The sequence below is a fragment of the Pogona vitticeps genome, chromosome 2 (genome assembly GCF_051106095.1).
Source record: "Pogona vitticeps strain Pit_001003342236 chromosome 2, PviZW2.1, whole genome shotgun sequence".
Taxonomy (NCBI): Eukaryota; Metazoa; Chordata; class Lepidosauria; order Squamata; family Agamidae; genus Pogona; species Pogona vitticeps.
In genome coordinates this window covers 241,932,841-242,473,709 of record NC_135784.1, presented here as the reverse complement: position 1 = coordinate 242,473,709, position 540,869 = coordinate 241,932,841, and the positions used below count along the sequence as shown (strand labels likewise).

Below are 540,869 nucleotides of genomic sequence, written 5' to 3'. Positions count from 1 at the left end.
GCCTGGCCTTCCTTCCACTTCCTGTACATGTCTTTTCGGGGTTTTAGGTCCTCCCTGAGCTTTTTTGCTGCTTCCCACCTTTTTTTCTTGTTGGAATTGTTTGTAGTTGTGCCTTTAGAAGTGTCCACCCTTCTTGGACTCCTTTTCTTGTTAGGATCTCCTGCCATGGGACCTTACTTATACTTGTTCTGAGATTATTAAAATTGGCTTTTTAAAAATCCAGCAGAAATGTGTGGCTACACTCCGCTTTCATTGTCTTTGAAATCAAGAATTCTAGAAGGACACGGTCAATCTCGCCTAGAGTTCCCCTTGCTGCCACTTCCCTTTATGGCTACAGTGTTTGGGGCTCTTTAGTCTAGAGAAAAGGCACCTAAGGTGGAACATGATTGAGATGTATGAAATTATGCAGGGGATGGATAAAGTGGATAGAGGGAAGCTCTTTTCCCTCTCATGCAATACCTGAACCAGGGAACATCTACTCTAATTGCGTGTTGGGAAAGTGAGAACAGACAATAGAAAATATTTCTTTACCCAGCGTGTCGTTAATCTGTGGAACTCCTTGCCACACAATGTGCTGATGGCATCTGGCCTAGATGCCTTTTAAAGGGGATTGGGCAGATTTCTGGAGGAAAAGTCTATCGCAGGTTACAAGCTATGATGGGGGTTTATAATCTCCAGGCTTAAAAGGCAAGTAGTTCAAAACGCCAGATATAGGAGGTTGGTATCAAGAGACAGGTATCTAGTTGTCTCGTGTGCTCCCAGAGGCATCTGGTGGGGCCACTCTGAGATACAGGAAGCTGGACTAGATGGGCTCTTGGCCTGATCCAGCAGGGCTCTTCTTATGTACTTATGGGCACAATCAGTAATGCAGTTCAAGATTCTGAAGCTCTAATGAATAGGTCTGATATATTCAGAGGCAGCAAACTTCACATTCCCTGAATGAAAGCCAAGGCCATTTTAGCAGCTGGAAGACGGAAAGCCAAATGAAGGATGTCTTTCACATGGTGAAGAAGCCAAAAATCCAAAAATTAAATTATGCATTCCAAGATTGATGATCAGATCTGCAATTTCATGCATGAGTTCCTTTGAGCCTAAACCCTTTTGAGATTTTTTTTTAGATGCAAGCAATAATAACAGAACAGTGTAAAAACAGGGCAAGGTTAAACAGTACACTAAGTATGCTAGAGCACAGAGTTCAAATTAAGATGGAAAGTCCTACTACAGTAGAAATATCTCACAAGTGGGAGAACTTGGCATTCTAAATCCTTGTAGTTCCATTATCATGTGGCAGTGAAGCACAGACTGTGCTCCCAGGCCAGCCATATATCTCCCGTTCTGTCCGTCATTTGATAAATTATTCTTGCCTTTCTGAGGTGCCTTTGCAGAGACCCACCTGTTCCAACCTCTGAGCAAACCAAACTGCTCAACATTTGGAGAGCAGATGGAAGTCTGCCAAATGCAGCCTATTTATCATAATAGATGACACTTCAGCATGCGTGCTCCCAGTTGTGTAGAGAATTCAACAGTTTCCAGTTAGCAGTTCCCAGTTCTGTGATCTAAAAGTATGGTTTTATATAGGAACACGTTGTTATCCTTCTTACCTGTGTTCACCTAAAGAACATGCTAGACTCAACCAACCACTCTGGGGATAGAAAAGAGTAAATCTGCTGAGATTTAAGAACCACAAGGGCAGAGCAAGAGTAGTCAAAGATACTAAGCAAAAATTAACATACCAAGCCTTTATACAACATTATTATAGGATATTTATCCTATTTTGTAGGAGTCAAGATACATGATTAAGCCCCATCTCTTCCAGACCCAAACTCCCTATTGGAGTTTTCAGATAGCACTTTATTTCATTTCCTGTTTTCTCACCAGTGTGTGTTTATTTAGAAACAAGTCCCTCTTATGCCATCTCATCCTTTAGCTTTAAAACAACCAGAATGTGCAATTGCACTAAATTCTGATCCCCTGGGACAAAACAGGACAAAAAATAAACTAAGCATTTTGAGAGGGAGAAAAAGGTGCAGGGAATAGATGGGATTATTTGTAACTGCATTCAAGTGACAACAGTTACAGTCTGTATACCTTTTGTGCCAACACAGGGAAGTCAGAAATGGAGGGGGCAGGACTGAGGCACACATCTCCGGTTCCCTCTACTGAGGTACTGAAAACAACCCACCAATAAGGCTATTCTCTCCACCACCACCACCCATAGCTTATTATCACAATTTCCATTAATTTTATAGTTCGTTCCAGCCATACTAAAAATCATCCCATGCTCGCAGGAGATTAGAAATTATCATTTTTAAATCTCTTTCTCACTTCCTCATGTTCAAAAAGGATGCTGACAAACTGGAACAAGTTCAGAGGAGGCCAACAAGGAGTATCAGGAGGCTAGAAACCAAGCCCTTTGAGGAAAGACTGAAAGAACTGGACATGTTTAGCCTTGAGAAAAGAAGAATGAGGGGAGATAGCACTTTTCAGATACTTGAAAGGCTGTCATACAGAGGAGAAGCAGGATGTGTTGTTGGTCATCCCAGAGGACAGGACACACAACAGTGAGCTCAAGTTATAGGAGGCCAGATTTCGGTTGAATATAAGGAAAAATGTCCTAACTGTTAGAGCAGTACATCAATAGAACCAGTTACCTCGCGAGGTGCTGAGTGCTCCAGTGCTGGAGGCATTCAAGAGAAATTTGGACAGCCACGTGGCAAATATCTTTTGATTTGTATTCCGGCATTAAACAAGGAGTTGGACTCGATGGCCTTACAGGCCCCTTCCAACATCATTATTCTATGATTCTATGTTATTTCTAGGAAAAGCAATGGGAGGAAGGAAATATTTTACATAATGAGAATATTAAGGACTAATTAATATTCAGATACAGTAGTGCCCTGCATAGCGACGTTAATCCGTTCCAGGATTAACGTCGCTATACGGAAACATCGTAAAGTGAAATAAAAAAGCTCATTGAAACGCATTAAAACCCGGTTAATGCGTTCCAATGGACTGAAAACTCACCGTTCAGTGAAGATCCTCCATAGGGCGGCCATTTTCTGTGCCTCTTAAGCGAGGCAAAACAGCGGGCGGCCATTTTGAAACCGCCGATCAGCTGTTAACCATTGCTTTGCCATGATCGGTTCCCCAAGCAGGGAACCGATCATGGCAAAGCACTGCCAGCTAGCCAGCCCGGCTTCCCCCCTCCTTTCTCCCAGCTCGGGTGGATGGGGGGGAATCCCTCCTCCCCCCCATCCACCCGAAGCCGGCATTTTCGCGCGGCTGGGGTGGATGAAGGGGGAATCCCTCCTCCCCCCCATCCACCCAAAGCCGGCATTTTCGCGTGGCTGGGGTGGATGAAGGGGGAATCCCTCCTCTCCCCCCATCCACCCAAAGCCGGCATTTTCGCGTGGCTGGGGTGGATGAAGGGGGAATCCCTCCTCTCCCCCCATCCACCCGAAGCCGGCATTTTAGCCTGGCTCGGGTGGATGGGGGGGAATTTTCCCCCAGCTGAGTGGCGGTGGCTTCTGAAAGACCGCGGGGGAGCCCTCCCCCGCGGTCCTTCGGAAGCCACTGCCAGCATTTCCCCCCAGCTGGGCGGCGTTGGCTTCAGAGCGGCTGCGGGAGAGGTCTCCCCCGGGATCGCTCCGAAGTGCACGCTGGTCACCTGGGGGGAAATGGTGCCTATGGGGAAACATCGCTTTGCGATGTTTCCCCATAGGAAACATCGTAAAGCGATCGCTTTTGCGATCACAAAATCCGCATCGTTATGTGGATTCTTCGTTAAACGGGGTGCTCGTTATATGAGGCACCACTGTATTAGATTCTTAATGCTTTTTGAAGCACCTTTTGAGTGAGTGATTTAAAGTGCCGAAACACGAGCAAAGAGTGATTAGCCATTTCCGTGTTCCCAACTTCCCAAACCCCCCGCCCCCAGCAGCTTTGCTCCTCAAAGTTTTTAGATATGTCTACTTCTATGATCTTTTTGGGCTTAGAAAAAGAGCAAGGGGGGGGAAGTGGTGAGACATGGAGTATTTTGGAACAGGGGAAGGATTAAGTGCCGAACTTTTCTCTGCTCTTAATTTTCCTTTGTAAAGTTGCTTTTTATGAGAAGAAGAGGAAAAGGAGGAGGAGGAAAATGTGTGTTCTTTGAGCCATGGTTTGGTGGTATTGCTGCTGCCATTCAGTCACTTGTATTGTGTGTGAGAGCCTATAGAGTCAGGATTTATCCATCCATTATAGTACAGGTTGGCTGCGTGTTAATAGACTGTACTTGCATTTATGCATTTAATGAGTGTCAGATGTTTTTCTCATTGTAACTGCACGAAAAGCACTGTTTCTGAAATCATAAAGTATGAAACAAGAGAGAACACTGGTTTACTGTTACTTAATAGTTTGCTGATTTTAGCCTTGCTTCTTTGCCCTGTAATATCCAACGTCTGCTACTAAATTCTTGTCGTCACTTGTATCTCTCTTCCCATACACTTGAGGCAGTTTTTAAGAGACACTCAATCCCTCTCGGTATATTTTCCCTCTATTTCTTAATGTTAACCAGCCTCTATAAACCCTCATTATGTACAGCATATGATATAAAGCTCCCATAATAACAATATTCCATGCCAGCAGTAGACATATACAGCAAATTTTCATGAAACAGGAGATGTTCAGGGAGAGAAACACCACTTACTCTTCCTATATGGAGGGCCATAGATTACTATTTGAGTCAGAACTAGGGAAATTTACCTTCTTGTGTAACAGTTCCCAGAACTGCATAGTGAAAACCACAATTGATCATCCTGGCTAGGGGTTCTGGCAGTTGTGATACCAGACAGTAAGTTTTCCCAACTCTAGGGAGAGCATCTGTTTTGTTAGTATTTTTCTTTTTCTTTCTCTTTTTGGGTGGCGGTGGTGGTTTTCCATTCAAAAGGTACTGGACTGAATCCCCAATATCTCCACAAAGGGCTGGGGGACACCTCAGAGCTGCTACTAATCAGTGTAGACAATCCTGAGTTAAATGGTCTGACTAAGACTTTTCTGTGTGTCTTCCTGGAACTTAGACATAGAGTGCATAGGAGAGGGAGTGATGCAATAAAGGCCCTGGCCATCAGAAGTAGGAAATGTGGCACTCCTCCTACACATCAAAGTATATATTATTTAAAGCTAGCTATATTTTTCTGGGTCCTAAAACTGAAACCCCTCAAATCACCTCTGCTCTTGCCGGGCAATAAAACTACAGCAGCAAAATACAATCCTATGTTGCTCTTTCATGACCTATGAAACCTCCTACCTGAGGCAGCCTCCATCCTCTGGCCTAATACTAAGCTGACCCTATTATCAAGTCCCCAGTGATACAGAGTACCAACACCAGTCCTGAAGCTGCACTGCAGCAACCTTTAAAGTAGGACTATCTACAGTAATCTTTATGGGAGTGGGGAATAAAAGCTGCAGGCGTTCCATATTTGTCCATCGTTATTTCTTGCCATACTCCCTGGCTAACATATTTTTCATCCAAATAATAACATCTGTGGTGCCAGATTGTATGTGTCTGTTGACACAATTCCCATGACTACAGATGCATGCAGGATGGTACTGATCACCATGTCTTAATGCCATAGTTGCACCCAGAGTGGCGAAACCAAATTCAAAATCCAGCAGGGCATGGACATGTGGTCCCAGGAATGTTTCTTGTTATGAATGTTGTGCAACCAACAGATCAGCCCACCCATCAGAGAGAGAGAGGGGGAGAGAGAGAGAGAGAGAGAGAGAGAGAGAGACTGACAAAGCAGGATAAACTAAAACCCCAAAATAATCTGAGCTGAGCTCTGTGCTTTGTTGTACTGCACTAATGCAATTAAATGAGCCTTAAACAGACCAAACATGTGCAAACAGCTACATTCTTCTATAATTTAATGCTTTGGGAATTCATACGGGGCAGAAGCAGGAAGAAAAAAAGAGGGTACCCCATGAGCTTTCTGAATGCAATTAAGTGCTAATAACACTGAATGAGATCATTCTGTATGACTTCTTCAATTAGAAAACCAAATCACTACTTTCTTAATCATTCCCACTTGTTAATTTCTTCCTTGGAAGATTTAACAGATACAAACTACTTTTTTGCCTCTGGATGGAAGGATGTCTATTTCTCACATCCTTTTGAAAGAACAACACAAAACAGCAGTGTATTCAAGTGGTGCCTATATTCAGAGGTTTGGGGGAAGGGAGAGTCATTGTTCTCTAGGAAAGAACACAATGTTGTCCAGGACAAAAACAAAACAAAAAAATAAAACTGCCACTACAATTAATGTCAGAGGGAGGCGATTTGCATGAAGGAGGAACTGTGCACCCAGCAAGAGTGCTACTTACTATTTGCTACTGTTGCCCCCACCGGGTGCATCAAACAGTCATAAAGCCTGTTTTGCAAAAAACTCTCAACCAATGGCAGTGTAACATCTTAGAGTCAAAAGGATCTAGACCACTATTTCCCTGCTAATGTAGAGAAACCACTGCTTCAGCAGCCTTTGTCTGAAAATCTTCCCAAGGCCATTGGTTCCTGTGTCAAACAGTGGACTGGCAGGGTATTCTTCCAAAGTTTAAAAACTAACCCCTTTTTTGTGGCTTGAATCCATCTATTAGGATCTAACCCTCCAGACCAACAAAGGACAACCTGGCTCTGTCTTGTATTTGGTATCCCGTAAAATATTTGACAATGGCTATCATATCATTTCATAAAGGTGTCTTCTATGATAGACATATCTAACACACCCAACTCCTTCAACTGTTTCTCATAATTAGTGGGCTGTCAAATCAGAACTGACTTATAGTTACCCAAATATGCCTTTCAAGGTACATGATATGTTTAGTTTTACCAGTTCCATTCTTCTAGGGAGTTCCCATGGCCAAGTGGGGATTTGAACCCACTTCTCCAAAGTCCTAGTCTGTCCCTCTATCCACTACTATGACACTGAGTATATTCCTCATGGGCACTGGGGTATTTTTATTATTAGTCATAGTAATAATGGTCTTATAGACTAAACATGAGATAAATTGACTCAATAAAGGAAGCCATGGTTTTTCACTTGCAAGTCCTGAGCAAGGTCATGAATGACAGGACCTTTCGGAGATCATTAATTCATATGATTGCCTTAAGCAAGAAATGACTGACTTGATGGTACATAACAACAACAAAATGGTAATCTGGCCTTGGTGACTTCTATGCTGATATGGCACCTTATTCATATTGTATATCTGGGGCAATAAATTAGAAAAAAAAAGAGATGGCTATGCCCAACTAAGCAATCTGTGACTGAGAAAGGGTGTTTAACTCATATCTCCTAAGAGGAAATTCCGGTTGCTGTCATCCTTTGGACTATTGCACTGTTTCAGTGTGTGATCAGATAGGGAGCTAGCTCATATTTTGGACAACTTGTGGCACAGGCCAGCGTGAACTATTGGTGATCACACAATATACAGGCAGGAGCACTCCAGCTGCACCTTTTTGGTCCAGTGGCAAGGCTACCTTTTGGGGGTGCTGGGCTAGAGTGATTCCCAGATGGACAGAAGTTCATTTTAAGGAAGATCGCTCCTGGAAACCCTTTCCAGTTGGCAAGGTGATGTCTCTGCTTTTTAAGAGGCTGTCAAGGTTTGTCATTGCTTTCCTCCCAAGAAGCAGGCGTCTTTTAATTTTGTGGCTGCTGTCTCCATCTGCAGTGATCATGGAGCCCAAAAAGTAAAATATGTCACTGCCTCCATATCTTCCCGTTCTGTTTCCCAGGAGGTGATGGGACCAGTGGCCATGATCTTAGTTTTGTTTTTGTTTTTTTGATGTTGAGTTTCAGACCATTTTTTGCACTCTCCTCTTTCACCCTCGTTACAAGGTTTTTTAGTTCCTCCTCACTTTCTGCCATCAGAGTGGTATCATCTGCATATCGGAGGTTGTTGATATTTCTTCCGGCAATCTTAATTCTGGTTTTGGATTCCTCCAGTCCAGCCTTCCGCATGATGTATTCTGTATATAAGTTAAATAAGCAGGGAAACAACATACAGCCTTGTCGTACTCCTTTCCCAATTTTGAACCAATCAGTTGTTCCATATCCAGTTCTAACTGTTGCTTCCTGTCCCACATATAGGTTTCTCAGGAGATAAGGTGGTCAGGCACTCCCATTTCTTTAAGGCCCTCTTGTCTCTCCTTGCTATTCTTTGGAAGTCTGCATTCAATTTTCTGTAACTTTCCCTATCTCCCTTGCATTTTGTTTCCCTTCTCCTCTCTGCTATTTCTAAGGCCTCGTTCGACAGCCACTTTGCTTTCTTGCATATCCTTTTTTTGGGGATGGTTTTGGTTGTTGCCTCCTGTACAGTGTCACACACCTCCATCCATAGTTCTTCAAGCACTCTGTCCACCAAGTCTCGTTCCTTAAATCTGTTCTTTACTTCCACTGTGTATTCATAAGGGATTTGGTTTAGATTATACCAGAATAGCCCAGTGGTTTTTCCTACTTTCTTCAGTTTAAGCTTGAATTTTGCTATGAGAAACTGATGATCAGAGCCACAGTCAGCTCCAGGTCTTGTTTTTGTTGACTGTATAGAGCTTCTCTGATTTCGATATTGCCCATCTGGTGATTTCCATGTATAGAGTCACCTCTTGTGTTGTTGGAAAAGAGTGTTTGTGATGACCAACTGTTTCTCTTGGCAAAACTCTATTTGCCCTGCTTCGTTTTGAACTCCAAGGCCAAACTTACCTGTTGTTCCTTTTATCTCTTGACTCCCTGCTTTAGCATTCCAGTCCCCTAGAATGAGAAGAACATCTTTCTTTGGTGTCAGTTCTAGAAGGTGTTGTAAATCTTCAGAAAATTGTTCAATTTCAGTCTCCTCGGCAATGGTGTTGGTGCATAAACTTGGATTATTGTGATGTTGAATGGTCTGCCTTGGATTCGTATTGACATCATTCTATCATTTTTGAGATTATATCCCATTAGAGCTTTTCCCACTTTTGTTCACTATGAGGGCTACTCCATTCCTTCTACGGGATTCTTGCCCACAATAGTAGATATGATAATCATCTGAGTTGAATTCACCCATTCCTGTCCATTTTAGTTCACTGATGCCCAGGATATCGATGTTTATTCTTGCCATCTCCTGTTTCACCACATCCAGCTTACCAAGGTTCATAGATCTTACATTCCAGGTTCCTATGCAGCATTTTTCTTTGCAGCATTGGACAAAATTATCCAGGGATGCTCAGAACCGAAACAGTGGTCCTGAACCCTTGTGACATTCAACCAGTTGCAGGTTGAGGCATCATTATAGGGTTCAAAAGGGCCTTCTTATTACTCTTTCTTTCATGACTTGTGTATGACAGGCCAGGACTGCACTACATTTTCGAGGACATTTTTGAACCAGACAGGAGAGGTGGGTGAAATGTCTTTTCCATAGTCTTTTCTCACATGAACAGCAGCTTTTTCATCATCTATACCAGTGATTCTTAACCTTTGTTACTCGGATGCTTTTGAACTGCAACTCCCAGAAACCCCAGTCAGGACAGCTGGTGGTGAAGGCTTCTGGGAGTGCCAAAACCCCTGAGTAACCCAAGGTTAAAAACCAGTGATCTATACTTCTTCCTCCTCCTTCTTGCTTCCGCTGCGCCTTCAAAACAAGTTTGTTTCCTAAGCTTGTTTCTTCACTAGGTAATCCTAGACAATCTGGAATCACAGTTACATAGCTGTGCCTGCAGAAAGCCTACCTAACATCCAAATGCATGAATAATAAGCATACAGAGTGATAGAACAGAGTTGCATCCGCTAGTTTAATCCCAGCAACTAAAACTTCATTTAGCACCATCTCCTTTCTAACCAGGTTTTTGATGGAGCTCCTTTGTGTCAAACTGATGCTCTTCTGCTGGGGAATTTCTGGGTGGTGAAAAAAACAGAATAGAGTGTACTAGAAAAGGGCATGACTAGAAGCCTCATCTTTGAATAGGAGCACCACACACTGCAACATTCTATTGCAGATTTTACTTCTGTCTCTAAACTGGGTTCCTGAAAGGGTGTAGGATTATGTTAGAATCTTATTAGTACTCTTGACATCCATTTAAGTCTAATCGACATTAATAAAGGGAAGCATTCTTTTATAACAGGACTGTTTTAACCATAACTGAGCAGTTACACACTATTGATCATATACAATGAGAATACAACAGCATGAAATGGATGCTTTTTCACTAGTAAAGGTAGGGCAACAATTAGTCAGAAACACATTTCTTCTCCTTATTAAAGCTGTTATTAAAGCTGTTAAGGATTTTGTTAGGAGTGTTTTCCATGTGTGCCTGCCTGCTAAGTATGTCAAGTAATACTAAATAAATATAATTTATGCTAGTCTTTATTTGAATTGTGAAAGTAGGGGAAGCAGTGCAACAAAGGGGTCTTTTAAAATGAATTTTGGAGTAAAAGTCGGCATTAGTGGTTTATTTGAACAGGACTGTGCAAATAATGGCAATTACTTTGAGGGATTCTGTGCAGTCAGGAGAACTGTGTTGGTAGACAGAAAGTATTGCCATGATTTAGGGCAACCCCAGATGTTGTAAAAGTTGATGTTTAATTGTTAACTTAATCAGTTAAGGCTGCAATTTGAAGTGAGTTAGAGAGTAAACAAGCACATGTTTAGGACAGAAATGTTAAGTTTTGTTCAGCCTTGAAAATAGCCACCTATAATGTGGAAACATGGATACATTTGTCTTTTGTATACACTGCTGTTTTTACCATGACTTGAACCTAATGATGAATGGGCATTGAAGTATTTGATTATGAGTAAGATCACGCCTGGTTTTTAAGGAAATGTTAACAAAGCTACTAAAAAACGTCCAGTCAAGTCCTAGCAAATTGCTGAAACTTGTCTTTGCAATGACTGTGGGTGGGCAATGTTGAACTGTTTATGTATGCTGGCCAGGAGACAACATGAGGAATTCCAAATGCTGGGAGCCAGATGAGAAGGTACTACATATTGCAATCAGATCACGGATGAGGAACTGGACAGAAAGCAGTGCAAACAAGAGGGACAGATCAGAGTTAGGCATTGTGGACGGTTTAGAAACCTGCCCCCCCCCAAAAAAATAAGGCAGTGGGGGAGAGAGAAGAAAGATGGTCAAACTATTGCCTTTGTCATTATTTGACCAATTTTCAATAAGCTTCTTTTTGTATATAAAATTCAAGTAATATAATAAGGAGTATAATTGATCACAGAAGCCTATAAGTTGGTTTTCATGTTTATGCATCCTCTTGGGGCAACCACTTCGCTGGGCCTCTGTGCTTCTTCTTTCTATCAACAAGAAAAAGAAGCAGGAAGGGAATCTAAGAGTAGCGATAATCCACAGATATATTTCAAACAGACAAGAAGGAAAAATATTCAGCTTATTGTCGTCGTCGCCCCCCCCCCCCACTGTGGATGACTTGCTACATGCCTTTGTGATCTGTTTCCCAAAAGAACAACATTTTTCCTGGCAATATTGTGTGGATGAAATTAGAAATTGGATGAAAGGGTGTCTGCAGAAAATGGAAGAAAAGAAGAATTGGGATTCATACAAAAACTAAAATCTTGCAGTGAATCAAATAGATTGATCTAAGGTTTGGGAAAATAATTTTTTAGACTTTGGGGGGTGCTGGGAGCTGTAGTGTAAAAAAGTTATCTTTCCCAAGTTCTGGTTCCATCCATTGAACTCACTGTGGCCAATTCTGAAACAGACATTATACTTAACCAGCACTTCGAACTGGGAACACATTAATTCAATTGCTCAAAAAAGCTAGAGTGTATGAATGTGGGAGATTGCTTCTATGTCCAGGATTCAAAATGTCAGGAAATGGTCCTGCCCAGAGTTAAATCCCATTCACCTCAATGAGACTCATTAATTCCCTAAAGTACTGGCAAGAGTACTTTAGGGCAATGCCTACATACACTCGCTCTTTAGGCAATGCCTGCACGCACTCTGCCAGATATGGTCCTGATTCAAGAAGCCCTTCAAAAGTTATAATTAGAAATGGGAATGAATCAGAAAAATGGTAATTTGTTTTGATTTGTGATTCATCAAGGTCTACAAATCACAAATTTACAATTTTTTTCTGACAAATTGATGAATCGATTTGTCAATTCACTTTAAAATCCTATAAAATGTGCCTCTCAGCATCTAGAGACACCAAATTCACAGGGAAGCTTCCTCTGTCTCTCTTCTATGAATCCTACAAGTTTGGTAAAGTTTGAAATTTGGACATCTGAGTTTATACACCCGAAAGGAGGATCCCCTAGGAAAGTTTCCCCCAGGCACCTAGAGACACCAAAATCACAGAGACGCTTCCTATGACTTTCCCCTACAACCCCTCCATGCTTGGTGAGGATTGGGTTATACACTCACAAAGTGGGGTCCCCAGGAAAGTGCCTTTTAGCAGCAGGCTAGGGGAAATCCAATCTTCACCAAACTTGGAGAGGCTGTAGAGGAAAGTCAGAGAGGAAGCTTCTCTGCAATTCTGGTGACTGGGATATGTGTGTGTGTGTGTGTGTCTGTGTGTGTGTGTGTGTGTGTGTGTGTGTGTGTGTGCGTGTGCGTGTGCGTGTGTGTGTGTGTGTGTGTGTGTGTGTGTGCGCATATTTTATAGCCTAACAAATCAATGAATCAAAAATCACTAAAAATTCATTGATTCAGACTCACTGGGGGCGTTGATTCATATGAATAGAAATTTTTGAATGAATTTGGTGATTCATTTTTTAAATTCATGTTAACTCTAGCTATAATATTGCATTTAGAATGCCTCCTGCAAATGATGGTTTATGAAATTTTTCTTCAGCTGGTCACACAATATCTGAGGTGCACACCTGTGCAATTCTAACACTGGAGAGAAGTGACTGAGGCAGTCTTTCAGATAAGCAAAATCAGACTTCAGAAGAATCCTGTGCTGACATTCTGAAGACCAATCACAGCCTTTCTTCAACTATTGATCTTGTCCTTAGACAATGACTTTCCTGTTAAATACCTGGGATCCTTTCATTACCAGGGCAGGGGGTTCAAACTGATATTTGCTGCATTAAAAGTTGATGATTCTTTACTGTCCACTTAACCTAAGATCTCTCAGCCCACTTATTGGGGAAACTCCTCAGAATACAAATCATAACTTAACCAAAAATGCACAGTCAGACCCTGAAATCAATATCTTATAACAGATACAACAATAGAATATAAGGAACAGCAGATAAAACATTTGTTAAATACAGACTGCAATAAATCTTTAAAATCCCCTTGAAGTTCAGCAAAGAGAGGGGGCAATATTCAGCTCGCTTGGGAAGCTATCCAAAAAGATATAAAGATGGCTTCCCAAGGACACCATCCCTGCTACTCATCATTCTCACACCTCTTACTTGTGGAGCAGACAGGACTGTGTCATATGCTTTTCACGTAAAAACGTAAGCAGAATATGTTGGCCATTTGGAGATTTTCTGTATAGTCGTTTATAACAACATGTTATGCTGTATTTAGTTCCTTTTTCCATAATCTGAAGAAGGCTTTGATTAATATTTCTGTATATGTCCCTAGTCTATATGGTATTTTGCCATATCATATCAGAGTGACTATTTTAGTTTTAGCTTTACCTAATTTAACTTGATGCATCTATTTTTCTGCTATGATTGTTTGCCCCCACTCCACATTCTAAGAATTCAACATCAGAAAGTCTGCTGTTTCCCATTATTGATGGCTCAGATTGTCTCGTTTCAAAAGTTTACTACTTGCTTCCAATCTTGAGATGTAGTCTTTCCAAATGGTTCCAGATGAGGCCCTTTTCTTCTTCACAACATCACAACATCACTTCATTGAATGTTACAGAAGATTCATGTTATGCTGTCCTCTACTCGTAAACCTCCCTTGTTTTTCCATTACATCTTCTGTCATTTTTCCTACCGTGGAAAATCTGTTAAGGAGAAAAAGATGGAATTGCTGTGCAGTGCCATTTAATGAGTGGAGAGAGGAGCCCAACGTCTGGAAGAATTATTGATTTAGACTAGCCACTATTGGGTTGAAACTTTCAAGAAAACAGGCACCTGTCTCACCAGGTGAACAGGAAAAGCAGGTGAAAGATGCAACAAGTTGTTCAGTGGAGTTACATTGTTAAATGTTATGCCAAGAAATTAGTTAGGTGGAACAGGGGATCTAAGATAAGTAAATAGGAAGTCAAATCACATCTAGTGAAGAGACCAGTACACAAATGATACTTCTCAGAACTCATGTGGGTTATGTCTCGGAAATTATTCATTGTAAAACAGGCATGGTGCAACTGATAAAGGAAGAATATAAAAGTGTAAATATTGTCTTTGTGTGTGAACTCATAAATGTCAATAACTAAATATGTCAAGATGGGGGAATACTGGTGTGATGTGCTCAGCTTGTCCAGTCTCCTGCTGTTCTCTGTTGACATTGGGGATAGGTACTAACCAAAGGCAGAACAGACATTCTATGTCAAAATATATCTTGACCATAAATAAGCAAAATGGTAGGCAGAGCTAGGTAGGCAGTAGACGGGGCCAAAGCCGAAAGCAGGGTTCAGGTGGCAAGTATCTGGCAGGCACTGATATGATTTGATTCCAACTTTTATCTCATTAATCCATTTGCAAGCATTGTAGGTATTTGGGCATAGCGATGATGACAAAACAATTGCAAACTTGCTTAACATCCTGTCTTCCTCATTCTTTTCAAAGAAATAACTCTGGATGTTCATGTAGTCATTGTCATACTGGTATGAGTGGCACAGCTGAATGGGAAGCCTGTTGCTGCACTTCTCTGACCAACCAGAGTGGACTATGTGCCTGTCCAGACTGGCTTATCTTTATAGATCGGTATATAGATTGCTGTTGGTACAGTTTGGCTCAAACCAAATGACGGCATCCACACATGTTTCTACTTAGATCCATCCATCCTGTCCCTTTTAGAGCTGTCACACACCTTTTCTGGCACAGCAGTAGAGTGTGTGTTGTTTTTGGTGTGATTTAATGCAGTCCTAATTATTTCCTTGTGTAGCCTGTGCGGATGATTACTTCACATTGAAATGCAGCTAGGGGCAGTGTTATCAGAGGAGACAACCCTGTGATCTAATAGGTGGGTTGTGACATTAAAAAGGAGGCCAAAGAAACCCCCTCCTCTACCTTTGTCTTCTTTTTAAAAATATTTCTTAATTGATGCAGCACAACTTTAACACCACACTAAGTGAATGCATTGCTCTTCCCATAAACCATTTATTTTATTTAACATAAAAAAGGAAAGCCACTGCAGCCAGCTGATAGCTGTGAGAAAAGGCAGAAAAGGGGGCTATGTTGACTCCATGGGCTCTGCTCCCACAAGGCAGCACAGCCCCAGAAGAGCCCCAGTTGAGGAGAAAGGGAGAAAAAGGGGGTAACCTCCCTTCCATCTCCCCAACCTTCAACCCGACATTTTCCTCGTGTGCCACTACCACTGCAATGAGCTTACACCGCAACTGCTTCCCTACTCACAAATAAGGCCTACTCCAAATTCCCCTGTCTGTAGGGACAGACAGGGGATGAAGACATATGGCTGAAGAGTGCACACTGAAATAAATTTGTTAGACCTAAAGGTGCCACAGTGCTTTCTGTGCCCCTCTGTAATTTCTGCTAATAATGGAGAATGTTGACTGTGGTTTAAAAGCTGAGGCATTTATAACTGAAGCAGCTTGACCTTAATTTTTAAAAAAATCAAAACATAAATGTATTTATCTAGTGCATTTGTAGGTCGCCTTTCTCCTGATGAGGGGAAATCAGAGTAAAGCTTTCATTTTCCTAAAGCACACTTTTCCTTGGATAAAATCTTTGACTGCATTGGTATGTTACGTTGTTGAATAGGTCAAATTTCACAGGAGTTACCGGCAGTAAGTAATTTCCAAGGGTCATTTGTTAGGTCAATTTCTAGATATATGCTCAGGAGACTGTTAAAACATTTTGTGAATTGTAAAAAATTGACAATTGTAGACCTCAGTTCATGGGGAACCCCCTTCCCCAAATTAAAAAAAGGACTTAAACCCCCTTTTTTGGTTTACCAAAGGAAGCAGCTTATCTATCACATCCCAAATCATTTAAGGGAAATTGCATTAAAAACAGGATACTAAAAGAAGAAGATAATATTTTATCATAGAAGCAGGAGAATAGCGTAAACTATAAAGGATTTCCTTTTCCTTATAAAGGTCTAATTAAAAAAAATATAAACTCTTTTCTGCTTCAGGATGCTTAATAAAAACTAGTGGGAAGCTTCTGTCTTAAAAACTTACCTTAGACAAAAAGCGGGAGATATTTAATAAATGAAGTTCATTCCAAAGTAAACAAATCTGGTAAAGAATCAACACAGTCAGTCTTTCTACAGTATCTCCAAGAGAAGAAAGTTTTTCAGGATAAGAATCATCCATGCTTTACAAAGATTTTACGAGCCAGCAAATTTATGATTGAGCTGTGCAATTTAAGACTAAATGTATATTTACAATGGGTGTGTTCCAGTGAAGCTCCTAACACATACATGCTCCTGAGGGGTTGCTTTCTGATTGAGCCCAGCACCACTATTGAACCACAAACCACTTTTTAAGCACAGGAGAATTCAAAATATTGTATGTGGTTTGCTGAATCAGAAAGTCAACAAACCTTATGCCTAGGGCTTGGATCTCAGACTTAGTCTTCAAAGGAACATTCCATCAACTTTTCTTTAGCCCACCCTTTCCTAAAAGCTCAGGACAAGCTGGGATATTTTAAAATCTCTATTTTAAAAAATCAGCAGCTGATCACAATAGATACACACAGATAGCTTATGCAAAAAAGCAGAAGTAGCCGTGGTAGCCATTAGCAAAATCCTCAGATCTACATGGTGGTTTTTATCTTTATTAGGCACAGAAATGTGCGCAATCTTTTGAGATCTCCAGAGCCCTCCATCAGACAAGATGTTCTTAACGGAGATTATGAAGCCAGCACTCACACACAGAGAGATTTCATTTTGTACCAAGTTCAACCCATACTTACTCAAAGGATTCATTTCTTTTCATAGTTCTTTCATAAAAAATATAAATATCCCACTCTTCTAGAGCAAAAGCACCATCCAGGGTGGCCTGTGCCACATAAAAAAACATACACATGCGATCTGCCCCCCCCCTTTTTTGCGAGCTTTTCTGCTAGCTTATCCAAAGTGTTATGCAACAAAAAGCACGGGCCAAAAAGACTGGATGTCATTTGGAGTCTCTGAGATGTTTCAGACTCTGTAAAATAGGTATAAAAGCTTTACACGCAGATGCTAGTCATGGTGCATTATGCTTCTTTTTAAAAGCTTTGCAACAGCAAATTATTTCAAGGACCACTCAGGATTTCCCCATCCTTTGTGGGAGAGCTTTCCTGGTGCTTTTATGTAGAGTTAAAACTAATCATAGTCTAAGCAACTGATTCCTAGAACACATCATTTAAAATGCAGAGGAAACGTCTGTTTCAGCATGGGGCAAGGAACAGAAGAGAGTTGAGTTACTATGATTATTTTCAGTGTATGCAATTTATTGGATTATTTTGGTATTAATTTCCTATTGCCAGGTACTGCAAAACATACTGCATTTTTATTTCCAAGTTTATAAAGGGCAAGGAGAGGTTTTCTGAATAGCTCAGTGGTGCAACATGCTACCACCTTAATAAAAAATGGTTGTAAATGTTATTTAAGATTAGAGGAACGAAATGCCCCTATTTTATGACTTTGGTGCTTTGTAAGCATCTATAAAATATCACAGGATAGAGCTAGGGAAGTCCAGACAGGCTTGCTTGTCACCCCTTTATTCCTTTGTAAAGGGGAGCTGGAATCATTTAGCATCTGTTTGTTTCTGTTTTGTACCAAACAACTTTAAAACAAAGGATCAAGCACTTATGAATTAAATTTTAAAAATTCTTCCACTTTGAATATGAAAACTATAATTGGAGGGAGAGGGTCAATGTTTCTGGTAAGTTTATCATGGGCATTTTTTTTTCTGTGACTGGAAAAATTATGTTCCAGATTATTCCACGATAATCCCACCATCTAGTCTCTTAGTCCTAGACCAGTGATGGCAAACATGCGAGCAGCCCTTCAGATGTTGTTAGACTTCCTTAGGCCCTGATCCAGCATAAGCAGTGGCGAGCAATGCTGGGAGTCTCAATCTAGCAAAACTTGGAGGGTTATAGTTTGCCCACCCCTGTGCTGGAACATTATTCAGCCACTGTTCCGATTGGCCAGCAGGGCAAAGGTTGCACTTCCAAAGGAGTGTTGTTGAAGAGGAATGGGCACGGCCAAAGAGAGTAATCCAGGCTCAAGGATGAGTCTAGAAGTACGTACATACACCCACTGCAGACCTGAGTCTTCAGAGGGAGTGTAACTCCTTCCAGAACAGGTGAGATCCCTATTCCTTCATCTGCCTTTCAAATGACCAGGAATACCGTATTTTTTGTGTATAAGATGCCCCCATATATAAGACGCCCCCCACTTTTCTAACCCAAAATTAAGAAATCTAAGTGGGGCTTAGCAAGTGGAGTTACACCCATTAATCATCTGCTAGCAAAAGGTTGGCAAGCCTGGTGGGCCTGTTAGTACCCTCAGGATTTACTATTGGTCAAATAGCGCTGCTGAAATTGAGAGGCTGTAAGGGAAATTATTGAAAGTCATACTTGTGTTAAACATTTTTCCTTCCTTTGGCTGCCTTGTTGCTACCAAAATTTGGCAGCACACAATTTTACCAGGGGATTTTGGTGAGAGGGAGGAGCTAAAAAACTGCTTGGGGACACAGCCTGCCCTATTTCCAACCATGCACTACCAAAAGGGATCCTCTCCCCTTACGCTTAACACCCACCCCTCATCTGCTTTGGAGAGTTGGAGGGCACTCCAAAGAGATGGTGCGGGTTAATATGACAAACAAAAGTATAACGACCTAACATTGGAGGTAGATCAGTATGTATTAGGATACAACTGGATAACTGAATAATCCTGGCCTGGATTGACCTAGATCATGCTAAACAGGGTCATTTGGATGTGCAGTATGTCATTTAGGGCAATCCTTGCATCCGCATGCAAGATTCAGTCAAACTGTATGTCAAGCAACCCACGCACGATCAAGACTTCTTTCATTTGCTTCCCATTTCTCAAGTTCATTAAGCAGCTTAGGCAAAACACATAGGAGGAAGCTGCTTAATGGTATTGAGAAATTGAAATCTTCCTTGCTGCTCACCTTTAGTGGGGAAGGGATTGGAAGTTATGCTCTTTTTTTCAGCTGCTGCAGGCTCACACAGTGCATCAGTGATCCTTGGAGAGAGGTTGGCGGAAAAACCCTTTCAAAGCATTACTGATGCATTAACAACAATTAAAAAGATATGCAAAACTTCCTCTCCCTTGCCCTCCAAAAGAAAGTAGCAAGGAAGCTTCCCATTTCTGAAGATCATTAAGTAGCTTCATAAAAGGAGCAGCCAGGTAGCTGCTTTAGTTCAATCCTAGCGATCACAAACATTGAAATCAAACCAAAACAAAGCAATCTTATCCGCATTTTAAAAAGAGTAGCCTCTGACAGGGAGCAAAAAAGGTGTGGGTAGTATTGCTTTGAGGACAAGCTGGTTTGCACTAACACTTTTGTTGCAAATTGTCAGGATAATGAGCAAACCAGTCTGTGAAGAAACTGAGGAACTTGGGAATATGATGTATGATACTTCAATACACTGTTGTGAGTGCCTGAGAATCTGACTGAAGCATGTAAAAGGCAATTCACACCTTCTACTTATCTCCTGTTGTGGAACACTTAAAAGAAAGGTCTGGGAGAGAACCTTGTTGGAATACAGTACGTAAGTGCAACCCAGCATATATGCATGTTTATATAGGAATGTTAGAGTTGTGTAATTAACTAAAAATGTGATTAAACAGCTGTAAAACTGTATTATTTTTATTGAAGGTATTTCAAAAAGACATACATGTTCAACAGAAGGTTTAGAGTTTCTTAAAAAAATTAACAAATATGTGAAACAATTCCATAGTAAAAAAAAAAAGCAAAATAAAACTTATTCAGAAACTTAGGCAGTTAAGAGTCAGACCCACAGAAAGTAATAGGCACAGCTGGGTCTAGGAGGCTGGGGTGTTGGGAGTGCTATAGTTCCAGTCAACCTCCATAGCCTTCATGATATCTGACTCCCCCTGGCCTCTCCCACCCCAGGATGAGCAAGAGTAGTGTGGCTGAGTGGCTATAGAAAGGGGGTCCTGACCAGGAAATTGTGACACAGCCCGTCCTCAAAGCAGGACAAATCATTGAACACATCCTTACTTTCTTTGAATGACCTGCTGGTGAGGGGGAGCTCTTTAGGCATCCACATATATTACTGCACTCCCTTCAAAACATGAAAACAAGAAGACAGCTAACTCCTTCTTTAAAAATATGTTAGAAAGCCAGAAAAATTATAGAGGAATAGCAATTAATGATAATCTGACTTGTGAAATGAAACTAAGAAGAGGCTTATCACAATACAAAAGGCAATTGAAAGATGGGATTTAGTATACAAATGGTTTGAGTCAGTAGATAGAACGATATAGAATTAAACTAAGAGGTAACTGTAAATACAGTAGAAATCTAGAAGGGCAATTAAACTATAGAAATGTGGGAAACTGATTAGACATTGTAACGCAAACAATAAGATTTTATGACAATATATTTTATGTTTTCCTTCTCCTCCCCCCTTTAAAAATCCCTTTGATCCCTTGTACCCTTTACCCAATTCCTCATTTAAAATAAATAAATAATAATAACAAGAAACTAAGAAGAGGCTTATCAAAAAGCAATTTTAAAAAAAAGGAATTGATTTCTGGCATATGTGTTTTGAAAAGGGAGGGGTACACACCAGGAGAAGAATTAATGTGTTTTTAGAGAGAAAGTGGGCAGAACGAAATGTAGTAATATTAAAAGTAGAGCCTAACTCTGAAGATGAGGGCCAGCATGGGTGAAATAATATACTTAAGAAAAATGGACTAATGCAAGACAATGTAGAAGTGTTCTTAGTTTTGTCTATGTTGTTTTTTGATATAATAAAATTTAAAATATATGTTTTTAAAAACACATGGCAAAAAACCCAGCTGTATTGGGATGCTTCCACATTCACCTGTGTGGGTCTGCTATGGACAAAATTGTACCATAAGTTCTTCTCATTCCCTGCGTACTGTTCTGAGGAGCAAAAGAAAGATCCTGCATTTTTAGTAGAGATGGGCACAAACCACTGGTTCAACAATTCATGCTGGTTCATTTAGCAGTCAGACAGGTATCTGATGCTTCAAAGCCCCACCTCCTCCAGCAGGCGCCCACTCAGAGGCAGTGCCCAGAGAAGGTGGGACAGGGAAGCCAGAATGCTGCTTCCAAGTGGGTGGGTGCCTGCCTGAGGAGGTAGGGCTTTGATGCAACAAACACTTGTTCAGCTGCTAAACGAGCTTGCACAAATTGCCAAACCAGCGAATTGTGCCCATCTCTAATTTTAGCATCACTATGTGACTATATAAGGGACGTGGTGGCGCTGCGGGCTAAACCGCAGAAGCCTGTGCTGCAGGGTCAGAAGACCAGCAGTCGTAAGATCGAATCCACGCGACGGAGTGAGCGCCCGTCACTTATCCCAGCTCCCGCCAACCTAGCGGTTCGAAAGCATGCAAATGCAAGTAGATAAATAGGGACCACCTCGGTGGGAAGGTAACAGCGTTCCGTGTCTAAGTCACACTGGCCATGTGACCACGGAAGATTGTCTTCGGACAAAACGCTGGCTCTATGGCTTGGAAACGGGGATGAGTACCGCCCCCTAGAGTCAAACACGACTGGACAAAAATTGTCAAGGGGAACCTTTACCTTTCCCTTTTTATGTGACTATATATCTTTTTGGGGTTTTTTGTTTTGTTTTGTTTTTTCAGAGAGTAGAATCCTAAATTAAATTTTTAATTTTGGTTTGAGTTCTGAATACTATACATCTTTAGCTAAATATATACCTTTAAGGTCAAGCATTAATACAGAGAATAGAGATACTTAACATATAAAACTTTTATATGTGAAATGAGATTCGTTCTCTCAAAAATCTGCTTGTTGTGGCCTACCCACCCACCCTTTTTTCTTGTTCCTCTAGTGCCACCAGTGTACCAAATGGAAGAGAAAAGCCTTAAAGTTTAAAGAAAACAGAGAACAAATACACATTTTTGCTGAAAGCAGTCCTGGTTTCCTGGGATCATAGAAAGTTGGTGTACAGTAGCTGATTTGTTAATGAATGGAGAAAGTGCCAGTAAATAAAAGACCTGCTTTATGAAAGCTTCCCTATAGTTAACACCACACTTTATTATGCAACTGTGCATGGAGAATAAGAACGACGTAAGCTGGTTGTTCTGTGCTCTGACACAAGATAATCTTTGAAAAACATTTTATGGTGCATCTTTTGAAGGAAAGTGCATTAGTCGTTCTTGAAGAAAAAAACTGGGTGACTTTTGAAAATAAGTTTATTCATGAGAAGTATGAGCAGAGGTTTTTATTCTTCTTTAAGTCCTCCCTTCAGTGAGACAAAAAGTCCACCCTCCATTGCAGTTCTACAATGCAAAGTTGCCAGGCGACTGAGCTTTTATGGCAGGTTCCCATGACAACTGATATAAACAAAATCATAAATCCCATTACCTAGTTAAATACTAAGGTATAAAGAAAAGGAAGACTCTAAAAGTATAAATACTAAATGGAAGGTGTCAAGATTTCAACAAAAAGTGTTAAGGGTGATAATACAGAATTTTAACCAATTTTGACTGATGTTACTATTTAGTGCAGGATATTACAATTAATCTCAGCTAACAAACATACTAACTCCATCTATATATTTTAAATATTATAGTGATTTCTCGGAAATGGCCATGTTCTGTAACTTCCAATGCTGCTTTTTATTTTTATTTTTTATAGCAAAAGCTTTTGGATATTGGAAGACAGTTAAATAAACCTATCATAACAAAGCCAGTTTCTACTTACAAAAATACAAAATAATTATACTAAAGATGCATTAAGTGTACATTTCCTGTGTGCAATAGGAGGAAATTCTGTCATGATTTGGGGGGCAGTATTCCTGCCTCAACCCTGGGTGCTCAGTGGAAAGACAGGCTCCAATACTTTGGCCATCTCATGAGAAGAGAAGACTCCCTGGAAAAGACCCTGATGTTGGGAAAGTGCAATGGCAGGAGGAGAAGGGGACGACAGAGGACGAGATGGTTGGACAGTGTCATCGAAGCAACCAACCTGAATTTGACCCAACTCCAGGAGGCAGTGGAAGACAGGAGGACCTGGCATGCTCTGGTCCATGGGGTCATGGTCAGACACGACTTAACGACTAAACAACAACAATTGCTGCTCAATCCCCCTTCTCTCTCTCTCTCTCTCTCTCTCTCTCTGTGTGTGTGTGTGTGTGTGTTAATGTACACTAAATGATGTGAAAGCCAGCATGATGCAGTGCAGTGCCTCCCAAACTTGGGTAACCCAGGAGTCCTTGGACTGCAACTCCCAGATACCCCAACCAGCACAGCTAGTGGTGAAGGATGGCAAACCACTGATGTAGTGAACAGAGTATCAGACTAAGACTCAGGAGACCTGGATTCAAATCCCCTCTTGGCCATGGAAACTCACTGGGGATAGCAAAGGTAAAATGTTCTTTGAACATCTCATATATATAGAAAAATCCTATTAGAGTCTCCATAAGTCAGAAATGACTTAACAGCTTGTCTATTGTTCACAATCGTATTAGGGGGCTTTTTCAGTTGTTGTTTTTTAAAAAGCCTTTTAAAAAGAAAAATATCATGAGGGGAGGCAGAACCCTAGAGTGGGTGTAGCTGTTCCATAGGTGGCCATGTGTGGCATTTCAACCTCTGGAGATTCGCCATCCCTTGCCCTGAAGCAATTAAACTTTGGCTTGTCAACACTTAGGTAAGTTTTGTTCATTCAGTTCTAGTTGAGACTAACAACTGGACCGAGCATGCCCTTTCCTGTCCATGAGGCTCCTTATATCTGAGCTGTTTCACATCTGATTGAAGGACATGTAAAATTTCTGGATTCTAAACCTTTGAAGGTGATTTTCCTCCTTAAAAAAGACAAGTTTATTTCATCTTTTGTATTCTGTTTATAAACTGTGAACTTACCCATTTGTCACAGAGACAACTTCAATCATCTTGAAATATTCTTGTCACAGTTAGAAAATGACATTTGGAAGCTTTTCTTCCTCCAGATTTCCCGATATATCTATTTATCTACTTCCCCTGCTGTTTTTCAAAATGTATGGGTTATTCTGTTACAGATTACTTTTAACTTGTGCTAGACATTCAACTACACCTTATCAGTAAGACTAATAAGAAGATATTATTTTTGTTGAAAGAAAAATTCAAAGTGGGGCTTTTCTTTAAAAATGTTTTGGCTAACTATACTGTACCTGCAAGTATGTTTTTACAGGCTGAGTTACCGCTTTTCTGTTTATGTCCATAGTAGGCTGAGATCAAATCAGTTTTTAACCTACGTCAAGTAAGTTACAACTTATTTGCTACTATTTGTTTTTCTTTTATGAAAAAAGAAAACATTCTACTATGCCACATATCTTGAACTCCTTTCAAAAAATGGTAGATCCCAAAAGTAGACACCATATGTCATCCTGTTTGGTTTCTCATTAAATTCTGTGTGCAAAATACAGCATAACGTACTTTGTTCAGTTCTCATTTTCAACTTTTCTGCAACTTATATACAGTGGTGCCTCGCTTAACGAGCTCCTCAGTTAACGACGAATCCGCATAGCGATGGATTTTTTGCAATCGCAAAAGCTATCACATTGCAATGTTTTTAATGGTAAAAAATCACTTTGCAATGATCGGTAAGCTGTTTCGCTTACCGATTTTTGCATAGCGATGTTTTTTAAAAAGCTGATCGGCAGTTCCAAAATGGCCACCGGGGAAAAATGGCCACCCGCTGTATTTTTGTGCCGATTCCTCGCATACTGGGCAGTGAAAATGGTGGCCGTATGGAGGATTTTCGCTTAAAGGAGAGTTTTAAGCCCATAGGAACACATTAAACGGGGTTTAATGCATTCCTATGGGCTTTTTTTTTTTGCATAGCAATGAATCCGGATAGCGACGATTTTTCCGGAACGGATTATCGTCGCTATGCAGGGCACCACTGTATTTGCTGGGCAGTAGACACAAAGGACATTCGCATATGGCTTTCACTGCTTGAAGTCTGAGGACAGTGTAGGGACCCTACATCAAATACCTCACACAATTCAGGGCTGCTGATCCCAAACTTCAGAGCAGGTTCTCAGAGAAGAAGGCAGAAAAAGGAGCTTGAGCAGTGATTCTCATCCAGTCGTATCCCCCATCTGCATGCCCATGGCACAAATTAGACTCCAGCCAAATACACCGTTATCCAGAAATAGATAAAGCAACTCCCACAAATATTGAATGTGGATTCCAGACAGCATCACAAGTGGGGCTCCGATGTAAGAGGCAGGCAAGTACCTATAAACAGGATGCATTCTGAGAGTAATTGTTCTACTTCAAAATGGAAGTGAAACACTTTATATTGTTTTTCAAGTATTCTTCAGCAAACCGAGAATTCTGTGGTGCTTCTGGTGGTCTTCCCCCACAAAGGAAGCCACACTTGCTTGTATTCAGCATTGCTGTAGCATCAACATTCAGAAGTAATCAGGTCCATACTTTTAGAGGACACTAAAATCTGCTGCTCTTGAGAGTCCCCTGGACTGCAAGGAGAACAAACTTATCCATTCTAGAGGAAATCAACCCTGAGTGCTCACTGGAAGGACAGATCCTGAAGCTGAGGCTCCAATACTTTGGCCATCTCATGAGAAGAGAAGACTCCCTGGAAAAGACCCTGATGTTGGGAAAGAGTGAAGGCAAGAGGAGAAGGGGAGGACGGAGGACAAGATGGTTGGACAGTGTCATTGAAGCGACCAACATGGATTTGATCAAACTCCGGGAGGCAGTGGAAGACAGGAGGACATGACATGCTCTGGTCCATGGGGTCACAAAGAGTCAGACACAACTAAACAACTAAACAACAATAAATATCTGCTGGTGTAGGTTAGGAAAATAAATGGCAGTGTTCAATTTCCATTTTTAGTGGGGAGGAGCAGAAAAAATTCTCTTTATTTTGAGGAACACCTCATTCTGCTCACTCCATGAGTCAAGGCGGACTGGGTGTGAAGTAGTGTCATTTCCCTCAATTGCCAACATGCCTAAGCTGTGGTTCTAGCGGTAAGATACTCAGTGTTGATCCCTTTGGAGGGATCATGTAAGTTCAGACTTCATTCACTGCAGTTGAAAAAAAAAAAAAAAACACCTGGCCTCCACTTTGCTTCACCTCCACTATGAGTAGTTAGTTGTACTTTAGTTTTGTACTTCTGATAACAAAACTATACTATGTTACATCACAGGTGTTATACATCAAAGACAGTGCCATTCCTTTTGTGTTATTAACAGTGACCTTTTAGTTATGGGGGTGTGGCATTACTAAATGACAGAGGAAGAATATCTAATGGTTCATGTGCCAGCTTGCAGTGTTCCTCGTGCTGCTACCTGCATTTCTCTTACAGATGGCTAGACAGCTCAGTGAGTTATGTAAGTATCTGGGTGTGGAACCAGAGGTTGGGATTCAGTTCCCCACTGCATATCACAGAAGAACCAGCCAGTGTAGTCTTGGGCAAGCTGCACAGCTCCAGGATGCCCCCAGAACAATGGAATGGTAAACTACTTTTGTATATTCTCTACCTAGAAAACCCTAGAAAGGGTTCCCATGAGTCAGAATTGATTGATGACGCATTATTATTATTATTATTATTATTATTATTATTATTATTATTATTATTATTATTATTATTATTATTATTATTATTATTATTATTATTATTATTATTATTATTACTACTACTACTACTACTACTACTACTACTACTATTACTACTACTACTACTACTACTACTACTATTACTATTACTATTACTACTATTATTATTACTAGTAGTAGTAGTGGTGGTGGTAGTGGTAGTGTTGTTGTTGTTGTTGTTGTTGTTGTTGTTGTTGTTGGTGGTGGTGGTGGTGGTGGTGGTGGTGGTAGTAGTAGTAGTAGTAGTAGTAGTAGTAGTAGTAGTAGTAGTAGTAGTAGTAGTAGTAGTAGTAGTAGTAGTAGTAACAATGAGTTGGATGGGTGTTTTGGATCCCAAGCCAGCATTTGGCAGCCTTCCAGTTATTTTTGTCAACACATTAAATAATCTAACTTAAGGGAGTATTCTTTTGAAATAAATAGAAAAAAGCAAAGGACACGATGTTGTGGCACTTTGAAGACTAACAATATGAGCCTTCATAGATCAAAATGTATTTCCTTAGACATAAGTTTGATCCATGAAACCTCACGCCAAAACAATTCTGTTCATCTTCATGGCAGCACATTTTGTCCATTGTTCTTCTCCCTTTTCCCCTCCACCACCTTTTTAAAAAATAGTTAACATGCTGAAACAGACTTAACATAACTAACTTTTTGGACCCAAGGCCTACTACATCTCCACTACTACTGCAACTGGCCATATGAGGTAGCTTTTTGGAGATCATTTTTACTTCATTTTAAGAAATGTCAAAGCAGAGTTGCTGTATAAAATTGAATCTATAGTAGTAATTTTCCAGGTCCTAAGATAATAACTAATTACTTTTAATAGTCATTTCCCAAGTACTTTATAACATCAGAAACTATAGGACTGTATCCAAGAAGGATCTTACTTTAAGTCTCAATTATACCTTTAAAAAGCAAGTGCATCTGTACAACAAATGATAAATAAAATCAGTACTTATTTGTTTGCACAGGCATTTTCCAAATCACTGGCGTACTCATTTTTCCCCAGTGATTTTAATGAAAGGTTGCACTGCATTATCATTTTATTATGATTTCTTACCCTTAATTTTATTGTCATTTTGGAGTTTTACTATAACTTTTGTAAACAACTTTGGGATTGTTTGAATGAAAACCAGTGCAGAAATGGCTTAAATAAATAAAGTGCAAATAAATTAAATCACCAAGAACTTCTTGGCCCATTAGAGGCACATTTTGAAAAGTCGGGTTGGAGGATGGGAGCCCAGGATACATGAGACTCCAGAAGGGACGGGAATATGTAAAAAATACAGGATTCTGGTGCAAGATAATACCACATAGCCCAAACTACTAGGCTCTTTGATCTTATAAGAAAGTCCGCATAGCCAAGTGAAAGAGGTATGCATGCAGAAGGACCCAAGTTCGAAAGAGAAGAAGCCCTTTTCCCTCCACCCACTATCTTTCCATGTTGACAAAGAAGGTTGCCAATGCAGATGTAACTAGAGGGTTCCAACGATGCAGAATTTGTAAATACACTCCATTGAATGCAGGTACATTTCCACTGTGAATCTTTGCTATCAAGCACAAGGAGGTCGACAATGGAAGTAGTAGGGCTGGAGCATGTGTCCCCATTCCTCTCCAAACTCACGTGCTGAATGTCCAAACAGAGCTAAAGTGAGCCTCACTAGCCTGAAGTCTTTAGCTTAAGCATCTAATATAAAGCACATGTGTCACATTGATTATTGAACATGGAGAGAGAAAGAGTACCCACAGAGACATGTTCCATAGCCAGGACAGTTAAAACAAGGATGGACCTCATCGCTGACTGTATTGGCTATGGCTGATGCCAAAAATTATCTGAAAGGTCATTTCTGCACTTGCCATAATAGGTAAAGAGTTCATTGTATGTCTTCTCAAAATATGGCCCATGTGCATATAATATTTGGCTTTGTAAAATATGTATTCATAGTGACCTTCAAAGGATCAATACTTCAATGCATTTCTCCAAATTATTCTGAAACCATGGCATCCATAGCCCTTGGTAACTCATTTGACACAGGACTTACTCATCTGACACAGGACAAGTACTTTCCATTGTACTTGTCATTGCTGGTATTTATTATCTTCCATTTTTTCACAAGATCTTTGAGAAAGCCAAGTTATAACTGAATCGGTCTTCTTAACAGATTTTTTATCAAAGTATTTCCATCTGATTTCCCAACAATAACACAAATGGCTACAATTTATTCTGGCACAACCGACTGATTCTCCCAGCTTTGCAAGTCAGGCATAGATGATAACAAATGGGGTGATGGGCTGTGTAAAGAGACTCTAAGTGGGCTAGAAAAATAGAGGTAACTGAATACTTCAAATTTTACGTTCGTAATGTTGTTTGGATAAGAATAAAGTGGAAAGTCCATAGTTCTAACTGGCATTTGTCCATAGAAGTAAACCACCAAGCCATCTGGCACAATTCCGTATGGTGTTTTTTTCCCTTCCAAGGAGAGGCTGAGTTACTAATGCTTTAGCAGGGCTGTGTGATAAAGTTTATATTACAAACTGGCAGAGAGACAATGGGTATATTCTCTTTAAACAACATGCCAAGTAAATTACCTGCCCAAATGACAGATATAAATGATAAAGACTTCTTCCCCTCTTTCCCGTTATTTCCTGTTTAACAGGTTGTTAAGGGGAAAGCATAATCTCTGCAATTAACACATTTTCACTCCAGCAACAGAATTCCTTCAGAGATGTGTGTCTCACCAATCAGACTTGCAAATGAAGTTCATGTTTGCTTTCCAATGACCAATCACAAAACAAAGCATGGCAAAATGCAAGATAAGGAGGTGAGGAAAAACACATGTTGTGGAAAACTGATTTCTTTTGCCCTCTGAGATAGCACTGCTTCTAAACACACACTAAATATGCCATCTAGTTTGACCTTGACTCAGAGTGTAGTGTGGATTCTGTTTTAACAACTTGTAAGATCATCCAGCCTCATTCATTAACTTACATAGAGGGGATGAGTTAAGGCAATGTTGCTTTCCACTTGTCATTTTCCTATGTTTCTCCACTTTTTCCTCCATCTTTTTTCTTACCGCACAAAGTCTGCTGAGAAGGATGGATCAGCAACATAATGTCTTTTGATCTGAGGTTCTGAGAACTGTTTGTCTGTCTTAATGTGTTTAAGGTGTTTAGGGAGATGGGGTGCTATGTAATGAATATAGAAGGAACAGGCTGTCTATTGAACTTTATCTCAAAGTGGATGCATGGTATTGTGCCCCCTTGTTTTCCATCAGGTATAGCATGAGTGGAATTTGGAAAAATTACTTCCAAAGTTACTTTTCCATGGTCTGAACAGGAAAACCACTACTTACTGATCAGATTTCTTCCCCCTCATATGATTTGCATAAAAATCACTTTCCTCTGTTTCCAAGGAGCATGGAAATGAGATGGTAATTGTCACCCTGTACTGAATTGACCTCCTCTGAAATTAAAAACACAGATTTAATGGTTCCATTTTTATCCCATTCCTCCTACAAGGAACAAAATGTGTCATACATAGTTCTTTCCATTCACTGTATCCTCATAATGTCCTGTCAAGATAAGATAATCAGAGATGTAATTAATAACCCAGAGTTCTTCAGTCAGTGTAAGCAGCCATTTCAACATAGAGTTCTTAGACACTCCTCCTTTGTGACTCTAACTACTCCACTACACTGGCTGAGTTTGTCTCTCTCGTCTCCCTTTTTTTCCTTTCCCCATTTCACCCTCTCAAAAACTAAATAAGAAAGAGCAATAAAAGAGGAAATAAGGCACAATTTATATAGTCCAAGTAACAGAGTTGAGTTCTAATGTACATAACAATACAAACAAAAATGTTAAATAAACCTTGCTCAATAAAACAAGGAATTCTGGGATTCTGGGACGTAGTCCCAAAAAGTTACATTTCCAAGCTTTAGTAATATTTACTAGTTAGTTGTTACAGGGGGCAATCAGGTGAGCATACATGCTAGGTTGATGTACTGCTGTACTGCTATATCACTTACTAAATTAAGCAAAAGAAGGAGTGACAGCTTCAACAGAAGATGGAGAAAGAGGTGGGGAGGAGAATCAATAGTCAAAAGGGAGAGAAACTGGAGCGATCTGAAGTGCTGTCTGAATCCTTCTCATGGAAGAAGAAATGTCTCCCATAGGAATGGAAGGATCGCTCAAGTACAAGGTAAAATAGATTGCACTGAAGATCAGAGTCCATTAAAAGTGACCTCTATCACTTTTAAAGGATGCCCACAGATATTTTTAGAAGAATTTCAACCATTTTTCAAGTTTTATGCCACTGTGTGCATGTCAATTTTAATGCTAATAAAAAAGTGGAAAGCTATGGAGTGAGTACTGTAATGACTTAGCAGTTTTTTTAAAGGGCCAGTGGGGAGGAATGGGTAGAATGACAGACAAGGCCTTAGGACTAGAGATGGGTAGAAATGGGTGTTCAGCGGTTCTGAGCCCCACTCCATTCAGCAGGCACCCACTCAGAGGCATGTATCTAAATAAGTGAGCCTTTATGGACCATTGAAGTGGACCAAGAACTCAGATCTAGAAAATTCAGCCAAAATTGATTCCATAACTTAGGGAGCACTTTCAAAAAAAAACTTGCTTCTAAGTGGCTCCCAGCTTCATGGAGGATGGAATCATCATCAGAATTTCTGAGCTAGATCTTAAAAAAAGAAAAGAGAGAACATACTCCATGCAGTTTCCTGGACCCAGATTATAAAGACTTTTAAAGGTAAGCACCAGTATCTTGAATTTAGCAAGGAAATTAATGGGCAGCTAGTGATACAAAATGATGAGTTATTTTGTAATACAGTGGTGCCTCGCTTAACGAGCGCACCGTTTAACGAAGAATCCGCATAGCGACCCTTTTTTTGGGTTGCTAATGCGATTGCATTGCGATGTTTAGATAGGCTAAACATCACATTGCGATCATTTCTGCACCCGGCGGCCATTTTGGGAACAGCTGATTGGCAGTTCCAAAATGGCCGCCAGGTGCAGAAAATGGCCGCCCGCACCATTTTCGCGCCCTGCCCTTGCTTACCGAGGGCGCGGAAATGGCGGCGCTATGGAGAAACTTCGCAGAACGGTGAATTTAAGAGCCACAGGAATGCCTTAAACTTAGTTTCTATGGCGTTTTCCGTTCCGTATAGTGATTTTTCCCCTCGCTTATGCAGGGTACCAGTGTACACGTCTGCAGTAGTTATGACTACTTGTTCTGAGTCAGTTGTGGTTTGTGGAAAACCTTTGGTGGTCATCCCATTTATTTATTTATTTATTTATTTATTTATTTATTTATTTATTTATTTATTTATTTATTTATTTATTTATTTGAATTTTTACCCCGCCCCTCTAGACCATGTCTACTTGGGGCAGCTTTACAGTAATCCATCTACTGTAAATGCATAGTTTCTGGATTTTGTACATATTTAGACTTAAACAAGTGAGAATTTTTAAGCAAAAAATTCATTCTTTTAATTTACATATAATTGTCACTCAGGCAGACTCTAGTTGCAATTCATAAGCTAGAATTCTTGACACAGGGCAAGAATAAAATCAGTACAGTGGTGCCCCGCATGACAATGATAATCCGTCCCATAGAAATCGCTGTTTAGCGAAATCATCGTCATGCAAAAACCATTTCCCCATTGGAATGCAAGTTCTGTTTACATTCACAAGACAAGTGGTCTTACAAGCATCATTTAAATTGTGGATTGAGGTAAACTACTTGTGGCAGCGAGAAGAAAACACGACGTGAGCCTTTGTGAGGGAGAGACAAGCATGTGCCACAAGGGTGAACACCACAGCAGGTATTAAATTGTGGATGTGATCACATGAAGAAAGAGAACATATTTGGGGCCACTTGTGGAGCAGTCATGTGTGATCTATTTCTTGGTAATCACATGATAGGAAATTGTGCTCTAGCCCCACCCCCATCTGTACCTAAGTACTGTATGACGTTTTTGACCTAGCTGTAGGGCTACTATTTGGGGTGGGGGCTGGCTGGAGTGATTCCCCTGCAGAAGAAAGGGTCACTTGAAGAGAGAGCTCTCCCATTAAAGAGACTTTTTAGGGTGCAAATCAGGCATGCAAATTTCAGTTTGCACCCTTACTTATTCAGGTTCTGGAGAGATCCACTGCTGCATTTTAGACTTTGGCTGAATGCTAGGAAGATTGTAACTCAGGAACAAATTCTGGATTGCATCAAAAGGCTTTCTCTTCTTAAGAAGTAAAGGAACATGTGTATTTCAAAACAGTAGTGTCCAGATCCTGTTAAAGTTACTTTTTTGACTTCAGCTTCCAGAACTACCCAACCAGTATAGTGACCAGCTGGGCCATTTTATAGCATCCAAATGGAAAATGCTGATATTAACAGGAAGCTGACGAATAGCTGGATTGTTCATTGAAATCAGTGGGAATAGCAAAAACAATTAGTGAGTTCCAGATCTCATAAGCAAAGGGATGAAAACTAAACAAATGAGTGACAAAACAAATGAAACACTTAATAATGAAAAATGAATGAAGTTTTGTTATGTTTTTTTACTTTTCTTGCACTACCCTAGAAGCAAATGGTCTCAGCTGAATAAAATATGACAACTTCCATGTGCTGATTCATCACGAGGTCTATAATAGTGTGTCATACATAAACCACACTGGAAATTGTAACAATATATTGCCATATTCAGCACAAAAAGGATCATGTTTCACTGACTAGGTGTTAAGTAGATAGGAGAAAAAAACAGTTACCTTTCAGCAAGACTGCTAATATTTCCCCTCCTCTCTTGTCGTTATATGTATCTATTTTATACTGAATTGGTTTTACTGGTCTTTGACCATAATAAAGTATGCCTACCTTGTTGTTATCCAAATCTTTAAGGTCTGGTTTCTTTGCTTGCCCTTCAACCATTGAAAAGCCACTAGAGGCTCAGAATGCAAGAGAACAAACCAAGGACACTCAGCTTAGAGGCAGAAATTACTTGTTTGCTCAGAGTAAAATGTAAATAAAATGCCATCATGTATATGAAAAAGGTATCTGCAAAGGCATTAGATGATTTGTAAGACCAGCATAGAAGGAGACGACAAGTATTTTTGTCTTCTCTGCCCTCCCCAGTTTTACCAGTTTTGAAAAGATGAAAGCATCTAGCATCTACTAGCTCCAGGAAATGTTTGCAGCAGGCGTATTTGTCTTTTATCTAACATTTATTAACCTTGCATTAGAAGAACAGCCTCTTGTAATTATAGGAACTGTTCTGTTTGTGGCCATCAGCCCTGAAGCTGGTGAAACATTCAATTACAGGATGACCACCCTGGAGCTCAAACACTGAGCATACCCCATGTCTTGAGGCACCACCTTCAGAGGATTATCCCCAAAGATGCTAATTCAAGAGAACACTCTTGTCCACGCACATGCACATCACATATATTCACAGGAGAGAACATTTATGTTTGCAACCAACTGCACAATCGCCTTCTGGCTCTGGAGTAGTTTCAAGATCAATAAAACCGGGGTGGCCTCAAACATAATTTCAGTCCCTAGGAAACTGGGTGGTTAGAAGGGCTGCTATTAAACATCTATCATTCTGTTGCCTACCTCAGATATATCCAGCTTTGATCCCATGAATCAGCCTGAAACACTCAATTTTCAATGTCTGCCTGGAGGTGGAAAGGAAAGTATTTCTGAATATATTTAAGTGACTCCTCGGCTTGCATTGTATACTTCCTGGAGGCCACGCTGCTTGCCTGCCATACTCTGCAATTTATAGATAGGACTTCACATTCTCTGTGGATGGACCCTGGCTCCTCTATGGGCCTGCCCTTCAGTCACAAACAGGACAGGGCAAAATTTTTACATAGTGTTACACCCTGATGATGACAATGGCACTATTATACAACATCATTGTTATCATTGTTAATTTTGGTGCACATGGGTCATTACCTCACAGACAATGCACTCACAGAATACAGAAGCTCTATGTGTGGGCAGGCATGCATGTTTTGACCATCTCATCAGGCCCAACAAATCCACAAGGGAGCATCGCTTGTGAAATCACTCGAAGAGCAGGATCGTATGTCAGAAACATAGGAAGCTTCCTTATACTGAGCCAGATAGGTAGCACGTGTAGAACAAGTTCTCCATGGATTCAGGCAGGGTTCTTTTTGTTGTGGTCTCCCATCCAAATACTAATCAGGCCAAGCCCTGTTTAGTTTCCAAAGTCAGGCAAAACCAAGTATATGTAGGATGGCATGGTGGCGCTAAAACAAATCTGTCTTTGAACACTCCTTTCTAGGCTAGGCCATGAAGCCGAATAGCCCACTGGTCATTTACTGTGACATGTCACATGCCAGATTATCTCCTTGTTGCATGAGAAGTTGCCAGTGACCTAGACAATTTGCTCCCTCAACTGAAAGACAAGATGGTGTTCCCTCCCTTTCCCATGTACCAGAAATGACCAGACTGGCAGTTGTATCTTACTTGAATGATGGTGGTAACCAAACAATTTCCACAGCACCTGAGGGCAGCAAAGTTCCTTAAGGAAATGCAGAGCAGGCAGTGTGGCATATTCAGCTCTGTCGTCCAACATGTTAATGGTGTTCCCTGCCCCCAGCACCATCATTCACCTTGAAGACTTAATTACTGCAGGCAGGCCTCCCACTAAAGAGGTTTACACAAATCATTCATAGTTGGTGTGGCCAGTTCATCTTGTGAAGGCCAGCCTTCTAGAGATGTGCCTCTCCATATTTGGCTAGGCTACTCCTTGGACGGGAGGAATATAGAGTCCCTCACAAGGGCTTTACAAGCAGAAGGACAGGAAGTACTTTAATTTATCTCAATGAAACTGAATTAATGAATTAACTACATGATGGTGGTATGGTGCCTATTCAAAATAAGGACCATACCATCTCACCTCACTTTGATTAATTTTAGGAGACTGTATAATTGGTAAGGCTGCTTCTTGGATAGCAGGCATGCAGTCCACCATCAGAGCCTTACTCAAACCCTCACCACCTTGGCAGAATCTGCCAGATTTTGCACAGCCTTCAAGAGCTGAGCATGACTTCCACACAAAAACAAGGCAGCAGACTAGGCCTTTGTGAAGAATTTCATCACTGCTGGTTGAAAAACAGGAGGTTTGAAGCTGAGTCCTGGTTTTCCTTTCTCCACGAAAACCTAGTGATGGTGCGCGCATAATGGTGGAGGTACATTTTGAAATGGAAGTGTTCCATCATGGCAGTCGCCACAGCCACGCCCCCTAATGAGAGTTAGATACTGTAGTTTGTGATGGCAAGCCAGCAGCAGCAGCAGCAGTTTTCACCTCTATCAGGAGAGCTGGTCTTTTGTAGAGCCAAAGGGTTTTATTTGCCCATTCAGCTCCAAACCACACCAAAGCATTTTGCACAATAATAAGCGTCATTCACATTATATTGTAGCTGGGGAAATCCATGCTTCCTCCAGCTGCTATGATATTGCAGCTCAGCTCAGAGGAAACAGGGAAGCCTAAGGGATGGACAGACACACTGCCCCGCCAATCCAAAAGTCTCCGAATCCTAGCTCTCCTGCACTACAGAACGAGCAAATTATTGGAATATCTCACAATATCTGTGCTGCATGTACAACTGCAGCTGTGCTACACTCACAGCTCTCATTACAAGGCACTCTTCTGTTTCATTGTGAATCTATAAACAATTTTTTAAAAAATCCACATTTGGATGGGGTCCCCCCAGCGAACGTGCAGATTATCCTAGGAAAATTAGAAGGACATGAGAAGGACTGTGTGTTTTGACCATGAAAGGACCACACACAGGGTCCCCATGTGGAACACACACTGGACCATCTTCAAAACATAAAAGGCATTTTTTTTCTGCTATGCTTGCAGACTGGTTTAATTAAACATAGGCACTAGGAAACAAACGTTTGGCTGTTTGATGCTAAAATTCTGTTGCATGAGCAAATTGTACACTGTGACATATTTTAAAAGGACACAACCATTTTAAATGTTAAGGCCAGGTTTTAGCTCAAAACTAGTACAACAGCTACAAAATCATCTGACATTAACAAAACCTCCAAAATCTTCAAACATTTATATTGTCTTATGGTCCAACCCATTTGATGTGCCCTCTTGAATTTAGACTTGTATATTGGCAATACCTGCTAATGAAACTGATTCAATTGTAGCTATGCTTGCCGGCAAGTTTGTGATTGATACAAACTGGGAAAGCCAGATCTCTTGTGATGCTAACAAACTTTCAGCCAAATAGTCTATGATTTTGTTCAAAAGATGTACGGTACTGAACATGATAACGGAGTAACCAGAAAAACCACTGTAGCTCATTGGCCAAAGTTGTCCCTGAATTATACCTTATTCCCTATTTTTGCAAAGGATGAGGAGCAGAGTGTGCATGAATCCATAAAGAAAATTGGAGAAACTGTTATGTGACATTGTGCATAGTTCATAGATGCTGCACCGAGAGCTGCAGCAAAGTGGCGGCTGTTGGAATGGGACCAGGAGGAATCTGGGTTCATGTCTCCAGTGAGCCACTAAATTTGCTGATGGATTTGGGATCAGCTGGGATGTGGTGGCACTGTGGGCTAAACCGCAGGAGCCTGTGCTGCAGGGTCAGAAGACTAGCAGTCGTAAGATCGAATCCACGCGACGGAGTGAGCTCCCATCGCTTGTCCCAGCTCCCGCCAACCTAGCGGTTTGAAAGCATGCAAATGCAAGTAGATCAATAGGGATCACCTCGGTGGGAAGGTAACAGCATTCCGTGTCTAAGTCGCACTGGCCATGTGACCACGGAAGATTGTCTTTGGACAAAACGCTGGCTCTGTGGCTTGGAAACGGGGATGAGCACCGCCCCCTAGAGTCGAACACGACTGGACAAAAATTGTCAAGGGGAACCTTTACCTTTATCTTTTTGGGATCAGCTATTCACCTTCAGCCCAACCTATTACCCCACAGGATTGTAATATACCCCACCTTTAGCTCCTTGATGGTTAAAGGTGAGAGAAAAACAAAATAAACAAACAAATAAATAAAAAGCCGCTCTTAGGGATATAGAAAACTGCCTTAGTCCAGTACTATTGACATTGACTAGCAGTACTCTGGGTTTTCATGGAGGATTCTTCTCTAGTCCTATCTGGCAGTGCCAGAGGCTGAACCTGTGACCTTTGAAATGTAAAATGTGTGCTGTAGCCTCTCCCTTTTGGACAGAAAAGAACGTGCGGGAGACTCCCGTTCAGAATTGTTCTACAGTGCTATAGTTCAGGCATGGAAAGTGGCAAAACCTGTCTAAATTGAATATTTATTATATCATAGTATGATGTTATTTATGAATGTACATATTAATTATCCTTTGGGGGAAAATGTTTTTGAGACGCAAGCCACCAGTGTCTAAAATAAGTGAACAAACTATAGATGTCATCCTGTCTTCCTGCAAGTTGCTGCCAATTACCTGTAAAACGGATAAGCAGGAAATTCCAGTAAAGGAAAAAAAGGGGGAGCAGCGAGGGAAGTGAAGCACTGAACATTTGCCCTGACCACCACAACCCCACAACTCTGCCAGTAATTTCCCCCCAAGTCAGGTTCATTATGACTACAGTCTTAGCTTGGAAAAAAGCGGCTGTACAGAAAAAGCATATGAGGAGAAACTAATGGGCAGAAGAGGGGCAGAGGAAGGTTTCAAATGTCTCATTTCTTGTCTCACAAGGGTTCTGTGGTAAATCTATGCAAATCCTCCCGTAGAAAATATAGACTAATTTTCTCTAACCACTGAAATATCCCCTGCAAGACATTTCATATCAGAGAATAGGAACTGGTTTTCCACATTGTTAGATCTACGTTGAAGCAAATGCCTTAAGAAATTAGTGTCAATATGACTAATTAATCCAAACAACCCCCCAAAAATCTATCTATCTGTCTATCTGTCTGTCTTTTATATACACACTCATTGCATCAAACACAACTTTTCCCATTTCAGCACAAAAAAGAAAAATGGAGCATGACAAGGGGTAAGAATCCAGCAGTCCCTAGCATATTTTTATATCCCACCCACTAGTCATCTCAACAAAAAGCACATGATTTTGGTTAGAAAAAATTGGCAGGTTACACTCCTAGCTTTTTTAAAACAAACAAGGTGCAGGGTCCCACGCACCTTATTTCCCTCCCTCTTGCCAAAACAGAAAGAAATCCTTCTACTTCCAGTTTTGTTTGGTGGAGCTGGTATTTGGGCCCCCACATCACTGAAGACAGCTCATACCTGATTAAGGGAGGACAGGAAGAGAAAGGAGAAATGGTATTGGTCTTAGGTTAATTGGATTTCATGTTGTTAAATCAATTGTCTGATGGTACTACAAAGACTATTAGGCATGAAGGGAACCCTGCCTCACCTCACTCTCATTTGTTTTCTTTTTTTTTTACATACATTATATATTATTGAGTGCAATGTGACAATGGACTCAATGACCTTATGGGCCCCTTCCAACTCACTTTATTCTATGATTCTACGACACCATCATGTTTTCAACAACAATAAAGATACATAATTATGTAACAAGTGCCCAGCTGTATTAATGTAAGGTATTTTACAATCCGGCTGGCTGGATAGCTTAGTGAGTTGTGGACCTGGCTGAGGAGACAGAGGGTGAAAGTTCAATTCCCCACTCTGCACCTTGGAGAAAATTGAGATGATGTGGTCATGGGCAAGGTGAATCATCCCTGAACCACCCTCAGAGGAAAGGAGTGGCAAATCACTTTTGAGTCCTCTATACCTAGGAAACCCTGGAAATTATGCTCTACCATGCTCTACCATTCTATTACAAATGAGGCACCGGGTAGTTTATGAAAAAATAGTATGAATTTAATTAAAGTATTAAAAAGTATATAGCGTAAAAATATAACAAAGTATAGTGTTTTTAAATTAATTTCATAAAAGTACAAACAAAAGAGCCCACCATCATCCATCCTCGGTCCATTCCACAACAAGCAAGAATAGGTGCCAAAGGCCAGCTTCAATAAAAACGTTTCTGCCTGCTGTGCAGTAGAAAGACAACTGTGAAGGAACACAGCCTACCTCTTCAAGAACTTGCAGCAGGGCTTTTCCAGAGACTATACATGCAAGGGAGGTCATCTTCATGATTCTCCTTTTTGTCCTTAGAGAATCTGTTCCAGAGGATTCGAGAAGTGATTGTCAACCATGACTATTCCAGATGTCTAAGACTTCAACTTGCTGATTTTTTTTTTTGCCCGCTGGCCATACTAGTTGGATCTTCTGGGTGTTGAAGTATAAAATATCTGGAGGGTCAGTGCTTAAGTACCACTGGGTTAGAGGAACTTCTACAACACTAATGGTGCTAGGAGCTGGAGAAAGCAGAGAGAATATGTGAAAACCCCTATCCTTAAGGAAGGTTGCTGGCAATTGAATAAATCCAGCTTAATATCTGTGTGGTTCTGGGGAGCATTTGCTTTTCACCAAAACATGCTGGACAAGTGACATGATTTAATTAAAATCCCTCTTATATTTGAACCCAATTCTGAGCATTGCTTCTGGTTTTTTTTTTTTTAGTTTTGTTTCTATAATTTTAATATGTGTGTTTGTTTGTTCATTCGTTCTTTCTTTTTCTTTCTTTCTTCCTTGTTCTCAAAGTCATGTGAAATTTCTAGCCAGCTGTTGTTCACCTTTATATTTCCATGCATATTTTTGTTTAGTTTAATGAACGACTGTGCTTATGCACCTTGAAATTTGGTTTGGAAGGCAAATGTGCTTTGCATTCACTTGTATGTCTTGTATTATCTACAACCACAGCAGCATCACCCATTAATTGGGTTAGGACAAAAGAAGTCAAGAATTGAGCTTAATGAGTTTCCATTCCTCATCTTTATCCTGTTTATTAACTGGGGACTGTTAATGAAACAATACTACATACATTACTTAGGAGCAAAGTATGAAAGGGACTCATTAGTTGACAAGGACTTACAGAGAATTAGTACAAAAGAAATACATTAATAAACAAAACAAGTTTGCCGAACTGTAACTGGCACTAAAGTGGTGCACAACCATTTTGTCAAAGGCCTCACATGTGACAGGGTGAGCTCATTTCCCCAGGAACTTTTTGCAAGGGCCTGTCTGCTTTTGACATCCAAAATTGGCAGCGAGGAGAAGCGCAAATGAACAAAACGGAAACATTTTCACATCAGTGTTTACAATATGGTCCATGAATATGCTTGAAAATCTTGCTACCTTGAGACTCCACCTTCAAAATCTTTCATTCTAAGAACAACCATACCTGAAACAATGTAATTTGAGGGATGTATCATTGAGTACAGGGGTGCACAACTTGCAGGTTATAGTAGGTATTTGGCTGCAGGTTGCGTAGCTGTTATCCAACTTCCCCTACAGCCCAGTTATTAGCAGTCCCACTGTCCAAAGTGGGTCAGGGAAGAAGCTCTTTTTCTCTGCTAAACAGGGATATCCACATGTATGATTACACACGAGGGCCTTTTCGCTCTTAGATATTCTTCTCTGTAAATAAGCCTTAACCTTGCCCTTGAACTGTGCTTCGCTTCCCTGAAATCTGTTGCACAAGGACTTATTTCTTAGTAGGCAGGCCCAAAGCTAATATGTACATTGCCTACCTGAAATGTGCTGGAAGACTTGACTTCCAAACAGAAACATGCAATGCTGAGATGCTCTTTGTTTGCCTGAAAGTCGTTGTGTGGCGGCCTACGTCCAAATAAACACGCACAGAATTAAACTGTGCTTTGTATGCTTGTCAAGGAAAGGATCAAACTGAAAAGAATTAAATGTGTGTATAGGTGTGCCCATCTCTCAGTGCAGATGTGTAAACCACAGTACATGTGTAGACTCCTGGATGCAACTCTCAGGGCTGTGCCCCTGCTTTAAAGTAACAACATACCACTTTCAGAAACTACATTGTTATGATGAAGCAGTATGTTTAGTCAGGAGGAATATTCTGTTTTGATAAGAGTTTTGTGAACTCTTTCCCCCTACACACACATTTTAAATCTTCTTTTTTACAATGCAGGGTATGGCTATGGTCTTTCTTGAAATTTAAATAAATGTAAATTACTTAATAGCACTCCATTTTGACCAGATTAAGCCCTTTACCTTTGTGGATTTTTAAAAAAGATGAATGTTTCCTTTTCCCTCACCTTTGACTGTGTGACGTATGAAACAAGATGCTGGGACGAGTTTTTCGGTAATGCATTTATTAATAATTAAAATGATTTGGGGTTGCCCTTCATGATCAGCTAGCTTTGCCAAAAACAAACAAATGAAAATTGGCTCCATAAAATAAGATATATAACAAAACAAAGACAAGTGTAATAATAAGTAACACAGAAAGTTCCTTTTCAAAATCTAATGCCCCAAGTTCTCAGCTACACTCTCTAAATCCAGAATTATTGTTGGTGTACCAATTAAATGCTCATAAAAAAAACCCACTGAGCCACTGGCAACAGCAACCCCATGACAGAACCACCATCTTGCCCAGATTCTTTAATTGTTTTATTAAATTTTGTTTTACTTATTTTGATTTTCTGTCAAAAAAAATCATTCATAAATTGAATAACTGTACCTGGGAGTTGAGCCCAATGCATTTACCTCTGAGTAAACATGGACAGTATTGTGTTATAAGGAAATACAAAATATATTTACTGTACTCAACTTCATTTTCTATGTTAGGAGGTCAATCTGATATAGGACTTTAAGTCAGTATGACAACATTTTCTTTCCCTGCTTCTGGGCCTAAAAGGACGGGAAAACATCTTTTTTTTTAAAAAAAAAAACTATTTTAAATGATCAAAATGCTTAGATTTTTTAAAAAATTAATTGATGGATACAGTTTTAAACAGTGAGTGTCATCATTGGCTGGAACTACACACTTCCAGTAATTCAGAGGATAAATACTTACAGCAGGTGAGCTGCAAGCAGGCACAACGCACAGCCTTCTCTCTCCTCTGGGGTACCATATGCAGAATCATTTCCATTTCTGAAAAAGCTTAGCTACTGAAATCCTTCTGCAGACTGTGTTTGGCCCACATAAGTAACTGTGTAGGCCAACACAGAGGATAGATGAGCATCCAGAGGTGAGTGAACAAAAGTTCAAGTATACACACCTGGGCACAAGTAGTAATACAACTGAGTGCTTCTGTACAAATCTTTGAACGTTAGTTTCAAAAAACTAATCATTCCCATTATTCACTGTTATTCATTTCCATTTCTTTCTACACTGCTGAAAACGTTGTGAGTTTCTTTATTGTTTGTACGATTATTACTTTTGGTGATTATTACTATAACTTAGCATTGATAAAAGAATGGAATAAACTTGAGGGGAAAACTGTCAAAACCTCTAGGAAGGCCTTAAAAGTCCTTTTAAAAGTAATGTTTGAAAGCAGCTATAAGGTATTACTCTTCAGACCAATAAAGGAACTTCATTCTTATGTACTGCATTACTTCTGAAATGTGCTGCTGTCATACCCTCAGTGCCACCCAAAGTAACTAATTACAGATACCTATGTTAGCTGTTTAGTTCCTTGCTCTGGTTTCTTACAGCCAGTTAACTGAAATCTGCAAGCAAGGAAAAGATTGATCAACTAGGATTGCTCTCTAGAACTACCATGTACAATGAATGGATCATCTCATGAATTCCCAGCATTTAGACTACAGCATTAAACTGTTTTCTGCTGGTGGTTTCCTTTACATGGAGTCTACCCAAACAATGCACAGATAATTCATGAGCCGGACCTGCTTTACTGCAAGAGATAAAGCCTTCACAGGTCATTCCTCAAGGCTGTTGTTGTTATGCGCCCTCAAGTCACCTCTGACTTATGGCAGCCCTATGAATGAGCTCTGTAAAAATGACCTGGCTTCAACAGCCCTGCTCAGTTCTTGTACACTCATGCTTGTGGCTTCCTTTACTGGATCAATCCACCTCACAGTTGGCTTTCCTCTTTTCCTGCTGCCTTCAACCTTTCCCAGCATATTTGTCTTTTTCAGAGAATCCTGCCTTCTAATAAAGTGCCCAAAGGAGGACAACCTCAGTTTCATCATTTTTGCCTCCAGAGATAGTTCACCTTGATTTGCTCTAGGATCCACTGCTTTGTATTTCTGGCCGTTCAAGTTGCTCTTTCCCGTTTCCCACCTTCATCAAGATATATAGTACCCAAGACTAGTCAAGTTATTTTGTATCTCAGGCAGAAAATCTTACATCTATTTCTTTCCCATTCTGGCAGTAACCATAAAATAAATAAACAACTTAAAATTGCCTAATGGTAGAGTTGTCCATTGTTAATAATAATCTTAAACGGCAGCCTTGGAACTATTTATTTAGAATAGAAGAATATGTTGTTCGAAGACTGACCCTGAGCACAGTCCCCGAAATGGTAGAGTGAGGGACTTCTCCTGATTAGACCGCAAGGTGCCACAAATGAACGATTCCACTTGGTTTAACTTCCTCATCAGGAGGAGCATATGGCATGCCTGTGCAATGTCAGAACATCCTAGTGGTGTCTCAGGCAGTTAAAACAGTGGGACAGGTGGGTATTATTGATGCACCACTTTGTAAAGTTGGAAGACTTTTGTCCAAGACTTCCATAACTAAGTATTTTTTCTGAATACATTAAAGCCGATTCCCCTCACCATTTGAAGTTGCTAACTGGTGCAAGAGCATGTGAGTAGTTTGACTCCTTTATTCTTTGGAGGCCTGGAAGCTAGAATGGACCATTCTTCATTTCAACCCAGTTTCTACTAATTAGCAGCATCACCAAAACAATGGGACATTATTCTTCCTTCCTTCCTTCCTTCCTTCCTTCCTTCCAAACCAGCAGATCTACTACCTTTGGTGATAGAAACCCATTATCCCCCTTCCCTCAGTCTTTCATCTTCTTCTACATTTTCTTCTGTTCCAAGAATGGGTAATCTTGCCATGTTTGTGGGCAAATCACCCAGTACTGGACTCTGAATTACGTCCACAGTTAGACTATATAGCCCCTTTGTGATCCCTAGTAGCCTTTAAAAAAATTAAGGGAAGGTGTGGAGGTTCCCAGGCTTCTCCAAACACGTGTGTGTGTGTGTGTGTGTGTGTGTGTGTGTGTGTGTGTGTGTGTGTGTGTGTGTGTGTGTGTGTGTGTGTGTGTGTGTGTGTGTCAACGCTGGCCCCAGGGCACAACAAGAATTTTTTTTGAGAGAGAAGTCATTTCTTTATAAAAAGTAAGAATTTGGAAGGTGCATTTGGCATCTGCTTCTTCATATTTATTCTTACTATTCCTTTCTTTTCAACCTAACCCCATCCCTCCAAGTATCAGGTGAAAGGAACTCTCTTTCTCTGAACTCTGTGAAAGGTTTTTGGCACTTCAAGCCATGCATGGTGCTCTTTAGAGGCCATGTGCAAAAAAGGAAAAGAAAAGGCCTATCTATGAAGATTAGAGACATCTAAAAATGGTACCACCAGGGCTCACTTCACATAGGTTTTAATTGACTAAAATTCATTAATTGGGTTTTAATAACAAAATAGTCCTGGAATGAACACCTTCATGTACCTAACTTTCACATTCCTGGAGCTACAGTGATGGCAGCGACACAGACATGCACATTCTTTTCTTTTTTAAAGTACAACTAGTTTTATCCCATTCTTGAAGTACCTAACAGATTCTTACAATCAAGCCACACTAAAACCACAGACAGGAGCATAATTTACATGATGTCCATCTGGCGCTAGACCCCAGGATCCTTGACTTGCTGCTAGCCCTGTTTTCTTCTCCCCTCCCCACCCCTGCCACAATCTGGTGGAATGGCTTCTGGATGATGGTCTGCATTTGCCAAATAATCACACAATGGGGCAACCATGTAAGCCTAACGCTGAATACATTGAAAAAATGTTCAAAGCAATCAAAGGAGGGAAGACCCAATTACAACTGGCACAAAACATTCCAGCTCAGCAGTTGTGCAGCTTCAACTCTCACCAATATGACAACCATATCTTTGAGCACCGGGTTTTTGCCTGAATGTTTTAGGTATGGGATATAATCTAGCCGCCTAGAGTGGTCCATCGGTCCAGATAGGCGGGGTATAAATCAAATAAATAATAATAAATAATAATTATTGGATTACAAAGAAGCAAAAGGTAGGTTTGTCTGCAAAGGGTCAGCAAGCGAACAGGCAGTTCCACCACATAGACAGGGTAGGCAACTATCAGAAATATCACAGTTCCTGGGATGCTTCACACACCATGGCTGGCCAGGCCACTGGTCCGGATGAGGCAGTTGCCTCGGTCAATACATAGATGTTAACAGGCAGCAGCAAGGTACTGTACTGGAGTAGATTGTTGTACATGATGAGGCCTGCTCTAAGCTGGACTAAGTTAGACTGTTGTTTGCAAGTGCTGTTAAGGAAGCTACTTTATGATTAGCAGGGAAGACATTAATCTATACGGAGTCATTAATGTTTCCAGTGAAGTGAAAGTTTATTAAAGTAAACTACCTAACCTAGAGAGACAAAAAGATGTGCTCTGCTAGCACTAGGCAGCTGGTGGCAGGGGTGGGAAAATAGGTATCTGGGAGGAAGCAAAGTCAAATCAGAGAGCATCAGTCTATAGGTGATGATGAAGGAACTTGGCAAACAATACAAGGAGCCCCAACTACCTGTCCCTGCCTCTGTTGCCCCCTGGTGGCAGATGGCAGCTTGTGCAAGTTTGGTTGCAAGTTATTTCACTTCCAGCAGAAGAAAAACTCATCTTCCACTGGCCAGCTTTTCTACGCAGAATGTGAGGGAGGAGCATTCTGTTCTCTCCTTCAAGCAGCAAAATGTCTTGGTCTAGCCCTGCTACACACAAGGTATGTTGCAAATTTGTTTGTTTGTTTGTTTGTTTGACTGCCTGACTGGCAGACTGGTTGATTTATATACCACACATCAGTACAAACACTACACCGGGCAGTTTAAATAAGATTAAAGTTGCCATACCCAACCAAAAACAACAGCAACAAACCCGCCCCAAAAAAACACATTCAAAACAATGCAACAATACAACAGACAATAATTATAACCATAAAAATGAATAACCCTATAAAAATCTTAAATTATTTTTTTTAAGTTGTTATTGACAGCAGCCTGGAGATTCAGTAATTGCAGACAGCTTTAAATAATTCCATCTTTATCATCTTTCTAAACATAAGCAGAATAGGGGCCTGGCATATCTCTCTCAGCATTTTATTCCAGAGACTAGGAGCCACCTAAAAGTGGTGATGTCATCTTGTAACTATTATCTAATTAGGTCCCCAGATGTTCTTGGACTACAACTCCCAGAAATCCCAGCCAGCACAGCCAATGATGTGCTGTTTTTATCCAAGAACATCTGGGGACCCAAGTTTGGGAACTATGAGTTTGCTTTGTCTCTTTTCCTATGCAATCCGTTTTCCTTTTTGTGTCATGTCTTTTAAATTGTAAGCCCTTCTGATTATTGATCTGTATAAAGGTAAAGGTAAAGGTTCCCCTTGACAATTTTTGTCCAGTCGTGTTCGACTCTAGGGGGCGGTGCTCATCCCCGTTTCCAAGCCATAGAGCCAGCGTTTTTGTCCGAAGACAATCTTTCATGGTCACGTGGCCAGTGCGACTTAGACACGGAACGCTGTTACCTTCCCACCGAAGTGGTCCCTATTTATCTACTTGCATTTGCATGCTTTCGAACCGCTAGGTTGGCAGGAGCTGGGACAAGCGACGGGAGCTCACTCCGTCGCGTGGATTCGATCTTACGACTGCTTGGTCTTCTGACCCTGCAGCATAGGCTTCTGCGGTTTAGCCCGCAGCGCCACCATGTCCCGTTCATTGATCTGTATAGGTTGCTCTAAAAGTTGTTTTCAGCTGAAGAATGGTATTAAAACTAAATAAATAAAGCAACATGATGTGGTCTGACCAATGAAATAACTTATCCTTTGGGGGAGGGTTGTGCTGGCTCAATGCTTTGAGGATCTCTAGGCAAACTAACCTCAATGGGTTTCTTCCCTTACTGGGATGGCATCTGACTGCCTTTATCATCAGCTGTTATAGCTTCTCTTCCTCCTCTCTGATTGGCAGTGGGACATATCTTGGTTGTATTCCTGCTTATGCACCTCATTGTAGAACTAAGACGCATCCAGGCACCACATCAGTTAGCTACAATTAGCTGTGGCAGGTTATGCAGGCTTTACATGACCACCAATAGGATTTCAGCCAGAGGAAGCATGCTATTGATATACTAATATAAGAGGTTCCTCTGACAATTCTCTCCAGATTTCAAGAAGGTGCACTATTACTTATTACAAGATAGTTCTGATATTCTTGTGATAATCAATGAAATCAGATTTTAAAAAAAACATGATTGGCACCCATTTGATGACAACAGAATATTAACCAATGTATAGCATGGGTCTAGATTTATTTATCTTACTTCCTTCTCAGAAATCAAAATAATCAATAAATTAGTGTGATGACCAAATGGAATAGATGAAAATGAAGACCAGATATTTTCTGTCAGTCTAGTTATTTTTGCTTCTCATTGTGTGCTTGCCATCTTGGAGGCAAATACTGTTCTACTGAACCTTTCAAAAAAAAAATATGGTAAGGATTAACATAAATCCTGCCGGGCCAAACATAGGTAAACCAAGCAGTGCATGGAATGGGTAAACATTTCAGCAGAGGGAAATCTCTGGTTCCCCTTTCCTCTTCATTTTACACTCAGTCTTGTATTTATTTTAACAAGGGAACTGCATTCCAGCACCTGGTCCCCCTCTTATGGGGGGGGGGAGAGAATACCCCCCCCAAAAAAAATAACATTATTTCGCTTTCCAACAGTGGCTAAAGCAAAGTATGGACAAGACGAAAGAAGATCGGTATGATACTGTATGTTCCGACAGATGATGATTTCAAAAGCACATCGAAGGGAAAAATGTGACAGAGTAAGGGCTGTTGTGGAAGGTGGGGCGGCGGGCGGGAGGGGGGGGGGAAGAAGAGACGGAGATCCCGTTGTAGCCACTTTGTCGATTTCATGCCTGGGGTCTCTCTCCTCCACGGATCCCCTCAGAGAGGATGGCTGCTTGTTTACCCAGGAGGGCAGAGCTGATAGCACGTTACTGGGGTTTACTTTCCTTTCCCGGAGTTTATTGTAAAAAGGGTAAAGTTTTTCGGATCCGTCACGTGACCCTGACAGGTCCTGCCTATTGAGAAAGCCAGACCACCCACATGGAGAGGACGATGGAGCTCTTAATAGAAACAGGCACGCAAGTGTGAGCCTTCTCAGTACTCCGCAGAATGCCTGCAACCTAGGAGGATTATTTTATTTTATTTTATTTTATTTTGGGGTGTGTTTTTTTTTACACGTTCTATTCCTTTCGGAGACGGGGTGTTTGTGTTTGTGTGTGTGCGCGCGAGAGAAAGAGACGCCCGCGAGGGGGGCGCGGAGTGGAAGAAGAGAGGTTTTTGAAGGGAAGCAGGAAAGGATCGGGGGGGGGGGAAACACACACCCGATTTCATGTACTCCTCTCAAAGTCCTCTCTACCTCGGCGGCGGCGACAGCGGCGGCAAATGAAACTGACCGGCCCGATCAGAAATTCGCCCTACCCCACTGTGGGGCGCAGGGGGGAGATGGTAAGTCAAAGAGGTAACCGCGATCACGGCAAAAAAGAAAAAATAGAGAGAGAGAAAAAATGGCCCGTGATCTGGAAAAGAATAAGCGGAGTGGAAGGTGTCGGCGGCTTTGGCGGGGGAAATCCGTGCATGCGTGTGTATGTGTGTGTGAAGTGACACGCAGAGGGAGGCTGGCAGATGGCGAACCCCTTTTCCGAGCGAGCATCTGATTCAGTGATGATGGATGGGGTGGAGATCTGGAGATGGCAGCTTTTTCCGACACACACACACACACACACACACAGAGAGAGAGAGAGAGAGAGAGAGAGAGAGAGGGAAGGGGGATGCCTTCCTCAGCCTCACTCTTGTCACTGCGCGCGCACGCAGGCGCGCGCACACACGCAGAAGCCAACATCTTTTTTCTGGGGTTGGCGACGGCTGCTCGATGGGGTCGCACGGATGGGATTGATCGGTGGTCTTCCGCGCCCGGGTGGCGGTGATGGTGGTGGTCGTGGGGATTGTCTCTCGGATCTCGTGTTCACGCAGGGAAGGTCCTCCCCCTCCCCCCCCCGCCCTTCATTCCCCGGGGCTACCAAGTCCCAGCGAGAAAGTTCGTGTATTTGAGGCAGAGAGAGAGAGAGAGCGGGAGCAGAGGAAGGCATGACAACTGCTGGACAGCTCGTTCCGATGAAAGTTTGTCCAAGGGAAATGGGGATCGGGGGGGGGGGGTTGCCTTCTCTGTCGTCACCTTCCCTCCTCTCCCCGCCAAAAACAAAACAAATCAGGATTCGTTTGAATTGGCTTTTAAAACAGAAGGCCTGCTTTGGGGAGTGCAGGGAAAGGCCTCTGCCAGCGAGAGGTCTACAAAACTAAAGTCTACAAAATGCGTGTTGCTCAGTTTTCGGAGACCATCCCGGTTAGCTTTCCGGCATTTCTGAATCTATCCTAAAAGGAAGTGGTTCCTGCTTCGCGGTTGTTTTTCTAAGGGGTGCGATCTTCCTTCTTTCTCTCTCCCCCCCCACCGCCGCCCCCCGGCTCCATAGGCGGCTGTTATTTAGAGCCCTTCAGTTGAAAGGGAATGAGGTGGGCTTTCCTCCCCATCATGTAGGCATCCTTCAGTCTCGACAGACTATGGTATCGTGCTTTGTACGGAGGTCTTGGAACAGTGTCTGGTGTGGCTGAGAAGGCCAATTCGAGAGTGACAATCCCTTCCACACTGAAGACAAATCCAATCTGTCCCCTACCCAGCTCCCTGGTTGTGCTGCTTTTGGGATTCCCTCTTTGCCTCGGCCTGCTGGACAAGGGTCTCTTCAAATTGGGAGAGGCCGTGATGCAACGCCTGCCTCCAGGCTGGACGCTCAGACGTCGTCATGGTTTCCCATCTGTTGAGGTCCCAGGGTGTGGGGAAATGGAGGCGCTGCCCCTCTCCTCACGGTGACAGAGACCATGGACTCGTCTTTCTTGAAGCGGGGGGGGGGGGGAGGAAGAGAAGAGTAGAGCTAGTTGTGGGGTTGGCCATCCAGCCACAGCTCATTGCCGGTCAAGGGCTGCGATCCTTGGAACTTCATCAATTAAGACTTTGGGCAGCGGGGGAAGGGAGGGTTTCGCAGTCTGTCCCGCCCCAGGCTCTGAGACAGAACAGGACATTTCGAGGGGAAACATCAAGCTCGAAATTGTGAAGTAACAGAAAAGCAGCTATGAATGAAAGAACCTAGCCACCCCACCCCCTTGCAGTAGCAGTAGATCCACTTGGGAATTGTTGAGAAGCAGAGAAGAGGGGCGAGAATTGAGGCCCCTTGTAGCAGCAGCAGCAGCAATGGTGCTACTTAGCAGGAGCTGTAAATGCTTCTTGCTTAACACTTCTTCAATATTGCTTACAGATTCCCTAGGATCAAAGGAGCTTGGATGTGAGAATAGTCGTCTTTGTTTGTGCCGCCTCCCTGATTCCCGCCCATGTCTCCTGAGAAGTAAGCCTCGCGCTATTTAGTAGGGAAGGAGGCATAGGACTAATGATGCCTCTGGTTATGAAAAGTGCTTAACAGATAAGGGCACAGCAGTTCTTCACTGCCTCCTTACAAACTGCCCCAAGGAACAGTTCAGTTGTTTCTGTTTTGCAGATGGGAGGCTGGCGTTTGGGCCAGAGAGCTCAGCATCCTTGGCACACTGCCAGTTCGCATCACTAAGACATGCTGGCTTCTAACTAAGTAGGTTAAAGATGGAGCACTATAGACAAGTGATTTCTCCTGGGCCACCCAGTGAGTTGGGTAGGTGCCCTCCAGATTTGGAACCCAGCTGTCCACTCCTGGGTCCAAATCCAACATTCTGGACCACACGGTCTGTGCAGATATTTGGGGAACCTTTCAATTCATGCTAAATAGTGGAACCCCTGGGCTTCAGTGCAACCAGTCTTCTTTCTTGGCTTTTGATGCCACGGTTAGGACAGGGAACTTCTTAACACTGGCCTCTATTCCCAAGACTTATTTCTGTTTTCCTCAAGCAAACAGTGTGTCTACAGCTTACAGGGCACAGTGTGTTCAGCAAGTATATCTGTGTTCCAAATCCTTCCGAAATCAATGGAAGTTTTGTCTGTGGAAGCTTCCATAGGACAGTCTGGGCTTTCTTCCTAGAAAATTGATTTTAAAAATAAAACAAAATAAAATCTGGCACTGCACATTGAATGTAGTTTAAAATAAAACCAAGTCAGTAGTAGAGCATCCCCAGAGTTTTGATTCACAGAACAATATACATACCCCCATTTCGAAAAACATTCATTTCAAATCAATCCATCTATTACCTGCGTTAGTTAGTCTATCTGCAGTTTTGCATAGGATTATAATAATGTTAAAATTTATTAGAAAGAGAAGTTCACTCTACATAGGAGCCCTGCAGAGAGAGCTTCTTTCTTTCTTTCTTTCTTTCTTTCTTTCTTTCTTTCTTTCTTTCTTTCTTTCTTTCTTTCTTTCTTTCTTTCTTTCTTTCTTTCTCTTTCTTTCTTTCTTTCTTTCTTTCTTTCTTTCTTTCATTTTCAGGTCATAGCAGGCAGAAAACTGACAAGGCAAATCTGTCTGAATTAAATTATGCCAACTTTCAATATTACCCTTTATCATACACCTCCAATGTTATCCTTATTGCACATGCTTGTGCATGCACATGCATACACACATCTACCCTTTATTGCTTCTGCTTCTGCAACAGTGTATACAGCCCTGCTGAAAGATAGAGGCATGGTGGAGGCATGGTGTGTAAACTGCATTAGCAGCAGTAAGAAAGGAAGGCAGAAAGCGAATCTGAATTGTTTTACTTCCTTTTTCTCCCCATGTCATAAATCTGCAGATCTAACCGTGCTCAAATATATTGTTTTTCCTAGGGTTCCCCTCCTTCTCTCTGTCCCTATACATAAAACAAGACCCCATGATAATAATCTGCCTTTTGCTAAAGTTGTTCTCCAAAAAAGGTAACTTTTCTCATTGCTTTTAGTTAGAGTAATATCCAATTTCTCATTCAGATGAATGCAGGACGAGATCTAGGGTTCACAGACACTGCTGGGAGGACAACTAGCAACCCACAGAACCCCAAGCACACTGGATCACATCTGATTTCAGGAACTAAGCAAACCTGGTTAGTGCTTGGATGGGAGACTATCCCAGAGAACTCCAGGCAGGGCTAGGAAAGAATTCTGCCTAAATCGTGGAACGCTTCTACCAGCCAGAGTTGATTATACTGGGCTAGGTGGACGAATAACTTACTGTAAGGCCACTCCCTACATTTCCTTCAGTTTTTGTATCTACAGGCCATTCTACACCTTGCACCAAGCAAGATTGTAGCATTTTAGGGTGGACTATTTCAGACCGCGGGGATGCTATCACACAATTGAAAGCATCACAACAGAGCTTTCCGTTGATGTGCCTGTTTACTACACACAGCCTTGGGAAACATATAAAAGCACCAAGCAGGAGGACAGAAGTATCTCTTATTTTTCTCTCCAACTGCTTCCAATGTAATAACAGTTTGGCAAGTATTACGGATATGATTTCCTTCCCCTGCAGTCTGAAATGGTGCAACGTTCTATTCTCACTCAGGATACCATATCATCCTCTACAATACATATATCAGCTGTATGCAAATTGGTCCTGGAAATGGAGTGATAATACATCTATCACCCAATCTGCATCAGCTGCAAAAACATTTCGTGTGATGAAGGTAACTTAGGAAAACCTTTGAAGTTAATCAGAGATAAAGGTCCTGCACACTGCCCTTATGTCTGGTCACTCTGCAGAGCATCAGCCCTCAGCCTTTCCAGATTCCACCTGCCTTTAATCCTAACAAAACCATCACAACAAAAAAGGGCATCCATTGTTCCTCTCCTTTGCATAGACAGCACCATGGTACTTTAATCACAGCATACTGGAATCAGTCTCATCTTCTGTGGTGCATATGTGACAACACCTACAGGAACAACAAAATCCATCTTCTGCATAAAGGGACTGAAAGAAACCTTGACTTCTGCTCTATTTAGCAATGTTTTTACTGCCTCCTCTTTTTAGAAAAATATCCTAAACATCTGAATTACTAGATTATATTTTTTTAAAGGATTTATTATTAGGAAGACAGGTGCATTTTGTTGCTGCTGCTTGCTGCTTTTAATTAGGAAATCCAAGTTCAAAGACCAAGGTGGAAATCCGCCCAAAATTTGAGTGAAATCCTCTTGTGGACCCAGTTCATCAGTCTTATGGGAAAGGACGACAACTTCATCCCACAGGTCTCCTGATGCCATTCCCATGCTCTTTACCACAGAGGCTTCCCATCCTGATGAACTCCCACCAGCTTTTGGGTGAACTTGAGGTTCTCTGGGACTTTGGTGGCACACTCACCCACAGATCTCTGCAGGGTGACATGCCTGCTTTCCTGTGTGTATGTGCTGTAGGCCCCTCATTTGCTCCTTTGTGGCATGCAAAGCAGCTTTCCATTAAAGGAGATCAGGGGTAATTAGCTGCATTATTTTGACAAGTTGGCTCCAGCAGTTCCCTTTCTTATGCTCCTGAGGAGGGGCAGAGAAGGAAGGTGGGAGGGGGCCGAGACAAGTGTGGCTTGATTCATGCAGTTCAGGGGCCGTTCCCAAGCCCTGGCTTGCACTCTGCAAAATGCCTCTCTTGAAACCACATCTGCTGTTGCTGCTGTCACTAAGGATGCTAAAGTGGAAGGCAGCCAAACAAAGGTAGGGAGTGAGAGACAGGCAATGAATGAATGAATCTCACAGCAACAACACAGTCTCTGCATGGTGTTACCATTCAGCTTTGTTCAGTGGCAAAAACCAGTTCGTTGCTTTGGCAGATGATACATGTCTGTGCATATGTACAGGAATGCTTGTACATGCAACATGGTATTAAAATGCCCAGATACAGAGCCTGGTATACTATGCATGCTTACTTGGAAGTAAATTTAATTCCAGTCAAAGTAGGCTATGACTGAACAGCAATCAAGTTTATCTGAAGGTCAGTTGCAGTGATTAAAACAGAACTTACTATCCAACCAATGTGGGACTCATTACAAAGTTAGAGTATGTCTAGATGGGGAGTAAACCCACCTCATCTCACTTAAACTTCCCCAAGCTCCCCTGGATCACAAAATTAAATTCCAAATTTTTAGACAGTGACTTAGGGTTAAAAATCACCAAGCAAAGGGGAACTTCACCGCTGGTAAACAGATACGGAGCTAAGCTTCAAGAGTTGCAACTATTCACTTTCTAAGTACAACTTTCGGTAAAGTGGAATGCCTGCATAACTTTCACCCAATCACACACTAATATTCTTCTATCAGCTTTGTAAATCCAAAAACGGATGGTATTATTCCATGGCAGGAATACAAAGAACCCTCTACTACCTCATGGAACAAGATTTGACATGAGACCAGCGTTTCAAAAGCTCACTTATTTGGATTACAGTTCTCAGAATCCACCATGCTGACTGAGGAAGTTACAACTCCAAAGTAATTTTTTTCTGCTGTGCAATTTTGTCCCGATCCTGAAATGGATGGATGGAACCCTGGAGTCTGGCCTCGGTTGCTACCAAGTCATAAAGGTAAAGGTAAAGGTTCCCCTTGACAATTTTTGTCCAGTCGTGTTCGACTCTAGGGGGCAGTGCTCATCCCCATTTCCAAGCCATAGAGCCAGCGTTTTGTCCGAAGGCAATCTTCTGTGGTCACGTGGCCAGTGCGACTTAGACACGGAACGCTGTTACCTTCCCACCGAGGTAGTCCCTATTGAGCTACTCGCATCTACATGCTTTCGAACCGCTAGGTTGGCGGGAGCTGGGACAAGTGACGGGCGCTCACTCCATCGCGTGAATTCGATCTTACGACTGCTGATCTTCTGACCCTGCAGCACAGGCTTCTGCGGTTTAGCCCACAGCGCCACCACGTCCCCAGTGACCAAGTTCATACTTGACTAAAAAAACCTCAACCATGAGTAAACAGCCTGTCTGCTCACTCCAGAAACCCCAGATCTGAAGGCACCCAAATGAAGCAAGCAACCTTGCCAAGGTCTGGCAAGTGAGAGCCCTGAGGGACCACCTGGAATAGACACGGTGAACAACTTCAGCTGAAGTTCCATGTTTAAAAGGCCAAGCGGGAGCATATCTGTGGTATCTTTTAGTGAAAGAAATACACTCTGGGTACGCTCAGAGGGACTTGGGTCTTCATTACCCATTCCCAGGTATAAGCACCTTACTTACTCGTAAAGTTATCAACAGACCAGTCCTGGTGGAACTGACCCAAAGGATGAAAGAAAACAGATTGGTCACCATCTGAGGGACCCTGTGCCATACACACAGCATCGGTTGCCTCATCCTTCTCTTTGGTCCAGTTTCAGCCAGCGGTATTTCAACTCTGTAACTATCTTTTAGCCTTATCCCCTCACTCATGCACAGAAAGAGTGACTTGCATCCTGTGGCAAGGGAGAACATTCCAGGGGGGAAAAAGATCTACAGGAAGAGTTTTGCAAATGACACTGTCCTATTAAAGATGGAGCAATGCTCTGCGGTTTCACCAGTCAGGCCCACTGAAGGGCTTAAGTCCTGCACTTATAGGCTGAGCTGGATGCTCGTGACGCAAGCAGTGTACACGCCAAGAGGATGCCCAAAAGGGCTCCAGGCTCCGCCGCCGCCTCCGCCCCACCCCTGCACAACCCTGGCCAGGCAGGTGGTTTCTTTCAACGTCGTCTGGGCAGGGGGTGGCTGTAACTGGATGCGGCCAGGCCCGGCAACGCTGTTTACCGTCTCTCCGATGGCAACGACAGCCCGAGCCCTGCTTGGAGGCGCTACCTTGCCCTCTAGGAGCACCTCTCTCCCCCGGCGGCGTGCAAGGCGAGGCCGCCGGCGTGCCTGGGTTTGCATTAGGCTGCTTCCATGAGCGCCGTTGGGAGGCGATCGTGGCGCCAGAGCCGGCTGCTAATAACATGCAGATGAGGAGTTTGCGGGAGAAGCCGTGGAGGAGCGCCGGCCGGGGAAGCGAGTAGGGCCGACCCTTCGGGGGAACGGGCGCCGGCAGCCTTGGAGGCTCTGCGGTGCCTCCGCTGTTCTAGGCCGCGCGCAGGCCAGAGCCCTTCCTCGGGTCTCCGCCCGTACCAGAAGGAAGGGGGCGCCTCTGCCTTAACTCCCCAACGATCCCTGGGATTGGCCGAAGGCCGAGTTGGGAAAGGTCGCCCACAGATTTACAGCCCTAGGGAGTTGCAGAGCCTTGCCAGGCCTCTGGTTCTTAGGGCGCCTTCTTCACTCCACGGGATTCCCGCGATTCGACGGGAGGAAAGTTTGGAATAGTTGATTTTCGCAGCCTTGGCGTTGACCGTGCTGGTTGAGGGATTATAGTTACTGTATAACCTCCCCCCCACACACACACACACACCGCAAAGGAACTTATTCAAGATTGAATTGGAAGTCGCCAAAACAAGACGCAGCTACGGGGCCTGCATATTAAAGATAACAATTCTTAGTAATGTAAATAACGAGGACAGATTGATTAGGAGCCACGTTATCGCGGCGAAGGGAGGAGGCTTCTCTCGCGTGCATCAGCAACGAGTCAGATTGGGGGCATCTCTCTCTGCTTCGGCCACCCACGTCGAGAGGAGACTTCTACACTGACACTTCTTCCTTTCAATAAAAAAAAGGGGGGAAGGGGGGGAAATGAAAAGGCCCAAGAAACAAGGCCAATTAGATCCCCTCGGTAATTCATCTCTTGTGTATGAAATGAACCAGACCACAGGGAGAGAGGGGGCCAGAGGGGAGGATATTAAGATAGAGCTTGTTAAATTTGAGCCTCCACATTGAGTTTTGGAACCACCTTTTTTTAAAAAAGAAGTAGACATAGGAAGAGGGCTTTTGGAAACAGGAGGAAGGAAAGGTCTGTAAAGAGGAATGAGTCCACGACGACATAAGTGTGCCGCACTTAAGCTCTCCAGCTCGGCTTCGAACCATGTTTACTCTGAAATAAACCTCTGTCCTAGGATCTGGAATTTCTTGCTAGTTTGTGTAACCAAAAATTAGTGGAAGAGAAGATGGGAAAGCGATGGCAGCGTCAACTGGTGGACTCAAAGGTCCCTTCCCTTTAGATAATACTTGGTGCAACTAGAGATGCCGTTTTCTCCCGCATCTTTGAGTCAGTTTTTCTTTATATCTGAAAAATACGCATTGGTTTTGGTTAGATACATCTCTCTCCCTTTGTTTCGGTCTTCCCAGAACTGTCCCATTCCCTCGCCCTTAAAACCCTCATTACTAGTTTTATTCTATATATCTAATGCTGATACATGCTCAAGATTAGTTAACACGCTATAACCACAGTTCTCAGCAGGCATTTTAATCCGCATTAGGAAAGGACAAGAACCTAGCGGAGGAGTTGACTGCGTACCAGAGTCAGGAGGTGAAGCGTCTCCTACCCACCCACCCCATTTATGGATGCCAATTTCCCCCCCCAACCCATTACATTTAAAACCAAAGGCAGTGGCCTTATGCATTTGGTCTTAAGATGCCACAAGGCAGCTGCTGCTGTAAGAGTTTCTGGGCTTAGAAAAGTTCAGTTTTCGGTTGACAACTTAATATAGCTGTAGATATTGGAAGCCACAGTCTTAAAAATGTAGCATTTTAAAACTCCGAACTTGGTACCTGCCTGGATATTTCAGTCCAGGAAGCCATCTTATACTGAGTCAGGCCTTTGGTCCATTTAGCTTCAGACTGTCAAGTGTGGGCCACGCGTGGTCCTCCAGTTGTTGAACAACTTTCCCTTGCAATCCTCACCATTGACTTGACTATACTGACTAGGGCTGACCTGAGTTGCGCTCCAGCGGCTTCTGGAAGGCCACAGATTGCCTTCCCCCAGTTCCACGGACTGGCAGGAGGTTTCCAGGGTTTCAGACAAGCGCCTCCAGCCCTGATGGCGATGCACAAGATCGAACCCGAGTCCTTTTTGTAGTGGCGGAGGACAGGCACTAAGCACATGTCCAAGGTCGCCCTGTGGGTTTTGGCAGTTTGCACACGCTTGCTTCTCCAGTTCAAATCAATCGTGCGCGATGCATAATAAATAGACAGGCGATTCACAAGCTGCTTTCTCTGGATTAATTGTTTAAGATTTTTTACTTTAGTGTTTGTTGTGGAATAAGCGCCCACCCGTTCCTGGATTCCCAGTTTCGTTCTCAGCCCAAGTCAACAGTACTTTTGGAACCACGTTCGTAAAATGGTCCCTTCTTGGTGTTTTGTGTGCTTTGCAAGTGGCTGCTCCGCATAACTCAACACGTGCCTTTTGGAAGACGGAGGCTTATTTGGAACGGGTGCCCTTCTCTCCGTCTCTGCCGTGGGGATGCCAAAGCAGGCGGGGGAAGCGGAGGATTCGCCTTCCAGCCGGAGAGCGTCCGGGAGGAGATCGCTGATCCTCACACTGACTACATTTCAGAGGCGATTTGGAGGGCAAAGCTCAGGGGAGAGGGCTCGGGAGCGCGCGCCGAGCTTGAAGGAAGGGAAGCTCCAGCGCTTCGGTCCTCCAGGCGCGGCTGCCGCTGCTAATCGCCACCCCCCAAGATGTGGCCGCGAACTGAATGGAAGCGTCCGGTCCCTTTCCCGCCATTGGCTAAGCAGGCATCGACGCGGCTTGCGATTGGGTAACGTAAAGGGGAGAGACCTCCTTTAGGAATGCACTATGGCTTGTCTGGCATTTTTCTCTCCTGGGATGGAGAGGGAAGGAGGGAGGGAGGGAGGAGAGGAGGACGGGGTGGCGGCGGCGGCGGCTTCTTCTCTGTGCCGACGACGTGGGGCCGCGCAGTCTTGCTCGTAGCTAGACCCGGCGCTCCTGTCTGGGGTCGGTGGTGTTCGGGGTTGCGAAGGCCAAAAAAAAGAGAAGGCGGCGGTTCTAAGCGCCAAATTTCGTGCAAGCGGGAAAGCCTAGCCTTGTTTGCACGACCGTGCCGCCCGCCAGTCACGTGGAAGCCTTAGCCCGCCTCCGTGGCCTTCCCCTTTTCTCTGAATGTGAGGTCGTCCCACTCAGCCTCCCCCCCCGTCCCAGTTTTTCCTTCAATGAATACACACAAGCTTTCGCCTTAAAGCCACACTCCCCCATTTCACTCTTCGAACCAACAACGTTCGAACTCTTGCAACTTTTCGGGGCTGGAAACGGGGCGAGGGAGGGGGAAGAGACGGAACTGGGAGAAAGGAGAGAATAATTCTGAGACACAGTAGCGGCGGTGGCGTGTCGTGGGGGGGGGGGGAGAAGAGGGCCACACGCCACGAGGATCTTCCATTCTTTCTTTAGGCGGAATTCTTTCCGCGATCTAAACAATTTAAAATAGGGCACACCATTTTCTGTGGTGGACGGGAAGGACCAGGATAGGAAACGTGGGAAATGTCACCCGCAACGGACATCCATATAATAGTGCACTAAACTTTTAAGAGAAACGGGAAGTACATGCCAGTGACTTTAGTTAAGAGCACGGTAATCGTGTTATCACCGTGGAAAATATTAAAAAGCCACACTAAAGCCATCAGTAAAGCGCACACGTTGCGATAGTCTTTTCCGAAATGCGCGCCCGCGCGCACACACACACACACACTCATTCATTTGTGGTTGTTTTAAAACGCTTAAAAATATGGAGTGCTGGTGCAAAACTTCTAAAACTGCCCAGCGTTTAAAAGTATACTCCAGCTGCACTTTGGCTCTGAAGGATTATTAAGGTGGAACTTCTTTAGCGTTTAAGCGAGCAACTTGGCTACTTCGGTTAAATCTGTTATATCAAGTGTTAAGGTTTCACTGTGGTCTTTTTCTTAAGGCAGCTGATTGTTTTCTTGTAAGGGACGAAGGCTTTTCTTTGGTTCAAAAAGAGGAGAAAGAGGGAGAGGGACCGCTCTGCGCACTACCGCAGTACCCACCACCCTGTCATTATTTGTGCAAGCCTGGGAATTCAGCTTGGACCTCCCAGTATTCGCAGCAGCATGAAGCCGAAGTTCCTCTGAAGAGATTTTATTTTAAGGGCTTCGAGAATCGGGTCTCCCGGTCTTCTCTTTTCTTTTCCTTCTTCTTCTCCCCACCCCCCCCCCCGGGGAAAAAACACCATCACCACCACCACCCGCAATATTTTGAAGATGTTCATGAGCAAATTCTGTAGGTCTATTCAAAAGTGTCTTCCTTCTTTTACGGTCTTTCCGTCTCTTAAAAACACACACACACACACACAGAGCCCACTTTCTTGAAAAGAAGAAGAAAAAGACACGCGGGGTGGGCAGAAAAGAGAAGCATTCCTTAATGGAAGTATTGCATGCAAAGAAGGCTGGATCTCTTTAAGGCTCCCCTGAAGCTGGAGATGCACACACAAGGGTTGCCTGCCTGGGTGGTCTCTCTACTTTGGTGAGCTGTTGCTAAGCAGCTAATAATAGTCATGTTTGCTGAGTAATTTCTGCCCTCTTCGAGCCAATCGCAGCCCAGAAATCCAAGCCATCTGACAGCCCCAGGGGCGGGATTTCAGCTCTCTTTCTCTCTCCCCCCCCCACGCTCCTCTCGCTCGCTCTCCCCTCTCCCTTTCACCCCTCCTCCTCCTCTCCTTTATCCAAATGGAGAGAGTTCCCTTTTTTTTCCTCCCCCCCCTCCGCCTTCTTCATCTCATCTATTGAAGCGAGGGAGCTGCTGCTGCTGCTGCTGCTGGCTGCTGCATACACGCAGGGGAAGAAAGAGTGAGCGACACACGCATCCCGAGGAGGGAGAGAGAGAGCGAGAGAAGGAGACGGAGCCCAGGGAGATCTTAAGAGACAGCTCTGCACCCAGACAGAATGATACAGCGCACCGAGACGCAGCAGCAGCATTAAGATCAAGGCTTTCTCCAGTCCTCCTTTGCTTTGGCGAGAAAAAGAGACCGGGGGGAGTCTGGGTTTTCTTCCAGCGGCCGGAGAGCAATTCAAGCCGCCGGGGGAGAAGCAGCAGAAGCCGGAGAAGAAGCAGGAGAAGAAGAAGAGAGGTGGGGGGGAAGGCGAGCCCGCGGAGATTCCCTGGCCCCTCTCACCCCTCACACACTGGATGTGGGAAGCAGCAGCGGCCAAGACCTCCGGATCCTCGCGAAATGTTGCAATGGAAGGCTCGGGATCTGACTCGCCGGGAGCAGCTACAGTTACAGCAGCAGCAGCAGCAGGAGCAGCCAACGCGGTATGAAGAAGTGGTCTGTCAGCAGCAGAGGATCTCCGCCAAGCCAGGCAGCAGTCCCCGGTCCCCCTGGATCGTCCCGCAGCAGCAGCAGCAGCCCCAGCCCCAGCACGCTGGAGGGAACCGCCGAGGACCCAGCCTCTGGGTCACAAAAACAAGAGCAGCAGCCCCGGCTCTGCGGCGGCAACATGGCCTCAGCTGTTAATGCTTCGGAGCCGGAGACCAGCGGCGGCGGCGGCGGCGGCGGCGGCTGTTACAGAGAGCCAGATCGGCCGGGGAGGAGCGGCAGCAGGAGGCGGAGAAGGACCGGCGGGAACAGACGCGCCGCGCCGCCCGATCTGGAATATCTGCAGCGGCCGAGCTACTGTGATGCGGGATTCGCCTTGGAGCAAATATCAAAGGTGCTTGATCGAGCGCTCGGTTCCCCTTCGCCACGGGTTTCTCCCTCTCCCTCCACTTCTAAACAGGCGTGGAAAGGGGCCAAAGTGGTGCATGTGGGCGGTGCAGGTTGTGTGGATATCCGCGAGCCGTAAGTGCTAGGAGGGCAGCCCTTGGCGCTCTCCCCTGAACCTTGTACCCACTTTTCCTGACGGATATGTATTTGTGCTTTGCAACCCGCTCATTAAACGTATCTGAGTGGCTTCATACTCTGCGTGTGAGCGGATGAGTGAATGAGTGCGAGTTTCCTCCTCCGTTCCTCACCCAAGATCGCTAGGTTGCTCCCTTCTCTTAGACTCCTTTCAGCTTTGATTCCCTCACTCTCTCGCTCAACTCCTCTCAAAGTTTCGAACAAGAAAAACAAATCTGACGTTCTCTCTCTCCCCCCCCCCCTTTCCTGCTCTTTATTTTCGGAGCGAAAGGATCGTTTTCCTTAGAAAAGACGTCTCACCTAATCCTGTAGTCGTGTTTCACCTCCAGCGCTAAAGAGAGCGATCGCTATAAACAAATTGCTACCTTAAATCACGTACGTTCTGGTCATGATTGAACAGTTCCCCCCTCCCCCGTCCCCGTCTCGCTTTCCTATCCCAGAAAAGATTTTTTTTAAAAAAAAAAAAGTCAGCTTTGCGGGACGCAAGAGAGAAACGTTCGAAAGAAAACAGCGTTGCTTTTCTGCAGTGATAGTTTTAATTCCAGTGAGCAACAGCGATTACCTCCTCCCCCCCCCAAAGGGTAGTGCGGGGGTGGGGGGAGCCCGAAATTCATGTGGCCGCCCTCTTCTGCTCTCCAATATTGTCCCGATATACAGATGGCTATTCCCGATTCAGATCACACCTCGTCTCGGAACTGTGTGGAAATGAGTGACTTGTACAGGAGACGCTTACCGTGGTATAACAGCACGATCCACGGACCACGTGGGCTTCGCATTTACTACGAAGCTGGCTGGGGCTGAGGAATAGGGGAGGGCGAGGAGTGGATGGCGACCATGTGTGGTGGTTAAGGAGGCTCTTTCCCGACCCTCAAAAGCAGGATTCCCCTCCAGAACAGAGAACCAGGGGGGGTGGGGGGGGGTGGAAGGATCGTTTTCTTTTCTCCCTCCCCTTCATCGCTTGACAAATCTCCAAATTCACGTGCTCTGTTTATTGCTCTCCCCGCCACCCCGGGTCTGTCCGGCTTCTGCCGACTTGAATGAGGATCTTGGCGGATGGGAGCTCTGACTTCGTAGAGCAGAAAGGCAAGGGTTAGGTTGCTTAGATAAGGAAGGAAGCGTGGACTGTCCGTCTCAGTTAGACACCGCTCCAGCTGTGATGTAATCCAGCAGTCTGCGCTGATTTATGGATAGGAGAGAGCCAGCCGCAGAACCACACGCGTTTTCTCCTTGCAAAGAGGTGTTGTGTGTGCTTGTGTGGGAGTGAGTGAGGCTCAGGGTTTTGCAGCTTTGGTCTCCTGAGCCTGTTGTGTTAACTGTCACTCTTGATCCGCTTTCCTTTGGGAGGATGCTTGTCCACACGCTTGATTGTTTGGGACATGTACTATATGATGCTTTTATGTGCAATCGTTCCTCACCACAGACGCACGCGCACAAAATTGTGATTTTTTTTTTTTCGTCCCTCGTCCTTTCGTTTACCAATCTTTCCTTGCCTTGCAGGGAAAGGCTACTGGAAGAAAAGCACCACTGTGGCTAAGAGCAAAGTTTCAGAGACTGTTATTTAAACTGGGCTGTTACATTCAAAAAAACTGCGGGAAATTTTTGGTGGTTGGCCTTCTGATCTTTGGGGCTTTTGCTGTGGGATTAAGAGCAGCCAATCTCGAAACTAATGTGGAGGAACTCTGGGTAGAAGGTAAGGAGTGACCCTCTTATTCTTCCGAAATTGCCGTGCTTGTTTTAGCTGTTTTGGTTAGGGGTTGTTGTTTGGGGGGGGCGTTAAAAAAAATCCCCTCACAAAGGGGGAAACGGGTTGGTCTTCAGCAGCGTTGGCTAAAAGCCAGACGGGTTGTTGGGGGACCTTGTAACCTATTCTGCGCGGCAATGTTTTGTGAGGTGCAGTCGGAAGGGGTGGTTATAATGTGCCGTTAAAATTACTAAAATGGGTCCTCCACAGTCTCCTTCAGTCTCTGCCTGTGTGTCCTGTCTGAGAAGCTGCTTCTGGTGTCAGGGCAGGGGGGTTGGTTGTGTGTGAGTTGACTCTTTTTTTCCTCTCATGTGTATGAAAGGAAAGTCTGTGTAGAAAGTGGCCCACCCCCTCCGCCATTTTGTGTGTGTGTGTGTGCCTGCGTGTGTCCCTTCAGCAGCAGCAGGAACAGGCGGAACGTGATCAGCACAGCTCGGTAGGGCTGTGCTTCTGTGTGGTCCTGTTTTTTTGGACAGCTTTCAGCTTTGAGGGGGAAAAACATTTGTCTCAAGGTAAAAAAAAATAGAAGAGTGAAGCAGAGACTGGAACACATGTTGGAATGTTTGCAAAGCAGATTACTGGTCTCCCTTGGTGGTGGGGCTGAGTTAACTGGGGGTGGGGGGATTGGAGTTTTTTTGTGTGTGTTTTAAAATCAGAAGATGATTTTTAAACAAGATTAATCATTTTGGTGGCTGCCTTAAAATGTTGATTGATTTATATCAGTCTTTTAAAAGGGAAAGAACTGTTGGCTAAGCTAGTTGAAGAGCAAGCTGGTTACATTTATTATATTTTTTCTGGTTTTTCATGAGTGGTTTTTGCTGTTAGTGGGGATGGGGTCCTCAGCTGAAGTTTTCCATGGCAGTATTCATTTTTTAAACGTTTTCTTTTCTCAGTTAACAGAATTTTACATAGAAAAAGTAGGTGTTTGTCACGAATTGTGGTTTTTGAGGTCTGCATCATGGGAAGAAAGTACAGACTCTTTCAGTGCAATATGAATATATTGATTCAAGTGGGTTTAATAGTGCTCATTCCAAATTATGTGAACAGTCCTACTTTCTTTTAAGTGAAATAGGTCGAGCTTGCTTAATAAAGAGATGTGCTGTGACATGCTGATGTTGATGCTGATTATTATGAAGTTATGGATTTATTAAAATGATGAGTGAATTTGATTTGGCTTGCAAGTGGCGTCATGGTGGTCTTCATAACTTACTTGTAGGGTGGCTATATGTATGTTGAGAAAGCTATGATGGATTGAAATAATCACCAGCACAACACCAGTCTTACTCCAATTAAAACAAAGAAGCCTTCCTTATTAAGATCATGCAAACGCTACAGTTCAAAGCTGTTGTTGACATATGTTTCCAGTGGCAAAGTCTCAGTGCTACCAGGAGCAATTTAGATAGGTCTTTAAATGGGAAAATTGCAAAGATTGTGCAGTTTTAAGCACAAGGCATCTTTACATATACATTTGGGCGATGGTAGCTGCAGTGAATCAAGCCGAGGGGCTAGTTCTGTAACTAGCTAATATATAGGGAGCGGTAGCCATGTTGGTTAGTGTGTTGCAGCAAAAAGTCTTGTGGCCATCTTAAAAAACAATAAAAGTATTATTTAGCATGAACTTTTGTAAATGATGTCTAATGGAGTAGGCTGCAGCTCCCAAAACTTTATGGTTGGTTAATGTAGGAATGCTACTGCTACTGCTGCTGCAACAACAACAACAGCTGCTGCTACAACTACTACTACTACTACTACTACTATTATTACTACTACTAATAATACTACTACTAATAATAATACTAATACTAATAATACTAATAATAATACTAATACTACTAATACTACTACTACTACTACTACTACTACTACTAATAATAATAATAATAATAATAATAATAATAATAATAATAACAATAATAATAATAACAACAACAACAACAACAACAACAACAATAATAATAATAATAATAATAATAATAATAATAATAATAATAATAATAATAATAATAATAATAATAATAATAATAATAATAATAATAATAATAAAATCATATCTTGATGGGGGGGGGCCCTCACTACTCTTGTCCACGCGCTCGTAATCTCGAGATTAGACCACTGTAATGCACTCTACGTGGGGTTGCCTTTGGGATTGATGCGGAAACTCCAAATGGTGCAAAATGTGGCAGCCAGGCTCCTTAGTGGGGTGAGGAAATATCAGCATATCTCCCCCACCCTGGCTGCTCTGCATTGGTTGCCCATTCATTTCCGCATTGATTTCAAAGTTCTGATGATGACATATAAAGCCCTAAACGGTTTGGGACCTCGATACCTGCCAGATCGCCTTCTCCCAGAGAAGAAAGAACAAGAAACCGGGCCTTCTCGGCAGTGGCCCCTCGGCTGTGGAATTCTCTACCAACAGAAATCCACCTGGCTCCCTCACTGGGTGTTTTTAAAAGCCATTTAAAAACTTGGCTCTTTAGGCAGGCCTTCCCTCCAGTCAATTAACTGTTTTGTTTCTTTAGTTCCCCATCTTGATAATGTATATATCCACCTGTTAGTTGATTGTATTATTATGTTTTTAGTAAGTATATTTTTATTGTATTTTATCATTTTTTGTAAGCCGCCCCGAGTAGACTTTGTCTAGAGGGGCGGGGTATAAGTCTAAATAAAATAAAGTAAAGTAAATAAATGAAAGAATTAAGCAGAGTGTAGCGTCCAATGCATACAGTACATCTTTCCAATTCACTTATGGAAAGAAATATAAGAAATTAGAACAGCAAAGAAGAGTTTTGCTTTTGGGTAGTTGCTTGGATGTTCTGCATCCAGCACATGGTTGTGTGAATGGCAGGTGGTGGATAAAACTGAGAGGTCCTAAATACTTGGATCATTAAAGGGGTAGATTGAATTATGGATGTAAAAATCAGAAAACAGTACATGAATAGGATAAGATTTCCCTGGGACCTGTGCTTTTTAACCTGATCATATATGGTGTTAGGAATTAGCAGTGAAATAGCCAAGTCTGCATGGTGGATAGAGTGATGGGATAAAGTGTTATAAAATAAAGTGTATACTATGTAGAACTGGGATTGACAGACGTTCTTACCCATTTTCATAATACGAAAACTTGGGAGCATCGAACTAAAATATTTGACAAGAGATGAAAGACATACAAAAAGAAATGTATCTTCTCATTGTATGTAGTTAGTGTGCTGAATTTGCTGTCAAAAGAAGCAAGAGTAGCATCAAGGAAAGGCATGGCTGGATACCTTCTGAAGGCCTATACTCCAGCAGGGACCCACTGATGAGTGTCCTGTACTTGTTCTTGATTTTACTCATTGCAAACTGCTTGTTCTTCTACCTTTCTAGTCCAGAAAATGGTAGTGGTGAGCAGAAGGAGCAGTAGATACCACTCCCTGCTTGCTTGCTGGCTCTTTGCTTGTCATGCATGCAGGTGGCACCAGTGATGAGTGGTACTGTAGCGAGAAGTTGAACTTAGTATGGGAAAAGGCATAGCCCACTGAAGGCCATAAAAGGTCTGCAGCCAGTCATACTTAGAAGACTTTTAAAGTGGATTAGATTAATTCATAGAAGATAATGCCTACTAGTAATGTGGGCAGTATGTAGTCTGTAGGTTCAGAGGCAATGCAGGAGCTGTTAGGAAGCAAAGATAGGAAAGGGTTATTATCTTTATATAATTCTTGGGGTATCTAGAGCCAGCTAATTGACTGCTGATGGAAACATCATACTGGACTATAATAGAGCTTGTGACAGTTAATGTTTTGGAACATAGTTCCCAGAGTCTCCCAGCCAACATGGCTACCAGCCATGTTGGCTGAGAGATTCTGGTAGTTGTGCCCCCAAAATGTAACTTATCTAGGTTCTGGAGAAGAGGGACACTTGATCTGATTTGACAAGACTTTTCTAACATCCTTATGAATCACTTAGGTTGAGTTGTGCATTTGGAATCCACGGTGCCATACATCCTTAGAGGATGATCAATATGCTGCTGGTATTAACCTGTTTTTATAGCCATTGCTTTTTATTTAGATTCCTTTAGGGGAGCCTGTAAAGTCAACTAATTCCATTGCTAGTTCAGATGGATTACCCTGTTTCCCCGAAAATAAGCCCTAACGTGAAAATAAGCCCAAGTATGATTTTAAAGTCAGAAAAGAAGACAGGAGGGCCTGGCATGCTCTGGTCCATGAGGTCACGAAGAGTCGGACACGACTTAATGACTAAACAACAAAAATGATTTTTCAGTGACAGTGTCATCGAAGCTATCAACATGAATTTGACCAAACTCTGAGAGGCAGTGGAAGACAGGAGGGCCTGGTGTGCTCTGGTCCATGGGGTCACGAAGAGTCGGACAAGACTTAACAACTAAACAACAACAAATTATTTTTCAGGATGCTCGTAATATAAGTCCTACCCCCAAAATAAGCCCTAGTTCAGTGAAACCCTGCCCTCTACCATTGTGCAGCAACCAGAAGATGACACAACTGTAGTTGAATAAATGTAGATGGTTGTACATGAAAAAAAATTGCTGAAAATAAGCCCTAATGCTTTTTTTCAAGCAAAAATTAATATAAGACCCTGTCTTATTTTTGGGGAAACATGATAATATCTTCCCCTACTGGCCAAATGTCCAGATTCTGTTTCTGGTTGTTTCAAGTTGTGGTGTTGAACTCATTCATATGTCCATAAATCTACTTAACTGCAATTGGGCTTACAAAAATGAAAGTGGATTTAGTTTGAAGTCATCTTATTTTGGCTGACTTGAGTAATCCATTGTCCAGGATTGATGGACTCATCTCTTGTCACCTATTTTTCTTGACAGTTTAATGGTCAGCAACATCCTGATTGCTGGAGTGACAATTCCTCTGTGATTGGATTCATAATATAAATATTACTCTTGAGAGAGGAAACATATGATTTAGAAAATAACTGCTTGGCTTGCCACTGTTCTGATTCTTCATGTTTCTCCCTTGGTTTGCTCCATTGTCAAGCTAGAGAAATTTGATCTCTATTATTAGTTGTCTAATAGTCTTCTTAAATTGCGATTGTAAACCCATCTATGTGTGAGCAAATCCAATTATAATTAATGGGATCTACTACATAACAGACATGTATAAGATTGCAGAGTTAGTAATCATGTTTTATGCAGTTTATTATCTCCTCAGTATGGCACCCAACATTTAAAAAAAGTCACTCTGTATTTAGGAGTCCATGGCTGAAATCTGTTGCTTAGCATAGTAAAGTACGCTGCTGGACTAGGTCCATTGAACCAATGGGGATTTTGTGACTGAACTCCTCCATAAGTTCTATTTATTCATACTTGCCTACTCTAGCTGTGACTTCTGCTAGAGTAGGCCCATTTAAGTCAATGGAATTTATGGAGGCATTGACCCAGCCTATATGTTTCTTATGAGGCTTAATTAAAACAAACAGGGTCTTACTGAAGATTGATTCCCATTCCCTTTATCCTCCTGTGCTACAGGGAGCAAGATCAGAATGTCTCCCGAGGTTGTCTGTTTGTCCTCAGTAGAGAGTATGGATATAAATATTTAGTCCATGAACTGGGATGATATAGAAATAAACAAGATGATTAGCAGTTGCATATTTCCTTGAGTAAAAGTATAAACAAGAGGAAAGTGCAAAGATAAGAAATGACTGGGAGAAACGAGAGAAAAATGTGGTTGTGTAGGTACTGAGAGCTAGAAAATCTGTTCTCTGCATGGATACAGATGTTCTAATCCATTGGCCAAGTCTTAAATGCAAATACTTCTCAAAGCAATGGAATCTCATTCACAGGATTCCATTTTTTAAAAAAAAACATTTGTATTTGAAACTTTGCCAATGAATTGTGTCCACGATTTAATAAATACTGTGCAATCTGAAAGGAGGAAACAAAATAAAACTTGGTTTACTTCAGAGAGCCAGTGAAGCTGTTCTTTTAATGTAGTCATTTGTGGAACCAAAAGTAGTAGAGTTTGAACATGTTAGGTTTCTTTGACTGTAACTCCTGGAATCCCCTGGAAGCAAGCATGGGCATTGGGATTGTGGGAGCTGTATTCCAAGCAAGTAAACTTCTCTGTGCTGTTTACATTGATATGAAATTGAGGCTGCATGCTGAAGATCAGAGTAGGCTCTTTACACATTGCTGAGGGAAGTGAATAAAAGACAGACTTGCAAGTGCTTTTAGTATACCATTCAAGGTGAAGTGGGAAAGGCTCACTTTTCTTATGATGGGATACATGATTCCAGGTGTAGAGGCAACTAATGAACTAATGATTTCATCAAGGAGAAACAGACAAGTTACTCAATTACACATTATACCAGAAGTCTGAAGAGTTACTTAACTCGTGTATGTTTCTTTTCCTTTATTCTTTTGCATGTCAAAAGATGGCCTTTGTCAGGTTTCAGTTACCACTTTACATCAGCTCTATTCATTGGTTAATGAAATGTGTAGAAAGCAAATGCATTCAGGGGAGGATGGGAACCCTGCCCTTCTTTTTTGTGGTGAACATGGAACTGCAACTGTCTGCAGAGAGGGAGGTTGCTTTACCCAGATAGCCTCTCCATGTCATCCCACCTACCTACCCATGGTTGAGATTTTGGTTTGTATGGAAAGATTACCTGGTACAACTGCCTCCTAGTCTTCAGACAGCTGTGTTTATGTTTTCACTGCAGAAGTGTTGGGGAGATAGTGAACTTCCCTAGACATATATTTGTGAAGATTCTCGGTCATCCAGGTGAGGCTATCTGGATGTTGAGTCATGGCAACTAAGTTTCTTTCTCGCTAGGTTGAAACATTTTGCTACTCATCAAAGTACTGTAGGTTCTTCAGTCTGGGTGAAGAAGTGTAGTTGCCATGACTCAACTTCCAGCTTTCCTAGACATGTGTTGGCGTCACACTCTCCATTACTGAATAGAATTGCTCAGTTCACAGGGAGACTGGAAGGAGAGAGATTTATTGCCATTTTTCAGTTCTTACTGTTGGGTTAGGCAGATTTTAATCCACATGATTGTGTGACTATGGAATTAAGGAATAAGTGTGCTGCTTGCATTAACTGATCCAGACTTACAATTTTTATCTTGTGTAGGAAGAGTAGAGCTGTCTTCCTCACATGTGCACTACTTCCAGTTATAATTCTGAAATACTATAGTTTCATAGGTAACAATCCAGTCTTACTACAGAAGAGTTCCACTTATTTCCATGAGATTTACTTCTGAGGATTATGTATAAGATTGCACTGTAAAATTGTTAATAATGTTTCTGTAGCTATTTCATAGGTCATAGCAGGACTAGTCTGATATACATTTCCATTCTTGTTTTTGTTTTTGCCTACAAACCAGAGACAGAATCCATAGCAAACCTAAAATTGTGGATTCCAATTCTGGTTTGTTGGGAGAGCTAAGAAATGAACCAGAGTGGTGGCTGCATCCGCCTTTGCATAGCCTGATAAATAAAAATGTAAAACAGAGCTTTCTGTTTTGCTGAGTGACTCCTGCTGTAATTGTGCATTGCGCATTCCATGCTGCTTATATATAACAATCCAAGGTATCCGTTCATGAGAAGGCAGTACAGAGCAGTTTGGTTACCTTGTATCTGATGGCTAGCAATTTTAAAGCAGGAGATGCTTCAGAACACCAGTTTTGGCCCAGGGCTAGCAAGTGTCTGTTTATGGGAAAGGCAGTGCTGAGATAGCATCTTCTCCTCCCCACTTTTTTTTCCTGTTTTGAAGTTTGAATATGCTGAGTAATTTTGGCCAAATAAGGTGAATATTTCAAATTACTTAAAATAGATGTCCATTGCAATTGCAATAAAGACACTTTATTTTTGTTGCCATGGCTTTTTGGAAATTATTGCCTCTCAAGAAATTGTCAGTATTTATATTAGACACTGGCCTGTTTTATGTAATGTCTCCTGGAGTACTGGGGACCCAATGTTAGAGGATACCAGAGCCTTCAAACCTGTTGAAACTGAACTATAAACTTAGAAAATCCCAACTCAAACTTCATTGGGAGAATAAAGTTTGAATGAATTTTAAGATCATCCAGACTCCAATGTGAATGATTAGTGGTGTATGTTTAAAGCTATTAAAGTTGAAATATTTATATAAGGGCTGCAAAAACCCACCTGGTGGGTAGATTCTGTTAAAAGGGAGGAGAGAATCAGAGGACATAAAGGAACAGTACTTGAAATTATTCTTGTAACTCTCTCTCCTTCCTTGTGCCACTACGCTTGGATTCCTATAAACATATTGGTACTGAGTAGATTTCCCCGGAATCACTTTTTGGCAGTGTCTTGGATGAAATACTATGTTACATTTGTTTATGTAGTATTTCAGAGAACTTTTTTTTCAATCTCAACACTGCCACTGAAAATATTTGATCTTCTCTCATCCACTATAGTTGAATTTAACTTGGTCTCCCATCTTAAACAGAGTGACTAGGAAGTAAGCTACAAAAACCTGTTTTTGAGTAATTATGCACATGATTGTTCTGTCAGCTGTGTTGTCACTCTTGGGGAGCCTCCTGAAGAAGGGAATGGTAAGCTACCTCTACTCTGTACCCAGAAAAATCTGGAAAGGGTTGAAATAACTCAGAATTGACTGGACAGCACATAATTATTATTCTGTAAAACAACCTATAGTTGACAACAGCAATCCACTGAACTTAGAACTGTCTTGATATATTTATTATTTTCTGAAGTAGTTCACAGCATATTGGAACACAAGATGGGCAGCCTTTTGCAAATGTCAGTTCAAAATGAGATGCTTAGGTTGTTGGCTGACTTGTGTTTCAGGGATCACTCTTTACCTCTTCAAGGTACTTGGTCTCACCCTTGTTTCAAGCCATATATGGCTTTAAAGGTTCTCTCAGAGGTTGCCCATTTTCATGTGAAATTGCCCATGCTTTAAGATCATCTAGTGAAGATCTTCCCTATGTCTTTACTCCTGCCTCTGCTGAGATAGGCAGGCGGGGACTAGATACCAGGCCAAACTAGTTTGTGGAATGTCCATCTGAACTTCTGTATGCCTGTCATTGCAGGTATTCTAGCCTTAATTTATTTCCCCCCCCCTTAATTCTGTGAATATTCTATCATTCTTCATATGGATTTTTATTTATTTCTTGAGATTTCAATTACATTTAGGATGAATTGTATGCTTTTTGTAAGCTACTTTAGGATAGCAGCATTATAAAACTTCCTGAATTGATAAACTAAATAACACTGTATTCTCAGTTACAAAAACTAAGTGGCCCTACACTTTCCTTCCTGGAAATTGAATGGGGTCTGCTGGAATCTTATGAAGGCTACCTTTAAGTCAATAAGTAATTGTTTCCTGAAGAATCTTAAAACCAGGACTAGGCAACTTCATTTTCTCCCAAACCTACTAACCTCCTTGCCACAGTTACCACACATCACCTAAATTCAGTGGTAGAAGTGAGTGGATCCACTTCTGGTTTTGAAAAACAGCGTTTTTATATTTGAAAAGAGAACAACACTTCCAAAGGTTGTCCAGAAGAGTCATTCTTCTTGGGTTAGGGAATGGTTTTCAGACTGAAAAATATATGTGGGGTGTGTGCATGAATGTGGCCTACAGGTTGCATTATGTTCACCTCCATGTAAGGCCATACTCCTAATCTTGTTGTAACTCAAAATATTACATTGCACCCTTAAGACCATGTTTCTGACATTTGAATTCCCTGAAACACTGACACAGCATCTAAGGAATCCTTCCTGAAAGATTTTTAGGTGGTGGCCACTCGTCTTCTTGACAAGAAAAAAAAATTCTGGGAAAACGGGGGTGCTGCAGTCCAGGGAAAGCAGGAGCAAGAATATGCCTACTCATTATGGCAAAAGTGATTTGCTTGCATAAACATCCCATTGTGTCAAGCCACATTTTTATAGTAGGTACTAACCTGTTACCCCAGAATCAGAGGTGGCTTAGACTGCAATCATATACATGCTGAACTAGGGTATGTCCTATTGGACAAACATCTGGGTAATTGGTAAATAAAAGATTTGAGCAATTCCTACCAGGGGTTCATTCTGCCATTGCCAAATGAGGTGCACCCCATCAACCCTGTTAAAACTACAATCGGCCAGTGACACATATACTGTACTGTAAAGTGTTTGTAATTTGCTTTCTGGAAGCATAAAAGTGACTTATAAAAAAATCTAATTTATCCAAACCACTGTTACTTGTTTTGTATAAGCTGAGCTATGAACATAATAATAAATGTTAGCTCACACATTTTATTCCAGATATGTGATTTCTTTCTCCACTCTTAGCTTGAAGAAACTAGTTTCAAACTCAAAGATCTTGGATTTATCTAGATGTAGAATTTGCCCCGCCTTTTGCGAGTTGGTTCTGGAAGAGCACACATTTAACAGATAGCACCTAAACAAATCTGATTCTCTTTTTAAGAGAGAGCCAATGAATCTTCTGCAAAACATTAAAGAAATCTACTTTCCTGTTGGGATCTCTCTATTGGAACAGTTTTTTTCTTATTGTATTGCTAGTTCTGCTAATTGGAAGCTTTCATTTGGGAAGCTCTTCTACTGAGTAGGAATTTTAGTACAAAATCACTTAGCGTTGAAGTCTATCCCAAAATAGTGCAAGACTGAACATAAATAAGATGGAAAAACTCACTGGATGAATTGACCCAAACCTTACACTGTGTGGATGTGGGAGAGGAAAATCTACATGCAATTCAGTACTGTATGCAGAGCAAATGTTTCATCTGTAAGAACCCTTAGGTTGATGAGCAGTGACACTGTAAATAAGGCTTGAATGTGATAGGTGAATAGAATGTTAGGATTCTAGAGATATATTTACTTGTTGAAAGATGATAGATGTGATTCAGTGCATGTCTGTGTCTCATAATGAACTTATGCCAGCTGAGAGATGAATAACATGGTATGCTCCAGATGAATTACTGCTGTCAGCCAGCATGGGGTTGTGTGGTTGCAGTCTGAAACATTTAGAATATTCTGTAGCATCTGCCTCTAGGTTGTTGTATAATGTCCACAGCGTCTGACTTGTGCAAACATGAGTTGTTGTTGTTGATGAAGTTACGTGCTGTCAGGTTGCCTTATGGCAACTCCAACGTTTTCTGTTCCCATAGTTCTGCCCAGTTCTTGTAAACTTTGCCTGTGGTTTCTTTTAGGGAAACAATCCATCTCATATTTCACTTTCCTCTTTTCCTGCTGCCTTCAACTTTTCCCAGGGTTATTATCTTTTCCAGAAAATCCTGCCTTCTAATGATGTGCTTGAAGTAGGCCAACCTCAGTTTCATCGTCTTTGCCTTCAGTGATAATCCAGGCTTGGTTTTATCTAGGACACACTTGTTTTTCTTTTTGGCAGTCTAGGGTATCTGTAAAGCTCTCCTACAGCACCATATTTCAAATGAATCAATATCATTCCTGTCGGCTTTCTTTATTCTCCTGCTTTTACACCCATACGTGGTGATTAAGAATACAGGCGTATGGATGGTCTTGGTCTTCAGTGACATGTCCTTACACTTGATGATCTTTTCTAATTCCTTAATTACTGCCCTTCTGAGTCTCAGTATTTTTCTGATTTCTTCTCAGCAGTCTGTATTTGGATTGATGACTGAACCAAGGCATGCAAAATATTTCATTATTTCAGTGTCTTCATTGTCAACGTTAAAGTTGTGCAGTTCTATAGTCATGATTTTTGTTGTCTTAATGTTCAGCTGCATATTTTAAATTATTGATTTTTCTTCCACCAATTTTTACTCCTTCATCTGGCTTTCTATATGATATGTTCTGTGTATAGATTGGACAGATAAAGAGATAAAATGTACCTTGGTCTAACACCTTTGCCCATAAGAAACCATTATATCTTTCTATATTCTGTCCTAGCTTCTTGTCCAAAATGCAGGTTATGCATCAGGACAATTAAGTGCTGAGGCACACCCATTTCTTTTAGAACAATCCATAGTTTTTCATGATTCACGCAGTCCAAGACGTTACTGTAGTCTAGAAAGGATAGACTTATCTTCTTAAACTCTTTAGTATGTTCCAGTGGCCAGTGGATGTGTGCAATATAATCTCGAATGCCTCTGCCTTTTTGAAATCCAGCTTGAACATCAGGCATTTTTTGCCCTATATAAGGTAAAGGACTTTGTTGCAACAATTTAAATGTCACTTTCCTTTCATGGGAAACTAAAGCAACAGTCCTATAATTACTGGCACCTTCTTTCGTGGGGATTGGAATGTATATTAAATGTTTCCATTCTGTGGGCCATTCTTTTGTTTCCCATATTTGTTGGCCTATTCTATTTGTTGCTGGGTAGGTGGGGCTCGTCAGCCATGGAAGGCAGCCCATCTAGAAGAAGGAAAACTCCGATTTCAAACCTCCACTGCCTTGTGGCTATATCCACTCATGGAAAAGGCTTCAGGAGTTAACCTAGAGGCAAAATCCGGAGCTGGAGTCTCGAAGGCAGCTTGTGTCGTTCTGCCAACTCCTGCGACATTGCTGGAACCAGTTGTATTGGCTCTTGCCTTTCCATTGGACCATTTCAGCAATGTGGAGAGGGGGGATCTGCTGCTTGGGTAACAGCCTATCTTTCATATTACCTTACCCGGGCTTCATGCTCTGGAGAGGACATTCCTCGATTCAGAGCATGTCACCATAGTCTCTCGAGACTGAAGGATGCCTATGATGATGGCCTATTCTTGTTAGGATTTCTGACAGATTCAGTCTCTGGGGCTTCATGCAATTCTGTTAGTATTCTATCTACCCCTGGTTATTTATTTCTTCCTAGTGCTTTCGGAGCCGCTTTACTTTCTAGAACTGCATGTTCTTTGTCATCGGATTCCTCTTCAGGGTGGTGTAGGTCTTTCATATAAAGTACCGTTTCTACCCTTTTTTTCCCCTTCTGGCCAGATAATGTGCTTTCCTATTGGTCCTTCACCATTCCTAATCTTGGCTTAAATTTATCTTTGATATCTTGGATCTTTTGGAAGAGATCTCCCCCCCCCCTTCATTGTTTTCCTATCTGCCTGTACAACATCTTACCTCACTATTAGAGCCACTCGATTTTTTTATGGATTTGTTATTTCTAGAGTAGAACATTTTGTAATTGCTTTACTGAAAATGTCCCATTCCAGTCCACTTTAGTTCACTGACACCAAGCACTGCAATGTGTATTTGTTCTATCTCTTGCTTTATGGCTTCTAGTTTATCTTGATTCATTCTTCTAACATTCCATGTTCCAGTTGTATGTGTTGTGCAGCATTGGACTGTCCTTTCACTTCTGTGCACATCAGCCACTAGACTTGCTTTCGGGTTTAATCTAGTTGCATCATTAGTGACAGAGCTATTTGTACTTGCCCTTTGCTCTTCCCTAGTAACTGATTGAGTGCTTTTTAACCTGGAAGTCTCAGCACTTTCTCATGTTACATTTTGGACTGTCTTATCACAGGGTTTTCATGGTAAGGAAAGTTCAGCAGGGGCTTACCATTGCCACTTTCTGTGCAGTACTAACAAAAGTTAGATTAAGTGTCATTGCCATCGAAGGTAAGTTGTCAGAAAGTATCCCTGCCATCCAATAAAGATTTCAAAAGATTAAACTTCAAGAATTCAGTTTGTGTCCATTCATATAAATTATCATTCTAGTATGCTTTGACTCAATAAAGGAATCCACAGCCTTTAGTTTGCAAGACATTACTAGGGCTGCTAATGATAGGATCTTTCAGAGACCATTAATTCACATGGTTGTCATATGTCAGAAGCAACTCAGTGGCATGTAACATAACATGTTTTTTGTGTGTGTTTGTGTTATGTGCTCCCAACTGACTTATAGTGACCCTAACAGGACTTTCAAAGTAAGTGAGATAGTTAAAGGATGGTTTTGCTAGTTCCACTTCACAGTGAGTTTCCGTGGCTGAGTGGAGGTTCAGACCCAGATCTCTTGAGTACATCTCTCCATCCACTGCATCATGCTGGATATAAAGCCAATTTAAATCAAACTTTCAGACTTTGAAGTGTAAATGACATTCAACAGTTACTCTCTGCCTATCTGGAATTCTGAGACTGTAGTATGATAGTTTCTTTTCCACAAGTGTTTAAAATAGCTGGTGCAGTTGGAGAAGTTTGAGGACAACTAGTTTGTGGTTTGGAAAAACCAAAGAGAGATGTTCAATGACTGCTACCATGGCCATCCCTTATTATTGATAGCCCTGGGCCTGTTAAATTGCTCCTTCTGGCCTAGACACCATGGTTGAGAAGAAGAAAAAGGTTACAACTGTACATTCTCAACCCATCCACCTCTTCCTCTCCCCTCTTACACTGTATGCCAGCTTCAATGCTTTATTTATGTTTTCTTTGAATACCAGTTTTCATTAACAGCTGAACTGGGAACAGTAGTTTTAATGTTTATTAATCAAATGAAGTTTCAATTTTTGTGACAAGTATTAGCACAGAAATAGAAAAATAGGTAGGGGTCATTGGACTGTGTTTGTACTGTTACCTACTGTGGTGCCCGGCTGTATTAAATGTGTTAATTTATGTAAACATGCTAAGTGACTTGCTTAAAGTATATAAGGATGATAAGTATGCTTGGAGGTGGTGAGTACGGAGCATGCAGTGTCAGCGAAAATGATAGGCTTTGGCCAGGTAAAAAGGATCTGAAGGTCTGAAAGAGAATTGAACTGAAAATTGTGAGAAGATGGGTAAGAATTAGATTAGACTTAGGAATCTAACTACCTTTTACTGAAACTGTATCTGAATTAAAATTTACTTCATTTAGTTCAAGCCCAGTGATTTATTGTGTTGATTACTTGAGGTTTGGCTATGTGGTGAGAGTAGGAAAGGCTGAAGAAAGAGTGCTAATAAGCAACACATAGGAGCAGCAAAGGGTTGGTGGCAGCAACTGGTGAAGCTTGTAAAAGAAGAGAATGGTAAAATACATTGATTGATTGATTGATTGATTGATTGATTGATTGATTGATTGATTGATTGATTGATTGATTGATTGATTGATTGATTGATTGATTGATTGATTGATTGATTGATTGATTGGATTTTTATCCTGCCCTTCTAGACAGAAGTCTACTCAGGGCAGCTCACAATATATTGTGCACAAACAGATTTAAAAACAACAATTAAAATCTACAATAATAATATAATCAAGATGGGAGGATAAACAACAAAAACCAAGAAAAGTAAAATTAAGTATTGGTAGGAGGGAAGGCCTGCCTAAAGAGCCAAGTTTTTAATTGGCTCCTGAAAACACCCAGCGGTTACCCTTGTTTTTTCCTGTAAGTTGTAGGCATACCGAGGTCTAGTAGTTCAAGAGGCAAGGTAAAGAGAGAGTTGGGACCAATGTTCCCTCTGATTTTCAGCCTCGCTCGTCAGGGCTGTGCCCCTCATATGTATGCAGCTCTGCTGAAAAGGGACTGAAAATGATCGCTGTGGGTGCATGGAGGAGGAGCCCTGCATGGAGGCACACGTGTATGCACATGAGTGCATCTTAGAACCTTGGTTAGGATTTAATGTGTTTGGACTGCGATGGGACAGGGAGTTCTTCTTGCAGTGTTTGTGTAATAAATATTGATTGAAAAACTATTGTTTTGTTATGCAAATGGAAGGCAAAGAGCATAACATTCATTCACTTCCAGGTAGCAATTAAAGAGTTGCTGCTTGCGATTTGAACCTGCTGACTTAGCACAGGCTTGAGAATCCCACCCGGAACATTTTAACTGCCTTCTGCAATTGAATGAATGTTACACCATTTGCCCTTCACCTGTGTAACAAAGCAACCGAATTTCAGCCATTATTTCTCGAATCCTAGAGCCTGGAGGATGAGTCAAAGGTTACTTGGTAATGTGTAAAAATTGTGGTGGCCCTTTCTGTGGTGGTGTGTACCATAATATTGCAACACCTATGGGTAGAGCTTGCTAATTGAAGAGGGCATTTTACAAAAAAGCATAAACTTGGATAGGATTGCTTCAAGAGCTGCACTGTGAAACTAGAGGTAGTTCCTCCCCTCTTGGGGAAAAGCTCTGGAACCACACATTTTGGTGACTAATCCTAGCCCCAAAATGTGGATTTCTGGAAACAGTGGCTGGAATCCTGTTGCTTAGGGTAGTAAATCAGGCTAGAGTATGCCCTTTGAAGCAGTGGTGATTTGATCAATCAACTCCGCTGTAGGTCCCATTGATTCAAATGGGTCTCCACCAAGTATTCATAGTACTTCTTGCCTTTGTTCTTAATATTTTAAAAATAAGGATTTATTTCAAGCAAAATCTTTTTTGTTCCTCACATATGATTTTGTTTTGTCACTATAGCCTTCTTTGTTGTGGTACTTGTGAATGGCATTTCTGTGCTGAAAAGGGAGTGGGGCTGTGGTGTTAGCTTGTCATAATTTCTCCATTTTCTGACATCTGACTGTTGAGCGTAAGTGTCTGCAAGGAAACCCCAGCATATAATAATCACCATCTCCTTAGAATAGCAAAGCTGGAAGGGACCCTTTGGATCATTGAGTCCATCCCCTGTCAGGGAGGCATTCAGCTCCCAACCTCTGGCTCTGCAGCCAGTTATCTAAACCAGTGGTTCTTAACCTTTGTTACTTGGATGCTTTTGAACTGCAACTCCCAGAAACCCCAGTCAGGACAGCTGGTGGTGAAGGCTTCTGGGAGTTGCAGTCTAAAACTCCTGAGTAACCCAAGGTTAAGAACCAGTGATCTAAACCACTGAGCTATCCAACATTTCAGTATATTCAACTGCACTCAGCACATGCATATTGGGAGGTGATACTGCAGGTAGACCTAATAGTGCAGCATTATTCCTATTTCAGTGGAACTGCTTACATGTAAGTAATGCTTTAATAGGTCTCGTATTAGGTATGGTCAGTCTTAACCAGATTTCAGAGGTTTTTAAATCCTTGTGAAATTTAAATCTTTCCTGTGGTTCATAATGGATTGCACTGATTTATACCCAGTCATGGTTAACACCAGAGGATGGAGGTTGGGAAGACTTAGATGAGAGAGAGAGGATGAGTTGAATTAGGAGGTCATAGCCAGTACCTTAAATCTATATTAACTGGAGAATGACAATGACTGTGGCTCACTGTTAGAGAATGTGCCTTGCACCTGAGTTCCAGGTTCAGTTTTTTAATCCATCAGGATCTTGGGTGGCAGTATTGGGAAAGATTTCTGGTGAATATCACGGAATGTCTGTCATTCACAGGAATAGCTTAGATGTGTTATTTGACTGTCTAGAACAGTTCATATTCTTCACCATCCACTGGTAAATTACAGTACTGTATTCATCTACGATCAAAAGTTTCCAGATGGTGATTTTTAAAAAACAGATTATTTATTTTCTGCACTTTAAACAAACATTATAGGAAGATTATTTAGCAATGGAAGTTAAACTGCAATATGATATGTTCAGTATAAATCAAACTGAACATGAACTTTGTTCAGAGCTTTGAGAGCTATTTCTAAAAAATGGTTGTGCGCCTCTTTGGAAAATCCCTCCCTCCCCAAGGCAATTCATTACCACTAATGTGGCACTTCTTAAATTAACTCAATATTGCTTCTTGCTTTTTAATTTGTTTTTTAAAAAAACAATGCCTTGAAAAAGATTTTAAATGATCTAACATTTATGGGGAAAATCTCTTAAAATGTCCCCCAAAATAATGAGAAAAAAAGTACTGTACAGTGGGGTCTTGACTTACAAACGGCCCAAGTTACGAACATTTTGACTTACGAACTGCTCTCATAGGAAAATATTGACTTGACTTACGTACTTAGATTTGAGTTATGAAGTGAAAACAAACCACGTGGGAGGCAGGGAAAGTGCAAAATGTGAACTTTCAGTTAACTGTTGGCCAGTGAAAAGGGTGCCTGTCTGCTTCCTCACTCCTCCCAGCGTTTAGAGAGTGGATTGGGAGACAGTCTTCGGACTGCCTGGTACTGTACTGCCTGGACTGTATTTTCCCTGCCTTCCCTGAACCTTTCTTGACCTAAGAAAAAAAGAAACAAAATATCCCCCTCTAGTGGTCGAAGGCAGAATAGCAGCTTCCCATTAGTTTCTATGGACGGAAAAGAGCAGATACGGATCAAATGGTTCTCAATGCATTCCTATGGGAAATGCAGATTTGACCTGAGAACTTTTTGACTTGAGAACCGCCTTCCAATACGGATTAAGTTCTCAAGTCAAGACCCCACTGTATTGAATAAATGCTGTTTGTTACATGGAAAATGTAAGTCTTACCAGCAATTACATTATTTCATTAAAAGACTTGTTATACTTTGTTCCTGTCCCCAACTCCGGAAGTAAAACATTACAGATTCCATCATCATTTATAATGCTTTACATCCAACCACTAAAGGGTCTGCACTTCTGATTATTGTAATGGAAAAGACTGGGCAATACAGATTTTTGTGTTGATTTCCATTTCTACTTTCACCTTTGCTTTCTGTGTTCCTGTATGTGATTTTTATGCTCTACAGATTGAGAGGGACTTTTTAACTGCAGCGTTTGCTACAGAATATGTGATAGGCAAAAACATATGGACAACTTTCATTGAATTCTATATGGTTACAGTGAAAGCGAAGTCCCAGTTTAAATGTCATGAACTGAACTCTCAGGCTATGGAGGCACAAGAAGAATGTGCTGTGAGCTTCTGTCCTCCCTCTTCTACTTGTAGAGTTTTTCTAGGTTCTGTTTGCTGCAGTGTTTGATTGGGAAACTAAGGTTGCAGTCCTGTATCCAGTCACATAGAAGTCAATTCCATCAAACTCAAGAGGACTTAATATTTGAACAGACATTTCTAGGACTGGTCTGTAGGTTAGACCTTTGCCTCTAAAGCATAGTTTTCAAACTTGAATTGAAGGCACTGAACGTAGTTTGTTGCTTGCTTTTTTTTAAAATTGGTGCAGCAAACTGTAGAAATGGAAGAAAACCAGAAAATTGGAAGAGGAAGCCCATGTGTAAAAAAAAAAAAAAGATTGACCACTGAAGCCTGCAAAATGTATGCAAGTGTTCAGACCATGTTTTGGAAGATGACATTCATGACCTCTGAACCATGTCACTGTGAAATGTAATTATTTTAACAGCTGTTTTTTTTTTTGTTCTTGTTGTTTTTATCCTTAGTAGCTCTATGGTTGCCTTCTTTTTCCATGCGGTAGTCTCCCCCTCTCATGGTTTCCCCCACAGAGGCTTTCTTGAGGGCAGGGAGATCCTTTGTCAAACCCCCAGTTCTACCAATCGCTATCTCTTCTATTTCTAACCTTGATACCTTTTGTTATTGAACACTTATTTTTTGTGGTGGTGGTGGTGGTGGTCTTGAATCTTTCTTGGTTTATTCGTGCTAGGCTCTTTGACCAGTAGGTTTGAAAATGGATCCTTTGGTTATGTGCTCAAGTCTTAGGAGTCTTCAAAATATGACAACTTCCAGATGTTTGAACTGACTGATCCTTTTGTTTAGATTGTGCTCCAAAGCTGATGCCTAGATTAGTGCTGGCTGGATGAAGCTATGGGAGATCTGTCTGGTTTTTCACAATGCTATGTTTATATTTCATATGGATTTCTCTTTTAAACTGACCTTTCTGTGACCTGCTAAAGCCATGTCCACTAGGATGCCAGCTTTGCACACAGCAGCTTCCTTTTCTGCATCTTTGGATAGGTTGTGATTTCATGGTCCTGGGCATGTTACTCCCATTTTTGTGAATTATAAGTGTAAATCCTACTGTCTCTGTGTATGGTTCACGAGCTGCACAGTGGCAGAGAAAAAGGCAATTCAAGGGGTGATCAAGACGGCCCAAAACATCATTGGCTGTTCACTCCCCTCTTTGGAAGAATTGTATAAGAACAGATGTAAGAGGAAGATATCTAACATACTGAAAGACTCCTCTCATCCGGGATATCAGCTCTTTAAACTATTACCATCAGGAAGGAGATTCAGGGTATTGAAAGCAAGGACAAGCAGATTCAAGAACAGTTTTTACCCAAGTGCAGTATTGAGTTTAAATGCGGGGCCATAAGTTTTTGGTGGACTTTTTAATTGCTGAGAGAAAACGGGGTATCTATATTTGGATGGTGAAAGTTGTGTATATTTTAACTTTTTTTTTTGTAGTGTTGTCCAGTTTTACCTTGGGGAAGAGCACCTCATTTCGTTGCACCCACTTGTGAGCGCAATGACAAATAAATTTCTTATGTCTTATGTCTTATGTCTTAAATCCTTGCCTGAGCAGGGACTCCCATGCAATTAATATTCTCCTTTGTAGAAGCTTTTTTCCTCTTGATTCCATGTTGCACAAAAAGGGCGATGACTTTTCACTTTTCAAGTTGCAATGCAGTAAGACAATATGAAGTTGATAACCTATCTAAAGGCCTTTAAACATCCCAAAACAGACGAAGAGTATTGAGTAATGTCAGATAAAATAGATTTGGTGGCTTAACTTGGAATAAGTGGTATGATGAACCTGCTAGGTAGTACACACTGCTTTCAAACACTTGACTAAATACAGACATTTAGGAGATTTATATTTTGCATTATGTATTCTCGAAGGCTTTCACGGCCGGGATCTGATGGTTGTTGTGGGTTTTTCAGGCTCTTTGGCCGTGTTCTGAAGGTTGTTCTTCCTGACGTTTTGCCAGTCTCTGTGGCCGGCATCTTCGGAGGACAGGAGTAGAGCAAGGACAGAGTTCCTACTCCTGTCCTCTGAAGATGCTGGCCACAGAGACTGGTGAAACGTCAGGAAGAATAACCTTCAGAAAAGGCCAAAGAGTTCAAAAAACCCACAGCAACCAATTTTGCATTATGTTTTGATTGTTTAGACCAGTGGTCTTTAACCTTGACTTACTCAGGTGTTTTTGAACTGCAACTCCCAGAAACCCCAGCACAGCTGGTGGTGAAGGCTTCTGGGGGTTGCAGTACAACAACACCTGAGTAACCCAAGGTTAAGAACCACTGGTTTAGACAATTCCTTTTTACTTTAAGCAATCTACTTTGAATTGTAGAAGATACTTGACTGATAAAGTGTACCTAGCCAAAATCTCTCCTCTTAGTCGGAGCACCAAACTTGCCTGTATGCCAAGAGTAGGACACCTCCTCTTAAAACTATGTGTGGCTGGATAAAGTTGAACATTATGAAATCTCATTAATTTTAGTAAGTAGCTTAAGTGGATGGTTAAATACCACTCACTGAAATCAGATTTTACTTCAGAAAAGAAAAGAAAGAGCATCTATCATGCAATGGGTTTCTTTTTTAGCAGTGTCAAGTCAGTCTTCACATATTTTTACAAGAATAATAAGCTCTGACTTTAGAAAAATGTGTGAGATGTGTTGGATGGCAACAGAGTGGTTAAAGAGACATATCAGTTTAGCAGATTAGCCCAGATCAGCAAGTTCGTAGAAGCACTCATCTCTCTAAAAAGTTTTGTCTTTGGGAATGTTAAGGATTACTATCAACAGTTTTTCAGGCCTTGAAAGAAATATAGCAGCCTGAATGAATGAAAAGAACGGGCTATAGTGGCCGTAGTGCTACAAACTGATTCCTCCAAAAATCCTATTCCAACATTCCATTTGTTCATTCATTCCATAGTTTCTGTGAGGCTTTAATATACTGTGTAAGGAGGTGTCTGCAAGCAGAACTAGATGTCTTTAAGCTGCACATTCAGTGGCATCCACCCAAATATTTGTAAACTCTTCTGAATTCCACTGATCATTTAAAAGAAATCTGAAAGAAATTGATCCCTGACTCCTCCTTCTGTTTACTGCACTAGTATATTTGTGCTTATTCAGCCAATAATAAGAAGTGAAGTGCAGCACATTGGGAAGGAGCACTGTTAAGTCAACTCATAGGGTCCCTCCCCCCTTAAATCATTGCTTAAGGGCTTCTGGCCTCTAGCTCAGGAATCTTGCCCAAAAATGCCAGATGTATTACACAGTCAAGTCTTGCAATGTAAACAGTGCTCTGTGCCATGAGAGCAGGGTGGTCCATCTCCTTTTTTTTTTTAAGAGCAGGGCGGAAAAAAATCTCTATGCTCTGAAAAGAGCACAGTACAGTAGTTGTAGTGTTGTTTGAGTTCTTGGCTACACAGCTAGGTTTTTGTAGCTGCGAAAGCCGAGATAAATTAATACTTTGGATTGGCAAGGAGCGTCGACTGAAACTGAGATGCTAGAAAGCAAAACGTGGCACTGATCATGCTCTGTGAATTCAAAACAAGGAGATTTTTTTTAAAAAATTGTATGATACAAAAATGTAAACAAATAATACTGACATATATATGTAACTATTACATAGACATTCAAGTACATATAAATAATACAAAATCATGAATAGTACTGTCCCATTGAAGAGTTTCTTATGTGGGGGTGATCAACATTTATTAGAGCGTGGAAAAAATTTCTGGACTAGAACTCCCAGAACGCTGCCCATGCTAGTTAGATGATTTTGCTCGCTGTAATTCAAAAAGGGAATGTTTCCAAGTTCTGTGATTTATATGAGACCCCATATCGTACCTCCCCTGCCCCCACCCCTTCAAGATTTGCTTTTCTCTATATCAGTTAAATTTTAAGAACGCAGAGTCCTGCCTGGTCTGGTATATAGTGTTTCCCACAGTGGCCAGTGAAAGCTCCTGAGAAGTACACAAAGATGATATGAGGATAATAGTTCCCTGTTGCTTGTACTGTACTCCTTAATACTTCTGATACTAAGGTTCCATTTAACCATCCTGATTTCCTGCCATTGATAGCCTATTCCTGTGCCATTTTACTCCCCACCCCCTTAAAGCCATCCTGGTTGGCGACCATTGCCACAGTTTGTGGTAATGAACTCTTTCACAATACTTCTTCTGTGACTGCAAAGTTCATGTTTCCCCACCCTATTTTCACATCAATGCAAAATATCAGAGCCAGCATTATAAATTGAGTTAGCCTTGTTATTGTTGTTGATTACAGGTTTTATTAATGTAGAAAAAATTAAGATAAAACATAAGCAGTTGAGAACAGCAGAATCATAGGATTCCACATGTTCCTAAGTTGTTAAGTTGTTATGCATGAATGAGAGATGACCTATTATCTCCTATGATTTCAAGGCATTCTATAAGGTACAGAGGAGGGAACTGATGGTCATAATAAATAATAGTTGGTAAACAAAGACAAACCAATATTTGTTCACCCTGACAATGACAAGAACAACAAGAAACACTGCAACTATTAAGACTTTGTTGAGCTTTAGTTTTTTTTGTAAGTCAGACGTGTCATCAAAAGTTTGAGAAATTCATATCAAACAAGTCCTCTTTCAGTTGCCTCACCAAAGAACCCCATTGTTTAAAAAAAAAAAAAAGCCAGCAAGGATAGAGACCTAATTATGCTGTTGTGGCCAAGAAGGTCCTCTCTTTCATGCATATCCAAAGCTTGGAAAAGTAAAAATAAAAATTGTAAGTTAAAAAAAATTTTTTTTTGAATGATAGTTCCCAGAATCCCCAGCCATCTGGGACACTGGCTCTCAACCTTGAGTCCTGAGATGTTCTTGGACTAAAACTCCCAGCCTTCACTACTAGCTGTGCTGGCCAAGATTTCTGGGAGTTGTAGTCCAAGAATATCTGGGGACCCAAGGATGGGGAACCCTGATCTATGGGATTGTTGGACTATGGAATTCTTGGAATGTCACTTTGCAAAAAAAAAAAAAAACTCTTTCCCAATAAGTTCTAGATCATGGAAGAGCATGAAGAAGAGTTTCTTGTGTTCAGACTCTAAATTTTGGGACATTAAAGGTCAAATTAATCAATGAACCCCGAAACAATTGGGTGACGAGAAGAGATGAAACAGTACTGGACTAGTGTGCCTTATCCCAATCTGTACTCTAGTGGTTGTGTTCTGGACTGCCTAATATTTTAAAGCATTTTTCAAAAGCATAGAACTATTCAATGCATTTGGGTGCTTTTATTGTGGTATAGTGTATGAGAGGGCTGCTAATAACGTGTCCAATACATGTGTGAGGAAAAACAGCCAAGTATGAAATCATTCTCAGAATTGAGTTTTGAGTTATCTGATGGGCAAGTGCTTGTTATATCAGGGCTTCCATTGGTGACTGAATATGAATGGGTTTCCCAGAACATATTTATATGTGCTTAATTATAATAAATACTTGCAGGAAATTAATCTTAAGTACAAAATGTGGCATAGTCATCTTGCATAGAAGAAGTCTTAACAGAAATTGCCTTTTGTTCTTCCCTTTTATATTACTGTTACTATTGTTACAAAATTGAAGGTTTCATTTTAACCTTGCAAGAGGAGACTAAATGATCTTTGTTTTGAGGAGAAAGAAGAGTGCCATATGGCTGGCTTATGACGGTGTGTCGGCTTTGTGTAATTGTTGAATTGTTCCTTATTCCCAAACCATTTATTTTGAGATTTAATTCTGTGTTTACTTCATTGGAGTTTCACACCAGTTTTAGACAGTTGGCTTTTGGGAAGTTACTTCTAGCTTACACTAATACAAAAGGCCCTTTATGGTTGTACATTGGTGCACTCCAGGAAAGTAAATCCTTGGGAAATGATACTGTGGTGTCAGCTTGAAGCATGCATAAAATTCTGAAAACAAAAACAAAAACCACACAGTTATAACATCAGCTCTTGGAAAATTGTAAAAGGTAGGGATTTAGGAGATTTGTGATCTGGTTTAACTGTCTATTCGCTAATTTTTTCCCTACCTAGAAATTTGGGAAACTAGGATGACTTTCTTTCTTTCTTTCTTTCTTTCTTTCTTTCTTTCTTTCTTTCTTTCTTTCTTTCTTTCTTTCTTTCTTTCTTTCTTTCTTTCTTTCTTTCTTTCTTTCTTTCTTTCTTTCTTTCTTTCTTTCTCTTACTTTTTAAAAAAGTAAGCTACAGTTTCACATGGCTTGCAAAAGAAATCTCTCTCCCGTTTTGTTTCCCACACCAATTGATTTATCATTTTGCTTGCAAGCAGACTTAGAATGTTAGGGCAGGAGCACACTCACTTTTTTCTCGTAACTTTTTTGTTGCAGGCCGAAACCAGTTGACTTGAATAAATTTTTCTGTGTACTGAATGAAGCCAGCAACGTGGAAAAATCCTGCCGTTCAAGGCTGTCTGAATGTACATTTCAGCCACACAGTAAGCTGCATTTGTAGGCAGTGGACTGCTAAATACAACCATTTTTTCACAGCAGAGAGTTAGACAGGTGATTAGCATAATTAGCACAGAGTAGGCTATACATATGGTAATGCTAAGTGTGTAAATGCCAGCTGCGGTGTAAAATTTATGTCAGGGGTCGACAGGGCTGTGCGAAGGTATTGTGTTACAGCTGCAGGTCAAAGCCTCCATTGCTTGGCCCCTTTTCTCTTGTTGGTGAATGTGCTAAACAGAGGAGAAAGACAGGCAGAAATATAACAGATAAGGCTTTGATTGAACAGCCTAGGTTTGTGCAAGTGGAGACTGTGCTTAAATACACACACACACACACACACACACACACACACACACACACACACACACAAGCAAACAATCTCTACTTTTTCCAATATTTCCTCCCATTTTCGAATATACTGCATAGCTAGTGGAGCCTTGAGGGTGCAGAGACTGTAGAGAATTTTGTAATTGTAGATTTAAGCATAGCTTTTAATGTTTATCTTCCTCTTCTGGCCCTCACATTCCAGCCATCACTTTCTCTCTCTTTAAAAGAAGTCTGTGGCAGTTATTGCCCTTAAGGGGCTTGGAATTAAACGGTCTTGAAGGTGACAGCATTATATGCAATAAAATGTCAACAGTGCAACAATCTTCAAGCTCCATGACTGGTTTTAAGAAGAAGTGCCAAAAAGGTTCCTCTGTGGTTTTGTGTGTGGGTTGCTATATTTATTCCCCAGGTTCCTCCCACCTCTTAAACCACAACATTCTTTCTAAATTAAAAATGAGTAATGTAGGTTTTGTGTGCACGTGTGTGTGTGTGTGCATTTAAAAATTACTAAAGGAAACCAGTGCTGATTGTGTATACACTGAAAAAGGCTGATGGGAGAAATCTGTAAATCTCTTTGTTGCTGTCAACTGTTTCACATATTTCAGATTTGCAACTTTTCTTCTTTTGTGCCCCGTTTTTGTGTAGTTGGCTATGAGAAGTCGTGGTGTTGACAGAATATAGTTCACACCACACTGACCTTGTGATGAAACTTCCTCACAGCCACAGGGGGTCCTTATGAATCGGCCCCTAATCCAGCTAATCCTGATCGCAACAAAATCATGAAAGTGGCTCCCAGTGATGTGTGTTTCCCTGCACAGATGCAGAGAGAACGAACAGTGCTGAAAATAAATCAGTCCAGTGTGATGTTCCTTGCAGGCTGGGGGAGCCTGTGTGTGAAGCTGGAGATTTCCATTGTGTTCTGCCCCATGCGGCCTCAAGTGGAAAACCAATGAAAAGGAGACTTGGCTGTATAATGGTGAGAAGAGTGCTTAGAGCTAAGAGGTGATGTCAGCTCCACAGAAGCTGAGAGAAGGGAGCTGGGGTTAATGTTATGCAACACACTGAATGCTCTGGCACAGTGTGTGTGAGAGTACTTAAGTGTGTGTGTTTGATTCTAGAGGTTGTAGTAAGATGTTTGGCTCCATAAATTCTCTCTTAACAGGCTACAGTACTAGGATGCACAATTTGTTATAAATAGATGTGTTTCTTCAGTAAAATAAGTCAGGTCTGAAGTTCTTGCCTCTTTTATAGGGATTTTGTAATAGAACCACTACTCTCAGAGGCAGCGCCTGAACATGTTACTTTTTGGACTGCGCTTCCCAGAACTTGCTATGCCAGGCTGGAGGTCTCTGGGAATTACGATTAAAAGAAATATATGCTTGCAAGCACGGATTGGAGGTTGTGTGAACAAAATACATTTTTGGATTTATATTAGCTTATTTTGCTCACAGTGTGTCAGGGTAAAGGGGGGGGGGAGACCAAGACATGTTTTGGCAATAAACAAGCTGCCAATGTTGCAACCACTCTAGATGTAGTTAGTTGGTAAAGTGTGACAAATGGGTCCTTTAGACTAGGGACAGTTCACTCTTAGAAGTTTTGTGCCCAAGAATTAGGATGGAGGGAGGTGTGACAGGTTGCAGTCTTGAGGGGGAGGTGCAGGGTGGGAATGGGGATGGGGACTGCTGACCTGACCTGATTGTGTCCCACAGTGAGAGCAGTTCTGCTTCAAAGCCATTGAAAGAGAAGCTGCTTAGGCAACAACAGATGGTACAGCAAGCAGCTGGTAGAGAATTCTTGAAAGAAACTGTACCTTGTTCCATAATATGTTCATTTCTCTGAATGTTAAATTTTCCTATTTTCTTAAATGTATTCTCCTCCCAAATAAAAATAAAATATTAAATCCTGTGCATCATTATTTTTAAATTTTAAAAAACTGTTTCTGCTATTTTCTCTTTTTTAAAAAATCCCAGCCAGTAGGGCTTAAAATTCTAAAATACTGCTTTTAACCACTCAGAAAAACAGTTACACATTCACAGAAAGACCAGTCAGAGGTTAACTGAGGAGCTGGAGGTAGAAAGAGATGGTTACTATTGTGAGGAGATAAAGCATCCCACCTGGAATATTTCTCAAGTCTAGTGGATTGTGTGTATAAATTTCACATATGACTGAAATAATTAATCTTTATTTGCTCTATGTTTTATTAGTCCAATTTCCATATTGCATAAGTTGGACTTTTGCATAAGTTGGACTACAACTCGCATCAGCATCAGTTAGTACAGCCTGATGGGAATTGTGATGCAATTCCCATCATGCTATTGGAGAAGCCTGCACTATCAATTAAAAAAAATATTTGCTTAGAATTTCAGGCTTTCACATATAAGTGACACACATAAAACCTGAATAAAATTACTGTATTTATGTATACTAACTTTGTATTTAGTTAGTAGACCCCCACACACACACAAAACCACATAAACATACATCTCGATAAATGAGAGAAAATCAGATGCAGAACAAATAGGAAGAATTTTTCCACCATTGATGAAACTCTTTTAAAATTGTCAGTATCTCAGCACTGTCTTTTCACCAAATAAGTAGATCATGAACATGGGTCCTGGATGTTGTTGGGCTTCATCTCTCAAAATTCCCAATCCAGATGGCCAGCGGTCATGGAATTGGGAAGTTTGTGGATTCAAAATGAGAATGGCTGACTATATTAAAGAAATGAAGTCCTAAACTGTAACAACTGTAGCAGAATCCTCTTCAATTATCCAGTAACAGTTTTCTTTATCTATACAGTATTTGCTTTGACTGCCATTACACCATAATAAACCAGGGTTCACTCTGTTTTTCTGTTGCTTACCCTACAAGAGTGGCTATGGTCTAACAGGGCCTTTCTCTCTGGACAACCTGTTAGTTTTCTCTTTTTGATTCTTGGTTAATTCTTACCTTAGCTTTTATCTTTCAAGGTGCACAGTTTATTTCACATAAACAATTAAATATTTTCAAGTGGCAAGCATTTTCTTTTGAATTAGTGTTCCTTTGTGAAGTCCACAATGTTTGTGTAATACCTTAGCAGGGAGGTAAATACTCTTTTAAGTTTTTCAGACAAACAAAATGCAATTATAAGAAAAGTCTAGTACTTGTTCCAAGATAAGTGTGGCCCCAAACGTTAAGGCCAGGAATCTGCTGGGTCTTTATGTTGAAAGAAAAATACTGTCAGAAAATCTCAGGTGGTGAGTCTTTTAACCATTCAGGGGAAAAAGTACATTCACAGAAAAGCCACTCAGAGGTCCGCTAACAAACTGGGAGTACAGAGAAGCTTATTACTGTGGGATAAAGCATCCCACCCTGAAATATGGTCCCAGGGGTCTGGAAACCCTCCTAGAGTAAAGTTTCAAGTATCACAAAGGGCTGGAGGGGAAGGGAGAGATTGAGAACATTCCACTGCAACTGTACGGAAGCACAGGGGCAGGGGAGATCATTTCCTCTGAGATCTGTTAAGTGATCCTATAGAGTCCAGTCCTTTTTATATACAGTATTTCTATTAATAGCATTTTATTCATTACATTGCTTTCATTGTAGTTATGTCCCACCTTTCCTCCTAATGATTCAAGATGGTCTACTTGAAATTCCTCCTCCCCACTTCCTCTTCACAACAGTCTTGTTGAAGTACAAGTGCCTGGCCCAGGGTCATCCACTAAGTTTAATGGCTTAGTGCCGATTTAAATAAATCATTGGTTGACATTGCCACTTCCTGGTTTCTTCTTCTGTGTAACTCAAGAGACAGCAATAAACTCACCACAGTCAGAGGTTGCTAACTAATTTTGGGGTTTTGTGTCATGGGCATACTGGTACTGTGTTTTCCCCAAAATAAGACCGTGTTTCCCCCAAAATAAGACCGCGTCTTATATTTGTTTTTGCTCCCAAAAACACAATAGGGCTTATTTTCAGGGGTTTTTTAATGTACAATAATGTACATTTATTCAAATATAGTTATGTCATCTTCTGGTTGCTGCACAATGCTGCACAATGGGGGAGGGTGGGGTTTCACTTAACTGGGGCTTATTTTGGGGGTAGGGCTTATATTATGAGCATCCTGAAAAATCATACTAGGGCTTATTTTCAGGTTAGGTCTTATTTTTGGGGAAACAGGGTAGGCTGGAAGTTTATGGTAGTCTGAGTGAGAAAAGTAACTTTTTCAAGCTCTGGACACTGTACATGCTTGTTGCTATCAGCTATCCATGGGAATCTACATTTGAATTTCTAAATAGCTCTTCCAAAATTCTCTGGTTCTTTGGATCAATTCCAGCAGTCTCAATGGAGTCACATTTTACCAAATTTAGGTTTGCCGCACAGAACTTAGAATGTTACTTTTATGAAGATGAATATAATGGCAATGCCAAGGCCATCCATGGGACCCAGAATACCGTTCCTTCCATTGCTCAGTTAAGTAGGCTTTGGCATGTAATTATTTTTATTCTTTTTAGACTGTCCAACCTCTGCACTTTCCCAAAATGTACTTTCTCCACTTTGATTCTAGTGGAGAGATATTACAAGTCTTCTTTTGCTTGCAAAGCCCATGTAATGTTATGTTATCGAACAGACCTCTGTAACCCACTGTAGGCTGGTCATTTTTCCTAGTGTATCCCATTAGGCTATTCAGGACATCTGGGACATTTGAATATCACAAAGAAGGTGACTATGCAGAAGCTCAGGGAGCATGAATTTCTTGGCCTAAAGAGCTTTGAGATCATTCACCCATCTTTCCCAAATCCTCTATTTGAAGACTGCATCAGAAGATTATAGTCTGTTCTTTAAATGACATGTTATTTATTCACAATTATTTATAAACCGTTTAGGCCAGAAAATTTCAAAGCAATATAAAGCAATAATAAAACATATAGTAAACAAAATTAAAATACACTATTTAAATTGACCATAAAATAGGTGGTAGATTGGCCTAAAGAGGGAAGAGTGAATATGGTATTAATGAATTGGACTTACAATGTATAATGTTATAAAATTCCTGACCCACTCCAACCCAGTTAGAGAACTGCCTGAACTCTTTGTTTGCCATTTTGTCTTTGGAGATAGGATGAACAATGTGCTAGAGAAAAGTGGTGAACAAGAGAGATAGTACTTAATCTTTTCCCATTTGAATCTCCCTTGTCTGTGTTCCGGATGGCCTGTTTCTGCTAGCAGAAGGATCAAGAGAGGTTTATTATAAAAGCAGTGGTTTCTGTGTCTCCTTAAATTTAAGCCTCACCAACAAAAACAGTTCTCTAAATCAAAGCCTTCCCCTGAATTTCATGGTACCAATGCATATAAGTTTTGAAGATGCAATATTGCCAAACACAGTGCTGACCCTGCAGGCAGATATTTTGGCTCATGGTACCTTTCACCTTTAGATACCTGTCTACCTGCATCTGGCTGGCTTTCTGCATCTGCAAATGTGCGTAAGAAGTAAAAGGTCTCTGAGAGCTTCCTCTAGGTAACAATAGTTTCATACAAATAAATGCAAAATAGTTTTCAAATAGTGATGCCATTAGATATTTCTCTGTCATTTAGTCACATAAGAAATAATGCAAACTATCTGAAAAGGATATATTCCACTACCTTATGAAAATAAGCCAAACAAGTAATTGGCAGTAAATTTTTCTGTGCAACTTATTATCAGATTCAGGGCTAATGGTGTGTGAGGAATGCCCCCCTCCCCACTGGTTAGCTTTGTCCAGAGACTTCTCTGATTTTTGAAGCATGATATGAAATGATGCATGGGATATACTGTAGTAATGAAATATCATATAAATGTTAAATACAGTAAGTTATGTGAGGTTGTGAGAACTCTGACAGGGAAGATGAGAGAATGCCAGCATAAAGGACAACTAAGTTGACAATAAAACTCCATATGAGACTGTGGCAGCATAACAATTTCAAGTGATCAAATGGAGAATATAAAACAAAAATTAATAGGAGCTTATTTTCAGTTTTGTAATTCAAATTTTGTTCATCCTTGAAGGAAACATGTAACTTCATTTTTGTTTATTGTGCTTTTCAATTGTAGTAGCAAAAACAATTTTAAATGATTCAGTGAGGTACTGAGTGTGGCTGTAGGGCTTGGTAATGGAATACAGAGCCTTTCACCTCTAGGTCACAGGTTCAAATATGCCTCGGGTTGGGAATGACTAAAAGCTGTTGCCACCTGGCAGCTGCTCAGAGGCCTGGGAAATAATATGATTGTCTTAATGCACACTTTAGTGGGCAGGTGTCCTTGTTGTGATTAGTATTCTTTTTGGAAGGTGGGGGTGGTATTTGACTTCCTCTGGAGATACAGGAGCAGTATTTGCTAGCAGGGAGACATAGATGAAATAAACATTACTTTTCACATCATAAATCGTTACTCCTGCATCTACACCATGATTGCATTTGTGTGCCAGTATTTACTGTTACTGGATAATTACTGTATACTCAGATTATTTTAGGATCAACATGCCTTATAAGCAATGTCATCCAAGACAGAGAAGAGCCAGGGCCACAAATGGGAATGTTTACTTTTTTTCATTGAAACTTATAGAACTCCACAACCAATGGAGTAGTGGCCATGCTGGCTGTGAGATTTGCATTCAAAACATATAGTAACTGGCTAAATGACATGCATGCAGTGACCATGTATCTTTTCAGTTGCATTTGCCCATTTCTGACAGAAAGAAGCAGCCCTGCAGGAGAGCTTGTTTCTAACTACTTTGGGTCCTTTTAAGAAGAAAGGAGGTTCAGAATACAGTAGTGGTTTCCCCCTGCAGGGGACTTCAATATCTAAAGCAGGCCTGGCCATGCTCAGGAGGCCCGGGGAGGGACAGGTTTGTGCCACCATCTCCTTTTGCAGCTGCACACAGCTCAGACGTTACAATTTTTATCTTTTTGTTTTGCTTTGGTTTGAAAAAATTATTCGAGTGCTGGAGTGGGCATATCTAGTTTTGTTGAGGTGGGACGAAGAGGCATTTAGGAACCATCACCCTCCAGACCTCCATATAAAAATTGCTGTTCCTGAATGCCTCCAGGAAAAGACATTGACACATTTTTTAAAAATAATAATAATTGGGGGTGCTTTAGGATCAGTTAAAATAACCCTCAGGCTCTATTTGCAGACCATAGGATGCACTTTCCATGGCTCTAGTCTAAATTATCATTATTTTTATATGCATTGTATTTGTGTCTTAAGATCAGGACTTTGGGTTTGCAGTTCAGTTTGATCAATGTTTGTTTGTTTGTTGCTCCATTAGTGCAGTGCATTATTTTGGACCATTTACAGTGATAAAAACAAACAATCAGTCAACTTAAAGTAAAACACATTTTTACTTTTAAGTGGTGGCCCTGTCGTTTTGGAATCTTTAGCCAAAGGGTCAACAGCTAGATGGGCCTATTTAGAGCCTATGCTAACATATTTTTAACTTCAGGTAAAGATCTTTTTCCTTTATATAAGCTCTTATTATTACTTCAGTTTCTCTAACAACTTTTCTGCTATGGGACTACTACAACCCTTTTGTGTATCTCTGTTTAGTATTTACTTAACTCATATACTGCCCAATAGTGCAATATACATGCTGAGTGGTTGACAACCAACTCATATATGCTACAGATAATATAATACCAATTATAAAAAGCCGATAAAATAAAACCACAATAAATGATAAAATAGAACCACATGACTTGTTGAATCTGACATAAACCACTGTTGGACATCAAATGGCAGACATTAATAACAGGCAGCTTTAAGCCATTCTGTTTTTAAGTAGCTTCTTAAAAACTGGGAGAGAGGGTGCCTGGCAAATCTCTACTGCAGGGCTCTCAAACTCAATTTACCTGGGGGCCGCTGGAGACAGAGTCTGGGTGAGGCTCTGTTTAAAAAATTCCAATCTTCTCATATCTCTTTATTTTTTTACACAAAATAAGATGAAAAAATAAACAAATTAAGAATTAATAAGAAAATCAATCAGACAACCAGCAAAAAAATAATAATAATAATAATAATAATAATAATAATAATAATAATAATAATAATAATAATAATAATAATAATAATAATAATAATAATAATAATAATAATAATAATAATAATAATAATAATAATAAAAACTAGTGAGCAACTATATATGGTTTCTTCAGTCTTCCATATCTGCTGTATTCAGATTCAAATGTCTGCATTAACAGTTCTTTAACCTTTAATCTTCTTCTAAACATGAATTGTCCTGAACATGAATGGAATATTGAAGACCATGAACTGTTCTTCTGAACATGGCTTCTCTTGCTTACTCCTTGCTGCTACAGACCTGGCAGCGCTTCCTCTTGCATAGCCGAGCCACATTTGGCTTGAGAGAGGAAGCAGTTGAGACCCTCAGTATGGCTTGAAGATGATCATCAACCAGTCTGGACCTGTACTTGGAGTTATTGAAGTTCAAGGTGGAGAAGAGCTTTTCGCACAAGTATGTCCTCCCAAAAAGTCACATGGTCCGCTTGAACATTCAGCAAAGCTCAGGGAAGCTGGGGGTCAATTCTCTCAAAAATTGCCCAAGCTTGTCTGCTTTTCCACTCACCTCCCTGAACTTCGCTTTGAGTTCAGAGTTGCACTGCAGGTCAATGAGCTCCATTTGAAGCACAGGAGGGGCATCTTAAACATCAAAGGAGAAAGGATCCGCAAAAATTTGAAATGTGGCTCTGTGTGTCCAGAAGAGGGGGCGTCTCCCTGCCTGGCAGTCTTCTCCCTCAGGGGTTTGGCGCCACTGGGGCTTCTGCTTTTAGGTCTCTCTCTCTTTCCCCCCCCCCCACCGCTCTTCATGGGTCACCTGGCGAGGCTGCTGCTGCTGTCGCCTCGTCCTCTCTGCACTTCTCCTTCCCCCCGCCTGGCGCTGATTGCTCAATTTTGGTTCTTATTTTAATTTTGATTATTAAATTGTTGTATGTGCCCAGAAGTCTTTGTTAATAGGTGGGGCTGTGCATATTTTCCTCCCATCTTAGGCAGGACACAAATTATTGTCCTGAATATTGCATGAAGGGGAACATACACTCTTCTGTCTCCCTGGCGGCAGATGAAGGAAGTGCTAGCATCATCTCCTAAGGAGGAGAACAGAAAGATGTCAGCACTGTCTCTTCTCCAGAAGGAGAAAGATGGAGTGAATTGCTGCTGTGGTATCAATGGTCAGCTCTGTTTAGGTGCCTTGGTGCCTTCCCAATGTTTTGGACTACAGCTGTCATCAGCCCCAGTCAACGAGACTATGGGAATTCAAATTTTTGGGAGGTACCTCAGTCCCACAATACGTAACTACTGGCTGTGCAAGCTGAGGCTGGTAGGAATTGTAGTCTAGACACTTGGTAGGCATCAGATTGCCTTCTCATTGTAATCCATATGGATAGGTTAGTAGTGCCAATTATGATAGTTCCATGCAACTTTTTCATGATAAACTGATGCAATGTGTGCAGCAATTTCAAGATTTCTAGCACTCACTAGGGGCCTGTTGGTCATAGAAATCCTGTTCATGAGTACATTCATATATACTCATCTAGCTCCCCACCATACACACCGAAACACTGTTGTTTCCATATTTGAACGAAGCCTGTATGCTTTTAGAAGCAAGACCCATGGCCATATAAAGAAAGGTCTTCTCATTTGTGGTAGAACTCTCTCTATAGCACAAGTAGGCAACCTGGTGCCTTTCTGATGTTTGTGAGCATAAGTCCCATAATGCCAGATCAAAGGCTATACTGGTTAGACTTCGCTGATGTTATAGTCCAAAATATAAGGACTTCAATAAGGAAGTCGACTGGACCTATCTGTTTATTTTCTGAAAATGTATTAGATCATTCTGTCCTGCCAAACTGTTGGTAAAAGTTATTTACTTTAAAGTCTTCTAATGCTGTTCCTAAGAAAGAGTTCTATTATTGGCACTGTGATTTTTTGCTGTTGTTTTTAATTTGGTACAAGTTTATTTAAAACTGTGAGAACAGTATAGGGAGAGCTTCCATTAGTATCAAAAGGCAAAATATAAAATTAATTAATGAAAGCAGTACTAGTTTTTTGCCTCATCCTGGTTTCATGCTTAGTGTCATTTTGATGTCAAACAAGAGGCCGTTTGTCTTAGAGAACTTCTGAGGATATTTAAAATTTCTACTAGTTTTCTGTTACATTCTTAATTGTATGTGATGTATTTTAGGTATTTAATGTCCCTATTTTGTGAAAAATATTTCAATGTGTAGTGTGGATTTTCCTGAATTTTTGTTAACAGTTCCTGCAAATGTTTAGTGACAGGTAGGCTGGAAATATTTTGGCAATGATGGCCTTCTGCTGGCAGTGGAGAATACAAGTTTTTGAAAATACAGCGCAGGATCTATGTACCATAAGTTAAAATGATTTAAAATGAACATAAAATTCTCACTTCTCTTGTTCTTGCTTGCTCTGTTGTTGTTGTTATCTGCTGCTGAAGGGCTGTTTCTGTGATATGTAGTTTTATATAAATTAGATTTGTTTCAGAATCTAATTTTAAAAGGTTGAACAGGCTTTAATACATCTCAGAAAAAGGCTGCCATGTATGGATTCCATTCATAATTAACTGCTTTTGACCAATTCGCATACTGACGTATACTAATTGGACAAATGCAATATTTTCAGCATTTTATTCCCAAATGTTTATGCGTCATTACTGGTTTTCTTGGAAAAGGGAAGAGTCTGGCATTTTTTTCCCTTCCAACTGTGATGTAATGCTGATTAGCCAAATTTGCCTTATTAAGTGAGATTAATATAGTTTGACAGCACCTTGAGCAAGAAGCAATAATTTCTGTTGATACTAAACAGTTGGTCACTTTCAGCAGAGATGAGGAATTCTGTCACTTGTCTTGAACAATATTTGACCTCTTAGCTGAAATTAGTGTTAAATTCTAGTGATTCCAAAAATAGTATGTCATATAGATTTGGGAATAGATCACAGAGCTTGTATTCTACGAATCATTTAAGATTTTTGTTTGTTTGGGGTGTTTTTTTGTTTTTGTTGTTTGTTTTGCTCATTTGTACTATAGATTGGAATTGGAAACTAATTCATGTCTGTACAAGGTGAATTAAAGTCCTTTTAAAAATAGCATAGAATATTATCTGGTGAAAGCAGAGTTCTTAATCTGAACCATATTACTGTACCTTGGAACAGAATTTAAAATCAAGCATAAATACCAATTAAGTAGTATTTTAATAGTTTTCATACTGGAATCATGTCCCTTTTAAAAATAAGAGTTGTACATTTACAGTTATTTTGTAACTAGGAGAATAGGCTTCCTATTAGCTGCAATTTAATTAATATTAATGGACTTTGCAGAAGTACGGCTAGGGTTAGCAAAATTCTGGACTAAAAATATGAGAGCAAAAAAGCTGGTTATGTTTATACGTGATGTGAGTAGGGGGAAATGGCATACGATAGGCTGAAACATTAATCAAGAACTTCCTTTTTGATTGACAGTTTTACTTCCCCAAAGAACACAACTTGGCTTCTCACTTTTCCACCTTTCATTCATTCTTAGAAACCTTTATTGGCATTATACACTTTTCCACCTTACTTAAAGTAGAGTCTACAGTAAACAGAAGAATTCCTGCTTTTCTCTGATTTCTGACGAGCAATTACACAGTCCTGCATTTCCCTTTCTTTAAGGGTAAAGGCAACTCCCAAACTGCATATATACATCAAATTATTTAAGTGGAACTCAGCTGCCTTGGTACCCTCACAAATGGGTAACATTCAGAGGAGATTTCTCTTAGACAACTCCTAGAACTAATAAATCATTGCTCCTTATCTATCAATGCAATGAAACATTGCAATTGTCTCTCCACCATCAGGAGTTATTTTGCATTTTCTGTGAATCCATTCCTATGTGTTTTGGTCCCCAGCCTAGTGCCCTTCTTCTCTCTTTTTAGACTATTTGTTTTAGTAGGGTAGTTGACTTAGCAGGCAGCTAAACCAATCATAGCTCAGAATATTTTCACTGTAATTTACAGCTCATTCTTTTGTTATCACTAATTTTAATTGGTCTTTTCAGCAGCACTAAAACATCTCCCTCTCATGTGCTATTAGCACTACATTTGGAAAATGAATGGGAGGGTTGGAAGTGAGGGAATCAAATGTATGTTCTAGCTGTATTTTACTGATTCAGCATAGTCCATGTTTCATACACAAGCCAGTTAAAGCTTTCCCATGTAAAAATGGCCTGAAAGGTTTGGTGATTGGTGTCCTGTCAATTTGTACAGGGCTGTGGAGAAGAGAGAGTGAATGTTGAAGAGTGCTTCAGTTCATTGCTTGCAATGAAAGAAACCATTGAGTATTTACAGTAAGTTTGAAAAAAGAGAGGGGGGTGTATGCACTATGGTTGTAATATCATAATATATGGTACAGTTGAAGTGTTTAAAGGATGCTTTGACAATTATAATGTGTTCTCTCCTTCACCCCACCTCAAATTATTGGCTGAGCTCCAAAGTGCACTTTCAGTTTAGGCACGGCATCATCATTGGTTTCAATAAATTTCTTTTTTCCCAGCTGCATCCCCTCATGTAACATTGCCTTCTCTTCTGTAGGATTCCCTATCCTTCAGGAGGCAAGGCTGGAAGGAGGCGCATGGAAGCACTGGTGTTCCTGTGGAACACCACACTGTACTTGGCTTCCATGCCTATTGCAGCACACCTTACTCCGTTTTAATTTTCTTTCCTCAACAGGTATCATTCTGGTTTGTGTTTACTCAGAAGTAATTTCTGTTGCATTCAGTGGGACCTGCTCCTATGTAGGCACAAAAGTCAAGCAAATGGTTTAAAGCTTCCTTTAGACCAGGATTGGTGAATGTGTGGCTTTCCAGATGATGTTGAACTCTAACTTTCATAGTTTCTCACCTTTGGCTATGCTGGCTACGGCTGTTGGGAGTTGTATTCCAACAGTACTGTATCTGAAAAGGCATACACCCCTCACCCCTGATTTAGACTAGGCTGCATTAAATATTGCATTTCTCTTCCATAAGTATGGTTTTTTTGTTTTTGTTTTTTTGCTGTTTTAATTTTCCTTAGGATCAAACTTCTGGTACATTGGAGTTCACTGAAGCAACTCTAGATTCCCGGTGTTGATTGCTTAAATGTATCCAACTATGTTCCGCTGAACCTGCACTGTTATGTGACCCTAACTTAACAGTATTTTTTATGTTTTAACTAGCAGCAGCAAGACATACTAATGCTCATTTACTCTTTCCCTCCTACCTCCTTTTTATGGAAGATAAACATTTCCTCTTCTGCCATTGCCAAATTATTTAGGAGAAGAGTGTAAATTGAAGCCATTTATCTTGAAATGTGCCATTGCAGCAGACTGTTTATACAAGTGTAAGAAATTGTAACACAGAAATATTTGGTCTGGTCTGAAAGGAAAAGGGTTCTTTTCTTTTTCTTTTTTCCCCCCTTTTTGTTAATAAATGTTCCACATTTGGAAATGTTGGTATGATACTGAATGAACACGTGTCTGGCAGGAATCAACTTAAGACACATGTTTGTTTTCTTAACTGAAACAATAGACTTTTTTTTTAGATAAAGAGAATGTGGGTATTTTCTGCTCCCTGGTAGATGAAATTAGCTCTTTTAAAATTGCTCTCGTTCTTTACGGGCTACAGAACATTCCATGCATGTGGGAAAGTTTATTGGTGGCCTGTGAGCTCTTAGACTGTGAATCCAGAGTAAGTTATTGTTGGCTGATCCCAGGTTGTAAATATTTGTCTGTCAGTTGGTGGACGAGTGAGCCGGGAGTTAAGTTACACACGCCAGAAGATTGGAGAAGAGGCCATGTTTAATCCCCAACTCATGATTCAGACACCACAAGAAGACTGTGCTAATGTATTGACAACAGAAGCACTCAGACAGCACCTTGATTCTGCACTTCAGGCTAGCCGGGTACACGTATATATGTACAACAGGTAAGACAGGAGGTGAAAGCCTCTCCCCTCCTTTTCCTGTCTTGCCCCTCAGGCTAAAATCAATTTCACATATTGACAAGAAGTGCTGACAAACAGATGTGAGAATGTCAGGCTTCTACTTTCTTTTTCTGTGGGAGTGCATAAAGCAGCAAGGCACACGCTTCCAGTACATGTACAGCTTGTGCATCTGACCTATGAATGTTTCCTTTATTGTGAGAGTGCAGTAAACAGAAGCATGGTGTGCCTTCACATCTGTTTTTCAATACTTGCAGCCCTATCAGTGACTAGTTTCCCTGGAGGGCTACTTCAGCGGAAATAAGAGGAAATAGGTTACTATCTGAACCATACCTCTCTGTAATTCTGTTAGCCACCGGTCACCTTCTTTTTTATTCTTCCTTGGCATCTTTGTGTCTGTGGAATGGAGATAGCACCCTTGGGTGCTGATCCTGGCTTAAAGTGCCTCAGGTCAGAAAATAAGCATGTACAACTAATTACACAATCTACATGCAAGTTTGATATAAAGCTGTATGTACCGGTTTGCTATAAAAGAAAACAGAACATTCCTCCTATCTCCAGAAAGTGATTTTAAAAGTTTGGGCTTTTGAATATGTTGGACTATTAACAATTATAAGTATTAGTTTGTGAGAGTCAATTGTGAAAAACAAGGATTTAATTAATAGCATTTAGATCTTATCTTGAGGCACCTCAGCTATCTTGTAAATCCCCAAACAGGTTTTGATGTAGTATATACATGCAGCATAGAACCTGCTTGACTCATTGGTGACATTCAACACAACAGGAAGACTTCAGTAAGTCAGATAATGGCCACTCCAAATTATTTTGTAAAATATTTTGTATTTATTTTCCAGAGGACCAGCTAGCTGGTGGTTTCTGGTGAGAGATGCTGGTAACAGTCACCTTTATGATTCTGAAGTTAGATAATAGAGGTAAAAAAGATAAGGAAGTCATTGAAACAAACTACTACACCACCATATTGTGGAGAAATTTTATGTCCCATATATGTTAACTAATATAATTCAAATTGTAGCACTTTGCAAGGCTGACAAAGCAGGAATTCCCCTTGTAGTATGTTATGCCAGAGATGAAGCTTGCACATTAAAGTCCCAAATAAGCCTGAGCAGCAAGTTAGAAGCAAATCACAACCTTCCTTTTTCAGAGAATTAAAAATTCAGTTACATGCAGAAGTGGTGTTCTCAGCAGTTCCTAAATGGTTAAAGCCCTGTTTACAAAGTCATAATCTCTGGAACAAACAGAAACTACCCTGTTTTGGCTGTTGCACAATAGGCCCCTTATTAGATTGAATGCAGTCTGCAGTTTTCCTAAATTTGGTCCACTACATGAGTGATATGCGCATTGCACAGATATGTTTGTTGATCTGATTTGCTCTCTGATTTAAATTTTTTTTAGACAATGGAAATTGGAACACTTATGTCATAAATCAGGGGAACCGATCACAGAAACTGGTTATATGGACAAGGTAATGATGGACTATATGTTGACCTTGTAATGTTTTGTTATATTTCCCTCAATTGATAATCAAATGATCTTCATCCTTTTGTCGTTTTCTAACTTTTACAGATTATAGAACACCTTTACCCTTGTTTAATTATCACTCCTTTGGACTGCTTTTGGGAGGGTGCAAAGTTACAGTCAGGGACTGCGTATCTACCGTAAGTGGTGTTTGTTGTTTTCCATTTTTGCATGAGATGGCAGGATATGCGTTGTTGTATTGTGAACACAATTATTAGAAGCTGCAAATGTGGAGATGTGACACTTGTCTTTATCTTTGTAATGTTTGTGTGGTCACAAGACTAAGTAGCCCGTTCAGACATCTCTCTGCCTCCATGAATGGATCTATATAAGAAAGTTAAATCTGTCCTAGTATGTCAGCAGAAATGTAATGAGAGAGTAGCAACGGATTCTTTTAGCTACTACTCCTTGTATGCATTGCTGCCAAGAAATAATGCTGAATGAGATATTGCCTCCTTCATGCTGCTACATCATCATCAGATAGGTTTGAGCCAATTCATACTGAACCAATTATAAATAATGGATTTGATCCAGATTGAACTAGTTGAACTTCATAGAATCAGTTGGACAGTTTTTGGTGGCTGATAGCAACGCTGCCTGCTGCAGTGGAAAAAAAAAGTCTTGTGGCACTTTGAAGACTGATATGTTTTATGTGGCATAAACTTCTGTAGACTACAGCATATTTCATTAGATGCTTCTGATGAACTGGGAAGCAGTTTAAAAGAATTTACCCCAAATAACATTTGTTTCATCTTCAGGGTGCCACAGAACTCTTTGTTGTTTACAGTGATATAAACTGCTGGATAGAGGTTGGGAGTTTGATTCCCCACTGTGCCTCCTTGACAGGGGCTAGACTCGATGATCCATAGCTCTGCAGTTCTAAAAGAATCAGTAGTAGTAGCAGTAGATAGTCATGATTTAAGTTTGTTTAGTTTCAACAGGAGCGAAGTTCAACTACATTTGTTTGGATACAAATCAGTGTGTGAATGGGCTCTAAATTTCAATTATTTTGTTGAATATAGTTATGATTATTTATAACCACTGAACATTTATCCTCAATGTAAATGGGATTTCAAACTGTCACTGTGAATAATTTCCTACAATAATTCCAACCTGGCTTCTAAATCTTAATATAAATGCAGTGGTAAGACTGGAAAGGAAGCAAAGTGTGTATTTCAGTGTTTTTTCTTTCTTTCTGTTCTTCAGTCTTCTCTTAGATGGCATACGTACTGTTTGTGCCTCTTATTTTCACATATCTCACTTTTAAAAGCAAAGAGAAAGAAAGAAAGTCTGGTCTTTTATTTAAAATCAATCAATATGAAAGAAAATTCTGAAAATAAGAAACTGGGTTCTGGGTTCTCTTTCTTGGGGAAAGATAGAAATGCTTCCAAAGTGTTGCAGAAATGTTTTGAAAACACATTCCTAGCCCAGGAAATAAATGACTCATAAATGCAGCGAAAGTGTGCCTAAACTATTTCCACAAAATTTTAAAATGCCTGTCTGCCTTCACTATTATGTGGTGCTATGATACCATGATTATTTTGGGGAACTAATTAGGTGGTGCTCTTGTCATGCTTTTAATTCTGCCATATAACAGCATTGATGGCCTTAAATTCTTGTATACTATATGTAATTTGCCACCTTGAATAAAACAAATCATAATACTGTAGTTTAAAAAAGAAACCAGCCTTTTGTTTTTGGATCATTCGATGGCATAAAAAAATCTCTTTTGAGTGATACTTATATACAACATAATGTTTTCATCAAAGAGTCAATTTTTAATCGGTTTAGGTATTTTTTGTAATTTATGCAAGACTTAGATATGTTGTGTTATTTTCTTTGCTCTGGTTTGCATGTCTCTGTAAAAGCAATTTGCAAAGACCATCTCTTAACCTTCAATGTGGAGGGTTTTTTTTCTTCTTTAATGGGGGAATAAGGGGGCTTGTGTTTTCTGGTTGGGAGAGTTTGAATAATGACTTAAGCCTGGTTAGGCAGATACAGTAGTTTAAGCCTTAAAAAAAGGCAGCCAAAAGCCTTTCTGATCTGTCAACATAACAAAATCAAATGTGGAAGTTGAGAAAGTGGAAAGACAGTCATGATTCTGGCAACAGCAGGAAATGCTGAGGAGTATTCAGGATGAGGTTGAAAGAAACTGAAGGAAAGCATGCTAGTAAAAAGAACTTTAAAGATTATTAATCTTACTGTCTACAAAGAAATGTGTAAAAAAGCAGTTCCTAACACAATAAAAAATCGCACTTTTTTTTACTACAGTGGTGCTTCGCTTAACGGGCGCCCCGTTTAACGACGAAATTACATAGCGATGAAGATTTTGCGATTGCAAAAGCTATCGCATTGCGATGTTTTGAATGGGGAAAATTGCTTTGCGATGATCGGTACCCTGTTTCGCTTACCGATCATTGCAAAGCAATGATTTTTTAGCAGCTGATTGGCGGTTTCAAAATGGTCACCGGGTTAAAAAAATGGCCGCCTGCTGTGTTTAGGGACGGATTCCTTGCATAAGAGGCAGCGAAAATGGCCACCGTATAGAGGATCTTTGCTTTAAGGTGAGTTTTAAGCCCATAGGAACGCATTGAAGGGGTTTCAGTGCATTCCTATGGGCTTTTTAATATTGCATAGCGACAAAATTGCTTTGCAGCGATTTTTGCTGCACCGATTATCGTCGCTATGCGAGGCACCACTTGTATTTGACTTTCAGTTATAAGGCTTTGGAATCTGATTGATTTTTCTGTTTTTAAAGGGAAAACACATTTTATTAAAAATCAAATTCCAGTTTTCACCAGTATTTAAGGCTAGTTCAGATACAAAATTGCTGATTCATTTGGACATTTCTGGCCACGTGCATGAACCCAACATTATATAAATCAAGTGAAATTTGAGGAATGGGTGTTTAGTCATTAATCTTCCCCAGTTTGTAAAATCATTTTGTAGATGGAAAGCCCTGCATTCGCAGAAGTTGCTGCTAAGTAATATTTATATTACTGTGTTCAAACATTATGTTTAATAGAAAGATTTCACCTAGGAGGGATGAGGTGGATCACATAAATGAGATGTGTAATGTCTGAAAATGGTATGGCTTGTCAAAAGTACATAGCTAAAACATTGAAATTAACAGGGTATGCAGCAGAGTCCTGAGCATGCTTTTTCACCGAACTCTGCTGATTTAATTTAACTGTGATCCCAAGCCAGGAGTACTTTGGGTTAACCTGGATTGGATTATATCCTCATATTGTTTTGACTTTGAAGGTGCATAAGGAGGAATGGAGGTATGGAAGATGAATATTTGGGTGTGCATCAGTGTGAAGTTTGTTGATGTATTTCCATCATTCTGGTCTTCTTTTTTAAAAAAAAACAGAGGGAAGCCTCATTTGCAGTGGACCAACTTTGATCCCTTAGAATTCTTAGAAGAGTTGAAGAAAATTAACTCTCAAGTAGATACTTGGGAGGAAATGCTGAATAAGGCAGAAGTTGGCCATGGGTATATGGATAGACCTTGCCTGAATCCTGACGATCCTGACTGCCCTATCACAGCCCCCAACAAAAATTCAACCAAAGTAAGTTTATCTGTTGTTGAATATCTGGTGGAATGGCTAACTTTCATATTTATTCCATTTTCTCAACAATATTATTTAGTTTCAGGAGCCTTAAAATACTTTCTTTTAAGTTGTGCATGGGCAACATTTTGTCTCCTGTTGTTACAAATGTCTGTGGTCATATTTTTTAAAGGATGGTCACAGAAATACCTTTTTTTAATGTGGAAGTTCAGAAACTTGGAAGCAAATGGAGATATGATAAGCAAAAGATAAATGGATTGCCTCTGTAATGCTTAGATCCCCTTTGATATATGAGGAAGGTATAAAAATGTGACAAATAAATCACTGTGTGGCATGCCCTGCCATGCATAGGCAGCCTTGTTTCAAAGGTTTCACCCCTTGTTTAATAAAAAGATTTAGAAATTTCTTTCAACTCTGTAAGTCAGTTCATGATTTCAGAGTATTTTAATCTGAGACTCCAGGTTGCACCCGGTGGTGTCATAGCTTCAGCACAGATGTTATATTACTTGCAGTTTATTAATGCAAAACTGTCAACTCCAACATTTTTTTCTGACAAGGTGTTGCACCACTTGTGATGATTTCATTTGCCTTGGTGTTTGTTGTTGTTTGCCAGTTACACTAGCTGTTGCACAGATCCTAGCAATAATGTAATCTATTTACTTGCAAGCCCTTGAATCTTTTGTTACATGCCTTTGCTTGTGGATGCTTGACTGTTTTCTGCTTGTGTCTATGAATTTCCATTGGTAGATAACCATTATTTTTTTATTTTTAAATGTGAGCATGATACAAGTAGAATGATGGATATATCAGGAAAGGGATAAAATTAGAGATTGGGGTATTTGTATACAAATAACCCCCCCATACACACACACACAGATGGAGATAATGAGAGTCTGGCCTCCGGGGCCAGACTGTCGACTCACCGTTCTGCTGCTGCTGCAGGCTCCACACTCCCTATTGCTCTGGAGCTCGCAGTGGATTAGCCACTCCTGGTAGGAGGCGGGATGACGGGCCTCTCTGCCAGGTCGAAGAGTGGCTAATTGACCACAAGCTCCAGAGTGATAGGAAGGGAGTGCAGAGCCTGCGGCAGCAGCAGAACAGTGCGTGGACGGTCTGGCCCAGGGGCCAGACCCTCATTATCTCCACCTATGGGGGCTTATTCGTATACGGATATGAAAACCCTATAGATAAAATCTGTCAGGATTAGTCTTGTTTTTTCAGATACTGTGATGTGCAATATTGCATCTCCAGTTTTGTTTCTGCCTTTTTGCAAAGTAAAGGATTTAGGATATGACTGTTACTGGATCTGAAAACCCAACAAACTGTGTCACATACCTCAGTTCACTAAGAGATGAGTTATCAATATCAATTAAGGCAGACTTTACTATAATTAATAGCAATAATTCAGCAGCTCCCAAACTTGGGGTGCCATATGTTGTTGGACTTGTTACGTAGTATGCTCTCAGAGGACGTGTATGAACTCGACTGTGTTATAAGATACACTTTTTAGGGATATTTTGAGCCATGGCAATAGTGCATCTTAACATAAATCGGACTAAATGTGTCACATTAATGCAGAGGTGTTATCTAGGAGATTTTATTAGACACACAAGGAATATAGTATACACAGTGATTGTATTGGGTCATGGCAAACACAACCGTAGATCACATGAATCAAAATAAAATAATTTGTTTCAAAAATATTATGGGCTTTACCAGCTCAAAGGAAGCAACGCTCACAAGGCTGAAAGGGCTGCTACCTTTCAGCAGGTGGGGGAAGCCAGAGGTCCCAAAGGGGGAAATTAAAGATCTTTCCCAAGCTGCAAACACATGCATAGAAAATATGAGGAACAGAGTGGGCAGCCATCAATGCGTGGGAAACCGCTTTGAAATTACATTTAGGAGTGATAGAAAATACTGTCCTTAGTCTTGTTGGATTGTCTTGAAGTGAGAAAGCATTGTAACTCCAGTTATAGCAATAGAAAGAGAGGAAAAATATTAGGCAAAGATTCCCAGAAAAGATAGACTAACCAAGGTCCTAAGCCAGAATCAGGAATTGAGGAGAGGAAGATGGACAAGCAGATTTCTTTGGCTAAATGCCAGTGTGATTCAGCTAGGCCTGATCTCTGGGAGATTTCAGGGTTTTGGTGAACTCGGCTTAGAGACTTCATCAGAAGGCTTTCAGGACTGTGAGGAGCCATGTGGTAGGCACACTCAGGCAGAATTGGAAACACCATGTAGACCCATTCTACAGTGAGTATTTATGCCATTTATGAAGTATTTTGTAGAACTGACTGCCTCTGTGTCAGTCATGCTGTGTCCACATATTTCTTACCCCGTTCTGATTCCCTTATAATCTTACACTTCCCTAAACCTTTCTGATGGCCCTATTTCGCCTTGGGGCAGCAAAATACAAAAGGCCAACAGAATGGCTAGGTGGTCCACTTGGCTTTCCAGAGGGACATTTAGAACTTAGATGGGGGTTTTATTGTTTACTCTCTTTGGAGTTTCAAAGATTGTGATGCCATCTGTAACTGGAAAGGATAGAGACATTTTCAATTTGTCACTCTCTTATAACTTCCCACCAGTACTTCTTTCCCCATCCCCCAATAATCATTAAGGAACAAAACATACAAACACAACACAGTACCTATTGATTGTTACTAGTAGGAGTAATCTGTTTAGAAGCACCCTTATCCTTTTTTTTAAATTGCTGTTTCTGGTATCTGCTTTATTGCATGTTTGGGGGACTTTACATCCAGGTCTCGGATACTGCTTCTACTTACACTAGATTGGGTTGGCATTTTCCACTGATGCCTGCTACCCCACCCCCCTGCCAGTTCCCTATGTTACATTGCACATCATTCTGGATGGTTCTCTCAACCTTCAGGGACAGCTTTAGAAGAGGTGGTGAACAAGAAAGGAGGCAGACCAATATGTAGGGCTGGAGGAAATGGCAATTCAGAAAACTCTGAAAAGTGAACATGTTCACATCCATAAATTCTACAAGAAACAAGATTTTAAGCTTCAAGCCAGAGTTGGTCCTTATTTTTCCACCAGCCCACCCCCAGTATTTTGTCAGGTCTGCAGTCTTGAGATAGGATCAATTTAGTTGTATGCCGAAGGTCCATGTTCCATGAAAAGCATCAAGAATGTGACACTATAGAGTCATTAGACCCATTCAATATTCTGAAGTTAAGAACTGCAGCTGTGGTTTGTTCCTTGGGGAATGTAGTGTTTTGGTCATCTTCCCCATCTTTGAAGGATGCTGCTAGAGAACTTAGTATATAACATTTTCTGATTGTCTTCTCTCATTTAGTACTCATATTAACACATTACACTTAGCTTTGACTTCACCATAAAGTGAACTTCTGAAAAAAGCCCAGTTGAATTCCTGTGTTGGATTACCTGCTATCTTTCTACTGGACATTTTATGGGAACATGGAGAATTCCACATTTGCTCCTGATTGCTAGGCCTAACCCACAAAGGAGTTGTGAATTGATCAGGATTTAGGTGAAGGCACTCAGTCAACTCTTAAAGTTTGCTGCTGAAGCAGGATTTCTGTGGACTAGCAGATTTGCTTTCCTGGGTCCCTAAATTCATGTTTCTAGTCATACAATATATAAATGGATTTTCTTGTACTTTCATAACATTGTCTGGTTGTATAACGTCTTTATTTATATCTTAGCCTCTGGATGTTGCCCTCGTTTTAAGTGGTGGATGCTATGGGCTATCAAAAAAATACATGCATTGGCAGGAAGAATTGATTGTTGGTGGCACAGTTAAAAATGGTACTGGGAAACTGGTCAGGTAAGCAATCTTGGGCTTATGGCACCTGTTTATTCTTTGTTTTCTTCTTCAACTGGTTGCTTTTCATCCTAGAAGAACAAGTCTACTGCATCCAATATGTCCTGACAAGAAAGCATATTTCTTTGCCACATGGCATTTTTACTGGTGTAACTTCTTTCATGAACCTGCCATTTTATTATATAAAATTTGGTTTATAGCTGATACTGACTGGCAGCAGTTCTGTAAGGCCCCCAATAGCCCTGCTAACCATAGATCATGTCATGATCTCATTTTGAGACACCATGTATTGAAAGGACTGACAGCCCATTGACCTCTTCTTGAAAAACATGCTCTCTGCTTAATATTGCTTCCTTATTCTAGCTGAACTGCCTATAGTAAATATGCACTTAATCTGACTAATTATAATATATCAGTTGATTCTTGCTCTTCTTACCTCAGCAGTGGACATCACACCTCCTCTTCAATTTGTATATTTAAGGCTAAGCCTATGGTCCAGCTATGACATTCCTAGTTGTATCAGTGCATACAATTTGGCTGTAGAGAAAGTCCAAGCTACCTTTCTGCATCGTATTTTGGGTGTTTCCAACTGGCAAGGATACACAGCCATAGGAAACTAGATTTAGACTGTAAAATTCTGGCTGTAACTCCACTTTTTAACAGAGCATCCTGGCAATGGTGCGGCTAAAAAATATTGTAAATAAATAAATAAAAATAAATAAATATGTGCACTTTATGTTATTACATTTTCATACTGGTAGATGGTTACTTTTGGTCCAGCATAAATTAAGATCTGCGGGCATTCAACTTGACTCCATTCTAATGCTTGGACAAAACAAATATTTAGAGACTATATGATTCTGAGAGACAAGAGCTGCTCTCTTTAGCAAACAGAACCTGCTCCCCTGTTGTAAAAGGTTTTTTGCCAGTATGCAGGTCACCTGCATCTTACTTATAATAATCTTAGAACTGCAGAGCTGGACAACTCTTGGAACACCCTAGACTTTTAGAGCATTTATACTTGCTAGATTTGATGTTTTGCCTTTAGCATTACTCTAGATAATTGGGAATTCCCTGTCAGGAGAGTTACTGTCCATGCATAGCTGGCTGTCCTGAATTCTTGTCTCACATCGTTCTATACAGAAGAAATAAAACACAGTTTAATTTTTTTCCCTCTTGCAAAACATCCAAGGCTATCCTAAGAAGGGCTGGTTATTTATTATCTGTTGGACTGGAATCATTATGTTACTGCTCAAGTTACTAACTTAATGTTGGCTATATTGTGAAGAACAGCATTGTTATTGTAAGATACTTGATAACCTTTTCTGGGTTTTTTAAAAACCTTTCTTTGTTCTTCTTTTGTAATGTGTGTAAAATGGTCGATGTATACTTGAATGAGTCATGTCACTAATAAACTTACACTGAATTGGATATTGCTTCCTAAATTATCTGTTTTATGTAGTGCATGGAAATGCTTGGATCACATCTCCTGGAGCCCTCTGGCCCAGGGGTTCCCAACTTTCGGTCCCTGGATGTTCTTGGACTATAACTGCAAGAAACCGGCCAGCGCAGCTAGCGGTGAAGGCTTCTGGAAGTTTTAGTCCAAAAATATCTGGGGACTCAAGGCTGGGAACCATATTGCTCTAGCCAGCAATGCCACCAATTACGATTTTGGGAATGGTAGTCCGAAGGAGTGACTTTTTAAAGCCATTATTTTATGTTCTTTTCCATTTCTGACACCCAGTTCTCTCTTTCAGCGCCCAAGCTCTACAAACCATGTTTCAGCTAATGACACCTAAGCAAATGTATGAGCACTTCAAGGGTTATGACTATGTTTCACACATCAACTGGAATGAGGATAAAGCAGCTGCAATTCTGGAGGCCTGGCAGAGGATGTATGTTCAGGTAAAATGGAAGCTAGAACTGGAGAACCGTTAGCATGTAATATGTTTTTCTTTCAACTAAGTCACATAAGTAGAACTGTTTTTTGTGATGGGTAATGTGCCACCCTTAATAAAATAACTTCCTTTTTTAAATCTCTGGTTTGTGCTCAGTTTTAATTTGGGGGGGAGGGGAGTGTCAGCATTACTAGGCCTGCTTTCCCACTGAAGAGAAGGAAAAACAAAGATTGGTATTCAGGCAAAGAGGTGGGGGTGGGCAAATCTAGAATTTATAGCATTGCAATACTATATTACTGTAATGTTCAACAGTCATAAAGTGTGTGATGTATGCATTATTGTATGTCTTGGTTTGATCTTGTTGATTCTAAATTACGGTGCTCACTTCTGATTTGCTGATTTGATAATGAGCTACCATAGCTTAAAAAGCTAGGCTGGTTTTAGTACCACATGGTCAGTGTGATTATCCAGCAAAGGTGTCTGGAAAACATTAGTCAGCTATAGAATCTGTTCACAGCTGCAGTCCCATTGGTGAGGTCATATGACATTATCTGGCCTTTGTTTCCCAGGCACTGACCTCTGCCGAGCTGCTTGTGACCTCTCAAAAGTGTCCAGCCAATGAAGAAAGAGAAGATTGCTCTTAAGAATTTGTTGTTTTAAATTAGAGGCACAACTGATATAACAACAAATCAGTTGTAGGCTTATGGATAAAGAGAGCCAAAACTGGGGGCAGGGTAGAGGGAACCATAAACCTTCTTCAATTTCACTGTTTTAAATAGATTGCAATTTTCCTCTCCTCAGAGGAACACATGCTTATTTGATCTGTGGCAGCCTGCTGTGTCTCTGGAGCAAGTATGTCAATTATGTAACAGAGGGTCAATGACAGTCCTACAGTATATTTGTGTGTGTGGGGGGGGTTGAATTAGAATAATAGGCTTTGCATCGAATTAAGAATATGTATCATATTTATTATCATACTTTTATATGATTGCACTTCCAAATGTCATTCTTGCAGGTTGTCCATCAAAGTGTCGCACAAAACTCCACTCAAAAGGTGCTTTCCTTTACAACAACTACCCTGGAGGACATCCTAAAATCATTTTCTGATGTCAGTGTTATCAGAGTTGCCAGTGGCTACTTATTAATGGTAAAATTGATAGAATGCTAATGCTATATTTTAATAATGCATTTGCTATTTTTATAATATACTGTTGTCTTATAAACCATACTGGAAGTGTTTTCAGCAGATCTAAAATCTGTATTTATATGGCACTTGTTCATTCATGTAACATTTATAAGGATGATCTGGGATTCATTATGCAAAGTGCCTGGACAAGGCCCAAGATTTTACCTCTATGATTTTCAAGTAAGCAGTAACAGAACTGGAAGTATCACAGCCTGCGACCTGTAAAACTGGAATTCAAACCTACCAATAGAATAAGCAGAGCTGGAAGAACTGCTTCTTTGGACAAGCACTCCAAAATCCCCTAGTATGATGGCTGGCAAATTCTGGGAGTTTGACCCCCCCCCAAAAAAAATAAGTCTCTGAAAAAGCAAGTCTCTGCAATCTCTGAGGATTAATTATGTCCAGGGAACCGTTGGTTTGCCTCAGTACAAAGCAATGCCTTGCAACAGCTGTGTCTTTTTTTTAACGTGTATTTTGTCAGTCAAACTTAGAAAAACAAAAACATTAAAATGTGGCTTGCTCTGATCATTTGCTTTTTAAAGAATACTTGTTTGTTCTGCTTGCAGCTTGCCTATGCCTGTTTAACTATGTTGCGGTGGGATTGTGCAAAGTCCCAGGGCGCCGTGGGGCTAGCAGGAGTCTTGCTGGTGGCACTCTCGGTAGCTGCAGGATTGGGACTGTGCTCATTGATTGGGATTTCCTTTAACGCGGCCACAACTCAGGTATTAAAGGAATAATATGCTAACATGCTTTCCAGAATGAATCATGTGGCCAAACCTGGAATGTAACGAGCCATGAAGTTTCAATTTTAGGACTTGTGTTGACCTGCCAAGCAATTAACCTTTAATATGTTTAAATTGAGACAGTAATACTTCCCATAGTTATTCAGAACATAGACCTGAGTAGGAGATGTGTTACACTGCATTCAATTTTAGTGTGAGTATGCATGGATAGAAGTCTTGAAAGGGACAGGAAAAGGCTTTATAATTTATTTGAGATTTTGAGAACACATAGTTATTGACTGAACTTTGTAGTATTTATTTGTTTAAAATGCATATAAACTGCTCCGCTAGCAGAAGTGGCTAGGAAAAAAATCAATGAAACCTTACATTTAATGTTAAAAATAAGTGAATCGGCCAATGTAGTGTGAAAATATTAATAAAATATAGCATTAAAAGCCAGCAATAAACTTAAAAGAGTAAAATCAGTAATAAAAATAAAGGCTAAGGGTTGAATGCCTGCCAAAAGAGGAAGGCACCTCAGTGCTATAAAGAAGAATGCCATATGTCACTGCATAGATGAGAGGCAGCACTACTGGCAAAGCTTTTTCCCTCTTAGCAGTCATTTCACTGCCATTAGTGATGGCACCCAAAGAAGCCCTTAATAATTGGGCAAGTACATAGGGGAGAAAGTACTGCTTCAGATAGACTAGTCCCAAACCATTTTTAGCCCTCATGAAATATGAAACGATGAAATATTTCATTTTTTTGTATTGGAAATTAATATTTTAATTAATATTTTAATTGTATTTTAACTGCTTTATCTTATTTATTGTATTTTAATTGTTGTAAGCTGCTCAGAGATCTCTCGGTAGAGTGGGCTGCATATATGTTAAATAAACAAACAAACAAACCTGGGCTGAGGAACTCTAAATTGCCGGTGGACAAACACTGTTTCACAAGGCCTGGGGATTCTGTGCTTTCTCATCACAGAGAAAATAACTGAATGAGGAAGAACAAGGAATTTCCTTAAAATAAGCAGTGTGAAAGAAGTGTAGATCTTCAGATGGTGTTGGATTGCAGTTCTCGTCAACCCTAGGCAGCATAACCAGTGGTGAGGGGCAATGAGAACTGCAGTCCAACAATATCTGAAGGGTTATATGTGCCCCATCCCTGAAAGAAATGTATTGGTTTCAATCTCATAGGAAGAGATCTCACATTCAGCTGAATACAAGACATCCCATTTAATCATGGTTGGCGATGTGTAAACTTGTACAGAAGAACCTTTTGCTTGTGATGAAGGACTTAAGAGGGTAATATGAAAACCTGAGTCCTTCTCCTAGCCTCAGGAGCTATCATCTGAAGAAGCTTCTAACCCTGAAATCAAGCTATACAAGATGGTTCTGACAAAATAAAATGGAAAAAGGATCTGATCCAGTATATTTTGAGCCCATGCAGCAAAATGAAGAAAGACATCTCAAAGAGAAGTATTAATAAATTAGAACTAGTAACTCAGATTCATTGTTGGTCCATTACTAAATAAGGGCACACAAACCACAGCCTGCTCTGCCCTGTATCTTTTTGGAGATCCTTCATCTCAATCCTTGTCTTGTGTTTCCAGGTCTCCATGAAAATCCCCATATCTATGAATGGGGGGATGCTAATGGCTATGTTTTGGAGTGGGAGGTTAGGCAGCACCACCAGAAATATTTTAAAAGAATTATTTGTCTGTAGAATGCAAGAAAAAGAGATTTAGGAGACAGCTAGTGAACTTTGAGAGTGGCAGCACTGCAACAGCAAGAAAAAAGAAACCAAAGGAAGAGAAGAAAGATACTAAAATGACCTTCTGACTTAATTCACAATCAGCTCAAATAGTATGAAAAGAAGAGGGGGAAAAGGTGATATGCTGCACCAATATAAGTCCAGCTGTCATTCTCCATCTGTTTTGGCTGATACCAGCTCAGTCTTTTCCATACTGTGTATTAGTTTCATGTGGTGTATTATTTTTGTTTGTCCATTTTTGACCCCCAAAATGCCAATTGAACATGAATGATCTCTGCAGGATTCCAGTCCACCAAATGGGCAACCTGGAGTTATTGACTCCACGCCCTGTTTGTCATAGGAGCACACAAATAGCTCTGATTCAGTCCATATTCCTATGTTTGTATGACATAGTGTTTTTGAACAGGCATGTTTAAAAATTTAGATATAAACAGAAATCCCAAGTGTAAGAATATACAGATTTATTTTAATAAACTACCTACCGTAGTATTCTGAAAACTCATCATACTCCTATAACTGTGTTTTTGGTTCCTGTTTCATCTTTGGTTCCTGTTTCATCTTTATGCAGGTTTTACCCTTTCTTGCTCTTGGAGTTGGTGTGGATGATGTTTTCCTTCTGGCACATGCCTTTAGTGAAACTGGCCAAAACAAGAGAATTCCGTTCGAGGTAAAGCCAAATGATTCGGGGCAATTCAAACCAAAAGTTTGGAACTGAAGATCTGAATAGTGCAGATTAATAAGATGAACTGAATCATCTTTTCTTTGTCTTGCATTATTGTCTAACATTAGAAATTTTTGTTGACAAGAGGGCTTAAAATTTTCCATCTTCTTTATCATAACAAACATCACCATAGTTTTCTGCCATCATGAATGACAATGTATTATTCTGGAAGAAATGTGAATTAACTTATTATTTTGAAAAAAAGTTTGAAAATTCACAGATTTGTCTTTCTCTGTCTTGCTTTATCAATCTTGCTGTCCAACACATTGGCAAATTCCCAATGGATTGAGGTCTTGTTGCAACTATTCTTACTTACCTGAGCAAATCACACAATTAAACCTTAAGAAATTAATATTCATGTCTGAATCTTATTTAAATTAAAACAAAAATCCTGATGGACTGATATGAAGTCACATCAATCCATCTACACTCTGTCTTGCTAAACAACTGGTGGGTGTTCATGCCAGAAGCATTCTCATTATGAAATATTTTCAAAATGTATTTTTAATGTCAGGATGACATTAACAATGCAGTTGTGTCATCGCTTCATATGCAAAGTATCGAATGCACTTGTAGACAGATTGCACTGCATAGATTTGCAATGTGAAATGCTCTTTATCTTGTAGGTTGCATACAGTTTAATTTCTCAGGTAGTTTTCAATTTCATGTGTCTTTTCAGGACAGGACAGGGGAGTGTTTGAAACGCACTGGTGCAAGTGTGGCCCTTACATCTATTAGCAATGTTACTGCCTTCTTCATGGCTGCCTTGATTCCCATTCCTGCGCTCCGGGCATTTTCACTCCAAGTAAGTTCATAAACCTAGTTTGTGCCACCCAGATTACTGTATAGCCATTACTATTCTGACTATGGAGACAACTATTACAGCTCAGAAGTAATACTTACCTTTAAGCCCGTTCAGGCATTATTCAGCTCGAGGCTCAGAATGTACTTAAGAGGAAAATAACTAGCTCCACCTTCTCCACTGTCTTACTCTTCATGGTTTTAGCACCAGGTCTGAAGAAGTGAAGGATCCTGCTCACGTGTAGGCTCTACATGTGAGCAAGAAATCATATTTTCCAAGACTCTTGCTTGTATGTATAGCCTGCCTGTGCTGAAACCACAAAGAACATGACTATGGAAGGAGGCAGAGCTAGCTCCTTCCCTCTAAATGTAATCACAATGCAGTGGTCAGTTAAACACAGGAACAGAGCTGAAGTGAAAGAGCAGAAATTCCCAGTCACTGGATGTCATCTCTTGCACTGAGTTGATCCGTACTAGTTGGGACACCGTTTTGAGCACCAAGAGTCAGCTCAGAAGTGTCTTAAAGCATATTTCTTTTCAGTTGTGCTTATTTTCATATATGTGGTTGAACAAAAACTGCACAGTGCTCTAATTCTACAAAGTTTATTCAAAACCAAAATTATTTTAAAAAGTGGAAAAGCTGATGCAGCCTTTGGAAAGACCTTGATACCTGGACACAGAAACTTTCAACTGTTGGATAGCTTAGTGGTTTAGGTATCTGGTTATGGAGCCAGAAGTTGGAGTTCTATTCCCTTCTGTGCTTCTTTGATAGGGGCTGGACTCGATGATCCTTTCTGCAGTTCTAAGATGATGATGATGATGAAATTACTAATAGTAAAACTAAAAATTTAGGGGTTTTGTATATGTTTGAAAAGTTTTAAAAATTTTGGGGATAAACTCTGCAGTTGAAAGAAAAAGAGGCATAGCTTTCTAAAGGCAAAATGTGCTGTTGCACATTAGCCAACCCATATTACAAAAATGCTGCCATGAATAGCATTCTACCACAGGGCTTGGTCAGACCCTTTTTTGCAGTCTTTGGTGAGTTCTTATTAAAATCTATTCTTACTACACAGAGGAAATCAGTTTCCTTCAAAATTCTAAAAAGAATTCATGAAGAACACGATTTATGTGCCAGTCCAGTTGTGCCCACTTCTAATACTTGTGTTCTCAAATTTCACTGAGTGCCTGTTTTTCAGGAGAGTTGTGTTAGGAAAACATACAGGCACGTGTGGCTGTATATATCTTTTGGGACTCATGTTTTAGTTGCATAACAGAGAGAGAGAGCAAATGTAGCAGTCAGAGCTATGATTTCTCAAATTTGGCTCTACTTTGCTGGAAGTTTGCTGAGCCATGTTGGTAGGTAGCTGGCTATGTTTGTAAAAGTGGATTGAAGCTATAATGGATAACATTTCCTGTAGATTTCCTGTAAAGGTTCTCTCCTTTTCTTGTGCTTTCACATAATACCAATGTCATCTGATATAGAAAATATTTTTCCCTGAGAAACTAGTGAAGCTACCTATAATTTTTTTCATATTCAGAAGGACATTTTTAAAACAGAATGCCAAGGAATTGGCCTTCACGTCATTGCAGATTTAGAACCATTCAGGTGGGGAGGCTAGTTTTGAAGTTGGTCTGTGTAAGTTACAGCTACAAATCGCATTACTACTCATCAGTGTAGTAAGCTTGCTTAATTTTTGCCTATTAACTAGACCTTTTTCTGTCTGGAAGGAAGTTTGAATGACTTTAGGAAGTTCATCCCAATTTTCTGGCATGTGACTGATTGTCTAGTATAGAAACCTTGGAATCAGTTTTAGATTTGTACATAATTTGCCATATCAAAATGTGTCCCAAGAGGGAGAGAACCTCCATTACAAGATCACCTTATCTTCCTGTGGACAAATTATATTAAGTGCCTACTTAGATGTACATTTATGCTGAAATGTATTGTAGAACTTAACATTTTATCAGTGTATATTTATAAAGCTTCTAGTTGTAAATAATGTTGCCATCCATGCCTGTAATTGGTCTTGGTCTATTTCCTCCTTAGAAATAATGGTGACATTTCTGAGATCAGTTTTCTCAGAAATTGTAAGAGCATCAGAGGAGTAGTTCTTTAGAGATAGGCTATGCAAATAAATAAGTTCAAAAGCCTGTAGTTCTTTATTGCTTTACCTAGGCCTTTTATATATTGTTTTGAAAGTGTTTAATACTGATTTAATCTGATATTTAGTGGGAGCTGTCCACAAGTTTCATAGTGGGAGCTGTCCACCAAATTATTAGTGGAGCTTTCCACCAGAAATGAATATCTGCCATACGATGTTGCTCAGTTAATAGTATCAGTTATCACTTAAATAATACCTAGGTTCTGCCATGTTTAGCAGTTACTTTACAATAAAATACTTGACATCTCAAACATGCAGTGAAACTATTGTCCTAGTAAGCCTTATACCTTACTTGATTCAGATATAATATTTACCCATAGTTATCACGAACACTGATTTGCAAACTCACTTTGAACCATTGCATTGCTTTCTGGATTGCCACTGTATGGTTTAGCTGGCCACATGTAACACTTGGCAATGATTTAAGTGAGGAATTATGATTGACTGCATTTGGACAATCAGATATTTACTTATTACCTTAAAATATGAATAAGCTTACTGTACTTCATACAATCACTTTCCACTTTTGCATGAATGGAGAAACAAATATGAAAGACACATGTAATAATCTTTTATTTTGGTTTGGCTTAGTCTATAGTTTCTCATTGCATGCAAACCAAGACCCATGCTTCAAAACTTTTAAAAAGGCAAAAAAAAAAAAAAAAAAAAAAAAAACCACACACAAAAAAAACCTTAAGGTCATGATTCCATAGCTTTGGCTTGTTTGGAAGCCATGAAACATAACTTTTCAGGTTCCAATGTAAAAGAAAGCCGAAGTTGATCATGGCTTCCTAACCTTTTTCCCTAGTTGTGAAACTGGAAGAGTGCAGTGGTTGCACGTAGGTGCCCAAGAATTGTGCATGTCTGAACGGAAGAAGGTGTGATTTAATTGACTGTCTGAATATGACTACTGCATTTTCCCAGGACCAAATTGTGAAACTGCTATTATCTGTTACAATGTTATTAGGCAACGTGGAATTTTTTCTTCTTTTTGGTTCTCCGGCTTTTTTTTTGCATACTCAAAGGGACGGCCACCTCCATTGAGGCAGCCAGATGATAATGGCTGAAATCCTGTTGCTTAGCGTAATAAAATTCATAACTCTTAGTCCATTCCTATAACCAGCAAATAAACGGTCCCTGCTATAGTTCTGGGGTGGTGGTGGAGGAAATATACACTAAGCCAGCATGTTTGCATGCCCCCGAGAATCAAACGGAGGACTCTCTGTTTGCTGGCTAGGAACAGACTGAAACATGAATTTTCTTATACTAGGCTACAGGATTTCACCATTACTTGTTGGGCTTACTTCACAATCTTATCCTGTGATTCTCCAGGCCATCACTGCTGTCTTTCTGCCAATAAATATTAATAATAACTTCACTACATTAAGCTTTTCAAGTGTGGCACTTCGGAAGATAATTTCGAAGCCTCTCAGAACAGCTGGGAGGCTCGCAGATGAAGCTTGTGCTTCTTGAATGTCTTGCTTTAATGGAGAATTGTCTACATTAGAGGTAAAATGGGCCTTTTTAACTAGCATAGCAGTAATGCTATATGTGGTGACTGATTAATAGGGGGGAGCTGACAAATGCATCCTTCCACCCCTTGTTAATTGGCCCATACCCGAATTATGGTGTATGATGAAACACTGATTGGACATTTATCCATTGTATACATAGAAATAATATTTTCTCTTTCCTGGGCTTAGAGTATGCCTATGGTATTATGTGTAACACTGTAGTGCTGCTTTTGTGTGTATGATTAGCACATCATTGAATATATTTATTTCAAGTTGGCTGTCAAAACATGAAGGTCTTCTGTCACTGGAGATGACCTATCCATGCGCACATGAAATGGTTTACGTACTCTTAGTTGATAAAACAGGGCCTTACAGCATGTATGGACAAACTAGGATCATAGCTAATACAGTACAGTGGTGCCTCGCTTAGCGATCGCTCCGTTGAGCAATGAATTCGCATAGTGAGGGGGTCCGGGCCATCGCTGGAGCATTCGCTCAGCGATGGCCCCTATGGCGTTTTTTCGCTGTGCGACAATTTTCGCACAACGAAGCGGGGGGAAACAGCTGAGCGGCGGTTCCAAAATGGCCGCCGCAACTTTTCCCGCCGCACCCTCGCTTTGCGAGGGCCCGAAAATGGCCGCCCCTATGGAGAAGCTTCGCTCAACGGTAAGTTTTGGGCCCATTGGAACGCATTAAACCAAGTTTAATGCGTTTTAATGGGTTTTTTTGTTCCGTTGAGCGATGTTTCTCATAGCGATGGTTAATCCGGAACGGATTAACCTCGCTATGCGAGGCACCACTTCAGCAAAACCCTGCATGTAATCTGTGTCAGTTCCAAATTCTCTTTGAATGGTAGTTGCCATTCTATGTGCTGTATGTGGGTGTGTATCTAAAGCAGTGGTTCTTAACCTTGGTTACTCAGGTGTTTTTGAACTGCAACTCCCAGAAACCCCAGCCAGCACAGTTGGTGGTGAAGGTTTCTGGGAGTTGCAGTCTAAAAACACCTGAGTAATCCAAGGTTAAGAACCATTGATCTAAAGTACTAAGAAATCATGTACAGCTCTTGTTCCACCTCCTCTGTTGTCACTTCCATCACTCTCTTACATGTGGACGGTGATGAGTCTGAAGAGGAAAATCAGGATCCCAATTCCATGGAGAGCATTATTTTCTCTCTTCAGGCACACTGTTATTCACATGTATGATGGTGGCAAAACTGAGTACAGTGGTGCCTCACTAGACAGTTACAGCGGGGTCTCTACTTAACAACTTAATCCGTATTGGAAGGTGGTTCTCAAGTTGAAAAGTTCTTATGTTGAATCTGCATTTCCCATAGGAATGAATTGAAAACCATTTAATCCGTATCTGCTCTTTTCCGTCCATAGAAACTACAGTGGAACCTCTACTTAAGAACTTAATCCGTTTTGGAATGGTGTTCTTAAGTTGAAATGTTCTTAAGTTGAAGCAAAATTTCCCATAGGAATGGACTGAAAACCAATTAATCCGTTCTGGCTGTTTTTTTGTTATGTAGAGGTGCGTTCGTACATTAACCAAAGCTGGTTAATACGTACTCTACCACTAGGGGGAGAATTTTTTTTAACCTAAGATGACCTAAGGTTAAAAAAAAGAGCAGGAAAGGTTTTTTTCCTGTTCTTATCTTGGATTTCTGTTCTCAAGTAGAAGCAAAATTTAGCAAATGGAGCTGTTCTTAAGTTGGATTGTTCTTAAGTAGGGACGTTCTTAAGTAGAGACCCCACTGTACCCCGCATGACAGTTTTTTTGCTAGACATTGACTTTTTGCGATCACTATAGTGATTCGCAAAACAGTGATTCCTATGGGGGAATTTCGCTGGACAATGTTTGGTCCCTGCTTTGCAAACCAATTTTCGCTAGATAACGATTTTGACAAATCCCTCCGTGCTCACAAAACGGGAGTTTTCGGGACCTAAATTTCACAAGACAGCTATTTAAACAGCTGATTGGCAGTTCACAAAGCTGCTTTCCTATGGCCTATCTTCGCTAGACAACGGCAATTCTTCCCCATTGGAATGCATTAAACAGGTTTCAATGCATTCCAAAGGGGAAATGCTTTTCACTAGACAATGATTTCGCTAAACAGCGATTTCAATGGAACAGATTATCATCATCTAGCGAGGCACCACTGTACTCTGCACTTCGCTTGAGTATTCTGCAGGGTTTCTAACACCTGAATTAGGGCTCTTATTTTTTACTTCATAGTTGTAATTGTGGTGTTTTTTTTCCAAAGAGAAAATTGAAAGGCACTGATGGATACTGCTTCTGTAGTGAAGAACTACTCTTTGAAGAGCGCTCTGAGTGGTTCTCCTTTGGCACTGCTCCAACACAAAGACGATTTATAGCACTCTCTGACCTTGGTAAAGACTTTGGTAACTGTACTTTCTCAGCAGTAATTTTTCTTCTCTCGTTGTCTGGTTCACCAATCATTTTTCACTCTACTTGACCCTTAACCTAACTAGAGGAAGCAAGAGTTACATTCCCCCCCCCCTTAATACTTGTTGCAACTATTGTGGTTTTTGGAGCTTTCAATGTAGTAGCTTGTAAGTAGGCTGTGAAAAGAAGTTATTACCCACTTAAGTCATGCTTTTCTTATAACTGCTTCTTATTGTGAGTGTGTGCTCAGATTCTGGTACCAGCCAAAGCAGGAAAGGCATGCTTGCTTCACTAGTCACCTTCTCTTTGGATGTGGAACATTTGCAGTTCTGTAGAGGGTCTTCTTTCTTAATCCTGCCACATATAAATGGCACATTTTTTCCCATGGATGCACCTACATTTATGGCAGAATTTAAGAGGGCATTTGATTTAAATCAAGTTCAATTTAAATCGCTAGTCAGTAAGACTTGATTTAAATCATGATTTTTAAATATAAAGACTAATTCTTGCTGGTAGTTATAATCTTTAATATTTGCAACCAGATGAAGAATTTTCAATAATAACCAGTCAGGTTAATAAAACAGATTTTACTTCAATAGGTTAATTACTCACATTTGGAGAACTACCTAAATTGTTTTATTAGATAACATAGCATATATAACATATAGCATACATATTGTATTTGCTTAAACATCAGTGTTCGTTGTGTGTACATAGAGTTGCAGAACAACAATGGGATTAAGTTTTTTTCCTGAACTTTGTTCATTTTATACCATTTCTTACTGTACCTACCTACCTACATACATACTTTATTGTTACGGCATCAAGCCATACATAAAACAAAATTGAATACAAAATTTCAAAGATTGGCATGCACTACAAAGAGCCATACCAGACACACAAAAAGTAAAATATCTAAAACAGCAAATATAGCAATATAAGACCAAGGTCTGGGTTTAGCTGTCTATTCTGGCTGCTATAGCATGCTGCCCAAAATTTTGCTACCAGTTCCATAGTAGTCCGATTTTGGTCGATTAACAGTTGATTAAAGTAGTCAGAGTCCGATTGACCTGCCATATCTTTTAGAAGAGGTGTAATATATTTTCCTTGAATCTTATTATGCCTGTTACATCTGAGCATCATATGCTCGATAGATTCTATCTTATCAGATCCACAAGGGCAGAATTTCTGTTCCCTCGGGATCGTCTTAAATCTGCCTTCCAACACCACAGAAGGGAAAGCCTCACATCTAGCCAGAGTAAAGGCTTTCCTAAACTTATACAGAGCTCACGACAGACACTGCCTCCTCCCTCACTGGAACCAGAACCCCTTTTACTGTGAAAAAGTGCATGTTATCTCAGCTTGGATAACTTGGATTAATTGAATTCTTTTATAAACATGCAAATATTGCATGAATATCCAGCTTCATGCTACATGACTCGGTTCTATTTCATGCTGAAAAACCTTTGAACTATAATTTATCTTAAATAGAAAACTATCCTTAAACATTAAAATAGATTTGATTTGATTTTTTTTTCAAAAAAACCTGGTTTTTAAATTTTTTAAAAGAAAAATCATTGATTTTAATCCACCGTGCTCGATTTCCCCCTGCCCACAAGAAAGTTCTGTGATGCTGAGAAAGTTCTGTGATGCTGAAACAATATGTTGTCCTTTTTTGTTCATTCTTAAGAAGATGTATTTCTGCCATTTGACTCCAGTGTTATAAGATGCTTTTGAAACTGAAAAGTCATGGAGGGCAGTGTAGACAAATAGGCAATCCATTGCAAATATCTTGTGACCATGAATACATTAATTACTGTTTTATATTCAGTTCTTTTAAGTCAAGTATTCTGTGCAAATGAAAGCATGATTTGAAAAAACTTGTGTTTTCAAAACACATTCTGAAAGAAAAGAAACATCTAATGAAGTGTCTTCTCATTGAGCCATTGCATTATCAAGGAATATCAGTTTGTGACATACGTACATGGTGCTAATGATTCTCAAACTGATGTACACCATGTTTTCAAACTTATAAACCAGTCTTCATCATAACCTTAGTCCATAGCAGGGATGGGCAACTTTCCAGATATTAAGCTGCAGTTCCCATCAGCCCTAAGCAGCATAGCCAATGGTAAGGGATAATGATGCTTGCAGTCCATCAGCTTCTGAAGGATCATAACCTTTTGTATATGAATGTCAGTTTATTCCAATGCAAAGTTATTGTGCTTTATTTCATGTCTCATTGCTCCATATTTTCATGCATCTGCTTGTAATTAGTTCTTTTTCCTGCAAAAGTCACATTTTTGTACCACCCATATTTATCACAACAGATCCTAGCATTAAACCCTTTTTTAAACTTTGGATTTTTTTTTAAAAAAATTGTACTTCAGTACAAAGCTGGGGAAAGAGGCTGGAGCTATTCCTCTGAGGCCCAAATAAAGCAACAGTGTGAGCATTATCCTGACATACAGTGAAAGAAAACATCTCATCCTAACCATATTTCATGTGGCCAATAGAATCATATGCAAAAGGCTTCTATTTAGAGTCTGTAGTTATTGATCACATTAGAAAAACTAAACGGCAGCAAAACTGAATCTTGATCTGTGAACAGCAAATCTATCTGTGGTTTGCCAAGCAAAGTCTAATTCAGGTGATACATTTAACTGCAACTCTGGGGAAAGTTGTTATTGATTGGATTTTGGGACTAGTTGTCTACTTTCAAATGTGAATTTGTCCACATTTCGCATCTTTTACACTGTCTTTCATTTGGATTTATTTAATGAATTATTCCTTTCCAGAACTTTGCTCAGACAAGTTAAGAAAACATAGCAATATATCAGTATTTAAAGATTCTTTTTGCTGGTTGTATTTCTCTTCATCTAGGTAGGAGTCCACTAGCAGATGGACTTAAACAGAATATTATTTTGACCTCCTTCTCCGCTTCACTTTTCTCCAGATGTTAGAAGATAACAATCCATGCTCCATTGGTTTTTGAGGCATTTAATATCTGTAAAATAATCCAACCGCTTAGAGAGAATAAATGGTTTCCTGAGAGGATGAAACCCCAACTTTCACTCTTGCATATCAGTCCTTTTTTCTAAGCTTCTTTTGTTTCCAGCAAGGTGGTGCATCCTCTGTGCCACCAGGGTGTTGATTTTAGTTCAGTTCAAATGACTATCAAAAGGAAGTGCTGATGTTTCAGATGTGAAGGATGAATCTCCCTGAAACTTTTACTGGAGTGGTTTTTGTCAGTCAGTGATGAGCGAAATCAAAATAAAAGACAAAATTTTACAGCTATGCTTTTATTTTATGCATGTTTATCAGTCAGTCTTTCTTGAGCACTCCTAAGTGAAATACTTCCTTTTGGAACTCTTTAACTCTTTGTCAGATTAAATTGAATAACTCCAGATCCATGTAACATAATACTCCTAGAATGATCTGGAGAAAGTCAGTTGTGAATATCCACACACACATTTGTGCACATGGTTTCAAAAATAACACTTTATAGTAGCCTTTTGCCAAAAGGAAAGGAGGGAGTTGAAGTTGGAGAGAGAAATATGTTGGTTGTTTTAAAAAAAATAATAATCTGATCTTGCTGAATGTAAAAGGTATGTTCAGTCTGGAAATAACTGGGAGTAACTCCAGTGAAGTTTATGATGGAGTCATATATATGCGTAAATCCAGGACTGAATTTTAATATTGGCCTTTAGTATAATGGCAAATATTGCTGAAGGTAAAAGTGAAGATTCATATGTACTGATTGCAAAGTAACTCTAACAGAGTTATGTTTGCATATCTGGTAGGGCCAGCAGCAGAATAAGGCAACCACCTTAGGCAACAGGGTTTGCAAGTTATAAAAGGACAACAGATCATGAGTTATTAATGTGGTTATTATTTTGTTTTCTTTAACTGCCAAGAATGGGAAGAAATGTGGCAAGTTTTTCTGCCTCATATGCCAAAATAAATTGAGTGGCTTTGGGTACTGTGCCACTTGTGTTGGTATAATGTTTATTCCTCTGCCACAGTCAGAAAAATGGCATGGACATTGTGTTTGGAGTAAATAATATATTTAAAGGGCAGGCAACACTGCTTTCTCTGATATCTATCTATCTATCTATCTATCTATCTATCTATCTATCTATCTATCTATCTATCTATCTATCTATCTATCTATCTATCTATCTATCTATCTATCTATCTATCTATCTATCTATCTATCTATCTATCTATCTATCAGATTTTTACCCACCCACCCCCCAGACAATGTCTACTTGGGGCGGCTTACATGGATAAAAACACAATATAACGCGTATAAAAATTATCAAAGACACGGTTATAACAATTAATTCCAAACAACATATTACCAAGATGGCATGACTCAAGGGAAAAAAATAAAAATCAATTAATTGGCTGGAGGGAAGGCCTGTTTGAAAAGCCAAGTTTTTTAACTGGCTTTTGAAAACACCCAGCGAGGGTGCCAGCTGAATTTCAGTTTGGAGGGTGTTCCACAGCCGAGGACCTAGAGACAAACGGTTCCAAAGAAACTGTGCAACTTGCCCAAGGCCACACAGTCTGGCTCTACTTCCCTGGAGACACAGTAAGGCAATCAAACTTCCAACCTCTGGCCAGGATCAGTATCTACCATCCTCTTCCTTTCTGCGTGAATAATTTGGCAAAGTTCGCCACAGTCCCTTTCCTGTAATGAGAGTCTTCACACAAACATAAATGTTATCTTTTTTATTGTATATGCTTGCTTAAGAATGGGGAGTATCCCATTTATCTTTAAGAAATACACGTTACTTTGTGGGAAAAACAATGGAACCTGTTAAGATGCATTTATTGTTTTACTCCCAGATCAGACTGAAATGTCTAAGTCTCTTGTCTACATCCAGCTTCTTACGTTTTCTTTGTTCCTGTCATGAAGTCTTTAATGTCACTTGTTAAGTCTGGGAAGGGGTGAGAGGGGATGAAAATGCAATGTTTGAGTGCCATTAGAAGGGAGTTGCAGAGAGATAGCAGAAAGGCGAAAGACAGCATGACGGGCCTCCTCATCTGCTCATCATTTCTGGCTGCTCTCCTTGGGTGGTCTGCAAGGAATGGCAAACAGCAGCGCATACCTTGGGCAGGGCCCCAGTCTACTAGGCTTTCTCCCTCAGTGACTCCAGCACAGACTTCCATTATTTTATTTCGGTTAGCACACGTAGCAGCCACCGCCTCCATCGCAGCAGCCACTGCCGGCTACATACTGAATCAGTGTACAGTATTGCTGAAAGATTCATTTTAGTTTGTTTATTTTGTTCCATTTATAGGCAGAGAATATATACAGGACTTCTCCACAAAATTTTCTAAATGCTTTATGTGAGTGAGTGTATGAGTGTGTTGTTTTCAAATAAAGGGAGCCCATTCTTCCTACCCTATATCACCTAGGCCGTTCATTGACATACTCCTAGACCGAAGTTGCAGCTCTCATTAGCTTTGTCGGTTTCCAGAGGGGCAGCATTTGAGGCCCTGCAGTTCACTCTTCTTCTCATAGCTGTTTTATACAGAAAGGAGGAGGTAACATGAGAACTCTTTCCCTTTCCTAGCTTTGTCAGCATTGAGCAGATTTTGAGCAGCCTCTATTGATTTTTCTTACTTGTTTTTTGTACTGTGCTATGTTCAGTTTAGTATATAGCTAAATGAAGATTTCTCACCATAACCATTGTCAGGAAATTATAACAGATGTTGGTATCAAAAGACAATGTTCAGCATATCCACGGAGTGTTACAGAAAATGGAAGGGAATTACAGTGGCGCCTCGCAAGACGATTACTTCACATGATGACGAATTTGCTTTACGATGAGGTTTTTGGAGTGATCTTGCGCTTCGTTTAACGATGTTTCCTATGGGTGATTTTTGCTTTACGATGTTAGGGACCTTGCCTCACAAGACGGTTAAATTTTAGGTCCCTGTTTTTTGCTTTACGATGTTTTTGACAGCTTGGTCTTGCTTCGCTATACGAGTCTTTTAATGGTTTCATTAGACGGCTGTCTTCGCTTGGGAACCGCGTTTCGCTTAACGATGTTTCCTATGGCAATTTTCACTTTGCGATGACAATCCGTTCCCATTGGAACGGATTATCAGGTTTTCAATGCATTTCAATGGGAAAACGTGTTCGCAAGACAATGTTTTCACTTAACAGCCATTTTCGCGAAATGAATTAACGTCTTGCGAGGCACCACTGTACTAGGATGATTTGGTAGGAGTTTGGGGATAATTGGTTCTTTGAAAACTAGCACAGCAAGCTAGCTCCAGGTTTTAAAGGGCCTTAGCACCATGCTGTCTGGTGGATCCCATCTTATGTAAGTGAGACCTTGTGAACTTCCCCTGGCAGTGGCAGGCAGCTGAAATGCTCTGAATGTAGCAATGTGTCTTTGTGCCATTCTATAGACATCTGATTGGCCCTGTAGGGATAGAACAGTAGGCCAGACAGGGCTTTGGTCTGATCTATCTGGGCTTTTCCCTCTTCATAGTTTTTCCAAGAGATAAAGAGGAACTCCTGGACCTGATGATGGGATAATTTTTGAGGGCTAATCAGACAATAATTGCAGTAGTTGGTTGTATTTGTCACTTAGAATGGGCAACCTGTTTTCTCTGAATGGAAGAGGTTTCTTACACAATACAAGTCTTAGAAAAACAAAACTTTTTTGGATCTATTTAAAAACAGATTGGAAATGTTTTCTTCACTGAAGTGATAGAACTGTAAACTGGACTAATGCAACAAATCATGTTATCAAATTTTGATTTAATGTTTTTCCTTTGCTTTAAATACAAAATCATACTAAGGTACATTGATGAGATTCCAGTACTGTTTCCTTGGTGTTAGTGACTTACTTGGTTGGCCCAGGATTAAGTTTAAAAACCATAAAGGAGTCTGATGAGATAAGAGAATCCTGTGAAAGATTAGGAAGGAACTTGGAGAAGTGGTTGGAGAACCTCATAGAGAGGGTGCTGAAAAAAACAAGTACCACAGTGGGCAGCTGGGGACAGGTCATAATTGACCTTTCATTCTCTCTCTCCCCTCTCCCTGCCCCCACTACTTAAGCGGCAAAAATTAAATCTCAGTATCAATACCTCTTCTGCTAACATAGCAATCTATTTTGACAGTCAGCTGAATCTAGGAAGGATCAAAAGGGGAATCTGAAATTCTGACTATGAACTTGTTTATTTTTGAAGAAATGGAGGCAGAGTTACAAATCATGGATTTGTCAGATCAATAGAACTCTTTCCTAAAAGATTGAAATAGTGGTTACTTGGGCTTAGAAAAACAGCTTCCATCAGTAGCCACCTTTCCAACTACATGGCACAGCTGTCTGCCTTGATCTCTCAGTTTGGGCTTCTAGTGTGTTTTTTTAAAGCTATTCTAAATTTAAATTAATATGGAAGGAGCTTTATATACTGTTGTATTTCCACATAATCTTATGAAGTTGCTCTCCACTTATCTAGGTTCACAGATGAAAAGTAGAGGTTGGGCTGCTCTGTCAGGATACTGTTCAATGAAAAACTCACAAGAAATGCCTTATCCAGATGAATATTGTAGAAATAAATTATTTAGAGTAAACATGCTATGATGAAATAAAAGTTTAAAATATTCAGTTGCTTCTTTTCAACAAAGTACTGAATACAAATGAGCCCACAGCTGGAATCCTGCTACAAAGTTATGCAAATAGCATAATATTTAGAAGAATATTACCTTACCCGGGCTTCATGCTCTGGAGAGGACACTCCTCAATTCAGAGCATGTTACCATAGTCTCTCGAGACTGAAGGATGCCTATGCTATGCTATGCTAGAAGTGAAGAAATCTCCATTAGACATTATCTGTTGCATATTGAATATGTGGAGATTTCTTCATTTATGGCAATTCTTGTCTAAAAGTTATAGTGCAGAACTCTGCAGTAGCAGTTCAGCCAGTGTGTAGCAAATAATGTTTCCAAGTGAAAGAAATTCTGTGTTTCTGGGTTTTGTTTTGTTTTTTCCAATTTTAACCCCTTTCTCTAAATGCAACATAATTGGTAATGCGTTTTTCTTTTTGGTTATTTTGATATACAGGCTGCTGTAGTGGTGGTATTCAACTTTGCCATGGTCCTCCTGATTTTTCCTGCTATTCTGAGTATGGATTTATATCGTCGTGAAGACCGGAGATTGGACATATTCTGCTGTTTTACAAGGTGAGGTGCTAGGATTAATATACAGCATGCATCCTTTTAAATATATATTTTCCTGCTGAGCTCTGTGATTATGCATTTATGGGTTGGAGCTGCATCACAGTTTTCCAACTTCGTATGTTCAAGATGTATGGAGAATTGGATGCAGAGCTTAGCAGAGTTAGTGTTTTTGGATGACAGCATCCCCTGTCATCCCCTGTAGTGATTTTGGTCATTGTAGTCTTAAAAACTAACTTTGCTAAGCTCTGCCTTGATTCTGTAGCCTCTGAGTAAGTGGAGAACCAAGCAGTATTACATCCCAGTATCTGTCATTTCTTCACATGGGAATGTAGAAGCTCAGAATTGCTGCATGACTGGAAAGTAGAAATGACCATCTTGCCTCATGGTTAAAGCAACTGTTTGGGAGGTTCGAAAGGGACCTGGAATTAAGTGATTATATAATTCCATCTTTTCTATGACCAGTCCTGAAAGCTGCTAACAGCATGTTTTCTGTGTGAGTGGTTTTTAGTTCTACAACATGTTTGATAGCAACTAGAAATAAACCCAGCCAGCAAATACTTTATCTTCCTCCCAGCCAGTGTTATGGACATAAAAGCTTTCCACCCTTGAAATTTGACTTTTGGGCATCCTAGTGCAACTGCTGTTGCTGCCGAAAGCTTATTTTAGAAGATAAAAAATAGCAAGGCTATAAGCTTTAAGCAATGTACCCGTGCACTTAAGTAGAAGTTTGATTGTGGTTAAAAAAATTGCTTCTAATTAAACTGTGAGGATAATAACAAACAATGATTCTGGTACTTGGGATTTTTGAAAGCCAGCTGCTAAGCACGCCATGCAGATGTGGTAGCTCAGTTTTCTCTGCACCACATTTATTGGAGCCTGTGGGGTGTGTGGGTGGATTTTCCTTCTAGTTTCTATGCATGGTTCACACATGGGTTGCTTTTTGGAATAATATTGTTGTGTCTTTCCTTCTCATCCTTAGGGCTGCTTTACATATTGTGTATTTCCATTTGGCTATCCCTTTATAGTAAAGCTATTTCTGCACTGGATGTAATATCATGTATGACAATTGCACACATGTGTATTTTGTTGCATACAACATACATACATTCAAGCCCTTGCCAAATGTATTTTCCTACCACATATATGTATGAGGCAATAAAATACAAGATGGTATGTCACATATTATGAGTTGCACGCTCGTTTTTTCCTATATGATTCTTCTCCAACCTCTATGCATCTCTGGGCTCTCCAAAGTATGTGATTCACAGCATTGCTATGAAGTACGTAGTAAAAAATATAAAACATGGACTCCATGTCTTTCCCCCCCCCCCGCCACCTTTTCTGTATCTACTGTGTAATTATCATAGTCTTCTTTTGCAAAATAGAACACTTCCCCCAAGCTATTACTTTGTTATCAAAATCAATAATATTTTTAGAAGTAAACAGTTGAGTTCTCAATACAGGAATGTGTGTATCAGACACCAAGACTAGGATCTTGTGGCTTTTTAATCATGCACATAAGTGAAACCACAGAATCTGCTGTGGCTAATCAATAAGGTGTGGATATGTGTCAGGCATGCAACTGGACAGATGACCAACATACTGTACATCCAGCACCTCGTCGATTAAATAATGTGATTTCTGCTATTCCTCTTCTGTGTGAAGTAAAATGATAGAATTCTGGCCCTCCTATTTTGATAGAATGGTATATATAAATTATTTTAAAATCATGAATAATTCACCATAATTGTTCAGGCTGAAAGACACAGTGTGAATAAATGCTCTCCCTCATTTCTTTTCTTTCAGCCCTTGTGTCAGCAGAGTGATTCAGATTGAGCCACAAGCCTATTCAGAGGTTGGTGACAACACCCGCTGCAGCCCTCCACCACCCTACAGCAGCCACAGTTTTGCGCATGAAACACAGATCACAATGCAGTCTACAGTCCAGCTCCGCACAGAATACGACCCCCATACCCAGATTTATTACACCACAGCAGAACCTCGTTCAGAAATATCAGTGCAGCCTGTCACAGTGACACAGGATAACCTCAGCTGCCAAAGCCCAGAAAGCACAAGTTCAACAAGGGATCTCCTTTCACAGTTTTCAGAATCTACACTACATTGTCTTGAGCCGCCCTGTACTAAATGGACCCTCTCTTCTTTTGCTGAAAAACAGTATGCACCATTCCTCTTAAAACCAAAAGCAAAGGTAACATCTGTTTGGGGGTGGATTTTTTTTGGTCTGAAATTTTATAGGAATATGGCATATCCTGCCCCTTTTTAAAGGATAACTTGATTGTGCCCACTATAAGTAGTCCATTCAGTTATAGGCATGACTCGAATGCACCGGGGAATGAATATGTATCTTCCCTAAAAAGCCTCCCAGTTTCTTGGCCACTTACCTAAAGATTCAGGTTGCATTGTGACTCCATAGACAGATCCTTCAGTAAACTCCTAGGTTCTGATTATTTCTGAGAATGTGTCCTATTTCAAGCTGCCGTAGTTCATGTGAGGCCTTGCTTCAGATTCCATGCGACTTTGAAATCAAATTGGCTTTAGAATACCTCTCTCTCACAACTTTCTCTTCTATTCTAAGAAGCCTCATTGATTACATTTGCCCCAATTTGTTTTTTATTTGTTATTTTATTTTATTGGCCTCGTGTGTGTTCAACTTTGTACATCGTTTTGGAAGTTTTCGTAAAATAGAACATTCTGAAAGATAACATTCTAGAATAAAAAATTAATAAAGCCCTAAATCTAATTGCTAATCCTGATTTGTGAAGACTAGATTGAATCATTGGTATTTAGGCAATTGTCAATTTATCTTCAGTGATGATTCAGTCAGTCTGTGTTGGCTCACACGAGCAACTGGATTTAGGGTTTACTTGTTTCAATCTGCTCCTTTGTTCAGTTCTTATCTCAGATCCTTGCTCTTCCTGCACTCTTATTCTCAACAGTAGGTTGTGTGAGGCTCAGAATATTATTTTAAAACTATACATTTTAAAAGACCTCCCCATCTCAATTGCTTCTTGGCTCCCCAAACACCTCTCTAAAATGGTATGCTTTCACCTGCCAACAGAAGCAGCCAAACCACAAGCCCTCTCTTGGGTCTGCACCAGATGTGCTTGTGAGTATGATAGGATCCAGAGAAGGGACTCCACTGAAGATCTTGATACACATGGGGATTCTTACAGATAAGATCTTTCAGAGAGTCTAGACCTAAGCCATAAAGGGCTTTAAAGGTCATGACCAGCACTTTCTACTTGCTTATTTAAATTTATTCAAGGAAGCTTCCCTAAAGAAAGAGTGCCAAATCTTAAGGTATAATACAGTTTAATTCTCTTGGTAACAGAAATGGCAAAGATTTAAAAATGTACAACTGTGATGAGCCTGTCTGTAGGTCCGTGGATGTTCAATGTATCATGCAGTATGGATGAAGCAGTTACACCCAGCGATTTCAGAAACATCGTTTTTGTCTCTGCCATTTTGTAAACAAAACTGTCTACTCTGATGATGTTTTTTATTTGGCTAGTCCAGTGGGACAGGAAGACTAACATTTGCAAGTTTGTTTTCAGTCATTCCTATAAAAGTAGACAACTGAATAAGGAGAGGGCAGTGGGGGATCGGCATGAACATATGCAGCTGGAGATTCAGTGGCATGAGGTGGATTGGTTTCTTGTTGCTCTATAGAAACCACTGAGACAATCAACCACAGAAAGGATGAAAATAGATGTGAAACATAGACCATGACTAAAAGAAGAAATTCCTTAACAAATACAAGCATCTGAGTGCCACAGCAGGAGTTCCTCTTACCTATGGAAGTACAGAAATTAGCTTTCTTTGTTTAATTGGCCTTTAGGATTTAAACTCGAGATTCCTTTGAAATCTTTTCACAAACCCTCCAAATACTATCTCAGCAATCTCTGCAACATTAACATGTTTCCAGGTTCTCATTACCAGCTGTTGCTAACATCTGTTTTAGACCTGAACTGGCATATTAAACAATGAGCATACTAAAACTGTTGAGAGTAATTTACAGGGAGACTGCTTGGCAACTTTATTATCTAATATCTAAATATTTCAAATGGCTCTGCCTTTCTTTTAATAATACTGTAAATGTATCCTTTCAGAACTTTTATAGTGTGAAGCTCTTTAAAATGGCGTTGCTTCCTATTTTTATTTTGCAGATTGTGGTCATTCTTCTCTTTCTGGGTTTGCTTGGCCTTAGTCTTTATGGAACCACCCGGGTAAGAGATGGACTAGATCTCACAGACATTGTGCCACGGGAGACGCGGGAATACGACTTCATTGCTGCCCAGTTCAAGTATTTCTCATTCTACCACATGTACATTGTGACCCAAAAAGCGGATTATCCCAACATCCAGCCCTTACTTTATGAACTTCACAAAAGTTTTAACAATGTGACGTATGTTTTGTTGGAAGAAAACAAGCAGCTTCCCAAAATGTGGTTGCACTACTTTCGAGATTGGCTACAAGGTACAGAGATGATCAGCAGCTCACACAAATTCTACATGAATAATGTTGATGTCGTAGTTGCCCTCCTCCTCCTCCTCTTTTCATATGATAGCAGTGTTTATTTTTCAGTTATTTTCTCCTGCCCGCTGAAATATGTACTTTTTAGTACTGAGAAAGTATGTGCCTTTTTCTAGAGCTTGGCAAAGTTAGATTACAACTCCTGGAAGACCAGGGGCCATGTTGGCTGGGAGATCCTGGGAATCTAAAAAAAAAAATAGTTGTTGATTGGCTCATTAAGTATAAGTTAAAAATCCATTACTTCAGTTGGTTAGACCAAAATTAGTTAGACTTATTGGCTAAAATCTAGTAGTAAGTGGGACTAAAGTAGACCCATTGAGTCACTGTAACTTACATAGGTATTAACTCACCAAATCCCCACAGATTTAGTGGACCTACTCTAGTTGTAACTTACTACTGGAGTTCAACCGTGGTTTAGTTAACTGGATTTAATCTGCCCCATCCTAAGGGTTCAAGGCGTATTACACTGGATGTACACAGACTGCTAGTCATGTAAATCTGTACTTACAAGTATAGGTTGTACTTCAGTGATTTAAACAAAAAACTCTACAGGAAAGCAGGATTTCCTCCCCCCTCCCCATTTGCCTGACTTCAAGTTTCCCACTGCAACCAAAGTTTTCTTAGTGGGTGCTTGGAGGAGGCGTTGTTAGTGGAATTAAAATAACCAGAAATCAATAGTTGCTCTGTGCTTCCTCGCCAGGTGCTGGAGGACTGTATGTGCCCCATTTGCCAGGCCAGCTTCTTTTGCTGATTTTTGCTCTACAGAGGCCTACACAGCAGGATTTTATTGTATTTTTCTACATGGGAGGCAGCTTTGGAGAAAGGGTTCTATAGATGGGCGTGAACATCCCAGCCTAAGGCTGTGTCACTGAGGCCATGTTTTCCCTCTCCCAACTGCTCTTATCTCTTTATAGCTGTAGCGAACCTATCAGATCTGTAATGATGGTTTTGATTACGGCCTCTCTGTGCAGCTGTGAGGTGGCTGTGAGGTGGGTCGGTGGAGTCTTCCCCCCCCCCGCTTTCCTCTCCTTTCGCTTAGACATGTGGTTCATTCATCTGTTCTCACACAGCCTCCTTGTGTTGGGCTGCGGCTTCCTGTTCTAAATCGGATCCAAATTTGTGCTGTGAGGTATTTTTTTGCCCTCCCTCCCTCCCATTCCTCCTTGAAAAGAAGTGGCAAAGAGGAAAATAACAGTTGAGAGTGAATAGGTGTTGGCTGTGATCTTTACACGTGCTGGCAGCAGATCCCACAACTTGTATTAGCTACACAAGTTGAACAGATGGAACAAATTGACAAAATCGTGTTCACTCACGCTGTGCTTAAGAAGGAGCTGAGTTACTGTTTGAAGTTTGAGAGTCAGGAGTGTGGGTTTCTTTTTCCTCGCTTTGCGGTGGAATTTCTGGTCATGTTGTCATATAACCTATGGCTTTGGCACCTAGCAGTAGCTGAAATAACAAGATAGCTGGGTGTCTCCTCCTTTATATTGTATAATTCATTTTAGAACTGTGAGTGACTAACGCTTTATTTTGAACAAATGTTTCCATTTCTCCCAGGTTCTGTGATTATAGACAGTGTGCACCATCTACCAGGTTCACTTTTTGTTGAACTCTGTTAATTTCAGTGGTGCCTAAACAAGAGAATTTGTGGTGCATGGACAATAGGGATGAACAGAAGACCTTTTCTTCGTTGTGGCCTCTGTGAATGCACACAAATGGGTTGTTCTGCACCTGCTTAAAAACACGTGATTAGTAGAACGTTCCCCTGTGGAGCGCATGCTCCACTCAACCAAGGTCCTTTCAGTTCCTTTTAGCCGCCGTGTAGGTTAGACCTATATCGGACCGCTAGAGCAACTTCTTTCAAATCGGTACTCTGTACCTTGCCTTTTTTCTCATCTACCTTTCTGTTTTCAATAAACGTTCTCCTGTGAGTTATTTTTCTTTTACCCGTTGAGTTTTATCCCTTTTTGTTCATTCCTTCACTCCCCAACCTATCCCTCCTCCCCACCTTTCCCCTTCCCTTCCCGCCTTTTATGGCTTCTCCAACGCCATTCAGGCAGTGAATTTGGCTTTCTAAATTTGGCTTTTACACATCCAACATTTACCCAAACTCATCTATACCCTTTTCTCCAATTTTGGACTCATATCACTAATGACTGTTGGGTCCTATTTATAATCAAACATGGCTATTCTATAGAATTCCACCATATAAAAGGGACGTGGTGGTGCTGCTGCGGGTTAAACCGCAGAAGCCTCTGTGCTGCAGGGTCAGAAGACCAGCAGCTGTAAGATCAAATCCACGCGACGGAGTGAGCTCCCGTCACTTGTTCCAGCTCCTACCAACCTAGCAGTTTGAAAGCATGTAAATGCGAGTAGATAAATAGGTACCACCTCGGTGGGAAGGTAACGGCTTTCTGTGTCTAGTCGCATTGGCCACGTGACCATGGAAACAGTCTTCGGACAAATGCTGGCTCTATGACTTGGAAACGGGGCTGAGCACCACGCCCTAGAGTCGCACATGACTGGACTAAATGTCAAGGAGAACCTTTACCTTACCACCATATACTCCCTCTTGATCAAATTAAATATACCTCCTACTCCTCAGCCCTGGAAGAAGGAGTTTCCCTTCTTTTACACAAACATGCTATCATTCCTGTCCCAACAAAGGACCTTCATAACGGTTTCTACTCATGTTATTTTACAGTACCCAAGAAAGACGGAGAACTCCGTCCTATTCTTGATTTAGACATCTAAAGAAATTCATCCAACCCAAACAATTTTGAATGATCACATTGGACACTGTTATTCCCCTCCTTTCACAGGGAGACTGGTTTGTTCTCATCAACCTCGAGGATGCCTACTTCTATATTTCCATTCATCCGGAACATCACAAATACCTTTGTTTCCATTTCAACAGTATTGCATACCAATTCTGTTCACTCCCATTTGGTTTATCCATGACACTGAGAACTTTTACGAAATACCTAGCACCAGTTGCAGCATATCTTCCTCTACAGGGAATTACCATATTCCCTTATATCGACGACTGGCTCATCGTCTCCCACTCTTACCAACCTGCTATCGACGCTACTCATATAACTCTCAATACCTTACAGCGCCTCAGTCTCAAAGACAGCTTCTCCAAGTCTCATCTCAAGCCTTCACAAACAGCCAAATACATTGGTGCCTACCTCGATTCCACCAAAGCCCGAGCCTTCCTTCCTCCAGAATGACTAAAAAAGTTAAGTTAGCAGTTCGACACTTCTAATGCCACGCTTTGGTTTCTGCACACCAGGCTCAACATCTACTAGGTCTCATGGCCTCCACTACTTCTGTGATTCAACACTCCAGACTCAAAATGCAATCTCTTCAATCATGGTACCTCTCTCTTTTCAACCCACTCATAGACCATCCGTCAAAACATCTCAGGGTAACTCCAGAGCTTGCCCAACAACTTATCTGGTGGACCTTTGTCTCAAACCTCCTCATCGGCCGACCTTTCGCACCTCTCCAGCTCACTATCCAGGTTACTACTGATGCCAGTCCTCTAGTGTGGGGAGTACACTGCCAAGACCACAGAATACATGCCCTGTGGTCAAAGAAAGAACAATCATTACACATTAGCCAGCAAGAACTCTTAGCAATTATCAAAGCCTTCAGAGCCTTTCAACGTTTGATCTCAGGTTGAGCTGTCCAACTTGCAACGGACAACAGCTATGTACTATGTGAACAAGCAAGGCAGTACACACTCCTTTTCACTCCTGTTTCTGGCAGTTCGTCTTTGGGAATGGTGCTACCTCCACCATGTATTTCCAGTCGCGGTTCACATTGCCACAGAGGACAACATTTTAGTTCAGTCGTCTCACAGTATCAGATCACGAATGGACACTCAACGACTCCATCTTCACTCAAATTTGCCACGATTGGGGAGAACCACTCATCAATGTCTTTGCAACAGCAAACAACGCAAAGCTAGGAAGCCATCCATACAACTTCTTTATAATTATAAATGGAAGTCTTTCACTACCTATGCTGCCTCTAAAAATCTTTCAGCCTCCCCAACTTCTCTAGATACATTGCTTGATTCTTTTACACCTTTTCAACCTGGGACTCTCTCAAGCCACTCTCAGAGTTTATATCGCTGCAATCAACCACCAGATGCGGAATCAGCAAAAAATTTCTCTCATCCAACCTTGAAAAGATTTTTAAAAGGACTTCACAATATTCACCCTTCATAGTGACCTCCACTTCCTTAGTGGTCTCTCCAAACTGTTCTGAATGCTCTCATCAAACCACAATTTGAACCCATGGCTTCCACTAACTTCAGAGTTCTTTCATTGAAGACTCTCTCCTGGTAGCCATCACCTCAGCTCGTTGAGCGAGTGAGCTTTCTGCTCTCAGATCTGACTTTCCATACATACAATTCCATCCCAACAAAGTCACACTTTATCCAGATCTCTCATTCGTCCCTAAGCTAGTATCCGATTCTCATTTGAATCAACCTATCATCTCTCTTTCCTTCACCGACTTCTGATCTTGAGCGCATGCTCCACACTTTAGACATTCGTCACGCTCTTGCATTCTACATAGACAGAACAAAAACGTTCAGGGCATCTCCTTGGTTCTTCATTTGTTTTCATGGATCTCGTAAAGGCTCTCCAGCATCATCGCAGACCTTGTCTCGATGGATACTTCAAGCCATCTCCCTGGCTTATGAGCTTGCAGGGAAAGAGCTTCCTGACACCATTAAGGCCCACTCCACAAGAGCTATGGCTACATCCACTGCATTTCAGTGCGGCATGGACATTTCCAGCATCTGTCAGGCAGCAACATGGTCCAATCCATCCACCTTCATCTCACACTAGAGACTGGATGTTCGAGCAGAGAATGATGCCTGGTTTGGGAGAGCTATATTGACATCCTTTCTTCAGAGATGGCCCACCAACTGGTAAGTGAGCTTGCTAGTCACCCATTTGTGTGCATTCACAGAGGCCACAATGAAGAAAGAGAGGTTACCTACCTGTAACCATGGTTCTTTGAGTGGTCCTCTGTGAATCCACACATCCCGCCCATTCTCTCCTCTGTCTGTGACTCCGTTATCTTTATCTAACCTTTTTGACAGCGGCAGACTTTGGGAATTGAGAGGACCTTGGGTGGGCAGAGCATGCAATCCACAGGGAACTAATCACGTGTTTTTAAGCTCTAGAAACTTCTGAGACGTCCTGCGCAGGCGCAGAACAACCTATTAGTGTGGATTCACAGAGGACCACTCAAAGAACCATGGTTACAGATAGGTAACCTCTCTTTTTTATGCGGTTAAAACTAGACAACTGTATTTTGAACATCTTGGGATAATGCTGCTGAAATATGATTTGGGATTTGTGTGCTTGTGCTGAGCACTCAATTGAGATTTATTGGCTGACTCTTCCATAGTATCTTCTTCTTTTTCCTTTGATTTTTAAAAAATGCACTCAACTTTTAGCCCCGGACATACAGTAATGTCACAATCCAGTATAACAATGTTATAAGTCATAAGACATTTCCTTGCTCTTGGGGAACAGAGGAATAAATTATTTGTCTAGAATTACTTTTTGCACATTAGTTCCATCTATGCTTTTTGGAGGGAAAGTAGAACAGAAAGTTGCTTCCTACATGTGTCCTCCTTTTCCTCATTAGAGCCACATATGCAAGATACACTCCCTCATCCTACTTACCTGATGTCTGTTACAAACCACGGTGCATTTGACTGTTTTATATATTGGAAAACTTCTTTACCAAAGAGCCAGTTCAGGCTTAGTTGTCTATGTATTAGGGAGGAGGGGTTTCTCAGTGTGTAAACATTCACGTTTGAATATAAGCCTATATCAGCCTTTTGAAATACAACACATATGTGGAATTCCTCTATCCCCCTCCCCGCGATGCAAGCCATGTGTTCAGCCACACACGCAGTAATGTTATGATGTCAGAATGTTTTCATGTGTGATGGAGTTCAGCTAAATAAGTGAGGGACGACTGGGGCAGTTTTGCGGCAGCAGGAGGTTTGTCTGGAACTCCAGCCTGGCAGACTTCCACAGACTAGCAAGAAAATGGGAAAGACAAGCTATACAGCTCCAAAGTTCTGGGAGGCCAGTGTCTCAGACCTGTGGCACCCTCCCAAACATCTGCTTGGGAGGCAGGTGACATTATTCCATCGAGGCTCTGCTTGTTCCAGGGCTAAAGGGAGGAGGGAAGAGTGGACACTACTACAATTCCAAACGATCTCTAGGGAAGTGATGTTGATGTTGCACATACTTGTCATCAGTTTCTCGGGATTAAAAACTGCTAAATCCTGCAATCTTTTCATTGATAGTTTTGCGTTTATCTGGTTTTTCACTATGTATTTACAATCTGGGCGAAAGCCTCTGTTTTAACCTGCACCCTTACTTTCCAACAGGACTTCAGGAAGCTTTTGACAGTGACTGGAAATCTGGGAAGATCACACTCAACAGTTATAAAAATGGATCTGAAGATGCAGTTCTGGCTTACAAACTTCTGGTTCAGACAATTTCAGGCAACCGAGACAAACCCATTAATATAAGCCAGGTACTGTACTCTAGAAAAATATACTATAGTCGTATTGTTTGAAGTGAAACAAAACAAATCAGCAGTTTTTCTTGTTCTTCTTTAATTTTCTTATTTATTTACTATTAAAGGTTTGCTTAAATTGGACAATTAAACAAAAGGTTAACTTGGGTGGCTGCAGAATAGCTCTGAGGTGCCTCATGTTACAGTCTGTGCATATCTTTGGTACTCTGGGAAGTTGTGTCTGGTGAGGTAGAAGGGATGGGAGCTTGAGCAGTGATTGCAGAAAACTCTAGATGACTTAATGCACAAGGAAAATTATACGCTTGAAGTATATACTGTACTACATGATGCAAGAAAGAATCCAACTTTCCTGCCCAATTCCATTTGTAAAATGGTTTCTAAGTCTTATTATAACCTGCCCACTAGTCTGAACAATTTTAATCTGCACTAGCCGGCTGTGTTATGTTTTCTAGGCACTTTGCAGCTAAAACCACTAGCATCTATATCTACATCAAAGTATGCAAATGCAACATTAAAAATACAGGCCTAAGTATGTGGCCACTCCCTCTACAGAGGTTACAGAGCTTTGGATGAGTCCCAGCTGATTTCATGTGTAGAACTTGGATGGAATCCTTGGAAATTACTGGGCTACCTGAACCATGCCCTTCTTGGCTGGCTATATCTAGCTGGCTAGTAAGGAGGGAACAGTGCCTTTTTCTGAGCAAGGGAAAAAGGTTATTTGTGCCCTCTTAAAGCAGACAGTTGTGCAACCTGTTTTGAAGAAACCATCTGTGGATCCTCTGAATCTGAGTAGTTACTGGCCAGTTTCCAATATCCCCTTTCTTGGCAAATGGTTGATAGCAACAGACTAGATCAAACTTTTATAGTCCTCCTAGTGAACAAAACAGAGAGAGGTAATTGATCTTGTCATCTTCTGCTTAGCTACTTTCAGTGCTGTAGTATTTTCTGGACTGCTTGGCTTGGTTAAGAGTTGGATACACAATTTCATACTAGGAAGAACCCAGAAAGCACTGTAGGATTGCTGCTATGCCATGATGGGCTTCTCTTATACAGTTCTTTGGCATTCAGTCATGATTCACACACTCTTTAAAATCTACCCCCAAAAATGTAGGGTGTGGTTTCCTAAAGATCTTAACAGAAGTGTAATCAGTATGCTGGAGACACAGCCTCCTTAAAAGATCAATTCCACGTTCAGGATCTGAAGGAGATGGTCCTGGATTCGCAAGAACTGCTTGGAGAGTTTTTGTTTTGAAACTCAACTTAGGCTGATTCTCTAACAAAAGCATTTTGTAGAGAGGAAACTTCAAGAATGGATTGCATTGTATGCCGATTTACCTTTGAAAACAATTCAGAAATAAATGTTAGTTCAGAATGCAGCTATATGCAGCTTTTGCTGTATGCTCTTTGTTAACTTATTAGATGTGGCAGCTATCTAATTAAGTGGGGGAATGGACTAATGGGACCATATTCTTCCAGTATAACAAACAGTGGCCTTAACTTTCCATTTGTTTTTGAATAGAGTTTGAAATGTTGTTTTTATCTTTTTAAAGCCCCCAAAATTCTACAGTAAGATTACCTAAGGGAGTGCACGTTCTTAGACTTCAGTATGCATTTAAATCTTGTGTTGGATTCCACATTATAGTCCTCTCTTGGTTGAGGTTGAGAGGGTAATGGCAAGCTATGTGTTGCATATTGGGTTGATTTTCTTCATTTTTTTATTTTGAAAGGCATTTTAGGTAGATTTTAATTTTAATATACCATTGCTATAGTTTCTGTTCTGTGCTCTTTTGTTAACTTACTACAGTGGGGTCTTGACTTGAGAACTTAATCCGTATTGGAAGGCGGTTCTCAAGTCAAAAAGTCTGTAAGTCAAGTCTCCATTGACCTACAGTGCATTGAAAACCGATTAATCCCGTAACAGGCCGTTTTTGTTCCATTTTGGTTTTTTTCTGGTCTGTAAGTCAAATCTCAGGCTGCAAGTCAAACCTAAATTTTGCGGCCAGAGAAGTCTGTAACTCAAAAAGTCTGTAAGTCAAGCTGTCTGTAAGTCAAGGGTCCACTGTAATTGAGAAATTTGATTATTGAGATTTAGCTACGGTATCTTTAGAGAGGTGTGCATACATGTGTTTTTGGACTGTGACTCTACCGATTTGCCAGGTACCATGCTGCCTAGGCAATTCTAAGAAATAAAACTGCACACCTCTAATTATCATATTGTTTCTAGCCATTCTTGCAGTCAGATTTGGAAAGCTGCCCTGAGGACTTGTTTGGACAGTGTGGTGGGATTACAATTTTCATTGAATTTCAGTGATTTCTGTTTGCTACTGGCTTCACTTCTAAACATTTAATGGTGGGCAGATTTGTGACTTACCCCAACTCACTTGCGATTAGTTAAGTCCCAGTATAAGAAAAATGGTGTTCAAGAGCAAATCATTGTGCATTCCTCTATTTTTGAGTGTACTGGCTCTTTTCATATTGGAGTTAACTAAGATTACTGTTACATGTTTTACATTGATCATAAGACAGTTAACTTAAATGACAGCTTGCAAGCCAACCTCTAACTGTGGTTTCAGAATTAAGGCTTACAAAGAAAACATTCAGACATTTTGGAAACACTTGTATGAGAGAGGATGTAGGCAGGACTCTGACCAACCCTTAAGAAATTATTTTATGTTTAGACTAGATGCCATCTAGTGCACAACATTCCAGGAACCCCTTTTTTTTCTTGCATGTAAAAATACAGACCAGTTCCAGATCAGGCACCACTGTGTAAAGGCAGGCAATGTTTCAAACTCCTCCAAAGCTGTTTTGTCTCTCTACATCAGAGCTAAAAACAAAGTAAAATATATATAGGCAAAGTAACTATATATAGTTCCAGAGGATATGTCTTTTCAGTTCTGTACTAGCTACAATTTCATCAGATAAATGGATTTTTTACACCAGTGTAGGCAGCATATCTAGTCTTGCATTTTGCTGTAGTTTGTTTTGTGATAATTCGAATTCAGCTATAAGTCTTCAAAATATCACTCAGCAGAATGGAGTCCAACACATTTGGAGAGCACCAAGTTGGGGAAGACTGGCATAAGTATTTTCAAGACAACTGACTGTTGAAATAAACAAAAATTCTACTCAGAAGAAATTTCCTCTGATATCAGTGACCCTTCAGACCAAACTACAATTGTATACACCTTTTATTTAGCTATAAAGGGAGAGGAGTGTCTCCTTTTAAAATTCTTACCATCTTGTCTGGAACAGCCTCCGGCATCCCTGAGCATACCATACTGTGAGAAATCAACACATGGATATGCTTGGTAGAGATTATCTTCCCTTTTATTTGGTTATATGATTACTTTTATTTGCAGATGTACTGGTAAACATCTCAATAGACTAAACTGTTTAGAATAATGTTCCCAAGACTATGAACCTCATCTGTTAAATCATGGCTTATAGTTCTGTTTGCAGATCTGTTTTTATTATTTGACATTGCCACCTTAGGAGGGCTAGCAGTTATCCTTAAAGAGAACTTATACTGTATACAGCAGCTTCCTGTATAATGTAGAAATAGAAAGTAGAACAGAATATACCCAAAAGAATACATGTCTGCTATTGGTAAACTTTGCTCTAAGAGCTTCTTTGGCATTTGTGCTATTTTGCTAGTTTTGTTCATTGATGTGCTGACAGTAGTCAGCATAGGGACCAGCTTGTGTTCCCTTCCTAACTTGAAATTCAAGGCTACCACTATGTCATATGTAGTATAGCCTGAAGCCATAATGAAATCAAAGGGACTTTCTTCTGAGTAGACCTTTTTATTTGTTTCTAACTATGAGCTATCATGTGAGTGCTTATGACAGCCTTGCCTGAATGGCGACCGCAAAATATGTTGAGCTACAATTTCCATAATTCTTTAGTCAGAGAAAGTAGAGACCTACATCCATATCTGTCAGTAACAAATTCTTCTGTCTGTATTGCAAGGCAATACACTGCAGCTACACTGAAAATCAAGATTTGGAGTACAGATGGGAGCATATGCTCCCCCAAAAGTTGCTGGACTACAATTCCCATCAAACCTTACCATAATTGTACTATAGTTTGACAACATTAAGAGGTCCACACCCATCCTTGATTTAGGATACTTTGACAAAAGACATAGTTAGCCTTGGAAATCACCCGACATCTGCTTATGCAACCATTCAGTATTAATATTCTTCATCAAGAAAATCTTTCAAAAGGAGAAGGTAGAATTATGAGAAAAAACTAGAGTTAGAAGTGCAATTTCATTTGGTTTAACTTATATATATAATTTAAATATATATTTAATGTAAATATATATAATATATATTTTATTATTAGTGGGGGGGCAAGTGCCCTTTGTAGCATGGAGTAAATATGGCTAGCCTATGAATCCTGATATAATTTTGTCTGCCTGGGAGGAACAAAAGTGTGCTGCTTCACCCACGGGGCCTGTGAGCTGTGCTCTGCGTTGCCAAAGACAATTTGAAGACATACAGTTGTTGCATATCCTGTGGATTAATTGAATCCAGACCTCCAGATTCCAGCTTAAAAAAAAAAGACTGTTGTTACTGTTGTTTTTCACATAATCAGACCCAAAAATGAGTCAGGGTTGAATGAGAAGTAAACAAAAGTTGTTGCTGTTTATTTACTCTTTAAGGTACCTTTCAAATATTGACCCATTAGTTTGGCAAGGCAGCTTTTGTTCCGGAATCCTGGACTACCTTGATTCATACTCCCCAAATTCATTTGCTCATGTGACCTCCACAAGAGTGCACTCATCTGGTTTTTGGTGCTTGGCATTTTCTGAATACATAGGTCATAGGAGGCAAGTGTTAGCAAAATTTATACAGATGTTGTTTTATTTTTATAGCTCTCCTCCATTTACTGGGTGGCATTTCCTTCAGTGTTAACAACAGAGGTTAACTGCACACAGACGTCTTGCAGGATTCTTTTTTTTTTTTTCCTTTTCTCTCTCCCTCAAGCACCTTTAACTATGTTTCTCCAACGTGGTCATTTTCCCCTCTCAGCTGCAGACTTCTTTCTTCCTTTCTTCCTTCCTTTCTTTCTTTCTCTGTAAGATTTGATTGGCTCAGTGTTCATCCAGAACCTTCTCCTATCTGAGTGTTTCTAATGAATTTTGTCCAGTGCATTTTATGCTACAGAAAACAGCTTGAAATTTTAGATTTAAAGTGTTGGGTTTTTTTTCCATATTGTCAACAATAGACTTTCTCTGGCATTCGTGCTAAGTATGAACTTTATCCAAAAAAGTGTTGATGCTGTTTTACACACTGTGTGTTGTACTTTGTTTGTTTCTAGCTTTTCTGCTCTAAGTTGGCATGAATGAGAGCCCTAAAAGTCAATTTTCACTCTGAAATGTTTCTTTCTATTTTGCAGTTGGCCAAACAGCGTCTGGTGGATGCAAATGGAATCATTAACCCAAAGGCTTTTTACATCTACCTGACAGCCTGGGTTAGCAATGACCCTGTGGCTTATGCTGCCTCTCAAGCCAACATCCGTCCCCACCGTCCAGAATGGGTCCATGACAAGGCAGACTATATGCCAGTAACCAGTAAGGAACATCTCATTTGAATGTCTTGTGGTTTATATAAGTGCCTCAACCCTTCCCTCAAGGCACAGCAACTGTCCAGTTAATTGACACTGTACAGGACTGAGACCATAAACAGAACAATATATTGTGATACTTTGTAAAAACTCAGGAGACAGATGTAGTTGTGTAATGTAATAGAAGAATGCCATGCCTCAGTGGCAGTTCATCATTTTGAAAAATGAATTCTTTAATAGTTTATCTCAGAGGTCTACAACTTGCATTAGGCATTTCTTTTTAACATGGCACATTTATTTTATGTGTAAGGGAAACTTTCATTTCCCATGATAGGCTGCCTTTGCAAATGCAGGGCTTTTTATCATTGGGAATTATATCATGTTTATTCTAAATCTGTCAGCCTAGCAAGCAAAGAATTTCTGGCTAATTAGGTCATTCTCTAACACCTGCACTGGTTCCTAAGTCATTTAAGTGGAAAAGAGATCTTTATATAGGAGTGTCTTCTTTCCTTCCTCAAGTCAGTGGCTTGCATTCCAAATGGCAATACCAATTTGATTTTATTTGCCTTTAGACTGGATTTATTGGGTGGACTGCTAGCTGGTTATTGGGTGGTAGGAGTGAGGGAAGAAGAGAAACTGGTGTTCTTGGAAATGCAACTGGATAATAAGCAAATTGTGCTTTGCTGTATCTGAGTCCTAAACCTCTTGGGCAGTCAGCCAAGTTTTGTCTTAATGAAAATTTATAGTTGAGATTATAATAGGGCAAATCATGTTTAGCAAGTCAACTGAATGACTCCAGAGTCTGGAACCCACAAGAGTTGGTAGCAGCGACTGAGGCAGGAACTGACGGCTAGTAGTCAAAAGCCTTTTGCAGGGAGTAGGAGAGGAGGGAGTTGACTGCATTGTGCACTTAGCCTTGCTTGCAGGGGCGCGAGATGGAGAAGATAACTGCACAATGGTATTAAAAGATAAAAATTATTTATTTATTGAATCAACCGTCTGAAGTGTTTAATCTTTCTTTGATTGACTGGAACATGCTGGAAAGCTTGTTTTCAGTAACTACTGAAAATGAAAGAAATGTTCTGGCCAGCTTTATCTTTCAAAGTCTTCTACTGATTTCATTTGCTGGTCCTGACTTACTGCTTTATTTTATACTGTTGGAATGCTAATGCTGTCAGCAGTGCAGTAGTTTAGAATGTATTGACCTTATAGCAGGTGTTTATAGCACAAACATGCCTGAGATCCTGCCATTCTGTAATCTAAATTTTTGAACCATTTCAGTTTTCAAATACTGATTTGTTGTTGCTCTTTACGAGTTTATATGCATCCCTATTAGCAAATATCAGTTAATAGATCCAGTTGTACAGATATTCCCAAAATGTAATTAATCTTAGGGGCGCACCATGATTTTATCTCATCATAACTTGAGGTCAGAGGCAATCAATGGTGACAGATAATCATGTAGAATCTCAAAAACAGATTTATCATAACAGAGGCTTGACCCAGTTCATCTTGCTGCCTGAGACAAAGAATAAAATATCTTTCCCCATCATTCAGTTCCACATAATGGAAGCTAAACAGACTAGTAGCTTAGTTCATACATAAAAAGAAGATGCAAAGAAGATGCATTACATCTAGGTAAAGCAGGTTATCCAAGAAAATACCGTGCAGGACATATAATAAAAACTCAATGTCCCTGGTATCTGTCACTTTGCCTAATGGTAAGACCAGGCCTTCTGTGCCATCAGCGTTTGTGCACTGCCCAAAAATTAGTGATATAACAAAGATATTAGTCTTTGGAATACCACAAGCCTCTACATTTTTACTGCATCAGACTAATATAATTGTTCTTCCCATTGTTCTTAACAGCATGTATTTACAGGCATATAAAAACATGCCCTGTGACAAGAAAGGTATTCCAGCCACCAAAGAGCAGTGGCTTTAAGAACTTTGGTATTTTCCACTAAGTGTGTCCTTTGGAGTGTCTCTATAACTCTAAATGTATAGCAGGGTGTCACAATAGTGAGAAGACTTGCTTGTGTGACATCTGTATGCATGGCACTCTTAAAAATGCAGTATCTTGTTCATGTTGTAGCCCATTGGTATATCTGAGTTGTATCCTTGGAAGCAAATTAATACAAGCTTTGATGTTCTGGTCTGGGGAAAAATCTGGAGTGATTTTTTTTCCTGCTTCAGCATATATTTAAATACATATTTCTCAAAATGTAGTTGTTTAATTAATATGACTGGTATTTTCTTCCCAGTTCCAGAAGCTGAACCTATAGAATATGCTCAGTTTCCTTTCTACCTCAATGGATTGCGTGATACTTCTGACTTTGTGGAAGCTATTGAGAAAGTGAGAGCCATCTGCAATAACTACACTAGCCTTGGGATTCCCAGTTACCCAAATGGATATCCATTCCTCTTTTGGGAACAGTACATTGGGCTGCGTCATTGGCTCCTCTTGTCTATTAGTGTGGTTCTGGCCTGCACATTTCTAGTGTGTGCCCTCTTCCTGCTGAACCCCTGGACAGCTGGGATCATTGTAAGTCTTTGTTGAAGTTAAATTCCTTTCAGCATAGCTCTTGCTACAGTCAGGAAAGTTTTGTTTATGTCTGGGCTACTGATGGAGTATGCACATTGCATCATTCATGATATATTTATTCAATTTGAGAGGGTAGGGTTCATGGTAAAGGTATAAGCCTTAATAATCTTAAACCTTTGGTGTATTCTGTTGGTTGTGAAGTTTAAAAATAACAATAAAGCTGTCTAAACTTTTGCCCTCATTCTAATGGCTAGAAGAAAAATAAAGAGAATCCTGAAATGTCTTCTGTATAAAGACAGAATTATGTACAAAAAATGGTGTGTGTGTTTCTGTTTATGATTGTTTGAAGCGGCTCACAAACAGTTCATTGTTGTGTTCTGGAAAGTAGCTTACCACTTTTTCAGAGTTTGGAGGAGTTCTTTTTTTGGTTACAATTGCCAAAATCTAGTCAACAGGGATAGGGGGTCCAAAAGATTAATTGCCACACCCAAGCTGTGCTTTTTATCTGGCACATGAGTCTGATTGGCTTCACATAAATGGCTTAAGAATCAGAATTCAGTTGTGTACAAGTTATTTTGCAAGTGAGCCTCATGGTTTCCAGAAACCCTAAGTTATAAATGAGAAATAGTCCCCAAAGAGATGCTCCCCCAAAGATGTCTCCAAAATGCTCCTAAGGCCTTCTGTGTGACTGCTTTCTCTGCTGAGCCATGGACGCAACACAGCTTTATAAGATGTCAGGGCTTCTGCATATGATTGGTCCTGTGGACGTCTACAGCAGATCTGACCCCAGGTTGTTGATGTGTCCTGTGCTACATCCTCATGAGACTACCAGTGTTTTTTTAAAAAAGACTCAGTCTGGATATACTGAAACTTTAGATTGGACAGGGGTGAAGAGTTCAGCATAAGACTGTAGGATGAAGGAGAAATAAAACGGTGGATATAAATTGTATAGACTAGTTTTTTACAATTTTCTGGGAGGCACTGGACATCTTTCAGTGCACAGGCATTCTTGTCAAATAGAATGTTGATGTTATTCTGTCTAGCTTTTATTAACTCCTCTATAACTTTTAAAACGGGAGAGGTAGAAAGCAATTACCAGTCTGTGGTCCTATAGACTTGTACAGCAGGTATGTTAAAAGGTAAATGTTTAGTCTAGAATAGCTTTCAGAAGACACAGGCTGTGAATGTTATCATTCGTGAGTCATTAGCTTATAAAATAATTTATTGTCGTGCCTGCAGGGGGTGAACTTTGCTTACAAGGGATTTTTTTTCAACAGACTCTTCAGACCCCCCCCCTTTTTTTTGCATTTCTCTCCATCTTAATGCCTGTATTGTCATGTCTCTTCCTCTGTCTTTATTTTATTTCTACAAGACAGAAGAAGGAAGCAACATAAAAAACAACTTGCCTTGATTATGGCTGTTGGCTTTGCCCATGCCAATCTCTCCAACTTTTTCAAAGCTAAAAGGGCCTTTGTGACTTAATATTCATCAGCTGATTATGCAGTCATTGTTTGCTGAGCTGTCATCTTCACTTGTACTATAATTCAATGGTTCCTAACCTTGAGTAACCCACATGTTCTTGAACTTCAACTTCCAGAAGCCTTCACCACTAGATGTGTTGCCGGTGGTTTCTCGGAGTAGCAGTCCAAGAACATCTGGGTTACTCAGGGTCAGGAACCACTGCTATAATTATATCAAAGGGAGGGCGTAAATCATGCATCTTTATTTGGGTTAATTACTAGACTTCAGCAATGTAAGTTGAAAGTGGAATGATAGAAAGAAAGGGTCAGTAGAGAAAAAGATTTGCTCAGACTGCAGAGTGGTGCCCCGCATAGCGACGTTAATCCGTAACAGCATTAACGTCACTAATCGGATTCGTCGCTATGCGGGGGAAAAACCCATAGGAACGCATTAAACTCCGTTTAATGCATTCCTATGGGGCAAAAACTCACCGCTATGCGAAGATTCCCCCACCCGGCCGCCATTTTCGCTGCCCGATAAGCGAGGGCAGGGCACGAAAACGGAGTGGGCGGCCATTTTTTTCTTACGGCGGCCATTTTGGAACCGCCAATCAGCTGTTTTTAGAACATCGCAATGCGAAGATCGGTAAGTGAAACACCTACCGATCACCGCAATGCAATGTTTTGCCATTCAAAACGTCGCAATGTGATTGCATTAGTGATCGCAAAAAACACGTCGCTGTGCAGATTCGTCGTTAAACGGTGCGCTCATTAAGCGAGGCACCACTGTATACCCAAATTGTAAGTTAAAAAATTGATACATTGATTATCACGTGGCTTCAGAAGAACTGAGGTTTCTAAAGGGTTTAAATACTTAATTCTAACTCTGTGGCCACATAAGAAATAAAGGAATACTTTATTCACTCATATAAAATTAATTTATTAAAAGTAGTAGTTGTCCTTTACTAAGATCTTCTTGAATTCTTTTAAGGTCATGGTGCTGGCTCTGATGACAGTAGAACTCTTTGGCATGATGGGTCTGATTGGAATAAAACTGAGTGCAGTACCTGTTGTCATCCTGATCGCTTCTGTTGGAATTGGAGTGGAATTTACTGTTCACATTGCCTTGGTGAGTAAACGTTGACAAGCACGAGTTTGTTGTTTTGTTTTTTAACAACACAAACCTTGAGAAAACCTAGCTGCCTGTTATGTCAACTTGGTTTGATTTTTCCCCCAAACTTTTTCACTTCAGACATATGAGGAATGGTCTTTTGCTATTAAAAAAACCCCTCATGACCCAAATTGACTTGCACATGAAAAGCTAGCATCTCCATGGATTCCTGGTTTTTTGCAAGTAAGCCTTTGACATGGGGAGAGTGTTCAAACCGGCTAGCTCCTGTTCATCTATACTGTGCATCAGTGCTGTCACAAGAGCATTATACATTATATTTATCTCTGATTATTTGAATAGGTTATGAAACTAATTATCTTAAGGCAGCAGCCTGCAATTGTATTTTTGCATTTCTCTAGAGCAGGAATAGGCAGTCTAGGAAAGCTGCTCCTCCATTTTTTCCCTTACAATTACTATTAATTTATCCCTAACCCTAATCCTTTGCTTTGTCCTCCCTAGCAACCATTAAAAACAAAAAAACTAAAATTGTGGGATAGGGTTCAAAATGTGGTACATTTGTCCCATAGTAGACATAAGGGAACATCATGAGGCCCAAATTGCTGAAAAATAACTAATATTTTCTTACTTATTACTCCTTCCATATGAACCTATCCGGCAGTTAAGATCTAGCCGGGGGCTCTTTTGAAAGAGCAGTCCCTCAAGGAGGTAAGAGGGACGGCTTGTAGACAAGGGGCCTTTTCGGCAGCTGCCCCCAGACTATGGAATGCCCTCCCGACTGAAATTCGTCTGGCGCTGACGCTGATGACATTTCGGCGCCAGGTCAAAACCTTCCTGTTCCAGAAGGCTTTTAATTGAAATAAGATCAGCTGTGGGTCCTGATGGCAATTTTTAGAGTATATATTTTAACTGCATTTTAATTGTTTTGTCTTTTTATTGTATTTTAAATGTTGTAAGCCGCCCAGGGACCTTTGGGTAGTGTGGGCTGCATATAAGATAGATAGATAGATAGATAGATAGATAGATAGATAGATAGATAGATAGATAGATAGATAGATAGATAGATAGATAGATAGATAGATAGATAGATAGATAGATAGATAGATAGATAGATAGATAGATAGATAGATAGATAGATAGATAGATACTTACCACTGTTCAACTATAAATAGAGCTCGGGGTGGCTAACATCATTACACACAAATTAAGCAATAAAACCATTAAAATCATGAATATAAAACATTTTATAATAAAGCCATTAAAATTTCTGAAGTTGTGCTAGTCACTGAACTTTATACAGAGCAGTGCAGAGGAAGTCTTTAATCCAAAGTCTCAACAGCCAGTGATTTCTAAAATTTGATCAGTCTTCATAACATTTTAAAAAATTTCTATAACTACTAAAAAGTATTTAAAGCAGTCCTAAAATGCAAAAAGCATAGTGATTATAATGCTAATTGTCACATTTTACTCAGGACTAATGTGTATAAAGCCTTTCATTTGGGGGTTGAAGAATACATGGCTCTCCATATATTGTTGGACTCCATTCAGTACAGAACTGATGAGAATTGTAGTACTGTATACCAACAATTGGAAGCCCACATATTGCCCATTGCTGCTTTAACCATGCATCTGTGGCTAGCTTTGAAATATCTGAAATTCATGAAAGGGCCTCTAGGCAGGGGGCACCATTTCAAGGTAAGAATGGATCCTAGAGCTCAGAAAAGTTACATTTTCAACTATATCTCTACCATGTTGGTCAGGAAATTGTGGAAGTAGCAATCCAAAAAGTAACCTTCCCAAGCTCTCATGGATCCTAGTGGGTTTCATTTTGCACATTTAGCTTCTTGTTTCTATACCACCCTGAACCTACCACCATACCCTATTAAAATCACTCCATATTGTCTGTTTTCAGAAGTTAAGCAGGGTCAGTGCTGGTATGAATGGGAAACCACTAGGCAATACCAGAGATTTCCATATAGGGCTAGGAAAGAATTCAGCCTGAAACCCCAGAGAACTACTATTAGTCAATGTTGGCAATGCTGAGCAAGGTAGACAAGTGCCTTGTGTTCTTACTGCAAACTAAAACAAGACCAAAGTCCTTTTAAAGTGCAAATGAGCCAATTGGTCATATATCTGAAGTCGAAAATTGCTAGTCAGTTGGTTTAGCTTGCACAGATTTTTATTTCTGGTGTGTGTGTGTGGGAATTAATCTCCATGTGTTTAGGAATCTCCATGGGCTGTACACACTAATCTGATGATATGAACTTCACTTTTTTTAGGCATTTCTCACTGCAATAGGAGACAAGAATCGCAGGGCTGTCCTTGCATTAGAGCACATGTTTGCACCTGTGCTGGATGGAGCTGTGTCTACGCTGCTTGGTGTACTAATGCTTGCAGGATCTGAATTTGACTTTATTGTCAGGTAAAAAATACATGCATCCAGCTTCCCTGCAACCAGCCTAGCTATATTGAAATCAGATAAATTCAGCAGAGCCTCATTTATCTGACTGACCAAAGATACCTACAGCTAGATAATTTTAAATGCAGTTAGGAGGGGTGCTGTTTTACTTTGATTTCATTTGAACACTGAGCTGTGCTGAGGCACTTCAGTCAATTTGGCTAATAGCAGATAAATAAGGTTCCTTTCATGGGAGTGCTGTTACGGATTTTTGTCTGCCTACTGTTATAATGCCATGCATGTTGTGCTGTGCTTGCTGATTTCGTGGTTCCACTTACACTCTGTTTTAATAACAGTTTCTTGCATTTTAATACCTGCTTCTACCAGAGGCCATTGATTTTGTTCCTTTAAAAATTGATTCCAGATCAGAAAGGGCCTTCTGCAGCCTGTAGTTTGTTCAGTAGCAAAGTAAAATCTAATGGTTAGCTGAACCATGCCCTTTAGCCTAACTGCGCTTTGAAAAGATATAATGTATATACCAAATATTTTGCGTGGAACGGTCTACAAATGTATAAACAACCTGAAACTAAAACTCTCTAGCCCTAACCATTTTGGTGAAGTTTGCAGAAAATGTTGACTTACCAAAATAAAACATTCAGTGTAGAGTAAGAACAGGCAGCATCTACAGTATTTCATCTCTGAATGTAATATAACATCCTCAAAGTGAAGCCTGAAGGCCTTTCTTTCTGAGCTTAAATGGATCCTGTTTTCTTGTGGGTTGAATTAAGAATGTGAATTTGACATAGAAGTATGAAACTGGTAATTTTCCCTCTTTGGGAGAGAATTTGAGGGGATTGGTGAAATGGACGTTGCTTTTCTCCCAGCAGTCTCTGTAAAAGTTACTAGGCAGAAAGACATCACTCTCTCTTTTTGGCATTGGATGGCAACTGAGACATAAAAGCAAGATATCAGAGGCCACAATTACCAATGGACTATAAAGGCTGACAAAAGTTAGGTTGATGAATGGTAAACAGTACTGCAAAAATTAAATCATATACTGTGGTGTTTACAGAGGAGAGCAATAAAGAAGAAGTATATTTTATAGCAGTCTTGCAAGTGTTTATGAAATTGTTTCTTCTTTCCCAATTCACCAGATGCAAAAGCTGCTTTACATTTAGCTCTGCAACAGATTCTCTGGCTGTCCAAGGGTTCTCAATTCTCTTTGCCATCATCTTCAAATGTTTAGTTCCTAAACACGTCCACAGTTCAGTTGACAGAGCACATGCTTTGTAGTGCAGAAAGACCCCAGGTTCAAGTATGGGCATCCCCTAACAGAGCTATGAAAAACTCTAATCTGAAACTCTGGAGAGTCTCTGCAAGGCAGTTCTGACTGCTTGCAGTGGCTTTTGTTTCCCACAGATTTGTATCTAAACTTTTCCTTCTCAAAACCTTAATCTCCAGTATGAGGTTGCTATATTCCTAGCTATCAGATGATGGGTACTAGATGGGAGAAAGAAGTGGTGGCAGGCAGGCATGAGTGACCAATGGTGTGGGCCAAAATGTGTTTGGGGGACACAGGCCTGGGTTAGATGATGCAGCTTGCCCTACATTCCCCAACCTAGCCTGTGTCCCTCAAATGCAGGGAAAGATGTTACCCTGTCATCACTACAGAAGTGTGTCTCAGCAGCCAATTTGATCAGCTTCTGTGATAAGAATAATGGGGAAGGGTATTGCTGTCTTGTCTTTTATCTCAGACAACAAACATGAATTGACCCAGAGCAGTTTAAGAATGTTCAAGAATTAGCTGCTGCTAATGTGCAGTCTTCATTCATTATGGTGAGGTGCTACACATGTTTGGTGGAACAAATGGAAATACCCTACACATTACCAGTGTTTTGGTGGATTGTGGCTACTTGTCCCCTTATTTAAGATTTTAACTGGAATTAAAATATCAGAGTAGGTGTTTCAACACATTAAATGTTGTCTTTGCTTGGGCATCTCATTTTCTACAACCAAGTAAGTTTCTTTTCTCAGGTTTTTTGAAGATGGGTTTTTAAATTAACCAGTAAAACTTAGGCATTTTTTTTTCAAGAGCAGAGGAAGACTGCAGACTCCCAAGAAAAGATATAGGTCTTTAACCCAACAGCATGTCACGGGCAGAAGTTTTGTATACTCAATGTGGTCAGATCTATAATCAGTCTGTTTATTCTAGAGCTAGACTGATGAGATGCAAATGTCTCCAGCGCCTCTTACTGAGGGTGTTTCCCAGTATAAAACTGTGTTTCGTTTACATTATGGTAGAAGATTAGTTTGTTAGATTTTTTTTACCTTTTTCTGCTAATGCAGACCAGAAATCCCTGATGGTAATCCTACTATAAAAGGGTAATCGTTGCAGCTTTCCATGTTGATAGATTTGATCAGATGAGTGTTTCCTGTTTAAACCATGTAGTCAGTGAAGAAAAGGTGTCGCCCTCATCTTCGCTTTCTGCCCCTTTCTCCTTCACTCTATTGCCCAAGACCAAAAGTCCCCCCAATGCATTAGCTGTAAAATGCATCCTGGAGCTTAGCTTCTGTCTCCGTTTACCCTTGGACAGCCAATAGTAAGGTTTTCCTCTCGCCAGCAGGTTTACAGTCATATTCATGAAGGACACCAGACCTTAACCCTCAATGGTGGGAAAGGACAACCACTTGCACACTCTCTTCTTCTTCCACAGTACTTTGGTCTTTATGTTTGAATTGGCTGACACAAAACAAGCGCATTCAGAGAAGCTAAATTGTTCAACAAAAGATTAGCCTGCAATGCAGCTCTGCCATTGTAGAGTGCTCTTACTCAGTACAATGCTCAGGCTTACCATAGAATGGCCTGCATTTTCTTTGTAAAAAAGCTGGTTCCTGTGTCTAAAAAGGTTGCAATTTGAGCTATTTGGTAAAACTGGAACTCACAGAATTCAAGGCGGAAAGTTGTGATTAATGAATGGCAAGGGAAAGCCTTACCTGATACACTAGAGATTTAATTAGAGATTCTGCTGTTAGATGCAGAAGCATTTCACAGTGGATTAGCCTCTGGGAGAAGTGGGCTTCTTTTTCCTTCTGGGCTAAATTGTTTAAATTCTACACCCTTCACTTCATTTGTTTTCTTCTGCTGGGTTTTCACTAATGGGGGCCCCTTTTCATTGTATTTGTGCTTTCAATCTGTTCAGTCATTCAGTTCACATTCCATATTTTTGTGTTTGTGTAACACATCCATAAATAACATTACATGCTGAAAGATTTTAGTAAATTAACAAGCTTTTTTTCCCCTTTCTTTTTTGAACTAACACTTTGGGTTGTGGAATGTAGCCTCTCTAATCCAAAAGGTAAAAGGAAAAAAACGCATGCTGACTTTGTATCTTAAACAAAAACTGTTTGAAATGCAATATTGATATGCAGTAATTGTTTTGTGAATTGAGTGAAACATGTTACATTTTGTTACTGACTTTAATATTCAGTGCACTCTCTGAATATTTGTTATATGAAAATGTTTCAGGTACTTCTTTGCTGTTTTGGCAATTTTAACTATCTTGGGTGCTCTGAATGGATTGGTGCTACTTCCCGTTCTTCTCTCTCTGTTTGGACCATATCCTGAGGTCAGTACTGTGTTCCTTGGAAATTGCAGCTGTTATTATATTGTTCAGCAGGCATTTTGATTTTATACATTTTATATACATGCCAGTCTCTTTTTTTAAAAAGTTGTATTGCAAAATTGCTACCAACATGAATTTGACCCAACTCCAGGAGGCAGTGGAAGACAGGAGGTCCTGGCACGCTCTGGTCCATAGAAGTCATGAAGAGTCAGACATTAATGACTGAATAACAATTGCAAAATTCTGCATTTTGGCACAAAAGTCAGAAATTTTCAGTGAAAATAAAGAATCTGAAAACTGATTTGGTTGTACAAAGGTAACTACTTCAGCTGTTTGATGATGGAAAGCAGACTGATGTAGTTTCTATAGGTAATATCCCAGCAACAAATACAGCATTTGATAGAACAAGCTTCCTTTTCCCTTAATACCCTAATCCAGTTATATGCTTATTGTTATTACAACAGACCACCAAAAAAACTGTAGACTTTAGACTATAAGTTTCAAACATGGAAAACAAGTCCCCACACTTCAAGTTATATCTATTATTGGATGCAGAGCTTGGGAAACTTACTTTTCTGCACTACAGATGGCTATGTCTGGGGGATTCTGGAAGTTATAGTAAAAAAAAAAAGTCATTGTTGTGGGGGAGGCTTTTTGCCTCCAGAGGAGAGGAATGTTCTGCTTATCAGCCTGAGTTCCCCATATATTCTCTTTCATAAAGGAAATGAGGAACCCTGGTGTAAATGGAAAAATGTTGCAAATGTACAATCAGTGGACTCACAGAGATAAACACCCTTACTTGAATGTTGGTGAATGTGATAGCAGTCTCCTGAGAGCAGAGTTGTGTTCAATTTCCATGCTGTGTAGTACCTTCACTACAACCGCCTGCTGGGACTGTCCCCAGCCTGCTTATATTAGACTGGAATTCCCATCAGCCACCATGGCCAGGGCGAGTTGGTGATAGGAGTCAACACATTCTGAGTTTGCAGGGATGCAGTGAAAGCTGGGTTGCTTACCTTGTTGTAAGAGATCCTAGACACATAGTGCTGGGGCTGAAAGAAGCAGGTGTAGTAACAGCAAAGGCAGTTCTGGATGACTGCAGATCAAAGCATCCAGGAGAATCCTGGCATAGCCAGTGGGAAAAGAGTGCTGTGTGTGCACTTCTCATTGGAAAAGAATGCCCCTGCAGGACATTTTCTTCTCAGCAGGAACTGCATGTGGAGAGTCTTTTCTCCTAGTCAAATGTCTGGCAAAAAATAGTCTCCTGGGAGCAGCCAGTACTTCTTCTGTTGCTTCTCCCTTGCTCCAAGATATGCTGAGAAGAGCTTATGTGCAGAAGGAGGAGATGTAGCGGCTTAAAGAATCAGAATCAGCCATTTGAACGGGACTGAGAAACGAATTGGTACAAGGGGGTGCTGATAAGTATTGAGCCTTTCCCAGAAAAAATTGAACTAGGAAGCTGTAACTGCCACACTATTCTACATATTCCCCCAGGAAGTCAATGCACTTGCGACATCTGCCCTGCAGCTTCTTAAGTCCTTGCAAATAAAATTCTTCCGACTGCTGGTGTAACCACTCATTTGCAGCATTAGTTGCCTCCAGAACACTCCCAAATCGTTGTCCCTTTTGGTGTTTTTTGAGTTTGGGGAACAGATAATAGCCAGAAGGAGCCAGGTCGGGAGAATAGGGTGGATGAGGCATCACTTGAAAGCCTAAGGACGTCAGTTTTGCCATTGTTTCACCTGCAGTGTGTGATGAGGCATTGTCATGCAACAGGATGACACCTTTGGAGAGCTTTCCTCAACGTTTTTCGTTGATGTTTTGCCTCAACTTCGTCAATAAAGCACAGTAATGTTTTGCATTGATGGATGAACCCTGTTGGAGGTAACCCACCAGCAGATCTCCCTTCTTATCCCAAAAAACTGTTGCCATTTGCTTCTGCACCGACCTTTACACTCGGAACTTCTTTGGCCTGGGGGAACCACTGTGCCTCCATTCCTTAGACTGTTCCTTTGTCTCAGGATCATAATAGTAGATCCATGTCTCATCACCAATTACCAGTTTGCCCAGGAAATCTGACTCATTTCTTGCAAAATGTTCCAAAACAGCCACTGATGACTCCACACGTTTCCTCTTTTGTTCGGTTGTCCAAAGTTTCGGGATCCACTTTGCTGCCAGCGTTCTCATTTCCAAGTCGTTGTGGATAATGGCACAAACTCTCTTACATGATATTCTCAGATATATAGCAATAGTTTTGGCTGATATTCGGCGGTCCTCCATGATCATGTCATGGATGACTTTGTAGGCACAGAAACAGAAACAGGCCTTCCACTGGGTTTCTCACTTTCAGCACTGAAATGGCCAGTTTTAAAACTGACAACCCAACGTTTAACTGTTTCATATGAAGGGCCACTGTCACCCATAGTTTGTGACATTTCATCATGGATCTGCTTTGCACCTTTCCCTTGGAGAAACAGGAACTTGATTATGGTCCTATGCTCTTCCACATTGAACTTTTCTGGAGGTGCTGCCATGTTCACTTTGGATCTGAACATGAAAGATAACTTAAAATCATAGGTAGTTGATTTTTGCACCATTGAATATACAGACAAATTGGCCAATACACCCTGCAATTTATAGCTTCCTTGCTCATTTTTTTCTGGGAAAGGCTCAGTACTTATCAGCACTGCCTCGTAATATAGATGGAGCGACACTGGAATTCATTCAAAAGTCTGGCAGTTATATTTCAGAGCAGATGAAATTTCTGAATACCCCTCAAAGGCAAGTGAACATTTTGGTCAATATTTAACCAAAATGGCAGATTCACGTATTACAAGTAGCAACAGTTTAACAGGAAGTTGTCAGGAAGAGGCTATCAGAATAGGCTAATGACAGATATTACATGCAGACATGCCTCATGCTGCTGCACTTTTATGTGTATACTTTTCAAGGAGGTAGTTGTGTTGGTCTGTTCCAGCATGCATAGTAAAAACTAAACAACTTAAAAAACAAAAATTTCACTCTTATGTTTTAGAGGGAAGTGGATTGTAATCCACAAAAGCTCACACTGAAATAAATATGCTGCTCTTCAGAGTGCCTCTGTTCTGCTTGCTTGCTTGCTTATACAGTTTCCCTGTAGTTCTTTAGTAGAGTAGTGTGTATTTCTCTAAAGCCTGAAAAATAGTCTTGAGGTTTTTTTATGGACATTCCTTAAGAGTTATTAAATTGTTGTTCACAGGTTTCTACAGTCGATGGAAGGAGTAGGTTGCCAACCCCTTCTCCTGAGCTTCCCCCAGGCATTGTCAGGTTTGCAGTACCACCCAGTCATGGTCCTAATGGGTCAGATTCTTCTGATTCTGAGTACAGTTCTCAGACTACAGTCTCAGGATTCAGTGATGAGCTCCATCAGTATGAAGCCACACAAAGAACCGATGCCCCTGTTCGCCAAGTGATTGTAGAAGCAACTGAAAATCCAGTATTTGCCAGATCCACTGTAAGTAATCCATTTCATACCTGCTTCTGTTTCTAGTTATCTCCTTTCACAAAGGTGGGGAATGAGGGGCTTTCCAGAATTCCTGTCAGCACCAGCCAAGGTGGTTAATGGTCCAGGATAATTGCAGGTTGTAGTCCATCAACACCTGGTTTCCCATTCAGGTTGCATAGCCTTAAGAGTCAGCTGCTTAAATTGTTTTATAGTAACTACAGCATATATATGGAGCAATATATCTTGGGTTGTTGCATGTTTTAAGGAATTGTCTGGTCCAGTAGATGACTATAATTCAGAACTGGTTCACGCAAAATACAGTGCTTATTTCTTCTTGTGGAATGAACTTGAGAAACATTTTAGAGTGAATCACCTACTAGCACATGGATATCCATGACCTTTCTTACTATAACAGCTGTCTTGTTGCACAGAAATGGCTGCAGCTTATCCACACTTCAGCTTCCTTACAGAACTATGTATGTACATGACTGCACAACAAGAAAAAATATTGTGTATTCTTTAGCCTGAATTGTTTGTTTGTTTGTTTGTTTGTTTGTTTGTTTGTTTGTTTGTTTGTTTGGGTTGGGCTTTTTCCTGGCTGTACTTTGTACCAATCTTAAATGTGCTTCAAGAAAGGAAGGGAAGTTTTGGAACCAATTCAGTCTTAAGTCAATGTAGACATATTTCACTTGTATAATTTCTTCACATCACAAAATCTGGGTTTCTGACATGCAGTGTTTGTGGTCAGAGAAGTGATGGGCAAAGTCTGAGGATGCCAAGTTCAAGACCCCAGCCTCACTGTAGGCTATTCTAGGCCTGAAAATAGTTAAAAACATCCATTTAAAAAAACTGAACAAGAAGTACACATATAAGCTCTTCTACTTGTTTGAATAAGTCTTGAGGGATGCAACCAATGCCAAGAAGCAGAAAACCATTACTTCTGGAGCCCTTTTTAAAGTTGAAAACTATTTTGATGGACTCTGTTTTGGCCCTACGGGCTGCTAAAATGCCCTTTGGGGCCACGTGTGAGCTACTAATCACAATTCGCTAGCTCATAGGGGAGCTGGTTGCCATAGCACTGGTGACACTGCTTTTTTCCAGAAGGGCAAGATAATAATTTGGCAGTTTTTCCCTCATCACCTCTAAGTAGCCTTGCTGAAATAAATAATGGAAAATAAGCTGTCTTTAAAAAGAAAGCAAGTTTGATGATATAAGCCCTGACTTTGATTAAAGTTTTTTCCAAACTATATCCTAATCTGAAATAAATAAAGCATTCTGGTGCTCACCACAAGACCAAAGATGGGATAAGTTATATTTTGGACTACTGGCCATTGCTGGCTGGGTGATTATGAGAGCTGAAGTCCAAAAAAATAAATTTTACCATCTTTGTACTATGGAAGTAAAACCTTAGGGCAATCAAAGGATCCTGTTCTCCTTTTTCCATCCATTGCCCTCCAGTGCTGCATCTCAGATGAAATGCAAATAAATTAAACTCTTAAAATAGCACAACAAGAGACCAAGTTGCCTGTGGTTGTTTGATTTTTGTAACTGTTATGTTGTCACACTTTTTGCAAACATCAAAAATTAAGATTCTTATAACCTATAGTAACTATGTTATGAATTTCCTGTGTATACCATATTTTTCGCACCATAAGATGCACTTTTTTCCCACAAAACGGGGGTGGAAAGTCTGTGCGTCTTATGGAGCGAAGAAAACATTGTATTTTCCTGTTTTCTTCTCCTAAAAAATTGGTGCGTCTTATGGAAAGGTGCGTCTTATGGAGCGAAAAATACGGTATATCCTCTCTGAGTGATAATTTCTGCCGAACCTCAGCAGTATTTGACTAGGAGGTTACTTGACAGAATGCTGCTTTCAAAAAACACTCTTGGAAAAACACTCATGTTTAGGGTGCACTTCTGTATATATCATCACACAATGAGAAGGTTGTGGGACACACTGGTGCAAACATACCGTACTTGGGTTCCACTTTGATGACATCTTCTTCTTTCTTATCACTGTCAGAAAGTGTTATGTGATGAAATTACAAATGAATGTCTCATATAATGCAGTCAGAACATTCTCTTTGTGCGCTTTGTTGATATACTGTGGAAGCATCTCCTGAAGTAGATGCCCTATTTCATTTCCCTTTTCTCATTGGGATATATTGCTGCCTGTTCATTTCCAGTTGGTCCAGCCAGAAGCAAGGTATCATCAGCCAAGTCCAAGAACACAGACAAATCAGGACCCTGCTTCACAGAACACATGGCATCAAAACAAGAAATCCAAAAGAGAACCAAGGGAAGGACTCCGGCCACCCCCTTACCGGCCACGCAGAGATGCCTTCGAAACTTCAACTGATGGGCATTCCTGCCCTAGTAATAGGGACTGCTCTGGCCAGAGAACTCATTCTCAGAACACCAGAAATGCAGCCTTCACTGCCACAGGTGCCTCAGTGCCACCATACGGCCAGCCTATCACTACTGTGACTGCCTCAGCATCAGTGACTGTTGCTGTACATCCTGCCATGCACAGCCATAGTACTCGTGGAGGAGGCTTTCCATCCTATGAAGGATACCATGAAACTGACCGGGGACAGTTTGAGGACCCTCATGTGCCTTTTAATGTCCGGTGCGAGAAGAGGAACTCTAAAGTAGAAGTAATAGAACTGCAAGATGTTGAATGTGAAGAAAGGACTCCTGGCGACAGCTCAGATTATGGTAAGCCTTTCTGGTGGGAAGCACGGCCTATTTCAGCTGCAGGAATTATACAGGAATTTAAAATGATGTGGATTTTCTAAATATCTGTTATATTCAGAAACTGCGCTAACTTCCAGAGATTAGTAGCTGGAACTCTGAAGTAATTTGGGCGGCCGGGGCCCTAGGAATACTCATAGTTGAGCTGCGTGGGGCTGGAGCCCCTGGTGTATAGTAGTATCGCTTCTTCCCCGCCCTCATGGGGCAGGGGGGCCCATGTGGCAATTTGTTGAATTTTGTCTCCTTATTGGTGATAACCTTGCTGTCCCGTGCATCTTTTCCAGCTTGCAGGGTCTCATTGGTCTGGTGTAGTTGTTCATTTTGCACAGTGAATGCCTCAGACTACCAGTGAATGCCCTGCACCTAGATAATAGCAAGCATGGAGAGTTGAAGACTAGACTCAGATGGAAGCTTAGGTTTGCATTACCTGCAAAAGTTTTGGACTCATGCAGTGGCCCTCCCTGCTCCTCTTCCCCATATGGCCCCGTGGAGATTGAAATAATCTGCCCTTTTTGACTAAGTGCAGTTTCTTGTCTCCACACTGGAATTCTGATGAATATAAATTGTTGAGCAAAGTTAAGGTTGTTAACTATTGTTCAGATTTTCTTGTTTCAGTGAATAGTGCATAGTTAGCACAAGTCTCAGTTTGCCTGGGTTCAGACAGAATAAGAAACTGTACTGTAGTTAGTTGGAAACAGGAGCAAATACTTCCAAACTTCTTGAGACTTTGCTGGGGAGGAAGAGAGAGAACAAGAGCTTACATTGAACTATAATATATACATGATATAAGACTTACTTAATAGGAAGGTAGAACTAGAAAGAATATTTTCACAATTTGATCAATAATAATACTGGAAAACTATGTTAAATTGCGGAGTTGCTTTCCATTGAGATGTATGTGAAAAAGCCATAGAGGCATAGTTTAAGAAGGTATAGCCTACTTTATAATAGGTACATGGACTGAATTCCCTATTATTCTCTTTCTGAGCAAAAGGAGGAAAATTCATGCATCAGATTCAATAGATGCTCTAAGATTACTGTCTAAAGTAGCTTAATCTGGAGTTGGTTTAACTCCTCTTTAATGGAGTGGGAACTATATTGTCTGTGCTCTGTACATACTGTACATTGATCTCTGTGGTTGGTAACTCGAGAAGAATATGACTTACATCTTATAAGTTGTGACTGGAATTTTGGGCAAGGTTCATCAGGTTTGGTAACTGGATTTTTAAAATGCTAAAAATGAACAGGGCATTTTTTTAAAAAAAAATCCTGTTAAAACCATTTGGCTGCAGGAAGCCACTGGCTTTGCTAGAAAAGTAACATAGAGCCTTATGGCTTTTAATTGCAGAACCTGTCAGATGACTTGGGGCTGAGGTGATTTATTTATCTTTGCTGAACTGTAGATGAACAGTGGGGCTCTTTTTATTATTATTATTATTACTATTGGTCTCTTTTTGTACAGGGAAATAACTGAGGCAAAGAAGAGGCCAAAGATGGGAAACCTCTTTCCAGAACTGCTTGAAGAGAAACTGCTTGAAGTTACGGAAAAGGACAATGCTGCATCAGGACAATAGTTCCCTGTTACTGTAACCTATTGTATTATTTTGTGAAATATTTCTATAAATATTTAAAAGATGTACACATGTGTAATATACAAGAGAAACCGTGTAAAGTAGTTTAATCTGGAGTTGGTTTAACTCCTGTTTAACAGAGTGGGGACTATTGTTTGTGCTCTGTACTTACTGTACATTGATCTCTGTGCCACAACTAAGCTTAATGTAGTCATAAATTTCAGCATATGTTGTTGCTGCTTAAATATTGTATAATTTACGTGTATAATTCTATGCAAATATTGCTAATGTATTAGGATTTTTTGTAAAAGTTCTTATGTGTGTGTGTGTGTGTGTATTATGTTAAAGTATTTTTTAAAAATTTCCGTATCACAACCCTGTGGTAATATGAAATATTCCTGTTAATTTTCAAACACGCTATGCGTGATTTTTTTTCAGATTTTTAATTAGCATTTATGAAGAGTAGTGTGTTAACCTTGGTGAGCAAAGCAGGCGTAGTTGTGTGTGGATTCTTTTCCTGTGATGTGTGTATTTGTGGGTGTTAGACTTTGTAGAACACAGACTGTCATGAACGTCTAGGACATGCCCCTCTGAAACGAATGTTGCTGCACAAGTCCATGGCTTATGGACCTCTCTAATACATAATTGCATGAAGAGACTATCTCAAAAGGTTGTGCCTGTTGGGGTAATCTTTGTTGGCCTTAGCATCTCACCAGTCCTAGGGCTACAGCACTGCACGCTTACTTACGAATTAATTGTCTCTGGAATTAGTGAGACTTCCTCACATGCAGCTGTATGCAGGTGAGCCACAGGTCTTTTAAGGAATTTGTGAGAGTATTATTGGAGTTTAACAGCTGTTGCTAGCAGTCTTGTGTAAAAGGCAAGCTCTTGCTTTTCTCTAGGGAAGGTGCATGAGCTGCCCTCATAAAAAGAGGATAGATGTCACCTCCAGAAAGACTTGTGAAATATTTCCTTTCCTGAAGAAGAGCTTAGGGGTGGGCAAGTGCAGCAGGATGGATGCCAAAATTTAGAGGGTGCAAAAGTTTGCTAGGGAAGGGTGCAAATCCACCCAATTCCAGTCACTCCTCTCTGGACAAAAGGAAGCACAAAACTGATAGGCTCACTGCAGAACCAATATGGCCATTGAGTGCTCAGACCTAGGTGTTCCTCTCCATTCTCCATCCTCTACCTGCATGTATCAGCCTTAGGTGACCAAAGCCCAACCGATAGGCAGCAACGCCCTTGATTTCGAAATCTCTAGTAATAGCTTTGCCCAAAAGCAGGTATAGGTACCACAACAGTGACTCACTGATTTTTTTCTATGCACCTCAGTTTATTGTGACTGCACATATAGCTGAGTGGAATGATTTGGTGATATTTCAAAGTTGTTCCTTGCAGATGTGCAGTCTATTAGACTCTGATGCTCTTTTGTAAGTCCTGTTAACTTCAGTTAGACAAGTCGATCTTGTGAATTGTGCATATGGATCTACTGGCTTATTAGCTCTAGACAGCCGATTCAGAAATTACTTCTAGAGCAGTTGAGCAGGGTTCCTGTATATGGAACTTGCCAAACTGCCCCAGTCTGTTTCTCTGTCAGTTTTAAAAAAGGTCTCCATAGCAGTTCTTCATCAGTCCAATATGATCATTAAACATGGTTAAAGTAGGAAATCAGTTTGGCTGAGCCAGTTATGAACTGGAGGCCCATATTGGGCTCACCTGATGTAACCATATCAACAGTTAGTGTTTCCAGTTCATGTATTTGAATGCTTACTTATGCCAAGACCCACTTTTGTTCACAGATCTTAATTTGTCCCTGGTTAAGGTATCTGTCATAATATCTGATTCAGTACACTTTTTCCCACCTGACTTTGAAAAACCTTGGGTGCAAGACAGTTTTCTCTATATAGATCTAATAGGGACATTCAAAAGAAAGCAAAAACACGTGACATTGCTCCAGTGGCACATGGGCTACTGTTTAGTAGGTTGGTAGAATTCTATTTACTGGTCCAATTTTCTTTCTGACATGGTTTTTGACAAAGGCAAATCTTGACGGTTTTCTTTCAAATTGCCATACCTCAAAGAAATGGTAATTTTAAAATGCAGCTTCTTCGTGTTACTCATTGCTGTCTTTTAAAAGTAATTTGTTAACTTTGTTACATTGTTTGCTGCTCTTTTTTGTTCCTTTTGGAGGGAGGATCCAACTAAAAGAGTAAGAAAATGGCCCAAAAAATTTTTGGGGGGTGGAATTTCCCTTAAAGTGTTCACCAATGCATTTTTCCCCAAAGTAATGAATTAAAAAAAGGAACATCTCTGTGTGCAGAAAAAATAATAATGGAGAACCAATCATTATGTTACTTTCAAAAGAAACATTATTATGCCCTCACTGTGCCTAATAGTAACATGCTATAGAAAATGTAGTTACTTATACTGTGTTACATGCAAGCCTTGGACAAAAAGGATTTAAACCTTGGGCAGCAGTTTAGAGATGGGAGATGTTTTAAAGAAAAGAAAGTTCTGAAACAGAACTGTGTGATACGAATTGCAAGCTACCTTCCACTGCCAAGTGTTGGAGTATGAGAGAGAGGTCAGTGTGGTCTTTCACTAATAGTTCTTTAGGGTCTTATCAATCATTCATTCCCTTGTTACTGTTTTTAAAACAAGAAAGTAGAAAGAGCTTTGATGTTCAGTAGCCGGTTCATCTTAGTCTTCCTTAGTGTGTGTGTGTATGTGTGTTATGTTCTATAGCCCCCTTCACCTTTGTGTGTGTGTATGTGTGTAAGAGAGAGACGATTTCTTCCCATTTTGTAGGGTGCCTGCTCCTGGGTTCATAGTGTAGACTATTTCCTCTTTTTGTCACATTGGCAAAAGGAGATCTCAGTGGCTGGCTGATTTTCTTTGTTTTTGTTTTTGTTTAAAAAACGTTAATTGTTGATATTTATATTTTTGTATCATAAGAATGTTTTCTTACAGTATTTGTCATGCCAGTTTATAACAAACACAATGCAGGGATTTTATTTCTATCGGAAACACTACAGCTATGTTTTTACTTTTTAATGGAATTTTTATTTGTATAGAATGCTTACTAATGTTAAATAGGAAGAGAGTATATAACATTTATGTTAAGGACTCATTTTGTAGCTTTTTAGAGCAAGGAGTTAAAAGGAAAAAATTATTCGGACTGGGTTTCATTGTCTGCCTGTTTTTAGCAGGAATGGGTTTGTGTTTCAGTTACAAAGATAAAGGTATGCCATATAATTTATTTATATGAAAATTTATTTTTGTAGTGTACATAGTAGTCCTCAATTCTTTTGACAGAATTATATTTTTAAAGAGTTTATATGTAATGATTATGTCATTATGTTTCGGAACATTGCTGAGACATAAATACAGTGCACACTTTTCATGATAAATCCCATTTGTGAACAAAGAAAAGGTTAACAGTGTTAAAGAGAGTGTGGATATTACATGTAATTCTGAACTGTTTTAGGTTTACCATTTTATGATCTAGTGTGGTTCTCAATGATAAAATAATGAGTGGAAATCTGTACAAACTCTCTAAACATTAATGTTCAAACACTGATAGAAATTCTAACATGAATAAAGACTATTATAACTTATTGCTTACGTATTTGGTTGTTTGTGGAATGTTTATTTAAAATCTATTTCATTTTAATTTGAGTCAGGCAGGAACAAAATCGGATTAGCCACCTTTCAGATAATATCCATCACTATTTGGCAGGAAACATTTATTAATGCTAATTATGCTAGCTCAAAGATTTGAGGGGGGAAAACTATACCTCAGATATTGTCAAATGATGGTCTGTGGCCACTCTCTACCATCTTGAGAACAAAGACAGCTCAGCATTGTATTACTGGGCATCAGAACCAGAGGATTAAAAATTCTAGCATATTACAGCAAACACAAGAGAGCCCCTCTGTTGTAGCATAAATACCTAAAAGTCAACTTCAGCTTGCATCTTAAGCCAACCATGTGCAAATTACACAAATGTTTATGCTATACTGTATCTTTAATGCTGGGTCCTGGCTATCTGAAAGTCTGCTTCATCCTGCATTACATAGGCCATTGTTAGTCTTCTTCAGGGGCTCTTTTCTGACTGTCTGGCAAGTAGCTTCACAGAAAGGGCCTTTTCTGTGATGGTATCAAAAATGTGCAATGCCCTTCTGTGATGCATTTTCACTGTTCTCTTTTGGACACCCAGCAATGTTCATCAAGTTCCCTTAAGCTTTTAATGGCATTTGCTTCCACGTGTCTTCTTTCCAGTGTTATCGTGCTGAATAAATAGTATCAAACAAATAGGAAATGCTTGTGCCTGGAGGGAAAGTGTTGATGGCAAATTGGGAAGATAAGGTGTGCACATCCATACACATTTCCACTGTAGTGGGGGTGAGATGTTCCCTGCTTTTTCTCACACAAGATTGCCTCAGAAACACGTTTCTGTAATTGGACATGCAAATTAAGCATGTGTTTACAATCCAAGATACAAAAGTAAGGAAAATAACACAGTGTGACAAACAGACATCTTTCCTTGATCATGAGATTATCTGTTCTAGAAATGTGCTAAACATTTTGTGTCATTTGACCCTGTTAATTGACATTGAGGATGAAGTTATGAAGGATGTGAGAGAAAACAGAGAGGTAGTGTTAATATAAAACTTATTGTATATGAAGCTTAAAATAAACAATCTGTAGGAGGCATCTCAAACTGATTTGTCAGGGATAAGGGAATAATTCCTAGAAGTACTCCCATGACCCAGAAACTATGGGCCTGTTCCTGAACTGAGTAGTAAGAAAGAAAGCATGCAACACCAGGAGGCAATATTACTGTGGTAGTGCTGGCACTAGAGAAACCTACCCAATATCTGTATCTCTCCAGAGACATTTGGCTATGTTCCTTTTCAGATCACATGTGCCTCTTGTTTTAATCGGTGGGGAGGGGGCGCAGATGTGCCCAGGTTATAACCACCCTATGGTCCAAGATGGAAGAGGGTATACCTGCCTTCAGTGTTTGGAAATGAAGCACATCCATTACTCGGGTCGTGAACTGGCCATGCCCCACAGATGAAGAATTTTGGGCAACACCGCTATAGAAATGTACATGGTTATCTGGGAGCAGGGATAATTAATTTATTTGTACGATCAACAGATCAGATGTAGGGAGCAGGGATAAGAGAGTGCTTCCCCACCCCAATTCCTAGGTATGTTAATTTTATTATTTTAATCCATATTAACAGATACACTATGTTTCAGTGGTGCAAAAACATTATGCTACTATACCATGGGCACTTTGTAGTTCTGTCCCTTACTCCTGGGGGTGGGGGTGGGGATCCTGCAGACATTGTTGGATCAGCAATGCTCCTTTTAAGGCTGTCTGTTGGTCACACGTGTAAAGTGGGCTGATTCTAACAGAGTTTGTCACATAGACCAAAACAATGCAAAGAACTGGGTTTCAGGACTAAGGTGTTCTGTTCTGGAGTAGCCTTGAAAGAGCCCTAAGAACTTCCATGAGAGAAAATGGGATTAAGCAAGCAATCTATATTTTGTAGCTTGAAAGCCTGAGGCAGAAACTAATTCATAATGAGGATGATGCAATGGAAAATATAACTACCAAGCCTGATTAGTTGAAAATACCAATACGGCCATTCTAGTTACAATTATGGCCAAAATAATTCCTTCTAGCATCATCAGACTGGAAAAAATATTAATTTGGAGACAGTTCTTTCCCCTTAGATTCTTTAATATCCCCTTTAATGTTAACAAATATAACTCTTTGCTTTCCATTAAAGCCTACCTATTTTTCCTGTGAACATATTTTCTTACTTACAGTCTAATTAACTTGAGGTTTTTTTTAAACTAATTTTTGTTAGAGACCAGAAGTATTTATTCAGAGCTAAAGTAAACATGTGGCTAAATTTTTTTGGCATAATGTATATAGCAGCTCCGGGAACGCTGTTCATTGAGAAACTGCAGTGGCATTGATGTATAAACAGGTGTTCCCTTTTTAGCAGTTCAGGTAAGTTACACCTCTGAGGAGAATCTGAAACAGAGGCTGTTTATACCCGAATAATCAAATGTGTGCCATACTTTAATTGCTTTTAATGACCAGCAAAAATAATGAGAACAATTCTTAGCCCCATAATTCATAGAAGGCATTCCTGCTCTATTTGTTGCAGCCACAGTGGACCCCATTAGTGCAACAGAATGCATGCCAGGAAATGTGGCATAAATGGCTTAAAAATACTTTCCCAGTCTAGATTTGCACAGTTGATTTTAACTAATAAAAGCTCTGGGGAAGTCATGTGTGCTCTTAGTTCCTGAAACCTGAAAGCTTCAAATGGGATATCATCAAGTCTGGTACAAATGAGGTGAAATGTTCAGTTTTCCAGCAAAATTAAACAGTAACAGGATAAGGAGAAGGGCTTACTAATTAAAGCGTATGCTTGTTTATTTCAATGTAATTTTGCAGTTTGTTCCGTATCAGACTAATGTAAAATAATGAAGGGAGGAGAGAAACGTAATGTCGTGGGCTCAGTGTGAATACTTTGTGAATATTTTCCTTTGAGGAGGGTAGCAAAACCCCACACTATCAGAGCATTCTGTTCAATGGATATTATTCATGAGGGGATGCAGAAAGAACAAATGTAAGGCACAATTTGTAGGTTTTTACAGTATTATATAGAACTCTCTGTTTCTGTCATATGTATGTTTTTCTTTCCTTTTACACAAAAACTCACAGGTGTGTTCTTACACTTAAGACTCTCATCCACCCTCAATCCTGGTCTGAGCACTAATTGCTTTAATGGGCAAATCCTAGTGACTCTTTCCCCATATCCAGCCCCTTTCTCTGGATACTTCCTTGATTCAAAATTCTCACCATCCAGCAATGCCTGCCATCTACCTCCAACCCTTGCTCTGTCTCCTCCCCGCCTGTACTCTTGCCCTTTTCCTTCTGGACTCAGCCAGTACAGTTGCCCAAAGAGAAAATACAAGGTAAGTGAAGGAAGGTGCTCTCCCCTCTTTGCGCTAATCACTTAATGCATGCTGGGAAAGGGTAAGTGAACAGGTGATGATAAAAAAGGGAGCCATTAATGCGAAGGCACAGCGTGATTAGTTCTTGCAGCGTATTGGGTCGGTTTACATGCATCAGCTCATCCAGGATATCATCAGCCAACCCCTCCACATATTGGTCCATGAGAGCTGCCTCGTTCCAGAGCAAGTCTTGAGCCAAGAGTTTGAACTCAGTGGAATACTGGGAAACTGAACCCTTACCCTGTTTCAGGGCCCGAATCTTCCTCTTGGCAGTAGCAGCTTGCAAGGGATTAGCAAAAGCTGCTGAAATATGGTCCAAAAAGCCCTGGTAATTGGTTAACAGGGGTGAAGGAGCAAGGAGTAGAGGAGTAGCCCATTTAGCTGCCTGTCCCTTGAGTAGGCTGATTATGAAGCATACCTTGGTTTTGTCCATGGGAAAGTTTCTGGCACGCAGCTCAATATACAGTTTACACTGTGCCAGGAATGCTGGAAACTCCTCCACCTTTCCTCCAAACTTTTCTGGAAGAAGCACAGGGCACTTGACCTGGGCAGGAGCGTTAGCCTGGGATTACAGTTGTTGCTGCTGAAGCTGTGCCACCATTTCTGTAAGAAACTGCACTTGAGTAAGCACAGCATTCAGCTGACCAGAACCTTTGCTTGCTTCTCCCTCCATCTTGTGGAGAGTGTGTGTGGTGGAAGCAATCTATCACATTCCCAGGGGTTTCAACAGGCAACAGTCCAATAAACCGGTCCAGTATCAGAAGTCCAGAAGATGCAAAGCAGATACCAAAATGCCAAAGCCAAAACACAAACCGTAGTCAGCAGTCAGAGTCCAAAGCCAAGAGTCCAGAGAACAGGGGTCAGGATAAGCAGGAGCATGAAAACCAGAGTGTTGACTTGTTGCTTCCACAAACTTCCAAGCCTCTGGGTGCAGATTTTATAGCAGCAGCAGTCATCTAAACACTTCATCCTGCTAAAACTCAGGGCTGGTTGACCTGATGTTCCTATGGGAAGTATTCATGCGATCCTCTGACTTTCATGTCAGGAGTCTTTGCCGAAGTTTAGCTCTCACTCTGGCTACTGGGGGAGGAGAATCTGGTGGTGATTCATCTGTCTGTTCTTCTAATTGCCCAGCATTTTCCTCAGCTGTAATTAACCCCTCAGATTCCAGATCTTCTTCGGCTGAACTCATGACAGATTAGTAGTTCCCAAACTTAAGTAACCCAGGTGTGCATGGACTGCAGCTCCCAGAAATCCTGGCCAGCACAGTTTGTGATGAAGGATTCTGGGAACTTACATCCAAGAACACCTGGGTTACCCAAGGTTGAGAACCGCTCAAATAGATATTTACACATACTGACAGATGCATAGCCCTACATGTGAATTTGTGCGTGGTTTCTGGAAAATTAATCCTAGACCATTATGGTGAATGATTGCATACAGTTCCCTCACAAGTTATTTAACCTCCAAAGCAATGTGGGAAGATCTAAGATGGTGACCACAAGGCACTCAGCCCTGGAATCCCTTCCCCCATCTAAAAGGCTGTTGATATATATTATTAAGACAGGGCAGATCAGGTGGGGTAGAAACTGCTGCTAGGAGGTCGTCCAAATACAGAAATTTGTTGCTGGTCTCCCCAGCTCTCATGCTGATGTTGATCTGAAGTGGGCAAGGCCTCCTTCTCCTTTCAGAGGAACTGCAGAGTGGGAAAGAACATGTCTACTTTGGAAGCATTATGCTATCTTTCGTTGGGCTGATGCACTGAGTAGATTGGATTGCGTCTTCTCTCTTCCATTCTTCCTGCCTAGCACACCGTTTTGTCACTAGACTGTACTTTTAAGTATAATGGGGAACAGCTCTAAATCAGCAGCCAGAAAATGCCCTTGTTTTGAAAACAGGGAGAGGAACAAAAGAAGCGGGTAAGATAGAAATTGATTGTAGGAGAAGCAATGTGTTCATGGTGTAAGAAGATTGCTTGTGCAACTCTGATGGCTAGATGCAGAAGCCATTTACGCTGGCAGTTAAACTGATCTTCATCTAGAAAGGGTTTTTTTTTTCCAAATGCACAACTCCCTTTAACAGTTAGGGCAGGTGGATATGAGAAAATAGAAGAAATTGGACAATTACTCTGAAAATTAGATATATGCATAGCTCAAGGGGCACCCCCAAACAATAGTTACTAGCTACCATTTTTTAAGTTACATTATTTTCTCAGAAGTAACAAGGGCAGTTATTTCTGAGAAGTAACTATCCTGGTTACTTTAGATATCTGTGTACTGCAAGGCATTGGCCTGTAGCACAAAGCACCTCTCTCTCTCTCTCTCTCTCTCTCTCTCTCTCTCTCTCTCTCTCTCTCTCTCTCATCCTATTGGCACCGTTCACTTCAACGTCCATGACACCCACAAGCCATACCGCGAGGCAACAGCATGCAGCACAGCACTTTGGATGTAAAGGAAACTAGCAAATTACACAAATTTTACCAGGGTAGGTGGGTAACTGTTTTAGTCTGTTGCTGAAGAAACAACAGAGTCTTGTGACACCTTAAACGTTTTAAAGTTTTGGTAGGCATCTGCTTTCAAAGAATGCAGCCCGCTTTCCACTGTATCAAAGGTCTGTCATCTCTGTTTTTTAAGGTGGCACAAGACTCATGTTTTTATAATGTTGTTTACAGTTGCACGGGGGGAAAAAGAACAAGGTCATGACAGAACACAGAGTTGTGACTCCTGTCCTCTGAAGATGCTGGACACAAAAACTGGTGAAACATTAGAAAGAAAAACTTCCAGAACATGGCCAAACAGCCTGAAAAACCTACAACAACCAACAAGGTCATTACTTTTTATGTTACAATTTCCTGGACATGGAGTTGTACCTTCACTATTGGGCAAAGGAATTCATTGAGACGACAGTGCCAGCGTACAAGTCAAACTGTGTCACAAAGCTACAGCCCAGTCATCTTTGCAAATGGCAACACCACTATTATTAGTTGTCAATCGTCTTCAGTATTTATTCCTGGTTGTATCTTTTTTATTGTGGATGGTTGTTTTAGACTTCTGTAGAAAACCTTTGGGAAGTTAACCTAGATGGTGGTATAGAAACAAGTCACTGTTCTGACCATCCAGGAATAGCCTTCTGGGGAGGCCCTTCTCTTGCTTCCCAAGCTCATTTGCTGAGGACATGAGAGAGGGCCATCTCAGTGGCTGCTCCCCGGCTTTGGAATGCCCTGCCCCAAGGAGCCCCTTCCTCTTGTCCTTCTGTCATCGGGCAAAGATCTTGCTCTTTAAGTAGGCTTTTAAGCAGTAAATTTTCTCAGGAATGCTGGCTTTGAACTTACAGATTTTTAAATGTTTTTAATTATTTTTAAACTGTTTTTTAATCTTAACATGTGTTTTACTGTTTTTAAATGTGATACTGTGTTTTAAAATCTGTTTTAGTTGCTGTAAGCCACCTTGGGTCTGGAAAAAGGTGACTGACACACACACACACACACACACACACACACACAAATGTAATATAATATAAATTACATTATATATATAATATAAATAAATAATAAATAAATATCCCAATAAAAAGATTTTATATTTGCTGTCTGGCCGTCCATAGATATTCATTAAAAGGCTGCAGTGCTCCACAGTAACCGTTACAGTCCATTGATTCAGTAGTCCTGCAGTACGACGGATTTACACATTCATCAGTTATGGTTCCTTGGGAACTGTTAAATGTTTTCAAACATTTAATTGCTGAATCAAGATTACAAGAGGTATCCTAGAGTTTTGATCAAAATACTGTATCGGAATTTTATTATTCTTTATCACCACCCATCCCAGGTACACAAAACAGTTTAGCTTGAGTACATAAATTAGCACACAAAAATGGGCCCAGTCTTATACATCACCTTTTCTCATATATCATTTATTACTCATTTGTGATTCCAATGAAGCACTCAATAGAATAGCACTAACCACTCCCCATTTCCCTTGGTAGTGAGATGACCAAGAGTACCACAATAATCCAAAGAAATAACTTATTTTCAGTAAGAGAATAAGGGAGACATACTGTATGGTACTTCTACAACATCTATTTAATTTTATAAGCAGAGCAAACAGGTAGCATATTCATGGGTCAGTGTCCTGAGGAGACATATTCCACTGCAGTAGGCTTAACCTTCTGAAAGAGTTCCTTTCTCTTCCTAATTCAAACTCCCCGAACTAGCTCTAAACACTTCCCTTCCATTTTCTGGATGATATAACTTTTCCAGCTCCAACAGATATCATTTTTCAAATTGTGGATTAAGATTTCCAACTATTAGGACAGCGGTCCCCACTTTTTGGGACCACAGACCGTTTGGGGATGTGGGCTCTGTGCGTGGACTGGTTGGGGGTTGGGGGCACCCCTGTGCTCATGGGTGGGCATGTTGCACTTCTGGAGGGGCATGTCACGCTTGCGCACATACGCATGAGTGCAACACGCCTAGCCGCAAGCGCGACATGCCCACCCACTCTCGAAATCTGCCTGGCTTCTAATTTCAGCCCAACCAAGAGTGGGAGCAGCAGCAGCAGCACCTAGTTGGCGAGCACGGGGCTTCCTCATCAGGGGCTCCCAGAAGCACCCTGCTTCAGAGTTTTCTCCCTGGTCCTGGAAGGCACAGGAGCAACTCCACCACCGACTCTCCCTGCCTCGTAGGGTCCCACCTGCCCCCCCGAAGTGCCCACATGTCCAGAAGGGGAGCCCTCTCCCTGCCTAGCAGTCTTTTCCCTCTGAAGCAGCAGAGCTAGTGAGCCAGGGGTTTGGCTTCTGGTTTTAGGTCTCTCTCTCTCCCCCCCCCCACCCCGCCACTCTTCACGGGTCACCTGGCGAGGTGCTCTGAAGCACTCTGGCGATGTGCCAGGGAGGGAGGGAAGGAGGGAAGTGCAACACACTCCCCCTGTGCATGCAGGCAGGGGTGGAGATCTGTGTCAGTGGCCAAGTTGAAGGAAGTCCACGGACCGGCACCAGGCCGCAGACCGGTGGTTGGGGACCCTTGCCCTAAGGGACAGGGTCCACAGCCTGGGTGTGCTCCTGGACCCCAGTCTAACTCTGGAAGCCCAGGTGGACTTGGTGGCCAGGGGTGCCTTCCTTCAGCTGCGGAAATTGTACCAGCTGCATCCCTACCTGGATGAGCAGAGTGTCATGACAGTTACACATGCACTGGTAACATCTCATATAGATTATTGCAATGTGCTCTACGTGAGGCTGCCTTTGAAGACAGTCCGGTGACTGCAACTGGTCCAGAATTGAGCTGCGTGGCTGGTGAGTGGGGGGGCGGCTAGAGAACACATCAAGCTGATTCTGTTTAAGTTACATTGGTTACTAGTTGCTGGCTGGGCTCAATTCAAAGTGCTTGTTTTGACATATAAAGCCAGTATTTCAGCATAAGGACTTTGGCCTGTGCTTTAATGGATATTAACCCAAGCTCTAAGCGAAGAGCCACATTGGAAGTACAAGGTGGAACTCCAAGAATGGCTCTCGCAGATTTGGTCTGAACAATCTCCAGAGGTCGTAGATTAGTGTAAGCAAATAGTTGAGAACCATAAAGCATTTGTGAAATAGTCCTGGCCTTGTATTACCGATGGTACATGTTTACCCACAACAGTATGAAAAAATCTTGTTATTGCCCCAGTATTTTTCTGGGCATTCATTGCTGTGTGCTTTACATGAGTAAACAAGGATCCTGAAGAATGAAAAACTATGCCAAGGTATTTATAGCATGCTACTTGCTCTACAGGGTGTCCATTTAGAGACCATTTGTGCTTTATTCTCCTTCTACTCACCACCATAATCTTAGTTTTAGCATTGTTAATTATTAGTTGTTCTTCATTACAGTAGGTGGGGAAGGATCTCAGAAGTCTTCTAAATCCTATGCATGTGGTTGACAATAAAACGGCATCATCAGCATTACCTGGTCAGTATCTTTACCTGTATAAGGAGGGAAGGTGGTAAAAATGCAAAAAATAAACCAAAATTAGTTTTCATCTCTTACCTTCTCAGTGTAAGACAAATTGGTTTTGATTCCTTACCTGGTCAATGTCTTCACCTGCAAAAGGAGGGAAGGTGGTAAAAATGGAAAAAATAAACCAAAATTAGGTTAGATCTCCTACCTGGTTGGTGTCTTGGCCTGTACGAGAAGGGAAGGTAGTAAAAAAATAAATAAGCCTAAATTGAGATTTAATCTCTTACCTGGTCAGTGCCTAAACATAAAATATGTTGTTTTACCTAGAAGATAGTTATGTGATATGTGTTAACATTTATAAACCACTATCTCTTTAAATTTTGAGCAAGTAATTAACACTATGAATATGGAAACAAATACAAGAGAAATCAACCCAGAAAGAGAACTATTAAGCAGCCTGGATTAATAGATCCTGGCATATTAACACATTAAATGGGTAAATATTTCAGACATAATAATCTTTGAAACCCTTCAGACTCAGAAACAATATGTAAAGAGGTCATTTCTGAACAAAAAAACACTTTTTTTCTAATTATGGGTACTAAGGAAGGTGATTAACTGAATAAACAGATTAATCATGCAGAGTGGGCAAATGTTTCAGAAATGACATTTCTGTTTCATTTCTAACAACTACTCCCACAGCTCCATCAGGAAGGGGGCATCCAGAAAATATCCCCAAAAATGCTACTCTTTCCCATCTGTGTGGAAAGCCTGTTATTGAAATCCAGCTTACATCTGGCTGCCCCCTAACAAACCCATTTATCACCATTAAAAAACAACAGCAACCTCTCAAAAGTACCACATCAACTGCCCTGCCAGACCTCACAACTTTAAACCTAAACTACCCAGGCAACGCCTTAATGTAGTTTCCAGAGCAATAGACAAAACAGGAAGCAATCCTGTCCGTTGATACAGAGTACATCTCTACAAACTATGAACCTGAATGGCTGAGAAAGTCCATGGTTAAGCGCGGATGAAAGATAAATGTAAGTAATTTTGAAAAGCCAAGATCTCTCTAACTCACTCTGCTCCCAATGGCTGTTGAGGCAGGAGAGCAGCAAGTGGGCAAAGACCAACTGTCAAGAACTTAAAGCACTGTTGATCCAGCAATCATGTGATTTCAGAGATCATGTGACACCTTCTCTCATTATGTCTTCAGCGGTATGTCAATAGTTTTTTTAAATGTCTCTCACACTCTTAAGCCCAACCAGGCTGCTTGCAAGAGTGAAATAAAAGTCTTGTCCTGTGGATCATAAATACTTCTGCATGGGCTGCTGTCGGGCTGTTTTGTTTATGTTTTTCTTATGAGCTCATAAATGATATGTATGATCTCCAAATGAGCATCCATTAACTATCTTAGTTAATGACATGGAGCTATTTACCTACTCCTTTTTAGGTCAAGAGTCAAGAATGGAATATTAGAAGATGTTGGAGAACTAATTGCCATTCAAAGCATTATTTATGTCACAGAACCCTGGTCCAAATTCAGAAAATGTTAGCACTAAAATAAACCTTTCTTTCAATTTCTCATCCTGGCTTAGGGCACAATCCGAACTAGCCAGGCTGACCTTAGGCTGGGTGAATCAGACTCTCACAATTAAGACGGTGATGCCTGTTAAAGGTACAGTGTGCTATTTCCCCCAAATGCAAGTCCTTTCTGAAGCTGCTATGAAACCCATTGCAACACCAGTTTGTCCCGTAGAAGGCTAAGCCCTTCCTAATGCATCTGGTTCAGTCAGAGTGCCCCCATGACATCTGCCTTTCTCTCATTTAAATGTATACCCACCCCACTGTCTGAGAGAACCACAGGAGGCAGCCAAAGAAAACTTATGTCTATTGATCTATAGTAGGGGTCTGTGGGCTTGCCGGAACCGGGCCACCAATACAGATCTCCACCCCACCCCCTGCCCCTGCCCCCCATCTGCACACGCGGGGGCGTGTTGTGTTGTGGCCGGTATGTCATAGAACAAGGAAGTAGGTCAACTGAAGCCTTTACACTAGACTAGAGTGACCCCGCCCCCGGAGAGGCGACTGCATTTCCCACCATGCCACGTGACAGCCTGCACCATTGTGAGGGCAAGGAGGTGTAGGCGCGTCACGTGGTATGTGATGTAAAAGGGGGGACATGCTGCACCGGCCACCCTATTGTTATTGCCTTGCCAAACCTTGAGGGGCAGGTGGTGTGTCTGATCAGGTCTTGTTGCCTGCCAGAGCTGCCGCCACTGGCTTTGCACTCCCTCCCCTCCCTGCCTGAGGCATGGAGCTGCTGCTGCTTGGACACCTTCCCCTCTCTTGGGGACCTCGGGCTTCGCCCTGCAGCCCCGGCCTGTGCAGAGGGAAGAGAGGAGGAGGAACCGACCAGCGGGCGACCGGCGGGCGGACGGAACCCCCCTACCCACTGAGAGTCTCAGCTTGGCTGCCTTGGAAGGGAGGGCGTACCTTCTGAGAGGTGGGGCTAGGGGGCTTTTTGTCCCTCCCTGAAACAAATGCTTGCTCATGTGGTGCAGGGGGTGTTCTGTATGCTGCATAGCTAGGGGTGGGTAGGGATGTCTTTTTAAATATATATGTATATATAACGATCTTGATGGCCTACCACAGTAGATACAGAAGAAGCACTCTCTCCCATCCCACCCCCTTCCTCTGTTATATGATGGTGCTTATTCATCAATAAGCGGAACCTCTTGGCCGCATTTCCACGGTTGCGCAAGGGAAAGGGTACGGTGTTACACCGCCCGAGCTGCAAGGCTGTGTTTGAAAGCCATGGTGGTTTTCCCTGCCCCTCTCCCTCCCTCTTTCCTTGACCGGTTCTATTAAAATGGCACCTTAAATAACGGGGTAGGCAAAGACGGGGTGGGGGAGAAGCGGCCCTCGGAAGTTGGGGTGGGGGACCAATAGTGAGGGTGCACCTTTTCCCCTCCCCCAAATGCCAGGATGGCGAGCCTAGATCAGAAGTCCCCCAACATCCTCCTGCAGAACCTGTGCTGCCGCATCCTGGGGAAAGGCGAAGGTAATGCCAGGGATCGCCTCCTCAGAGCCTGATAGGATGGGGTGATTGGCTACCAAGCAAAGGTCTGGACAGCAGCCAGGTGGGAGGGAAGAGGAGGAGGAGGGTTGGAGGAAGGGCTTTTTGCTGCCGCCAGAGCTACTAGTTGCTCTCTGGGTGGAGCAATCCCGTCCTCCCACCCACCTTCCTGGTAGCAAGGTTGGTTAGTTGGTTGTTCGGTCGTGTGACTAGCGGTGAGACTACCCGAGTGGCTCTCTGGTCCCTCCCTGCCATCTCTCCCACCAGAAGTGATGCCCACCAGTGGCAGTGCCATAGGAGAGACAGGACTCTTGGGGGGCATGTCTTGCAAGTGTGGAGGTGGGAGGTCTAGTTTCAGGCTCCCCTTTTTGCGTGTGCATGTGAGCGCGACACACCCCTCCGTGAGCGTGACATGCCCACCCGCAAGTGTGACACACCCACCTGCCAGCACGGGTGTGCCCCCACCCCCCAACCGGTCCGCGCATGGAGCCTGCACCCCCCAAATGATCCATGATCCCAAAAACGTTGGGGACCATTGCCTTAGGGGGAGTGTAACCCCATTCAGGGCAGGGAAATGGCCTTTCAACCTGTCCGGTGAAGCACCCACTAACAAGTTTTCACAACCTTGCCTCCTTATACAGGTCAAGACACCAACCATGTAAGAGATCAAAACTAATTTTGGTTTATTTTTTCCATTTTCACAACCTTGCCTCATTATACAGAACAAGACACCAACTAGGTAAGGGACCAAATCTAATTTTGGTTTATTTTTTTCCATGTTCACCACCTTCCCTCCTTATACAGCCCAAGACGCTGACCAGGTAAGAGATCAAAACTGTTTTTTTTTCCAGTTTTACTGCCTTCCCTTCTGTGCTGTGATTTTGTTTGCGTTTTGGTGTAGTTTTTTTCCCCAGCCCCATCACGTTCAGGCTGGATATGTGTATGTGGAGGGTGTTTTGTGTTTTTTTCCCCCAGCCCCATGGCGTTCCTCTGGGGCTGCCTATGTGGCAGGTTTGTGTTCCCCCCCCAGCCCCAATGCATTCCGCTGGGGCTGGCTGTGTGGGGGGGATTGTTTTTGAGTGTTTTTTTCCCCAGCCCCATAGCGTTCCGCTGGAACTGGCTGTGTTTTTTGTTTGTTTGTTTATTTGTTTGGGTGTGCTTGTTTTTCGGCCCCAGCGCATTCCTGGGTATTTTTTTCCAGCCAGAATGGATTAATGGGGTTTCTATGTATTCCTGTGGGAAATGGTGCTTCAGCTTACGACCATTTTGAGTTATGCACATCTTCTAGAATGGATTGTGGTCATAAGTCGAGGCACCACTATCACTGTAGTGTGGTTGTTGACCTTGAGCCAGATATCCTGGAAAGTGAAGTCAACTGGGCCTTAGAAAGCATGGCTAACAACAAGGCCAGTGGAGGTGCTGGCATTCCAGCTGAACTATTTAAAATCTTAAAAGATGACACTGTTAAGTTGCTATAGTCAATATGCCAGCAAGTTTGGAAAACTCAACAGTGGCCAGAGGACTGGAAAAGATCAGTCTACATCCCAATACCAAAGAAGGGCAGTGCCAAAGAATGCTCCAACTACCGAACAATTGCACTCATTTCACACACTAGCAAGGTTATGCTCAAAATCCTCCAAGGTAGGCTTCAGTAGTATGTGGACCGAGAATTCCCAGAAGTACAAGCTGGGTTTCGAAGGGGCAGAGGAACTAGAGACCAAATTGCTAACATGCGCTGGATTATGGAGAAAGCCAGAGCGTTCCAGAAAAAATCTACTTCTGCTTCATTGACTATGCAAAAGCCTTTGACTGTGTGGACCACAGCCAAACTATGGCAAGTCCTTAAAGAAATGGAAGTGCTTGACCACCTTATCTATCTCCTGAGAAACCTATACATGGGACAGGAAGCAACAGTTAGAACTGGATATGGAACAACTGATTGGTTCAAAATTGGGAAAGGAGGACGACAAGGCTTTATATTGCCTCCCTGCTTATTTAACTTAGATGCAGAATACATCATGCGAAAGGCTGAATTGGATGAATCCCAAACCAGAATTAAGATTGCCAGAAGAAATATCAAGAACCTCAGATAAGCAGATGATACCACTCTGAGGGCAAAAAGTGAGGAGGAATTAAAGAACGTCTGTAGCATTCCCCTTTATTATGTCAATGGTTCATGTTTGTTATGTTAATTGTTCATGCATATTCATGTTGCTGAGAGGTGGAGCCGAGAGAGATATGACAAGAGGCAGAGCCTGAGAGAGAGAGCATGAATAGCGTGAGAGAGTGGAGAAGGAGATAGAGTGTGGAGTTTGGAGAAATCTGAGAGGTGATTAGAGTTAGGAGTGTATTATCAGATAGAAGATTGTTGTTAATAATAAATTTACCTATAGAAGATATTCATGAATCACTATCAATTTCTGTAATCAATAAACAAAAGTTATATTTAAAAGACTTTGGTGTGGAACTGAATCTTCATCTTTCTTAAGTAATGGTGATTTAGTGTTCACCTGGTGGAAGCAGTGTAAAAGAGGGGATTGTTTGCGTTCGAGTGCTCTGAGTCTTAACGGTCAAGCAAGGGGCACAAGGGGCGAATGCCACAGCCTCTTATTGAGAGTGAAAGAGGAGAGCACAAAAATGGTCTGAAACTCAACATCAAAAAAACTAAGATCATGGCCACTGGTCCCATCACCTCCTGGCAAATAGAAGGGGAAGATACGGAGGCAGTGACAGATTTTACTTTCTTGGTCTCCATGATCATTGCAGATGGAGATAGCAGCCACAAAATTAAAAGATGCCTGCTTCTTGGGAGGAAAGCGATGACAAACCTAGATAGCATCTTAAAAAGCAGAGACATCAGCTTGCTGACAAAGGTCCGCATAGTCAAAGCTATGGTTATTCCATTTGCGATGTATGGAAGCAAGAGCTGGACCATAAAGAAGGCTGACCACCGAAGAATTGATGCTTTTGAATTGTGGTGCCAGAAGAGACTCTTGAGAGGCCCCTGGACTGCAAGGGGAACAAACCTATCCATTCTGAAGGAAATCAACTCTGAGTGCTCACTGGAAGGACAGATCCTGAAGCTGAGGCTCCAATACTTTGGCCATCTCATGAGAAGAGAAGACTCCCTGGAAAAGAGCCTGATGTTGGGAAAGTGTGAAGGCAAGAGGAGAAGGGGATGGCAGAAAACAAGATGGTTGGACAGTGTCACCGAAGCTACCAACATGAATTTGACCAAGCTCCGGGAGGCAGTGGAAGACAGAAGAGCCTGACGTGCTGTGGTCCATGGGGTCACGAAGAGTCGGGCACGACTTAATGACTAAATAACAAAATAGGTTGTTGGCAGAAGAGGTAAGTAAATGTTTGGGAGGAACACAAGGTCCTATCCAGACCTGCTCTCTCTCATATATACTTCACGCATTTCATCTCCATCTCACTCCTCAGCCGAATCTTCAGCCCCCCCTCCTCAGTCTCTACATCTGAATTTATTCACTATCACATTGACCTGTGCTCCCCACATCTCCCTTCCTCTGGCAACCAACAGAACATGTCCCTTCTCCTTCTCCACACAACCCCCCATCATTTCTCTCCATATGCACATACCCAAACATACTATTACTTTTTCAAAAAAACCCATTACCACTAGACCCACCCAATTCCCCTCTCATACATGCACACGCCACCTTTGTCCCAGCTGTATGGCTCCCCTACAGGGGATCCTCCCCTCTCAATCCCACACCATGCCATATGATGACTCTTCTGCCACACATGGACAAAAAGCGTCCCACTATGCACTCCCCTCATCCCTTCCATGTCCCACATGCCTGACAGCCCTAACCAATCCCTCACACCATTTATGACATGCCCCCCACAAACCACCCCTCTATAGAGGGGTTAAAATCAGTTGTGTGTGTTCCTAGTTAACTCCAACACTTGAGTCCATCTCTGTATTTCTGGAGCTGGTGGGCAATGTATACCTCTGCCAGCGTGGATTCATACGCTGGCTTGGAACTATTTTTACCACGTCTCCTGATCTGACATAGGCAGGTGGAGTCACCAATTGGCGCTTCCTACAAGGCTGTGCTGGGGCTGGATGTTCGTGCAATTATAAGATCCTTCTGCCTCCAGCCAGCCATTTTTCCTTTGAGTTAACCTGTCCGCCCTGGGTCCAGTCTGGCAGAGGTGGTTACTTCGGGTCCGGATTGGAATTTTGGGTCCATCTCACCTGATTAGCATATAAAAGGTGGGTGGACGTATTTTTGCCTATCCCACACTGTTTACCCATGGGATTCTGAGGGCTATTCTAGGTTTGAGTCACATTTAAATAGGTCAAACTGTCAGGTAATGTGGAAGAGAAGGTGAGTTTCAGTGAGCTCCCAAAAAGCACATGGGGTCCTAACTGCACCCAGCATCACAGCAACCTGGATCTAGCGTTTCACTTGCTGATATGAGGGGTGAATAAGGTATAGTCCCGTCCATTGCATGTCTCAGTTCTATAAAATTGGATGGATGGCAGATAGGGAGGTTTTTCTTCCCAGTCTGTGGACAGCTGGGTACAAGCTGTTCAGAGGACAGCTCTGACCAGGGGCTTGGAACTCACCCGCTTAGGGTTGGAGTAAGAGATACCCCTAGAGCCTGCCCCAGGGGTCCACATGACATCCAGGCCCCTCTGCAGGATGAGAGTGATTGGAAGTTAAAAGCAATAAAGTGTGGCCCTAGTTAACTCCAACACCTGTGTCCATTTCTTTATTTCGGGAGTGGGTGGGCAGAGATTAAATAACAGTGGTGGAGGAAAACATTGAATATTAATTTCATAAACTTTAACATATGTGAATAAATCTACAATGTTTTGGAAATTCATAGTATTACTGTATATTCCAAAGCATCAATAGTCAACAAGGGATCACATTGGAATATTTTAACTACAAAAATTCTCAAATGCTTTCCAGACAGTTTACATTTCCCCTCTACATTTACCCTTTTGCATTCTTTTTCAACAGCTCCACAGTTCATCCCAAAAGCAGTCTTGACTGCCACTAGCAAAGTTCCATCTCCCACCCCTCCAAATGTAGGATATCCACAAGAATAATCACAGGCCTGACACTATACTGATTTCCTACTGAATCTGCCTCTTATCACACAAGAGGTGAATTATCGAGACAGGGCTCACATGATCAGCATTGCTGATTTATCAAGAAAAAATCAAACTAGTGACATTCCCATTTGGACATAAGAAAAAAAGCTCTCCTTTTTCTCTTGATCCTGAAGGATAGAGATCTAAGGGTTGGACCCTTATAAATTTTAAACAGAAGTTTCCAAGAGCTGCAGCTGGATATGTTATTTGTAGCTATCTGTGACAGATTGTTACCGCTGATCATACAAGTAAAAAGTAAAGTCAATGGAAAAAGCAGTGCAGGAAGAATAATCAATCACTGGTCTGGATGCAACACAATAACATTGTTTAGAATTGTTGCATGCCTGGTCAGAATAGCCACAATGACATCCAGCCTCTAATAGGAAAGGGATAAGAAGACCACTGTGTCTTCATCTGGATGTGTTGGAGTAAGATGTTCCTTGCTTAAAAATTGAATTTCCTTTTTTCCCCTCTTTCAGTCTGCATTTGGTTAGGCAGAAGGGGATGGGTGATTCAGAAGTCATATACTGGGGAATGGAAAGGAATAGTGGAGTATTGGATGGTAGAGCTTTTTGTGATACATGGCGGGTCCTACATAGAACTAAACTACATCAGGGCCTGAAGACAGAATTCTACTTACACCAAAGCAAAACTGCTCGCTTTCAGTCTTTGGTGCTACACACATTCAACTATTGGGAGACAATAACAATATATTTTTGAAATATGTTGTGTTCTGCCTACATGGAAGAAACAAATATAAAATAGGCTTTATTCTGTTCTACTACATACTAAGATTCCTTTCCTTTTTGTTTGTTCCTTGTTGGCCGCAGCTCTTTGGCCCCGGCAGTGGCGGCAAAGAAGCAGCAGCAGGAAAGAAAAAGGAAAGGAAGAGAGAGGGAGGGATGGAACAAGCAACAGACCGTCAAGACGGATGGATGGACAGGTGTCAGTTCTCCATGGCAGGCTGCAAAAGGGGGCTGTTCTCTTGGCATCACGCCCTCCTGCGGCACGTCTGGTCAGGGAGCGGAGGAGTGCCAGGTGGAAGGAAGGAGAAGCGTGCGGCCAGGTTGTGAGCATGGCCCCTCCTTCACCTCAGCCGCAGAGAGGACGAGGCAACAGCAGCAGCCTTGGGTGACCTGCAAAGAGCAGGGAGGGGAGGGAGGGAGGGAGACAGAGAGACCTAAAAGCAGAAGCCCCGGTGGCGCGAAACCCCTGAGGGAGAAGACTGCTGAGCAGGGAGAGGGCTCCCCTTCTTGATGCTTCGGGGGAGCAGGTGGGACCCAGTCCCTATGAGACGAGGAGGAAGCCCCGCGCTCGCCAAGTAGGTGCCGCCACCGCTGCTCCCGCTCCAGGTTGGGCTGAAATTAAAAGCCAGACAGATTTTGAGAGTGGGTGGGCGTGTCATGCTTGCAGGTGGCCATGTTGCATTCATGCGCATGTGCACAAGCATGACACACCCCTCCACAAGCACAACACACCCACCCATGAGCGTGATGCCCCTCCGCAAGCACAACATGCCCCCCATGTGTGCATGCGGGAGGGGGCGGAGATCCATGCCCGTGGCCCAGTTAAAGGAAGCCCACGGACCGACACTGGGCTGCAGACCAGGGGTTGATGACCCCTGTTTTAGGAGACAATCTCCTGTCTTTAATTCTTACCGATTCCATCACTTTTGACTATTACTCCATCTGTTCACTGAACAAAGCGTGCTATTCCAATTCCAACCCTCATAACACCAATGCTGAGGGCCCGTCCACACTGTGAAATTTGGTACAATCCAGCAAGTGCTTCAATGCACTCCCTTCTGTCCACACTGGAGGGACGTGGTGGCGCTGCGGGCTAAACCGCAGAAGCCTGTGCTGCAGGGTCAGAAGACCCAGCAGTCGTAAGATCGAATCCACGCAATGGAGTGAGCACCTGTCACTTGTCCCAGCTCCCGCCAACCTAGCGGTTCGAAAGCATGCAAATGCAAGTAGATAAATAGGGACCACCTCGGTGGGAAGGTAACAGCATTCCGTGTCTAAGTCGCACTGGCCATGTGACCACGGAAGATTGTCTTCGGACAAAATGCTGGCTCTATGGCTTGGAAACGGGGATGAGCACCGCCCCCTAGAGTCGAACACGACTGGACAAAAATTGTCAAGGGGAACCTTTACCTTTACCTTTCTGTCCACACTGGAGATTGTGCTGTGAGTTCCTCTTCTCCCATCTTGCCTTGCAGCGCTGCTGGCACTCTTCTCCTTTAGCCACTTTTGGGGGACCATCATACACACTGTATTCAGCACCCAATAAGCCTCAAGGCTCACAGGAAGCTGGCTGTGGTCTTCAAGAGGCTCGTTGCCTCACTGCTGCTCTTCTTCACTTCCCAGCTGATTGCAGGACTGCTATCTGCTCCACAGGTGATCAGCAGAGGTGAGAAGCTGGTCCAAGCCCAAGGGAGGATTGGAGTGGCTTGCAGCTTTGCAGTTGAAGCTTGCCACTTGTCAGCTGTTCTTGTTTGCTCCTCAGCTGATTGCCACCACTGCTCTGGGAGTCCAGCAAAATGTGGAAAAGGTAATAACTCGAGCTGTGGTGGCAGAAGTGACACCAGCCATCATGGCATGGCATAGCCACTGTGTGCAACGTTTTCCAAGAGTGTGGTTACTGACGAGCCTTCGCTGGTCTTGGCTGGCCTCATGGGCTCCTCTTCACTGCCTGCCCCCTTCCCTATCCTGGACGTACATCACCACCATTTCTCTGAGCCCACTGGATGCCACTGGTGCCCCATGGCGGTTCCTAGCCAGACAACAAAGTACTCATATATATTTATTCACCATATGCTCTCATTTCCTTCATGATACACATGTATCCATACACCATCAGCATCATCACCACCAGTAGCACCCACCCCAGTTTGGCAATCAAACTTGGAAAAAAAATAGCTTTTGGGGGGGGACTTCCCGTTAACATTTTCTTCAATGCAAAGTTCTCTCCCCCCCAACCTTGTTAATGGGCAGAGGGGAAGTCTCATTTAAGATGACAATATGTGGGTGGATGGGTGGGTGAGTTTAAACATTAGGTTTCTACCCTGTTGTAACTACAACATAAGGGACAGAAAAGCAATAAAAATATATGACTACGCAAACATAAAAGAGAAAAGAGAAAAAGGGAATTGTGGGTAAACTGGTGTCAGAAACAGACACACAGAAATTAGGATACCCTATTTTGAATTAGACTACCCATATATGCATACATACATGTATATATCTAGAGGATTAAGGCACCATTTCTCTCCTGCAGACTAGCGCTGCTGCACAGAAACTGGGCACTTTAATCGTTACGGATGGACACTGGTCTGCCAGCAGATAACATGTATAGTACTCATCATCTCTACTGGGGATGCTTTGCAAAATTGGACGAATAAAAGTGTCACGGATACCAGTATAGAAGGAGCAATACAACAGAACATGGCCAACCGTCTCCACCACACCAGCCTCACAAGGACATAAGCGCTCTTCATAGGGAATGTTCTTGTATCTGCCTTCCAGCAGGACTGAAGGAAGTACATTAAACTTTGCTAATGTAAAAGCTTTTCTATATTTTGGAAGGGTCATTTATGGAATTTGTTTCCCTAAGGGTCTGCCGCACATAATGTATATTATAGTTGTATTAATTCTGTTTATTCCTGTGCGGTTGTTCTGTGTTATTCACATCTGATCTGTTGATCGTAAAAATACGCACCAGATGTTTAGAAGGTACTGTCTACTTTCCAATTCCATATCAGTTGTCACAATCCAGTCAAGTACTTGGAGCATGAAAGGATGGCATGGACTCTGAATGTTACCTAAAGTAAGGCTCTCCAGCTTTTTGTGTACTGAACACATCCTCTGATAAAGAGTTCAGCACAACTTAAACTTCTGCAGTTGGTTGCTGCAATAAACATAGCAACTTCACTGGTTCAAATGTCTTTAAAGCAGAGGAGAGGCATTATTCAGAGTCAGTGTATCATAAACCATTTTGAACCATTAAAGGCTGGAAACTGGTGCCAGGCCAGGCGGAGATTTTGAAAGCCATTTGAAGCTGGACTATTTGGCTGTAAATAAATGAATGGTGGGCACAAGAGCCTAGTGTTCATACTTATAAGGGAGGTGCTAATCTGCTTTGGGGGGTTCTTTTTATAATGTTGATGCTGGCCTTTTGGATGTTTTTCCATAGTGTACGTGCATGTATGTGTGTGACGGGGACCACATGAGAGTGTAGAAGAACTGCGGTTTTGGTGTTTGGAATTTGCTACTGGCAAGTTTTTACAGTACAGGATCCAAGATAAATACTAGGTTGTTGGGGTTTTTTAAGGGGGGTGCATTCATGCTTTTCATTTTGAAATGTTTTTAAAGCCTCCTAAAATGCAGGATGTTGCACCTGGTGTTACAAAATTTGCTTAGAAATTGGTACCCTGGTGATCCATCTTCAAACTTTTTATTTCCTTACTATTTTTATTTGACCAACTGCTGCCTTGATAAAGCAGTGGCCATTGCTGTTTACCTTATACAGTACAGTACTCGGAAACATACTGTAGAGATTGGATTCACCACAGTCTCTGAAAAGTTGCAGCATTTACAGGGGGAGGCATTTTGCCACCCTCCTATCATGTTAAATCTAGGATTAAACTCATGAGAATACTGTGCACAAAAGGAGATGATAAACAAATGTGTATTAAGAAAATAATCAGTCATAAAACAACCAAGGTCAATTTTGGGGACTCATATTTTGTTTCTCTTGGGTTGATCTTATTCATGGTGAAAAGGCCATTTGAGAAAATCTGGGCTCTTACAGATGGGTTGTTCATACCCCTTAAGTTACATCCAAACACGGACCTTACTGGGATTTCCCCCAACATCCAGATGACATTGCCTTTAAAATGAACAGGAACCAATGGTATTTGTGGGTTGCTTTCTCATACCTTTTTGCACCCTACTTCACCATTACCTTTGTTTTTGTGGGTGTTTGTCAGTTCATCGTGGTTCCATCTTCAGTCTGATGCTTGTCCATTGCCCCCTATTTCCTGTTACAAATCACCTGGCTGTGAAATCTAAATACAAGAGGTTGAAAGGGTCTCTATGAGATGGGGGGGGGGCATCTGCTAGGACTCTTGTCAGCATAAGCAGATGCTGGGAATGTTCAGTGGGTGGAGAGCCTTCTCTATGTCATGCTATAGATAGCCATTTGACTCCTGACTCTCTAGGTGGAGGAGGAAGCAGAAAGGGAAATGGCTGGGTGTGTATCCTTGCTGACTGACACACAGTGGGCAGTTGATGGTGGGAGGGACTAGGTGAACTGAAGCGTCCTGTGTGAGGATGGGGCTGTGGGCAGACAGCAAGCCATGGTTAAGCAGAGTTCCTCTTTCCTGAGGAAAGGAATCCCTCACCATTCCCCAAAGAACTGACAACTTACTTGCCTCCACTAGGTTGCTGTGCATGAAGTGAATCTACCTTGCCAAACAACAGGACTGAAGTGCACACAACAATAAAAAGAGGAGGGAAATTCATTTATAAAAGCAAAAACAAACAAAACAAAACAGGTGCTCCAGTGAGAGGAGAGAGAGAGAGAGAGAGCACTTGGATTCCCAAGGAGTTCAGTCAGTACATGAATCCTGGTAATTACCAATAACTTCCGAAATAACAGGAAGTGGTAAAAGCTGGTAATTAGAAGAACAGATGCCATGTCTGGAAGAGTGCTCTTTTGACTGTTCCCCAAACGCTTACCTAAGGAAGCAGTGGAATGTAATTATTTCTGGCTGGAACAAAAAAGACTGCTGCTTCTACAGTACCTGTGGATAGCTATGGTTGCCAACATCAGAGTATTGTAGGCATTCCTATATTCTTGCAAACAATCTGAATGATGTTCAGTAAAAACTGTTGCAGACTAGTTAAAACAAAGTATTTTCTTTTAAACTGTTAAGACATCTTTGATCCAAATCTTTTAAAAAACAATACATTATTTATATAAGCAAAGGCACTGATACTGAAATTTGATAAACTTTGTGCACCTTGATAAATAATCAAAATGAAAAGCTATGTAATTACCAACAATTAATAAACCCAATTACTTTATTTAGCAAAACCCTATGCAAATATTTTTGTAGGGGAAACTGAAGAAGTAATTGCATACCTTCACTCTACTGTTTTATTTAATAATTTCCAAACCTGAAATATCTTAACTACATTGGGCAATTAATTTAAATTTCTAGGGCATGGCTAGAAAAACATCAGGTATAACTTGTGTGGCCACATCACACTTGCTACTGGAAGTTAGCCAGGAATTGTTTAGTTCTCAATTTCTTTCCTCTATCAGAGATGTGGGCAAAGTGCGCCCCTCCAGATGTTGCTGAACTGCAAATGCCAACACTCCTCACTATTGGCTGTGTGGGCGAGGATTCCTGGGAGTTGCAGTTCAGCAACATCTGGAGGGCCACATTTTGCCCAGGTCTGCAGTATCACAATCTGTACTTAATGTATGTTTTGCTGCATAAAGATCTATTTCTTGGCAAATAGTGGTCTGTTAGCCCTTTAATATATTCCTGTGTACACATCAAATAAGTAGGAATTATGCTATACTATAGCTTTAATTAATTATGCTATACTAGAGCTCCGGGAGGCAGTGGAAGACAGGAGGGCCTGGTGTGCTCTGGTCCATGGGGTCACAGAGAATCGGACACGACTTAACGAAACAACAAAAACAGGAGCTTTAAAAAGTTATTTATTTGTACTACAATGCCCTAAATCCCCACTTGTAGTTAAAAAAACCCTGACTTTTCCAAAATCTGTGCTATGCTTCCCTCGTGCCCTCATATAGTAGTAGATGAAGGATCACAAACCTGCACATCTGCTGACCACCACCATATACTTGTAGTACTAACCACATATGGCTGACCTGCTCCAAGAGCATGAACCTTGTGGCATTCTTGGATTACTACATTCATAGATTCTTAGCCATGCAGATTGGGACTGGACACCAACATCATTATTATTATTATTATTATTATTATTATTATTATTATTATTATTATTATTATTATTATTATTATTATTATTATTATTATTATTATTATTATTATTATTTATTTATTTATTTATTTATTTATTTATTTATTTATTTATTTATTTATTTATTTATTTACTGGCCAGGTATGTAAACCATACCCGGAATTTAATATGGCTACTGGCCACACTTAAAAACACTACACACGTACACACACACCATAAACAAAAAAATTCACAAGACAATTAAGAGCAAATTCTACCATTCCTGTCCTCTTCCACACCATGTTGACACTGCTGTGTTGAATCTGGACAGTCTATGGTTGCCTGTGCAAACATACATGAAACGGGACATTCCCACTGGTGCAAAGTGACAATTTCTTTCTGGTGCAAGCTGCAGGTTCAGCTGAGACATTTTTGTCAGGGCAGCGACAGGAGGGAAAGGATTAAACTCCCCATTTCATACAATCCTGATAATTATAACCCCCTGCCAGTTCTTATTTACATTATAAAATGTATATGATAAATGCAAAGCCAGATTCAACACAACCTTTAGCATGATCCTCCTCTAATTGGCAGCATGGTGAACTATGGCAAGGATTCTATAGGTATCCTTGTGCTTCACAAACAGTGTAATTTGCTGCTCCACAGCAGGAGTGACAAATAATTGTATCCCTTTCTTCTGGCTGCCATTTGGACAAAGCAACATGCCCTTTTGCATCTCTTAGCAGTTGCAGCTTGTGGCGCAATGCCCACGTCACTCCTGTCCATCATATGGAGCTCAAGTGCAGGAGCCTATGAAAGAGCAAGAGGGGCAGAGTTAGAGTGACAGAAAGTAAGAGAGACAGGGAATGGAAGTGAGAGAGTTAAGACATTGAATTGAGAGAGTTAAGACAGAGATTGGAAAGATTTTAAATAGTTCCACTGGAATGCCATCACGTCCACTGGCCTTGTTGTTAGCCATGCTTTCTAAGGCCCACTTGATTTCGCTCTCCGGGATGTCTGGCTCAAGGTCAGCAACCACACTATCTGGGTTGTCCAGAATATCCAGATCTTTCTGGTGTAATTCCCGTGTGCATTCTTGCCACCTCTTCTTGATGTGTTCTGCTTCTTTGAGGTACCTGCCATTTGTGTCCTTTATTATGTCCATCTTTGCGCAAATTTTTCCTTTAATATCTCCAGTTTTCTTGAACACATCTCTGGTTTTTCCCTTTCAATTATTTTCCTCTATTTCTTTGCACTGTTCATTCAAGAAGGTCCTTTTGTCTCTCCTTGTTGTTCTTTGGAAGTCTGCATTCGATTTTCTGTAACCTTCCCCATCTTCCTTGCATTTTGTTTCCCCTCTCCTCTCTGCTATTTTTAAGTCCTCGTAGGACAGCCACTTTGCTTTCTTGCATTTCCTTTTCTTTGGGATGGTTTTGGTTGTTGCCTCCTGTACAGTGTTACACACCTCCATCCATAGTTCTTGAGGCTCTCTGTCCACCAAGTCTAGTTCCTTAAATCTGTTCTTCAGTTCCACTGTATATTCATAATGGATTTGGTTTAGATTACATCGGAATAGCCCAGTGGTTTTTCCTCCTTTTTTCAATCTAAGCTTGAATTTTGCTATGAGAAGCTGATGATCAGAGCCACAATCAGCTCCAGGTCTCGTTTTTGCTGACTGTATAAAGCTTCTCCATCTTTGGCTGCAGAGAATATAATTGATGTGATTTCGGTATTGCCTATCTGGTGATGTCCATGTGTAGAGTCACCTCTTGTGTTGTTGGAAAAGAGTGTTTGTGATGACCAGCTTGTTCTCTTGACAAAACTCTATTAGCCTTTGCCCTGCTTTGTTTTGAACTCCAAGGCTAAACTTACCTGTTGTTCCTTTTATTTCTTGACTCCCTACTTTGGCATTCCAATCCCCTGTCATGAGAAGAACATCTTTCTTTAGTGTCAATTGTAGAAAGTGTTGTAATTCATAGAATTGATCAATTTCAGCCTCTTCAGCATCGATAGCTCATGCATAAACTTGGATAACTGTGATGTTGAAAGGTCTGCCTTGGATTTGTATTGAAACCATTCTATCATTTTTGAGATTATATCCCATTATAGCTTTTCCTACTCTTTTGTTGACTATCAGGGCTACTTCATTTCTTCTACGGGATTCTTGCCCACAATAGTAGATATGATAATTGTCTGAATTGAATTTGCCCATTCCTGTCCATTTTAGTTCACTGACACTCAGGATGTCAATGCTTATTCTTGCCCTCTCCTGTTTGACCACATCCAGCTAACCAAGGTTCATAGATCTTACATCCCAGGTTCCTATGCAGTATTTTTCTTTGCAGCATTGGACTTTCCTTTCACTTCCAGGCGCATCTGCAGCTGAGCATCCTTTCGGCTTTGACCCAACCACTTCATTAGTTCTGGAGCTACTTGTCCTTGTCCTCCGCTCTTCCTCAGTAGCATGTTGGACACCTTCCAACCTGAGGGGCTTATCTTCCAGCATAATATCTTTTAGCCTTTTTTGTCCATGGAGTTTTCTTGGCAAAGATATTGGAGTGGCTTGCCAGTTCCTGCTCCAGGTGGATCACGTTTAGTCAGAACTCTCCACTATGATCTGTCCATCTTGGGTGTCCCTGCAGGGCATAGCCCATAGCTTCTCTGAGTTGCTCAAGCCCCTTTGCCACGACAAGGCAGCAGTCCGTGAAGGGGCTATACTATAAATATACCTACTATAAATAAATCAATCTACTATAAATATACTAAAAAATAAATCTTTATATTATTTCTAGATTTCTAGATTAGACTACTATAACACGCTCTACGTGGGGCTTCCTTTGAAGCTGATGCGGAAACTTCAAGTGGTGCAGAATGCGGTGGCCAGACTCCTTACTGGAGTGAGAAAATACCAACATATCTCTCCTACTCTGGCCATGCTGCACTGGCTGCCCATCCATTTCCGCATTGACTTCAAAGTGTTAATGCTTACATATAAAGCCCTAAATGGTTTAGGACCTCGATACTTGGCGGAACGCTTACTCCCAGCTAGTTCTACCTGTGTCACCCGCGCGAGCCAGGAGGTGAGGCTGAGGAGCCTGATGCTGAGGGAGGCCCAGAAAGAAAGAACTAGAAACTGGGCTTTCTCGGCAGTGGCTCCTCGTCTCTGGAATAACCTACCTCCGGAGATTCGCGCTGCACCCTCGCTGGGTACTTTTAAGAACCAACTAAAAACATGGATGTATAGGCAGGCCTTCCCTTCCAGTTAATTCCTGTCACTTTTCTGCTCCTAATACCCTACAGGGCACGGACAGCCAGAGAATAATCAGAAGCCAAAGAAAGAGGATGGAAAACAGCACTGATCTGATGCGGTGCTATATTTAACAACAGAACCATTAAAATTTATTGATATAGGCAATGACATATGACAGGAATCAAAGCATAGCAATATGGGTGGAACCATCAAAAATAGTAGTAACACCTGTCAGCCAGCTAATCAAAACATATTGAATACATCAGAAAGATATTGGGCTTTTACGCACTTAGCTACATATCACAGTCAATAGAAAATATTTTTATTTTAACTGTGGTATTAAGCGTGGTATTTGTTCAGCATAGTTAAGTTCTTAAAAACACACAAGGCTAAATCCAATGTCAGCCTTACGTAATTTAGGCCCTTTGAAAATGAATGCAAACTCACACATCCTGCATTAATTTAGTATCCAATTAGTTCTGTGTAACTACAGTATCTTCTTATTAAAAATTAAATTACAATGCACTGTAGATTAATATTTTGGGGGGTGGAAAGGAAGATACATTTTAATTTCTAATGTGGGGAGGGAGAACATAAGCCTTTAATGTGCTTCCAATGTAGTGAAACAAATATAACTAGTAAATTGCTCATCATTAATTCTATGGGTGGCATAGAATTAATGATGAGCAACTACCTGAGCCCTCAGTAGCAGGGGAATAATATGACTCTATCTTCTGCATTCAGAGAAACAGACTGTGCCACCCACCCATGGGGTAGATTTTGGCCTGATTGTAATGCTGTGCCCAAGAGCTTTCATTTTCCTATATTATTATTTAAACATATATTATCTCTTTGCAATGTGCAACCTACAACGTAATTTTATTCATCCCTAACAATCTACTGTTAATGGCACAGGCCATCCCATCTGCCTGCATGAGTCTCAAGGAAGCACTGGCCCTCCCAGTGGTTTGTAATGTACCCCTGATTCAATTACAGCAACATTACAAAAGCAAGTTATGGTTTGTGTGTGATCCACTGCAAGAGACAATCGTCCGAATCTACCAAGTGAATTAATTGGGGGGGCAGCATTCAGAGCTTATTTCTTCCTGGGGGTTTAATTTTTACAGAAATACAATGTTAAGAAAATGAAGAATTTTACAAACTTTTCGGTGGAAAAAATCACATAAATTCCATGTCTTCTGCATCCTTTAGGATGGAATTTATTGCCTGTGAGAGGAGGCATGCTCCAAACTCTCTCTGATAGGTTTTGCCTCTTTCAATAAGTGTGTGTTGGAACAAATGCATACCATAATTGTAAGAAAGGACATGTCAGAAACCTGCCAGGTCCAATTCATTTAATTTCAGTCAATCCAAATTGGCCAGGGTGTTTTGCTGGAGTTCATAACCTCTAGATTTCTATAGTTCTTGTGCATCTCTTATTAAAAGATGGAACCCCGGGAGCACTTCAGCATTTCACTATGGGCCTCCCAAACTCTGCAAGGAAGAGAAGCTCTTTGAAGTTGGCAGAGAGACTCCAGTTAGCAAGGAACATGTGTACTCTAATTTAGGAATTCCAGGGCTCTCTGCACAGACAGCAGCTTGCAGAAGAAACTCCTACGTTTGCTCAATAGCAGCCTGTAGGCAATTAGGGAGGAGTAGTGACAAGAAGACCACATCCAGTTACCTGCTGCAGGAAAGAATAGTCATCCACAATGCATGGTTAATATGTAGGGAAAATGTTCCAGTGTTTGGAAGACACCCACCAAAAATAAATTATCCAGCATTTTTTTTCCAAACACTTGTTCGGTGTCATGAAGGCAATTGTCTGCAATCTAGGCTTAGTTCAAGATCTGCCAAGAAGTTACATAGAATTTCTTACATCTTCTGAAAGCTACAGTGGACTTACTGCCAGGTTAAAGTCACCCAAGCTATTTGACACAGTGATTTTTTTTAATGCAAGGCAACATAACTGATATAACTAGTATGATTTTATTCTTGGATACCACTCTTAATAATTAATTGACTGAGACATGTAAATGATTGGTGCTTAAAATAAAAACAACATTATTAAATACAAATACCTTAGGTTAGCATTGACTTTTCTTCTAATTGTGCCTTGTTGAAAAACAGAATACTGCACTGTTGTGTTCAGTACTTTTTAAACAATTATACAGTACTGAACTGTCAAATTTATATTTATTATATCTGGATTTCACATAGTCCATAAATATACATAAGATCATCCTGGTTTTTCAAGAGTTGTAAGAAAAACAACCTGCTTTGAGTGAGCTCTTCTTGGCTAGAACTCCTTTCTGAGCAATATAACAAGGAATCACAAGCCACATCACATTAATGCTGCAGTCTGATAATCTAAAAATTAAAATTTGGAAAAAATGAAAAAAATCAGATAATCATGCAAAGCATCCTCAGTTCTAAAGTACAAAGTCTTCTGCAGGCATATGTTTTTCATGCCTTAAAAAAAGGAAGGAGGAGAGAGGCTCCTAACTATTCGTATTGAGACTCCATAAAACAAGCATGCAAATGAACACCGTTTATGTAAAAGATCGCAAACATAAGCCGATTGGGAGTGAAGTATGTCTTACTGAACTAAGTGGGAGAAAAGCATACTGAGGATCAGGCTGAGAGACCTTGGAAGTGAAAGGGAACATGAAATCAGTAGAAGTAGAAAGGAAAATAAAAAAGTCATCCGGGCAGGACCATATTTTCATCACTATCGTTATGCCTCTTCTTTTCCCACGGAGGTCAGCATTGTCATGTATGGACTCCTCCCGGCCGCCCCGGGTCGTTTATCCCCTCAACAACCTTCAGAAGTAAATCCTGGTTGAGAGGAGGAGGCTGGCCCAAGATCACCCAGTCCAGTGCATCTCAAGGCTGGATGGAGATCGGAGGCTAACCCTGTCACCACCAGGACCTCTGGCAGTGGATATTGTAAGCTCAATATATTAGATGTTAAAATAAAATAAAATAATGTGGAGACGGCAGCTTAGTAAGGGGGGGGGGAAGGGACTCTGGATGGTTGCATAAGGCTCACATCTATGGACGCTCATTAAGGCAGTACTGATGGATTAATTTAAGGGCAAAAACCCTTGTACACATTTAAATAAGTCTTTTTTTTTTTCCAACAGCAGCCAGTCGACGACTAAGAATTCAATAGTAAGGCATGAAGGCGGCAACAATCTTCCCCCGCTATTCGCTGTTATGGAACCCCAGCAAGAGGAAATTGACCCGCGTTGGCCCTGCCGTCAGGCGGCTTCAGACAACCCGGGGCTGGTTCCGCGTGCTGTTGCCCACCCTTCCCTTCCAAGCCTCTCCCCAACCTCCCTCCTTCACAAACTCTTGCCCTTTGATTCCCACTTCCAGAACGCAAAGGGTTAAGACTACGGCGTGGAATTCCCACCCCCCACCCCACAACCCACGTCCTCGATTGGATGCTGTGGAGCGGGGGGTGGTGGTGGTGGAAGGACCGGTCGTTTTGCTGGGCGCTCATTGGCCGCCAGGGCTGCCGCTCTTGGGTCCCGCCGGCTTTTCGAAGCGCTTTGCTCCGAGGGCGTCCGCCTGGAGTTTGAAAAGCTGGGCGGGAGGCAGCGAGGGGGCGAGTCTGGCGGGAGAAGAGGTCGGGGCCGAAGCAGGAAGGAGGCTGCGGGGGAAGTACAGGACAGGACAGAAGGTTGCCGTTTGCAGGCGTGAAGCAGCTACGGAGGGAGGTTCTGGAGCTTTACCCTCGACATGCTTATTCTTCAGGGAAAGGGGAAGAGGCTTACGAAGTATTAAAGTGAGTGTGTGTGTATATAGTTAGCGTGGTTTTACACGTGGACCGTAACGTCTGTACTGGGAGGTAAGAACCCGACAGAGACTAAGGCGGATCCTTCCGAGGACCGCTTGCTGGGCTACCGCTGTTTTTCAGTGCGGAGCCCAGGGCTTTCGTAAGGGGCAAGGCTCACACTGCGGAGAGCACTTTTATAAAAAGAAGTGTGTGTGTGTGTATGTGTGTATGTGTGTGTAAAACCCCAAACTACGGGATTTCCGCTATGGCGTTGGAGTTCAAGAGCTAGAGGGTCCTTCGGCCCCGGAGGTGGTCGGTGGTCTGGCCCTTGAGCGGGGTGAAAGGGGGTTTAAAAAACCTGCAAGTGTGCAAAGGAGGGGCGTTCTCACGTTGCTCGCCCACGACGAGTGTGCGTGTGGGGGTCCGAAAAGGAGGTGAACTGAGTGCAGTGCAGAAGTTTCATGGGCGAAACTAAGGGGCGAGTTGCAGCCTTCGCTTCTAACCGTGCGACGGGCACAGGCACCGGGGGGCGGCGGCGGCGGCGGCGGCCCCCGTTGTGTGAACCAAAGTGCCCCGGCGCGCCGCCTAAGAGCCAAGGCTGCCGGAGGCGGAGCCGAGAGAAGCCCGCTTCCCTTAGCCCGAGTCGTGGGTTCACCCTTGGCCCTATAAAGCTAGCTGGTGCCCAAAGAGACATGTTGGTTGGGGTCCCCCCCCATTAAAAAAAACCTGGATAGAGATAACGGGCAAACCCTCACCTCATCCACTACCTACCCCACTCAGCTTCCTGGGGTGTGTGTGTGTGTGGGGGGGGGGTTGTACGTCTCGCGCAGGCGTAGTCGAGCAGGCGGGAAGGCGGCGAAACCCGTGAGGGAACCTGTTTTGGGAACTCCTGCCCGTCTCCCACGTCTTTTCTCGTCCGGGAAGGGGAGAGGATAGGTTGTATTAAAAATGGCTTAAAATCCTCATACCTTTTAAAGGTAACGAAATATTCTCCGCTAACAGTGGGTAGGGATGAGAAGCTGCGAGATTCAGGTGGTTTGTGGTAAGAATCGGTTTATGGACCAGCTGTGTACATAAAGCTACAGAAGCCCCTACTCTGCAAAATGGCCTCCCTTGCCTTCTGTGGGTTGGCATAGGGGAGCCAAGTGGGCTGACAATTAGTGGTTGGGCAGCTCTTGTGACCCTCCACGGAGGCATGGCTGACACCGGCCCACTTTTCTGCTGATCTGACACTTTGAACAGTGCTGAATGGTAAGGAGTAGTTGTGGACTTTACAGTGGCTGCCCTCCCACAGAGGGCATAGATTTATCTGTTGACAGATACATCTATACAGAGATCATCCCGTTTGGAGTGTGGGATGATGATAATTTATTTCTGCTCCTAGGCAGTCCACAAAGTAGTATGGATTGGCTAGTAATCATCCTCTCAGACAGGTACACGAATGGTGTAACTTTTGGAAGTGATGGTTGTTGTGGGTTTTTTGGGTTCTTTGGCCGTGTTCTGAGGTTGTTCTTCCTAACGTTTCGCCAGTCTATGTGGCCGACATCTTTGGAAGTGACTTGCTTAAATTAGGAAATCTGTAGACATTCTTGCTGGCTGCTTGCTCTCTAATTCAGTAAATTGCTGTTCAAGCCTTACCAGCTGAGCACGCTGAATTGTGCAACTTGGTGTGCAATGGCTAAAGTCTACAGAGATTTTTTTAACATATGGCAATTAGTCTCTGCAACTGTGCAACTGGATTTCACCCATTTTTAATGTCGTCTCCTTGATGTACACAGTTGTTGATAGAATTTTACAGACCAGAAAAGAAAAGTAGGAAATTTTCTGGCCTTGACTTAGTTTATTGTTGCAGTATTTGTTTGCTTGCTGCTGTTTACATGTACACAATCTTGAGTTTCCAGTCCTTCTGGAAGTGTACAATGAGAATGATAACTCTTAACAGCATGTTAATATCTGCTGTCAGGTTGCTTTAGACTAGTGTTTCCCAAACCTGCATAGGGTGGGGTTTGCAGGTTGCAAGTTGCCTTATATGTGTTGCAGTCCTTGTTAAATAATTTCTTCCTTGACCTGTCAGGGTGGGATATTAAAATTAACACATATGTATGAGAAACAGGCCCTTTGGGGAAGAAAGGAACCTCTATTTTCAGAGAAGGGATGTCTTTATCTAATTAAAAATAACTTTTTATGCAGATATGTTAGGGGGTTACTTGGCTGTTATAAAAAGGGTTTGCAAAAATGGTTGGGAACCAGTGGTTTAGACTCATGGCAGGTAAAGGTAAAGGTTCCCCATGACATTTAGTCCAGTCATGTATGACTCATCCCCGTTTTCCAAGCTGTAGAGCCACCGTTTGTCCGTAAACTGTTTCCGTGGTCATGTGGCCAGCGCGACTAGACACGGAATGCCATTACCTTCCCACCGTGGTGGTACCTATTTATCTACTCATATTTTTACATGCTTTTGAACTGCTAGGTTGGCAGGAGCTGGGACAAGCAACGGGAGCACACTCCATTGCGTGAATTCGATCTTACGACTGCTCGTATTCTGACCTTGCAGCACAGAGGCTTCTGCGGTTTGACCTGCAGCAGAACCACATCCCTAGACTCCTGGCAATCCTACAGTATAATGCCCGGCTGAGGCCTTTTAAAAATGTGTATCACAGCAGAGCCAGTTATATTTTCCCCACTGTGTAGTTGCGTAGTTAATAACAATCTTAGAGCTGAAGAAGCTGAATAGCTCAGTGGGATTAGGTATTTGGCTGCAGATTCTGAAGTTGGGGATTCATTTCTTCACTGTGCATCCCAAAAGAGCCAGTCTATGTGGCTTTGGGCAAACTTCACAGTCCTAGGATGCCCCCAGAAGAAGGGAATGGTAAACCAATTCTGAATGCTCTCTACCTAGAAAATTAATGAGTTAATGAGTGCAGCCCCTCTCAAGGAGGCACAATGGGGATTTGAACTCTTAACTCCATATTCCACAGCCAAGTATCTAATCTACTGAGCTGTCCAGATGTTCCTTAAACAGGCACAAATCAGTAAGATTCTGATCATTGTTTTTTCCAATTAGTCTTTTCTCACACTAAAGCTAAAGTGTCATACCAATTTAGTTATTTCAATTTCTAGTGAAAGTTCAAGCTTAATTTTATCTAGAGCCCACTTATTTTTCTTTCTGGCAATCCACGGTATCTGTAAAGCTCTCCTTCAATGCCACATTACAAATGAATCCATGTTTTTCTTGTCACCTTCCTTGACTTTGAATACCATGGTAAGGTTAACCTTGGTCTTGATGTCCAATGCTACATCTTCACATTTTCTAGTTGTTCCTCTCACATATGGCAAGGTGGGTAGCTATAAGGAGGCTTGTTCAGCCTCGCACTGGTGCTGAAACTTTTTAGTGCCTCTCTGTCCTGCTAGGCATTATGTTCCAAACTTTGCACTTTTATAATGCTGCTGCTAGTTTTAATTTGGTTTTATATGCTGAAATGTTTTATCTTTGCTGTCAGTTTTATTTTTGTTCTATACTTTGCTTCTCGAGTCATTGTTGTGTTAATAAATATTATACTTGTAATAAACTGTGTGCTTACATTTAGTAGACAGTTTTTTCATTGCCTGGAGTTCAATGAAAAAAAATTAATTTGCCAAATTTCTGTGGGTTATCCTGCTGTGAAGGGTGAGATAAAAAGTCTAGGCACATCAAATGTTACAGAGGGCATAAACTAATTGCAAGACATGTGTATTGTAGTTCCTGTACGTTTTATAGTTCTACAGATAGGAAAAAGTTGTCTAGAAGAAGAAATAAATCATGTTTGCGTGATGATTTTTGGTCATGAACATTAGTTGATATTAATCTGGTAACCTTAATGGTAAATTTAGTCTAATTTTTAAAAGATATTGATTGATTTTCAAGTTTGGATTTTTCTTTACCATTGTACTTAAAGTGACAATGGTTTTTCAAATTCTCAGTGACTGATGACCTTTCTCAGTTAAATCTTTTACTGAGATTGATTTTCTGTATTTGCATACCATTTGATAGTGACAGATTGTGACAACAGTCAATTCTTTTACCACACTGCTTCAGGCAAAAGTCAGAATATTATTATTTTGCAAGCAGCAGTAATTTATTTTGTGCAAGGAGAGGTTCTCTTTTCTTGCATTTTCCATTTCACCCACTAGTTTTTAAAATATACAGACTGATGATTGATCTGCCACTGCCATCTTTTGGATGGAAACAGATTTGCTAAATAAATATTTGTATTTTTTGCCCTCTTATGGACTGACATTTTGTAAAATAGTCTAAAGGCTACAAGGCTTTCCATAAAGACCTATAAAGTCTTCAAATACTGTATGATAGATGAAACAGCTTTCTTATATTTGGATGTCTTTTGTGGGTGTAGAATGTGGATTTGTTTAATGTTATAGAGATGTTCTGTTAATAACATTTCTCTTGAATTTTTGTATCTTGCAGATTCCTAGTGTAAAAATAGTAACTTCTACATGCTTATTTATTCTGCAGTTACTGATCTTTGAAAGGGTTAGGGAAGAACCCAGCCAAAAGTTTACACATTAAATGCAATAGATTTCAGTGGGGAAAATTCTAGTAGTCAGGATCATAGTAGTATGATCTTGCCTGCAAGAAGAGAACATTGACTAATTAACAGTCCATTGTAAACAATTTGCACAATTCTTTGCAGATAAAATAGCTCTGACTTTGATTTTGGGTTGATGCAAGTTCTGCATAGGTAACTTTGACTTCTGCTTTCTCAGTTTTAATAGATTTATTTAAGTTTGTGGAACCTTAGGAGGTGGACAGGATCCTTGGCAAAGTGAGAGCTACCACCTGTTTTCTGGATCCATGCCCTTGATTATAAAAGCATCCAGAGGGAGGCTGGCTAAGTGGGTAAGGGAGCAGTGAGTGCCTCTTTGGCACAGGGTATAATCCTGCCCTGCCTCAAGTCGGCAGTTGTAAGACCTTTGTAAGCTCTCCTTGGATCCTACAGTATTTTATGACTACAGGTCAGACTGCAATATTCCATTTTTGTGTAGGTTTCTGGAAGGTGGCTTCTTAGCTGAAATAATACCTGGATGAGTCAGATTATCTAGATCCAGACTTTTTAGACTTGGTTATGGGACAAGGACTCCTTTGTTCACCTTGGTGGACTACCTGCACTAGGAACTAGACTGGGGAGTGTGTCCTTGTTGGTTTTGCTGGACCTTTTAGTAGTTTTATTTTAACCTTTGACCATGGTATTCTTCTGGGATGGGACTGGGAGGAATTGTGTTGCAGTGCCTCCAGTCCTTTTTGGAGCAGCAAATCCAGAAGATGATGGTGGGAGGACTCACCTGTGGTGTCCCTCAGAGTTCAGTTTTATGCCCTATGCCAGTGGTTCCCAACCTTGAGTCCCCAGACAGTCTTGGATTGCCACTCTCAGAAGCTTTCACTAGCTGTGCTGGCAAGCATTTATGGGAGTTGCAGTCCAAGAATCTGGGTGCCTGTAAGATTGGGAACCACTGCCCTATGCTATTTAACGTCTACATGTAACTGCAGGAAAAGGTTGTTTGGCGTTCTAGGGTTCAGAGCTAGCAGTATGCTGATACTCAACTCTCTTTCTCTTTTCCTGAATTCTAAGGAAGTTGTCTCTGTCCTAAACCAGTGCCTGGAGTCAGTAATGAACTGGATGAGGATGAACAAATTGAAACTTAATCTAGGCAAGACAGAGGTGCTTCTGGTCAGTCCCCCACTGGGCCCTGGGGAGTGCTTTTACAGTATTCGCTCCATATGATGCACAGATGTTCCCCTCCACTTTTTTTGGGGGGGGAAGTGCGTCCTATAGAGCGAAAAATACATTCTCTTCATTATATTCATAGAGAACATGAGTTGCCTTGGAGGCTTGTCAGAAGTTTGACAATGAATAATTAATTATACAGCACCAGCAGTCTTAGGCTACTATTTGTGATAATTACAGCCTTAGTCATGTTCTCTGATGTACTTCTACATAACATGAGTTCAGGACCTAATTTACATGAATGAAGGTCCTGTGCATAAATAAATGAGAGTGTGACTTAGAACTTGCCAGCAACAAATTCCTTAAGTGTGAAAAGATTGAAGCTTACTCTTCACAATCTCTGTTCTTTTACAAGGCTGAAGGCTTGTGTGAAGGGAATTTTTCAGTGATATGACTTATTGGGACCCTGCTAATCTGGGTGCCATGACTTGGAAGCTGCTGGCATGCACAATTTTGTGAGACAACTGCAATGTTAGTGTTGTGTTCTGAATTCAGTATTAAACAAGCACTTTTGCCACCCAGCCTTGTTAGGCCCATATAAATCAGTTCTGGGTTATAAAAATGATTTTTTTCACCAGCAGATCATAAAACCAATAAGATTATAGCATTATCTGTCAATAACCGGAACCCTGTTTAGTACTTGCATAACTGCAGAAGAGCAATTGCATATGTTTTTCCTCCCCTGCGCCAGGATGTCTCTTGTGCTCCCAGTGTTGCAGTGATTAAAACATTGGACACAGGACTGGAGAAATATATGACTGCATGCAAGTGATCTTTAGAACTTTTTTAAAATAAAGACTCATAGCTAGCTTTTTATTTTCGATCCTTTTGGTTAAAAAAAGGAAAGTGAACATAGACTGTTTCGAATTGCAATATTTTGCAGGTGCCTAGTCATCTATCTTAGTACTTTGGCACCATAATTTTTAAAAAATTCTGGTTATTTTCCAGCCTAACAATAGAGAATTTACATAGTATTTTGTTACATTTTAGTTAATTTTTAGTCCTATGCTTTGGCAGTGTTGATCTTGGCAGATACTAAGAGGCCTCAGCAGCCTTCATTACTAACTAAGGCTCCTGCATCTAAGATTTCATATACATTACTTCATTCAGAATTTTCCCTATTTGCACAGTACTTTCCATCTATAAAATCAAATACATATTTCTGCTATCTTAAATATTTTTAATATTTTCGTTACTTGATATATTTAATTGAATTTCACATTTTAATTTATACATAGAATATTTTATTGCAATTTTCTTTTGGCTTTTATTGCATTTTTATCATTTTACCCAGTAGTGGTTTGTGGTAGTGAAGACCACTTGCATTTTTTTAAAGGTGAGACACCCATTTTTCATTTATTAATGTTGAGATTCAGGCAGCAGTGTGTGTGTGGGGGGTTTAAAACTGCCTGTAGTATTGCACCGATTTTGTACTACGACAATGCCGCCACTGGAAACCTATTGTTATGGTCATTTCTTACTTGTTTGTAGAACATAAAGGCTATGTGGTACTTTGGTACTAAATAGAGATACAGTAAATCTATCAATGACCAGCATCCTATTGTAGCTTTAGGCCAGGGTAAATGTAATAATATAAATTGCAGCAATAATTTGCTGCTTGCTTTTCAAGTCACATAATTAGCACAGCTGGAAACTAACTAACAAATGCAAGCAGCAACTCATTAATTAGTAGCAATTCACCACTGTAATTTGTGCTATTATACCAGTGTAAATCTACAATAGAATTCTGACCAATATAATTTTGTTTTGTTCTGCATGATTTTAAAAGCACCATCACACATTCCTAAAAAGAAAGGAGATAATATCAAAGGAATTGTATACTTTGTTCTTGTTGTGTGATCCCTCCCTCAACTTTAGAGCAAACTATTCAGCGATCACTACTTGCAGTTTGGAAAATTCATTTACTAATTTAATTTGGTGTGCTCCTCTTTTACGGATGTAGAGCTTTTATAATGTTTATTAATAAATGAGGTTATAGATAGCAGTCATATTCTGTGCTTGCTTGTAGTCCTTTAAGTTTAGTATACTGTAGGGTGCTGGCTTTAAAACTGTTAACAAAAGTTACTGACTAAAATGTTACAATTCAGACACTAATCCAGGGAGCTCACTTGACAGAATAAAGTTAATCCGTTCCATGTTAGAAATGGTGCTTACAGCGTCTGAAGGATATAACAAATACCCCATGCCTAAACTCCACAGGGTTCCCCACTTCCTAAAAGTATAGAAGAACAAGTGTTTTACTGGGAGGTTCTGAGGCAGGAGGTGCAGGACTTCATTTTATTCTCTCCTAGAAAGCAGTTGGAGTAACTTGAGCAGAATTATAATTGTCAGGACCTCCTCAGTCAGTGGTAATTTTGTAGCAGCATGAAACATAATAGGAAGTCAAAATCAATGGCTGCAGTTAATACAAGGGGGAAAAGGGAGTCCACGCTTCCACCAGTGTAGGTATTAATTGAAAGAATTTAATTGTAACTGAAAATAAACCAGAGGGAATAGTTTCTCAGTGTCAATGGCATAGGTTATGTGACCTTTCCCATCTATAATTTATGCTAACAAACTCTGTAAAGGTCTAATGTGCCTGGCAATCTGATACTATGGTGTCTTTTTCAGTTGCTGCCTGCAGCACAAGGAAAATTCCATTGCTTTTTGCTCACCATCTCTGATGTGGATGAGGAAGACAGGCTTAACAGACTCACTCTGCTTTGGAAGGCAGAATAGTATTTTTTGAGACAACCAGTGTAGCCCTGTTCACACCTTCAAAATGCCTTTGCTGAGTATGCGGATTGAGAAATTGGAATTTAGCTTGCTGGCACACTTCCCAGCCTCCATCCAGTCACTGAAAAGTGCAAATGGAGCATGATATATATACAACAGTGCTGGAAAAGGCTTCAAACAAACAACTGGGGACACTGGCCCAGATGCAGTGTAACTAAAAACTCCACTAATACATTTACCCTGGATTTAACGGTTGTGAAATTGGTAGTGCAAGAGACAGTATATATATATATGTGGTCTGCACTGTGTAATTGGATATGTGTTGGAAAAATGTGCTGGTTCCCTCCTTAGTGCTAAACTTCAAAAGGTTATTCTTGGCTAACTTTGGAAATTAATTTCATTCCGCGAGTACTACAGACCTTGCGTCTTTTAAATCATAATCTGCAAAATGTGGTGGATGTTAATCTAGAATATTTTATCATGCCAGTTACTGTTATATTTGAAGATATGTATTGTAATCCATGAAAGAAAGCTCACGCTGAAACAAATCTATTTGGCTTTAAGGTGTTGCATATCTTGTTTTTATTTTTGTAATACCAGCTTTTCAAGTCATTTGTACCTTTAAGAAGTGATTGAAGAATTAGATCAATGTTCATTGCATTACAACATTTCCTAAAAATGATAATTGTGGAAAAAAGAGGTGACTCTCTCTTGATCAACAAAAACATAAAACCCTACTGGAAAAATGTAAACATTGTTTTTGATGATGGAGAGAGCCACCTTCCCCAACCCCCAAAATATAATTTTTGTGGAATTTGTACATTTTTATATATATATATAAAATATAGAGTGAAGCCTCAGTGTTTAAAAAAATGACAGAAAGAAAAAGAAGCTGCTGATACAAAACACAGATGAGCAACATGTATTTTCAGTGTGGTGGGAAGCATCTGCTTGGAGTGGCGAGAAACATGCATGACTCCTAAAATAAGGGTGGATCTGGAATGCTGTGATTCCCAAAACTGGTCTTAAATTTGCCTCAGTATATAAATTTGCCTCAGGTGGGGTATCCCATTTTCTGGTGCTATCAAGGTTTGGTAGAGTTTAGTGTAGAGTCATTTTTAAGTAATGTCTGTTTAAACTGTTGCTAAACACATTATTTTCAGTTTTCTTGTTGAGTATTGGTACTGGAATCCTTTGCTTTCCTCTGGGGAAGTGGCAGACTCTTGATTTTTTGCCTGGTATACATGGAATGAGTGAAATCATTGTTTTTCTTGGCCTCTTGGGAAGTATGTAGGTATATTAGAAAGTTATAATGAAGAAATGGAAAAATGGCAATTTCCTGATTGGTTTTCATGTTCATTTAGGTGACATATACTGTAAAGTGGCCTTTAAACTCCTTTTACAAACTATCCAGAAGCTGGTTGTTGTGAGTTTTTCGGGCTCTTTTGGCCCAGTACTGAAAAATACAGCCTGCAAATGGTCAACAAACTCTACCCAGCCACAAGGACCAGGGATCATTGCACAAAAAAGACCAGCTAACAACACCCATCAATCACAATGACAGATAATCTCTCTCCCTTATCACAACAAAAACACGCTGATCACCCTATCTCCTGAAAAGGACAAAAGATGTTCCCACAGCTATAAATACTCAACTATCCAACAAACAGCAACAGAGCAACAGAAGATGCCGGCCACAGGGGCTGGTGAAACGTCAGGAAGAACCTCCAGAACACAGCCAAAGAGCCTGAAAAACCCACAACAACCATCAGATCCCGGCTGTGAAAGCCTTCGAGAACATATCTTTATGAAGAAAACTATGCAAACAATAAGAATCAGCCACCTTCTCTCCCTCTCACTGTTTTGAGCCATTATGAACAGAGAAGATGATAAGTCAAGAATTCTGGAATTTGACTTGAATGCTTTATGAAAAAGAGGAGTTTTTGTCCTTCTTCATCACATATTTTAGTTTTCAGCTAGTAATCATGTTAGTTTTTATAAACAGTCTGACCACATAATCTTCTGTTCCTTCTGTTGTCTTGCTTAAAAAAAAAATAGGGAAGGTGGCAGGACTGCAAATGTTCTACTTGCTCACAATCCCAGAATAGAGCTTGACACTCCAGCAGTCCTCTGGGATTCTGAATAATTTGTAGCACTGATTGCTTGCTTTTTGCAAGTAAAGTGCAGTAAAGTGAAATTTGCAACCCGTCCTTTCCTAGATCTAAGTTGTACTTGTAGATTGTTTGCAGAGATCTAGATGACACAGCATGGACATGGTAGTTCGTCTGCTGAAATCTTTAAAGAAAGGTGTGTCCCAAAATATACTGGGTACAGGAGCTGGTTAGCTTCCATTTGAAATGACTGAAAGTTTTGAGAGCATCCTTTTGGTATTCCAATTACTGTATTGCATACAAATGCTGGGAATTCCTTGGTTAAATCTAAGTCCATAAGACTGGTAGTGTCAGGCTACAATTGTCAGTGTGATGGCAGAGCCATAACTAGCCACCTGCGAGGCATATACAGTATGTGATTTCCCTTGCCATGAAAAAGGAAGAGAATGTAGTATTCATCTGAAAGACAGAAGATGTTTATGCTTTCAGAAGAAAAAGTAAAGTGAAAAGGTGGAGATGTTGCTATTTATTTGCCTAACAATCACCTGTAGATTAATTTTTGGAATCTTGGAAAAGATGGTACATCACCACAATTTCCACATGCCTCTACAGCAGCTCATAACATGTACCAAATGCAGGGCTTCATGGCTTCCACTACCACAGTGATCGCCTATGCCATGGGACCCTTCCAGTACTGGTTCCTCAGACACTTCAGTCACCTCACTGATTTCCCGCTCACACAACTCATTACAGCTGGGGAGGTGAAGCTCACTCTCTGATGGTAGATGACCAATACCAACTTCTCTACTGCTGTATCTTTTCAACAGCCTTAAACTGCTATCATGGTGGAAATGGTGCCCCCTGCAGTGAAAGCCACATGGTCTTTGATTACCTTTCCTTTGGTGTATTTAAGCGACTTATATTTCTTCCTTTGGAAGTATGGTGTTGTTCTTTAGTAGTTAAGTCATGTTTGACTCTTTGTGACCCCATGGACCAGAGCATGCCAGGCCCTCCTGTCTTCCACTGTCTCCCGGAGTTGGATCAAATTCATGTTGGTAGTTTCAATGACACTGTCCAACCATCTTGTCCTCCGTCGCTCCCCTCTCCTCTTGCCTTCACAATTTCCCAACATCAGGGTCTTTTTCCAGGGAGTCTTCTCTTCTCATGAGATGTCCAAAGTATTGGAGCATCAGCTTCAGGATCTGTCCTTCCAGTGAGCCCTCAGGGTTGATTTCCTTTAGAACAGATAGGTTTGATCTCCTTGCACTCCAGAGGACTCTCAAGAGTCTCCTTCAGCACCACAATTCAAAAGCTGAATTGTGGAATGAGTGCAATTATACAGTAGTTGGAGCATTCTTTGGCACTGCCCTTCTTTGGGTTTGGGATGTAGACTGATTTTTTCCAATCCTCTGGCCACTGCTGAGTTTTCCAAACTTGCTGGCATATGGAGTGTCATATGACCTTAACAGCCTCATCTCTTAAGATTTTAAATAGTTTCACTGGAATGCCATCACCTCCCCTGGCCTTGTTGTTAGCCACGTTTTCTAAGGCCCACTTGACTTCACTCTCCAGGATGTCTGGCTCAAGGTCAGCAACCACACTACAGTGGTGCCCCGCATAACGACGATAATCCGTCCCGTGAAAATCGCTGTTTAGCAAAATCGTCATCATGCGAAAACCCTTTCCCCATTGGAATGCATTGAAACCCAGTTTAATGCGTTCCAATGGGGAATATACCTCATCGCCCATAGGGAAGCCATTTTGCGAGTGCCGATCAGCTGTAAAAATGGCTGCCCTGCGAAGCATGGGTCCGGAAAACACAGGGCAGCCATTTTGCGAAGCCGAAAAATATCGTCTTGCAAACAAATGGTTCGCGAAGCACAGACCTAATCGAGGTCCAGCCGAAATCCCCCATTGGAATGACTGTTTTGCGAATCGCTATAGTGATTGCAAAAAGTCATCGTCATGCGGATTCATCGTTTAGCAGGATCGTCATCTTGCGAGGTACCACTGTATCTGGGTTGTCCGGGACATGCAGATCTTTCTGGTATAATTCCTCTGTGTATTCTTACCACCTCTTCTTGATGTCTTCTGCTTCTGTGAGGTCCCTCCCATTTTTGTCCTTTATCATGTCCATCTTTGCACAAAACGTTCCTTTAATATTTCCAATTTTCTTGAACATATTTCTGGTTTTTCCCTTTCAATTATTTTCCTCTGTTTCTTTGCACTGTTCATTTAAGAAGGCCCTCTTGTCTCTCCTTGCTATTCTTTGGAAGTCAGCGTTCAATTTTCTGTAACTTTCCCCATCTCCCTTGCATTTTGTTTCCCTTCTCTTTTCTGATATTTGTAAGGCCTCGTAGGACAGCCACTTTGCTTTCTTGCATTTCCTTTTCTTTGGGATGGTTTTGGTTGTTGCCTCCTGTACAGTGTTACACACCTCCATCCATAGTTCTTGAGGCTCTCTGTCCACCAAGTCTAGTTCCTTAAATCTGTTCTTCACTTCCACTGTGGGAATTGGGTTTAGATTACACCTGACTAGCCCAGTGTTTTTTCCTACTTTCTTCAGTTTAAGCTTGAGTTTTGCTATAAGTAGCTGATGATCAGAGCCACAATCAGCTCCAGGTCTTGTTTTTGCTGACTGTATAGAGCTTCTCCATCTTTGGCTGCAGAGAACATAATCTATCTGATTACGGTATTGCCTATCTGGTGATGTCCATGTGTAGAGTCACCTCTTGTGTTTTTGGAAAAGAGCGTTTGTGATGACCAACTTGTTACCTTGACAAAACTCTATTAGCCTTTGCCCTGCCTCGTTTTGAACTCCAAGACCACACTTACCTGTTGTTCCGTTTCTCTCTTGACTCCGTACTTTGGCATTCCAATCCCCTATAATAAGAAGAACATCTTTCTTTAGTGTCAGTTCTAGAAGGTGTTGTTTAGAATTGGTCAATTTCAGTCTCCTCAGCATTGGTAGTTGGTGCATAAACTTGGATTACTGAGATGTTGAAAGGTCTGCCTTGGATTTGTATTGAAATCATTCTATCATTTTTGAGATTGTATCCTGTTACAGCTTTTCCCAGTCTTTTGTTGACTATGCTACTTGTCTTTGTGCTCCGCTTTTCCTCAGTAGCATGTTGGACACCTTCCGACATGAGGGGCTCATCTTCCAGCGTCATATCTTTTAGCCTTTTGTTTCTGTCCGTGGAGTTTTCTTGGCAAAGATACTGGAGTGGCGTGCCAGGTCCTGCTCCAGGTGGATTGCATTTAGTCAGAACTCTCCACTATGATCTGTCCATCTTGGGTGTCCCTGCACGGCATAGCCCATAGCTTCTCTGAATTACTGAATTTCCTTCGCCACGACAAGGCAGCAATCCGTGAAGGGGTGGAAGTATGGTACAAATGTATAAAAGTACACAAAAATAGTATTGTTTTGTTTTGTTCCTTTTTAAAACCCGTTTTTTTTAAAAAGACAAATGGTTATTTTAGGTAAAAGCAGGATTGTCAGTTACTTGCATGCTGATAGATAAGATGCTTCCCCCCCTTCCCCCCCACTTCTAGTAATGACGCCCCCTGGTAATTTTCTTGGGTTTTCAAGAGTGTTTTAATGACATTAAATCTGATGAAACTGATCTAAGATGGAGATGCTATTGCCTTCCTCCCCTTTTTATCTTTCCATATTCAGCTGCCTGAGCTTTCAAGAACATATTGTTTGTGCTCTGTATTTCTTTGAATCACAAGAAGTTGGAGAGTTACTGGGTTTCACTTTATATTAGAGAGGGAGAAAAGAAGAAAAAGGTTCTATCGTGACCACAATTAGAAGTTGAGATTTAGTCCAGTGTTAACAGAAAGAAGCTGAGAAGGGGGGCAACATCAGTCCCCCTGCTCCAGCATTGATTTCAGTTTTCACCATCTCGGAATTCTTGATTCTTCAGCCCCAATCCTATTTAAAGCCCTCTCTGTGTGTTTTTAGTTGAAAGCAGTGAGATTCTATTAATACTGTTTATTTTAGTTTGATATTGAGACCTGTTTCACAATATTTTTCATTCATCTCCATTTTGCTTTTCATTACAAAAGATACATATACTACAATAAATTGTCTCAATCCCACCCTGCACCCTGGCTGGTAGTAGCAGTCTCCTCTCTTGATGGCCCATTTAAGAACTGGATGTGGCTGTCAGAACACAATCTTTCTCATTTTCTCTTGAGGATTGTTCCTTGTCAATTAGCCAAGGGGACTCCAGCTTTTTTTATTTGCCAAATTGTAATTTTTTTCACCTAATGACACATTGACCATCAAACTCCATGATAAAAACAACAGCCAAACTCAAATTGTAATTGCTGAACTGAAAATCCAGTAGCACTTTCCAAATCATGTTATCAACAGAGTGAGCCCTGTTTAGCCACCTAGCTGCAAGTCTTCCTAGGCACATGGATTTTCATACCCACTTCTACAGTTTCTAGCATTTATGGCCAGGGTGGATTTGATTTAAATCAAATTGTTTTAAATCACAGTTTAGTTTTTTTAAAATTGCATTTTTCAACAATTTAAATATTAAAAATCAATTGTGATTTAAACCAAATTGATTTTTTAAAATCAGTGATTTTTATCTGCCTTATTAATGACACTAGTTGTGCTTCTATGTAATTCAGATTTGAAAGCATAAGCACATGCACAGCACCATCTGTTTGGCTGACATGTCCCAGCCTTATTTTTCTTCTTTGGAGAGGAAATCTAAGCTAGGGAAATTGTTTTAGGCACATCCAGTCATTCTGTTCCTCTTTTTTTTGATAAGAACTGATGCATATGCAACACAAATCTTAATGGAGCTAAAGTGGCAGTAAAGTTATCCTAAGATTATGTCAAGGATTTTTTATGGTTATTGTCACTTTCTGGTTCACACTTTAAATGTTTTTTTTGGAATGTAGTGGCCTGTAATGTTAGCCTTATATTTTAGAGCGTTCACAACATTTATTTGTATGCCTTAAACCTGTTTGAGTTTCTTGTAGTTCAAAAAGGTAATTTTCCCACTCTTTGCTGACCAGCGGGGTTGGCTTGTGGGATAGAGTCACAGAACGTGTTAGGAGGATGGAATCAGCAATATTGGTCTTGTTCCAAATGTGTGGTTTCTGGGTGATGTGCAGCAGCCCAAGGGTGTCTTTAGTTTAAAAAGCAGAATTTGGACTAAATGTGTTCCTCACAGGTTAGAGAATGTTTTTCTTTGTGGTCTCCATGTATGCACACAAAGGGGTTTGCACCTGCACAAACAACTCATTGGAAAGTTCCAGAGCTCAAAATGAAAGTGCCTCTCTGCCTATACTGCACAAGTGTGGCCTTGCTCTCCTCAGTCCTTTTTTGTCCTACTGCCACAACAGCACGCGAAATACTTCTCCAGAACCCCTGCTTCACTTACTGTTGTTTTTCCCTGATAAGTCCTCTGCATTCCCCCCCCACCTTTTTCTTCCTGCCTTCCCTCCTCCTTTTATTGTACACAAGGAGGAGAAGGATGCTAACAAATTGGAACAAGTTCAGAGGAGGGGGACAAGGATGATCAGGGGGCTGGAAACCAAGCATTATGAGGAAAGGCTGAAAGAATTGGGCATGTTTAGCCTTGAGAAAAGAAGATGAGGGATGATATGATAGCACTTTTCAAATATTTGAAAGGCTGTCATACAGAGGAGGGGCAAGATCTGTTCTCGATCATTCCAGAGTGCAGGACACGCAACAATGGGCTCAAGTTAAAAGAAGCCAGATTTCAGTTGAATATCAGGAAAAACTTCCTAACTGTTAGAGCAGTACGACAGTGGAACCAGTTACCTCGGGAGTTGGTGAGTGCTCCAACACTGGAGGCATTCGAGAAAAACTTAGATAATCACCTGGCAGATATGCTTTGATTGTATTCCTGCTTTGACCAGGGGGTTGAACTTGATGGCCTTGTAGGACACTTCCAAGTTCACTTTTCGATGATTTCTATGATTTATTGTCTGAAGAATTTGACCTGGAACAGTCTCTCCACTCCTTGGACATCTACCCAGACAGGACAGAAGACTTTAGACAAACAACCAAACTTTTTTTCTCTTACCAAGGTCCCAAAAAAGGACACCAAGTCTCCTCTCAATGTTTCTCCAAGTGGGTTTTTTTAGGCTACTGCCCTGACATATGAACTGGTAAACAAACCTCTGCCTTGGGCTTTCCACAGTCACTGCACTGGGGAAGTTTCCTCATCTTCTACCTTCCTATGTGGCATAGACTACAGTGGGGTCTTGACTTGAGAACTTAATCCGTATTGGAAGGCAGTTCTCAAGTCAAAAATTTCTCAGGTCAAATCTGCATTTCCCATAGGAATGCATTGAAAACCATTTGATCCGTATCTGCTCTTTTCCGTCCGTGCTTCGGAGAGAGCCGGGAGGAGGGCAAGGCTCGGGTGTTCTGGTGGCCTTCCTCCCGAGCCCTCGCTCGCCCGCTGCCCAAGGATGCCTGGTGTCTCCCGGGCTGGCTAGCTGGCTGGTTGGCAGTGCTTTGCTATGATCGGTTCCCTGCTTGGGGAACTGACCATGGCAAAGCAATGCTTTTTTAACAGCTGATGGGTGGTTCCAAAATGGCCGCTGCTGTTTTCTGGACGTATTCCTCGCTTACCGAGGCAGCGAAAATGGCCGCCCCTATGGAGGATCTTCGCTGAACGGTGAGTTTTTGCCCCATAGGAACGCATTAAACAGGCTTTAATGCGTTTCTATGGGTTTTTTGTTCCGTTTAGCGACGATTTCACATAGCGACGTTAATCTTGGAACGGATTAACGTCGCTATGCGGGGCACCATTGTACCATATTTTTCGCACCATAAGACACACTTTCCCCCCACAAAACGGGGGGGGGGGTGGAAAGTCTTTGTGTCTTATGGAGTGAAGAAAACAGATTATATTTTCCTGTTTTCTTCTCCTAAAAAATTGGTGCATCTTATGGAAAGGTGCGTCTTATGGAGCGAAAAATACGGTAAGTAATAGTCTTTTCTTTTATCAATACAGTTTTACTATTCCAGTAACAAAATACTTCTTGATGATATGAATAGTAAAAACAAAATTAGCCTGAGCAATGTGATTCACTGTGATACATTTATTAATGCATCTCATGAGATACTGATATATTGGCATAGTGTCCCTTCACTATTTTTTACATAGACATTCAGTACAGTGGTGCCTCGCTTAATGACGTTAATTCATTCCAGCGAAATCGCTGTAGAGCGAAAACGTAAAGCGAAAATAAAAAACCCATTGAAACACATTAAAACTCGGTTAATGTGTTCCAGTGGGCTAAAAACTCACTATCCAGCGAAGATCCTCCATACGGTGGCCATTTTCAGTGCCTGTATAGTGAGGAATCCATCCCTGAGCACAGCGGGGAGCCATTTTGAGCACCGGGCGGTCATTTTGAAAACCTAACAATCAGCTGTTTTGATGGTCGTAATGCGAAGAATCCATTCCGGAAGCAGGGAACTGACCTTCGCAAAGCGAAAAAAAAAAACCCATTTAAAACATCATTTTGCGATCGCAATTGCGATTGCAAAAACATCGTGAAGTGGATTCGTCGTAATGCGGGATAACTGTATTAGGAGCTATTAACCGTTTTTATCTTGTATACTGCAAAAAATCTTTCATTCAGCATCTCATCCCATGTTAAAATATTTGCAGATATTTTTCCCCCTCAGCAATGAGCTTTTTTCATTTCTTTGCTAAGGTGACAAGATGGCTGAAGAAGCTAGGATCACTAAATTAAGCTTCGAGTTTTGGCTGCACAAGACTCTCAAGTGGGGTCAGAGCACCACTTCAGAATCTCAGCAAGATGTCTGCCTTCACTTGCCTGAATTACAGGAATTTCTACTGCAGATTTATGGAGTTTTGAAACATATGGTAAGTGAATTAGCTGGAAGAATGAACTGTTCTGAGGACTGTTACAGAAATGTTCTGCACCCCACGTTTTGACAAGACAGAAAGCTAACAGTAGCAGAAAGCCTTGTAGTATTGACCTAATGTATTATTGGATCACAAAAACAAGTTGGGGAAACAGCCACAGGTAATGCAAACAGGAATGTGTTTCCTGCGTTTCTGATTTATTGTGAAGGGAGCTTTTTCTTCTTGATTGGTTATGTTCTCACATGAGATTTCCTGCTCAACAGAGTAACCTTTTAAAAAATACTTTATAATAAACAAGTATTTGATTCTGGTTTGCAGGCCATAAATTGGATTATTTAAAGACTCTAAACATACAGAATTATAAGTGATCCCTTAAATCATAAACAGTCTGCTGACATATTAATCCCACATTTTGGCATACAAAGAAATTTCAGGCCACTACCATTGGATTACAAGCAAATATTTCTTGTCATGTCTATGCGGTGTCCTAGAATATGTAATTGTTTTAAATGACAGATTGTAGTTTGTTGCAGTGTTTTCCTATGTTTGTGTGCACTAAAATGGAATTTTCTTTTCTAGTTTTAAAATAGCAATTGTCACATGTCATATGAAGTGCTGAAAAATCATTTACAGGTCAGAGATTGCTTATATATGAGACTGGAAAATATTTCCTAGGAAATTTTTAATTATGACAAGTTGTTGGTGAAACTTGGCCTCATAGGGTTCTTCTGGTTTTGGCCCCAGTAGTTTTAAGACTAGCTACAAGTGTGTGTCAGATCTCACTAATAATAATAATGTAGTATGTGATGTTTACCTTTACTGTTTCTCACATATTTAATACCGTTAAGAAAGTGTTCCTTTATTAGAGAGTACTGCTACAAAAATTAGGTGGGGAAGGAAATGACTGCATTATAATGTTTACAAATTGTCCCGTGTATTTTATAGCAAACCTGTTTTCCATTTGGTCCAACTTTGTTTAGATTTTGTAGCAGTAGTGTCTGTTAAATTTCAGGTTGTAAGTAACTTAAGTATGATGTCACATAGAATATAGCAAACAGTAACAGGCACCACAGGACTTCTCTGTTCATGTAATCCGTAGCATGATGTAAGAGGCATGACACTTTGTATGATGTGAGTGTTGTTTCAGTTTGTTTGACACATCCCATTCCATCCCAGACACAAAGGAAAACTCTCTCCCTAGATGTTGAGCTGGATAAATGCATTGGCAAAGCAGCTACCATGTTCTCTAGACTCACAAAGAGAATATGGCTCAATAAGAAGCTGATAACATATACCAATTTCCAGGTCTATAGAGCCTGTGTCCTGAGCACACTCCTGTATTGCAGTGAGTCCTGGACCCTTTGTGCACGGCAGGAGAGGAAGTTGAACACCTTCCATATGCGTTGCCTCCGACGGATCTTTGGTATCACCTGGCAGGACAAAGTTCCAAATAGAGTAGTCCTAGAATGAGCTAGAATTTCTAGCATGTATACATTACCGAAACAGGGACGTTTACATTGACTTGGGCATGTTGTGAGAATGGCTGATGGTCAGATTCCAAAAGATCTCCTGTAAGGAGAATTATTGCAGGGAAATCACCCCAGAGGGAGACCACAGCTGCGATACAATTTATTTAAATATTTATATATTTACTTGATTTGTATCCCACCCATCTGGTCTATACGACCATTCTAGGTGGCTAACTGCAAGCGGGATCTGAAGGCCTTAGGAATGGACCTCAACAGATGGGAAACACTGACATCTGAGCGTTCAGCCTGGAGGCAGGTGTTGCATCGCGGCGTCTCCCAATTTGAAGAGACCCTTGTCCAGTAGACTGAGGCAAAGAGGCAGCCACGAAAGCAGCAAAATCAGGGAGCTGGACAGGGGACAGATTGTATTTGTCTTCAGTGTGGAAGGGATTGTCATTCTCAAATTGGCCTTCTCAGCCACACTAGATGCTGTTTCAAGTCCTCCATGCAGAGCACGTTACCATAGTCTCCTGAGACTGAAGGATGCCTATGCTAAATATGTGCATGTAGTCTTTCCTTACTTGCATGCTGAGCAAGAATAATGGGAAAGTCATTGACCCCATAGGGCTTATTTAGTCATTGCTATAGTCATTATGGTAATAATCTTCATTGCCACCATTATGTTCATATCCCCTCCTTCCTATTTATGGTGACATAAATATCCTCCATCCATTTTTATTCTAACAACAGTACTGTGAAGTAGGTCAGTCTGAAAGATAATCATTGGCCCCAGATCAGTTGCCAGCTTCATAATAACCTGCATCTCCCTGGTTCTGGTGCACTACACTGCATGTTAGAATTAGTTGGAGCAACAGGAAGTATATCTAGTGGCTGAAATCCTGTTGCTTATCATAAGCCAAATTGTAACTGTTGGCCAGTTCCTTCCTTGTAAAACAGCCCCATCCCCGCTGTGATTCTTGGGTGTGTGCATATATGCTGGTATGATACATGCACCACGACCCTCACCTGCAAATGAGACACTTGGTTTACTAGGAAGGAATGACCCAAAATTTATGAATTAGTTTTATGCTAACTAACAGGATTTCAGCCTTATAATAATCATTATCTAAATAATCATTATAGGGATGTGGTGGCGCTGCGGGCTAAACCGCAGAAGCCTGTGCTGCAGGGTCAGAAGACCAGCAGTCGTAAGATCGAATCCACGCGACGGAATGGGCGACCATCACTTGTCCCAGCTCCCGCCAACCTAGCATGCAAATGCAAGTAGATTAATAGGGACTACCTCGGTGGGAAGGTAACAGCATTCCGTGTCTAAGTTGCACTGGCCATGTGACCATGGAAGATTGTCTTCGGACAAAACCCTGGCTCTATGGCTTGGAAATGGGGATGAGCACCGCCCCCTAGAGTCGAACACGACTGGACGAAAATTGTCAAGGGGAACCTTTACCTTTGCTAAATAATCATTATCTAATGCCCTCCCTTTGCTGTTTCTATTTGCTCTACATTTCCTGATTGTATACATTTCCTGATTGTGATTACTATCTGATCAACAGGTTTATTTTTTTGGTTGTTTGGTTTGGTATACACAGATGTGGTAGAGACCACAGTGTGCAAAACTTGCTTGTTTTATCTCCTAGGTTCCACCAGGCAGCATGCCCATGCAGTGCTGGCTGTGGGTTTCTGGGAGTTATAGTCCAAATAAGTAACTTTATGACTATGTTAATTCCTCATTTGTTTTCCTATTGCAAAGTTGGAATTTAGCCTGAAGTTTATATCTGTTGCCCTTACAGTTTCTTTCTTACGTTGATGCATAATTAGTCATTTTTGTTTCTGCTGCCATCTGCATAGTGGATGAGACTTAAGAGTTTGAAGCAAGTTATTATTGTGAACTTTCTTTGAAGATGCTATGTCTTGTATATAATTTTCTCTAAACCCCTCTTGTTCCAGACATCAGTTTTTTTGACACACAATCTTTTTGATATTTGCATTTTTTTAAATTCAGAGCTGCAGCACTGCTATCCAAGAGTTTCCATTAATTGGTCAGCTTTTGGGAAGGCTTTGTTGGAATCCCTTTGTTGTTGGCTATGGTAGGTATTTAAATTAGCCTGGTGAAAAAAATCATACTTGCTTTTTGGGATTTCTTTGTTTCTGGGAAAAGTTACCAAACTACTTGAAAATACATAATAGATTTAATGATTTTTAAGTGTGTAATATAGTTTCTCTATAAAGTACAACTCTGCTCCCTCATTGTAACATAGAGATAACCCTGACTTCTAGCACAGTGAAAACTCTGGCGGGTTCTACCAAATTAGTAAGTTTTTGAGTTTGACTTTGCTAGTGTGTCACCAAATCTGAGGATCAGCCCAGCTGTGTTTATTACAAGTATGCTGGCTACTAGTTGGTGAATCAGCCACAGCTGATACATGCACATACAGTGTGGAAAAGTTGTGATTTGTGTCATTGGAGGAAGTACCCATATCAGTGAAATCACAGATCTTCAATATAAGGTAATTTATTCACATAAATCAAATGTACTTCAATCTTATTGAAATGACTGAGATTGAGGGCAGTTCTGACCAAAAATCTTATCTGGAGCATAACTGAAATCTTTAAAATGCCCTCCAGTTTATGAATGTGCAATATTGTGGGAATGTGGTAGTGAGCACAAGAGGTATCCAAATGCAAATAAGACAGCTGATGTACCGTATTTTTTGCACCATAAGACACACTTTCCCCCCCAAAAAAGAGGGGTAGAAAGTCTGTGCGTCTTATGGAGTGAAGGTGGTGACTTCGCCCCCACTGGCCCCGTGGGGGGCAGCATCGCAAGGGTCCGTGGGAGCCTTCCAGGACCCTTGTGACACTCCCCCACCCCCGACGGGGCCAGTGGGGGCGAAATAACCGACCTTCCAAGACCTTGTGAGAGGCTTGAAAGCCTCTCAAAAGGTCCTGGAAGCTGCCGATTCCCCCCTGCACCCGTGGGGGGGTGGGGGCAGCGTGGCAAGGCTCCTGGAAGGCTCCCTCGGACCCTTGCCACGCTGTCCCCACCTCCCCACGGGCGCAGGGGGGGAAATCGCCAGCTTCTGGCGAAATAGCGACCTTCCATGACCTTTCAAGCCTCTCAAAAGGTCCTGGAAGCTGGCGATTTTACCCCCCCTGCACCCGTGGGTGGGGTGGGGGTAGCGTGGCAAGGGTCCGAGGGAGCCTTCCAGGACCCTTGCCACGCTGCCCCACCCCCCACCACGGGTGCAGGGGGGGTTAAAATCGCCAGCTTCTGGCAAAATAGCAACCTTCCAGGACCTTTCAAGCCTCTCAAAAGGTCCTGGAAGCTGGCGATTTTACCCCCCCCTGCACCCGTGGGGGGTGGGGGCAGTGTGACAAGGGTCCGAGGGAGCCTTCCAGGACCCTTGCCATGCTGCCCCACCCCCCCACGGGTGCAGGGGGGGTTAAATTGGCCGTTTCTGGGAGTGTTTTGAGGCTTGGGAAGCCTCAAAACACTGCCAGAAGCTGGCGATTTTAACCCCCCTGCACCTGTGGGGGGGTGGGGGGAGCGTCGGAAGGGTCCGAGTGAGCCTTCCAGGACCCTTACGACGCTCCCCCCACCCCCACGGGGCCCGTGGGGGCGAAATCGCCACCTTTTGGGGCTCTTCTGAAGCTTCCCAAGCCTCAAAAGAGCCCCCAAAAGTGGCGATTTTGCCCCCTCTGCCCCCCCGGGGGAGGCAGAGTGAGTCTCCAAAGGGTCTTAGAATGCACCCTAGGACCCTTTGGAGACTGACCCTGCCTCCCCCGGGGCCAGAGGGGGCGAAATCGCCACCTTTGGGGGCTCTTCTGAGGCTTGGGAAGCTTCAGAAGAGCCCCAAAAGGTGGCGATTTCGCCCCCTCTGACACCCGGGGGAGGCAGGGTGAGTCTCCAAAGGGTCCTAGAATGCACCCTAGGACCCTTTGGAGACTGACGCTGCCTCCCCTGGGGGCCAGAGGGGGCGACATCGCCACCTTTGGGGGCTCTTCTGAGGCTTGGGAAGCTTCAGAAGTGCCCCAAAAGGTGGCGATTTTGTCCCCTCTGGCCCCCGGGGGAGGCAGGGTGAGTCTCCAAAGGGTCCTGGAACACACCCTAGGACCCTTTGGAGACTGACCCTGCCTCCCCCGGGGCCAGAGGGGGCGAAATCGCCACCTTTGGGGGCTCTTCTGAGGCTTGGGAAGCTTCAGAAGAGCCCCAAAAGGTGGCGATTTCGCCCCCTCTGACACCCGGGGGAGGCAGGGTGAGTCTCCAAAGGGTCCTAGAATGCACCCTAGGACCCTTTGGAGACTCACCCTGCCTCCCCCGGGGGCCAGAGGGGGTGAAATCGCCACCTTTGGGGGCTCTTCTGAGGCTTGGGAAGCTTCAGAAGAGCCCCCAAAGGTGGCGATTTTGTCCCCTCTGACACCCGGGGGAGGCAGGTTGAGTCTCCAAAGGGTCCTGGAACACACCCTAGGACCCTTTGGAGACTGACGCTGCCTCCCCTGGGGGCCAGAGGGGGCGACATCGCCACCTTTGGGGGCTCTTCTGAGGCTTGGGAAGCTTCAGAAGAGTCCCAGAAGGTGGCGATTTCACCCCCTCTGGCCCCCGGGGGGGCAGGGGGAGTCTCCAAAGCGTCCTGGAACACACCCTAGGACCCTAGAACCCTAGGGTGTGTTCCATAAGATGGACCTCTCCATAAGGCTCATTAATTTTAGGAGAAGAAAGCAGATTATTTTTTTCCTGTTTTCTTCTCCTAAAAATTTGGTGCGTCTTATGGAAAGGTGCGTCATATGGAGCGAAAAATACGGTATTTCAGATGTAACATATATCTGCAGTCTAAAGTGGAATCTTGCAAAAGAATTCTGTGTCTAGGTGAATGCAAAAATACTGTACCTGAACGCATGGCACGTACCCACTTTACCTCCTTCTGAAATATTATTTGGAGAAGAGCACTGTGCCATTGAATAGTTAAGGAAATAACCACTTAACAAAAATAACTGATGTAGTTCAATATAGAGTTTCAGTGGTTCAGAAGTATGTTATCGAAAAAGGTCAAATATTCTACTGTAAAAGGTGGCATGCATTGTTTGATTTTAATATATGAATCTGTTGTTGCTAAAGCACTCTCTGGGCAGTTTACAACATAATTATGTGAGGAACACTTTGCCCCCCAGTGAGTTTGGTACTCATTTTACTGGCCTGGGAAGGACAGAAGGCTCATTCAACCTTGACCCAGCTTCCAGGACCTGTCGGGATCAAACTCAGTTCATGAGCAGAGGGTTGACTGTAATACTGCTGTTTAACCACAGCACCACAGTGTTTTGTGTGTTCATAATTGATGCTTTATGTACATTTATTAATAAATCGAATAAGATAAGAAAATTTACTAGGCACATGATAGTTCTGTTGAAATTCATAATTCATTTTAGTCATAACGGCTAGTCCATTATTATAGAAAGCCTCTATTAAACTACTTTGGACTATACACCACAGTAATCACAGGCACAAAGTGTTGCCTACATTTGATCAATGTAGTGACTTGAAATCATGTAATACTAAAAATAAAGAATGGTCCTTTTTCGTTTTTTAACACAAGCAAAAAATTGCTCTTGCTCTACTTTGATTTTTTTAAAGAATGCTCTTATTTGGATTACTATCTGCAGATGAATGCCAGAAGATCCTAATGTGGTGCTTATGTTGTCTGTACAGTGGTGAACCACAGAACCCTGTGGAATTGAAGGCCAACAGCTGGATACAAGTAAGCAAATGAATCCTCTTCCAACTGCTTCAAATTACTTGATTATTTAAAGATGCAGCATCTACAGCATAGAGACAGTGTGTCATTTTTAGAAACCACTCTAGAGACTTCCTAGATTCACATTTATTGAAATATGTTCTACTTTAATTAAAGCACAATCTCTGCTGTCTCATTTTAAGCATTAAAATATAGAGTTTAAACTGAAATAATTTTAATAGTTTTTGATAAATGGAACATAAATTCCAATAACTTCAAGTGAAGAACAAAGTCTGCAAATCAGCAAGCAAGGGAATGCTATAAAAGCAAACTTTCAATTAGGAAAAAATAATATAATCTGGACAGATGCCAGTGTTTGTTTTGAGAACAATTCCTGTATACTCTTTAATTTTTTTCTCTTTTTGTTTAATCTTGCTAGCCTTGGGAAAAACTAATTGCATCCAAGTTTTATGTAGACAGTGAAAGAAAATATTTGTTTGCAGCTTAAATTTTTTGTTGTGCTCCAAGTTGAATGAACCCATAATTGCTTGAAAGTTACAGACAGAAATCTTTGATGTAGGCCTTTACAGTTGTCCTCACTATTCATATATAGGTATTTACTTCTAAATAATTTAGCTCATGCATAGACTAATTTTCTCTGCAGGTGATAAATACATATTTCATAATTATCTTGCAAAATAGTCTTGTATAGCCAAGAATATATATGCTAGAGAAAATGTTGCTATATCTGATTGCCCAGAATATTGTTTGTATGTGACCAATCAGATCTTGGCCAAGGTGAGAGTTTAGTGTACCTCCATGCACCTCTCCTCCCTTTGCATGAGATTCATCTTAGCTAGAGAATGGCCAGGAAGAAACCTGAAGCTCAGTTCTTGAATTAAGTAGTAAAGAGCAACAGTGGGGAACTTGCAGAAAAGTTGTTGGGGGCAGCATTTCAATAATGGATAGAGCAAAGAAGCGGGATCAGAAATCTCAACATATTTTGTCAAGGATAATTTCCATACTGAGGCAGAACAAGGCTTATGATAATCAGCAGCCATATTTGACAGGTGTGCAAAAGTCTGAATCATGCTGTCTGGGATGATGCAATGTCCACACTGATTGGCTGTATGTAACTGTGTGGACATGTGGAGAAGATGTATGGATATCTTCTAATGAATGTCAAGCTGCTGAACTTCTGTATATATTGTAAATACACTTGGTGTTGGAAGAAACTGTCTTTGTCTGTGTGAATCAATTGGCCTGCCTGGACTGGGACAAAAACTCTGCTAACTTGCACCAACATATTTTAGCTTCTTATTATGAGTAACTAAACCTTAGGATATAATTTGACCATCATTAACATGTGCTGGTACAGGTAGCTGTGTTCTGGGGCACATTCTTAAAAGACAGCTGCAGGTCAATAATCCTGTTTCGAAACGGTGTTCACAGAATGAGATGAGTGGGTTAAATCTGAAGATCTTCTAAAATGGAAAGGGCACTTCTGCTAATGTAAGATGTTTCCCCTTCAGTGACCACCAACTGGTTTCTGGTAATTCCTGCTTTCTTTTGTAGCCTGTACATGTTCTATCCTGAATGTCTCAAAGGGTCACTTAACAAGTAGATTTTAAGGAAGGCCTACTGTCTTTGCTGCCTTGTCGTGGCGAAAGGGCTTGAGTAACTCAGAGAAGCTATGGGCTATGCCGTGCAGGGCCACCCAAGACGGACAGATCATAGTGGAGAGTTCTGACTAAACACAATCCACCTGGATTAGGAATTGGCAAGCCACTCCAGTATCTTTGCCAAGAATACCCCATGGACAGAAACAAAAGGCTAAAATATATGACTCTGGAAGATGGGACCCTCAGGTTGGAAGGCGTCCAACAGGTTACTGAAGAGCAGAGGACAAGTACAAGTAGCTGCAGAGCTAATGAAGTGGTTGGGTCAAAGCCGAAAGGATGCTCAGCTGTGGATGTGCCTCGAATTGAAAGGAAAGTTCGATGCTGCAAAGAAGAATACTGCGTAGGAACCTGGAGTGTAAGATCTATAAATCTTGGTAAGCTGGGTGTGGTCAAACAGGAGATGGCAAGAATAAACAGTGACATCCTGGGTGTCAGTGAACTAAAATGGACAGGAATGGGCGAATTTAATTCAGACAATTATATCTACTATTGTGGGCAAGATTCCCGTAGAAGAAATGGAGTAGCCCTCATAGTCAGCCAAAGAGTGGGAAAAGCTGTAATGGGATATAATCTCAAAAATGATAGAATGATTTCAATACGAATCCAAGGCAGACCTTTCAACATCACAGTAATCCAAGTTTATGCACCAACCACCATTGCTAAGGAGACTAAAATTGACCAATTCTATGAAGACTTACAACACCTTCTAGAACTGACACTTTGCAGTCCAGGGGACTCTCAAGAGTCTCCTCCAGCACCACAATTCAAAAGCATCAATTCTTCGGCGGTCAGCCTTCTTTATGGTCCAAATCTCACTTCCATACATCACTACTGGAAAAACCATAGCTTTGACTATGTGGACCATTGTCAGCAAGATGATGTCTCTGCTTTTTAAGATGCTGTCAAGGTTTGTCATCGCTTTCCTCCCAAAAAGCAGTTGTCTTTTAATTTCGTGGCTGCTGTCACCATCTGCAGTGATCATGGATCCCAAGAAAGTAAAATCTGTCACTGCCTCCATATCTTCCTCTTCCACAGTATTTGCCAGGAGGTGATGGGACCAGTTTTGAAGTTCTCCTTCAAAATGAAAAGAAAAAACTTGAATAGTGACTACATGACTTCAGGTATTTTAAAAAGAAATGCTGTTTTTCTTGATGTTGTGTGTAGCTTCACAAGTGTTCAGAACTGTGTTTTCTGTTTTGTTTTGACAAAGAATAATATTCAAAGTATCTAGACCCATAGTAGTTTGTGCACAAAAATTACCCAGGAATGTTAAGTTATTTTCAGCTTGGACAATGCAGAGATACTTGCTACAGCATATGAGAACAATTAAAATAAGATTACAAATATAATAATTACAATGTGGAGCAGACTGCACTGGCAGATATTGGAATGTAGAGATCACTTTAATCATAGCACTTTCCATCATGTGGGTGGTCATATTGTGCAGAGAATTGTTAACCTTTCTCCCTGATACATTGATTTTAACAGTAGAGAAATAAACAGTATTCTACAGTCCTCTCAATATTCTTTGCTTATATAAGCTTTTTCTGGTAGGCTGTTTGCTTTATTTGGGGTCCTTATTTTCACCAGTAGTAATTTAGGGCATGGCTATAAGAAAATCTGACCTTCCCTGAACTAATTCTTATGCTATCCCTTCAGGGTCTCCCCTTCAAATTAATGTGTTAACTCTTTCCCACTATCTGATGCATAGTTACCAAAATTGTAATATGTAATTTCTTTTGCAAGAGGAAACAAACACTGACAGTCCACATTTTGTCTTGATTTTAGATAACATTTCACTTTCAATAAGAAAAGAAAATTGTCTTCTTTCTGCAGTGAATCGAAGATGTACTGCTGCCATTGATAATTTGTTTTCTTTATTTGTATTTCAAATAATTATTGCATTGCCTTAAGTCGGCAGAGAAGATAGACTCTTTTCCCAATGTTGATCTGTATGTTCCTATGTTTCAAAAAGCAGGAGAGTTTCTCAGAGAAAAGAAACCTTTGCTTTAAAACAAACAAGCAAATGTAGTTGAAGCAAGTGGGGTGTTGTGTATACCATCTAGTCCAATTTATGTATAAATATTTTCTGTACAAATTTGGACCAATTCACCCTGATATGATTTTTTAAAATTTATTTTTCAAATTTCCAAAACAAATACAAAAATACAAAATACTTACTAATTCAATCTAAAACACAGCACACCCCATACCCACAGGACCCCTTGGAGCAATACCTTTATTACAAACCTCCTTTCCAAAATTGTATTGATTGTTGCTTAGAGGCTTTCCCCTTTCCTTTCACTAATACAAATTCAATAAATCTACCCCAAATAGCATAAAAAATATCTAAACTTATTTCCCCTCTTTTCATCTTAAGTTCAGTAGTCAATTTGTCATTTAATGCAATGTCCCATACTTCATTATACCCATCTTCTAATTTAATATCATTTTTATCTTTCCAATATCTAGCTACAGTGGAACCTCTGCTTAGGAACTTAATCTGTTCCAGAATGGCAGCCGTAAATTGAAACGTTCATAAGTAGAAGCACCATTTCCCATAGGAATGCATTGGAAACTGATTAATCCGTTCCGGACGAAGAAAAAAATACCCCACCAAAAAACAAAAACAAAACACTGCAAGCCCCTGGGGCTGCAAAAACCAAAACAAATCCCAAAATAAACATAAACAAAACCCCACCAGCCCAATCCCACCCTGCAAAAGGCAAAAAAAAGGTTAAAAAAGCAAAAAGCAGCACTCTACCGCCACTGCCAGGAAGCCTCCCGGACTCCAGCCACCCCTGCGAGGCCAGGGCTCCGTCGCTGGGCCAGGGCTTCTCCGCCGGCTTCGGAAGCTTTCCTGGGGTTCGCCGCAAGCGCCGCCTTTTTCCCCTGCTACGCGGCTTCTCTGCCACCATGGGAGGCTTTCCTGGGGCTTGCCCCAATCACCATCTTTCTCCGCCGCTGTGAAGTTCACACCTCATGCCCCTTGCTTGACTGTCAAGACTCAGAGCACACGAAGGCAAGCAATCCCCTTTTAAATACTGCTGCCACCAGGTGATCACTAAATCACCATTACTTCAGGAAGATGAAGATTCAGGTCCACACTTCAAAGTTGTTTTAATATAACATTTGGTTGTTGTGGGTTTTTCGGGCTTCTTGGCCGTGTTCTGAAAGTGGTTCTTCCTAACGTTTCGCCAGTCTCTGTGGCCGGCATCTTCAGAGGACAGCAAACTGTGCTCTGAAGATGCCAGCCACAGAGACTGGCGAAACGTTAGGAAGAACCACTTTCAGAACACGGCCAAGAAGCCCGAAAAACCCACAACAGCCATTAGATCCCGGCCGTGAAAGCCTTCATGAATACAATACAACATTTGTTTATTGATTACAGAAATTGATAGTGATTTCATGAATACAGTGGTGCCCCGTATAGCGAGGTTAATCCGTTCCGGATTAACCTTCGCTATGCGAAAACATCGCTGTACAGGGCAGGAAAAGCCTATTGGAACGCATTAAACTTAGTTTAATGCGTTCCAATAGGCGCCAAAACTTACCCCTCCAGCGATGTTTTCGCGGTCCGGCGGCCATTTTGGAGCCGCCGATCAGCTGATCGGCGGCTCCAAAATGGCCGCCGGATGACCCGAAATGGCCCCCGTCAGTGTTTTCGCGCCCTCCCCTTGCTTACCGAGGTCGCGAAACCGCTGCGGGGGGCATTTCGGGTCGTCCGCAGCCATTTTAATGGCCGCGGATGACTCGAAATGGCCCCCCGCAGCGTTTTCGCGACCTCGGTAAGCAAGGGGAGGGCGCGAAAACACTGACGGGGGCCATTTCGGGTCATCCGGCGGCCATTTTGGAGACGCTGATCAGCTGATCGGCGGCTCCAAAATGGCCGCCGGACGCCCCGATCGTTGCAAAGCGAGTGCGGCGATTGGGGCAGCTCCGTATAGCGATCCCCAAAAAGGGATCGCTATACGGATTCTTCGTTGTACGGTGCGCTCGTTAAGCGAGGCACCACTGTATCTTCTTTAGATGAATTTATTATTAACAAGAATCTTCTATTAGATGATACACTCCTAATTCTAATCACACCTCAGATTTCTCAACACTCTATCCCCTTCTCTACTCCCACTCTACTCATACTCTCTCCGACCCCCCTCCCCATATCTCAACTCTTATCACATCTCTCTTGGCTCTGCCTCTCCACAATATGAATGAACAATTAACATAACAGGCTGTCACACACCCCCAGTTCCCCTGTGTTCTTCCACACAACCCAGGTTCACTTTCGAGTATGACATTTAATTTTCAACCCTTTTCCGTTGCCACCAGAGGATATATTCCCCACTCTATTAAATATGACTCTTCAATCAGTGTTATTCAATAAAACAATGTTTATTTAAGTATTTATAAGTAAATCATGTGAATCATGGATGGTCTTATTTTATTCATTCAAGAAATTGTGCTTTGGTAACATTTATATTTGCTTATATATAATCATGTTAATCAAGGTATTTATTCATTTCTTATCTTCTTCTCTATCTCTCTGTTCTTCTCTAACACAAGACTGGTCCTAACTGCCTAAACTGCTTTTCTCCAACTCATATCCCTAACTCATCCCTAACTGACTCCAAACTCTAATTCTGTCTTCTGTTCTCTGATATATCCTTATTCCCGCCTCTTCTGTACAACCATTGGCTCCTGAATCAGGGTTCCATTGTGATGGACAGGAGTGGTTACTGACCTGTCCGTCACACAGGTGTTTGTGGCGAACCCCGGGAAAGCCTTCTATGGTGGCGGAGAAGCCGCGCTGCGGCGGAGAAATGCAGCGATTGAGGCAAGCCCCAGGAAAGCCTCCCATGGTGGCAGAGAAAGGTGGCGCTTGTGGCGAATCCTGGGAAAGCCTGTGGCGCTGGAAGCCCGGGAGGCTGAGCCCAGCTGGGATGGCCCAGTGGCGGTAGCAGCAGTGATGGAAGCCTGGGAGGCTGAGCCTCCCTTTTCCTAACCATTGGGGTGAAAGAGCTACAAAGAAGCCGCCTCTTCGGCACCAATGGCTGGAATTTCCCACTCCATTCCCCTTCCTTTTTCGTTTGTAAATAGAAGCTCCGTCCGCAAGTAGAGGCAAAATTTTGCAGCCAGAGATGTTTGTATCTTGAAATGTTCATAGGTAGGACATTCATAAGTAGAGGTTCCACTGTACTAATATTGTAGCACGTCATAAAATTGGAAATCAATTCCTTTTAGCAATAATCAAGTTCTATCTCATCAAACATTGACAACAAAGCAATTTTAGAATTAAATTCGATATCTTTTCCAAATATATCACATATTTCCTTAAAAGGTTTTTGCAGGTATTTATATGCTTCAAATTTGGGTCAGGGATTTAAAGAAAAATGGATTAAACAAAAACCCACAACTCGGATGGGAGTTACTTGGCACCATGAACTTTGGACATATAATAGACAAGCATTCCTTTCCTTCTGTCTGTCACTCCAGGAACTCTGCTCAAGGAAATCATGTGTTGAGTGTTTAGAAGATGGACTCTTAGTGTCCCCAGTCAATAGCATGGCTTGCCCAAGCATGTCCGCTTGTTTCCTACTAGCCAGATCAGTGTGTGTCATGTTTGTCTTCCACACATTCTGGGACATACACAGGCATCCACAGAAAGAATAAAAAGGACATTTTGGCCAGAGAGGTTGCCATGTAACACAGGAAAACGCAGGGTATGTTCAGGGTAGAAATCTTATTTGTGGCACTCTTGCAGGGTGAACCCTGCTCAGACAGGGAAGAAGTACAAGTAATGAGTTGCTGAGTGTTCTCAATCAGTACCTTAGCCAGCTCACCGCCTAGTTGCCGAAATCAGTGTGCCACATTTGCCACCCACCCAGTCTGGAATATGCACGAGCACTCATAACATGGAAAGAGGATCCCCTTATAATGGATGAAATCAGCAGATAGGTTCAGACCAAAAGCCTCTTATGTGTCATTCTTTCAGGGAGTGTGCTGTTTAAATGAAAAAAAAAAAAGCACAAATAAGAGAGAACTGGGGGGAAGGACATCTGCTAGGAGGGTAAGAAGATGTTCCCAAATATTTCCAGTCAGTATCCTGGTTTGCCTGAGTTTTCCCATGCTGCCTACAAGCCTAAATCAAAGTGTTACATCTGCTAGTAACCCACTCTAGAACATATACAGACCCAAAACAAGTCCAAAAAAGACCCCCTTGGTGTCTTTTAGCCAAGGAAAGGCTGTCCCATACAACAGAGAAGAAACAGCAGACAGTTAAGTTCAGACAGAAGTTTCTTGTGGGGGAGGAGGTAAGCAAGAGAGTCTCTGCTGTCAGCAGCTGAAATAGAAATTAAATGACAGAGTTCCCCCCCCGGGAAAAAAGTGTCTAAAATTGCTGAGAGGGCCTCCCAAGTGTTGTCAAAAGACTAGGGCGAAAGACATCTGATTTATAAATGGGACTGAGGGAAATTTCAGCTGCCCAGAGACTCTTGCAGAGTGCAGGTGGCATACAACTCAGATAGATAGATAGATAGATAGAGAGAGAGAGAGAGAGAGAGAGAGAGAGAGAGAGAGATGAACCTCAACTTTCAGGAGGTGAGATGGAAAACTCTTTCCCCTGCAAAAACTCACCAAATAGAATCTTTGCTGAGAGGGTCTTCCCAGTGTTTATCATAGCATTAAAACAGAAGGGATTTGATTTACAAAGGAGTAAGTGTAGAAGGATCCTCTGCTCTGTCAATGACAAAGCTGTCTCCCCTGCAATGAAAAAACTCAAATCCCAAAGACAGCTAATTTCCAAGGCAAACAACAGCAAAGGTATTTTTCTTTCACTAGGGAAACACTATGAGAAAGCCAAGAAGTTTCATGAAAGTTTGGAAAGATTTATTTTGAAAGAAACCTAGGGAAGGGAAATCTCTCCTCCTTGAAGAGAATGAAAAGTTAGGAGATTTGCTTATGAATGTTCACATGATGGAATATGCGGAAACTTCTTATTTCCAAGTAACATTGAATGCTGGTTCTTACTTGGGGTATCGACATAGTTTGGGATGGAAACAACCTTTATTAAACCTGGTAGGTGACATGAAGGTAGGGACACGTGAGACAGTGCAACCTTGTTGATTTTCCAGTACCTCTCGACATCTTTCAAAACAACTGACCATGGCAACTTTCTAGGTCATTTCTTTATAAGGCTTTTTAAAAGCTCGAAAAACTCGCCTGCTTTCACTAACATTTTCTTAAGCTAGTCTGGAATTGTATCCTGATTGCTTTTATGATTACTGTATATACTCTTATTTTACTGTATGTGGTTGTTGTGTATTTTGTTTTGTATGCTGGCTTGAAAGGCTTGCATTCTTTATGATCAGATGTTTAACATCTATATGAGGCCGCTGGGAGGGGTCATTCAGGGATGTGGAGCTCGGTGTCATCAGTACACCGATGATACACAGCTCTACATCTCCTTTCCACCTACCGCAGGAGATGCCGTTCTGCCCCTTCAGCGCTGCCTGGAGACTGTACTGCAATGGATGCAGGAGAATGGGCTAAGGCTGAACCCGGACAAGACGGAGGTACTAAGGGTGGGTGTCCCCACAGTGGGGGGTTTGGGAAACTCCCTCTCTTTCGGGGGGGGGTGACCCTCCCTGCCAAGGACAGGGTCTGCAGTTTGGGGATCCACCTGGACCCAGCGCTTACTATGGAATCCCAGGTGGCGTCCGTGGTCCGAACCGCCTTCTATCATCTGCGGTCCTATCTGGACGTGGGGTCCTCACTACCTTGGTGCATGCGCTCCTAATCTCAAGATTAGACCACTGTAATGCGCTCTACGTGGGGCTGCCTTTGAGGCTGATGCGGAAACTTCAGGTGGTGCAGAATGCTGCGGCCAGACTTCTCAGTGGTGTGAAAAAATACCAACACATTTCACCCACTCTGGCTGCATTGCATTGGCTGCCCATCCGATTCCGCATCGACTTCAAAGTGTTGACGCTTACGTATAAAGCCCTAAACGGCTTAGGGCCTCGATACTTGGCGGAATGCCTACTTCCTCCAAGATCTACCCTTGTCACTCACATGAGTCAGGGGGTGAAGCTGAGGAGCCTAACGCCGAGGGAGGCCCGGAAAGAAAAGACAAGAAATCGGGCCTTCTCGGCGGTGGCTCCTCGCCTCTGGAATAACCTACCCCCTGATATCCGCGCGGCTCCCTCGCTGGGTATTTTTAAAAAACCAACTAAAAACACCGATGTTTTGGCAGGCCTTCCCCTCAGCCAATTCCTGACTTTCTCTTTCTTACCTTTTTCTAGTGTCTGTCCCATTTGCCCAAAGTTTTCCCCTTATTTAAAACTGCTTTTAATTACATTGTTATATTATTGTTTTAAGCTGCCTCGAGTGGTCTTAATCAACTAGAAAGGCGGGATATCAAATAAATAAATAAATAAATAAATAAATAAATAAATAAATAAATAAATAAATAAATAAATAAATGTACCTAAAAATAATTCTAAATAAATGAGGTTCCACACATCTAGATTGGAAGCAATGGCAACAGAAAAACACTGTTTCACATCTGTTTCTTTTTCTGAATTTTCTATCTCAGATCTTTAAAACATTTTAGTTTGAATTATCACAATCATTAGATTAATTTTTTAAAGAAAATGCACATTCTCTGCTGTTTTGATTTTCTGTGACTTTTGTGTAGTCATGGGTTTTGCTGAAGTATACTTGATAACTATATGGTGTTGAAATGGAACATGAACGTAGGATGAGGCTTCAAAATCTCCACTACCTTTAAGATGTTCACAAGAGTAAGCCTTGTTTTAGTTTGGAATAAGAGTAAGCATGGCTATTACTAATGAATTGTCTTCATAGAAGATAACCTATTCATTCTGGTTTCAGTTTCTTTATATATCTCTTTTTAAAACAGTTACTTCTAATATAACATTTCTGCATTTTCCCATGAATATATGTACATTTTGTACTGGTCTTGATTGGAGACATACCTTGCAAAATTCATTGCATTTTTATTTATTTATTTATTTTATTTATTTACAATATTTTTTAGTTTTGCAGAAATTCAAGTATAACTCTATTTTGATCTGAGCATTTATCTGGAAGTTCAGTTTAATTTGCATTGGTAATAAGATGTGAACTGAACAATTTCTTTCCCTTCCTCTTCCTTGCCTCCCTCTTCTCTCAGTTCTGCTGCCTCAGCTGCAGAGACAGTTGTGGGAAGATCTGTGGAAAGCCATAGCTGTTGAATGCAACATACCAGTTTTCATTCAAACCACATGTCCATAACAAAAACATGACAAATATCGCATGCACTGTAAATTTTACAGAAAAGATGAGTCTAGTGTCTCATCTTTCTCTGTTGCTGTTACTGCTTCAAGCCTTTGGATAGGGTCTGTCTTCTGATCAATTGTGAGGGCATTTGCTGAAGTATTCCCAACATAATAAAATTATAGGCAGGAATTTCAGAGAGGGAAGTTAATGGATATACAGTGGTGCCTCGCTTAATGAGCGCACACCGTACAACGACGAATCCGCATAGCGATCCCCTTTTCGGGATCTCTAATTCGGAGGCATACCGATCGTTCCAATGGGCAAAACTCGCATAGCGACGATTGGTAAGCGTTTTGCTTACCGATCTTCGCTTTGTGATGCCCACGGATCAGCTGTTCGGCGGTTCGAAAATGGCCGCGCGCAGCGTTTTCGCACCCTCCCCTCGCTTACCGAGGGCACGAAAATGGCTGGAAACTTCACTGAACGGTAAGTTTAGGGCCCAATGGGTTTTTATGTTTAGCGATGTTTTCACATAGTGAGGCACCACTGTAAAGATCTTTGGAACTTCCTTATTAATAAGAGGTATCAGAAGTATTACAGAATATTTTTTCATGTGATTTGTTCACCTTGGGTGTAGTTGAGAAGTTCAACTATTACAGCAGCTCCACTGGTTGCCATTCCATTTCCAGGCGCAGTTCAAAATTCTAGTTTTAATCTATAAAGCCCTAAACAAATTGGGTCCAAACTATCTCAAAAATTATATCTCTCTTTGTGAGTCTGCCCAGATGTTAAGAGAACTAGAGAAGGCCCTTTCTCTTGGTCCCACCAGCCTCGCAAGAGTGCTTGGTGAGGACACAGGAGAGGGCTTTCTCTGTTGCTGCTCCCAGTCTCTGGAACTCCCTCCCACAGGAGGTCAGGCTGGCTCCATCTTTGCTGTCCTTCAACAAGCAGGTGAAGACCCTTGTCTCTTCAGGCAGGCTCTTCCTTAATGACTCTTCAGGAGACAGCAAATGGAATGTTTACATTTTGTTGCTTCTAAATCTATTTTAGTAATGCTTCTACCTAACATCTTAAATAGAACATTATTAATTCTTCTTTAATGAATCAATAATTTTATGTTTTTAGCTTTTAATATTACGTTCTTAATGTAAGCCATCTTGGGTCCTTTCTTAGGAGAAAGGTGGGATAAAATAAATAAAGTTCTAAGTTTTCCTCTTTAATCTATTTCATTATTTATACATTTCAAATAAAATGTGTGCTCAAGCAAACATAATGGAAGCTATTTTTTTTTAAAAAATAACTATTTACAATTTTGTTTTGAAATAGATAATACTCGCAGAAGTACCATACTTGGTAAGGGCTGGAAATCACATACCACCCAAGCCTGACTGCAGCTTTTCTTTGTTGATTAGCAACATCTACCACCTAATGACTGAAGGTAGTATTGCAATTTATACACAGAATTTAATTAATGAATCTACTCTTTTAAAAACAGTGCTGTTCTCCTTGTGAAGTTTATGTTGAGATAGTCATGGTCCTAAAGCTAAGGTGAATACAAAGACACGCTTGGCTTTGTTCAGCCCATATTTCTGACGATTCCCGCACGCGCATTGAGGACTTACCCTTTGATGGAGTTGTCCTTTTTGATAATAAGACTGATGGAATTTTGGACAACCTCCAAAAAAGGAGAAAAACAACACAGTCATACAACACACAACTGTACTACAGACCCCAATGATATCAATGGCGTCACCCCTACTTCTACCAACAATACAAACCCTTTCCTGACAAACAGCGACACTTACCACATTCCTCTTCCTTTCAACCTTGACATTCCACACAAAGACAGCGTCCCTGACAGTCTTTCCGGCAACCTGACAAGAAAACAAAACGGGGTCTTTGACTTCCACACAGCCCAGATTCTACCGTCCTACTCTGCCCTTCAATACCACTCGCCTTGCATCCCACCTTTCATCTTGGGCAGCCATCACCACCAACAATTGGGTCCTCACTATCTGCCATAGACTACGCAATACAATGTACATTCTTACCACCACCAAGGACAATTCTCACCACATCATCACATGTCCTAAAAAAGAAGATTCAATCCCTCCTCTCGAAGGATGCTACAGTGGGGTCTTGACTTGAGAACTTAATCCATATTGGAAGGCGGTTCTCAAGTCAAAAAGTTCTCAGGTCAAATCTGCATTTCCCGTAGGAATGCATTGAAAACCATTTGATCCGTATCTGCTCTTTTCCGTCCATAGAAACTAATGGGAAGCTGCTATTCCGCCTTCGACCGCTAGAGGGGGATATTTTGTTTCTTTTTTTTCTTAGGTCAAGAAAGGTTCAGGGAAGGCAGGGAAAATACAGTCCAGGCAGTACAGTACCAGGCAGTCCGAAGACTCTCTCCCAATCCACTCTCTAAACGCTGGGAGGAGTGAGGAAGCAGACAGGCACCCTTTTCACTGGCCAACAGTTAACTGAAAGTTCAAATTTTGCACTTTCCCTGCCTCCCACGTGGTTTTTTTCGGTTCTTAACTCAAATCTAAGTATGTAAGTCAAGTCAATATTTTCCTATGAGAGTGGTTCATAAGTCAAAATGTTCTTAACTCAAGCCGTTCTTAAGTCAAGACCCCACTGTATATCATCACCCCATCAGAAAATGACCCTGGGTTCTTTTCCTGATACTTCACAGTATCGAAAAGAGATGGAAGTCTTCATCCCATTCTCGACCTCAGATACCGCAGTTATTACATAATCCAGAGAAACCTCCGATATGCAGATGATACCACTCTGATGGCAGAAAGTGAGGAGGAATTAAGGAACCTTGTAATGAGGGTGAGAGAAGAAAGTGCAAAAAATGGTCTGAAGCGCAACATCAAAAAAACTGACATCATGGCCACTGGTCCCATCACCTCCTGGCAAATAAAAGGGGAAGTTATGGAGGCAGTGACAGATTTTACTTTCGTGGGCTCCATGATCACTGCAGATGGTGACAGCAGCCATGAAATTAAAAGACGCCTGCTTCTTGGGAGGAAAGCAATGACAAACCTAGACAGCATCTTAAAAAGCAGAGACATCAAAGGTCCGCATAGTCAAAGCTATGGTTATTCCAGTAGGGATGTATGGAAGTGAGAGCTGGACCATAAAGAAGGCTGACCACCGAAGAATTGATGCTTTTGAATTGTGGTGCTGGAGGAGGCTCTTGAGAGTCCCCTGGACTGCAAGGAAAACAAACCTATCCGTTCTGAAGGAAAATCAACCCTGAGTGCTGACTGGAAGGACAGATCCTGAAGCTGAGGCTCCAATATTTTAGCCATCTCATGAGAAGAGAAAGCTCCCTGGAAAAGAGCCTGATGTTAGGAAAGTGTGAGGGCAAGAGGAGAAGGGGACGGCAGAGGATGAGATGGTTGGACAGTGTCATCGAAGAAACCAACATGAATTTGACACAACTCCGGGAGGCAGTGGAAGATAGGAGGGCCTTGCGTGCTCTGGTCCATGGGGTCATGAAGAGTCGGACACAACTAAATGACTAAACAACGACAACACTAATTCCTTCACAGAAGGTGACTTACATAGGTGTAGTTCTAGACTCACAGAAAGCAAGAGTCTTTCTTCTGCAGGAACACACAACGAAGATTCATGTTATTCTCTAGCATTTTCAACCTCATGCGATGGTCACCGCACACCAGACGCAGAGACTTCTCGGTCTCATCGCATCAGTCATACAGTATGCCCACTTAAAAATGCACTCTCTGCAGGCGTGGTACATGTCCCCCTTTGACCCCGTGTCTAACCCACCTACGAAACAATTAAGAGTTACTCCCGAACTCGCTGCCCAACTACTGTGGTGGGACACAACAGTCAATCTCTTTATGGGCAGGCCCTTTGCACCCCTTCAACTCCGTGCAGGTTACCACAGATGCAAGTCCCACTGGTTGGGGAGCTCACTGCAACAGCCTCCACATTCACACCCTCTGGTCTCTCTCTGAGAAATGCCTTCATATCAACAACCTGGAGCTCCTAGCCATTTTCAAAGCTTTCCATGCTTTCGAATCACTCGTTACGGGCACAGCTGTACAAGTAACCACAGACAATACCACTGTACTTTTTTATGTCAACAAGCAGGGAGGCACCCACTCTCTCCCCCTGCTATACGTTACCATTCAGCTCTGCGAGTGGTGTTTCGAACACCATATTTTCCTGGTAGCAGTCCATATCTCCACTCAACTGAACCAGTTGGCGGATTCGCTAAGGCTTTGCACCCAGATGCATGAATGGGTCTTTGACGACGCCGTCTTCCGCCAGCTTTCCAACCTGTGGGGACAGCCACACATCAACATTTTTGCCACAGTTCAAAACATAAAATGTGCCCTTTTCTGTTCCAGAGCAGGATGGGTCCAGGCTCATGACACCATGGACACCACACTTAATTTACCTTTTTCCTCCTGTTCCTCTCCTCCTAAGGATCATTGTCAAGCTCCGTCACAAACACTGAAACATGATTCTCATTGCCTCGTGGTGGCCCACACAACTCTGGTTCACCATGCGTCACTCAATCTCAAAGGACTTCATCTGCCTTCCCCCCCATACCTCACCTGCTCACCCAGCACCAAGCCCAGCCCTTTCATCCCGACCTTTCCACTCTCCATCTCACCGCATGGAGAGTTCACCCTTGGTAGCTACCATTCTAGCTAATGCTAGAAAGCCCACTACCATACAGCTTTATACCTACAAGTGAGCCGCATTTCAGAAATTTGCAGCTCAGCACAACCTCCCAAATAGTACAACAACTCTTAAAGCGCAACTTCAGTTCCTTTCTCGCCTTTTTAGTCAACATCTTTCCTTGTCTACTCTCAAAGTTTATATATCCGCCATTGTGGCTCATCAGCCAAAAGACTCTGATGCTGCCATGTTCTTCCGTTACCCAACGCTGAAGCAATTCCTCAGACAGGTCTCCAACATGTGACCTTCCAGATCCTCTGTTCCACCACAATGGTCCCTACACACTGTCCTCCGACGCCTTATACTTGGATGAAACAAATGCCCTGGATCTATTCCATTTGGGCTTCAGGCCACGCCATGGTACAGAAATGGCATTGGTTGCCCTGTTAGATGACCTATTGAGGGAGGCCGAAAGGGGGAAAACATCCCTGTTGGTCCTCCTCAGTATCTCAGTCGCCTTTGATACCGTCGACTACGGTATCCTCCTGAGGAGGATCTCTGGGTTGGGAATTGGTGGCCTGGCGTTGGCCTGGCTCTGATCCTTCCTGGGGGATCATCCTCAGAGAGTTCAGTTTGGGGAGAGTGAGTCAGCCCCGTGGAGCCTTGATTGTGGGGTTCCTCAGGGCTCGACTGTCTCCCCAATGCTCTGTAACATCTATATGAGACCGCTGGGCGAGGTCATTGGGGGTGTGGAGCAGCGTGCCATCAATATGCTGATGACATGCAGCTCTACATCTCCTTTTTTCCAACTACAGTGGATGCTGTTATGTCCCTGCAGTGCTGTTTGGGGTCTGTACTGCAATGGATGCAGGAAAATGGGCTGAGGCTAAACCTGGACAAGACGGCGGTCCTACCATCAGTGGTTTGGGAAACTCCCTCTCTTTTGAGGGGGTGACTCTCACCGCGGAGTGAGGTGTGCAGCTTGGGGATCCATCTGGACCAGGTGCTTTCCATGGAATCCTAGGTGGCGTCTGGTCCGCACTGCCTATTTCCATCTTTGGCGGATTGCCCAGCTGCGTCCCTATCTAGATGTTGGGTCGCTCACCACTCTAGTCCATGCGCTTGTAATCTTGAGATTAGACCGCTAATGCTCTCTACATGGAGCTACCTTTGAGGTTGATGCGGAAACTCCAAATGGTGCAGAATGTGGCAGCCAGACTTCTTTGTGGGATGAGGAAACATCAACATATCACTCCCACTTTGGCCCCCTTACACTGGCTGCCCGTTCGGTTCCGCATTGATTTTGAAGTTCTTACGTATAAAGCCCTAAACGGTTTAGGGTCTCAATATCTAGTGGAATGCCTTCTCCCACCTAAATCTACTCAAATCAGTCGATTTATCCAGGAGGTGAGGTTGAGGAGCCTAACGCCGAGGGAGGCCCGGAAGGAAAAAACAAGAAACCGGGCCTTCTCGGCAGTGGCTCCTCACCTTTGGAAAAACCTCCATTCTGAGATCCATATGGCTGCTTCGCTGGGTATTTTCAAACGCCAATTGAAAACCTGGCTGTTTAGGCAAGCCTTCCCTCCAGCCTCCACTTGATTTACCGTATTTTTTGCTCTGTAAGACGTACATCTCCATAAGACACACCAAATTTTTAGGAGAAGAAAACAGGAGAATAATAATCTGTTTTCTTTTCCTAAAAAATTGATGAGCTTTAAGGAGAGGTCGTCTTATGGAACACACCCTAGGACCCTTTGGAGGCTCACCCTGCCACCCCGGGGGCCAGAGGGGGTGAAATCACCACCTTCAGGGACTCTTCTGAAGCTTCCCAAGCCTCAAAAGAGTCCCAGAAGGTGGCGATTTTGCCCCCTCTGGCCTGGTGGGGGGGCAGGGTGAACCTCCAAAGGGTCCTAGGGTGTGTTCCAGGACTGTTTAGAGACTCTCCCTGCCCCCCCGGGGTTCAGAGGGGGCAGAATTGCCACCTCCTGGGACTCTTCTGAAGCTTCCCAAGCCTCAAAAGAGTCCCAGAAGGTGGCAATTTCGCCCGCGCTGGCCCTGGGGGGGGAGCGTCACCAGGGTCCTGGAAGGCTCACTCGGACCCTTGCAACACTCCCCCACCCCCCCACGGGGCCAGCGAGGGTGAAATCGCCACCTTCTGGGACTCTTCTGAAACTTCCCAAGCCTCAAAGCTGGCGATTTCGCCCCGTGGGGGTGGGGGGAGCCTCGCAAGGGTCCTGGAAGGCTCACTCGGACCCTTGTGAGGCTCCCCCATGGGGCCAGTGGGGGCGAAATCACCAGCTTTGCTCCATAAGACGCACAGTCTCCCCCCCTTTTTTGGGGGGAAGTGCATCTTATGGAGCAAAAAATACGGTACTTGTTTCCATCTTGAGCACCGTCTATTGATGTGTTACTTTGTTTTTATATTTTAAATTGTTTATATTATATGCTGTTAGCCACCCAGAGTAGTCAGTTGACTAGATGGGCGGAGTATAAAATAAAACAAACAAACAAACACTACCACGACGTCAGAAGGTCTTAAGACCTTTTCCCTAGTTGCTGTCACCTCGGCTCACAGAGCTTCTGAGCTTGCTGCTCTTCAAGTTGATTCCCCATTTCTCCAGTTTCATCCTGACAAAATTACACTTTATCCTGATGTCTCCTTTCTCACAAAGGTAGTTTCTGAGTTTCACCTTAAACAACCCATCATTTTACCTACCTTCTTTCCTTCGCTGTCTACCGACTTGGAATGCTCCTTTCGTCTCTTGGACATCAGGCAAGCCTTGGCCTTTTATATTTCTAGAACTGTTTCTTTCCTCGAGTCTAAGAGACTTTTTGTTTCCTCACATTTACCACACAGGGGAATTCATATTTCTCCCCAGTCAATCTCTTGATGGATTGTTGCAACTATATGCCTTACATACCAACTTGCTAGAAAGCCTCTTGCTGCAGGCATTGACACATTCTACAAGGGCTGTAGCTGCCTCCACAGCTTTCGTGAGAGATGTCCCTATTCCTGATATCTGCAGGGCTGCCACATGGTCAACACCGTTGACTTTTACCTCTCATGACTGTCTAGATCTCAGGGCAAAGTCAGATGCGGCCTTTGGACGAGCAGTGCTGTCATCTGTTCTTCCGTGACGTCCCTCCTCTGGATGGGTAAGCTTGTTAATCACCCACTAGTGTGCATTCACAGAGACCACAAGGAAGAAAGAGAGGTTACTTACCTGTAACTCTGGTTCTTCGAGTGGTTATCTGTGAATTCACACTCCCTGCCCGTCCTCCCCTGTCCGTCACCTCTGTTTCATTTGAAACAAGGCTCTGCTTCACCAAAAATTTTCTTTCTTTTAAAAGCACAGTGAGAACTAAGCTCTTAGCTTTGGCAGAATTATAGTAGCAATATAAAAGGAAACATTGGCTGTTTGCCAAGGTCAGTAATAGAGATAATCCAAGAGAAGGAGTTCCTATTCACAAGTTAAAATGGCAGCCACAAATTTAGTGCAGTGATTTGGGGTAGTATGTTTGAGCAGCTGCACAGATACCCTTACATTTAACTTTTCATTATCTATAAAATCCCACACTGTTGAGAAATGATGGTTTCAGCTGCAATACCTGGAACTCTTCTGAAATAGTTCTTCCATCTCTATTCAGCTATTTTTTTTCCTTAAGCTGGTTTTCCTTATGCTGACAATGTGAGCACATCTTTTTCCTCATTTCACCATAAAGATGCCTTTGGAGCGTTCTCTGATGACTCCAGACGATTAGCCATTTTCCAGGATTTGTTTAATTATGTCATGGTTTCTTTTCTTTTTTCTTAATCTGTTGCTTTTTCTTTAAAAAATGCAGTGAAAAATTGAGTTCACTCTAGTGACCATTCAGACGACCATGCAGTTGTCAATAGAGAAGCTGCAAAAAGTGTATCTTTCATGTATCTGCATATCATCACAGAACCTATTGATTGAAACCTGTATCTGCACCAAAATTCATAATGTGAACTGCATTTATAACACAAGTGGCCATGCTGACTGAGGGATACTGGGAGCTAGTGATCAAGAAGTAACTTTTCCAAGTGCTGGTTCTCCTGTTCATTTTGTCAATAGCTCTGTATATGCAAAGTATACAATTTGTTCATACTGAGTTACATAGATGCACTGTTTTTCTGTATTAGGAAAGTTGGCTTTGCTGTACATTTGAAGACGATTTTATTTATTTATTCATTCGATTTATACCCCGCCCCCCTAGACAGTGTCTACTTGGGGTGGCTTACAAAATCATAAAATAACATTAAATAACAATAAAAACATCACAATCATAATAAAAAACACTCATAATCATAAAGCATTTAAACAATAATATAGTATGATCAAGATGGGAAATGAAAGAACAGAAAGATAGAATTCAAGAATTGACAGGAGGGAAGGCCTGCCTGAAGAGCCAAGTTTTTAAATTTTGCTGTGCATGAAGTGCTGACTCTGGAATTGATATCAGAAATAAAGAGGCACATATAAATGAATTTGATACAGGAATCCAAGGAGGGAAATGAACAGGAATGTTCAAGAATATATTGGCTCATATGAAATACAAACATGATTAATTGTGGAGGCAGGATGAACATTTTCAAATCTTGCATAGGGCTTTCTGCGTCAAAAACTGACATCTGAAGTTGCAACTGGGGTGCGCTCACTGAATCAGTGAAATATAGGTGTTGACTCATTAAACCCCACTCCTACAACTGGATTTCAGCCAGAGAGTGTTTAGGTTGAAGATGGGATGTTGTGAGGTGCCTAGTGAAAGATTGCTCTTTTGGCAGTGAAGAGCATAAGAAATTTTTTCCTGAGAATATGAAGATATTCACAGGCCATTAAGAAAAAACCCTGCATCTTCATATGCATGTGCATGTATGCATGCAATCGAATAAATCGCTACATTGTAGACAGACATGTCAGGCATATACAGCATAAGAGGAAGATACCCTATTTAAAGAACAGAGCATGTGAAAATCAAATTCCTTCAAGTGGCCCCCTCTTTCAACCAGTGATGTTCCCCTGTGTAACAGTAAAGGAAGTCTCCTCTCTTCTCCAATTCCAGTCTTGATTCTGGAGATACTAGCAACAGCTGCTTTTCCTCATGCACACTAGCAATCCACTTTCCAAAACATGGTGGCAAGACACTCCATTCTTCAAGCCGCAAGGTGTTTCTGTCTTTGAGACGAATAATAAGAGCAGGTCTTAGAACCCAAAAACAGGCATTTCATGTGTCCTGCAGGTTATGTACCTCTGGGCTATACTAACTGGTAGTGGCTCACCACAGTCTGTATTTTCCAGCACTATCTAGGAATGCCAGGACTTGAAGCTGAAACCATTGACGTGCAAAATATTATTAAACTTGAGCCCTATTGCTATTACTCTTTGGTTTTTATGGCAGACAAGAAGTTCCTGATTGATGGCCTTTTGATGGCTGGAAGCAAGTCCAAGGCTCTGGAATGTGTGCAATACTCCACCTACTGAATGATGGCTGCAAGACAGTGTGTGCAAGGTTTAATTTAGTTAGATAGGGAGGAGGACTGTTCAATTAAACACTACTTTGAAGCTCTGTACCAGATATACAAGATGGGTGGTGTAAAATGAGTACAAGTCAAAAAAGTAAGTAGTATTATGTTTGTTTTGTTTTAAATTATTTTTGGAATTTGGTTACTGCTGCTCTTGCTTTTTCATTTTGTCAGTTTTAATATTACCCACTAGATGGCAGTGTAATAGTTGTTCTTTGAATGAATTGTAGCTAGAATAAGTGTTTTGACTTGTTTCTTAATCAAATCCTTGAAAGTGTGTTCAGCTTGTGCTCCAGGAAGAAGAAAATCCACAACTGACAAATATTGAGGGTGTGGCTCTCATGCTATAGTTGTTTAACAATTTAATGTGTTTTTCTATATTTCATGCTATCATGCTATATACCAAAGTTGCATATTTTAAATAATTTCGTAACCATTGCAAATAACTAGTAAAATACTTCTGAATCTTTTGTTTGTGTTAAATGAGATACACCCTTTTGCATTTTGTTGCACATTTTATCTGGGACTCATACTGTAGATGAAGATGGGAGAAAAACTAGTTCATTTTGCATCTTGATTTTGAATTACCAAATTGTATTTTGTAAACCTGAACCACAATGCAGATTGAAATCTGTACTTTTAAAATGTTTTCATTGCAAAAAAAGAAAATGCATGTAAAAATACGAAGTTGAATAAATTACACACAAGAGCGTGTACATCTGAAACAGTGCTTACAATGGCCAAAATCCTCTTGCATAAAGTTGATGCCTGTGGAAGCTGATGACCTCATTAGGCACAGATTTTTATCACTTGTTAAAAGCTTCTTATTTCACTACTTGGCCAGCCCAGATTTCAAGGCTCCTTTGGAATCCCAACATTGGGAGCATTGGAACAGGAGTACAGAATCTTTAAAGCCTGATAATTATTTTTATCTTAATATCAGTTTCATTGGTTTTTAATATATTTTATATTATATTATTAATATATTATTTTAAAACTATTTAACAATTTTATCTGTTGTGGGTCCTCAGTCTATGGAGAGAGAGGTGGCATATAAATAATATAAATTATCAATTAATAATAAAGACTGAAGGCATTATCTGGAATGGATCTGTACAATTTAACAAAGCATTTCTGTATTTTGTTTTTTCTTCAAGAGTTCATTGTGCTATCTGCTCTCATTTTTTGGATTGGGATACCAAGACACAGATATTAACAACTTTATTTCAACTCTTGGCTTTACTTCGGCAGATTACTATTCTAAACTCCTCGAAAATGTGAGTACTTGCTGCACTTTGCTGTCAACTGTAAGGATGAAAATGATGTTGGTTTTAAAAGGGGTAGACGTATTAATTTGCTGCAACACATGCCATGAAGAGTTTTTTAGTACCTTAAACATTTCATTTGACATAAGCGTATCCTGGACCATTACCCACTTCTTCAGTTGCATCTACTAAAGTGGGATGCAGTTCATGAACAGTTATGCCAAATAAAGTGTTTTAGTGTCTAAGGTACCACAAGACACTGTTGTTTGAATTACATTGAAAATCGATAAATGTAGTTGCCACAGTTGCCAATTTCCCCTCTGAGGAATGTATTTCCCCTCATTTCTGACATCATAATATCATTACAGCACTTTGGCAATGAGAATACCTCTTTAATTCCATTCGAAAAGCCCCTCTAAAGCATGGAGTTCAGGATGAAATGTTATCAGTATTTTTGTGCTGTACTTCAGAGTCAATATGTTGCTTTAGCAGCCTGAAAGACAGAAGAGCATGCTTGCTTGATCACACAAGAAGAGTTGGTCGGCCAATGGCTGCTTTGGCAAAGAGGTATGATAGCAGCTCTTCCCTTTCCAGAGAGTGCAAGGGCAGTGAGTGGGGAGCAAGTGCTCAACCCCTCTCCTGCTTTTGCTGCCTATAGGAAAAGTTTCTAGAGAAAGACAGTCTTCAATATTTCAAACAAGAAGAGCTTAGCTCCCTTCCATGTGATGTCTGGCCAGCTGCAAATATCTCTTCAAATTGCTGCACAGTATCAAGGATGGATGCTGCGTCACCAAACTTCTTTTCTGAACTTAGAGCACAGACAAGAAATGAGATCAGTCTTTCACTCCCTGCTTCAGAGCTGTTCTGATTAGAGGCAAGCTCCTGTTTTATTCTCACACCCTGTCCGCTGCCCAAGAGGTTGGATTGGAGTACTGCAAAAACAATAGCTGGCTTAACTTCGTAGATCCCTAGATGTGTTATGTATTTCTTTTTCATTAAACAGGGAAGACAAAAGTTTTTGGGTTCTGTACTACTGAGCAAAATGCTTCTGTTCCAAGTTGGGAATGCATGACATGTACAGTATTAGAAAAAAAGGTCTGCAAAGGTATTACCATACCCACAGGCAGCATATGACTATTACTACTACACATAATATGATTATGGCAAAGCCTTAAAAAAAACCCCAACAACAACTACTACAGCAACAAATATATGAGGACAATGGCAAAGGCTAATAGAATAGAAATTCAGAATTGAAAATTTATGTCTTATTCGCCTAGAGTGTTCACGATGAACAGATAGGCGGGGTATAAATGGAATAAATAAATAAATAAATTATTCAAAATATGTTTAATTGTTTTATGGTAGGACAAGAAAATATGTTCAAAGTAGTGAAAATAGAAACTTGGTCTGTGTTCTGAAGACGCTCTAAATTTTGAAAATGCCAAAATTTATCAGAATTAAAATATTTCAATTAAATTTAAGTAGATATGGATACACCTCTTAATACAGGCCTTTTTGAGAATATGGAAGAAGAATTTTTTTTAAAAAAACTACTTCTCATTCTCAGAAGGAAAAGCAATTTTTGCATATGCAAAATATACTGGAGTTAAAATGTCTTCCCACAATTAAAAAGTATTTTTAAAATTTGGTTTAATTTGGCTGAGTAGTTTACTGATTAAATTTATATTTTTTATTGCTAGCACAGACTAACACAAACTAATTAACACAGACTCTTCTAAAACTACTAATTTTTATTCTATCTTTGTGTGACCTAAAATAGGGTTAGAGAGATTATTTGTTTGTTCATTTTGTAGACTACAACTAGTGGGGGAGCTTATTAATCCACTCCAAAATGCAAGCTCAGTAGGGAGAGATTATTACTAAAATAGCTCTGCATTGTAATGTGTGACTGACTTTATCAACAGGTAGTCTTATCTTTAGTGACAGAACTCAGCAGAAGTCATAGATGTAATAGCCAACAAAGGTAGGCATTGCTTATCCATGTTTTACTAGTTCTTGGTATAAAGGGCAACACAGAATGAAGTTCTGTTTCTTATGCAAAAAAATCACCTGATACTGAAACTAATTAACTAACAATACATGTGCATATTCCAAACCATACAGAATCATTAATTTATGGTGCGTGACATAAGAGCTGTAATTTTAACATAGATCACATGTGGCTTTCTTCCAGCTTCCCACCAAAAATTGCAAACATGTAAGCTAGTCATCTAAACTCTTACTCGTCCAGCACTCTACACTTCAGTTGAACTGCCTGCCTCAATTTTTTTTGGCTGTTTCTGAAATGAAATAATACTAATCATTGTCATGCACATCAGAGTCCAGCCTGCTGCTAAATGCAAACTAGAGGCTTGGTTCAAACACAGGTCTTATCCTTCAGTCTTTCACAGACTCACAAGCAAGGATTCAAAATTAATCATTATGCTGTTAGCATTTGGCCTAAACAAATGAGAAGGCCCTCCCTGCTTTAATGCTCTTTTTGTACTTAAGCTGCATACATTTGCTAATTTCAATATAACTCACAGCTTGAATATCACATCAGAATTTAGAGTGGGAAGTGTTTCTAATTTGCAAGAAAATCTGAAATAATACAGCCTTTGTGGCCGCATGATTATTATAACTGCATACTTTGTTATACTTTGGAGGCTTTAAGTATGAATTTAGTGTAATAAATAAAACTGCCAATTACATTGTGTTTTTCGACATGTGTATGCACCTGTCTCAGTAAGTGAGATCTCTGAATTCCCTCTTTTTTCCCTGATCCAGCCTTAGGTGCCAACATGCCTCCTTGTTTTTGTTGAGCAAAGCTTCTATATAGCCAGTTACAGTAACCTTATACAGATTTTATTCTAATAGTTTTATTAATTTATTAAAGTATTTATATTGTGCTTTATAGCTAAGAATCTCAAGGCAGGTTGCGAGCAATAAAATATCATGTAAAAAGAATATGAAGGAACAATTTAGAACATTTTAAAACTTTATATGCTGCACATACGAGAGCAGATTGGTATTCAGTGAAGTTATGACCCTTAAGCCCAAAAGCTTCAGGAAACAGCCATGTTTGGACTTGGTACTGAAATGAGGCCAATGTTACCAGTGATCTGGCCTCCAAAAGGAGTGCATTCCACACCAGGGATAGCACAGCAGAGGGGTCACTCCCCTGTGTCTCCATATTGTGCATTGCTATTAACCAGACACAGAGGTGTCTCTAGCAGTGCTCAGTGCTAGAGCAGAGAGAGAGATAGCGTGGGTGCGCCTTCAGGTATAACAATCTCAGAATGATAGGGCTTCAAATGTTAAAATGCCAGCTCTAGTAAATGTCCACAGGGTTGAGTCACTATTGTTGTTTTTGCCAGGACCAGGAATTTCCTCTCTTCCCCCACCCCCAAACTGTAATCAACTTTTGTGGTACAGTGGTGCCTCGCACAACGATGTTAATTGGTTCAAAAAAATTCATCGTGTGAATCATCGTTCTGCGAAACACCATTTCCCATAGGAATGCATTGAAAACCGGTTAATCCGTTCCAATTGGAACGGATTGCCGTCCTTAAGCGAAAATCCCCATAGGAAACATCGTTGTGTGAAACAATGTTTCCTCCATTCAAATGCATTGCAGCCTTTCCAATGCATTTTAATGGTTTAGCGAAGTCAATTTTTGCAAATTTAAGTGTGTCATAAAAGGGTCAAAAACGGTTTTAAATGCTTGGAATAGCTTCTGCACCCTCTAAAATGGATGCAAAAGTTAATTTGGCTTTGATCTGACTTTTTGTTAATTAATGGTGATTTCCCCCCCAACTTTTGACAGCTGTCAAAATCTGACAGCTCCATTGTTTCCTATGGGGGAAGAAAAAATTCACAAAAAATTAACGAAAAGTCAGATCAACGCCAAATTAAGTATGCACCCATTTTAGAAGGTGCACTAATGATTCCAAGCATTTAAAACTGTTAACAGCCACCTTTCCTGCTCTTTTTTGCAAACATCGTTCAGTGAAACAGGGGACCCAAAACGCAATCGTTGTGTGAAGCATGGTCCCAAAATCGTTGTGCGAAAATTCCCCATAGGAAACATCGTTGTGTGAGGCGGCAAATTTTTCAGAAAAAGCCATCGTTGTGTGAATTCATCGTTGTGTGAGGCATTCGTTGTGCGAGGCACCACTGTACTTTATATTGTGTCTATATTTTTAAATTTCAGATTGTCTGTAGCTTAAAAAATAGCCTTTCTCCAGTACTTTCCCCCATAGAGGACCCAAAACAGATGACAACAATTACAACTGTACTGTTAAAACATTAGTTGCTAGAACTGTAATACTGTGCTTTGAAGCTTGTTCTTAGAATTTGTCGTTCCATACTTGAAAACTATGAGAATAATATTGCATTGTGTACAAATGATGTCCATGCAGTTATGCCAAAGTGCGAGACGTTTGTGTTCCATTCAGTCTGCGGACTTGTTTTCAGTCCGTGCTGTGAATATAGCCAGATAGCTCACATATGAATTTAAAGACCTTCACAGGTCCTTTATAGTTGTTGAGATTGAAATAAAATTGCTTATAGCTATATGTTGGCATTTTGCATTTACATGCGTGTTTAATGAACAAATTGTTTTAGAACAGTAAAAACACTGTCTTTCTAACCTCAAATAAGAAAGTTTCCTTTTTCCCCCTTTTAGCATCTCTTCCCGAGTAACATCCATGTCTTTTCTCTGCATACCTCTTATTACTTTGCCTGATGTCACACCACTACTTGAATCTCTTCTTAGCTATTATGATGATGGATCAAAGGAGGTTCTTCATTCTCTGTTTTTAGAAAGAGTGAATGAGGCCATATTAGAGTAAGTAGACCAGAAAATATGTGAATTCTCACTGTATTAAGGTGAAGGTTAATTCAGTAAGTTTATCATCAGCTGATATTCCATCTCAGATGTCTCAGAACAACATACGTTAAATTTCACTTAACTCTTACATAGCTTATGCACAAGTTGCTATGCAGTGGTTGTGTGTGAAGGAGAGAGAAAGTGGATACTGACTCTCCTTTCTGACCAGATTCTATGTAGCCTGTGTTGTTGATCCACATGTGGAATGCAATTTCTGCACTTAGATACCATTTTCTAGATCAGGGAGGATGGGGTGACCGAGAAATCACAGCAATTTGTCCTCCTTTGCTTCAGGTGAGTCTGTTGAGTAATTTCAGCCTGGGCAGGTGAATGTATATTGAAATAATTTACAACAACAGAATGTCTCTTTGGAGTTGTTAGGTAAAATCAGAAATATAAAATATAGCACAGGAAAACATAGTGGTTAAAATAGTAAGTCACAACAAGGGTGGACCCATTGAATCAGTGGCCATTTGATGACTCAGCTCCTCTGTAAGTTCTATTGGTTCAGTGGGCCTACTGTGCTGGTCAGTTACTATTGGATTTCAACCTTTTTGTAAATAAAGAAACTGAATTAATGCTTTGTGTGTTCCAAGCATCTTAAATTATTTTGCTTGCCTATGAATTTCTGTGCTTCCCAAGGAAAATAAGGGGCACTTTGTCACAGCATATGGTGCTGAATTACATCTTTCCATCTACAACTATGCATCTAAGATAATGGTTCCCAATATTGAGGCCCAAGGTGGTACTTAGGTTACCACTCCCAGACTCTTTAACTGCTAACAATGTTGGATGAAACTTCTGGAAGTCCAAGAAAGTTGAGAATTATGGTTTGGGCACCAGGGCTGTAGGTAGGTCTCCCTCTGCATTTCCTTCTTTTTGATCTCTGGAATATCCTGGAAAGAAAGAATTCATTTCTTTACTGGTACCTGACTAGTTGAATTGCCTTCATATTATTCATGCTGTAATAATACAGAAGTGCTCTATGTTTATGTCTGATGTGGGAACATCTGGCCCTCCAAAAGAGACCTCTAGAAGAAGACTTCAGCCTCCCAGCGAAGTATACCACTGACCTTAGAGGTAGCTGTGATGAATAGAAGACATTTCAAATGGAGATCAGCTTGAGAGACTGCTGAATTACAGTTCATTATAGGCTCTGAACTGTCTCTGGAGGCTTTAATCAGGATAAAGATTTTTTTTAAATCACATTGGATCTTTTTAATGGCTTATTTGGTACTGGTGTTTATTAATGCAGTTGTCCCTGTCAATACTTTCTGCATTTATTTTCCTCTGACCACAACTCCACCCCTGCCCTCTGTTTACAATCCCACTCCCAACCATACACACTGTATATAGAATTTCTCAACAAAGCCTTGTATATGCATTTGTAATGTTTGAGCTGCGCAGCTTAGAGAATGGAAAAGAATGGTATTTTCTCTTGTTTTCTAACAAAATAGAGAAAAGATTTCTTTGCCCAAATCTGTGGTGATGCAGTTGTGGCTTCGTCATCTTCCTAGTTTGGAGAAAGCAGTGCTGAAATATATCAAAAAATTAATCACCAGTCAGCCAAGTTCAGTGCAAGAGATGGTGTGTCTGATAAAAGGCTCCTTATTGGTAAGTGTGGGATAGTGGCACTGGTAAATATGGTTTTTCTTGTACTGTTGCACTAAAAGTCCTTTTGATAGTGCACAGAATGTACAATGTGTAGAAATGTAGGAACAAGCAGCCCATGGCCCATAGACAGGAGAATAAACAGCATAATTCATGGTTTATTAGGTTTTGATTGGGCAATGCAGTATTATTGCTAAACAATATAACATAGTTTTCATTAGCAATGAACATTATTCCTGTTTTAACTTTTAAAAATAACTTTCAGTGATTAGCTCTGAGAGAAGTCTTGATAGAAAAAGGTGAAAGCAAGCCTCTGACTAGTCTGTAGCCAGGATTGCTTGGTGCTGAGAACTAGCCCCTTAATATCCAGCAGTGCAACTAAAACTAGATAGAAAGAGAGATTAGTTTTGAACTTATATTTCCCAGAGAAATTAGTGAGCGCTAAACCAGGCATGAAACAGCTATGAAAGAAAAGAACACTTGTAGAGTTCAGTTCTATAGGAGGTTCCTTTTTATATTCAGAGGCTCAAGAGAATTTTCAGAATCGAAGAAAATATTTTAGTGATAAACCTCTAATTTCATAATTTACTACAGAAAAGCCATCATGACAGTAACAGTTGATATGAAGATGATCTTGCCTGTATCTTTATTAGTTGCCTGAATGATGTAGCACAAGGTTATACACTAGCACTCGGGAGGGCACAGCAATGAGCACTATACAAAGCTGCAGCTTTTCAAGTCTAGTCTTGGTAGTACGAGACTGCTGTGCTTTATTATGGAAGAAATATGATATTCAACACTGTTATATTAGGGCTCCAAATGTAATTAAAGTGTGATGGTCTAGTAATTTCTATTTTATGTGGTGTGCTGTTACTTACATTTCCATCCCTTGGGAAGAAATGAAATTGGTAATGGAAATTCTATAGTTACTAAGAAGTATAAAAATAAAAGATAAGTGTTACATAGGTTGCACATAGTGAAATGACCTCTATAAATATTATTTTGCCTATCAGGAGTTTTAGTTCTTTTTCCAGATGGTTAAAGGTGTGTTTCCCCCCCAAAATAGCGGTGGAATATTCACCTTACTGAAAGACTATGCAGATAATTGCATGAGGTACAGATGGAAGAGAAGACATGTTTCAGCTATTGCTAGAAAATATGTAACTATTTCATATACAATTGTACTGATGCCAGGCCAAAATTTTCACCACAGTGGTGGGTTTTATACAGTCATAGAATAATTGAGTTTGAAGAGGCTATAAAGCTATCGGGGCTGAAAGATTCTGCTCAAAATCCTCCAAGGTAGGCTTCAGCAGTATGTGGACCGAGAAATCCCAGAGGTACAAGCTGGATTCCGAAGGGGCAGAGGAACTAGAGACCAAATTGCTAACATGCACTGGATTATGGAGAAAGCCAGAGAGTTCCAGAAAAACATCTACATCTGCTTCATTGACTATGCAAAAGCATTTGACTGTGTGGACCACAACAAACTATGGCAAGTTCTTAAAGAAATGGGAGTGCCTCACTACCTTATCTATCTCCTGAGAAACCTATAAGGGCGACAGGAAGCAACAGTTAGAACTGGATATGGGACAACTGATTGGTTCAGAATTGGGAAAGGAGTACGACAAGGCTGTGTATTGTCCCCCGGCTTATTTAACTTATATGCAGAATACATCATGCGAAAGGCTGGACTGGAGGAATCCCAAGCCAGAATTGAGATTGCCGGAAGAAACATCAACAACCTCCGATATGCAGATGATACCACTCTGATGGCAGAAATTGAGGAGGAATTAAGGAACCTTGTAATGAGGGTGAAAGAGGAGAGTGCAAAAAGCTCAACATCAAAAAAACTAAGATCATGGCCATTGGTCCCATCACCTCCTGGGAAATAGAAGGGGAAGATATGGAGGCAGTGACAGATTTTACTTTCTTGGGGTCCATGATCCCTGCAGATGGTGACAGCAGCCACGAAATTAAAAAACACCTGCTTCTTGGGAGGAAAGCGATGAGAAACCTTGACAGCATCTTAAAAAGCAGAGACATCACCGTGCCAACAAAAGTCTGCATAGTCAAAGCTATGGTTTTCCCTGTAGTGATGTATGGAAGTGAGAGCTGGACCATAAAGAAAGATGACCGCCGAAGAATTGATGCTTTTGAATTGTGGTGCTCAAGGAGACTCTTGGAAGTCCCCTGGACTGCAAGGAGAACAAACCTATCAATTCAAAAGGAAATCAACCCTGAGTGCTCACTGGAAAGAGAGATCCTGAAGCTGAGGCGCCACTACTTTGGCCATCTCATGAGAAGAGAAGACTCCTTGGAAAAGTCCTTGATGTTAGGAAAGTGTGAGGGCAAGAGGAGAAGGGGATGACAGAGGATGAGATGGTTGGACAGTGTCATTGAAGCAACCAACATGAAATTGACACAACTCCGGGAGGCAGTGGAAGATAGGAGAGCCTGGTGTGCTCTGGTCCATGGGGTCATGAAGAGTCGGACACGACTTAGCAACAAAAATAAGACTGTCGAATCCAACCCCCTGCTCAATGCAGGAATACAAATCAAAGCAGATCTGACAGATTGTTGTCCAGTTCTCTCTTGAATGCCTCCAGCATTGGAATGCTCACCACCTCCAAGGTAATTGGTTCCATTGTCATACTGCTCTAGCAGTTAGGAAGTTTTTCCTGATATTCAGCCTAAATCTGGATTCCTTTAACTTGAGCCCATTGTTGTGTGTCTTGCACTCTGGGATGGTCTAGAAAAAGGTCCTGCCTCTCCTCTGTATGACTACTTTTCAAGTATTTGAAAAGTGGAATTATATCTCCCCTCAGTCTTCTTTCCTCAAAGCTACACATGTCCAGTTCTTTCAGTCTTTCCTCATAGGGCTTGGTTTCCTGTCCCTTGATCATCCATATTGCCCTCCTCTGACCTTGCTCCAGTTTGTTGGAATCCTTCTTGAAGTGTGATGTCCAGGACTGGTGACACTACTCTAGATGAGGCCTAACCAATGCCAAATAGAGGGGAACTAGCATCTTGTGGGATTTAGAGACTATATGTCTGTTAATACATCTAAAATGCAGTCACATCACACTGTTGACTCATATTCAGCTTGTGATCAACAATTCCAAGATCCTTTTCACTTGTATTATTGAGCCAAGTATCCCCCATCTTCTAACTGCATTTGGTTTTTTTCCTCTTAGGTGTAGAACTTTGCAGTTTCCCCTGTTAAACTTCATTCTGTGGTTTTCAGCCTAGTGCTCAAGCCTATCCAGATTTTTTTGAATTTTGTTCATAATCTCCCAAGGTATTAGATATTTTGCCCAATTTTGTCTCATCTCCAAATTCGGTAAGGATTCCCTGCACTCCATCATACAAGTCATTAATTAAAATGTTGAAGAGCACTGGGCCCAGGACTGAGCCTAGGGGTACCTCGCTTGTTACCATGTCTCAGTTTGAAAAGGAGTCATTGTGAGTGAAAAGAATATTCTGTTAATTTTATTAGTCTTTTATGCCTGATTCTGTTTAGTGACACTAATGGATGATGTTTGTGCAACTCTCAGCAGCGCAGGAAACATGCCCATGTGTGGAGAAGACATCCCTGGAGGGATTTATGGCACAATTTTCCAGCTCATTTCTGTTGATCAGATTTTCCTGAAACACACAGTTCTTTATTGTGGTCTCTGCATTCTCACTGAGGGGTCTGCATTGTCACAGAGCTGCCTCTTTTGAAATCCTCAAGACTGAGAGCTTTTGATCATTGGTCCCCTTCCTCCTCCTCTATAGCGCATGCTCCAGTGCTTCTTCCCTTACTTTGTTTTGTCTCCTGCAGCAGCTACAGCCTTATCTTTAAAGCACAGATACCAGTATTCTTCCTTTTCTTATATATTTTGGTATCCTTCATTAGAGCTGTTGTTCTTGAAGAAAAAAGTTACTTTAGTAAATAGTTCTTCTTTATTGCCTCTGGGTTTTTCTTAAAGTTTAAGTGAAAGATCGCTATTTCATATCTCCATGATAAGTGTATCTTTAAAGCCACAAGGCCACTGTCTCTAGAACAGTGGTTTTTAACCTTGGTTACTCAGGTGTTTTTGAACTGCAACTCCCAGAAACCCCAGCCAGCACAGCTGGTGGTGAAGACTTCGGGGAGTTGCAGTCCAAAAACACCTGAGTAACCCAAGGTTAAGAACCACTGGTCTAGAACATTTGTTGCAGTTTTCCTGCCCGTATAGGAAGAAACAGAAGTGCTTAGCTAAAATTTTGCTTTTGTGAGAAAGCCCTTGTTGCTGTGACTTCAGCAGCCCTTCCTACCTTTGGTTTAAAATAGTTGATTTACAGATCAGCTGAGGTATTGCTGGCTCTTATATCTCTGGTTCAGTGAGCTACAATTCAGTGTCTCAGGCAGGCCCCACTTCATCATTAAAGCCCGCAATATAAAGTTTGACTCTGCAACTAAGCTTATTGTGACCCTTGGCCGTGTTGATGTTGAAGAAGGAGGTGGTCAAGTCAAAGAAGGACTATCCTTCCAACAAACATACAGAAAATAAAAAGACTCGGTCAACAACAACTTCTTCAACAATTGGAGCAGGTGCAAAAACCTTCCATTGCATTGGAGGAAATCTTATAACAGCCAACCAAAGATGGCCTCCTCAGGCTATCCTTGATACCTCACTTGATAAACCTTCTTTGTCCTTGGCATTAGAGGGTGAAATCTGAAAAGAAGAAAATTTGGCCTTGCTGAACCAGCAATATATACTACTGAACAGACATGTTGGTACAGTATATTTTGCCAAACATCTGAAGATTCCTTATTGCAGGTAGGAAACTCTGAAAAACACTCTGTTCTCAAATCTCATTAATGGTTGGAAATCTGCAACAATATCTAAATGCTGGGAAAAGTTTTTATTGTACTACAATTCCAGAATACCCATCAGCATAGGCACTATCTCCATCATCTACAATGGAATAACGGGCTAAGCTTTCTAATAATGGACTGCTAGCAAGAAATGGCTTGTACATCACAAGGACTGGGAAGAATGTGTTTGGCCACAGCATGAAGAACTTAATCAGGAGGGCTTTAAACTGAACTGGAAGAGGATGGGAGACAGAGGTAAAGATAGATGAAGCCTTATGCACAATAAGAAGAATAGACTGAACAGTTCTAATGGGGATCAATAATAACATTAACATTAATAATTATATTTATATATACAAAGAAAAGCTGACACCATATCACACAATCTCCGGTGTCAGGTGTATGAGAAACGAAGAAGAACTGGAAATCTTAGTTCAGGAGGTAAATATGACTTGATTTACAGATCAGCTGAGGTAGCTGTTGGGACGACTTCCATGATTGGAATACAGCAATTGAAGGATATAATTTGTTCAAAAATAACAGAAAGAATAGAAAGGGAGGTGGAGTTGCAGTATATGTGAAAAATACACATTCCTGCACAGAAACACAGGAGGAGGAGATTGGCTGTCCAGTTGAGAACGTCTGGCTCAATGTACTTGGGGCAAAAAACAAAAGTAACTTGGTAGTTGGAGTCTACTACCGACCACCCAATCAAGGAGCGGATGCGGAGGAAACATTTGAAAAACAAATTGCAAGTATTTCAGATAGACATGATGTAGTAGTGATGGGAGATTTCAGTTATCCTGATATCCGTTGGAAGGCAAATTCTGTGAAGTATGGCCCTTCCATGAAATTCTTGGCTTCTGTGGCTGATAATTTTCTCCAATAAAAAGTGGAGAAAGAAACTAGAGGACTAGCTATCCTTGACTTGATTCTAACCAATAGAAATGACTTGGTGGAGGAAGTGGCAATAAGGGGACCATGTTCTACTAGAATTTTTTTTTGTATTCTGATTAGCAGGCTAACTAGGAGTGGACTGGATAGATCAACTGTCAGGTGGATACACAGTTGGCTACAGAATCGTAATCAGAGGGTGATGTTAATGGCTCCTTCTCAAACTGGGAGGAGGTGACAAATGGGGTACCCCAGGGCTCAGTCTTGGGCCTTGTAAACTCTTCAACATTTTTATTAATGACTTGGATTGGGGGTGCAGGGAATGCTAATCAAATTTGTGAATGACACAAGACTTCGTGAAATAGCTAAAACAAACAAAATTCAAAATGATCTGGATTGACTCTGGTTTGAAAACAACAGAACGATATTTAACAGGGATAAGCGCAAAGTACTGCATCTAGGAAAAAGAAACCAAACACACAGTTAGAAAATGGGTGATACCCGGATCAGCAATACTACAAGCAAGAAGGATATTGGAATTGAAGATCACAAGCTGAATATGAGCCAACAGTGTGATACAGCTACAAAATGCAAATGGTATCTTAGGCTGTATTAACAAGTATAGTCTCCAGATCCCACAAGGTACTAGTTCTCTATTTGGCACTGGTTAGGCCTCACCTTGAGGCCTCACCTGTTCTGGACACTGCACTTCAAAAAGGATGCTGACAAATGGAACACATTCAGAGGAGGGCAACAAGGATGATTAGGGGGCTGGAAACCAAGCCCTATGAGGAAAGACTGAAATAACTGGGTATTTATAACCTTGAGGAAAGAAGACTGAGGGGAGGTATGATAATCACACTTCAAATACTTGAAGGGTAGTCATACAGAGGAGGGACAAAACATGTTCTTGATCATCCCGGAGTGCAGGACATGCAACAATGTGCTCAAATTACAGGAAACCAGATTTCAGCTAAATATCAGGAAAAATGTCCTGACTGTTAGAGAAGTATAGCAATGGAATCAGTTACCTTGAGAGGTGATGGTGCTCCAAAACTAGAGGCATTCAAGAGAAATTTAGACAACCACCTGGCAGATATCTTTTGATTTGTATTCCTGCACTGAGCAGGGGGTTGGACTCTATGGCTTTATAGGCCCCTTCTGACTCTAGGAAAGCTAGAGAAGTGCTTTTAAAAGGTTATACTTCTCAGATTTCTGACACTGGCAGGTAAGTCAGGAAAGCTCTTTTCAACAAGATGGAAAGAAATCTGTCTTCTCCAGTCTTGGGAGCTCTTAACTGAAGGCACGACTGTTGCCATCTTGCTGAGGTAGCAGGATCAGCAATGGTAATACTAACTTCAGGGAAATGTTTGTGGGCTGGAGAGGTGGGAGAAGAGAAAGTCTTTCTTGTCTGACAATTCTTAAGCAAAGCAATTGCTAAAATCAGTAGGTCAACACATTTGACTTTTTGTTTCCATCCTGAGCCCAGCACCTGGAATATAATCTGGCCAAATACAATACAATATGCCTGTACTATCAGGGATTCAGGAAAACATGAGCAAAAACCATCAGCTCAGTAAATATATACAGTGGTGTCCTGCTTGACGATTACCTCGTTAGATGAGGAAATAGCTTTACGATGAAGTTTTTGCGATCACAAAACAATGTTTTAATAGGGAAAAACCGCTTCATGACGATCGGTTCCCTGCTTCGGGAACCGATTTTTTGCTTAACGACGATCAAAACAGCTGATCGTCGGGTCTTCAAAATGGCCGCCCGCTGTGCAAAATGGCTCCCCGCTGTGCTTTAGGATGGATTCCTCACATTACAGGCACCAGAAAATGGCCGCCCTATGGAGGATCTTTGCTGGATGCTGAGGTATTTCGCCCATTGGAACGCATTGAACCGGTTTTCAATGCATTTCAATGGAATTTTTACTTTTGCTTGATGATGATTTCGTTCTACAGCGATTTTGCTGGAACAGATTATCCTCGTCAAGCGAGGCACCACTGTATGCAGTGCAGCCTGATGGATCGTGAAGCTTTCTGTCCTACTGGGCCACTTGGGTAAAGGATGCATTGCATATCGTATAGGGGGCACGGACAGGTAGGAAACTGATATAAAACAGTCACATTTCACTTTCTGCAGATTTATTTATTTATTTATTTATTTATTTATTTATTTATTTATTTATTTATTTATTTATTTATTTATTTATTTAACTTATATGCCACTCACATTACCTGAAGGTCTCTGGGCGGCTTACAGCATTTAAAATACAATAAAAAGGCAAAATAAAAGGGCAAAATTATTAAATGCAATTAAAATATATATTCTAAAAATTGCTATCAGACCCACAGCTGATATTATTTCAGTTAAAAGCCTTCTGGAACAGGAAGGTTTTGAGCTGGCACCGAAATGTCATCAGCGTCGTCACCAGGCGAATCTCTGTCGGGAGGGCATTCCATAGTCTGGGGGCAGCTGCCGAAAAGGCCCTTTCTCTACAAGTCCTCCCTCTTATCTCCTTAAGGGACGGCTCTTTCAAAAGGGCCCCCTGGTTAGATCTTAACTGCTGGGTAGGTTCATATGGAAGGAGGCGGTCCTTCAGGTATCCAGGGCCCAAGCCGTTTAGGGCTTTATACGTCAAAACAAGCACTTTGAATTGGGCTCGGACAGCAACTGGTAGCCAATGTAACTTAAACAGACTCGGCTTGATATGTTCCCTAGCGGCCCCACCACTCACCAGCCGCGCAGCTCGATTCTGGACCAGCTGCAGTCGCCGGACCATCTTCAAAGGCAGCCCCGTGTAGAGCGCATTGCAGTAATCTATGTGAGATGTTACCAGTGCATGTGTAACTGTCATGAGACTCTGCTCATCCGGGTAGGGCTGTAGCTGGTATAATTTCCGTAGCTGAAGGAAGGCGCCTCTGACCACTGAGTCCACCTGGGCTTCCAGTGTTAGACTGGGGTCCAGGAGCATCCCCAAGCTGCGGACCCTGTCCCTTAGGGGGAGTGTTACCCTATTCGGGGCAGAGAAATGGCCCTCCAACCTGCCCTCCACCCACTAACAGCACTTCCGTCTTGTCTGGATTAAGTTTCAATTTATTAACCCTCATCCAGTCCATTATCAGGTCCAGACACGAGTTCAGCACAGAAACCGCCTCACCTGGATTGGTGGAAAACGAGAGGTAGAGCTGAGTATCGTCAGCATATTGCTGACTTCTCAGCCCAAACTTGATGACCTCTCCCAGCGGGTTCATGTAGATGTTAAACAGCATGGGGGACAATATTGAGCCCTGAGGAAACCCATGACATAAACGCCATGGGGCAGAGCAACTGTCCCCTAGCACCACCCTCTGGACACGGGTCAGCCAGGAAGGAGCGGAACCACTGTAAAGCAGTGCCCCCAACTCCCAACCCAGTCAGCCTATCCAGAAGAACACCATGGTCGATGGTGTCAAAAGCCACTGAGAGGTCCAGGAGTATCAACAGGGTCACACTCCCCCTGTCTCTCTCCCTGCAAAAGTCATTATACAGGGCGACCAAGGCAGTCTCTGTACCAAAACCAGGTCTGAAACCAGATTGAAATGGATCCAGAAAGTCTGTTTCATCCAGCAGCCTGGAGTTGCCCGGCCACAACCCACTCCAACACTTTGCCCAAATAAGGGAGGTTCGCCACTAGTCGGTAGTTAACCACCAGCCTTGGGTCCAGGTTAGGCTTTTTAAGGAGTGGACTAATTACCGCCTCTTTCAAGGTGGTAGGGGCCACTCCGTCTCTCAAAGAAGTGTTCACGGCCTCCTGGACCCAGGTGTGAACGCCCCTGGCAGATCTTTCAGTTAGCCATGATGGGCAAGGGTCGAACGGAGTGGTGGTAGAACGGACAGATCCAAGCACCCTATCCACTAGTATTGCTTAAGAGACTTCTGTCTTTTTTAAAAGAGCCTTTTAACATTGTAAACATGTGCAAGAACATTCCAATTTGAATACTGGTGTGTTTGATTGCTTGAGATTAAATGGAAGTTAGGTTTTAATTCTTTTAATAGAATGTTGTAGAGTTACAAACACCAATGCCGTCGTGCAGTATAAGGCCTGAAATAGAAAAATCCATGTGACATCAATGCAGAAAGTTAGTGAAAAGTAGTCACGTGTTCAGTGTACTCTATAACTTTCAGCTCCGCTGGGTGGGAGACAGTTAGTTGTGCACAGGGAGGCAGAGGTGCATGGTGCCCAGCTGAGAAGGAACCTTGCATATATTGTTAAGAAGATTTACAAATCGAATTGTTACACTTGTGTTGAAAAGAGGATGTTAGCGATGTTAGCTTGACTTTCGTGTTTACATTTATTTCACATTGCTACACTAAAAGCTTTATCAGAATGAAGGTGAAAAAAATCATCAGTGATTTTATTCTTCCCCATCCATTTGGCTCTGGTTCTGAGCTTTTAGAAGTAAAAAACTCCAAGAATTTTTGAAAATCCTATTATACACCCAACAACAACAACAACAAACAACCTTTTGATTTTCCTTTCTTCCATGATTGAAATCTCCTCTCCTTAAACTTATCCTTTTTTTTAGTTTACTTTAAGACTGTTCATCAGGATGGGCAATGCAGCTTTTGGAATAGGATGAAAATCAGGCCTTTTATTATTTAGTTCACTGATGATTCTTTCATCTAGCAACTGCTTCCTTTCCACGCACTTTCCCATATTTGACTTAATGGACAAACATTGATGCTGAAACCACACATTAAACACAATTAAATCATAAAATTACATTAGAAAATGTACAACATTTGATAACTTAATTGACTATTACATTAGTGTCAGTGTCTGCATCAGCGTATATTACTAATGAAGCAAAAATGTTAGTGAATCATCCATAGAATTGCTAGATTCTAAGTTGTAGAATGTATTTGATTTTGCAGAGTTTATGAAATCTATATCATGTCCCCTATAATTTTTCTTACGGGGACATTATCCAGAAGATAGGCTATTTGTTTGCTGTGTTTGCATTCTATCCTTACATCTGTTCCTACACTTAGAATGCTGTTTTACGTGCACAATTCTCTTGGGTAGGTTAGTTTGAGTAACAGTGACTCATAGAAGGCCACAATAATGAATAATAAGATAATTTATTTATTTAGGAAATAAAATCCCACAATATGTTCTGAAAAGATAAAGCTGCCAAGCTTGATTACTAGAAAATGAAATTACATGCCACCACCTTTGTATAAAAGACACTGAACGTTCTGTAGAATAACTACTACTTGAGCCGATGCTGTGTAAGACATTGCACTGCTTCTACTTTTTGTTATTTTATATATATCCAGCCAATACTCTTGAATGCAATCACAGTGAGTATTTATGTAAATCCAATTGATTCATTAGATCTACTCTGAGTGCGAAGAGCAGTTGGATTTAAGCCACTGAAATTTGCAGTTGACAGTCTTGAACAAGCTGCAAGTTGTTTTTCAGAAGTACTGTATGTGAAAGAGCCAGCTGTGAATACTCATGAACACTAGGTGGCACATATTTAATATGGCAGCTTAAATGCAACTGTATGGCAGAAGATTGAGTGCAACATGAAAATGAGGTGCCATCAAGTTCTTTCAGAGACATGTGAAGGAAAAGTGAGAAGATGTTTAGACTGATTACTTTCCCCCCTTTATGCTCAGTGAGAAAGCTGTAAAAAGTATTCGTCCTCCCTCTGAATCTATGTATTCATTATACACCGAAGATGGTATAGCTGTTTGTAAATTTCCTTGGGGCTTATGTGTTTAAACATTTCAGAAAAAGCTTTTTGTAACCTGAGGACTGGATGGATCTAAGTTGGAACAATTTCTAGAAACATTTCCTGGAAATAACATTAATCCATATTTTCATTCGTGAATCTACTTTTTAAAAAGCAATCTTAAAGATCCCACAAGTTTCATGGCCACTGTTGGGGGCCAACTGTAGCTTCTTGATGCTTGTAGGGGAAGGGTGTGATTTCAGTCCCCTCTTCAGCCAGTGGTTTGGAACTTATGACCCATCTCTAAACAAAAGGTGGTCAGCATTCTGCCCCCCTTTCCTTTCCCCCTTCATTTGAAACTCAGAGTTTCAATTTGGCTAGGGGAAAAACACTTTATATTAATACAGTGGTGCCTCGCTTAACGAGCGCACCGTTTAATGACAAATTCGCATAGCGACATGTTTTTTGTGATCGCTAATGCGATCGCATTGCGATGATCGGTAAGCGTTTCGCTTACCGATCTTCGCATTGCTGTTTTTTAAACAGTTGATCGGCGGTTCCAAAATGGCCGCTGCATCCGCAAAATGGCAACATGCAGTGTTTTTGCGCACTGCCCTTTTTTACCGGGCAGCGAAAATGGCGGCCGGATCGAGGATTCCCCACATAGCGGTGAGTTTTCGCCCCAATAGGAACGCATTAAACCCGTTTTAATGCGTTCCTATGGGGTTCCCCCCCCGCATAGCGACGAATCCACATAGCGACGTTAATCCTGGAACGGATTAATGTTGCTATGCGGGGCAGCACTGAATACATAATTTTAGAACTACCTACAAAAAGTTGGTGCATAGGCTGGGGAAGATGAATTAGCATTGAAAGCTCACTTTATTTTTTGTTTTTCTTAATAGTTTTCTTAATCACCTCTTCCTGCATTTGTATTGTTTTGGGTTCCATACAACCTTGTCCTGGTTTTTTCTAATCTTAAAACTGATATTTTATGGGGAGAAATTCTAGTTGTATCGTTGAAAAAAGTAAACAGCATCAAGGTGATATAGTGTATTTGTATTTTCATGAAGGTAGCTGTTTACCAGCAGTTCTTAATAATGAAGACATTACTGTGTATCATCATCATCATCTTAGAACTGCATAGCTGAAGAGTCCAGCTCTGGAGACACACAGTCAAACAATCCTATTAATCACTAATAAATCTAAGGATTAAACCAAATATTTTGAACATTTCCCAAACCATATCTATTTGAAAAAAGTCATTTCAGGCTTTTATTTCCATCCTGAGCTTTCTACTATGTAGACTTAGATTTCTTGGACTAAAACTGAGAAGCCTTTACCACTAGCTCTGCTGACCAGGATTTCTGGGAGTCACAGTGCAAGAACACCTGAGGACCCAAGGTTGGAAACCACTTATGTAGACCACTTTTCTCCAACCTGGTACTTTCTGGGTGGGTTGGGCTCTGACTCCCATTATTCCCCCAAACAGAGTCAGCTCATTAAATGCTTTGGATGTTCTAACATATAAAGAAAAAAAAACTAACGGCAGGCATAGTATAGTAGTTAGAGGATTGGAAGTGCCTCAGGAATTAGACTAAGAAAATCTGGGTTCCATTGCTTGAATTTACACCTAGAGAGTAATTTTTGGGCCAGGCATTTATGGCAAATTTTATTCACTAGCTTGTTCTAAGGATGACAGAGGGGAAAAGACAAGATAAAATTCAAATAGACAGACTTCAAGGCAGTATTTACACGATAAAGTAAAAGTGTGCAAGAGGAACAGGGCTGTGTGTATTAGTCCTATCGCCAACATCACCCCATGTATGCTGGAACTCAGTCACTGTCCTTTTCATACAGAGCAGGAAGGGATGGAGGGAGTAGCTATGTACGTTTCTTGGAGAAGCCTATGTGCAGTCAAGAATATATGTATGCAGACTTCCAGCTTTATGCTGCGATGAGAGAGCAGTATACAGTGGTGCCCTGCAAGACGATTGCCTCGTGGGACAAAAAACTCGCTAGACAAATGGGTCCAGCAAGGGTTTTGGTGCCTCCCAAGACGATTTTTCCTATGGCCCTGTTTTGCAAGACGAAGCCCTGGGAGGCTTCTGAAAGCGGTGCTTTGCTGGGGAGGCGGTGTGTGTGCTCTTCTCCGCTCCGGCCCCCCTCCCCGCCTCACAGCTGATCGGTGCAGGGTGTCAGAGGCTTCTCCGGGCTTTCCCATCAGGTAAACAGGCAGTGGAAATGCACCCGGGGAAGCCTCTGAAAGCAGACACAAAGAAAATAAATTGGACATAAATTAAACACTTAATTATACTTCAAGGAAGGAAGTTTGGTATTACTTTGGCATTAAACTTAAGGAATTTTCCTCTTAAAATTATTTTAGCCAAACAACGCTGGGAGTTAAACTGTTATGGCTTCCTACAGTGTTGGCAAAAAGCTCAGAACATGACCTTGAATACTCAAACTTGGAAGTCTGTTTTGACTTTCCTTTTTTTCTGAGAACTGATTAAAACATAGACAATTAACTTTGGAACATCTAATACAAACATTGAGTGAACAAGGCTCTCAACTTATGTCAGAGACTGGGTTCAAAATTAACCCTGAAGGTGATCAATTTACTAAAGAGGACTTATTGAAGCATTTATTGATGGAATTGGATTGACTGCTCTAAGCTACTGGACATCTTTTACTTGAAATACAAGTACTTGGTATCTTGGGACATAATGCTACAACAAGGGAAATTTGGGGATGAAACAAAATCCACCCTTCAAGCAATCTTAAAAATAGTGAGATCCCATAACGAAGAGGTGAAATCATTAAAGGAGCAACTAAAGGACTATATTCAAGAGGAGACAAGGAATAATGAACAAGGAAATGTGAGGGTGGCGGACGATGTATGCCAACCAAAAGAAGGCTGGAGGAAATCAGAAGGGGAAAATTAGATTTAATTCTAACCCTAGAGCCGAGGAGAATTTTAGCTGTGTTAAGAAAAGATAAGGGGAGAAAATCTGCAGAATTTATTAAAAATAGACTGGAAGATCTACTGGAGATAGATCAAGTGTATAAAATGTTTTCAGATGACACAAGGGATGGTAGAATGTTTAGAGAAATAGTGACAATAATTGGGAAAAGACAAATAATAGAAGGAGTTACTTAGAAAAATGAAAAAGGGAAAAATATTAAGGTGGCCCTTAACGTTGAAAGTATATACTTCAGGAATTGTACAGGGGCATATCTTATTTATTTAAAAAGGGAATTAAGCTGAAATAAGAGATCAGTAATCGGGGTAAAGGCATAACAAGGTGGTTCTTAAGGTAAATTGAAGCTAGATATAATGATGAGGCAAAACAAATAGTACCATATTTTTCACTCCATAAGACGCAGTTCCCCACAAAAAAAGTGGATGGAAATGTGTGTGCATCTTATGGAGCGAATACTGCCCCCCTGCCCCATCACTGCCTTCCCAGGCCTCTAGAGGCCTCAGAAGGCCCCACCCCACCCTCACCATCACCTTCAAAAGCTTCCCCGGTTTACAAAGCACCAGCACCCCGCCGCTTCTCCTTCCTCCTCCTGCCGCATGCCCTGTCCACGGAGCTCCTTTGACCTGCAGGCCCCACCCAGGGTGTTCGGTGGTGCTTACTCATGAGTAGACCCGTAACTTTGGCAGCCCTTACTCATGAGTAAACCCGCTCCTTTGGCAGCCCTTACTCATGAGTAAACCCACACCTTCGGCCCCACCATCACCGACACCCTCCTACCTTAATTGCCGCTGCTGAGATCTTTTGGCCTAGGAGCCACACATGTAGAAATGGAGAGTGCCTGCCCTTTGCAAAGATGGTGGCTATGGCTTCATATAGGGTTGGGAAGCTGCAGCTGCCATTTTTGGAAAGGGCAGCCTGGATTCCCTACAGCACCGCTGGGAGGTATGTTTCTATGTTGCTTTGTTTTTTGGTGAGTTTTTTTGTTTTCCTCTTCTAAAAATTATGTGCGTCTTATAGTCAGGTGTGTCTTATGGAGCGAAAAATACAGTACTTAATGAATATACATTAGATATCATATTGATACTGATATAGACATAGAATATGTGGAGATAGAAATAGCCAAACAGAACAAAAGAAAATCTATATAAAATGCTTTAGATAACGTTTATTATGTGTTAGGAACCTACTCAGTTATTATTGGTATAAAATACAACATTTGTCGTTTAAATCACCTCAAAATTATATAGATTTGGAATCAGAATTACTTTTATTAGATATGTTTCTAGAGGATTTTGAGAACATTGTCCCTGAGAGCAATATTATGATAGTAGCCAATATTGTATACTAAAATACACACACGAACGGTTTAAATGTTTTTTAAAATGTATAGATTTTGAGCAGACAGTTATAAGCAACCCATGTAACATGATGCTGAACAATCACGGATTGAATGTAGATAGATTGAAAAACTAATAAAATGTTTTTTTTAAAGAATATATGTGTGTAGAAGCCTTCTTCAGCCCACCCCAGGAAATCCTAGGAATTAGTTTGTGGCTCCATGAATTGGTTCCTCCTAATTCGGCCATAATTATACCTACTGTTAGAATTTTTGTGGATGTACAAGAAAAGCTAAGACACCAGCCAGAATCCTATTAGTCACACTCATTAGCATAAATTTCTATAGGAAGTCACCATTAGTTAAAGTGTTGATGGTTGTATTTTGGGTCATATGCATGATGCAAAGTAGTACTGTGCCCACTTAACTGGCGGCAATTTTCTGCTGAAATCTGTGTTGTTAGGATTATGCCAGTATTCAGTTGGATTCTGGCCACCTTAACTTTAGAGCTGCTCTTATAGTCTGCAATGAAACTGACAGTGTGTTTTGTGCTACTGTTTGTCTGCTTCCTTTTGAGCCACTACATGCTGTGAGAGAAATGCATTTGTAGCAAATGGGCTAATAGAGTATTGGGAACAGCGGTGGAGCAGTACTGTAATATTTTATTGTGCTTAACAGTATGTTACATGTTTTGTCTAAACTTTTGTTCCCATATCATTTTCAACAGTATCAAGCTACATGCCACCCATCTATATTCAGAACGACTGATGAAATTTTAAAGTAAGAATGCATTCTGTTTGTCGGGAATGGGTTAAATTATTTACCCTAGATGGAATGTTAATTTTAATACACCTTTTCATTCAAGCTGTGGCTCTTAGTGATTTCTGTCTTTTAATGATGGCAATGCATCTTGTGATAGCATTCACACATTTATTCTGAACTTCATTGTATTACAAATGTGATCCAGTGAACGATACACTCAAATTAACTCCACTACTGGCATTTTTAAACTAAATGCAAGCCAGTCCATGGCTAATAATGGGGAAAGGCCTTGCTACATTCATAGCACTTACATGCTTTCTCTAATATTGTGGCATACTTGGGTCCTTTTTAAAGAGAAAGGCAGGATAAAAATATTTTTGATAGATTGATACATAAGAGGGATTATGTAGGGAGTTTGGGCATGAGCCATTTTAGGACATTAAAGGCTGAAACCAAAACAGAGCTTGGAAACTATGCTATTTTGGACTACAACTATTTATTTATTTATTTATTTATTTATTTATTTATTTATTTATTTATTTATTTATTTATTTATTGGACTTATATACCGCCCCATAGCGCTACAAGCACTCTCCGGGCAGTTTACAATTTTAATTATACAGGCTACACATTGCTCCCCCAGCAAGCTGGGTACTCATTTTACCGACCTCGGAAGGATGGAAGGCTGAGTCAACCTTGAGCCGGCTACCTGGGATTTGAACCCCAGGTCGTGAGCAGTTTTTTAGCTGCAGTACAGCGTTTTAACCACTGCGCCACGAGGCTCTTGTCAAAGCAAGCAATATGGCTACTTATCAAGCAAAATGGCTACTGGCAATGCTGCCTGTGAGGTTCTCAGAATTGTTAATTCTTTATGAATGCTTGGTTTACCTAAGAATTTTCAAAAGATTTGTGGTTGTTCCAATACTAGGTAAGGCTTAGATAATGCTATTAATGTTGATAATAGAGTGGTCACAACTGACTAGATAGGCGGGGTATAAATGAAATAATAAATAAATAAATAAATAAATAAATAAATAAATAAATAAATAATATTCCTAAATGTGTTGTATGCTTCTGAAGTACGATTATTTAACAGGAAGCAACAAGGGGGTGTACTTAAGAATTTTTCATTACAGCAAAATTACTTCAGGTAATATTCAACACTTACCACACGGTGGCTTCAAATCTTTTTTTGTGCGTTTTTACTGTAGCCCTTTGTAAAAGGCTTTTATTCAGTTGCCTTTACACTTTTAAAAGCCCCATTATAAGGTGTCCTCATTTTTACACAAATAAAGAACTGATTGTGAATAACTTGATTGTGGGTATTTTAAATTTTAAAAATCTGCAATCAATGGCAAAAATACAAAAATGACTGCTTTTAAAAATTTGTCTGACCACAGTAACGAAATTAAACTATGAAACCTGAAAGGTAGATTTATTTGTAGAAAGTCTAAAGTAAAAAAAAACCCTGTATTATTTTGACATTAATGTTTACAATTAATTTTTCTTTATATTTAATGAATTTTCACTGGTTTCAAAGCATCTCCAACTAGTCATTAACCCATCTTTGAGCATGAATAGTAGAGATTTCTCTGTACTGTATTCAGCCTGCCTCCTCAATAACGATATGGCATTAAGCTTAGGAGTAGCGATGGCAGTGATTTTTGATAATGGAGCATTGTTAATGTGATTTGGATCTGGTTTTAATGGTGCAGTGGCCTTCTGCCAGTGGTAACCTTTTCTGCTAACAGTGTCTTTCCTCTTCCCTGAAGTTTTCCCTACCATATTAAGTATTTAGGCAAAGGCATCCTAGGTTTCCTATTGCCTGTCTGCAATAAACAATCTAGAAGTACTTGGAACTCCATGGTTAACATGGAGGCCTACAGTTCTTTTTTATCCTATTTCCTTAGGATGAACTTTAAAAGATTGCAATTATTACTGTTACCTATTTTCATAAAGACTATTAGCATGCTTAGAAGCCATTGGTGTATGAAAGGAAAGATGAACCCTCAACTTTTGCACGAGGGGAAATAGGCAGTGACAATAGAAGAGCTTCTCTAGGCCAGGTATTTCCAAGCTTTTAAAAACTCTTAGAAGATTGCTCATGCTTTTCTAGGAAACTTGGAAAGACTGAACCAACTATGAATGATGATAGGGGAATGAGAAGAAAGACACCTGGATGCACCTAAACTGAATGCAGTATGCTCATACAGAATTCTTAATGTCTGCTGTATATCTGTATTACCAGGACAGTTAGAGCAGGAACTACTGAATATTGGAAGAATGAGGTTCAGGGATGCTAGTAGTAGTATACTTTATTACGGTCAAAGACCAGTAAAACCAAATCAGTATAAAATAGATACATATAATTATTGTTTAGTAAAGTCGGGCAGGGTAATAAAATTCCATTAAAACATGATAAAACAACCCCTTTTTTCCAATTAATAATATAACAATGTTTTTAATATAACACTGCCAGGGATGCTGAAGACATGAGGAATTTCCTGGCCATTTTGGCAGTTGTGTAGATGCCAACCAACAATTCTTTCAAAATGTATCAGTTTTTTGCAGATTGCAACATTACCCAGATAGCCTTTCTATTTAAACTCTTAATTGATATTTTTAGCATGAGACTTCACATGCAATAAGCTAAGTATGGTACTAAACAGGTACAGTGGGGCCTCGCTTAACGGGCGCCCCGTTTAACGACAAAATCGCATAGCGACGAAGATTTTGCAATCGCTTTTGCGATCGCTTTGTGATGTTCCCTATGGGGAAAATCACTTTGCGATGATTGGTACCCTGTTTCGCTTACCGATCATTGCAAAGCGATGATTTTTAACAGCTGTTTGGCAGTTCCAAAATGGCTGCCGGGTTAAAAAAAATGGCCCCCCGCTGTTTTCTGGGATGGATTTGTCGCTTACCGGACAGCGAAAATGGCTGCCGTATGGAGGATTTTCGCTTTAAGGTGAATTTTAAGCCCATAGGAACGCATTGAAGGGGTTTCAATGCATTCCTATGGGCTTTTTAAAATCGCATAGCGACGAAATCGCTTTGCAGCGATTTTTGCTGCACGGATTATTGTTGCTATGTGAGGCACCACTGTATTGTGTTTACAGTTGTAAGTGGGGGATTTGCAGTTGCTAGAAGTAATTGTGATGTCATATTGATGCTGAGTTTGTTCTAACAGCATTAATAGTAAAGAAGGTTATTTATATACTCATATTTAAGAAAAAGGCAAAGCATAGTTAGTGTTTTCTTCATTTCCAGAGTCAGCATAATTACTTGATGAGTTAAGGTCACAGCTCAAGGCATGGGAAGAAAGTTCTTGTTTATTTTCACCTCCTCTAAATTAATGGATGTGTGATTGGCACATTCATAATCTGACTTGTCATAATTAATTTTTTCATCGTTCAGGAATGTTCTGCTAGAAACTGATGGAGCACCAGAAGTAATGATTGTAATGCAGGTGTTTACACAGTGCTTTGTTCAAGCGTATTATGAGAGTAATGAGCAGGTTAGTCAAGTTCCATTATTCCTTATGTTAAAGTATGAGATGTTTTGCAATTTTGATAAAAAGAAGCAAATTCAAATTGTAAAATGCAAAAGGAATATAATTTTCTATTGCCACAAATGAATGCCAGAATAAATGTGAACGTCTTGAATGGCATCAAACAGAAACAGGTACAAAGCCAATAAATCTTTTTCAAACCACAAGTTTGTAGATGATGTCGTGGTTACAACAATGTATCCAGACTGTCCTTATCATGTGTTGTAGAATAACAAATCTGTTTTTATGTTAATGGACTGGTGTAGTACCTTTAGTTGTATCTGTGTAACACAGAGATGTTTATTTCTTCCCATAATCTTATAATGTTTGTTTGTTTTTAAATCCTTTTCTGTTCCAGATGTAAGAAAAATGACTTTTAAAGAAACTTTTAGTCCTAGAATACATCAGCCAACAGAACCATCTTGGGTATTCTGGAAGTGGATAGTTCCCCCCCAAAAAAGTTACTTTTCCTGTCTCTACTCTGTTCCAGAGCTTCAGTGACTCTTGTCATGGATTTGCACATGGAAGAAACTGTAACTGAGTTCATTGATCCTGCCTGAAGGACTTAACCTCATGTGTCAGAACAGGGTGTCTGACACTTGAACATCTCTCCCTAAGAGCCCTTCAGAATTGTATAGACCTCTAGAGAAATATCAGAAGCCTGTGTTCATCACAGCTGGCGTTTATCCCCAAAAAGGGTGAATTCTAGAATGAAACCAGACAATCATTTCCAACCATATCAAAATGCATCTGAGTATAAAGTAGAGGTCTTTTTTTCCTTGTTGCAATAGTTCCAGGCAACATTAGCTTGTCTAATTCTATAAGATTTATCTACATTGCTTCTGTTTATCATAAGCAGAGAAATACTTCAAAGTTTGCAAACATCCAAAAGTCTTACATCTGTGGAAAAAATTATAGGTAAAAATGCTTAAATATAATTTGCAATCCAAAAGTTGTGGAACTATGAGAAGTTGCAAAGAAAAAAATACATTCAAAACAAAACTGAAATTGTAGGCAGAACTTAAATCGTGTTTCAAAATTACAGGATAATACATCCTAAAAATATGCAAGTCCACAGCCCAAAAAGACACATTTAAAAAGCAAAAGACAACTGAAACACATTGCTTAAAAGTAAAAAGCATTATAACTTTAAGTAATCTTTAGCCTTTAAGCATATTACTGGACACACATGAAAAATTATTAAATAATGTCACCCAACCAAGCAAGTCATGTGCTAATTTGCATCTATGGAGGGAAATCCATGATAATTGTTGCTGACTTCTGGAAATGAAGCCTGCTGCTGCGCTTCTACGCTGTTTCCCCGAAAATAAGACCTAACCTGAAAATAAGACCTAGTACAGTAGTGGCGAACCTTTTTGGGCTCACGTGCCCAAACCGGAATAAGCAACAAAAACAGCAGGCGGTGTGTCACCGCTGTGAGAGTGGCAGCAGAGGACCCGGAAGTGGTGGAACCAGAAGTGGCAGTGGCAGGGGGGATCCCAGTACGGAGGAATTCCAGAATATTGTAGCCATAGGACCTGTGAACTACACCCCCATATTTACACATTGCAACAAAAACACATTCGACTAGTTATGATACAGTGACCTCGCTCATCTGAAGATGCGGCTAATTATTTTGCAATTACTATAATGAACTATTGTTCAAACTTCAGTTTTAAAAGCACTTCCATTTTCAGGGCTACATTTTCTACACACACCCCTTAATTATTTTACTGCTTTATACAAACAAAGTTTCACATATTGACACCCGTAGCATCTGATCCACCCCTGTAGTTTGATATCTGTGATATATTTCAGGTTGCATTATCTTGCTTTAAACAACTCAGGTGACTGCTTGAGAAATTGAAAGATTCATTTTTGTGCTATATAATTATTTCATGCTTTTCTTGTTTCCAAAAATTTCCCATTTTACATACTACATTTGAATTTCCACATTTGGAGAGTGTGGACTATTTGTTTATGAAATGATGAATCTTTGCCTTGGAACTGGTACAATAAATGGCTCTAATTAGCTTAGTGATTAAATCTCTCTTTTGGTTTCAGAGGGTATGAATTAGGGCTGAAATTACAGCTGTCTAAGTTAATATATAGAAATGCCACACCCATTAATTTTATACAGCTCTGTTTACATGCCAGCACCACATTTTGCAGCCTTGGGGTGGCAGGGATGATTGGGTGGAGGAGTTAAATTAGATCCCACACCCTTCAAATAACTAGGAGGCAACTATGCTATAGAAGCTATGAGCACACATTGTTTTTAAGATGTTTTTAAAATATTAACTGGGTCTTCAGTATTTTACTTACATAAGTTTTCCTTTCTACTGTTAGCATTAGAAAAGAATTTGGGTAGTGGTTTGGCATGCATGCTTCAACAAAATATATATTTTGAGTTCAACACAGCTTCTTCATGTTATTGAAGACCACAGAATATCCAGATGTTCTCCAAATATTGTTGCATAAACTGTTCAGCCAATTTCCAGAGATTCTTTGGAAAAGATTTTCGTGCTCTAAGCAACTTCTTGTAATCTACCATTTTTGTCTGTATTCCATGTTTTAGATTTGTTAAATAGTTCCAATATAAGATCTATGGAAACACTAGGTGGCAAAAGTTATATTTAAGAGTATTACAGAATCCCACTGTTAACATGGTCCAAGGGAGATGCAGTTTTTAAACAGTAACTTTCCTGTTTCTGATGAGATCTCCACTGCTTATTTCCCATCTCTGAGAACTATGCATTTTTATTTCTATTTCTGTTGTCTTATCATATGATTGAGATACAAGTCTTGTTGAAGACTTTGGTGTAAGATTTCAACAAGAATTTCTGAAGTGTTACAGTCAACCCTCGACTTACAAACGGCTCGAGTTACAAACATTTCGACTTACAAACCACTCTGATAGAAAAATATTGACTCGACTTGCACACTTAGATTCGAGTTACAAAAAAAAAAGTGTTTGAGGTGGGGAAAGCATGAAGTTTGAACTTTCAGTTAACCGTTGGCCAGTGAAGAGGGTGCTTATCTGCTTCCTCGCTCTTCCCAGTGTTTTGAGAGTGGATTTGGAGACAGTCTTCAGACTGCCTGGTACTGCTGGTATTGCCTGGTACAGTGCGGTACGGACTGTATTTTTATTTTTTGGCGCTTTTTTAATTTTTGATTTTTGGATTTTTAAAAGGTGTTCCCTCCCTCCTTTGCTGCCCCCCCTTTCCCCAAAAGGTGCTTGTATTGGCTTGTCTTGATTTAAAAGGTGCTTTTCAAGGTGATCTGTTGTCTGAAAGGTGCTTGGTTTTTTCCAGAAGGTACTTGTCTTGGCTGAAAATGTGCTTTTCAGGGTGTTCTGTTGAAAAGGTATCTGTTCCCTCCTTCTCTCCCTCATTTCTTTCCTTTTTTTTAACCTAAGTCATTTTAGGTTAAAAGGAAAGAAAGAAATTCTGCCCCTAGTGGTAGGAACGGATTAACAGTCTTTGCCTTAGTTCCTATGGGAAATGCCCCTCAACCTAAGAACCAAAAACAGCCGGAACAGATTAATTGGTTTTCAGTGCATTCCTATGGGAAATGCTGATTCGACTTACAAACTTTTCGACTTACAAACTGCCTTCCAATACGGATTAAGTTTGTAAGTCGAGACCCCACTGTAGTTTATATTCTGCTTACCACCCCTGTGCATATTTTATTCTCTATGGCTGATAAAAAAAGACTTCGGAAGGTGGCGAGACTGACATTGTAAGAATACAACCGGTAGTGTTCTTTTTAAGTAGAATTGTTGTGCTAATTTCTGTATTTTCTCATCTGGTAAGTTCTATAGATTGGATTGTGAATTACTCCTTTGTGTTCTTGGTAAAAAAAACCCTATAATCTTATTTTAATTATTGGTTTCATTTTAGCGTAAGTTTCCACTGAAGGCTTACTTTCCTCATCACCCACATTCACTTGTGATGGCTTTGCTTAAACAACCTTCAGGTAGGGTCACCTGTATTACCATATTACCAAATGCTGTTGTTGTGTTTATTTTTGTCATCAGTAAACTTAAAAATCTTGTGCTGTGTTAGAACTTTCTCACATATTAATATAAAATAAAATGCATATTTGTTGTAAGCTTTTAAATAGTGATGGTAAGTGCTTCTTTCATAGATTTGACAGGTCATGGACTACATCAACATTTGAAACGTATTGCTGAAATTCTCAAAACAGTGGAAGCCAGGGGCATCCGGTAAGTAACAGTAATTACATTTGCTTCTTTGCTTTTTTTTCTTTTCATTTTTATTTTTAGCATGCTTGTTTATTTGAGGCATCTTGGTTCTCTAAATTTCGGTGTACAGTGGTGCCTCGCATAGCGAGGTTAATCCGTTCTGGATTAACCTTCTATATGCTGAAGCATCGTTGAACAGGGCAGGGATTTCCATTGGAACGCATTAAACATGGTTTAATGCGTTCCAAATGGGCCAAATACTCACCGTTCAGCGAAGCTTCTTAATGGCCAGCAGCCATTTTCGCGCCCTCGCCTCGCTTAACGAGGGCGCGAAAACGCTGCGCACGGCCATTTTGGGCCATTTCCGGGCTTCCGGCGGCCATTTTGGCCGCTGAACAGCTGATCATCGGGCTTCGTTTTGCGAAGATCGGTAAGCGTTTCGCTTACCGGTCTTCGCAAAGCGAATTTTGCCCTATTAGAAAACCGTTGAGCGATCGCATTAGCTGCGCTCGTTAAGCGAGGGACCACTGTATTTAATTTCAGTTTCATTTATATAGTCACTGCCTGAGAATAAAACAAATAAAACTATTTCCACTGTACATGGAGGTTTTTGTTTGTTTGTTTTGTTTTCTGGGGGGAAGGCAGGCAGGTACAGGATAATATTAGCGTGTTGCTATTCTTACATCTCTTGTGCAATTCAGAAAGCTTCACAGCTTCCAGTTCAGCCTCTTTTGAGTACTTTTGATGGAATTTAAAAGTCTAATACATGGGAAAGCTGAAGTACTTGTTGGTGATGTTCCAGATCTTGTGATGACCTCTTTGATACCTGGTTTTTGTTCGTTCATTTTGGAGAATGGGCTGATACTGCGGCAGAACAGTTGCTGGTGTCACCAGCTGAATCATCTGATGCTTTTCTGTGGCTTTTGGCATTTTACTATAATCCAAGTAATGAGAACCAACAGAGGACTGAAACAATGGTAGGTAGCCTCCTCTTTCTCTGTATCTCTTTGTATCACAATTCCATAATTGGTATGCCTGAAAAATGAGGTATTGATGTAGAACAGCCTGTTTGGCCAAGGCGTAAAAGGAATCCTCACAGAACAGTTTCAAAATCATTTCTAACATGGTGTGTATGCGAATCTCTGCCCAGCCAGTTTCATCTGTTCACAGCTGGATGTTGCTTTTGAACCATTCAGTGACAAGATTTTATATTTAGTGGACTCACAATGTGCCTGTGTGTTTAAAACTATAGATGGAGAGAGTTTTTTTTTATGAAGCTTCTCAAGAGTGAGGTTAAGTTTACTCACTATTAACTCTTGAATAAAAGCCCAATTTAGTCATTACTAAACAGAGTAGATATTATTGGTTCTGTGTTTCTGATCTCATAACTCTCCTACACAAGGAGTAAATCAGGTCTGAAATGGAGAGTCTACAATCTTGGATGGGCAGGGATCTTTCCATGTGAAATGGGGCACCGATATGCCAGGGATCAAATTCTCAGGAAAGCACCCACAAATAAAGGGATATTGGTATTAGTTAGTTGATTTCTGTCCTGCCTTTCAATTTCAAAGGCTTCCCAAGGAGACTTACTTCTAAAATACATCAGCTGCCATTACAATGGGGCTAATTCTACCTCTTCTGACACCTGGTATTGCTTTGGGATAGTATGGCCCCTCTTACTCTGCCCCCAGTATTCAGCAGGTCATTGTGGTTGTTTCTACCAACAGTGTTTTGCCATGTTCCTTTGAGTGCTGGCAATTGGATGGATATAGTGTTGGCTTGTTTGTTCTTTACCCTCAGTTAGGACTGCAAGTCTTATCACCAGCCAAGGATAAGGAGACATAGAACCTGGTGCCTCAGCCGCGTTTCTGTGATGGCTGTTCGATATTGCTCTGCTTTCCTGTGTACCTTCCCCAGGGATGGCACATGTTACTCTATTAAGACTGCACTGCTATATACAGTGGTGCCTCGCTAAACGATGTTAATTTGTTCCAGCAAAATCGCTGTAGAGCGAAAGCATTGTAAAGTGAAAAAACCCCATTGAAACGCATTAAAACCCGGTTAATGCGTTCCAATGGGCTAAAAACTCATCGTCCAGCGAAGATCCTCCATACGGTGGCCATTTTCGGTGCCTGTTTAGCGAGGAATCCGTCCTAGAAAACAGCGGGGGGGGCATTTTCTTCAGCAGGTGGCCATTTTGGAACCCGACGATCAGCTGTTCGCTGATCGTCGTAATGCGAAACATTGGTTCCCAAAGCAGGGAACCGATCATCACACAGCGGATTTTGCTCATACGAAGCATCGTTTTGCGATCGCAAAAAAGGCATCGTTAAGCGGATTTGTCATTATACGGGGCAATCGTAAAGCGAGGCACGACTGTACAAAGTAGAATCTTCATGATAATGATGTGGATAAGAGTAGCTCCACTGAGGTGTGATGATGATGATTATTAGTAGGAACAGTACTCAGGAGGAGGATTAGGAGGCTGAGGCACTGGGAAATTCAGAGGTGGTCTTTGGTTGGTGGAAAATGGCCTATCATTGATGAGAACCATAACTTTAATTATTATTTCTTTAACTTTTGAAATTGTCTTTCATTAAAATGCTGCTAGTAGTTCTGTTTGCACCTTAATTTCTGTAGATGCTCATGTCCTAACTTGAACTTTTCCAGTAAATAGTCTCCCCTCCCACACTTTTGTTTCCCCAGTTGCAAAACAGATGTCTGATAAATAAAGAATAGTTAATTCCGCTTTTTAGAATACTGAAGTATGTGGTGTGTGCAGGACAGAGGGAAGCAATGTATTTAACCCTTAAGCAGACAAAGGAGGAGAGTGAGAGTTTACTCATTAAATGCATGAGATGCTAAGTAGAGAATACATTCTCCTGACCCCTGCTGCTACTGCTCATTTACTTGGCCTCTCACTCCAGTCACAACCTAAAACACTGCCCAGGAAGAGGTGAATGTAGTCCATCTCCTCCTCCTCCTGTTTACCTCATAACTTTTGGCTTTCTTTCATGGGACCAGTGCAAGAAGGAGGAAGGTGCATAGTTTAGGCACCGAAAGATAGACAACAGGGCTGACTCCTAGCTCCGAGTGTCATGGCATCGGTATCACCATCTTGTGCCTGGCCAACAGGGTGAGGCCACTAGTGCACTCTCATAACTCTATTTATTTGTATCTCTATAGATAGGTGTATACCCAGTGTGGTATAGTGGTTAGGATTCAATTCCCTGGCTGTGATGTAGAAACTCACTGGAGGATGGAACTGGTGAAACCACTCCTTGAATACCTCACTTACATTGAAAACACTGTTAGGGTCACTATAAATCAGTTCTGACCTGACAACACATAACAATTGCATATAGATGGGAGTAGGCCTGGGCCTATAAGACAGAAGTGGGAACTTATGTAGAGTTTTTTGTGTGTATGTCCCTAAAGGGTGTATTTTGCACATGAACTAAGGGGTGCTCACCAGCCCCACTCATTTTCATTGTTTTCAGCCTGTGAAAGGAAAAGCCTGAAATTGGGGGCTGCCATGTGGATATGAACCAGAACACACAAAGAACTCAATATCTTTTTGTGTGTTAAAACCAATGAGAGTGGGCAAGTATGCTCCCTTCATTGCTTGAGGAGAATGCACACTTTAAGAATGCCTGGATAGGGCTTCACCATCATACGAGTAGGTAAATTGCTTGGTGGTAGTCAAAAGGAAAGCAGAGTGTGAGGATAATGGAAATGTGAAACATACTATAGAAGCAATAATTGCATAGATTCTTCCCACTGTCACTGGCTCAAGAGGCCTTCAGCTGGTCACAATGCATCAGTTACATTAAGGGGGGACAATATGGGTGCTGTCCTTGTCCTAGCTGAGCAGGTTTTTGGGCAGGGGAGGGCTAACTATGCCATGCAGCAACAGTGGGAAAGGTCTGGGGTAGCAGTATGGATAATCAGCCACTTCAGTTTTTATGCTCAATCCGAGCACCAATTGGAGCAGGCAGGATACTTCAGATTCCCACACCAGTGATTCTGTGTAAACTGTTTGTCCCAGCAGAAAAGCTCAGCTGATTTGATTACTCAGTAGTGAAGCGGGGAGGGCTAATAGGCTAAAGTATAATCAGTAATTAAATACCTAGATATCTAAAATGGCATACAGTGGTGCCTCACTTGACGAGGATAACTCATTCCAGCGAAATCCTCGTCAAGGGAAATAAAAAAGCCCATTGAAACGCATTGAAAACTGCTCAATGCGTTCCAATGGGCTAAATACCTCAGTGTCCAGCAAAGATGCGCCATAGGGCGGCCATTTTCCAATGCCTGTGCAGTGAAAAATCCGTCCTAAAGCACAGCGGGGAGCCATTTTACACAGCGGGTGGCCATTTTGAAATCCGACGATCAGCTGTTTTGATCGTCGTAATGTGAAGAATCGGTTCCTGAAGCAGGGAACCGATCATCGGGAAGCGAATTTTGCCCATTAAAACATCGTTTTGCGATTGCAAAAGCGATCACAAAAACCTGATCGTCAAGTGGATTCTTCATTTAACGAGGTAATAGTTAAGCGAGGCACCACTGTACATAGAATTTTTTTTACATACAACTCTTTAAACCTGTAAATGTTTCTGTGAATGTTAATGGGAGGAAAAGTCACATTAAGGAAATCATAGTGGCTTAAAACCGGAAGTAATGGGTGACAAGAAAGATATGTGTGTATTACTTTGTTTTTCTGCTTCTCTGTTTCCTGCAGTGCTTTTTATGTAACAAATATTTTTAGGTAATTGAACTTACAATCTGGGCAATAATTTCCTTAAGTGCACAGACTCAAGTTCTGCTTATATTTTGGCTCCAGAAGTTGTTTGTTCTGGCTGTTGCAAGAGGTAAGGGGCAGGAGAGATTCTTTGCAAACAATACTAGAAGGAAACCAACCAGCCCCCTCCCCCTATCATTTCATATCAGAATTTTTTATCAGAGGAGGTCAGATTGCAGGGGGATTGATTTGTAGCTGAAGGATTGTAGTGAGTCCTCAAAGAGCCTTCTGTTTCTTTTCCCACAATATAACAATCTTTTTTCATTCTGCTCTATGACTTTCACCATTTCCTTTTATACAAAAAAAGGTCAAACCATGGCTTATGGCCTTAGTGCTTAACCTTTCTAGACTAAGGGTTTTTTGTTGTTTTAAATCTTCATTCTATTTTATTTATGTCTTTTCCTGATCCACAATCTCTCCTTGTCTGTACCCCCCACCCATTATTTACACGAGACATCAGATTTGTGTTTGTCAGCAAAACTCATGAAAAGGAATGTTACTTTTATTTCTTATGTGGACCATTATTCCTTCTAATGATTTTCAACAGGTTGAAGCAAGATCTGTATATGATCAGCTAATAGTCCTGTCAAAAGCTTCAGCCATTTCCATCACAGATCTGCAGACTATATTTAACAGCAAAATAAATGTTCGACAACCTGGTACCAAACAGCTGCTTATGCACCTGATTATCAGCTTTCTACTCTTTACCCATAATGGAAACACAATATCTAGAGAATTTGCCAATGTAAGTATTTCTCTTCTTTTTTTTCTGTTACTACTAGTGACATTATGCTTTTGAAGTTCCTCTGTGAGATGGGCCATCATTTTGCACAATATAATCTGTGAGCCAGGAAGCTCCTTTGTTTAGAGGAATTATACATGTACACATAAGAGCTTATGTGACACCTTGCACCTAGAGCAAAAATAGATTTAATTTATAAATTCGAATTGAGATGTGTGCATTCAAGGTAGTGTTGTCTTGTTCAAGAGGACTGACCTTTTCCTAGACTTCTCTGACCTTCTTGCACTGCCTTGAACTCTCTAAAATTACAGTGGTGCCTCACTTGATGAGGATAATCCGTTCTAGCAAAATCGCTGTAGAACGAAATCGTCGTCATGCATAAGTAAAAATCCCATTGAAATGCATTGAAAACGGGTTCAATGCTTTCCAATGGGCGAAATTCCTCAGCATCCAGCGAAGATCCTCCATTGGGTGGCCATTTTCACTGCCTTTAAAGTGAGGAATCCATCCTAAAACACAGCGGGGAGCCATTTTACACAGCGGGTGGCCATTTTGAAAGCCTGACGATCAGCTGTTTTGATCATCGTTAAGCAAAGAATCGGTTCCCGAAGCAGGGAACCGATCATCGTGAAGCGATTTTTCCCTATTAAAACATCATTTTGCAATTGCAAAAGCGATCGGAAAAACTTCATTATTAAGCGATTTCCTCATCTAATGAGGTAATCGTCAAGCGGGGCACCACTGTATATATCTCTTAGCTTCTTGTGAATTGGTTTGTTAAAGACCTGGAACAGTTCCTGTTTTTGGTGGTAAATGACGACTCAGTCTTTTTGTGAACATTGACAGATTTAATTTAACGTTGGGTGAATCTACTACAACTTCTATCTGTTCAAAACAACTAAGATGTCCAAATTGCGAGGACAATAATTCTGTCTATAAATTGACAAGGTTCATTGAGGGGCTGACCCAAAACTTTCCCGATCTGTGGGCTTCCTCAATGGAGCACTCTGAACCACACATATTGTCCCACAGTAAGGGTGTCTGGCCCAATCTCCCTCCATTGGTGGGTGGTTGAAGGAAGGGTCCAGCTGAATCACCTTCCTTGAGTGACCTTGTCCCCGCGGGAAGACCACGACCGTCCATTCTAGGGCTTCCTTTGATGTCTTCTTTATATTTATCTGGATCAGGTAGCAGCCCTCCTACCTTCAAATTAGGGAAATCTTCCAACAACCCGCACGTTGTCTCATATTCAACTTTCTCCTTCTCTCCTCCTTTCTTCTCTCCCTCTCTTCTTCCTCCCCCACTTAGTATATTGAACTGTCTCCTCCCAGTTTGTTTTCCTATCTCCTCCCACACAGGCAAAATTAATCCTTCTTCCCCTCCTCCCTCTCTCTTTTCCACTAGGCAGATTTCAGTCTTCTCCTCTTTTCCCTTTGATTCCCTTTCCCCCCTCTACATTCAGCTCCTTGTTTTCTCCTGTCTTCCCTACTCATATATTTTCTGCTCAGACGTTTCTAGCTGAGGGGACGGCTCACTGTTCTTTCTCCTTTGGGTCTACCGCTCCTTCACACTTCTCCTCTGGACATAGCCTAGTGTGGCTACAGGACTTTACATGACTTGAAACAGAGCCTTGTTTATGGATTTTCTGCAAATTAAGAAAGCAAATGAATCACATGTACCTGTTTGTTCCCTTGCTTTGTGGGCAAGATGAAAATCAGACAGAAGAAGAAGTTTCTTGCAACTACTTGTCTAGTTGTAGAGATCTTACACAGATGAAGGTTGCAGAAGAAATGTCAGATGTACCAGCTTTTTAAAAAAGATTCTGTTCTTTCCTGCATTTGTTTGGATAAAGTCGAGTTGGTTCTGGACTGAATCTTTACAGTTAGCAAGAGGCTCCAAGGTCTCAGGAAGAGATGTTTGTCAACTCTGCTGATTGGTATCATTTAAATTGGAGTTGTCAAAAAGTGAACCTGACCCTTTTTCTATGTAAACCAAGAGCTTTACAACTGAGTTACGTCCTGGCCTCTCTACTAGAAGGGGCAGATTAATAAATACAGCTGTATAAAATTAAGGAGAGCTTTGAAGATAGCAGTATTTAATCTTACTATGTATAAGTAGGACAAAGGCTGGGTGAGGTGGCAGCAAGGAAAGCTAGCATGTTTTTCCTCAAGAAGTAAATTTATTTACTTTGTTCAGCTACTTTCAGTATAATAACTTGTCCTTTGGCAGCCTTACTCACTAAAACACCTTATTAAAAATAAAGTAAGAATCTGTCCCAAGAGAAAATAGGTTGGATACTAAGACAGGAATAGATTTGAATGTTCTGTTTCCGCTATTCTATATGATTCACGGTGGTTTCTCTAAGTATACATGTCCAAATATTGTTCAGTTTCCTGGGTCTTTGTTGGGATTTAATTTCAGCAGGCCCCGTGCTTCAGAGCTATTATTGCTGAAGCTGGGAATGCATGCCTTTGGAAGACAATATAGAAGTTCAGTTTTTTCTTTACTGAGTAATGACTAGAGATGGGCACAAAACACTTCATGTTGGGTCGTGCCATCAGCAGGAGGATTTGGGGCAGGGATTCCTGCAGCACTGCTTATGAGTGGCCAGCTGCTGGAGGAGGCGGAGAAGGGAAGTCAGTGTTCCTGCTGGGACCGGAAGATTGTGCAAAAGGAACAAGTAACATGGCTGGCTGGTGAGTGGGAGTGCCAGCGAGGTGGGTGGGAGCAGGGAATGCGTGACTTAGGATGAGCTGGCACAAAGTGCTTCATGCCAGTTTCTTCTAATGATAACTTTCCTATGCACAGTGGAGGTAGGGAAGCCTTCCCATGGCAGGTGCCCTCCAGATATGCTTAATTGCATCCTCTCATCAGGGGCTGATCATTGAGTCAATGATCATGTAGTCTAGTACTACGTATTAGGAGGGGAACACTAGATTATGGGAAAGACTTACCATCCAAATGACAGGACATAAATTCTAGTCAGGGCGGTGTACTGGCACCTTTGCTTTCAGAAACTAGTAGCCTTTTACATTTTTTCCTGTTTTTTTTATCTGAACATTTTAGTTGCTCTGAATGGTTTTCTTTGTCAGCAGAAGGAACTATGTACAGTGGACCCTTGACTTACAGATGGCTTGACTTACAGACTTTTTGAGTTACAGACTTCTCTGGCTGCAAAATTTAGGTTTGACTTGCAGACTGAGATTTGACTTACAGACCAGAAAAAAACCAAAATGGAACAAAAATGGCCTGTTACGGGATTAATCGGTTTTCAATGCACTGTAGGTCAATGGAGACTTGACTTACAGACTTTTTGACTTGAGAACCGCCTTCCAATACGGATTAAGTTCTCAAGTCAAGACCTGACAGGTCTCAATATCAACCTGAAGAATTGTTCATTGCAATTCAGTATATAAGTTGTTACAGGATCAGATTTAGTCAAGCAACATATAACAAGAGAGCACAGCTGGGTTGATTGAGGCAGCTGTGTGACAACCAATGTGATTGGATGATCCAAGAATAAAGCTAGCCAAGCTTACAGAGACAAACTGTTGGGTAGTTTGGGTAGTTGGACTGTTGGGTAGTGGTTGTATTATTGTGTTGCTGGTGATCTTGTTGCTGAGAGCTGTATATTCTGCATCGTTGGATGAAGACTTGCTGCATTGCAAGGAGAAGATCCTGGGAGAAGACTATCTCTGTGGTGAGAGGAGAAGACTTCGTAGATGCTGAACTCTTTATATTGGTAACAATATTTGGTTACTGGAAACTGTAAATTTACCATTACTAACTGAAGAACTACTGTGTATGACCAGGACTGTAAAAGACCAAGAGAAGCTGTATTTACCCTGTATATATCAACTTTATTGTAATTAATATCTTCAACACTACAACAGTGTCTGTTTGGTTTAATCTCTGGGCAGTTCACTTCACCATTACGCCCCCTGGCGTAGTCTGGTAACGCAGCACCTCTGTCAATTGGTTATGGGCCCAGACAGCGCACCAGACTGCATCCAGGTGTAAATTTAAGAAGTTATTGAAGAAACTGCTGAACAGAGAGAGCCAAGTAGTGTGGTCTACAGTCTGTGGTAAAAATGGCCAACGAAATGTCTATGGCTGGACTGTGCATAAAAAAGTTGAATGGGGAGAATTATGCAACTTGGCAGCAGAAGGTTCAGTTGCTACTACAAAAGGAAGCCTTGTGGGACATTGTAGAAAATCCCCCAGCAGTCCTAGATGAAGAAAAAAGGGCACTAAATTTTAAAGCTCTGGCTATTATTGGGTTAACTCTAGAAGACCGTCTTCTTATCCACCTGAGAGGCCAAAACTCAGCAAAGCAGGCATGGGAGGATTTAAGGAGACTCTTCGTAAGAGATAACGTTGGAAGCCAGATTCAAATTGCCAGAAAACTTTTCCGAACTAGACTGCAAGCTGGAGGGTGTATGCTTCAACATTTAGAGGCAATGAAGTCAATGTTGATGGACTTACGAGAAAAGAACATCACATTTACAGAAATACAAGAAGCATTTATTATCCTGTCTTCATTAGATGAGTCATATGATCAGCTGGTGACCAATTTAGAAATTCTTCCTCAAGCAGAGCTAACAGTAATTAATATAACGAGCAAACTGTTAGAAGAAGAACAAAAGAGAAAAGATAACAAACAGCTCCGAGACTCCAAACTCACTAATCACCGTGATAAGCTGAAAGAAAGTGAGGAGGAGGGGGACACAGCTGCAAGCATTCATTCTGGAAAACGCTGTTTTTCCTGTGGCTCAAGAAAACATTTGATGAAAGACTGTAAATTTAAGAAAGGAAAAGAAAAACAAACCAGACGCATGAGAGAAACACTAAGCCTGACTGAGGAGATTTATAACTCTGAACAGGGAGAAGAGTGGATTGTCGACTCTGGAGCAACTGCCAGCATGTGTAAGAGTAAACAGCTAATATTTAACTACCAACCTGTATCCAACCAACAAGTATGCTTAGCAAATGGTGTTAGTGCTAAGGTACTGGGAAAAGGTAAAGTGAAATTGCCTTATATTGCTAGACCAATAGATGTTTTACATGTTCCAAATTTAAAGCATAATTTACTTTCTGTGAGTTCATTAGCAAAGAATGGGTTTGTTAGCACCTTCTATGAGGAGAAATGTGTAATAACTAGCAAGAGCAATGAAAAATTGAATTGCTATGCTAGAAATAATTTATATAGACTAAACTGTACTAAGGCTAACAATGTCTATGAAAACAAATGTATACACAAAGATTGTATTCATTTATGGCATCAAAGGCTTGGACATGCAAACTACAAAACATTGAGAAAAACAATTGAAAACTCAGTAGGAGTTAATTTAAAGCAATGCAATGAATATGTGAATTGTCAAGCTTGCCAATTAGCCAAGAGTAAGAAAGCTCCTATAATGAAACATAGTGATGTACAAGTGAAAAATATATTAGATTTGGTGTCAGTTGATGTAATTGGACCCAAAAGTGCATCATTAGGAGGAGCCAGATACATTCTCTCTATCCAAGACCAAAAGTCCAGGTTTGGATATTGCTATCTCATGAAGGATAAAAGTGCTGTACATGTAGAGTTTGAAAAATGGCTCAAATTTGTAGAGCGCAAAACAGGGAAAAAGGTTAAGGTGGTACAAACTGACAATGGAACAGAGTTTACAAATGCCAAATTTCAAGCAATATTAAAGAAAAATGGTATTACTCACAGGAGAGCCGCTCCCTATACACCTACTCAGAATGCCTTTATTGAAAGAAGGGGCCAAACTCTGCAGAATATGGCTGAGGCAATGATTAGGGGGAGTAATCTATCAGAGAAATATTGGGGGGAAGCTACACTTTGTGCGAATTTTTATATTAATATTCTTTGGCACAGTGGGATAAACAACATACCCTATACAGTTTGGACTGGGAGAAAACCAAATTTAAAATTTTTACATGTATTTGGATCTCCTGCATGGGTTCACATCCCAAAAGAAATAAGGAGAAAGGGAGAGAAGAAAGCCAGGTTGATGTATTTCCTTGGATACCAACAAAATAGGAGAGCATTTAGGTTTGGGTTGCCAAATACCAACAAACTTGTAATAAGTAGCAGTGCTTCTTTTAATGAGCACAGTAACTGGGACAAAATATGTAAACCCCCAGAAACAATAATTAAATTGCCTGATAGGAATGAGAGTAGTGATGATAGTGCAGATGATAGTGACTCTCAACCAGAGCAAGAAATTAAGAGAGAGGTAGAACCTGAGGAAATGCAATCAGACAAAGAAATTCCATCCAACTCAGAAAGGAGGGAAACTCTAGAGGAGGACAGAGAATTACCTAGGAGGTCAAGCAGAGAGAGAAAAACTCCTGACAGGTACAAGCCTGAGACCTATTACTGTCTCAATGTGGCTGAACCAGAGACATATAATGACATATGTAATATGCCTGAGAAGGAACAAATAAAATGGAAAGAGGCAATGGAGAAGGAGTTAAATTCATTAAAACAACTGAAAGTTTATGAGGAGGTAAAACTGCCTGAAAAATCAAAAGTAATTGGTTCCAGATGGGTATTTAAAAGGAAGGTGGATGCCGATGGTAATGTGAGGTATAGAGCAAGGTTAGTGGCAAAAGGATATGCACAAACTTCAAACGACTATGATCAAGTTTTTGCACCGGCTCTAAGACCAGAGACATTGAGATTTGCTTTAACCTATGCAGCCAAGCATAATCTCATGACCAGGCATGTTGATATAGAAACAGCCTATTTATATGCTGACCTGAAACACACCATTTATATGGAAATACCACCAGGAATTGAAAAAGAAGGCAAATGCTGGATATTGAAAAAAAGTCTATATGGTCTCAGACAAAGTGGCCATGAATGGAACCAACATTTAACTAAAACTTTAAAGGATAATGGTTTTGTGCAAGGAAAGGCTGACCCTTGTTTATTTATAAATGAGAAAACACAAGCTGTAATATTAGTATTTGTGGATGATTTAGCCATATTCACCAAAGATAAGAAAGAGGCTGAAGAAATAATCCAAATGTTAAAGAAACACTACAAGTTGAGAGATTTGGGAGAAATAAGTAACTACTTGGGAGTAGAAATAGAAAGAAGCGAGAAAGGATTTAAAATAGCCCAAAAGAACAAAATATTAAAACTCCTAAAACAATATAAAATGGAGGATTGTAAAGGTGCAGCAACTCCAATGAACATAGAGTTTGAGAAAGAAGATATGAATGGCCCGGAATGTGATATTGATGTATATAGGTCACTGGTAGGCAGCTTACTATATTTGAGCAGATGGTCAAGGCCAGACATCTCTATAGCTGTAAACCTGCTATCAAGGAATGTAAGCAAGCCAAATGAAAGGCACTGGCAATCAGCAAAAAGAGTACTTAGATATTTAAAGGAGGCACAAAATAAAAAGCTAAATTTAGAGCCAGTGGGAGAACTGTCTATTTCTGCTTATGCCGATGCTAATTATGGTAGTGACTTAACAACCAGAAGATCAACATCAGGCATGACTGTACATTTGGGAGAAAGTTTGATAAGCTGGAAGACAGCTAGACAGAAATTTATATCGTTGTCTTCTGCCGAATCTGAGTATGCAGCATTATCTGAATTGTGTACAGATCTAGTATTCTACAAACAATTGGCACAAGATCTGGGATTAAATATAAAAACACAAATAAAGGTTTTTGAAGATAATCAAGCTGTCATACAGATGGCGAACTCACCAAATGTAAGAAGCAGATCCAAACACACAGATATCAGATACCAAAATGTAAAGCAAAGCATAGAGAATGGGTTAATTGAACTGGTATACTGTGGAACAGAAAACAATAAAGCTGATTGTTTAACAAAAGTATTGGGGCCAACTAAACATAATAAAGCATGTGAAATGTTGGGAATGATAATGTATATGTGAATGTATAAAGGAACTCTGTATATGTTCAAGGCAATGTACTATGTAAGAAACATATGTTACAGAATTGCTATAAACAATTGGAGGAGATTGACAGGTCTCAATATCAACCTGAAGAATTGTTCATTGCAATTCAGTATATAAGTTGTTACAGGATCAGATTTAGTCAAGCAACATATAACAAGAGAGCACAGCTGGGTTGATTGAGGCAGCTGTGTGACAACCAATGTGATTGGATGATCCAAGAATAAAGCTAGCCAAGCTTACAGAGACAAACTGTTGGGTAGTTTGGGTAGTTGGACTGTTGGGTAGTGGTTGTATTATTGTGTTGCTGGTGATCTTGTTGCTGAGAGCTGTATATTCTGCATCGTTGGATGAAGACTTGCTGCATTGCAAGGAGAAGATCCTGGGAGAAGACTATCTCTGTGGTGAGAGGAGAAGACTTCGTAGATGCTGAACTCTTTATATTGGTAACAATATTTGGTTACTGGAAACTGTAAATTTACCATTACTAACTGAAGAACTACTGTGTATGACCAGGACTGTAAAAGACCAAGAGAAGCTGTATTTACCCTGTATATATCAACTTTATTGTAATTAATATCTTCAACACTACAACAGTGTCTGTTTGGTTTAATCTCTGGGCAGTTCACTTCACCATTACGCCCCCTGGCGTAGTCTGGTAACGCTGGTAACGCAGCACCTCTGTCAATTGGTTATGGGCCCAGACAGCGCACCAGACTGCATCCAGGTATAAATTTAAGAAGTTATTGAAGAAACTGCTGAACAGAGAGAGCCAAAGTAGTGTGGTCTACAGTCTGTGGTAAAAATGGCCAACGAAATGTCTATGGCTGGACTGTGCATAAAAAAGTTGAATGGGGAGAATTATACAACTTGGCAGCAGAAGGTTCAGTTGCTATTGCAAAAGGAAGCATTATGGGACATTGTGGAAAATCCCCCAGCAGTCCTAAATGAGAGGAAAAAGAAACTAAATGCAAAAGCTCTGGCTATTATTGGGTTAACTCTAGAAGACCGTCTTCTTATCCACCTAAGAGGCCAAAACTCAGCAAAGCAGGCATGGGAGGATTTAAGGAGACTCTTCGTAAGAGATAACGTTGGAAGCCAGATTCAAATTGCCAGAAAACTTTTCCGAACTAGACTGCAAGCTGGAGGGTGTATGCTTCAACATTTAGAAGCAATGAAGTCAATGTTGATGGACTTACGAGAAAAGAACATCACATTTACAGAAATACAAGAAGCATTTATTATCCTGTCTTCATTAGATGAGTCATATGATCAGCTGGTGACCAATTTAGTAATTCTTCCTCAAACAGAGCTAACAGTAATTAATATAACTAGCAAACTGTTGGAAGAGGAACAAAAGAGAAAAGATAACAAACAGCTCCGAGACTCCAAACTCACTAATCAACGTGATAAGCTGAAAGAAAGTGAGGAGGAGGGGGACACAGCTGCAAGCATTCATTCTGGAAAACGCTGTTTTTCCTGTGGCTCAAGAAAACATCTGATGAAAGACTGTAAATTTAAGAAAGGAAAAGAAAAACAAACCAGACGCAAGAGAGAAACACTAAGCCTGACTGAGGAGATTTATAACTCTGAACAGGAAGAAGAGTGGATTGTCGACTCAGGAGCAACTGCCAGCATGTGTAAGAACAAACAGCTAATATTTAACTACCAACCTGTATCCAACCAACAAGTATGCTTAGCAAATGGTGTTAGTGCTAAGGTACTGGGAAAAGGTAAAGTGAAATTGCCTTATATTGCTAGACCAATAGATGTTTTACATGTTCCAAATTTGAAGCATAATTTACTTTCTGTGAGTTCATTAGCAAAGAATGGGTTTGTTAGCACTTTCTATGAGGAGAAATGTGTAATAACTAGCAAGAGCAATGAAAAATTGAATTGCTATGCTAGAAATAATTTATATAGACTAAACTGTACTAAGGCTAACAATGTCTATGAAAACAAATGTATACACAAAGATTGTATTCATTTATGGCATCAAAGGCTAGGACATGCAAACTACAAAACATTGAGAAAAACAATTGAAAACTCAGTAGGAGTTAATTTAAAGCAATGCAATGAATATGTGAATTGTCAAGCTTGCCAATTAGCCAAGAGTAAGAAAGCTCCTATAATGAAACATAGTGATGTACAAGTGAAAAATATATTAGATTTGGTGTCAGTTGATGTAATTGGACCCAAAAGTGCATCATTAGGAGGAGCCAGATACATTCTCTCTATCCAAGACCAAAAGTCCAGGTTTGGATATTGCTATCTCATGAAAGATAAAAGTGCTGTACATGTAGAGTTTGAAAAATGGCTCAAATTTGTAGAGCGCAAAACAGGGAAAAAGGTTAAAGTGGTACAGACTGACAATGGAACAGAGTTTACAAATGCCAAATTTCAAGCAATATTAAAGAAAAATGGTATTACTCACAGGAGAGCCGCTCCCTATACACCTACTCAGAATGCCTTTATTGAAAGAAGGGGCCAAACTCTGCAGAATATGGCTGAGGCAATGATAAGGGGGAGTAATCTATCAGAGAAATATTGGGGGGAAGCTACACTTTGTGCGAATTTTTATATTAATATTCTTTGGCACAGTGGGATAAACAACATACCCTACACAGTTTGGACTGGGAGAAAACCAAATTTAAAATTTTTACATGTATTTGGATCTCCTGCATGGGTTCACATCCCAAAAGAAATAAGGAGAAAGGGAGAGAAGAATTGTGAACAGTATAACTTCCTACTGGTGCACAGCAGCAAAGCTATTTATCTTTGAATGAACTTGTACAATTTTTTTTCTTTCAGCTTGCAGTGAGAGACAACAATATTGCAGAAATTACTGGTCTTCTTATTCTCCTTTTGAATAGAATAAGCCAACTTGGAGTGAGATACCGAAGGATTCTAGCGCTAGCAAATGATCTCCTTCAGAAACTAAAATGTGGACTTTAGTAATATTCAGTTTGGCCCAATAATCACAGTAACTAATCAGAATTGCTGAATGGATGGAGCTTTCCCATTAGGCATTTTCTTCCTGAAGTGTGAAAGATGTATCATTAGCAACTTGAAGCCTGAAATGTTGGGGAGGGGTGCTCCTCCCATTGAAACCTCAAGCTACCCCTGCTGTCTCATATTTGTATAAACAGTAAGTAAGAAATATTGTGATAAACTTTGTTAATGATCTGATGGTAACAAGTGGTATTTTACTCTAATTTCCTCACTGTGCACACTGATTAGGATGTAGCCATAACCTAGTGCCGCCCACGTCTAGGTCTTACCATCTAAAACGCAGCACAAAGTGAGAACCCATATAATTTGCACTGAAAGCTTTTCCTTATGTTTTTCAATGGTATTAAATTTAAGTGCTCTGTCAGTGTTGAATGGAACTCTTTTCTTTCTTTGCCTTGAGAAAAAAATTTTAAACGTTACATGATTTATGGAGTGTTTCCAGACCAAAAGAAATGCTCTGTACATTCTACTTTGTGGGTTATAAGCCTCATCACGAGTGATGGTTAGGTATCCTTTTGAAGTGGATGTCTGCGTGATCAGTGACCAGTTGCTTCCTTCTATTTCTCTGCTCAAAAAGAAGTATATTTTGCTAAAGTCGCATTTGTCAGCAAGTGAGATTTTCTGAGGCAAAGTAGGCCATAGATCATCCTAGAACCACAGACCACCTTTCAGCAATGCCAAGAAAACTTTTGCAGTACAGAAATGGATTTTGTTTGATTTCTTCTTCATAGCACACCACTCTACCTCAGACCAGTTTACAAATTGTGTATAAAGTCATAATGTTCCAGCTTTGCAGCTTAAAAGTCTCAAGGGGGAAGAGGAATAGATCTGTCTGGAAACACATTGCTTTATCTATCTATTTATTTACAGAAAGTCGACACTTGGATATTTTCTCATTTCTGTGGCTATTTCACAGGCCTTTCATTGGAGACCTCCTTTGAATGTTGCTAATGAAAGTTTCATCTACATTTTGAAGGACAGAATAAATTGTAGCAAACAGCTCAATGAAAAGATCTGAATATCACTATAAAAAGTGAAAGATACCTAACAGTGTCCAAAATCCTGCTGCTTATCTAATGCGCACTAGAATAGGCCCATTGAGTTGGTGGATATTTAGTAAGTGAACACCTACTTACTGTGCTAAAGCAGATACTACACTAGAGTTGCAGCTAGAGTAGGCTCATTTGAATCAATGGAATTTAAAGAGGAGTTGATTCACTAAATTGTCATTGATTTACTGGGTCTGCTCTAGTACTGTGGTAAGCAACAGGATTCTGGCCTTCATATGGCAGTGGTCTGTGTATGTAAATTGGTTGTTACTGAAACACATACACAACCACCAATATCTGCCCACAAGTTCTTGAATGGAAAAAAAAGACAAGGGAAAAGAAATGGGTGCAATTTTCCAATATTTGTCCTGTGATATAGTCTTGATGTTTCCCTGCTTCAGCCTTTATGCTCTTAGGACCACAAAGGTGCTATTAATACATGTAGATTACGTTCATTGAAACACACAGTTTTGTCCTTTCCACCTCCAAGATGTCTAATGTTGGCCTAACTGCCGTCTGTTTCGTCCACTCATGCACATAAATTACCGTATTTTTCCATGTATAAAACAACACTTTTTCCTAAAATAATTAGAGTCAACCCTCGACTTACAAACTTCCTTCCGGAACGGATTAAGTTTGTAAGTCGAAAAGTTCGTAAGTCGAATCAGCATTTCCCATAGGAATGCACTGAAAACCAATTAATCCATTCTTCCTGTTTTTGGTTCTTAGGTCGAGGGTTGGTTTGTAACTTGAATCATTAGTTCCCATAGGAACTAATGCAAAGCCGGTTAATCCATTCCTACTACTAGGGGTAGAATTTTTTCCCTTTTAATCTAAGATGACTTAGGTTTAAAAAAAGGAAAGGAAAGGGGGAGGGAAGAAGGGAACAGACACCTTTTCAACAGAACACCTTGAAAAGCACCTTTTCAGCCAAGACATGCACCTTCTGGGAAAAACCAAGCACCTTTCAGACAACAGATCACCTTGAAAAGCACCTTTTCAATCAAGATAAGCAAATACAAGCACCTTTTGGGGAAAAAGGGGGCAGCAAAGGAGGGAGGGAACACCTTTTAAAAATCCAAAATTTAAAAAAGGCAAAAAAAAAAATACAGTCTGTAAAGCACTATACCAGGCAATACCAGGCAGTCTGAAGACTGTCAAAACACTGGGAAGAGCAAGGAAGCAGACAGGCACCCTCTTCACTGGCCAATGGTTAACTGAAAGTTCAAATTTTGTGGGTTTTTTTGGTTCGTAACTCGAATCTAACTTTGCAAGTCGAGTCAATATTTTTCTATCAATTGTAAGTCGAAATGTTTGTAACTATGGCCTTTTGTAAGTCAAGGGTTGACTGTAGAGGAAAAATTGAGGGTTGTTTTATACATGGAAGGAAGCAGGCTCGCGCTTGGGTGCCTCTTGCTCCCGCCACTGTTGCCCAATTGCCTCTTCCAGAGCTTACGGCTTGTCCCCTCTGGTGGCCCCGAGGCAACAGCAGCAGCAGGAGGCAGAGATGGAGGCAAAGGGCATTCACACACACTGGGGCACCTCTTGCTGCTGCCTCCCCCCACCTGCCTGATCATCAACTCCAGCGAGACTGACGGGCTCAGCTCAGTGACTGCCTTTTCCCCTCCCGTGGTGGAGGCAGCAGGAGGCAAAGGTAAAGGAACGTTCTCACACGCTCTGGTGCCTTTTACTGCTGCCTCCCCCCATCTGCCCGATCACCGCTGCCTTGTCTCCTCCCGTGGTGGAGGCAGCAGGAGGAAAAGGCAAACAAGCACTCGTGCATGCTCGGGTGCCTCTTCCTGCCTTAGCAAAAAGGAAAGGGAGCAACGGCTCCCCTTCCCCCCCCCCCTTTTTTTTGCTAAACTGTGCCTTCTCAAGCGGTGAGGAAAAGCGGCAGTCACTTTGACAGCCACTTTACTTGCCTTTTGCCAAGGCATGGGGCTTAGCAAAAAAGAAGCCCTTTGATCCCTGCTTTTTCTAATTTGGGGTTAGGAAAAGGGGGGGTTCGTCTTATACTTTGGGTTGTCTTATACATGGAAAAATATGGTATAAGCCTCTTTTTAAAATGTATTTATCCTGCCTGTTTCAGATTTTTCATTATGATCTTTTACAGTTCATTTCTCAGACATACTAGGAGGTTACTTTTTCAGTTTATCTAAATCTGTATATGTATTATCCTTAGTATTCTACTGCTGTGGTACTTCTGTAGAGCAAAAATATGGGATAGATATATTTTGTGCATGCAGTCATCAGCAAACTGAAAAAAACAGCATTTTGGCAGGTGCTACAAAGTGCATACAATTCACAGTAACATCAACATATGGGTCTATTTAAGTTCACCTACAAACTGGCTAATGCCTGAAAACCGATGTATTTTTCCCTTATAAGTGTATCCTGAATGTTGTAAAATACATGTTCATGGATGTGATTTCAAATGCTACGTTAGCAGAGCTTCTGAGAATTTGCTTTGGGGTGGTCCATTTGAGATCAAATGCCAAAATAGAGTTTCCCTTGCTTATTCTGGCTATCATCCGTTAACCATCTGACTATATAAAAGGCGTTAAAACCTCTAGAGCCACTTTCTGAAGGGCTTAAGTGTACTCAAACTGACTGGGTCCTTTTAAAGAGGTAATATTGTATAGCTGACTTAGGCTAAGACTGAAATCTTTGCCCGCCCCCACCTCAAAGCAACCCCAAATGCACATTCAGCTGGAAACAGCAAAGCTTCAGCAGTGTAGTTCCTACCACACTATCATCTTGCTTTAAATAATAATTTAAGCACTAAGGAAGGAAAAGAAAGCAATTTGGCAAATTCGTTTTGCTAAGGATTTGGCTTTTTGCCTGTTTATATATATTTTCCTTTTTGCCTGTTCTTTTGATTACTGATGTTCTATTTATTACTCTCAATAAACCCAGTAATCTGAAAAAGACTTGAGTGAAAAGTGTCAGCTATTATGTATTCCCAAATTATTACTGTTCACTGGGATATTACACAACATCCAACTTTCTGTGTTTTGTGCAGCAAGGCCATGTTTGAAGGAGCTGTGCTACTTCTAAAAACCTGTACGATTCTTCTTCCAAGTGGATGGTTTTGCAGATCTTGCATTTGTGTCCCATTAACCATGGTCTGTTTTGTCTACACTAACATTTACTAACTGATGCAAACTTCTCTCTTCCCTGGTGATAGCAAACAGTCATCATGGAGAAACAAGGCCACAGTTTGTATACATATTGATCAAGAACCCGTGTGTGATGTACTGGATAGTGATGAACTAGGACTCAGAAGATCTGAGTTCAACTCCCCCCCTCCCCAACAGCCATAGAAACTCCTAAGGTTGCAGGATTGGTATCTACTCCTTAATTATCTCACATTGAAACCTCTATTAGGATCACTATAATGTGAATGTCACTAAATGGCACGTAGCATAACACATCACAGTTACATGGGCACACTCATATTTGTGGGTGGATTCAACAGTGTTCCATGGCATGGTGTTTTTGGTCAGGTGAAAGGTTATGTTCTTTGACGAGGAATTAAAACATGACACAAAGAGAATACAACATTTTAAAGTGGTGGCATTTGTGGGCTATGTTCCAAGTTTTTATTTGTAATTGCTGCCAGATATATAGGAATTGTCCTTAATTATGCAGCTGTTCGTTAATTGGGTTTTTAACTGTAGAAAGAACTAAACAAGGATAATCAAAACAGATAATAATGTGCTGAGTTTATGTCTACATTTTTTTCAGTATGGGGTCTGTATTGATCGAAGGGGTAATATCTGAATAAAGGAACTTGAATACATGACTAATACATTTAGGAACCAAATAAAAATGACAAGGAAAATAAGTCAACAATGCCTGTATAGTGATACGTATATATTCAGTTCTTCAGAAAACCTGATTATCAATGGGATATAATGTTCTTCTGTATCTACAATTTCAAATGGAAATGGCCAGACTTTACACAGCAAAAGGCAGCCTGAATTTTAACACCCATGTCAGCACTCAAAACAGTCTACAGGATACCCTCTTGTGCTGAACTATTCACAAACAGACACCAAGCAGGGGAAAATCCCAAGTTCTGACTCTCTTCATTAGTTAATCTCTTTTCACCCAAACACAAAGCAATCCTCAAGGCTGTTTTTCAACATAATGTTGATTTGCTCTGCCAGCACAAGATCACTGGGTAGCAATAATGATTCCAAATGTAATCATGGGGGTGGGGACGAAAAAAGGGAAAAATTCAAAAGAAACAATAGGATGTTTTAAGTTAAAAAAAACAGCTAAAGGATATAGGAGGAAAAGCCAGTCTTCTTGCTAATTAAAGCAAGAGCAACCAAAATGAATGTGACCCAACTCCGGGAGGCAGTGGAAGACAGGAGGGCCCGCCGTGCTCTGGTCCTTGGGGTCACAAAGAGTCGGATACGACTAAACAACAATAACAACATTGGTTGAATTTTTGACTTTTCAGACTGGAGAGACCGTAGGCGCCTTGGAGACTTAAACAGTGCCTGGCCCTTGAAGAACAACGTCACCAAAGGCCAGGTCTCTGTAGCTCTCCTCATTCAATTCATGAAGAACTATACAGAAAGTAAGGGCAAGCAAATGCTTGTGAACAATTGTTTCTGGCATGTTCAACAGTAATGAAATAGCTGTTTTTCCTGTTTGAAAAAAGCCATTTTAAGTTATCAGTGTTTCTACAATTGGTGGGTGGATTTGATGCAAATAAAAAAAGGTGGGGCTAAGGTAATTACTGCTCTTTTAAGGTAAAAAAGGTATTTGGAATATATTTCAGCAGTTTCTTTTCTGCTGACAAAAATGGTCACCTATACAGTATCTGAATGCAGAACAAGGAAATTATGTCTATACTTTAAAAATAACTCTCAAACTATTCAATCAAGTGTCACCAAAGTTGGCACAGCAACATTAGATTGTCTACTCCTACTGTGCCAAATTTCATGTTGAAGCCCAGTTTGAAAGTTATAAAATTTTGTTTGGGGTGTCGTCATTTGTAGAATTGCCAGTATCATTTGCTGCACTCTCATACAGCAATAATCAACTGTTTACTTTTTGCATTTCTTTTCTCTGGCTATACAGCCATGTGAAGAAGAAAATACACCCATTTTGAATTCTATGATTTTATGTATTAGGATATAATAAAAATAATCTGTTCCTTAGCAGGTCTGAAAATTAGGTAAATACAACCTCAAATGAACAACACATGACATATTACACCACATCATGATTTATTTTACAAAAATAAAGCCAAAATTGAGAAGCCAGTACATCATTACTGTTTTGAGAGGAATTAAAAGGCTAAGTAGCAGCCAGGTGCTGCTAACTAAATGCCCTTGAGTCAACAAGTGTGACCACCACCAGAAAAGTCAAAGTTTTGGCAGGTTGCTAGTCTGATACATTCAGGTGTGTATTAACACAATGCCAGGAAAGACATCAGCAATGATTGTAGAGCAGCAACTGTTGCTGCCCATCAATCTCGGAAGGGTTATGCCATTTCTAAACAATGTTAAGTGCACCATTCTACAGTGAGGAAGATTATTCACAAGTGGAAAACATTCAAGAGAGTTGCCAATCTTCCCAGGATGAGAAGTGGATTGCAAGCAAATTCACACCAAGGTCAGACCATGCAATGCAAAAAACAAAACAAAACAAAAAACCCCAAAAGTTACGTACATCTTAGACTCTACAGGCCTCAGGATGTCAAATGATAAAGTTAAGGACAGTACAATTAGATAAAGACTGAACAAGTATGGTTGGTTTGGAAAGGTTGCATCTGGACAAACCACAAGACTTCTGGAACAATGTCCTTTGGACGGACAAGACCAAAATGATGTTTGATGCATAGTGTCACATTTGGCAAAAGCCAAACATAGCATATCAACACAAACATATCAACTGTCAAACGCAGCGGGGAAAGGATGATGATTTGGGCTTGTTTTGGAGCCATAGGACCTCAGCACCTTGCAGTCATTGAGCCGACTATGAATTCTTCTGTATACCAAAGTATTCTAAGTCCAATGTGAGGCCATCTGTCCAACAGCTAAAGCTTGGCCAAAATTGAGTCATGCAACAGGACAAGGTTCCCAAGTGCACCAGCAAATCTACAAGAGAATGGCTGAAAAAGAAAAGAATCAAGGTGTTGCAATGGCCCAGTCAAAGTCCAGACCTCAACCGGATTGAAATGCTGTGGCGGGAACTTAAGAGAGATGTGCATAAACAAATGCCTGCAAACCAATAAACTGAGGCAATGTTGCAAAGAAGAGTGGGCCAAAACTGTTCTACAACAATGTGCAAAACTGATAAAGTCATGCAGAAAACGATTCAAGTTATTGCTGCTAAAGGTAGTTCTACAAGCTACTGAATCATAAAGTGTATTTAGTTTTTCATAAGTGGCTTCTTTATTTTGGCTTTATTTTTGTAAAATAAATCATGACACAATGTAACGTCATGTGTTCTTCGTCTGAGGTTATATTTACCTAATTTTCAGACCTGCTAAGGATGATACAATCTTTTTTATGTCCTGCTATGTAAAACCATAGAATTCAAAAGGGGTGTACTTTCTTTTTTACAACTGTATCTTTCAGAACAGAAAAGCAAGAAAATTGCTTACTTTTCCTTCATTACCCTTACTACAGATCGGTATCAATTGCTTCATGCCAGGTTGTCATGGCACCCCAGGCGCCACATGTTGCCTTCCTTCACTCCCACCCAGGTCGTCTTCCCCCCTTACCAGCCAGTGTGTGCTGTTCTTCTCTTCCTTGGGCATTTGTCCTGTCTCAGCAGGAGCATCTGCTTCCCTCCTCTGATGGCCACTCACTCAAAGGCAAGAATCCCTGCCCCACCTCGTCTGAAGTAGATGTTTCTGCTGGGTCAGGACAAATGCCCAAGGAGAAGGAGAAGAGCAGTGTGTGTACGCTGGTGAGTGGGGCCAGCTGGGGTGATGGGGAAAGGGAATGTGTGGCACCTGTGGTGCTCTGAGGGGCATGAAGTGATTCATGCCCATCTTGAATCCTTACCAAAATACCTGCTATGAAACAGAGCAAGAACTTCTTCTATGAATAAATTGGAAACTTCCTTGAATGTAGCTCCATGCGATGTCATATGACTCCAGCTTTCTCTGAAAATGGTAAGGCTAAATCCAGAACTGCTGGCAGAGCATAATTCAGGTAGTTGGAGTGTAGAAGTAGTAGTTAGGTTTGGGAAGCAGAAAAAAGGTAAATTATGTCTGTGCAATAAATGAGTGCCCCACACAGATAGGTAAGCAGAAAAATATTCCTTCGGTTTTTGTGCAGCCAGAAGGGTTTTGAATTCTCTTACTTTGTTTTTACACTCATTAAGACATCCACTGATATCCTGAAAGAAAACAATGAAGAACATGAAGTTTTATACTATTAATACTTCCGAAGATCTATTACAAAGTAAAAGAGATGAACCATATACAATATTTTTAGAAATAATTTATTTATAAAAATTATTGCTGAAGTTTACAACTATAGAAGTGATAATGTTGATTTCATCCAGGGCAATATGATATACATAGCATATGTTCATTGTTACTATGCCTAGAAGAGAGATCTGTATTTCATAGCAGAATTATCTACATCTGACATGTAACCTATCAGATAGGTTTCACCTTAAGAAAAAGTGCATTTTATTCAGGCATGTTTTTTTCCCAGTTCTGTTCTATTTTTTTGAAACATCCCAATGGGTTGAATGTTAAACAACAATAAAAATACCAATTAACAATCAAGATTAAGATTGGTAAATAATTAAAGTTTTAAAAGAAATTTTAGTAGTCACTAGTTGCTCACACTCAAAATTAGCACAAAATGCTTATTCAAATAAAGGCAATTATTTCAGGTCTGGTGATTTTTTTTTCCAGGCCTGGATTAGCACCTTTAATTCATTATGAATCAAGACAGTTAAGTGGATAAATTGAGTATTAGGTGATAGTTTACATTCACATAATCCTTTTTTTGTTTTTATGTCCAGGGTCAAGGAAATCCTAATACCACCAACATTTGGTTAGCAGATACATTAAGTCTCTGGTCTTTTCTGCAAGGAAAACAGTGATAAAACGTATTACTGTGTTGCAGTGAAATAATGTGTATATCTAAAAGTTAGTCTAGTGATGACACAGATATCTCTAGTGTCCCACTTCCTGAAAAAATGTATGTGAATCTAATTTTCCATAAATGCATACAAAAAGATCACAACTGGAAGTTAATATGCATGTGAAAATCACATGATCTGTCATAGGGCTGAATACCATTTGAGAAGACAGTAGGGACTAGCATTTCACAGTAAATAAAGAAAAATCATCAGACTGGTGTGAGGAGATATAACAATTCTGTGAGCATGAGAGAAGCTTTTAAGAATTGGAAAGGAGAAGACAAGAAAAAAAATTAAATACCACACTGTTCTCCATTTTTGAAGGTAATTAGTATGCTGAATGGCAGAATAAGGAACTCGGAGTACTACATTTTCTCTGTGAGTAATCATATTTTGACACAATCTACACATACCTCATCTCACCCACCCGCAGGCAAAGCTCCTGCAAAAAGGGGGTAGGTAGTCCATGTAAGTATTTGTGGTCCACATCAAAGTAACAGTCTGTTCTATCTTTGCTTTCCATTACAAAGTTAAGGGTTAGGTTTTTCACAGATGTCTGTGTACTTAGGAAAGAAGCTTTGCTTTTATTTTATTTTATGCTTTAGGGCTCGACTCCTGTTCCTGCTGAACTGAGCCAGTATGTAAAATCAGAACTGATATCAGCTCAGTAGGCACCGGAGGACGGGTCCATCCACAGCCTGGAACAGCAACCGGTGCAAGAGGCAGCGCCAGCAAGGAAAAGTCATTATGAACAACCCGCACAGCTAAACGACAACTCTGGACACATAAGGGTTGCTTCCTTCATTTAAATGTAATACACACTATATACGCAAAATGCAACACATTTAACATCACAGTAGAATCTACGTGCCAAGAAAAAACATTAATCCTTTCCCAGTACTTGATTACTCCCTCCAGTGTAGCCAAACAAGGATGCTTCTCCATGTGGAATTATTTTCATTTTTGAAAGGAAGAAAAGATACAGTATCTGGATTTCTCATGGTACTTCTTTATCTGTTGCAATCTGCAAACTAGATTCCATGCAAATCTTTGCTCTAACACTATCTGAGCAGCAGCAACTGAACTTTGACCTTTTAGGAAAGTTTTCCATCTCAACTTCTCTTAAGGTGCAGAACTTAGCCACTGTGAACAAAGAGGAAATCAATCACTGTTCACCAATCAGCTAAGCTCTGTACCTTGTTAGAGCTGTCTTCCTTTGAACATAGTCAAAATAGCAGCGGCAGTCCTTCAGTGACTTGTTCATACTTTTTAGGGGTAGATTCCTGGAGTCCCAACAGTGAGACTATCATGGATTCAATCACAGAAGCCAATGTCATGGTTATGTGGTAATCCCTGGCAATGTGATTTTAATCTTAAGTCACAAATCAGCATGCCAGGAACCCAAACAACCAAAACAGGAACTCTCTAAGCTCTTTGAGATGTAAAAACCATCCATTTCGAACATCTGGGAATCTATAAATCCTGCTTTTTCAATATAGCTTTATTTTTATGCTATATTATAGCCTGGATCACAATTTTGACAAACCGGAACCAATTTCACGTATCAGTGCTGGGAAACAGTGCACATCATATGTAAAGTTACCATATACTTTACCAACCAAATTAACTTCTTTAACACTTTACATTAATAAACTTCATTGAATTACTTTTTAAAATGTGGGAGACTCTTAAGAACTGCTCACACAAGCAGCATCAAAATCATTTTTTAATTATATTTTTGAACTTCCTTTCTGAAGAAACAATCTGAACATACAGATGAAGAAGACTGCAAAATACCTTGCTAATTCTTTTCATTTTGTACTGAATAACATACCAAACTAAAGGTGCATTATCAAAAGAAATCAGAATAGAAAATTTCATTACCATTTCACATAAATAAAAATTATGTGAACAAAACTAACACACCTTCCCCCAGTTGTGTACAGTAGGAATTCTGCAACACTGTTTCAATCACTCCCCATGTATGGTCATTGGGTCATAAACAAACAGCTGGGGGGAAAGCTCCATCAAATCTATTTGTTTTGACTAGGCTACTTTTTGGTCCCAGTTACTGCAATGCTTACATACACGGACAAGAAATCGATTCTTACAATAAATGCTTGTTCTGATTTTGTATCACTGAATACAACTGTGCCACTGATCTGTACCAAGGAGGGAAGTGGCTCATATGCCTGCTATCCCACCAAAACATGTTTTCTATATTAGACCAACATAGATACTGGAGCATCTCCTCCTAACTATTAAATTCCTAGTGAAATGAATTTCAGTACAGCTTGATTTCTCCCAAATATAATCTATCTCAATTACGTTCTGTCAACAACCCTAAGGATTGAAGTATTTACTGAACAAAAATGCAAAGCATGCTGTCCTGGCAAGGACCCTCAGACTAATTTTAAGTACCCTCTGTAAATATCATAAAATGACAGCCAAGAAAAGGCAAAGAGGTGAGAAATATTTCGCAGTAAAATTAAGTGCTTATAGTAGTGTTAAATACATAATTTGAACACTGAATAGTAACAATTTTAAGTTAGGTTTGCTTAAGACTGGTTTCTCTAACATACTGACAATCTATCAGTACAGCAGGACCACTATATCTGCTGGGGATTGGTTCCAAGCCCCCCTGCGAATACTGAAAACCATGGATAACAGCAAATGTTCACTAAAGAAGTATGAATAGCAGTTTCTCGCTCCCTCTAGTGGCTGGTTCTGGTAAAACATGTGAAAATAGCTATTTCTGGATTTTTTTTCTTTTAATATTTTTAATATTTTCAGACTGTGGACAAGTGAATCAGTGAATAGTGATCCCATGGATAAGGGGATCCAACTGTATGTCCATCCTGGAAAGGGGGGAAATCTACTCTAAATAGCAGTACTTACTCTATGCAGATAGCACGCTGAACTGATAAAAATTGAGCATGAAATGGTTTCAGAACAGTCATATTCCATAGATCTGACTTCAGCTGTTTCAGAATTAATATGCAATAAATGGCTGATCAGCACCTAGAACTGCAAAGACTGACAGCAACACAGCCTTGACTGTTCCCTTCTCATGAGATTTCCCAAGGTTTAAAGGACAGTTTGGTTCATATCTGAACAATGAAGTACCTACATGTAATAATGTAGATATATTTCTATGCTTAAAACTATATACATACACATATCATGCATTTAAAGACCACAGCATACTTTTAAAATAATTGGAAAGCTTATGAAAGATCTTGGCAGCTATATGGGAACAAAGCCAGTTCTTGCATGATCAAGCTTTCTTTAAACTGAAATATTTTGTTGAACCACATGTGTGTGCCTCCAGTGATGGAAGCAGAGCTTTTTAACATCCTCCCTTTTAAAAGGTTCTTCGGTGGCTGCCAAAATGCTCTTGCAAGCCACATGATGCAAATTTTAGTCCTGACAAATAAACTGATTCATTCACTCCTAAGCCCTATTTGCTCCAAGAAGCATGCTAAAATCTGAGCTATCTAAATGGGGAGGGGGGAATCACCTCATCAGAATAACATGTCTGCCACTACTTTAGCTGAGGATGGATCCATTTGGTCACAGGTGCTGGCAAAACATTTATAAGCAATTTCTTGCTGTTTTGCATCCTCGGTCACCATTAATTCTCCATATAGGTAGACGCCCATTGCCTGCAAACGGAAGAAAACAATCCTATAATTTAATTAATTCCATTGTGATGGTTTTCAGGATAACAAAGACTGTACCTGATTTTATGTAATTTGCAATTCGACATTCTTTGTGAAATGTTCAATAAATGCCACAATACAACAATTTATTCAACTCTCAGAGACCAGGGTGGGACTTTTTAGTCTCCTACAGCCAGTTTTTGTTTAAGAACCTAGACAGAATTACACCTACACAGTAGGCATTCTGCAACACTGTCTCTTGAAAAACTAAGCAATGTCCTTACGTTTCAGTCACTCCCCCATGTATGCTCTTCTGGTTACAAACAACAAACAGCCAGGGAGGAAAGGCCCATCAAATCTATTTACTTTGTCTAGGGTACTTTCTGGTCAAACCTTGTGCAATATAAAGGGGCAGAGGGGGGAGAGAAATATCCAATTCTGGTTGGCTTTGTCTGAGTGCATATGTGCACTTTGCACATGCATACTATGGTTTAAAGCAGTGGTTCTCAAACTTGGGTCTCCAGATGTTCTTGGACAGCAATTCCCAGAAATCCTGGCCAGCACAGCAAATGGTGAAGGCTTCTGGGAATTGCAGCCCAAGAACATCTGGGCACCCCAGTTTGAGAACCACTACTTTAAAGAAGTTAATGTGATGTGTTCTGTTTGGTCCCATTCAAGTGTGGGTGTGGAAACTCAAGAAGCATTATTGCAACCAAGAAGTACAAAAAGTGCCCATGAAGCTCTACCACCAGCCTTGATACTATTCATCAACGTAGGGTTCATTTACATTAAAGCAATAGTTTGGAATATGCATCAGTGTAAACGAAAGTGTGTTAAATTGACTTTGAGTCAAGTGGCAGTCACATGGCATTTTAACTGCAGTTTGCATTCCTCTGAAACGAACATTTAATTGAGTATTTTTAAAGGGATACTCGCCAAACGTGTGTGCTCCCTCTCCAACCTAAGGCTTGACTTCAGAGATGAGGGTAGGCAGGCATGTATGTACGTATACCTTGGGTGTGCACACCCAGAGAAGGGAAGTGCAACAGGAAACAGCTGAGCAAGCTGTCGTTAGAAAAGGCTTTGCGCACACAGTGCTGCCATGCAGGAGAACTTGGTGGCGATGGGCAGCTGACACACAGCACAAATGCAAAAACAACATAGAGGGGGAGAGAGGTGGTGTCATTATTTTGCCTGCCTGCTTCCTTTTCAGACCCTGGTTCCGGGGTTTGCGTGCCAGCCTGGTGAAGAGGCACCGCCTTCGGTTGATCTTGCCTTATCTGTCCCGTTCCCCCCCCCCCGCCCAGGACTGCAAGAAGATTTGGGTGAGTGAGTGGCAGGGGGCTCCTGCAGGCTGCTTGCCAGCCAGGCTTCTCCCTCACCCCCCAGCTTTTAACACAACACCTGAGGCAAGTGGCTGAGAGAGTCCGCCAGCAAGAGGACAACTTAAAAGTTAACACAGAGGTTTCCACACAGGGCGAATCAATTTAAATGAACCAATTTCACATCCACCTTAGAACAGCTGGACAGCTGGTGGAGGAGTAAAAAACCACTGCTCCAAAAAACACGATTCTCCGAATTAATCTGTTCTTGCATTGCATTGAATATTCACACATTTTTACAGCGATTCAAAACAGGCTAATCTCAATTTAAATAGGGGTTTGTTTGTTTTGTTTAGCAATATAAACGGTTTCCAAAAGCCGCAATCTCAATGCTAGCCCTTAATCCACTCACAACTCACTCAATGTAAGGTGTTTTATGTTGGTTTATTGTTTTCCAGTTGTGATGCACAAGGAAGCATCCAGGTGTTTTGAGTTTTGTCTTATATTTTTCAGGTTGGAAAGTAAAAGAAATCTGAATGAAATTCTAGCGCCTCCCAAGTAGACCTCCACTCCTCAGATGGGGACCTTTCCTCCTGCTCTATTCTATTCTAGAGAACTCCTTCGTCTACCTGAGAGCATGCAAGGAGAAGGGAGACCCTCCCCTGTTCCACAGGCAGTAGCTTTTCCATTGATGGGGGGGCATTAATTCAGTATAACTGTCTGTTGCCCAGTAAGCCTCACGGAAATGAAAATGTACCAAAGTATCAGCAAGGTGTGGAATTGGGGGAAGCGGACCTGTCTTGAGGCAGACGCTAAGCTCAGGTTTCATCCTCTCATGTTCTATTGCTTAGTATTATCTGCATTATTTCTATGCTGGGAAGGTCTCTGTTAAAAAACACATAGGATTTTTGTATTTTGTAGGACTAAAATCTAGTAGAAGCAGCACTGACTAGTACTGTATATGGCACGAATTTGAGTATCCTACCAATGCTTGCCAAACTGGGAGAATAAAGTTGCTATTGAGAATTCTCATTCTGATTTGACCATTTCATGACCATTTCTCCATAACGCAAACCTCAAAATTTAGGAAACACTGAAGGCTCTGTTGTCCTAAATGGTACACTGTCACATTTGCATTTTCTTCAGACTTCTGAACTACCAACTTGTCTTTCAACACTAGAAAGCACTTTGGTTTCATGTATTTTTATTCCATAGTTTCCATACATTTTTGGAGAAGACTAAAAGAAAGCTCCACACGTTACTTATCGTTTTGTCGTTCGGTATTCTGAAAGGGCATAAGAATATAAATCTATGTACCTTTTAGTCCGTCTTCTAAACGTTCTGCTCTTCAGCTTGACTTCTAATACTGTCAGCAAATATTCAGTATATTTTTTATTTTTTTATTTATTTGATTTATACCCCGCGCATCTGGTCTTCCGACCACTCTGAGACATTAAATGCTCTCTCCTGTTGGGGCAGATGCCATCTTTTCCATTGAATGGTATAATGCATCGATACTAACATGCCATCAAAGCCCCCTTCCTGCAACTCAGATTTCTGAATGGTAAAAACAGGACAGCAAGCCAAGCTCTTGGGGTGCCACAATTATAAAAATAAAACACATGCATTATAATGGAGTCAACATGATTAATCCCTTAACATCTTCTTTTTGATTCCCCGCACATGTTGGTAAAACCAGTGCTCATATAACACAAATTGTCTAACATGTAATAGTAGATATTTCGGTTAAAAAAAATCCCAAAAATTGTGACAGGAAAGAACATTACAACTACATGCGAATGCACTTGTAAATACCTTGGTTAAAATTTATGCAACATTTTGTACTGCGTGTATCGCAAGAGCTATTAATGTAATATGCCATTGTTGTAATAGTTTTAAGCAGCTTTCCCCAAGAATTATTGATACAGTTTTCCTTGATTGAGTCTTAATTTGTTCCATATGCCTTGTTCTATTTTTATCCCAATATCCTCTTTCCATATTGTTTTCAGTCTATTTGACTTACTTGTATCTATTTCAATTAAGTGAATATATTTAAGAAATTAAAGCAAAGGATATTTTTGGAATTAATTTATTTTTTGATCTATTCCATATTTTTAGTATGGCACATCTACCTATTTTATATGTCATTTTTTTTGCCTCCAAGTAGAATTTCTTAAATTAATCATAGATGTTTCCTTGCTGTCTCTATTACTACTTGTGACAACTCTGAGATTCCCTCCAAAAATGATACCAATGTTTTTAATTAGTTTGCCTCATAATATTTGTGTGTATTGGGCTCTCTCCAATCCCCTTGATAAGGTAGACCTATATGTCAAATTGTTAAAAGAAAAGGGGATTTACAGAATGAGACTTTCATAAAAATGGAACCCCTTTTGTAGCACAATTAAAAGAAAACTGCAGTATAAAGATTAATTGAATTATTTTCTATCAACTACATTACTTAATTGCATATCCCACAGTAAAACAAAGTGTGACGAGAAATATAATGAAATTTGAATGCATCCTATTGGAACATATGAATAATGCAGAAGAACCTCTCTTATAGAGCTGAGCTATTCTAATGGCAATATCTGGTTGACCTGTTGCAACCCTAAGCATCTCCTGCTGCTAGTGATTAAGCACAACCTAGGAAGAGGACAGGCTGTAGGAAAGACACATTTTAAAATATTGAGGAGGGGGGTCCAAACTCTATGGTGATTATGGGAAAGTAAGAACAAAATCAGGCATTTCAGAGGACAAGGGAATCTCACGGCACAGGGCTTTGGGTGAAGGAGATGTCAGTGTGTGGGATTTTAATTAGTCAACTAAATATCTGTCTAAAAGCCGCTATTATGAATTGCAAGCTACCTAATTCACTCTACCAGCAGAAGCAGAACAGAGTATAAGTTGGAAGAATCTTTTAGGAGTCATTCCTAATATGCCAACATGACAAATGTCTACATATTCTGGTAATATGGCAAATATGAGTTATTAGCTGACCTGATCTTCTTTCAGGAATTTCTCAACATCAGCATACCCTGCCGTGTATTTGTGTTTAATAACAAGCTCACACCACCGATGACGAACCTTTAGCAAGAGAGAAAAGGAAAAAAAAAACAAATGCTCATTGAAACATTGCTGAGAATCAGTAAAATCATTTCAATTTCCACTACAACATTTTACGATCCTTTAGTTTTGAATGATGCTCTGCCTTCCTCTATCTAAAAAAGAACACCATGTTTCTAAAAAGAATGTTCATCAAAAAGAACATTACAGTTCGCCAGTATCCTCTTGTGTAGCTCTGCTGGTGTACTGTGGCTGATACCACTACAATGGCTGACTGCTCCTTTTCTACTTCAGGGTGCACATACATCGCATGCCATGAGACAAAGTCACATGCACCCAAAATTTATCAATGAGAAGAGCTTCAGGCAATTCCCCAGAAATAATGGATATTCCCTGCAGGCCAAGAGCCCTTCCCACACTACTTTCCTCCTTTCTTTTTCTATTTGGGTTTTTTTTTTTAAACTATCTTTCCACAAGGGTTACTGGAAGAGGGTAAGACAAAACAGTAACAACATAAAAAATCAGGAGTACAATCATATGTAAATATAAAAAAAACATTAAAAGCAGCACAATACAGTGTTCCTCAATCAGATACTTTTAGCCCCAGTCACCGTGGCCAATGCCTAGGGATGATGAGAGCTGCAGCCTTAAATATTTGGAAGAGACCAATGTGGAAAGGTGCAATAAAACAATCAAAAGACCAAGCTGTGATCGGCAAAAGTAATAATGATATATATGGTTCTCTATCACATTCTGTATTTTTATTTACCCCAGTACAGTACCCTGTTCCAAATTCCCTTCCCTATGATCTTTTCTTACCCAATTGAAAATTAATTTAAAAATGCACCTGTGGAAAGGTGCATTAAAAAGATCAAGATATATCTCAAGAACAAAGCCCCCTTATTCATTCTCTCTCATTCATTCACACACACATATTTGTGAGCTGCTTGCCTATGAGGCAGTCCTACACTTCACAGCGTCACTTACCTGCAATTTGCAACAGCTCTCTATGCAACATACAAGCGCATTCCCTTGTGGCCTCTGCCCCACCCCCTTATATGCTATATATAGGGTTACCTCATATCTTTGGCTGCAGGCATCCACAGTAGATCCCCTGTGGATACATGGGTCCTACTGTATACACACGTATCTGTACTGACTAACTAAAAGTAATAAAAGAATCCAACTAACTTAAAACTTTTCTGCCAAAACCTCATTGCCTCACAGAAGAAAAGGTTATTTCCCTTGACCTGGATACTGTATTTCTGTCAAAGCAGCTTAGTAATGTATTCACTTCTGTTGCTGCTGCATCATATTGCTGAGTTATGTTCAGTTTATAGTCTACTCAGATCCTTTCCACATGTACTATTCCCAAGCTAGCTGTCACCCATCCTACATGTGATATGTCCTGATTAATACTGAACCTTATATTTTCCCCAGCTGAAACTCTTCTTTCCCCTGTTGGCCCAATTCTCCTACTGCTAAGGTTGTCTTGAATCCTGATTCTATGTTCTAAAGTAGGCTAGATCAAGTGTTATCACCCTTCTCCCAATTAGGTGTCATCTGTAAATTTTATAAGCCTACCTTCCACGCTCTCATCCAAGTAATTTATAAAGGCACTGAACAGCACTGGGTCCGAGACAGAACCCTGAGGGACCCCACTTCTCTCCAAGATGATGAAGAATCATGGTTGAGCACTCTTTGAGTAGAGCTGACAATGAGCTGCAAACCCACCTAAAAGAAGCATTATCGAGCCCACAGTTTTTTGCATGACCACAAAGGGCTGAAATCAAACAAAACTGCACCCACAGCATTTCTTTCACCTACCAATTACTAACTTGTGACTTCAACAAAAAGAGACACAAAATTATTTTGGCTTGACTTGTTTTTGAGGAACTTGTACTGGGTCTTGAGAATCACTGGCATTCAAGCAGTCTCACATTATGCCACAGCTCTTTAATGTGTCCTTGCTCTGAAGTGAACAATTTGTAGTCACATACAAAGGCCCCACCATACCTATTGCAGACATTTATACACCAAACTGGAGGGGACTGTTTTTTTTTTTTTTTTAAGATTTCAGAGATGAGTTTACAGCTGGGCATAGCTGGCTGATGAAACTGATGTTAAGGAGGAAAACTGGGTGTGTTTGTGTCTGTGTAGATCTAACAGAAGAACCAAATATATCAATATTGATCTTGAAAACACTCTTGTCCTTTTGAGACTTCAGGAATGGGCGAATTCAATTCAGATGATTATCATATCTAGTATGGTGGGCAAAAATCCCGTAGAAGGAGTGGAGTAGCCCTCATAGTCAACAAAAGAGTGGGAAGAGCTGTACTGGGATACAATCTCAAAAATGATAGAATGATTTCAATACGAATCCAAGGCAGACCTTTCAATATCACAGTAATCCAAGTTTATGCACCAACTACCAATGCTGAGGAGACTGAAATTGACCAACTTTATGAAGACCTACAACACCTTCTAGAACTGACTAATAGAGTTTTGTCAAGAGAACAAGCTGGTCATCACAAACACTCTTTTCCAACAACACAAGAGGTGACTCTATACATGGACATCACCAGATAGGCAATACTGAAATCAGATTGATTATATTCTCTGCGGCCAAAGATGGAGAAGCTCTATACAGTCAGCAAAAACAAGACCTGGAGCTCATTGTGACTCTGATCATCAGCTTCTCACAGCAAAATTCAAGCTTAAACTGAAGAGAGTAGGAAAAACCACTGGGCTACCCAGGTATAATTTAAACCAAATCCCTTATGAATACACAGTGGAAGTGAAGAACAGATTTAAGGAACTCGATTTGGTGGACAGAGTGTCTGAAGAACTTTGGATAGAGGCTTGTAACATTGTACAGGAGGCAGCAACAAAAACCATCCCAAAGAAAAGGAAATGCAAGAAAGCAAAGTGGCCCTCCAACGAGGCCTTAGAAATAGCAGAGGAGAAGGGAAACAAAATGCAAGGGAGACAGTGAAAGCTACAGAAAATTGAATGCAGACTTCCAAAGAATAGCAAGGAGAGACAAGAGGGCCTTCTTAAATGAACAATGCAAAGAAATAGAAGAAAATAATAGAAGAGAAAAAACCAGAGATCTATTCAATAATGGGCAATATCGAGAGCATTTGGAGCAGCTAACGTCAAATCTTCCACAGCACATGTGGAGTGGCAGAGACTACACTGACATAGATGCAAAGTCACCTGTTCCTCTCTGTACTAACAAAGGACTATGTCAGTGCAAACACAATTTTCTTAGCTTCACCTTGGTTCTGCCAACTCCAGTCCTTAACCCATTAAATGACTTCTAAGTAACCCAGTTCTCCATGCGATTAGTTCAACTAGTGGCTGTGTTTCACTAATTGTGGCATATTGATGAGGTGCTAGGGTATCAGTCATACACATGCTTATGCACTTGACTGCACAACTAAAAGAAGACCTAGCAGCTCATTAATTAGCACAATTAGCTGTGGCAATCTGCGGAAACTTTACATGAACACCAGTAGGGTTATGGCTATAGGTTTAAAATAGAGGATTTTTTTATAGTGTCTGTACCTGTTTATTCCATCTTCTGTTAGTTTAAATTTGGGTATCTCTGGTTACAATAGTCGGATGGCTAGTTTAGTGAGTTGGAGTACTTCGCTGTGGAGCCAGGTCTTGAGAGTTCAATTCCCCATCGGAGAAAAGCCAACCTGTGTGGCCCTGGGTTGCACAGCTCCCCAGAAGAGGGTAAAGCACTTCCTAGGAAACCCTGGAAAGAGCTGCCATAATCTGGAATTGTCTTGAAGGCATACTATTATGATTAATCTTATGTATGCCTATCAGAAAGGAAGCCCTACCAAGAACAGTAGCTGCTTTCAAGCAATTTGATTCTGGTTTTACAAATCTGGTTTGGAGGAGACACTCAAATATCATGCAACTCTGGTTCAGTCCAATAAATAAATTATCCCTTAAGAAAAGTAGGTGAAGCAGAGTAAAGGTCCCAATCCCTGAAGTCATGGTTTGGCAGATCTGCAGTTGTAGGTCTGAGTGCAGCAACTACTTGAAAATAACTTCCCCTGAAAGCAGTGAGGTCTTACTTTTGAATGCATTTAGGTTTATTTAATTAGACTGATTTATGTAGACAGAAAATGGCAGTCTTCAAAAAAGGACTAAACATCTTCAAGAACTTATTTTAACAAAACAACAAAATTAACACTGACCTACAATTGGACCATTACTCCTTAAAGTCATTACTCTGGCTAAAATGCTCTGCAAAGTTTACAGAAGCACACACAGCATCATAAATATAAGAAGAAAGCGGTTTACCTCTAAGGCCGGCAAATATGATTTAAAAGACAAGTAACCCAAAACATGTGTTTTATTAAAAACAAAGGCCATGTCTTTGGTCTTTAGAAAAAAGTCTAGCCTCAGGGGAGAAGGAGTAAACATTGCTAATAGCTGGATTTAATTTGAAAAGCACAGGAAGACAACAGTTCTAAAGAATTCCACACCACAATACAGGAGTAAAGGGAAATGTTTTAAAATAGATTTATTATAAACTGAAATGCTTTTGATATAAAGAGCTGCATAAGACTGTTCCAACTGTAACATGTCTACCACTAGCCAAATGACATTTTCTTATACTTATCCAGATATATAGGGAGTGTGTAGAAAGTAAACTGAAGGAGCTGGCCTTTGACAGACACAACCCACTGCCACTTCCATGACTGAAGAATACAAAATTTTTGGCCAGGAGAATGGAGGTCTGATAACAAACCTGACATGATTCCTGTACCTTGAAAATACTGCAGAAGAAAGGAAGCTTTTCGCATGTAAAGTAGCCGTAAACATTCTATGTTGTTGAATTACGTGATTGCTTTATTGTCTATTGCACAATTATCTTGATAAGAATAATATTTAGACTAAATTCCCCATAAGCCTTGCAATTTAAACTTGGCCACTGAGACCACAGCCAGAGGACAGAAGCACTGGTTTAGGTATGGTACACAGCTGACACTGCAGGGTGCACTGTGACAATTGCTTTCTTGGAATAAATGCTTGTTATTTTTTTCATGCAACAAGGTCATATCCCTGTTGCAGGACACACATTTTACATTGTTTCTCACATTTTAAATCCCTCCTCCTTCAAAAGAACTCAGGGCACAAAATCCCTCGCCCCCACCACTACCCGAAACTCATACTGTACTTTGCTCTCACAAACAGCTTTATGAAATGAGCTGAGTAGAGAACATGATTTCCAGCAACACCTACAAAGAAGGTCTAAAGATAAACAAATCCACTTCAGAGGATTAATGGTCTGATTAATTTCTGTGTAAAACAGCTTCCTAAATTAATATAGTAGCTGTCTGTGGGGGTGGGACCTTCTGTGCATCCTTCATGTCTTTTTGAAGCCATTGTTGCTGATGCCTGAATGCCCATGCGCAAGAGCTTTGCACAGGATGATCCCAACCAATAAGAACATAAGAACAGCCCTGCTAGATCAGGCCAAGAGCCCACCAAGTCCAGCTTCCTGTATCTCACAGTGGCCCCATCAGATGCCTCTGGGAGCACACGAGACAGCTAGGTATCTGTCTCCTGATACCTCTTCCCCTGCATCTGGTATTTTGAAGTACCTTCCTTTTAAGCCTTAAAGGCCATCCTTATCATGGCTTGTAACTTGCAATGGACAATCAGGAATTAGGTGGCAAAGATGGTAGTATCATGGTGCCCAGATCTGATAACGTGACATAATGAAGGGCAAAGACAGCCCTTCCATGGCTTTATTCTGAAGACAGATGGGCAGAGAGAGAGAGAACGGAGCCTACTGCTCAGAGGTTTCAGTGAATGTTGCAGTCTTCTGCTGACATTTCATTGCCTATCAGTGGTACATGGAGAACACTCTTTGCTGAACTAAATCTAATTCCATGTAGCTATGCCTGGCAAACTAAGGGATGCTGCACATAAGAATGTCTACTGGGATCTGCATGTCAATTCATGCTGTGACCCAACCAGTTAACTATGTTTAACTGGATTAGGAGATTACCCACTTTCCCACATTTCCCATACTCTTCTTGAAAGGCCTCATACTCTTTTGTACATGGGTGAGGTGAGGAATCAACCAAACATAACGTTCAATTAATTTGAAGCAAAAATATTCACAAGAATACCATCAGCTCCCCCACTCCCCATTTCATTTCTGCACAGGATCAAATGAACATAATAAACAAAACTCCTCCAAAGTTTTCATGCTGAATCCTTGTGCTTAAATTGAATGTAGAAATAGCTGAAACAGGTATAATGGGCTATTTAAATGCCTAAATATGTGTTTGTTTAGAGTTTTTATTAAACTTAAGAGTCCTGGTATATATTTAAAAAAAAGCAAAAACCAACAGTTTCTATTCCCCCACCTTACAGACATTCTTCATTTCAGTGGAATTTAACCCAGTACATTTCCAGTAATGCTAAATCTACTATGGAAGGAGCAATTAAGGTATGGCAAAACAAAAAATGAAAGTCACAATTGCATTGATATCAGCAGAATAATCTCAGATGAAAATATCTTCCTAGGAGTCAATGACCAAGAAAAGCCATTTCACTGTGTTATATAACATTAAGTATCACAATTACTGTACATTTTAATTTAGATTGTTCAAAGCATGGTGGACAAAACAATGCTATGCATGCCCAGAATATGTCATTAAGCAGCAAGAGCTGGGATCTGCTTTCAAAGTAATTTCTCTTCTCCTTCTCTTTATTACTGAAAATTATACACAAAAGAGTTGAGGACTAAACCAAATCCAAAGTAAAGAAGGCATTCAAATATACTCTGATTGGCTGGGGGGGCGGGCTTTAGATTTGCAGGTTCTATGCTCATTTTAATTAAATCCTTAGGGCATAAAATAATGGCTCAAGAATTAAGTTATATGCTGCACAGGAATTTTTGACTACTGCCAGAACCAAGCTAACAAGTCCTTTTACATGAGGTGTTGGTGAAGTGTAACCCAACCATCCCATGTTCCCGCCAGCATCCTCCACATCACCCTCTTCAATATTTTTTTAAATGGAGTTACAGAAGGCAATTTCACTACAGGTATAGCCCAAATCTTGTTCTTTTATTACCTACATGGAAGGCAAATGGAATCATATTGCTACTTCTAGCTGGCATATCCAGACAACAATAAAAATAATAAAAACAATTAAGAATAAAGGAAAAACTCAAAACCTTGTGACACTAACTGCTATATTTCAATGTGAGCTTTCGTGGACACAACCCCTTCTTCAGTCATTTTCTACCTGGCAGCTGAGTTAAGGCTGGGATTTTGGGGTGAATGCGCCCGCTGGCTTAGCACATACTCAACTAGAATTCAGTAGTAAATACCAAATACTGTAGAGTAGGCCTACCGAATCAATGGAACTTATGGAGGAGCTGACTCACCAAATTCCCACTGATTCAACAGGCCTACTCTTAGCTGCAACTTACTACCGGATTTCAGCCATTAAATGCTGCTAGAAAACAGGAAACTAGGTACATTGTTTGTTTTCTGCATGTATATCAAAGCAACGAGGTTTCAGTCTATGTCTCCTTCAAACTGTTTAGGCATAAGAGGGGGCTCCCCTTGTAAAAAGTTAATTTAAAAAAACACACCTTTTTTGTTTTTAAATACATTTTTTTCCACATACAAAGACAAACTCATGAAAAAAACAAAACAAAACAATACTAGTAAAAACAAAAACAAAAACAAAACAAAACCGCATATGTATAGGCGGGGGGAGGCATTCCATACACAATTTCTATTCTTAAATAACACCTTTTAAATGGCCTCTCCTGTGCCAAAAATACACAGGAGGGTAACTGAGAACTGAGATGATGGAATATACCAAAGGGTGACATTTTATATGGTGAGGCCAGGTGTTATCAGCCAAGCTGAGACAGCGTGGTCTTAAGGAAACAAGTTCCTATACCCAGAAATTTTCTCTTGTTGCCACCTTCTTCAACCAGATATATTTCAGTGACAACAAATGGACTAACTAAATAGTCTAATGATTTAAGAGTTTGTTAAAAACTCTGTGGGGATACAGAACCATAAAGTGCCGTTTGATGCTTTTAAAAATATAGTTAGAATTATGTGGTTGCCACATCGTTGCTCCTAGTGTCTCACAAGCACTTGTACAGAGGGTGCACAAAATTTATTTTGTGGTAAAACTGACAGGTACCACAGCTATGTTTCTGCTTGTACAAGAGGCTGCCAAAAACTGTTACATAACCATGAGGCCATTTCTGAATTGGGTTTCACTTTTTTTTATGCAATGAGAACACACAGGACAGTGGGCTAACAAGTACATATCACAACCCCGTGTGCACATATAAAAGAAAAGAGCTTCCTAATGAATCTTCTGGGGAGAAGGAAAGAGCTTCCAAATAAATCTTTCAGTTTTTTCTTGCATTCATGAATCCAGTATTAAAGCAATTTTACAATCCATTTTTTTTCTGAATAGGTATTTTATTTAAAACATTTAAATCTGGCTTTCTGAGGATACAGTCCTCACAAAGTGGCTTTCAAAATAAACTTGGAAAAATACAATGTAATGGCTGAAATCCTATTGCACAGTTCTGTACACATAATAGGAATTATGTCATCCGTAGCAGCAAACCCTTGGTGATTAAAGGACGCCTTTGGCAATTTTAGGGTGCACACAACCCATACACAATACAATGAAGCCAAAGGCACACTGAAATTCCCCAAAAGAAGCCTTTAATCCACAGCAATTTGCCTCTGCTGATGACATAATTTCCATTGCATGTAGGGCTGATTTCAGCCAATATGTAAAACAAAAGCATAGTAAATATTTTTTTTTTTAAAATGTAGTTCCACTGGAAACAGGAAAACATTGTGCTTTTATTCTCCTAATGCCACTTGCTATGCTAGAGAATGGCTGGTTTTTACTGACATGACGGAGAGGAAAGATTTAGTCTTCATTTCTCTGGATGCTGCTATGATGACTTGTCATACCCTCTTCCCCATGAACCTGGCATCAAAAACAGCATCAGAAAGCCACAAAATACCAGAAAGCCATGTAGCCTGATTGGTTATATAACCTGTAAAGCAAATTTATTAGTGTTCTGCTACATCAACATATGAAAATGTACACATAAAGAAATCCTTTAGAGTGGCTGTGTGATTGATTAGTAAGGAAAGATCTTGTAAACCTCTTACTGAAATGTGAATGGATCTATCAGCTAATTCCTCTTATACTTCAGAAAGAAGTTAAACCATGAGATACTAGGATCCTTAACATCCAATCAGACCAAGTTTTACCCAGATAAGCAAAGATTACTGTAACAACTTAGGAAAAAGGTTGAATATTTAATAAATTTTGGTACACTGTGAAATTTACAGGGCTCAATCCAAAAATAATCCTATTTAGAGCAGATCCCCATTGACATGAATAAGGCTTCCTAATCACATCTAATTTGAGTCCCTTTTATTGCAGAGGTTTTCCTCTGTATATGAGAAGCATTTTATTTCGGCTTTAATTAAGAATTTTGCCTCTGCTCTGTGCATAACTATAATTCAGTGTAAATCAACCCATCCACTATGGCAATTTGTGCTTCTTGTTATTTTGTTTTGCTTTTTCTCAAACTCTGTATCATTTTCTGAATACAACCTTATTCTAGATTAATGTTAAATAGGAAACTGTATAGCTTTTTTTTTTTTTTTTTTACTGAACTTGCATGACTCCCTGGGTAAAAAAGCCACAGTATTTATTTATTTATTTATTTATTTATTTATTTATTTATTTATTTATTTATTTATATATATATATATATATATATATATATATATATATATATATATATATATATATCCCACCTATCTAGTCAACTCAGGACCACTCTAGGCGGCTAGATAGTAAAATCTGCCATGCGATACCTTGCATCATGACACCATCACACAATGATGCTGGGTTCACATGATAAAAGTAGATTTCAAAACTATAGCATATTTAAGTTTCAAGCACGTAGAAAACAGTAAGAGAAGAAGACTAAGGAAGAGTAGTTTTGAGAGGCTTTTCAGTGGGCCTCCACAACAAAGATGCCATCTCCTTCCCCCATCCTTCTGAACATTTGTCAAAAGTTAGCTCCTTCTCATAGGAGCCGCCCAGAGACCTTTGGGTAGAGTGGGCGGCAAATTAATAATAATAATAATAATAATAATAATAATAATAATAATAATAATAATAATAATAATAATAATAATAATAATAATAATAATAATAATAATAATAATAATAATAATAATAATAATAATAATAATAATAATAATAATAATAATAATAATAATAGGAAGGGATAGGGTTAATGAAAGGTGCCCACATATTTGGCTCAGTTCTTCCTATGGATAGCACTGAAGTTGAAAAGAACTTTATAGTTCCCTAACATTAGCAGCAAGAATCTATTAGGGAGCAAATCTGTTAATTCCAGCTGGCTTTATTATGGCATGCATTATTGATGCCATCTGAACAGAAGTGAACGGTTGTAGAGTAGACAGTCTACGTACAGACTTGATGCACATCTGAACCATTGCAGTCAGGCCATCTGTTTGCTTAACTCTGGATTCAATTAATAAAGCATCAGAAAGAACTTACAAATTGAACACAGCTTTGAACTACTCTTCCACGTACTTACGGTGGAAGAGATGCTCTGCAACAGATGCCAGAGATGCCTGTACTATTTGAAATCTCATTTCTTATCAGGAAAAACAAAACAAAAGGAAAAGCCTGTAACTATCTCTTGAGATGCTGCTTCTATTCTTCAAAGACTGAAGGAGAACCAAATAATTACAGATAGAACTTCTGCTCATGCTGAAGTTGGATGGATTCTTGGAGTTATAGTAAAAACAAACAAACAAAGAAAAAATACCCAAAGTCATTGCTGTTATTTATATCTTCTTGGCTCTCAAACTACTTCTGGGTCTAAAAGGTTTATTTTAATGACAAGCTGCAAACAACTGGAGAATTTCTCAGCAGAATTTATACATCTCTCTCACACACAAGTTTACAAAGTTATGTTCTCTTCACATTTAAATTGTTTTTATGTTCACTGTGAGCCATCCAAAAAATGTCATGCTATGTGCTATGGGCTGGTATACAAATGACATGGATAAATAAATACATTTGGCTAGTTCTCTGTCTGAATGTCTTCAAAGCAGTAATTAAATCTGCATTGCTAGTTCTTTGTTTCAATTATGATTGCGGTGATTTATATTTGTGGGTTTGAGGCTTAAGATTTTTGTGTATAATTTTGAATTAAAAACATCCATCTGCCCATATGAATAACATACAGATCTATGTTATCAGTTGCTGCTTCTGGAGATTTTAGTTATGTTGTTTATAATTGCTGACTGTTCGAAATGTTTTAAACCTTCTTTGTGTAAATACTACCCCAAAGGAGATTGGCAGTCACACCATAGCCAACAAAGATTTTAAAAAGTATAAGCAGAAGAGGACAGGTTTATATAATACTTGTAGATCCTGATTTATATCTAGAGCTGCAAATTTAGAATTTATTACTGTCATTAAAATAGCAAAACAATATATTTCACTATAATGAATCCCTGATTTCCACTGAAGGAGTCCTGAGCATCATACAGGACAGTGACAAGCTAACATTCAGAGCTGGATTTTATGTTTGCAACAGGTGAGAATTGGAACTCTCCTCACTTCCTTATTCTCAGTATAGAGAGTAGCTACTTCCTGCCGCCACTGCACACAAGCGGCACTTCACCTGGGGGAGCCACATTTGAGCACTTGCTATTTCTCCCCCCTCCAATTTAAAGGAGACAGGATGCAGAAATAAAAGACATCTCCCATCCTTCTCTGCCTTTGCCTTCAGTGTAAACACTATGCACGATTAAAGGGTACTGTAAACCTGTAAGTTTGCCCACAATTTTGTGCTTCCCTCCCTCTCTCCTTTCTTATTCTTCCAGATTTTTTGTTTGTTTGCTTGTTTGTTTTCAGCGTAATAAATGTATGACCTATTATGGGGTTTTGATATTGATCTTTAAAAGTACTGCTGCTTTCTCCACTAAAATCATGCAGTATTATAAGCCTTCATGAAGCAAATACAGGTGCTCATTAATAATTACTGTAAAGTGAAGGGGAAGATTTGTTTTTATTAGTCATACAGGGATGTAAGAGAAATCTCTGTTTAGAAACAGAAAAAAATTCCCATAGCATTTTAAATGCATACACACATTTAATTTTGCTTACCATCCTTTTCTGAAGAGCAATCAATTTTATGGCATATGGGTTTTATGAGAAGAAGCTGATTACTACTCTACTCAGCTCAGGTCAACCTGAGGATCTCCTATCTACAAGACACAGACTGATGATAACAATTCTTGCAGATATTTTCCCCAATCATTTATAACAATACAATACACACTACTCTGGCATTCTGCTCTGTAATCCAATATGACCTTGACCAAGTTAAGAAGGCCAAGAACTTAATTTCTCATATAAGGAAAGAAAAAGGGGAGAGCTTCCTGTTTTGAGAAGGTAAAAGAGGCTTCAGACACTTATTTAAGCATCCTGTTTTACAGAATAAAGGGCACAGAGAGATTAATGAACTGTACAGATGAATGACTTTTTCCAGTGGGTGGAAAAAACTTACTCATTGCATGTGGCAACATGACCATGACTTTATTCCAGATGTACTGCATATTATGTATGAATTTGTTTCAAGGAGATGTGGTGTGGTTGGTTGTTTTTAAAATTAAAAACAAGTGTCTACCTGCAAAATGGTTATTAGAGTAGAAAAGACACTGCTGAACTTGGCCTTGGGCAAGCTGCACGATACCGGGATGCCCCCAGAAGAAGGGAATGGTAAACCACTTCTGAGTATTCTCAACCTAGACAACCCTGAAAAGGGTCACTGTACGTCAGAATTGACTTGATGGCACAGTATTATTATTTAACTTAAAAGCAGTATGCTTGGCTGGTAAACAGAGGTATTGCTTTGTGGTTAACATGCTCTTGTATGCCTGCCAGTGTTTTTATGGTTTGGAAGATGAACAGAATCTTCTACACACAATTTCGTTTCTTTCTTTTTCTCTTCCTTCAGAATTTGAGAGCACTGTGTGGTCTGCAGTAATGTAACTTCATTCTGTTCTATTAAATAAAGTTTCAGTATTTCATTCAACCATGTACAATGGGCTAGTTGTATGAGAATGGTTGTCATACATGCTTTTGGATAAGATATATTAACTTCCATTTTCACATTTTCTGCAAAAGCACTTACATTGCTCCAGTCCATTCATTCCCCAAAATATTCTAGCCTATGATCTTGGTATGCTCTGCATATCATGAAACGGGATGCTACTAACTAACTTGGTGAAACTTAATGAAGTAACTTTCCATCTGCTAGGGAGATTTATTTTTAAGGAAACTCCAGAATATAAGGAGAGAACCAGTTGTATTTTGCTCATAGCACTGCCTAAGAAGGCTATGTGGAACATTTACTGGATCATGCCTATAAATAATGCAGGGAGAGAACACAGACATTGATCCTTCCAGGAAGTGATGTTGCCACAGAAACACAAAGTTAAAAGCTTGCAAACATGTTTGTGGATCCCTCTCAGCACTGGAAAAGTACTCTTTTCAGCCTCAACCCCATTTTTACACTTGGAAAGGCAGCCTACTAGTTATCTGCATTACTGAGAAAATAATGAGTATTGCATATCCCTCTGGATGACCTAATCACAATATAATGATTATAATTATTAATCATTCACTTGAGTGACATGCACTGTAATTTGGTTAAAATCATAGAAGCACATTCTAATTTTGCACTGATATATATAAACTAGCAATGTGAAGTTTTATGCAAATCCATTTTCATGAAAAGCAGCGATGTTCCCTTCCATCTGCAGCCCAGCTGGGTGGGGCTCCACTCCCCTGACCAACTCCTCTCCCTCCTCTCCCCATAAGGTTCCATTGCAACTGAAATGAAAGGGTCCAGAAACAATTGCTGTCAGTGCATGGAGGAGGAGGAGGAGGAGGAGGAGGAGGAAAGCTGTGCAGAGGGGGGCAAAGTCATGCACGCTTGCGCAGTTGTGCACCTTAGAGGGAATCTTGGTAAGCAGCCAACCTAGGTGAGACCTATTCCACAGCCCACTGAACTATGGCTGGTGAACATGTGGGGCAATGCCCAGATTCCTCCCTTTGAGAAGCAGATTTTGTTCCCTCATTCCCATCATCTTGCAGAGTTTCTACATGATGCAATGATTTTCATCTATGATGGAAGACATACGTGCCAAGAAAATAACTACTTAAACCCAACAGTTCTAACAATACCCATAAGAGACAAGACAGTCTATCTGACCAACTTGTTCTGGGAACAAACATACAAACAGCAACTCATAAACTAGCAGTAATTTCCCACTTTCTCTTATGTCACTGCCCTTATAACGGTGTACGTAAACAACAGGATTCTGACCTCAGTGGATATAATGAGAAAACAAAGCTTCACTACAGACGACAGTAATGCTGGGAAATCTTGAAGACACTGAGAAAGAAAACAACCTAAAGTGAGATGAATGGAGGCAATAAAGAAAGCCACAGCCTTCAATCTACAAGACCTCAGCATAGAGCTTGATCCTACTGACAATAAAAACTACTCTTGTATAGGGTTTTTAAAAAATGATTCGGATTTAGGCGTATGCACGAGGTATGTGTGCAGGGACGTGGTGGCGCTGTGGGCTAAACCGCAGAAGCCTGTGCTGCAGGGTCAGAAGACCAAGCAGTCGTAAGATTGAATCCGCGTGATGGAGTGAGTGCCCGTCGCTTGTCCCAGCTCCCGCCAACCTAGCGGTTCGAAATCATGTAAATGTGAGTAGATAAATAGGGACCACCTCGGTGGGAAGGTAACACCGTTCTGTGTCTAAGTCGCACTGGCCATGTGACCACGGAAGATTGTCTTCGGACAAAACGCTGGCTCTATGGCTTGGAAACGGGGATGAGCATTGCCCCCTAGAGTCGAACACGACTGGACAAAAATTGTCAAGGGGAACCTTTACCTTTACCTTACGAGGTATGTGTGGAGTTGTGAGCCAGGGAAGCACATTTTTCTGCTCCTCCGCCACAGGTATATCAATTCTGAGACAGACTCATTACAAGAGATTCCACATATGACCAAAAAAACCCTTGCTCTCACTCACCTGCCCTCTTGCTTGCCTGTCCAATTGCCGCCGCCCCCATCCGCCCAATCGCCGCCCACCTGGCTACCAGCCCAATTACTTGTTTGCTTCCTCATCTGATCACTCCCGGCCAGCCCACCAACCATGACTGAATCAGCGGAGTGGGTGGTGGTGGCAACAAAGGCGAGGACACACACACACACACACCAACATAAAAATTTTGGATGCAGGCTGAAGTGACTTTAACCCTAACCCAAAGGAAACTCTCTCTCTGCTGGTTTATTCCAGCAGTGGGATCAGGACAGAACCTTTTGGAGGTCATTTATTCATAGGGTCACTGAAATCAGAAGTGACTTGACAACAACAACAAAAAAAAAACCAAGCTAACTGACTGACTAATATGTACAAGATATTATGTTGATGTTTAAACAAGTTTTGGACAGAATAAAAGCTGCGTTTGCATCAATGTAACTTTATGAATACAGCAAAGCTGCATCATATCACAACACAGGGGAAAAAAATGTTTTCCATTAAATGGCTATTGGCAGTACTGCTTGTGAATTCCTTTACAGTTGTTCCTCCCAAATCTAAAATACTGTACTGGGAAACTTACAGAAGAATGTTAATAATGTTTTGAAGAGCACAATGGAGGCAAGATATCTAGGGCAAAAACAACCCATAGTCCATAATTTTGTGATCCCACCGCCAAGATAAATATCAAGCACAGTTCTGACGGAGTCTGAAAATCCCCTTGCCCTTATCTAAGAGAACTGATAGGCCACAACCTCTGTATTCTGACTGTGGAGTGAGCCTCACTGAATTCAATAGCAACCCAAGATTTCTCCTGAGCAGTCAAACAAGGGATGATATTGTTACACTCTTCTATCCCTGTCTCCATCAGATTATTCGTAACCACAGTTCATACGAAAGATGTAAAGAATAAATATTTATATTATGTTAACAACAACAGAAAAAGAAGTTATCACATTTTGTTCTTTTGTTAAGGGCTTTCCATGTTCACATAAGGTCTCAAATGCCAGGAAACTGCACCGGTTAGAGACCATACTTGAAGCGGAAATGTTGTTTAGGCAAGAGGGATACGGTGCAATAGCTCATGCTGTAGTTTGTTCCATCCTTACCACTACCTGGGACACGGAGAGTTCCCAGATGTAATGTATGCTGCCTTTCCCTTAGAAAATTCTAGATAACAGCACAATCCTAGTACATGAAGCACCAGATTTAGGACTTCCATAGCTTGCTAGAACTTTAAATACTTAACAAAACTGATTCTTAGACTTTCTATCTCAAGATTAGCATAGAGTACCCCTCAATCGTATCTCTCCTATGTGTTCAAGTTTGCCCTTGGTCTTAGCCTGGGGCACCTCCAATTGCCTTAGAATTTGAAATTTGATTTTATTCAGATCACATACTTAACACATTAAAATGTTTAAAACCACCAAGGTTGAATACTGATAAGAAGCCTGAAATATAATTCTACTCTGGTCAGAATTCTATTGGTAATTTACGCATGCATAAGTGAAATTGTGTAAGTTATGGCAGAAAATTGGTGGTAATTAAAAAAGGTGCTGGTAGCAAAAAAAGGGGGGGGCGTTATTTCCCAACAGTTGCCATTTCTAAGTCATATAGAGCTTACATATTCAAACTAACAACCACCCCTGGGTAGAAATTATCTCTGTGTTCATCAGGCTGTGCATTTATGAAAAGAGTGACAACTAGGATCTGACAATCTATTTAATATATAACAATGAATGGAAGTATTTTAATAATTGCCATTTATATTTGTTTCCATTATTTTAATGCTCAGAGAAAATTAAATACTCAAAATATCTTGAGTAAAACTGTACTACAGTGACCTGATTTTTCTTTTCTAGCTTGCAGTCTTTTCCTGATGGCATGTGTAAGGTTAGTATCTTAATGTTCTGTTAAGATACAGAACAGAGGAGGACAGATTGTCTTAAAGGGCAATTATAAATAAAATCCCAATAATAGCAAGCCTGATAGCTCAGTGAGTTAGGCATCTATCCGTGAAGCCAGAGATTGGGAATTCAAATTCCCCACTGTGCCTCCCAGAAGAACCAGCCTGTGTTGCCTTGGCAAAGTTGCACAGTCCCAGGACCACACCCCAGAAGAAGGGAAGAGTAAACCACTTCTGAGTACAGTACTCTCTATCGAGAAAACCCTGGAAATGGTTGTCATAAGTTAGAATTGACTTCACAGCACACAATTATTCTTAATAAAAAGTTAGGCTGGAATTTAAGAATTTGTCATTATAAGAAAAACTCTCGTCAAGGAACTTGCTACATTCGGAGACATGGAGAATTCCTTGCTTAGAAAGGCAAAAGTATGTACATCGACATTCCTTTTTGAGGGCTGAGGGTGCCTGTGATCCAGTAGCTGCAGAAAAAAAAAACTAATGGTAATGTTATCTTGATTGTCCCTCTTCAAGGATATAGTTAAGCCCTTGGATTAATTTTGTAGCTTTACAAGATAAAGCTTGAAGTAAAATGTCTTGCAAGAGCAGTTGTAGCTTTGCTTCAAAGACCAAAACTACATATAAATTTACTGGAATGCATTTGTCTCCATTTATAAGGAGACAAAACAAAAATATCAGTGGGAGTTAAAATCTCTCAGGCCTACGTTCTCTGGCATGAAAGCACCACAGAAGGAGTAGTCCTTTGATCCGACCTCCTCAGTTATTTCTCTTCTAGATATAGAAGTCCTGACATTTCTTTGGTATTAGCGTGTGATTAAAATATATCCTAAATATATCTTAATTTCTATAAATAGCAAGTGTGTTTCAAGGCTAATTAAAAATAAGTCTGGCATTTGAAACACCATATAAACAACCAACAAATAAAAACTAAAATAAACTTCAAGTACTGCCATATTGCCCTGAGTACTACTTGGGAGAAAGCAGACATTTCTGAACTGTAAAACTTTACTTAGTATGTGTTCTGTCTGACCTACAAAACCTTGAACTAGCACTGCAGTATCCACTGAAGGACATTTAAATAAATACATAAATAAATAAACACACAAAGAAACGGAAAAAGAACAGTAATGAAATAACTACAAGAATAACAGGTATGGCTAGTTTGGGTCTGATTTTCCATTTAATCACTTCCACACAAAACACTAATTAGGAGAGAAATCTTAAGAAGACACTTGTTTTCACACAGATTAGTTAAACATCAAGCTTTTGAAATCTTGAGGGCAGTCAAATATCTCTCTAGCCACTACCTCAAAAGCATAGAGCTATTCATTGCTGGTTGCTGAAAGCAGATCTATTAGCATTTACAGGAAAGTATCAGTTTTACTGAATAGAATCTTCAGCAACTCAGTCTTCAGGATCATTATTTTAGTAGAGATCCTCAAATAACATCTTGGATTACTAACCGGGCCTCCGTTGGTCCTCATTACCAACTCCTGAACCTTAGCAGGAACTACAGACAGATCGAGGAAGATGTGAGGCTTTGTCTCATGAGCATAGAGTCTTGCATAAGAAATTGTGGAGATTGTTTGAACAAAAAGAGGCTACTTACCTGTAACTCTGGTGCTTCGAGTGGTTATCTGTGAATTCACACTGATGGGTTAATCTGCGCCTGCGCAGAGCAGCCTCAGAACTTTCCAGAGCTTGAGCAAATGGTGCTGGGATCTCCCACACCCCGGCTATAACCCCACCCCCAGCACCAAGTGCCTCAGTTCCTTAGAACCGACCGCCGCTGCACAGCATGCAATAGCACACATGACGGACAGTGGGGAGGCAAGGCGGGGAGTGTGAATTCACAGATGACCACTCAAAGAACCAGAGTTACAGGTAAGTAGCCTCTTTTTCTTCTTCATGGTCTCTGTGAATGCACACTAATGGGTGACTAGCAAGCTCACTTACCGGGAGGAGGGACGTCACGAGAACACAGAAGCCAGAACAGCACGACCCACCGCAGCCTCAGACTTGGTCCAGACACCAAGGCAGTAGTGGGACACGAAGGCAGATGGCATGGCCCATGCGGCAGCTCTACATATGTCCACTATGTCCACACCTCAAAGAAAAGCAGTTGAAGAGGCTACAGCCCTTGTTGAGTGAGCCTTAACTGTGCCTGGGAGAGGCACCTGAGCCAGCTGGTACGCAAGGCGTATGGCCACCACAATCCATCCGGAGATGGTCTGAGAGGTGGCTGGAGCCCCTTTAGAGGGGCCATGGAAAGCTACAAAGAGTCTTTTCGAAATGCAGAAAGTGGCAGTACGATGAACATAAGATCTAAGGCAGGGGTTCCCAACCCCCAGTCCACAGCCGGGTGCCGGTCCATGTGTGTGACATGCCCCTGCATGAGCGCAACATGCCCCCCATGAGCGCGACACATCTCTCATGAGCCTGGGGTTCCCCAGGCCCCACACACATGGAGCCTGCCCCCCAACCAGTCCTCAGTCCCAAAAAGGTTGTGGACCGCTGGTCTAAGGAGTATAACACTCTCTCTAGTGGTGAGGTAGGTGCTGGGAAAAAGGTGGGGAGCACAACTGGCTGGCTCAAATGAAAATACAATGACACTTTCGGAAGGAAGGAGAGATCCAGGTATAGGGTCACCTTGTCAGGGTGAAACTGGAGGAAGGGAGAGGAGGGCCCACCCTTAAGGCAGCCATCTATCCTGCCCTTCAAGCTGAGGTAATTGTGAGAAGAAAAATGGTCTTTAACATCAAGAGGCGGTCTGATGCTGAAGCTAAGGGTTCAAATGGAGGCTTCATAAGCCGATTCAGGACTAGCTGGAGCGACCACTATGGCGTGAAAAGCCTGTAGGCTAGTCACATGTCTCTTAGTCCTCGCAAAAATTGTTTCAAGGGTGTGTGTGTGCCGAAAGAGCATAGCTACATAAGGAGAAGGTGGTTGATGGGCCACTATAGAAGCCATATACATCTTTAAGGTTGAGTAGAAGAGACCATGCTGAAACAAGTGAAGCAGAAATTGAAAGACTGCATTGAGGGTTGTTGGGTTTACAGGTAAGTGACAGGACACCATAAAGTTGCAGAAAAATCTCCACTTATAGGCATAAGTCAAGGAGGCGGAGCGCTTACATGCAAAACTGAGAGCCTCTGTTACAGACGGGGAAGCCTCCACGCTGTCAGGTGGAGGGAATCCAAATCTGGATGGAAGATCTTGCCTTGGTCCCAAGTCAATAGATGGGGAACAGACGCCAGATGGACGCAATCTGATGCCCTGTTGCGGAGCACCGAGAACTATGCTGGCGGGGCCACTAGGGGGCTATGAGGATGGTATTTGCGTTGTCTTGCCAGATCTTTATAATGGTTCTCCACAGAAGTGGAATGGGAGGAAACATGTACAGCAGGCCTGAGGTCCAATTTATCATAAAGGCATCCCCCAGAGAGAGGTGACCAACCCCAGCCCTGGGGCAGTAACTCCTACACTTCCTGTTGTCTTGAGATGCAAAGACATCCAGCTGCAGAGTGCCCCATCGATGGCAGAGTTGATGAAAGATGGTGCTGTCTAGGGTCCACTCGTGGGAACAGGACTGGAGCCTGCTGAGGTGATCCGCCAAAGCATTTCTATTGGCTGCCACATGGACTGCTACTGGGTAGATGTGGCGGATCAAGCACCACTCCCAGAGGTTGATGGCAAGGTAGAGCAGCTGGAGTGCCCCTGTTGGTTGATATAAAATACTGCCATCACGTTGTCTGTCACAACCTGGACCACTCAACTGATCAGGAGACTCTTGAATGCTCAAAATGCCATGGTAATTGCCAGGAGTTCTAGATGGTTCATGTGAAGATGCGCTTCCGTTGAAGACCAACGGCCATGGACCGTGTGAGAGCCCATGTGTGCACCCCAGCATGTCAGAGTGGCGCCTGTAGTTATTTGAACAGATGGGGACAGCTGGCCAAAGTGCCTTCCTATCGCCAGATTTGATGGAAGATCCCACCAAGCCAATTGAGCGGCCAGTTCGGGTGTGACTTGTAAGTACTTGGTTGGAGGGTCTATGGCAACAGAGGACAGTGAAAGGTACCACGCTTGAACTGACCTAATTTTCAAGCGGGCATGCTGCACCACAGCTGTGGTGGATGCAATGAGAACAAGCAGCCGCTGAACTTGGAAGGCTGGCACCCACGCTCCTGGGTGGAAGAGCCGTAGCATGGTCCTGATCTTTGAAATCCTGTCTCGAGGTAGGGAGGCTCGACCTGACAGGGCATCCAAGACTCCTCTGATATAAGCCACTTGCTGGGTAGGATTCAATGTTGACTTTTTTGAAATTGACCTCCAGGCCTAGGGTTGATGGCAGAGACAAGGTCAGTGGAGCGTGTCTCTGTGCTTGGTATTCAGACTGTGCTAGCAGCAACCAGTCATCCAAATAAGGAAACACCGTGACCCCCCCCAAGAGACGTAGATGTGCTACCACAGGGGCCAAACACTTGGTGAATACCCGAGGGGCGGTAGACAACCCAAAGGGAAGGGCCTTGAACTTGTATGTTACTCCTCCAACTGAAAATCTGAGAAAAACCAGGAGTCTGATGTGACTGTGCACCAAGAGTGAAAGAAAGGGGCCAGACTGAGGAGTCAACATCAGGTAAGACAGAGGCATGACAGAGATTGCCTGACTTTCCAGTCTGGGCATTACGCCTGCTGACGAGGGCGCTGCCTGCCAACTTGCCTAGAAGATGAAGAAGATGAGGCGATCCTGGAAAATCCTGGATTGATAAGGCCGATGCCAGGAGCCTCTGGGGCGGTACTGTTGGCTAGAATAGGACCTGGCCGTTTTCCTAAGCTTTTATCAAGAATGTGTGTGTGTTTAGTCGTTTAGTCGTGTCCGACTCTTCGTGACCCCATGGACCAGATATCAAGAATATCATCAGTTTTTTCATCGAACAGGCCAATGCCATCAAACGGCAAGTTCTCAATTCTTGCCCTTGCATCCTCAGAAATTCCCGCGGACTAGAGCTAGGCATGATGATGCAGGGATACAGCTGTGCCCAGTTGTTTTGAAGCCGCATCTAGAATATGTTGAACTGCAATACGCTCCTGGTGAGCCATCTCCATGGCCTCCTGGTGATATGAAAAGCCTTAAGTCTGGACATCCTCAGGTGCCACTTCAAGAAAAGGCAATGCCAAATTCCAGAGGTGGTGATGATAGGCTGCCATGGCAGCAGAGTAGTAGGAAACCTTCAAGATAAAGGAGGACAATGAATACATCCTCCGGCCGATGACATCCAGCTTATGACCCTATTATTGGGTGTTCTGAGTGGCATCCACCACGAAGGAGTTCAGTAGCGAATGTTTCAGGAGGAAGTTAGTGTTCTCCCCATAAGTCTTGTATAGGTTCTCCACTCTCCTGGGGATCTGATAGGAGGAGGATGGCTTCAGCCAAGACTCTCTCACAAGCTCCGACAACGATGGTATGAAGCCAAGCCTAGGAGGAGGAGACTGGTCCTAGGTTATGTCCTCATAAACCTTGTCTATTTTCTTCGTTGTAGGTTGTTCGACATTGAGATCCAACATTCTTGCTATTTGAAGGATAAGCTGGGAATATGAAGAATAGTCTTCAGACGGCAAAGGAGGATGATTCTCCGCAACATCCGATGCTGGCGTGGGAATATTAGGGGGTGAGGCTCCCTCACCCCCTGACACCAGAGAGTCCAAGTCCAAGGCATCCTGGTCAACAGAAGGGGAATAGTGCTCCGTACCAGGTGAAGGGTGATAGTGGTGGCATGTCCTCCTCCACCAAAGGCAAGCTGAGGTATACCGAATGTCACCAGGATGCCTCCAGCATCAGTGCTGACGCATCTGCTGCCTGCGCTGGTTTTGGAGCCCTCTTTTTCCTCGGGATCGATACCGAGGGCAGCTTAGGTGTTGATGCCATGGCAGTCCACCTCGAGCCTGAGGAGGATGTCTTAGACTTCACCGCCATCTTAGCGCTCCCTTGGGCCTTAGAGGCAGGTGAAGATCCTGCAACTGAGGGCTGTTGCTGAGCCTGCGGAGGATCCATGGAGGCTCCCTGAAACGGAGAGGGGGACTTCTCCCAAAGGAACGAGCACAGGTGTTGAAGCCTCAGTTTCAGGGCAGGCTTTGTAAAGCTTTTACAAAAAGTACACAAGGCTGGTTGGTGTTCTTCCCAGATACAAAATAAGCACCGGAAATGCCTGTCAGAGAGGGGAATCTTGTTGGAGCAGACCTTGCATCTCTTGAAGAGGCCTGGCAAGGCTATAAACTCTGCAACCGGTTAATACAACTAACAGTCCGTTCTTATGCTTTTAGGTAAAGACTCATGGTGAAGAAGAGTCCAAAGCAAAGCTAGGGAGGCCTAGAAGAAGCTGCTGCAGCAACGACAAGAAAGGAACTGAGGCACTTGGTGCCGGGGGCGGAGTTATAACCAGCATGTGGGAGGTGCCGGCACCATGTGCTGGAGCTCTGGAAAGTTCTGAGGCTGCTCTACACAGGTGCAGATTAACCCATTAGTGTGCATTCACGGAGACCATGAAGAAGAACAGAACATTATTCTAATAAAAGTACCAATATGACATGATGGATGTGGCCCTTTTCCACCACTCAGCAGGTAGCATCCAAAATGCTCCTACTACTTCACCCTAGTGGCACTTACTACAGCAGTGGGTGAAATGTACAGGACTTGGGTAAGCTTCTGGGATAGAAACACTGGAATGATCTGATTGTAATATTTAACATCATAGGTCAAAGTTAAAAGCATGAGCTTGGCATCTAGGATGGTCCAGTAAGGCATTGAAAAACTTTTTGTTTCTGTTTTCGACAAAATGCACTTTGTCATTTCGTCCAAACCAGTAGACTGCGCAATTAATCTGAACTGTGACAAGTGGAAACAAGTCAATTTGAAACCAGTGTCCAGAATCTTATTGGGATGTATGCTGTTGCAGTGTAACTGTAAACTGTGATGGTAAATTGTTGCTAGATAAAAACTTGCCCATTACATTTCTAGTTGTCCACCAAGTAACATGACTGGCATATGAAATTTCTGGATTATTACCAAAGCAAGACCCCTAAACATGCTTTAGCTGCTATAATTTAACATATCCAAACATAGTCATTATCTTCAAGCTTTTTTACAGGGTATTCACCTTATTGTTCATAATGCACAGTAACACAATTTGTCTTATCCTCTCATCTCTTCAACAAGTTCCTTGTATTGGGGTTGCTACAAACTGCTACTGATCAAAACTGTTTCTCTGCTACCATTTCTCTGTTGCTAAGAATGAGCTGCCACCTTGTATCATTAGAACACAAAGCTTTTTACTTTTTCATAAACTTTCAATCTAATATTTATGAGTACAAATTCTTAACTGTAACTGAACACAAGGAATAAGCAGTTTCTTCAGTGAACAACTAAAAGCAGGTGTCACATGAATGAAATAATGAGTTCTAAAATACGGCACATGTACATTTTTGTTCCTCCCTAAATGTGTATTTACCAGCTCAAAAGATACTGTGAAAGGATGTGACGTGACTGTACTAACTAACTTGGCCAGCTTACACGTCAACACATCCTACGCTAGAAACAGACACGTATTAAAAGCACAGTCATAAAGCTGAAAGCATTAGATGCAAGCATTGATAGAACACATTTACACTTCTTTCTTTCTTTTAAGAATAAGAATAAATGTGGATCCCACAGAATGCTGGTGTACCCTGCTCCTGGTTTATATGCCTAGTTCACGATCTTACTAGGTCAGTAACTAGATTACCTCTGCATCCTGCTCAAGGAGGTGGTACGTTTTCTGTAAGCTCTCCAACGTTTTTGAACATAATGTCTTCTTTTCCAAGAGGCTCTCCAAAAGTAATACCAGCTGGTCCGGGGAAAGCTAAAAAGATTGAAGTGTAAGGTTAAAATATGCGTCTATGTCTAAATCTAACCCTTCTGCATAAGTTTGTGATTTGACTAAACTAGGCAAGAACAGCTTTTCCCAACTTGCTGCCCTTGTATTGCATGACCATTCCCATGGACCACAGGAGATGGGGATGATGAGAGATGTAATCTCACTTCCTGGAGAACTTTGAGATGCAAAAGGCAAGTGTATACACTCACTTCCTTTCAATGCAGCTATTACTGTCATGCCCTGTTTGGCTGAAAGCTAAACAGACACTCTGAGTTAATCTGTGTAATTATATCAAGTGCTTGAAATATATGAGTAACATATTCTGGTTCATCAATACTGCAAAGCCTTACGTTATTATCTGTATTCTAGAAGACTTATTCCCAAATTCTAATTAAGACTGATTTGCCATGGCTCCCTATACTATATTTAGATAAAATCAAAACCATATTAATAGCAATGAAATGTTGTTAGACTTTATTAGGTTCCATGCTTTATGGAATACCTATGCTAAGTGACTTTATTTTGATAAAGTTAGAAACAAAAGGGTAAGTTAAACTGAATTTGGTTTTAGAATCTCAGACAAGTTGGCAACGAAAAACATGCTATTGCACATCTATAATACAAAGTTAGTAGCCTCCTTTCAAAGACAAAGTTGCAATATAATGAAAAGTATCCTACCAGTGTTTGCATAACTTGATACGGCTAACTAGAGCTAACTGATGAGGCCCTGGAGTGTGTCTTGACCGCACGCCTAGTCATATACCCAACTAATAATTGCATGCCGTCAAGTCAATTCTGACTTATGCTGACCATTTGCCAGGCTTTCTAGGTAGAGAATGCACACAAGTTGTTTACCATTCTCTGTGCATGTCCTGGGACTGTACAGCTTGTCCAAGGCTAAATAGGCTGGCTCTTTTCAGGAGGCACAGTGGGGAATCGAACTCCCAACGTCTGGCTCCACAACCAGATACCTAAACCACTGAGCTGTCCAGCCAGCTTGCACTCAACTACACAAGCAATATTTAGCCCCTCAGTTCTTTAACAGGGTGAAGTAAATTACACAAACCTTATGTGAACACCAACAGGATTCTACATAGCATCCTTCACATATTTATCCAGAGGTAATGGCTGAATTGATAAATGGAGCTTACTTCCAGGTAAAAATGCAAAGGACAGTGGACTTACTGTTTCTGCAGCATAAGAAAACTAAGAATTTTATTACAATTTGAAGGGGACACACCTACAGAATGATTGTCACAAGAAATACTTAGGTTCAACATTAATGCTGCTTTTAGTAGAAGAAAATGTAAGTAATATATGAAAATCAGCATCGTAGTACATGCCAAATGCTAGGAAATTCTAGGTTCTGAAAAACTGTATAAGGTAACTGCATTAAACACAGATATTCTAATTAACTAACTACATTTCTAGTAAGATGTTACTAACAAAATCTCATTCTGTTTAAGAGTAGAATCCCAGTTTAACATATTAACAATTAAAGCCGCTGATAACACAAAATAAATCTAAGCATAAGACCCATTACCAAGATTCTTGGCATGTACCCATGTCCAACTTCGGCTTTCTGCTTAGAAAATTCATTCGGACTGGGATGGGCAATGCAAATGGGCCATACAGGGGCAGGCAGAAGAAGCAAGAGAACTTCAACTAACATATTTTCCAAGCAAGAACCCAATCCCATACCCCCCTGAATCTCACAACCTTTACCAAAATACAGTGGTGCCTTGACTTACGACCATAATCCGTTCCAGAAGATGGATGTAACTCAAAATGGTCATAAGTCGAAGCACCATTTCCCATAGGAATGCACTGAAATGCAATTAATCTGTTCCGGCCAAAGGGAAAAAAAATCACACACACACACACAAAATCACTGCAAGACTCATTGGAAACACAATTAATCCTTTCTGGCCGAAGGGGAAAAAAGGAAAAGAAAAGCAATCAAGCGTGCAAGACCCATTGGAAATGCACAGAAAACAAACGGGAAAAAAACTCAACAAACAAACCTCCCAAGACTGGAAATGGGGAAAAACTCTTCAAAAAGCAACAACCCTCCACGACCCACTGGAAATGGGGGGGAACCAAGAACCAAACAAACAAACCCCCCAAGACCCATCACAGCACAGGAACATAACCCCACTAGCCCAAAACCACACTGCAAAAACACCCAGAACAGTTTTTTAAAAGCAGAAAACAGGACCTTACCTTACCAGGCATCCCGAAGCCTCCCTGCAAACACACACACACACACTCACTCAGAACCAAAAGCGAGGCAGTCCAAAGCCTCCAATGATGACACACACTCTCTAACTGGTGGGGTGAAAGAGCTACAAAGAAGCAGACTCGTCGCCAGCTACAGTTAGAAATTTGAATTTCCCGTCTTTTTTCCCTGCCTTTTTCTGTTCGTAAGTGGAAGCTCCAGTCACAGGTTCGTGGCCAGAGCTGGTCGTAACTTGAAATGGTCGTAAGTAGGGACATTCATAAGTCGAGGCACCACTGTACCTATAACATTCCTGCTCTTAGAGGAGAAATGAAGAGAATTGCACAGCTCTTCTGTATAAATCATTCACTGTGACTAGGAGCCAAATAAGTTACATCTTCCCTTCCATATATTCTTCTTATATGGACAGCTTCAGGAGAAATTTTACCAGTATCCTTTTTGGGTTTTTGCATCTCTCTGGAACAAACAGTTGAAAAAACTACAGGAACACTTAAATTTGTTCACTACGAAGAAGTCCCATTTCAATAAGAACATTTCCTGAATTTGGCTAAAGCTGAAGCAGACTTGAATTTTCCAAACAAGGTGGATTAATATTATCTTACTAGTTTGTTTTCATTTCATTAATGGTCTCTTGTGTCTTTTAAATAACAAAATTAGCTATTAACAACATGACTTTATTTATATTTGTTAGTTCTTTATTATAGGCTACCTTTCAGGCATGTCACAGCATATAAAAAACTATCTATAATAATCTATAAACAAACCATAAAATTGTCAGTTAAAATCTACTAATATGTTATGAGGAGATGAATGATTTTGTATTCCAAGACCAACCTCTAAAATTCAGATAATTATACAGTACATTTCTCTCTCCCCCCACCCTCTTTTTCATAGTTTGCTTCAAGAGTTTTTAAATGTTCCTAAATGGGCAGAAGACTGCAGAATTAGCTGTTATTTTGACTCTTCATGTGTCCTTCCTAAGGGCCAATTTACACAACTCCTTCAGCACATGGCAGCTGCCTGATAAACACAGGGTATGAAGACTTCCAGCTGCCTCAGCCTGAGCCGAGCTTGTTGAACACATGTGCCACTGCATATTTCACTAGGCTTATCAATGCCAAATACCAAATTAAATGTATGGTATTGCACATGTGACTAGCTGACTGGTAAGACTGAACAAATAGCAGGCTACGTTTTACAGGCAATTATGACCTAAAACAGTCATGGCTTGTAATATGTCTGTGGAAATACATTTGATAATATGCTTGCATTTAAAATGTATTTTTCAGATATATCTGTACAGATATACCTCAGATACAGTATATCTGTACGTATATATCTTAGAAATATCTGTGGGTTTCTAAAACTTCAACCCTAAGCACATGGACTTACTGAGAGGATAAACTCCAGTGAAAACTCAACGGAACATGTTTGCAATCACTCTTAAGATCACGAAACAAACAAATAGCCTGCTCAGCAGCCGATATTTTGACTCAGTTCCTTTCCTTTGGGAGAAAACTAAAGGCAGCTAAGTATAATAATACTTTAAAATGTTTCCATGTTTCTCCCACCTGTCAGCACCTTAAAAGTTTAGCAGATAGTTTGATACCATTTGTTTAAGGTAGGGATGGTAAGCTAGACTCAAGAGACTTCTGGGAAATTTACTCTCTACTTCGAAATATAAATTGAATTTCAGATGTTGTATAACACCATCAAATAAATGCCGTGGCGCTGTCTTTAAATTCTGCTGTCTACCAGGAAACAGCATTTAGTAATTGAAAGTCAGCTGTGGTTTCTTTTGAAATGTATCCTTGGCACAGACTTTATATAGTTAAACATACAAGGAGGTATTGTTTAAATGTTCATTAAAGATCTAACTATGCCCAAGGAAGTCACAGAAATGTAGAAGCCAGGTAACCATATGTCCTGGATTGACTTCACTCAGCTTCACATAGTTGTACATTTAGCAGCTGAGGTCCTCTGCATCTAAATAATGAAGTAAGAAATAAATAAAAAGAAGTAAGTATTGTTCGTCTTTCATGTCTGATTTCCAATAATACTCTCAGTCTTGAATTTACTTGAGCAAAAATAAATACTGGCCTCTTGTAACTAAAGAGACATCCACAGATATCCAGGGGCTAGGCAGAAAGACAGAGTCCTAACACAAACACTTTAATAGAGCCTAGAGACCTATATGCTTACTCCAGAACTGAATACTTATAGAAGGAAAGTCAACAGTGTCTTCCTGAAAAGCAATTAAAAATGCCAATGTTAAAATGAGGTTCTTCCCTTTCATTCTTGTGCATATGAACAATTTTTGTGTTTGTACATAATGTGCAGGACATCAAACCTCCAATTAAAAAAAAACACCAATAACACTTAGTTTAATCATTTCCAGAAGCAACCAAGACTAAGGCTGAAATCCTGTTACTTAGCATAGTAAGTTCCACTACAGTAGGTCCACTTAATTAGTAGTGATTTGGTGAGTCAATTCTTCCATAAATGTCATTGATTCAATAGACCAATGCTAGTTACAACTTTGTATGCTAAAGTAAATTGTAATTAGAGTAGACTCATTAATGGAACTTAGAGGAGTTGACTCACCAAGCCACACTGATTCAATGGGTTCTCCTCTAATGCAACTCACTATGCCAAGCAACAGGATTTCAGCCTGAAGGTGTTTAAACAACTACTAGTATGGGTTGTTTTCACACAAGGTACACTTGAGGCATTCTCAAAATGCTCACTCATGCTACATGAGGATACTAATAACCCAAAATAGAATGCAGAAGAGAAAGCAAATGTAGAATCTAACCACTGTAGATTTTACATTTTCATCATTACTGAAGCACAAACAAGCAAGCCATTAAGAGCAGTTTTAAAGCTAGCAGTTTATTAAAGGCTAAATATATTCAGTATATTAGCTCTCCTTCCATTTATTTGTTTGTATGACTAAATTACTTTCTCCTTGATAGCTGGTCCAGTTTAAAGGAACTATAATGTGTGATTTTCCAGTATTCGAGGAAAAACATGACTGAATCCATGCTAAAATTTGTGGATGGGTTTCAAATACATACCGGTATATTACAAAAGCATATGCCATAATATGTTTGCTAGTCTTTAGCATGTCACAAGATTGTTTTAAGTTTGCACTATTAATCTCATTCTACTGCATATACTAAGATATAATGTGCCTCCTGTATTTTCCCCAAAATTAAGAATACTACTGAAAATGCCATTGGGGCTACCATTTGGAAGTAATTCAGTCAGGACCATTTCTACTGAAGGCAATGGGGGTGCACGCTGTCAGCAGCTAATCAGAATCTTTTCTTCCATGTCATGTTAGGCCAGAGATTCAGTGACATACATGTTGCAAAGGTACGGCTTAAGATCTACCTGAAAAGAAGTGGAATAATCTATCGCACTATTTGTAGGAGAAGATACAAGCCTTACAAGGTGCTGAAAGTGTACCAGTGGGAAATCAGTCACATTACATATATTATCATGGACTATACACAAATTGTAGCCCATGAAAGCTTATGCCATAAGATCTATTGGTCCTTAAGGTGCAAAAAAAAAAATCTGCTGTTTTTCCTGCAAAAGATCAAGAAGGCTATCTCCCCAGCAATGGGAATGTATGCTCCCACGACACTGCCTGTGAGACATCAAAGTTAATGAGGATGTTCTTACTCCTCTGGGAGTCTTATGTGTTGCAAAACGTCAGCCTAAGTGTATGCTTCTTGATCTAGATGTGTGAAATGGAACGTTTCAAAAAAACGTTGGCTAGGAAGCGGCCAATAAATTTTGCAAACTGAATTTAACCAAGTAAAAACATAAGTGATAAAAATACAGCGCCCTCTGCTGGTATGAAACATGTGCTTTAGTAAGGCAAAATATGAAGCAGTGTGTCTATGCCTACTCCATCTTTATCCCATAAAATATAAAGTCATTTTCCCATGACTGTTTGTGCCAAATGTTCTTTCAAGTGGGAGTACCAGAAAGAGGAAATAAATTATGGGGCTGTGATACAGCACACTGAAGTATCTTCTAATGTTCCAAAGAACGGCACCATATGCCAGCTAGAAACTCATTTCCCCTGAAATGCTAATTCTTATTCGAATCCTGGGCTTCCAAAGCTGAAGAATTATATAATTGCAGCTATTACACCCCTTGAACTGTGTTCTTGTTCTCAGTGGATTCGCTCTCTCACACGCGTGCGTGCACTCACCATGTATAGATTTTCAAAGCTTGCACTACTGAGCCTTTAAAAACCCACCTAAAAGAGCACAATAAAGCAAAACTGTTTGAAAAAATAAGAAAAAGGAAAGGGGGAAAGATGCATTTAAATTGTGCAGCACAACATTAGATTGTTACTGTGCAGCTTTGGCACAGACTTGGATTCTCCAATAATGTGTCCAAGTTAATCAAACTGTTTGGTAAGCTCTCTGAAATGTACTTGTCATCTATCTTTGATAAGCTAAAATGTACAGTGCCCAAACACTGTCTTTTAGTTTGTCCTAAAGTGCCAAGTACTTTGAGAAAGTTTTCACAAAGCAAGCATAAGGTTTTCCTCCCCAAAAGCATTCTCTGACGTTACCTCCAGCTCCTTCTACCCAATAACTTGTAAAAAGTGTCATGAAAACCAGCCCTCCCACTTGCAAAGGCACTCTCACTCTTTTCTACAAGGTCACTGGCCTCTTATCCCAGCAGACCACCCACCCTAAAAGAGACTATTTGTTAGCACCTGTATTAGCATAATCTAATAAATGCCAGGTCCACAATTTATACTAGAAAAAAAATGCAATTGAAATGTTTGACTACTGACCTTCCACATCTATAAAAATGTGACACAGATATATGCACTTGAGCACCCAACAGCATGACGCCTTGCGCTGCACCACTAAGCCAGGACACAAATCACTAAAAGAGTACAGCTGGTATGCTGAAGATCCCATTTGCTACAGCCTGCACTTGAATGAAGTCATTGAAAGCCTCCTCAAAGGGGAAATGCGCCCTGGACTAATGCAGCAACCAATTGAGGGTGGCGTGATTTCTATTATTACTCCATTATCACACTGGGATCTGTGCCTAAATGAGCATACTTCCTCCCTGATGCCATTTCCTTTTATCCTGGCTGTAGTCTAAAAGTGGATCAATGGGAGTAATACATATGATGTCACTTCAATTTACAGCTACCGCCTCCCTCTCCTACATCTACAGATAGATCAATTCTTCCCAAAAATGGTTAAGAAATGCATGGAGAGTCAATTCTCCCAGAAATGGGTCCTCTGCTATATTTGTCTATGTTATTATGGCAGGGAACTGTTTATACTGACTGAAAACAGCAGTTGGGTGTGGGGAAAGAAGGATTTTTTAAAAAAAAATCACTACTGTGTACTGGAGAATGTTGGCTAAAAGTCAACACAAACAACTCCAAAACAGAATTGGAGAATTTGACCTTTGAGTATTACAAAGAGAAGCCTTCTAGTTTCAGAGACTCAACAGGATCAAGCACTTTTTTTCCTCCTGCTTAAAGGGGTGCTTGTGTAAAATGCTCTCTCAGTAAAATTTTTTTACAAGACTTCCCAAAGTAAAACAGAATGCCTTCCTACTCTTTTAAAAAGAATGAATGGAGGAAGGGAGGGGGGGGAGAGAACCCACAGCTTTGATAGTGAATGGCTCTCTTTAGAATGTGCTTCCTCATTAAATACAGATAAGAAAGCAATAGTACTGGTCCAAGAAAACAGGGTTTATAGGTTCAGGGTACCGTATATCTCACAGTCTGTGCTTTGAGCCAAACTGGAAAGAATAAAAGGCAGGAGAGGGGGCTGCTAGACTTCTAAGTCATAAACTCTGCATTGTCAATTTGCCTTCAGGGTTGTTTTCTGCTGGCTGCAATTAAGCTAAAACATTCTTAAAACAACTGCTTCTCCTCACAAGGACAGAAATCAAGGAAAATTAAATATTATGAACAATTCAAAGTGCTGTTTCTTATTTAAAAGCAGACACATTTAGAAAGACCTTGCCACATTTAATACCTCAAATGATATTCCTGTATGCTGATCTTTTCATGCATGCTCTTTTCTTTCATAAGAAGGCAAGTATTTCTCCTTCAGGGACAAACATGTGCATTTCAACTACCATGTGACTTTAATAAAAGTATTCGCAAAACCAGCCGCTAACTAATGTATAGAGAAACTGTTGTGAAAGGGTTTAAATACTGGGAAAAACTGATCTGGGTTTGGTTTACTTTGCAGAAATGTATAAACAAGAGAGTCTGGAGTTGTGTATTTGACTGTCGGTGGACACGATTTTAACGAAGCTGAAAAGAATAAAATGGGTTAAAGCTATTGGCCCATTTATGTATCACATCCCTTCTTCAAGAGATCAAAGTCAATGTAGCGCGGATTTCCTAACTTTAATCTCACTGCGATGCTGGCTAAGGGATTCTGAGTTTTTCCAGAAAAGGTAACTTTTCCAAGATCTGCACGCAATGCTGGAACGTGCACTAGTATGGTCCACTAAGCTAGTCAACACAAGCAACAGGGCCTTCTCAGTGCCAGCTCCATAAACGTTTAACTCCCACCCAACAGAAGTGTTTTCCATTATCTTCTCAACTATATTTACATACTTTAAACACATAGTTGTATACTGCTGCATTCAAGTGGTAAAGATAATGGTCTGTACTTTTGTTGTTGTTTGTTGTTGTTACGTGCTGCCAAATCACCACCAACGTATGGCAACCCAATGTATGAGCAATCTCCAAAACATCCTGTCCTTAGTAGCCCTGCTCAGCTCCTACAAACAAAAGCCTGTGGCTTCCTTTATAGAGTTGATCCATCTTGCATTTGGTCTTCCTGTTTTTCTACTGCCTTTCTCAGCATTATTCTTTCTTCCAGAGAATCTTGTCTCCTTGTGATGTGCTAAAGTAGGCCAGCCTTAGTTTCATTAATTTTGCCTCCAGAGTTAGTTTAGGCTTGATCTGCTTTAGGACCCACGTGTTCATCTTTCTGGCAATCCAAAGTATTCTGCAAAGATCCTCCAGCAGCATAATCCAAACGAATAAATTTATTTCCTCTCAGCTTTCACCCTCTGACATAATGACTGGGAATACAATACTGTACTGTGAATAATCTTGGTCTTTATTTCTACTGACACATCCTTACACTTGATGGTCTTTTCTAATTCCTTCATTCGTCTTCTGATTTCTTCACTCCAGTCTCTATTTAGATTGCTGGCTGAACCAAGATATAACAAATCTTTAACCATTTCAATTTCTTTAAAGTTGTGTAGTTCTTCTGTAGTCATGATTTTTTTCTTACTCATGTTCAACTGCAGTCACTTTCTTCTTTCACTTTCACTAAAAGTAATTTTGTTTCTGATCATGGGGCGTTCTTGGCAAAGATACTGGAGTGGCTTGCCATTTCCTACTCCAGGTGGATTGCGTTTAGTCGGAACTCTCCACTATGTCCTGTCCGTCTTGGGTGTCCCTGCACGGCATAGCCCATAGTTTCTCTGAGTTACTCAAGCCCCTTCGCCACGACAAGGCAGCAATCCATGAAGAAGATCCTGAAGCTGAGGCTCCAGTACTTTGGCCATCTAATGAGAAGAAAAGACTCCCTGGAAAAGACCCTGATGTTGGGAAAGTGTGATAGCAAGAGGAGAAGGGGACGACCGAGGATGAGATGGCTGGACAGTGTCTGCGAAGCAACCAACATGAACCTGACACAACTCCGGGAGGCAGTAGAAGACAGGAGGGCCTGGCGTGCTCTGGTCCATGGGGTCACGAAGAGTCGGACACGACTAAACGACTAAACACACAAAAGTAATTTCACGTCATTGCTGTTTTCTGCCAGTAAGATGATGTTACCTGCATAGCACCAGTTTTCACCTTCTTTCAACTGAATCTAATACAGCCTTTTATATGATACATTTTGTGTACGGTTTGGATAAGGGACACTTGTCTCATATCTTTGCCTATAGGAAACCACTCTCCATATTCTGCCATAATGGTAGCTTCTTGTCCACAATACAAGTGACACATCAGGACAATCAAGTTCTGAGGAGCACCCATTTCTTTCAGAACATCCCATAGTTTCTCATGTTTTATACTGTCAAAGACTTTGCTGCGGTCTATAAAGCACTGAATGATCATCTTCTGAAAAATTTTTGTGCACTCCAGTAGCCAGTGGATATTTACAATATGATGTTGAGTTCCTCTTCTTTTTCAGTATCTAGTTTGAACATCAGGGCATTTCTTGCTTCACATAAGGTGAAAGCCTTTGTTGAAACACCATGAGCATCACTTTGTTTGCATGGGAAATTAAAACAATGGTCTTATAGTCATTGCATTCCTTGGCATCTCCTTTCTTGGGGTCTGGAATGTATATTGAGTGTTTCCAGTCTGTGGGCTATTTTTTTATTGTCATATTTGTTGGCATATTCTTGTTAGGATTTTGACAGATTCAGTCCCTGTGGCTTGAAACAGTTCTGTCGGTATTCCATCTACCCTTGGTGATTTATTTCATCTTAGTGCTTTCCCAACCCCTCTCAATTCATTTTCTAGATCTGCAGGTTTTTCATAACAGGATTCCTCTTCAAAGCAGTCTGTCATTTTTTGGTCGCTTCTGTATAAGTCTTCACTACACTGTTTCCATCTTCTCTTTATTTTCTCCTGGTCAGATAGTGTGTTTTCCTAGTGGTCTTTCAGCATTCTTAGCCTAATTCACTTATACCAAATGCTGCAATGTTCCATTTCTTGCTTTACAGTTTCCAGTTTACCTTTATGCATACTTCTCGCATTCCATGTTTCAATTTGTACATGTTGTACATGTACAAATTCTGTGCATGTCAGCCACTACTTTTCAGCTTTGATCTAGTTGTGTCATTAGTGACAGAGCTATTCCTTCTCTGTAGGTTCCATTGATTGCAATGAATTGTTTTTAGGTTACTAGTACGTTGAATTTTCTGGCAGGCTTTTATAATTAACATGTCATGAACCAACTTCAGTTAGCAATGAAAGTAGCATAAAGATATCTAATTTTTTTTAAAAAAACTTGAGAACTAGGTTAACATGAGAGAGTGACTTGACAGTAATAAACACGTAAGACTATTTCTCTATGAAAGACTGAAAATAATGTTTAGCCTCTAACACATTTATGTTAACTCAGGGGTTTTAAACTAAATTTACCTGGGGGCCACTAGAGGCAGAGTCTGGGTGAGGCTGGGCCGCATCAGATTTTCCGCCAAGCAGAGCAAGAGCCCGAGGAAGCCGCCCAGGAGTTTCCTTAGCCGACAGACAGGTGGGCTGGCTGGCAGGCTGCAGCTCTGGATGGAGGGTGCAAGAGGTGCTGTCTTGGGAGAGAGCCAGCGAGCGAGGCAAGGCTTTTTTTTTTACTCTTGACAGCAGAGGATGTGTGGGTGCTTTGGGGGGGCAGGCAAGGCGAGGGCCACAAACTAACATCTGGGAGGGCCGCATGTTTGAGACCCCTGTGTTAACAACTTTCCACGCAGGAGGAAACTGGAAAGTGAGGCATCGGCAGTGTGGATGTGCATTCTGGTAAATACATGTTTACATGTGTATTACAAACTTGAAGAGGAGCATGAACCAATTTGACACCCTTTGATTCAGGGCCAAGCCAAGGATTCAAATAGGAAATGAGGTTGGAGTAACAATATCAGTGAAAATGTTGGCTGAATTAAAAACGTGTATTCTACTCTGGACACCTTCAAGTCAAGAACCAAAAATAAAATTGGCAAAGCCTTTACACAAACTTGGAATATTGTATGTACCCCTGATTGATGCAGCCTACTACACATGATATTGTAGAGATGATCCAAACAATCAAGGAGTTGTAACAATATCCCCTTGAGAAAATGTTAGAGCTAAGGGGAAGTTATCTTAAATAAATGGTGAGTAATGGGATGGGGACATGGTAGGATTTCTCCCTCTCTAATAAGACTAGAAGCTGGTATCACCCAAAGAGACAGTGGGAGATTCAAGACAGATTAAAAAAGATGGAATTGGTTTCCATGGGAATTGGATAGCTTTAAAACAAAACTACACAAACTCGTGGAGGATAAAGTGGTCATGCCTTCAAGTTATGATGGCTAATAGAGGTTTTCACTTCTACATGCCTCTGAATAGCAAATGCTGGGAAATAGACTGTTCTGTCTAAGGATTTTCCACAGGCAACTTCTTCAATATTGTTGGACCAGAGAGGTCTGATCTGATCCAGTACGGCTTTTCTCTCTTTTTACATTCGTTTAACAACATTTCTTTCTCTATATATTCACTTAACTTTTAAAAAGACAGGGGCAAGAAAAATTTGTTTACAGTATAACAAAAAGAAGGGATTCGGGTGAAATAGAGCACTCTGTGAAATACACCTGTATCCAATGGAGGGTATTTGATGAGTCACTATATAGGACCTTCAATTCTCATCAGGCTGCCCACATCTGCATGAAGATAAAAATGCCATGTGGTGACTTAAATATGGCTGGCACTCCAAGAAGTGCAGATTTTTCCATGGTCAGATTTAACAACATTGGGATGTGTCCACCTGTCATCTAAATCCACACCCTTTCTGCTAGCACAGGAATGATGTCTAATATTAAAATGATTTTAACCTCATTAACTTGGAAGCTATTTTGAGAAGTTACAACTGCCACCCCTTGTGAATTTACCTGGAAGTAAATTCTATTGAACTAAATGGGACTTAACTTCAGCAGAGACATTCGGAGACTTGGACTGTAAGTGCTGATCAGCATAGGCAACAGCAGGGGTCTCCAAACTACAGCCTGCGGGCCATATCTGGCCTGCCTTGTCTTTTCATATGGCTGGGCGTGTGGGCGGGGGTGCGGGTGTGTACGTGCTTCTTCCTTTGGTCTTAAAAATGTGGAACATATATGATGTGGCCCTCATGCTGAAAATTTTGGAGACCCCTGGGCAAAGCATGGAAAAGACACTGAGTAATACGTCTCCTGGTCAGATCCAACAGAAGACAAGGCTCCAATTCCTTTCATTGCTGTGCGGAAAATGTAGCTTTCCTCACCTCTTCCCTTTTAGAGGGCAACATTTTATGAAGTTACCCAGAAGTGCCGAAGCCACGTCCTCTGCTGCATTGCGTGAACTGGGACTATAACCCAAAAGTGTCTGTGGCGCTTGCTTTCTCTTTACTAGCTGTATGAACCGGACGGACCTCAACGAGGGGAGTGCTCAATTGTATGCAAAAATATATTTCCAATAATGCATCTAATGGAAGGAAGATCCACTTAAAGAGAAATGTGAAGTCCGCAGTGCAATCTAAGTGCTTTGAAATGTCATAAATGATTAAACTTATGAGATCTAATGAAGTGTTGAGCCAGCAAAATGGAAACCAGGTGGCTTCTAAGCAGGTTTGGTCAGGTTATATGCCATTTTCCCCTCAGTCCTCACATTTACAAAAAACAAAACAAAACAAAAACACATTTCATCAGAAGTTTCCCCTTGAGCATAGTAACTCCATTTTAGAGAAAACAGATTCTATCTTAAATCTCAAATGTCTGTTCTACAGACATAGATTTTGTGTTGATTGCTCTGTATATCACATGTCTATATATATATTCCAAAGTTCTGGAAGAGTTTTATTAAAACATGGGGACAGAATTTCTTAGTACTTTTTAGAAATGTTGATGGCATTTAAACAAATCTGTGTAATAATATTATTATTTAATAAGACAGGACAAATCATGTTCTTTGCATAATTACAGTATGTTGTAAACCACCCACAGAATGCTCTAGCACTATGGAATGATACAGTATATAAGTTGAAACAACAACAACAATGTTGCCATGGTTACCTCAAGAATTTGCTAGAAATTGTTCCATGTTTTTGACATGTAATAATTCACCTTTAAACATTTAATGCAGTGAGAAATTTACTAGACAAGAATTTGGCTGACAGTATGGTTTTGTAATTTTTTTAGCAATTACAGTGCCAAAATTACATTATCATATGAAATATATATAAACATAAAAATAAGTCTTCACCCCAAAAAATCATCCTTCACTTTAATCCTTTTGGATTTGGATGCTTAAAGGCAATATAAATGACTACCACTTGCAAACATACACTAAAAGACATGTGAAGGAACTAGAAACACTTATTCTTTTCATGTTTTGTGGGGTTGGAATCAACAAAGCTATGGGTATTTCACAGTGTATTATTGTTTCCCTTGTGTTTTAATTTCAAAATAATCCTGATTTTGCACATTCATTTGAACAACAGAGTCTAGGCAGAAAAACTTGATAATAAATCTGGGATAGGGAACTTGTTCTAGATGTTGCATGCCCTACCATCCCTCAGTCCTAGTTATCCTGGGCAGGACCAACGGAAACTACAACCCAGCTGGAAGGTGACAGTCTTGAACTTCCGAACACCTTTCTGCACCAGTTTACACAACCAGTTTAAAATAAAATTATCAGGCAACATTTGAAGAGAATAAAGACTTTCACTATCATCTGTCTTTAACCCTTATTTGCCCATGCTGCAACTGTGGAACTCGGCTTCCATTATTTTATGGTGGGATTTCCTGTATAGTTCTTTCGAATTCCATCCTGCCGTATTCCCTAATCCATATGCTTAAGGCTGTAACCATTTATTTTATATTGGACCTATTACAATACATACAGCAATAGATACAATATAGGGCTAGACCTGATGCACCCTTAAATAGATGTTTTCCTTTAATGTGAGTTATTTTTAGACGACACAAACAAGATCGGGTGAAATCTGCTCGTTGTTAAGATGCCACAGATGTGGATTTACAGTTTAACCCTTTTCTCTCCTCAGGAAAAAGCCCTCCTTGAAGCTTATTCCATCTGTCCCCACCCACTGCTGGCATTTACCCCCTTAGTACCTTGGTGTGGGAGGAATGGGCTAAGCCACCCACTCCACAACCTGCTGATGCTAGTTGCATTTTTTTAAAAAAAAAACTGGCATGCATATAGTAAAGGAATATTTAATTTGACAGAAATATTCAATTTTGGCCCTCTCTTATAATTAAGAAAAAATCCTGCCTATGTCTTAGCTTTCAGATAGTTCTAAATAAGCACCTGCAGGAGAACCAAAATCACAATACCATCAATAATTATAACCAAGAGAGAAATCCTGTTGTTAGGTGAATAAAAACTACATTTATAGTTGTGCGCAAAACAGCAAAAGTCCCCATTCTACTTCTATATCCTTTTGGAATCTGTTCCAGATACTTTTCACTCTCAATTAGCTCAGAATTGTTCTAAATGAAACAAGGATAAAGCATCACCTTCTCAACTAAACATCTAGCCAACTATGCTTATTAAATGTCTAGACGAAGTTGTTTTCAGATTTTATTGGTCACTAACCTGAAATCGAAGCAGGAATTCTTTAATTAGCAGCAATCTGCCACTGTCAGTCACATCATCCCTGGAACAGGATAAGGGCCACCAATTTTATTTTCAAATGTGCCCCCTTTTCTATCCAGTTTCTTCCTTCCCTTCAATGCTACTCTACTCATTTATATTACTGCTTTTCATAACTGAAAAAAGTGGATACAAATTTAAGACTGGATGTTAATGTACAATATGCTGCTTTATAATGAGCACTGTTTGAAAAGTTTATTTAGCCATTAACTATTTGTAAAGAGGGAATTTAACAGAAACTGGATGCATTTTCCACAGAGAAAACACATGAATGTATTGGTGAAAAATGCCAAATTAATTTTCTGTCAAGTAATTTATTACACTTACAAATGGCATTTGATCAATATGAAACAGTAAGTTTAAAACTGGTTTTAATATTAGGAAGCTTCAGGAGGCAGAAATTTTCTTCCCTTCTCTTTCTTTTTTAAAAAGAAAAAAACCACCTAATTTTATTTCACAGTGGCTTGCTATTCAGAGACTGAAAAAAAAAATTAGACCTTATACCTAGGACTCTTCCACGAGCAGCACTGTTTCCCCACCTTTCTATAATTTGGTGCTGAAGGAGCAAGGAGGCCACTGGGATACGTGCCCAAACTTCTCTTTAACAATATTTTCTCTTCTTTAAGAAAACTTTTTTCTTTAAAAAATCGTCAACAGAATCTTGAAGAAATAATTAGGAAATACACTTCATAACTGGAGCTTTTCTGCCGAGGCTTTGTTGCAGTTGCTGTTTTAGGTTCTACCTGACAGCCTGCAAGTGGAAGCACCCACTATCAACATCAATACCTGCAACAATCGCCCAACTCCGCCCTAAAGAATTCAGTGATACTAAAAAAAAATTAACCAAGCTTTCAGAAGGAAAGAAAATGAACTGAAAGTCACAAGGAGAAAGCACCATATGTAAAAGGGGGGGGGGAATGCAATCCCAACATATGGATGGAAGACAAATACTAACAGTAAGTACTTTTAGGAGAACAAATATTGGATCAGAAAAAAATGTAAGATGGTGAGCTGGATCATGGAAGGCCTCCTTCCAGCCATGGCAAAAATTTGGTTTGGTGGGAACATATCAGCTGACAGAAACCTGCCCCAGACAAGTTCTCTGTGCCCCCACAAATTTGCTCTAGAAATCTGGGGGCCCTCCAGAACAGCAAGAAAATGGAGGTTGACCAGGACAAATTAGGGAAATTCTGCTTTCCCCTTCCTGGCAACAACAGTGTTCTGATCAGAATCTTGGCTCAGTTGGATGCACCCACCATCAGAACAAAATGCTATATGGATTCCAATGGGTCTGTCACTCTTGTTCTTAAGTTGGCCAATTTACTCTATAAATTACTACACGTCTTGAGAGTTTCTAACACTCAGCTACACAACCTCTTCTCACTGGAGAGCACATGGTAAAAGAATCTCAGTGCTGATTATTTTTCTCATAATGAGTTACACTCTTTTTTTGCAATCATATCATACATTTTAACACTGTTCATTTCACACTCAAAACAAAAAACTAATAATTACATGCCGGCAAATCAATTCTGACTTACAACTCTTTCCTAGGTAGGAAGTGCTCAGAAGAGGTTTACTCTTCTTCTGTGGGCAACCCAGGGACAGTGCAGCTTGCCCAAGGTTACACAGGCTGGCACTTCTCTTAGAAGGCACAGGGGGAACTTAATTCCTGAACAGATGCCTAACTCACTGAGCTATCCAGCAGGTTTTACCACAAAAAAACAAAACTAGCATTCAAGTGTTTCCACAAACAAGTATGGGAAGACTATTCTACCTTAACATGTTGTCAATGTACTGATTTGTTTAGAACTGCTAGACATATTTTGTGAAAGCCAAGACATGAAAATTTACTTTTTTTGAATTACTAAAAAACCTAGAACCCCACAGCCAAATCATGGGATGTACAGTATAGTGAAAAGAGAGAGCAACCTTTCCAATTCCCATGTGAAATAAAGTTGGTTGTTTATATTGCCCTGATATGGCATTCCGCAAAGCTTATCCTATTAAAGCTAACTAGTGGTAGAAATCTAAAACAAAAGTTTTTTTCTTTGTTCATCATATACTACTAAGTAGAATCTGCTGTTTAGGAGGTAAAGGTATGACACATTGGTAGCAGGCTGCAATATTTACACTGTTGCAATTAAGCCCAAATGAATGGAATGGAACTTGCATCTGAACAGACAGACACAAAATTGTGAATGTGAACGCTCCTTTTCACATACTGTACTGGGTACAGTGCTGTTCAAGGTATTTTCTTGTATACAGTGATTTTCTTAATGAAAATGAGATGATTTTTAAAATCCTAAAAACTACACATTAAATGACATAATTTTATTTGGGTATACAGATGTTCACATCATTCTAGCTCTAACGATATAGCTACTGATTTTATCAGAGAGCTACAACTAACAAATAAGAGGACCACTAAATATTTTAAATAAACAGTTTTGCCAAAACGTGGACAATGTATTAGAATCCAAATGTGCCTCTATACACATATCAAGTAGAATGAGCATCAATCTAGGGCAACAGAAGCCATATACTGTACACATGTCATTTATAGTTGTGCTCCACATAATTTTTTTTTGCTTTGGATTAACATATATTGCTTTGGACTTAACATATATTGCTACAAAAGCTTATAGGTTATATTTATGATTGGGACTGACTACAGTACTATTTCAAGGTACATTACCATAATGAAGGTACTTGAAATATTACCTCTTTTACATAATCAATTATCTATTTCATCCATATACTTTAATTATTAGATGCTATAGCAAACTATGGTTGGACAGTGTCATCGAAGCTACCAACATGAATTTGATCCAACTCTGGGAGGCAGTGGAAGGCAGGAGGGCCTGGCGTGCTCTGGTCCATGGGGTCACGAAAAGTCGGACACGACTTAATGAATAAACAACAATAATAGCAAACTATTCCATAGTTAAGATAGTCGTTTATAAAGCAATGGTAGCATGTACTCATTTCCCTTTCAATGTCTTTTTTATAGGAAGATATACTCCTCTACAATGTGAGCCACCCTACAAAAATCAAAGAAATCTACAATATAGTACTCAAAGAACAAGTTGTGAAATAGAAAGCTCACCGCAATTTAAAAAAAACCCTCTGTTTTGTCCAATATGGATTAATGAAAAAAACCCTAATGAAACTGTATTTTGACCGATTTTTAAAAGCTTTATTTTGATTACTAGTTAACATATAGCAAGTTATTAAAAATATGCAGATTTTATTCACATTTCGAGGTACTTTTGTGTGCTCAAGTTTGTGCCAAATAACTTTTGAATATTTCTCCACACATATAAAACTTTGAAGATGAGTATACTAAATGAAAATATGCATCACTGTATGTTTTTAAAAATAATTTTTACTGCACTTTTCGGATTGTACCTACGCAATTTAAAGTGAACACAAACTTTTAAATCATCTGTTAACAGAAAAGAATTAGCACTTCTCCTGCACATATTATCAACTGACATTCGAGGAAGCCAGACAAGAAAACACAGATCTCATTTTCGTATCTTGCACCAAAAATGTTTCTGGAAATGATACTCAACCGTTTCCATTCCTGTCTTCAATCATTCCGAGAAAACAAGTAACTTGATATTGAAGGAATCAAATTAGATAGGTGAGGATTTAAAAAGCAGGCCAATTCAGTACCTGCAAAACGTTCCTAACATTGTTTCAGATAAATCAATTAAAACAATTATTTTGCTAAAATTAGCTTTAAGATCAAAATACAAAAGCTGAAGATTATTTTCTGCCATTGGAGATAGTACAGTACTGTTATGGGTACTGTATTCTTCTCTGTGTGTTATAACAACAATTTTGTAGGTAACAAAGATTACATCTCTGTCTTCCTTCTAATTAAGTGTAGTCTGGAGGCACAGAAAAAGAGTTGAAGAACAGAAGTTTAAAATAACACATAAAACAGACACTGCTGCTGGCATGTTAAGTGCAATATTATGAAAGACAGTTTTGGAAGCAAGATTTTGTAAAAATATATTACTTACAAATATCTTTGCTTTTCAATACCTGGCTGGTATACAGAAGACTCTTACTTGTGCTAGGTGCATTTGCTTAGACAATATTCTTCCTGTATAGGGAGAGTAGAGTTCTCCTCCCACCCCATTCCAAACTCAATACTATTGCTGGCCCACCCTTGAAATTATAGAGTGTGTATCAGCAGTTAAGAATTTTCCGCCTTTACATTCTAGCGCTTTGTTCAGATAGCATTCAGTAACTGCATTAATTAGTGGATTTAATTCAAGCAGCTACACAACAAATACGGTAGGGTGGTTTACACATATTCTGGTAGTCTACTTATGGAAATAATTTCCTTCTCTTCCTCCATGTATCACACATAATCTTTTCAAAAGAAAGAAAGAAATCTAGTGGATTTTGCTGTGAAAACTAAAGTAACATGAACCCTTCAAAAAAAAAAAAAAAGAGGAAATGTAACATCACAAAAGCATGGTTTTGCATCACACTGTGCCACCTATCCTGGTTTTGCCAATGCATGGCTTGAATTAGAAAAATTTAACACAGAGAACACAAGGCTACACTGTAAAATGTCTGAGGTTCCACATCGATCGAGAGTGGAGAAAAATTAAAAGCAGACTAATATTTTTAAGTTATACCCTACAGAGGTCATTAGAGGCCAAGAAATGGTGCTCACATTAAAATGAACATTATAGGGTGCTGTGTTATTTGAATAAACCAAGGCAGAGTTATGGAAATTTTTATGAGGAGTAATGGTGAAAGGAAAGCACTGAATTTTAAGTATGCTATGCTGTATTATTAACACAAGACTTATACACAAAATGACCTTTCATTTCAATGCTTCAGTCTTAGCTTAAACTTCTTAATTTCTAAATGATTAGGTTAAGTCAAACTAAGACAAACAGAATTCTTGCCAAAGAAGTCCAACTCTGGCAGAAGAGGAACAAAAAGAAAACATTTCCCAAAATGAAAATTTGGAACAGGGATAACCTATTCCTTCTATGGATGAATTTATCTATATAGCTGAAGATCACAATCCATTGACAGTAAATGCAGGTGAGTTTTATAAATTTCTTTGACTGAAGGAGAATAATTTGGTTTATCCATTATACATGAAGATTTGCTTTGCACTGCCTCTATATGATTACCTGTTTTAACCATCCTGTGAATTTAAAGAGCCACTATGACACAGGAGTCAATAAGGTTGTTTTTAATTGGACAATACAAGATCATTTACACATCAGAAAAATCCAATTTCTCTGCTTCATTTGAGCTGAAAAAAATGATACATTAACAATTTTTTCTCCCTTTTCTATTCAAGGATAAGCACAGATGGCCCAATCCTGCCTAGCATCTAGTGCAGGGGAGTGGGATGATTTAACCCTCTCCTATTGCTGGAATCCTAACCCTGACTGAGTCTCCTGGGTCAAGAATATTTCCAAAAAGTGACCCACAAACATAAACAGATGCACTTAATTGCAACAGAAATTAGTTAAATAGACAGAGGTGCTAAAGTGGTGTCTGGAAACAGTAATAGGCTGGATGAGATAAAAACTCAACCCAAAGGGTTTTTTAAAAATATATTTTCCCTGTTAGACCCTCTACTCTGTAAAAAGACAAAACCAACCCATATATCAATTGTGTTACACAATATTGCCTGTGGTTCCAATTCTTAATGAACGGATAAGCACAACCTGGCTAATTTTCTCTGTATTTTTCCAACTGTACATTTTGGGTCCAACTGCATTCTTAAGAAGCCCTGTCAATCCAGATAAGACTTGGACCTTTTCAGAGCTCCTTTACATGGGGAGAGCAGTGGTGAGGGGGCAGGGCTAGTTTATTTACTTAATCCACATCGCATAATGCCTGAAGGAATACTATCTTCTTAGCAGATTATCAGCAACAGACATTTTAAGGACAAAGTTCCAGTCCCATTAAAGGATCTTCTTAGGCTTCAGAACTTGATGGTTCACTGTCATGAAAGTTTCCAAGCAGTCTATAACACATAAGAACTTTTGTCAGCTAAGAGCACTGTGCCAGTTATAACCTATCATACACAGGAACAATGTAATAAAAATGACGCAAGCTCTAGTAACTTTGTAATGTGACTACTGTAATGTACATGGAGCTTCCTTTGAGGACTTTGGAAACTTAATCCAAAATTCAGCTGCTGGGCTATTAACAGGGATGGGCTGTAAGGAACACATCTCACCAGCACTTAAAGAGCTGCACTGAGTACCTGTAAACCTCTGGCATCATCCTGAACTCTTCAGCTATTCTGCCCTATTCTGAACCATTTAGAATTAAACTAAATATCAGGAACAACAGAAAGAAGTAGTGGGAGACTAGATGCATTTTTTTCCTTGTTCTTTTTATTTCATTTTCTCATTGAAGCACAAATATGCATTTTTAAATATTTTTCTATGGCTTGTTTTATATACATTTCCCCTACAAAAACAGCTGTATCGTTTTACAACTTTACTATGGTTTCTTTATACTTGTTATCTTTAAAACAGCTACTATAACAATAAATGTAAACATTTATGAAAAATTCAAACAAATGCTAACTTTAAACTAAAGAACTATTAACAATGATTTTATCTACTGTACATACAAAATTAACAGCATAATCTTACACTTGTTCCATTCACAGCAACCATTCCTGAGCACAGTCAACATAACACTCTAAATTTCACTTCTGCAATTCCATTGTGTTGTACAAATAATGAAATAGTGGGTGAAATAAAATCCAGTATTACATAAATTGACTTTCTCTCAGACAAGATTTTCCCTTCATTTCCTGCCCTTGCATCCCACAGCATTCTTCCCTAAAACTGATCCAGATTATTCCACCAACTGCCCAGAGCAGATCTTGAGGGTGTGGGGAGAGAGGTACAGGGAAAGAAAATAGGCCACAAGTTGAAGTAATCAGAAACAACCATATCTATCTCTAGCTGTCATTGACAGCAAAGAGATAAACTATCCAACTTCAGACTGTTGCAGAGGTTCATATATTTCATAGATTCATAGAACTGTAGACCTGGAAGGCATCCAAAGGGTCATCAAGTTCAACCCCCTGGCAAGGCAGGAAATCCGCAGCTAAAGCATCCTTGAGAGGTGGCCATTCAATGCCTGCTTTAAAATCTCCAGTGGAAAAAAAAGTCCACCACCCTCCAAGGTAAGGTTCCCTTTAATGGGTATGGCTGTGCGAGCATATGCGACTTTGCCCCCCTCTGCACAGGGCTCCTTCTCCACACATCCACAGTGATGGCTTCCATCCCCTTTGGTTCTGGGCAAGACAGAACCCCAGGGGGGGGCAGAGTCACACATGCGACAGGTGACGCCCTGCCCAGCAGGGCTGAAAATTAGAGGGAATATCTATGTTTGTTTATCTGATTTTTCCCCCTTATCTAAATGCAGCTCTTTCAATTTTTCTCTGTTGGAACTCATTTTGTTTGTACTGACCCAGTTCTCTATTCTGTTAAGATCATTTTGAATTCTGCATTTATCTTCTGATGTATTAGCTACCCCTCCAAGTTTGGTGTCATCTGCAAATTTAATGAGCATCTCCTCCACTCATCTAAGTCATTTATTGAAAACGACAGGAGCTATGGAAGAGCTGTGGCACCCCATTGGTCAATCTCCTCCAGGAACAATCAAAGTAAAACAATGTGGCTGTAATCCTATTGGGATTTTGCTCCTGAGAAAATGAATTTACCTAAATTGTGATGATGAACTGCAGCTAATGAACAAGGTGTAACTTGTATGCCTTGTTGAGTGCACATGACTAAACATGTAACCGGCATCCTGTTAGTTGCATGATTTCATTTACTTTGGGGTAAAACTGCAATAAGATTATGACCACTTTACACTAACATGACAGAGGAAGACATCCTGGAATGCTTCATTAAAGCTTATGCACATTTTTTAGAAAAATGTGATATTTTCTTGTACTGCTACTGAAGAACACTTAAATGTGTGAGCAACCCCAAAAGCAGTTTGTACTGCCCAGGAGCAGTTTACCACTTTGTTTGCTATTTGTGAGAATTTATTCTCACAAGCATCGTAAGACTGATTTGAAAGACTGAAGCATCGTAAGAATGATTTGAAAGGGATATATTCAATATTGGGGAACAAAAATACAAAAGTGATTTAATCTAGTGTTAACTGCTAATGGGCTACATGTCCATATGAAAGTACTCTATTTCAGACTTCAAAATTTATTATTAGTGTTACAATAGAATATTAGAAAAATTGTGGTACAGATCAGGAAAGTGCACCAATCTGCTGCTCGTTTCCAGAAGGATCAGAAGGAAGTCAGGAATTTAATCTTTTTAGTAATAAATAGATTACTGCAAGGCAAGTAAAATTTGGCTAGTTTAGAAAATTCAATTTCCACATAAGAAATCTAATGTATAAATGTCTTTGGCCTCCACAGAATTCTGTTTGCCTTTACATACAATGCAATATATTTTGGAATTAAAGTATGTTTATTTAACTTGTGTGAATTTAACATTTTTTTTACAAAGAACACCATCACACTTAAAGCATGAAAGCAATTTTAACAATGTAATCCCTCAAATGGATTGTTATGAGATTCAATAAACACAATGTAATCTCTTAAATAGGACTGGTAAAAACCTGGGGAAAATATAACCCCCCCACACACACACACACAAAATAAAACCACACCATCTTGCAGCAACAAGCGGGGAAAATACATAGAACTAAATGAGAGGAATAGGGTTCAGGCTTTATTTTAAAGGAATAAGTTCAAATTTCCTACTACTGTATTGCTCTTTGTTAACACCAACCTTCTACACTTCTAAATTTTCTATTTTACTTGCAAATTCAAGTTCTGAAGGGCTAGCATTTCTAAAATAAATGTGATTTATTTCCATTTTATATTGTTCTAGTACAACTGTAAGTCATTATCTGCCAGCTCTACTCATTTAACATGAACCAACTGAAACAGTCTGCTGAGAGTGCTTAAGTGTTCAGCTTTGCAGCTATAGATATTATTCAACTATTTTAAACACACACAAAATTAATAACAAAGAGTCTGGCTTGATTTAACAGCAAGTATACATGTAAATGAAATAAATTTATGGAAGTTTAAAGGACAATGGTTAGAATACAATTAAGAAAATTGCATTCTGAATTTCAATTAGGAAAATTCAGAAGCCACCGATGGTTAATAAAATCAAGTGCCTTAACAAACAGTATTCAGAAATTTTGTGCAAACGCTTCTGCACAAAGATGTCTACTATTCTTATGCAAATGAAAAATCAGTACCTGAAACTCCATTCCCAGGTCCTACACCATCTCTTTTCAGTGGCTGGTGGCACTAATCACACATAATGTTTTCACCATCATGAGCCAAACAACTGAAATTATATTCTATAATTTATAATACAGTATATATAATGTATAATGTATACATTTATATTCTGAGAGGGGAAAGTCTGTTTATGTGAAATGTATTCATTCCCCCCCCCCGGTCTAGTTTTCAGTAAAAAGGCACACACATGAAAGAGAACTGCAGTCAACAACAGCCTGTTGACCAGGAGGACTGAATAGGCATGAAAATTGAATTACATCCTTTTCCCCAATAGGAGGTCTCTTCAGATTGGTAAGAGTCAGAGGATAGGTTTAAGAGAGTTGCCTTTGATCTAGCTATTCTACACAGACATGTCATTCATGGCCCTCATGCACAGTGTTATAATACTCAACCATATATTTAAACAAGTGTCTTTGAAAGAATAGGTTTAAATAAAGCTGTTTAGCATGTGCGCAAAAGATGTTTCACTGCAGGTTTCTCCTAATCTGATTTAAACATTATTTTGTTTCCACTCAGGAAGCATAAATTAGTTTAGGTGTTCCTGAACAGCTAACAGAAAACATGAACATGTAACTTCTCATTATTTCAGCTCAAAACACTAATATTTGTTACAACCCAGCTTATACTGAACAATGTTGTCCTTTATGTGCTGCTACACAAGGGAATTTACTATAGGGTTGTATTGGTAATCCAATGTTAAGGGTGAAATACATACATCACATTCTGCCATTATAGCTGGAAATCAGGAAAGATGGGTAAGTTCTATGATTCTGAAGCCAACTCAGTCTGAAGCTTTATAGTGGAAGAAAAGTCATCTTGAAGGTGGTACATGCTCATTTTGAGAGTAAAACAGTAAAGAATGGATACACATTTTAAGCCTGCTGAGCAATTTCCTGCTGTTTAGCCTGCATTCTGTTCTGCCCCCAAACACTGCTGGAGATAGGCGTGCTTCTCCAATTTCTCTGTGAACCACTGTGTTACGTCAAGGAGAATGTCTCATGTGCATCTTGGCCAGGTACACAGTTTGATATTTGCACTTTTAAAAATTAAAAATGCATTTGAGACTCTGGAGTTCATAAAGTCTATTTCATGTGTGTTCAGGTTACGTGGTCAGGACCAGATGGAGTACAAAAGAAAGATAAAAGAGCATAAAGCAGCATGGCTACGCCATTCAACAAAATGATTGCCACCTACTTTGGCCTAAAATGTAATTTATATATTTATAGAGCTGATATATATTGCCCCAACTAAGGACACTATTTGGGGAGGTTTACATAACATAGAATACAAATAAACAATAAAATATATTCACTATCCTAATAAATCAAAAATTGTACTGCTGAAATTTTTAAGAGGTTTGGAGTAACAAGGAGTGGCTGTTTGTGTAGGACTCTTGCCTCCATTCTGTTCCGGTACTTAGCACAGATTTTCAGGCATATAATTTTTTGATCACTGTCCTACTGAGTCTCTACTGGGCAGAAAGCCCCAGCAACGTATTAGCATGGTCTTGTGTCATTTGCACAAGCACTGCTGCTGCCGCCACATAAACTGTGATATCCACAAAGAAACCTTGCCTTCTGCTTGTGCAAAAGCAGCACATCCTGTATCACTATGCTGCTGGTACTTTTCACTCAGCAAAAGCTTTATAAGAGATTGCCCTGAATCTAAGTATTTCTTTATATATCAAGCTTTGATTGGTAGACCTTAGGATTCTAGCGAAAAATGAGAGGTCTTCCCATTCCTAGGGAATGGTTCAATTCCACTTAGTTGTAATTAATGCAATTCTACCCAAGGAGGAGTAGATCACACTGTCCCAAGCACAACATCCAGTGCATGTAATGATTTTAAAACAGAATGCAACTTTATGTAACAACCATGCTTCTCCCCGCCCCCCAGTTAAAATCTCAGCCAGAATCCTGCCAAGAAACCATGTGTACAACACTGATTGTGCAAGCAGTCATGCAACAAGCTAACTCTTGTGCAGCTGACTGCACAATCAATGAATAATTAGTCATGTGATGGAACCCCACCAAATGCTTCAACAACATACAAGATTAATGTTGTACGTAGCAACATTTTAATAGGATTCTGACCCTTATCCCCAAAGGACTTAAAACTGTCCTGGCTAGTGCTGTTCACCAAGTTAATCAAAATATTGTACATTTTATTTATTTTTCATTTCTTCATATTTTAGTCTTTGACAATAAATACATAAAAGCTGTTTATAAAAACCTGCTAAAAGCTCAGTACAGAAAGAGAGAATACTTTACAGCTTTGCCACTAAAGCAAGACAGGATACAGCACTAAGGAAATATACTGAGGCAAAACTGGCTGCATTCCTAAGCAAAAAAATTACAGCAAAACCTACACTCATACATAAATCACACCTTTAAAAATAACAGGAAAAGGTTGAATTACCTAATGTCTGAAAATTCACAGAGTAAATTCATTCATTGAAAACACTATTGCAACGAGTTGAATAAAAATCACATTGTGTGTTTTGTAGTAAACAGAAGACCTAGTAATTTATCCCATTACTTAAAATATAGTCAAATTAGATTTGCAGAGAGATAATTTAGCTAACAGAAAATATGCTTCCCTAGTTAAATTCATACTGCACATTTTGAAAGGTATGTTACAAACCTCTAGCACAGTCTTTCCTATTAAATGCCTCCCTGCTATCATGTCAAGGCTGGCCAGGGTAATTTTACAATCCATAAAGGGTCCTTATTCTAAGGAGGAGGAGGACTTAATTGGTTTGAAAACAATCTATTTTCCAACAGTCAAAGAAACAGTATAGACAAGGCTGAATTAGTGCTGCTCTGCTCTCCTAGTCTACTTCATAGTTCTGAATTGCACCTACCAAGAGGCAATTTGCTAGGCAGTCCTGCTTTTGTTGCCACTGGTTCAATTTCTGCTTCAAATGGTCTCCCAGTCAACAAAGCTTTTCTTGAATCCAGCAGCAGCTCCAAATGTTCCATTACCTATCGTGGCACTCCTTCCCACATAGCGTGGTTTCCTTGCCTTTCAGTCCTCTGCTTCCCTCTTGTGCTGTGTCTCCTCATTCCTCTACTTTCCCTTTACATGCAGGTCCTACGAACTCTATTCTTTCTCCTTCCTTCACTTGCAGTTTAACTCCTTTTTAGCCTCAAGAGGCTACCTAGTAATCTGGGAAGGCCCCATTTTAGATGCCTTGATTTTGGCTTCTTGGCCCTCTGGCATTCCTCCCAGGTTGGATCCACACTCCCAACAACAACAATTTGTTCCCCGATGAACTTTCAATTACATCTTAAGAAAACTATTATTTTCCTGCACCAAAACCTAATATATTTCATCTCACAACACATTCTATTTATCTTCATGACGATCACATCATTCTAATACTAATATTGTTGGTGGCCAGAGCAAAAGCAAACAAGATCAAAAGGAACTATTAAAAGGCAGCAAATAGACAGTTATAATTATGAAACTTATGACACAATTGCTTTATTGGCAACCACTTGCATTCAATGAACAAGTTAAGCCATGCACAACCATGAGATCAAACAGTAGATTTCCCCTTCTGAGAACTATTCTGTGAAGGCAATTGTAAACCCAAAGTAACTTACTCATGACAGTACAATGCCTTAGTGTTTTGCCTTCCAATGGAAAAAAAGTTCTTTCTGGATGAGAGGACACTTATCTTTTATAATGGAACTAAATTACATCTTTTATGTTTATTACGTGTCTTAACATCATCACTACCATCAGCATCACCTCCTTTTTAAAACATATTCATCACTGTAAAACATATAAAATATTTTACAAATATTGAGTTATTGGCAATGTGTTGGCAGTCTTACAGCATTTGCAAACTATGTTCTTCCTTGATTGTCCCCATTAGTATTCATTTTACATAGCCTCTGAACAGGGGTGGGGTGGGTTTCCACAAAGCTGTTCTGATTCTTCATGTATCTGTTCAATCCAAGAGCAGAGAAACGTTTGTAGTCCAGGTTCTGCTGGATAATTATTATATTTCATCAGTGGCTGGCTGGGCTGATGGGAGTAAGAGCCCAGCAATGCTTGGAGGCCCACTGCTTCTTCACCCCAGTATAATAATTTTAAAATACTATCTGAATGAAGGTTGTGCTCAGTCATCATGGTTACTGTGTGTTTCTCAAGCAACTATGTGCATTCCTTTGCTGTTTTTTCAACCTCTTCTTTCTCTCTTTTGCCTTTCAGGTTTCTTTGTACATTGGCTGATCTCTCTGTGATTTTTTTTTAAACTGTTAATGATGATAACCTAGGACACTTCCATTCCAGCAAGACCCATCCTACCTTCTTCACAATCACCATCAATGACAGACTGGGGAAGATTTTAAGGAAACAGAAAGATACATCTTATAGCATACAAAGAGGGGTGACTGTCAGAAGATGTTTACATGCAAAGAATAAAAGAATAAGGAGGCCTCTATAAGAGGATTTTCGTGTACTGTACTGTTGTTCTACCTGAAACAGACTTTATAGCCAGAGTCTAGGTGTAGTGGTATACCATTTGTAGTCCTATCATGTATTCTGATCACCTCTTCCACTGTTTTTCTATCATAAACACACAAAAATCTTTTAAGGAAACTGCAGCATGTGTCCCCCCCCCCCCCCCGTCATTCCCTTTTCCTAGTAGGACAGAGATGTCTGTCTGGAAAAACTATAAGCCAAACATTTTCCCCAGTCAAAAAGTGATAATGAATTGTAAGCAATCAGAGGATGTGATTCCAGCAGTTCAAAAATGCAATTCGGTGAAATCCAAAGAATGCAAAAACAGAAATCCAAATCAAAAAGCAAACAAAACACACCCAAAGAAAACAGATGCCTAGAATATAAAATAACAGATGCAAAATAAAAGATGCCACTGAAATGGCTGCAACTTCACTCAGGAAATTAAAGGAGATAAAGTCTGGAAAATGAAAGTAAGGCAGGAAGATTAGAAAATAGTCTGAACACGGCAAAAGATTTCCACAAAAATGTAAATGAAGTTTCAAGTGGAAGGTTGCAGGAGGGACTTACAACTTAATGGGGCAAGATTAAAAAAAACAAGTTCTATGGCTGTGGTATGACAAATGATAAGAGATTATGAAAACTTCTTTAAAAACCTGCCTTTAATGTAGAAAAAGAGAATGTCTTAGCAAAAAGAGGAGATTCCTGAAGAATGTCTATGAGTGGCAACAAGGTAAAACCTACTTAGGAAGATAAAAGGGAAGAAATCCCTAGGACCAGACAGCAAACTTTACAAAGTGTTTAAAATATTTAGCAATATTTAGAAACTTGCTTGTAATGAGACAAGACGCAAGAGGCATGTCAAGACAATTCCCGATGTTAAGGACTTTGGAACAGTCAGGAATGTGCAAAATATAAAGGTGTTCTATTAAAGAAGCAGGTAATAAAAGTGCGGAAGAAACTATACATTATAAGAATAAGAATAATGCATAGTATACTGGGCTTCATTTTAGATCTGGAAGAAATACTATCCAAATATGTTCACCTTTGTCTCATTCACAGGTGGCCTGTGTTCTGAGCCCAGGGACACCTAACCTCTCTCAGTCCTTGGACTCCAAGCCATCCTAAAAATCCTGGCAAAACACACATTAAACTGTGTTCATTCTCTTGTAGGGATTTCATTTGCTGGCCAATGAAAACCAGTACTCCAGAAATACACATGGGACGACTATGCAGTGCCAGCTGCTGATTTTTCTAAAATTGTATTTATATTTACATGTATTGATAAGTCATTTTTGGGCCCCAAAGCAACTTATCATTTAAAAAATGTAAACAATATAATGAAAGACTTAGCAAGTCAAAACACCTTTGAAAAACACAGCAGAATTAATTACATTTAACATCTTTCAAAAGCTGTGCAAAAGAAAAAGGCTCTAAAAAGATGTTTACAGTGGAGATATCACCAAAGAGAAAGCTCTAACCAAGTTTCTTTTGGCTGTGGACAATTCTCGGAATCAGATATTAAACTGTGGGCAGGTACATATGTGAGGAGTTGGAATTTCAAATATCATGACCAGGGTTTGAAAAATTTTAGAATGTCTCACCAGTTAGTTAAAAATTTCATCAGTCAGCATGACCGGACTATAACAGCCTTGCAATTTATGTTTAAACTTACATTTAAATTTAAACTAGGCACTTTCTACATAACAATGTATACAAACCCAAAATAAATATACCCTCAGACTTGGGTTGCTTTATTACCTGCATGCCTGTGGGGTCACATGAAGCTTGTACTTTGAATGCCTTTCTTTTGAATGTCTCCAGCAAAAAATAAAACTAAAAGCAAAAGCGCCCAGCCTCTTAAGAAGCCAGGTCCTTCAGTTGAAATTGGGAGCCGGGAATCTCCATATTCTCCAGCATGGGACTACTCTACATGCTCCTGCAGAGCTATATATCTATGTGCCGCTCAAGGGCTGTTTTTTCTTTTACAATGGGAAGGGGGAGGGGAGGACTGCAGGATCAGAGAGAGAGAGAGAGAGGTGGCGTGAGGGTAAGGAGGGACGGAGGGACAGAAGGAGCTGTGGCTTGTCAAGCAGCATTTTTTCACTTGTAACAGATGAGTGGACAAGTGGATTTTTCAAGCCCTGATCGTGACTCAAGTAGAGCTTTACAGATAGGCTAGTGATGAGAACCATTATTTTTACACATTATTTCAGAGATTCCACATGCTGTTAAGCACTTAAATATTCTTCTTGTGTAGACTTTGACACACATTATCCTTTCAGTTATGCACTTAATAGTCATCCCATTTTCTGAAGGGAGGAACTGACAAGACTCTTGTAATTAGAATGCGATGAAATATTTCCCCTCCAGAGATGTGACTGTGCTACCTCTGTGATTGAGAAATCATATCAGCAAGTAAAAAAAAGAGGTTACTTACCTGTAACCATAGTTCAAGTGGTCCTCTGTGAATGCACACAATTGGGTATTACTGCACCCATGCAGGACCTCTCAGAATTTTCTAGAGCTTAAAAACATGTGATTAATGGAATGTTCCCGTGGAGCGCATGCTCCGCCTGACAAAGACCTCCTCAGTTCCCAAAAGGCCACCACTGTCAGAAGTAAGTGTAAACGACAAGTGATGGACAGAGGGGAGGATTGGCGGGATGTGTGGATTCACAGAGTACCACTCAAAGAACTATGGTTACAAGTAGGTAACCTCTTTTTCTTCTTCGTGGTCTCTGTGAATGCACACAACTGGGTGACTAGCAAGCTCACTTATCAGTTGATGGGGCATCACTGAAGTAAGGAGATTAGGACAGCTAGGCCAAAGACTGCATCACTCTTTGCTCGAACATCTATCAGGTAATGTGAGACAAAAGTCGATGGGATGGACAAAGTGGCAGCACGGCAGATGCGAGAAATGTCAGTGTCATGTTGAAAGGCCATTGAGGTTGAAAGAGCTCTGGTAGAGTGTGTGTGAAGAGCATCTGGAGCTGATTTGCCTGATAGCTCATAAACCAGAGTGATTGTCTGGACAATCCACCTAGAATCAATAGAGTTTGTGAGGATGGTGCTGAGCCCTTATGAGGGCCATGAAAACATATGAAAAGTCGTGGACTTTTTCTAAGAGATTGAGTCCTGTCAAGGTAAAAAGCTAAGGAGTGCCTGATGTCGAGCATATGGAGCATGAGCTCAGCATTAGTTTCAGGAGATGAAAAAAGTGAAGGTAAGATCAATGGTTGGTTTAAATGAAAGTCTGATACAATCTTTGGAAGAAAAGAAATATCAGGGTAAAGAGTGACCTTGTCTGGATGAAATTGTATATAGGGTGGGTCTGATCGGAATGCTGAAAGTTCACTAGCCCTTCGATCTGGTGTCATTGCAACCAAAAAAACTGTTTTGAGAGAGGGGAGTTTGAGGTCAGTAGTAGCCACGGGTTCAAACAGAGGCTTTGTAAGTGAGTTAAGGACGACCTATAGAGACCACTGTGGGAGAAGGGCTCAGTGGGTAGGTCGCATGTTATGAAGACCCTTTAAGAATCTTTTTAAGGTTGGATGTGACAATAGTCAAGCCAATTCAGAGTGTGGAGGTTGCTGTGAAACAATCGCAGAGATATAGACCTTCAGTGTGGAGTGAGACAATCCATGGTGAAAGAGATGTAAAGTGAAAGTATAAAGAGTTGTTAGAGAGACTGGTGAGGATATCAAGTTATTGGAGGTGTGAAGGAAGAAAATGATTTCCATTTCTGAGTACAGTGGTACCTCGACTTACAAACTTAATCCGTTTTGGAACGACGTTCGTACGTCGAAAAGTTTGTAAGATGAAGTACCATTTCCCATTGAAATGCATGGGAACAGAATTAATCCATTCCAGCATTTCAAAAGGCAAAAAGGCAGGGGTAAAGGGCTGGAAATTCAAATTTCCAGCCCTTTCTCCCGGCCTTTTGGCTTCAGAGCTCTCAAAGGGCTTCCTCCGATGTCGGGGGAAAGCCTTTTGAGAGCTCCAAAGGCGCCAATCGCTGTGGCGGGGACCCCCAGGGAGGTCTCCCATGGTGGCAGGCAAGCCCTGGGAGACCTCCCTGGGGCTCCCCGCTGCCCCAATTGGCACCTTCGGAACTCTCAAAGGACTTTCCCCCCCGACACCGGAGGAAGGCCTTTGAGAGCTCCGAAGCCAGAAAGGCAGGGAGAAAGGGCAGGAATTTCCAGCCCTTTACCCCTGCCTTTTTGCAGGGAGCCATTTACGAACGGCTCCATTGGCCAAAAAAAATGGCATTGACTTGCGAACGGAGCCTGAACCTCGTTCGTAGGTCGAGGTCCTGTTCGCAAGTCGATGCCAATTTTTGCCAACAGAGTTGTTCGTAAATCAAAAAGTTCGTATGTAGGCATGTTCGTAAGTCAAGGGTTGACTGTATATTAGAATTCAGTTGATGGTTTTCTAGCTCTATCAAGGGCAGCGTTTAAGGTGGAAGAATCCTCCATGCTGTAAACTTGAGAGACATTAGATCTTGATGGTGGATTGCTCCGTTGTCTTGTATCAGGAGGTGGGAAATGGACGGGAGGTGAAGATGGACTGATGACATCTTCTTGAGCTGGGTGAATCAAGGCTGTCTGGGCCACCATGGTGTGATCAAGATCGCAATGGATTGAAACTGATGTTTTATGATTGTTCATTGGATTAGTGGAATAGGAGGGAACAGATATAAGATGTTGTGAGTCCATTTGATCAAGAAAGCGTCTCCCTGAGAGTGAGTGCCTATTCCTGCTCTGGAACAGTACAGGGTGCACTTTGAGTTGTGGGGGGAGACAAAAACATTTTTGTCGGGGTATCCCAGCGGTTGCACTGTTGGTCGAAAACGGTGTTGTCTAGTGACCATTTGTGCATTGATGTGGTTAGCCTGCTAAGATGATCTGCTAACGAATTGTCCTGAGTAGCTACATGGACTGCCATGGAAAAACGTGGTGGGTGAAGCACCATTCCTAAAGTCTTATTGATAGATATAGAAGGGAGAGGGAGTGTGTGCCTCCCTGTTTGTTGATGTAGAATAAAGCAGTCATGTTGTCTGTGACAAGTTGGATCCCTTGTCCAGAGATCAAAGATCGGAAGGCTCGAAAGGCCTTGATTACAGCTAACAGTTCTAGATGGTTTATATGAAGCTATTTTTCTTTTGAATTGCATAGGGCATGAATCCTGCATCCTTGACAACGAGCTCCCCATCCCGAAGGGCTGGCGTCGGTTGTGACCTGTGTTGTGAGCTGGAGAAGAGCAAATGGTCGACCGACGAGGAGATTCAGACGGTAAGTCCACCATGAAAGTTGGTTGGAGAGTTCTGGAGTATAGACAGGACCCGATTCCAAAGTTGGCGCTGGTAGGTTCCCATGGCAGCTTGATAGTTCGCGACCCTCATAATGAAGGATGTGAGCGAACAGAGACATCTCCCTAAGATATCAAGTTTTCTCCCTTCTCTATTAGTCGGGGCCATGGAGGACTTGTTCCAGGCTCAAGACTGCTTAGATTAGACTATAATAGAGTTCGGGATGGGATGTTTTGAGAGAAATGAAGTGTCTGTGCCATGAGTTTTGTAATGATTTTCTACTCTCTGAGAAATCTGGAGAGAAGATGGAAGCTTGTCCCACAATTCTTTTATGAGATCAAGCATTGCTGGAATAAAGGCAAGATTTAATGGAGGCACTTTATCTTGATTTATATCATCAAAGACTAAGTTTTGTTTTTGAGGTGGAGATTCTTCTACCGCAAGCTCTAAAGATTCAGCCGTTCTTAGAGCCATTTGGTTATATGAAGTAAAGTCATCTGAAGGGGACGGTGGGTGGTTTTCTGCCACATCAAAGTTCGGAGTGGGAAGATTAGAGGGTGACTCTTGAGAAACAATCAAAGGAGGAGAATGATCAGAGGTAGAAGATGGTGAAGGGGAACGGTATCATGGTTTGTGTGGTAAGGGTTTTGAGGTCAGAGGCTGTTGAGTGGAAAGTGGATCAGACTCAGACGGAGGTGGGTGGACCTGTGTAAGTAGTAGTGGCTTGAACAGATGAGGGGTGATGTCGACTCAGAGGTTGAGATGTAGTCATTTAAACCATTTAGCTGGCAGGTGGTTGACATGTTTGGGAGGGTATCTCAAGGCTGGTTTGACAGGTCGAGGTATTTGTTGATAAACTGTACTATTGGAAGGTCGGTCATGATGTCGATATCCAGGTGAAGATGGGGAGGGTGATGGAGAGAACATCGGTGGATAAGTGATGGCATATGTTACACATTTAGGCTCATCATAGTAAAGGGGCTCCTCGATCTCATCTCCATGGGAATATGTCTCATACCATATGTGGTACGGGTCCCGATAGTCATCTCTCCAATGGTATCGAGAGGATTCTCTATAATATACATATTCTCCGTGTGGCGGTTCATATTCCACAGGAGAGAGGTGTCTGGTTTTTGCTCGACATTTATGAGGGGACGATCTCAGCGGATAGCTGAGATCGGAGATTGGTGGAGATACTGCCCACCCTGATAGTGCAGGGCAGGAATGGGCTGAGACCAGGTTGGATGGGAACCTGTGCTTAACACCAGATGACCATTTACAAAATAAAAGCAAGCTGTTTTGCCCCTTGGAAAGCTAAACTGCATCATGTTATGATAAACAAACAAATTTAACATCTAAAAAAGGCACCTTCTAAAGACATGTTAATTCTGTCATCTGTTTCTGCCCTGAGATTACTTGCTAGAATAACATCATTTGGCTCTTTCAGTAATCACAACATGGTTCTGTAATCACAAGTGCAGGAAGAAAGAAAGAAAAAACACTGTTTCTGTATCTGAATAAAAAGAGAAACAGATCATATAAGGGACTAAGTCACAGCAATTTTGCAAGAGAAAAGCAAGAGACTGGTCTCAAGAAAGGACACCTTGAGAAGAACATTCCTGCCAAACCTCACCATGCCCAGTCCACTTTGTCCTTTCCCCAGCAACAAAGGTAATGTGCCTGTACACTGCTCTTTGCTGTCACAACTCTCTGCTGATATAGGAGCATTTAGTAGGGAAATGAGAGTTGATTTTTTTTTGGGGGGGGGGTCATTCCAGCACCCCAGTATTTTTCTAGGATTGTAAGGTGTGAGACCTGAGGGGAGACTATAGAAGTCCTCGCCGGAGTGTTGTCCTCAGTTAAGAGAGAAAAAGAGACACAGACAGCGCCTACGACTTCCCACGTCGCGTTCAGACACCAGGGAGTAGACACGGGGGATTTGGAACAGGGTATAAAGATGATGTCTGTAACTACCCAGACCAGGACAGAAAAGGCGGGAACCCGGGTGGATGACCGACCGTTAGTGGAGGCAGGGCATGGAGTTGGGGTAGGAGAAAGATAAGATACCCAGGGGTTGGGAATTAATCTGGGCAGAGGACCCCTGGACAGGGAGCTGTGAAAAGGTTAGGGTGCCTCGGGAGGAGGCAGACTATCGCAGACGAAGAGGTTTGCCCCCCAGACCATCATACTGGGGTGAAACAGAGGCTAGAGAGTGGAGGAGGTGTTTGAGGGAGGAAAAAGAGAAAGTAGAGAGAGAAGAGAGGGCAAGGAGAGCATGGCGTCTGGAGAAGGCTCACCGGAGGAGGTATTCACTGGACCCTGGGACCCCTACTCGGAGGGAGCTGACCCCTTCAACCTGGAGAGGGGAGATAAGGAAACCTTACCCCTGATTGAGGTGGACACTGAAGCGAAGGGACTGGGTGACGTTAACCCGTTTGCCAAAGGACCTTGGTACGATCCTAATTTCAACCCCTTTTTACAAGAAGCATGGACACCTTTGCTTGACCCGTTGGTGGCGAGAGAAAAGAACACTGACAAGTTTAATGTTGATACCTCACTGTTTGATGTTCCAATAAACCCTAGTTCTGTTTTTCAAGAACACGCAACTCCGGTGTTCGTGTCTGGTAAGCCTGAGGTAACCACTGAACCCTCACATAAGGAAATTTGCCAAAAGATAGAGATTATTTTTTCCTGACCCTCCCCTCCATACCACTTCAGCTCCAGAGATACTGCCAGACAGTGCAATGTGTGAGCGTTGTACTCTTATCAGCAAATGGAATTACACTTCTCCCCTGAACTGCATGGGTACAAACAGAAAAGTTTTGGTTATACACGGATTTTTTTTCAGTAAATAAATAAATATTCCAATAAATAAATTAAAAACATTCAATAAATGGATATTCATTAAATATTGTGCCCCTGGCCACCCAGAACCCCATGACTTCAACACCGAAGGCATCAAAGTGGTTTATTTGCTCGCAAATACATCACTAATTCATTCTCTAGATCAGGGGTTCATAAGGACCTTTAAGGCTCGTTACACATGGAACTGTATGGAAAGGATTGTCAACGCTATGGAAGAGAACCCTGAAGACAGAATTGTTCTCTATATGTGTGCTTTGTGTTAATCTACTGTTTGTGCTCTGTAGTTAAATAGGGGCAGGGCATAAGAGTTATAAACAGATTTTGTACTACACAGGGTTCTGGCACCCCTTAACCTCCCTGCATTGTTAAAGGGAGAAGTGTACTGTAAGGTGCAGTAAAGAAAAGAACTTATTAGTCAGTGAGATGATTATTAGAAAGGATACATGTGAGGAAACAAACACCTGATGCCAGAAAACAGAGAGATGGTGAAACACAGACATGATTCTTGTGAATATTTTTTTTTCTGGCTCACTCAGTGCAGGAAGTCTGCTGATGCCCTCAAAAAGTGAGCTGTAAGAGATAAATAGCATTAATCTGCGAAGTAGAGGATGTTGGCCTTTAGAAAGAAACAAGTTGTTAAATGGGAACAGCTGAAATGCAATGGCTCACATTCAGATGTTAAGCAGGAAGTTTCAAGAAATGAAGATAAATCATAGCAGAGCTCCAAAAGCATGAACCAGCTTCTAAAACGGGTACCATTTATCCAGATTATAGCCAAGGAATGGCAGACATAAAACTCGTAAAATTGTACAAAACACTGGTGGGTGGTCCTACTTCTAAATGGCAAAGAAAGACAGAACAAAAGACACACCTCTCACACATATGCACCCAAATGTATTCCCTATCCTGATGATACATTACAAATGTATTGTATTATACACTTTCCCACGCTGCTCTGCAACAAAACCAAATCAGCTGTAAAATGTCTCCCATGTTCCAGTCTCAATGGTGAGACCACCTCATTCCCCTCCCCACACGGCTGTTAGAACTTCTTGCACTGAGCAAAGGTCAGGTGATGACAGGCCTTTGGAGCTCATAGAACCATAATATGGACAAAGAATGCTAGGCATGCAGAATATTTTTATGTGGAATGAGGCCCTACTATGTCCAGGAAGACTCATTCCCTATCCTGTTCAGGATTGCAGCCTCAGCAGCCCCTGATCTGATCTAACACTTCACTCCTGCTTAGCCCAGCAAGGCACTTCTTAAATCCAGTGGCCAAAATCCTTTGAATAACAACTGTTTGTGGCATAGTGACTTTGCTCCTCTGGTGAACTATCCCTGGCATGGCTGGTAATGTGACAGACAATAGGCCAGAGGGGAGGAAACACCTGCACATTTGCTCTACTGCAACTGCGTCACAGAACAGGATTCTGAAAAACGATGGTTTCCATAGTCAAATGCAACCTCTCTATAGCAGGATATTATTTATATTCCCATTAAATGTTTTTATTTAACTCAGAAATCTATACAATTTGAACTTAGAAGGGTATAAAAAGCTTCTCCATTTGCTTCCTCGCCTTCATAACTGTGGCACAAAAGAAATCTCCACACCTCTAAAAGACATTGTCTAGAGCAGTGGTTCTTAACCGTTGTTACTTGGATGTTTTTGAACTGCAACTCCCAGAAACCCCAGCCAGCACAGTTGGTGGTGAAGGCTTCTGGGAGTTGCAGTCCAAAACTCCTGAGTAACCCAAGGTTAAGAACCAGTGGTCTAGAGGGGCAGGGTAAAAATTAATTAATTAATTAATTAATTAATTAATTAATTAATTAATTAATTAATTAATTAATTAATTAATTAATTAATTAATTAATTAATTAAATAAATAAATAAATAAATAAATAAATAAATAAATAAATAAATAAATAAAATATATCTGGCAACTCAAGTAGTGCTTGCCTAAATTTGAAATCATCTTCTACTGACTCCTTCACAAACTGCAGTCATACAGTCCACAATAAAGAACACGAAGGGCTCACAAAATAACATTGCAGTCCTGATTGTTAACCCAATCTCTCTCTCTACCCACCTAATGTACTTAGAAATGCTCATTAGGCTAAACCTCAGAGAAAGTTCTATGCTGAAGATTTCTCTAGGTGAAAAATAATTCTTACTCGTTACGGGCCATCAAGTCAGAACTAACTTACAGCAACTCTGACAGGGCTTTCAAGTTTATTGAGATACGAGTGGTTTTAACAGCTCTACAGCAACCCCCAGTGAGTTTCCCTGGACTCCCTCGAACCCAGATCTTCTGAGTTCTACTCCGTCACTCTAACCACTGCACCCCACTGGGTATTTAAATTGTTACTTACAAATGTAAGCAATGTATTATGTAATGCTATGACATACATCGGCATAAAATATTTATCTAGTCTGGGAAATGGTTATTAAGTTGGACTACAGAAGGAAAGTTGCATATCAAAAGGTTTTCCTTCAGTCACTCCTTTGCCTTCCTCATGCACTACAATCTTCACTGATACCCATCTTCTTACTCTGTTGTTCTAAAGGTACAGTACACAGCTGCATCCCAGTGCCTAAAGCTTTTGTTCCCTTACCAAGGCCTTGGGCTACTGGACCACATCACCATTTAGTGCTGAGGTTAGCACAGGAACTAAGCTCAGCATAGGCTGTTCTTACACTAAAGTGGTAACTCTGACCACACCCAGCTGTTATAAAGCATTTCTCACATTAAGCTTAGGAAATTCAATGATGTAGGTATATGAAACACTGAAGGCGGAGGAGACGTCTAGCCAGAAGGAGGTCATCACAATGCCAAGCTTTGAGGGTGGTAAGAACACTACAGAGAAACATCTGCACTTCAAAGGATTCTAACAGCACACGAGGGAAACTATCTCCCTAGGGGGAAAAAAGGCTGAATGTGAAGGAATAAATATAGGATTAGTATTTAAATCCAGGGAAAGACAGTGGGGGATAAACCCACGAAACAGAAATAGCTGGATAATGAAACTGAGGTTTCAAGGGCCAAGCCAACACAAACTTTGGTAATGACTGTCAAATGATTAATTAATTTAAGGGAAGACTACATGCTAAGGTTACACCCACTGTAGCTGCAGCCATAGGGAGAGCTGTCTTGCATTTAACCTCTCTGTTCAACATCATCACTCTCTGAATACAAAAGCAAAAGAAAGGTGTCTTTGGCTGAGGAAAAGAAAGTTTCCCATCAAAGAAATCCATCTGCAGATTATTATGGGACCAGAACTTTCTCATGTCTAAAAAAGCCCTAGCTTTCAGTAAAAAGAACAATAATAAATGTGCTACCCTATCAAGTTAATTTTAACTTCAGACAACTCTTGCAGGGCTCTCTAGATATAAAATAGAAGTACAAAGCAGTCACAAGTACTTTCCACATTCCCCTCTTTTGGGGGCACTTCGGGTAGTGGAACTTGCCCACGGCTGCAGGAACATAACCCCATTAGCCACACGTACTCTGAGCGATGTAAGCAGGACCTCTCCAGAGAGAGGGGAATTTCTGGATCTGCAGCCAACTGCTCCAACCCACTGAGCTATGCCGGGCCAGATTCTCCACATTCAGGAGCTCATACAGATTTATACTCAATGTACAACAAAACAAACAAGGGGATAAATAGGTTTCACAGTACAGTGGGACAGATCCGGGGGGGTCCTAATGTACCAAAGGTGACTGGCGAGAGAGGTATACCTTTATAATACCATGCAGATGCCACAACGGGAGAAGGCCGAAAAAGAAGAAACCTTCATTTATTATTTACAGATTCCTGGTAAGCAATTTATAGCAGCAGAACCATGTTTATGCTATAAAATGTGCAATTCACTTTCCTTTAAAATAAATGGCAAAGCTCACATTAATGTTAATAGCTTTGGGTTGTATTCCTATGCCCAGATCCAATTGTCTGTCATCTTCAGGCTGCCCCCTTCTTTAGCCAAAAAAGACTCCTGGAGCAGCCCATGAAAACCAAGAGTAAAATTTACTGTTTAGTCTTTAAAGTGCCAAAACATTTATGTATGTGCTTGTGTGTGTGTGTTTTGTCTGATATGTGTGCACAGATTCCTTTGAAAACTACTTACTTATTACCCAGTGATGCTCAGTTGGTGTGATATGTGCCCCCCCCCCATGTATATGCCAGGATTTCAGGGGAGGCAGCTAAAACATGAAAGAAGGAAAAACATTATTTTTAATTAGAAATTACAGCTTTCTTAATATCTTGGGTCCAAGCTATCTAAAAGATCGGACTGCCCTCTATTGGACCTCCCTCTATGAGCCTACCCAGGCATTATGCTCATCAGGGGAGGCTTTTCTCTTGGTCCCACCACCCTCAAAAAAGAGGGCCTTCTCTCTCACTGCTCCCAGACTCTGGAATTCCCTCCCATGGGAAGTCAGGATGGCCCCCTCTTTGCTGTCCTTCTCTTCAGGCAGGCTTTTCCTTAGTGACTGGTTGTCTGACAGGGGTTCTGCTGTGTTTTGTTACTTTTAATTTGTTTTTAGTATTGATTTTAATTACTGCTTTTTAATATGATGCTTGTTTAATTCTTTTAAAATATTTGTATACTTACTGGTGTAGCTTTTAAATATTTGCTTTTTAATGATGTAAGCCGCCTTGGGTTCTTTTAATGAGAAAGGCAGTGTAAAAATATTTTGAACAAATAAATAAATAAATACATAAATATATTACTGCATCATCCCATGTTCCATCCTGAGATGCATAAGTACATCTTAATTAATGAAAAAAAAAATTAGCCCAAAGACTGAACTTTTCTCTCTCTCTCCAAAGTGCTGTTATTATTTTTAGGCCATAATATTTAAATTTTGAAATAGAGGTATTAGAAGTTTTGACGGAGGGATGAGACTTTTATATTTATGAAAAGTTGAGAAAAAGTGGAAAAGTTGAGAAATTTTATTACAACTCCCTACCTCGCAGTAAGTTTCCACTGAACTCAATGGGACAGATTACAGAACAGACATGTACAATACAGTGTTAAACTGTAATGTAAAAGTGACTATGTCTCATTTTTAAACATTTATTTTCTGATAAATTAGTAGAATCACACAACACATTATTTTTATATAGCTCCAAACATTATAAGATGGAGGGAAAGGAATTGAGAAGCATGAGTCTAAGCTTTGCAAAATCTAAATATGGAATCTGTTCATTCTTTACCACAATCAGATCTGAAAGCTGTGCCCATACCTACCTCTTAATCGGAGACAGTGGAAGATGCTTGTGTTCTGTATCACATATTAAAATCTAATTAAAAAAATGGAAACTGAAGATTCTTGACGCTTCTTATCCTTCCCTTCCATAACATACCCAAACAATCTCAGTTTTTAAGGGTCCTTATTTTTTTGTCCATTCAATACAAAACACATAACCATGTGTTGTATATTTGAATATATTTTCAAAGATAGACACTTTGGATTTTGAAATATAAGAAAAAAACACTGCTTCTTATGCATGGCAGAATCCGGACACTATCTCAAAAAGAATGACAAAATATACCCAGAAGAGGTCATGTTTCAGAGATTATACATCTTTACTCATTCCAAGAGCCTCGTGGCGCAGTGGTTAAAACGCTGTACTGTGCTCACGACCTGGGGTTCAAATCCCAGGTAGCCGGCTCAAGGTTGACTCAGCCTTCTATCCTTCTGAGGTCGGTAAAATGAGTACCCAACTTGCTGGGGGGGCAATGTGTAGCCTGTATAATTAAATTGTAAACCGCCCGGAGAGTGCTTGTAGTGCTATGGGGCGGTATATAAGTCCAATAAATAAATAAATATTACACATTCTCTCTCCCTTTATAAAGAAACTGTCAGAGATCCTGGCGTAGAAAGCAAAGAGACTGTGCACAGCACGCTTCAAGTAAAGAAACTGAGATTCTGTATGTGGGGGTTAGAGGGACAATTGTTACTCTTATGAAGGAAACATTTCTGACTACAGTGGTGCCCCGCATTACGAGTGCTCCATTTGACGACGAAATCACATCACGACAAAGATTTTGCGATCGCAAAACGATGTTCCCTATGGGGGAATTTCGCTTTGCAATGATCGGTCCCGTTTCACTAACCGATTATCACAAAACAATGATTTTTGGCCAGCTGATTGTCGGTTTCAAAATGGCCGTCGGGTGACAAACATGGTCGCCTGCTGTTTTCTGGCATGGATTCATCGCTGCACGGGCAGCGAAAATGGCTGCGCTATGGAGAATCTTCGCTGGACGGTGAGTTTTAAGCCTCTAGGAATGCATTAATTGGGTTTTAATGCGTTTCTATGGGCTTTTTAAAATCGCATGACAACGTTTTCATTCGACAGCGATTTTTTCGGAACGAATTAACATCGTCATGCGAGGCACCACTGTATAGTGATATAAGGAACACAGCTAGATTGCCACACTTTAAATCTTGCAAAATTTACAATTCCTAGGGATTATGTTTATTTTTATACTTCTAACAATAACCTAATTTTATGTAGATCCACAAGTGTTTGCAGTCATCCACACTTGTAGAAGGAGAGGGAGCAGTTCTAGTAAGATTCCAAATTAGCTGACAACTGCAGAGGGCAGTGCCTCCCATGATTCTGACAACAGCATCCACCACCTCTTTTGCAAATGGTCACTGAGCCAGCTCCTCTGCCCAGCAGCCAGCAAGGACTCCAGATAAAAGGAGGAACAGCAGCGTGAAACAAAGAACAACAGCCTTTAAACAACCCATCAGGGGGGCTAATCCCAGCTCTGACACATTCTTCCAGTGCATTGGCCAAACTGCACAGACTAAGAGGTTGATCTCTTAAATTAGCTATCTGAATCCCAAGAATGAACAACCAGCTCCTGTAAATATCAATGTCAACTGCAAGTCCTTACTCTTCTGCCACTTTGCACTGCAAATTCTAATGAGGAATTCTCCAAGTTTAAGCAAGATGATGCAAATTTCAGGGCCAAATTTGAGGGTTGGGGAGAGGTACCACTTTAAACAAGACACACTCAATATACTGGTAGTTCAAGTGTGTGGGGGGGAGAGAGTCCAAATAATTTTGTTCACAGGTTAAAGTAAGTAAATTTAAGTAACAGCATTATTCATTCACTGAAATGAAGTGTAAGTTTTAAATACATTTGAAAGTATCACAGTGAAGAAGATTGTAAGACAACAATATGGCCATTGAGAGCAAGGAGAATAATTGCTTGTTTCTAAAACACTCGCCTCTCTAGCTGAAAATTAGTTTCCCTGGGCATCAAAAGTTCATGCCGAAGTATAACATTTGTATGCAAAGCCAATATGATCCATGTGATCAGCACCCAGTTTGACGAAAACCACTAATTGTCATTTTCCAAAATAATTTGATTTCCTATAAGCTCAACTGCTCAAGCCAAGTTTAGACCTCTCAGACGAATGAAACAGCTGTCAGAACCTCATTGGGCAGCATGGCTTAACCATAATTAGAAAAGACACTGAAACCAATTACTAAGTCAACTCCTCAACATATTATATGGCTACCTTTGCAGCAGTCAAGACCTAGGTATGCCATTATGTGGGAATGTATGCCATAGCTAAACATATAAAGGTATTTCTTGTCATGTTAATATCCATGTTGTATGAACCATGTTGATCTCCTCATGTGATGTAATATGGTGTGTTACTGAGCAGAGCGTCCTATTGGCTCATGTAAACCTGACAGTTGATGTTATGTAACCGGTAAGAGAATAAAAGGAGGTGCCAGGCATCATTGGGGAAGCTGATATCACAGAGAGCTGAGCTGATATCACAGAGAGCTGAGCTGTCTTCACAGAGAGCTGTTATCACTGACCATTTGAACAGCAACTTCAGCCAATGATCCTGAGCACGCTTTGAAAAGATTAAGATTAATTCGACTGCAGTCTCCTTATTTCAGAGGTCTCTCCCTCCGGAACCTTTCAGGGACCTCTCCCATCACCACAGGTTGTTGGAGCCGGATTCCAACAAGTGGTGCCCTGCGTGAGGCCTACTCCACTGTGTGAGGCCTACTTAACAGTGTGAGGCCTACTCCACTGTATGAGGCCTACTTAACAGTGTGAGGCCTACTCCACTGTGTGAAGCCTACATCACAGTGTGAGGCCTACTCCAGCGTGTGCAGCCTACTTCAGCGTGAGGCCTGCTTCTCAGCGTGAGGCTCCCAGAAGCTAAGAAGACCGGTGGAAGGTCACTCCCTCACCCACGTCCGGCAAGGATTACAGCGCGCGCCTCGCATCTTTTTAGATCCCGGGTGAGTGTTCCAGTCAAGTAAGATACACACAATGGGCTCATCATTATCAAATTTTCATCAAAAACACGCAGCAGAGCTACACTTCCTTCTTACAAGAAATGGACATACAGTAACCAAAAGCGAAGTGGAAAATTTGGTCAGAGCTATTGATGATGTATGTCCATGGGTCCCTGAAGGGGGAACCCTGAAATTAGAAGATTGGACAAAAATTGGCTGTAATTTTCAGGGCCATCCACACGTTACTGCAAAAGTGATGTTCACCTGGTGTAAGGTTCGTGCATGTTTAAAAGGCCTTATGCCAAGCAATATTTTGTTTAATCAGCAACAAGAGGCGGACTGTAATGCAATGTCACTCCCTCAGTTGCTTCCTCCAGTGCCATGCTTACTATTTGCACCACCACCTCATTATGAGCCTCAAAAAGACCCACCACACAAGCCACCAACCTATCAGGAGGCCATGAATGTATCGGGAAACCAGCCACCAGAAATGAAGGCTGAAGCTGTTAGCAAGAAACCTGACTCTGAGAATGATGTACCTTTAGAAAACTTGGAGGCATCTTATATATCCATTGCATGTGACTTAGTTAAAGAAACAAAGGACTGTGATGAATGTGCTTCACCAGCCTTTACAGATTACTCCAAGATGATGATTCCAGAATTTGTTCCACATCCTGTGCCCGAGTATACCGAACATACTGAGAAGGCATCACTGCCCTCTGGAAATAGTGACACAGTGAGGAGCCAGCCAGAATTTGGTTCTGGTGAGAAGGAGGAAGAAGCTGTGCAGGAGAAACCACTTGAAGCTACTGCCAAGATTGCACCAAAAGGAGTTCAGGAAGAGGTATCTCCTTCCCTTAGCAAGCCCTACTTGGAATCCTTCCAGCCTCCGTTGGAACCATCCAAAAACGAACCCACTTCTTGGTTTCTGGATGCAGAGGCTGCAGATCTGCCTAAGAAAGAGAAGATTCCTCAGCTGCAAATGGAGAATACTTATGCAGAGGATGTCTCTGTTTCTAAGGAGCTCAAAGAGGTGGATAAAATGGTGGTGTCCATAGAATCCTCTCCAGAGACTGAAGACCTCCCCACGGTCCCTTATCAAGCTGCTAAGGTGGTGGCAGGAGCTACAGAAAAAGTCACATTAGGGAACAGTAAAGTTAGAGAGCCTGGTGATAGTGTTGTCAAAGCTGAAGAGAGACAGTCTCCTTACCAAGCACTTGCCCAGATAGCAGATCTGTTCTACAAAGCTTGCACCAGATGTTGTCAGCTTTCTGGACTTGATATTCAATCTGTGTATTCTTCCTTCCCACAGGGCGACGTGGTGAGACTTTTGCAAACTTGTTCCACATTCCAGGTTGCTTTTGCTGATTTCGTAGGGACTGTTCTCCCTATCCCACCAAAGGACAAAAGGCTAACATTTTTCTCTACTGTTTCTTACTCTTTAACCACTTGCTTTTCTCCCCAGCCATTAGCAGGAAAGCGCATGTTGTTTACCAATGGTTCTCCACAACAAAGAGTAGTTGTCTGGCAAGATCCTGAAGGGCATTGGATGTCTCGATTTACCAAGCGACAGACATCAGCTCAACGTTCTGAACTTGCTGCTGTTTTGGCATTTAACCTCTTTCGATATGAAGAATTCAACCTAGTAGTGGACACACAATATGTTTATCTTTGCTTCTTTCCCGATCCTGGTGGGCAGGTACTTCTCATGGAATTATTCCACCTATGGGTACTATGATGAATTATTATGACTTACATGTCTTAAACAACTGGACTATCAGTATGTTTAATGATATGATTACAGCTATAACTTTGCTAAAGAAAGAACAAAGTGAGATATGTGATTTTGTATTACAAACTCGTTACGCTGTTGATATGTTGCTTGCCTCCGAAGGAGGAATCTGTGCTGTTGTTCATACTCATTGTTGCATGTTTATTTCTGATTATACACCAAATATTATTGCTACTATATCACATATGGAAGATTCTCTTAAGGTTAACCTCTGATTCCTTTGGATTCAGAAGCAATTGGCTTTTGGGATAGCCTATGGTCTTGGCTGCCCAACCTTTCCTGGTTTCGTATCACTGCCAGCGAAGAGAGTCGAAGACGATGGTTAGAGACTTTGCATAGAGAACTGAAAAACAATACAGATTTACTACACAAGTATCACAAAGGCTTCTTTTTCCAATGGGAAGTTCCTGTGCTGTAATCAGACTTGCAAAGCAGCTCCAGGATGCACAATATGGGGAAAACATTGTGTACAAAGGTGGCCTCCTGTATGTTTACCATTGTATGCTTAATTTTAATATTGATTGTTGGATGTGTGCTCATTCTCTGTATAATAGATATTGGCCTTTAGGCCCTTTCAGCTTTGTTAACACTTCGTTTTGGGCTAATGTATCTATCTTTAATGATAATGCTACTGCGTCTTCCAAGCAAACCCCCCGTGCCATTTCATTAGTACCTAACTACCTATGGCCCAAAGCTCCTATTTGTATTGAATCATTTAATGGTTATGTGGATCTAGGTTCTTATCCCTTTTGTAATCTTTCCATCGCTATTCCCTATGGTGCCATAGACTGGATTAATGCCTCCTTGGGATATGGCAAGTATGCCTATTTACCTACTTGCCCTTGTCCTGACTCATCCTGTGTTTTCACTGGTGGGACCTGTAATATTTTGGGTAATTCCTGTACTAGTAAGGATCTCACCTGTATCCCTTATACTGGCTGGCCTGATAATGTAACTCGATATGGTGCCCATATGTCACTCCCATTTCAACAATATCTTCTGTTTCGGACCATGCAATATCAATGTACAGATATTCATTTAGGAAATGTCTCTGAAAATTACACGTTTGGTTTACCCCCAGGCATTTTCTTCATCTGTGGTCATGCCGCTTACAAGGTTCTCCCTGCTAATTGGAAAGGACACTGTACTCTTGGAACATTAGGTCCCTATAATTTGTATATTGCTCAGCATCACAACGTAAAACATGCTAGAAACCCTCATATCTATAAACGTGCACTGAATAAAACTGCTGGTATTGTTGCATTAGATATTTTTGGATGGTTTGTACCAGGTCTCAATGGGCTTGCCACCAATGCTAAGCTAGAATTAATCTCCCAAGATATAGAGCTACTTGCTAATGCTTCTAAAATTGCCATCAAAGCCCTACAAACTGAAATAGACTCTTTAGCTAACGTTGTTGTACAACATCGCTTGGGCCTTGACTTTTTGTTTCTTCGCAATGGTGGCTTGTGTGCCTGGCTCAATACTTCTTGTTGCTTCTATATAAATAAATCTGGGGTTATTGAGCAATCTGTCCTTCGGTTGCAAGAAGCCATGGATGGTCTTAGGGACGACTCCTCTGACCTATCTTGGTGGGAGTCTCTATGGTCTTGGCTCCCAGGTTTTGGCTGGGTTCATTCTCTATTGATGTACGTTATCATTATTGCAATATTGGTTGTTGTTTGTTGTTTTGTGCAGTGCATTTCATCCTATGTGTATACAGTGTTGCAAGAAATCACTTTCATCCTATGTGTATACAGTGTTGCAAGAAATCATCCAAAACTGTCTCCGCAAAACAATTATATCAAGTTAGGTACCATGCTTTGTATTCTTATGATAATGACTTTTAAATCTGTTAGTGTTTACACCATTAAGGTATGATCATCTCAGGTGGGAGAGGCCGAAAGGTGGCAGTGGCAATCTCATGGCTATTCTTCCTTGACTCCACAGGTGTCCCCTTTGGCCCCTTGCACTAGCCTGATGATATTTTAATATACACTTCCACCATTAGTGTTGAAGTAAGATTGAACTGCCATGGTGGCCATCTTCTCTGCACGAAACTGGGACTTTGATATCCTGCCATCCAGACACTTGTAATGAGGATAATCTCCTCAAGCACTCCTCTCCTGGGCCAGACCTGGCAGCAATCATGCTGCCACTCTAAAGTAAGATAACAGTCTGATTGTGCATGCCGTGGGACTTTTGGCTGCAGGGTTTTTTTTTTTTTTTTGGAATGGCAGTCCCCCATAAGGTAAAGGTTCCCCTTGACAATTTGTCCAATCGTGTCCGACTTTAGGGACTTCATCCCTGTTTCCAAGCCATGGAGCCAGCTTTGTCTGTAGACAGTTTCCATGGTCACGTGACCAGTGCGACTAGACACGGAACGCTGTTACCTTCCCATCGTGGTGGTACTTATTTATCTACTCGCATTTTAACATGCTTTCAAACTGCTAGGATGGCAGGAGCTGGGACAAGTGACGGGAGCTCACTCCGTCGCAAGGATTTGATCTTACGATTGCTGGTCTTCCAATCTTGCAGCACAGAGGCTTCTGCAGCTTAACCCGCAGTGCCGCCACGTCCCCTAGTCCCCCTATACTTCTCCTTAAAACTCAAAAAGATCTTTCAAGGAGTTTGCAGGATGCAAAAAGTTCTAGAAACCTTTCAAGTACCTCTGTGAATCATGGCACAAGTTATTATTGGTGCAGTTTATTGATCTCCTATGCCCTTCTCCTCATGCAGCCTATAAGATCCAAAAATGAAAAGCTACATGGAGAATATTCTGGAGACCAGTCTATAAAGATGAAAGCAATGTGTGAAGAAAATCCTTCTGCCCCTTGATTTTGTATGAGGATCTTAAGTAAGAAGGAACATTGAGCCATATGAGACTCCTCTTGCAATCTGAAGCCTTGACACGGATGCACCACTTCAATCAAAACAATGCCTTACAGTGAAGATATGATACATTCGACCAAGGAACAACAAACAATCCTAGACTCAGATGGGACCATGGCTCAACGGGACTGTGCGTGTTTCATAACCAAAAGATCCCAGGTTCAATCCCTGGCACTTCCTATGAAAGGGGTGGGTAGTTACATGTGAGAAAGGTGTGCTTCCTCCATTGCTGTTGAACTACAAATCCCATCAGCCCTAGTCAGCACAACTAACAGCGAGGAATACTCCAAGCTGAAGTCCAGCAACGTCTAGAGGAGTACACTTTCCCCAAGTCCTCAAGTAGGAAGTGAAAGGAAGCTGGGCAGCCACCACCAGTCAGAATGGGCAATACTACCCTACTACTGTACTAGACAAAATATCTGAGCAGGTTCAAAGAGGTTTCCTACATTCCAGAGGCCGCAAAAACTGTTTATGATCTTTTCCAAGAACTTGAGAAATCTACTTTTTTGGATGCCAAGTCTCAGAAACTCTCAGCCAACCCTTCCCTTTCTGGGGAGGTGATTTAGGTTCACCAAGTTACTTAACATTATAGAATAAAACAGATTACTGTATAACTTAAGAGAAATCGCTTTTAATATGCAGTTTATAACATTCACATCACTCACATGGCAAATCACAATTTGAACAAAACCCATCATGAGAAATACTCCTTCAAGAATGTGCTTTCCTTCAACTGACATATTTTCTCCAATAGATTACCTTTTGGATCTGCTTGAAAGAAAGTATGCAATGATTTAAATAAACCAGCAGTGTGCACAGAACTATGTGTATCTGGCAAACAGATGTTTGATCAGGAGAATGTTATAGCATTTTTATTTCAGATGGTGTTTTGCTACCAGAGTCTTGGGAGAATGAAATCTTGTCTTTTCTTTTAGAGAATCTGATGTATGTAGGTTTCATGAAAGTTCCCTACATGGAGGTAATTTAGCATAAGCACTGGACATCCTTAATCAGATCTGTATCAATCTACACCAGATCAGAAGTGTAAATACTTGTAATTTATTTGTCTCTGCCAATACAAGTAGTTAAATTATAACTATTATAATATACCAAATCCCTGAAAGTATATTTTGTTACAGTTTAAAGAAATACAGTTTAACCATACCTTTATAGTTACGTTATGGGTATATATGCTCACCAAACGGAGTATGATGCTGTACCTCATAGTGCTGCATTACATTTTTTAATAACAAAAACTTATTTTCTTACTACTCAAAAGCAACTAAAATCATTAAGTGTTGCTTTTTAAAAAAAAACCAACAATACAAAGTAACGATTACATAGAAACAATGTTTTGGCCTTGGAATTTTGTGTAACTAATTGTTTTTAAGGTAACCTTCCAAACTCTGCTCAAAAGTCAGAAGGACCTATAGGATTATCACTTACTGCCAGAATGCCAGCAAAACTATTATCACCCAAATTAATGAACAAGCACAAGCATTCATTTAGTAAAGACCAAAAAGCGTTCTAATGCCCATCATGCCCAGCCATGACCGACGCCTAGCAATCAATTCAGTCTATGTATAGTTCTTACCACAGAGATCTGCTAAGATCATCCCTCCAAAATTGAAATGAAACCTGCTAGTTTAGAATATAAAGCTTGTTTGAAATACATGTATTTGGCAGCAATTGCCATCTGAGAGAGCTGGAGCAACCAACTGTGAGGCTGCTAAAGAAAAACATACATGCAGCTACAGCTACAGAAAGCAGAATGGAAATTTTCTAATATTTACATCATTTGCATTATGCAAAGGTAGCACCACCTTCTTGGGAAGCATGGCTGGTGGATTTCACTCTGAATGCGAATTGTGATCAGATAGTTCACCTACGAAGGTAGCAATAGATTCTTTTTGCCCACAGCAGCAGGCTAATGTTTTCCTATTCTCCTTCAGAAAAACGATTCATATACTGTACTAGCCAACTTCAATACATTACAATCCCAGTCTAGTAGAGTTATTCTGCTCCCACACCTCTGTTCTGTTAAGGTCACACTTAACTAGAATGTTCATTCTGCTAAGATATGGATGATCACAAAGAGAACTGGTTATTACAACTGGTTATTACCTTGTGAAGCCTGCACTCTTTCCCTTACCACAAAAATTCAGAAGAAAAACAAGCACATAACACTGGTAGTTTCCTATTACATTTTAAAAAAACATGTCACCTTTAAAAATAACTTTATTTGGGTTACTGCCTCAACATACCTCTTTGTTAAGACTCCTTTTATGAAAAAAAGCACTTTCCCCCCAGTAAATGTGGATGAACTGTTATTTGTTAAAAAAATGTTCTTCAGACTTTAGTCTGTGAAATAAAGAGACTGCCATATCCCTGTTGTCACTAACCAGCTCAAAGTTTCTTTTTCATATCCTGTTGCTATAAAATAATTTAAACATGGCTTCTGTATGCAGAAAAACATACATTCCTTTCGCTTGCATTCTTACAGGAAAAAGTTTACAAATGCTATTATTTAGGACTTGCTCCTTAGTTCCAGATCTCTTTGTATGAAATGCTTTACAAATTGGGAGGAATTGTGTGCTAAAATCTCCTGGCCAGGTTTCAGATAAAATGTTCTTGAACCTGACAAAGGCTACCCAAGCCCCAAAGCCACAAGCCAAGTCTTTATAAATATGTATCCTTCCAAAAGGGCATAATCATCTAGGTGTACCGATTGCTATAAGTCCCAATGAAATGAATTGGGGTGAATAGGCATTCATTTTGGTGGGCTGGCACAGGATTCATAGTGGACTGTTCAGCAGTCAGATCAAGGCCTTCACTTTGTCCCTCATACTTCGTTCTTCTGTGCTAGCACTGCACCAGCTGAGAATCCCTCTCGTACAACAGCCACTGTCATCACCATGAAAGGAGAAGCTACTGCCAGGCACTTCTGCATCAGGCCCACAGTGACTAAGAATGCACCCCTCTTCATAGCAACACTATGTGTTGCATTTTCATTGGCATTTGCATTGTATAGATCACTCCTGTGATCTATAGCAATATACTGAGAGTAACATAAAACTATAATAAATACAAAGATAAATTTGAATTCTGTCCTGTCACATGTGGGTGATTTAATATGGAATTTATTTTCCTCTCTCATGAAAATCTATTTTGCTCTTACCTAACAAAACAGGAAAATTCTTACTATGCCTCATTAAAAAACTAAAATCAGATCATCTTAACTATCAAATTCTACTGATTTTTAAGGATAAAATCAAATGTTAAGGGAAATGCACACTGCCTACAATTAACTGGAGACAAATTAAATATGTTCACATTTCCTCAACCAATCACAAAACAAAGCATGTTAAATATAAGATATGCATTTGAACCAAATCATGCACTATGACAGATTTCTAAAAATCGTTTAATGAAGCACTTCTTCAAAAACATTCTGAACTTATTGTCATATTTGACCTCTTACAGATTATTAAAAATAATAGCAAGATGTAAGTTACACACAGAGATGAATCGTGTTTCAGAAACTGTGTGCAATACAAATACTTGTTCATTTGGGACTATCATCAAGTTGGCTTCCTCCTCCTAAGACTGTAAGTTAATGTAATTTTAATTTTCCTCTTAGCTAACACAACAACAAGTAACAACAATGCAGACTATGTAACCTTCATTATTATGGCAAATAGTACAATTTTTCTGGGTCCAAAAGTAGAACACCAATACAATGAATTCTTGACTCCTTCCCAAGGCCCCTGTGGCGGAATGCCCAAGTCACTCCTGTCTATCAGAGCTGAAGCTCAAGTGCAGGAGCCTATGAGAAGACAGGAGGGGCAGAGTCAAGGAGACAGACAGAGGGAGACAGTTAGGGAGCAGAACTGGAGAGAGTTAGAGAGAGAATTGGAAAGTTGGAGAGTTAAGAGAGAATGAGTAGGGGACAAAGGGAATAATAAAGCTAAACAGATAGAGAATATTAAGGAGTTGGTTAATGTGAATAAGTAAATACCACACCTGAATAAGCAAACGTGTAATCAAATATAAGAAGTTTAATGAGTGATCCTAAACAATAATAGGAGGGACGTGCTGGCGCTGTGGGTTAAACTGGAGAAGCCTCTGTGCTGTAAGGTCTGTAGATCTTCAGCTGTAAGATCGAATCCATGTGACGGAGTGAGCGCCCGTCGCTTGTCCCAGCTCCCGCCAACCTAGCGGCTTGAAATCATGCAAATGCGAGTAGATAAATAGGGACCACCTTGGTGGGAAGGTAACAGCATTCCGTGTCTAAGTCGCACTGGCCATGTGACCACGGAAGATTGTCTTCGGACAAACGCTGGCTCTACGGCTTGGAAACGGGGATGAGCACTGCCCCCTAGAGTCGAACACGACTGGACAAAAATTGTCAAGGGGAACCTTTACCTTACCTTAAACAATAATAAAAGAACATCTGTGATTTAAAAACCAAAAGATAAATAAACAAGTTATATTGGCAGCATGCGTCTGATGTATATATGGTGCAGTGTGGATGAGAGATCCACTGGTGGTAGCGAAAGAAAGAGTAAATGTATCCAGAGAATGAACCTGTGTTTGGGGGAAACAAACAGGGAACACTGGGTGGAACATCACAGCCCCCAAGGTTTTTACTGAATTTCTAAACCATCTGCACTTCTACACTCACAGCAATTTCAATGCTGTTTTGCTGAGCCAACAGACTCCTGAACCATACCTTGGCCTTAGAATTTAGATCATTGTAACAGATAACAATGCTTCTCAATAGTTCCATTAGTTAGTAGTTCCATCAGTCACATTCAGCCTTTCTGTACAATTAACAAGACACACTTGTTTTTTTCCCCAGCACGAGGAACTTTGATCTTCAAATCAATCTAGCAGTCTTAATGAGTAGCCAGCTTGCTGGGGGGGCAATGTGTAGCCTGTATAATTAAAAATTGTAAACCACCCGGAGAGTGCTTGTAGCGCTATGGGGCGGTATATGAGTCCAATAAATAAATAAATAAATTAAAGTAAGAGGCATAAAGTATCAACTGCTCTCCTCAATTCAGAGAAACCAAGGCAGCTTGACTTTCTTACTCTGACTACACAATAAATTTTAAGCAAGCCATGGCGCATCTTACACAATGGCTGACATGTGTTCAGGCTAAATAAAGGTTATGTAGATATAGATACAGATGTCCCAAAGCATCACAGGAGCCCAGATTTGCATATCACTTCTCAGTATAAGCATCCGTTGCACTGTGTAACCTTCAACAGCTTCCCACTCCACATAAAACCAAGCCTTTCCTCTTCTAGAAGATACAGCAGTATACAAGATCAAATATCTTTGGACAGAAACTGAAGAGTCAAAGTAGGCAGATGACTATCACTGATGTGCTACATCAGTAATTTTAAAAAAATATTTGCCTTCTCTTAAATGGCTAGTTGAGAAACTGCCTACAGTCAAAGCCACTGCCATGGGTTCAACTGCAGGTGGTTCCTTGGCTGGCCATTTAATGAAAGGTAAAAAAAAAATAAATTATTTTTTTAATAAGTGATGCAGCAGATTAGCAATATTCCATGATAAGGTAAAAAAAATCACTTCTCCTTCCTCTCTGCTGAGGAACAGAGGAAGTGATTAATTTGCCAATATCCCATTAAGTGGCTTGATTATTAAGTCACTTCACAATATTGGCAAATTCAAACCAAATGACTTGCTTTGGATCAGTTCCAGTGATAACATGCACTAGAACTGATCCAAACCAGTATGATCCTACCTGTCCCAAAAAAGTAGAAGCCCCTGACAGGGACTCAAAAAGGCACTTATAAGACCACACTGTGGGTGGAATGGTCTGCTCCAACACATTGTTTGATTGCTGTTTTTTTTGTAGCGGGCCATCCTGTTCCTGCAATGGACCAAACAGCAGGCTTAACATTCCATGCAGTCAGCCTCCAATACTCTACTCGGAGCTGCAGCGCAGCACTCCACCAGCACCACACAAAGAACAGGAACGAGAAAACAAAGCATACATGTTATTGGCGGGCGGATCCATAGTGAGAGACTCTAAAGGTAAAAAGAGCAGAACTCAAACCCCAGTGAAACTTTTTTTTAAAAAAAGGAACCAAAATGCTCAGACATGACTTTATAAGGAGAATAAAATAGCTACTGAAGAAACTATTCTCTTGCTGCTGCTTTCCTTTGGTGTTTCCAGGCTAGCCAGTGCTTTTGGCTGTTGGCTGCAATACTGCCCTTGACCACCACAAGTCACATTCAAGGAGAAATTCTCTTAAAGTAATCACACAGAGAAGATTGTTTGGGCTGCAAAATGCTCTGAAAGAAAACCAAGTCTTCCATTCCAGCCCCCTGCTGCTCAAATCAAGTGTGTGCTCCAGTGAGGGAGAGCACTGTCCATGCTATGGATAACTTTCCTTTATTTACATCGATTGGCTGCGAAAATCCTCCTCCCTATTTCACACACAGATTGGCAATGAGTATCCTACTGCCCGCCCACTTCGTCATTAAATCTGTTATTCCCCTGATCAGCTGGAGACAGGGACATTGAGGCTTACTCATAAGAAGCAAATGAAATGTTGTTCAGAAATTAGCCTCATATGCACATTAAATTATTACCTGCTGCTGTTAATTTTCTGGAGTTTCTGAACATATATCGACACGATTCCTTCTTAATCAGCTAAGTAATTATGCTGGAAAAAAATAGGAAATATTGATAGCTGGTGATTGCATGAGCCCTCTGAGATCCTGAAGTTGCAGCAGAAAATACTGTTTGTTATGTGAAAATGAGCTGAACATTATAGCACAGGATTTGCACAGAAGACCACACGAAAACTAATGAAACATCATATTTCCCATTATGTTTAAGCAGGCTAATCTCATTACTAAATGCTAATTCAGAAACATGTATCCTAATTTTTTTTTACATTCTGTGATCATCACAGGATGTGTCAAATAAACAGTAAAATATACAAACACTTTCCAGTACTTTTCCACTATACTGTTTTAATCCTGTTTTATTTGTGGCAGATTGTTCCTTAAAAAGAAAAAGGAAGGAAAGAGAGATGCTGTATTCATCATGGAGAGATAGAACAGACAGAAAAGGCAATATTGATTTTAACTAGAATTATTTACAAGAAACAGCCAAATTTCACTAGAAGTGAGTTGCATGCGGCATTGAATGTTCTGCACTCTCCACCCGAGCCAAGCTTCCTGGAGTCAGTCTGTCTGTCTCATCTGCAGTCATACAATAGGCAGCAATTCTGAACACAAATTGTTCTGTATACTGAAATGTCACTGTAGTAAGTCCCAGTCTAAAGGCTGCAGGCACTTCTGCTCTGCTGGATGCCCTAGGGAGGGATGTTCCTCAGAATTATTCTACTTTAATCAGGCAATGAGAAACAGCTTCAACTAACATCAATTTCAGTTTGGTTGTTGGTTAGTCTGACACCTTCATTTATCTGCTCATCAGAACATCTACAAAAACACTAATTTTTGCATATCATAAATACCATCTACAAAGAGAACTGAGGTGGCATGTAGAGTTTAAGAACATGTCTCCACTTCAGAAATGTCCATGTGAATCAGCAGTTATGAAATTCAGTTATGCAGAATATAATAAATGTATTTTGAAGCTTCAAAGGAAAGACAATTGTTACATTATTCACATGATATCTGTATTTTCCACTTGGTAACTTGGCCAAATGAAATTATTAGAACAGTTGTCATGTGATTAGCACCAACGTGATCACTACTTCTTGATCACATTAAGCAATTAATTACTCAGCAACAAGATACAAGCTGGCAGCCAGTACCACATGCTGGCCACAGTTTAACCTTAATAAATCAATTGATTCTCAAAAATCTTCAAACTTGTGCTAGAATTCTCACCTTCTCCTTAGTTAATATTTGGCTTATTTTCATCCCCCCCTTTCTAAAACTGCATGTACAAATATTAAAGAGTTTTTGGCCACTCTTTCATTTAATGAATGGCCAAACAGACACCATATGCTATCAACTGGATCTGAGTAGGTTTAGAAGAATGTAACATTGTCACCTATCTGCCCTTCATCTTGTCCATGGTAACTATTTGTTGGACCCAGGATCAGCTGCAAGTTTGAGAAAGTCCAGGCAAGTTCCTTTATGGTTCCTTGTCTGGAAGGGAACCCTCTCCTCAAACAATGGGCCTTGGTGGGCTATCCTGAGTGGCTAAAACCAGCTCCCATATAAATTTCCCATTGTGTCCTCAAATGACACCACACTGGAGTATTTGGAAAATAAGAACGGTGGCTAAAAACAAAGAGCCACCTGGTGCTGTTCCAAGTATCAGCAGTAAGCCCTTCTGGCACAGCCTCCACAGTTGTACACTGGAAGACAAATAGAACAGGATTTTGCTTAACACCAGCTATAAACAGAGGGGTAGGAAAAGGATCGGTGCAGTGATGCAGCAAAGTTGACTGCCCAGTAAGAATCAGAGCACAGAAAAGTTGTTTTTGATTTATGACTCCCAGAAAATGCCAGCCAGCATATTCAGTGACAGTAGATTAGGATGATTTCTTCACTAGATGCGGAAGGCATGGAAATGGTTCATTTGACTGACATGGGTGATCTTCCACTGAAGAAACAGAGAGGTTACTGAGTAACGGAAGAAAAGAGTGGAAAAGAAATGGTATACAATTCTGCTTAGCATCAACGGTAAATGGAGAAAGGTTGGAATGACAGATCCAAACACCTTTATGATCTGTGTAGTCTAGCCATATGGAAAAAGAGAATGAGGAAGAAACTGAGCAGGGTCCACTAAACTGGCATTGTTTAAACTGGCATTAGAAATCCTTGTTTAAACTGGCATTAGAAATCCTTGTTTAAAGTGGCATTAGAAATCCTTGTCTTAATACAAACCTCCTTTGGCATTTTCCACAAGCTGAACTTTCTCTAATCTTTTGCCCAGCCCTACGCCTCCCCCTCCATAAAACACGTGGGAAAATGCTGCATCTCACTTGTTTGCTCCATCAGTCATAAGCTGTATAAAAACCTTCAAAATATTCTTGCCTCATAACCATGTCTAATTTAATGTGAAAGTCAGAATTTCTGCTCAAACTCATGGAGACATTCAGCTGGATTACTGCAAAATCTTTGCCAATACTGTACCTTTAAAAAAGGGACAGTGCCCACTTCCATTGTTCCAACTAAGCCAAGACAGTAATAAATGCAGTGAACTGGAAGAAGGCCACACTCCCTGCATTAGTTTCTATCTAGACTATCATGGATAGCCTTGTAAGGGCATATTTAGCATCCGCATTCTCATCTGCTCTTTCTTTCTCACTCCCTGTGTTTTTTAAAACCTCATCCAGCATCAACAACAAGCAGCAGAACATTATCAAGCTGCCAAAATGTTCTGTACCTGTAACTTGAAGCCACATAACTTTCATGCCCCAGTTCTACAGGAAGCCAATAAAGAGACTTTATTTAACAGCAAAACGAGAATAGATAACCTCCTAGTACAATATGTAGACACATCACGAATAAGCAAAGGTTCTCTTTACTTTTTACCCCAAACTACAACATAGTGGGGAAATTTTAGTCTAATTCATTTCTGCTCTGCTGGTTATCATGAATACTTATTAATACTTTCTACAAGTTGGTGTACCAAAGCCTATTGTGAAGCCATCAGCAATACAAGCCTGTCTATCAGTTTGCCTTTTTAGTCCCATGTCCTAGCATAAATAATTTATATTTGATGTTCAGTTAAATAGGCCTAAACTGATATTTTTAACTTTGATAAGGCTGGCACATACTCCTCTCTTTCTGCAGAACGATCAAAAAGCAGCAACACACAACTATTAAAATTCTCCATAAATACAAGTTAGGACCTTATTACCACACATACAAAATCACTTAGGCCTAAATCCACTGGTATCATAAATTAAATGAAAAGTCCTGTTCATACAGTTGTGCTGAATTACATTTTTGTACAAAAGACTGTGCAGACAGTTGTACAACTGCCTGCATAGTCTCCTGCATAACAAAGCAATGCACTATTACAGTAATTCTGGAATGTATAACTACCAATATAATGGGCCTTTCTCTAATGCAATGACATCACTGGACACTAGCCTCAGCACCACTCTGCTGAAAGAACTATATTTACCAGTGCTTTCAGATGAAGGAAGGGCTGAAATGCTGTTCACAGTGCAAAAACAACTGCTTCCACGCATCATCTTAACGTCACAGATGCTGCACAATGAAAACGCACAGGACTTTTGTGATCAAAGCAGAGGGATAACTCACTAGGAAACTTTGGAATGAACCACCTGCACAGGCTCAGACAACAAGGCACCTATGTGTGTGAGCTTCCACAAATTTCCAAGTAAACTTTCCTAATTATACAAATGAAAAGGAAACAGAGACATCTATTAAGAAATACTGTGTATGTCCTGTTTCCGTAACAGAAGGGGTTAATTTATAGTCTGTGAGGCTATACATTTATCTAAAAGGTTACCAGGTGATAAGGACTGATGAACAATACAAAGACAGGATGCAAGTTAGGTGGTAAACAATAGGCACTCCCATTCCCTCTCATTTTATTTTTGGCCGTGGGTACACCAGGAATTTTCAAACTGGGATGTGGCTAAAATGGTTGCAATGAAGACTTGCTAATTCATAAAATAGCTATCCCCTTCTCATTCTGCCATCTCCCATATCCTCCACCCCTGCCCCCTCGTAGAATCACCACTGCAAAGCACACAATCCCCAACTCAATTTTAGAAGCACTCCCAAAAACGCTCTGCTCCCCATACCCAGTAAGGTGACCATACATCCACTTATAGAGAACAGCCCTTCATTTGAAGGCCTGTTACAGGACAATCATCCTTTTATGGGTGTCCTCCATTTGGAGGCGTTTCCAGTCCAAGTCCGATTTCAAAATAAAAGACATAAGGAGGTGGATCAGGAAGCTGCCAGTGCACCATGAATATCTGGTCAGCGTGACTTCTGGCTTGACGTCGCAACGAGACAGCAGCAGGACAGAGCTCTGTCCCCTGGGCTGAATTCTGACCTGTTTGGGACACCCTAGGGTGGTGAACTGGGGGGGAAGCCTGTTGATCACGGGGGGGGGGGCGGTCACCCCCGTTTGATCCAGGAAACTCCCTAATCAGCCAACAGGCAGAAACAAGCAGCTTGGGCTCGCTTGCAAGTCGTTGGCAGCCGGCTAAAAGAAGCAAGAATCAGCTTTTTGGCATCGGTATTTACTATCGGGTGAGATATATTTTTACAACTAATTGCTATGATAACATCTGGTCAGCAGAATGAGGAAGCCTAGAAGGGGAATGCTGATAGGAATGAGCTACTTGAATGGGGTAGGGGGCTCCAACTCGCCAAATTTCTCCAAGAATTCCCCAGGCAGAAGTGTGAGCATTTCAGCTTCCTTTCTGTAGTAAATGTACAGCAAAGGAAGCTGCCATAGCACTTCAGAAAGTGCCCTTCAGACAGCTGAATGGCCAGTGAGACTATAACTCCCAGGAAACACCATGGCAGCTTCCTCTCTGGTACAATTATAATAGGAAGTGGGACACAGCTAGTCTATGCTTCTTCTGAGAAAAGACCCTTTCCAGGTAAGTGAACTGTAGGTTCTGCAGGTGTCTATCAGTAGTCTATGGCCTGGAAATCCCAGAATTCTACCTGTGCAGTTCTTAAATAATTCTGGGAGATGGGAGTCCAAAATAATAATAATAATAATAATAATCCAAACAGCATATCTCTAGTTGCTATTTTTGCTTCTCTATGCCTTGCATCGTAACTGTTTAAATTAAAAACTGTTTCTCATTTTGAATCTTCACATAATGTATTAATTGTATGCAAATCTTCCTCCTCTCTAGTATGTGTAGGTTGCTACCCACTCGGAAGATCACTTTCCTTATTCTTTTTATACATATGCCCCATATGCATCTCTTCCCTTGACATCTGAGTCATTCTATTTTGCTTCTCCACTCCCGCTCCGACCAGGTGCATCTTGCATAGAAAAGTACATGGAATCAAAAACAAAGCAGGACAGCCTTTTTCACTCTTCCTTTTTCAACCTTATATGCTTTTCATGACTGAGGTCAGCAGCACTGAATGGAAGAAAGCACATAAGGCTGCTATTGTGCTCAGGGGCACCAAAATGGAAACCTTAACTATATGAGACCCTTTGAAAGTGGGTGATGTCAGAGCTGAGTTTAAAATACCCATCTGTACCATTTGTATGGAGGTCAAACATTTCAGTCTTCTTCTTAGGCCAAACCTGACATTTCAGCTTTCATTGTGTAGAAGACAGTGGTCAAGGCAGGTTCACACAGGGGAATATTCATTAGGCAGTCATGGATGTATTTCTTCTGTGTATTTATATTGTCTATCTAAAGTGTATGTATTAGTTTCCCATGTTCCTGAAAACTGTACAGGACGAGGAAAAGCAAGAGTATTGCCTCAAGTAGCAGTTTCAGAGCATCGACAGGGGTCAGCAAAACCACTTAAGGGAACACTATATAGATTATTTTTATTTATTGTTTTGTATAAGGGTGTCTTGGGCTTGCTCTAGAAAGAAAATTTTACTTGAGCCTACATCATCTGACATTCTGACAAAAGAATGCCTAAGGTTTGCCAAAAATGCAAATCTGCAACACTATCTTAGATTTCTTAGTCTATACTTTACCAAGAGGCCTTTATTGCATTTTATTTCACTGTAAAATTGCTTCAATAAAGACAGTAGATGCTTTTGAAAGAAAGAAAAACCCTCATGAACATCAAACTCAATGAAATGGGATGGTGAGGCACATTTTAAAGGCAGAGCAGTAAATAATGAAAGGATGATTTACTGTCTTCCTGATTGGGGGGGAGTACAATAAAACAACACATCAAAATCCAATCATCAAGACAAACATCATCCTAAAGTTTTACTTAATATATATAGTCCTGATATGAGAAAAACAGGAAGCCAGACAAACGGCTCTTCAACTTACTTCTACATGAGAAAATCACAGTAGACTTTAAAAAGATGATTTGAAGAACAATTCCTGATGTACAGCAGGTAAGGGAAGATAAATGAAGAGATTAATTGTCTACACTCACTGACATTACACAACCTTCCATTTTAGAAGTACACTTCAAATAAATTCCTGTATGGGATGTTTATAGGTGATAACAGATTGAAAATAAGTGTAAATCATGCAACGTGACCTGGAAGCAAAAAATGTTTTTTCAATACTGTACCTTCTTTATTATTCTCTCTTTTCCAAAATACATGATAAAACAAAAAATATGCAATATAGAAAAACATGACTCTTTAAATGGAATAAACAATTTGAACTCAAAGGGATATGCATGTGTGTGCACACCTGCACAAGGACATACTATTTGCAAAACTTAGGAAATATGAATATAGCATATCACGCTTCCAGACATCAGAGGAGTGTAAGTATAAGAATACATTTTATTTTTATTATAGAACAGAGATGTCTTCAAGAGCAACACAGACGTTATGAAGGGGGTACCACTGAACAGAAAAACCTGCCAATTTTACTGATGTAAGCCTCCCCGAGTAGACGTTGTCTAGAGGGGCGGGGTAAAAATCGAATAAATAAATAATAAAATAAATAAATAAATTCTGGAGCTGCAACCCTCTAAAGACTAATAGTGTAATAGAAGACTAATAGTCTTCTTTTCAAAAGCACTCGCATAAAGTTGCCCTAAATCAACAGTGGCGAACCTTTGGCCCACCAGAGGTTTTGGACTACAACTGGAATAACCCCTTACCATTGGCCATCTGTTCAAAATCTGTAGAGGACAAAAGGTTCCCCACCTATGGAGAACCACATTACTAAGCCAGATGGGAGAAGTCGTCTAACCAAAACATGCTGAAAGAACCTTAAGGCTGCTACAACAACTCACAGAATAGACCTTCAACCCCATACCTGGCAGCCATGGAGGTGTTTTAATTTCCCACTGCTGGCAACATATTCTCATACTTTGGAGCTTTACAAGGTCAATTAAAAGCCTATGTAGAGGCCACATGTACTTTTTTCCCCTTCCTGGAATTTAGCCTCTCCCTGCCTACCTGAAACTCGACACTAGCCTAAGGGGCCCCAACATTTTAAAAACATCATACTTAAAAAGCAAAAACAACAAACTTCTATATTCAAAGGTAGCATCTGAGAATACATCTCTTACGACAGTGGTCTGCCCATATGAAACCACAAAGTCCCCCTCTACGTATACTACAAGAGCACATCCAGGCAAAGGAACAGTTATTATATATGGTCTTTCAAAAATATAACATTAAAATGCCTCTGAGGAGAGGAGCCACGAAATAAAAAGGTTCTACTGCTGCAGTGTAGTAATTTTTTTCTTCACATAAAAGACACAACACTTTTGTTGTCTTTCTTTCTTCAGCAGACTTGCGTTTTACATCAAGATGCCTTTAATTTTTCACTGTGCAGGAGGGAAATGGCTGCTGGCAATGAATCACACTAATTAAGTGATGTAATTCTGTGTAAACTCTAAGCTACTCCCAACACATGGCCATGCCGGTTTGTATTGTCCTGATTTTAAAATGGCCACCTCATTTGTAGAAAATGAGATCTTAAAAAGATTTTTTTCAGTAATTCCCCTAAAACGGTATTCCAAGCTGCTACAGCCATAGAAATCATTCCACTGATGATACTGTTCAATACAACCACTGAATCTGGGGCTTGATATCTTACCTCCTGGATGGTAGCAATGGATTGCATGGGACGGAATGCTTACATAGAACAGAAAACAGGGGTGGGGAGTCTGTATAGCAAAGATGAAGTATATGGGGCTCTCCAGCTAAAGCTGGACTTCAGGCCCCACCCCTCAATTTCTAATCATGCTGACTAGTGTTAATGACAGTAGAAATCTAACATCATCTGTAATGAAACGTGTTCCCCAACTAAGAGGGAAATAACTTGAGCAAACTCAAGTGAAGACAGATGAAAGATTAATCCATTGGATATACTTTGATTTCCAGTCTTTTGTACTGTACATTAAAAAGGCTGGAATTAAAAATGTACAAAAATCTTGTTTTTCTGCATGAATAGAGAAACTATGAAACAAAACCAAGGATAAGTTCAGAGCAAAACTATATATTGTGAAACCTAACATGAAATAGGCTTGCATTTCAAAATGTAGATAGAAGGCGGCATGTCTCAATGCTTCCCTATGTCAGAAATTCCCTGTCTGTGGAAAGCTAGCATACAAGAAGGTCCAAGGAAGCAGACTTTATCCACAAAAGGACACATTACAATATAACAGTCCTCAATGTGCCACAATTTTTTATCTTCTATTTTTTTATCTGACATACAAGAAGTACGCCTCACTCCTTCCGTGCTGTCTTTCAAGTACAGTATTATGGAAGTGAGGAGGGAAAATTCAACCATACCAGCCATGAAATACATTGTGAAGAAACAGAGTCTCCAAAGAAGACCATGCCAGGTGGTTTTTCTGAAAATGAAATTCAGCTACAGTATCTTTTACAGTCTTTGGTGGTAAGAATTGATTGGTAAAATTTTAAGTATGCTTCCATTTACCTCTGTCATCCACCAATGACTCTCAACATTTAGATCTCTGTTGTCTCCAAAGTCTGCCAGGGACATTTCACTACAATTGATCAACTACCAACACACCAAACCTTTTGCTCTTCCATTCCATTCCATTCTCCTCAATATGATATAAATGCCTTTCCACTGAGGCTATACTCATGCATCTGAAGAAACAACTTGCAGTACATGGATGTTTATGTAAAAAAAGAAATTATTATTCTTGGAAGGCGCCAGGGGACTCTTTTGTTGCAACAGACTTAATGCAGCTACCTACTTGTTGGCAGGGCAAAACTTCAGAGTTTTTGAAAATGACCAAATGAAAGTCTACTTTTCAAAATTTGAGAGATCAGGTGCCAATATACTTACCAAAACTGCATGTAAATCAAGTTAGTCTAAAAACAGTTCTTTTGTTATGTGCAATCAAGTTGGAACTAACTTACAGTCACCCTAATAAGGCCTCCAAGAGACGTGAGATATTTAAGAAGTGGTTTTACCAGTTCTGCACCCTCATAAGTTTGTATGGCTGAGTAGGGATTTGAACTTAGGGCTCCTAAATCATAGTCTGTAACTCTGTCCACTACATGCCGGAAATCCTGGCCAGCACAGCTAATGGTGAAGGCTTCTGGGAGTTTTGGTCCAAAAACATCTGGGGACCCAAGGCACTGCTCTATAACATAATTTATTATTAGCTTTTTGCAGTCATGATACTTTTATTTTACTAACTTATAAAACTCAGGGGTGACCATCTATTCCAGTAAGTTTGCAGAATCTGTTTATTCACTAGAACCCCAAGAACAACCATCTTGGGGGAAAGTCATACATGTCATACATGTAGAATTAACTTCAATTTATTTATTTATTTATTTATTTATTTGTTTATTTATTTATTTATTTATTTATTTATTTATTTATTTATTTATTCCCCGCCTATCTGGCCCACCGGACCACTCAAGCATAAGAATTAGTTTTGAGCACCAGAAATGAAGGGAATCCCCACCCCACATCCACTCCAGCAAGGTTATCCCAAGCTTTCTGTAATTTAGCACCGTAATGGGGGAAAGAGGGGAATCTGTTTGCTCTTGGTTAAGCTGAAAAGTCTAGTATCAAAATATCTTACAGATGTACTGCAAGTCACACAATTCAGAATCTGATTAATGTACAGTATATGTTTGGATAAGAGCAATAGTGTAAGAATTTTCCCAGCAGGGTGTCCTCTGATACATGATCTTCCGTTGTGTACCCTGCAAAACAGGGTACACAACTGCACAAATGGGAAAAACTACTGCATGTTTTTCATTCCACACCTGGTTCTTCCCCAAATAGCTTCTGACTTCAGATACATACCATGACATTCTGATCTACCTTCTGCCTACCTGACGTATATTACCTGATGTATTTCACAGATCATATAGTTCAAAAAGAATTCATATTTAGAAAATTTAAAAGTTCTAATTTCTTCGTTAATTTTTCAAATGGATAGATTTCATAATATATCCATTAGACATTCCTAAAATGGTTTTCTCATTTTAATTCTATTATATTTTAAAAGTTTATTTTTGCATATATAATTTATCTTACCATTAAAAGCATATTTTAATATTTTAATATTATTTAGCACCCCTTTATTTGATTTTCACTTTTCTTCTCTCACTTTGGAATTTCTATTTTAATATCTTTATTAAAATTATTTGCTAGTTTAATAACTTGCCTCCTTTGTCTAGCAGACCACCACAGCTGTACTAAGTTATTAACTATAAGCAACTGAGAGGGCATGAAGACCAAATAGCAAAAAATACTGGATTATGGAAATGAACTGAATTACGGTAATTATAATGAAACAAACACCTAGGAAACAAGGAGCAGATAAGAGGTAAAAAAAGAGGAAAGGTGGTTTTTTTAAAAGAAAAGGCAGGAAAACATGTAAGAGCAATATTAGGAAAAAACCCAAAATCAAATCAATTGGGAAAATGTTGATGTTACATGCTATCAAATCATCCCCAACTTATGGTGAATAATAAAGGGGAAAATAATAATTAAAAAAGGGAAAATAAAGTTATTAGCAAAATGAACAAATAAAGTAACAAAATTAAAAATAAGAAACAAGCAAGTTGACACATTTTAAATGCTTATCCAATAATTATTTCTGCGTCATTTTAAAGAGGACTTCTCCAATGGTTGCTATTTCATGCCCCTATTTTCTCTCCCTGAGAATCTAGTGAGATCTATGAAAAAGACAATTTAATCAAGGACCACCTCACGCTCAACCGTTGCAAAACTTTCTCCAGGGTGTAGTACCTTTTGCTTTACAGAAAGAGAACAGTTACTGTACAGGCAGACTACATGCTCACAATCCATGAGGGGCTGTTTTCATTTCATGGTAATGGCAAAAAGTACTCATTGAGTAGGCATGTGATTAACCCGTCATAATTATCAAGAAACTGAACATAATAGGTGGAGTTAAGACAGGGAACATACAAAAGAAGAGTCAAAAAGTCCAGCAAGGATTCAGATAACTTTGCAACTATGTCACTTAAAATGTTCGATGTGATCTCATGTACAAAACTGCAACCCCATGCACACTTACCTGGGAGTAATTCTTACAAGAAACAATCAATCTTGACCTAAATATCCTGAAGATTGCAATGCATATGCTTTTAGCTCTGTTGGACAGTAATTTTAATAGCCCAATTTGATCTCTATGCTTTCTTCCCTCCCTCTCTGAACAAGAACTGTCTGCCCTTTCCACAACATCTACATGTATCATTTTGAAAACAGAATGGGTCAGAGAAGGGCTTTTTCCACTCCTGACACCCAGTGTGTCCTGGAGATGTTAGGTTAAGTTGTCTCCGATTTCAAATAAGAAGAGCAGAATATAAATGAATCTTATGCTATCTGCCTATTGAACACTGGTTTAGCAAGCACATTGCTTAATCTCAGTTCCCATTACTCAACACAGAGATTCTTACTTTTAAAAAAATCTCTCCCATTTAATAATGCAGACAGAATGCAAAACGATAATCAATAATGTCTTCAGACCAATGACATACGCTGCCACTCCAAATGCCTAAATAAAGCAGGTTGACTGTTCCTGAATGAGAGTAAAAACTTTCATCCTTTCTTCCGAATTTGTTAGTGTGGATTCCACATACACTGCCATTAAAATCAAATGCTATGCCTAAAGTGAGTGTGAATTCCAGCACATGAAGAATGTGAAACTTATACATCAGTTTTGTTATCCCAACATAGAACTGTACATGTAGGAGTAAACAGCACACTGAGCTATTGCATGAAAATTAAATGATTCTGAAATTTAACAGAATCATTGCTCCTTCTAATTAACATTCTAATTAGCAGAATGTTATTAAGATCAGGACTTTAATCTCGTTTGTAGAAAAATGAATGTAACACCTTGAAACATGGGGTACTGCGGCATGCGCTTTAGCAGGCAAAAGATAGCATTAGCAAAAGAAATTAAGCCCCACCTTTGAAATGTAAATCAACTTCTGCATACATGCAAAATAGGCCACATTCTGGTCATCCGCCATTTGACATGAGCAATCTGACTGAGAATCAGAGTATCATCCCTTTATGCTTTTTATCACAGTAAGAATGAACTAAAATTAGAAATTTCCTCCACATTTTTTCACTGTCCATCTTTGATCATCACCATACACAGACATCTGTAATACTGCCAGGCGTTTGTTAAATACAATAATGCCCATACTAAGGCAACACAAACTTGGATCTGGCAGCCATACTATCAGCAAGAACTTGGTGATAAAACCAAGGATGATTGATCAGAATTTCTAGAAGCACTGTCAAAACTCCAAAGTAACGTATTGCCTTTTTAAATCCTTCCAAAATAAGGCCAGCTTGTGTCAAAGAAAGAAATCCTCAAAGCCTTTTTTCCAAATAACTTTTTAAACAGTATTTTCAACATGTTTCAACACTTTTTATTACCGCATATTCGGAGAACCAGTTTGGGGCTTCTGTTGTTCAGCACAGAAGTCAAAATTATTACTTACCAGTCCTACATTGTGTGCCTCATGCACCCTGAAAACCCTGTTAGGGTTGTTAGAAGTTGGAAGCAATTTGATGGCATGTACAACAGCCAAATTTCAAGATAGTTGGGCCAGGCTCTTTGAAAGCACCTCCTTACTTGAAGGCAAGTTCCACTGAAATCAAGGGAACTCCCTCATTGAGGAAGTAAGCATGGACAGAATTACATGCACTTACCTCAATGGGACTCTGTGGAGTTACTAGGGAATAAACTCCACTAAAGAGCAGAACTACACATGTAGCATTACACTGTAAACCTGCTTAAATTAAAAAGAGAGTGGCACAACAATATGCCAGAATACATTTAAGCTTTCAAAACTGTGCACAATCTACCAACAACTGTTCACATAGAACATCCATTTGTTGTTTTATTCAAATAATTACATTTTATTCAATGGGACTTGCCCCAAAATACTGTGTCTTAAGTAAGGAACTTCTCAATACTTGAAGCTGTCTGTCAATTTTTTTTTTTTGTCCAGGTTGCAACATAACAACATAGCTATTTACTACATTTTCCATTTCTGCAAGCACTCACACATTGCCCAACCTTGTTATCCTGATTAGGAACTTATTTTTTACTAAGTGCATTAAAGAGACAGCAATAAATGACCGAGAGAGCTTTACTTTTCTTTAATTTCTTTCTCCATTCCTGAAATCAGTTCAATTGCTCACCCAACTGCATTATAGCAATCCTGCTACAGGACATTCACAAAGCAACTGTTGCTAGAAACCAAGGAATAATGCCGAGCAGTTCTCACTTAACTGAAAAGCTACTCCCTTAAACTTCTCCAGCTGTGGTACAGAACAGATGCTCCCCAGGACCCCATACCTTTTGGAAAGTCACTTCTTCACGTCGCCTTTTTCTTTTGCTGCCTTTTCTGGCTCTCCGATTTACTTGCATCCATTTTACAACCTACAGGTCAAAACCATAGGGCTTTTTAAAGACGCAACCTGAGTGCAACTCTTCAGCATGAGTAAGAAACTATAAACAGACGCAAGACACATTTTTCCATTGCTTCACTGGAAAAGGAAAAGAAGGGAGGAGGGAAGAGGGGGTGTGGGAGAATATTTTTTTCCAGTCTACAGTATCATGGTTTAGGGCAATCCGTTTAGCTACTCATGCCCCGCCAAAAGCAGTCCCTCTCTTTTCACCTTCACGTTTCACGTTTTGTCTGAGTTTCACACCTGGGCAACAGGACACTTCTTGAAGCATAAAAGGCAGGATATCAAAAGCGTTTGATTTGCTGCTTGCACAGCCGCACCTTCCTGAAAACGATTCCCAGAAATGAGTAGGACATTCCTAGGAGGAATACCTCCTGATCCGTGTGAAACTGTTTTTGCGTTCCTGTTAACATTTTACAGAAAAGGCTCTGCTGCTGCCCATTCTTCACACCTTCAGCCTCAAGGTTCAGATTCTCTCTTAAATCACACTCGCAATTAAGAGATTGCCCTTAATCTAATGTAAACAAACAGCACTTTTGCAAGCGACACCTGATACACACAGATACCTACAGTCGCAAGAAAACATCAGAGGAAAACCAGAGACGTTTAGGAGTATCGCAAAGAAAAAGGTGTTACCTCGTCCCTCACTTGCTGGGCTAGCCGACACTCCCGCCAAGCTTGACTCTCTTCCAGCAAAGGCTAGATGGGGGGAAGACAAATGAAAACGCAAGTTTACTCGGGGTTGCTCGGAGGGATGCGATCCTTTCTTTCCCCTCGCCTCCAAAACCCCCAAGGCCGGCTGTCCTTCCCGATCGGCGGCCACCGGCTCGGATCTGGTTCTGCGCGTCAGCACCCACCGCTCTTCACCTCTCCGTGATTTCCTTCCCCTCCGAGCCGCGGGAAACCGGGAGGCTCTTTCCAACCCCCTCCTCTCCCCCCGCCGCCGCCGCTGCCGCCGCTCGCGCAAGGCAGCCGCCAAAGTCGTCCCAGGCTTGTTGCTCGGCTATGCGAAGAAGAAAAGGCTACCTTGCCTCCGCGCCTCCCTCTCGCCGGCTCGGCTGAAGGGCAAGACCCTCTTCCCCCGGCTGGGGGAAGCGCCTTCCCTTCACCCGGGGATGTAGCCCCCCGTGCGTGCCTTCTCGCGGTCGGACGCCCCTCCTGGCCGCCTGTTCGGGGCTGGGGAGGGCAGGCTGCCGCCGCCGCCGCTCTCTCTCTCTCTCTCTCGTTACAAGGCAGGCTCAAGGGACCTCCTTAGGAAACGAAACACCTCAGAGGGAGAAGGGGGGGGACCCCCCCTCCTCGCCCGCCTTCTTCCCGTCCCCGTGCTCCAGCCTCCGAGCAGAGAGGAGAGGAGGAGCTTGCCTTGAGGGGGTGACCGAAGGCCGGGCCAGCGGGGGCTTTTGTTCGGCCGGCCGTCGCCCCAAAGGGGACCCCCTTCTCCAGCCGGGTTGCTCTGGAGAGCAGCTCCTGTGCGCCCCGGCTGGCGCCACCACCCTTCCGACGTGACCACCCCGCCTGCCCGGGCTCCTGGACGCCCTGCCTGCCTGCCTGCGAGGCGTCGCGTTGGAGAGCGCGGGGCGCTCCGCGGCGGCCCAGCGCCTTCGCCCCCGCCCCGTCGGAGCGCTTCTCAAACAAGCCCTGAGGTGTTTTTCCATTCTGGCCGGCGCCCCACGGAAGATTTTTTTTGGGGGGGGAGGGAAGAGTCCCAGTGAGAGCGGTTAGTTGGAGGGGGGGCCCTTGGGATGATGCACTTGGCCGAGACCGATCGAAGTTCAGTCCCTTCCTCGGCCCTGACTCCCCGTTCTTCCCCGTGACTCGGAGCTTTTCTCCGCTTCAGCTCCCCATCTATCAAATGCAAAACGAGCCGTTCAGATGAGAGTAACTCTTGAGTTTAAGCAGCGGCGCAGGGACATAGTGGCTTTGAACTTAAAAGGTTTTAGGGAGGCGAGGTGTGCTCCTGCCGATGGTAATGGCTATTGCTTTGCCTCAGTTAAAGAGCAGAGAAAAAAAAAGACGGGGTGCAGAAGCAACGGGAGCTGAGCAATGCCACAGATCTCATAAGGCCTTTTCGTTTTACAAGATGATTGGAATGCATTTTCTCCATCTGCCCATCATTATCCTAGTTCCAAGCAGAGGTATTTTCAGTAAATTTTCTGATGATAACTGAAAGTACGTATATAGCAACGCAAAGGGGGATGTGAAATTCCCCTCCCCCCACCAACAGCTCCTTGACCTCTATGGAATCCAGAACTGTATCAGATGAATCCCATGGAGACTCTGAAGTGCATCTTGAAAGCAAGCATTAAGTTTGCTTTTTGCACCTGGAATCCTGCCATTTCTATTAGTCATGGGCATTCCACAGCTGACTCCTCCATCAGGCCTCAGTTCGGAAAAGCCTGTGCTTCGCTTTATAGCTCTGCAGTCCTGCATCTTTAACTGGGCATCAGGCGTCAGTCCTATTGCTCTAAAGTCTTTGGGGGGAAACATACACAAGATCACTCTATCTGTATGAACATTTTAAACTTACTTTCTTGCACAACTGGTGGCTTCAAGGACAACTCAAACAATAGGAAGGCGCTAGCAACTAAGAACTGGATTTTCAAAAAACTGACATTTAGGCTAATATTTTTGTATTTTCCTGTTTGTAAGTGCCAAGAAGAGTATAACTTCAGGATAATTAGACTTGGCACACATGTCATAAATGTTTTTAGAAAGTTCATGTACATGTGCATGCACACACTTAGAAAAAAGTCATATACAGTATTTATTTATGAATTCCCTTGGAAAGGTTAGAAGGGAAATCTTCAGAAAAGTAAGATGGTGATATACCAAAACAAACTTTCTCCTCTCTTGAATTTGGTGCATTTGCAAACAGATGTCGCAATATAAACGTATGTCAAATGAGAGTTCACTAAATCTTGACCACCTCTTTAACTTTACAGCTTTTAGTTTTCAAAAAGACACTGTCCTGCCCTTTTCTTTATTACCACAATAACCTTCTTTCAAGATCAAAAGCTTTAGATCAAAGCCAAGATCAAACTCTTTTGCTTTAAATAGACACAACACTACCATGAAATGTAAAACTCAAAAAAGAGAGAGAAAGTCTTAATGGAGGTATCCCACTAGGAAAAAAAAACTTATTTCAGATCTTTATTTTCACTTTCATGGTAGATGCTAAGTAACCATGAAAGCAGTGCTTTCCATGGTCAAAGACAAATGGAAGAATGAATAACGAAACAAAAGAGTATTTCTATCTCTCTCTTTAGTACATTTGTAAATGTCATCAAGGAGTTGCTTTTTGCCATTGCCATGCTAAGAGGTTTGTCTCCATTAACTTCTGTAATGAAAATATTTATAGGCAACTGTATTTTAAGTCTACCCACTAGTAGATGGACTTGCATCTTCAGATGCAATCTTGAGTAGCTTTCTAAAAATTACTTTATTTATTTATTTATTTATTTATTTATTTATTTATTTATTTATTTATTTATTTATTTATTTATTTATTTATTGGATTTCTATCCCGCCCATCTAGACCAAAGGTCTACTTTCTCCACAATGCTGTTATTGTTTTGACTTGTATACTGCCCCATAGTGCTTAAATCACTCTCTGGTCAGTTTACAACATAATCATGCAAGGGACACTTTGCACCCCTCTCCCCATGAACTGGGTACTCATTTTACAGACCTTTGAAGAATGGAAGGCTGAGTCAGCTACCTAAATCCATCAGGATCAATCTCAGGTTGTGAGTAGAGGCTTAACTGCAGTACTGCAGCTTAACCACTGGGCCATGGAACTCATTTTAAGGATGGATTAACCCAGTGGTTCTTAACCTTTTTGAAAGAAACGCGCCCCTTGAGCCATTGAGGAAGTTATCATCACCCCCCTCTCCATGGCGCAGTGGTGGTGCCGCGGCGGCAGTCGCATGGCGCTGCCAAGGGGAGGGTGCGATGATAATTTCCTCAATGGCGGCGCTGGCGTGGCAGCTCCATCGCCCCCTATCACTCCCTTCTGTTCCTTCACCCTCGCATAGCCCCTTTTCCTTTCATCGCCCCCCTGAAAAATGAAATCGCCCCCTGGGGGGCAATATCGCCTAGGTTAAGAACCACTGGTTTAACCTTTAAGGATAGTTTGGCTAAAAGAAGAATGGGGAAGCTGTTGGTCATATAGGAGGGATTTCTTGTCCCTTAGATACTCTGGGGGCTGCACCAGGGTGGGGAAAATGCATGAGCTGGGGGAAATGCACAAATCAGCGGGGGGGGGGGGAATCAGAAGTAGCTGATAATCTGCAACAACTCTAGAAAAAAAACGAAGGGTTAACCCTTTTGGTTAGGCTATAGCTCATTTGAAATTTGAACTGCCACTTTTTTCAGCAAAAATGAAAATCTGACAGGTGTTAAAATGACTTTGAGATGATATGTAGCCCAAAGACCACACAATTTCTACCCCTTGGGCTGGACATTATCAGTAACCCAATGTCAGGTGGTGATCTATGCAGTTCAGAAAGGATTTGAAACCAGGTATCTTAAATACTTTCTCAATTACAGTACACCATATATGCTGAACCTGAGTACTGTACTGTGTTCAGCAGGGTATTGACTTCTACCTGAGAATGAGTAATCACAGACTGGGTACAACAGTTAAACTTTTATACCACCTTTTAAAGAAATCCTGATGTTCAATTTAACCTGGACTATAGTTATGGGTTAGACAGGGAGATGTTTTCCAACTATATGTTACTTGGATATTAATTACTGTAACATTTAAACAGCTTGAAAAACTTATTTTTTGGATTATGGGAATTGTCATCCAAAAAAGTATCTTTTCCATGCCATGCATTTAAAGATATATCAATATAAGTATTAAGAGCAAGCGCACCCTTGTGAGCCACCTATCCTGTATAGTTCTATGTTTTAAACTAAATAATGCTTTACTGTGGATGCTTGAAGACAAAGTACTTCCAGTACCATTCAGAAGATACGTAAAATGTTCTAGTACCAGAGCAATTAGTAAACCATGTATGATGAGGAGTTAAGCAAATGCAATGTAAGAATATGCAGATGAGCAGGTCTGTCTGGGAAAAAATGCAGCAAAGTTTATTCTGCACATTTATTCTGCACATTTACACAGTACTGTTGTTAATATCCATTCCTTTACTATCAAGAACATTTCAGAGATTTCAAAGGTTTCCATTCTCAAAGCATGATCCTACAGTAATATGATCACTGCAAAAAATGTACTCTCTTTGGCAGAGGTGAGTTATACATTCAAAAAGGAAAATATATTCTTTTCTACAGAGGTCCTTTGGTTGCAAAAGGTTCTCCTCCCAAAAAACTCAAAAGTATCAACACTAGATTCTAAGGATATGTTAAGATCCTTTTATTTGACCATGTAAGGATACTTGAGCACCTAAGTTAGCAACCAGTGCATTAGTTGGGGGTCTGATATCATGGTGAACATTTCTTAGTCCTGACAGAAACTTTTCAAGATTTAGATTTGTGAAGAATTAAGATGCCGTAGACTCTTTAGGTCAGTACAGCACTATTGCCGATAAATAGACGAATTGTAGACGAATGTGACAAGCTCTTTTGCTTCTGGTGCAGCAAGGAATGCAGTGCTTGTATGTAAGGTGGGAGGAAAGTAAGATTATTTAGCATAAAATATAAACTTCTTCCACATATGTGTAATTTTGTCTAGTGGAAGGTTTCCTGGAGTATAGGATAATTCTTTTTAATGTTCTTTTTAATTTTCCAGACTGTTGATTTCAGTCTTGCTGCACCCATGTTGTGAGACAGATATGCTCTCGCAGCACTAGAATACAGAATTGCCCTGATATACTGAATGATCCTTTTTGATTCCAGTTGTGATTCTTCTAAATTCACACAAAGACCAAGATCTGATAGGAGTTACAGTGCAAAAAAGACATCTCTCTGTGCCTTTTTGTTTGCACCTGGTACAATCACCCAGTGTTCTATGTATGGAAAAATAATAATGCCATGGGTTGTGAGGTACACAGCAATTGAGCCCACACATTTCGCAAAGGGACCAAAAGGAAGTGCATTGAACTCAAATATTTTGTTGTCTATAGCAGAATGCAGGAAACATCAGTATTCTGGATGGATGGTAATATTAAAATAAATGTCCTTTAGATCAATTACAGTAAGCCAGTTCCCTTCTCTGAGGAGGGTAATATGGCTACAAAGATCACCATCCTGAATTTCCTGGTCTCTATATATGAGTTTGCATCTTTTAGGCCTTTAGCACATTTTGGTTTTTACTTAGACTTCGCTCTTTTAGTCTGAGTGGAGTCAGAGTTGGTAGATTTTTCTTTTCTTAGGCACTAAAATCAAAGTTGATTTCAAGGTTGACTTTAAGGTAAATTTCAAGGTTGGGGGTCTGTCCTCAATGTCAGTAGGTGGCATTTATTGCAGAGGTTCAATTTCTTAGCGAGTTGTGGCCCACTGGGGCCATAAAAGGCAGAAAGGGCCAACCTAGATGAATAACTTTTAAAAAGGAAACAAATATGAAAACAAGACTCATGAATGATGAAGAACATGTAATATTTTATGGGAGAGGGCAAAACATGCAGAAAACTTTGATGAAGAAAAAAGGCTCCAGATGCTCTGCAAGTGTTATCTCAGCAGCAGCTAAAAGGGAACGGAGGCTAGATGGTGGAGGTGGAATGTGTGCCATGGAGAGAAAGTGTGGACTAATGGATCTGTTTTAGTTTCTAGAGCAGTGGTGTCGAACTGTGGCCCTCCAGATGTTCTTGGCCTTCAAATCCCAGAAATCCTGGCCAGCAGAGGTGGTGGTGAAGGCTTCTGGGAGTTGAAGTCCAAGAACATCTGGAGGGCCACAGTTCGACACCACTGTTCTAGAGTGTTCTGAAGATCCCATGCAGGTACAGAAGGGACCCATTGGTATGAATCACAGAGGCGACAAAGTGGGGATTTGGTGAGTCAAAACCATTCATTGCTTTACATCATTTGCAGGCTGTCTGCAGTACTCTGGAAGCACAAGGTGGAATGATTTAAGTAAGATCATAAATAATTCCAATGCCACTATTATTCATGCATGTTCCTCAACACATATTCCTCTACAGACAGAGAAAAACATGCATTGCACCAGTGTATGCTTACAACTTCCCACAAACCTACACTGGAGTACTGCTTAGAAATAGGAGAATTATATCTAACAACATTAGAATAACAGTATAAATGAAAGTACAGATTGTGAAATGTCTTGACGAGGTTTATTATATGGATATGTTTATCTTAACTGGTTCATTTGACTTAAATATAAAACCCAACTCTTTATACTTCATATTTTAGAACTAACAGATTTATTTTACAACTGCTGGCCAAGTTGTGCATCTTAAGAAAGCAATGGGTTAATTCATTTTAAAGTGCTGAAGCCCTGCTTGCTCACAAGAAGAATCAATAGAGGACCATCACTGGCATCTCTGTATACCTATTGCAACCACACTGTCTCCACTTCAATCCATCAAGGATCTTCAGTGCTGAAAACAGTCAGTACTGATACACTAAGAAGGTTACGCTGTCAGTAGTGTACTCAGCTGCCTTCTTTTATTGGCATACCAGGAGTCTCTGGAGAATGAAAATCTTGGCAGAGGGAAAGAAAGGGGTGGAGTACAAATACTTACTGTAAATGGGCATGATAAGAATTTCTCCGAAATGGACAAACATCCATTGCCCTGTGGAGTTCGTTATACGACTTAAATAAATTCTGGGAGATCTTTCCTTGCTGCTTAGGGCAATGTGAACCAGCAGGGAGGGACCTGGCAAGTTGAATATTTACCACAATCTAAAATTCTACAGCCACCTCACATTTCTTCCATTCTCGCAGACAACAGCAAAGTACAGTAGCTAATATATATAGTCATGTCATCAACATGTTATTTTGTATATAATTTTGAAACTTGACTTTTGGGAGGGATACTAAAACTCCCAGGATCTTGCAGCTAGCATGGTTAGTGATTCTAGGAGTTGAGGCCTAAAAAGTAACTTCTCTAAGCTGCATGTGTATATGTTTTATTTTTTCTAACTGTGTCATTATATATCAGCCTTTCCCAACTTATCACTATCTTGCTATATTGGACTACAGCCCACATTAGCCCACACAGCATAGCCACTGGTTGTGCTGGATGAGGAGGATGGGGATAGTAGTCCAACACACCTGGGAATGCTGCTATAAGTGAAGAGGGGGGAAAGAGTACATAAACTCAAGTATTTATATTTTGTAAACTGGAAACAAAACAGTTGAAGCACAACAGAAATACTGGGTGGTAGAGAGCAACATATTTCTCTTTTTTGGATGACCGAAGGAAATACAAGCAAGAGTTAACTGTTAGCTAATCTCTTTGCTTTTCCTTGGATGTTTTTGCAAGGCACAGATCAAAACAGACCTTTAATATTATGCAGGATCAGCTGTGTCCGTATTAGGAAAGTCTAGCCCTGCATCCATGTGCAAGAAAGACCTTTCCACTCTCCCCTGTGTGTTTCCACCCTGTGCATACGTAGGTGGGAGAGTGGGAGCTTGGGAATGTGAATTTGATCCAGCATTGACCAGCCAGGCAGCAAACTTTTATTGTTCTGGAGATACCAAACATTTTTCCTTTTTACTAGGGATAAACTTGATCATTCTGCACATAACACAGCTTTTGTGCTCAGCAGTGTGATTAACAGAAAAAGGCGAACCACAAAGAATATTTGAGCTTTATTAAAGCTACCATAAACAACACCTTAGGGATTCAATTCACATGCTTATTCTGGAACAGGAACACATGTTCCCATTTCAAACTCTTGTGTGTAATGCTACCTCCAGTATACTCTACTAGATTTATTTATTTTCCATGAGAAAGGAACCAGTAACTTGTCACAACCAGATTTTCTGCTGTAACCTGCCTAATCTAGGGGCTATGTATGAATGCACAGTGGAAACCAGCCAAGTCTATTCATAAACTGTTGTCCTGAAAAGACCAAAATTAGTTGCAGGTGAATGACTGTCTCAAGCTTCAAAATTAAGACATCATTGTTTTTCTTATGACCAGTGATCAGCTCCAGACTTGGAGGGAACTGAACAGACTAACCGTTAAGCTTCAATGAAGCAGAAAAAAAGGGGCAAATGGTCTCCAATTGATGGGTTATAAGATACGCTTACTAGGCAGAAGGTCTGTTTTGCCAGTTTTTACAAAAAGTACCTGCTCTGCACAAGGGAGTTTTTCAGATAATCACTTTACTCTGACTTTTTTCACCAAGTACAGATCTCTCATATTAAAAAGACCGTGCATCTAAGCTGTGGCAAGAGGAGTAAGAAGAATTACCAAAGATTTCACCCAGGCAAGAACTTTTACTTCTCTGATTATGCTCACCATTTATGCTTTTTTTTTAATGCTTTTTTTTTTTAAAAAAAAAGCCTTTTAGACAGACAATACTAGACAAAATGAAAGCATTCTTATCAAAGGATACCAGTATCCTTATGGGAATGGTGTTGCACTGGTTCTGATCCTTCCTTGGTGGCTGATCCCAGATGGTACAGTTTAGAGACTGCATTATGGGATCCCACAGGGATCAACCATCTCCACAATGCTTTTTAACATCTATAGAAGCTGCTAGGAGAAGTCATTTGGAGTTTTGGCGTGTGCTGTCATCAGTTTGCTGAGGACACACAGCTCTATACCTCCTTTGCTTCATCTGTTCAAGTCTTGAGTGCTGCCTCAATAACCGGACTGGACAAAGGCCAATAAATTGAAACTGGCTCGAGATAAGATGGAGATCCTGTTGTTGGGAAATCTCTCTGGCCTAGATGGAGTTACACTCCCCCTGAAAGATTGGGTCCACAGCTTAATGGTTTACAACCTCAATACTTGTGAGAATGCCTGTTTTACACACTCATCCCAAACCACAATGCTAATGGTGGCCACACCAAGGGAGAGGCCAACAAGATGATGAGAAATTGGGCCTTCTTAGTGGTGAACCCTAGTCCTTGGAATAAATCAAATCAAGTCAAATAAATAAATAAAACAATAAAACTTCCATCTGAGATGCACCATACTCTGTCCCTCCTGACTTTTAGGAAATTATTTAAAACAGAACTTTATAAAGAAGCCTTCAAGAATGTGTCCCCTGTGGTTGTGAACTCTTAATTTTTAAATTTAGGGTTTTAAAAATGGATTGGTCATTGCCATATTGTTTGGGTTTGTATCTGGGTAGTCTTTGGGGAGGGAGTGTTTGCCAGTCTATTCTATAAACCACCCAGAGTACTGGGTGTCACAAGGCCTATTAAACTTAGCATGATTTACTTTTCACTAGTCATGTATACAGTTTCACTGAGAGTCTCAACATCTATCTGGCAAACATAATCTCAGACTCGGATACAACAATGTTTACAGTTAATTTAGTAATGGACCATCATTTCTTTTATATTAAAAAGGCCAATCTTGCATTAAAATAGTAAACAAATAACAAAAGCAACTGAAACTGTTCCAACACAAATATATCCCCTGTACTGATGAATGGCTGGAGGACAGATTTCTAATAGCTATAATTAGACAATAATAATAGCTAATTATACCTCAGTCCTAATCCATTTTCCTACTCACATTGAAATGTCCAAAACCAGCCAAAACAAAACCAGACATTTGCAGAATAGATCTGTAAGCAGTTACTACAATCTGATTATGGATTCCCATTAGCTGGGAACATAAAGACCATTGTGAGTATCACTTAGTTGAAAAATGTTTTGGGTTTATATTTGGAAAATTGCTATTTGCCTTTGTTTTATTCACTTGAAAAGAGCAGTTCAATGTGGGGCTGAAAAATTACAGCTTTAGTTTACAGAGTTCACATATTCACCACTAACCCTAAAACGTAGCTTCATGTAAGAAATAAAACTATCCGTAGAGAGGAAATGGGGAAAGAATTAAAATAATTCAGTCAGTAAATGCTTCCTTTCCCATGGGGAAGAGAAGCAACTAAAGGAAATTTAGAGAAGCTCTTCAAGAATCAAATTTGAGGTTATTTGTCATTAAACACTCTGCCTGGATCAACAAAAAGTCATACAATGAGTTGTTGATGTGCAAAAAGGAACTGCAAGATATAAAGGCATAGGAGCCCTGCCATGTGCTTTTTCCTGTTCCCACAAGAGAGGTAAATAAAAAATGATATTTTATTGCAAAATATGACTACAAGTTGGGAGATGTGTGGAATATTCAGGAACCACTGGGAGGCAGTGGGCTAATAATATTGTCATATGGTCTCCAGAAAAATACAAATGAATTCAGGACAACAATTCAAAATAAAAGGACTAATGTGGAAGCATAAGAGAACATTTCCCAATACCTAAAACTCAATTTAGGTTGAAGCTACACTGGAAAGCTGAAGCAGAGAGATTTGGCTTTGCTGAGATTGGAATTCACAGCCTGTATTATGTTTGAAACTGCAGTCAGTGCTCACATAGGAGCTGCAGGTTGATCCAGGAATTCACTGTTCATACAATATGCAATGTGTTTCACATTCCAGCCCACAGCCCCCTTCTTTCCTTCCTTCCTCTAGTCCCACCTCTGCCAATCCTTTCTTCCTTCTCTGGTCCCACCTCTGCCAATGTGGTGGGAGAGTAAATATGGGAAATAATAATAATGACTGAGCAATATGATGATAAGGTGGCCTAGTGCCAACCTCATACATGTAAGATTTTTTTTAAAAAAATAATAAATTGGAGGATGATCAAGGGAGAGGAAAGAATGTTCCGCCATTTCTGAACATCACACCCCAACTGCATATATCACTGAAAACCCCATCTACAGACACACACCCCATCTTTACAAGAATATATCAAAACTACCCACATGGGAAAAAAGTATGTTCAATTTGTCTAGCTTGAAAAGGTAGAAGCCCCCCAGCAGCAGAGGAAAAAAAAAGCAGCTTTGAGAGCACAATGGGCTGGATCCATTCAAATCAGCTTTTACATCATGTGCTCAGTAAAAAAATATTTTCAATTCACTCATTTTATAAATGAAGCAAATCCCACAGTACTTGACCATGTAGTCACAGCCTAAATTAGCACAGGGAGAGGGAGTGATGTATAAGCATACCTTTAAATAAAAAGGAATACTTTTTTTTTACTAGTAAGCTTCAAAACTACAAAACATAGCCCAGTCAATGAAACTATAGAACTAGCTTAGTTTTGACTTGCTTTAAAAGCAAATGATTGTTTAATGTGCACACGACAATTCTGTGTGCATAATACATTCTATTGCTTTTCATGATGGAGTAGTAAATAGATAACAGAAGAGAAAACATGTAGTGAATGAGGAGAGGAATCTTTGTTCGACAATTAAGCCTTAAGAAGTGCAGTTCAAAGAAGGCATAAATACCACAGCTCTTGAGATACAGTATTTAAGAGCAGTCAAGAGAACAAAAAGAAAACACTGGAAGCATGTATTCCGACAGTGTAGGAGAGGCCTTAGCTGCACCATTACTTAATAGGGGCTTTCCAGCTCTAAAATCAGCTGTTTCTGAAGTCGGTCTGTGTCATTTAAACTCAGTCTGGAGCTGCTGGCATTAAGTCATTATTAGCCTAGTGGAGGATGAAAAGCAGCTCCAGTCCTGTGGTGAGTCACCTCTGAGGCTGCAGTACATCCTGATCTGATAAACAGCAAATTCAACAAGTACAATGTAGTTGACCTCATTTCACCCGGCCCCAGCAAGTTTTGGGAGAATGCCCTCCTGAAATCTTCTGTGTCTGACACAAATGTTTACTTTCCAGCAGACGCATCTGATGCGATGCACCGGAAAACCTTACTGTGATCCGGTCAGGAGGCAGACGGGCTGCTGTGTGTGGCACTCTTCCCTATGGAGAGGGGAAGCTGGAGGCCAATCTGAGACATCTGATTTGCAGCAGAAGCTTTCATAAAGAATTAGGGAGGTTCACCAAACTAGTAATCTCCCTCATTTTGTAAAAGGCACTGTTTTCAGCACAGCAATATGCTTAAATTATACCAATGAAGCAGAACATTGTTATTCCTGGAGGAAAAGAACTGAGAATTGGAGAGGCCTCTGCCTTACTATGCCCATTTTGCAGGACAGGAAACCTAACTTCTCGCCCAACGTGTACAGAGTGGCAGTCAGAATTCCTGTTCATTTTTAGTGTATGAAAATTCATATATAAATTGTGAAAATCTGGCCATACACACACATTGTTTGTGCTAAATAGACAAGACAACCTTAATCCACAAGCTCTGCTCAACAGCTTTGTATTCTTGCACGTTGGACAATGGGTATTTTTAAACAAAACATTGAGCATCAATGGCTCTATGTATAGAACATCACCGAAAGCTTTGGGCAGTGCTAATGTTGAAGGTCAGCTAACCTGAACCATTTTTTGAAATGGAGTCCTTATCAGATGACAAGGGAGAACCATCAACAGAAAACTGAAGCCTCTGAACGCTACACCTTACATTGCCTGCTGTGTCTGTTGCACTCCAGACAACAGCACATTACTGAATGATGGTCATCTCCCCTTTTCTGCCCCCCTTATCAACACAGGATACATATTATCCATTGCTGTTACACATGAATCAAACAATAATGTACCTAAATTTAAAACATAACCAAACAACAAGGCATAAAATAGTACTGTTCTAAATAAACATGCATAAAACAGGAAACAGCATGCATAAGCTCCTACATATGGAGCTCCTAATTTAGCAATGGGAACTTAGTAGAGAATAGACATTGTTGGATACCACAGTTGAGTTTGTAAACAATAAACACAGCATCTATTACACTGTGGGATTTCTGTTCCCTACTTGGGTGGTGAGTCAACGTAGAAACCTGTTTCTCCTTTGACACTTCCCATCCAACATTAGTTATCCTTTATAATATTAGCTCCTATGTTCTTAATACTTTATGGAGTACATCTCAGTGCTTCAGAATTAACCACTTTCCAAACAAGAAATGTAGAGTTTGTTTTTGTCTTGTTTTTACAAAACTTTATCCTGCCAGCACAATTTTAACAGGTGTACAGTGTTTCAGAATAAGTCCTACTTCATATATAACAGTCAATAAATAAGTGCATTGTACATTTCTTGGAAGTTATTCCCTGCTTCAGCCACAGCAATTCACAAAACTGATACCTTCCATTTTTTAAACAACATGCAAAGTGTCACTAAAATACCTTAATGATATAGTTTCCAGTGAATCGTACATTTAGCAATAAAATAAAGCTTAAGAGATTTTCCTCTTGGCAGCATCTCTTTCAGGAAAACAGAAAAATGAAACCTGCAACTGATGAAAATGGATTCCCATATGGGTGCAGAATAAAGACTTTAGGATGGATAATATTAAAACAGGGATTTTACTTTATGCCATACCTGCTACAGCAGAAACAGTAATTTGAACAAGATGCTCAACAAATTCATAATCTGGATCTTATTCAGAACAGATCTTTTGCATTTACCTTTGGGATTCCTGAGCAGTCAAGCCATTTCTGGAGAATGTTTTCAACTGATAGGCCAGACCTTCCAAGAAAATTAAAAAATAACTTTGTTCATGTACTGTCCACAAAATGTATGCTTATAAACAACAGCAGAACGTTTTGGCAGAAAAATCAAGTTTGTAATCTAAATACCAGTCCCTCAAAGTAACAGCATTATTGATTTGTCATTTTAATTAACAACAACAGAGCTGATGAAACCTAAAAATTAAAGGCAGATTGGACTCTGCATGTAAAAATCAAGTGATGAATTTAGTACACATGAGAGCTGACAACATCCATTTAAGAAGCTCAAATAAAACACATGTAAAGAATGAACAGGTGTTCTTGCAGTCAGTACTTTTTCTGTGTGGGTTTTCCTATTCAGTTTGTTCAGTAAATGAAAGGAGGGAATAAAGCTTCATTTTAGTGGCATCAGTTACAAGGGGGGTAAAAACTGCTTGTGAATAATTAATTAATGGATCACAAGAACTTTAGCTTTACACTAACTTTCCCCTGTTTGGTGCCTAAAACCCCATCATTTCCATCCAGCATGCCCATAACCTCCGTTGATTCTCCCAGTGGTTTCAGCTAAGACAGTGGTTCCCAAACTTGGGTTCCCCGTATGTTCTTGGACTACGACTCCCAGAAATCCTGGCCAGAATCATGGTGAAGGCTCCCGGGAGTTTTAGTCCAAAAAGATCTGGGGCCCCAAAGTTGAGAACCACTGAATTAAGAGATGGGCCAGCAGAAGAGACAGAAGGTAGCTTCACTTAATTTTAGGTTAGTTCCCCAAACCACACCCATTTCAGGAAAGTTCCCTTACTCTGAAAAAAGGCCTTTGGGGTGGGGGGTCTTGTAGGTTGCTAGAAGGAGCAGTGACTATGGAAGTTTTCCCTCCCATTCCACACCTTTCTAGGTCCAAGTCCCTATATTTGGATGTCAGCTTTCCCCAATTTACTTAATTTGTTGCTTATAGTGTGCTGCTCATTTGCTGATACTGAACAGTACATTTCACTGCCCCTGCCAGTTCTCATCAATATGTTGGGAGGGACAAATAGATTTAAAACTTGATTAAACTGTTCTAGAAGAGGTAGAAGGAGTGGCTCTATCACCATGCCATCTGTCACGTAAAAGAAACTGTATTGAACTGTCCTTGCACAAATTCTGTCAATTTGTATTCCTAGCACAAAACTACATTCAGATAGCGGTCTGTATTTGTACAGATCTGCCCAAAATTCAGTGAAAAACCCTGCTCCACTACTAAAAACAGTGGGGAGTTGTATCCTATCACAGCTGTCTGATAAGTTACCTATAAGATACATGTTTATATATGTTGTTTGGTATACACCCTATTCATTAGGTATACACCAATTGTGTTTATCTTAGATATATATCTCATATGTATGAAGGTCCACAAAAGTTTAATTACTGGAAAGTGAAGCAGGAAAAAGTGGGATGACCTGGACCAATTTAAAGTGGCAGAGTTACAAAAACATCTAGGGCAATTAATTTTGCCTCTCTTCTCTAAAGACTTTCCAGCACACAAAATACCTTGGCTCCTCATAAATATTTAGATAAGAAGACAAGCTAGAAGTGAAGAGGGGAAAAAACCACTTCCTGGAATGTCAAAAGAGAAGGCTTTAAAGTTTGTTTACAAACACACCACTTCCCTGATGCATATATTCTCCATTAGCCTGGTGCAAGGAGAAGAACACGAGTTTGGAAAATATTTTAAACAAAAAACATTGTGTGTATGTGTGTGTGTGTTTACAATCACTAAGCAATTGTTTATGAATTTGTGTTCTTTCTGAAACTGAGGCCACATTATAGCAACTGATATGAAGATAGCCATTTTGAATAGCAGGCAATTGCAAAATGCATTAAACATTCACTCATGTGAATGTCTTCACTCCAAACCCAACTCAATGTGTTTTACACACACAAACTGAACCCCAAATATAGTGCCTAAAAACACCTGGCAGAGGTTCCTCAGTTAGAAAAGACTGAATAATGAATATATCCACACACTAAACAAAAATCCGCTTGTTGTGTTTCATGAATATTAGGACCAATTGTAAAGACAGTGCTGTGAGTGAGACTAGAAGTAATGAAAGCCATTACTATAAAAGAACTACAAGCATCACATGGAAAAATATATTTTTAAAACTGTTGGTGAAACTAGCCAATCTGATGGGTATTTGATGGTCATCCTCCAGACAGCTAACAGTACCTAGATATTGTTGTTACACTTCTCAAGTTGAAAATGGACAGGGGATGTGAAATACATGTTACAAAATAATATTTCAAAAAATAGGAACCGCAAGTGCATTTACCACACTCCTAATTCCTTACAAAGCAAAATATATTATTTTTTCAGAATAGTGAATACTATTCTTCTGCGTAAACTGACATCTGAGGCCTTACTAAATGAGATGCTCATCCCAAAGGAAGCAATTGTTTACATTCCAATTATTCCAGTGGCAGTCACACTTCTGCTTACAATATGCTTCCTCAGTCACACTTTTTTGCCACTTGAGGGAGTCCTGCTTCTTAGTATGGGATCAGCTTCTCAGCCTTCCTTAATGAAGGGTACCTTCCAGATGTTTTGGATTAACAGTTCCCACTATCTGTGATTGCAGATCATGCTGGCCAGGCTGACAAGTGCTGTGGCCCAAACCCTTTGGAGAGCACCATGTTGCAGAAGGTTGAAATAACATTCAGTTGTAACACAACAGTTCCAGATGAGAAGATACTGGTCTAACATTTGTATGCACCTTTACAGACTGCAGTATTTTGCCTGGTAGTAAATACCACTGCATATAATAGGCCTAATTCTGTATAACATATACTATAGGACTGTGTTATGAATTGCTTTTAGTAGTTGATTATTACAGTATTTTAGATATAGAAACTTGAACATCTAGCTTTCAAGAATCATTTTCTATAGGAAATGTGTTATGTCCTTTGTATGCATGTAGGAGGACTTCAACAAAGTTTCATTAAAGATCGAACCTCATGATGCCCGTTTGATAAATATTCTGCACAAGAGAAACCCAATCTGAAGGTAAAGTTATTTGAAGATTGGTAAAAATAATGACGTTTTATAAGTTCAAGCTCAAGTTATTGTCTTTACAGCCAACGCTGTTAGGCCACTCAGAACTGTTGTGTAATGAATGCATTTCTCATTTCACTGATGTCTTGTTCCTCAAGTGCTTAATGCTGTACTAAACAGCAGAAAACATAACATAAATATTAACAGATTTTTTTTCCTAATAGGAAGATGAATAACTAATCTTAGGTTAGGAATCTATGTTTGAACTGTTTTTAATCACAAGCATAAACCAATCTTACAGGATTAACACCCATTAAAAACTACGTGAAAAACAGAGACCTGTCTGAAAGGCATCCTATCTCTCTGGAAGTTGGTAATCCACTGGTGTGGGGAGAGTACAAGGCTGGAACATGCTGGAGGGAGACCTCCAAAGTTCTTCAAAGGCTACAAGCAAGATACAGACAAGGATGCCCACTGAAAACAAGATGTTCAGTTTTGAATTGCTTGTGATATGGGAAACCTTTGTCTTACTAATGTGGAAATTGATCATTCCGACACATTAATGGCTGAAAATTTCATTTCAGTTAGCTAGAGAGCTCCAAGGTTATAGAGACTTTGCAGAGGCTGGACTGCCCCCTGTAATTAGCGTAAAAAGAAAAAGAGGAAGCAGTAACAAAAGACAAGTTAAACAAATCAGAAGTACCAAACAGAAAATGAATGGACCTGCCAGAAATAAAATGAAAATGGAACCCAATGGATATTTTTCACACCATCTCCCATTTGTGGGACTCCCAACACCCTTCCCAGTGCAGCAAATTTTCCTTAATGTGTTATTTTGCACATATTAGCTAAATCATCATCATCATCATCATCATCATCATCATCATCATCAAGAAGGGGGATGTGCTATTCTATTTCTCCACATCTTAGCAATATTCAGAAGAAGGGACAGTCTGTTATATGTGGAAAAGCTACATGTGACTGGTGACCCTGGAAAACCTGAGTCTTCAAGTTGCATGAAGAGGCTCCATGTGTTGAGGAGACTCTCCTCTTTGGGCTGCTGCTTTGCACACAGAAAAAAAAACAGGGGAAGAAAGAGAGCTAGCACTCTCCCTCTGCATTCAACTTTGCCAGAGCTGCAAGGAAAGCATAGAAGAAGAGACAGTGGGAAGAAAGAAGGTGAAGGTGCTATATTACAAAAGGAGAGAAAAGGGGGAACTGTGCAAGAGTGTAGCTCATTGTGAGTTATTTCTATAATGATAAACCAATTACTTTATCAGTGGAAACCACTAAAACAAATATAGTAGAAAGTTTAACATATTTACTGCTATAATCTCTTGAGATATAAGATACATATGTTCAACATCAGATTATGGGCTTTTTGCCAAAGGAACAAATCATATAACACTAATGAGTGTATTTCCACATATTTACTTTGAAACAGTCCTATCATGACATGGCAGCACTAGCTGTAGAAAAGATTATTGGACTAGATATTTCTCTCACACTAACTAACCACATAGGATGGCCTTGCTAAGGTCATAGCATGCACATAAATAAGGTGTGCTCTTATTTTTAAAGCGTTTCAAAATGGATCAGAAATGGCCTTTTTTTAAAAATTGAGAATGATTTGTACCTCCTAAGGAAAACCCTGGATAGCTCAGTGGCTTAGGGGGTTAAATTCCCCCACTGTGTCTCCTGGAAGGGGGCTGTATTCAGTGATTCATAGGGTCCCTTCCAGATCTGCAGTTCAAAGATTATTTCTTAGCTGCAGTAATGGAAAAGACTGGACAAACATGCTGGCTGGAAGTCAGGAAAACTATTTAAGCTTCAAATCAGTTCAATAGATTCTTTTTGGAACTTGGAAAAGTTACTTTCTTGGAATATAACTTCCAGAATTTCCCAGTCAGAGTTTCAAGAAGTTATTGTGCAAAAAAGTAACTATTCCAAGCTTTTTAATAAATTTCCGTTGAAATAATACTTGTGATGTGGCCTGTGAAGGAGCTGTTAAATGATGGGAAGCAAGTCTAAAGCTCCCTTTAGTTTCCATAATTTTTGTATTGTTCCTTGGAACCTAGCCAATCTATTTAAATGTTTTATTAAATTCCAATCAATATAGTCTAATAATTATTAACAAACGTCATTTTAGAAGGACAAAGCATTAATTCTTCTCCTATATTCTGATGTTAACAAACGAAATTCATTTGCTAATGGATGAAAAAATATGGTTACCACAAATATAGAGTACATGAAAGCATGGGTTATACAAATATGATATTCTGTTATACTTGGCAACCCATTTTATCTTCTCACCATTCATAATTATGGCAGCATATTATATATCTGGCTATAAAGCAAATTATCATGAAACTAAAATCTTGCCAATAATTTCTAGAATGCTAGAATAAACAGAGTTACAATGTTCTTACTGAAAATTAAAATATTCTTGGCATATTCTTAGACTCTAGCATGGTGTCCTTGTTCAAATCAAAACTGAAAAGTGGAAAAGAGCATGACTTTTATCAAAGATCCTAAGTATATTAATCTAATAGAAACACAGTAATTTCACCAGCTGGATATCTTGACTTCCCTCCCTCCAACAATGGGCACCAGATATCTTTACTATTGAAGCATTTGTTTAAAATCATTATTTAAAAAAAAAGAGTTTATACCGAAGGCTTTTACAATACAGAGGCAAGCATTATAATAGTAGGAAAAAGAAATACACCCAGAGACAGCTATTTTAAAAATAATTTTTGTATGACCCTCTGTTTTCACTTTTGATTTTTTTAATATTGCATGCTGCATTATTACATGTACTGTAATTGATTTTATTGTGCTGTATTATATATGTACAGTGGTGCCTCGCATAACGAGCTCCCTGTTTAACGACGATTCCGCATAGTGATGCGGATTTTGCGATCGCAAATCCTGGAACGGATTAATGTCGCTATGCGGGGCATCACTGTATTGTTAATAAAATATTACTCGGGTTTGAATATGGAATTCTTTTGCTAGTGAAAAGGCTTATCACTATTACAGTATAACGAGTGCATCATTGAACGATGAATCCGCATTGCGATGCAGATTTCCCCATCGCTAATGCGAGGGCATGCTCACATTATGATGGGGGAACCGCTGTTCAGCGGTTCCAAAATGGCTGCTGGAACACAAAAAATGGATGCCGGTACACCCAAGATGGCCACCAGAACACAAAAAAATGGCCTCCAGTACACCCAAGATGGCCGCCAGAACACAAAAAATGGGCACCGGTACACCCAAAATGGCCGCCGGGATGCTCAAAATGGCCACCGGTACACCCAAGATGGCTGCCGGAACAAGGGAAAACATCGGAGAACGGTGAGTTTGGGGCCCATTTGGAACGCATTAAACTTTGTTTAATGAGTTCCAATGGGTTTTTTGGCTCCGTTTTACGATGTTTTCCCATAGCGAAGGTTAATCCGGAACGGATTAACCTCGTTATGCGGGGCACCACTGTATATCGTGCTGTTATAAATCAAAAAGACTACTTCTATAGAGAATTATTGAAGTGTTTTGAAGTCAAAGACGAAGGCCAGTACCAATGATACCACTGTACTAATGCAAAATTACCTGCACTACACTTGTGAATTTTCAGTTATTGCAAAATTATCCAATATAAGATTTGCTGCACGAGCCACTGTGCAAGATTTGTACAACCACCTGCATAGCGATAATCCGGTAGAACTCTGCTAGCAGCAATTTTCACTCTGCTAGCAATAGCAGACCATGGTTCTTCAAGTGGATCTCTGTGAATTCACACATTTGGGTTAAACAGCGCCTGCGCTGGAACTTCGGAATCTTCTAGAGCTTTTTTTCTTAAAAGATACATAGTTTAGATTGCCCCCTGTATGCATGCTCTATTCCCCCAGCCTTCAGTTCCATTTATCCGCCACTTGTAGAGCATGAGCTTATTATAACAGTGACGGATAGTGGGGAGGCCAGATGGGATGTGTGAATTCACAGAGATCCACTTGAAGAACCATGGTTACAGGTAAGTAACCTCTCTTCTTCGTCGTCTCTGTGAATCACACATTTGGGTGACTGGCAAGCTAACTTACCGGAAGGAGGGCCATCACTGCAGGACAGAAGTCAAGACAGCCCTTCCAAAACTAGTCTCCTCCTTTGCCCGAAGGTCCAGTCAGTCTGTAGTGGGTGAGAAATGTGGACACTCTGGACCATGTTGCTGCCTTGCAGATGTCTGGAATGTCCACACCACGTAGTAAGGCAGTAGATGTTGCCATGGACCTTGTAGAACACCCTGAGATTTTTTCTGAATGATTCTTCCTCCCGTATCACTGAAGCTGTCGCTATTTTTCTGCTTGAGATTCTTAAATTAACTTCCAAATTATAACCCGTTGTGTTTATTGTTAGTAATCCCAGCTGTATTTATGCCAATAAAGGTTTGGAGAAAGTAAGTAAGTAAAACCTTGTAGAATGTCCCTTAAGACCTTCAGGCACATATTTACTTGCAAGTTGAGAGGTAAGAGTAATAGTGGAGACGAACCACTGTGGCAAGGTAGGAGATAATGCAGGACAACCTTTGTGTGGTCCAAAGAAGCACCAGGAAGAGTCTTTCAGATTTCCGAAAGTCCTTTGTCCTAGAAACATAATATGCTAACACCCTTGTAACATACAGGGAATGGAGCATCTTTTGGACTTCAGAGGAAGGATCAGAAAACAAGGTAGGTAACGAAATAGGTTGATTGAGGTGAAAATCTGTAACAACTTTAGGCAGGAACGAAACATCTGGAAGCAACATAACCTTGTCCTTATAGAATTGCAAGTAAGGAGAGTCGTACCTTAAGGCTGCCAACTCACTTGCTCTTCTAGCAGACATAACTGCAACTAGAAACAGAGTCTTTAGAGAAAGAAACTTAACGTCACAGGAAGCCATAGGCTCAAAGGGATGTTTCATGAGAGATTGCAGAACCAATGTAAGGGACCATTGAGGTACTGGAGGCCCTGTAGGAGGGCGAATGTTGATCAGTCCCTGTAAGAATGCTTTCAATGTAGGATGAGAAAAGAGACGTGAAGATTCTGAGTCTCTATGCTGGAGAGAAATGATTGCAGAGATATACACCTTGAGAGTCGACAAGGTAAGGCCTAGATCAAAAAGATGTTTGAGATACAGGAGTAAAGTCTGTAGGGAGACTAGAGAAGTCTGGAGATTTCTGGCAGTGGCAAAACGAAGAAAATTATTCCACTTGTACTTATATAAAAGGATAGCATATGGTTGGTTTGTTTGTTTGAACTTGTCTAACACCTCTTTGATTTCAGGCAGATCTTCCACGCAGCTAGGTGGAGGGAGCTGATGTCTGGATGTAGAACACTACCCGAGTCCTGTGTCAGCGGATGTGGAAAGGAGGGAAGCCTCAGCATGTCGATGGCAAACTCCTTCATAGTAGAAAACCATCGCTGACGTGGCCAAAACGGTGCTATGATGACTGCTGTTGACGTCTGCTGTCTCAGTTTGATGAGAGACCGCTGTATCAGGGGAATCGGTGGAAACAGGTAAATCAGATGATCTTGCCATGGAATCATGAACGCATCTCCCGGGGAGCCGGGACCCCTGCCTGCTCGAGATGCATACCTCTTGCACTTCTTGTTCTTGTACAAAGCGAACACGTCTCCAAGTGATTTATGTGCAGTCCTCTCTGGCGCAGGGACCAAGGGGCATGTATTCTGTGACTGATGCAACATGCTCCCCAGTCCGTGGGGCTCGCATCAGTTGTCACTTGTACAGACAGTGGCAGTGGACGAAAAGGACGGCTCATCAGCAGATGTGGCAGAAAAATCCACCATCCGAGTTGTTTTGCTAGTTCTGGAGTGACCAGAATTCTCTTTTGAGGATCTTCCAACAGTGGGTCAAAATGATGGAGAAGCCATGCTTGTAATGAGCGCATCTTTAGACATGCATGTGGTAGAGATGCTGTTGTTGAGGCCATGAGACCTAACGGTGTTGTGCATGATGCGTTGACACCCGAGAGTGAGGTTGAAATATTTTGACTGCAGCCTGTAGCTTTTGAATGTGCTCTGGAGGAAGGAAGAGCCTTGCTTTTCTGGAGTCCAATGTGGCTCCTATGTAACTCATTATTCAAGATAGTTTCAGATGAGATTTTTCAAAGTTAATGGTGAGACCCAACCTCTGGAGGGTGAGAAGGGTGGAGTCCTTGATGGCTCTCTGTTCGGATGGCGACACTACGAGCTAATCGTCTATGTATGGGAACACTTTTACTCCCTGTAGACGAAGAAAAGCAGCCACTGGAGCCATGCACTTTGTAAACGTGCATGGAGCCATTGCTAAGCCAAATGGCAAGGCTGCATGCTGGAAAATCTTGTTGTTGATTATGAAACGAAGGTATTTCCTGTGATGATGAAGTATGGTTACGTGGAAGTATGCATCCTTCAGGTCTATCACCACGAACCGATCTCCTCTTCTCAACAGATGGCCAACTGACTCCTGAGTGACCATTCGAAAGCGACGTGTTGAGGTTTCTGAGGTCTAGAATGGGTCTGAGATCCCCATCCTTCTTTGGCACAGTGAAGTATCGGGAGTAAAACCCCCTTGTGATGTGCTGACAAGGGATTTGATGTATGGTATCCTTTTGGAGTAGAGTGAAAACCTCCTCTTCCAGGGTAGGGTTGGATGTTGCCACCATTAGATGCCCTAGAGGAGGAAACTCTAGAAACTCTAACCTATAGCCGAATTGATTTATTCAGGAGCCACTTGTCCTTTGTAATCTCTTTTCAATTGTGTAGAAATGGGGCCAACTGGGTCAGATGGTCATGATTCTGATTGATGTGGAAGTCAAAGGTAATGCTTGGGTTTCTTTGCAGGAGGACGGTAAGACTGACGTTTCTGTGTCTGTTGTTTGTAGGACAGAGCAGTAGAAGAATCACGAGATGACCTGCCTTGAGAGCCTCTGAACTGTTTATAGCCCTGAGAGGCCTGCTGCTGATACTGCTGCTGTGGGAACTGCCTCTGCCACTGGGACTTTTGAAACCTTGGTTGTTGGTGGATTGTATATGATTTGGCCATCTTTTTACTTTCATGTAGGCTCTTGAGTGACTCATCAGTTTTCTCATTAAACAAGCCCTTGGCATCAAACGCTTGTTCTTCGACTTGTTTCTTAACGTCCTCCACGATACCTGATGCTCTAAGCCAGGCATGTTGGCGTAAAGTAATAGTAGAGACGAGTGTCTTGGCTGCTGCCTCCGTAGCATGTCTACCAGCTAGACACTGGTGCTTAGACAGAGTCATTGCCTCAGCATAAGCATTGAGAAAGTCCTGTCTTGTATCATCAAGTGCACCCTGGAGGGCTGGAAGGACCTTGGTCCAAAGGTGCTTTTGGTAGGCAACCACTGCAGCTTGGTAATTGCAGATACGCAGAATGAAGGTTTGAAAACTGTACATCTTCCTGCCCAAAACATCCAATTTCCTACCTTCTAGATTGACAGGGGTAACATGTTGTCTGCCAGATGCTTTTGAAGCGCTGGCATGGACGATAACAGAATTAGGAGCAGGATGCTTAGAAATGAAATCTGTAGAGGTTCTGAGTATAGTGGGGTCTTGACTTGAGAACGTAATCCGTATTGGAAGGTGGTTCTCAAGTCAAAAAGTCTGTAAGTTAAGTCTCCATTGACCTACAGTGCATTGAAAACCGATTAATCCCGTAACAGGCCGTTTTTGTTCCATTTTGGTTTTTTTCTGGTCTGTAAGTCAAATCTCAGTCTGCAAGTCAAACCTAAATTTTGCGGCCAGAGAAGTCTGTAACTCAAAAATTCTGTAAGTCAAGCCGTCTGTAAGTCAAGGGTCCACTGTACGTCTCGATATAGGTAAGGGGGCTGCAGGCTAAGTTCAAATTTCATGAATAAGATTAACCAACTTAGAGATAAAAGTAAGGCTCAGAGGTTGTGAACTCTCTTGATCTATATCCCCGAAGATTAAGTCTTCAGATGGAAGGGGAGGCTGCTGCGTTTGCATTTTTAAAACCTTAGCCATTCTAGCCACCATCTGAATGTATGATGAAAAATCCTCAGAAGGTGATAAAGTATTGGGATCACCTGCATCAGATTCACAGGTGACAGCTTCAACAAGTGATTGATCCTGCTGTGGAGAAAGCAGTTCCTCTCCCTGGTCAGAACAAACTTCACACTGAGCCTCTTCATCATCCGAAGGCATGTGTCTTGGAGCAAAGGAGATGGATTGATTAGTCCCCTTAGACATCGAGGTCGATGTAGAACGCGCCTTAGTGAGCGCTTTAGAAGTAGTCTTCTTAGCTAGAAAAGGTGCCTCGGCATTGTGGTCTTGTCGACAGCAAGAAGGGGGGAGAGGGTGATCTGTCAGAAGAGGAGGTAGAATAGCGCCTCTTTCTATGTCCCCCATGGACCTCCGATGTCGAAGAGGTAGAGGAGGTGGAGTCAGTATAGTAATAACGACTCCAATGTCCATAACGCCTCCTGCGGGAATGTCGACCAGGAGAGCGATCTCTCCTGTGCTTCTTTCGACATCAATCCCTCCTGTCAGCAGACTGAGGTCGGTCAGTCAAAGAGTGCCTCCAAAATGATTTCTTCCATGGGGGAAGACTTCGACTGGGCAAAGAAGAAGGAGATCTCGGAGGCTCAGTCGCCCGCCCGGCGGTAGCAGGGCTATCCAGTTTGAGGGCTGGATAGAAATAGCCTCTTCCAATTTGTCTGGGCTAGGCAAACGCCCGACTTCCAAGTTGACATTGGCTTGCTGGCTGGGAGGTATAGAGGAAGCAGGCTCAGACAGCGAGTCCTGATCTGTCGAAGAGTCTTCTAAAATTGCCGAAGGCAGGGACGGAGTAATAGGAGGGATGATATTGTGCTCCCTACTCTAGTCCCTTTTGTTTTGGCCAGCAGGTTTCTTAGCTTTCGAAGCCTTTGGAGAGGGCACTTTATGTGCTGAGGAAACAGGTTTCTTAGAAGCAACCGTTGGAGGTTTCTTAGGAGTTTTAGTGCCAGACTTAGAGGCGCCGGTAGAAAGAGCAGGGACACTAGCCTCAGATCTTGGAGTCACGGACGGGTTGGAAGAAATCTCCATTGCCATAGGCTGGGAGGCAGACAAGGCTCTGTCCCGTACTTGAGTCTTTGCTGCCTTGCTTAAGCCCAGCTTTAGTAAAATTCTTTAAGTGACGACAAGAAGAAGGAATGTGACTGTCCCCCAGGTAAAAAAAGACAAAACTTGTGCTTGTCAGAAAAGGGCAGCTTCATAGAACAAGCCCTGCACTTGCTAAAATGGCCTGAGGGGGACATAAAAAAAACAGGCTGTGAAAAGCCTCTGTTCTCACGCCAATAAGGAGAAAAGTTCACAGGCAATTAAGGTCAAGTGGATAATGGTGCCTCCTGCTGCGCCAATCAGGTGGGCAATCAGGCAATCCACAACAGCGTGGGAAAAGCCAAGTAATCTCCAAGTCCGCGACAACAACGAATAGCCGAAAAACAGTCCGAGTCAAGGGGCAACAGAAACAAATACTAGATGAATAAAACATTCTAAAAAGAAGTCAAAATTCCAACAACTTTAGGAGCTCTATCCGAAGCGTTCCTAGCACTGTGGCGGAAAATTAGGAACTGAAGGCTGGGGGAATGGAGCATGCGTACAGGGGGCAATCTAAACTATGTATCTTTTAAGAAAAAAAGCTCTAGAAGATTCCGAAGTTCCAGCGCAGGGGCTGTTTAAACCAAATGTGTGATTCACAGAGACCACGAAGAAGAAATACTGGATTTTGGCTTTAAATATAAATTCCATCTTGAATCTTTTTCTAGGCTTTCCTTTTATTTTGAAGCTCCTCTTGAAAAAAACTATAGTACCTAACAAACAAATAGGTAATTATAATGCTTATTGCCTAATGTTTTCCATGTCTACCCAAAAGAATTTCCATTTAACTCAATGAACCTTATTCTAAGACAAGGCTGCACGGGACTGCAGCTCCACTGTTTTACTGTATAGATTCAGTGCACTTTGAGCATTTGTGAGCACAAAGAGATGTAACTATCCTTGTTAATATTATCTCAAAAACTGTACAGTATCAGAAACATTTTACATTTTGTTATTATCCGTGATGTGTTTACATCTATTTGTGTCAATCGATGGAAGTTTTATATACATGTTTCTCCTATATATAGAGAGGGACATGGTGGCGCTGTGGATTAAACCACAGAAGCCTCTGTGCTGCAAGGTCGGAAGGCCAGCAGTCGTAAGATCGAATCCATGCAATGGCGTGAGCTCCCGTCACTTGTCTCAGCTCCTGCCAACCTAGCAGTTCAAAAGCATGTAATGTGAATAGATAAATAGGTACCACCACAGTGGGAAAGTAACAATGTTCCGTGTCTCGTCGCACTGGCCATGTGACCACAGAAACTGTCTATGGACAAACGCTGGCTCTATGGCTTGGAAACAGGGATGAGCACCGCCCCCTAGAGTTGGACACAACTGGAATAAATGTCAAGGGGAACCTTTACCTCCCCCTATATAACCTTTGGGATAATTAGATCAAAACCTCTTCAGATGTTCTTGAAGCAAACTTCCTTCTGAACACACCACATGTTCTACTCAATCGTTCTTTTATTAAACAATCACAGACCCAATAAAATGTATAAAGAGTGCAAAAAATTAAAAGCAGTTTAAAATTGCATGGATATAGCTGAAAACAACAAATGTTATACAATAGAGGCAAGAATTGTCTTATTATTTTTTATATCTGCCAGCCTGATTTCCCACCTACCCTTTTAGCTGTGGGATGTCCTCCAGTAATAAGCAAAGGAAATCCTGGAAATGAAACAAAATAACTAATTTGAGACAATGCATTGAAATACTTGGCAATATCTTTTTAACTGTTTATTCTATTTTTTGCAGAAAGTTACTTAAACTTACAGAGAGAAGTCCCAAATGACTTCAAAAAGAAGTAAGTAAACAACAGTCCCATACAGGCACAAAAATAAATCATTATCCCCTATATGTATACGTTTTGATCCACCCAAGTTAAAGAAATGAAATTATCCTACCTAAATAGTAACAATTACAGCAAATGAATTAAGAAGATTGAATGCAGGTGCAAAAGAAAAACCTATTAAGTATAAATTCAATTAATAGACATATCTGTTCTTTGCAAATGATGTCCTCTCTACTCAAATTCAGAAGTGAGTGTCTACCCTTTGTTTTCTTCAAATACAACATCTATACCCAAGAGGAAGGTGTCAGCAGGTTTGATAGGATCTCAAGTGTTGTAGAAAGACAACCATTTATATGAAAAAAAACCATTCTGAATATACATGTATTTTTGTGTCACTAGACTATAATCTGTATATATTCTCCAAACAGTCCATTAAAGATCACACATGCTCAGAAACCACAAAATGACTGCAATATGGAAAAGCCAGACACAAGGAAGGAATGAAATGGAGTATCTTGCAAGAGGGCAGAGACCAGTCTGGAAGTCTAAACAAGAGCAAGCTACACTGCAATATTTTGTTGCAGGTCCCATTTATACATGCTAACTAAGTTTTAAAGGGTTAAATGTCACTATTTTAACAAACACAGACAGAATAATTAAGCTGGCCTCCAGTATACCTTTGTTTTGTGTGAGTTAGTGTTGTTCCTATCTCCAAAGAGGGCAAAAAGGAGGAACTTGGGAACTATAGGCGAGTTAAACTGATATCAATCCAAGAGATAACTGTACAGTACAGTGGTGCCTTGCTTAATGATGTTAATTTATTCCAGCTAAATCGCTGTAGAGCGAAAACACCGTAAAGCGAAATAAAAAAGCCAATTGAAATGCACTGAAAACCGTTCAATGCATTCCAATGGGCTGAAAACTCACCGTCCAGTGAAGATCCTCCATAGGGGCGGCCATTTTCGGGTGCCTGTAAAGTGAAAAATGGCTCCTAAACACAGCGGGGAGCCATTTTGTACACCCAGCGCCCATTTTGAAACCCAACGATCAGCTGCTTTTGATCGTCGAAAATTGGTTCCCGAAGCAGGGAACCGATCATCTCAAAGCGGAAAAACCCCATTAAAACCATCGTTTTGCGATCACAAAAATATCGTCATCAAGCGGATTCATTGTTAAATGGGGTAATTGTAAAGCGGGACACGACTGTATAGCAGATTATAGTCACTCTGCAGGCACCTTGAAAACAATGCAGTAATATCCAGAAGCCAACATGAATTTGTCAAGAACAAATCTTGCCAGACCAATCTTGTCCCATTTTTTGATCACATAACTTCTTCAGTAGATGTGGGAATGCTGCAGACATTATGTATCTTGAATTCAGCAAAGAATTTGACAAAGTGCCCCAGGAAATTCTGATTAGGAAGCTAACTAATTGTGGGCTGGATAGAACACCTATCAGTTGGAGCTACACTGTAGCTTACAGAGAGTGTTTATCAATGGCTCATTCTCAAACTGGGAGAAGGTGAACAAGTGGGATATCACAAGGCTCAGTCTTGGGCCCAGAGCTCTTTATTAATGACTTGGATGAGGGGGTACAAGGAATGCTTATCAAATTTGCAGATTACACAAAATTGGGTGGAATAACTAATATCTTGGAAGACAGAAATAACATTTTAAAAGATTGTAACAGTTTCAAGCACTGGGCTGAAAACAGAATGAAATGTAACGGGTACATGTACACAGTTCTACACCTGGGGGGGGGGGGAATGCAAACAGACGGTTACAAGTGGAGGATACTTGGGTTAGTAATACTACAAATGAGAAGAATCTTAGAATTGTTGTAGACTAGAAGGTGAATATGAGCCAACAGTGCAATGTGGCTGCAGAAAACAGAAACACTATTGTAGGCTGCATTAACAGAAGTATAATCTCCAAATCCCATCAAGTACTAGTTTCCTTCTATTTGGCACTGGTTAGTTTGGAAAACTGCACTTTAATAAGGATGCCAATAAGCTGGAACCAGTTCAGGGGAGAGGAAACCAAGTCCTAAGATAAAAGAATGAAAGAACTTGGCATGTTTAACTTGGAGATAAGAAGGCTGAGGATCTAGCTATATGATAGCATTTTTCAAATACCTGAAATATTGTCATGCAGATATGTTCTCAATCATCCCAAAGTGCAGGATGCATAAGAATGGGCTCAAGTTACAGAAAGGCAGATTTTAGTTAAATATCAGGAAAAACTTCCTAACTGTTAGAGCAGTACAACAATGGAACCAATTACTTTGGTAGTATGATCCAATACGGGGAGGCATTAAAAAGAAAATTAGGCAGGGGGTTGGACTCAATGGCCTTATAGATCCCTTCCAATGCCATTATTCTGTGATTCTGTATTTCAACGTGCATTAGCCAGAGTGAAGGTTGAAACCCCAGACAAATCTAATTCTCATTCCACTATGAAAGGAAGAGTATGCTGTTTTGTTGTGTACCAAACTGTATAATTATTTTATTCCACTATTAATGTATTTTTATTGTATTAGGAAAATGGCTGTCATCACAATGAGCTAAATATGGATATGGAAAATATTTACTATAGCACTGTGGTATACTGTTTTTCTCAGAAGAATTAACATCATTCCTTTCACTTTTATGGGACAAAGTTACAGGATGGCAAAGATAAGTGCGTTTCAATCCTCTGTTCACCCCAGTCCTTAAGGCTCAAGCTTTCTCCTATCTGGACAACTCTTTATATGCAGCCAAATTATAGGTTCTATTTCATAGTCACATAAAAAATGTGAAAGAACAGGAATGTTCAGGAATAGCTCATTCTTAAACCAAAATCATTCTGCTTGTACTTCTGAGTTTAAAAGGAAAAGAATAACCTTGGATTGTTTGGAAATATGCCGTAACACCAACATTTCTCTATATAAAACTGATCTACAAGCTGTATGCATTCTCTTTTTCACCTTCATTAGTTGAGTACTGGTGTCAAATGTATTTTTGTTTCTTAATTTCTCAATAATCAACATCCATTACAATAACAAACTTTTATGTTGTCAGAATCATGGAGAAACTGAGCACTGGAATATATCAAAATTAATCCAAACCAATAACAGCCCCAAAGTATAAAAATAAAGTGCAAAAGCTATGACCTAATGGAGCAACCTTTTTGCCTGATGAATTTTTGAAACCAAGAAAAAACTTTTAGTAAACTCTGCAGGTGCTCAGGTCTAGGAGAAGTGGAGCAAAACTTTCTATATTTATCTTGAAATAGACACACATCGTACTTCCATACTATTGCAGCACAGGTGTGGAAACTGAAGCTTAAAAATAACTGAAATGAGTATACACAGAAAAGTGAAAATGAAAACTTCAGACATGACAAAAATAAGTATTTTAGAACATTTTGGCAAGTCAAGCAGGAAGATTGAAACAATTAAATAATGTGTAGAGTTGCAATCTCACCAGGCAACTCAGTGTAACAGCTATTCATTAATTTAAACAGATGTTACAATGAGAAAATTAGAATCTGGTCCCTAAGGCATTCATTTTTATTTTTATTTTAAATTCAATTTTATACTACACTTCTGGAATCAACAATGCATACTCATTTCTATTTATTTACAGTTACCAACACTCCATTCATTACACAAATTTCATCAAAAGCTTTTAATCAATGGATTCTAACACAGAAACCAGAATAGGCTCTTTAAAATCCTATCTTAAAACTCCAGACTTTCTTGCTACTCAACTAAAATAAACAAAAACTACTATTAAAAACATACCAAGCATGCAGTCAAAATGAAGGGGGGAAAGCAAACTGATTAATGTTTCACATATGAAGTCATTTCCTTGCACCTGTGGCTCTGATCTAGGAAAAATACTAGAAATGCCACTAGAAACAAGGCTCGTATTCAGAATCTAAGCAATTATTTATACTTTAGACATTTCGCTCTTCTTCATACTTCTAAATGCTGAGAATCCATCCCATTATTTTGTATGATGTGAAGGAACACCAAACACTTAAACATTTTAGTATTTCTATTTATTCTGAATCTCATGTTTACTTAAAGATTCTTATTCATAATTATGCTACATTACACATAAAAATCAGTGGGCTAAATCCACTAGAGTAGACCAGTGAAATCAAGAGGATTTACGGTCATGGTGACTCATTCCTTTTAATGAAAATACTTTGAGAGTAAAATTTGATTCAGTTTAGCATCACAACACAAGCTAAGTGTACATTCTCTCTCACACAGACACTCCATAGAGGTATGCTTGCTAAATAATCAAATATCTTTTTGCAGAGTCTCTCTACAACATTAGGATTTTGCTGACAGTACTTCAAAGATATTATACCACAAAATAGGACTTTGGTGTGTTTAAACCAATCTCAGCAAAAATGTGTAGGAGGACAGATACTGATTCAGCGACATATTATAACTCCATTCTTCAAAAAAAGTCTGGTTCCTGAATGTGGGATACTGTGCTTCTCTATCAATGATTCAAAATGCCAGGAAATGACCTGATAATGCTGCACAATACCATGCCCGTGTTGGCAACATGAAAAAGGATGCTAAACTTTACATAGTAAAAAGCAGCCTGAATGACATCCATGTCAGCAGTCAAGATGGTCTACAAGATACTCTCTTGTGATTTCTACCATTCGCAAAGAGACACCAAACAGGGAGAAATGCCAGAACCTGCCTCCTATTTTCACCAGTTAAACACTTCACTCAGACACAGAACTTGATAGACAATTTCTCCTAGCGTTAACGTTTTCCAATTCAAATCATGACAAAGTTTAGAGTGTAAAATACATCTTCAGAATCTCACACTTTGCCAGTCTAAAGCATATATTGAGCTCCTATCTCATATTGCTACAATGAAATGAATCATTACAAGAAATGTAGTCTCTCTGTCCCAAATGCACAGACTGCATTCTTACAGAACAAAATCAGCCAACTGCAATTCAGATGGATGGTTCACTCAACTTATTCAATTGATCAATGAATATTAGGCTTGGCAATGAAATTAAAAGAAGAGGTTGGTGCTTTCCTCATTGTTCCCTTACCTTGTTCTGATGCTCATCAGGGTCCTAGTCTTAGCGGTTGGGGACTTCAGAATAATAGGTTACAAACAATCCCTTCCATTTAGAAAAAATTGGAACAGCATGGGAAAGCCTGTGTAAAATTAACAAGGGGGAGGTAGTTCTTCTCTGACAACTAAATAACTAAAAAAAAGATGACCAGTTTAAAGGCTGATGTGTAAACATTTGTCTGTGGGATAGGAAGAAGAATGAAAAGTTTCATCTGGTCAGAGAACAGCTGGATAGTTTATAAACCCACATTTCACACAAGGCTGCTGGGGCAACACAAGAAAATGACTAGTGGATTAGCAACTTCATTGTAATATGATCTTACTATGATGACTAATAGCCTTCTGAGATGAGAACTTCCAACATTTTGCAATATTTATGTAATTTGCTAACCAAATTGATTTAGTATCAGACTAGCAGATCTAGCTGAAACAAATTAAAATCTCCTACCCTATCCAATACTTTTAATGTAACTGAAATAACACATTTTGCTCTTCTGTCTGTGTAGGTAGGGTCTACAGCTTTCTGTGGTGGCAACCCAAACAGCATTTAGCTGGAAATAAATCCCACTGAACTACTCAGATATGGTAAAAGTTGCTTTTTGGATGACAGATCGCAGAATACACCAGCTATATTCTGGGAACTACAGCTGAAAATAATAATCTTTCCCATCTCTGGATCAACATTTAAGTAAATATGCTTATAGCCAGGCTACAGAAAATCTGAGCATTGTGACCACTGATGTTTTTTTTTTTTTAAAGAAGCCTTCTTTGATAACTGGCATCCAGGTAATAAATAGTATTTTCCACTACAAAAGATGTAATGCATATTTTTCTCATCCATGAAAAGAAAATGTCTCAAGACATCAATACATCCAACTAAAAAAACTAGCGGCCAATCCCTGAGATTTTTTAATTCTTGCATGAGTGGGGAAAAGCAATCATCTATTTTCACAATTAGCACTCTCAGCAAAACCCACTGTATTTTGCACAAAAGATTATTTTACGTAAAAACGCTTACATTTTATGTAAAACAACCTTATGTTTTGTGCAAAATACAATAGCTCTTGTGTGAAGCACATACTTTTTCATGAAATGTTTTTGTGCAAAACGCACTTCTGGAACTCTTCAACAAAAAAGTCCTCGAATTTGAAATGCACAAAAATTCTTGTAATCCTGCTCAGTACAGAGAAAACTTTTGAAATGTTTCACTCTCAAAATAAGCAAAGATTAACATCCTTATATGTTACAGCTGGACATAATGCTGCACCATTCCAAACTGAGTGGGATGAAACTTGTGTAGCAAAAGACTACTGCTTAGTTTGCTTTTATCTTGGTACTTGGGGCTGCAGTGTACCTCTGCAAATTCCACACACATTGGCCAGAATATTCTTGGAATTTTACTCCAAGGTAAATGAAATCATTTGGAATAAAATCTCACAATGATTCTGGCCATTGCCTCCAACTCCTACAAGATCTTAGCAAGGTTAATGCAAAGAAAAGTAACCCTATACTTACAAAAGGGGAATAACTTAGCTTAAGTTTTCGATATATTTTCTTCTACATTGTTTTTGAAAAATGCAATATTCCTGAATATCAAGCTGAAGAATATTTTAGACTTTGGGCAAAATTTGTTCAATTGATGAATTAATTATTTTTGCCATCATTTTGTTACCTCCACTATTGCCCTGTCCTATACTACTGTTAGTCTGCTTTTTATTACATATGTGATCATTAAAAACTTGTATTATTAAACATATTTTTTAAAAACTGAACATTTAGGCAGTGATGAAACCCTGTATGATATTCTAGTACTATACTTACAAAGAATCCTAGGAGTAGCAAAATTTCTTTATATCTCCCTCTTTCTTATTTTCCAAAAGCCTTTGTAACACTTCTTTTGCTATTTAGCACCACTCAGTTGTAGTGTTATTTCAATTTAATATGATACAATGAATAAAAGATTGTGCTTACAATGGGTAAAATAACCTAAAATCCTAGCCAGGATTCAAACTAAGTAGCATTGGAGCAAAACAGATTTTTTGACTATCCATGTTCCAGTTTATTATCCTGTTCTACTGAAGAAAATTCCCTTGTCTGAACACAATGGAGAAATAGGGGAGATAGGCGGGGGGGGAGGCTCACTGCCATAGCACTTGTTTCTGATTTTCCAAATTATTGTTTCTACTGCAAGGAACAAAACACTGAAATCCAGCCAGAACTGAATTAATTTAATATACCCATTGCCACAAGCACAGAAGATGGTCCAAAACCACATGACAAGCTAAGAAGGGATGTAACTAGATGGGGATTTGTCCTGTTGTTTAGTCCATTCTAAGGATGGTCCAGTTCACCTCTTTTCCCAGTGACCACATCAGGTATGTGCCATCTTGAACCGGCTCATCGCTGAAGAATGCCTACCCCCCATCCACCTTTTTATTTCTCTGGCTGCCTGGTTTTTTTTTTGTTTGTTTGTTTGTCTTTGTGGTTTTTGGGTGATGGTAAGATTGCTCTGTTTTGGTTTGCTTCCACGACATACCACCTAGAGAGGCCAATGGGAAGTGCAACCCCTGGGCCTCAGGAGGGTGCAGAGGATGGGAGGCAGGTTTCAGACACAGAACAGATATCTTTGTCGATACAGTTGTAGCAAAGGGATGTGACCACGGTAGTGGGGCTTCATCTTTGGTCCTCTTACACCCCCTTCCACAGCCCACTTCTACCAGGCATCCAACAGGACCATCTGCTCCAACTTTGACACAGCAGTGGTGCTGGAGGTGCAAACAACAAAAACAAAGGCAGTGTCAACTCCAAGAGGGGCTGTGGAGTCACAGTGGATCCCCCTTGGCTTGTTATACAGGCCATTCCTGAAGGGAGCCAGGTAGGCTGGGACTACATTAATGCCTCTGCTGAAAGTCAGATCACCCCAGTTGAGCTAACTGAGGGGTGAGCAGAAGAGACATTATCCAAGGAGCTAATGTCAGAAACCCAGCTCCCCCAGAGGCTCGAAAGGCTTGGCCGAGGGAGGCAGGCCCACAGTTTTTGTAACCTCTGTCCAGATTTCAATAAACTCAAGTTCGGATTGCAACAACTGTGGCCCTGCGGAGCTCACAGTTTGAGATTTTTAATTGTTTCCATTAAAGGGAGAAAGGGCCACTGCTTGAGGTGCAGTATAGTTTTCTGACCTGAGATCACTCAATTCTTGCATGTGGATGCAATATGGATGCAAGGTTTGCACTAACTGGCATACCACAACTCTATGCAACCTTACACAACCCTACTTAGCCAGCTCCAGCCCACTCTAGCTTGGCCATCTAGTCTCGTCCCAGGGTATGTTTATTCATCATGTAGCTGGACCTGAGTTGTAGACTACATAAGAGCCATCTGTGAGATTCTCTAAACTTCAAGGATGAAGCACTGGAAAAAAAAATTGAAACTAACCAAGAAATAAATAATAAATAAGATCCAGTGATAGATACTGGCTTAGAATAGTCCGCATTCGACAAGAAAAGGCCTATGAAAAGAATAACTTGATGATCTTCAAACTTAAATTTTGGCATGAATTTTAAAACCAATTTATTAAAGCAAATTGTAGAGCAGAAGCAGTATACTGTTTTGTTGTTAGGCTGAGTTGATATGATAGCATGCTTCAAATACTTGAAAGACTGTCATACAGAGGAGGGGCAAGATCTGTTTTCAGTTATCCCAAAGCACAGCACTTATAATAATGGGCTCAAGTTACAGAAAGCCAGGTTTCAGTTGAATATCAGGAAAAATTTCCTAACTGCTAGAGCTGTATGGCAACAGAAGCAATTACTTTGGGAAATGGTGAGCGCTTCAACACTGGAGGCATTAAAAAGGAAATTAGACAACCATTTATCAGATATATTTTGATTTGGATTCCTGTACTCAGCAGGGGGTTGGATTCAATGGCTTTATAGGTCTTTTCCAACGCCATTATTTTAAGATTCTACAAAGATGGAATGACATATTGTTCCTTCTAATAGCAAACTGAGGTGACTGTGTGCAGGCAGAAGTAGAGCCAATTAGAAAACAGAGATATCAGCATATTCAAGAGAACCTCAATTTACACAGAAGTACAAAACATTAAACCTAATAGGGGTTCAAATTTAGGAAAAGCGTACAGTAACAGAGCTCAGTGGCACCTAAGAGAAATAAATTGTTAAGCACTGTCTGAAAAGAACAGAAAAAGGGAGGTAAATTGGCATGCTTGAATCCTTTTCAGTTTATGTTGTTGTAGGGAAAGATCATGCCTGCCTGTAACATTGTAACATTTTATTGCAGTTTCGATTTGCCATGACTAAATCCAACATATTCTTGTTTTTTAAAGTCATCAAGCCAATGAACATCTACACAGTCTGCACTGTACGAAGAAGTATTTTTACTGTCTATCATGAACCAACTGCCTCACGCTGTCATTGGGTCATACCAATGTCTAGTGCTAAGAAAAAGGGAACAATAATAATAATCACAACTTACTTTTCCATACCATGCATTAACTGAACAATCCTCCATCATGTTCCCCATTATTTATCTTTCCAAACTAGAAAGATAAATGTTCCAAGGTTTTCTGAGACAAAAGATATTTGACTTTTTGGATCATTTTGGTTGAAGCTAATACAGTATATATCTTCAAGAAGACACATATATGAGCAATTTGTAATGTCAAGTCTTTGAAGGTCTATAATTCAGCCTGCGCAAAGGGAAAAACTGTCATTCAGTAACAAAACAATAAACAGGGAAAGATACCTGAGATAGTATTAGTTGTCCATGAAAAATCTGTATAAATTTTCTTAAAAAGGCAAAATAAGCAGCTTCTCCAGCTTTCTCTGCCAAAGACCGTAGAAGGAAATAACCCTAGAAGAAGCAACCAAAACAAGAATCTATTTTATCATTTATCTACTCACTTATTTAATAGATTTTTTTGGACTGCCTTTCAAAGTACGTACACGTGCAAGATGACTCACAACACAATTGTGACAATGTATTAAATATCCAAATTATTAATAAAATAACAACACCACTATGTTATATTATTAGTAGCATTAAATAACAATCATTAAAACCCAGCACCACAAAGCTACCTAAATACCAGCAGAAATGTTTTATTAAAAGGCTACACAGCTCTCTGAAACGCCAGCAAAGAAAGGGCTGGAGAGATGGACATTTTCCTGGAGAGGATATTTCAAAGATGTTGGGCCACCACAGAAAAGGCCATCTCTGGCACTTACCAAACTAGGAACTCTCAAAAATAAACCAGAAAACAGAGTTTCTGATGATCTCATAGCTGTAGGTAAACTTCATAAACTCTAACCCCAAACCATTTAGGTCTTGAAAGATTAATACAGTAACTTAAGTGTCTAAATGTGTGAGTAATATTGCTTTGTAAGAATAAGAACAATAGTTTTAACATTCTGACCTTCAGATAATGAACCTGCATGAAGATTTTCTCTGCCTTGAGGCCATGTTTGATTACAGATGCTCCAGATTCACTGACTTTGCCAGTGTTTTCTTTCTTGGGCCTAAATGGACACAAAACAATTCCAGATTCAAAATTTGGACACATGTACTGTACACATCTATGACAGCTTATAAAGTCTCACTGCCTAGAAACCTAATTACAAGTAGGCATAGTCCGCTGTATAAGAAAGTTTAATAATTGATTTGGGTAACTCTATTCATGGGAAAAATAGTACAGCAATGCATTTTTCTAATGTAACTTTATATACGGCTCCACAAACAGCTGAAGTTAAACTAGTAGCCAATTCTAAGCTGGTGTGAAGCTACTTAACTCTTCTCCCAGACATGACATCATATCACATGGCATTCTGCTAAGACTTGCTACACAGACTGGAGTATCACATTATGCACAAAGGGAAACAAGAAGAGTTGGAGATGGTGAGTCTACATGGAAGAAAATAGGATGGAGGGTTATTCAGTTCATTACATCCAGCTCTACTTTTAGGTGTCTCACCTGAACACAGCTTTCGTCTATGCCCAATATTGTGAAAATGGGCTTAAGGTTATTTTTCTTTTCCTTTAATATGCATTTCCCATGTACATTAAACAAAGGTAGCCAGTTTGTGAAAGCAAAAGGCTTGATACATTCGGCCTTCCAACTTATCAGCCAGGAAGACAGCAGTCACCAGAACAAATTCATACTGTGTGAATTCTTCATCAACGGATGTCCAGTTACAAAACCTATAGTCAACCATGGCATTATGGATTAGTGCCCAAGCAATTTGGTTCAAATCACACACTTAGGGCAGATGTAAGCTAGAGAAGCTCAACAGTTTATGTTCATTTGAGCCCCCTCAATTTCACTGAACTCTGTGTAAATTTCATTTTTTTTCCCTTGGGGAAAAAACAGATATGTACATTACATATGCACACACCCCAAGAATAAAGTAATATTTTAAGACTTTCTCCACATCTCTAAAAGAGAAAGATAGAAACATCAAGAACAACCCAACTGCAGGATTCCTTTCTGAAATACAGCATTCTTTCCGTATGTAGGATCATCTTTTCCAGTTTTGTTAATTAATGCAAATGTCAAGCATAAACTTGAAAGTCTACAGGACAAAAAACAATTCCAGATTTATGGTATTCCTTGCTGTTGTGGGCTGTGCTGATTGTTCCATTGCCCACTAAGCTACTGGTCTCTACCAGAGGTTGTGGGACAAAGGAAGAAGAAAGGCATTTGAGGTTATATGTCCATTAAAATTACAGGCTGAACATGAGAACAATACAAGAAGGTCCTGTTGCTGAAATCAAGGACCCAGAAGTGGTGAGCAAACCCATAATAAAAAAATTATGCCTGCTTGTCGAATGAATGATGTTACAGTTTTGGAGGGAAAGGAATCTGAGCATTTAAAACATACCCCCAAATCCTATTAGGATCACCATCAGTCAAAAGCTTCTTGATGCAACCTTGATGAGGGAGAAGGCACTACCACCAGGGCCCTAGGGGGCAGGCCATCTGCGCTTTCCCCTGAGCCAGGGGAATCTGAGACCACCAGCTCCCCAATAGACTAGGGCAATGCACTCTGGGTCAAGTGGATACATGAGAATCCCAGGGATAGAGGACCTGAGGCCAGAAACCTAGAACCCTTATTTTGGAAGTGACACCAAAAGAAGAGCCACATGATGTCCACTAGAGGAGGAAGGGGACAACTGTCTCCTGGGAAATAGGGAATATAAAGCGGACTGTGGAGGTAGGAAAGGAGGATCAGGAGAAGGAGGGAGACTGACAGTAAGCAGAGCAGATGGAAGAACACTCTGCAGATATAATAGTAGAAGAGGTTGAAGAGGAAGGGGACTGGGGAGATGCCTTAGAGGAACCCCAGAAAGGCTACCAAATAGAGGTACACCCCCCTGACAGAAGAGCCAGAACCCCCAGGTGACTGAGAGTATGCATACAAAGAAGCTTTGTGGACTTGGGTTACTGCACAGCTAAGAGTACCCTGAGAAGAGTCAGAGAAACACCTAAACTCTAAGCCTCTTCCCAAGCCCAGTTACTGGGGGGTGGGGTGGGGAGGAAGACCAGGAGCAGTGATGCAGGCAGTAGGAAACCCAGACCAGTGAACCATCTGGACACTGAAAAAAAGAGAAAGAACCAAAATACAGCAATCTACCAGTAAGAGCTAGGACTGCCTCTGATGCCTTGGGTGGGGACATACAAACTCTCCCTACTGTAAATCGTGAGGGAATGGATACTAGGACTCAATCTACTGAGAAGAGAAGGAAAAGAGACTGAACCGGCGGCAGTAACCAAGGGGCTCTTGGATGCTAAAAGACATTTATGGAAACTGAAGGGAACTATCCTGAAAGAAGCTCCTCATGCTGTGCTTGTTTTCCCTGACCCTGTTTCAATAAATCTCAATGTGGTTGCTCTTCTATGTCTTCTATGGAATCAGAGATGGAGGAAGGAGCTCACAATGGCCCATAACAACAAAAAAAGAATTAACGTACTGTAAGACTAACAAGATTTCCTTTGCAAATAAATTAGGCAAGCAAATGCCCAGACACAAAGCTATATGTGTTTTGTGCAAGCCTTTTTCCTTATCAACCCAATGTTTTATTGGAACAAAGACTACAACTAATCAACCACTTTAGCAATTAGCATCTGTGTTCACTGCAGCTAGCTCATGATGCATGGTAGCTCATGATAAGGCTGTCACTTCTATCGGCATCTATTGTCAAGCTGCACGCTTGCAAATGTGTGACCTATCTGTCCCTACATGTGCAAGAACATGAACCAAAATGACCAAGAAGAACTTGCAACAAGACTATAGTTATGTGAAGACTGAGGTAGATTGACCTTCCTGGGCTGGGCTACAATGGAAAGCGCTTAATGAATCATGTGCCAATAAATCAGTTCAAACTTATGGTGAACCTCCCAGGATTTCTGAGATACAAAGTACCCAGAAATAATTTACCAGTCCCTCTTTCTGGTGGTGTTATATGTAGGTCTATGCAGCTTGCTGAAGGCCACACAAGGAGCAGGGAACATAAAACTATTTGCCACATGTGCTCCAGATGATCTCTCCTGGAGGACATGATGGAGATTTGAAGTCACAGTCCCTGGCTCTGCTGCCAGGCAATTCCTACCCAATGAGCTCTCTCAGCTCTCTCAAAATCTCTTAGGACAGCCAATTTGCCAAAGTTGGTAATGTATAATAAATGTTCTTTTTGTGTATAGTGATGAAAAATTGAATATTGATGAACTGAGACATGGAGAATGATTCAAGGACTTTTAAAAGAAACTTGAATGGAATGCGGAGTAACCATTTAATTATCTATGTAAAATTTTCTTGATTATGTTATATTTCTGTACAGGACTCTCAAGAGTCCTGCTTGTTTAAACTTGTACTCAGGTCACTCCAAAAGACCTGGATTATGATTTACATGATTACAATATACATTTTAAGTCTATTTCACACATTAGACCATGATCCTTTAAATAGCAACATGCAATGCCACACAAGAACACTGTATGATTTGTACAGAGCTGTGGACATATATTTCCCCCATATAATCCCCTAGATTTACAGGATACACACCTGTGCAGAGGTATATGGTAAATACAAAGATAGCAGTATATACCCCGTTTTCCTGAAAATAAGACCTAACCTGAAAATAAGTCCTAGTGTGATTTTTCAGGATGCACATAATATAAGTCCTACCCCAAAAATAAGCCCCAGTTAAGTGAAACCCCTCCCTCCACCACTGTGCAGCAACCAGTAGATGATGTGACTGTATTTGAATAAATGTAGATTGTTGTACATGAAAAAAATAAAACATCCCCTGAAAATAAGCCCTAATGCATTTTTGGAGCAAAAATTAATATAAGACCCTGTCTTATTTTTGGGGAAACACAGTACTAGTCTTACTGAATTCCATGTACAACTATTCTCAAAACTAAGTGGTTGGAGACATTTTACAGAACAATAAAAAGCGAGCAAAGCTAACAATGAAGTAATGTTTTGTTGTACAACTTCAAACATTGGAGTTTATACTTACTACTTGATGTGTAAACATGGATAGACTGTAGTACCAATCTTGCTTAAGTCTCTGTTTAATTGTAAAATAATCAAGCCCATGTGTTTTAACATGCTTAGAACCAAGCAAAGAAATTCACATATAAGAATGAAACTTTCAACAACAACAAAGTAAAAAGTACGATTAAAACCTCAAGGAAATTTCCTCACTGAAATGTGGTTCAAATCACTCTCCCATGCTTTAGCATTCTCAACTAGTAGTATAAAGTAAATATGATTTGGCAAGCATTGTGCTGTGCATGAAACAGATATAACTCTGTATCAGTGTTCAGAGTGAGTTTGGATGAGACTAGGGATTGAGGACTAAGCAAGATAGCTCTGTGAGGAATGGAATACTCTTATCTTTACTTGGTTCAATGAGATGACACTTCTTTGAATGCTTCCAGACTAAGAATGCCTGAGAATACAGATCAAACAGCATTGCACATCTTTTTTTTCTTCATTAAGGGATTATTTTGCCCAAAGTAAGAAAAAAAAAGGCAAATGAAGCCATGGGAAAGCATGGGTTATGAATTGAAGATGTCATTGTTCAATCACACACACTGGGCAAATTCAACATCTGAGATAGGATAACAACAAGATAGAAGCCTATCCTGTGACCACTCTTTATGTCTCTTTAAAATTCAGTGCATACTTAAATTCCACTCCAATAAAAAGAGTGTAAGATCGCAGCCTTACAATGTAATCCTAATTTAAAGGTTTCAGTTTCTTATTTGTAAACCTTCTGTAAAATTTTAAAAAACTTAATCAGAATATTTGTGCCCTTAGTGCTAATGTGAGACCAAGCCTGTAGGTAAGGGAATAAATAAATACACTACATAAATGCACAGTAATAGAATAAAATGGCCATAAATTTATTGATTACAGCTGAAATAAATAGGTATGGCATGGGGTCCAGATCCACATCCCCTTGGACAACTCATCTACCAGCCAATGCCCCAGCCTGTCAGCTGGAAGCAAACTACAACATAACAACAAAAAGGAATCTACATGGGCACATAATTAGTGGGTGGCTCCCCATTATCTGGGAGTGCAACTGGACCCAAGCAGAACCTCATTCCCATTACCTAAACTCCCAAAATCCCCTAAGAGGATCCTCAATTATAGGGGGGAATACCATCTCCCCCAAAGCTGGATTTAATGCCCCAGTCGCCATATCCAAAAGATATGATAACAGATAAAATCAATATTCTACAACCACCCTTCTACTTGATTTGATGATTCATGGAGACCCTGGAACAGGTATCTGACAGGAAGGATGGACTGGATGCATGATTTGATAAATGTTGTGAATCGCTGACCAGAACAGTTTTAAACCATCCCGCCAAAGGAGCCTTCTGCTCCATGCTAGGAAACCCCACCCCACTGGCCAACCCAGCCACTCCATGATAGTCCAGACATGCCAGGGAGAACTGGTGCACCTGTTATGCAGTACATGTTCTGTGGCCAGTAGAGCACATTATACCAAGAACCCTTCTCATTACTGGGGACCACTAGATCACTGCCTCACCCTGCTCAGCCACATGCATGTTGCAAATGGGGCCTGCCAAATAATTCAGAGATGCTGGACTGGATGTACATATTTAGAAACCAGAAAAAGTAAACAGATCATCTGAACTATACCTTAATACTTGCAGATCCTCCTCAGAATTCTGCATCTCATCTCTAAGACGCTGCCAGCGCAACAAAGCTTTTAACTTCTGTTGTTCTCTTGCTTCATCCAAAGACAGCTGCTAAAGACAAACATGCCATTAGGTTTTTTCCCCCTCTTCTCAGAAATTTTCTAATAGAAAATCTTGTCCTCTGGGCAAAGCGAGCGCACAACTTCAAATAGTTACTTTTTTGGACTAAATTCCCAGACACACTATAGTTATGCTGGCTGAGGGATTTGATGACTTGTAGTTCCTCCACATCCCATCAAGAAGACAACTTTCCCAAGAGCCGGGCAAAAAAAATACCCTGATAAGGCAAAACCCTAATTACAAAAACCTACGTGCATCAATTTTCACTGTATATGTTACCCTCTTGATAGTGGTAAAGGCTTCAAATCATCATTGCACCAGCTCAGAACAGAGTGCAAAATTCTACGTAATGCTGCTATTTTAATAAAACAAAAATTAATGGATTAAGCATATTTTAGTTATGAGTAAGAACAACAGTTCTGAAGCATATACTCTCTGTTTTAGATAATGTACATGTCTCATAACAAACTGTGGCACCTTTATTCAAGCATGAGCTGTCATGAATTCCTCAGAGATATAATCCATGAAAACCCACACAGAAACTCACACCGTTAGTCTTCAAAGTTTCAGAAAGCTTTAGTTTTTGTTTTTTATTACACATAAGTCATAACAGACACCATTTCAGAAGCTGTATTTATTATGTGCGGACTAGAACCTTGGACAACCGGGTTATTAAGCTCTTCCTTCCCTAATATCTTTAGTTACTTAAACAAAAGCACCTGAATAGGGCTAATGGCTGTTGTGGGTTTTTTCGGGCTCTTTGGCCGTGTTCTGAAGGTTGTTTTTCCTGACGTTTCACCGGTCTCTGTGGCCGGCATCTTCAGAGGACAACACTCTGTGCTCTGATGTAAGAGCACAGAGTGCTGTCCTCTGAAGATGCCGGCCACAGAGACTGGCGAAACGTCAGGAAAAACAACCTTCAGAACACAGCCAAAGAGCCCGAAAAAACCCACAACAACTATTAGATCCCAGCTGTGAAAGCCTTCGTGAATACATTGAACAGGGCTAACATTTGGAGGGGAAAAACATACAGTAAGAATTTTTATACTGTAAAAATAGCAAAATATAACCACAGCCTTTAGAGCTTCTTTACTATCCAATGGTAACACAGGAACAGGGCTCAAAATAATATGAAATGGCAACAGTTCCTCACTTTTGAAAAGATCAAAAGCCTACTGTTTAAGAGCATATACTTTGCATGCCAAAGATGCTAGGTTGGGAAAGACTCCTGTCTCAGACTTTGGAGGGCCACTGCCAGATGGTATAAACTGCTGTTTTCAAAGCTGGTGCTCTTCAGATGTATTGAACTACAAGTCCTATGCTGTCTAGGGATGACAGCAGTTGCAGTCTAACACCAGGGTAGGGAAGACTCGTAGAACCAATGCTAACATGTACTGTACACTGATGGTTTAACTTTGTATTAAGGCAGCTTCTGATGTTAAATATATTATGAACTTCTCTAACTCCTGAAGATCCAGCTGAAGTAGGAACAGAAACCTTACTGGAGGTAATGAGTCAATAACCAGTTAAACACTCATTCTTCACTCGCAGGTTGAAAATTAGGTAACTGAATATTAAGCTACCTACCACACAATCATCATCTTTATTATTCATTCTAGACTTTGAAAAGGCAAAGAGTTCTGCCCAAAATTATTCTGTCTTCTCTTGACAATATGCCTTTCCCATAAATCACAAGAATCTTTACAATGATGTCTATAGGAATAAGTTATAAGTCAGTCTGTAAGTGAAAAACAAAATTTTCTAATTGTGGTAAAGAAGGCTTTCATATATCCAGTTGGGCTTCACTTGCAGAGATGTATGCACATTATTAAATTAGGGTACAACAATGACATTTCCAATGAGATAGAGATAAAATGGAGAATTTGAGCAAGGTGGATACAGGTGGACACAGGGATGGAACTTGTGAGTTGGAACTTGTTATCGAGTCTGACTTAAGTTGCACTGGTGACTTGACTCAGCCATAGGTCTTTTTGAGAAAGACTCGCATTTGACGCATGGCTCGGAACCATTTTTCCAAGTCGTGTTTCAAATCCCTGTTAGCAATGGGCCTCCCTATCTGCTGCTTCCACCTGCACACCTACCACCCAGCTGACAGACCAAGTGCACGTACAGAGGCAAGGGCCAGCTCCAGGAAGGGAAGTCAGCCCATTGTCTCTGTGCATAAACATCTTTCCACCTGGCTTTCCTTCCAAGCCCACTGTCTCTCCGCATGGCAGCTGGGGAGTGCATGCGCAGTCCAAGTCTTTGAGTCTGAGTCCCAAATCCTGAGTCTTGAGTCATTTGCCCTGGGGGTCCATACAAACAGCTTGAGACCTGGACAAGTCTTGGCACTTGGGACACAGACCCAAAGTCTCAGACTCGGATTTGGGACTTAGACCTGAAGACTCAGACTTGGACTTATGAAGTCTCCCCTTGGTGGACACAACTCATTCATTTCTGCACCATCATGTTCCTCATATGAATGGGTAAACAAACTAAGTAAGAGCAATCTTAATGTGATGTCTTAGCCTCGGATTATGGTTTATTCCCCCTTAATAAATCAGAATCTGTAAGCCTAGAACAAACCTTATTTTAAATACAGCTTATGACACTGGCTTGTTTGGGTGCAGCAATTCAGCTTCAGCTATCCACAAAAAAACCTCTCTTCTTCCCAATATGTTTACCCGCTCATGCAAAGAAAGAAATAAAGCGGAAGAGAACAAGCCTGCATGCCACCTCTTCACATGCTGCTTTCTTAAGTTATAATTCGTTATATAAACCAAATATAGGCAACTTGTGCCTCTCCAAATGTTGTTGGACTGCAACTCCCCATCGGCCCTCACATATGCTGACTAAGACACATGGGGGTTGCAGTTAAAGAACACATGGAGGGCTATACCTGGTCCATTCCTAGCTTAAATGTCAAACATTAAAGTGGCCGGCAATGAGGCCACTGTGTGTGACCAAAGAAGCCTTTAGCCTGATAATCAGCACGAATATGTATAAGTTCTTAAGAAGGATGCTTGCTCTCATTGGACAATGCACAGAGTGATGGCCATCCTAATTTCTCAGTTACAGAAGAGACTTTCCCCAGCTGTACCTGTTGTGCTGTTGACCAAAATAAATCTTCTAGATGAGTGGCAAATCCTTCACTTAGCCATTCTTCAGTCCAATCACGTGCCCCAATAGCCAAGCCAAACCACGCATGAGCTATTTCATGGCACAGCCGTGTTCCACAGAGATGGCTCCCTCCAAATAATGTACTCTGTGACAGGAAGATGATGTGTGGGCTGCATAAATGAAGGACAAAATAAATTATGGACCTGTTACAGCTTGCACTGCCTAACTATAGCAGCAGGTAGACTTTATTAGCCTTGTCAGCCTGTTATTACAGGATACAGGCTATGTCATGACAGTTAGTTTATAGCTCAGACATTTTTAGGAATTAGGTTGCACTTTATTGTTTTCTGGCGAGGATTCAAGCGAAATATTCTGCCAAGCATTTGTTTCACATTTAACCATCAAACGGCTATTACCTGTAATAAGTAACTTAAACCCCAAGTTTTATATTTTTCAAATTACAAGGCTGATTTATTTCAATAGAAGCATTTATGCTTAAGTCAAGATCATAAAAGAAGGATAGGTGTGAATATAAACCATAGGTATTTTTGACAAAATGATCAAAGCAACCAAAAGAAAAAGAAAAAAAAAGAAAAAGGCAGGAAAGAAAGAAAGAAAGAAAGAAAGGGAAAGGCACCCATTCAAAACGGAACATTATCAATGTTGAAAACTCTAAGCTTCCAGGACAAAAAAGGAGGCAAAGCAAACCCTTAATGAAACAAAAGCATGCAGTGGTGTTAAGGAAGAACCTATAGATTATAAAACACATAGGTACACAATTAAATTTGTGGAGCACTGATTACTCATGGAATAGGTCTCCATGCTGTGTTTATACGAATATTATCTTAGGCAAATTACAGAAAGAGGAAGAGACTGCAATTCCAGCAAAATTATGAAAGAGGAAAAGATAGAAATAATGGAATATAACAAACAAAAAACACACCAAAAACCTAAAAGCCTTGTAGTCCAAAACAACAACAAGAAGGAATGGTACATCTCTAGAGGTTTGAAAACAAAGGTAGCCCCACAGAGGCCATGCCCAGAGGGGCTGGACTAAATATGAGTCTTTTATTTGCAATACACAACTCAGCATCAACATCCCTATTAGGCTGGTTCTCTAAGAGATGCAACATCCAGAAGACCCTTTCCCTCTAATTTCCCATCTAATATGCTTGTCCACTACTAATCTCTGCAAAGTAGCCGTCTAGCTTGGGTCCCCTAGATAGTTTGGCCTACAGTTCTGATAATTGCTGACTTACGTTGAGTCTTGGTAGCACTGCTAAGACTAAGAATTATTATCAAAAATATCTAAAGAAGCCGAGCTTAAGAAGGCTACTACAAAACACGGACAGAACTGGTATGCTTTTACTTTTGCCTCTTGGTCTCTTGTGCCTTGCAATTTCTCTGATTCTCACTTCCTGTCAGGACCTACAAGATGGCTTATCTTTTATTTCTATGTGAACAGGGGTGCATCGATTCATTTTGCTACGTCTACTACCTTAAAAAGAAAAACGTAATGAAGCCATAGCTTCATCACTTTCTCATGTCTAGTACATGACAGCATTCTGAAGACAGTAAACTCTTCTCCCATTCTGAATTACACTTTTAAAATCATACCAATTATCAAATTCAACACTTGCAAACAGGAGCTTATACCTGATGCAATGTAATTCTTTAACACAACTGAACCGTGAGTTTGTTTTAGAACTGTTTGCAACAAGTAGCAGGATTAGGGGTGGGAATGAGAGACACATCCGGTGTATGGGGTAGGAGGAATATTGCTGTGCTACATACAATATTTATAGACAATGTGTATGCAACATCACTCTTATTTCCTGATGCCACCTACACAACATTTTGTTACTCTTAGTTATAATATTTATTTTCACTCTACAAATAGATACATTTCCTTAAATGAGATTATCATTTGTTAAAGTTGTATGCATGACAGAATGCACAGATGTTCTGTGTTCACATGACTTGATAGTGTCAATTTGTGTTTGAAACAGCCCATGGAGCTAAACTGGCAGTGTGGAACTAGTACGAATACAATACTGCCATTTGTCAATTTGCAAGTCAAGACTGGGCGGATATAAACAAAATGAGTTCAGAAGCTCAGCAAGCAGTCAGTTGTGGAGCATAGCCAGGTCTTCTCTACAGTTGATCCAAGAACTCAGATTGACTTCTCTGATGAATAACTACCGTTAGTGGGGCTTTGTTTACAAGGAATGCACAAGACAGAACCCAGCTTTTCAGGAGGTACTGTGAAGCCAATTTCAAAACAACAAACTCCATCCCCAATAACTTAGTTCATCTCCTTCCAAGCTGGACAGTAATCCATAGCCTACTGCAAGAACGTTTTTCTGAAACATCTTTCTTGAGTTTCAGAAAAGCAAAGACATCAGCTATAAAGTTTTCAGATAGTTGGTTTTATTAAAGGATTGCATTGTCTTAGAAGCCATCTCAGATGCTGAGATAGGTGAGCGTAAAGAATCAAAAGAGTGGTCCACTTTTTCCAGGGTTCTCAAAAATTCGGTTAAGCTCAATGGGAAGTACAAGTCACTATTTTTCACCAGGATCACTTCACGAGACCTCTTATGGAGATAAACTGGATAACCTCACGCACAACATCCTTTTGTAAAATTGATTTCTACCTCCTGTCTAGACTCTAGATGACATGGCCCACAAAACAGAGAGATCAAGCCCTGTGAAAGCCACAGGGCTGAGTATTTGCAGCAATATTCCAGATGGAAGACATATATACTTTACACTATTACCTTTTAAATAGAGTGCCTATATGCTAGAACACTTTAACACCAAGTAGCATGGCTTGAGGTGACAGTATGCAAGTAGCCATGCTCAAATCATAACCACTGGAGACTAAGATGGCTCAAGGCATTTTGCTGCCTGACACAAAGGAGAAGATGGAATCCCATTATACTGACCAGACCAGCACCTGAGTTTAACAGTGGTGATGGGAAATCACATCTGACCACATCTAGAAGTTGAGTCATGGCAATTGGACTTCTTTCTTATTAGCCTGAAACGTTTCACTACTCATCCAAGTAGCTACTTCAGTCTGAGGAGAGTTGGTAGAAGAACCCGGATACCTCCATGCTCATTTATTTTATTTTATTTTATTTTATTTTATTTTATTTTATTTTATTTATATGCCGCCCACACTACCCAAAGGTCTCTGGGCGGCTTACAACATTTAAACATTTCACTCCGCCCTGCCCCCCATGGTCTGAATAGGCTCGTTGGGTGGATGGGGTGAGTGAAAAATCCGACCTCTTCAGTCACCCGCCAGAAAGACCACTGTTAATGACTGTTAATGACCCACGAGAATGGGTGGAGAAGGACTGCAGAGGTCCCCATCCTTTGTCCACTTAACAAGTCTACTCAAACCGGGAGGAAGTGAGACGAACATGAAGGATATCTCAGGGGTCTCCCACCAACTCTCCTCAGACTGAAGCAGCTATTTGGATGAGAAAGAAATCCAGTTGGCCATGGCTCAGCTTCCAGCTCTAATTCAGGAGGTGCAAGGCAGACCACAAGGTATGTTGCTGTCTTTTCTAACACCTTGCTGCTGCCTTCCAATAACTGCCACCTATGACAAGAATCTCAATATGCTTAACGGTACAACCAGCTCTGATTAGAAAAATATGCCAGGTACTGTAGATTCTTTTTCACCTCATCGGGTTTTACAGAGCTGTCTCCGATCTTTATTCTCATTAGCTGAAATCCTGTTGCTTAATGTAGTGTGCTACTCTAGAGTGGGCCAATGGAATCAGTGGGGATCTGCGAGTTAAGTCTGTACATTTCATTGATTCATATGGGGCTACTTTACTTGCAACTTACTACACATAATATAACATTATGAGTTTATAACGTTATACACAGATCAAGAAGCATACAGTTAAAAGGTCATGGCACATCATGGGCTGCATCTGTAAAGGTTTGAGGTTGGATAAGTAACTTCTTGGGATGGCAACTCATAGAATCTTAAACCAGCATTGTCAGTGGCCATACTAGCTAGGGAATTTTGGGAGGTATCACCTGAAAGTGTTCCTTTTTCATGCTTCAGTACAAATCTGTACAGAGAAGATTTTCTTACCATGCTCATAACATGACCTTAAGACATTTCCAAGATATACGAATCCATGTTGCAAATAGCTCCTATTACTCACCCCAATCCTTCCTTCAAAAATGTAACACCCACATTTTTCTAGAAACAAGTTTATCTGTCTGGATCTGTCTTCAGACTGTGGTTTTAATACTGTGTTTTCCACACACAGAAAGTAACCATCCCAAAGTTGAAATTCAGGAAAGCTGATTCAGATGGAGTTCAACCAGCTAAAATCACAGAATACACCACAACATACTGAAGCGTTAGTAAAGGGACAGAGTCACTGAGAACAAAGAACTAGAATAAGCAGCAAATCTCCGAATCTCCACACAAGCCAATTTAAATTATTAAGAGCAAAAAGGCACTGAGGGGGAAAAAAGCACAGAAGCTACAGAATATAATGAAACACTCCCTTTGATTACAAAGCCCCCGTTGAGAAGAATAACTGTGCAACTTGGGGGTACTGCTTTGGTCATTTTTAAGTAAATGACCCCTAACTGTGGTGTATGCAGTGTTACAGAGAAATAGCCCAGAAATGTACCAAGTAAATAACATTCCAGACATACTGCTGGCAGCCTTTTGGCCATTTGGCTGAAACAAAACAAAAGTAACTTCAGGCTTTACAAACAGGCATGCAGAAGGGGGTTACATTTTAATCATCTGTTGCATTCATATGAAGATATAAGGCAGAGATGATGTTTTTGAGTACTTTTCGGGGGGTGAGGTAATTCACACACTTAAAACAATTAAAAGGTCACACTGAAATGTGCCTCTTATCAGAACAACAAAAGACACAAGCATAAATGCATGGATGTAAACATCTGTGAACTGCACTACAATCAGGTCAGCAAGAACAGAATTTCATTTTCAGGCATTTCCTTCAGAGTTTGGAAAGGATTACTCAGGTCTTTATTCCTCCTCAAGCCTCAAATCTTGCTCTTTATTTCTCTCGCCAAAGCCATGCAGCCTGTTTCCCCACCCCAATACCCTCACCAGTTTATCAAAGCCATTTTTGAATTACATGTCACTACAGGGCCAGAGAAAGTAATTGTTTACTTTGGCACAAAGAATCTAAAGAGCTGGACATATTAGTTCTGTATTACTTCCACTGCCAGTTGATCTTGGCAATTACCTAAATGGCCTGATACAATTTTATTGTTTCAGGACACAGTCCGGAGAACTGCACAAAAAAAAGTCTGCAGTCCTAATTGTGTGGGAGATTTGGGGGCACACACAATTTTAACAACATTATGTGTGAGTTTTCCATTGGCCACTTTTGTTGTTTTTTAAAATGATGTTCCCTATATTTCATTCTCCCTCACTGTTTTTTTTCTATTGTGGCATTTTACACTAAATGCTAATTGCTGACTAAGGGCTACATAACGTCCTAATCTGTTGCATTTTGAAAGAATCATGATTTGTTCTTTTGAAATCACATACAAGCTCTGTGTTTCTTTGTTCTTTTGCTCCTGGAATTTTGCGGGGTGATAGATTCTGTATCTGCACACATGTATACTTTTCTCATGGTGTCCTGGGTTGCCCACCACAATAATGTGGGTAACTTAAGATACGCTGCAAGTGTTTCTTTGGGAATTGCTATGGTGATCAGGAATTGTGGGCAATGAAACCATACTAATGGTGGGAATGTATCAGTGAAGTGTTAAAACATACATACTCTTCCTCCCATTTGTCACACAAATGGCAAGCTCTGGAAATCAAATTTGCTATTCATGGTGGCATCCAGGAAATCCATCACATTTGGCTCCTCTTCCTAAATTACCAGAGTTGGAGGCATGGAAACACCCCATAGTTGAGGGATGTTGTTCAGTGGCTTTGCTAAATTCTAAACCTTTACTTACACCTGGTAAAAACAATAACACCCTTCTGTGTACAGCTGCACAGCAGTTATGATTTATGCATCTTACAGTGGAAAAAGATTGGAGCCTTTTCAGTGTGGTCTACCAACCTCAGACTTATTGCAGTGCACCAACAGAATTACTGTGCTCAAGCAAATTATTACCTACCTAATTTTATGCCAGACACAACCTTGATTATTATTCATAATGCTAAGCCAAGATTTGGTATATATGTAAGTCTATGAGCCTGTCCTAAATGTTAAGATTGTGTGCTCCCCCTCTCCTTGCGTGTACCCAAGAAAAGAACAGCTGACAAATTTACCCTCACTTTCTCCAACTTCTGGCTATTTTACAAATAAACAAGGAGTTGCGTATAGAACCAAGTGTCTTTTCAAAGAGGTGCTGGTTTGTTTAACTATCAACTAGAATTTGTTTCCAAACACAGCTCTTGATTTTGTGTGTAAGGACTAGCCAGAGATCAGGGAGAGTGAAACTAAATTCATCAGGGATCTTCCAAACACTATATGGGAGGGAAAAAGGGAAGAAGGAGGACATGCAAGTCTGAGTCTTTGTTCACAGAAGTGCTTTTGAGCATAATATTAAGATTGGCTTTGCATTAAATTCAGACCGGATCAGTCTCTTCAATGAAGTAGCATAACTAGATGGATTATTTCAATATGCTTACTGAAATGGCCAGCATAGTCTTCTCTCCGTATATTTTTGATCTCTTAAACCAATGGACTGTGTCTCCATGGGAGAGTAATATTGAACGTTTTTTGTTATTTTGCTTGGTTGGACAAAATCATCAGGCTTCCTCTGTTTTTGTTATGGCTCTAAGAGCTGGCCTCTCCCAACATTCCTTTCTGCAAAAACCAAAACATCCTTTTAACACTGAAGTTGTGAACATAATGAGCATTGCTAACTGGCTTCTCTGGTTGAAGTCAAACAAAGCAAGATGGACCAATTCTGCTTACATTATGAAGAGTTTTCAGTTCATAACACAGCATAAACCGAAGTTGCAGAAACTTCAAAAGCAGGCCAGAACAGGTTCATGGGTGGAGTAAATAGGACTAAAAGCCGCACCTAGTTGACAATAAATTAGCAATCCCTTCCAGAAAACTGGCATGAGTCCCAATACCCCCTCTATAGAAAGCAAATTAATAGCTTAGTTTCTGTCTATGCACTGCTGAGTACAGTTTTCAGCAAAAAGGGTATTTTGACAACCAAATCTCAAGTTTGCTTATTTGCATCAGTTACTTGAAAGAATATTCCTATGAAGTGTCACTAGGAACTACTGTGTTTCCCCAAAAATAAGACAGGGTCTTATATTAATTTTTGCTCCAAAACTGCATTAGGGCTTATTTTCAGGGGAGGTTTTATCTTTTTCATTTACAACCATCCACATTTATTCACATGCAGTCAGATCATGTTCTGGTTGCTGCACAATGGTGGAGGGTGCGGTTTTAATTAACTGGGGCTTATTTTGGGGGGTAGGGCTTATATTAAGAGCACCCTGAGAAATCATACTAGGGCTTATTTTCAGGTTAGGTTTTATTTTAGAGGAAGCAGGGTACATTATATGACTTGATGATCAATTCGTAGAGTGCTTTTAAAATAAATTAATAGACATGAAAAGCTAGGTTCTTAGGGAATACATACTTTATTTTATTTTATGTCAGATTTTATATTGGTTATCACCCAGAATAGTGCTGTGCACTAATGGGGTTAAATATAAATGAAATTTTAAAAAGACATTTTAATCCATGAGAACAAACAAACAGAAAAAATACAGAAGGAACATTCCCTCTCCCACTGATGTAAACACATGCAGGCATATTCTTTGATAAAGCAAAGCATGCTGCTTATATACCACTCCACAGCACTTAAAGCACCCTCTGGGAGGTTTGCAATTTAATTATGCAGGCTACACACTGCCCTCCTCACAGCGAGCTGGGTCCTCAATTTACCGACCACAGAAGGACAGAAGGCTGAATCAACCTTAAGCTAGCTACATGAGACTGAACCTGAGTCGTGAACAGAGTTTGGGCTGCAGTATTGCAGTTTAACCACTGGGCCACGAGGCTCGTTCGTGGCTAAGATCTTTGTTACTTGTTGAAAAACTAGTACTGCAACTTCTTAAATTTCTTCATTTAAAAAGTAACAGAAATTCAAATCGTAGTTAACTAGCATGAAAGTTACTTCTCTGTCAGCAAGTTCAATTCCACTTCAATCTAAAGAGAGAAACAGGTGCCAATTTAAAAATCAGCCACAGAGAACGCATGTTGGATTATTCTGCCATACACTTAATCAACAATAACATTACAGATAAATGAACTCCATTAAGTGTATATGCCTAGTCTTTTGTTAAATCTTTAGTTAACAATATTATACAGGCCAATGTTCTCACAGAACTGCAAGAACTCCCAGCCATTTCAGATTATTTTCCAAAGAGCAAAGATGAAGAAAAGTCTGTGCAAAGCCAATGTCTCATCTGTAAATTAAAAATGACTCCATACAAATATGTTATGCCATATAATGACATAAAATCATCAGCATATGTATTAGAACTACTGGTTGGTATTTATAAAGCATGGGATTTTTGGTATTTAATCTTTCAAATGGCAAGAATGGAATTTTCAATACATACAAAAGGGGCCACATTTAGTATCTTGACTTTAGCTTCAGCAGACTCCCAACAGCAAATGAAAGTGTCCTACGACTACGAAGCTCAGCGAGGTAGCAAGGAAAAATAATATAGTGCTGAATGATTGCAGTTTTGGATCACTTTCTGTGTAAGGAACATTTGTATATATACTGATCATTTGCCTTCTACATCATCATAACCATTTCGCTACAAAAAAAAAGTTCAGGGGATTGGTGGTCTAAGCTCAAGAAAGAATTTGCAGTTAATATTCCTTGGCAAATGCATTATTGGTATTCATTCTACATAAGAAGGGTCATGCTGGACCCACCAAGTTCATACAGTGAGCCACCACTCTGGGTACCACATGGACCTGTGTACCATTGTATTATCTGCCTCACAGTCTTCAGCACTTGACATGCATAAGCATAATACAGACTATAAGATAGCCATTCTAACTAGTAGCAATCAATGGTTTCAACCTTTTTGAATTTACCTGATCCTCTTTCAAAGCAATCTAAGCTGGGCACCACCACTACATCTTATGACAATGAATGCCACCATTTAACTATGTGCCATGAGAACAAGTACTTCAATTTTGCTTCCCCTCATTCAGCATCAGTGGACAGCCCCAACATGTAGCATTCTAGATTGTAATAATCTTTCTCCACACCATGCATGATTTTATACAATCCTATCATGTCTGCCCTTGGTAGAACAAACATCAGCGGCAAAGACTGATGTTAATTTGCACCTAAATAGTGTGATTCCAATCAATTCACAAGTATGCATTGGGCCAAAGTTTAATATTTTTCTTTTCCATCAATTTCAGGGGAAGATACCAAGCCCTTGATTAAATGTTTAACTGGAAACAATGGCACTAGAAGTGAACTCTGGTTCCAAAATGGCCCACTAAAAAAAATTACTCCTAATCTTCCAGACCTTCCCTTTGGAAAGGCTGCTTCCAGATGAGGCTTTTATATACAGTATAACTGCCTGCCTTATTCACTCATTGTCCAGAAAATGTCATCTTCCATTTGTAGCTCTTCCACATTTTTCCACAGCCTTTTTTGTCTTGTTTAATTTATATTATTACTTTTTTTAAAAAAATGTCCTTTACCACAGAAAATCTGTCAAGAGGAATAGCTGCCCAAAGTCTTTTGCTTGGTAGCTCTAGGAGCCATCCATCTGGAAGCATTTGTGATCCTCATTATCTGCTATCAAAGCACCTTGGCCCTGTGTCTACATATTTGAATATATCTTGTAGCATGTTTGCTTTTGCCAGGTTTAGCTCCATTCAGACCAAGCTGGATTTAACATGTGTAAATCAATTTGCTGCCATGGAACCAGGCAACTTCTATATACTCTGTTAATTAATGCCACAAACTTGATGTGGATTGGAATCTCCCATTTATCTATTAACATTAAAATAAATGGCAAAGAAACAACCTTTTATCCATCTCCTTTATGAGAACCACACAAGCACAAGTAACTGTGAAAGACCCAGATGACATATCCTGCTCTGTCTAGCTAGCTGTCCTGAATATAACGAATATACATTTAGCAAGTAGCAGGCTCTTCTCAACACAAAGGAAGGGTAATTCTGTGGACTGCATAAAAAGTCAATGCACAACACTCCTGATTTCAGGCATATGACTCACTTCAAAGTTAAAGGAAGCCATGTGGTTAAAGCCTGCCTACAGATGCCTTTGAAATTTTAGCTCTAAGCCTTTTAAACAGACATCTATTCCAGTCAACAAGAGACAACCTATTTTTGTTTCTAAAGCAGTGCCTACGGACTATTGCCATTCCTTCTCTTGGGAACTCAGATAACAATTTTCCTCTTATCGTTTTCCTGTCTCAGTCTCAGCTTATCACTTCGCTGTTTCAGCACATCTGATCTTGTGAGCCTACAGATGCAATGCTTTGTAGCCTGACCTGGCCTTCCAGCAGTACAAAAGACTGATGTAGTCTAGTCCGTCCTAGAGAATCTCCCCAATGGCTGGCTTTCCAAAGTAGGGAGTAGGGAGCAGAAAGGTTTCTGGCTCTGTGCTGTGCCAAGTAGCTAAGCCTCAAGTCTAAATGTGCTATATAAACAAACACTAGGTTAGTCCTAGATAAGGGACAGATAATCAGTCAACAAGACAAGACAGAGGTGTGTGTATGTATTTATACTACAGAGATGGGAAAAGACTATAGACATGCTCAGAGGCTCAGAAGAACTCATATCTACAAACAACTCTTGTTCAGCTTGGATAACAGAGTGCAATACTGTTTACCAGTTCTGTTCAAGACCTGTTCATGAATAAATGGCTCCACACAGCCAAGAGAACATATGAAATTAGCATCAATACAGAATGAGTATCTAGCGTTAGACTGAAAGATAACCACTTTATGGTAACCACCAGAACAGACTTCCTGCTTTCTCCTGACCCCTTTGGGTGACAACCCAGCAAACCTACCCTACAGTGCATGGATAGAGCCCTTCCTTGGTTCATCTGGCTATTTACTTTTCCCACTGGCTCTAATGTAGAAAGCACTGATGCTGCGCCAAGGAATAATTTAAAAAACTACAACATACTGAAAAAGGACAGCTCCTGCTCAGTCTCATCTGCACTGAATAGTGCTAATCTATGTAAGGTTTCTGTTTTACCCACACAAATCAGATATGCCAGAGACTGAACAAGGGCCCTCGGCATGGAGAAGCATGTACTCAACCACATGCTACCAACATTTATTAAAATGGCACTAACTCAGATGTGTGATTTCAGTTTAATATTACTCTGCTAAAAGACCTGGAAGGACAGATCCTGAAGTTGAGACTCCAGTACTTTGGCCATCTCATGAGAAGAGAAGACTCCCTGGAAAAGACCTTGATGTTGGGAAAGTGTGAAGGCAAGAGGAGAAGGGGACGACAGAGGACGAGATGGTTGGACAGTGTCATCAAAGTGACCAACATGAATTTGACCAAACTCCGGGAGGCAGTGGAAGACAGGAGGGCCTGGCGTGCTCTGATCCATGGGGTCACGACTTAATAACTAAACAACAACTAAAAGACTGTGAAATAGCTAACCAGAAAGGGCTTTCTCTGCCATTGTTATTATTTACAGTATAAGCTACTATGAACAAAGAGCAACAACATAAGCTCACATCTTTTAGCAAAAATGTACATTGCCGCTGAAAGCCTTCAAGTACTTTTAGTAAATTGATAAACGTGACAAATAGTCCCAAACATGTTTTTTCCTGTCTGATATTAGTCACTTTTGTCATTGATTAATGTTATTATTTGTTTCCAGATAGATTTGTGATTTGCAGCTTTCCATCATAGCTATTATTGACTGCCTTCGATGTTCGGGAGTTAACCTCTAAAATTATAGCGAGAAACCTCCTCCAAGAGAAGTAGGAAGACAACAGGAACAGGCTAAAGTTACATTAGAAGCTATCCCCCATCTCCACCATGCATTTTTAGTTAATAGTAAATACCCTGCACATCATGTCCATAATTCATAATGCAAACAGCTATTACAGTCATCTACTTGCAATACAGGTATGTGTGCTGAGATTGTGTATAGGCATCCTTCAGTCTCGAGAGACTATGGTAACATGCTCTGTATGAAGGTCTTGGAACAGTGTCTTCTGTGGCTGAGAAGGCCAATTCGAGACTGACAATCTCTTCCACATTGAAGACAAATACAATCTGTCCCCTGCCCAGCTCCCTGGTTTTGCTTGTTTCGGGACTGCCTCTTTGCCTCGGCCTGCTGTACAAGTGTCTCTTCAAATTGGGAGAGGCCATGATGCACCGCCTGCCTCCAGGCTGAACGCTCAGACGTCAAGGTTTCCCATCTGTTGAGGTCCATTCCTAAAGCCTTCAGATCCCACTTGCAGATGTCCTTGTAACGCAGCTGTGGTCTCCCTCGGGGGGCGGCTTCCCTGCACTAATTCTCCATACAGGAGATCTTTTGGAATCTGACCATCAGCCATTCTCACGACGTGCCCAAGCCAACGTAGACGGCACTGTTTCAATAATGTATAATGCTGAGATTATTTAAGAAACTTAAGCATATTTCTGGCTTGCTTGTGAAAGTTGGCACAGCATAATGGTCAGGAAGATGGATTAGGTGGTTGAAATCTGTTTGTTTTAAGTATTTGTTAGTTCGTTTCATGACGGTAACTTCAACTTTCAGATTCTGCTCCCCACCTAAATATGGCGATGGTATGACAGAATTACAATATAGGGTTGTACTGAAAACTGATACATAAGTTTAATGCACAAGAAAAACCTCTTAAAACTCAGAATCCTAAAAAGGGCTTGAAAGAATCTTTTGCCATTTCTTGAAGCCAGAAGGAAAGCCTAACTATTCTAAATAGGGTTTTTTTTAAAAGCAAATGAAAGGTCCTGAAGCCTTTTATCCCTAAATGTCACTTATGATAAGCTAACTAATAAAATGAAGGAAAAGGAAATAAAACCTGGAGAACTGAATGTATTCAGCATGATTTTGAACAATATTTTTCTGTTCTAACATATGTGTCATGTTTAAAGACTTGGAGAAAAGTTTTATTGCTCAGTGCTCAGTGATTTGGTTGCAGTGGGAGGAAACAAAGTGTCTCCTATATTATGAAAAATCCAAAAATATCCAAATGCTTGGCAAAACATTTGTCCCAACAGAGAACCAGGGGTGTGGAGGACCATTACGACAAGCATTACCAGCCTGTAATCTTATTTACTTCATTAAGCAGCTCATGAGAACCAGACAGAAATTTCTTACTGCCAAGACGAAAAAGAGTATTTAAAAAAAAACAAACCTTACATCTAGTTAAACTTTCGTTTTCAGCCGGCAACTATTTCAGTACATTAATGGGAGCATGGAATAGTCTGATTTGCTCATAGTATCTGTATAGTCTCACTGGATCTTTTGTACAGTTTTAGTCCCTGAAAAAAACCAAGGACCAATAATCAACTGTCTTGTCTTTTTCTGATATGTGACACATGAAACAAAGCAATGTGGGTCCAGTGTTGTCTAAATCTGCCTTCATATGCAAAGAACCCTACACTACACCCTTACATTACACATTACTCTTTCAACAGATTTTGTAACAACTGCTTTACATCTCCATAGCTTAAGATATTTTAATAATAAACAAACCATACTATTGAACATTATTTATATTTGTTTTTAGTAGCTTCTGCAAGCTGTACACAAATCCTGTTATGAAATAAAACGCCTTCCATTTATACTGAACAAGTGTCTACCAATTCTCATTATTTTAATTAGTGAGATACGTGTTAACAAAAAGAAAGACACATAGGGGAAGGGAACACAGAATAAGCAATGGCTTCAAAATTATTTTCTTAGCTTATTTTGTGTGACAGCCATACAAGCTTTCCTTTCTATGCATGTCAGTCAATAAGATATCTGTTGTGTGTTTTGCACAAAGAACAAAGATGCCTTTATCGATTCTCAAAGTCTGTAGGACAAACCATTCATGCTGTCAAACTCCCCGAAAACCCTTTCAGCAAATAATAAAATCTCCCAGTGACAAATGTCAACATGCTAATTCGTTAAAGAGGGAACAAAAGCAACATTCAGACAAGGTGGCTCATTTCATATTATATCAGCCCGCCAATTTGTAACAACTTTAGAGCAACCCACAGATTATGCAATTCTAAACAGAACTGTGGAGCAACTAAGACCAGAAAACAATTTTTTGTCTGAACAAAATTGTGGGGGGTGGGGGTGAATGGCCACACAAGAATAAAACAACCGAGGTCTTTACAAAGTATTTATTTGCTGCTTTTCAGAAAGGTTGTTTTCAGAGTCTTAAAAATTAAATCAAATGGTAAATTTTGTTCCAAATACTCACATTTAATAAACTGATGATTAAAAATATATTGTATAGCAAAAAAATAAAGGTCTCCAACAGCTGTTTCATTTGGTAGGTCACACATGAGCAAAATGGTATCCTGAGTAACTTAACGAACAATTTCTTGTAAGAATTAATTTTTACTTTCTTTAGCAGACTATTTCTTTGGGTATACTGACATCAGGAAAAAAATCCTCAAAGTTATACTCTTTGAGAAAACATAGGTGCAGTCTTAACTCACTTGCACTTTTTCATCAGATACAAGCTAGATTCTCTGTACAATTTGAACAGCAATTTCTTGACAAATTCTCTAATTTTTTTCATATAGTGCTTTTCTGGCAATTCCCTATTGAATTTATGTCATGAAAGTATGAAAAGGAAGGGGACTTTTGAGGCAAAATAGCAGCTTTGAACTCTATGGGCTATTATGCCAAATTGGTAGTTGGGATAAACTTTCTTTAAAACGTATATTTAGCACATGTCATAAAATATTGTATTAGCAATCCTTTCTTATGTTTCTGATGTATTGCAATGTCGGTGAAAAAGCATTATACTTTACAAAACCTTTGCAGACTACAGTACATTCCTACCACATGTTAACCTAGAATTACTGCCATTTTCAGAGGGAGCTGGATCATTTGCTAAGGTATAAGGGTTTCAATTACTCTAGCACAAACCCGTTGAATGGAAACATAGTAAAGCTATGTTCTGATTTCAAGTATTCCAGGAGTGAAATATCACAATAAAAAAAACACTTTTCTTTAACAATACATGTTCTTGACATTTAAAAAATGCACATGTTGTCTTCAATCTCACAGCAAAAAAAGTGATATATAACAGGCTTTTACAGCAGTGGTTCCCAACCTTTTGACACCAGAGACCAGTTTAGATGAAGACCATTCTGCCAAGGACGGGGGGGGGGGGGGGAATTGTTATACAGTAGGTTGTTGGAGCTTTGAATCAAGCTCATTACATATATTGTGTCAGGACATATGAATGGTGAGCAGGAGCAGGAAGTGAGCTGCAATTGAAGCTCTGTCTCCTGTTAGGTCATCAGTGGCTTAGAACCTAATAGGAGCGCAGGCACAGCTGATCTAGCAGCAGCAGGGGAGCGACACTCCACTGTGGTACCTCGCTAGACAGTTACCCCGCATGACAGTTTTTTCGCTAGACATTGGCTTTTTGCAATCACTATAGTGATTCGCAAAACAGTGATTCTTATGGGGGAATTTTGCTGGACAATGTTTGGTCCCTGCTTCGCAAACCGATTTTTGCTAGACAATGATTTTGACAGCTCCCTCCGTGCTCGCAAACAGGTGTTTTTGGGACCTAAGCTTCACAAGACAACGATTTAAACAGCTGATTGGTGGTTCGCAAAGCGGCTTTCCTATGGCCGATCTTCGCTAGACAACGACGATTCTTCCCCATTGGAACACATTAAACAGGTTTCAATGCATTCCAATGGGGAAATGCTTTTCGCTAGACAATGATTTCGCTAAACAGCAATTTCAGTGGAACGGATTATCATCGTCTAGCGAAGCACCACTGTAATTGGACTTAAATTAATTTGACTTAAATTACCATGATTGTAAGATACATTGCTACCTTTTTCTTTCCTGTTCTAAGCCAGAGAGATCAGGGAGCCTTGCTTAAAGCAATCAATAGATAAGGGTCCCAGACAGGTTTTTGTCTGCAGAGAGAGGAGAGACTGTAAATTCATACCTACACCTTCCTCTCATGAGAAGCCTGCAAACTCCATCTCACTTTGCTACCAGTTTAGTTTCAAGAGACATGGGCATCACGTTTGGCCCAATTTTTTGTATTCTTTGCCTCACCACTAAACTTAATATTATCTTGATGAAAGGTTCTGGAGAATTCAAAAGCTTGACTTACTTATAACATTTTAGTGATCCATTGAAAGTATGTTACGTGCAATCAAGTTAGAACTGACTTATAGCAACCCAAAAAGGGTTTTCAAGGTAAGTGAAATATTGAAGGAGTGGTTTTATCAATTCCACCCCTCCCACTGATTTTCCATAGCTGTGTGAGAATTCAGATCCAGGTCTCCTGATTCCTATTCTCTTAGTCGAGTTGTAACATAGCTTAAATTTAAGTTATTCCAACACCATCAGAACACCAAGACCAATTGTAAGATACATCCCCTCTTTCACCCTCCTTTTGTCTTAAAAATACACTCGACAGGCCTTAAATAGTATAGATTCCATTCACTTCTCCCTTTTTCTCCATGTGCTTCTTTTGTTTCTGTGACTCTGTTTTCTTCCGTATTTTGAAAGGGGGAACAACACCTAAAGCAATAGTTCGCTTTTCAACCTCCGTTTTTCTAGCTGCTATAGCTACATAGCTTACTGGGTGACATATCATCCCCTTTATATTATCTGGTATTGCTGGTTCTGGCATTTCTTTTACCTGTAATTTAATCTCTGCTATTTTCTCTTCCTTAAAATCTTTAATTAAATCTTGCATCTGATCAAGATAATGATTTACCTGCTTAAATCCTTTCAACACTGTCATTTGGAAGGAGGCTTTCCACTCTGACCATTGATCTCTAGTTTTCCCAGGGAGGAGTTCTATTTTTCCAGTATATCTGATCTATATATATAAAACACTCTTCAGTTTCCACTTGGAGCTCCCTCTCCCCTTTGCCCAATAACTCAACCTCCAGTCCAATATTTTACATTATAACTATTACAGTATTAACAAAAAATAGCAGGCAAACTCAGGCAAGAAATGTAATTTAAAACATGAATCTCTCAGGTGTTTTTGTAATCCAAGACCGATTTCTGTCCAGATTTTGTGGGCTACTTTCAATCCCTTCTCTCGTCGCCAACCTCCAGACCGGCTCTGTTTCTTCTTTTCTCTTCTCAACGTTTGTTATTACCTTCACCCGGCAGGGCTGTGTTATCAGGGTGCCATTTATCAAAGTCCTCAGTTCAGTTCAGACCGTATGGCTCTCAGTTCACAGCTCACAGTCTGGTATTTTTTTTTTACTTCCAAAGGCTTCTTTCTCCTCCCCCAAAAAGGGGGGCACAGCTCAGTTTCCCAGTCAGAGTCCCACAAAATGTATTGTCCATGAAAATCAGAGTCCCACACAGTCTAAGAATATATGTCCAGAAGGAGAAAAGGTCCAAAGTGCACAGCTTATAGCAAGTTTTATTCTCTCAAAGCCTGTCCAGTGTTGATTATCCAGGAGTTTTTTCTTTAATAAAGGCACGAGCTATTCCTGTCTGACTGTTCCCTTAAATCAGCTCGACCTTGAATCAGCTTGGGCGCAAGCTGACATGCTGAATATGCCGCTCCTTATCTCTTTTCAGTCATAAATTTTCACAATCACTTGTTCTTTATTTTAATGGGGTTTTTCATAGAACAAGGGGTTCCACTTACTTGTTGTTGTATATTTTCGCTGTGCTTCTTGTTCTCTTATTCTTGGCAATGGAGCTGTCCTGGCTGGTTGCCAAAAAAGGCACCCATCTTCGGTCCGTGCTTATGTGAATTTCCAGAAGAAAGAAAAATCGAGTTGCTGCCCAATCTTCTAACTTCTGTGGCTCATAAACTGCTACAGAAAGGTCTCTCCTGACCTCCCCTTCGAATCCCCCCATTTCTAGGGGAATCCCAGGCCGAATCGGTTCTAGCTTCTCCGGGAGCTATTCCCAAGAGCTGCTAGCTTCACCACGACGAAGCTCCTCCTCCCGCACATTATATTAGATATGGCATATTGCCTTGTATATATGTATATATGTTTAGCCATATCTAATATACTATGTTATAAATACAGTACTAAGAACTCTCTCATGTCATTTTCTCCCTACGTCCAAATCTCTTACTTTGTTATTTAAGTGGAAGGAATGGAAGCAGTTTGATAAGAGGCTCTGTATAACCAGTGTCCTTAGTTTCAAGGCTTGTCTTTTCTTGAGGCCAGAGCCTCATTAAGCCTCTGGAGTTTTGGCCCCATGCCAACAGTGTGCTTGTGCATGCGCACGGGCATGGGGGATACACCGCCTTCCCCAGCCGGTCCACAGACCGAAAAAGGTTGGGGATCGCTACTCTGGCAATACCACCCTAGCCACAAATAAGCATCAACAGTTTAAGATCAACAAGATCAATTTCTTATAGAAAAAATAAAACCTCCTGCATTGAGAAAAGGGTATGTACTTAATATTTGTTATAAACCAATCAATTTCTTGCAAATCCTTTGGCATGACAAGTAGATACGTTTAGAAAAAAAACAGTCAGAGAAGTTTACTCATTTCCATTTCCATAAAGATGTTTGATGTCCATTTGTTAGGAAAGACATAATGTCTGACAGAATGTCACCTTCTCTGGACACGTCTGATGAGTTCTCTCCAGCTGTTGCCTGGAAGTAATATACTATTTTATAGTAATAAACTGGGGGGGGGGAACTAAACCAAACTTAGACAAACCAGGTTTACATTCCCAAGAAGAAAATTTGTGCAGTTGAAATGTAAAGCAGGACAGAATCAAAGTCTACAGATATCTTAATTCAGCATGTTTCTACTGTATCGAATAAAAGTAGACTGTCATAACATCTTATCTTTAACATCCTTCCTTTATAAATATTTGTAATTTGGCCTTATTTATTGTTATATAAAGTAGTTTGTATTTTAGTCTGTTGCTGCCATCTCAGGTTCTTAGGAATATTGTCCTCCTTTAATATTTTTAATATATAACTTTTTAAATATATTTTGTGGGTTAGGTGGGGGATCGTTGTTTTCTTTACTTTTATTTTCATTGTTGGAAACTGCCCAGAATAATAATTTGCCATTAGATGGCACAGTTTAGAAACATGACACATTAACTAAAATAATAAATAAAATATCTTGAAAACAAAGCAAGCCAAATGTGTTTGGTAATATGGCCGACCCTGCAAATTCCAAATTCTATACCTGAAGAATAACAAAGAACAGTAGAAATTCTTGCCCATTATGTTCTCAAAAACAATGTGATTAGTAGGGTTCTATTTTCCAAAGCTAGTGTGAATTTCATTAAAATCATTCTTAATTAGAGGTATGCAGATTTATGTTCTGAGAAAAAAAGGACAAATCTCCACACTTCTACTCTTAATTTTTCCATATATTTTATGGAAAATGCAAACTTTACTTCCTGTCTGTGATCACGTTTCTGAGATTCTTTATTGGAGCTGGTCATGTTTTGCTATGTTTTATAATGCTACACTATGCAGAAAAGAACATATACACAAGAAAATCAAAAGTATTAGAAGAACATCAAAAGAATTTCCATTTCAAGATCAACTATCAGTCTCCAGACACTGCATGAACTCTAACAATACTGTGCACAAACAATACACAAACCTCTGAGGACTGCTATAAAATGCAGAGAGCAAGGTACCTTTATTATAGCAATGTACTTTGGCAATAAGTTCAATATTATTTTTATATTATTTTTATACACATGGCTTTTTAACCAGTTAAGAGCTAATTTAGTTCCAGCTGCTGAATCCACACTGAATGAATGGGAATTGTTACTCCTGCCAGGTCAATGGGTTTACTCTAATTGGGACCAACAACTGGATTTAACCCTAAACATTCGAGAGAATTTCAAAATAATACTTCCAAACCAGAATGGACGTATAGCCTTTTATGAGACTGTCTGTGGCAAAATTTAATAAAAATTATAGAAGAACCTAGTAGCAGACTAAATAAAGCCCCATAATCCAATCACAGTTTTTTCTAATGTAGCATTATATCATTAACTGTATAAAGAGATTATAATGCACCAGTATTACATGCAGAGCTGGATAATCAATACTTGACTTGTTCTGCTAACAGGCACACAACAAAAGAGAAAGAACAGAGAGCAAATCCTTCTGCCTCTTTTTATTATGGCAAAATTTGGAAGGTACAACTGAAAAGTCCAACTTAGCCAATGACGATGGTAGCTGGAGTATTCGGGAATGATTTTTTTAAAAAAAAAATTCCCCCGATTTCTACAATGTGGACAAAGGCACCAGACAGAACCTGAAGCTACTTATTGTAATGATTGTTATATGTATTGTTGTGCAAACAAGAAAATGAATTTAGTCTTACAATTGTGTTACTTATGTTCAGCCAATTAGAAGACTAATAATATAAAGTAGCATGTTTAAAGCGCTGGCAAGATTGTTCTCTGCTATTGAGATAATTAGGAGGGAAAACTGTTTGCTTCAACATGTAAGGCATTCTTGACAAGCAGGAGGCCAAATGAAATATGGTTTATATGACAATTCAAACAGCTGTCCATTCTGGGTAAAGTTACATCAAGATTTTACAGATAGAAATATATAAACAAGAACAGCTGCCACAAGTTACTGTTTCCCTCTCCCATTACTCTCATAAGTATTTTTCCATTTGTATCTCAGAACCCAAACAGAGAAAATTAAATTCCAAACACCTTATTTGAACTTCTTTGGCTGCATTCTGCATACAAACATCTCAAAGATTCCATAATTAGCATTACTCCACAACAATGAATTATTTAAATCTTGACATACTTTACATTCAGAATATATGTAGACATGGTCTAGAGGGGCGGGGTATAAATTTAATAAATAAATAAATAAATAAATAAATAAATAAATAAATAAATAAATAAATAAATAAATATGTAGCTGTTACACTGTACTGATGGGCAAGATTTATCTTAAACCTTGTGCTACATTATGAGAACAGTAGTTTACACCAGACATCTACTATTATTAAAAGTTCCAAGAAAAGGCAGGATATAAAAACCTAGATAGGGCTGGTAGGGACAAGAGCTTTGCCATGTTACTTTTCTAGATTATAACTCCCTGAATTTTACAAGTCACAGAATTTTTGACTATAATTTGTAGTCCAAAAATGCCATTTTAAAAACCTCTGTTAGTATACCAAGTGCAATCCAATGACTCCTACTAGTCTATTCTAGCTCTTTTCGGGTACTATACAAACTCATGGAAAGGCTGAATGGCTGGAAAGGCTAGGTGTACTTACGGGTCCCACTTTGCATCAATCAAAGGTCTGAGAAACGTCTGGGTGGAGGAAAGGATATGTGGAAGAATAACTTACATTTTTCCCACATCCTCACCAACCATGTGGCCTTTCCATGGTTTCAGACATAATGCTTGAATGGGGCTAAAATGTACCAAGTACAACATCTGAACAAAGCTCTAGGTTGAATGATTTGAAATCATTAAGTCCCAGTCATTTACATGGGTGACATCTGTAAAAAAACAAAAAAACAAAACTGCTAACCCTTTGGGGTTACCTTTAAAAAGGTGTAACAGGGCATCTTTAGACTGCTTCTTTCCTTTTTAAGTTTACATGACCACATACTACTATACCATTTAATAATGAAACATGTCAACCCCAAGCTATAGGGCCCAGATCAGCTACTATTTTTACCTTAACACCAATTTGAGGAATAACCTGAGTGCAATGGATCAAGCCAAGCAAAGATATTGATTACATGACTCTGTTATCAGCTCTGTGTGTTTCTGTGCAGAATAGGGAGCTCTAGAAAAGAGAAAGGGACAATGAAAGAATAGGATTCCCCACTCTTTCTGCTTCATCTTTTTCTACATTCCTCAAGTTGGTTCAAAGAAAGAAAAGGAAACAGATACCACAACAGGCTCTAGATTGGCATCTGAGAGATATCAATAATTGGTATAGGACTAGTAGTTATTTTCCTGCTATAGGAGCTATGGAATTGATAAGGCAAAAGGAAGTCTATGAACATACACATGTTCATGTTTGCCACGAACTATCTAGAAAGGTGGCTTTAAAAGTGTGATTATAGGAAGTAATGACAGAATGCATTTATAAATTGTTCAGACAAGCAGAATAACATGAATTTTCTATATAGATATCTAATATAAAAACTGTATACATTTTGCCGCATGTTTTACAAATTGTTGCTTAATAAAGGCATTCTGTTATAACAATTGTTACCAATGTTTTAATGGATGTCAAATGTTTACTTACTCCTGAAAATATGCATTAACATTGTATGTACAGAAGTTCAGGAATGAGCAGAATAGCTTCAATGAATATAAACATACATCATTTATAAACATTTTTAAAGCTTAAAATCATCTAGTCTAAACAAATCCTATATGTTAGAAGCCCAGCTAAGAAATTCTTGGCTCATTCTACATCCATTTCCTAGAGATATAAATCAAGAGTGGTTCTATTGACTTGATCTGTATTTGTACAACTTTAACTTAACTAAAAGCACAGTTACGAAGTAGATGCAAGCTAAAAGTTAAATTTTAATTATTTATAATTTGCTGTATATTTTAACATATTTATCACTATATAGTTTGCAGAGGCTCAGTGAAGATATTATCAATTGGGCTTCCTATACTGGTACTAATGAGGAAAGTTTTCCAGACTAGGAGAGGCTGTATCCATGTGTGCGTGGGAATTCTTGTTCCTGAATCAGACTGCTGGGTCAGGACACAAGATGCTATACTGCAGAATTACCTGCTTTATGATACAGCCATTAAGAAGGGTACAAGCAAGATTTCCGGCTTGACTTCGCGACGAGACAGCAGCAAGAGGGCAGAGCTCTGTCCCCTGGGCTGAATTCTGACCCATTTTGGGACACCGTAGGGTGTCGGAACCACCCTGGAGGGGTGGTGAACTGGGGGGGAAAGCCTGTTGATCACGGGGGGCGGTGGCCACCCCGGATCAATCCAGGAAACTCCCTAATCAGCCAACGGACAGAAATAAGCAGCTTCGGCGAGTTTCCAAGTCGCTGGCAGCTGGCTGAGAGAAGCAAGGAACAGCACCTGGCATCGCTGTTTTTCCATCGGGTGAGAATCTTTTTACAACTAATTGCCTACGTACCCCTACATATGGAAAAAAAGAATTGCTATCTTATCTCAGTAACTTTTTAAAGCGGCAGAAAATCTGGTGAGAGGGATAGCTGAAGAAAGTAACTTTTTAAAATTATACTTTAAGAATATTTACAACCTGGTGTTATAAGCTTAAGAGACCTTCCTGCAAATTAAGTGCGGACATTGTTTTGACTATCCAGAGCATTTGGAATGATTCCCAGAAGATGTGACCTTGAATATACTGTTGTTGCTTAAGTCTGAAAAACTGTTTATTTCCTCGTGAGCTTCTGGCTGGAATTAACCTTAAAGTGGACTTTTCAAAAACTGTTCCTTGGGTCGAATTTGGTTCAACTTTACATAGCCAAAACGGAACTCTTGAAATGACTCTGGAAATTTGGAATATCTGTTTATAAGCATCTAGGCAGCAGAAACAGAATGGCACAACAAGGACAATTTTGGAATGAAAAAAAAAATCTATGCTTCAAAAAATATTAACGACAGTGAGATCTCATTATCAAGAGGCAAAATTATCTAATCAACATCAGAAGGACTATAGTCCACAAGCAACAGGAAACAACAAGGAAGGAAATGGGAGTATCACAGATGATGTATGCCAAACCAAGCAGCAGCTTGAGAAAGTTAACCTAAGAGAAACATCAGTCTTGGACCAGAGGAGAGTACCAGGGGAAGACAAAGGGAAAAAAACAGCAAAATTAACCAAAAAAAGCCTGGAAGACTCATTGAAGATAGACCAAGTACAAAAGGAGTCAGTGGACATAAATCAGAACTACAAAATGGTTTCAGAGGACATGAAAGATGACAGAATGTTTAGAGATATAACAGGGAATGAAAAAAGAGGGATCAGAGAGGGAATTACCTAGAAAGATGAAAAAAGGGAAAACAAGGAAGGGCCCCTTAATATTGGAAACATGTTTATATTTATCATCTGGATCTGTAAAAGGGTATATTCTATATATTAAAAGGAGAACTAAATTGAAATAAGGGAGCCCAAATCAGGGTAAAGATGAAATATGGTGATTTTTTTATTTTAGGCAAACCAAACTAGATATAAAGCTGGGTCATGGATCTGGAACCACTTTCAATAAGAATGTTATTAGAAGATCCTGAGAACTTTATATAATATGAGAGTAATATTATGATAGTGTTATATACTAAAATCTGTATATGAATGGTTTGAAAGATTGTTGGAATTTGGCGGGATAATCGGGAAGACACTGAGATGTAAAAAACAAATAATTGCAAGCAAGTATGTAACACGATGTTTGACAAGTACAAACAATGTAGATAGATTGGAAAATTAATAAAAAATGTTTTTTTAAAAAAGAAGGGTACAAGCAAGAAGCCATTTGGATATTTGCACTGCACTGCCTGTATCAGGTGTATTGATCAGGATCTAGAAACAGATCTCTGGGTAATTTCTGGAAGATCAGCAAGGACTCCTGATTTCCAGTGTTTTAATCAGAACAGCAAACAAATAACTCCAGTGTCCCCTAGACTGTTTCCTGCACTACCTCCTAAACAAATACAATCACTGAAATCTAGTGGTAAGCCTCAGCTAGAGTAGACCCATTGAACCAATGGAAATTATGGAGGAGTTGACTCTCTGGTTTAATGGATTTACTCTAGTTGTGACTTACCACTGAATATCAGCGAATGTGTCCAAGAAGAGCAGATTATCTTGCCTCAGTTTGTGAGTAGCAGTTCTACAGTCCCGCCTTCCCCTGCTCACTTTCTTTTTTTAGCTAAATGCAGTAATGTGGCTTTGGGGCATGGCACAGTGCCAACCTGTTACTGGAACATCTGGCTGGTAAGAAGACTTCAGAGGCATGGCAAGTTACTAGACCTTGCTGCAGAGGAACCTAGATGCATTGACTCTAAACATGGGTAGGCTGTACTTGGTACTACATTGACATTAGTCTGACACCTTGGCTCCAGAATCCATTGTGTTCTTGGAGAAACAATATGGAAACCTGCCAGGAAAAATTCTAAATCTTTGAAAGTTGCTGCAGGGCTAGTCCACTGCCTACATTATTCTACCACCAATCAGACTGAACAGAATGTATTTAAGTACAGAAACATTAAAATATCTACCAGATCTATCAACTTAGCAGTGTAGCAACCCACATCTGTTGCCAAGTTTAAAAAAATCTAAATATTTAGTACAATTTACATTTTACGAATATTCTAACCTTTACCGATTGTAATATAAATTACGATAGTCCAGCAAACATGATGAAAAAGTTGAGTTTTAGTTCAAAGAATAACATCTTTTGTTTCACATTCATTATGCGAAACACAGAAGAAAGCATAACATAACCAAAACACTTCCATTTTGTCATTTGACACTTGCCATTTTCTGTAGTTATTCTACCTACCTATTCTGTAGGTAGGCTGGGATCAACTGGATTGACAATGGTTACTACTGTAAATCCAAACTGTGCAACAGTAATAAGACCTAAAAAAAAATTCTCCCTGCTCAATTTAGATAGTTGAAAAAGAGTACTGGATTGTTGTGTAAAAGATCTTGTAAGCTTGGCCCTGGTAGAGTATAAATTCTTGGACAAAATATGAGCTTGTGTTTCTTAAATCTCAGTAATATGTCTGCCTGACCAAGCCACTATTTCACACCTTGCTCTGGCTGGTGCATCTCAGGGTTCTAGCATAATTTGCAGCATACTGTATTCTACAAATTGAACCACCCCTGTAATAAAGTTATTTGTATGATTCTCTGATGAGATGGGTCATTATAACTGGTCGTTTACACAGGTTTCAGTGGTTATGTGCAAAAAGGTCTAATTTAAACAGAGGCAAGCCTGGGTTTGGAAATTAGAAAATTGTGGGTAGTTGCTCTTCTTATGTATGTTGAACAAAAAACTTGGCTGTTCTTTCCATTAACCATGTTTGGGTTGAAATGCATTTTGAAACCAACAGATTTTGTTCTCTTTTTAAAAAGATGTTTTAAAATATGAAGTGGTAGAAACACTTTGATAAAAAAAATTGAAATCCACTTACAAGCACCACTGCAATGATCTCACAATTGAGTTCAGTGATTGCAGTCTCTTTTTGACTATATCATCTTTCTTTTGCTTCCACCAGAAGGCAATTTACTGTATGTTCCACTCCACAATACACTTTTGCTTCAAAAACATCTGTTATATATTTATGGGCTAAGTGATTCAGTATGCTGGTAAGGAAATATTGTGTGTTTGATGTACTCCAAATCTTGTTCTGATCCGCAATTGACAACTGAGTGGAGGGCCATTACCACAGAGGTAGAAAACTGAACTTCAAATTTAGCTAAGAGGTGGACATTATTCCCACCATATAGAATTGTTGTGTCCCTACAGACAGAATGAAGAGGAATACTGTACCTCCAGTCATCATCACATTCATTAAATGTACCATAGATGAGGGCTGCTCTTGCATCATTTCATCATCATAACCTATGAAAACAGACTTCCAGACTACTTTGGCAGACTCAGTGCAGGGCTTCTAGCTTTATTACATATATTTGGAATGTTTAAAGGTAAATCAAGTTAGTGACTGAATAGCAGGCAAATATAACTTAGAAGTAACCTACCAGCTGTGATTCACACATCATAAAGATTGGCTTTAAAATCCTGTTCTGGACCAGTTAGGTGCCAATTATACTATATGTAAAACCAGAGAGATTAGGCAACTAGGGAAAAAAACCCACCATTGTTTATGTATTTAGAACACCTATGCACTCCCTTTCATTCTTCTGGAATTTCAGGCCAGTGCATTGATTGTTCTACAATGAATTTACATCACAGTGAATTTTAAGAATAAAACAGTAAGACAGCTCAGTGGTTTAGGTATTTCGCTAGAGATTGGGAGTTCAATTTCCCATTATGCCTCCTTGATGGGGGCTAGACTTGATGAACAATATGGTTGTTTCCAGCTCTGTGACCCTAACATGATTATACTCTTCTTAAAATCTTTGAAACAAATTATGATAACCCATTGACACGTCCAGGTAAGCAAAATATTTTTTGCCCTGTGCTGGAAAGAATATTCACAAGTAAATTTAATCCCACCACCACTGCCTAATATTAATTTCAGATTTTTTTTAATAAGCCTGATCTATAAGCATGCAATTCTACATTCTCCCTTCTCATGTTGACAGCTGGAGGAAGTCAGAATGGTGTGTTGGAGAGTTTTGGGGAGAGGTCTGAGCTGTGAGAGAGGACTTTGGTGAATTCAGGCAGCTACTGGTGGTATTTCTCCTGCCAGCAATACCTGCTAAAAAGAGCTGAAATAGGACAGTCAATGGGAGGAGCTGGCTTTGGATCTGCTGTTTCAGTAGGATAGGTCTGTTTCAGTAGGACAGGCAACCTTGAACTGGCTTACAAAAAAAAAAAAGTCAAACCAGAAAAACCTAAAAATCCCCCCCCCCCCAAATACACACACCCTCTGCTGTGACTGGTGTGCTGGCAGGATTCAGCACTGGACCCACATTCATTCCTCCCTGTCCACCTTTGGATTGTTCTGAGCTCCCTCTCTAAACCAGTTGAAAAGGGAACAAAATTCCTCAGGCAGAAAAAAATTCAGGAAGAAGAATTGTAAGGAACAAGGAAAGAGAATAGATTTGTAGGCAGCACGCACAGTATTTTGTTTAACTACCGACTCAGGCTAGTTACTTCTTTGAGGAATAGTTCCTTAAACAGGCAGTTATTTGGGCATTCAGAATGAATGTGGGGGGAGGTGGATCATACTAGCCTCACCGTCTCTTAACAATCTTAAGAAAACAAGTCCCTCTGCATTTGGAGGCCTTACATAAAACTACTACTACTACTACTACTACTACTACTACTACTACTACTACTACTACTACTACTAATAATAATAATAATAATAATAATAATAATAATAATAATAATAATAATAATAATGCTACTACTAATACTACTAATACTACTAATACTAATACTACTAATACTACTAATACTACTAATATGACTAATACGACGACGACTACTACTACTACTACTAATAATACTAATACTAATACTACTAATAATACTAATACTACTAATACTACTAATACTACTAATACTAATACTAATACTAATACTAATACTACTACTACTACTACTACTACTACTACTACTAATACTAATACTAATACTAATACTAATAATAATAATAATAATAATAATAATAATAATAATAATAATAATAATAATAATAATAAATACATGTATTCAGAACCCAAGCTTTTTCAGAGCTGTAAATCATGTGGAGAACCTCTACACAGCATGCAAGAGTGTTAATGTCCTAAATAGATACTGGTCGGATTTTCTTTATGATTAATACAAAACCATTTTGTCTTGCTCTTCAGTGCACTGCTAAAACATAGTGAATATTTTAAAATAGTAGCTGCAGCTGATCCCATTCATGTTATACTAGGTATAGGCTGCTGTCCTACTTCTGTTAAGTTCATCGAAACAGAAGAAGGTCTCTTGTCCCAAATCAGAGTATTGGTCTGTCCAGTCCTACCAAGTTTGATTGACAGCAGCTGTCCAGGGTAATAGGTAGGTTCTTTCCTAGACATACGTGGTGATCTGTAATACTACCAGGTGGTCCTTCTTCCAAGTCCTAACCAGCCCTGCCTCTGCCTTGGTTCCAAAATCAGATGCATCCAATTATTAATTATTTCCTGTGATTACTAAAAGAAATTATTTGCAAGGATTGACAAAACCTAGTTGAAATTTGTCCATTCTTCGGTTATTGAACAGCCTTCTTCACTAGTGTATTCTCAAAGGCTTTCACAGCCGGGATCCGATAGTTGTTGTAGGTTTTTCAGGCTCTTTGGCCGTGTTCTGAAGGTTGTTCTTCCTAATATTTCGCCAGTGTATGTGGTCGGCATCTTCAGAGGACAGGACTCAGCACTCTGCCAGAGTGCCGGCCACAGAGACTGGTGAAACGTTAGGAAGAACAACATTCAGAACACGGCCAAACAGCCCGGAAAACCCACAACAACCTTCTTCACTAGCTTTTGATAACTGAAGAAAGACTGTTATCAGGTGATGGAAGTAGGTTGTTTGAGTTCACAGATGATTACGTGAAGAACTGTTGCAGAAGGACAAAAGAAAGTCAAATTCAAGAACTGGATCCTGTTCTGGATGGGGCTGCACTCTCCGCAAACACAGGTAGCCAGAATGGGTTTGGTCAAATCCTGAAATGGATGTTTTTAAATTGCATGCCATCAAGTAAATTCTGATTCTGGAAAACCCTGGAACCCTTTCCAGGTAGAGAACACTAGAAATTATTGACCCCTTCTTCTTGGGGCATCCCAAGACCAGAGTTTGTTCAGGTCACACAGTCGTGCTCTTCAATCTGGAGGCTCACTGGGAACCCACAACCTCCAACTCCACAACCCAATACCTAACTCACCAAGCATGTCTTTTGTCCATGGACTTAAACAAGTTGCCACATCATAACAGGGGAAGAATCTGGAAGACTGGAACCATCTTTGCTGTCTTCTGCAAGCAGATATAGACCTTTCTTTTGAAACAGGCTTTAGACTAGCTGTCTGAAAGGGGGTTTTAAATGGAGTATTGTGCCCTGTTGCTTTGAATCAGTTTTTGCTATTGATTTTGTTTACCACTTTTAGTGTGGTAATTATTTGATTATTTTAAATATTTGTATACTTACTGTTTTTAACTTTTAAATATTGTTTTTTAATTATGTAAGCCACCTTGGGCATTTTTTTCTGGAGAAACGCAGGTTAAAATATTTAAAACAAATAAATAAACCATGCAAATTATTTTCAGGGCAATTCACCCCACACGGATCCAGGATTGGCAGAGACAATTATTTTTCAGCACAGGGAGCTATCAGGAGAAAGATCTGTTGCCTTTGACCTATGACGGGTATTGTCTGATAGCACTCTGTAAAGAACCAATTAGCAATTCTTAGTTTAATCTTTTGTACAATATTATAGAAAGCTTTAGCTAAGGGTGTAAGTCAAGATTTCCTCTAAGGTGCGCAGCTGCACAAGTGTGTGTGACTTCACCCCCTCTGGGCTCCTCCTCCTCCTCCACACACCCACAGTGATTGTTTCCAGCCCCTTTTGTTCCGGTTGTGACGGAACCCCACACTGGAGGCCAGAGTCACATGGGGGGAGCAAAGTTGTGCACACAAAGGGCACAGCCCCACCCAGTGAGGGTGAAAATTAGAGGGAAAGTTGATGTAAGTCTAGTTAAAACTTGCCTCAGATTGGTGGTGATCTGTATAATCCCAGGCACTCACTCATAGGGGTTAGACAGTTTAACTACAGCCTTTGGTACTAAATTAGTGTACAAAGACTTTTAGGTGAAGCTGCATGAAAATCATTCCAGTTTCATTTGCAAAGAGGCTGCTGTGGTCTTGCTCTAATGACATTATTTTTCAAACATTATTTCTGGGAGATTTAAGTTACTTTTTTTCAGTTGACTTGACTGAATGTACTATTACCTATGTAGCTGTCTAGGATCAGGTAGGCCAGCAGTTCCCTAAGGCAGCCAGTCTCAATGGGGGCACAGTCACATTTGAAGAGGGCCACAAACTGCAAATAATTTTTTACACACCACTTTATAAGGTTCGTTATGCAACTTATACAATCATGATTTGGCCTATATTTCTTTTATACTGTGTTTATGGCCATGGCCAAAAAAAAGATGCACCGTTGATGAAGCTTATACTTTCAGACCCATCTTCTTATAGCACTATGCTGAAGAACCACACTGAGAGTAATTAGCTCTTTACAGAACACTTCCCAATCTTGACGCTCTTACATTGGATATACTACACCCTCATATGATGCTTGTAAGGACTTTTTTAGTTGGGATGGACTTTTCTGGACTGGGGTTGTTGTCAGTCAACTCAGTAATGGCCAGTTGTTTCCCTCTCTACCTCAGCATTCTTCTTCCGGAGATCTTTTTAAAATAACGGATCAGTGTTGTGTTCTAGCAACGATTGTAACCAAACAGCTAGTTAATAATGAAGTGTAAATTAAGCAGTTAAACTCAGTAATGTAACAAGTTAACATTTCTACAAACTATGTTTGTTTTTATTTTAAAAACTGTAAATAAAAAGAAACATTTTATTCCTTATAATTTACCAGAGTCTCTGAGTGAATATATTAAAACAATTAAGCACTACTTGAGGTAAACTAACAAATAAGGGGTGGTCTAGTAAGGAAGACTGTTCCTGACCAAACTATTTTAATCTGCTGCATAATCAGAAGGAAAGTTTTTTATTATTAAGGGCCACACTCTATTTCCTCACACCAAACTCTACCAAAGCCCAACACTTACTGCCTGCAGACTATTAACTCTCATAATCTCAGATAAATTTTTATTCATTTAATTTTTAAATGTTCATTTATTTTAATTTTTATGCTTCTTTTCCCCCAAGGAAGGGGTTCAAGTTAGCTCATAAATTATTTTAAAAATGAACTCATTATGAACAGAATGAATTATTACATTAGAGAACAATTAAACATATAGTAGTATCAAAATAATTCATTAAAACAATTTAAAACATGTTAAAAATGTATTAAACCACACATAAAATATTAATAATGTCCAGCATCCAAGATAGAAAAAACTAAGAGTTCTGGGTTCTGCAGTCTAATTTCATGTTTATTTCCGAAGTTAGACTAACCATTGTAATTTATTTCTAAAGTGAAGTATTGTTTTTTCCCTTTGGAGAAAGCAACTCAGAGTGACATCTACCTGCTAGAGGAGTTAATTAATCTAATATTTCAATTTTTCATGGAGAGAGAATTCGTTATGCCAATTTTAAAAGAAACAGAGGACTTTTATAAAGGATACACTGCTGCAGTGCTATAGATACAAGTACCACTTTGCCCATTTTAAATTGCCAAAGCAGCCTAAATCGAGATAAATCCACTATAAAGTATAGGCAAGTGCTTCCAGTGTTCTCTACACCAACAAGAAATATTACACATAGCAAGAGAAGATTTAGTGAAAAAAACCACAATTGCACAGTTTCCACTATTCTGTTCACTAGAAAAGAGCCAGTACATGATGACAGTCTTAAGCTAAATACATCAAAATAATCTCCCATGCAAGTTTCTCTTGAAGATCCAAATGGAGGAGTGACTTTTTAAGAAAGAGTAGGCAGGCTTTTCTTTCCATAAAAAAGTCCAAGGGAAATTAAAAACATAAGGTGATGATATACACAAGGCATATAAGTAGATTTCAAAGGAAGATTTTTCTTTAAAAGGCGTCAGCAGGTCTTGAAACAAAATGCTGCTGAATCTGCACTGGCAGCTGCTGGAAAATACAACCCCAAGCCTCTAATTAAGCTGTTCTGCAAAAGAAGTACCATCATTTCTTCCTACATCTGACATGCCAGAGAACCATCCCCTTCAAATGAGAGATGGTACATAGAAATAGCTACATAGCTAATGAGGAACAGACTTCCCAATGTACATGGACACAAGGACACACACATGCAGATCTGAAGATAATGATAAAAAATTATAGATGTTTCCTTTCTGGAAGAGATGAGTACAACAAAAATTCTGTGCAAGCATACTATCATTTTTATAGTGATATTATACTGCCAATGTTTTAGATCCGTGATTCCCACCCAACCTTGAGTCTCCACATGTTCTTTGACTAAAACTCTCAGAAGTCTTCAAAACTAGCTGTACTGGTCAGGATTTCTGAGAGTTGTGGCCCAAGAACCAGTAGGGACCCTGGCCAAGGGTGTGAGCCACTCTGTTAGATGATGCACTGCATACATAGGTCAACACTCCTTCTGTATCAAGAGGATACATAAAGTCCTAATACAACTTTGGAACACAGGGCTGTATCTGAACTGCAGCCATCCACTGCTGACAGTAAACCAGTGGTTCTTAACCTTGGGTTACTCAGGTGTTTTTGAACTGCAACTCCCAGAAACCCCAGCCAGCACAGCTGGTGGTGAAGGCTTCTGGGAGTTGCAGTCAATAAACACCTGAGTAGCCCAAGGTTAAGAACCACTGCGGTAAACAATGGCAAGATTTAAATTAACAGAAATATCCACAAATGCAAACAGAAGAATGCCTATATCATTATAATGATTAGAGCCTTGAAAATCTACTTTTTGGACAACTGGTAGAATCCTAGAACCAGTATGACCATTGGTCGTTATTGCTTGTTTTACTTACACTTAGTTGAAAATCTGTCAGATGCATATGTAACTGTGGCCCGGTCCACATATAATAAGAAGCGATCATTACAATTTCTGTCTTACCACGAATAAATAAATGTGCTACTATGTGTTCCAATCACTTCCACATAGTATCTACTGCCAGTAGGAGCAGCTAAACAAACAAGCAAGCAAACAAACTTGCCTGTGTTTGCTTTACATTACCTCCTGGGAAGGATCCTTGCTGTACACAAGCAAACTAGAATCAGAATCCAAGAACAAAGTTGTATCCAGAAACTGGTTTATTAGGAGAGCCACAAAGTATAGATCTTGCAATGGTAGAAGCAATATTATGGAATGCCCTTCTTTCTTTTTTTACATAACTGACAAACTGCAAATACAGTGTGCAGTTGAAGATTCCGTTTTATTTTACTTTAAGCATGCCCTGATTCAGACTGGGACAAATATGCATGGGTAGACAGTTTTAACCTCCTCCCTCGAATATGGTTCTTATCTCAACATCCAGCCCACTAAACAAGGGGTTAAAGAGAGAGTTCCATTAGCCTGGGACCAATGGAAGTATTTTTCTGTGAGTTTTTCAATCAGTACAATTTGTCCCACATACACAAACAAAGCACATACAGTGGACCCTCTACTTACGGAATTAATCCGTATTGGAACAGTGGCTGCAGGTCGAAAAGTCTGTAGGTCAAGTCTCCATTGACCTACAATGCATTGAAAACCAATTAATCCCGTAACCAGCTGTTTTTGTTCCATTTTTGTTCCATTTTGGTTTTTTTCTGGTCTGTAGGTCGATTCTCAGGCTGCAAGTTGAACCTAAATTTTGCAGCCAGAGAGGTCTGTAACAGGAAAAGTCTGTAAGTCAAGCCATCTGTAAGTTGAGGGCCCACTGTACTTTAAATTAAAACAAAAAGTGTTTTTCTTTTTTTTTTCTTGAGCAGCTTTGGATTTATTGCAAACCATCTCCCTACATTGTTTGTATCTATATGCTTTTTTATTTCCATGTATTTGTGTTGCTATAAGTTATTCATTTAAATAAAAAATGCACTCTTATGTGTAATATGACATGTAGTTTGACCCCAGGCATGGATAATTTGGAGTCACTTGAATAACCTCCTGAATATTGACTTACTAAAAAGGCATTGCCCACAGACACCTTTTTTAAAAATCTCATCATGTGTTTCTCCTGCTGCAATTACTCTAATCTCATTCGTGTTCCAATTTTTAATGTAATTACTCCCTACTTACATTATATTGCATTACAACTTATACCAGAAAACAGCTATTAGTTTGTCTGAACAAGCAATGTATAATTTTGAATAAATACCAAAGGTAAAGAATCAAGGCAAGTCAAAATGGATCATAATCTTGAAAGGGTTTCCCTGCAACATCATGCAGTAATTAAATGCTCTTGCTGTTTTCCCTAAAGGCAGATATACCTATTGCCACGATTCGTCTTTAAGTGTATCCTCCCAATGTGTAAATGTCATTTGTGAATTTTATCTTGCTTACTACTTCTTGTACCTTATTTAGCTGGAAATGATCAGCATGAAACATGTATTCTTGTTTACCATGCATTTCTATTGATATTTTTGCAGCTATGAGAAAAAGTTCAATAGTGTCTTCTGAGGACATAACCTTTCAAATAACAACATCACTATTAGCCACAATGGTATTAAAACCATTGAATCTCCTCAGTGAGCATGTACACAAGACCACCATAAATATACCTTCTTTCCTTAATACATCTCTACTAGGAATGTATACAGTGGTGCCTCGCAAGACGAGCGCTCCGTTTTACGAAGTTTTTGCGATCGCAAAAGGCAATCGCAAAATGATGTTTCCTATGGGGGAATTTCGCATTGTGATGATCAGTTCCCTGCTTCGGGAACCGATTTTCGCAAAACGACGATTTTCCTATAGCTGATTGGCGGTTTCAAAATGGCTGCCGGGTAAAAAAAATGGCTGCCCGCTGTTTTCTGGGATGGATTCCTCGCTGCACGGGCAGCAAAAATGGCCGCGCTATGGAGATCTTCGCTGGACGGTGAGTTTTAAGCCCATAGGAACACATTAATCTGGTTTTAATGCATTTCTATGGGCTTTTTAATTTTGCTTTATGTTTTCATTCTACAGCGATTTCGCTGGAACGAATTAACATCGTAATGCAAGGCACCACTGTATTTTGTTCTCTTTTTGCAATCTTCTGTAAATAGGCCTTTTGTGTCTGCACAGGTCAAGATACATAGTTGCTGGTCTCTGTGAATGGTTCTTATCATCCATTAAATACAGATACATTTCTCCAGCATGCTGAAAATGGAGTGGGATCTCTTTCAACAGCCCCACCACCCTTAGAATTGCACTCCCTTTATTTTAAGGTTATCATTGGTAGTCTTGTATTATGTATAGACAGGCTCCTATTAACCTCCTAGGCCACAGCATACTACTAACACAACTATCGGGACACATTTCAATTTGTTGTTATTATCACTACAGTTGAATTTGACTAATACTTACTGGAAAAGTTGTTCATTTTTATCTTAACATGCCCAGGATTTTCAATAACTCCATGAAAGTAGTTTACATTTCTGATTTCTAAATGGAAATATGTAGCTGCTTTGTAACTGATTGTCTCTGCCCTATCCCAAAACAGAGAAGGTAAGAGAAATGCAAATAAGATCTTTTAAAATCCTCTCCTGCAGTGAATAACGATGCAACTGAATATAACAAAATATGATGCTACACATTCTGTGTAACAAGGGGAAGAGCAAACAAACAGAGAAACTACAAAAATATGCATACCTGGCCATACCAAGACTGGAAAAGTTGGATGGGACAATCAACACATCAAGCCGGGAAAAGGGATGAGTGCCCAGTAGATCATAAGCAGCTGAGAGGCACTGAGGGATCAGCTTGAGTAGAACCTCTTCACAGGATTTCTCAAGGTGTGATGGAGCAAAGAGACGATAAGGAATGACTACCTGGGAAGCAGCACTAGGATCTTGGAAACGGCAAGGATATGGCAAGTGTCCACAAGCTTCTTCTAACAACCTAATAGTGGGGGGGGAAATAACTTATTTTGTTTGACATTTATAACAACCAAAGTTTTAAGCAGAGTGGATTTTAATTAAATTTTCAAAACTGGGATTTTTTGACAATCTAAATTTTGAAAAGATTTTTTAAAATTTAAATCATTTTTAAATCAGTTTGATTTTTTTAAAAATGGCTGTTTTTTGTTGTTGTTGTTTATTTGTTTTGATTACAATACTTCAGCCATGCCCAACCTAGATCAGGAAGACAAATTCTCTCTTTTGATTTGAGAGATAACATGGATGTTCACACCTATAGATAGAAAACAGGATTTCATCTAGATTTAATTTTTTTAAAAAGAAAACTCAATATAAAAATTACATTGACATGGCAGGTTTGACTGATGGGTATATTTCTGTTGAGACTAAGATAAGAGTTTCCAGTGGAGTCAAGGAAGCGTCAAAGGAACATGGCTTGACTGTCTAATTTAAGTATAAAACTAGTCAATTTTGTCACTTCCCAAATATGGTCACATTCTGTCTCCTTATCACTTTGGAAAATGTACCGTTAGGGTATAAGAGCCAGAATCCTCTTGCTGATGGATGACTACCTAAGGGAAATCCCTTAAGTCTTGGCTTCAAATTGCTTTTCATTGATAAGATTCTGGCTGCATTCTTGAGCACATACCCAATGGCAATTTCCCAACAAGACTTACACAATTTCCCTTACATAAATTAGGAATAGGAGTTGGCTGTTCATTTTTTTAAGAAAAAGGAATTTAGGTCAAAAATAGTAACAAGCCTAGGGCCATGAACTATGCATTGCTTCAAAATGGACAGCTCCTGCACTACATATACATAATGTAAGAGCTGTCCGTATATGTACCTCCCACTTTTCTCCCTTAAAGGATTCCAATGTGGATGCCTCACTCTGTATCTGTACCATCTTTTGCTCCTTAATTGATTTATTGCAGTGACAAATGAACAACAACAACAACAAAACAAAACCAGAAAAGTATTAGGAAAACACAGAAGGGTAAAAAATGGAGGAGAATGTCTGGACCTCCCCATTCAATGCTGCCTAAAGAGGTCTGCATCACAAATCGAAATTTAAGAGAGAACCATATCCAGTACCCAGTTCTGTACAAACGTCTATACAACTAACAATTATTATGCATAATCAAGGTTTTATGTCTATCATCTTGACTCATTTGCTGCTTATTAGTGGTAATATCTTCTGCCCCTGAAAGCTTCCCTTGAACCTTAATCTAAATTTATTGTCATTGAGCTCCGGCCTTTGCATCTTCGTTCACTTGTATTATCTTTGGTACATTAAGAAGAAATACATTATTACTTTGCATGGAAACACACTTCCATTTGTAGGGCTGCCTCTTTTCAGTAAAGATGTGACTTCTAATGTTTTGAGACATACACTATAGGTAAAAAAAAAAAAACAGATTCAATTTGTTCAATCTCAGGGCTACAAAATGTAAACTATTTATCATCTTCCCAGATTTACAGTTTTACCAATAACCAAAAATAGCAGGAAGGAAAGATTTACAAGAAGATGTTCCATTTTAGGAGTGCTCTGAAAAGAGCTGAAAGAGTTTCAGGAGACTGTAATTCTCTACAGATGGAGGACTGTTACTTTCTTTCTCCTGGGTGGGAAGGAGCTCTGAGCTCACATGCCTGTTCTGCTGTTCTTCCAAATGAATTTCCTCCTCTGTCTTTTGTCAGCTGAACCTTGTAGAGCTGCATCATAGTGAGAACCTGGAAACATTGCTTACTCAAAGATTCTGGTAGATATAACCCAAAAAGTAATATTTTCAAACTCTAAGCATATTACCAATAACTATAATTACCAATACCCAGATTCCCTTTTAACTAGTATTAGGAAATTCCCCACCACTTCCTTTTAAGATGGGAAATTTGGTTAGCACATTGATGCAGATATTACACTAGAAGATCACTAAAGCCATGAAAAGAACACAGTGCACATCTCTCTCATGATTTCTTCCTCTAGTTAAGAGATCATCACAAATCTATCTGCAACAAGCATATGTCTGTTTATCATTTCTAGAGTTTGGGGAAATAAATCTATAATGTGTGGAGCTGTTCTGAATGATGTTTCTAATCTTACGTGGCACAGAGTCAGAACATATTAACAGCAATAATATTCCAATGTCCTCTGAACAAATCTTGCCATGAAATCAATGATTTGTTACAGATTCCAAAACATGAGACACAAATGGATCAGAACTGCAATATGCTTTTCTGTGGATCAATCTTACTACAAATATGTGAACAAACAGAGACTATTGCAAACAGGATACTTCAAACACAAAACAATTGGATGGAAAATATGGCTAACAGGACACATTGTCATTTCTATATGTAGGCAACTTAAAGCAAAACAGAAGTTTTGGAACCTCAGAAAGTAAGCTCCTAAGGACACATGATAGAAGTATGGCATATCACAAACAGAATAAAAAAATATCTATCCATCTAGTCTCCCAATACATACATACATACATACATACATACATACATACATACATACATACATACATACATACATACATACATACATACATACATACATACATACATACATACATACATACATACATACATTTGTTTATTTTTCTTTTTGTTGTTGTTTTGTTTCTTTGTTTATAGGCCACCTTTCTCTCAATAAGGGGATTCAAGGTGGCTCACAATATTCAAAAAGAATAGGGTTAAAAACGCAGTAAGTTATACATTAAAAAACAATTAAACTAAAAACTGATTAAAATACATTGAATGATTAAAAACATGTAAAACTAGAAGTAGGAGCACTGGATTAAATAAATACATTGGTCAAGGCCATGAAGAGCAAACAGATTTTTAAAACTTAACATTATAAGCAGTTCAACGTTTATAAGACGAAGCACTGTATTTCACCATAGCTAGAGAAGTGTCCCTTAAAATAACTGTTTGACCGAGAGCTAAAGCAAAGCTACATCTAACACAAGACTGCTAAGCTGAACATGCTTCTTGTTGTTATATGCCATCAAATTGTCTCCAACTTACGGAAACCCTAGGTAGTTCAATTTCAGTTTTTTCCCAATACAATTGTGAGAACATCTGCAATCAGTCAATCATTAACCAAAGTGTCTGTATAAACAAACAGTTTGAGTTTAAAAAAAGAACAGTTTGAGTGAGCCACAAACAAATAGAAGTATATGCAGAAAAGCAGCATGAGAACTTTTAAACTATACAGAGTTCAGTTTTCATATACTTCAGCTAAAGCAAATCCATGCAAAAACTAATTTCATTGCTCAAAAAACACTTTCTTTTTACATAAGCAACACACCCTTACACACCCTCACCCACTGGACTAATTTATCTTGTACGGCTTTCCTTTGCTTTGATTGAACATGTTTGCCTATTGTTACTTTGCTCTGGTGACTCATTTTCTTGTATAACAGAAGAAATGGAATGCTCTGTAAAGTACATATTTTTCAACTGTAATCACCAACCTGACATCCGTCTTTGAGAACAGTGGAAAGAACCCATCATTCCTCTGAACAGCAGTTACTGCACAAGTTTTGCTTTTAACTTCTGCCCAGCATCCAACAGCAATCGTGAAGGTGGACGCTGGCATTGGCATGGTCACGTAATAAAACCAGTTTAACTCACCTATGAAGCAAAAGGGTAGAGGTTATCCACCGCAATGGCAACTGAATCCCTAAATCTAAAAAGTTGCTTGTGGATACAATCACCCAACATGCAAAAAAGTTGGATTTGGTTCCCCTCCCCCTTAAAATTAAAACAATGCACAGTATACAACCAAGTTGTTTCACTAATAGGGATGTTTTTACCACTGATGTGATTAAAGGGGCACACCCCCTCCTTTCCCTGTAATCCACCACAGGCCTTCAAAATTTGCTTGAAGAGTTGGTGAACCATCTAGCAATGTGCAGGGGACATGGATGGAAAAGTCCCATTATGCAAATAGACTTCTACCTTGGTCACATTTGATTTTACCCAGTGGTGGGTTTGTTTTTTTTAGAGACCACAATCCCGGCTGGGATCTAATGGTTGTTGTGGGTTTTTCAGGCTCTTTGGCCATGTTCTGAAGGTTGCTCTTCCTAACGTTTCGCCAAAGCCGGCGTTTTCAGAGGACAGCACTCTGTGCTCTGGTGTAGTTGGCTTGGGAGTGGAATATTTATGGCTGTGAGATGGGCTTTTGTCTTTTTGTCTTTTTTCCCCCACCCATCTACAGGAAAAGACAAAAGCCCATCTCACAGCCATAAATACTTCACTCCCAAGCCAACAAAACCAGAGCACAGAGTGCTGTCCTCTGAAGATGCCAGCCACAGAGACTGGCAAAATGTTAGGAAGAACAACCTTCAGAACACGGCCAAAGAGCCCAAAAAACCCACAACAACCAGGCCTTTGCTATACTGTAAGGCAAAATGGGCATAAGGTACATACATTGAACTCCCAGCATCTCCAGAAGCTGTGATTTGCCTTTTCAAGCATATTTCCAGACCATCTATTTCCTATATAGTGGTGCCTTGCATAGCAACGATAATCTGTGCAGCAAAAATCGCTGCAAAGCGATTTCGTCGCTATGTGAAATAAAAAAGCCCATAGGAATGCATTAAAACCTGTTTAATGTGTTACTGTGGGCTACAAACTTACCTTTAAGGGAAAATCCTCCATACGGCAGCCATTTTGGGTGCCCGGTAAGCGAGGAATCCGTCCCTAAACACAGCACGCGGCCATGTTTTTTACCCGGTGGCCATTTTGGAACCGCCGATCAGCTGTTTTAAAATCATCGTTTTGCGATGATCGGTAAGTGAGGCAGGGTACCGATCATTGCAAAGCGAAAAAACCCCATTCAGACCATCACAAAGCGATCGCAAAATCCTCATCGCTATGTGATTTTGTCGTTAAACGGGGCACCTGTTAAGCGAGGCACCACTGTGCTGTTAACAGTATTGTATAAGATAATGGCAGGGATCCAGCTGAAGAATTATGCTAACATAATTAGTGTAAACATCAGTGGCAAACTGTCACTAGTTGAGATGTAAACATAGACTTTTGGTATTGCATACTGAATCCTGTGACTGTGTGACACCAAATGATTAAACTGACTTTTTTACTAGTAGCAATTCACCACTAAGTCTTAAAAGATGGCCTTATAAGTAGTAGGATTATGGCCAATGTATTCTAACCATCTACACTGAAAAAGTAAGATGCACAAGTTATAAACACATAGGGTGAAATGCAGTGTTGCTTGAAGGGCCATACACATGATCATTCCTTTCCTCTCCTCATCCCACAGCCCTTATACCTCCCTCACACTAAAAAAAATTTTTGCAGAAGGTTTGGAGGGAATATACAGAACATTGGAAATCGGCCTTACTGGTCACTAGCACGAGAGACGGACTGCCAGAACCAGGAAATTGTTTGAGAAGTGCAAGATCCATAAAACCACTTATTGAAAGTTAATAAAGTCAATAAAACACACTCCAAAATATCTGCTATGTCTCCCAGATGCTCTGGCACAGGGAGGAGAGTTTCTAGGGAGCTGAAGGAGAGAAGAGACATTGCATGGGCTTGCATTCAGCTTGTACATCACTGGCTTTCCTTCATTAGGCAGAGGTCTCATGGTGGTGCAATCAGATATATTCCCACACCACATTCTTCCTCTTGCTAAAACGATCCAGTACAACCCATTTGATACTAAGGACTGCCATCAAGTAGGATCTCCGGGGGGGGGGCTTTGTTTACAAATTAAATGTAGTAATTCAACATGGTTTTTTAAGTTGCATTTTGTGTATGTTGTCTTTGGATATAAACAACGCTAGAGGCACAGGTTGTTTTGATCTATAAAAACCCTTGAAGCAGCCAGCCATCTAGAAACAAGTTCACAATCTTGCTTTGAGCAAAAGTATCTTGCACAGTCTAGGAGTTAAATGATTGGTGACATCCTAGCACAATTCTGTGTGGAAGTGAAGTCTCTGCTCACACATATATGTTCATCATTTAGTTATTGCAATGCCAAGTGAACTTACAGATCTGAAACCAACATCATATGCCAACATTAAAAATACAGATTTCGTATCTCTAGGCCTCAAAACATTACAGACACCTGCTCTGAAGCTGAGGTGGGCAGACTTTGGGCTTAAAATATTACTGAGCTCCGAGATTCTAACTGACCAGTAGAGCTGAGTAAAGACTGGTTTTAATGGAATGAATTTAATGTTTTAATTCTTTGTTTTAAATTGCTTGATTTGAATAGGTTTTAATTATTTTATGTTCTAAAATTGTTTTATATAGTTCTGTAACCTGCTCTGAGATCTGGTGAAATACAGTGGGCTATAAATGTTTTAAATAAATAAATAACATTAACCAATTAGTACTCCTGTTTTATAGGTGAGTGACACTGAGGCTAAGAGACAAAATAAGCAGTTACAAGATCAGCTATTACATCTTTCTTTCCTTTCCCTAAAGTGTTGGGAGTCAGGAATTGTTGTCAACCTATTCACAATATCCAGTGACCCATCAGTTAGACCGCAACCTACCTTTCACCCTATCCTGCCCCCAATCATTATATAAATTATTATTTAAGGTCTCTTCCTGTTGATCTACAGTTTATTTTCCCAGTGGCATTTCTCTGTAGGAAATTCCTAAGCTACTTTACAAATCTGTCTGGTGTTTCTATTGTGTGTGTTCCTTCCTCAAAAAAAAAATTATAAGATTACTTGTGATTTTTTTTCTTATGATCTTTATTACATGTGTATTATTGTCCCACCTCTTGTTATTTCCAGGATTTTAAAAGAAATTAATCAAACTGAACTTGATGCGTCTTCTCTGTTGTCCTTTAACCCTACTTTTTTATTGTATCCTGTGCCTTGTCACCCATTACACTAAATCAACAACTTCCTTTTACAGCTTTGTTGTTATCTATTGTCTCAATAGTACATCCTTGCATATTTCACTTAAACTCCCTTGGACACAGCACCACCTAGGGTGGAAATAACAGAAATATTCATAGATGCAATACACATTTTCACATGGCAATGAAATGGTCCAAATTGATATGCAAAGTACTGACAAGACTTTAGACTGTACCTCATGTTTCCTGGGGGTGGGGAGTGGGGTAATCATATGCTAGTAACTTTGCAGCAATTGTTTCTCATGGTTTTACAAGGAAAGGAGCATATAAATAACTCAGGGAAGATTCTCTGCAATCTGTGTACCCTGAAACAATACTATTTCTATATGTAAAACACTGCTGGGCATATCATGTTTATTACTGCAAGTTCAACTATCTTCAGAAGAACTTTAGAAGACTGTACATCACCCACTACTGTGGGAACACATTCTCACAGATTTCAAGTAAACTTATTACCATATACTGATTTATTACATACTGCTTCAGATAATTTTATTGACATTAAAACTGAACATCAGTTTGATTTTATGCCTTCCAGCAAGAACTATTATATTGAGAGGAGGACTACATAATTTAGTTTCCTTTTAAAAAGAATCCAGCACTGAACTTAGCCACTTCAGAGACGAAGCCCAGCTCTCTATAACAAATTAAAAATTGAATCATGCTACAAAAGACATTGGCCACAAGTGCCATGAAGTGAAAGCAATTCTTCATGGATTTCAGAGTGTCTAAAATCAATGGTTTAATTTAAACACATTTAATTTAACTTTTAAGCAGATTTTTTCTTTAAACTCTTTTTAAAAGAATTTCATTATGATGACAGTTCTTTATTTAAAATGTGTTATAGTTTGAAGTTATCATTATGGAATGGGGTTGTAAATCCTTGTTTAAAAAGTTTTGTAAATACCCTCTAACAGCCAGGCAATCTGTTCGTCAGGTAGTCGGGTAACTATGTGGGTTTTCTGGTTCAGTTTATCAGCAAAACTAAAGATTTTATAAAGATCATGCAATGCCCTTGGAATACTTAAATTTTTGAAATAGAGAAACATTACACCTCTGTTGGTTGACAATGTGGCTAGAAAGCAATTACCAAACTGCTCCAGAGAATCTCTCTCTCTCTCTCTCTCTCTCTCTCTCTCTCTCTCTCTCTCTCTCTCTCTCTCACACACACACACACACACACACACACACACACACACACACACACACACACACACAAGTGATTTACAGGAATGGGGTGCACATGGTCTTTACATAAGTTTCTCCAAATGCTGCATTCAATCTGATAGGTCACATTTTCCAAGAGTATGAAGCACTGTTGAAGTGGCTGATGCAGGGAACTCCCAGGGTGACCCACTAACTAATCTGCAGCTGTCACAAATACTTTTAGCTAGAGGATTACATCCAGGATAATAACAAATTATAAAATCCTCCACAGGCATTTTTTATGAGCATGAAGGCACTGTGGGAACACAGATGACTAGCTCCATCCCCTTGAGGATATTGCACACATCAAATGCTCCTGAGCCAATACATGATCAATTGGAGTCTGAAAGGAGCCGGCTTCATCGTATGTAGGCTTTACAAAGTGGAAAAGGTGGCTAAGAGTGCTACATCCCACACAATAGAATAAAGGCCTTTATATCTCTCAGCCAAAGGAATTACGTCAGCACTCTCACTGGTTCAAAACATCGATATCTGCACACAGCAAATTCTGTTACTATAACATAAACTCTTATATTTGCGTAATTAGAAATACATTGCATTTAAGATTCAAAATGGGGAAGGGAGCTTTAAAGTAATGTATAATTACTAAAGGGAGAAAATGACTTCTTGGAAATACTAAACAAAATAAACAAGGATCATTTCTGTTCTCCAAAGCAACAGAAAACACAGCTTTGTTTCGGAAAAGCGGGTTGTAATTAGTACTAAAATGAAGAAATATTGACATCAGTCATGGCACACTAAGCAGCAACATGTTGAATCTCTTCCTCCCATGATTAAACTGTCCAAATTTCAAAGCAACTTCACCCCACTGAGATCCGTTTACTTGAATCAAGTATCAGCAAAGCTTTAATGGGAAGGAAAGCAATACTTTGTACAGATCATTTTTAAAAGCATTGAGTAACAAAGTAACATTAGAATTGGTTGAACTGTTGAAATGTGTAGCATTTCATTTACGTAATTCCAGTTATAGAACCCTTCCACAAATATTGTCCCCACCACTCCTTTATTAAAGAGTTTGAGTGGATGTCTAACTTTATTTATTTGTCTGATGTCAACATAATTTATTTCTGAAGAACGTGCATGTGATCACAATAACATAAGAACTGTAAAGCATTATACCCTGAAAACAATAAAAAGTACTGTACAAAAGGACAATAGACTGTTATCTATATTCTCCTAACCATTAAATCATGAATAGGTGTATATTTTTTGTTTCTCAAAACTCTTTCACCACTTCTTACTTATCTAGGCCACACATACACACATCTCAACATATTTCTTCTTTCTTAATGGAGGCTTCATTTTTATATATGAAAGGAAAGTACCAGCAAAATATTCATTCAATTATATTTATATATCACTTTTACACCACAATTTGCTCTCAAAGCAGATAACAACCTGATCAAATCATGTGTGCATGCAGTACATATAAGAGCCACAGTAGAGTAGTGTGTAGTGACAAACTAGAACTCAGGAGGACCAGGGTTCGAATCCCCATTTGGCCACAGAAACTCACTTGGTGCCACAGGTAAAACTACTGTATCTTACCTATATTGAAAACGCTACTCGAGTTGTCTTAATTCTGATGCAGCTTGATAGCCCATGATACGCAAAATCAGTTTTTAGTATAATATAAATCATAAAGAAATAAATGTCTGCTCTTTATATTATTCTGTACATATATACACTGTACATCTGCATGCTTTAACTGTTACATGCTATAACGGATGAAACCTATTACATAGTGAGCTTCTCAGATATTTTACTCTAGTTTTGTAAGGTTACAATTATTTTTTAATTCATCTCCCTTCTTTCTTTATCTCAAACTGATACAGGTGTTCTTCTTTTTTGTAGCCTATATATTTCATGTGAAAATAAATCACAGTCATAATCCCTTATTACTGATACAGTGGGGTCTTGACTTAAGAACGGCTCGAGTTAAGAACATTTTGACTTAAGAACCGCTCTCAAAGGAAAATATTGACTTGACTTAAGTACTTAGATTTGAGTTAAGAACTGAAAAAACCCACGTGGGAGGCAGGGAAAGTGCAAAATGTGAACTTTCAGTTAACTGTTGGCCAGTGAAAAGGGTGCCTGTCTGCTTCCTCACTCCTTCCAGCTTTTAGAGAGTGGATTGGGAGACAGTCTTCGGACTGCCTGGTACTGTACTGCCTGGACTGTATTTTCCCTGCCTTCCCTGAACCTTTCTTGACCTAAGAAAAAAAGAAACAAAATATCCCCCCTCTAGTGGTTGAAGGCAGAATGGCAGCTTCCCATTAATTTCTATGGACGGAAAAGAGCAGATACGGATCAAATGGTTCTCAATGCATTCCTATGGGAAATGCAGATTTGACCTGAGAACTTTTTGACTTGAGAACCGCCTTCCAATACGGATTAAGTTCTCAAGTCAAGACCCCACTGTATGAGAAAGGTACCTCAAAACAAATCTTCATAAAAATGTATGAAGGAAAACAGGCTACAAATCACACAGTCTCTGATGTCTATATACAACATCAGAAGTATGAAAAACAAACAAGAAGAAACAGAAATTTAAGTTCAGGAGGGTAAACATGACTTGATAGAGAAAATTGAAATTTGGTGGGATGACTCCCATGAGTAGAATACAGCAATTATAATATATAAATTGTTCAAAAAGAACAGAAAGAAAGGGAGGTAGTCACAGTATATGTCAAAAATTTCCTGCAGAGAAATACAGCAGGATGAGTTTGGTTGTCTTATCAAGAGCATCTGGATTAATATAATTGGGGTTTTAAAAAAAAAAGAAATGTGATGATATCTACTACAGACTGACCAATCAAGGAGAAGATGCAGGTGATACCTTCGAAAAATAAATTGCAAGGATTTCCAAGAGACATGATGGGAGATTTAAATTATCCTGATATCCTTTGGGAGGTAAAAATCTAGCAAGTATGGTGCTTCCAAGAAATTCTTGGCTTGTGATAACTGCCGGATAGCTCAGTGGCTTAAGTCTCTGGCTGCAGAACCAGAAATGGGGAGTTTGATTGGACAGGGGCTGGACTCAATGATCCATAGGGTCCCTTCCAGCTCTACAGCTCGAAGATGATGATGATGATGCCTATTTTACAAAAAATAGAGGATGAACCTAAAGGATTAGTTATCCTGATTTGATTCAAACGAGATAAATTCTGGAAAAAAAATAGCAGTGGGGGGAACTCTTGGGGGGAAATTATCTGGTTCTATTGGAGTTCTTGATTTCAAGAGAAGCAAAAGTAGAGTGTAACTGCACATGTATACTGGATTTTAAGAAAGCCAACTTTAATAAACTCTGAAGAATGATAAGTAAGGTCCCATGGCAGGAAATATTAAGAGCAGAAGGAATGCAAGATTTGGGGGGAAGGAGCTTCTTAAAAATAAAATTCTGAAAGCACAACTACAAAAAAATTCCAATAAGAAAAAAAGGCAGAAGACAGGAGAAAAAAGACAAATGTGGCTTCACAAAAAGTTCAGAGAGGGCCTGAAAATAACAAAGAACATATAAGAAGAGAAAGAAAGACAAGACCACAAAGCAAGAGTACAGGCAAGTAGTAAAGAATTGCAAGGATGATGTTAGGATGGTAAAAGCTGAGACTGAGCTCAGGTTGCTAACAGCAACAAGGAAGCGTTGGTTCAGATGCATGCACAGCAAAAGACAGAAGCGGTCCAGCTCTTTAATGGAGATGGAAAAAATGATAAGAGATGGCAAAGAAAAGGCAGAATTGCTCAATTCCTATCTAAGTGCAGTCTTTTCCCAAGGAAAAGACCCTCCAGACAAGTGTGATGTGCAAGTTGAGGAGACGGAATTGCAGCTGAAGATTGATACACAAATAGTCAAGGAATGCCTTATTACCTTGAATGAGTTCAAATCTCCAAGTTCCACACCTAGCACTGGATAAACTGCATTCAAGGGTATTGAAGGAACTGGCTGAAGAACTCTCAGAACCACTGCCTATTTTTTTTTCTTGAAATCATGGAGGACAGGTGAAGTGCTGGATGACTAGAGGAGGGCTAACATTGTCCCTATCTTCAAAAAGGGCAAAAAGAAGGAACCTGGGAACTACCAGTCAGCATGTCATCAATCCCAGGAAAAATTCTGGAACAGATTACAGTGGTGCCCCGTATAGCGAGGTTAATCCGTTCCGGATTAACCTTCGCTATACGAAAACATCGCTGTGCGGGGCAGGGAAACCTATTGGAACGCATTAAACTTAGTTTAATGCGTTCCAATAAGTGTCTAAACTTACCCCCTCCAGCGATGTTTTCGCTCCGGCGGCCATTTTGGAGCCGCCGATCAGCTGATCGGCGGCTCCAAAATGGCCGCCGGATGACCCGAAATGGCCCCTATCAGCGTTTTCGCGCCCTCCCCTTGCTTAGGGAGGTCGCGAAAACGCTGCGGGGGGGCATTTCGGGCCATCCGCGGCCATTATAATGGCCGCGGATGGCCCGAAATGCCCCCCCGCAGCGTTTTCGCGACCTCCCTAAGCAAGGGGAGGGCGCGAAAACGCTGATAGGGGCCATTTCGGGTCATGCGGCGGCCATTTTGGAGCCGCCGATCAGCTGTTCGGCGGCTCCAAAATGGCTGCCGGAGCCCCAATCGTCGCAAAGCGAGTGCGGCGATTGGGGCTGATCCGTATAGCGATCCCCAAAGAGGGATCGCTATACGGATTTTTCGTTAAGCGGTGCACTCGTTAAGCGAGGCACCACTGTATATGGCAATCTCTCTACAAGCACCTTGAAAACAATGCAGTAATAACTGGAAGCTAACATGGATTTGTCAAGAACAAATCCTGCCAGATTAATCTTATCTCATTTTTTTAATTGAATATCCTCTCTGCTAGATGGTGAGAATGCAATAGCTATAATATATCTTGACTAGAGCAAAGCTTTTGACAAAGTGGCCTGTGATATCCTGATTAGCAAGCTAACTAAGTGTGTGCTGGATACAACAACTAACATGTGGATACACAGTTGGTTACAGAATTGTACTCAGAGAGTGCTTATCATTGGCTCCTTCTCAAAATGGGAGGAAGTAACAAGTGAAGTACCACAAGGCTCAGTCCTGGGCCTGGTGCTCTTCAACATTCTTATGAATAACTTGGATAATGGAGTGCAGGGAATACCTTTCAAATTTGCAGATGACACAAAATTGGGTGGCACAGTTAACACTGCGAAAGACAGGAACAAAATTCAAAAAGACCTTGATAGGCTCGAGTACAGGCTGAAAACAACAGAATGCAATTTAACAGGGGTAAGTCCAAAGTTCTACACCTAGGGAAGAAAAACCAAGTGCACATTACTGAGCTCAAATGGCACAGAAATAGTAAGAGAAAGAAGCTCTTGGAATTGATGTAGATCACAAGCTAAACATGAGCCAACAGTGTGATGTGGCTGCTGCAAAAGGCAAATGTTATTTTAAGTTGCATTAACAGAAATATCATCTCCAAGTCCCGTGACATACTAGCTGCCCTCTCTATTCAGCATTAGTTAGGCCCTATCATGAATACTGCATCAAGTTCATGAATAATAATAATAAATCATTTTAATCATTTTAAGAAGGATGCCAACAAACTGAAATAAGTTCAAAAGAGGGCAGCAAGGAAGATCAGGAGACTGGAAACATACGTAGCCCTATGAGAAAAGGCTGAAGGAACTGGGCATGTTTAGCCTTGAGAAAATAAGACTGAGGGGAGATATGATCACACCTTTTAAATACCTGAAAGATAGTCCTATAGAGGAGGGGCAGGACCAGTTCTTGATCATCCCAGAGTGCAGGGCATGTAATAATAGGCTCATGTTACGGGAAACCAGATTTTGGCTGAATATCAGGAGAAAACTTTCTGTTAGAGCAGTAGGACAACAGAACCAATCACCTTGAACGGTGGTTAGGGCTCCAACACTGAAGGCACTGAAGAGCAAACCAGACAACCAGATCTAGATGGGCCTGGATTCTTGCGTTGAGCAAGGGGGGCTGGACTTCAAAACCTTACAGGCCCCTTCCAATTCCATTACTCTATGACTTTGATTCGAGGGCACCAAAATATAAACTATTAAGGCGAATGTTCTCAATCTGCAACCTAATGTTTTGCACTGCTATTAATAAGGAATGTCTTCTCTTTCAAATAACTTCTCAGCAAATATGCACAGGATTTTAGTGTATCATCCCTTTCAGCAGATGTGAATGAGACATGTGGAAGGGGAAAAAACTAATCATGCAATGGGCAGCAGAGAGGGGTAGAGTCAGAGAAAGGTGAGCATTAGAGAAGAACTTCAGAATCTCACAAGGCTATGAGAAGAAATATATTCCAATATTAAAACACTTTTCAAATTACAATTTGTACCATATATTAAGATGGCAAATACATGCTGTACCTTCTTCAGATTCTGTCACTTCCGCTGCATTTTCACCACTCATTAAAACAACAAAGCTTGCATCTGCTCGGACTGTGGCTTGCCATGTTGACATGGCAACGGGTGGTTCTTGGCAAGGAAAAAGGGCCCTGTTGTTTATTGGAGACCCCACAGTATAAACACATGGCCTATAGGGAAGAGAAAAAAGAGTGAAATAATGCATACTATACAACTGATTACAGGAAATACTGAGTTTCTAATAGGCATAGGAATTCAAACTGCCAACGCTACCATAGTGCATCACATCTCAGTCTAGCCTGAGAAGAAAGAACCAAATTATCAGCAATTTTCTTCTATGGATTTTTCAATGCAAAGTGAACACATATTGAGTTTTTTTCTAAGACCTCTTTGCAACTAGGATTTAAGGCAAGAAAAATAACAACAAAAGGATATCACTTTTCCACTGCTAGATACATGTCATAGCTAGGACAAAAATGGGCACACCTTGGTCTCTTTTTCTTGTGGTGTAAACAAAATGGAGATCAGGTTTTCCCTTCCATCTTAGTGCCTATCTAGATCTCACTGTTACTGTTAGAATCCCTCAGTCTGCCTGCAGTCACACTGACTGGGAAATTTGGAGAACTGTAGTCCAAAAATATATTTTCCAAGTCTCAGTTACAGTTAATGTTAGCTATCAGCAACATCAAATGAACTTCAAAAATCACTTTTTGAAATTAGCTAATTTATTTTAACTGTAGGCAATCGCCTTCAAATAATATGGCAAGTCACAGATAATCTGAAATGAAAGACAAATTCCTTCTAGTGGCTCCGGGGGGGGAGGGGGAGGTGAAGAGTAGGAGTGCCTAAATCCAAACCAGTTCAGTATCTTGATGTAGTACCTATACAGGGATAAATCAGAGCTACCTGCAGGATCCTAGCCACTCAGGATGAGACCACACAAGATTAGTTAGACTTTGCCAGAACACAATGGTTTACCAAGGCCAGCTTGATTTTCCTTCAGTATTGAATGAAAGTCACACAATTATATGGGGAAAGCTAAGGATGCATTCAAGGAAACCACACGAAAGGGGACCATAGGACTACACCTGCCTCTGCTCCTAGCTTGCATGTTTTGCTCCTTTCAGTGGTGTTCTGAATTACAATGGAGACTTCAATACGAACCGCTAACAACTCTGTCAGCCTTTTTCTACACAGATAAAATCTGGGTTTAGTTTTTTGGCTATCATACTAGAAAAGTGACTGAAACCTTTCTGAAGAACTGGCTTTTACACACATGTCCACAAGTCTTTCCAGAGATATGGGAAGTCTACTCAATTCTCAGCCACTAGCTTCACACATCAAGAAAAAAGATATTATATAAAATATTTAGGATGCTGCACAGCCTGGTGACCTTTATTTCTATCTTCCCAAGACTTTAACTGCAGTTGCCCAGCAGGCCCCATTCTTTTATCCTGATGTTTACTGAAGGAAGAGGAAGCACAGCTAGACCACCTGTTACCTGACACATGCAGTTATCCTCCTCCTACACACTGAGACTTCAACAGTAGAGCTAAAAATATTAACAAGAGTTGGAAAGGATTTAAGGCAATGTAACTGGCTACCAATCTTCTCTTTTCTACATGCTGGGGGCTGAGGGAAGAATGATTATTCCAAGTCAGGAATCTCACTAAACACAGAAGCTTTTCTACTGTTCTGTAGAGAACAGTCACCTAACATGTACATAATACAACTGCAAAAGTAGCATCAATTGATTGCAGAAAAAAAGTTAGGATGAACCAGGACATTTTTGTCTAGGCTGTGTACGTAGAGATAGCAGCTGAATTTTCTCCCACAATTAACTACCTCCTCCAGACTTGAAACCTGACTTGCAAGTGAGGGCTAAGCTAATCATCTGCCTATCAGGCTAGCTTTCTATGTCTAGCTACTTTTTTTGTACCATTATGTCATGTGAATCCCCACCAGTACAATCCACGGGTAAGATTGCCATATTGCAATCCTCCAAACCTGGGCAGTCTCATGTGAATATTATAAACTTATTTGCATGCTATGTGAATGTGCATAATATGCAATTGACCATTAATATTATCTGCAGCATTGCTTTCTATTATAATGTTTCAGCATAGAGAGAGATGGGGGTATTTGTATACAAATACGAATATCCTTGCACAGATGGAGCCAGACAGTCCACTCACCAATCCACCGCGGATGTGGATGACGCAATTCTACCAATGGCGTTGCAGCGCGCAACCCGCTCACCACTCTTCAACCTTGCAACAAGGCTTGCCCTCCCACCTTCTACCAGGAGTAGTGAGCGGATCACGCGTCTGCAGCTGGACCCTCGTGAATGCCACCTGTGCGGGGATATTCATATATGAATACCCCTATGTATCTCTAAATATAAAGTTACCACTGATCTCAGACAGCCCATACAGTGTTAATGGTTACAGTGTTCAGTTTGGAATAGGGACATCTAAGTTCATATCCCGGTCTACTCGCAACATTTAGTTGTGACCTTCAGCCAATCAGTGGCTCTCAGCCAAGCCTATCTTACAGAATAATTTTCAGGATAAAATGGGGGAGAGGGTCTCATAAAACAGACAGATATATTACTGGTTCATTATTTTTTAAAAGAACATTATACTTCAGAAGAGGGACTTCTGATGACATTTTTATGAGATGACTATTAGCTTTTGCCATCAGTTTAATCCTACAGATGCATCAGAATGCCACAGGTATTCCCATAAGTGACACACTGTCATCTGAATTGCAGGGAAAAGTCAAGGCAAACTTCGAAAATCATGGGAAACAAAGGTATTAGTTCCCTGAAAAATATAGACTGAATAGCATAAACATCATAGTTTAACTATGCCATATTTGATTTTTCACCACCAATTCACCATTCGTATGTGTGTGTGAATGTGCACATACATTATGTATGCAAATGAAATCCAGTGTGGCACCTTCCATATTTTGCTTCCATTTCTCAATATGCATCCGGCCAAGACACACACGCACCCCGAGCTGCTATCCTGATTCACTACTGTATTATCATAGCAGGAAGCAGAGCTCAGAACATTTAATTTTAAGGCTATACCAGCCATAATCCCTCAGACAGAAAAACCACAGTTGGTTGGGGGGAGTCTAGTCTACAAAAGTAACTTTGCAATCTCTCCTTCCTAATAAATACAGATATATCAATCTCCTATGCACTAAACTATAAGACCCATTTAACAAATATCTGAGCAAGCGAGTCAAAAAACCATTCTAAACAGAGATATTATCAGCGAATATGCAAAAAAAAGTTCTTTCAGTCAAAAGGAGGGGGGAGGCCAAAATGGATGAAACTATTCAAGTTGTTATCTTCGTCTCTATGTGTCAGTTGCTGTAAGGTTGCATCTAAATTTTAGATTCTATTCCCATCATGTCATACTTTTGCTTCTTGCCAGAAAGGTGACTAGGCTAACATTATCTGACCAGGATAAATTAAAGAGAAGATGAACACAATATAGTGAAGAACTATACAGAAGAAATGTCAGGATGGCAGATTCCTTTGAAAAAGAATCCTGTGATGAAAAACTGCCATTTAGATGAGATACCAATAGAACTATTCCAAGCCAGTAAGCCTGAATCTACCAAAATCCTATTCACAGAATTTTGGAGGCTTAGGTAACTGTTACCCTGATGAACGGAAGAGGTGGGGCAGATAAATCATTAGAGGTTTCTGCTTATGATGATAAGCATGAGTGTTATGTGACTCTTGAATTTCTGGCAGATATGTGATCTGAGCTCCAAAATACAAAATAATTTTAGTCTTTAGTGACTTTAGTCTTCGGTGGCAACATTTATTTTAGGGGGGGAAATGGTGAGGCTTAGAGAAGACAAATTTGGCAAAGAAACTGAGAACAGTGTAGACACAGGGTCTGTGCTCCAATTGCCAGATCCTGTATTTGGCACCAATGTCTTCACAAAGCTTTTCAATGTTTGTCAGTCCACACTCCCGAGGCAACAGGTTAAAGGGGGAGGGGGAATACAGGGACTCATTTCTGTATTTAATTTTTTATGCATTTTTAAATTAAAATGCAATAGTTATATATTGTAAAATGGGTTTTTGCTAACTGCTGGGTGGATTTATTTTAAAAGGGGGGTGTGTTAACTGAAAAAGCTCCTTGTATCCTCTAGTAAAAACTTTTTAAAAAATTAAAAACTTGGGGGGAGTATGGGGAGTCCCAGGGTGCCCCTCAAAACATGGCAAAAAAAAAATCCCCACACTCCCTGCAGGGCACAAGAGCTAAACAAATTTTTCCAAAAAGATTTTAAAACTTTAGGTGTATATCAAGGATGACTGCAAAGCCCCAGGAGAGATGGATGGAGAGCAGCAAAATTGACTTGGGGGCAACAATCTCAGTGTGGTGGGAACGCAGATTAGAAATATAATAATAAATAAGCAACAAGAAAATATCTACTTTACACATGGAAACACACACAATGAAAACAAAGACTACGGTGGAAACAAGGCAGTTTTGTCTCTTCCACTGAGTGAAGAAATCATTAAATGTGTACACTTACAGTTCAATAAACTTGCTAAGGAAGTGGTATGTCATCATATCTTGAAATATTTCAAAAGAGGATAGCAATTAAGATCGGAGGGAAACTGGGGTCAACTCTATCCCTATGCAATTTTTTTTCTGTCTGAATTGCTCCATCCTTTGTATGACCTGCTGTCTACTTGTATGTCAAATACAAAGGTACAGGATACCTTTAAGTTCTGCCACAAAGAGTAAGCAGATACTCCAGGGAAACTGATTTAGATTTGAAAAAATATTACATGGGGAAGGGTTAGAATACCTTCCCCCACCCGCTCTAATTTAAACTCTCATAACCCTCACATGATTAAAAAAACCCCTCATGATGCAGTCAAAAATCTCGTACATCTTTTCTTGTTGCTTTTTCTTTTTTCCTTTTCAACAGTCATTAAACATTTTGTTAATAACTCACAAGTTATGTGATGAAAATAATTTGTTCTTGATAAGACCATCTTTAATTTATACTAAATGGAAAAGTTCGCCATGGAAATCAGGTCAAGAGCTGATAAATGAGCAAGTTAATACTGAGTTAGGCTGGACCAAATGGCAACAGAAAAATAAGTAGTTTGCATGACACAGGAAATTTAAAAAACTGTATTGATAAGTTCAATAATTTCTTAAGTATTTCTGTTCTTTACATCTATATGTTTTAGTACAACTACAGAACATGGCATACATGCCGTGGAGTTAAATTGTAGATTATGGCTTCTGTCAACTTACGCTGAGATCCTAACACACAAATTAAACAGTGTGCAGAACTTTATCTCATTCAATCTGTCATGAAATATAATTTTTATTTACTAAAAAATTACAATTTTTTGCTGCTCATCACATTGCTCTCTCTCATCACACACACAGTGCTGTGTGTGTGTGAGAGAGAGAGCAATGTCAAGGTGCTCTATATTTGCCTCCCATGCTTTCTATCCAAAATACACAGCAATCAGCACTTCCTTATAACCGACCAAGACAAGGAAGAAATGCATTCACTTGATCCTGTCTTCAGGTGATCTAATCCAGCAAAGCTATTGTGAGCTCTGAGATTTGCGTGCTGTGTTACTCGTCTATCTAAATTCAACCTGAAAATTAGATTATTATTCAGAATTCAGCTCCGAAGCCACCTGGCTCATTAACATCTATGACTTTTGCAAGTACAAAAGAAGACTGATACATACCTGTCACTCTGGTCTGTAGTCCAGCTAAGAGATTTTCCTTCTGCCTGTGTTTTGTACCATATCCTTATGGCACGAGGGAAGTCTTTTGGCTGTTGAACACCTGCTTTCCGGATCTCCAGACTCCAAGGGCCAGTAACAAAGTGAAGCTCTCCGCAAGCAGGCGCTTGGCTGCAGCGCTTGTAATAGTGAAACTGCTCTTTCCAGTGATCTGCAGATAATGTCACAAGTTCATGTATGATTTGGTTCCTAAGATTCTTTGCATCCTTAGATGTATCCACTAATTTGGCAGAGCTGGTAAATTTCTCAACGCCTGGGACAACAGCAACATCTATTTCCTCAACCTTTAGCACCGATAAATCACAGCAGTCCAGGACCAGCAAGAAATCTTCACTCCCATGAATCTCAATGTCACAGCAGTTCTTTGAACTAGAAATCCCAGAAGCCTGTTCCCTGTTGCCATAGCTACCGTTTTTATCAGAAGTATCATTTTCACCTTTACCACAGCCAGCCAAATCATTACATCCACTTTTAGGTGAGCAGGCGCTCACATTTGACATGGGAATGTCGCCAGTTTCATCTGACCACGAATAACAGCCTTCTTCCGCTTGCTCACTGCTTTCTCTCCCACACCTGCTGGGAGTTTCAAAGAACAGAACTATTTTGCCCCCAATCACATGACTTTTAAAATCAACATCCAGATCCAATACATAATGCTTCACCAGCATGTCAGTAGTATTGGCCATTAAAGGCAGATCATCTTTGGTGAGGTCAAGTTCCATTTTCCCATGTGTTTTCTATGCAAACATGATGATTCTTTTTAACATTCTTGTAGCTTCTTATATTCTCTTCTCGGAATCTGCTTATACAGTCAGTTTCCCAATTACGAGAAAAATCGCTCTATAGCAATGGAGTGAGCTGCTTGTGCATTTACCTTTTGAAGACAAAACAAAAACAAGATAGTGACATGTCAATCTAAACAAGAGCTGCAAAAAAAAGGAAAAGTTACTTTAAAAAATATCAAAGGATCAGCAGCAGAATTCACACAATTGCACATCAAGCATTCAAACTGCAGAAAAGTGCACTTCACAAAGAAAATTGAAAGGAAATTTCATTTACACACAGACCAGGGACAAAACAGTGAAAGAGATATGACACCGTCAACTGAAAAAAGCAGTGTTAACAACAAGATATTTGGTGGGTTACAGCTGTAAGATTGCCACCACCATCCCAAATCAATGAATTTGGCTAGCTTTCAGCAAGGGGCCGGGCTGGGCTGGGCTCTTCTCTTCTCTCTCTCTCTCTCTCTCTGCCCCCTTCCCCTAGTGCCCAATTCTAGTTTCTCTGTGCAGAGAAAGGAAAACAGATGAATCTCGTCCTGCGTATCTTCCCAGTTTTTCAGGTGTTCCAGAAGGGAAAAGCATTCTCTACATTCACTGCCAGGCAGATTCAGGCTATCAGTCAGCCAGGTTAAGCACATAGACCCCAAGTCCCTCTGCCCATCTTGGAGTTGCAATTCGACTCAGGAGTAATTCGTGTCATCCTATATTTATTTTGAGATAAGTTCCAAGATTGCTGCCTAAAATATGATTCCCTGTCTAGTTTTTAAAAAGTGAAATGCACTGTGCCTAATTTCTCCCTTAGAATGGAAATAGATTGTGTAGCTGCTATGAATATAAGTGATACGTATGATTGAAGGCTAAATGGCTTCACACGTTTTATTCCCCAAGAGCAGTAATTTAATATACACAATGTAACTCCAGGGATTAATGTACTTTTCATATTACTGCTGCATTCATATCAGTACTTCTGGTGAATTACAAGAAAATGAGTCAATTTATTAGTACTAGGTTCTAAATATTCTTTTCAGATAGCTTTTGAGATTTTTCAGATTTACAGTTAAATACTGTAGGTATATAATTACATCTTAATAACTGGAAATCCACTAACATTCTGAATCAGACACTTCTTGTAGCAAAGAAAAGGCTTTCTCCACCAAAAAGAAGTATGCAAATATCTACACTTTAGGGGCAAAATAGAAACTAACAGTTTGCCATAATCCTTTGCGATAGTACATTTACAGTCTTCATTCCTCTCATTTCCTTCTTAAAATCTAAACAACATAAGAAAAGTATTGTGTTGTCTTGTTTTATACTTCATACTGATTCAAAATAATTTCCAAGTAAAGATTTGAATTTTTCTGCATATAAGATTTAAAGCAAATTGCAGTAGTCAGTCCTCAAGATCATCAGCACATGAACCAATGGCCTAAGACACCCCTCATCTAAGTAGGGACATGTGAGACAGAAGGCAAGTCAGGATTCCTGCTCACTGTAGCAGTTGGGAGTGGGTGTGGATGCAAGACCTCTGGACACAGAAATGGGAGAGATTGAGGATACCTAAAGATTATAAGTGGAGGACGGTGATCCCACCACAACCCTCTTATTGGAGAGAAGCAGAAGCAAGAGAGTGGAGAAGGAAGTTGACAGAGGAGAAAGAACGGGTAGACAGGGAAAAGAGAGGATCGAATGAACAGCCATGGGGATGAGGAGGCTAGCAGAGAGAGAACAAATTGGGAGAGTTTGGAGCAGGAGAGAGGTACCCAGCGGGACGATTTTGATGCTCCGTTGGGGATGGCCCTGAAGGGGTGGATGCCCCCTGAGTTACTGGGACCTTCAAATAATAGTTATAGCAACCCTCTTGCATTTGATGGTTGGAAACCCCTTCCAGACCCATTGGAGGAGGGAGACAAAGCACGCTCACCAGTTCAGGACACTTGTTTATTGCTTGATGCACAAATAAATGTTCCACAGTTTTCACTGCAGCATCTGTTGTCTGAAATTATTGTGAAACAACAAGACTCTACCGTCAAACCTCACAGGACACAGATGGGCAATCAGCCTGAAAAAAGCATGACATGGCCTGAATCCTTATTGGAATAGATCAAGGCAATCTTCCTCATCCAGGAATGCCTAAAGCTACCCCATGACTACCCTCTCAATTAACTTGCCTATAAATGGGATATTAGCAACTGACCTGTAGTTGTTCAGATCATCTGCGGCTAAATTAAGTCTTTTTAGAATGGGCCATATAATAGTTTCCTTCACCCAAAAGGGCATATGGCCCTCTCGCAGTGAGGACTTAATTGGATTCACAGCTCAATCTTCTGTGACTTCCCTTGCAGACGTTAAAAGGCAAAAAGGGCAAGGATCGAATAAGGCAGGTCTGCAGCAAGAAAGCACCCTGGAGATGTTGTCTGATGTCACAGGTTGAAACTGATCCAGGAGGATTGGAGAAGATGGATCACTGGTGACCTCAGGGAGTACTACTGCATTATCAGAGGAGTCCAGATCCCATTGAATGGCTTTGACCTTAGTTCTAAAATGGGGTGCAAACTGATCACGGGAAAATATACCATCTTAATGCCAATGCAATTGTCCTGGGCCAGAGAGGTCACAAACCACACAATAAAGTTCCACTTGCCATCCAGGTCAGTCAGAACCCACCCCAGGACGCCCTGAAATCTATCATGTTTGAGAAGCTCGCGGGGGGCAGGCCATTTTAATTGGTCCAGTTTCCCCACGGGGAGTGGCCACGGTGGCCAATGTTCTGTATGTTAGAGACTCCAAATTCAGGGTCTGTTTTGTTTTGGGTTTTTGCATCTCCAATAATAGGATATTTTTCCACCCTACTCAAGACTTTGGGAAGTTGTTCTCTACAAGTTGGGTTATGTGGCTCCATAATGCAATACAATAATATAGCCAGCTTCATTTATTCCTAAGGAGAATTCTCTAAGAGTAAGAGATAATAATTGCACCCTTAACTACAATACCAATTCTTACATCCACAAACCATCTTCTGACAAGCAGAGGATGAATAAATAAGCACAGGTTTTAGGGAACAAAATAGGTTCATTATCAATCACATTTCTAGTAGACTTTCAAAAGGTATAGCTGGTCTAAAATTCAGTTCTAGGCCTTTCCTAAAGCCACAAGTGAAATAAGCACTGACTAATATAACATTGTTGTTGTTTAGTCATTTAATCGTGTCCAACTCTTCGTGACCCCATGGACCACAGCATGCCAGGCCCTCCTATCTTCCACTGCCTCCCGGAGTTGGGTTACATTCATGTTGGTTGCTTCGATGACACTGTCCAACCATCTTGTCCTCTATAGTCCCTTCTCCTCCTGTCTTCACACTTTCCTAACATCAGTGTCTTTTCCAGGGAGTCTTCTCTTCTCATGAGATGGCCAAAGTATTGGAGCCTCAGCTTCAGGATCTGTCCTTCCAGTGAGCACTCAGGGTTGATTTCCTTTAGAATGGATAAGTTTGTTCTCCTTGCAGTCCAGGGGACTCTCAAGAGCCTCCTCCAGCACCACAATTCAAAAGCATCAATTCTTCGGCGGTCAGCTTTCTTTATGGTCCAGCTCTCACTTCTGTACATCACTACAGGGAAAACCATAGCTTTGACTATGCGGACTTTTGTCAGCAAGGTGATGTCTCTGCTTTTTAAGATGCTGTCGAGGTTTGTCATGGCTTTCCTAACAAGAAGCAGGCGTCTTTTAATTTTGTGGCTGCTGTCACCATCTGCAGTGATCATGGAGCCCAAAAAAGTAAAATCTGTCACTGCCTCCATGTCTTCCCCTTCTATTTGCCAGGATGTGATGGGACCAGTGGCCATGATCTTAGTTTTTTTGATGTTGAGCTTCAGACCGTTTTTTGCACTCTCCTCTTTCACCCTCATTAAGAGGTTCCTTAATTCCTCCTCACTTTCTGCCATCAGCGCGGTATCATCTGCATATCGGAGGTTGTTGATATTTATTCCGGCAATCTTAATTCCAGTTTGAGATTTCTCCAGTCCAGCCTTTCGCATGATGTATTCTGCATATAAGTTAAATAAGCAGGGGGACAATATACAGCCTTGTCGTACTCCTTTCCCGATTTTGAACCAATCCATTGTTCCATATCCAGTTCTAACTGTTGCTTCCTGTCCCACATATAGGTTTCTCAGGAGGTAGATAAGGTTTTCAGGCACTCTCATTTCTTTAAGGACTTGCCATAGTTTGCTGTGGTCCACACAGTCAAAGGCTTTTGCATAGTCAATGAAGCAGAAGTAGATGTTTTTCTGGAACTCTCTGGCTTTCTCCATAATCCTGCGCATGTTAGCAATTTGGTCACTAGTTCCTCTGTGACGAGTAAACATGGCTACTGTGTAGAAAGTGTTTTTAACAGTATTTAATACCAATTCTTCAAAAAATAAAACCTCCAGTTTATGAATTGTCTGATATTACTGCACAATATCATGCCTACGTTGCCAGCAGGAAAAAGGATGCCAAAGTTTACAGATACCATTTTGTGCTCACTACCATTTCCTCTAGACATTTTGGAATTCTCCTCTGCTTGGTGTCTCTTTGTAAATGGTAGTGAGCACAAGAGGGTACTCTGCAGGCCATCTTGACTGTTGACAGGGTATACCTCAACATTCAGGCTGCTATGTCAAGTTTGGCATCTTTTTTGTGTGTGTGTTGGCAACATGATCATGAAATTGTGCAGCAATATCGGCCATTTCTTGGTGTTCTAAATCCTGAATTCAGAAGCACAATATCCCATATTAATAAAACACAGGATTTTTGAAGAATTTCATTTCCTGGCTTTTTTAAATTGAGGTTTAAGCATATATAAACTCCAATAGCAACTTCTCTCAATACCCAGTGCTAGAAGAACCCAGAAGATGACCACACAATCTGTAATATGGTTACTGTAGGAAGGCTGAAGCAAGAACAGTTGGGACTAGAGATGGGGGTATTCGTATTCAATCACTCCCACTTTTGCTTCACCATTTAATTAAGTCCAAAACTGCCCTTCACAATGTTTTGGCACAGAGGGACTGCAGCCACATCCCAACTAGAGATGGGGGTATTTGTATTCCTATACAAATACCCCTGCACAGCTGGAGTTAATTAAGGTCCACTGATGCGCCCGCCGGTGGCCCCGGCCCCACTCTTCTTTCCAATTGCTCCGAAGCGCCTGGTCAGCTAGCCACTCCTAGCAGAAGGAGGGAAGATGAATCTCCCTGCAAGGCTACCAAGTGGCTAGCCAACTGGGCACTCTGGAGTGATTGGAAGGAAGAGTGGGGCCGGGGCCAGCGGCAGACACATGAGTGGATGGTCTGGCGCTAGGGGCCAGACCCTTGTTAACTCCAACTGTGTGGGGGTATTCATCCTAGGACTGTGCAACTTGCCCAAGGTCACACAGGATGGTTCTTCTCATGGGAGGGACAGTGGGGAATTGAACCCACAGCTTGCTGAATAGCTCAGTGGCTTTGGTATCAGGCTGTAGAGCCAGAGGTTATATTCTCTACTATGGAAAAAAGCCTGTCTATGTGGCCTTGGACAAACTGCAAGTCTCAGGGCACCTCCAGAAGAAGAGAATGATAAACTACTTTGGACTACTCAACACCTAGGAAACCTGGAAAGGATTGCCTTAAATTGGAATTGACTTGTCAGAATTGAGTTGACAGCACATAACTACTATTACTGAAGATTAGAGATGGGCAGAGCTTGAAAAATGCACTTGTCCACTTGTCTGTGACAAGTGAAAAATGCTGCTCGATGAGTCACAGCTCTCTCCCTCCCTTCCACCTTCCCCTCCACCTGTCTCTCTCTCTCTCTCTCTCTAAACGTGCAGTCCTCCCCTCCCCCCTCCCATTGCAAATGGAAAACTGCCCTCTTCTCATGAGAAGAGAGTTTGAGCAGTACATAGAGATATAGCTCTGCAGGAGAAAGTAGAGTAGTCCCATGCTGTAGAATATGGAGATTCCCTGCTCTCAATTTCAGCCGAACGAGGAGACATCCTGGGGTGGGAGGGAACCGTGGCTCCTTAAGAGGCTGGGCGCTTTTGCTTTCAGTTTTATTTTTGCTGGAGACCTTCAAAAGAAAGGCATTCAAAATACAAGCTTCATTACCCCACAGGCATGCATGTAATAAAGCAACCCAAGTCTGAGGGTATAAATCAGTGATTCCCAATCCCAATAAATTGCATGGCTATAGTCCGGTCATGCTGACTGGTGAAATTTTTGACTGACTGAGTAAAACAGTTTTGCTTTTAAAAGAATCCACAAGTTTGGCACAGACTGACTGCCAAATTTGGTGCTGATATGAAACAAAAATACTTTTTGTTTATGCTGCTCCAGTTTTTAGAGTTGCCTTATAGAATGTTTATGTGCTCTACCACTACAGGATCAGCAATACTGTAATAGGTTCAAAGGAAAGAGGTATGTACTTAGTAAAAAATCTGTCCCTATAATTTACAAATAATGGAAACTGTACTTCAAGCAGAAAATAATCAATGTTCATTTTATGTAAAGCAAAAATAAGGTGGATTAATGCCATGATCATAAGACATCCGTACTTTAAAATGCATGGTTATAACATTACTTTTGCAAGCACTGAAATATATAATTTGAGTTTCTCATCTTCTCAATTTGCACTGACTGAGGAACGAACACTAAAAGCCTTCTTTTCCCTTAAACATGCTGCACCCAAAGCACAAAGCTGAGCAGACAGACTAAACAACACACACAGTGCTCCTTGTCAGTCTTCTTAAATGCCAGTGCAAGCTAAAGCACACATATGCTCATCTAAGCACTGGATAAGACTGAAATATTGTAACTAGTCCTTTAAATTAAAGCCATGTGACTTTAAAAATATTACAAAGCCTGAGGTTTATTGTGAATATAAATACACACACACACACCTTTGTGTCTCTGTGTCTGTGCGTGCATGCACGCACACATGTATATAATCACAAGAAACCACAGACTTGGGAAGCCTTTGTGACTGTCTTCCAAGGCATGTACAGTACTTCCCATCCACAATCAGATCAACTTTCCTAGTCATTAACCTCTCTTATGAAGCATAGATGTTGCAAAGCCAGATCTTGTCATAAATTTAAAATACATTACATTTTATGAAAATAAATATTCTGGAAGTTGGTTTTGAGGCAACAAGAACATTATAAATTGATCTGAAACCAGAAATGGATTGCAGTTAACTCTGTATGGCTGCCTCCAATCTCCTCAACTATTATTCCTTCCTTACAATTTTATTGTAAGCCCAGGCAACCACAGATATGCATTCATACATTTTGTCATTGTAACAAATATCTTAATTACAGACAGAAACCAAATTGAAAAGCAGATGAAGAAACAATGGCCAGTATCCTATTTCTAGTCCCCACTGGAGTAGACCCATTGGCCAAAATCCTCTTGCACAGCTACACAAGAGGCATAAATTCTAGGAAGAAATTGCCTCAAGTTAAGAAATCACTGAAGATATTATCAGATGCATACTGGATATGGCATATTTCAGATTTCATAGCCACATAAGGTTATTTGTTGCATTCCACAATTATTTTCTCCTGACTAAGAACAGCTGGCATTTTGTACAAAATAATATTATGTACATTTTTTTCTTTTAGCTTGCAACTCCTACGTGATACTGATTAGGGAGGTGATTGCTTTCCATGTAGGATACACAGGATTTTGCATGTACTGAATATCTTGTTTCTTGCTTGTTTTCTCTAATTCTTTCTCAAATTGCCCAGAGGTCTTCAGCTCTTAGATAGTACAGTATACACATGGAATAAGTCACCAAATATAGATTGTCTATGCAGCTTATTTATTTGTGAAGAAAGGCAGAAGGGTGGTGGAACTGGAGATAGCTGTATTGTGCTCACACTCTTTAACATTTTCTCAAAGTATGAACCTCCAGTGAGTTTGCTGGCAAAAAAAGCATTCAATTGTGTTTCTCAATAAAACATAATCCAGTCGTATTTTTACTATTTGAATAATGTTCCACAAGTTCTATTCAATTACAGTCCCGTATAAGCAATGGGAAGAGACCTTAACCCTGCTTATATATTAAAATACTGATGCTGGTAATTTAAAATATTACCAAAACATATCATCATTGATAGAAAAGACTCTTCCTATAAGGGGGGGGGGAGATAGACAGGAAGCTAAGAAAAATTAAGAGATTGTTTTTATTTTCATAAAAGAGAAAAGTACTCTTTGAAATGCAATTTTACAACAACAACAACAACAACAACAACAACAACAACAACAACAACAACAAACTACTGTAAAGTCAATTCTGACTTTTACAATGGGGGGACCATATAAAGTACAGTATTAAAACATTCCAACAAACCACACTGAGACGTGCATTACAACACATTTATTTAACATTTAACAATACATCCATACAAAAAGAGTACTCTTGTTAATTGTTGAAAACACCTTTCTGGTTGGGTTCTTTTACATGGGCTCATCTGTCAATTGTACAAATTACTAATCCCCTACTGCCTTCAACATGCTAAGATTGCGCCTCTTCTCCATCACTGCTGCTCAAAGAGGCCACTGGAACCAACTGGACAGCAGAATAGAAGTGAACCATCATTACTGTAATATAAACTCTTTACATAGTCTAATGTTTTAATGACATACAGTATTGTGGTTCTCACTGATGTTACATAATCCACTTTTGGAGCCTTGTGAGTAAAAGGTGAGGTAAAAATACTTCAAATACATAAACAGTCATTGTGCTAATCCCAAACACTATGAAGGGTCTCTCAGCCATATCCGAAGTTTCTGGTAGGCCCTTGTGTGCTACGCTGACTTGAGATATAAATAATTGGGATGGGCATAAACATGTGTAGTTCATAAAATATCACAAGTATGACAACTGGACAGCATGAGAGAAGAATAAAAGATAGAAGACTGAAGGTGGAGCAATTACTGTTTGTAGAAAAAAAAGGCATATTAGTACAAGACTCAAAAAAATGGAGGTTTAGGTATTCCTAATATAAAAAAATATTATATATGGTAAACTGGATGTGGTCAAACAGGAGATGGCAAGAATAAACATTGACATCTTGGGCATCAGTGAATTAAAATGGATGGGAATGGGCAAATTCAATTCAGATGCTTATCATATCTACTATTGTGGGCAAGAATCCCATAGAAGAAATGGAGTAGCCCTTATAGTCAACAAAAGAGTGGGAAAAGCTGTATTGGGATACAATCTCAAAAATGATAGAATGATTTCAATACGGATCAAAGGCAGACCTTTCAACATCACAATAATACAAGTTTATGCACCAACCACCAATGCTGAGGAGGCTGAAACTGACCAGTTCTATGAAGACTTACAACACCTTCTAGAACCGACACCAAAGAAAGATGTTCTTCTCATTATAGTGGACTGGAATGCTAAAGTAGGGAGTCAAGAGATTAAAGGAACAACAGGTAAATTTGGTATTGGAGTTCAAAACAAAGCAGGGCAAAGGTTAATAGAGTTTTGTCAAGAGAACAAGCTGGTCATCACAAACACTTTTTTCCAACAACACAAGAGGTGACTCTACACATGGACATCACCAGATGCGCAATACTGAAATCAGATTGATTATATTCTTTGCAGCCAAAGATGGAGAAGCTCTATACAGTCAGCAAAAACAAAACCTGGAGCAGATTGTGGCTCTGATCATCAGCTTCTTATAGCATAATTCAAGCTTAAACTGAAGAGAGTAGGAAAAAACCACTGGGCTAGTCATGTATAATCTAAACCCAATCCCTGGGACTGGATGTGTAAAATTAGATCGAAGGAGTTGATTATGTCTAAACTTCAAACTAATAAACTATCATGGTATAATCTTGTTCAGTTAGACACCTGGACAAAAGATTGGTTGAAAACTAATGGCAAATGTAGAGAATTTACCAAGTACGAACAATTTCTGTCATCACATGAAGATATGCAAAATACAATTTTGAAAGGAATCTTTGCCATCTGAGGAAGCTGTTTCGGTTCTAGATCAGTGTCTGGTATTAGTAATGGACTGGATGAGGGTGAATAAACAGAAACTTAAACCAGACAAGACAAAGGTGCTCCTGGTCAGTTGAAACACAGATGAAGGAATAGGGATGCTAGCCTGTGCTAGATGGGATTACATTCCCTCTGAAAACACAAGTGCACAGCTTGGGTGTGTTCCTGGATTCATTTCTGATGCCCAGGTTTCAGCAGTGGCCAGGAGTGCATTTGTACAGTTAAAATTAGTGAGCCAGCTGTGCCTGTTCCTTGAGAGGTCTGGTCCAGCCATGGTGACACATGCCCTATTTACATCTTGGCTGGATTACTTTAATATATCTACATGGGGCTGCCTATGGAAAGTGCTCAGAAACACCAACAGGTCCAACATGCCACAGCCAGATTGCTAACCGGGGCTGATTACAGGGCATATATAGCTCCCCTGTCCCAGCAGCTCCACTGGCTGCCAATCCATTTCTGGGCAGAATTCAAAGTGCTGTTTCTAATCTATAAAGCCCTAAATAACTTGGGCCAAAGGTAAGGACTATATCTTCCCTTATGAGCCTGCTTGAGTGTTATGACCATCACAAGAGGCCTTCCTCTCAGTCCCTCCATCTTCACAGGCATGTTTGGTGGCTACATGGAATAGGAACTTCTCTGTTGCTGCTCCCCAACTTTAGAACTTCCTCCCACAAGCCCTATCTTTGCTGTCCTTTTGCAAGCAGGTTAAAATCTTACTATTCAGGCAGGGCTTCCATTAATGACTGGCTGACTGAGTGGGGTTTCAAAATGGATTGTTGTGCCTTGCTGCATTGAATGCTTTGGTGTTGCTTATGTTTTTTATCATGGCATTCATTTGATCCTTTTTAGTATGTGTATACTCACTGTTGCTAACTTTAAATACTATCTTTTAATAATGTAAGCCACCTTTTTTGAGAGAGAAAGATAGGGTAAAAATATATTAATTTCTTCTTTACTTAAGGTACATTGGCGAAATCCTGTTGGGCAGGGTCCACCAGAGTAGTTTGATGGGCAGAATAAAAAGTAAAATAAATAAATAAATAAATAAAAGGCAATGGTATATTGCCATTGATTAAAGGATTCATTTTTCTGATCTTGGGTGCATTCAACTTTGTTGCATTGTGCAACCTGTGTAGACCCTGAAATTGCAAAAGGAAGTCTTTAATCAGTGGCCATATACCTCTGTCATTGATGTCATTCTTGTTGCATAGGCACAGTTACGCAACAGGATTCCATCCATTGTGACTGGTGAGATTTACTTCGTTGGCAGAAATAAAACACCTGTTTATTATAGAAAACATTCTATCAATCTTATTAGAATAAGCATGCATAGAATAAGCATGCATTGTGTTATTAATGTATGCCCTGGAATGCATAGGATTGTAGCTGCACACTTTTGTGAACGTAGAGTCTGTAACAAAGAGGTAAAGTACGATTTTTCGCTAAACGATTCTGAAACAGCTGATCGGTGGTTCTAAATGGCCACCTGCTGTGCAAAATGGCTCCCCGCTGTGTTTTCAGGACGGATTCCCTGCTTTACAGGGACTGAAAATGGCCACCCCTATGGAGGATCTTCACTGGAGGTGAGTTTTCAGCCCACTGGAACACACTGAACCAGTTTCAATGCATTTCAATGGGCTTTTTCGTTTCGCTTGACGAGGATTTCGCTTAACAGTGATTTCAACAGAACGAATTATCCTCGTCAAGCAAGGCACCACTGTAGTGACTTGATTCCTTAGCAAGGAAATGAAGGAACTTGTGAAGCAGAAGGCAACATTTCCCCAGCCCATGAGAAAGGGATTGAGAATGAGAGCTACACTAGACAATGCACAAAACATTACTACATGAGCTTGCTTCAATACACCCTTGGCAAAGTTCACTTTTGTTTTGCAGCTGATCGGGCGAGAGATTTGTCTCAGATTCGCATGTCTGATTTCTCAAGCATTTAGTCCCAAAAGCTTTGTATGCCTAGAAGGATAATGCTGTAAAAGAAAGAAATATGCATTTGCCACATTGTGTGCTCTGATCCTAAGTAATGCCGACACAGAGCAGACTACAAAGTGAAACTTCCGGGCTACCAGGGGCTGGGGGATGGGGGAAGAATCTCACCCACCTTAGTTCAATTCTACCTCACAGGATCAGGGCAGTAAAATGGGTCCTAATCATACCTAACACAAAATAAATGCTTGAAGCAAGGGCGCTTCATATCAACAATAGTTTTGAAGGCCAAACAGCTGGCTGTGTGTATGAAGACCAACAATAAGAGAGTAAAAAGCAACATTTCCTCCTTTTTCCTCCTTTTCCTCCTTTTTTCCTCCTTTTCCTCGCGGCCCCCACGCTGGGCACCTTTAAAACCCAATTAAAAACATGGCTGTTTATTCAGGCCTTCCCTCCAGCCAACTCTTGATTTTTTCTTACTTTTCCTTTTTATTTTCACTGCTGTCCTTGTTTGATTATTATGTATTTGTCTATGTTTTATTATTTGATTTTATATTTGGAAGCCGCCTAGAGTGGTCCGGTGGGCCGGATAGGCGGGGTATAAATTAAATAAATAATAATAATAAATAATATTTTTTCCTGACATTTCAACAGAGGATTGAAAAGAATTGGAGAGAGGGGCTTATTAACCATTAATCTCCCAGTTAATTCTCACCTCCACTCCCACTCCATCCTCTGAATTTTGACTTTTCCACAGACAGGTAGGGAAGGGTGAATAAAAGAGAAAGGAGCATGCATCTCGTCCAGCTTCTTCTCATGCTCATCCCCCCTCAGAGGCATAGTAAAAGAGAGAAGAGCTGAAAAATCTATGGACAGTACAATGCAGAGGGCTAACCACTGAAAGAGCAGCCAGGGCCTCACAACTCCCACCCATTTTACTGCACTCTATCCTCCTCCCTCCATGGTGTAAAACAGTGGATGCACATTTAAATCCTCCACACCAGAAGGCAGCAAACAAACAAGAGGAGGGCAAGCAAGCAGACCACTATGGTCTTTTGTTCCTTTCCCCTGGACAGCACCATTAAACACCGGATACTGTGGACAAAGTGCTTGATCGCTGCTGTGCCACCACCTCCTCCCTTGACCCTTGCCCGGCTTGGCTAATCAAAGAAGCCAGGCCTATAACAACAGAATGGGCCACAGCAATAATTAATGGGTCTTTCCTTGAGGGCAGGGTTCCTCCTGCCCTCAAGGAGACACTCATTAGGCCCATAAGAAAGAAACCTAATTTGGCGGCGGACGAAATTGGCAATTATAGGCCCGTTGCCAATGTTTCTTTCATCAGCAAAGTGGTGGAGAGGGTGGTGGCTGACCAGCTTCAGGCTCATTTGGATGAAACAGATGCCCTGGATCCGTTTCAGTCAGGCTTCAGGCTGCGCCATGGTACAGAAATGGCATTAGTCGCCCTGTATGATGACCTGTTGAGGGAGGCTGACAGGGATAAAACATCTCCGTTGGGCCTTCTCGACATCTTGGCGGCCTTTGATACCATCGACCACGGTATCCTCCTCGGGAGGCTCTCTGAGTTGGGAATTGGTGGCTCGGCACTCGCCTGGCTCCATTCCTTCTTGGGGGACCGTCCCCAGAGAGTACAGCTTGGGGAGAATGTCTCGGCCCCGTGGATTCTCAATTGTGGGGTTCCACAGGGGTTGATTATCTCCCCAATGCTATTTAATATCTAAATGAGGCCGTGTGGGGCATCATGTCATCAGTACGCTGATGACACCCAGCTCTACATCTCCTTTTCACCAATTGCAGATGCCATTCTGTCCCTTCAGCACTGTCTGGGGGCTGTACTGCAATGGATGCAGGAAAATGGGCTGAGGCTGAACCCGGATAAGACGGAGGTCCTGAGGGTGGGTGCCCCCACTATCAGTGGCTTGGGTGACTCTGTCTCGTTTGGGGGAGTCAGCCTTGCTGCAAAGAATGGGGTTTGCAGCTTGGGAATCCATCTGGACCCAGCGCTCACCATGGAGACTCAGGTGGCGTCGGTGGTCTGTACTGCCCTTTTCCATCTCTGGCTGCGACCCTATCTCGATACGGGGGCGCTCACTACCTTGGTACATGTACTTGTAATCTCAAGATTAGACCACTGTAATGCGCTCTATGTGGGGCTTCCTTTGAAGTTGACATGGAAACTCCAAGTGGTGCAGAATGCGGCGGCCAGACTCCTTAGCGGAGCGAGAAAACACCACCATGACAATAGCTTGAAATTGTATAGAGACAGATCTGCTATGGTTTTTCAATGTTCTGGTTGCATGCATGCAACCATTTCTCCTATTCTAGCCACGCTGCATTGGCTGCCCATTTGGTTCCACATTGACTTCAAAGTCTTGATGCTTACTTATAAAGCCCTAAACGGTTTAGGGCCTCGATACTTGGCGGAACACCTATTCCCACCAAGCTCTACCCGTGTCACCCGCACGAGCCAGGAGGTGAGACTGAGGAGCCTGACGCCGAGGGAGGCCCAGAAGGAAAGAACAAAAAACTGGGCCTTCTCGGCGGTGGCTCCTCGCCTCTGGAACAACCTACCTCTGGAGATTCGCGCGGCTCCCTCACATGGATGTTTAGGCAGGCCTTCCCTCCAGTTAATCTCTGATTCTCTCCCTTTCTCTTTTTCTTTTGTGGTTTATTTTTCATTTTTTTTCTCCATCTTGAAGAATTGTCTATTTAGAGTAATAATTCCTTTTTTATATAATTATTGTCATATTATGTGTTGTAAGCCGCCTAGAGTGGTCACAATGACCAGAGAGGAGGGATATAAATAGAATAAATAAATAAATAAAAATCCTTTTGGCTGCCACGGGTCAAGGAGAGATGATGCTTGAGTAAAAAAACATGCTGCGGAAGTAGGAGAACAGAGGAGCATCCTTTGCCCCATTTTTGCAGCGGGGGGAGAAAGGCTGCGAAATCCAATGGAGGCATGGGTTGCCTCCTCTCCCTCTCCCTCTCCTTCTCACAGAAGGGGAGGCTGGGCAAAATTCACCACTACCGGACCGTTCAGAGGGAGACGAGAGGCAAGCCAGTCAAAGGTGAGGCGGGCCACACCCTCAGCTGCCAACTTTGCACGCTGCACTGCCCCCGAAAGAAGGCAGGTCAGGAGAGGCCGCCGGTTCTGACACAGAATCTCCCTGGGCATCGTGACAAGCCCCGAGTCTTCAAGGCCGGGTAAACCCCTGAACGTGGGCAAAACAGAAAGAGGAGCAACAGCGGCGGCTGCTTTCACGCGCTTCCCTCCCCATCCCCAGAAGGAGCCACGGCCGGAGCGGGGGGGGGGGAACGGGGCAGGAGGAACTCTTGGCATGGAGATGCCCCCCCCCTCAGGATTTGGAAGGAGATGCCGCGGACCGATGAATTGGAAGGAGGGGGGGGAATTCTGGCTACGAGACAGGCAGGGATGTCCCGCCACCCCTTTTCCCCCTCTGGGAGCCGCTCCTCTCTCACACACACACTCCCCCCCGCAGCTCGCCAGAGATGGAACCGGCTGGGCACAAACAGCCGCTCCACACACACGCACGCACACACACGCTCCCCAGCGCGCGAGACCAACCAAACGCGGCGTGCCCTTGTTTACCTGACGCACCAGCACCGACTTTTGTTTTGGGTTTGATTTCCCCCACTCGCCTACCGGCTTCCGCGGCGGAGGCAGCGCTTGATGACGTCTTAGGCGTAGTCCCCGCCCATTGGGTTTGGCAGCCTGTGAAAGGGCCCTGCCTCCCTCCCTCTTCTCCCTCCCCGGTCTGATTGAAGGGCCAAAGGAGGAAGCTCCGCCCCTTTCTCTCTTGACAGTGTAGCGGTCCTTCTGCATGTCAGAAATTGCTCTCCTGAGAAGGAGGCTGCTTCTGTTCTGGGTGTTTAGGTGACGGCCTCATTTAAGCTGGGCACTTAACCTCTTGTACAAGATCATTTTATTCGTTCAAATAACTCCTACCGTTTTTCAGACAGCATTTGGGGGGTCTACTGAGATATTTGGATATTACAAATGAATTAACTGCAGTTAACTCACTTGAAATGCACACACATACAAATAAATCACATATGCATCCTTTATCTTATACATGGTGTTGTTTTTTTAAGATGTTTCTTGGAGTCTTCCATTGGGTAGCCATTTTGTGAGACAAATGGAGAGCAGGGGAATTCTGCCTTGGAGTTGGTACTTTATCCTCATTCAACACAATTGGACTCAATGACAATGAAATTACAGTAGTTTTTTGAACTTCGCTTACTATGGCCAATATCTTATTACAGGGGAACCACTGAATTGTAAGCCAATACTTATGTAAAATCCATTGATTTACTTACAGCTGACATCATACTAATGTTGACACCTGTGTACTAGTTGCGATAGAAATGCAATCTAGAAGAAAAGTGTTTAGATCTTCCAGCTATGCATTATGGAGAGTCAGGATGTGGAGTTTTGGGACCATAGCCTGTAAAACAATGGCACCTTCCTGCATTTGGCTTTCTGACCACCAATTTCACACACATCCCCAGTGCACAGTGCCTGAGTTTATCAGCTGAAGGCATAAAGGCAACCAGAGGTAACACTTTCAGATTCATTAAAAGCAGGATGAGTAGATGTAAAAATTGGCAGTCTCTGCTCCACAGGAAGCAGCAGAATCGGACTGAAAGACAAGATTTTAGAAGAACTGCTGGGTAGTGGTTTAGGAAGCCAGTGGTTGGGTGTTCAATTCCCTACTGTGCCTCCTTGGCAGGTGCTGGAATTGGTGATCCATAGGGTCCCTTCCAGCTCAGCAGTTCTAAGATACATATACTAATTGTGATAGGAGGAAAGAAGCACATCTTGCTGAAAACAGAGTAAACATCTGGGGGTATACCTCAGTGGTAGAGCATTTGACTGCAGATCAAAAGGTCTCTTGATCCAGATGCCCCCTCTCTTTAATACAAAGTTTAAAAAATATTTTTCTCTTTATTCAATATTTGATCCTTTTCCTCTGAACCTATTTCAGGCTTTTGAAGTATGTTAATTTCTGAAATATGTTAATTTTGATACCAATAAATATTAGGTGCAGATAATATTTCAGGTTCACACAGAAGGAATATCTTGCATAAAAACATGCAGAAGCTGTTGCATTAGGAATATAGCTACCCCTTACCCCAGTCTGGTAGCAGCAGGAAATAAAGACTGTTAAAAGGTTAAAGGCAGAATGCTTTCTGATCTTTGCTGAGGAGATGTATCCTATTGGGCTTGAGACAGCTTTGCCTGCTTCCAGCTGCTGAAAGAGAGTTAGCTCAGGGTTGTAAACTCAAACTGTGAAGTAGAAAAGGAGGCTGATTAATGAATTACATGAACAGTTTTTGGCCAGAGAGAAAAACTATCTACCATGATTCTGGACTGATAGGCGCTTGCAAATGTATTAACATTTACATACCATTGTGTCCCTTATTTTTAGGAAACTGTATTTATTTGTTTATTCGTTCAGTCAATCAACCAATCACTCAGTTTTTATACCACCCATCTAGCAAATTGCTACTCTGAGCAGTGTACAGAAACTAAAGCAAAAATCATAAAAATCATTAAAACACATTCTAAAATAAAAGGAACAGAAAAATAAAAAAGACAGGCAGCAAAAAAGAACCCTTGTTCCTTCTCCATACAACCTCCCCAAAGGCTTCCTTGAAAAGCTGTTTTTAATTGTTTTTTAAAGACACAGAGGAAGGATGCCTGGCATAATTCCTATGGCAGCACATTCCACAAGGGAGGTAGCACAGCAGAGAAAGTCTGGCTTCTGGTTGTGGTTTTCTGGGTCTCTCAAGTTGTTGATATTCCTAGGCACATGGTCTCTGAGGATCTGGTCAGACAGGCAGTTGAACTCGGCAGGAGACGTTCAGGCAAGTAACAATGTCCCAAACCATTCAAGGCTTTATATGTTAGAACCAGCATTTTAAACCTGGCATGTAAATGGACTGGTAACCAATGCAGACTAGCCAAGATCAGGGTAATATAGTCATATTTTTTCATCCCAGTAATCAATCTGACTGCTGCATTTTGGACCTCATGAAGCTTCCATGTCAGCCTCAAGGGAAGCCCCATGTTGAATGCATTACAATATTCTTTTTTTTCTTTTTCTTTTTTGAGGCTACCATTGCATGGGCCAATGTTGTTAGGCACCTAATGTCCAGGTAAGGGTTCAGATGGGTGATATGCCATAGTTGGAAAAATGCAATATGTGTCACACTGGAGACTTGTTTTTTCATGGTCAGCACTGAATCTAAAATCACACCCAAACTGCGGACCTAATCCTTGAACGGGAGGGCAGATCCATCAAGTCTGGAGGAAACACCACTCAGATAAGGAGATGGACCCGCCAGCAACTTGATCTCCATCTTGTCTGGATTCAGTTTCAGCTGGTTCCCCCTAGTCCAGTTTGGTACTGCTTCCAGGCCCCCCTGTAGGTGCTGGACAGCATCTGCTGCAGATGATTTAACTGAGCGACAGAGCTGCATATCATCTGCATACTGATGACACAATGTTAAACAGCATTGGGGAGATGATCAACCCCTGTGGGACCCCACAGTTGAGGACCCATAGGATCAAAACAGTCTCCCCTAACTGTACTCTCTGGAGTTGTCCATCGAGGAAGGATTGGAGCCAGTTTAGCACAAGGCCACCAGTCCCTGGCCCCCAATATTCTATCTAGGAGGAGACTGTGGCTGGCAGTATCAAAGGTGGCTGATAGATTGAAGAGGACCAGCAGGGTCAGATTATCCCTATTGGCCTCCCTTAAAAGGTCATTTTGAAGTGCAACTAATGCCTTGCTGGTGCCTGAACCCAGATTGATATGGATTTATATGCCCACAGTGGAGGCAGATATGGTTTTACAGTATCTTCCTCTGAGGGACCCTCACCCGTTCTCATTCTCTTGATTCTTCTCCCTGAGCATCTCCTGGTGCTGGTGTACACGTTGTCTGTACTATAAATAAAAATGTTTTTATTCTTCCCCTTACAAATGTCTCAGAGTGAGTTACTGAGATTTTAAGTGCCAGTTAATGAGAAAGGAGTGGATTCTGGGGAACGTGTAGCAATTTTTCCTATGTGAGTCTCTGTACTCCTACTGTGTAGCAAATGGAATTTTAGTAGAAATTCAAAACTCTGCAATTTGCACTTCCAAATATTGAAGTATACTGTGATATACTGCTGTTTGCATGGTCTCTTAACCCTCTAGGGTTCAGCTAGATGTTATGGGAAGTTAACGTATGTACCCTCCCACAGTGTTATTTCCTCAAAGATAAATGCCTTAGCAATCAAACTTGCACATTAAAGTTTTATTTACTTTCCAAGGATTAATCACAAAACAAAGCACATAAAAATGAAGGCATGTGGTTAAGGAAGCTTATGGCATACAGTACTATCCTGTGCCAGACATCTTTCATTACTTGAAGGAGTACCTCTTCTAAGGATATATTGACAATTGTGCAACTAGACATCCCAATTATTCCAGCTTGATTCGGTCTAAGTTGCTTTGAGATGTGTTATGTCATTTGGAATGATCCTTACATCTACATGTGAAGATTGACAACACCAGAACTCAAGTGGCTCTGTTTAGCACAATCTAGACTGATGTTCTTTCTCTTTAAAGGGAAAGAAAAATGAAAAACAAAATCCCTATCCTGTGTCTTTCTCCATGCTTTACTTTAAACACTTAACAATCTTGGGAAACGGAAAGCTTCCTTCCCATTCCTGTGGAGAGGAATGAAGATGAGAGTTTCCATTCGGTTTCCCTGCCAAATATTATGGGAACCTTTGCACTGCAGAACAGGGTATTAGTTCTAAAAACAAACAGAAGGAAACCAAGCTTTAGAAAAAAATTGAAAAATAGTTTGTGGGTTAATATACAACTATTTGTGCATAGCTGGCCATGCACAAAAATAGTAAGTTCAAATTCTCATGCAGCAAGAGCAAGAAAGAGGAAAGACTGAAGGGTACTGTGGCTCATGGCTGCTCACACATGCAACCATGGTTTCAGGTTACATCTGAGAATGTTAGCTTCCTTAATCTTGGTTTGGTTCATGGTGTCTAGACTGAACAATAGCATATGAGGAGGTTGATGCTTTCATATGTAGAGTTTAGATTAAGAATGGTGTGTATATAGGTAGATATCAACCTTCTGTGTAAATACTTCAGTGAACAGTTAAATTCTGGAATATTATATGCCATTGAAATAAGATCTAACACTTGGGCAGATGAAGACAAAAAGAATACTCAGCTAGCCAATTCTAGAAGTGACACTTGCATTATAGTTTGTACAGCTGCACTACATCAAAATTTACAGCTCTCCTTCCCTGTGTAGTGCAGTCAACCATAGCAAATTATAACATGACACAATTCCACTCTGAAATAAAAGGGCTGATTCTGATTTGAAACTTGCTAAGTTGAACAGCTTTGAAATTTATGAGACTGGCTTGTTCCCAGATTAGACAGGAGCCACTAAGAAAGCAGAAAGTGGGAAAAGGAGTTTATGCTAGTTAATTAAAACAAAGAATGTAATAAAAGGGACACACACTGCACTGTATCCAACATGTGGATGTTGTAAGGTTGGTCAGAAACGGAAAAATTGCACTTGAGGATTTAGGTTTTTAAAGAGAAAGAATAAAGAAATAATGATGGGGAACAGACCTAAAGGACATGGTGTTCATTCTGTTTATGGTGCATACACTTCGATTTTCACACAATAAATATGGCTACATATGGTACATTGAGAGAGCAATTCATGATAATGAAGGAAAAACTGGAAGGGAAACAAAC

General features: G+C 40.4%; 3 protein-coding genes and 3 long non-coding RNA genes across 32 annotated transcripts; 3 read left to right on the top strand and 3 right to left on the bottom strand.

Annotated features, from left to right (window-relative positions):
- Window positions 1-49,224: 49,224 nt before the first annotated feature.
- Window positions 49,225-173,612, top strand: PTCH1 (patched 1). 4 transcript variants are annotated; one of them, XR_013542074.1, is made up of 25 exons: window positions 62,076-62,623; window positions 64,309-64,501; window positions 103,806-103,995; window positions 105,424-105,493; window positions 105,595-105,686; window positions 108,920-109,118; window positions 112,808-112,929; window positions 114,684-114,831; window positions 115,840-115,971; window positions 116,577-116,732; window positions 119,080-119,178; window positions 119,912-120,037; window positions 134,206-134,324; window positions 136,128-136,530; window positions 138,509-138,818; window positions 145,306-145,454; window positions 150,864-151,038; window positions 153,296-153,576; window positions 156,028-156,165; window positions 158,445-158,587; window positions 161,903-161,919; window positions 162,090-162,189; window positions 165,425-165,679; window positions 167,857-168,388; window positions 169,887-173,612. XR_013542074.1 is itself a non-coding variant. In XM_020803292.3 (24 exons), the coding sequence occupies exons 1-24, from the start codon at window positions 49,521-49,523 to the stop codon at window positions 169,892-169,894; spliced, it is 4,203 nt and encodes a 1,400-aa protein (XP_020658951.3). In that variant the 5' UTR covers window positions 49,225-49,520; the 3' UTR covers window positions 169,895-173,612. The 4 variants fall into 4 exon arrangements, 3 of the variants coding, with proteins under 3 accessions (XP_020658951.3, XP_020658950.3, XP_072848435.2); XM_020803292.3 differs by lacking the exons at window positions 62,076-62,623; window positions 161,903-161,919 and adding an exon at window positions 49,225-49,583; XM_020803291.3 differs by lacking the exon at window positions 161,903-161,919 and having other exon boundaries at window positions 61,741-62,623.
- Window positions 173,613-198,214: 24,602 nt separating this feature from the next.
- FANCC (FA complementation group C) lies at window positions 198,215-301,093 on the top strand. Of its 7 annotated transcripts, none has more exons than XM_020803299.3 (15): window positions 205,083-205,232; window positions 223,576-223,748; window positions 227,244-227,328; window positions 230,900-230,994; window positions 253,302-253,421; window positions 255,338-255,396; window positions 258,100-258,261; window positions 259,761-259,917; window positions 276,431-276,483; window positions 279,883-279,982; window positions 283,918-283,993; window positions 284,165-284,243; window positions 285,025-285,199; window positions 289,571-289,768; window positions 300,529-301,093. In XM_020803299.3, exons 2-15 carry the CDS (start codon window positions 223,584-223,586, stop codon window positions 300,670-300,672), a joined length of 1,668 nt encoding a protein of 555 aa, XP_020658958.3. In that variant the 5' UTR covers window positions 205,083-205,232; window positions 223,576-223,583; the 3' UTR covers window positions 300,673-301,093. The 7 variants fall into 7 exon arrangements, with proteins under 7 accessions (XP_078242296.1, XP_078242295.1, XP_078242294.1 ...); XM_078386172.1 differs by lacking the exon at window positions 205,083-205,232 and adding an exon at window positions 206,183-206,200; XM_078386169.1 differs by lacking the exon at window positions 223,576-223,748 and having other exon boundaries at window positions 198,223-205,232; window positions 258,190-258,261.
- Window positions 241,658-258,200, bottom strand: LOC140704880 (uncharacterized). 2 transcript variants are annotated; one of them, XR_013542072.1, is made up of 6 exons: window positions 258,141-258,200; window positions 250,209-250,427; window positions 246,098-246,251; window positions 243,737-243,805; window positions 243,554-243,606; window positions 241,658-241,883 (listed from the first exon to the last, which is right to left on the bottom strand). It is a non-coding gene; the product is annotated as an uncharacterized LOC140704880 (long non-coding RNA). The 2 variants fall into 2 exon arrangements; XR_012084359.2 differs by lacking the exons at window positions 246,098-246,251; window positions 250,209-250,427; window positions 258,141-258,200 and having other exon boundaries at window positions 241,658-241,899; window positions 243,737-244,860.
- Window positions 301,094-301,539: 446 nt separating the features above from the next.
- AOPEP (aminopeptidase O (putative)) lies at window positions 301,540-535,784 on the bottom strand. 16 transcript variants are annotated; one of them, XM_072992321.2, is made up of 18 exons: window positions 535,677-535,781; window positions 519,225-520,155; window positions 513,470-513,636; window positions 502,425-502,584; window positions 498,677-498,925; window positions 462,310-462,499; window positions 459,091-459,200; window positions 453,327-453,429; window positions 452,657-452,764; window positions 442,623-442,666; window positions 428,766-428,826; window positions 414,923-414,985; window positions 414,174-414,257; window positions 342,888-343,004; window positions 317,893-317,979; window positions 313,429-313,573; window positions 310,322-310,350; window positions 309,241-309,851 (listed from the first exon to the last, which is right to left on the bottom strand). In XM_072992321.2, the coding sequence occupies exons 2-16, from the start codon at window positions 520,001-520,003 to the stop codon at window positions 313,433-313,435; spliced, it is 2,463 nt and encodes an 820-aa protein (XP_072848422.2). In that variant the 5' UTR covers window positions 520,004-520,155; window positions 535,677-535,781; the 3' UTR covers window positions 309,241-309,851; window positions 310,322-310,350; window positions 313,429-313,432. The 16 variants fall into 16 exon arrangements, with proteins under 16 accessions (XP_078242291.1, XP_078242293.1, XP_072848422.2 ...); XM_078386164.1 differs by lacking the exon at window positions 310,322-310,350 and adding an exon at window positions 531,285-531,385 and having other exon boundaries at window positions 535,677-535,767; XM_078386166.1 differs by lacking the exon at window positions 310,322-310,350 and adding an exon at window positions 531,285-531,385 and having other exon boundaries at window positions 459,091-459,197; window positions 535,677-535,767.
- On the top strand, window positions 421,160-452,358 carry LOC140704879 (uncharacterized). Of its 2 annotated transcripts, none has more exons than XR_013542071.1 (5): window positions 421,160-421,241; window positions 423,571-423,646; window positions 431,762-431,847; window positions 437,155-437,388; window positions 438,756-452,358. It is a non-coding gene; the product is annotated as an uncharacterized LOC140704879 (long non-coding RNA). The 2 variants fall into 2 exon arrangements; XR_013542070.1 differs by having other exon boundaries at window positions 438,323-452,358.
- Window positions 432,228-437,164, bottom strand: LOC144586966 (uncharacterized). Its single transcript, XR_013542073.1, has 2 exons — window positions 436,304-437,164; window positions 432,228-436,122 (listed from the first exon to the last, which is right to left on the bottom strand). It is a non-coding gene; the product is annotated as an uncharacterized LOC144586966 (long non-coding RNA).
- Window positions 535,785-540,869: the final 5,085 nt, after the last annotated feature.

Excerpts from the sequence above, each read along its gene's own strand:
- FANCC (XM_078386168.1), top strand. The coding sequence starts at position 204,621 with ATGAAGGCGGCAACAATCTTCCCCCGCTATTCGCTGTTATGGAACCCC. Across the intron at positions 205,233-227,243 it reads GAGGCTTACGAAGTATTAAA|AGCTGCAGCACTGCTATCCA; the intron begins GTGAGTGTGTGT and ends TTTTAAATTCAG. Across the intron at positions 230,995-253,301 it reads AGGCCAACAGCTGGATACAA|AGTTCATTGTGCTATCTGCT; the intron begins GTAAGCAAATGA and ends TTTTTCTTCAAG.
- AOPEP (XM_078386165.1), bottom strand. The coding sequence starts at position 520,003 with ATGGAACTTGACCTCACCAAAGATGATCTGCCTTTAATGGCCAATACT. Across the intron at positions 502,585-513,469 it reads AGTGACAGAATCTGAAGAAG|GTGAGTTAAACTGGTTTTAT; the intron begins GTACAGCATGTA and ends TTTGCTTCATAG. Across the intron at positions 452,765-453,326 it reads TGCAGGTTCATTATCTGAAG|GGTTATTTCCTTCTACGGTC; the intron begins GTCAGAATGTTA and ends TGCTTCTTCTAG.
- PTCH1 (XM_020803291.3), top strand. The coding sequence starts at position 62,228 with ATGAAGAAGTGGTCTGTCAGCAGCAGAGGATCTCCGCCAAGCCAGGCA. Across the intron at positions 136,531-138,508 it reads TCTTAAAACCAAAAGCAAAG|ATTGTGGTCATTCTTCTCTT; the intron begins GTAACATCTGTT and ends TTTATTTTGCAG. Across the intron at positions 162,190-165,424 it reads TGTTTGGACCATATCCTGAG|GTTTCTACAGTCGATGGAAG; the intron begins GTCAGTACTGTG and ends TGTTGTTCACAG.